The 559,487-nt window shown below is 42.8% G+C and overlaps 3 protein-coding genes across 10 annotated transcripts; 1 reads left to right on the top strand and 2 right to left on the bottom strand.

The window, feature by feature from the left end:
* Positions 1–218,936: 218,936 nt before the first annotated feature.
* Positions 218,937–287,334, bottom strand: aimp1a (aminoacyl tRNA synthetase complex interacting multifunctional protein 1a). 3 transcript variants are annotated; one of them, XM_048531912.1, is made up of 7 exons: positions 287,129–287,330; positions 259,810–259,943; positions 247,538–247,651; positions 240,450–240,614; positions 232,339–232,538; positions 227,089–227,257; positions 218,937–220,484 (listed from the first exon to the last, which is right to left on the bottom strand). In XM_048531912.1, coding segments are annotated over exons 1-7 (951 nt in total). In that variant the 5' UTR covers positions 287,131–287,330; the 3' UTR covers positions 218,937–220,317. The 3 variants fall into 3 exon arrangements, with proteins under 3 accessions (XP_048387869.1, XP_048387878.1, XP_048387888.1); XM_048531921.2 differs by lacking the exon at positions 287,129–287,330 and adding an exon at positions 273,031–273,224; XM_048531931.2 differs by lacking the exon at positions 247,538–247,651 and having other exon boundaries at positions 287,129–287,334.
* A 143-nt stretch (positions 287,335–287,477) lies between these two features.
* tbck (TBC1 domain containing kinase) lies at positions 287,478–475,390 on the top strand. 5 transcript variants are annotated; one of them, XM_048541931.2, is made up of 26 exons: positions 287,478–287,512; positions 298,505–298,726; positions 304,690–304,762; positions 317,901–318,015; positions 320,311–320,384; positions 323,639–323,780; positions 327,805–327,865; positions 327,943–328,004; positions 329,945–330,006; positions 330,674–330,822; positions 332,328–332,460; positions 335,155–335,254; positions 336,774–336,823; positions 342,578–342,707; positions 343,785–343,883; positions 347,871–347,933; positions 351,232–351,358; positions 353,314–353,364; positions 354,170–354,253; positions 361,031–361,116; positions 379,315–379,351; positions 380,067–380,228; positions 389,027–389,202; positions 412,998–413,173; positions 442,526–442,685; positions 472,817–475,390. In XM_048541931.2, exons 2-26 carry the CDS (start codon positions 298,534–298,536, stop codon positions 472,925–472,927), a joined length of 2,676 nt encoding a protein of 891 aa, XP_048397888.1. In that variant the 5' UTR covers positions 287,478–287,512; positions 298,505–298,533; the 3' UTR covers positions 472,928–475,390. The 5 variants fall into 5 exon arrangements, with proteins under 5 accessions (XP_048397888.1, XP_048397914.1, XP_048397906.1 ...); XM_048541957.2 differs by lacking the exon at positions 287,478–287,512 and adding an exon at positions 287,525–287,543; XM_048541949.2 differs by lacking the exon at positions 287,478–287,512 and adding an exon at positions 287,532–287,573.
* A 7,609-nt stretch (positions 475,391–482,999) lies between these two features.
* Positions 483,000–547,214, bottom strand: npnta (nephronectin a). Of its 2 annotated transcripts, XM_048530103.2 has the most exons (13): positions 546,739–547,214; positions 544,842–544,942; positions 539,596–539,646; positions 532,468–532,560; positions 524,221–524,340; positions 520,755–520,874; positions 519,347–519,481; positions 512,909–513,031; positions 511,491–511,874; positions 502,829–502,924; positions 498,685–498,783; positions 491,020–491,279; positions 483,000–485,270 (listed from the first exon to the last, which is right to left on the bottom strand). In XM_048530103.2, the coding sequence occupies exons 1-13, from the start codon at positions 546,816–546,818 to the stop codon at positions 485,166–485,168; spliced, it is 1,767 nt and encodes a 588-aa protein (XP_048386060.2). In that variant the 5' UTR covers positions 546,819–547,214; the 3' UTR covers positions 483,000–485,165. The 2 variants fall into 2 exon arrangements, with proteins under 2 accessions (XP_048386060.2, XP_048386069.2); XM_048530112.2 differs by lacking the exon at positions 539,596–539,646.
* Between the last annotated feature and the right edge of the window lie 12,273 nt (positions 547,215–559,487).

Below are 559,487 nucleotides of genomic sequence, written 5' to 3'. Positions count from 1 at the left end.
CAGGTACTATGCTGGGGAGCACAACACACAATGGTTTATGGAGACAGAGGAAGACTGACTAAGTGTAATAGACAGAATTATGACTGACGGAGTTCAAAATACCAGCAGCAGAACAATAAAGCTCAGTAACACTCCAGAAATGACCTCAGAGCATTCAGTTTGGAATTTTTAGAGATTCTCCCATGGAAGAACCATCTGTGGCTTCCTTCCAGCCAAGCCTCTCTGGCGTGTTGGAAACATCATATTACTTGAGACAGAGGAAAATGCTCCTTCACCCTCTTTTGAAATTTCATGAAGCTCCCAGCTGCACAAAATCGCGGCTGAAAATTGAATCGAGTCAAGATTAAACAGCAATAATTTGAAAGGATCTCTTGTTTCCTCACTGAGTGGTGAATCACACTCCACTTAAGACCAAATTCTCAAAAGTACCTTGGCATAACATTTGTCTCTATTCATGCTTCGTGGAGCCTGTATTTGTAATTTCTGGAGGATAATTTCATGCAGATCTCAATTCTAAACCCAAATTTGAATGAATCATAAATTGAAAATGTAAGAAATACTTTTACATTCTTCCAATATCTCAGAAGGCAGAAAACTAAAAGCCTGCATAGGGCCAAAACTATGTGACTGAATCTGGCTAAATTTCTTACTCAGATTTACCTATGTTTAGAACAGCACACTGAAGAATATACAAAAGCAATACAAATAGAATGAGCCCACAAGAGGTTAATAAACAATATTCAGAAAGCTTTTTCTTGCCATATCTTCTTAACAGTTTCTGAAAACAGTTTCTAGGGACTATAACAGTAAATTGCAATAAAAAAATTGCTGAGATCCTATATATATATTAACTATGAAGTAAACAAATAACTAGAATGAGATGTTATGGATTAAAGGGAATTCTTCTTTTGATGTAGAAGCTCAACTGTTAGGGCTTGTGAGTTTGATCAAGTTAACCATCAAAGCAGTAAAGGTGACAATGACAGCCTAAATCACACATTAAAAGGATTTTCTAAAAGCTTAGCAATCATAGAACACAAAGCCATCTGTACCTTGTGGATGTTTCCAAATCATTGCCATCTGTCAAGCTCCACGTTAATACCTTTAAACTGCTTATTTATCCATTTAACAGAACCCTTTTATCAGCTATCTGTTTACCTGCTGAGTGAGTGTTGTCTCCCATTTTACAACACATTAAAAGACGGCCTAGCTAGTTTGAGATCCCATGAAATAAAGGTATCGGTTTCTGTTTTCATCACGGGTATACCCTGTAGGTCTCTTAACGAGTGAGAACTCAGTTCTCTAAAAAGCAGAAAGTGGAACATTAAACTCTCATCCTTACCCCTGAAATTTATATTGTACGAGTGAGAAAATTTAATCTATCACATCATCTGATCTCTCCAGCAAGTCCACAGTGCCATTCCCGTTAAACATAAAAAGTCCTTGCTCAGTCTCTCCAGATAGGACTGGAATCAATAATTATACATTGCCATAAGATTTAGACAAGGCAAGGATAGAAATTGGAGTGGAATAATTATGGTTGTTCCTTATGACATCAGCAGCGTTCGTATTTTTAGCACAAAAGAGGTTTGTGTCAAACCTTTTCTCGTAGTGATAGTGGTATGGGGTAATGCCATGGGACAAATAAACCACTAGTCAAGATTAATGCTCTGGGTCTTGGCTCCAAACCCCTCCATGGCAGCTGGTGGAATTTAAATTCTATTAATACAATCAGGAATCCATACTGTTACAGAGATGTACAGTACCGAAACAGCATGAAAAAAGCTCCCCCTTAGGTCCCTTATAAATCTTTCCCCTCTCACCTTAAACCTTTGACCTCTAGTTTTGGGCTCCCCTGCCCTGGGGAAAAGGCTATTCACCCTGTCTATGCCCCTCATGATTTTGTAAACATCTATAAGGTCATCCCTCAGGTTCCAAAGCTCCAGCAAAATTAATCTAAGCAGTGGTAACCATGAAATTATTATCAATTGTCATAAAATCTCCCAAGCATTCCTCTTTCTTCTTGCTAACATTTTGACATGGGATCTTTTACAAGCACTTAAAAGAGCAGACTGGTTTAACATCTTGCTTAAAAGAAGGCACATTGGCTATGTTGCAATCCCCAGTATGAATCCCAGTACTGTACTCAAGTCTCAGCCTGGATTCTATACATAAATTCTTATTATCTGACTGATTCTGAACTCTCTGAACTCACTCAATGACAATGAGCACATGTATGCCTGTGCTGAGGGAGTGGTAGGCACTGAAATTAAAAACAAAACATTGCTCAGGCCTTTGTAGAAGCTGGTCTTTTGAAGAAAGGTAGTTGAGATTGGGCCAGGTCTCAGCCTGTTGGGAGTTGCTCCCATAATAGAACAAAACTCTCAGCCAATGACCTCCAACAACTTCCCCAACCCTCTACCTGAAATATTCAGCTCCACCTTAGATCCACCCCAAAATAGACTTGCCAGAGAAATGTATTTGTGCAGGACAGAATGTACAATCACTCTGCCTTTGCCTAAGGGCTCATGTCAGATCATGATGTGGAGGTGCCAGTGTTGGAGTGAGCAAGGTCAGAAATCACACGACACCAGGTTATAGTCCAACAGTTTATTTGAAAGTACAACCTTCTGGATCCTTGCTCCTTCTCCAGGTTTAGTGAGAGAGGTGGCATCAGACACAGAACTTATAAGTAAAAGATCAAAGGATTGTACAATTGATTGAACAAATCTAAGATGCTGTTAAATCTTTAATCAGCTAGAAGGTTATATCCTATTAATGCGTATATATAAGTCCCTGAATTTCTTTCAAGTCACTGTCCCCAGAGAACTAAAGGTTTTATTAGAGTAAAGAAGTGGTAGCATTTTAGATCAGACAATGCATGTTAGGTGTGAGGCCTTGCTTAGAATCTGTTTGAGCTTTGGTTTGGAGTCAGACTGATTTTATTTCTAAAGTAGGAATTTCTAAAAGGCCACATTGACTGACTGTCCATAAATTGTGTGCTTTCTGAGCAAAATAAAATATATCTGCAAAATCAAGCAGTCACATCTTTGCAATGTTATCTTTAATAACCCTGAATAAAGATTAGCAGGAAAAACAGAAAACATTGCTATAGACATCCTGAAGGTGGTCATTAAAAATAATTTGTGCAGTCAAAAGAATTTTTATGGACTGCACACTAGTGTGTTGAGGCGTTGGGCATTGAGTTTGGTGGTGGAAAGTGACAGGTGAGTGTGGAAGTGAGAGGCTCATTTTGAAGGTAGGGGATGACACTAAGACTGGGAGAAATTAGATTACGATCATTTACCACCTCCTTGAAGGTAGTTGTACCCCTGAATCAGACAGGCAGTTTTTAAAACCATTTTGGCCCTTTTGAAAAAGGCACATGATCATTCCCTCTCAAGCATATCACCAGATCTGAGCAGTAATAACTCTCAGGAAAGGAGTGACAGAATGGGATCACTTTCTCCAGAAGAGAGGAGGCTCAGGAGAGTGGGGTGATCTGATAGAAATCTTTAATGTTGAGGAAATGCTTAATGCATACTGGATATAGATTGGATGTTTACACTAATTGGTTCAATCAACAATATTTGTCAATGTAAGGGCACTAATAAATCCTGTGACGAATTCAGGGGAAACTTATTCACAAAGTGAGTGCCAAGAATTTGCTAAGACTTGGAACAACTGTGGTGAACAGTGTAGATGTCATCTGAAGGAAGCTGGACTTTTTAAAAGTTGATTTATTTTTGTTCATTAATTTATTGCACATCCTTTTTGCCCAGAGGGCACCTAAGAGTCAACTATGCTGCTGTAGGTCTGGAGCCATGTGTAAGTTAGACTGGGTAAGGATGACAGTTCCTTTCCCTAAAGAATGTTATTGAGCCGGATGGATTTTTTTCCCCCTGACAATCAACAACAGATTCAGGGCCAGCATTAGACTCTTAATTCTAAATTTTTATTGAATTCAAGCTTCACTGTCTGCCATGGTGAGATTTGAAACTTGATTGTTACCTGAGGTCTCTGAAGTAACTGTCCAGCAATAATCCCACTAGGCCATCACCTCCCCTTCTCCCTTCCTGGATGAATACATGAAGGGGTAGGAAATAAAAAAATGATATATCAATTGGCAGAAAAATTGATAGAAAGGCAGGTTACTCTCTGCAGTTTGTAAAGAGATAAAAAGTTGGCAGATGAAATATAAGGTGGATAAGTATGAAGTTTGTTCATTTTGGAAGGGAGGACAAAAGAACAGTATAATTTAAAAGGAGAAAAACTGCAGAATGTCGCAATCCCAATGGACTTGGGAGAATGTATGCACAAAACACTGGAAGCTAGTAAAAGGTGCAGCACGTAATCAGGAAGGCTGATGGGATATTGGCTCTTATTTCAAGGGGGTTGGAGTATAAGAGTAGGGAAGTCTAACAGCAACTGTACAAGGTTCTGGTGAGACCACATCTGGAGTAATGTGGGAAATTTTAGTTCACATATTTAGGGCAAGATATCATTTTATTGGAGACAGCTCAGAAAAGATTTATTAGGATGATCCCTGGTGTGGAGGGATAGCCTAATGTGTAAAGGCTAAACAGGGTGGGAATCTATTTATTGATGTTTGGGAGAATAAGAGGTAATGTTATTGAAACATATAGGATTCTTAATGGGCTTGACACAGTAAATGCTGAGAAGATGTTTTCCCTCAGGGGAAAATCTAGGACGAGAGGCACAGTTCCAGAATTAAGGAGTGCAGAATTAAGACTGAGATGAGGAAGCATTTTTTCTTTTAAGGTGGTTGTGAGTCTTTGGACCTCCATGCCACAGAGAGCTGTGGGGGCAGAGTCCTTGTATATAATAATGGCTGAGATATATAGATTTGTGATCGGTAGAGAAATCAAGGGTTACAGAGACAGGGCAGAAAAGTGGATGTGAAGAGTGTCAGATCAGCCATGATCCTACTGAATGGCAGAACAGGCTCAAGGGGCTGAATGGCCTATCTCTGTTCCTATTTCTTATGGTTTTATGGTCTTACCAAGTCTGGATAAAGTTCATTGCTGAGCAGGTGCTTATGAGACCTAAATAGCAGCTTGGTCATTGCACAAAGAGAAGCTCATGGTGCAGCGGATAAAATCAGAGCATGTAAAGAAGATTGGATGGCAGGCTGGCTGGAAACAGAGATCATGCATAAATGGGACGTTGTTTGATTGGCATGAAGTGGTGAATGGAATCCTGCAGGGGTCTATGCTGAGCCCTCAACTTGTTACAATCTGTATCAATGACTTCTAATGAGGAAAGCACAGTGGTTCAATTTGTAGATGACACAAGGGTAGGTAAGGAAGTGTGTTGTGGACTGTACATAAGGATCATAAGATCATGGAATCCCTGCAGTGTGGAAACAGGCCTTTTTGCCCAACAAGTCCATACCAAGCCTCAGAGCATCCCACCCAGAACCATCCCCTATAACAAAAGTTTGCAGATGAAAAGAAACTGTTTGAGTGAGTTGGCAAAACACTGGCAGGTGAAGTATAATGTAGCAAAATGTGAAACTCTTGACTTTGGTGAAAAGAATGAAAACACAGAGTATTATTTAAATAGAAAAAGTGGAATTCCAAGTTAGACAGGGGAGGTTATAAGGTTGAGGGGTGACTTAGCTGAAAAGTATAAAATCCAGAAAGGCCATGTCAGGTTTAGCATGGAAAGGATGTTTGCTCTTGGGCTGAGCCTAGACCGAGAGGATACTGAAAATTGGAGGCCTTTCAGGACCAGAGCAAGGAGAATTTTTTTTTTGTCTCAGGGTGACTTTAGAACTCTGTGGCAAAGAGGGAATATATTTAAAACAGAGATGGAGAGATTCTTGCAAGGTCAGAGAATCAAAGTCAGTGGGAGAAGGGAATATGGAATTCAAAACAGTTATTGACTGTCACAGCAGCCTCAATGGATTGAATGGCCTAGTTGTGGCCCCAGCTCCTATGTTGACAGGCCAGCTGGACCAGGTGGTCTATTTTACTGCTGCAAGCTCTTATATAATTTCACACAGGATACCTGCAACCTTATTTTGTGGGGGTGGCAAGCTGTGTTGATTCTAACAGATCATGTGACAGCCCTCTGGGGGTAATCAGAATATTTCAAAGGCCTAAGTGCTGTGTAATAGAATACTCAATGACATTCAGAGCAGAGATCTCTGATTCATCCAGAGAGTGGTGAGCCCGTGGAATTCACTGCCACAGAAAGCAGGTGAGGCCAAAATATTGAACGTTTGCAAGAAGGAGTTATGTACTGTCCTTAGGGCTGAAGGGATCGAAGGGATAAAAGTGGGAGCAAGGGTATTGGGTTGGATGATCATCCACGATCAGATTGAATGGTGGAGCAGGCTCAGAGGGCTGAATGACCTACTCCTGGTCCTATTCGCTATGTTTCCATAATTAAGGTAGGCTGCCATTCAGAGTATTAGCAATTGAAACTACAGAGAAATGTCAAGGAAATCATGCTTGTTGTTCTTTAGGCTGGTGCTGGGGTGTGGTATTCTGATAGAGATAGAAAAGAAAACAATGGAACCTTGGAAGTGACCTTTACACGGTATCCCTACAGTGAGGAAGCAGGCCATTTGGCCCATTGCGTCCACTCTGACCCTCCCAGCAGCATCTCACCCAGGCATCCCACCCCTATAACCATGTGTTTCCCGTGGGTGGCCACCTAACCCGCACATCCATGGGCACTTTAGCACTGCCAATCCACCTAACGTGCACTTCTTTGGACTGCGGAAGGAAACTGGAGCACCCATAGGAAACCCATGCAGGCACAGCGAGAATGTGCAAACTCCACACAGGCAGTCACCCAAAACTGGGTTTGAACTTGGGTCCCTAATACTGTGAGGCAGGAATGTTAACCACTGATAATGGGAACTGCAGATGCTGGAGAATCCAAGATAATAAAATGTGAGGCTGGATGAACACAGCAGGCCCAGCAGCATCTCAGGAGCACAAAAGCTGACGTTTCGGGCCTAGACCCTTCATCAGAGACCCTCTCTGATGAAGGGTCTAGGCCCGAAACGTCAACTTTTGTGCTCCTGAGTTGCTGCTGGGCCTGCTGTGTTCATCCAGCCTCACATTTTATTATGTTAACCACTGAGCCTGTTTTTGATGTTTTCACTTTGCAATGCAACTTTCTCGATAGGGAGGTCTGTCTCAAAAACAAAATTACAGCAACTCAAGAATTGAATGGAAATCAGTAGCCTCGACAATACTGAGATTCGAGCAGCTAAATCAAAACATCTGGGTCCCATTAAATTGAGGAACGAGTGGAATAATGCAAATCACTGTTTGCTAAATCTAGAGATTTCCTTCAGCAAACTATCGTTTTACCAACAAGTACTTTATCGTCTCCTGGAACTGACAGGACTCTCAGGTACAAGTGTGGATGATGTTCAACTCATTATGGGGAACGGGGAGAGCATGTGAGTGGTCGGCTATACAGGGAGCACAGTTAACAAACACTGGCGTATAAGTGGGCTCCTGGGAAGGATTCGGCATTCAGAGGTACCGGGATTCAGCATTGGGAAGCCAGAGTGAAAAAGCAACAATAAAACCCAATAATACTTGGAAATTAACATATTGTTCAAAATGGTCCTTTTTTGTAACATGGACAAAAATAGAAGTTGCTGGAAAAGCTCAGTCGGTCTGACAGCATCTGTGAAGAAAAAGCCAGAGTTAACGTTTCTGGCCTGAAACAGGACTCAAAGTGTTAACTCTGATTTTCTGTTTTTGTTCCTGATTTACAGCATCTACAGTTCTTTCAGTCCTTCTTTGTAACATGGCTGTTTAATAGATCTGCTGCCCTCTGAGTAGTGACCAGCTCCTGGTGGTCTACCATACCACAACCCACCCCTTCAACTCTCCCTGACCTCGATGCATAGGGGTGACCTAACCAAAACGAGGCTACGCAGGAGGTGGCATTGATCTCAATGCCTCTTCAGCTGGGAGATGAGATCCCCACCGCCTCTGCCCACCATTAGATTCCAGCAAAAGTCTATTCAAGGCAAAGTAATTGATCTTGTGGTCTTGTTAGTTGCTCTGGTTTGTTGCTCTTTTACTTTGTGGTTCTGCCTTGTTCCTACCTCCGGACATGCTAGTGATTTTGAAAATATCTTGGGCTCTTTCACCCTGTGCCTGTTCTGCAGATGTTGCATCGGTTTCATCCTGGCAAGGTTAACTTCTTTCTCCTTTCATGATCTTATCTGAGTTAGAGGACTTGGAAAGTTTCCTTGGTGACCAAAGTTTCACATCTGTGATTATGTATTTGGTATCAAAGAAACGGTTTGGAAATGGCAAAGTGAGTTGAGATGCTGCATCTTGCCTGGACTGCAGCAATCACCATTGGGCTGTCTTGAGTTCTCCTCCCACAGACAGAGCTGCCCTATTTCACTCTGATCTTTATTTGACCTCAGAGTTCTTGGCGCAGATTCAAGACCTTGTCCAGCATGAACTGGGAGGGAAGTGTTATCTTGGCAAGAGATCACATGGCACTGCATGTTAATTCTCCTTCAGCACAATATCCCCTACATTCCTGTAGAAACCACACCATAGAGCCATCGAGGTTTACAGCAAGAAAGAAGGCCTTTCACCCCATTGTCTTGGTGCCAGCTCTCTGCTCGAGCAAAGCAAATTAATTTCATTGGCTTGCTCTCTTCCCACAGGTCTGCGTTTTGTTCTGTTTCAAATATTTTTCTCAACTTTTCCTTGAAAGATACAATAGGCCCTGTCTCAACCACACCCTGTGTAAAAATATTCCATGTTTTAAAAACTTCCTCAAAAGAATTTTAGCTTCATTTTGTCCTCCTTCCCAGAGATGAGTTCAAATGGATAAGTCCCTTATTACTGATTTTAATGTGACAAAATAGTCTCTCCTGCTTCCTTCCATCAAAAGTCCTCATTGTTTTAGAAACCTCAATTAAATCCCATTTTTAGCTTTCCCCTGCTGTGTTGCAAGGAGCCCTATTTTCTCACTCACTTCAGAAATAGTTTTCCATCCTGAAATGATGCTGCTGAATATATCCTATGCGCTTTAACATGCAGGGTGTGCAAAGCTACACGCAACTCGTTAAACCTACACGACAATGCGGAAAATTGCTTCAGTGTCTCCTGTCAACAGCAAATACGATTCAACAATTATTGTCCCATTGGTCTATGCTCCATTATCAGCAAAAGGATGGAAGTGGTCCTCGACAGTGCGTTCAAGCAGCACTTACACGGCAGTAATCTGCTCACACAATGCTCAGTTTGTGTTCTGCCAGGTCTACTTGGCTTCTGATCTCATTAACCTTATTCCAAAAAAGAGTTGAGTTTATTAAGAGTGATGTCAACATCAAGGCAGACCTGAACAAGAGTGACATCAAGAAGACCTGACAAACTGGAGTCAAAGAAAGCTCCCTATTGCTTGGAGTTAGACCTAATATAAAGAAAGATAGTTGTGGTTTGGGCAGTTAGTCATTTCAGCTCCAAGAGATCACTGCAGGAGTTCATCAGGGGAGTTAACTAAGCCCAACCATCTCTCGCTGCTGCATTATGTACTTCCCTCGATCATAAAATCAGAAGTGGGGATTCTGAAGCAGTCCATGCCCAAATACAGCCAGTCCTGAAGAAAATTCCCTCCTAGGTTTATGGATGGCAAATAACAATTGCCTACACAATGATTATCTTCAACAAGAGAGCATCTCACTTTGACATTCAGTTTACCATGGTTGAATTCCACACTATCAACATCTGGGAGGCTACCACTGATGAAAATCTGAGCTGGACTTGCCATATAAATATTGTGACTACAAGAGTAGGGCAGGCTCTGGGAATTCTGTGGTAAATGCCTCACCTCCTTCCTCCCCAAAGCCTTATCCAGTACTTACCTACACACATCAGGAGTGTGAAGGAATACTCTCTAACTGTCTTCATGAGTTCAGCCCCAATCACATTCAAGAAACTCAACATTATCCATAACAAAGCCACTTGCTTGACTGGCACCCTATCCACTATCTTAAATGCTCACACTCTCCACCACTGGTAAAGTGGCAGAAGTGAGTACCACACACAAATTGTACTGCAGCAACTCTCCAAGACTCCTTAGATAGCATCTCACAATTGCTGGAGTTCTACAACATAAAGGACAAGGGCAGTGAGCGAACCGAAACATGGCCATCTTCAAGTTCCCATCTAAGCCACTTTCCATTGTGATCCAGATGTCTATCATTATTCCTTTACTGTCACTGGGTCAAAATCCTGGAACTCCCTCCTGAACTGCATTGTGACTGTTCCTACACCACGTGGATTGCAGTGGTTCTAGAAGGCAGCTCTTCACCACCTTTTCAAGGCAACTAGACATGAGCCTGGCCCAGCTAGCAACACCCACATCCCACAAACAGCAGTTGAACAAATATCTAAAAATGTTTTGATTCTTTTTTCTCTTTTTTGAACTATTTATATTTGCAAAACATGTTTCTTTTTCTCTGATGTATTGTAACCACAATTGTGTTATGATCCCAACTGGTGTTACTATTGGACAAGTCAGATTCCAGATTGACATCATAATTTTATTTTGTTTTTATTTGATAAGACACACTTTCACTGAAATCTGCCAACAAAATGTGAGGCTGGATGAACACAGCAGGCCAATCAGCATCTCAGGAGCACAAAAGCTGACGTTTCGGGCCTAGACCCTTCATCAGAGAGGCTCTCTTTAAACCAAATTTTTTACCTATAACACAATTTGAAAGATTTCAAGATTCATAATAAATTACAATGTTATATAACCTAACACCATCATATTACAACATTTAAACACCTGAGAGAATCCCAGTTTCTAATATACCGATTGGTTTGATTTAACTGTTTCTTTTGATTCCTGCTCTTTAGCATTTGATAGTCTCTTTATCGTTGTTCACGCAACTGAGTTTAAACTTACAAACAACCTCTTCAGAGTTCTACCAACAATTCTGGAATGGACCTTTTTATTAAAACCCAAACACCGAGGTAACCTATTTTCTAACTTCTCTGAATTAACTTTTTTCTCTCTGATGAAGGGTCTAGGCCCGAAACGTCAGCTTTTGTGCTCCTGAGATGCTGCTTGGCCTGCTGTGTTCATCCAGCCTCACATTTTGTTGTCTTGGATTCTCCAGCATCTGCAGTTCCCATTATCACTGAAATCTGCCAATTTGGTTTTAACAATAATGCTAAAGTTTATTATGCAAAAGATGAAGATGAAATAGAATAAACCAAATTGTTTACCTATAACACAATTTGAAAGATTTCAAGATTCATAATAAATTACAATGTTATATAACCTAACACCATCATATTACAACATTTAAACACCTGAGAGAATTCCAGTTTCTAATATACCGATTGGTTTGATTTAACTGTTTCTTTTGATTCCTGCTCTTTAGCATTTGATAGTCTCTTTATCGTTGTTCACGCAACTGAGTTTAAACTTACAAACAACCTCTTCAGAGTTCTACCAACAATTCTGGAATGGACCTTTTTATTAAAACCCAAACACTGAGGTAACCTATTTTCTAACTTCTCTGAATTAACTCTTTTCTCTAGGAAAAAATGTCTGTTTCATACATTGAACTTCAGCCAGGTCTTCTGCAGGCCGAAACCAAAAGCTTTCCAAGCTATGGGTTTTAACCAAAGTAAAAAAACAAAAATCAATCCCTCCATCTTTTAAACAGAAAGCAAGCTAATGCTTTTCAATGTTTACCCTGTCTAATGGTAAAACTTTCACAACACAAACAAATCCTGATTACACCCCAGGGACTCTGTCTCTCATGATGTTTTTAAAAAGTCACGTCTCCAGAAATGTCAACAAGTTGATCATTAAACCAGCTCACAAAAGCAAACCAAAATCCCCATACCACTAGCTCAAAATCCAAACTCTAAAATAAATGATATAAAGTAGGCATAAGTCACACATTACACTTAAATCTTTGAGGGTACTTCCATGTGTTTGTTCATTTAGGTGCTTCACTATCTTCCCATTAAGTTTACCCCCTTTGATTCCTTCACTTTCTTTCCAGAATGTTGCCCTTCACAGTCGACAATGCTGTTGTTCACATATTTATCCAGTCAACAGGGCAGGAGTCATGTGTCTGTATACCAGTAGCTCTGGGTTCAGGCCCTACTCCAAAGCTTGTTGGTAAGGAAGATACCTTCATAACATGACCAACTGGGCTGAGTGTCAACTAGTAAATACTTCCAACAGATGCCAAAGGTAAGCTATAAGAATGAGAGAGGTTAGAATGGGTAGAAAGTTGGAGTCTCGACCATCACTATCCGTAGCTCCAGACTACGACATACTTGTAAAGTCACCTGTTGCAACAGCCACCTGGACTCCCTGAATGAATTGGACATCACCCAATCTCTGAACTCGGGTATCTTCCTGCAACATACTGAGCATGTTGCTGCCAATTTTCCACTTTGTTATTTAAAGTAGCATGGAACTTTTGGTTCTAGGCTCTCAAATCAAGGGCTGTGAATTAAGACCCTGGATGGTAAATTAGGAAATGAACTCTGATGATTTGTAGGTAAGTTGTAAGCATGAAGACAGTTGCAAAATCTCATCTTGTTGAGCAATGTCCTTCATGAAAGGAATGCCACCTGAGGCTTTGGTCCTAGTTTATGGCTGGTTGTTTATTCCCTAAGGCCAAAGCCTAGTGAATGCAGCTATCTCAGTGTTGCCCACGTCCCAGGGGCAATTTTGTCTTCTTGAAGAGTGAACTTCATTCAGAGTTTCAGGAATGCAGCAAGAAGCTTGGGCTGACAAGTTCAGCGACCTTCTGTTCTTGGCACAGATTCCACCAGAATCTCAACCTGCATTCATACAACAGCTTCATCTTGGAAAAACTTAGCAATGCATAGTCTGCACAATATCGTAATGTAAGAAAGGGAGAAGCTGAGCAACAGAAGCAGAGGTGGAGGTGAGGGGTTGGTAGTGGGTTGGGGTCGGGGGTATTTATACAAGGCTTGTAGGGTAATGAACATTTGTGAGGGAAGAACTAGTCTTTCATGAAACAGATCCGTTCCTACCTTTTGTTGTCAAAAGCTTATTCACTGACAGTTTAAAGATTCCATGCTGTTGAAAACTGTATACTTACCGAAAATACCTCCTCTTCCCCTATCACAGTGCGGTAAAGCTATTTTGTTAACTGAAATCACTAATACTAAAGACCATCTTCTGAACTTCATATAGCAGTCTAAGGGTTAAGAGTTTATTGTCACTCAGTATAACGCTGGCCACAACGTATGATGCACCACTCTGGAAGCAATCTTTGTCATGCAGATCATAAGATCTATTTTCCAGGCTCCACTCATCACAGAAATAAACAGACCAATTCTGGTCAAATAAATTCTTAGGTTTAATAGAAAGGCAGATTTGTTTTCTTAGCAGTAGCCAAGGCTCAGTTAGCATCACTCTCATTTAATGCATCAGAAAGTTATGAGTTCAAGTCCTAGTCCAGGAATCTAAGTATACACTCAAAGCTGATACAAGGAGAGTGCTGCACAGGCCTGAGGTGTTGTCTTCCACAGAAGTTGAGGACCCCTCAAATGGGCAAGGCACAACTTCAAAAAAGAGGAGAGAAGGTGTCCTTAGTACAAAAGCAGTAAATTGCTGAAGAAACTCAGCAGATTTGACAGCATCTGTAGACAGAAATGAGAGTTAACATTTTAAGTCCAGTGACCCTTCTTCATAACTGTTTATTGTTCTTGTTTCAGATTTCCAGCATTTCCACTTTGTTGTTTTATCTAATTCTTTTCAATGTCCTGGGCAATATTTATCCCTCAAATCAACATCATTAAAACATGCTGTTTGGTAATGCAATCTTGTGTGCATCTCAAAGTCTAACATTAGCTGAAAAAAGTTTCGGGATGTGAGAGGTGTGATATAAACATAAGTGATTTCTTTCCAAGTGATCTAGCACAGCAGGAAAGGTAGGAAAGTGTATCTTTATGTATGCATTTTCCAAATGTCTTTTAATGCATATTTATCAGGTATTGAGGCTTGCTTATACCAAAAAGGTAATTGTTTCTATGAAACATAACAAAGATCTGAAATAGCCTTTAAAAATACCGATATATAAATAGTTCGCTGGTTTATCAGATGGGGAAGCATTGGCTCCTTGGGGACGAGAGAGTGGAGGTTGAATTACTGTCTGCCTATTGAATAGGTTCACATTGTTAACAACCTGCTTACTGAGCTGCTATTCAAAATACAGTTTCCTCCTTGTAAACAATTGGTCTCCGGTCTCACATCCATCCTAAGCCATTTAATGTAGCTGGAGGCCAGTTGGAGCCAGCAAAGCTCTTTGGCCAGCCTGTCTCTAACGGTGTAGCCCTCCCCGGTTTGGAAGTGCCAGGGGGCGATTCTGATACACCCCACAAAGAAGATATACAGTTTCTGCTGGTTGTGACTGATATCTGAGAACTTTTCTCCTCTTTAAAATTTGGTCATTACACAACCTTAACTGTCTGTGCTCTGGGATAATGCCTTTGAAAACTATCTGCTGAATTGCTTCTTCAAAGGTGCATAGTGCAATGCCCAACATCCTAGATTGTTGCTGTCCCTATGACCGAGGAGCTATCTCTTTACACCCATCTTCCCAGAATGTAATTTAAAACTATGGAGAGAAAACACCCAATCAATAATAACATACCGTTTCAAAGTGTGACTATTCACCTATTCAATTTTGATTTCCTCAATTTGTCACTGTAAACGGGCAGGAGGGAACTGACTGCTGTAAATAGTGGTACCTCTAATCCCTTTCAGCTCCATGTGGGAAGTTTTCACTTAAAGGGGATTGTTAGCATTACACACATCAAAAGCAATTGCAATTTGAGAAAGGATAAGATTCTGAAAGCTGCATTTATTTCAAAATTGCTAATAGTGAGCCATCAACAAGAGACAAGATAGTTGAGCTTGCTTAAACTTTGATCCAAATAGGATAACCAAAAATGCAAAGATATATGTGGCACTCTTTGGATTACTTGTAATTCTTGCTACAAAGTATGAAGTGTGGTATAATTTAATATAGCACGGTTAGCCACCATTCTTGAAGAGTAAGTGATAATTTATAAAGTATAAGTGTGATGTTACTTTGTGAAGTTATGTTTAGCAATGTCATCTTAAAAGGTAAATGATGATGCAGTGGTAATGCCACTAGACTACTAAACCAGGGGCCTAGTCTAATGCTTGGGGACACAGATTCACATCCCACCAGGATAACAGGTGAGATTTAAATTCAATTTAGCTAATAAAATCTATTCTCAGTGATGTTGGCCACAATAACTATCTTTGGTTGCTGTTAAAACACCCTCCTGATTCATTAATGCTGTTCAAGGGAAAAAAAAATCTGCTGTTCTTACCTTGTCTACCTTCCATCTACAGCAATGTGCTGAATTCTTACCTGCCCTCTGTCGTGGCTAAGCAAATCATTCACAAGATTCAAGAGTAATTAGGGATGGACAACAAATGTTGGCCCTGCTGGCTAGTAATAGGTTGGTTTTAAAGACTTAGAGAAGCTATTGACATAGAATGCTACTCAGTTCATTAAATCTATACAGACCCTCCAAAGAGCATCCCACCTAGGCCCAACCCACTACCCTATCCCTGTAGTCCTGCATTTCCCACGTCTAACCCTGCACACTATGGGCAATTTAGCATGGCCATTCCACCCTAACCTGCACATCTTTGGTGTGTGAGAGGAAACCGGAGCACCCGGAGATAACACACACAGACACAAGGTGAATGTGTAACCTCCACACAGACAGTTGCCTGAGGATGGAATTGAACCCAGGTCCCTGGCGCTGTGCGGCAGCAGTACTGAGGCCATTGAGTCCCCCATGTTAATAAGGTTTGGGTAGATTCACTGTCCTGATTTTACAGATTTAGGATAAGGGTGGCAGATTTAAAACAGAGATGAGAGGAATTATCTCTCTCAAAGGAACACAAGGGTGTGGAATTCACTACCCCAGTGAGTGTTGGATGCTATGACATTGAGTAAGTATCAGGAGAAAATAAACCAATGTTTACCTAGTAACAGGTTGGAGGTTTATGGAGAATGGGCAGGAAAATGAAGTTAAGGCTTAGATGAGATTAGCCATGATTGCATTCAATGGTGGAGCAAGTTCAAAGGGCTGAATGGCCTCCTCCTGCCCCTAGGTCTCCTGTTCAATCCTTTTTGTTGCAATTGGTTTCAACCATTGATACCATGTGGGGAAGGATGATCACATGAGGTCTTCAGCAGAAGTTAGGATTGGCAAGAACTAAGAACAAAGAACAAAGAAAATTACAGCACAGAAACAGGCCCTTTGGCCCTCCAAGCCTGCGCTGATCCAGATCCTCTATCTAAACCTGTCCCCCATTTTCCAAGGATCTGTATCCCTCTGCTCCCTGCCCATTCATGTATCCGTCTAGCTACACCTTAAATGATGTTATCGTGCCTGCCCCTACCGCATCTGCTGGCAATGCGTTCCAGCTATCCACCACCCTCTGCTTAAAGAACTTTCCACACATATCTCCCTTAAACTTTTCCCCCGCACCTTGAAATTGTGACCGCCTAGTAATTGAGTCCCCCACTTTGGGAAAAAGCTTCTTGGTATCCCCCTGTCTGTACCTCTTATGCTTTTGTAGACCCAATCAGGTTCCCCCTCAACCTTCGTCTTTCTAATGTGAATAATCCTAATCTACTCAACCTATCTTCATTGCTCGCACCGTCCATACCAGGCAACATCCTGGTGAACCTCCTCTGCACCCTCTCTAAATCCTTTTGGTAATGTGGCGACCAGAACTGTATGCAGTATTCCAAATGTGGTCGATCTAAAGTCCTATACAACTGTAACATGACCTGCCAACTCTTGTACTCAATACCCCGGCCAATGAATGAAGGCATGCTGTATGTCTTCCTGACCACTCTATTGACCTGTGTTGCCACCTTCAGGGTACAATGGACCTGAACACCCAGATCTCTCTGTGCGTCAATTTTTCCCAGGGCTTTTCCATTTATTGCATAGTTCGCTCTTGAATTGGATCTTCCAAAATCCATCACCTCACATTTGCCTGGATTGAACTCCATCTGCCATTTCTCCACCCAAATCTCCAATCTATCTATATTTTGCTGCATTCTCCGACAGTCCCCTTCACTATCTGCTACTCCACCAATCTTAGTGTCATCTGTAAATTTGCTAATCAGGCCATTTATACCTTCCTCCAGATCATTTATGTATATCGCAAACAACAGTGGTCCTAACACGGATCTATGTGGAACACCACTGGTCACATTTCTCCAATTTGAGAAACTCCCTTCTACTAGTACTCTCTGTCTCCTGTTGCCCAGCCAGTTCTCTATCCACCTAGCTAGAACACCCTGGACCCCATGTGGCTTCACTTTCTCCATCAGCCTACCATGGGGAACCTTATCAAACACTTTACTGAAGTCCATGTATATGACATCTACAGCCCTTCCCTCATCTATCAACTTTGTCACTTCCTCAAAGAATTCTATCAAGTTGGTAAGACATGATGAACAGTAAAATAGACTCATTATTTATTACTTAATAACTAGTTCCATGACACCGGGGATACATGTGGTCCCTCGTCAGACATCAGGAGTGAGAATATGCACACTGCTACCGAAACATTCTCACACAACTTTGGTAAGAAACATAAAACCGAATAAATCCTCCCAGAACCATTCCTTTCTGCCCTGATGCCAGAATTTATTTAATGATGTCAGTTATTCCTTTCAGGTACTCACAGCCTTGTAATAACACCAGAGACATCCACATCCCATTAAAGAATAACCAAATAAGGCAGAGAGGTCCCTAGCACAGATTTGGTTTGGGGACTTTCTGACTCTGCTGGAGCATATTAGTGATAAATGTTTGAAATAGGCGAGCACCAATGACAAATGTAAAGTAAACGCCCAGCATTTAGTTACAAACCACTGCCAGGTTTTCCGCACAAACCCTTTACAAGAAATGCAATGGACACGTTACAACAGATTACCTTTATGAGATTCAAAGGGATTTGATTTGATTTAATTTGTTTTTGTCACATGTACCAAGATACAGTGAAAAGTGCTGTCATACATGCAATGCAGGCAGATTGTACTATACAGATAGAGTAATGATAGAATTTATTATAGAGGGTGTTCTGTAGTAGCAGAGCAATTAGAAATGTACAAAATAATCAAGCAGAGTCAGGTTGGCTACATGAAGGGGAAATCATGCCTGACAAATTTATTCCAGTTTTTTGAGGAGGTAACAAACAATGTAGATGAAGGAAATATATGTGGATACTATATATTTCTGATGTCCCAAAATCATTTAATTAGGTACTACACTCTAGGCTATTTAACTAGACCCCATGGTTTTGGAGGTAGTTTATTAACATGCATAGAGAATTGGCTAACTAATGGAAGACAGAGTCGGGAAAAGGAGAGCATTTTCAAGAAAGCAACCTTCAACTATTTTAGAACAGGGATCAGAGCGGGAGCCACCTTATTTATGATATATAGTAATGACTTGGATGAGGGAAGTGAATGTATTGTAGCCAATTTTGCGGATGACACGAAAAAACGTTGGAATGCAAGTAGGGACAATGACACCAACAGCATACAGACGGAAATAAACAGATTAAGTGAGTGGATAAAAACCTGACAGATAGGGTATAATGTGAGAAAATGTGAAGTTATGCACTTTGACAGGAAGAATAGAGAAGTTGAATATTATTTAAATGGAGAAAGCACAGAACTGAAGGTACTTGCGTATGAATGACAAAAAAGTTACCATGTAAGTTGAACAGGTAATAGGGAAGGCAGTGGAATGTTAGAGATAATGGGAACTGCAGATGCTGGAGAATCCAAGATAACAAAGTGTGAAGCTGGATGACCACAACAGGCCAAGCAGCATTTCAGGAGCACGTGTTATTTATTTCAAAGAGAATGCAGTATAAAAATAACAAAGTCTTGCTAAAACTCCAGAAGGCACTAGTTAGACCATAGCCAGAATATTGTGAACGGTTTGGATATCTTAGCATAGATATATTGGCCAGGGAAGGCTCACTCAACTAATTGCAGGTATGGAGGGACTGTTTTATAGGTAGAGATTAAGTAGTTAGGCCTATACTCATTGGAGTCTAGACGAATGAGAGGAGGCTTGATTGAAACAGACAGATGCTCAGAGGCCTTGGCAGGCCAAATGCAGTGAGATTGTTTCCCATTGTGGGAGGGTCTAGGAGCATAGGAAACCATCTCACAGCAAGGGATCATCATTCAAGGCAGAGGTGAGGAGGAATTCCCCTCTCCCAGATAGTGAGGAGACTGTGGAATTCTTTGCCGGACTGAGCAGTTGAGCCTGGGCCATTAAATATATTTAAGTCTGAGATAGATTTTTCATCGGTGAGGAATTTGAGGGGAAAAGTCAGCAAAATTAATGTTCTAAGCAATATTTTGGGTGTTGCATTAGTGTTCCAGCAAATTATTATTATGCCACTGTCTCATGGCTGTTTCTGCAATCCATTTAAATGACCTTGTTTCATATTCCCTGATTTTCTTGCCAAAAATCTATCAGTTGGTTTTGAAAGATAATATTTTCTTGCAATTGGGTTTATTTTCTTGGAGAAATTTCAATAGATTTTTGATCTACCAAGGCACCAAGGGATACGGGGGATGGGCAAAAAAAGTACAGTTGAAGTGGAAAATCAACGGTGGTTGTAATGAATTGTGGAAATGGTTCAATGGGCCAAAATCTACTCCTGCTCTTATTTCTATTGTCATATGGCCTCTAGAATATTTGGTCAGAACTTACAGAGAGTAAGGTTTTGTTCTAGCCTTCAACTGTTCTGCTCAGAACTTGTGCGCGGCAGGAGAGAGCCAGGAAGAAGTGTTTTAGGGGAAGGAGCTCAAATTATTCCCTGAAGAGGTTAGATATGTCAGTGAACTCCTGGAGGTCCCTGGGTTGTGATCGAACAAAATAGAGAAGAAACCTAACACATTGAGAGACTCGGCTGGGAAGGCAGAGGCATCGGAGAACAAATTTCCAAACAATTCGTCTTCCCAACTCCCAAGCACCACCTGCCCAGTACGGAGCACAGACTGGATAATCATCTCAAAACCCATCAAACTGAGTGGAACCAAATCATCCTCAATCAAGGAACTGATGAAGTTACAGCCTTCAAGGGTGAACTGAGAGGAATTCCTACTGTGGGGGTCAAACGATGACAGCAGTTCCCCTGATAACAAAGTGTGGTGCTGGATGAACACAGTGGGCCAAGCATGCTGCATGGCCTGCTGTGTTCATCCAGCCCCACACTTTGTTATCTTGGATTCTCCAGCATCGGCAGTTCCCATTATCTCTGACAGCAGTTCCCCTGGTCTTCTGGAGCCTGCTCAGCCTGACACTCCAAAGAAGATTTGGCCAGAATTTTCTCTCCTGACTCATCTCAGCCAGTTAGTGGGTGCATGTACCCATGACTGAATGGAGTAGTTAGGCATTAACAGGTCACCACAAGGGAATTGATAGATCATGATCAACAGTTAAATAATTCTATTGGCAAAGATTATCGGAGGACAGTAAATCTGCAGTCCTCATCAACAGTTAAATCTATACATCCTGATAATCAGGTAAATCAACAGGTCATCAGAGACACATATTAACATAATGTAAGGACAAGGACATAAGCAGAGACACATAAATCTACAAGTTACATTCTCACAGGGGTACAAATTCCAGGGTAAATATAATCACACACAAGTAAGTACAGAGTGACTGTTATTAGAGATAACAAAGTGTGGAGCTGGATGAACACAGCAGGCCAAGCAGCATCTTAGGAGCGCAAAAGCTGACGTTTCGGGCCAGGACCCTTCTTCTGATGAAGGGTCTAGGCCCAAAATGTCAGCTTTTGTGCTCCTGAGATGCTGCTGGGCCTTCTGTGTTCATCCAGCTCCACACTTTGTTATCTCGGATTCTCCAGCATCTGCAGTTCCCATTATCTCTGACTGTTATTACAGACAGGTTTCTAGGTAAACGTAAATTCAAAATGGTGGATAATGATAATTGTAGACATTCAAATAAACATACAGGTTAGAATAATCACAACTTGTAAGTACAGAAGTAAACGTCAAATATTATACATTTAAAGGCAATTAAAATCTTATTATTATCTTAAATATTTGCTCTTTGGTTACACCACCACTTCCCTATTCATTCTATCAAAATTGTTCATTTTCTATCGCATCGAAAAATGTGCATTGTGTAAAAAAGAATGAAACATCTTACATTTATCAGTGAAATGATCAGCATTGTAAGTTACTGTGAAATTAAAGTACTAATTTATTTATTATGGTCAGAAAATGCAAAATAATGTAAAACAGTCCTGTCCTGTTCTCTAACTAAAATTTGGAAACAGGATAATTAAACTTTCACTTTGGCCTGGACTTTTGTTGACCAAGGCGTGAAGCAGGTGATATCATGAGGTGTGAATCAAATTGGCTGAATACTGGCCTCTGTGATGCTGGGGACTTCTGGAGGAGACCGAGACTGTTCATTTACTTGGCACTTCTATCTGAAGATTGTTGCGAATGCTGCAGCCGTATATATGGTGCACTGATGCACTAACCTTTGACATCATTGAGGATGAGGATATTTGTGGAGCCTCCTCCTCCCAGTGACTTGTTTAATCATCCAGCCCCATTCATGACTGGATGTGGCCGAATTGCAGAGCTCAGATCTGATCCATTGGCTGTGGAATGAGAATCACTTAGCCCTGCCTATCACTTACTGCTTTTTCTATTTGGTATGCAAGCAGTCCACTGTTATAGCTTAATCTAGTTGGCACCTCATTTTTAGATATGCCTGGGTCTGCTCCTGGCATATCCTCCTGCACACTACACTGAACCAGGAAGGTTGATCCCCTGGCTTGATGGTAATATGGAATGGGTTATATGCTGGGTTATGATTGTGGTTGAAAACAATTGTGCTGCTGCTGATGGCATACAGTTTGTGATATATATATCCTGTTGTGGATTGCTTGATTTGTTTGAAATCCATCCCAATTAGCATGGTGGTAGGCTGCATACACAATGGAAGGTATCCTCAATGTGAAGACAGGACTTTATCTTCAGAAGAACAGTGTGGGAATCACTTCCGCCAAAGCCATCATGGATACATTCATTGGTAACAGATTGGTAAGGACAGGATCTTGTTGGTTTTCTCTTTTGCAGTTTCTCTCACCAATATATGGGTCCAGCCGAGCAGCTATGTCTTTCGGGATCTAAGGCAGCCCATTCAGCAGCGGAACTACAGACGCAGTCTTGGTGAGGGACATTAACATGTCCGATCCACAACGCTTTCAGTAGCCTTGCCACACTCAGCACTTCTTCAAGTGGTGCTTCACCATGGGGAGTACTGATTTATCAGCTGAAGGAATGGGGGCCTTGGGGAAGGTGCAGAGGGAAACATTTAAGTGGTAATCATCAGGAGGCCTCCGTGCCTGTATTTGGCATCCAAAATCTGTGTTGAGAGTTCCTAGACCACTCACTCATGACTGTATATCACTGTACCATCATGTGTGCTGGGTCTGTCCAGTTGGTGAGATGGGACATACCCAGGGAAGATGGTCATGGTACCTGGGAGATCTTCTGCAGCATATATTCTGTGAGTATCACTCTGTCAGGCTATTGCATGACTTGTCTGTGGGACAGTTCTCTCAATTTTGGCTGTACCCATCGGATGTTAACAGTTCAATTTAAGCTTTGGCTAACTCCTCTAAAAAATGAGTGCACAAAAATATTAAAATCCTGACCTTTGCCAAACAAAATAAAAGTAAATAAATAGGCATCATATTATTCTGTGTAGTTTACTTTGAGAAGGATACAGAAATGGAAAAAAACGTGTTTTATTTGGAAGTAGCACAAAAATAATGTTAGCCAAATCATTAACATATGCCCTCTGAAGTATTATGTCCTTATCACCTAGATATTTATTACCTGTGGCATTAGCATATATCAACGCACAATGAAGGTAGTTAGCAGAAAATTTTATAGCAGCCTGTCTGGAATGGAGATTTTTTAAACTCCTGTGCTAACAGGTGAAAATATTAAGACTACCCACTGGTTCTTGAGATGTGAGGTGGAAAGCAGATGATTTATGATTAAGGGCATATGAACAATGTTTGACAGAAGTCACTCTTCCGTTTTATGCCTGCCAAGATTTTGAGTTCTCTTTAATGGAGGTTGATGTCCATCTCTTTAACTCTGCTGTCAGCAAGAAATCACCTTGTAAAGTGAGGCAAGAACAAAAACATGGAGAAAAATATTAAATGAGAAAGGAATGAGGAAGACAGAAAATAAGAGAAAATGACAAGAGAGAAAAGCCTGCATTTACACTTATCTAGCATGTTTCACAAGCATATTCCAAAGCATTTTACAGCCAAGGAAAAAGCTTTGAAATGTAGATATTGTAATTTAAGAACTATGGTGGACATTTAGAATGCAGCAAGCTCCAACAAACAACAATGGAATACCATAAAATCCATTTCTACAACATTGCTTGAGGGATAAATATTGGCCTGAATACTGAGTTACACAGTCACACAGTGCCCAGGGTGGTTCTTCTGGGAAATGCATGTATAGTCAGACATCTGGGTACAATGGGTGGTCAGAGAGAACGGCTCAACTTTCTATCGATGGGTAATGAACAGTTAGCACCACTGATCGCTGTTGTATGTGGACCTCATGTCCCCTTTGTCTGGATTGTGTTATTCCAACTGAATACAGCGAGCCACGGATCATACATAGGGTCCCCTGGAGTGTACCAAATGATGTGATCCCAGTCACGCCATTATATGAACAACCTTTTTCAGATAATAGTGAGAAATGAATGCAACATTGTCTGACTGATATTTCTCATTTACAGGCATGCAGTTGAGAAATAAAGGTATTTATTAAACTGGAAAAATCCTGAAAACAGTTGTGGCGACCATAATACAAAAATTCCTGCATTCAGATGAGGCACAGCAAAATCTATATGGAATGAAAAGGATCCTGAATAATGTGGACTGGAGCATTCCTTTCTTGCAAATCTAAGGATGGCTCCTTCTTCTCTGTAACTAGAGAAGTGTGCTTCTTTTTGGATAGATAATCAGTGGTGAGCTGTTGCTTAGCAGCTACCAAAAAGCACCAGAACAATTAAGAGTTGCGGGCACATTGACAGCTGGAGTCAACGCTGTTCACAAACTGCTTTGAGAATGCCGCGGCTAATGTATTTCACACATGATCTCTCCCGCTAAGAAATGACGGCTCGCACATTAGCTCATGCTGAGGTTGTGGGGAAGAGAACTGCTTTTCAAACACTTTTGGAGGATCTGATATTTTACTGAAAGATCCTCTCAGCCTTCTGCTTCTCCCTTGGTCACTAGTTTGCCCCGCTCAGTATGGCTTCTCTCCATTCTCACATTGTTCTTCAGAGGAAGCTGCAACCACCAAGTGGAAGCAACTGTAATACAAAAATTCCTGAGTTAGCATGAGGCACAAGCAAAGTCTCTTTCAACACAAGTACAGCAAAGTAACCAGAGCTGTAAAACATTCAAATTTTACCCAAGTATAGGAAACGACATAAACTTATACAATTGGAATGAATGTGTAAGCACTTCATTGTTTCTTTATGTAACAATGGTGGAAGATGCTTCTTTCTACTTGGTATCACATTCAACAGTGTGAGATTAGTACGGGGCACTGGCTAGATTGTGGAATTAGTAATTGTTAATGCTGTCTTCATTTCAGTGTTCCACTCTCATTAGCGTCATTTTCTTGCAACTCTGCATGGTACTAGCAATTAAAAATCACAGTAGGCCATTCAGCCCACTGAGGCTGCTCCACCATTTAGTGAGATAATGGGGATCTAATAATCCTCAATTCCACTTTCCCACCTTTTCCCCATAACCACCTTTCCCTCATTGATAAAAGTGTCTATCTCAGCCTTGAATACACTGAACAACCCAGCCTCGACAGCCCTGTGCACTAAACAATTGCACAAATCTAATACTCTCTGAGAGAAGAAATTTCCTCTTCATCTCTGTGTTAGAATGTCAACACTTTACAGTTGCCATCTAAAGTGATAACTCCATAGCAACCAAAATAATGGACATTACATGGCCCAATTTAGCCCCTCAATGGGCACTAACCATTGACAGGCTCATGAAAAGGGAAGATGTGGCCAAAGCAAGCAGATTATTGGAATGTGCCAGATGAAAGACGTGTAGTTTGCTCAATGCTTTTGAGTAATTAAGTTTTGAGCCAGCTAACATTTTTATTAAACGTGTGGTGCATTTGGGAAAATGCAGAGATGCTGGTGGAGAAAGAAGAAAGCTGAAGTGACTTGCGATGAGTGACGCGGTTTTGCTGATGTACTGACAGGTGTAAAAGTGTTACTCCCACCAGGAAACACATGTTTGCCTTCCAATCACAGAAAATAGTCATCTAAATTCAAGCACTTTCCGGCACCCATCAATTCAATCAGAGCAGGGAGCTCAGCTTTGATTGATGTGTCTCTCAAGCCAAGCGGTGATGGAGTACAGTGTGCTAGAGGAACAACAGAAATTGAGTTGGGCCACCTTGCCAGCCAGCCATTGATAATAATAATTAATAAGAATATGCAGCAAGAACAATACCCAGATACGACTTTGTTGAACCCACATTCCCCCACAATCCCTCTCTACCAAACCTCAATTTGCAGCTCTTTCCAAAGTGCAACTGAACCTGAATCGGGACATTGGTTCCAATTGGCAAGCAAGGGCTGTATCTTTCAGGAAGACTTAAAAAAATTAGTCTCTGGCCTCATGCAAGTATGGATTAAATCAAAATCAGGCAACAGTAATTGAGCCAGGATGTCAGTGGGTTCTGTACCTGTCAGTACAAGCTACTATAACAGGAACATATGCAACAAAAATAATTTATTAACTGCTTTGGCAAATGTGCTGAAAGGTTCTCTTCAGGCAGTTGGATTGCACTAGGCATAAAATTGTGTTGTGGAAACTCAAAGCTTGCCATATCGATTAAATTTCCTTCAGCACTGTTCTCATTCTTTGCAGTAATAGGAGCTACATCATCCAGATATCATGAAATGCAAGATTTCACCAGCCCTGTGGTATTTTTGTGAATCCAGTTACTTTCCAGTTTGGAACCTTCCAAATTATGTTTAATCCCACCTCTTCTCCCACAGTACTCCATGAGTAAATCTTGCTTTCACATTTCTTTTGGAATTCTTCATAGCCTCCAATCTTTACAAATTGTGAAGCACGTAAACACAAACACTCCCCTCCAACAGCATACTCTCAGTTCAGGTTACTACGTTTCAGATCAAAATTCTGTCTTTTAGATGCTTTTATTTTTGATACTTTTTTTCTGCCAATTTCAATCCAAACTCTGTTCCATAGGTTTTGTCACAATGGTTTGTCCAACGCAGATTAACAAGGTAGCAGGGCAAAAATTAATTAGTTAACATAAAAAGAACACTTAAAATCTCAAGAAAGTAGGGCAATTATCTATAACATTTTATCAATGTAACTTATTGCAAATGAATGTTTGCAAGGCTAATAACAGGTATGGAGGGATTCTCTCATGAGCAGAGGTTGAGTTGGTTTCTACTCATTGGAATATAGAAAAATGAAAGACAATGTTATTGAAACACACAAGATTCTTAATTGGACTTGACAAGGTGAATGTGGAAAGGTTGTTTCTCCTTGTGGGAGAACGGAGTGTATAATCTCTTCTACAACGAACAACAATTTAGAACTTAAGAGGTGGAGACAGATTATGCCTTATGGCCCCCTGAGCTTGCTCTGCCATTTAATGAGATCATGGCTGATGCAACTTAGGCCTCAGATCCACTTTCCTATCTGCCTACTATAATCTTTGACTCCCTTTTTGCTCAAAAACACTCTTGAATATTATTTGATGACTCAAGCCTTCACTCCTCTCCATTACATAGAATTCCAAAGACAACTAAACCTCTCAAAGAAGAAATACCTTCTACCTGGCAGATGATGGCAGATCTTTCCCCCAGCTATGAAACTATACTCCCTAGCTTCCTCACAAGGGGAAACAATCTCTTAATGTTTATCCTGCCAAGGTCTCTCAGGATCCTTCATGCTTCAATGTGATCACTCACCCAAAGCAGAGACACCTATGACCAGGGACCTGAAGCAGGGACACCAGTGACCAGGGGCCTGAAGCGGGGACACCAGTGACCAGGGGCCTGAAGCTGGGACACCAGTGACCAGGGTCCTGAAGCGGGGACACCAGTGACCAGGGGCCTGAAGCAGGGACACCAGTGACCAGGGGCCTGAAGTGGGGACACCAGTGACCAGGGGCCTGAAGCAGGGACACCAGTGACCAGGGGCCTGAAGTGGGGACACCAGTGACCAGGGGCCTGAAGCAGGGACACCAGTGACCAGGGGCCTGAAGTGGGGACACCAGTGACCAGGGGCCTGAAGCAGGGACACCAGTGACCAGGGGCCTGAAGCTGGGACACCAGTGACCAGGGGCCTGAAGCGGGGACACCAGTGACCAGGGGCCTGAAGCAGGGACACCAGTGTCCAGGGGCCTGAAGCAGGGACACCAGTGACCAGGGACCTGAAGTGGGGACACCAGTGACCAGGGGCCTGAAGCAGGGACAGTGGCACAGTACAGAGCATGGTGGCAGCCAGAGGTCAGACCATGTGGAGGGCCCCAACACTGGTCTGTTGTGGAGAGGCCTTGGAGAGAGACTATGATATTTGTCTTTTTAACTTCTTGTTTTTCTGGCCTATGGTTATGCAGTGTATAGCTGTAATGTAACTTGTTTTCTTCAATTCTCTGTTCTGTAACTAAGGGTTGTAGCTCTGTACTCTGTACCTAAGATGGTGCCATGTGATGGTGACATTGTTACGCTGTAATTAATCTTGTAAATGAAGACGCTGTACCTTAGTACTTTTGTACCTAAGATGGCCACTAGAAATGGTGACTTATCAACGTTTCATTGTACTCATTTGAATGTATGTGACAATAAAACGAGAACAATTCAATTCAATTCACCCACTCCTCTGCGCTCCATTGAGTATAGGTCTAACCAGTCACCCCTGTTGCCCCTGCACTAACATGCTCATATGACAGTCCCAGAAAGCAGTACACCCTGGAGAAGAGTCACCTTGATCTCAAAACATTATCTTTGCATTTCCTTTCTCTCTCTCTCACTCTCGCTATCTACCTATGTATCTCTCTCTCTCTTTTTCACGCACTCTCTCTCATGCTCTCTCTCTCTCTCTCTCTCTCTCCAGATGGTTCTAGATCTGGTGAGTTTCTCTGGAGGTTTTTGTTTTTAGTTAGATCGTCAGCAACCGCAGAGCTTTGCTTTTATTTGGGAATCAAATTGCCTGCAGATGCTTGCTTTCATTTCAATTGTTAACATTTCATTCCACGACCACTCCTCTGTTGAACACAAGTGGTCACTGGAGAGGATTTTGAGTGCTACTTAGGTAAACACATCTTTGCTTAGCCCTTTGGTGATGCAGGAAATGAAAATTGTTGAATAAAGACAAAGCTTGCTTAAGCATCTTATCTTGTACTCGTCTGGAGAATTCTTAAGGAATACCAGACTAAAGAGAAAGCATTTGCACTGTATGAGGGAAGGATCCTGGTTGATTGGCAAATTGACTGATTGGCTGGGGTCTAGGTCCGAAACATCAGCTTTCCTGCTCCTCTGATGCTGCTCGGCCTGCTACACCTTGTTATCTCTGATTGGTAGAGGTGTTGCCCTGAAAAACACACCAGTTGTACACGGCTGACAGTTAATTCTCAAACGTTGTTTAAATTTTAAATCAAGCAGGTTAATTCCAATTGAGAGAGAGATTGCCCTGAGAATGACTTTCATCTATTTTTTAAGTTGATGCAGGCACAGTGTGTGTGCATGTTCTTCCAGTCTTCAACGGAATGTTTTGAAAAAAACGTGTCTTTTTCAGCAAATCTTCACTTCGTCATAGAGTCATAGATTTATACAGCATGGAAACAGACCCTTGGGCTCAACCAGCCCATGTCGACCATAATCCCAAAATGAACTCGTCCCGCTTGCCTGTGCTTGGCTCATATCCCTCCAAATATTTCTTATTTCTTGTACTTATCCAAATATCTTTTAAACATTGTAAGTGCACTGGCATCCACCTCTTACACATGAACCACTGTGTGTAAAAAAAGTTATCCCCATGCCTTTTTTAAAATCTTTCTCCTCTCACCTTTAAAATATGCCTCCTAATCTTGAAATCCCCCACCATAAGGGAAAGAAACCTGCCATTCACATTACCTATGGCCCTCATGATTTAAACATTTTTTAATAACCTCTATAGGATCACCCCTCAAACTCCTACTCCAGGCCAAAGTTTCAGAGTGCCTAAAGCAATAGGTGAGGGACAGGGTGAAGCAGTTCCATAACCGATAGACTTAAACAAGCCCTGCAGTGCTAACACATCCAGTCATGCATATTGGTGGGCAATTAATAACTAGAAGGAGGGCTGGGCACTTTCCATTGTCACTGATGGGGAGAACAGCGCAGCAGTGCAAAATATAAGGCTGAAGCAATTATGAGCAACTTCAGCCAAATGTACCAGGAGGATGATCCATGTTGGCCTCCTCCCAAGGCCAACTGCATCACAGATACCAATAAACCAACTCAATTCATCCCACACAATGTCAAGGAATGACTGAAGGCAGTAGATACTGCCAAGGCTTTGGACAGAGCTAACATTCTGGCAATAGTACTGATGACTTGTGCTATAGAACCAGCTGTTCCAGTACAGCTATAAGATTGACATTTAACCAATCAAATAGGAAAATTGTCCACATATGTCCTGTCCACAACAAGCAGGACAAATCCAATCTAATCAAATACCACCCCGACCCCAGTCCACTCTCAATGATCAGCAAATGGAGGGAAGTTGCCGTGAACAATGAGATAAACTGACATGTACTTAGCAATAATCTGTATACTGATGATCAATTTGGATTGGGACAGGGCAAATTGATCAGCTGACCTCATTCTATCCTTGGTTCAAACATGGAACAAAGAGCTGAACTCAGAAGATGGAGTCAAATGACTGACTTTAACATTAAGCAGCAAGTGAGTGAGAGTGGAACCCAGTAACTGCTTCAGGATTTATTTCAATGGGATTGGGGGAAAGCTCTACATTTGTCAGAATCATACCTAGAACAAACGAGCTGGCTGTGGTGATTGGAGGCCTATCATATTAATCTCAGAACATTAGCTCAAATGTTTCCCAGGGCCATGTCCTATGCCCTACCATCTTCAGCTGCTTCATCAATGGCCTTCTCTCAATCCTAAACCTAGAATTCCTGTTGCTTGTACAATGTTCAATACCATTTCCAGATACAAAAGCAGTCTTTGCCATTATGCAGCAGGTCTGAACACATTCGGGCTTAGGTGACAAACAGTGTTTGAGCCACATAATGACCAATTGCAATAAAAGACAATCCAACCATGTCCCTTGACACTACTATCACTGAAGAATTAATACGCTGTGGGTTATCATTGAGCAAAAATTGAACTGGACTGGCCATACAAATACTGTGGCCGAAAGATCAAGTCAAAGAGTTTGGGAATTCTACAGTGAGTGATTCACCTCTCATGTCCCTAAAGTCTGTCCACCTTCTAACAGACACAAACCAGGAGTGTGATGCAACACTCTCAGCAAAACTCAAATAAGAATTTAAGAAATTTTATTCCCTATTCTGTTAGCAGCCTGCCTTTTCAGCTTGGCATTCAATCACTTTTCTAAGCATTTTCCTATTACTCTCCAAGTGGTAAAAACTCACTCTCTCTTGCTCTCTCTCTCTTTCTCTCCACACCCTCCCTCTCCCCTCCATACATCAAAAATTGGCATCTCAAACCTCACAGATGAGCTCATCGTAAGAGGCTGTGTGGAAATAATGCAAGACATAATAAAGCAAACAGACTTTGCGTGCAACTTGGAGGTGTATGATCTTATATTGTAGTTTGGTGCCATAAGGTTGTAATTTGAAATGACTTCTCCGTAAATAAAAGAAATAAATTAATGGAGCACCTTGTTTGAAGGGAGTGAACCCAACCCATCTTACTGTGAAACTTTTATCTTGCATATAGTTCTTTCCTTTGGTTTCAGTTCTACCTTAGGTTTGCTTTTGCAAAACAAGAAGCATTTTGATTATCTTTGGCTCCATGTAGTAAGGATGTAAGGGGAAATTATATGCGCTTGCTTTGATTGCATGAATTGTCCCGCGTGAGTCTTTTACTCTTTGGCCATAAGATATTGTCAAAACAATTTTATTTTGCGGTGCAATTATTTTAAGGCTTTCATCGTGGTGCTCAGTGCTGAAGCCAAAACCATTTCTCGTTAACAAAGTGTGAGGCTGGATGAACACAGCAGGCCAAACAGCATCTCAGGAGCACAAAAGCTGACATTTCGGGCCTAGACCCTTCATCGGTCTAGGCCCGAAACGTCAGCTTTTGTGCTCCTGAGATGCTGCTGGGCCTGCTGTGTTCATCCAGCTTCACACTTTGTTATCTTGGATTCTCCAGCATCTGCAGTTCCCATTATCTCTGATTAATTTCTCATCCTCGCTTTCTGCCTTCCCATCCAGCTTTGTTGCCGTTTGAGTCTTCGCTGACATTATAAAATCATTCTGGTTCACTACACGATTCTAGCTGGCATCGTGGAAACACTGATGAGCAGGAATTTGGAGCACGCAATCCCGGATTGTCAAGTTAATTCTAGACGGATGATGATGTTGGTAAAATTTTGGACGGGCTGAGCCTCCAGTTCGGGTCTGCTGTTCATGTTCTCTGTCTGAATTATTTGGGTGGGTTCATCTTCTTTATTCAAGCTGTATCCGGAGACGCTTATGTATCCATAAAACCATTAAGAAGTAGGAACGGGAGGAGGCCATTCAGCCCATCAAATCTGCTCTGCCATTCAATAGGATCATGGCTATTCTGATATTTCTCACATCCATGTTTCGCCCTTTCCCTGTAAGCCTTGATCAAGAATCAATCTGTCTGAGTCTTAATTATTCACAAGGATTCTAGCTCCACGGTGCTCTATCATAAGGAATTCCAAAGACTCACAACTGGGAGGTGAAATTCCTCCTCATCTCAATCTTAAATTGGAAAGTAGGCAGTCTTTTACAAGTAGTATTTTGAAAAATTAAGACATTCCTTTAAGAGTGAAAGACAAGGGTAGCAAGTCTGGGAAGCCCTGGATGTCAAGGGATATCGAGAGTTTGATAAGGATAAAGAGGGAAACATGTATCAGGTACAGCAGATTGAAAACAATGGGGGTCCTTTAAATGTAGAGAGAATGTAGAAGGGTACTTAAAAAGGAAATTGGAAGGGGTAAAAGAGGCCATAAAATATCTTTGGCAAATAGGATCAAGGAAAACCCCAAGGCTTTTAATAAGTGTATTAAGAGTAAGAGGACCACCAGGGAAAGAGTGGGACCTATTAGGCCTATTAGAGACCAAAGGGGCAACCTGTGCAAGGAAACAATGATAATAAAATGTGAGGCTGGATGAACACAGCAGGCCAAGCAGCATCTCAGGAGCACAAAAGCTGACGTTTCGGGCCCGAAACGTCAGCTTTTGTGCTCCTGAGATGCTGCTTGGCCTGCTGTGTTCATCCAGCCTCACATTTTATTATCTTGGAATCTCCAGCATCTGCAGTTCCCATTATCTCTGATATCAAGGAAACAATGATGCGGGTGAGGTCTTAAATGAATACTTTTCATCTGTATTCACAGGCTGCTATGGGGTACAAGGGAGGAGATTGCTGAGGCACTGGCAGAGAAATTTAATACTTTGCTGGCCACAGGTAAAGTGACGGATGACTGGAATTTACCTAATATGGTTCCTTTGTTCAAGATGGGCAGCAGGGATAGGCCAGGTAATTACAGACCAGTTAGTTTGATGTCAATGGAATAGAAATTATTGGGAAAAAATCCAAAGGATTGGACTAATCAATACATGGGAAAGCAGCGATTGATCAAGGACAGTCAGCATGAAATTGTTAGAGGGAAATAATTTCTGAGAAATTGAATTGAGTTTTTTTAAAAGGTCACTAAATCTGTTGATGAGGTTAGTGCATTTAGAGTCATAGACTTTTACAGCTTGGAAACAGGCCGTTGGCCCAACTTTCCCATGCCACCCAATTTTCACAATTTGTCTAGTCCCATTTGCCTATGTTTGGTTCATATCCCCCCATACCTATCACATCCATGTACCTGTCCAAATGAAAAAAATGTACTTGCCTCCACCACTATCTCTGGCAGCCTATTCCAAATACTCACCACCCTCTGTGTGAAAGAAATTGCCCCTTTGGACCCTTTTGTATCTCTCCCCTCTCACTTTAAACCTGAGCTGTCTAGTTTTAGACTCCCCTAACATGGGGAAATGCTGTTGGCTATCTATCTTACCTATACCTCTCATGGTTTTATTAGACCTCTATAAGGTCTCCCGTTAGTCTCCTCTGCTCCAGTGAAACAAGTCCCAATCTATCCAGCCTCTTCTTATAACTCAGACTTTCCATTCCAGGAAGCATTTTAGCAAGATTTTTCTGCACTCTTTCCAGTCTGATAATATCCTTTCTTTAGCAGGATGGCCAGAACTGCTCGCAGAACTCAGTGTAGTTTGCATGGACTTCAGTAAGGCCTTTGACAAGGTCCCACATGAAACGCTGGTCCAAAAGGTAAGAGCCCACGGGATCCAAGGTAAGTTGGTGGACTGGACCCAAAGCTGGTATGTAAATAGGAGGCAAAGATTGATGGTGGAGGGTAGCTTTTGTAATTGGAAGCCTGTGGCCTATGCTTGGCACTGGGACCTTTGCTGTTATGTACATTAATGAACTGGATGTGAATGTAGAAGGTATAATTACTGTGTACAGATGACAAAAAATTGGGAGTGTTGTGATAATGAGGAGGATGGTCTCAGGCTACAGTCTGATTTTGACCAGCTAATAAATTAGGCAGATACAATTTAATCCCAATAAGTGCAAGGTGGTGCACTTTGGGAGGTTTTGTAAGGGAAGGATGTACAAAACGAATGGCAGGTCCCTAGGGAGTACTGAGGAACAAAGGAACCTTGGTGTATAAGCCCATAGATCCCTGAAGGTGTCAGCACAGGTAGACAAGATGGTGAAAGAAGCAAACGAAAAGCTTGTCTTTATTGGCTGGTGTGTAGAATATAGTGGCATTTATTGTTACAACTTTATAAAACATTGATTAGGCCATAGATAGAATACTGTGAGCAGTTCTGGCTGCTACACTGTCAGAAGGACATGAATGCACTGATGAAAGCACAGGAGAGGACGTTGCTTACGATGAGAAAAATAAAAAGCGCTGTAGTAACTCAGCAGGTTTGACAACGCCTGTTGAGAGGGAAGCAGAGATAAGTTAACATTTCAAGTCCAAGAAGGTTCATCCTCCGAATGTTCTGGTATAATTCCTGATAGAGCTATCATTGCTCAGTATGCCTTGAACCAATCCTTCTGTCTGCCTGTGGGATAGTTTAGCCAGGAGCAGTCAAATCTAAATATGAAGGGTATTAGAGCACCTGCCTACGACTGAGTGAAATATTGTTTCACTAAATGTGCTTACAGATGGTTTTACTGCAGCATGCCCTAGAAGCCTGCTCACAGTCCATTGTTCCATATGCCAGCAACATAATCTTCTTCGGAAGGTCATTTATTATTCCGCACACAAATGGCAAAGTCGTGCAGGGGTGAAACAAGCCAAAAGGATTTGGCGTTACTTCATAGGGACATACTGGGATGTTTTGCAAGGCCAGTTTAGACATCTGAAGCACATTTCCAACATTCCAAACGACTTTTTAATAACTCCGGGAGTTGTTTGATGCACTTGATTATAATTTGCCCTTGGCCGACTGAGTCTGATTTCTGAATCCGCTCCATGAGTCATTGTTCAGCTAATATAGCCCCAGTTATCCCAAATCAAATTCTGATTATGGGAAAACTGAAGAGTGTGTGAGGATGAAATGTTCATGTTTATTGGCAAACAGGCCATAGATTTCTTACCTTTAACCTGCTGGGCGTGCAGTGCCTGATATTATCTTCTTGTTCCCAGAGATTCAAAACAGTTAAACTTTCTGATTCAGAATGCCACAGCGATGTTCCATGCAGCTGTACATACGGCTTGTAAAAGGTTTCTTTGCAGCGCTGTGACAGTGATAGGGGCATCCAAAATATACCTTCACGTATTGTTTAATTCCGAACTCGTTACAAACAGGGGCACTGTCCATTTGATTTTGCTAAGCAACATAATTGAAGAAATATACTCCGTCTTGAGCATATCTGGAGGCTTAAGAGCAAAAGTATAAATTTCTAAATTCAAGCAAAGTCTTGCTGATGCTAGAAATCCGAAATAACAATTGTAAGAGTTAGAGAAATCCAACAGGTCTGGCAGCTTCTGTGGGGAGAGAAACAGAGAAAATGTCTTGAGTCTAGTGAACCTTCATTATGCTGAAGGGAGCTGCAAAATAGTGCTGTTGACAGAGATGGAGGAGGACTGAGAGGAACAGACTGTGAACATGATCAGAGCAAAAGACAAAGAGAATGCTTATGGTGGTACAAGAGGGATAAGTGTGTAAAATAGGTATAAATAACAGGTGTGAGTAGGAGAAAGTGACTGCACTTTCAAAGTCAGTCAAAGTCAGCAAGACTGAAACACGACACTCTGGCAGGATGGCATGTTGTAATGGCAGCCCCTTTCAATCCTGGAGAAGTGCCATAATAGACTCGAAACATTAACTCTGTTTCTCTCACCACAGATTGTTGCCGGACCCGCTGAGTTACGAATGTTGTTCCTCTTTAACAGGAATCTATTGCATGAGGAAATCATCACAATGTGTAGATCTTGTACATAGATATTGCCACAATGGTTCTGCGAAACGCTGTAGGCAAGCATTTGCCAACTTCTAGAAGGTTCCAGACATAGTGCGTACATGTCTCCATCATCTGTTGAAATAGTATTGATGTGATTGTTTGGCTGATGCAGCTGTAATCAAGCCCAAAGTCAACACCTCACATTTCGTTTGGCGTCAGTGTTCAGATTTCTTGAAAAACAGTCACTGGTTCCAAGTCTCAACATAATTCCTTTCTCTTTACTTAAGTATACATTCATCTGGATTCACCTCTTTAAGTGGAGCTGAAGATGCCTGCTGGGCTTCAGCGCTACATAATTAGGTGAACAATATAGCTAAATGTAGATGATTCACGAATCAACTATTCAGATGCTTAAAGTCTTAAAAGGATGCGTCAATTTTGAGAAACCATTTCCTTGGCTAGGGGAGTCCAGAGTAAGCGGCCACAACATTAAAATTAGCATTGCTCAGTGGTGAAATGAAGAAATGTTCTTCATGGAAAAGGGTAGTGGGAATCTGCAACTCTTTCTCTTAAATAGCTGTGTGTGTTGGACAGTTATAGCTTTTAAGAACGAGATTCTGAGATGGTTTTTCAATTAGGGCATGCCAACAGTGATCTGCAGAACAAGCAGCCACATCGAATTGAAGAATGGAGGAGTCTCACAAGGGCTGAATGGCCTATTCCTGTCCCAGCATCAGGGTGAGGGTATGGGAGAGATGAAATGAAAACCCATGATCATCAGAAATATAGTTAAAATAGGAAACTATTGAGAGAAGAGCAGGAAGTCAATCGACTACTTAATTATGCTGCTCAGTAACTCTGATTGAAAAAAAGTATTTTGGCCTATTGTCCAACATTTCCTGTGTTTTCTGTTCATTACAAAGACCTGGTTTGTGATTTTGAGAATGCAACTTTTGTCAATTATTTACATTTTGTTTGTAATGCACTTCCCCGTGGTTTCACTATCTGCGCCACTTTCTACTCACACAAACAAACTGCAACAGTGGTAGTTTGTATTGTTTTGTGTTGATCAGTATTTTACACTGCATATACAATAATATGTTATTGAAAATGTGCCATTCTTCTTGATATTCTTCTTGCCTGCCTCTGTACTGGAGGCTCTTGGAGGTAAAATTCTGCTACGTTTTGCGCTTGTGTTTTATGACAATGAAGCATTATTTATTATTGTGACAATTTCTTGGAGATGTTTGAGTTTTCACATACATTGCTGAGTGCTTTTATTCACATGGTTAAAGGAACCTTGCATTCTTTCAAACTCTGCATTCTTTCAACTCCCCCACTTCTCTCACTTCTCTATGGCATCCAGACTTTCAACTATCCACAACCTCTCTACATTTCGCCAGCTCTCTATCCTACTCTCGTTCCTTGAAATGGTCTTCCTTGAATAAATGTTTGCCCAGCTGTGTTGTTTTCCCTTTCATTGATTTGGTGCCAGTTTTGTTTTGTTTGTTTTTCCTCCTGCGAAGCACCTACAGGTATCTGACTATATTAAATACTATGCATTTAAGTTGCTATATGAAGGCAAACTAAGATTGTTTCTTCGAAAGAGATGTGGTTCTATACTTGTAGGTGTACAAATCAGAAAAGGATTGACTGGCTCAGTCTCTCTTCAGAAAGGATTTGAGACAAAGGGTGATCAGGAGGAGAGGTCTTTCGAATGTGAAAGGCCTTAGAGTGTGAACATGGAGAGAAAGTATCCTTTTCTGGAGAAGAGCACAACTAGAGGCTAAAGGCACCGAGAAATCAAACAGGGAATTTAGAAATAACTTCTTACTCAAAAAGCACTGAGGTTATGGACCTAACTATCATGGAGAGTGGTCAAAGTGAACAGGATAGATACAATTCATAAGGAGCTAGGTAAGCATCTGAGGATGAAGGAAGGTTGAAATGATAACTTTTGATGACAAATGACGGAGGTGCTTGAGTGGAGAACAATCACCAGCACTGGCTGTTTCTGTTTCATATTTCCTGTATAATTATACAGGGAAACGAGCACACTTTCAAATTCAAGACAGTGGCAGATTTGGCGCTTTCCAAGATTTTGTAATCAAATGAAAACAGGCAGAAGTTAAGCATTTTATTGGGCTGCTGGAAAATGAGGCTGGGGAAGTACTAATGGGGAACAAAGAAATAAACAAACTGGTACTTTACATCAGTGATAGTGGGAACTGCAGATGCTGGAGAATCCAAGGTAACATAATGTGGAGCTGGATGAACACAGCAGGGCCAGCAGCATCTCAGGAGCACAAAAGCTGACGTTTCGGGCTTAGACCCTTCATCAGAGAGGGGGATGGGGAGAGGGTTCTGGAATAAATAAGGAGAGAGGGGGAGGCAGACCGAAGATGGAGAGAAAAGAAGATAGGTGGATTGCAAGAGAGTTGCAGTGGGAGAGAGATACCCTGAGGTTGATCTGGAGGGAGGAGGGTAACTTCTTCAGGTTAGGCATCCCTGGAAGAGGCTTCGCAGTGAGGTTAAAATTGTATCAGTGATAATGGGAACTGCAGATGCTGGAGAATCCAAGATAACAAAGTGTGGAGCTAGATGAACAAAGCAGGCCAAGTAGCATCACAGGAGCACAAAAGCTATTTATCTCAGAACCCTCTCCCCATTCCCCTCTCTGATGAAGGGTCTAGGCCCGAAACGTCAGCTTTTGTGCTCCTGAGATGCTGCTTGGCCTGCTGTGTTCATCCAGCTCCACACTTTGTTATCTTGGTACTTTACATCAGTTCCCACAAGACCAAATAAAAACCAAAAGAATCACGGGTGCTGTAAATCAGAAACAAAAAACAGAAGCTCTGAGGAAGGGTCAACAGACCCAAAGTGTTAACTCAGTTTTTTTCTTCACAGACACTGAAAGACCTGCTGAGCTTTTCCAGCAACTTCTTTTTTTGTTTCACGGTGGAAGACATCACCAGAACTTCAAGAAAGAGTGAAAGAGAGAGAGTGGGAGGGTAGAGGTAAGTATGATGGCTATCTTTAAGGAGAAGGTGCTGGGGAAGCTGATAGGTCTGAAAGTCAATAAATTATCCAGACCACAGTTCTGAAAGAGATAGCTGAGGAGATTGTGGAAGCATTAGTGGTGATCTTTCAGAAATGACTGGAGTCAGGGAGGGTCACAGAGGATTGGAAAATATCAAGTGTAATGCCTCTGTTTAAGCAGGGAGGGAGACAGAAGACAGGAAAAGATAGGCCAGTTAGCCTGGTGAGATTTTACAGTCTATTATTAAGGCAGAGGTTGCAGATTACTTGAGACTACATGGTAAAATAGGGCTGAGTCAGCACGGCTTCATCAAAGGAAGGTCATGCCTGACAAATCTTAGAATTCTTTGAGGAAGTATTGAGTAAGTGAGGCAAAGGACAACCAGTGGGCATGACCTCTCTATATTTCCAGAAAGCCTTTGGCAAGGTGCTGCACAGGAAGGTGCATGAAACTGTTATCAATTGTTGTAAAAGCCCATTTGCTTCACTAATGTCCTCCAGGGAAGGAAATCTGCAATCTTTACTCAGTCTAGCCTACGTGTGACTCCGGACCTACAGAAGTGTGAATGACTCTTAACTGCCCTCTGCAATGGCTGAGTGGGACACTCAGCTCAAGGGCAATTAGGGATGGACAATGAATGCTGACCATGCCAGTTATTTCCACATACTACAAAAAGAATGTTGTGCATGTAAGCTGCAGGCAGTGCGGTGCTCCTTAAGATAGTAATAGCCAGGCTGTGGTATTATTATTGTTATTATTCATTCCAAAACATTTTAAATTTTCACTGAATGACCAAGACATATGTTTCATTGTGAAGGTGTATATGTCTTAGAATAAATCTGGGAGACCACTTGTAGATAAAGATGTTTTCCTGTGAGGATAAGAAGATTTTGTGGCTCTAAATAGTAGTAGTAGCCCACTACTGACAATCCATTCGATCAATTACCCTCCAACAGTGGCATGCTTTCAATATGAGACCATAAGATGTAGGAGCAGAAATAGCTTTAGTTCTTGAAATCAGAGAGGAGCAGTGGAAGGGTGCTTATCTGACTGGAGATCTGTGACCAATGGTATTCATAGAATCATAGAATCATAGAATTTCTATAGTGTGGAAATGAGCCCTTCGGTCCAACAAGTCCACACCGAACCTCAGGGCATCCCACCCAGATCCATCACCCTATAACCCACCTAATCTACACATCCCTGAACACTATGGGCAATTTAGCATGGCCAATCCACCTAACCTGCACGTCTTTGGACTATGGAAGGAAACTGGAACACCCAGAGGAAACCCACCAGACACGTTCCACAGGGATCACCACTGAGACCCCTGTTGATTATACTAAACATAAATAACTTTGAGGACAATGTAGGTGGTGTGATTAGTAAGTTTGCTGATGGCACAAAGTTTGGATGAACTGCAGATAGTGAGGAGGATTCAGCAAGATATAAATAGGCTTGAGACTTAGGCAGACCAATGGCAGGATGTACTATCATCTAGGCAAATGCAAGGTTTATGCATTTTGGAAGATCAAATGCAGGAGGGAAGTATACAGTAAATAGCAGAACCCTGAGCAGTATCAACATACAGATGGATCTAGGCATAGGGGACCACAGTTCTCTGAAAGTGATAATATGAGTGGACAAGGTGGTCAAGAACACATAGGGCATGCTTGTCTTTACTGGTTGGGCCGTAGAGTGTAAAAATTGACAAGTCATGTTGCATCTGTATAGAACTTTAGATAGGCCACATTTGAAATATTTTGTACAGTCCTGATCATCACACTACCTGAAGGATGAGGAGGATTGGAGTTGCTACAGAAATTATTGTTGTTTGGTTTGGAGGGTACTAGCTACGAGGATAAATTTGACAAACTTGGCTTGTTTTCACTTGAACATCAAAGGACAGGGAGGCAACCTGATAGAAGTTTATAAAAACATGAGAGCCATGCATAGAACGAATACTCAGAATCTTTTTTCTCACGGTAGAAATGCAAATTACTAGGGATAACAAAGTGTGGAGCTGGATGAACACAGCAGATCAAGCAGCATCTTAGGAGCACCTGCTGCATTCATCCAGCTCCACACATTTTTTATCTCGGATTCTCCAGCATCTGCAGTTCCCATTATCTCTGATCTCAATTACTAGGGACATAGGTTTAAGGTAAAAGGGGTGTTGTAAAGCTGAGGTTGAATTCCTTCTGAGGACTAAAACTGAAATACCCAAAGAGGAGTTCCTTGCCTCAAAATCTGTAAAAGATGTGTGAAAAGTGGTGTAACCTGCTTTTCAGCAACTTCTTATGGTTGTATAAAATAAATCCTTGACACTCACTTTAAAATCAATGAGTAACAATTTATTTATCTGACTGTAGCAGTGAACAAATTAACTAAACTTTTAACAAATAGGATAAATCCCTTCTAACTACTAACTAAACCCAAATACAGCAAGATTCTAATGGAATGCTATTCAATAAATACAAATGCCACTTATATTAGTCTCTCAAAATTACAGCCACGTTTCGTGTCTTCTGGAATGTTCTGTGCCTTCTCCATTGATACTTCTGTCAGGAATATTAACTAGTTGTGCTGCTGGTACCATTGTTATTTAGATGATGCTTTCTCTAAGACATAGAGGAGGCTGCGAGAGCCGGCAATTCTCTCTTGAGAGTCGAGAGCCATTAGCTCTGGTGGATGGCAGCTAGCTCTGTCGGATGGCAATTAGCTCTGTGGCTTGTCCAACTTCCCCCTTCTTTTATATCATGGAAAGCAAATCAATATTTCTTACAACAGGATTGGTCCTAAGTTGTCAAAACCATCAGGTTTAAACTTCATTTTTGTTTTGGTATCTAAGTGCCTGCTTCAAATTGATTAGCTAAATTCAAAAGCCCATTGTCTTGTTTAGAACTTCTGCTTGTCCCGCAAACTATATGGCCTTTCGATCAAATGTTTCAATTCAGGTGCTCTCTGTGTACTTGTAAACTTCCAAACCTCTGCTCACAGACACCCATTTAAAATCGCTCAGCACAGAAAAAGCACATCATCTTTTAAAGGGACCGTGCAATGCTTTTTCCCCTCCTTGCATTTTGCAGACACCAAATTCTGCCTCCCAATCCACAAATACTCTTCCCAACTTTGCAACAGGGGGAAAGTGTAAAAGAGATGTGAGAGACAAATGCTTTTTGCAATTTAAGTGCCTGAAATGCGCTTCCAGAGGTGGTGGTGGAGCCAGACACAATAGCATCATTTGACGGATATCTGGATAAGTACGGAATGGACAGATATGGACAGTGTAGAGGCAAAAGGTTTTTAGTTTAGAAAGGCATCATGAGTTGGCACAGTCCTGGTGGACTGAAGGGCCTGTTCCTTTACTGTACTGCTTTTTATTCTTAAGACAGTCCCTCTATACCCAAGATCATCTGAGCGAACTTTCTCTGGACTGTATCCAGTGCCATTGTATCTCCCCAGTGACAGCCAATGAATCTTGTAAACAATTGCTTCTCTCCGTCTGGCAAGTTTATCGTGAAACAAGCTTGGCTGTTGAAGAGATAGCCATCATCACTCAGACTGTACTTTGTTTTATTAATGTAATATTTAGTTTTTGGCTGCATGTGAGCTTGAATTGGAAAAATTAACTCACTAAAAGTGATGATTTCTCAGCTCTGCTGTTGCTGAATATTTTGGCACATCTCTATCGGCAGCATTTCGTCTGGAATTTCAACGAATGAGAGTTTGTTTCTTTAAAGTATATATTATTCTTGGGTTCCTACCAAGGAAAATATGGTTCATATGGCTGGAGAATCTAAAGCCAAGGATCCTGGGTGATGCATAAGGATATAAGAGCCTTCCTTTGAATACTCACTATGATGGTATCTTATTGTGAGCGGCTAACATCACTTAAAGCACATCTTAAACAAGTGAGACCAGAATAGATTTGGACAGACCCCCAGGAATGTGGGAAACTTTGAAGGATGATGTCATTTGGAAGAGCATAATCGCTACCCTTTTTAAATGCTGCATGGACAGGTCTGCTGGCCAACGTTAGTGGTCAGCCTGGGAAGCCATGATCCAACTTTATGGTTGTCAGGTCCTAAGTTGTGACTTCAACACTTGCAATAGAGTATGAAGCTGCTCACCAGCAGGGAGGGGGCACAGAATTCCAAATGTTGACTCTGCCTTGGTCGACGAGGTGGAAAACAGTTGAGCGCCTCTGTATCTGCAGTGGCCCAGGAAGAACTCCAGAAATACAGAAGGTAATAGCAGCAGATATTCATGGATGTCCAAGGGTCTTGATGAAGTGCTGTGAGAAGTTCAATGACCCCACATAAATGGTCAAACTCAATGAATGCTCCTTCCAAATGCCATATCCTACCAAGTGCATGACTAGCCACAGACTCCATTCAATCCATCAACAATTCACTAACCACCTAGCAAGTAACTTACCTCCTGACTCCCCAGTGTCTGTCCACTATCTACAAGGCACAATGATAGGAAAATGATGGAATACTCCCTGCTTGCCTGGATGAGTGCAGCACTAGCAACACTCAAGAAGCTTTACACCATCCAGCCCGCTGGATTGGCACCACATCCACAATCATCCATTCACTCCACTACCGATGCTTAGTACACACTGCTACTACTATCTACAAGATGCACCGCAGAAATTCACCAAGGATCCTTAGATAGAATCTTCCAAACCCATGATCTCTACCATCTAGAAGAACAAGGGAAGCAGATACAAAAGAACACTACAACTTGGCAACTCCCCTCCAAACCACTCACTGTCCTAATTTGGAAATACATCGCCATTCCTTCAATGACATTGGTTCAAAATCCATGAAATCCCTTTCTAGCAGCATTGTGGGTGTACATACAGCATGTGGACTGTAGCAGTTCAAGAAAGCAGCTCACCACCACCTTCTCAAAGGCGATTTTCTGTATGCGTGCAAGTCTCAAGAGCCTTGCAGTCACAGAAGTTTGACAATGTTGCAGGATGGTTTTTTGGCGATGCTCATGTACAGGAGAAGAGGCCAAGGATTACGCAATGATTGCATTCAATGTCTGATCAGGCATAATCTGCAGAAAACAAACATGGATGTATGGGAAATAGGCATGCTATTGAAATATAGTTGCCCAGTGCTGAGCCTGCCTAGGCATGTTTACTTTGCATGGATTTTCCAGTGAGGATCTTTTTAATTCTTTAATTTATATTCCTTGGAAAATAACTTGCTTATGCATGGGTTTTAAAGCAAGCTATAATTCTTGCGTAATAATCATTTGATACAACAACTTTGGTTTTGTTCCTGATTTACAGCATCTACAGTTCTTTTGGCTTTTTTTTCAATCGTTTGATAATTTGAATGTCTTTTGACGCAGCGATTGAGCAATCCTGAGCCTGCCTAAATGCAGGTCGCCTGGATTTTAAAGTCTTTAATTTCTATTTTGTTGGAGAATAACCCACAAAAATACCCAAAATAAACCAATGCTATATGAACATTTAAGTGTGATTTTGAGCCAATGTAAAAAGCCGACTGGTGGCAGGATTGGTAGTGTACATTAAAACTAAAGCATTGGACTATGAAAGGATTGTCACAAAAGGAGGCAATCAACAAAGAAAGCCATTGGATGCCTTCAAGAGGCTTCAATACCGTTTAGAAACCTTCATCAAAAGTTAAAAGGACGCAGAGAGGAAAAGAACAGGAAACAGGAAAAGAACTCCCTAAGTCTGTACACATAGATAGTGTTTGTCAGCATCAGCTGGCTCAAATATGTTACAAGATGTCTCAAATGTGAGAAATTATGAGATTTTTATTCTCGCAGTTGGGAGGAAATTATTGATAATTCCCCTAATTGAACACTGGGCTTGCTGGTTGACTCAATAGTGTCAGATGTTCGCAAGAAGGCAGCCAACCCAGAGATAAAGTCGTGCTTGCGGGCCCTTGTCAATAACCTCATTCACCAGCACATGTGCAAGCACTTCCCTAGAGCATGCTGCATGTGCTCCTCAGTGTCCCCAAACCCGGCTCTTTTACTGTCACGGGATCAAAATCCTGGAACTCCTTCCCTAACAGCAGAATAAAAGAAGAAGAAAATTATGCATTCAGTAAGAAAAATAGAGAAGCAGAATATTATTTAAAAAGTGAGAGAGATAGTTCCAGAAACACAGAAAACTATCGTGCAGCTTCAGCAAATACTTAGCAGGGAACTGGTTTTAGATGCTGTCAGCACAGAAAAAGGTCCTTCAGCCAACTGACTCAGTGTTAGTCAAAAGCAACCAACTAAGTTTTTTAATCCCACTTTTCAGCATTTGGCCTTTGGCCTTGTGCACCTGGGAATTGCAAATCACATCTAAAAGCTTCTTAAATGTTTCTGCCTCTACCACCCCTACAAACAGTGTGTTCTAGATTCCCACCACCCTGTGGATGTAAAAGAAGTCCTCCTGCTTTGTATTTTCAAAGAGTTATTTTTACTCACTTTGCCACATCATTTAAGTCTCTCAATTTGAGTCCTTCAGGTTTATTATTTGACATTCACAATTATAGTTATCTATTCTTGTCGCTGGATTATCGTTGGTTGCACAAATGGAGCCCATTCTTTCTACAGAATCACTTGCTGTTCCAGAATTGGCCACAGTATTTCACAAATGTAAAAGTCGATGTTGCATGCTTCTAGCCACATCATTCAGCTGCCTAACCTTTCACTGACCAACAGATTTTGTTCATGGCATTGAATATTATTTAAAATTTGATTGAGATGGTACCTGGAACACATCTGATAATAGTGGACTCAACATGTTTCCCTTCCAAATTTCCTACTAACTTCAAGACTCATGCGTGTTTCCCTTTCTCAAACCCAATGCTATCCTTTCTTCAAATTTGTTAAAACTGGTTTGCTCACCCAACCTTCTCAGAAACCATTGATGTCCATCACCCTAGTATTAGGGAGAAACATAGCAATGTGAAATTTCTGGACATCAAGATCTTTCAAAAAAGTTAGGGATAAAGGAGAGAAAATGAGAGATTATAAAGAAGAATTACAAGGCCATTGCTAGCACTGGAGAATCTTAGCTCAGATTGGATAGTCTGGGTTGTTTTCTTTGAACAGAAATGACTCAAATGACCTCTAGTTCCTTTAGCAGAGAGGTCCTGATACCCAGTGGGTAAATATTGAAGTGGTGAGCAGATGGGTTAGTAGGTGAGGAGAATCTTTGTTACCCAGATGATGACAGTGATCTTGAACTCAATGCCTGACAGTGCTAGAGGTTAAAAAAATATGCTCATTACACTTAAGACACATCTAGATATGCATCTAAAATTGTAGGACCAACGAAGCTAGGGGTCAAGAGTTGGAAAGCAGAATTAGGCTAGCACAGACCAGATGGGACACATGACCTTTGTGTACTGTAAGTTTCCATAATTTGATAAACATCTGATATTACGCATTTCAAATGCTTTATTGTTTAGACATTCATCTGTGTTTTCTTAACATTCCATAAGAACTTACGGCATAATGTTTTATGCCAAAAGCCTCAATTTTCCTCAAAATTATCAGCGGAAAGGGATGAATTATATTTTTCCATTATCTAAGCTCTTTGAGTTGGTTACTCACCACATGCACTTTCTGATAGCTCCATTGCAGAAAGCTCGGCAGATTAGTTGTAAACATTACAATGGTATGTGAGCTTTCATCACAAGGGGCTTTGGATGTAAGGGAAAACAAGCTTTACGATAAATATATTTACATCTTTAATGAGGTCTTATCTTGTGATGTCTACTTATTTAAGGAAGGATATACTTTTTAAAGGGGCAGGAGAGCAAAGGCTTGCTAGGTTGGATGCTGGGATGAGGGACTTGATCTATTAAAGGGGACTGAGCAGAAAAGTGGCTCAGTGCTCAGCACTGCTGCCCCCTAGCACCAGGGTCCCTGGTTCAAGCCCACTGTTAGGCAATTGCCTGTGTTGGGATTTTGCTTGCGCATTTTCCCAGTGTCTGTGTGGGTTTCCTCCCATGGTTCAAAGATGTGCAGGTTAGGCAGAGTGCTTGAGCTAAACTACCCATAGTGTCCAGGGATGGGTAATGCAGGGGGTGGGATACTTTTTGGAGGGATAGTATGAGCTGAATGGCCTGCTTGCGCACTGTAGGGATTCTGTTTCTTTAAGCCATGTATTATTCTTGGGGCCCTCATAGGGAAGATATTAGTTCTTATGGGTGGTGAATCTAAAACCAGGGATCTGGGATGATACATAAGGAAATAACAGTCTGAATAGGTTAGTACTGAGATGTGCCTTATTTTGAGTAAGCACTGTGCTGGTGCTTTATAGACCTGTCTGGGAACATCTTAGGATCTTAGAGGAGTAAACCCTAATATCCCGATCCTGCCCATAGTCCCAGAAATAATATCTTTCATATCAATGTTACATGTGGCTGCAAGCTCAGTACAATAGGCTACTTCCTGCCAATGCCAGAGCATCTTCTAGTTGGACCAGTAAGTGATTTTCCTCTGCCACATTAGGTCAGACAGGTGCTGTAGATCCCTACATTTAAAGAAATGAAGTGCAGGCTTGCTTTAATTGCACAAACAGCACCAGTCTCAAAATAAGGACTATTTTGGGCTGAGACAAGGAGGAAAGACAGAGCAGACTTTAGGGTCATTTGGCCAACTCCTGGTCCTATTTCTATCAACAGCAAAACAAAATTGAAACAAACAAAGGAGAAAAAGCAGAACTATATTTTTGGAATGCACAAAGCTCCATCTTTACAAGATATTGTGATCAGATGTTTCGGTTTATGTTGGGAGAGTCCCAGCATTTCACTGAAGGTCCTGGTGTCCTGGCATTTCAGATGTCTGGGTTTTCACCTTTCCTGACTTTCACGCAAGCATCGTCAGAGCTTCTACACTTTCCTTCCCCTGAGTCCCTTCCCCCCTTGCCCTGCCAATGAAACAAGTCTGTAATCAAAGTGAGGTCTCCTGCACTGCGTGAGCTTCTAAATTTCAACACTCAGGATCAAGGCTCATGGCTTGTCATTCAAGTTGTTTTTTTTTGTCTCTCTCTCTCTCTCTCTCTCCAGGGTGCCAGCTCGCAATACCTAAATGAGAGTCCTGCTATAATGTGAACTACCTGTTTGAAGGAAATAAAGAATGCTTCAGTGGCCCCAGTGTAACAAATTCTTGAAAGTCTTCCAGAGGTCACAGAGTCAAAGTGGTCTACAGCACAGAAAAAGGCTACTTGGCCCATCAGTAACCAGCCCCTGACTATTTGAATCCCATTTTCTGGCACTTGGATGGGAACAACAATGAAAGAGGCTGGAAGTCAAAAAATTGAAGGAAGCATATTTCCATATTGTTTGGATATGTGGTCCAAAGCCATATACCTGTTGCCCATTCTAACAGTTCTTTAGTCATACTTTATTTGGAAAGGTGTCCCCAGTATATCTCACAGCTTTATGGTGCCATCGATTTCAGAGCAGCTCTACTACACCCAAATCCATTTGACTCAGATTTCATTCAAGCAAGAGAGTTCCCACTAACAAAGGAGCTAAGTCCAAAGATCAATCAGCTCACAACACTTTTGCCTGACCTCAGGGAAATTCAACCTATTATTTTTCTGGTCAGTGAATAACATTTAAGCTGAAGAGAATCTCAGGACTGTGAGAGGAAAAAATAGGGAAAATGAAATGAGAAAGGTAAAGTCATTTATCTATTCACACATAGTTGTGTCCATGTGTGGGGCAGCAAATAAGTTTACAATTCTCCAAGTAAGGAATCAGTAAATGACATTAGTTCATGACTTTCTCTAAGTATAGGTATTTCTGCTTTAACCCGTGTTTCGTTAATGCAAATTGGCTGCATTACAATTGATGATTAGTGGTGCTGTTTTGATAAAGTGAACTTTCTACTGTACAGTACAGTTATTTTCCATAGCGATTTCACTACAAGGTGATTTTCTATAGCGCGAGGTCTCACAAGAACACAACTATTGCGTTATAGGAGGAATGCCTGCAAATGATTAATGATTACATTCATGTATCCTTGAGAACTCAGACAATTGGAGCTAAAGGTTACCAGATCAGCCTTGGCCACACTGTGTGGCAGAGCAGACCTTCTGGGCTGTATGGCCCACCTCTGTTCCTGTGGTCTTGTAGTCTCAATGTTTCTGCTACTCCTACTGCACACTGGAAGCCCTTATAAAGCTTAGCTGTTGTACCTTTCTATTGCACCATCTGGAAGGCAGCAAATTGTTATGAATTTTAAGCTATTACTGGAAGCTCCCATAGGTCTGTCAAGGAATTGACTGATCTATGGATTAGCCAGGCTGCCACTTCTGATGGATCATATTGTGGGAGACATCATCTCATGACCACCTACCTTTAACTGGCCCTCTCCCAGTCTCTTGGCACTGGTTTTCATTCATCATGGAGTCTGTTTACTTTTGACTTGCAAGAATCTGGTCTCTCTATTTCAGGACCAAAGAGTTAACACTACAGTGTTGATATTCCTGGAGGATTTCATCACTTACCTCCACCACCCAGCATGTTGATACAGACAGTATCTCACTTTCAGCCGGCACGGTGGCTCAGTGGTTAGCACTGCTGCCTCACAGCGCCAGGGACCCGGGCTCAATTCCACCCTTGGGTGACTGTCTGTGTGGAGTTTGCACATTCTCCCTGTATCTGTGTGTGTTTCCTTCCCACAGTCCAAAGACGTGCAGGATAGGTGGATTGGCCATGCTAAATTGCCCGTAGTGCTCAGGGATGTGTGGGTTAGACATGTAAATTAGGGGACTGGATCTGAGTGGGATGCTGTTTGGAAGGGCAGTGTGAACTTGTTGGGCTGAATGGCCGGTTTCCACACTATAGGGATTCTATAATTCTTCAGGTGGAAAGCTAACAGACTCATTGTTACATAACTGGATGATTCTTGACTGTCAATCAACAACCTGCCTCCTCAATCTCCACCTCATCCTTAGAAATAGCCTTCTAATTGGAAAGATGAAGGATTCAACTATTGTACTTTTTCCGAAAAAAACCAAATTATTACTGATGCCCTTCTGATTTTTATGCCTTTGGCTCATGAGCGCCAGCGATGCGGAGATGAAAGTCTCCATGAATAAAAGAGTATCGAGCAATCCTGAAGACCAGACTTGCATACAATATTCCAAAAGTGGCCAAATGACTGTCCTGTGCAGCCACAACATGACTTCCCAACTCTTGTGCACAATTTTCTATCAATAAAGGCAAGCATATCAAATGCCTTCTTCACTGTCCCATCTACCTGTGGCTCCAATTGGGTGAAGTCATTAAATATTTTAAGGCAGACATAGATTGATTCTTAAAAAATTGAAGTTGTTGGCCAAAGCCTGGCAGCATCTGTGAAGAGAAAACAAAGTTAATACTTCAAATCCAGTGACCCATCTTCAGAACTGAAGACCTTCTGAAGGAAACATTAAACTCAAAACATTAACAGTGATTACGTTTCACAGATGCTGCCAGTCCCACTACCATCTATTTCTGTTTTTGTTGGTTTCTGATTGCCAGCATCCACAGTTCTTTGTTTTATTCTAGAAAGATACTTGTTGGACAGCAGAATCAAAATGACCAAGAGTAGATGAGCATGTGGAATTCAAATACTCAACAGATCCGCCATGATCTTATTGAATAGCAAAACACATTTGAGGGGCCGCATAGTATTTTTCTGCTTCCTGTTCATACATGGTCTGAAAATCTGCGCAAGTATAGTTACCCAGAAATGTATTGAGCAGATCTAAACAGCTCATGATATTTTGTTTTGAACAGTGCATTAGAAATGGAAAGTTGTGAATAAATAAAACAATTTTATTTTTGTTTGGTCATATTTAATCACTAATTTATATTTAATTAAATTATACTAATTTATAATTAAAATATTTATATACATGGTGGTTTTCAATTCAGAAACTTGTGGTTAGGCATTCCAATACCATTCTATAGTCCATAAAATTTCAAAATCCAGAAATGATGTGGTCCCATGATAGGGCTGTGCCAATGTTGGGCTTGGGTAGACATAGACAGAAGACTTCACCTGACTAAGGAGCAGTGCTACAAAAGCTTGTGATTCCAAATAAACCTGTTGCACTATAACCTGATGCCATGTGACGTCTGACTTGGTCCCAAGTGTTCCAGACTGGAGCAGTCATCATGTCCGAATTGTAAATTTTATTGGGCTGGTTTTATAACTGGCTTCACTGTGGAGGAAATGGACATGTTAAAGTTGGACCCCCTCTCAAGAGCAATTAAATTGAAGCATTACATAACACTTACGATGTATTTTTGGGATTTTCCTTTGCTCACCCACACTGAAGAATTTCATCGATGCGTGGTAAAACTCTTTCTTCAGGTGTTCTGTGTCAGCAGCTTCAGGTACTCATTGACTTAATCTCTGTTACTCTGTCCCAGGAGGGCCCATCCCAATACAGGATTACTTTAAACATAACCAGCCCATTGGTCATGATCCAATAGCATCCAATTTAATCCAGGCAAGGGCAGTCTCACCAACCAGGTGGGGAGCCAAAAAAAAAGTGTACAGGGAATTTGTATGTTGTCAAAAGAGGCCATTGGTGTTCATACACTATTTCCAGGAGTTTGCCATGAATAAATTAGCTGCCACGTTCACCTATAAAATGCTACAAAAATCATTCATTATTTGGAAGACCTGAAGATGTAACATAAGGGAAAAAAAATAGAAATTAATTATTTCTTTCTGAGCATGGTTTGCTGAGATGAAGCCTTCAACGGTTCAAAGCTCTTTACTGTTGGCAAAAGTGAGGATCAGCAATCCCAGGACCAAGTTTTTGAGCAACGTTGCAGTCAACATTGGATAATGTCTCTTGTTGTTTACAGGTGAAGTGTGAAAGGTCTGCCCATGATATGTGTTTTTGGTTTGTACTCATAACCAGGCAAGCTAGGCATTTTGTTGTGAGAAGTCTAATAAGCAATGCTTTTCGTCAGTTAGTTCTGTTGACCAATACAGCCATATCTGGTGAAATATCCAACTGAGTTGACTTCCTTTGTGGCTCTGTGGTTTATGAACAGGAGTAAACCATTCCATCCATTGAACCCACTCTGCTATTGAATTATATCATGGCTGGTTGATAAACACAACTCCTACTCATCTTTTCTCCTGATCCCTGGGGCCCTAACAAAAATCTATCAAAATCTTCACTTATTCTGTCAGCTGCAACCTGTTGGGAAAGAGAGCTTGGAAGAATAATTTCCACCACCTTATGCATGAAAACAATGCTTCATGATGGCATTCCTGAAAGGCCCAGGCGCAAGTTTCAGATTATAGCACCTTGTTCTGGATTCCTGAGAAAACAAGTTCTCTGCATCTACATCTAGTGAATTCTTTCATGAATTTAAACACTTCAGTTGGTCAATCCTTTAATGTTCTGATGGAATTTGGACAGCATTTCATGTGATGGAATTTCATCTGCTACTGACTTTATCTTTTAGCTTTCTTGCCAATAGCCATACTAACTCGAATGCAGAAGCTGAGAAAAACTCGTGCCTGATTAGTATTTAAATGGGAGACCAGGTAATATAGTAGGCTGATGATTTTATAATGCAGTGGTATAGTCTCCCTACTTCTCTCCCAGAGGCCTAGGTTCAAATCCAATAATAATGCTGGCAGTGTGTTTTAAGAGGTTGATTTTCATTTTGTTGAATAAAGGCTTTTTCCTCAGAATTTTGGCCACTTTCTCTATACCCACTCTGCCTCAAGCATTTTTCCTTCCTTTGTGATCTTTGCGTTTCAACTGCTTCCCTACGCTGATGAATCTGCCACTTGAAATGTTTTACACAGCCTTTCTCTTTCAGAATCTGATCAACCTGCTGTATACAGCCATCTGGTTTCTGTTGGATGAACAGACTGATAGTTCACTCAGAGTTATTGGTTTGTGATGTAGGACTGTGGCTTTTGTGGAATGGCTTCGCATTGCACAATATCCAGTTTTGTTGTGGCATGTTGTACAATGGGGCTTTTGCTCTCGCTTTTATATTTTTTTGTTTGTTTTCTCTGTTATTGTTTTGACTTTGAGGATCACTATTAGCTTGGGCAGCGGTTGGCAGGGAATGGCGAACAAACCATGGACCAATCATAATTAGCTTCTAAAAACAACAAACAAACAGACTAACTGCAATTATACTGAGGATATGTTCTGTAGGGGACCACCTCGTACTCAGCATCATTCCAAGACAGCCACTGCTGCTTTATACAGTGCCATGTTTGAATGTTATTCTTTGGGTTGCCTTCTCCCTCATAAGTTGTCCTATGATGAGTGGCTGAGAAAATTGGAATTGTATTCCCTGGAGTTTAGAAGAATGAGAGGCGATCACTTTGAGATGCACAAGATTCTCAAGCAATTTGTCAGGATAGATAGATGCTGAGCAGTTGTTTCTGCTGGTCAGAGAATCAAAAACACATTGGGGCCACCATCTTCAGATGAGGCACTGATCAATTAGGAGCATGTTGAGGAGAAATGACTTCACTGAAAGGATTGTGAGTCTATGGAATTCACTGTCCCAGAGAACTGCAGGTGCTCTATTGTTGATTACATTGTTGAAGGCTGAGGCAGATTTTTGGTCCTTCAGGAAGTAGAGCAATATGGAATGACAGCAGAAAGGTTGAAGCCCAAGATCAGTCATAGCAGGCTTATAATAGAATTATCCTGCTCCTGTTGCTAACATTCTTGAAGATAAGGGTATCTGGCTATTGGCTGACACATTGTCCAGTGATATGAGCAGAGGCCAGGCCAAATCATTTGGGAAAAGATCCAGGGTGAGTAGCACCTCATTATCCTTTGTGACAATCTCATTGAAATTCAGAACTGGGAGGAGAAGGGATTTATTGTGAAGAGGGAATGTCTTCATGAAAAGCATCCTTCAAATATTGGTAGAAGTTAGTGTGATCATGTTCTTCTTACCGCTTGCATTTTACAGACATCTGAAGGAAGGATGGATTTTTCATTCCAGTATGGAATGGGAACGGAGGCAAATGGGGACAAATTATCCTCCAGGTGCCTGTCAGCAAACAGTGAGTAACTATTTCTAATATTTTAATCACCAAGGTGATACCCCCAGAGAATTTTCAGAATAAATATCGCCGGGTGTCTGAAATCCTGTTAAAGGTGTCCCACGAAAATTCCTGATGATTTTTTTTATTCTTGCATGGGATGTGAGTATCGTCAGCAAGGTCAGCTTTTGTTGATCAGCTCCAATTGACCTCCAGAAGTTGGCAGTGTGCTGGCTTTTTGAGCTGCTGCAGTCCATCTGGTGTAGGTACAGCCATAGTATGACCCAGTGACAGTGAAGGATGTAGCTTCAAGTCAGGATGATGTGCAGTTAAACATGTTATAATATATCTCCTGCCTTTGCTCTTTTAGGTAGTAGAGGTCATGGGATTGGAAGGTGCTGTTGGAAGAGTTTTCGCCAGCAGTTGCCTTGCATTGTTTAGGTCGTGCACTCTGCTGTGACTGCAAACCGATGGTGGAATGGATGACTGTTTACGATGGTAAATGGGGTGTTGGTCAAGCAGTTTGCATTGTCCCAGATGATGTTCAAATTCTTGTGTGCTGTTGGAACTGCACTCATGAGTTTTATAGAAATGGCATCCTGAACAAATTTCAAATTGTAAAGATGCAGGAAAAGATGGAATTATTTTCCGTTGAGCAACAGCACCATATCTATCACGTAGTAGAATGTCCCAAATCAATTCACAAGAAATGTTGGAATGTTTACAGAGAGATGGATTTTAAAGAGCACCTTAAAGGAAGAGAGAAATCAAGAGAAATGGGAATCCGGTGAGAATTCAGGAGCTTAAAGCCTCATGCAGCTGAAGGCATGGCTGCCAATGCTGGCACAATGAAAAACCGAGGATATTCAAGAGACACGAACTACAGAGGAGCACAAAGATCTTGAAATATTGGAGAGCCAGAGGTGATGCAGAGATAGAGAAGGTCAAGGCCATAGAGGGATTTAAACAGGGATTCAAATTTTAAAATCAAGATACAGACCAGGAGTCAATGTTGTTCAGTGAACATAGGGAACTGAATTTAATATGAGCTAGGATATGGGCAACAAAATTTTAGATACACTCATGTTTACAGATGGTGTAAGAAGGGAGTGGTAGCCAAAGGCTGGAATAGTCAAGTCTATACATAAAAACAGAGTTGTAACAACTGAAGGTGAGAAGTGGGTGATAGCACGGAGGCCAAATTAGCTGGTGTTGGTGACGGAGATGACATATGGAGGACTAACTTCGGCTCAAATAGAAGATCAAGTTTGAGAACAGTCGAATTGAACCTCATACAATTCCTAGACAGAGAGGAGTGGGGTGCACAGCTAAAGACAATGGCTTATGCCTTTCCAATATTTAATTGGAAGAAATGTTCTGTATTACTAACACAGATTTCAAAAGGCAGGGCATATTCTCAAGGTGTGCAGATAATACAAAATTCTGTTTTGCTGTGAGCAATCAAGAAGCAAGTCTCAGACATCAGTACGATGTAACAAACTGGTGGAATGGGCAAACACATGGCAGATGAAATATAACACAGAGAAATGTGAAACAGACTTGTTAATGAGAGCAAATGGGGAATTGGATATAATTAAAGAAGAAAATTTTGCTGAGCAATGAGGAAAGGGCAGGAGGACCTGACCAATCGGGTACCTTATTCAAAGATTGGCATGCACACACTGAGCTGAAAATCCTCTTCCTTTGAACTTATAATGAAATTACACATGGTAACTAGATCAGTCTTTCCCAGGATGAGCACATAACCTTTGGTCACTATACCAGAGGAGCAAAGATTCCAGTTGTGACACAAAAGCACTGCTTTAACCCTAATGAACATGTAGATTATTGGCAGATGTGTATCATTTTACTGATCAGGCTGTCATTTCTACAAAGTAATGGAGTAAGCTCACTCCCAAACGTTGATGTTCATGTCCTTGCAGAGCTTGGTGCGTCTCAGTTACTCATACAACCTCTGATCTCTGGCTATCAAGAAACACATTTTACCCAAATATGTATTTCATTTTTTACCTTCAAGGCAGTAAACCCGTTCTTTCAACATGAGCTCACAGTTAATTTTCAACCTCAAAGGATCTGGATGGGGAATCTTTGCCAATCAAATTTCTGATACTGTTTGCACTGTTAGACTTGGCTGGACCTAATCCCTGACACAAGGCCATAAATGTGCACTGCAGGCAGCACTTAGTTAGCAATGCATTCTTCATTAATCATTGAATTGCAGAATTGAACTTCCATTTAAAGCAAGCCCATCTATGCATCACACAGCCGTTGAGAACTCCTGGCTGGACACTGCACCTGAAATCCCACACAGCCTGGTTCAGAAATGAAAGTGCAGCTGTGACAGAGTGTGGGTATGTCACTAGAGCAAACCCTGCTCCCCCGGGCAGTTTGCCCCCATCCCCAATGCACTGCAAGACTGATATTTCTGAATGTCAGGGCAGGGTGGGGGACGGCGGTATTTGCTGTTGTAATGCAGTGGTAGTGCCCCAACGCTGGACTGGGAGGCTCGAGTTCAAGTCCCAGGTGCTCCAGAGGTGTGTGATAGCAACTCTAAACGGGTTACTTAAAATACCTGATAACAAAGTGTGAAGCTGGATGAACACAGCAGGCCAAGCAGCATCTCAGGAGCACAAAAGCTGATGAAGGGTCCAGGCCCGAAACGTCAGCTTTTGTGCTCCTGAGATGCTGCTTGGCCTACTGTGTTCATCCAGCTTCACACTTTGTTATCTTGGATTCTCCAGCATCTGCAGTTCCCATTATTACTTAAAATACCTTTTTTTGTATCTCTGAGCAGCTGGAACATCTGTGATTTTTATTTTGTGTCGCGCTCATTTTCTCTGAATTATCCCGTCAATCTTGTATGTCTTTCTATCAATTGACAATCCCAATGGCTTGAGTACCGACCTTCAGTCAAAACAATGATGGTCAAACCTCTGTTTCTGTAAAATATTGACTGAAGCAATTCGAACCTCAGTTATCCATTGCTGAGCAGCCAACTCTGGTGAAGAACAATACATTTGCCATTGAACATCAGCGATTCTCATCACTGAAACGAGTTCAGATTCCGACTTTGCAGAAAGTCCACTGCTTGGTGTTTAGAAATATTTCAGTTCATGGCAGTTGATTTGAGAATGACAATTCTGGACAGTTTGAACAGAATAAAAGATTACCACCAACCTGTTCCTTTATTGCTTGGGAATGCTGTGTTTTTTTGGGTCTGAGTTATACCACATATGAAACTGTGTGGAATTTTCCATTACATGTTTACGCTGCAGACACATACACAACTCGTACAGACATCGTAATCGATTGCTTGGTCATGCCCATGGAAGACGATACAAGGTGGAAGCACATCAGTTTTCTCACCACATCAGTAAGATCAGCTCCTACTGCAGCTTTCCACTTTTCCTGCTCAGTTATCACAATTTAGGCTATAAGACCATAAGACTAGAAGACATAGGAGTGGAAGTAAGGCCATTCGGCCCATCAAGTCCACTCCACCATTTAAATCATGGCTGATGGGCATTTCAACTCCAGTTCCCTGCACTCTCCCCGTAGCCCTTGATTCCTTGTGAGATCAAGAATTTATCAATCTCTGCCTTGAAGGCATTTAACGTCCCGGCCTCCACTGCACCCTGCGGCAATGAATTCCACAGGCCCACCACTCTCTGGCTGAAGAAATGTCTCCTCATTTCCGTTTTAAATTTACCCCCTCTAATTCTAAGGGTGTGCCCATGGGTCCTAGTCTCCCCGCCTAATGGAAACAACTTCCCAGCGTCCACCCCTTCTAAGCCATACATCATCTTGTAAATTTCTATTAGATCTTCCCTCAACCTTCTAAACTCCAATGAATACAATCCCATGATCCTTAGCCGTTCATCATACATTAAACCTACCATTCCAGGGATCATCCGTGTGAATCTCCGCTGGACACGCTCCAGGGCTAGTATGTCCTTACTGAGGTGTGGGGCCCAAAATTGGACACAGTATTCTAAATGGAGCCTAATTAGAGCTTTATAAAGCCTCAGAAGCACATCACTGCTTTTATATTCCAACCCTCTTGAGATAAACCACAACATTACATTTGCTTTCTTAATCACGGACTCTACCTGCAAGTTAACCTTTAGAGAATCCTAGACCAACACTCCCAGATCCCTTTGCACTTCTGATCTGCGAATTTTCTCACCGTTTAGAAAATAGTCCATGCCTGTATTCTTTTTTCCAAAGTGCAAAACCTCACATTTGCTCACATTGAATTTCATCAGCCATTGCCTGGACCACTCTCCTAAACCGTCTAAATCTTTCTGCAGCCTCCCCACCTCCTCAGTACTACCTGCCTGTCCACCTATCTTTGTATCATCGGAAAACTTTGTCAGAATTCCCCCAGTCCCTTCATCCAGATCAATTTAAGCTTGAAAGAAATTATAATTCTATTTGTTTATTTCTTACAGGTTGCTTGTTCAAGAGACCTCTAGCTCAAACTGACAAGGACTGGTTCCTGCTGGTATTTTTCTTTTTTGATTAATATATAGAAATGCTCTGACACACAACTGAATGTGTTTTTTTCTGTGGAAATACTTGCTTTGGAGGCATAGGCTCACTGTGTCTCTGGAGCAAAAGATTTAGGAAAGATTTATTTCGAGCAGAACTCAGTACACCTTTCCCTTTATTAACTATCACCAGTAATGGTTCCTACTGGTTCTGTTGCACAATAGATACTGTTCAGGTGCAGTTGTGCAATGTTTCCTAGTGAAATATTTATACCTTACACTTTAATTCCTAGTTCTTACGTGTCTATATATGTATCTATAGTAACAAAGTAGTTCTTAATGGAGGTAGGAGAGTTGGGGAAGTAAACTCTTTCAAAAGGTATTCCATAGGTCAGCACCTGAATAACTCACAGGGCTAGAATTTTGAAACTCTGGAGAGGAAGAAAATGTTCTTTTCATTTTTGAGGCCCAGGATCATGATCAAGAAATCCCATGAATGACATTAGCAAGAAGCAAAGATCATATACTGAGGTCCAAAAGTGTTACATTACTCGATGTTGTGGTAAAACTAATCTCGTGATTGTCAGTGCTGCCCGTCAATAAGGAATTAATCAACATCTACATTTGCAAAACTCAACACATAGGACGTAACAGCCACTTTAGATACAGTGTTGTCATGGGGACGGGGGTGAATGGTATTTATCAATTTAAATGTGACTTTTGGAATTTGGATTTCAAAAGAGGCAGTTGGTTACTTCTGAGAAGGGATTTTGTTTTAAAATAAAGGCAGAAAGTCCTTCCAGAATAGTGATTAGCCCAATAGTTTGTCAGAAAACAAGTGACTGCAGACCCTGTTGTGTTATTGGGAAGGTGCTCATATTGTTGGTTCATGGCTGTAATGCCATAAGCTTTGTCTTTGGCTCATAAGAATCAAGTACTAAATAAGTGTTTAATTCAGTTCAAAAGACACCAGGGTTGAGTTTAGAAATAAGCTTAGTTTATCTCCTAGAAGGAGTTCAGGCCAGATGAGGGAACTCAGCAGAAAGATTTAGTTTCTGAAACTTTCACACCTCGTGAGTTTTGCTAGGAATCTGCAGATCACTAGAACTGGGAACATTTAGACTCTTAGATTTGTGAAAAATTCATGCTGGGAGATTTGGAAAGGACACATCAATAAGAAAGAAACAGGAAAATGTTAGCTAAGTAGAAATTTAAGAAATTTAGACTTCTGTTAGAAAGTTAATGTGGGATGTGGGGTAATTTGCCAGACATGAGTTTCTGTAATGGATAGTATCAGGAAACAAACTGATCATTTGTTTCACGTGTGTTTTAGTTCATTTTAAATATCTTCTATATTTTAGAGTTTTAAAATTCTCTTAGATGTAATTAATTTCTGCTCTGTTGTTAAAGAAGATTCACAGTCTCATGTGAGTATTTCAGTGACTTGAGAGGGCTGCTCTTTCATTAGAAAGAGATGACTGGTGGTGGTTTAACTGAGCATCACCACACCTCAGGCAAGGGGACAGATTAGGAAGGACAGTCCTTCCTGATAACCTCACCTGGTGCGGGAATTGAACATGAGCAGATGACGTTGCTCTGTAATGCAAACCAACCATCCAGCCAACTGAGCTAACCACCACATGACCTAGCTAAACAAAAGATTTATCTATACATCTATCAAAACCAATTTTAATTCTGGGATCTGACTTATCTAGTGGTTGTGCTGATGAGATCAGGAAGTTGATTATGATAGTGTAGAGAAGGATAAACTCTGCTCCAGCTGTGTAGCCCTGCTACTGTCCTACCCTGTTTCTTCTGCATTGTGGTTCAAGAAATGGAAAGGATCATGAGCTGCACCAACATTTCCATTCAGAACGTGAAAAATCCCATGAACAAAGTGTTTAAATCTGCATGCCTGCCAATCTGAGAAAGAGCAATCTATGCCCGTGCAGTTCCTGTCAACCACTACTTAGACAGGTAGAATCACAGGATATGAGAAGCATAAAGAATATACACCTCATCAACCAGCCAAGAGTAACAGAGCCGGCCTCTGACCTCCCATTAAGATAAAGCACACACTTACTTGAATCTGCACAGCGTGTAGGTGATAGTCGGACACTGACTGGATAAGGGTCACAGAATTGCCGACTGGACAACAGTCCATCATGCCTGCACCGATTAGAATTACGGAGTTCCATTGATTCTTGGAGTATTTTAACTTAATGCCAATCTTTTATCTTTCAACCATGACCACGTTATTTCCATTTAAACAGTTATCCAATGCCCTCATGAATGGTTCTATTAAACCTGGCTCCACCGCACTTCAGGCCAGTGCGTTCCAGCCCCTAACTCCTCACTGCATGAAACCAATTTATTTGGTTTGTTTGCAAAACACTTTAAAACCGTAGTGTCACAATGTATTAGAGATAGTAGGAACTGTAGATGCTGGAGGATCTGAGATAACAAAGTATGTGTCTGGATGAACACAGCAGGCCAAGCAGCATCAGAGGAGCAGGAAAGCTGACATTTCGGGCCTAGACCCTTGGAATGGGAATTCAGAAATTTCTGAAGAAGGGTCTAGGCCTGAAACGTCAGCCTTCCTGCTCTTCTGATGCTGCTTGGCCTCTCAATGTATTTATGGATATGAGCAGCTTCACCCTGTCCACTCTGTCCAGAACCCCTCATGATTGTGAAAACTTTTATTGAATATCCTCTTAGCTTCTCCTCTACAAAGAAAACAGACCCAACTGCTCCAAAAGTTTCCTCATCCCCCGAGCTGTTCTCATTAATCTCTTTTGTACTCACTCCATTGCATTCCATCCTTCCTATAATGCAGCATCCACAATAGTGCACACCGTTTCTGCTGAGGCTAACCAGTCTCATAAATAAGCTCATCATAAACTTCCTGTTCTTGGCTCTGTGCGTCTATTTTTCAAAACCTTAGAATATTGCATGCTGGATTAACTGCTCTCTTTCGCTATCCTGCCATACTTAACTATTTGTGTTCGTATATACCTGATACTTTCTGCTCGCACACCTTTGGAGTAATATCTTTTATAATGTCTCTCTGTGTTCTTGGTGCCAAAATGCATTACTCTCACTTTTGCACTTCATCTACACCTTTCTGTCCGCTTCAATAATGTGCCACTGTCCCTTTGAAGTTCAACACTGTCCTCCTCATGGATTACAATTCTCTCAAGTCTGCTGTCATCCGCAATCTTTGAAGTTATTTCCTGTACACCAAAATCACAATCATTTGTACGTTTCGGAAAAAGCAAGGTTCCCAACACTAATTCCTGGAGAACACTGCTGAAAACCCTCATTAAGGAAGAAAAAATGTTTCCATCAAATAATCTTAAAATTCAGGTATTCATCTTGCATAAAATGACTAATTTTTGTTTTAAGAAAGAAAACCATTACTTCCAAAAAACACTCATGCCAAAAAAAAACCAGTAACCAAAGCTCTCTGATATAACAAGGTGTACAGCTGGATGAGCACAGCAGGCCAAGCATCATCAGAGGAGCAGGAAGGCTGACGTTTCAGGCTCTCTGTTTTCTAAACTGTCAGCCAATTTTGTATCCAAGTTGTTACTGTCCCTTTTATTCTGTGCTATATAACTTTTCACATGAATGTGTCATGTGGGACTGTATCAAAAACCATTTGGAAGTCTATTTATACCACACTAACAGCCGTGCCTTCACCAATTCTTTATGTGACAATAAAGCTAATTCATTCATTCATCTTATTTCTTCAAAAAACTCCAGCATGTTAGTTAGATATGATTCTGTCACTATAGCCTGGGCAGGATCCGCTTCATGGATAAAGGCAGACGGAAAGTACTCCTTTAACAATCAGTCATGTCTCTTATGTAAATCCTCATTTTTGTCCCTAATCAGCTCTACTCATCCTTTTACTATTGACATGGTTGTACAAGACTTTGGGATGTCGCTTTATGTTAGTTGCCACTCTTTTTTTTAAATTTTCTCTTCACTTGTCATATTTGCTTTATCTCCTCCCTTCAGTATCCAGCTTCAGTCTAAATTGTATTTATGACCTGATACCTGCGACAAGCAAAGCCTTCTTTCTTTAACTTAATTTCTGTCACCTTTGTCGTCGAGGAAGCTCTGGTTTTGTTTGTCCTATTTTGTCTCTTTTGAGTGGGGAATATATTTTGAATGCACATAAACCATCTCATCTTTGAAAGATAGCCCATTATTCAGGTACAGTTTTTTTTTGGAAAGTCTTTACTTCCAATCTAGTCAACTCAGCGCTGTTCTTGCCCCATTGAAGCCCATTCTGTGCCGAATTAATATGCTTACTCTTGATCGATCAATGTCATTTTCCCACTGTCATGCTAACCCTTATGATGCAATGATTACTATCCCCGAAATGATCAAATGCCTTTTTGTTTGTTCTTTCCCAGGAACCTGTGCTTCAGAGTCAATTAAGTATTGGTTAAATTTGTTGGAACAAGAACAGAAATTGCTGGAAAAGCTTAGCAGGTCTGGCAGCAACTGGAGAGACAAATCAGATTGATGCTTCCTTAGAACCCAGCAATTCCTGTTTTTGTTTCTGATTTACAGCATCCACAGTTCTTTCAGTTTAAATTTGTTGAATACTAGTCAGAACATGACAAATTGAAATTTCCAATTAGTTGACAAAATTGGTTATTGTGCTTGATGCAAGAGCTGGTTGGTTGTGACAACAGAGATGGTAGGAACTGCAGATGCTGGAGAATCTGAGATAACAAGGTGTAGAGCTGGATGAATGGATGGATGCTGTTGTGTTCAGCCAGCTGTACACCTGGTTGTGACAACAGTTTTGATGCGAGCAAATTGTCAACAGCAGTAACTCAGGCCTGCACGGCTTTCCTGCTCCTAAGATACTGCTTGGCGTGCTGTGTTCATCCAGCTCCACACCTTGCTACCTGCACGGAATCGAACTATGCGCTCAATGCAGTCCCTACCAGTTGGCTGAGAGGGAGAAAATTTTCTCAAACTGATCTAATTGCTAGCAGGCCAGCTAAATATGCTTGATACAATTATCATTTTGGTCAGGATAATGATGCGGTTTCTCAGTTTAATGTTTGTTTTATGGCAACCTGCACTTTCTGCTTAGATATGTCCTAGGGCAGTTATTTAGCACACATTTATCTTTCTCTCACTGCAGGACACAATATAAACTTAACCTTCTCATCAATTACACTAAATACTCATTTAATGCACTTCAATGGCTATTGGGAGACTGGGATGCATTATACTAATTACACACTAGTTTAGCTAAAACCACAATATTTATATATGTTTAATCATGTAATAGAAATTTTTTCCAAAGCATTTACTGACATTATCTGTTCCAGTCAGCTTCAGCAGGTTGCATTCAAAAGTCATTACAATCAAATATTGTTTTCATTCACTCAGTGCAAACAAAATGTTTCCTGATTTGAGTCTGTGCAGCAAATGTTTACAGACCTTCAGCACACCTTAACCCAGAGAAAATGCTTACATTTTGTTCACACATTTGAATGATATGTTGGGCACATGGAAGGCTCGATACTGTCTGGGCACATGCAATCCTGCCAAGCTGTTCAAATGTATTACATTAGCAATAACCTTAATCTTGCATAACATAATAGTTAACTCTGCTTCACTCTACATGTAATCGGTCAAGTGTATGTCAGGTGTAGTCTGTTTCAAGTTACTGAGAGACCTTATTGCCTGTTTGCAGAAGCTGTACATTTAGTAACAGCAAAGAAAATAAAGGGTTTTCATATCATTTTAAGAATGACTGCAGTGACTTTGACAGTTGATTCCTGTATAGTAACAGTCCCTTCAGGTCATTATTTCTGCACTGGTATTTACTCCACATGAACTATTTAGCATATCCTGTATCTTAGCAGGAGGCAATGACCTAGTTGTATTATTGCTGGACTATTAAACCAGTGACACAAATAATCTTCTAGGGACCCAAGTTCGAATTTCACAATGGCAGATGATGGAATTTGAGTTCAATTAGAAGAAACTGGAAATAAGAGGCTAATTACAACCATGAATCCATTGCCAATTGTCAAAAACACCCATCTGGTTCATTAATGTCCTTTAGGGAAGGGAACTGACATCATTACTCGGTCTGGCCTACATGACATTCCGGACCCACAGCAATGGGATTGACTGTTAACCGCTCTCTGGGCAATAAATGCTGCTTAGCCAGTGATACTCTCCTTCTGTGAATGAATAAGGGAAGGGAAAAAAGAAATTATCATTTTCAGACAACGAGAATATATAGATAATAAAATGTGAGGCTGGATGAACACAGCAGGCCAAGCAGCATCTCAGGAGCACAAAAGCTGACTCAGAGATGAAGGGTCTAGGCCCGAAACGTCAGCTTTTGTGCTCCTGAGATGCTGCTTGGCCTGCTGTGTTCATCCAGCCTCACATTTTATTATCTTGGAATTCTCCAGCATCTGCAGTTCCCATTATCTCTCAACGAGAATATATAGTTTCTTTTGAGGAGAATAGATCCAATATCTGGGTTTGTAACAGAAAGTTCCACATTCAAACCATCTTCTACATTATTATTTTAATTACAAATTTGCCTGTAACTCTTTTTGTCTTAAGTTAGTACCATATCACTACCACTTACCAACAGATGCAAACTTTTTATTGCCATTTGTCTTGCCTGCTTCCAACTGGTTTTAGATCTTTTCTCTAATGGGTATTCCGAGGCTGTAGATAATTCTCCACCTGCGCCCAAAGGAAAGTCTTGTACAAGTTACTGTTTTGTTATGTCTCAAGGTCAGTACTTTGCATAGCGTTAAGAGACATGACCATGAAATCATCACAGCAACATAGCGGTAACTTGAAGACATAAAGATCTCACCCTCCATCTTATATTAAATCACTTGAAGTATGGCACTCGACTGGAAGCATGCTCCTCTGTTGTAGCCTAATAGCTTCATAGTATCCCAGGTACTTCTTTGCCTGAAGAATGTACTTATTAGTTACTTGTACCAAATGCTAGTTGGATTCCTGAACACCATGATATCCACATGCTGCATCTTATGTTATGGGAGATAACGTAAACATTGCTGCATAAGAAAAGAAGCATCCTTTCGGAGGCAAACTCAAAAATCTGCACCTTCCTTTGTATTCTGTTTCATGGATATTGCACTCAATGACCAGAGAGTTGACGAGAGTAACATGGCTAGCTTTATGTTTATGAGTTTTCAAAAGGTTTTTAGTAAACGGTCACAATTGTTCGAAAAATTAAAGGTCAATGACATCATGGACACACAATTGGTTAATGGACAGAAAGGAGAGCAAGATGGTGATGGCTGCTTTGCAGGCTGAATGTGGCCAAGTCTTGATGTGGGGATGAGATAAAATTAACTATGAGGAAGATAGTTACAAGGCTTCAGGATGAAATCAACACCAGTGCGATGGGCCATCATCTGGAAAATAAAGTAATGCAGAGGAGCGTAAAGTGATATGCTTTGATAGGAGGAGTGAGGAGAGTCAAATATATTCGGGTGAGACGGCTTCAAAAGGAGTGTAAGGTCAGATGGAGACCAGAGTGTATGGGCACTAATCATCACAGGTGGAGGAGCAAGGTGAGAAATTGTATTGAAGACACTTAGGAAAACATGTGGAATCCTCAATTTTGTGGATGGATGCATAGAATACTGAAGCAAATGTAATTTTATACAGAATTCTAGATTTCACCTACAGTATTGCATTCAATCCCAGGCACCACACCATAGGGAGGATGTCAAGGTTTCAGCCAGGTACTAGAATGGCACCAGAGACTAGAGACTGGGGTTATGTAACAAGCCTGAAGAAACTAGAGTAATAGTTTGGAGGAAATTTAACAAGTGTTCAAAATGATGAAGTAGAACGAAGTTTAATAATCGGGGGACACAGATTTAAGACAGCAGGTGAAAGAAAGGGTGTCAATGGAAATTAATTCACTGGGGGTTGTTGGGATCTGAAATACATTGCCTGCAAATGTGCTGGAAGAGGATTCTATAATGATCAGCAGAAATGCAGTTGTCCATGGTGTACTTTCTGGCTTGTTGCAGTGATGCGGTTTATGTTCAGCTGAAGTGTTTTCACTTTAGTTTGTGGATACCACCGAACACATGATTTGAACCAGTAATCTACAAATAAGGATTGGATCAATACCGGAAGGAAAGAACTTAGAGGTCTCTGGGGAAACAACAGGGTCATGTTTCTTTTAGAGAGCGCAAGAACATGCACAATGGGTTCAATGGTCTATGTTGTTTTCTATGATTCAAACTGTTGCAGTGCTTGATGTATCAACTTGTTATGTGTCCTTCATCATAGAATTGTACTACATACATACATCATATTGTGCATATGTAGACCCTCACTTCCATTATATAATTATCCAAATTCACTGCATTCAGGAGGATATCATGACACTGCACATGGTTGTCTCCTTCCAAAGTGCAAAGTTCATCCACTTCACCAACACCTTCCACCCCAACCTTCAGTTCACCTGGGCCATCTCCAGCACATCCCTCACCTTCCTGGACCTCTCAGTCTCCATCTCAGGCAACCAGCTTGTAACTGATGTCCATTTCAAGCCCACCGACTCCCACAGCTACCTAGAATACACCTCCTCCCACCCACCCTCCTGCAAAAATTCCATCCCCTATTCCCAATTCCTCCGCCTCCGCCGCATCTGCTCCCACGATAAGACATTCCACTCCCGCACATCCCAGATGTCCAAGTTCTTTAAGGACCGCAACTTCCCCCCCACGGTGATTGAGAACGCCCTTGACCGCGTCTCCCGCATTTCCCGCGACACATCCCTCACACCCCGCCCCCGCCACAACCGCCCCAAGAGGATCCCCCTCGTTCTCACACACCACCCTACCAACCTCCGGATACAACGCATTATCCTCCGACACTTCCGCCATTTACAATCCGACCCCACCACCCAAGACATTTTTCCATCCCCACCCCTGTCTGCTTTCCGGAGAGACCACTCTCTCCGTGACTCCCTTGTTCGCTCCACACTGCCCTCCAACCCCACCACACCCGGCACCTTCCACTGCAACCGCAGGAAATGCTACACTTGTCCCCACACCTCCTCCCTCACCCCCATCCCAGGCCCCAAGATGACATTCCACATTAAGCAGAGGTTCACCTGCACATCTGCCAATGTGGTATACTGCATCCACTGTACCCGGTGCGGCTTTCTCTACATTGGGGAAACCAAGCGGAGGCTTGGGGACCGCTTTGCAGAACACCTCCGCTCAGTTCGCAACAAACAACTGCACCTCCCAGTCGCAAACCATTTCCACTCCCCCTCCCATTCTCTTGATGACATGTCCATCATGGGCCTCCTGCACTGCCACAATGATGCCACCCGAAGGTTGCAGGAACAGCAACTCATATTCCGCCTGGGAACCCTGCAGCCATATGGTATCAATGTGGACTTCACCAGTTTCAAAATCTCCCCTTCCCCCACTGCATCCCTAAACCAGCCCAGTTCATCCCCTCCCCCCACTGCACCACACAACCAGCCCAGCTCTTCCCCCCCACCCACTGCATCCCAAAACCAGTCCAACCTGTCTCTGCCTCCCTAACCGGTTCTTCCTCTCACCCATCCCTTCCTCCCACCCCAAGCCGCACCCCCAGCTACCTACTAACCTCATCCCACCTCCTTGACCTGTCCGTCTTCCCTGGACTGACCTATCCCCTCCCTACCTCCCCACCCACACCTTCTCCACCTATCTTCTTTACTCTCCATCTTCGGTCCGCCTCCCCCTCTCTCCCTATTTATTCCAGTTCCCTCCCCCCATCCCCCTCTCTGATGAAGGGTCTAGGCCCGAAACGTCAGCTTTTGTGCGCCTGAGATGCTGCTTGGCCTGCTGTGTTCATCCAGCCTCACATTTTATTATCCTGCTAATATACTCTGCCTGTTTACAGTGCAACACCGAGCTGATTTTTAAAAAGTGGCCTGTTTCCCCTTTCTTCCACAATACTGAATAACCTTGAAAAAGAAACAGGCAGTGGAACCTTCCCAGGCCTTGAATGATGGGAAGGTAGGGCCAGGAATCGGGGGGATCTGAGTAAGAATTTCCAGTGAGGCTTTTCTCGGCAGAAGAGCAACCAATTGTATTTCCCAGCAGAGTTCCAGACATCAAGGCGAGATTCTCAGGGAGTGGTAAGAGGCCAGTTAATGAGTATTCTTGCTCATTAACACAGAATCTCAGCTCATTAGCTGATATGCCCATTTTCCTACCCACCATAGAGAAACTAGAGTCCGAGATTTCCCGACATCTTCAGAATAGGCGCCTGGTGACTCCAGCTTATTCCTCCACGCCTTTATCTTAGAAACATAGCATTTACATCTCAGGGCATGCTCCATGGGCACCTCACACCCAAAGACCTAGGCGTCTGATACTTGCCAGCCTCTCTGCACCATCATGGCACGTGGTCCATCCACCTACAGTCCACTTCTAACTGTGCAATGCTGCTACAAGGATACTTTGTGCACTGGGACAGCCCCCCAGTTCATGGCTTAGACTGGGGCTGGCTTGCTCAGTCTCCTAGTGCTCAATCACTGTGCAACTACCTGAATGCACACCACCCTTCCCTTGCCATGCCTTGGCTTTTAACTCAGGCACAAAGCTGGACAGAACGTTGCCATTGTCAGCAGTGACAGGGCCAGACAGTGGATGTGTTTCTGCGTGTCGCCATGCTACGTCAGCATTACACCTCCACCAGTTGGCACAGCAGACAGACAGGAGAATGCTCATCCAAATGACCACTGCTCAGAGTCAGAGAGGACCGTTGCCCAATCAAATCAAGAGAGACACCCTTCAGTCAGATGGTCCTGAAACAGTGAGGAGCCGCCAACACGGTCTGGGGGCTTGGGCACATTCAGTCCGCCACGTGGTGCTGTCTGCATCAGGAGCTGAGGCGCTGAATTCCCAGCTGCCCACCAGCCAACACGGCTCTTTCCGCCCCATTTTGGACTGTTCCTCCCTATCATTGGGACAAAGGGGAGGGTTGAGTGACCTGATAGCTTCTGGCATGGCTGTAAATGCCAGTGCCCATAAAAGGTGGAGAGGCGGTGAGGAGCCCCGAGTGAGTGAGTCGACAGCCAGAGGGCATGCAGGGTTGGCAGGATGGGAATTGGGTTGGGCAAGAGAGAGTGAGGGAATAATGGAAGGAGTGCAGAATGTGAGCCTTGGTGGGGGCCGACAGGGTAGCAGAGATAGAGCGAACGCATGATATCAGAGAGAAGATGATGACACTCTCCTTGACCTCCCTCATCCACAGCTGGGACCACACTGAGCCAGGTTAGCAATCTGGGAGCAGGCTGCAAGGGTATGGTGCCAAGGCCTCCATCACCAGTCCTCGGGGAAATGGTCTCCATGCCCCCTCTATGCCACCCCTATCCACTGAAGCCTCCAGGTCTCTATCTGCAAAGTGGGCAGCAATTACCCCTTCTCTGCCACATCAGTGGCAAAATCTCATGAACCAGGAGGGCAGCTTCAGAGTGCCAGAACTTGCCCATGTGCATAACAATCTTCCACATATAGAGCTAGTGCCGGGGATGACAGTCTATTCTGCGAGACCCAGCAGTGGTGAGTTCATCCAGTCACAGTGAGTGATAGATTTGGGTAAGCATCAGACATGAGGGGCACCAGATTTAATGAGGCGAGCTTGAGGCAATTGCACGGGGAAACTCATTAGGTCTCATTGGGATGAAACTTATCAACCCACAATCTCTCCCATCACCCTTTTGTTTACTCTTTATCTCCTTAAACCAACTTTCAAGTTCTGAGTTCAAACTGGATCTCTGCCAAACATTTTCTCAAAACTTCAGGCTTATGTTTATATCTTGGGAAACAAATTGTAGCTTCCACAATGTTATCTTTTTAATCTCAGCACAGAAAGACACAGTGTTTTGGATTAATAAAATTGCCTCCAACATGTTTAGCTTCTTTCTCAAAACGATTCCTATCAAACTTGTTTCTATTCCATACTTTGAGCCCATTGTGTCAAATACAAACCATTTGTTTCCATTTAACAGTGTCCAAATTTTTAATTCACTCATGGAAGTGGGCATTACAGGCTAGGCCAGCAATATTACCATCTCTAATTGCCCTTGAGATGGAGGTGGTGAGCCGCCTCCTTAAATTGCCACAGTCCACGTGGTATATGGACAGGCCCACAATGCTCTTTGTGAAGGAGTTCCAGGATTTTGACCTAGCGACAGGGAAGAAACAATGATACATTTCCAAGTCAGGATGTTGAGTAATTTGGAGGGAGTAATGGTGTTCCCATCTGTTTACTGCCCATGTCCTTCCAGATGCTTGTGGTTGTAGGATAGAAGGTGCTTTACGAGGATCTTTGGCGAATTTAAAAATTCATTTTCATTTTTGAGGATTGAATTGTGAACAAATTCTCAAATCTTTAAACGTGACAGGAATGTTTCTGACCCAGCCCAATCTAATTCCTGATTAATCATCATAACTGTTATTTTCTTCTTTTTATTCTGTTAGTTGGCATTATGTTATCAGGACATTAAGTTTGGTTTATATACAGAGGGGCTGCACAGTGGCCTGGTGGTTAGCACTGCAGCCTCACAGCACCCACCAGCACTGGGTTCGATTCCACTGGGGGACTCTCTGTGTGGAGTTTGCACATTGTCCCCGTGTCTGCGTGGGTTTCCTCCGGGTGCTCTGGTTTCCTCTCACAGTCCAAAGATGTGCAGGCTAGGTGGATCGGCCGTGCTAAATTGCCCACAGTGTTCAGGGATGTGTGGGTTATAGGGACAGGTCTGGGTGGGATGCTCTGAGGATCAATGTGGACTTATTGGGCTGAAGAATCTGTTTCCACACTTTAGGAATCCTGAGAGTTAGAAACACTCTATGTGATACATAGAACAGTACAGGCCCTTCTGCCCACAATATTGTGCTGACTTATTGTCCTACTAAGATCAATATACCCTATATTGTCCTAATCTCAAAATGACTTACAGCAATAGTAAGACCTGAAGTGGACAGGCCTCGGGCTGATGGATTGGATGACTGATCATAGGCACATACATGGATGCCAGACAAAGAGACGTTCATGGATGAGGAACCTGGGCACTCACACAGCAGTACACGAGCAGGATGTTGACATTTCTGCCATTGCCTTACAATGTCAAAGGTTGAGGCATCATGGGTACCTGTGAAGGCATTCATTCCTACAATACAGCTGCATGAATCTATCTATGTGACTTGGTACCTTGAGACTATAGCTGCAGTTAGAACCTTCTGATCATTACCAGACCTGGTCACCTTGCTGTAGGAAGGATGTTATTAAACTGGAAAGTGTTCAGAAGAAATTTACAAGGAGTTTGCCAGGAGTTACGGGCCTGAGTTCTAGGGAGAGGTCGGATAAGCTAGGACTTTTTTCTTTAGAGCGTAGGAGACTGAGGGGGGGTCTTACGGAAGTGCATAAGATCATGAGCGGCATGGATTGGGTGAATGCAGTCAGTCTTTTTCCCAGGCTTGGGGAATTGAGGACTAGAGGGCATCAGTTTAAGGTAAGAGGGGAAAGAACACATGGGAACCTGAGGGGCAACTTTTTTACACAGAAGGTGGCATGCATATGGAATGAGCTGACAGCAGAAGTGGTTAAGGTGGGTACGTTAAAACATTTGATAGACATTTGGACGAATACATGGATAGGAAGGGTTTAGAAGGATATGGGCCAAGCACAGAGAAACAGGGTTAGCAAGGATGGACATTTTGGTCAGCATGGACCTGTTCGGGCCGAAGGGCCTGCCTTCATGCTGTAGGCCTCTATTACTGTATGATGCCTTCCTCAACTGGGACCGCTGCCATCCGTCCAACCAATAGCCTGACCCCACCCACATACACACACACATCCCCCCACCATCACAACAAATCCCACCACCCTCCCCCCCCAACTGTATAGATACAACTGACACTATCACTTGGTGTTCAGGAGAGGCATTTCTGAACAGACAAGGATTGGTGCCATGATTTAGCAAGTCTCACTTGAAGTTTGGCCTCCACGTCACCCTGGAAGAGGAGGAGCTCCTGTTTTTCAGGGATGGAGGCATGAGTCCTACTGGCCTCACTGAGGCAGCCTGGTCAGAGGTTGCAGTGGATGTCATTGGCTGTGCAAACAAGATTCTTCACACTTCAGTGAGGAAGAACGGCCAATAACAGCCTGCCCTTGGCAAGGGTAAGAGGCATGGTGCAGCCACTGCAAGCTTGCATTCACAAGGACATTGGAGAATACAAATGTGTGAGAAAAAGTGCCATTCCGGCCTCAGCTGACAGGAACAGGAAGCACCAGCTAGCTGCTCTGGGTGTTCAAGTCCATTTGCTGCTATTCCTCGGCATGCCTCCGTCAGAGACCGCATCACCTCCAGCAGGTGAGACTGAGGGAGTGCAATGGCACCTGTACCAGAAACACTCAGTAGACCAGTGCCCTCAAGACCTCAGAGCACCAGGCAAGTGTGGTCTAAACAGAGACCAGATCGAGGCAAGGTATGACAATGTAAAACTGGAAATCAGGGCATCGGGGCAGAAAATAACATGGGGTGTTGCAGCATTTGAGTGAGAAGGGAAATGTAGAGCGTGATGATAGTTACGGGTGGGTGGGTGGATGGTGGGGAAGACGTACAGCATTGTGAAGTTTGACAGTGTTGGCTTATGGATGGACAGTTTGATGGACCCACTTGCAAGGTGGCAACCACAATGGGGAAAGTGGTTACGTTATAGCTAGGAAAGAAGCCTCACGGTCACAATGATGGGCAATGTGGGAATATAGGCTAGCAGCTCAGGAGTACCAGAAAAAGAAGGAGAAAGAAGGGACATTATTTGAAATAGTGCAATGGGCACTCATCCTGACCCACAGCAATGTACAAGTATTGAACTGAAGCACCAGCCTATTTCTCCATATTGAGTAGGGTTTTGCCCCAAAAGCAGGCCTGTCCAAAGAAAAAGCATTTCACGGCAATTTTAATAGAAAAATATTTTACTCAAAATTATTTCCTTTATTTTCTTCAATATCTCATGGAAAAGTTACACTTAATGTTAAATAAACACACTAATTGCAGCTTAAACTAACATTGGAAGATTATTGGTGCAATTTGAGGAGTTTAACTTTTATTGGCACATTCCCCCTGTTGCTTTCATACATACTTGACTCATTTCATGTTCATATAATATCTGCTACACTGGCTGAGCTCTTTTATGACTGTGAAACATCAGTCAATTGGAAATTGTAAATGGACATAAAAGGTGCATGCTTGCACTGATTTATGTCACGAAGATACAAGTACATTACTCTCGCTCGTGAACCAGATGACTCATTTTATACAAAGCACATTGCTGTCCCAGCCTAGTAAAGTTGTAGAAACCTGAGGGTCCATGAACAATGGAATGGATTGGCCACGTGTAGAAACATAGAAAATAGGAGCAGGAGTAGGCCATTCGGCCCTTCGAGCCTGCTCCAGCATTCAACGCGATCATGGCTGATCAATCAACTCAGTCCCCTGTTTCCGATTTCTCCCCCATGCCGTTTGATCCATCTAGTCTTCAGAACTTTATCTAATTCCTTCTTGAAAACATTCAATGTTTTTGGCTTGAACTGCTTTCTGTGGCAGAAAATTCTGCAGGCTCACCACCAGCCAGGAGAAAACAACTTCCCTCCATCTCAGTCTGAAGCAGCCTTCTCCAATTCTTTTCTCAAAGGTTTTTGGACAATGAGGTTCACAATGGAATCAGAGTAAGCTAAGAAAAACCAGCCCATCTTTCAGGTAAGAACCAGCATATTCCGTGAGACTAGAGGGTTTCAGTTATAAGGAGAGGCTGGATAGGTTGGGGCTATTTTGCCTGGAGCATTGGAGGTTAAGGAGTGACTATGTAGCGTTTTATATGGTCATAGAAAGGGTGAATAGCCAAGGTCTTATTCCTGGCGTAGGGGAGTCCAAAACTAGAGGGCATATGTTTAACTCTAAGCCTAACCCTAACGCCAACATAAACAGTGGTACATGTATAGAATGAGCTGCCAGAGGAAGTGGTAGAGGTGGGTATGATTGCAACATTTAAAAAAAAAATTTGGAGAGATACATAAATAGGAAAGTTTTAGAGGAACATGGGCCAAACACAGGTAAATGACACTCATTCAGTTTAGGAAAACTGGTCAGCATGGATGATTTGGACTGAAGGGCCTGTTTCCATGCTGTATGCTTCTGTGATTCTCTGACTTGGAGAATGGCCCACAATCTGATGTGATAATTTGGTTTTTGTTTCCAAAGGTATTGCTAGACCCTTATGAGTTTTTTTGTTTAGCATTTTCCATTTTTTTTATTGCTATTAATTAGGTGCAACCTTGGAGCTGTTTTGATCTTTTGTTGACCCTCCACCATACAGCTTGTCCACAATGTTTTGCAGAATGGTTAGCAAATAGCTTATTTAGAACAAGCTAGGTATCTGGAGCCATCAGAGACCATCTCAATGTTTATCTGCTGGTATTTGCTGCAACACTTGCCTTTCCCTTAGCCTGTGTGCTTTACAACAGTTCAGGGAGTTGGCAGTCATGTAAAGATTCCTCAGCTATCAGATTTTTCCATTCGAATGAATAGAAAGTTTATTTTATGATTAAAGATATGCTCATTGACCATTATCTTCAATGATGAAAATACCAGCTAATATGGGCTGCTGGTTGCAATGTGATCATGTGGCAGGGACTTTTAACAGAAAAAAACAGCGATGCCACTTTCAAAGTTCACCCACTTCTTTTTGTTCCAATTAACATTAGACCCAGCATAAGGGCAGAATAAATGTTTAGCGGGACAAAAACAAAATCCCCTAAAGGAAGTGAAGGCAGCCCTAGCAAAGAGTCATCCTTTTAAAAACAGTGTCTGTTAAGCATTATCAAAATTCCTTGATCAAAAAATTACCTAGCAACATTTCTTTAAAGGACTGTGGTATCCTTTGATCTGACTGGAGATCAAAGCCGGCTCCAAACCACAAAGGTAATGTTAGATTTCTAGCATTGCTTTTGATTTTGTGTCTGCCGATACAACAAGCAATATTTTTGTGTCATGTTGTCTATTAATCTAAGTATCATTTCCATTTTCTTCCATTGTATTATGTTCTTGAGACAGCTGACCAGCATGAAACCAAGGTGCTCCTGGCAGGACTCAGCCAAAAACCTGCTGTTGATTATCAGCAATTATTTATTTTAGCCATTTGTCTCCCAAGCTATTGCAGTTCAAGGTTTGTCCCTATTGATTGGAAAATTGCAAACTATTTAAAGAGAGAGAAAGACAAGCAGAAATTCTTAAACTTTGTTAATCCAATATCTGCTGTAGGCAAGTTATGGAGGTGCCAACATGGATTATTAGAGGGTAGGTCCTGGGGAATGAACCTATTTTTTCTTGAGTAAGCATTACAGGAATAAGAATGCCTACAGATGTAGTTTATATGGACTTCCAGAAGGACATTGTTAATGCAGCATTTTTTTTTCAGACAACTGTTACTTAAATGAATGATCATGGAATCAAAGGTAAACTAATAACTTGAGTTCAGTGAATGGATAGGCAGTAAAGGAGAGAGCGGATGGATGATGGCATGTATTCAAATGGAAAAGAAGTGACTAGAGAAATCCCACAATTGTACGTGCTGGGACCTCAACCACACACTTTATAAATTTTAAGTATAATATATAATACATAGATTACATATATTAATATATTATACAATACATAGCCTTATATCCTATTTGTCGATGACACAAAGATTATTAGAATATCAAGTAAACTAGTTGGCAGCATAATATTACAAAGATATATGACATTGACAGATCGAGTGGTCAATCTCCCTGACCTTTGTAGGTCACCTTGTGCTGACCATGTTTTTCTTATCTCCAGAGGCCATTTTGTGAAACTTACACCAAACTTTGTCCCCATATCAAACTGTTTCTCTTGCTTGGTGGAATCTAGCGTCCAGCATTGATATTCCTGATGCCATTCCACCTACCCACCAAGTCCAAGAAATCAGACTTAACCTGGTGCAGAGCCTTCTACCCATCAGCAACTCGGCTGGTGCTATCCCTGGAGACGCATGTGGGGTGGTGCATTAATCAAAAAAGAACTCTTGACAGGTTGGTATCTAGTGAGGCTCTAGGCTGTTCTTTCAAGCCAGTCTTCAAAGTTTGGATCTTTCTTTCTGCCAAACCATTAGATGATGGTTGGCATGAAGCTCTCCTCAAATGTCAAATCTAAATGCAATTGCAAGTATGCATGGCTGCTGTTCAGCTTTGTGAAAGGCAACCCCTTCCAGCTTTGTGTATAAACCCTCTATGTGAGGGATTAGGAATTTATCCAGATGTGAAAAGCAATTTACCATTTGTTTAAAATCCCCACAAAGGCAAACCAACCCACTGGGGCTAACTGCACATCCTTGGAGTATGGGAGGATTCCAAGGCGTCCAGTGGAAAATCACATAGACACAGGGAGAACGTACAAACCCCACTCAGACAGTCACCCGAGGGTGCAATCAAACCCAGGCCCCTGGCGCTGTGAACCACCATGTCACCCCTTCGGGATTCAGCACCCTCTGCCTGAAGAAATATTTCCAAATTCTCTCCTAAATGGACTGGCTCTGATTATATCTCTATCTACCTCATCAGTCCCTTTTAAATGTGTTATAACCACTATTGGACCACTCTGTAGATTAAATAGTTAATTATAATGACTGAACATGTGTGAAAGGAGATAGATAATTGTGAGGCCATTTGGCCCTTCAAGCCTGCTCAGCCATTCAATAAGATCAGGGTTGAGCTGATTGGTTCTCAACACCAGTGTTCCATTTGCTGCCAACAGCCCTTGTCTATCAAAATTTATCTAACTGCACATTAGAAAATTCACTGAAACACTTCCACTATTTGCTGCAGAAGAGAATTCTACAGATTAATAATCCTGTGAAAACATTGTCTTTTTATCTCAGTCTTATAAAGAAGACCACTTATGTTTAATTGTGTCCCATGTTTCTAATACTGTCCCCAACAACAGAGAACCTACTCCTGCCCTGTCCCCTAAGGATCTTACATGTTTCCATAGATCAGCTTTCTTTCTGCTAAACACCAAGGGTACAGCGTAGCCTCTTCAAGTTTCTCTCAATAGGGTAATCTTTCATCCCAGGAATAAGTTAATCAAGTTTTGTCTAATCTGCTTCCGCTGCAGATATGTCTTTTACTTTCAAATAATGAAACCAAAACTGTATCGCCCTGATGTATTCTCACCAGCTTTAGCTGCTATAAAACTTGCCCGTTTTTATAATGCCATTCAACTTGCTGTAACTGCATGCTGATGTTTTGTGAGTTAGACGCCAACCCTCTCTGGTCCCTCAGTGGCTCAGAGGTTTTCAATATCTCTCTATTTAAGTACTATACTCCTTTTCTAGTCATCTTGCCAAAGTGGACAAGTTCACATTTTCCCACATTATACTCCATGTGTCAGATTATTGCCACTCACTGAATATATCTACATAGTTTTGCAAATTTAATCTCTAATCTCCTTTTAGAAACATGTATTCCTACCTACCTTTGTATCATCAGTAAATATAGCCACCACATATTCAGACTCTGCATCAACTTTTGATAGGGATTATATTCAGCTGAGGCCCAAGCACTGATCCCTGTGATTTACCATTAGTTATTGACTGCCAATCCCATAAAGGCCCATTTATACTTTCTGCCTCAGTTTGCGATATCCATGCTAATATGCTATCCCTTCACTATGCGCACTCATATTGTATAGCAATCTCTGATATGGCACTGTACCAAATATTGTAAAACCAAGCACACAACATCTACCAGTTCCCTGATATCCAGCGTGCATGTTACTTCCTCAAAAATACTAATATAAATTAGATAAATGCTATTTTCCTTTTACAAAGCCACGTTAACTTTACCTGGTTGTACGAGGGTATTTCTAAGAATCCTGCTCAGACCTCCTTAATAATGAATTCCAACAATTACCCTACACCAGAAACAAACACTGGGAATGTTGGAGAAACTCAGCAGGCCTGGCAGCATCTGCGCAGAGAGAAAGCAGAGGTAACGTTTTCAGTCCAGTATGAGTCTTCTTCAGAAATGCTGAAAGATTAAAACACAAATCCTGTCAATGAGAAGAGCAGAACCTTTATCTTGGTGGGGAGAGTTGAAAGAGAAGTGGCAGTGAAATAGAAACAGCAGATATTGGAAATCTAAGACAAACGCAGAGAATGCTGGAGAAACTCCAGCAGGTCTGGAGCATCTGTGGAGAGAGAAAGCCAGTTAATGTTTCCAGTCTGGTGTGACTCATCCTCAGAATTGATGTCCATTGTAATCTTACCCCACTAAGATGCAAGGCTAACTAGCCAAGATAATAAAATGTGAGGCTGGATGAACACAGCAGGCCAAGCAGCATCTCAGGAGCACAAAAGCTGACGTTTCGGGCCTAGACCCTTCATCAGAGAGGGGGATGGGGGGAGGGAACTGGAATAAATAGGGAGAGAGGGGGAGGCGGACCGAAGATGGAGAGCAAAGAAGATAGGTGGAGAGGGTGTAGGTGGGGAGGTAGGGAGGGGATAGGTCAGTCCAGGGAAGACGGACAGGTCAAGGAGGTGGGATGAGGTTAGTAGGTAGCTGGGGGTGCGGCTGGGGGTGGGAGGAAGGAATGGGTGAGAGGAAGAACCGGTTAGGGAGGCAGAGACAGGTTGGACTGGTTTTGGGATGCAGTGGGTGGGGGGGAAGAGCTGGGCTGGTTGTGTGGTGCAGTGGGGGGAGGGGATGAACTGGGCTGGTTTAGGGATGCAGTGGGGGAAGGGGAGATTTTGAAACTGGTGAAGTCCACATTGATACCATATGGCTGCAGGAGAGGTATGGGCATAGAATGCTGGCAATAAATGTCCAGTGACACCACTTTCTTGAGAATGAATTTGTTAAAAGAAGTTTCTAGTTGCGTGTGATCTCAGGCCTTAAAATAAATTGTTGTAGAGTTATGAGATACTGCATCCCAAAACCAGTCCAACCTGTCTCTGCCTCCCTAACCGGTTCTTCCTCTCACCCATCCCTTCCTCCCACCCCCAGCCGCACCCCCAGCTACCTACTAACCTCATCCCACCTCCTTGACCTGTCCGTCTTCCCTGGACTGACCTATCCCCTCCCTACCTCCCCACCTACACCCTCTCCACCTATCTTCTTTGCTCTCCATCTTCGGTCCGCCTCCCCCTCTCTTCCCCCAGCTACCTACTAACCTCATCCCACCTCCTTGACCTGTCCGTCTTCCCTGGACTGACCTATCCCCTCCCTACCTCCCCACCTACACCCTCTCCACCTATCTTCTTTGCTCTCCATCTTCGGTCCGCCTCCCCCTCTCTCCCTATTTATTCCAGTTCCCTCCCCCCATCCCCCTCTCTGATGAAGGGTCTAGGCCCGAAACGTCAGCTTTTGTGCTCCTGAGATGCTGCTTGGCCTGCTGTGTTCATCCAGCCTCACATTTTATTATCTTGGAATCTCCAGCATCTGCAGTTCCCATTATCTCTGAGGCTAACTAGCCAATTGTTTTCTGAAGTTTCTCCCCCTTTCGTTTTTTAATCAGTTACAAATGGCTATATTCTAATCCACTGGGATGCTTACAGCATCTAACAAACTTCAAAAGACGATAATTGAACATCTCATAACTCTACAACAATTTATTTTAAGGCCTGAGATCACACGCAACTAGAAACTTCTTTTAACAAATTCATTCTCAAGAAAGTGGTGTCACTGGACATTTATTGCCAGCATTCTATGCCCATACCTAATTGCCCAGAGAGTAGTTAAGAGTCAAACACATTGCTGTGGGCCTGGAGTCACATGTAGGCCAGGCCAGGTACAGATGGCAGTTTCCTTCCCTGAACGACAGTTGTGAACAAGATGGGTTTGTCCTGACAATTGACAATGGGCCTGAGGCTGAAAGACTTCAACATCACATCCTGTCCTACCATGCAATGCAACTGTAGGTGTTGGAAATCTGAAATAAAACAGCGAATGATCGAGAAGCTCAACATGTCTGACTGTATTTGTGGAGAGAAAACAGAGTTAACATTTTGGGGCCAGTGAGTCTTCATTTTGTACAGTAAAGCATCTAGCTAATGTCACTCAATACTATGGACCTTACATTATTACATACTCCTGTATTTGTATAGCCAAGTTTAAGTAATTTCTCCTAATAATCTTATCCTTGGTGCCCTGGTAATTTTCTGGTGCATGTGTACTGCATTCCTTTCACTGCTATCATATCCTCTCAGAGACGCAGTGCCCTGTACTGTGGACAGTACTCCAGGTGTAGTCTAACTCAAGACTTTGTAACAAAGTGTAGGAGGAAATTACTGCAGATGCTGGAATATGTACGGAAAATAAAAAATGCTGGAAACCACAGAGGGTCAAGCAACATCTGTGGAGAGAGGGCAAACTAACGTTTCAAATCCACATGAGTCTTCATCAGAGCTGATGTGACCTGTAGAGGGGGGAGCATTCTTGCAATGGCAGGGGGTGCAGTTTCTGAGTGAGAAAGGCCGCTGATAGTGCAAATTAAGTGATCAAAATGTGAAAATGGCAGACCTGTATCTAACTGTCAGGCTGGAAGGAACAGACAGTCCCACTGGAGTGAGGGTAGGGGACAGAGGACATGGTGACAGAGGATGTAACAAGTACGGCTAAAAGAAAGGGAAGAAATGGGAATGGGTTCACAATCTGATGTTGAACTCAGTATTAAGTCTAGGACATCTTCTGCTTGATATTCTGAATCTCTAGACATAACTTCTATTTGTCTTTCTGCTTACTGTTCGGAACTTTGATGATCGGTCTACCGTGAATTGCTAAATCTCTATGTACCTCCATTTTCCACATCTTTGCAACATTTAAAAAACATTTCAAACTATATTTCCTTTTGGGTCGAAAATGGATGACCCAATATTTACTTGTGCTAAAATCAATTTGCCACACTTTCAGTCTGCTCACTTAATCTATTAATCAGTTTTTTTTCCTCTCAACCCAAATACAGGTCTGACCCAAAGGTGCACACAATTTGCACCATAGGACGGAGAAGGAATCTGATTGAGCCCAGGCAGACTGGAGATGGAATCTTGTGCTGTTGGCACGAATCTGACTCATGCTGGCCATTCAGCCAACCAGCAACCCATCACAACCCTCCAAGGATTCCAGGTTGATATCGCAACATACACAATTACATGCATGTTATAGTCCTACAGTTTTGGATAGTGATGGTAGAGCCTCCGACTTCTTCCCATTAAGTGGCTGGCCAGGAATCTCTCCCACTGCTAAGACCTGTCATTGGCATTCTTTAGAAGGGTTGACAAGATTTGATACTTCACCCATTTGACTTCAATATGATCACTCAAGCTCTGGCTCAGGTGCTATCCACTCTCTCTCCAAATCACAGAATTGTTATAGCACAGAGGATGCCATCATGCCTGAAATTTCTCGTTAAATAAGCTTCATTACCTAGTGCCAATCTCCTGCTTTTTCCCCATATCCTTGGACATTAGTTGTCTCTATAATCACCTAATGTCTCTTGAATGCCTGAATTGAACTTGCTGCAATATCGCTGAGTAATTTTATGTGTCCATTTGCACTATCGGTTCACATCAATCTTTGTGTCATCCACTTTGGATTCGTGGGTCTCTGATTATGATCTAGATTATTCATAAATTTGGAAAATAACTGGGGCCCTGGATTCCGTGTTACACCACATAACAGTTTCTTTGAACTTGAGTAACTTGAAGCTGTCTTTTTGTTTATACTTGTCTCTCTCAGTAATGTCATACAATCTTGAAACTCTAGCCAGATTTCTTCACATTTCTAGAAACTTACGCTCCCCGCTCACCCACCTCCCTGAAGAATGCCATGCCATCTGTTTGCTTATTTATGAGGTGTTAGGTAATAATGCACAGGCTAATGTGATTCAGCCCTTGGTCCTTCAATCCTGCCACAAATCCAAATAGAATCATTTGATGCAGATCATCTAATAAAATTATGAAATTTGTTCATATTAATTTGAAAGCGACAATTCTCCAATTTATCTTCTTCATATCTTCAAGTGAGTCTTACTTTTCTCAATCAGCCATTAGCAATGAATAGATGGTCAGGTTGTATGGAGATCTAACCCACTCTATGCCATTTTATCAACTTTGAAGCATTTATTTAAGAAGGAAGCTGGATTCTCAGAGATGACATTGTTCAAATGAGGCTAGACACCAAGGCCCCGCCTGCCCCTTAAACAGGCTGTAAAGATCCCAGAGCCACTCTGTTGATGGAGAGCATGAGAGTTACACCTGGTACTCTGGCCAATATTTATCCACTATAACATTGCCAAACAGATTAATTAACAATGATGAGGGCCAGGCAGTCCATATGGACTTGAGCAAGACCTTTGACAAGGTCCATCATGGCAAGTTGATACAAAAAATGAAGTCACATATGATCTGTGGTGAGCTGGTGAGATGGATACAGAACTGGCTTAGAGGAGAAAGAGAGTAGCAGCGGCACGGTGTTTTGCTGACAGGAGATCTGCAATTAGTGGTGTTGCCCAGGGATCAATGCAAGCTCCTGTTCTTTGTCACATATATAAACGATTTGGAGGAGAATGTTGTGGCCTGATTAGTAAGTTTACAAACAACACAAAGATTGTGGGAGCTGCAGATAGTGAGGAGGATTGTCAGAGTCTACATGAGGGATATAGACAGGCTAGAGGCTTGCGCAGAGAAATGGCAGTTGGATTTTTATCCAGACAAATACAAAGTGATGCATTTTGGAAGATATCTTGCAAGAGTGAAGCATACAGTAAATGGCAGAACCCTTAGTAGCATCAATATACAGACGGATCTAGGAGTATAGGTCTGCAGTTCCCTGAAAGTAACAACTCAAGTGGATTAGGTGGTCAAGAAGATATACAGCATGCTTCCTTTCATTGATCATGACATAGAGTGTAAAAATGAACAAGTCATGTTGCAGCTGTATAAAACCTCAGTTAGGCCACGTTCTGAATATTGTATATTGTTCTGGGGGTCATATGTACAGATGGATGTGGACGTTTTGGAGAGGGTATAGACATGGTTTACCAGGATGTTCCCTGGTTTAAAGGGTATTAGCTATTAAGGAGAGATTGGACAAACATGGTTTGTCTTCACTGAACACCGAAGGATCAAGGGTGGCCAGATAGGGGTTTACAAAATTATGAGAGGCTTGGATATAATGGATAGTCAGAGTTTTATTCCCAGGGTAGAAATGTCCATTACAAAGAGGTATAGGGGTAGGGTGAAAGAGGGAAAGTTTATAGGAGGTGTGAGAGGCAATTGTTTTCAGTGCCTGAAATGTGCATGCCAGACGAGGTGGTGGAGGCAGATACAATAGCATTAAGAAGAATTTTGGTAGATATTTGAATGTGCAGGGAATAGAGGCATATTGACAGTGTAGACCACCTTCAGTTTAGAAAGAGCATCATGTGTTGGTGCTTGGCCTGAAGGGCCTGTTCCTGTGCTGTACTGTTCTTTGTTCTCTTTGTTTATAAGTGGATTGCTATTTGTGGAGCTTCTCGAATGTAAATTAATTTAACCACTTCCAAGATTACAGCAGTGACTACACTTCAAAACAGTGTTCATTGAATATTAAATATTTGGAACACATGAAATCTAAGAAGGTGCATGGTGAAATGCGAGTCTTTCTTTCTCTCATTAAACTGCATGAAGCCACAGAGAAAAAGATGGAAGAAAAATTCTATTCCATCAATCTGGATTACATTTAATGCATCAGTCCAAGGCATTAAGTGGGAATAAATCATTACCACTCTACACTGCAAAGGTATCTGACAGAAACCATTTTAGCCAATCCAATAAAGCATTTCACTGAAGCTGGACAAAAGGATTAAAATAGATTAGTTTTATTGGCAAGCGGCAACTTGTTCCAAATTGCCTGGAAAATTCTTCCCAAATTAATATGACATGTTTGAGTCTGCATTAATTTTCCCTTGGAGAAATGATCAGTTATACTTCCAAAACATTAACCTTTGTTCAACATCTGTCAAAGCTGCTTCTTGCAAATCCCTTCAATAGCGAAATCTACACAAAACGCCTGGTGATTAATCCAATTCTTCAGCAATCAATCCCTGTGTTGAACATACGACAAACAGTTCCATGTGTGGCTCCAAAGGGAAATCTTATTTTATTGTCCTGCTTGGAGCCTTACACATTCCAAAAGAATCTTATACAGCTCCATAAAAATGGTGTGGCCAGTAGATTGAGGGCCTGTTCAATCTGAAGAAAACTGCCTATCAGCAAGATCCATTGGAACATGGCCACACGAACGGGGTAAAACATATGTCTCACAAAGGATTATGTGGATTCTCAATTTAGTTTAGTTACTAAAGAACATAAAAGTAAAGAAAATCAGAAAGAACTGCTGATGATGTAAATCGGGAACAAAAACAGAAGTTGCTGGAAAAGCTCAGCTAGTCTGGCAGCATTTGTGAAGAAAAGAAAGCCAGAGTTAATGTTCTGGTGACCCTTTCTCTGAAATTTACATAATTGAGACTGAGTGCAAATGGTATGTTGGCCTTCATTGCAAGACGTTGAGTACAGGAGCAGGGATGTGTTGTTGCAGTTATACAGGGCTTTGGTGAGACCACGCCTGGAGAATTATATGCAGTTTTGCTGTCCTTTTCTGAGGAAGGATTTTCTTGCTCTCAAGGGTGTGCAGCAAAGGTTTACCAGGCTGATTGCAGGGATGGCAGGACTGATGTACGAGCAGAGATTGGCTATGTTGGGATTGTTTTTACTAGAGTTCAGATGAATGAGAGGGCATCTTATAGAGACTTATAGAATTCTAACAGGACTAGACAGGTAGATGCAGACAGGATGTTCCCAATGTTGGATGTGTCCAGAACCAGGGGTCACAATCTGAGCATTTGGGGTAGATAATTTAGGACATTAGGTGGTGAGGAGACATTCCTTCACCCAAAGAGTGGTGAGCCTGTGGAAATAGTTGACGCCAAAACATTGGGTGTATTCAAGAGGCAACTAGACATAACACTTGGGGTGAACGGAAGCAAAGGTTATGGGGAGAAAGCAGGATTAGTCTATTGAGTTGGATGATCAGCCATAATCATGAAGCATGGCAGAGTAGGCTTGAAGGGCTGAATGGCCTCCTCCTTCTCCTATCTACTTTGTTTCTACATTTAAGAAAGAAAGAACATATATTTAGAAGCAACTGTAAAAAAACCGAAGGACATCCCTAAATATTTTACACCTGATAAAACTTTTTTTGAAGTGTAGTTGCCATTGCAATGTAAGAAAAAAAGGCAGTCAAGCTGTGCACAGCAAGATCCCACAAACAGCAACGTGATTATAACTACATCCTTTGTTTTTGTGATGTTAATCGAGGGTTAAGTATTATCCAGGAATAGCTCTTCCCTCCTTCTTCAAAATTGTGCCGTGCAACCTTTAACGTTCATTCCATGGAGCTCCATATCACATCTCACTTCAAAGGCAGCAACCACATGACATGCCCTCAGGATGGCATTGAAGCATCTCTCCTAATTTTGGCGTTTAAGTCCTGGAGTGAGACTCAAACACAAAACCTTCTTGCTGCCTTTTGACTTTCAAGCTCACTCAGCCATCATTTAGGTTGAGCATATAAAATGCACATGTAAAATCTACTGTCATGATTTGCTACACTCATGCACCTTGCACCATCCTCACATACTCTTCTGTGTAACTCACCTTTGACTTCTCCATGGCAGTCATCATCCAGCTATTTCTACACTGAGCCTTCATTGACTGCTCTGAGCTCTTCTCCTTAGAAAACATCCCTGTAGCTCTTCAGCTTTGATCTGATGTCTGAAAGATTGACATTTTCTTTACTGTATGTAAGAATTATTTTTCTGCTCTTACAAGTTCAAGAATCTCTTCATTTGGCTTAGTGTCTGTAAGTGGAATTTTTAGTGCATGGTGATGGCCTAGTGTGTTATTGCTGGGATGCTATTCCAGAGACCCAGATAACATTATGGGGACCCAGGTTCAAATCCTGCCAAGGCAGCTGATGGAATTTGACTTCAATAAATATCTGAAATTAAGAATCTAATGATGAACTATCGATTGCTGGAAAAGCCCAGCTGGTTCACTAGTGTCCTTCAGGGAAGGAAACTGTTTTCCCCACCTGGTTTGGCTGACATCTGACTCCAGACCCACAGCAACGTGGTTGACTCTGAACTACCCTTAGGCTATTAGGGATGGGCAATAAATGCTGCCTAGCCAGTGATGCCCACATCCCATTAATGAGTAAAGAAAAAAAATTTCAAACCTTTTGGAGAGAGATTTTCTGTTTAGTAACATTGGCAATATGAGCTGACATTAGTACGAACAAGGACTTGGCAAGGATCATCTCCATCTCCATTCCTGGGCAGTGATCAGAGATCGTTGCAGAATTCACTTGAGTTTCAGCCTTAGGGGTCTTATCTTGCTTTCACCAGGAGGCCTCGCTGCCCAAATTTCCAGCTTGCCAGCCACTGAGCTGTCTAAAGGGACCCAGTTTTACACAGGCTGTTCTGGCCACATGAGCATGTAAAAGGGGAATGGGTTCTGCACGGACTCAGCTCACCAGCTGATTCGCTCTGGCTCACTGGGATGTGAAACTGAATCTGAAATTAGATGGTCGGCTGGAGGGATAAGAACTTTCAGATTTATGTTGAGGATGAAACCACCTTTCTTCTTCTTCTTCATCTGTGAGATTTTAAAGTAAGGAGTCCGAGAATGTTGGTGTTGTTGAGCCTTCTTGGACAAACCGGTATGTACAATGATCTCAGGACCTTCATTTATCACCTACTGCTCTACATCCCTATTCATGGGCAGCCAGTTCTAGCAGTTAGCTCTGTAGGTTAAATGATAGCTTTGTAAAGTGATGCTAACAGTGTCAGCACTGGATGAGATTACCATGCAGGGTTTTTTTGTCACAACCTGTCCCCTTGTCTGAGGTGTGGTGACCCACATGTAAAAGGACTACCAGTTGCATCTCTGTAATAAAGGAGTAGGGCTATGGCAGGCTAGCCTTTATCTTTGCTATTGATGGAGTACTGCCATGTATAACTTGGATGTAGAGTCTGACTGCATTACTAAAGTGAGCACATTTTAAAAGCACATCAGGATGCCTGAAGATATGATAGGGTACTACAAAGATGCAAATTATTTCTTTATCAGATGCTTTGCCCACTATGAGATGGAGTGGAAGTTTGCTTCTTGAAACACAGAAGATAGGAACAGGAGGACACCATTCAGCCCTTTGAGCCTGCTCCACCATTCTTCACAATCATGTCTGATCGACAGACTCTATAGCCGGATCCTGCTTTCTTCCCATAAACTTTGATCCCATTCACCCCGAGTGTTATATCTAGCTGTCTCTTGAATACATTCAATGTTTTGGCATACGCTACTTCCCGTGGTAATGAATCCCAAAGGCTCACCACTCTTTGGGTCCTAAATCGCCTACCCGAATCCTCATACTGATTCCCTGGTGTGGGCTCACTCACCATCGGGAAAATCCTCCCTGCATCTGCCCTGTTAGAATTTTATAAGTCTCTATGAGATTCCCCTCATTCGTCTGTACTCCAGTGAAAAAATCCCACCTAGTCAATTTCTCCTTACACATCAGACCCGCCATCCCCGGAATCATCCTGGTAAACCTTCGCTGCACTCCCTTGAGAACAGCAGCATCCTTCCTCAGAAAAGGTGACCAAAACTGCACATAAAATTCCAGTGATAATGGGAACTGCAGATGCTGGAGAATACAAGATAACAAAGTGTGGAGCTGGATGAACACAGCAGGCCAAGCAGCGTCTCAGGAGCACAAAAGCTGACGTTTTGGGCCTAGACCCTTCATCAGAGAGGGGGATGGGGAGAGGGAACTGGAATAAATAGGGAGAGAGGGGGAGGCGGATCGAAGATGGAGAGAAAAGAAGATAGGTAGAGAGGAGAGTATAGGTGAGGTGAGGAGGTAGGGAGGGGATAGGTCAGTCCAGGGAAGACGGACAGGTCAAGGAGGCGGGATGAGATGGTAGGTAGGAAATGGAGGTGCGGCTTGAGGTGGGAGGAAGGGATGGGTGAGAGGAAGAACAGGTTAGGGAGGCACATCCCTCACATCCCGCCCCCGCCACAACTGCCCAAAGAGGATCCCCCTCGTTCTCACATACCACCCCACCAAATCCAGATACAACGTATCATCCTCCGACACTTCCGCCATCTACAATCCGATCCCATCACCCAAGACATTTTTCCATCCCCACCCTTGTCTGCTTTCCGGAGAGACCACTCTCTCCGTGACTCCCTTGTTCGCTCCACACTCCCCTCCAACCCCACCACACCCGGCACCTCCCCCTTCAACCGCAGGAAGTGCTACACTTGTCCCCACACCTCCTCCCTCACCCCTATCCCAGGCCCCAAGATGACATTCCATATCAAGCAGATGTTCACCTGCACATCTGCCAATGTGGTATATTGTATCCATTGTACCCGGTGTGGCTTCCTCTACATTGGGGAAACCAAGCGGAGGCTTGGGGACCGCTTTGCAGAACACCTCCACTCAGTTCGCAACAAACAACTGCACCTCCCAGTCGCAAACCATTTCCACTCCCCCTCCCATTTCTCAGACGATATGTCCATCATGGGCCTCCTGCAGTGCCACAATGATGCCACCCGAAGGTTGCAAGAACAGCAACTCATATTCCGCTTGGGAACCCTGCAGCCCAATGGTATCAATGTGAACTTCACAAGCTTCAAAATCTCCCCTTTCCCCACTGCATCCCTAAACTAGCCCAGTTCTTTCCCTCCCCCCACTGCATCTCAAAACCAGCCCAGCTCATCCCCTCCCCCACTGCATCCCAAAACCAGCCCAGCCTGCCTCTGCTTCCCTAACCTGTTCTTCCTCTCACCCATCCCTTCCTCCCACTTCAAGCTGCACCTCCATTTCCTACCTACCACCTCATCCCGCCTCCTTGGCCTGTCCGTCTTCCCTGGACTGACCTATCCCTTCCCTACCTCCTCACCTTACCTATACTCTCCTCTCTACCCATCTTCTTTTCTCTCCATCTTCGATCCGCCTCCCCCTCTCTCCCTATTTATTCCAGGACCCTCACCCCATCCCCCTCTCTGATGAAGGGTCTAGGCCCGAAACGTCAGCTTTTGTGCTCCTGAGACGCTGCTTGGCCTGCTGTGTTCATCCAGCTTCACACTTTGTTAACATAAAATTCCAGGTGTGGTTTCACCAAGGGCCTGTACAACTGCAACAACACATCCCTGCTCCTGTGTTCAGAACATCTCTCAATGCTTCATTAAAAAGAAAGACTTCTATGACGATAAATTTGCTGTTGTCCTACTGGGCCAGAGAGCTGCTGTCTCGTTAGAATGAGATGGCTGGGGTGGTTTAAACGCAGGGTCACCACATGTCAGGGGAGTGAAGAGGTTGAGGGGGAGGGTCAGTTAGATCAGGAGGCTGGACAGCCGATTTGCAATACACAGTGATGCAGCTTGGGTTCAGCTCATGCACTGGCTGAGTTTGCATTCTGTCATTATACTACACAGAGTATGGCGGCCGGGCCAAATACAGAGAATGCTGGATAAATTCAACAGGTCTGGCAGTTTCTGTGGAGTGAGAAACAGGGTTAACGTTTCATGTCCGGTATGACTTCTTCAGAGAAGAAAACAGACTCATAAGAGTCACACTGGACTTAAAAAGTGATGTTATTTATTGTTGTCATATGTACCTCAGTACAGTGAAAAGTTTTGTTTTGCAAGCAGTATCGGCAGTCTAATAACATTAGGGAGGAAGCTGTTCTTGACCCTGTTGGTACTTGTGTTCTAGCTTCTGTATCTTCTGTCTGATGGAAGAGGTCGGAAGAGCATATTTCCAGGGTGGGAGGAGTCTTTGATGATGTTGGCAACCATCCTGCAGCAATAAGAAATGTGGACGGAGACGATGGATGGGGGTGGGGTTTGGCCTTCGTGATGGCCTGGGCTGTACACGCCAGTTTCTGTAATTTCTTACGATCCTGGACAGAGCAGTTACCTTACCAAGCCATGATGCACCCAGATAGAATTCTTTCTATGGCGCATCTGTAAAACTCAATGAAGATCCTTCTGGACATGTTGAATTTCCTAAACTTCTGAGGAAGAAGAGGTGTTGTTGTACTCCCTTGACCATTGCATCTACTTTGGAAGTTGGCTGGTTAAGAGTTGGTTAGAGAATTAACTCTGTTTCTCGGAGTGATGATAGCCAACAACATGCCCTGGACAGAGTTAACTCAGTTCCTCTGCCTAGATGCTGCCAGTGCTGCCAGATCTGCTGATTTTCTCCAGCATTCTCTGTGTTTATTTCAGATTTCCAGCATTGCCCCAGTATTTTGCTTTTATGCAGACTGGGGTTTGATTATCTATGTTAATTAGTCAGAAGCATGTCAAAAGAGAACTCCCCAGTCAGTTTATTGGACAGCTGGTTAAATGTGCGTTAACAACAGGATTAATCCTGTCATTGCCTGTGGAGGTCATGGCCTAGTGGAATTATTTTTAGACTTTTAATCTAGAAACTCAACAAATGTTCTGGGGTCCTGGGCTCAAATCCTGCCATGGCAAATGGTTGAATTTGAATTCAATAAAGAATCTTATGACGACCATGAAACCATTGTCGGAAAAACCCATCTGGTTCACTCATGTCCTTCAGGGAAAGAAATCTATCATCCTCATACGATCTGGCCTACATGTGACTTCAGAGCCACAGCAATGCAGTTGGCTTTAACTGCCCTCTGGGCAATTATGAATAGGCAATAAATGCTGTTCTAGTCAGAGACGCCCTCCTGCAGTGTATGAGTTAAAAAGAAGCCTAGAAAGTTACAGAGGTAGAAAATTAGAGATCATCAGGTATAAAGATCAGACTGCAATATTTACCTTGAGAGAGGGCTATAATTGAACACCCCTTCCTAGCCATCGGGTTTAAAGCAAAGCTATCGCAAATAATTATCCAACTTTATCTTAGCAGGTATAGTGGCCCTCCTCGACCCAGGTGCCGAGCATGATGTTTGAGTAGAAAGGTAGTGGAACACACAAACGAAGTAATCCCTCAGAGAGAGTAAGAACTGCCGATGCTGGAGTCTGAGATAACACAGTGCGGGGCTGGAGGAACACAGCAGACCAGGCAGCATCAGAGGAGCAGGAAAGCTGACACTTCGGGTCAGGGCCCTTCCATTTCTGAAGGAGGGTCCCAACCTGAAATATCAGCTTTCCTCTATCTCTGATGTTACCTGGCCTGCTGTGTTCCCCCAGCTCCACACTGTGTTATCTCTGAAGTAATCCCTCACTGTTTTTGTGAACCTTTCAGCACTTGGACATTTTTGTTTCAGTCCTCCCTTTTCCAAGAGAGAAAGAGAGGGAGACAACTGTCGCTCAATTTTGTTCCTTAAAGTAACACGTTACCCCAATCTGAACAGCAGACTGCAAACAAATGGTGAATATTATTATAATTAATATAAATGCCATCACAAAAACATAAGCAAAAATGCCTGTTTCTTCCATTTGGCTCATTTATGTGGTGTGCATGTTTTATACCTGTTCAGAGAGCTTTGTAGGCAATAAAATGGGCAGATATAGCAACAAACAATAACCCTGTACGTAATTTGCCTGCCCTGTGAACTGATTCTGAAAATGGTTCTTGTTTAAAGGTATTGTGTTTAAGATTAACTGCTGTTACAGGGATACCATATGGCCGCTCTCAGGTTTCCAATTATTTACAACAAATACAGTTCCCCTGATACCAGCTCTTTCTATTTTCAGGTTCTGGTGCTGACTGTTTTCTATAATAGTTACTTGATGGAAACAAAGTGACCTGGGATTTGAAAAATTGTGAAATGAAGAGGAACCGTTTGTTTGGCCATTCCTGAGGGAGTCTCCTCCTGCCAACTCTCACCAAAGAAGGACCCAGCTCCATTAGGTGGCCAAAAATGAGCCAGACTCAAGACATCATAACTGTGCCAGGGGGACAGGCTGCATTGTTGCCCATAAAACCTCATTCCTGTCTTGTTAACAAAAGAAGTACAGACCATGATTTCTTCACAGCCAGAGGCATGTACCCGTCTATGGTAATATTTCAAAAACATTTCTCTCAGTGACCATTCAAGACATTCACCAAAAGCCTTTGTTTTATTACAGCCTCCACGGTCCAATTCCAAATCTGTTACTAACATTTTGAGATGACAGCTAACAGTCTTTAAACTCTTCCCTTCTCACAGGGCAAGAATGCATGGGGCACAGGAAACTCCTTACAAGTGAGTTTACATAAATTGGCCCAGCAGGGTCTTAAATTTTATCAGTCGAATCCTCAGCTGGGTTAACAGCCTCTGTAATTATAACTCGTCCCACTACAAAAAAATACTCCCCAGTGTATTTGGAAAATATCGATTCTGTTGACTGGCTGGTTCCTCAGTCTTGCGAATGCCTAAAGGTGAGGAATGGGGAGGGAATGAATGTACGGCTCCAATGAGTTATCAAGTTATCCTTTCCCTTCCACACTCCACCACCGCAGCCAATAACCACGAACCCCTCCATCCCCCAAACTCAACTTCAAGTCTTGGATGGTGCTGAATTTGCCTAATTCTAATCACCTCGCTTCAAATGTCTGATCTGAGCACTGGGGAATATAAGAGCAGGGGTAGGCCATTCAGCCTCTTGAGTTTGCTCTGACTCTCATAGCTGATCTGCGGCCTTCCTTCGGCCCATATCGCTTCATACCTTCGCTTCTTAAGTGTTTATCTAGCTCAGATTTAAAACTAACAAATGATCCAGCATTCACTGCCATTTAGGGAAGAGAGTTCTAAACATCTACCACTCTTTATGTGTAGAGGGAAGTAAACTGGGAATCACTCTGAACACATTCCCTTTCTTCAAAATTTCACCGATATTGCTCCATCCATGGTATCACGATCCACCTCTCCATCGCCCCCAACACTACTCGCCCCACCATTATACCTTCCCATGCAATCATAGAAACATGTAACACTTGCTCTCCTTCTCCCTCCTTACTGTCTGAGGTCCCAAACACACCTTCCAGGTGTAGAAATATTTTACTCGCACTCCTTCCAATTTAGTCTGCTGTATTCACTGTTCACAATGCAGCCTCCTCTACATTGGCCGGATCAAATGCAGACTGGGGGCGGGGTAGACCGTTTCCTCGACTACTCCACTCTGCCCATAGGAATAACACCATCACTTGTCATTTTAATACACCATCCTGCTCTCACACTGACACTTCTGTCCAGGCCAAGCTACAGTGAGTGTTCCAGTGAAGCCCAATGCAAGCTGGAGGAACAGCATCTTGATTTCTATTCCATCACTTTATAGCCTACAAGAGTCAACATCGACTTCATAATTGCCAGACCATGAGTGTTGTGGCCAATTCTTATTGCACTCCTTACTCAATACCCCCCACCCGCACCCCCACCACCTCCAGTGTCATGTTTACACAGGTTTGTTCTCAGCAAAGCTGATTCACCTTCGACCATTAACACCTATTCTGCATGACTATCTCTCCTCTACTCTCATTATCATTCCTTTTACCTGTTGCTATGGGCACCCTCATCTTCTTTTCCAATTGCTCCTCCTCCACCATCCTTTGTCAACAGCATAAAAACAAATAATTTTCCATCTCCCTGTCAGTTCTAAAGATGAGTCACATTGGAGCTGAAACATTAACTCTATTTCTCTGTCCACATTTTCTGCCAGAACAGAGAGTCTGAGGGATTCAGGCACATAATTCTTTGAAGTTTGCATCACAGTTAGACAAGGTGGTTAAGAAGGTATTTAGCATGTCTTCATTGTTCAGACCTTTGCGTATAGGAGTGGGGATGTCATGCTAGAGTACTGGGTCCAGACCTCATCACCCAGTTATCGAAAGGATTTTATTATGGTGAAGAGGGCTCCAAAAAGATTTATCAGGATATTGCCAGGAATGGAAGCTTTGAGTTACAAAGATTGGCTAGATAGGCTGGAACTCTTCTCACTGGAGTGCATGCTGAGAGGTGACCTTACAGAGGTTTGCAAAATTATGAGGGGTCTAGATAAGGTGAATGGCAAATATCTTTTCCCTAGGGTGGTAGATTTCAGGACCAGGGGATATATTTTTAAGGTGTGAGAAGAAAGATTTGAAAACGAATAGAGGGGCAACACTTTTACACAGAGAGTGGCTGATGTGTGGAATGAACTTCCAGAGGAAGTGGTGGATGTGGGTACAATTACAACATTTAAAAGACATTCAGATACCTACATGAATAAGAAATGTTTGGAAGGATAAGGGCCAGGTGCAGATAGGTGGCATTAGTTTAGTTTGGGATTATGGTCAGTGTGGGCAGTTTGGATCCAAGGCTATGCTTCTGTGCTGTATGACCTGCTGTTTCTCTCCAGCACTTTCCTGTATTTATTGCTCCAGTTTTAAGCTCCACGGCTTGTAACGGACTCTTTGTGATCCTATTTCTGGGCCTAAAGGTCTAGGTTCAAGTCTCATCTGCCCTGGAGGTGAGACACAGCATTTTTACAGATGATGAAATTAAAAAGAGCCCTTTGCCTATTTTGAATGAGTGCAGTTCAATCAGCCCGAAGCCCCCATTCCCACTGACCCTAAAGATTACCGTTGAGCAGAAGCTATCTTCAATGAATTACCCTACCATCAACATCCTGGGGATAACCATTGACCAGAAACTGAACTGGACTAGTCAGATAAATACTGTGACTACAAGAGCAGGTCAGAGGCTTGGAATCCTACAACAAGTACCTCATCTCCCAATTCCCCAAAACCTGTTCACCATCTGCAACACATAGTACAGTGGAATTCCCTCCATGTACCTGTGGAGAGTACAGCTCTAACAACACACGAGAAGCTTATCCATCCAGGAGGAAGAAATCTTTTTCTTCAGTGCCTCATCACCACATAAAAAAGCCACTCCTTTCACTGCTGATGTGCATTATATGCACTACAGCAACTCACTGGGGCTCTTTTAAGAGTGTCTTCGAAACCCACAAATTTCTCCCTGTGGGGTACCTGATACATTAGAGCACTGTCAGCTGCAAGTTCCCCTCCAAGTCCCACACCTCACTGACTTGGAAATATATCAACTCAGAAGTCACACCAGGTTAGAGCCCAACAGATTTATTTTGAAAATACAAGCCTTCAGAGCGCTGCTCCTTCGTCAGGTAAAGTGACTTGTGATTTCAAAAACAAAACCTGTTGGACTTTAACCTGGTGTCATGTGACTTCCAACTTTGTCCATCCCAGTCCAATACTGGCACCTCCGCATCATGGAAATATTACAAAATGTGGAGCTGGATGAACACAGCAGGCCAAGCAGCATCTCAGGAGCACAAAAGCTGACGTTTCGGGCCTAGATCCTTCATCAGAGAGGCCAAGCAGCATCAGAGGAGCAGGAAAGCTAATTTCTGAAGAAGGGTCTGGGCCTGAAATGTCAGCCTTCCTGCTCCTCTGATGCTGCTTGGCCTGCTGTGTTCATCCAGCTCTACACCTTTTTATCTCCTATGGACAGAACATTTTTTAAAGCTAACAGTCTGACAATTACGACAGTGAAAACAGCCAGCCCTGATGCCCCTGTTTTAAATCAAGTATCAATGTCAAAGGAAATTTGATTGGAAAATGTTGTAGCCAATGGCTGAACCAGTGAAGAATCAGATAGCAGGGCGGGTCCATGTCCAATCAGCTGGAGTCTGGCTGACGTGTCTTCATTTTATTCCACAGAATCCCTAACAGTCATCTTCGCTTCCTGTTTTTGCCTGGAATTCTATGCAGTTCATGGCTAGAAGTCTCAACTAAATAAGAGGGCTTTCCCCAGGATGCAAGCTTCATCCACCTCATAACAAAATCTCTAAACAAATTTAACTCTGCCCGCCCAACTCCCCCACCATACCAATATACCAAGCCCAGCTTCCTCACTGACTGAAGATCCTAAAATATTCTTTCACTTCAGCAATGCTGCAGAATTTCTAAAATGCTGCAGATTACCAGTCAGTCCCATTGAAGGTGCCCTGTTAAAAACAATGTGATTAAATGTTATGTGAGGTGTATAGTCCGCACACAGGCACACTGTGCTGACGCAAACAACAGAATAATGGACCCATTCTTCTGGTTGGAATAGCTAATCTCTTCATTGTACCTCTAAATGGGTCAGTATAAAGTAACAGCATTCAGTCACTCCCAGCATTAGGCCATTGCTATATTCTTTCAGCTGTCCCACTGTACATCTGAAAATATTTAATCATAGGCTTCTGCTTTGCTTTCGCACTAATGGAGCAAGAGTGCAAACCCAACTCGCTGCCCTTAAAACCTTTTGGGGAATGGTACATTCCAAATGTCAAAAACAGAGGACACATGTCATGTAACAGTGTTTGAAAGAAAGGTCTAGGCCCAAAACATCAGTCTTCCTGCTCCTCTGATGCTGCTTGGCCTGCTGTGTTCAACCAGCTCCACACCTTGTTATCTCTGGTATTTACATAGCCTCTTTCAGGGTCAAAGGACGTTGCAAAATGCTATCCAGCATTTAGTTAAAGTTGCAATTTAAGTAAGGAAACATCCTTGTTCTGGATCCCAGAAACAGCATTAATATTTCATAATGAAAATGATAATGGTCTAATAATCAATCGGTCATCAGGGACTGCTTACCTCCTTGGCATAGTTTACTCCATACAGTAAAACACACTTTGAGTTATAAAGCAGACATGACAGCAAACCCATCCATCTTTTGGTGTGCTGCTTACAAGGTGAATGACAGGTATCTTTTCCCTAGGGTGGGAGATTAAGACCAGGGGGCATATTTTTAAGGTGAGAGGACTCGCTGCCAGGCAGAGACGCCACATTGTATTCACGCAGAATATGGAGGCCTTTTAAAGGCAGATCTCAGGAAGGCAAGGTGCACACACAACATGGCATCGATATTGGCATGACACCTGAAAGAATTCCCATCTTCTTCTTTCAGATAGCACCACCTGAAGGGTTAGAGAGAGTCTTATCTTCAGACCTCATGTGGAATATGGCAGCTTTAAGACTGTCTTTGTTTCAAAAGTTTAGTAGGCTAATGCCTGGAATGAGCAGATTGCTTTGTGAGGAAAGGCTAGACAGCCTGTGTCCTCTGGAGTTTAGATCATCAGAGGTAACTTAATTGAAATATATAAAATCCCAAGGGGACTTGATCAGGTGGATGTTGAAACGATGTTTCCTCTAGTGGGAGAACCTAGAACTGAAAGGTTGTGTCACATAGTCCCACACTCTCATTAAAGAGGAGGCAACTGGTGCAGATTTAATTTGAGGCTCACTGTACTTCAAATGAGCAGCCAGGTTGAGAAAGCAGGACCTTCATGCTGACATTAACAGACTGAGGAATTAACCTATGCTATTGACATTACTCACCAACCATCCAGTCAACAGAGCTAACCGATGAACTCTAGAACAAAGGGTCATCATTAAAAAATGAAGGGGTGCCCACTTAAAACAGAGATGAGGAAACTTTTCTTTTTCTCTCAGAAGACTGTGAATCATTGCAAAAGGCAGTGGATGCAAATCTTTAAATATTTTCAAGGGTGAGGGAGATAGACTGTTGATCACCAAGGAGTTGAAAGGTTTTTGGGGATATGCAGGAATGTAGAGTTGAAGTTAACACCAGATTATAGAATGGAGAAGCCAGTTTTAAAGGGCCAGTGCACCCACTCCTATTTGTAGAAACACAGGAAATAGGAGCAGGAGTAGGCCATTCAGCCCTTTGAGCCTGCTACACCATTCATAATGATCATTCAACTCAATAGCCTCTTCCTACTTTCCCCCATGTCCTTTGATCCCTTTAGAAAGGGGAATGTACGTTCATATATTATCTTCATGGGACATGAATCCATACAGCCAGCTGTGATCGAGTGTGCTACCAATTAAGGCAAGTTAAATGATATCACCATTCTTAACAAAACAGTGTGAAATGCTGACGGAATGGAAATCAGGTCTGCCAGAAATATCTCATCGCTGCAGCATCATTTGCGACGTTAGAACAACAACATCTTGAGAAATTAAAATCATTGTTCTCCATCGAATGTTCATAAAACCTTGTTCTTGGAAGCACAGCCAGGGGTCAGTAGTTCAGAGCACATGCTTCAAACATTCTCTGGCGTGACTCGTCAAAAGTTCCACGAATCAGTCCAGAGCCTCTGGAATTCTGGAAGCCTGATGGGACTCCAATCATCACCCTTGACCCAGCACCCAGACCCTATAGGTGCGGGGACAGAGACCCTGTGTATGTTTAAGGCTGAGATCAATAGATTTTTATTCCTTACAGTCCCAAGTGTGGGGTTGTGGGGGTGCGATCTTAAGGGGGTATGGGCGTGTACAATGCAAGGCACGTGGGGTAAGGCTGATGAACCAGGTCACAGAACTGTTGCTTCTCTTTGCCCATAGGTAATGTTGTAAAAGGCACTATACAATCTCCCGAAGTGTGACCTGACCTTACTTCAGGGATCAAGCTTTCCAAAGCTGGGCTTAAAACTGCGAGGCAGGTTAAATTCAAGATCACCAGCCCTGACTAAAATCATCAAATTGTCAAGTTTCCCCCTGGGATAAAATTGGCTCCAATTCCCTAACAAAGGTCTATTAAACCCCAGATGTGCGTGGGTTGGGGCCAGCATTGAGGTTTTTTTTATGGTTTTAGCACTTCACATGGACTCCATGCAGCAGTGAGGGTAAAATCCTCCAGTGAGATTATATTGTATGTCAGTGCTCTCCTCATGACTCAGAACATAAATATAGTATTAAGGATCAGGTTCAAATCCCGGCATGAGTTCCACCATCCTGCTGAGTTGGCATGACTGATATGACTTTAGGCCTGGTTTGTAGCCTAACATGGGTCACACCCTAGTTTAAGGGAAATCTGAAACTGGGTCTATTATTTACCCATTCACAGGGTCATGTGCATCTCTCTTCAAGGCTACCATTTAATCCCATCCCAAATGTTATAGAGAAGAAGATCATTAGATCATCTATCTTAAATACAATAAAGTAGTTTATTAGTACAGTGTGTACTATCTGCAAGCTGCACTGCAGAAATTCACCAAAGATCCTGAGAATCTTCCAAACCTACAACCACTTCCATCTAGAAGGGGAACGGCAGCAGACACATTGGGATCGCACTAAGTTCCCTACAGGGTACAGTTAGGGTACAGTTATGAATCAATCATACTGGTGTAGATTTGGACTCATATCAGTCAGACGAGATAAGGGCAGCAGATTTCCCTACTTGTAGGATAACTGTGAGTCGGGTGGATTTCTATATCACATTTGATGTTAGTTTCATTGCCACAATTAACAGTTCAGATTTATTTAATTAATTGAGTCAAATTCCCTCAGCTACCATGACAGGATTTGAATTCATGTCATTGAAACATTAGCCTTGGCTTCTGGATTTCCACAGCAGTAACATAACTGTTACATTTGCATTTTAGTTTATTCACTCTTGGAATGTCAGTGTTGCCGGCTGGGCCAGCATTTATTGCCCATCTCTATTTGCTGTTGTGAGCTTCCTTCCTGAACTGCAGTTGTCTGCATGCTGTAGGTTGACCTACAGAGTCCTTAGGGAGGGAGTTCCAGGATTTTTACCAACCGACAGCAAAGGAACAGTGATATATTTCTGAGTCAGGATGGTGAGTGGCTCGGAGGGGAACTTAGTGCGATCCCAATGTGTCTGCTGCCGTTCCCCTTCTAGATGGAAGTGGTTGTAGGTTTGGAAGATTCTCAGGATCTTTGGTGAATTTCTGCAGTGCAGCTTGCAGATAGTACACACTGTTGTCATTGAGCACCACTAGATGGAGGGAGTATATGCTTGTGAATGTCGTGCCAATCAAGCAGGCTGTTTTATCTTGGATGGTGTCAAGCTTCTTTAGTGTTATTGGAGCTGCACCCATCCAGGTAAGTGGGGAATATTCCATCTCACTCCTGAGTTGTACCTTGTAGATGGTGGACAGGCTTTGGAGAGTCTGAGTGTGAGTTGCTCACTGCGATTGCCTTTGACCCACTCTTGTAGCCATTGTATTTACACGGCTAGTTAAGTTTCTGGTTGATGATCAATAACCCATAAGACGTTGCCAGTGGGGGATTCAATGAAGGCCATGCTATTGAAAGTCAAGGGGCAATGGTTAGATTGTTTCTTATTGGAGATGTTACTTTCCCACAGTATCTGCATGCACTGGCTATGGAAGTACTACATGGTGTCAGGAAAACCAATTTCTAGTTGATTGCTGTTCGCTCAAAAAGCCCTTTGATAAACCTGTGTGTGGTGGGGTGTAGTTAAAATATTGACTTGGGGACCAGGCCCAGCAGGAGTGGGGGTATAGAAAAGTTGAGTACATTCTCCTGCGTCCACAGCAGATTCTGAAATAAAATCACCTCCTAATCCAAAGAATCTTAAAAGATGGTCCCAGTGTCTGATTCACTTCTTCAAAATCAGCAAGTAGATTGAAAACAGGCACTACTCTCATTCATACACACAATCCCTACAGTGTGAATGCAGGCCAATTGGCCCATCATGTCCACACTGACCCTCGGAAGAGAATCCCTCCCAGAACCCCACCCCTCCCACCCTATTCCTGTAACCCTGTATTTCCCATGGTTAATCCCCCTAGTCTGCACATCTCTGGACACTACGGGCAATGTAGCATGGCCAATCCACCTAACCTGCACATCTTTGGGCTGTACGAGGAAACTAGAGCACGCAATGGAAACCCATGCAGACAGGGGGGGAAAGCACAAATTCCATACATAAAGATACCCGAGGCTGGTGTCAAATTTGGGGTCCCTGGTGCTGTGAGTCGGCAGTGCTAACCACTGAGCCATGATGTCACCCTTGTCAGGGATCCAGCCTTGTTTCTGGCAGCTTCTCAGGGCAAGAGTCCAAACCAATGTTGGGTCAAATATCTTTCAGGTGTTCTTGTGCATGCGTTTGGTCTCTGATATCGGCCATCACTCTGCCCATAATGAGACTGACTTTCTAATCCAAATAATTTAGCATTTTTAGTGGAGAAACTATTGCTGGCTATCTGATACGGGTGACTTGCAAAATGAAAGTGTAACAGATCAGCACAGTGAGACCTGTTTCATTTTAGCCCGTCTTCACTGCCACTTTGTGATCCCAAAGAATAAACAGAGATTACTCGCCATTCTTGTTAATAGGAATGTTTTCTTCCTGTTTTATTTTGCCTGAGAAATGCACAGCAAAGCTGGACACTGCTTTTCTTTCAGACTGGTCTCCATTATCAGCAGTTCTTTGAGATCCGGTGATAGTGTTACATGCTTCTCGCCCACTATGGCTCCTGAACTCCCAGCCTAGAAGCTTTACTCTGCCTGCTTTGTCTGGCCTTCGCACATCCTAGTCTGGACTAAAAGCCCAACAGGTCTCTGGAGATCAAAACAGAGCCAGCCCACAAGTTATCTCGCTCACAGTTCAACTCATTTCTCACCGCTAAGCAGCAGTGAGGCACAGGTACATAAGTAAATAAATATAAATCCTTCGATTTTATTTACTATACATCCCCAGAGACTCCCGCCTGTGCCTCCGAGCACCAAGTTGCTGTGCAAAAGCTCTAAGAAGAGGTGACTATCACTATCTCTTCTCAATTCAAGAATACAAAGGGTTGAATTAACCCCTCACCCTTCCTGTCAGTTGCTTAATGTTCAGCTTCCCTTTCATTCATAGGGCCTTTCCTCTCTGACTATCAATTGACAGCCTAAGCTTGAGCTGTCACCTTGTTTGGACAAAACGGACTCACCTTATCTGCCTTTGGGCTACAGTGATAAAGTGGATTCAACAGTTCCTCGGTGCTTTTTGTGTCCCATCTCCTGGCCTTTTGTTTGGAAAACAAAAAAAAGGGCCCATTTTAAATTTATTTCCAGTTTTACTTAAAGCAACACTGCACCCCAAGGAAACTGGATGTAAAATGAAACACTGCTTTTGTGACTTCTAGCTACCAGCACAAAATGAATTTAAACTCTTCTCCACTTTCAGATGAGATGTTAAATGGACCAGGAGATTGTCACTGATCGCATTGCAGTTCACAAAGACGATGAGAGATTTCCCCAATGTCTAGATCACCATCTACCCCACAACATTACCACCAAGCTAAAACAGCTTGAGCTAGTCAATCCTCAACATCAACTTCTTCCTACCTCAGTACATCCATGACTGAACCCTCATTCATCCTTCTGTTTTCTCTCGACTTGATTGCCCTAACACATTCCTGGCTCATCTCTCATAGACAGGAGAAGTATGATCATTTATATCCGCTTGGAGGTAGGAGGGGTTAAACGTATCATTGAAAGGACAGCATCTCTGACAATGCAGCACACCCTCAGTATTGCACTGCAGTGCCAAGCCTGGATTACGGTGTTATATCTCCAGTGAGGGCTTTGAAATAAAAGGAACAGAGCTGAGGGTGTTATCCACTGACAACAAATTGGATTAACTTGTATGAGTGCAACAAATGTATTAATGACCTTTACATCAGAGGTTGAAGAGAGACTTCACTAATACTTGTTAAAAAAAGTTCCTCCATCCGTTATAGTGAAACAGCAATGAACCCAAATCTGATTAAGTCAAGATGTGCATCCAGTCCATCATACTCAAGACTTACTAGCACAGCATTCCAAAAAATTAATAACAAAAATTAATTTCCTTGTAGAAGTAATCATACTGTAAGGAAGTCCATAAAAGCACTTCTTGTTGCTAATATGTTTTTGAAGTAAAACACAACAAGAACAAATGTGTAGCTGTTGTCAAAAGGCATTGAGGCAGAAGGAAAGCAGCTTAACATGATTTTACTTAAATTACTGTCAGCAAAGCATGGGTTTTCTTGAACCACCTGTGAGCTTCAACCTGTTGAGTAATGAGAAGGGAACAAAAGGAGATTCAGTCTCCCTCCCTACGTCTAGTGGCAGTGTGATGTCTGAGAGGAAGCCTTTTCAGATGGGTCAAGAACACGGTAGCTCATAACTGGCTAGTACCAGGATTGGAATGGATTTCAATAATATTTTCCAATGGCAAGGGTAAGGAGTATTCCTTTGTAAGATAAGATGTTAGCGGCTATGATGATGACTGATGGTATGGTGTCAAATGATCTCAGATCACATTTGGCTGGAAGCAAAGAGAGAGGGAGAGCTTGTTGAAGCTTTGCACCAACCTCCATTGTTGTTAAAATGCAATAAGTGTTTAAAATAGCACGGTTTCTATCGAGGTTATGCAATTTCCAGCCATGGTACTTATGCACCGAACTCATTTTTCTCAATGTAATCCTATTAACGGAGAAGCACAACAGGCAAATGATCACAGTGTCGAACCAGCAATGAAGAAGCCATTCAGTTTTGGTCCCACATTGAGCAAATTCTACATTGGTTTGTGTGGCAGCACTATTCAAGATCTACTGGATGGTCATAGAAACTCAACTGGCTTCTTAATATCCTCATGGAAGGAAACGAGCTCTGCCCACCTGGTCTGGCCAACAAGTGCTTAATTGTAAATGGCCTCATGGTGACTAGTGTGCTCGTTCAGTAACATGTCACTGACAGGACCTTCCAAGCTCTATGTTTCAATAGTACCCAAAGGACATTTCGCTCCTTGCAGCCAACAGCATCACTCAACTTCTGCTCCTCACACCCTACCCACCCCTGGAGATGTCAGCAGCCGGGCAAAAGTGGTGTCACACTTTCGCGTGGTCTCTCTAAAGGTTCGTTGAAAGGTTAGCCAGGAGAGTACAGAGGAAGAGGCCACACTGACTGACAAAAGCGGCCTGGGCAGAGGTGGTTGCAGAAGTCAGCACCTGTGGGTAGTTTAAGAGAACCTGTCTCTAGTGCCACAAGATGATAAATGACCCATTGCACTCCCAACACGACTCAGTGTTTTGTGATCCTACAACTGCCAGTTAGCAATATAAGTCTGCACCTAGAAAAGAACGTCACACAGGAAGGTTGAGTGCCAACTATTTGTATCAGTAGACTTACATTCAATTAATGGCTGTCACTTCATTGATGTTATTGACCCCACAGCATTCCTGTCACAACTGCCAGGGTTCACACTAAAAACGTAAAATGACTTATAACACTTTCAGCCACTTTGGCTGCCTTACTTGACTGGCTCGCTGTCCCTGTCAGGCTTCTCCCTTGCTCTAACCGCAGCTAAAATGGACAGTCAATGTTCAACTTTCATCTGTTAATATCAATAGCTGACACTCTGATTTGAAATGGCTGGTGTGATCACCTGATTATCCCGGGTAATCTGCATGGAATGTAAAGCAACTGCATCAGAATCACCATTTTAATCAAGAAGTAATGAAACTCAATGAGGCTCAGGAAGTTTGCATCGCATGTTTTACTTACACTTGCATGATAATTGCATGTATTGAAAGATGACTATGGTCAAGAAGGCACAACAATACCTCTTCTTCAGGCAGTAAGATACCACAAAGACTAATGTAAGAATAACCAGAATATTTGTTTTTCATAATGCTGCTTGAGGGATAAATATTGGCCATGGATGGCTCTCCTGCTCTTGTTTAGAATAGCTACAATGTGATCTTTTGCACTGATCCACCTAAGGAGGCAAATCTAAAATCCTATCTAAAAGACTATCTAAAACAATGCAGTGCCTCCTCAGTGCTCCACTAAACCATCAGTCTTGATTTTTGTGCTCCAGCCCTGCAACAGGTCTTGAATGCAAAGGGTCAGAGACGAGATAGCCTTGCTAACTGAGACATGTTGGACTGTAACAAGGAGTTGGAAGTCCTAATTCACAAACCGGAACTCTCTGAAGATGGTGACACTTGCAAACAGCAATCTATGGTGATAAAGTCTTGCTCAATTATCTCTGCTGAAGGGACTAAATGGTCTGATCCGTCTACTGCACCTATCGCTGACATTCATTTAGATCTTCACTGTGTGATAAGGAGATACTTTCAGAGATGTACTAAAGGATGGAGCATACAGGCTGATATCTTTATCTTACTGTTTCTATAAGGATTAAAGGTGCTTCTGTTGATCAGTCATAACTTGTACCCATCCCTGTTCCTGATGAGTCAGTCTTTCAAAACAATTGGTCCTTATTCTAGGCGACATTCTCTGTAACTAACCACACTAACAGAAACGATTCAGCATTCTAATCTGATTAATTTCTATGTACGGGAAGCGATGACTGGAGATAGACTAGGTAGAGTCAATGGAGGCAAACACTGACTTCAACTCCTCATGTGGGACACTTAAACAATGTCGTTCTGTTCAGCCCAGTTTTTAAAAAATGTTGTTATCTGCTCTGATTGTCGGTTCCCCTTTTCTTTAAAAATGCATCTGTTTCATTGCCTGCATGTTTTGAAGATGATGCAGGATCTACATTCCTGCTTCCTTCCGATGTGAAACTAGCTCCTAGGATCTTTAACAGAACATCTATGTATCTGGCAACTCAGGTCACAGAGAGTGAAACATTCCACCATCTCAGGTTTCACTGCAGCGTGTGCTTCTGATAAGAATGCACTGCAGTTTCAAAACAAGAAATTCAAATTACTGCCTTTATGTTCAACACTTAGCAGAGATACTGTCCATCCCAGTGTTTCCAAGGGAAAGTCCTTGGGACAATTTACTACATTAAAAAATGCCACATAAATGCATGTTATTGGTAAGATACTTAGTAGTGACCGGGCTACAAAAAAATTGCCAATGGTTTATTAAAGTTGTGCTTCATTGCATTTATAAATACAGCTTTGATAATTTATTTCTTGTTAGAAATATCATGCACAACCTTATTTGACCAATACATTACAAAAAGCTCCTTAAACCCCTTTAGGACATCAGTTCTGGACTTGATGGCTTCCTCACTTGGTACAGCAAGACATTTTTGCTCCCATCTGAAGCCACTAGAATGGAATGCCATCTGTACCAGCCCAAGACATTGGGGAGATGTTGGCCCAGTGGTATTATCACTCAGCTGTTAATCAAGAGACCCAGGTAATGTTTGGGTGGAATGGTGGAATTTGAATTCATTTTAAAAAATGGAATTCAGAGTCTAATGATGACCATGAATCAGTTATTGGAGAAAAGCCCATCTGATTCACTAATGCCCTTTAGAGGAGGAAACTGCCACTCTTTCCTGGTCTGGCCTACATGTGACCCCAGACCATGGCAATGTGTTTGACTCTTCACTATAAATAGGGGATGGGCATTAAATGCTGGCCTCATCCCATGAAGGAATGAAAAATTATTACCTCCCGCAGTATGACCAATTTTCAGGTGCATTCTTTACAGGCATGTCTAGACAGTGGATAATGACTGGATGTTTAATTATGGGGCATCACAAAAAAGCCTAGTGTCTGTTCCCAAATTCCCTTTACATTTTAGCACATATCATCAGAGAGCAGGATGTATCACAGTTGGGTTTGATTCTCTCCACGACTCAGCATTAACAAAGTAGACCATTCAGATACACAGGTTGGATCCAGCCAACTCAAATTCATCAGGGATTGAACCGGTGACCATTGCTGCCTCATGCAAACATCATTGCTGCACATCTCCAACACAACTCCATAAGATAAATATTGTAACCCAGCCAACCCCTCCCTTCAATCTTTGCGTACTATCCACAAGGCCATAAGAAATAGGAACAGGAGTAGATCATTTGGCGCTTTTAAACTGCTCCTCATGCCCACTATCCAGCCCTGCCCCCTACTGAACAAATATCTATCTCAGCCTTAAATTTAAACAAGGACTCTGGACCCTTTCACTCTGAGGTGAGTTCCTAAGATTCACAGCCCACCCAGAGAAGAATCTCCTCCCCTTCTCATTCTCAAATTGGTGTTCTTTAATCCCATGGACTAAGTCTTTCAAAACATAATTATAACTCGTCACGTCTTCTTGGACAGCACCTTCCAAACCCAAAACAGTGAGCCTCCAGAAGGACTAGGTCAATGGATGCTTCAGGATGCCACTAGCTGCACTTCCAAGCCACCCACCATCCTGATTTGGAGATATATCACTGTTCCTGCATTGAAACCAGGTCAAAGGGCTGGAATTCCCCTCCTGTCTGCACCATGGGTGTACCTACACAATATACACTGCAGTGGTCCAAGAAGGCAGCTCACTATTAGCTGCTCGAGGGCATTAAGGGAGTGAGGATTAAATAATGGCCCAGCTAGTGACACCCACAAAAGAGCAGCAATTGGGACAAAGTGGAATTTTGTCATCAGGAGGTCGGGGGGGGAGTCAAAGAGGGAACGTGACCCAAGGGCAGGAAGCTTGAAAGGGAGAGGGATCTCAGCAGTGAATGGGAGTGGAGACTGGTAGTGACCTGCAGTTTAAATGTGGAGCTTGCTCCATTCCATCTACTCCTTTACTACAAATATATCTGCTTTTGGTGGCAGAACGCAGCTGTCCCTTTTATCAGCTGCTGGTACAAGGACTAAGAAAACATAAATTTAAGGCTTAGGGTGATGCATTCTTTACACAGTAAGTGACAATGGCACCTAGGATGATAGCGGAGGATGTGGAGACGATGAATGATTTCAAAAGGCAATTTGATGGAAAGCTAAGGGATTTAAACTGCAGGACTGCGGTGATAGTGGAGAACAAGTGTGGCTGGATTGCTGTATAGCATTCTGGCATATACTGACTGTGCTGAATGGCCTTCTTCTTCATTGTAATGACTGTCCAGGGCATGGATGGGTGGTGGCAGTCCAAAATAATCTTTGTTTATAATTCATAAAGAGTGATCTTACTGAATGCGGTCTGTTTCCAAAAGAAGCAATTTAAATACTGCTCAAAAGAGGCCTACCTAGCTGAATGTTTTCGACTTGTACCCATCAGGACAAAATGCAAGAATTCAAATTCCAAATGGCCATGACAATCTATACTTCATTCGGAAGGGCTGCTGATTGGTTAGAAATTCCACGCTGATTGGCCATGGCAATGCCTCAGCCAATGAGAGTTGGCTCTTTGGGGGGCAAGGAGGGATGATATGAGTTTGTAATCTAATGGCTCTGCTCAATTCTTGATTCTGTTACAAATACACTGTGTGCTGTACTTCCTGCTCACAATGTGACACCTTGGTTCCTGTTGCTAATCCTGCAACATTATCAAATACCTAGCCCAGAGCTTGCATTTTAGTCTGTAACTGCAAATGCAATGGTTGAAATTGCTTTGCGCAATCCCCATATCGAATACTAACTTTGCTGCCCTCTGTCAAAGAGCATTTAGAGAAATTCTGCATGAACAACTCATTGTATTCCTCAGTGAGCAAGTACAGCAAGGTGGAAGGCCCAGTCTGATGACCTTCCTGCACCTCTTGTGTCTGCCCATGGCCTTGGCTTCATTAATCTGCCTAATTATCCAGGAGGAGATTAATTCAATCCTGCCACGACAGCCTCGGGTTTTAAGTTCCATGACAAGTAACAAGCTGCATCTTATGGCCCGCCAAATGACCAGCTACCTATGACCAGCTATATTCATATTGGTAGCCTCCCAGCCAAATCTTAAAGGGGGCCTGACTATCGAATGATTTTGGAATTCTGAAAATGTCACCTCTTTGACCACTCAATGCACAGTGCAAACAAAAATTTAAAAAAACCTAGGGTCCATATGCTTAAAATCCTGTGCAATATCAGTCACATATTTAAAAATCAGCGGGGCTGAACATTTTGAACAATGAGGCCTTTGACTTCCTTCACTTATCTGAACTTTATTTTATTGAGTCTATAAATCAATGTTATTTTTCATAACATTTTGAATGTAGTGAAACTAATAGTTGAGCAAAGGGAGGTATTTAATATGCTTACTTGATATTTTCTATTATATTCTGAGTAACAAATATGGAATGTATTAAAACCCATTTTAAAGCCTCAAAGCCATGGAAAAGTGTTGACAGATAAGCCTTATAAGGCTGGAAATGGTTGTCACATTTTTAAAAATCATTCCAGATAACTGCAGCAGTTGTCTCACTTGCCATACAACCCCGATACAAACCATAATTTCATTCAATTATCTGTGGAGAAGGAAATTTTCCAATTGCTTGTGAATTTCTGCTCCCAAAATACAATTGGGCAATGGCATAAATCACAATCTGATTTAGCTCGATAATCCAAGAGAGAAAACAACACATACATGAAAGAATGATCCTGTAATACAAACAGTAAACGTATTTGGTCCTTCAGGCCAGGCCAGGAATGGATGGCAGTTCCCTTCTTGAAAGACATTGGTGAACCAGATGGGTTTTTTTCCCCCAAAAATCAATAATGGGTTCATGGTCATCATTAGACTCTTAATTCCAGATTTTTAAAAATTGAATTCAATTCTACCATAGCAGGATTCAAGCCTGGATCACCAGAACATTGCCTAGGTCTCTGAATCAGTAGTCCAGCGGTGATACCACCAGGCTATTGCCTCTCCTTTTTTTTCTTACAGATTAGTACAGTCCCTGCTGCTTCTAGAGCCCGCACATATTGTTAGATTAGATCAAACTCCCTACCATGTGGAAACAGGCCCTTCAGCCCAACAAGTCCACACTGCCCCGTGAAGCATCCGACCCAGACCCATCCCCCTATAACACACACACACCCCTGAACACTATGGCAACCCTTAACACTAAACAATTAAAACCACTTGACATCCCTTTGAATGTGTTAAGTGTATCTTCTATTATGGATGTGTGGGAAAGGATAGGTAGCCTACCTCACTGATCGATTGGAGGCCTGAGATTTCATTGCAGGAAACCAACGACATGGGGTTTCATCATTATAACACTACAGCGTGGTGGTCAATGACGATCACAGATCCCATCTGTGTTCATTAAAACCCAGAATAAAATATTTGTAATTATGTAGGTTTAAAGGAGTAATTAGTAACATGGATGTACATTTCAGACAATTACAGAATTGTTACAGAGCAAAAAGAGGCTATTCAACTCATGCCAACACCAGCTTTTCAAACGAGCATTATTACCTCAGTGCCAATCTCCTGCTTTATCCCCTTCCCCAAACACATTATTTCTGGCCAAATAATCATCCAAAGTCCTTTTGAATACTTCTTTAATCTAAATTCTTTAATCTAAATGAGAGAAGAGAAAACAAAGAATTAAAACCTAAATTGAGTCAAACTGGTTATTGTTATTAATTGGCTCTGACCAAACACCCCAGCTGTAAGCCTTCAAATACGTCACACTTGGAAAATCTCCAAAGGTACCCTGACCTGACCCTCAATGAAACTATTGACTGAATGCTCATGACAGCCATCAATAAGTCTTCAAAAATGTTTTACCACAAGTGTCAAAACTTTCAACATTTAAAGGAAATCATTTGGATAGGTACATAGATGGGAAGGGTTCGGAGGGATATGGCCCAAATGCGGAATGGCCTGGAATAAGATGAGGGGGCACCACAGTTAGCATGGGCCAGTTTGGGCCGAAGGGCCTTTCCCACTCTGCATTACTCAATGACTCTATGACTCTAAGTGAAAATACGTCACAGTCAGTTAAGCTCTACATTCATTCTAATGTTATGAGACAAAATTAGAGAATGACTTGATAGTAAACTCACCCTTATGTACACATATCATAATATGCTTGAATTTTGCATCCAGTTTAAAGGAGGGAGGAATAGATCTAAGACTGTTGTTTTAAATTTATATTAGACTGATTATGAGGACTAAAAGACAGAGCTGGCTAAAGTAAACTGGATAACTAATTTGGGGGTAATAAAATGTGAGACTGGATGAACACAGCAGGCCAAGCAGCATCTCAGGAGCACAAAAGCTGACGTTTCAGGCCTAGACCCTTCATCAGAGAGCATTATCAACTAATTTGGGGGATAGTTCAGTAGAGACAACTGGTAATACATTGCTGTGGAGAAAGTATATATTACAGTGCGAAAGAAAATTTCTTAATTTCTTAATCTGTGGTGAGCTGAGGGAATTAAAGATAACATCAAATGGAAACAAAAAGTATATAATTTCACAACGATCAGTGGCAAAGATCAGTACACCTAAAAGGTTAATAAGAAGGGAAAAATTAACATTATGGAAGAAAGCTTCCTAGAAATATAAAAAACAGGGTAGTAAGCGCTTCCACAGGTATTTAGAGAAGGAAAGATTAAGTAAAGTGAGAATTGATATTCTAAAAAGTGAATCTAGTGAATTAATAACAGAAAATAAGGTAATGACAGATAAATTTTGAACAGATGTTTTGTGTCTATTTTCATTGTAAAGACGCCCAGAAAAAAAATGACTCAGAAAGTGAAAGGGATTGAGGAAGTTAAAACATTCATAGTCTGATAAAGTGTTAGAACTCAAATCTAACAAATCCCCTGCCCTGATGGAATTCATTTTAGGATTAAAAGACATTGGCACAAAAATTGTAAATGCCTTAATTTTTCAAAACTCCTTAGATTCTGGAAAGGCCCCATCAGATCAGAAAATAGCAAATGTGACTCATCCATTCATGACAGGAGGAAGGCAGAAAGCAGGAAAATATATTCCAGTTAGCCTAACATCTGCCATAGAGAAATGATGGAGTCTATTATTAAAAACGTTATAACAGCACCCTGAAAATCTTAACGCAATCAGGCAGAGTCAATATGGTTCTGTGAAAGAGAACCATGTTTGGCTGGTTTATGAGTATTCTTTCAGAAAGGAACAAGTAACATAAAGAAAGTGGAACTGGTAGATGTACAATGCTTAGATTTCCAGAAAGCATTTGATAAAGTGCTGCGTCAAATGTAACTACATGAAATAAGAGCTTGTGGTGTTGCCAATAAACTAGTAGAATGGATAGAGTATTGGTTAACTAGTGGGGAACAGAGGGTGGGAATAAATGGTACTTTTTCAGGTTGGTGGGATGCAACAAGTGGAGTAGTTCAGGGATTGGTGTTGGGGTCTCAAATGCTTGATTGCTAAAGTTGCTGGTGACACCAAAGGATCATTAGCAAATGACAAAAGTAGAAGAATAATGTGTAAAGAGGAGATAAATAAGTTAATTGTGTGGGGAAAATTTGGCAGTTGGGTACAAATGTGTGATTTGTCCACTTTGACAGCAAGAACAGAAAATCAAAATGTTATTTAACTGGAGAGAAACTGTAGAGCTCTGAGGCACAAGGGATCTGCATCCTAGAAAAAGATTCACAAAACATTAGTTTGCAGGTGCAGCAAACAATGAGAAAGGCAAATTGAATGTTATAATTTATTGCAAGGAGAATGAAGTTCAAAAGTAAGAATGTTTTTCTACAGAGATAGTAGGAACTGCAAATACTGGAGAATCTGAGGTAACAAGGTGAAGAGCTGGATGAACAGAGCAGGCCAAGCAGCATCTGAGGAGCAGGAAGGCTGACGATTCAGGCCTAGACCCTTCTTCAGAAATGTTTTTCTACAGTTGATTATGCATTGCTGAGACCACACCTGGAATATTGTGTACAGTTTTGGTCTTAAAGGATGTGTATGTGGTAAAAAAGAGTTCTGAGAAGATTCACTCAACTGATTCTGCATCGAATGTAGGTGGCAATCTCATGATGAAAGGTTGAGCAGGTTGGGCATGTATCTGTTGGAGTTTAGAAGAACGAGAGGTGATCTTATTGAAGCATAAAAGATCTTAAGAGGACTGGACAGGGTGATCACTGAAATGATATTGCCTCTTGTGGGTGTGAGCTAGATTAAGGAACACATTTTAACAATAAGGTGTTTTCTATTCAAGATGAAGATGAGGGGTGGTGGTGTTTCTTTCAGATGGTCATGAATGTTTGGTATTCTTGTTGCCATAGTGCAGTGGGGACATGATCATTGAATACTTTTAAGGGAGAAATAGGTAAGGTTTTGACTAAAAGGGCAATAATGGTTGTCAAGGACAGACAGAAAAGTGAAGCTAAGACTATAACATAAAGATCATGTCTTTTTATTTTCTTAATTTTGGATTGTGGACCAAAATGGCCAAAGGATAGAACATAGAACATAGAACATAGAACAGTACAGCACAGAACAGGCCCTTCAGCGCACGATGTTGTGCCGACCATTGATCCTCATGTATGCACCCTCAAATTTCTGTGACCGTATGCATGTCCAGCAGTCTCTTCAATGACCCCAATGACCTTGCTTCCACAACTGCTGCTGGCAACGCATTCCATGCTCTCACAACTCTGCGTAAAGACAACAATGTCTACAATACTATTGTAAACCAAGGAAACTAAGGACAGAGATGCTGCACGTTTTTGAAAACAAATTACTGGACTTCATTGTGAGTTGTGTTTACATTGTTGCTTTGTTTAAGCAGTTGGGGAAGATGTTTGAGACTGAGCAGCACCTTGGGCGCATGTGCAGAGCTTCACTCAGAGACAAAGGCAGACTGTTAATTGGGTTCCCAATGAAGATACTGTGTGGATCAGGAATTATCAGCATCCCCACATTTCTCTGATTGGCTGTTGGGCAGGTGGACAGCTTCTGTGTCCATACACAGGGGCAGATGCAAGAGAAAGCGTCTTTATTTTTCATTCACTGCAGAGAAGCCAGCAATGATTGAAAGATAGCTCCCATCCTTTGATGCAAACTGTCACCTCTAACTAGTGACTAAGAGCAGAGAAATTAGTGTAATAACCAGCACCCTAAGAATAGGGAAAATAATTCAGTCTGGATCTCTTATAGCAGAGGAGGCGCAAGGGAGATTTAACTTCACTGATGGTGGGCCAAGACTCTGGAAGCCTTTCCCTAACAGCACTGTGTCACCACACTTCAAGGACTGCAGCAGTTCAAGAGGGCTGTTCAGCACCACCCTATCCAGACCAATTATGAATGGGCAATAAGTCCAACCCACCACCATGTATACATCTCCTGAATGAATGAGTGAAAACTTTAAAAATGAAATGATTGAATGAAAGAAGATTATTTCTTTCTGCTGATTGATGGAGAATGGTGGGCAGGAAGCAGCCATTTTTCTGATGTGTTGCTGCACTCTGTTGTACAAAGAGGGAGGATGTATTGAAAGGCAACAAGCACCTTCCAGGAACCAAACTTATTAATGACTCAACTACTGTTTCAAGCGTGGGACAGTGTTGACAGCTGCTGATGTGACATGCTACAACAAATCCCTTCTCCAAGGGCTTTCCACACATGCCACTAGCTATTCCCAATGTGAATCCCTCTCTTCTAATTCATGTTTTCAAAGGAAAGGCACATTATTATTCAGCTCCAGCAGTAATTGTGTGAGCCTATGTGAGTTGGTGGGGTGAGTAGTTGAGAAAAATTGTTGAACTTATTTTCTTTATAAGGACCTGAAGGACTGTGAAGGCTATCCTCAGATGTGTATTTTCCTCTTCCAACTGTATGCCTGCCTACCTTGTGCAACTGAATTTAACTTGATGTTATATAATTCCAGTTCAGAAGGTCACAGTATGGATTCACTGGCATGGTCCCTGGTGTGGAGGGATTGGCTTATGCCTGAAGGCAAAACAGATTGGGACCCTGATTGAGAAGATTGTGAGGGGAATCTCATTAGAACTTAGAGGGTTCTTAAGAGATTTGACAAGGGAACTGCTGAGAGGATGCTTTCCTTCATTGGAGAGTCTAGAGCCAGACAATATAGTGAATTGAGGGGTGCCAATTTATGACTGCGATGGTGAGGAATTTTGCCTCTTAGAGGATTGTCAGTTTTTGGAGCTCCTTGCCACAGAGTTGTGGGGGCAGAATCCTTGTGAATATTTGAGGCTGAAATAAATAGATTCTTGATCTGTCAGAGAGACAGGAAAGTGGATGTGAGGAATGTTGTATCAGCCATGATCCTACTGAATGGTGGAGCAGGCTCCAGGGGCCAAATGACCTATACTTGCTCCTATTTGTTATGGTCTTATGGATCCCCAATGCCAAAGCCTGAGACTGGCCAAGAAACCTAATGCACGGTTTTGAATTAAGCTGATAACATAGAAACAAGCTAAATAATTCTGGAGGTAGGCCATTGGGCTCCTTGAGCCTTCTTCACAATTTAACAAGATCCAGGCTGATCTGTTACTGTTCAGAATCCCCAACTATCCCCGAAAGCCTTTGATTCCAACCCTGACAAGACTCAATCTCCCCCGTAAAAGCATTCAGTGACCCTACCTCCATTGCCTTTTGAGGTCAAGAGTTCCAAAGTCACATACTTTTCTGAGACAGTATCAGTTTTAGAACACTACCTCCTAATTCTGGGGTCACCCACAAGAGGAAATATGTTTCCCATGTCTACCTTGTGAACAACACGCACAACACTGCGGCTGTGATTCCCCCCATGGCTGTGATCCACTGCCAGCACAATAGTTGTTTTGAATGTGATTCAAAGCAAGGGCCTGTGGGAGATTAAAGAGGGTGGGATAAGGGAAGGTCTTTTCACAGGGATCTGGATGCCAGGCATGGTCATGAAAGGTAACAGGATGGAAATGTACAACATTCGGGCTAGATTTTTGCACTTTTCGCATTGGCTTTAAGCAATACCTGAATGGAGTACAATGAGAAAAACTGTATTCTTTGAAGAGGTAACAAGCGTGTTAGACCAGGGAAACCCAGTAGATGTTATCTATCTAGACTTCCAAAAGGCCTTTGATACGGTGTCTCACGGGAGGCTGCTGAGCAAGGTGAGGGCCCATGGTGTTCGAGGTGAGCTACTGGCTTGGATTGAGGATTGGCTGTCTGACAGAAGGCAGAGAGTTGGGATAACAGGCTCTTTTTCGGAATGGCAACCTGTGATGAGTGGTGACCCGCAGGGTTCAGTGTTGGGGCCGCAGCTGTTCACCTTATGTATTAATGATCTGGATGAAGGGACTGGGGGCATTCTGGCGAAGTTTGCCAATGATACAAAGATAGGTGGACAGGCAGATAGTATTGAGGAGGTGGGGAAGCTGCGGAAAGATTTAGACGGTTTAGGAGAGTGGTCCGGGAAATGGCTGATGAAATTCAATGTGAGTAAATGTGAGGTTTTGCACTTTGGAAAAAAGAATACAGGCATGGACTATTTTCTAAACGGTGAGAAAATTCGCAAAGCAGAAGTACAAAGGGATCTGGGAGTGTTGGTCCAGGATTCTCTAAAAGCTAACTTGCAGGTAGAGTCCGTGATTAAGAAAGCAAATGTAATGTTGTCGTTTATCTCAAGAGAGTTGGAATATCAAAGAGGTGATGTGCTTCTGAGGCTTTATAAAGCTCTAGTTAAGCCCCATTTAGAATACTGTGTCCAATTTTGGGCCCCACACCTCAGGGAGGACACACTAACCCTGGAGCATGTCCAGCTGAGATTCACACAGATGATCCCTGGAATGGTAGGTTTAATGTATGATGAACGGCTAAGGATCGTGGGATTGTACTCATTAGAGTTTACAAGGTTGAGGGGAGATCTAATAGTAACTTATAAGAAAATGTATGGTTTAGCAGGAGTGGACATTAGGAAGTTGTTTCCGTTAGGCGGAGAGACTAGGACCCGTGGGCATAGCCTTAAAATTAGAGGGGGTAAATTTAAAACTGAAATGAGATGACATTTCTTCAGCCAGAGAGTGGTGGGCTTGTGGAATTCATTGCCACGGAGTGCAGTGGAGGCCAGGACATTGGATGCCTTCAAGGCAGAGATCGACAAATTCTTGATCTCACAAGGAATCAAGGGCTCTGGGGAGAGTGCAGGGAAGTGGTGTTGAAATGCCCATCAGCCATGATTTAAATGGACTTGATGAGCCAAATGGCCTTACTTCCACTCCTATGTCTTATGGTCTTATGGTCTTATGGTATTGAAAAGCTTTTACAGAAGTTTTACTTCCATGGATTTTTTTGAAAATCAAAAACATAAAGAGTGATTACATAGCATTTTCTCACTGGGGAACAGAAGTTTGAAAGGTGATATTTTACCATTTTTATAATCCTAAAGGATCCACCTCATGTAAATCTTTGGCCAGACAGTAGATTCAGAGAGCATAGTTTGTGCTTAACGGAGCTTGAATGGACAATAAATGTTGTCCTAATCTGTGATGCTCCCATCCCAGGAATGAGTTAACTAAAAACTACTTGGCGATATCTGTTTTCCATCAATGATCGCACCAGACGTCAGTCAGTCTCAGAAAATCAAATGTTTTCTTCAGTCATTCACCTTCCATTTGAAGCTCTCATGGATCAATGAGACCCAGAGTAAAACTTCCTCCAAGCAGCTGAACAGCATTCCATATCTTCCAACTCATAAGAGGAGCTATATCATACCATGTGAACTTTTTACCTCACTGATTGAGTGGGTGTGATTTTATGCCACATTTTGTCAAGAGTATGAACGTCTTTAATCATCTCCTACCCACATAATAGTATATATGTCCATCATGTTATGTTTCTTGTGTCACACTTTGTCACAACGAACAAATGGCTAAAATATTCTGGCAAAATATCTGCTACAAATGTGAATCTTCCAAATGCTCCCATATTGTATGTATGTGTACTTAACTGTAGACAAATATATTCTAAAGAAAATTCATGCTCAAGAGGAAGATTTAATAGAATTCCACAGTGTTAAAGCAGGCCATTTGGCCCATCAAGTCCACATCAGTCCTCTGAAGCACATTGCACGCAGGACCACCCCCCTAACCTATCCCTGTAACCCCGCATTTCTCATGGCTAATTCATCTAGCCTGCACAACACTGTGGGCAATTTAGTATGGCCAATCTACCTAACCTGCTTATCTTTGAACTGTGGGAAGAAATCAGAGCACCTGAAGACATGCAGACAGCGGGAGAACTTGCAAAATCTGCACAGACAGTGCCTGAGGATGGAATTAAACCTGGGCCCCTAGCGCTGTGAGGGAGCTGTGCCACCTGAGCTACTGTGCTGAGCTATTTCTACCCTGCCAAGTTTCTTCCAACAAATTTGTAAAGATGTGGAAAGCTGACACATGAAACATGCTGCTACCAGCACTATTGGAGGGTGAAATTGAACTTGAAATTGGAGCCAATAAAATAAGAAAACTGCATGTGCTCTTCAACAGGCCACTGATTGAGATTGTATATTTTACTGCCCAAGAGCTTGTTCACTCTCCAGAATTTCTTAAATATAATCTCATTGACCGTACCGCAATCAAAATTTAAGATCAGACGTCGCACTATGCTCTGCCTCAGAAACCAGAGAACAATTGACCTCTTGTTGACCTTATCCTGCAGAGCCCCCTCACAATTAGACTCTAATTTTCCCTGAAGCTCTTATGTAGTTGCTTTAAAGGACCATAGGCCACTCAGGCGGAGAAATGTTTTCCATTACACAATATGATAACTCTATTGTTATGATCCAATTGACAGGGAAGTTATTGTCTTTATGATGGGATATTAATCCAAAATCCTATCTAACCTGATGCTAAAAAAACCCATGGCACTGCCTGAAGAAAGGCAGGGAATTCTCCCTGGGTTTTTTGCTAACAGCTAATTCCTAGCCACTGAGAACACAGAATATTTGGGCATGATCTCATTGTTGTTTGTGGGTTCTTGCTGCATACATATTGGTAGTTAGCTTTTCCTAAATTGCCAATCTTTATAATGTTTCCAAGACCAACATCTGGACTGTCTCACTCAGAATCTCTTTCGAACATGGTGATTTCCCAATTCTGGCTCTCCTCTGGTTCTGTTGCTGATAAGTCAATTTTCTATCCTGCACAACATTTTACATCCTTGTTAGGCATCCTATACAGTAGGTAATAATTGTTTGTGTGAACCCCAGTCATAAACTGGTAGATTAATTGCATTTCCCTCTCTTACCATGCACTGGAATCCCACAGCAGGAGTTGAAACAGTAGCACATGATCCCTGTGTACTTGGCATACAGATAGACATCTAGGTCTGCAAGCACTTTGTGGCTGAAGGTGTTGCCAGAAACCTGTTGATAGTCATCATTGCAGAATAAACAGTGGGAAAAAACATCTTAGTGATAATGTTTAGAAGTTCAATTTGCGTGACCAGTGATTCTCAGCATACAATAAATAGGCCCGGGTAAGAGATACAGTATTGCACATCTGAGTATGACAGCCCAGAGCATTGCATTTACATGCACAGTAAAATAATAGTTTATAGATTCATCAAGGGAGAAACATAGCATATATGTTAGGTAGAGATGGCCATTGAGGATATAAGGGTTCCCAGTGCATATTAATGCACAGTTTCACAGTAGCCACTTATTCCAGTCTATCTTGGTATACTAGCAATTGAACATCATTCAGACTACACATCCTGACAATCATTTACATGCTTTTCAAAATGCACAAAAATGGAGATACACCAAGAGGAGGTATTAAGACCATGAGACCATAAGAATTAGGATCAGGAGTAGGCTGTTCAACCTCTTGAGCCTGCTTCACCATTTAATAGGTTCACGGCTGGTCCAACACTCCTTCTGTCCAATTTCCTACCCTTTCCCTGTAGTCCTTGATTCCTGATTGATCAAGACTCTATCACAGCCTTAAACTGAGTATTGCACTTCACTATTAGAACTCACCAATTTGTTCTCTCTTTGTTGCATTTCTCAGGCTGTTTCCTACTTCTTCCTTGAATGGCTCACATGAGATTATACATCTATTGCACCATTTTAAATGTCAAGCCTGGGTCCAACAAGGTAGAGTGAATTGCTGGGTTAGACTGAAAGAAATAATTGATTGACTATGGAATCTTCCTGTGTTTTATCTCCCCCTCCAATACTTTATGACCTCCATAATTTGTCCTGCGTTATTTCATTGCTTGTACCTCTATCTCCGGCAGCATCTCTGAAAGGAAGAGCACTGAATAAGTCTTCTGGCAATTTTTTATAGCTTTCATCTGCTTTGAGTGCATGTCATCGGATACTCAGAAAAATCAGCTTGCCACTCAAATTTTGTTCTAATTATTGTACAGATACCTATTACATTCAAATGAAACATTATGTTTTAACAAATCCTTTACTTTCCAATAAAATCAAAATTCCGCAGATGTTGGGAATTTGCAGCAAACACTGAGGATTCTGGAAAAAAACTCAGCAGGTCTGGCAGCATCAGTGAAGAGAGTCAACATTTTCAAATCTACTATTACTCTCCTTCAAAGCTCAAGAACTTCTGAAGATGAGTCATACTGGTCTCAAAATGTTAACTCAGTTTTTCTTTCTTTTCACACATACCGTTAGAGCTGCTGAGTATACTATCCAGTTGTTTATTGATTTCTCTTCCACTAATGTTGGCTGTAATTATTTATTTTGCAAAACTGACCCCAGTGTGATGCAAAGTCATTGTACTTCATGCTAAAGCTACTGGAGAATATTCAATGCTGTTAAACTATTACAACAGTAATACGTCTCCATCATTATCTATGTATCTTGCCAGGTATGCAAAAATAGAAAAACAACAAGTAGAGACGGTATGGATATGATGAGATAGCTTTTGGCATTGTGTGATGGTGTAAAAGATGTCACAAAAAATCAATTATACCTATTGTTTTCACTTCCATCAAATTCAATGTAAATGACAATTGAGTTGGATGTGAAACAGGATGACAATTTACCATTAATCCATTTTAGACGATAGCTCAAAAGTCAAAACCTACCTTGCATTGATTTTGTTTATACACAAAATGATTACATGTTGATATTTGTATGTTTTTCCCTTTTTTTGAATCTCTCTAGCCCTTTGTTTCTTGACACTTTATTAACTCACCTGGCCCAGTAAGCTACCTGGGCCCATAACTATATCCAGGGCTTGTCTGGCTCATGGGAGGGTCTACAAGGGGAAAAAGTAAGAAAAAAAGAAAACCTCACAATTCACTGGCAGCATAGCCTCACATAAGATAAATGCTTAGATGCAAGTAAGTTCAATAAAAGGAGTTCATCTTAACAATAGAATGTTTGCCAAATATAGCTTAAATTGGAGCGCAATTAAATTTCATTTTGCAGTTAAATGACGGGAATTCAGGGTTTCTCATACATTTTAGAGACAACATAACAATTAAGAAGACATAGTAAGAACTTCAGATGCTGGAATCAGAGACAACACAGTGTGGAACTGGAGGAACACAGCAAACGAGGCAGCAGACAGAAGCAGGAAAGTTGACGTTTCTGTTCAGGATCCATCTTTCAGATTTCTGACGGGTCCTGATCCAAAATGATACAAAAGAATGTGTTGTACTGTAATAATACAGCATGTGTTCAGTTGCTGTTACAACTCACGAACAACAGAAATTAATCTTCTGAATGAAGTTCACTGATACGGCACAGAGACAAGTTACAGCCTAGAAATCATAGCTCATTGTGGAATACCTACCCATACTGTAGGCATGGACTTCCAATCTCACCAGAATTGGTAGCTTTTCTCACCTAGAAGTTTCTCTGTGGGGAGAAAGAATTCCATCCATTTATTTTGAATTCATAGTTACACATACTTAGAAAAATTAGCTCCATTAATTTTCTAGGTATCTGGTAGCACACCGCACTTGCCAGTTGTCTCAAGTGCTTCTGTGCCAAACGAGATGTGATCCCATGGCTTAATCAATTCACTACTTCAGTACTTCACACAACATAAGGTAATTAGTATCATAAATTGAAACTTAGGCTGATTTCTTCATATTTTGTTATATGAGTAACTTAAACATAGTCTACGGTAATTACGGTAGTGGCTGGGAAGAAAGAGTTGATTTTGAATCTAAGATGCACAAAACACTTGAAAACTGAGAGGTATTCTTCATTTTATTGCTGCATCTTTTGGAGATTAATTAGCAGAGATTGATTGCTATGATCAGTCAATTATACATAACATTGTATTATCTAGAAATGCACAAAAATAGGCCATTTAGCCAAACTAGTCAATGCTAGTTATTTTTTTGTTTTGACCACACATAATCTCCTCTTGTTCTGAATACTGCTTCCCAAACTACTTCATCCCTTTCCCTTCACATGTGCATCAAACCTCCCCTTAAAGATATCAATGCCCATAACCATTACATTAACCACACCAAATGCTCATATTCTCACCTCTCACTGCATGAAGAAATGCTTCTGAAAATCTTCACTCCATCTGGTACTCAAACAGCCTCAATATATGGTGCCGCTAATTCTGAATTTCTATTTTCTAATGGGGGAAGGGCAGATTAGTGACAATACTTTTTGTTTAAAGTACTCCACTCTCTGTAAGACCGTAGGAACAGAATTAACCAGTTACCCTCCAAGCCAATTCTGTTCTTCAATGGCACCATGGTTGATTTGCTAACTAACTCCTTATGTCTGCCTTTACGCTATAACCTTGAATACTTTTGGATAACACCTATTTATCTCAATTTTAGAATTGACATTTGATCTAGGTTCAGTCTTATTTGTCGAAGAGAGTTCCATAGTTTCTAACCCTCATTTCACTGTTGCCTCGGCTATGACCCCATAGCCCTACACTCTTCAACGAGCAGAAATAATTTCTCCCAATCCAACCAACTAGTTCTTCTTAATATCTTGAAAAATGTGGTTAATTCATTCTTACGTTTCTAATTTACAACCCTAATTTGGTTCATCTCTCCTCATAGGAAAAACCTTGTAGGTTTAGAATTCCAACAATGTGGAAGCAGACCATTCAGCTCATCAAGTCCACACTGACCCTCTGAAGAGCATGACACCCAGACACACCCTCACACCCCCTATCCTATAAACCTAAACACTCCTGGTCACTATGGACAATTTAGCATTGCCAATCCATTTAACTTGCACATCTTTGAACAGTGGGAGGAAACTGGAGATATCAATCTAATGAATCTACATGTCACTCCATACATGCCAACATGTCCTTCCTAGGGTGGGGTGCCCAGAACTGTTCAAGGCACTCAGTAATCTTCAGTAATAAAGTAATTACAGCTTATGTTGAAAAATAATTGTTTCACTGGAATGAATTTCCAGATAGAGACTTGGTGGTTTATTCCCCAGATAACAAAGTGTAGAGCTGGATGAACACAGTAAGCCAAGCAGTATCTTAGGAGCACAAAAGCTGACGTTTCGGGCCGAGACCCTTTGTTATCTTGGATTCTCCCCATTATCTCCGGTAAATTCCCCAGAATTGGTTGAGAATGGATTGAATACCACAGTATTGAGTGGAGGTATAAAACAGACAACATTAGTTTCTGGGTGAATAGTTCAGGATGGGTCAAATGTCCTTTTTGTCCGTAATTAGCCTGTGGTCTTGTCCATTTTACTTGATGGTTATGTTGAAAGTCAATTTCGTCGTGCACGATTTCGTGAAAACAACAGAGGCCATGACTCACTCAATGTCTCTTTCACAAGATCACCAGCTTGTAGCACAATGCTTACAAAACATCAACCCCACCCCAATTTCAGAAGTCCCGCATTCTTGGCTGTAATTCTAACCGTTGTGGCACTGACTTCAACACGTAAAGTTACTTTTATTCCAGCGTGCTTCGGACCATTTCATTCTGAAATCTCATCTTTTCCTGCCACAAAAAGGGCCTAGCCTCAAAATGATTCAGACAGGCACTGAGTCAATTCTTCTGAAAACGCATGCCGTACTTTCTTCTGCCAACTACATAAATGCCGGGTGGTCCAGTGAATGAAATTAATGTCATTACAAACCTCAAACTATTGAATGATCTCAACCCAGCAACAAACAACACTTTGACAGCCACGACCCACTTCCTTTCTGGTTTTTTGAAATTTCCTACATTGTTGCCTTGCCCTGTGTTCTATTTTTAATATCTTCAATTCTGTTTAAGTAGTTCTCTCCCCGCCTTTGCTTCCAGGGTGCTTGCTGTCTTCTAGTAATTCATTAATTGTCTGTTACTGTATAATTTTTCAATTTACAAACCCCTTCGTCATGGATGCAAAGGGAACATTTATGTTAGAGCTTAGAGAGCTTTATAGTAAAGCATTTCCAGGTCAATTATTATTCTGTTCAATGTCAAGTAAAGCACTCAAATTTGCCCCAACGGTATAAAGGTAAAGTCACCATAGCCCTAAGGACGGGTCTTTTATCTGAGAGAGACAACCAGTGGAGGTTTAACGCGAGGGTCGCCGCTCCACAGGCAAAGGGGGAGATTGAGAAGGACCTGTCAGCTGGCGCAGGAATTGAACCCATTCTGTTGGCATCACTGTATTGCAAATCAGCTGAGATACCCAACTCCTTCGCTACGTTCATATGAAGACACTACACCAGAGAAGATGGCTCGTTGAATCTGTTGACTTTTGTGATCGTTTCAAGCAGAGTCTTGAATTCATCAAACTGATTCAGTGGAGAAGGCAAGCCGACGTTAGTATTCTTAAACTACCCCTTCAACATCTTTAGGGAGTTGCTGAAAGACACCTCAAGGTCAAACTGGTCTACCATTTATGCAAACTATAAATAGAAGCATGTGTTATTTTTGTTCATTCACAAAACATAGGCACCACTGGCAGGGATTGATAGCCCTTTGGGTAGTGATGGTGGACCACCTTCTAGAACTGCTGGGGCCTGCATGGTGCTTGCCATAAATACAAACAGTAAATGATCTCAACAGATCAGGCAGCATCTGTAGAAGGAGGAACAGAGTTAGCACTTTAGCTTGATGACATTTCCCCAGTACTGTATTCTTGCATTGCAGCTTATTGTAATTTGTCATAGCAATTTGCTGCAAATGAATGGCTTGCTGGGCCTTTTCTGAGGGTAGTGAACAGGCAACACAAGCAGTGGCTTCTATTCTCTTCCACGCATTTTCCAAATTTCAAGAAGAAATTGATGCATCTGAAAATTATCCACGCCATAAGGGTACAACTTTAATTTTCCATAGGACCGGACAGCAAACTGTCTTTGACTTTCGGGAAGTCCAAGATGCAAACCCATACTTGCTGTTGCTAAGCATTCCACCAATCCATCGCAGGAGTTATTTGACAGTTTAAAACTTTGTTTGATTGGTGGCCAGGATCTAGGGCGTGTTGCAGAAAATACAAAATAATAACTTCATGTTATGATTTATGTAAACTAATCAGTATAAGCCATCCAAACCAAATATCATTAATCCCTCCACACCTTTGCTACTTTGAATTTTGATTAATGTGACCCTTTTCTCTTAATATCATGTTTTGAAAAACAAAAATTCCAAAAGCAAAGCCTCAGGTTTTTGAAGTACTTTGGGCAGCAGACTTGGGGCACATTCAGGATTAACATTCACTCAAAAGGTCTTTTGTTTTCAGAGTTGTATGGCAGCCTGAAGTACTTGGGCTATGGCAAAAAATATGGTGGAATTAGGTGAGAATTCCTTGGAATTTATCTTGGCATTGGGAGCAACTTACTACAACACTCTAATTAAGTTCCAGATGTTGAGGTAAGATTCTTTCTAGGCATCTGCAAGTTGCCTATTAATGAGGATTATGACTTGTTAATGACCACAGATGTTTTCTCCGTGATATTGAGCAAATTAGATGGCACGGTGGCTCAGTGGTTAGCACTGCTGCCTCACAGCACCAGGGACCGGGGTTTAATTCCACGCTCGGGTGTCTGTGTGTAGAGTTTGCACATCTTCCCCATGTCTGCGTGCATTTCCTCTGGGTGCTTCTGGTTTTCTTCCACAGTCCAAAGATGTGCAGGTTAGGTGGATTGGCCATGGGAAATGCAGGGATAGGGTGGGCCTGGATGGGATGCGCTTCAGAGGGTTAGTGTGGGCTTGATGGGCAGAATGGCCTACTTCCACACTATAGGGATTCTAGACATTCAGAATTCTCTGTGCGTAAGTCAGAGCAGGTACCTGGTGATATTTGGTTGCGAGGAACTACCATACTGTTTACCCAGACAACTCATCTCATCATCCATAAGCACCAGGCACACATATCTCTCTTCTAAATATGTTGGCATCTGATAATTGCCAATCCCAGAAACTCCAAAGGCACCTCCCTGAGCCACTTGTGGGACCGCTGGAAGTAGACAACTTCGTTTCAGGGCTCACGGCATCTAACATTAGAATGCTGGTGCAAGGAGAGTTTGCACAGAGAGATAGGTCCCCAGCTTATGAATTAAAATAGCCCAATCTTGGGCTGTTTAGCAGTGGACTAGGAGCAGGCCGGTTGGAAGTGGAGGGCCTGGTGTGTGTGTGGGGGGAGAAGATTACCGAGGGAGCCATGCGTAACTCCCCTTCTAGCTGTAAAGCTCAAGGTAGCTTTGCCCCAAACCCCAACCCCAATCACCTTGATGTCACCATGCCTTCAACCATGTGGATCAACGGCTAAAACAACACAGTGCAGATGTGTGCTGATATCCAGCAGACCCAGAGGGTGCTGGGGCTAGATCTCCACGGCAGCTGCCAACATGTCCATGGGGCCAGGCAGGGACTCATACTTTGAGCCAAAGCATAGCTGCAGCCCAGCTGCCTCTGGACTACCGGGGCCGTGGCTCCCTACAAATGTGTGGGCCTCCGCCCTGTGCATGCAGACAAAGTCCCTGAGTACCAATATCACAGGGTCTTCTCCAGCCAGGTCCTCTGAGTGCATGTCGTAGTGAGATGCTTACCAGTTTCTGCTTCCAAACCTTCGACAACCAACAGTCCCACTTCGGTGTCAGTATTTGGGCTGGTGAGGTCACAGGAGTTAGCCTTGATGATGCTCCCTTGATAATAAGTTCCCATGAACCTCTTCCTCAGAGGTCAAGAATGGTAGGGCAGCCCCTTTGTCCACTAGGGCCATGGCCATTTACTGGCACCTACTATAAGCGAGAACGAGAAGGTTTTGTGGCTGATAGTTGGAAGTGGTATCAATGAATGTCATTGATAGCAGGGTCTATGCAAGAGTTACAGTGGACTAAAGAGTAGCACTTACTTGGTTGGCTGGACATAGATGTTTCAGCATCACTGCAGGATTGATCTCTGTCCTCCACCTGCCAAGGACTGGATCCTCTCCTTGTAGTGGGTGAGCAGAGATTGAGTAAAAGCAAAGCATCGAAGATGCTGACTTTCCAATCCCTTTCAGCTCTGAAGCAGTTGTATCAGCCTCAAAATGTTGTCTCTGTTTCTCTCTCTCCAGAGATGGTGCTTGATCTGTTAAGTTTCTCCCGCATTTTCTGTTTTTAGTTGAATAGGTTAGCACTGTACACATCGGAGTTTAGAAGAATGAGAGGAGACCTTTTTGAAATGTAGAAGATTTTTAGGGCAGATACTGTAGATGTGAAGAGGTTGCTTCCCCTTTTAGGAGAGTCTAGATCCTAAGGGAGTTATCTCTGGGTAATGGGTCACTCATCTAAGATGGAGTAAGGAGGAATGTTTTCTCTCAGAGAGTTGTGAATACGTGGAACTCTATACTACAGAGGACGGGAAATTCTGCGTCATGGTTTAAGGCTGAGATAGACAGATATTTAATCAGTAAGGGATTGAGGTTTATGGACCTAAGGCAGGAAAGTGGAGTTAAGGATTATCATATCAACCACAATCTCATTGAATGCTAGAGCGGTCTTGATAGGCTGAAAGGTCTACTTCTATGCCATAAGTCTTCTGTGATTCTGTGAAAATCATTACTACTGGCAACAAAAGGACACCATTCTTTCATTATTCAGCTTGCTCTGGACTTCTTCCAGTGTATTACAGCTGCAAGATGAGGCAGAGAGACTCCAGCAGCCTTCAAAGACATAGCATTCCGTATCTTCCGGGAATGGTGCTAAAATTAATGTAGAGACTGCTTCCCTTTTCTGTATCGCCGTATAAAATAGCTAATTGCTTGAAAATTAAGCTCAAAACCACATCCCCTTCCTTAAAAGTGTGGCACAACATTACATTGTGCAACACCAAATGGTTTGGCATTGGGAGCAAAAAGCCCGAACCAGCTGGAAGATGGGAGCAAAAAAGCCTAACTCCATTGGAATCAATGCAAAGTGGTTCGACGTGCTCGCACGCTTATTTAGAATCAACTCCATTGCTACAGATGCTTTAACATCCCTCCAAACATCACAAGCTGAGCACAGCTGAGAGACACTTTCCATATCTGGTTAAACAGGACAGTTATGGTGACAATAATTTGCGTTTACAATCTGTTCACCCTACCTGTCAACGATCTTTACGTTGCTTTTTGTGATCATGAAAAATATGAGGCCACTAAAATTATCAAAATGTATTCAATTTTTTTCTGTGGTTGGGACCATATGTCCCACAATGAAATCTACTGAAATAGTGGTTTACATTACAAATACTCAGTTAATGAAATTGTTGCGTTTTGGGACTGTCTTGAATTTACAGAATAATGAGGAATGGAAAGGGCACACAGAATCATAGAGCAGTATGACATGGAAACAGATTCTTTGGTCTGACTTGTCCATGCCAATCAGATATCTTAAATTAATCTAGTCTCATTTGCCAGTATTTGGCTCACATCCTTCCCAACCCTTCCTATCCATGTACCCATCCAGGTGCCTTTTAAATACTGTAATTGTACCAACCTCCACCACTTCCTCTGGCAGCTCATTCCATACATGCACCACCCTCTGAATGAAAAAGTTGCCTCTTAGGTCCCTTCTAAATCTTTCCCCTCTCACTTTAAACCTGTGGCCTCTAGTTATGGACTCCTCTGCCCTGGGAAAATGGCCTTGGCTATTCACACTATCCATGCTCCTTATGATTTTATAAACCTCTATAAGGTCAGTCCTCAGCTTCTGATGTTCCAGGGAAAACAGCCCCAGCATGTTCAGCGTCTCCCTATAGCTCAAAGCCTCCAGCCCTAGCAACATCCATGCAAATCTTTTCTGAACCCTTTCAATTTTAAATGTCTTTCCTATAGTGGGGAGACCAGAATTTAAAACAGTATTCTAAAAGTGGCCTAACCAATGTCTGCAACATGACGCCCCACATGTGATCCATTTGGTTTGCGTTGATGACAAGTTTGGGTTGTTTTTATTGTTAAAGTGGGGAACTGGAGGTATGATTTACTGTGAATAAGATGTAAGCTACCTGATGCAGATTTTTAACTTGAGGTACAGGAATTGAAGGGAGTAAACAGGTATGTTGTTCTAGTTAAGGCAAAGTATAAATCGGGGGAGAGATACATTTCTCTGTAGTTAAAAGAAAGGTTGTACTTCCTGCCTGGTGTGAACAATCAGAATTTGCAGCGGATCGAAGAGGATTAATTGTCACGGCCCATGTGAGTACCAGTGACAAATTGTACTCAGAACAAGGGATTATGGACATCTTAGATTGTAAATTGAATTAAATTAAAATCAATTTCTAGGTTATTAACTGAGCCACAAACAAATTGAAGAACTGAATGCTTGGCTCAAAGCCAGAATCAAACAATTCTAACAGCACCAAAGAAGGCCATTCAGCCCCTCATGCCTGCAGTAATGCTATTATCCAGTGCCAATATCTTGCATTTTCCCTTATTCCTGTATACTATCACTATTCAAACATCATCCAATTTCCTCCTGAACTGAACCTGCTTCCACAAAATTTCCAGGCAGTCCATTCTATACCCTAACTGCTCTTGATAAAAAAAAAGTTTTACCGCACTTTAATTACACATTACTTTAAAAAGGGCTGTGGGAGAAGTGTCTCTTAACTCACACACCATTGGCAGAAGTACTGAGAAAACAGGAAGCTGTGCTGGGAGGGTCTTCACCTGAACCACGCTGGAACCACTGTGGTGCATACTGAGGGTGATGAAGATTGTTTTAAACTAAATAGTGAGGTAAGAGTCCACTCTCCAGTGTCCACATCCAAGAATCCACACCCCAGAGTCCAAATGCAACAGCAAAGGATAACAATATCAAGTAGGAAATCCTGTCAGCCAATATCAGAAGCAGAATCATACCTCAACACAATATGTAACCTCATGGTCTGGCAAATCCCCCATTCAACCTTTACCATCAAGACAGGGATCAACCCTAATTCAATGAAGAGTGCATGAGCGCTTGCCAGGAGTAGCACGAGACGTACCTAAAACAGGTGCCAACTTGCTAATGCTACAACACACACCAAATAGCAGAAGCAGCAAATGAGATATAGAGGTAAACGATCCCACAACCAATGGTTCAGACCAAAGAACTGCAGGCCTGTCACATCCAGCCATGAACGGTGGTGGACAATTAACAACTCACTGGAAGAGGAGGTATCAACAAGGTCCGCATCCTCATTGTTGAGACGCTGCTGTTGGATGGGGGTGAACAAAGTCAGAAGGCATACAACATCAGGTTACAGGATTATTTAAAATCACAAGCTTTTGAAGTGCTGCTGAAGGAGCATAACCTAGACTATAACCTGGTGTTGTGTGATTTCTGACTTTGTCCATCCTCAGTTATGGGGGAGCCAAACACTTCAGTGTGGAAGATAAGGCTGAAGCATTTGTAACAATCTTCAGACAGAAGTGTCAATTGGGTGATCTATCTCAGCCTCCTTTGGAGATCCTCACCATCACAAATACTAGTTTTCAGCCAATTTGATTCACTTTATGTGATATCAAGAAATGGTTGGAGACACTGGATACTACAGAGATAATGGACCCTGACAACATTGCAACAATAGTACTAATGACATGATATAGTAGCTCAGGAAGCCCAACTGGGAAGGAACATTGGTTATTGTTGAACACTAAAGAGCTCCAGCTCGGAACAGACAGTTCTGGAGACCCATCCCCGGGGTCAACCTTATATTTCTTTATAATCAACTGATTCCAAGATGTTATGGCACACCCTTGGGTCGGTAGATCTTGAACCCACACTCTCCTAGCTCAAAGGTAGGAATACTTTCCACTGTGCCATAAGAGACCTCTGGATTTGCTTTAGAAAGGGTTCAGGTGATGAGTTCCAGATGAGCAGCCCCTTGTCCGTTACCAAGGGAATTCTTTCTCAATGAGCTGAAAATGGAGATTAATTAGTGATTTTGCATGAGGCTTGTATCATGTATGTGCTCCAGAACTTACCATGTCCCTAGCCAAACTCTTCCAGTCCATCTACATTACTGGAATCTACCCAGCAATGTGGAAAACTTTTCAGGTATGTCCTGTACACAAATAGTAGGACAAACCCAACCCAGCCAATTCCCGCCCCATCAGTCTACTTTTAATCATGAATAAAGTGCTGGAAGGTGTCATTAACGGTGCTATCAAGTAGCACCTGCTCAGAAATAACCTGCTCAGCGACACCCAGTTTGGGTTCCACGAGGGTCACTCAACTCCTGACCTCATTACAGCCTTGGTTCAAACATGGACAAAAGAGCTGAATTCCAGAGGTGAGGGGACAATGACTGCTCTCAGCATTAAGGCTGCATTTGACTGAGTGTGGCAACAAGAATCTCTAGCAAAACTGGAGTCAATGGGAATCGGGGGAGTCATACCTGGAACATAGGAAGATGGTCATGGCTGTTGGACTTTAATCGCCTCAGCTCTGGGATATCTCTGCAGCAGTTCCTCAAGGTAGTGTTCTATGCCCAACCAACTTCGACTGTTTCAACAATGACTTTCCTTCTATCACAAGATCAGAAGCGGGGGCGTTCGCCAATGATTGCACAAAGTTTAGTGACTCCCCAGATTCTGAAGCAGTTTCTGTCCAAATGCAGCAGGGCGTAGACATCAATCAGGTTTAGCTGAGAAGTGTCAAGAAACTATTATTCCTCTGGGGGTTACCATTGATCAGAAACTCAACTGGGTTTGCCATATAAATACAATGGCCCCAAGAGCAGGTCAGAGACTGGGAATCCCGTGACAATTCCCATGGAATCCTGACTCTCCAAAGCCTGACCACCAAATACAAGGCTCAACTCAGGAGTGTGATGGGGCACTGCTCCAACAACACTCAAGAAACTTGACACCATCCAGAACAAAGCAGTCCACTTGATTTACATTACATTCACAAACATCCATTCCTTCACCACTGATGCTCAGTGTGTTAAATGCACTGCATAAATTTCCCAAAGAATCTTCCAAACCCAGATCCAGTCGCATCTAGATAGACAAGGGCAGCAGATGAATGGGAGTACCACTATTTGCATGCTTCCTTCCAGGCAATTCATCATCCCAACTGTGAAATTTTTCACCTCCCCTTCTGGGTTGCTGGGTCAAAATTGTGGAATTCCCTCCCTACTGGCATGTGGCTCTTCCCATACCAAATAGGCGTCAGTGGTTCAAAGCAGCAGCTCCAGCAGCACTTTCTGAAAGGTAGCTGGGGATGGGCAATAAATGCTGGCTCAGCAAATGAAGCCCACATCCTGTGAATGGCTGCTTCAAAAAATCATCTGACATAGGACAAGTACATAAAGTCAGTTTTCCTGCTATATTACACTGCTTCCAATTATTTTTTATCATCTGCATAGCAGTTGCAGCCCATAAGTAAGGTAGCTTTAATGAGCAGATCTTTGTCTCTTCTTCCAAGCAATAAGAATGGGAGCATTATGACAAGATTACATAAAGTCACAAATCACCCTTTGATCTTCATATTTTGTACCTCAAGCATTGAGACACCCAGTCACACTCTCCTATTTACTTTGAAAGGATAGACACATGACCAGTGTTACATTCAGGCTGAAACTGGTAATCTCGTTTATTCATAAGAGACATAACTATACCGAAGTACAAATAAAATAACCAAGTTCAAAAAAAAATTCCAAAGCTTGTGTTTGGAATCCAAAGCCGATTATAATACTAGATTAAAGATGTGTTCCTCCCATCCATATTCCCTGAGGTACTATACTAAAGTAGGGAATTGTGTAATCAATCAGTAAGTAATGGTTTTATTTTGCTTTCGACAACCAACATGTGAACTCCATATCAAACCACTTTCTTGCTCTCGTGTCATCAATTTGACTCCATTATGAGCCTTCCTGCTTAAAGGTAATAACAGGTAATAACAACTCAAATTCACAGAGCAAATTTCTGAAGAAATTGTAGCACCAGTTTGGAAAATTGCATGGAACAGCTCGTTCACATTGAAATAAAAATATCCTCAGGCAATGTGAGTGCCAATGTGTTTGTGCGTGTTCTCTGTAACTCTCCCACTGAGGTTTTTTTAAAATATTGAGAGTGCTGAATTTCAGCCAATTTTAAATTATTTACCTGGGAAAGATCATAAGGAAATGATATTCTATGATATTTTAATCAAAAAGTGATCTTTTTCCTCTCTTTGCATTCACTATTGTCAGTATTAGTACAGGAGCAACTGAAACCACCAGTGGAATCACCAATGACAGCTTTAAGAATCTTTTTGCAGGGATGATTGCAGTAAAGGGTGGCATGGTGGGTCGGTGGTTAGCAGTACTGTCTCACTGCTCCAGGGTACTGAGTTCAATTCCAGCCTCGGCAACTGCCAGTGCGGTGTTTGCACATCCTCCCCGTACCCGCATGGGTTTCCTCCAGGTGCTCTGGTTTCCTCCCACAAAGATGTGCAATTTGGGTGGATTGGCCATACTAAATTGCCCATGGTGTCCAAGGATTGTGTAGGTTAGGTGGATTAGCCATGGGAAATGCAGGGTTATAGGGTAGGGGTGTGTCTGAATGGGATGCTCTTCAGAAGGTCAGCATGGACTCGACAGGCTGAATGGCTTGTGACCAAGCTATAGGGATTCTATTAATTAAGCAGAAAGCCCAGCGTGTGTTGTATCAAACAATGATGCTAGGTGGAATAACAATGAGTATTCAGAGTATTATAGCAATGTTGATTGTTTGAGGGACTTAAGCAGACAACAATTACCACTTAAGAGCCTCAATAGATCCCAAGGCATGCCAGCTAATGTGTCTCTTAAACCCATCAATTTTGGGTCCAAGTCAGGGGTGGATTGTAGGCTAACTGCTTAAAATATTTTACTCGCACCCCTGCCACAAACACATCGGCAGGGGGCCATAAAATCCAACTCAGAAGGTGCAGAGCAAGTCAGCTCAAATAAAACAGAACAGAAGTCATGTTGTTGCTTTGAAATCCCCATGCCCTCTGACAATACTTCAATAGATTAGAAACATCTAACCAATTGAGAAAATGCCTCCTGTAATTCCATTGGTTGTGGTGAGATTGAAGTACACGCAAAGGTCAGCTTTTGCTTGTGCTTCGTAGCAGGCAACTCGCGGCCTTTGCCAATTATAGACACAATAGTAGACTAACATTTTTGTCACAAATGCCTCAATTGAAAAGTTTCATTTTGCCTGAGCGTCCTGCCAACACTTTGGCCAACAGCTTAGAAGCCAACATAACTGTGCTGAAACCTTTAAAGATATGTGGTTGTGGGGACACTCAGGTCAATTCTTCACAAGAAAATGCACTACCTTACAAAAGGAGCATACACCCCCAATTCTCAGTCCTTTATAAAAACTACTTCATGTGCTCAGGTGCTAAAGCTATATGACATACAGGAACCTGCTGAAAGGCACGGGTGTGGGTGGAATGAGGCATGAGCATAACACTGCCAGCTACAGAGAAAGTGAAATAGAGCAGTTACTGCAACAGTGATAATGGGAACTGCAGATGCTGGAGAATCCAAGATAATAACATGTAAGGCTGGATGAACAAAGCAGGTCCAGCAGCATCTCAGGAGTTACTGCAACACTCTACTTTCATGAGCTACATTTGTTAGCTTCAATATTTACTCCGTCTTCCACTGGCACACAGTGGTAGTGCTGTCCGTCATTCATAAAATACATTGCAACATCTGAATAAGGCTCCTTGCCTAGGATCTCTAAACCTGGCAACCTCTACCACCTAGACCAACAACTGCAGCAGATGCATCGGAACACCATCACTTTCAAGCTCTTCTCCTAAGTGTGCATCACCCTAATTTGATATTCTATCTCCATTCCTTCACTGGGACTGTGTCAAAATAATTGAAATCCTCACCTTTCCTCCGCAAACAGCACCAGCTCAAGAAAGCTGCTCCTTATCACTTTCTCCAGGGCAATTAGCAATGGACAATAAATGTTGACCTAACCAGCATACCCCACACATCCCATGAGTGAATTAAAAAACCTCACTGGCTAATCAGTTCATTCAGCTGGAAATATTTGCTTTATAATATTGGCAGTATTCAAGCTGCAGATCAACTAAGCTACTTTTTGAATACTAACATGTTCATATGAGTGAAAACTTGGCAGCAATATTTCAAAATAAGTGTTTTGGAAATCTTGGCAACACACAGCACTTGTGTTCCAAATGTGGATTAGCGGTTTGTACTACTTGATCAATGAAAGCCACGCCGGGGGTACAAGTAAAAGAAAACTTACAGCAAAATATGAGCACGATAACCTTATTGAACAAACTCCTTTCAAGCAGCTGTTGGCACATTCATTGCCAAAAATCATAATCTTGAAATGAAGTAGGGTGTGGGGAGGTTTGCTTTGTGAAAAACAGTGGTAAAATGCTGGCTGAACTTGGGAAGGTTTCAGATCTTTTGACACCCGGTGTGCTACAGACTCACTTGGTGGCAGTTTCCAAACATTAAAAAATATCATGTAAGCCTTTATTTGTTTGTGATGGAATAACATAGTACAGTAGGAGGCCAATCAGCCAGCATTCTTGTGTTGGTTTCTTGGCAGAGCAGCCCAACTAAGATCATTCCTCTTTCACCATTGTCTCCCAAATTATTCCTTTACAAATATATTTGAATGCTGCTGTTGATTTTTTTCCCCATAAAATTTTTCAGGGAATTTATTCCAGATTATTACGCACCGCATTAAAAAAAAATCCATATCCCACTCACTAGTCCAAGCTGTAGGTATTGGCCCTCCAGATATAGTTTCTCCCCATCTACTTTTTCAGTTAGCGCATAATTTTAGACAACTCTATTAAATCTCCCTTAACCTGCTTGGCCCAAGGGAACTAATCCCAGCTTCTTCAAATTCTCTGCACAATTGAAGTTCCTCATCTTTGGTACCATTCTAGCAAAATCCCTTTGCAGATTCTTCATAGAAAATAACATACTTTAATTCAGCAACAATCAAATAAACAAGTTTGGAAAAAAGAGGCCAAGCCATTAAGCTAATTGGTCTCATTCCAACCAATGTTCATATGTGAACAGCAAAGGGCAGATTCCCCTCACCTTGATCACCAACTGATCCTTACATAAAGGAACAATACATCTCAATTTCAGGAAGGTGGGAGAAGAGTACAGCAGAGAAATTTAGATAGACACATTGAATGGGAGGTGGTCATTGATGAATAAAGGCTTCGAGACCACAGAGCATTTTGTGAAGATGTCACAGATCTGCACATCACTGAGCATTAGCAGCACAGTGGGGTTGGAATTAACACAGTGGAAAAATGCACTCCATGACATTGGACAAAATTACACTTGAATCTCTTGAGATCCAGTGGACATTAACACATGAAATTGACAGATTAGCCCTTGCCAAATGAAACTATTAGACCAGAGCTTGATATATCTGTAATTACATTGTGCATTAGTGTTTAGTATTAACATGTTATTTTGAAGTTAAAGTCTTAAGATGGTTCTTTACTTTGTCCTCTTCTCCACTAGTCTGCCTTGAATGCAAACTCAGTCTGGAATCAAACTGTGTGATATGTCACTACTCACAGGGGTAACACAGTGGAAATGATGGCCCATTCTGGCCATTCCCTCAAAGCTGTGCGGTTCTGCTGCTTGGAGGTACCATGCAGGCTAGCAGTAAGCTGACATTTTGACACAAAGCTTTAGGGGAACATAGCCTCAGTCACAAATGTAAAAACATCTAGTCAAACTGTCCAAAGTCCCCAATTTACCTGACAGACAAACTAAGGCTAAAAAAAACACACTCATCAGGTTCTGGACTTAGCAAGAAACTAACTGTTGACAAAGAACAAATTGTTTTTAACCAAAAGCAATTGGGAGACTTGAATTGTTAACTTAAATTCTACCCCTTCCTGTACTCCATTCCAATCACAGATAGAAAGACGCACAAAGACACTTAAGTCATGGATATTAAAGGTGGAAAAACTGAAAGATCAGATGAAACACTGTTTGATATTAGCAGGCTGGACTACGGGATTCAATTAGTTGTTTTATTTCTCTGTCTCTCAATTTACTTTTAGTTATTTATTGACACAAGATTGTTAGTTACCAATATGCTCTTGCGTTTATTGGTCTGAAATTCATCTTTTCACAGTATTTAGAGGTATTTTATTCTTCCTTCAACAATGGTCACCTGGTCAGGAACAATTCAGAATTTTCCCTCAGTTCAGAGTCCATCAGCTCCATTCTATCTGTTTTTGCTCTCATAGTTTTAGGTGGTGTGTCAGATAAATGATATGTTTTCAAGTAAGCAAATACCTTAGCTTGGGATCACTGTTGCACCTCGTCAACTTTAAGATTTACATTAAAATTTCTATGCAGCTCTTTTTGAAGATTCAGTCCACCTCGATTTAGAACTCCAGAACCAAGGATTGAAAACTTTTTCAGGCTTGGCTCATCTTGTTACCTTCTGCGTGTTGCTCATTAGAGCTCTACAGTATTGAACTACAACTATTAAATTATGTGTTTCCAATTTGCCATTGGGAAAACTTAAACGAAAGCAATACTCTCAATGGAAGGTTGTTAACTCAAGCCCAACTGCAGCATTTTAAGTACAAAATCTATGTCAGAGAGGCCAACTTTTGCTGGAAAGTTTATACCAAGGTTCCTTCAAGTGGATGCAAAGGGTGCCTGGTACAACTTTGAACAATTCTCCTTATTGTTGTGATATCTAGGCTTGGAAAAATATAGCTGTGCAGCCCACTCAGATGTTCCAGATCTTGATCCTGAAGGGGCCATGCCCTCAAAGATAAAGTACATGACCAAGTATATTTTAAACAGAATGGACAGAATGTTCCCATCTGAAGTTAAGAGTCAGGTGGTGCGCATGTTGATGGGCTTATTATCTGCAATGGGCTGGGCCAAGCTATTTTGCACAGTCACATGCTTCTCATCTCATTATCTGTGCAAGTGCAACGTTGCATGAGTTTACTCAACAAATCCCATGGCGCGACAAGGTGAAATCGAAGGCTCTCATGTCATATTTAACGGCTAGCCAGACACTGTTTCAGACACCTCAAACCAAGAACCAATGTCTCCCCTGCAGATATTGGCAGTGCACTTCAGTCTCTTTCCTAGCTGACTGCATGAGAAAACCTGCTCACCAGACCCATCCAGCCTGGGCAGAGATCATTGCAAGGATCAGTGCTGTATCTCTATAACATGAAATGACCAGAAACGTTAGCAATAATTAAATGGTCTGATGCAGTAGACACTGCAAAGGCTGTCGGTCCTGACACAATTCCGGCAATAGTACTGAAGATTTGTGCTTCTGTACTAGCCGCTCCCCTAACCAAGCTGTTCCATTGACCTGACAATGTGGAAAATTGCCCAGGTATGCATTGTACACAAAAAGTGGGGCAAATCCAACCTGGCCAATTACCAGCCCATCAATCTAAGGCATCATCAACATCAGCATCAAGCAGCAATAACCTACTCCAGTGACGCCCAGTTTGAGTTCTGCCGGGCCCACTCAGCTCCTGATCTCATTACAGCCTTAGTTCAAATGTGGATAAAAGAGCTGAATTCAAGAGGAGAGGAGACAGTGACAGACCTTGGCATCATGGCCACATTTGACAGAGTGTGGCATCAAAGAACTCTACAAAACTGGAATCCATGGGTACCAGGAGGGAAACACAGAGAATGCTGGAGAACTCAGCAGCTCTGCCAGCATTTGTTTGGGGAAGACTTACTATAACTGTGCAAGGTGCTAGTGAAACCACATCTGAAGTACTATGAGCATTTAAAGGCCCCTTATTTAAGGAAAGGCATCACTTCATTGGAGGCAGGTCAGAGAAGGTTCACTGAGATGATCCCTAATATGAAAGTAAAGGCTAAATTGGTGGGAGTCTACTCACTGGAGTTTAGAAGAATGAAAGTTGATTTAGTTGAATCATATAGGGTTCTTAAGGGGCTTGAAATGCTGAAAGGATATTTCCCCTCATGAGAGAGTCTGAGACCACAGGATACAGTCTACAAATAAAAAGGTGCCAATCTGAGATTGAGATGAGGAGGAATTTCTTCTCTCGGAGGGTTATGAGTCTTTGGGATTCCTTGCCACAGAAAGATGTGGGGATGGGGTGGGGGGTAGGGAGGGTGGCAGAGTCCTTGCATATATTCAAGGCTGAGATAGATTTTTGATCAGTAGAGGAGTCAAGGGTTACGTGGAAAGGACAGAAAAGTGGACGCTGGATCAGCCAAGATAAGAGTCTCCACAATATTTGCACACATTTCACAAAGGAATGGTTTTTCCTGTACGTGCCCTATTCAAAGGAACCAATTAACATTCCAATTATTGAGAGAGCCCACGGCAACCTCACCTGTTCATACATTGCAAGTCATAGCTCATTGCAGTGTGAGCACTGTCATATAGGATTCTGCACCTCAGCAAGATACCAGTGCATTCTTAATGCAGGTGAAGCGTTGGCGAAATGGTGATGGACAATCTCTGATGAGGAGCGTTTTTAGGATGAGTGACAATTTCATAGTCCTGATGAGGGAGTGACCTCCCTGGAATTACCATGATGCTTTAAGCGCAAGGACCATATTATTGCTAACAGGGAGTAGAATGATGACATGGAAGTGCTCACTGTTTTATAACAGATATATTGTTAACCTTGATGCAGGGGAATGTAGTTGCATGCCTTTTACCTTTTACAGAGGTGGGGATATCATTTTTAGCTAAAATCAACAACTGGCCTTTTTTATTGACAAAAGTGTAATGTCTGCCAATTCGGGATTTAGTAAGACATGGAAGTGAGGCATCGATGCCAATTGCATAAGTGGTAGAAGTTGAGATCCCTTGTACCCCTCTTACCTTGGCCTTCAAACCTCAAATGCTAAGGCTCCACCCAGCTTAAGAGTCCTTGAAGTGCCTGACCATCAGATTGCCTCATTCCTCGGGGGCACTCTTGCCCATTGCTCTGTTTTCCTCGTATTGATGCTCCTCATTTTCTCCTCAGAGGATCCTGTCTCTTCCACATTTCCTCCTCACCTAACAACCACCCATTCCCATCATACTCTAGTCTTCCTTTTTTTACCTTTTCACTGAAAAAAAACTGTCCCAAATCTAGACCAAGAGACTGAAGACTGGCAGAGGAGGGGCATGGAGAACTTTCAGGAACGGATGGTTGAACTGGCTGGAGATGACCAGGGCAGCTCATGTAGTGATGGGAAGATAATGGGCCACTAGCCCAATGAGCAGGAACTGTGGTCCATTTATCTCAGTAGAGCAGTAGAGACCACTCAGGCCATGAGCATCATTGCTGTAGCCTCCACAGTCTAAGTTTCAAAAGGCGGGGGGTGGGGAGAGTGGGGTGGGGGGAGTGTGGTGGCAATTTGCCCACTATTGTCCAAGTCCCCTTGCTATCCCTGTGACACCAGTGACTGTTCACCTTCCATTTCAGTTAAGCTCCCTTTATGTTATAATTAATCTGTCGTCCTTCTCTCCAGACAATACACTTCTAAAGATGCCCGAGACTTTGCCTGTTTCACAGTCCCTAAATCAAGCCCAGTGTGTCTAAGTATCAAGCTCGGACTGACTTGTTTCAGCCCTACCTTTGACTCCTCCCTGTTAACTGAGGCTAGTCAATTAGGCTAATGTGTTGCCATCGCTCAGTGTGTGAGTGGAAGATACCGGGAGACTATTGGCACTGACCTTGGAGACATCAGCCCCATCTGAACCTAGTCCGAGTAATGTGAAGGAGAGGTCAATAGCCATGAACTCATCCACATTCGACTTGCATTCTTCAGTGAAGAAGAAGTTAGCATGGCCTCCTCAGATATAAAAACTGAATGCAAAGCTTAGATGAAGTTGGGTCCAAGTAGAAAGGGATGTTGCTGGACCAAAGCTGAAAAAGATTACACTTAAGAGGGAGTTAATTCCTTTAATCATCATAAATTTGTGGTCTATAAATTTACAGATTTAACAAAGATTGAGGACAGTGCCTTGTTGGGCACCTTAACAGTTTGTCTGTCCTGAGCAAAACATGAAGAAACCATGATTTCACATCCCTGTCAAATTCTTAACAAGTGGAACATCCTCTACTGGAGGTTCATGCTTGAGTTGTTGGAACTTGCATGGGCCAAGGGGAAATATGCCAAGTACAAAGCTCTCCAGACCGTCTCTGTATTGTTAGTGATCATTGAAATAATTGTGTGTTACAGCTGCTTATAGCTGCACCCTGCTGCTATCACTAGTCACAAACATGCTGGAAATCTTAATTTGCAAAACTCACTTCACTAACACCATGTAAATGATATTCTATCAATATCTAATAAATATTTTAGTTATCGTAGCAAGCTTCAAAATTCATTTGTCACAAGTCTAGGATTTTTGTTCCGCACTGTTTCATTAAATGAAGCAGTATGCTTGTGAAATTACCGAGAAAGTAAATCTTCTTGCACATCTCACCTTTATCATTTCACTGTGAAATAACACCACAGAGTTCATGTCCTGTCACCAAGTTCAAAACACTGATCCAGCTCCCTCAGAGCCAGCTCTCAGAGTGAACAGGATGTCTGACACTCCTGTCTATATCCGTCAGCCAGGGCTCCCTGATTGGGTCAGATTAACAGTCTTATTCCATAAGGTGCACAATCACTATATCCCTACACCTCTGAGCTGAGGACATAGGTTGATTCTGTTTTTTTGTAGCTCGTCTGGGTCAGGTTCCTCCAACTCTGCCTCTGACACAGAGGCTGTGTAACGCACAGTTGATCACCTCTTGTGCTCAGCGTGTCTCGGAAGAAAACCATTCTCTTCTACAGGCGGGAAAGGCAACAAGACTCTGGCACCCACCGTGTCCATTTCCAATTCCAAGGTACTGTCAACACTTAATGGATTTGGAGAACCCAAGTGTTCTGGAACAGTCGGAAAGCCTGTTAAGAAGCTGGACACAATTTGTTCCCGCAAATGTTCAGGAGTTTGCAGTTTTCACGTGTTTGTTCAGGGCTGTCACTCCTATCCCAACTTTATACTTCACTGAGTGTAATCTCACATCAACCATGCTTCTTGCCCATGCAGGGCCATTCCCATGATTTGGACACTAAACTTCATCCCCTGAAGAAAGTTGTCTCTAGCGCTTAGTCTTGTGCTGGCTTTGGCATCCTGATACCATTTCACGCTCCTGCCCCAGGGCCAGGAGGATCACACTTAACCTGAAAATTAGGCTTCTAAGAACTGAAAAAGTCTACAAGCTTTCAGGAGAATTACTCATTGCTTTTCATCCTGTCCAACGTCATTTTCCTTTCCGAATACCAAGCCCAATCTTCAAAGGCAGGATCAAACAAGCCAACCTTCCAAAATAATGCTTGGTAACAGAAATATTTGCCTCAACTCAAAGACAACTGTTGTGAGCAAATTTCGTCAGGAGCACGCATTTCTCTCGTCACCCATGAAATAACTCCTCCGAGGCCAGTATCCTGTCATCAAATCACCCGTTATTTCCACAGGGAGAGTCCTGGACACTGACCCAGCTCCCTCAGAGCCAGGCCTCAGAGTTAACAAGATGTCTGACACTCCTGTTCTTATCTGTCAGCCAGGCCTCCCTGATTGGATCAGATTAACAGTCTCAATCAGAGAATTTGTACTCTTTAAGGCCCACTTGGCTGACCTTGTTACAATCACTATACACTGGAAGTTCATCTCCCTGAAATATTCACTTTGTTTCCTTCGCCACAGATGCTACACAGCCTTCTGAGTGCATCCAGTACTCTTTTTGGGTGTCGCTGGGTCTTGTTCATTTATTGTATCAGAGCTGCAAGCTAAAGAGGAGCCAGTAGTTTGAAGTTGCTGACTATTGAGACACATACTGGTTAAAGTCACTGTCAACTCAGGCTTGGAGTAGATTTGTGTCTGAATTTTGTGGAATGGTAACACAGCAGGCGGTGAGGTGTCTGAGGGATGTGGGAAAGGAAGTCAGAGGGAAATACTTGATTCAGTGGGTTGAATCTGCCTCCTTACAATTCAGAGAGACCACCCATCCTTTTAGCGGCAGGTGCCAACAAGCAGACAAGGATAGAATGCTAGAATTAAGATCTGGAGTGTAACCATTCAGCCCCTCAAGACTGCTTCACCATTTAATACATTCATGACTGATCTCATCTCGGCCTCAACTCTACTTTCCTCAATAACCCTTTAACTAATAATATGCCTGTCTCTTAATTGTCGAGCATCCACCACATTCTGAGTTGAGGAATTGCACGAAGAAAAGTAATTCCTCCGTGTCTCTGTTTCAAATATGTTACCCCTTATCTTAAAACTATGACCTCTCTTTCTAGATTGTCCCATAACAGGAAACATCTTTTCGACATCTACTCTGTCAATCCCCTTTAGCATTTTATATACCTCAACTTGATCTCCTCTCATGATGACCGTAAAAAAAGGAACAGGAGTCAGCCATTCGGCCCCTCGTGTCCGTTCCTAAACTCCAGACGGGCCCAAAATGCTCAACCTCTCTTCATAAGACAAACCATTTGTCTCTGGTTGGAGATAGGAGAACCAAAACAGCTTCTCACACAGAAAATAAAGAGGATTCCTGACAGCAGAAAATGACATTTTAAATAAAGATCAGAAGAACCGATCCAGACTGGAATCAAATAGCTTTAGTTGTTGTGAAGTTCAATGTTGCTGATGCAACTACAGTCAATTCAATGCTGCTTCTGCGGTGAGGTAATTCAGAAGGCAAGGCTAATGCTGTAGGAACATGGGTTTAAATCCCACTGCAGCAGCTCTGAGAAAGCAAAATCACTTAATAAATTTCAATTTAATCAAGGCGCCTGGGATGAAATCCAGTCTCGGGAACGGTGACTGTTGTTGTAAAAACAATGTTAGTTCACTAATATAATAAAATGTGAGGCTGGATGAACACAGCAGGCCCAGCAGCTTCTCAGGAGCACAAAAGCTGACGTTTCGGGCCTAGACCCTTCATCAGAGAGGGGGATGGGGTGAGGGTTCTGGAATAAATAGGGAGAGAGGGGGAGGCGGACCAAAGATGGAGAGAAAAGAAGATAGGTGGAGAGGAGAGTATAGGTGGGGAGGTAGGGAGGAGATAGGTCAAGGGGCCCCAGGCCCCAAGATGACTTTCCATATTAAGCAGAGGTTCATCTGCACATCTGCCAATGTGGTATGCTGTATCCATTGTACCCGGTGTGGCTTCCTCTACATTGGGGAAACCAAGCGGAGGCTTGGGGACCGCTTTGCAGAACACCTCCGCTCGGTTCGCAATAAACAACTGCACATCCCAGTGGCGAACCATTTCCACTCCCCCTCCCATTCTTTAGATGACATGTCCATCATGGGCCTCCTGCAGTGCCACAATGATGCCACCCGGAAGTTGCAGGAATAGCAACTCATATTCCGCTTGGGAACCCTGCTGCCCAATGGTATCAATGTGGACTTCACCAGCTTCAAAATGTCCCCTTCCCCCACTGCATCCCAAAACCAGCCCAGTTCGTCCCCTCCCCCCACTGCATCCCAAAACCAGTCCAGCCTGTCTCTGCCTCCCTAACCTGTTCTTCCTCTCACCCATCCCATCCTCCCACCCAAAGCCGCACCTCCATCTCCTAGCTACTAACCTCATCCCACCTCTTTGACCTGTCCGTCTTCCCTGGACCGACCTATCCACTCCCTACCTCCCCACCTATACTCTCCTCTCCACCTATCTTCTTTTCTCTCCATCTTTGGTCCGCCTCCCCCTCTCTCCCTATTTATTCTGGAACCCTCACCCCATCCCCCTCTCTGATGAAGGGTCTAGGCCCGAAACGTCAGCTTTTGTGCTCCTGAGAAGCTGCTGGGCCTGCTGTGCTCATCCAGCCTCACATTTTATTATCTTGGATTCTCCAGCATCTGCAGTTCCCATTATCATCAGTTCACTAATATCCTTGAGAGAAGGAATCTTAGCTTGTCTGGCCTAGATGCGACTCCAGACCCACAGGAATCTAGTTGACTCTTAACTATGCCCTGAAATGGCTGGGAAAGCCACTCAGTTTGCAGGCAATTAGGGATGGCCCATTAGCAGTGTTCTTGCCAGCAATGTCAACAACCCATGAAATAATGTATTCAAATAAATTAAAGAGCAGCTATAGATAGGTCAGTATGTGAGACCAAGATTCCAAAGCCAGTCTTAAAATGAAAGATAAATTTTCTCTGTGCCAAGCTACCATGAAGCGTGGTGAATGAAGGACTGTGGAGAACCGGAAAAGGGGTTTCAATTCTACATAGTTGGTAACGCAGCTGGTGCTGCCCAGGCTTGGAGACCAAACCACAGGAAGAAGTTCCAGAAGTAGGTGCATTTGATGCTGTATACAATACATACATTTACTGCCAACTACATTTCTCAATATAGTGAGGCCTATTTTCCCTGTTATGATTTTACGCTTTCATAAAAGCACATTTGTAATTCTTTGCAAAAACAACCTGAAGCTCCTTCAGTCCCATAGAAGTGTCAATTATACTTTAATGATCTGCTCTAATAACAGGGTTTTAAAGATTTCACATCTCTTAATCTTGTGGAAATCAACATTGAGGCAACTACAAAATAGATCACAGAAAAAAAATGATATAATCACAAAAATGTCAGAAAAAAATAATATAATCACAAAAATGTCAATCAAGCAAAATCAACATTTCTCTTGGATTGCGTAACCAACTTCACACTCACACAATACCATTTATAAGACTGGGTTCTCGGTCAAGTGTGTACGATAATGCTTCAATGGAAATCCAGACCAAAAAAGGATTACTACATTTTTTGAGATCTTTTTTGCCAATGTGCTTGTGCATAAATGTTTGTACTAGGGTAAGTGCTTAAACCTTAAAGAAGTTGGGCTGGTGTAGGGTGGAATCACCCTAAGATGCTCAACGGTGCTTAAAAAGTCCAAAAGCGACATCACAGGGAAGTTAAGAGATTGATTAGGTAGCTACTGTTATGACTTCAGTCATTTTGAAAAACATAAATTTCTAAACTAGCACACAGAAAGTAAGAATTTAGAGGCACGAGAGAGGGAGCTCATTTTTCTGAGTGAAGAATTGTTACTTTCTATTTACCTTCAGTTCATACTTTGTATTACCAGAGTAAGATCCCAACAACACTCAAGAAGCTTGACACCATCCAGGACAGCGCAGCACGCTTGATTGGCACCACATCCACAAGCATCCACTCCCTCCAGGACACTCAGTAGTAGCAGTGTGTACTATCTACAAGATGCACTGCAGAAATTCACCAAAGATCCTCACCACCTTCCAAACTCATGACCACTTCCATCTAGAAGGACAAGGACATTAACATATGGGAGCACCACCACCTCCAAGTTCCCCTCCAAACCATTTACCATCCTGACTTGGAAATATATCACTGTTCCTTCACAGTCGCTGAGTCAAAATCCAGGAATTCCCTCCCTAAGAGCATTGTGGGTCAATCCACAGCAGGAGGACTACAGCAGTTCAAGAAGGCAGCTCACCACTACGTTCTCAAGGGCAACTAGAGATGGGCAAGAAATGCTGGACAGCCAGCAATGCCCACATCCCACAAATGGTTAGAGAAAAAAATATGAAGTAAGTTAAAGTAGCTGATACTAAAATAAGTAAATTGATTTTAAGGTCAAGGCATGTCAGGACAGCTCAGCCAAACAGAATGATTGTCTTTTGGCATTTCGGCGTCCTGGCATTTCTTGTGATCCAGATGAGCCCATGTCCAGGGTCACGTGCAACAGAAGTGGGAGGCAACAGCCTAGTAGTGTTACGACTAGTCGGTTAGTCCAGAGAACTAGATAATGCCATTACCTAGGTCAGTAATACCTCAATATGTTTGTATCACGGTCAATTTCAGTCTCACAGTTTCTAAAGCAGTACCTTTATTTTGGGCAGAAGGCATTCTGCTTATTTATGAGTTCACACCTTGTTATAGTTTCTCTTTCATTAAATCCATTTCCAGTCATTTCTTCATGTTTGGCAAACTTTAAAGTGTTGCGCTCTGATCTGCTTGGCCAATTCACATTCCTGCAGTTTTACACTGCCAGTGATTATCTGAATAGAAGACCTCAGCTTTTTATTTTCTCTGGGAAATGAGCTTTCCACTTTCTCTTGCTCCAGACTTTGTCAGCTTTGCTGCAAATCGAAAAGCATTGAATTGTTCGAAAAGCCATTTATCGGTTATGTATTTTTTTGCCAAAAGAATGTTTATTTTTTTCTCTACCCTCAGCTAAACATTGTAAACTGCACCTCCAGTTCCCTAGTTTCAAGCCTCTGCTTTGAGAGATCAGGTTAGATCAGGGTAACAAAGTGTGGAGCTGGATGAACACAGCAGGCCAAGCAGCATCTCAGGAGCACAAAAGCTGACGTTTCAGGCCTAGACCCTTCATCAAAGAGCTCTCTGATGAAGGGTCTAGGCCCGAAACGTTAGCTTTTGTGCTCCTGAGATGCTGCTTGGCCTGCTGTGTTCATCCAGCTCCACACTTTATTATCTTGGATTCTCCAGCATCTGCAGTTCCCATTATCACAGGTTAGATCAGGTACTGGTGGAAAGCTTTCCATAACTAGGTATGGCCCAACAGATAAAAACCGAAAGAACTGCAGATGCTATAAATCAGGAACAAAAACAAAGTTGCTGGAAAAGCTCAGCAGGTCCGGCAGCATCTGTGAAGGAGAAAACAGAGATAACGTTTCAGGTCTGGAGAACCCTTCGTCAGAACTGATGGTGGCTGGGAAAACATCAGTTTTTCTGCAGCAAGAAGAGGAGGTGGAGACATTAGGGAGTAAATGATAGAATAGAGCCTAAAGAGAGAGGAGAGTAGCTGGACAGACAAAGTGTTGATAACAATTTGGCTGGGAGGGCGAATAGTTGTTAATAGGCACTATTAGCGACTAAATTCCTCAAAGCAAACTCCTTGATTATATGGTTTAATGCCACACTGTGAGTTTGGGTTCCAGATCCACTGGTCAAGGATTGTCTGGAGAAAGATCTGACAGCTTCTGTGGAGAGAGAAACAGAGTTAACATTTGAGAGAGATAATAGGAACTGCAGATGCTGGAGAATCTGAGATAACAAAGTGTGGGGCTGGATGAACACAGCAGGCCAAGCAGCATCTTAGGACCACAAAAGCAGATGTTTCGGGCCTAGACCCTTCAGCAGATGTGACTAATAAATAAGCAGAATGCCTTCTGCCCAAAATAAATGTAATGCTTTAGAAACTGTGAGACTGAAATTGACCGTGATACAAAAATATTGAGGTATTACTCACCTAGGTAATGGCATTATCTAGTTCTCTGGGCTAACCGACTAGTCTTAACACTACTAGGCTGTTGCCTCCCACTTCTGTTGCACGTGACCCTGGACATGGGCTCATCTGGATCACAAGAAGTGTCAGGACGCCGAAATGCCAAAAGACAATCATTCTGTTTGGCTGAGATGTCCTGACATGCCCTGACCTTAAAATCATTTTACTTATTTTAGTATCAGCTACTTTAACTTACTTCATTTTTTTTCTGATGAAGGGTCTAGGCCTGAAACGTCAGCTTTTGTCCTCCTAGGATGCTGCTTGGCCTGCTGTGTTCACCCAGCTCTACACCTTGTTATCTCAGAGTTAACATTCGACATCTATTACAACATGGGTGGCACAGTGGCTCAGTGGTCAGCACTGCCATCTTTCAGTGCCAGGGGCCTGGGTTTGATTCCAGTCTCAGATGACTGAGTGGGTGGAACATAGAACTGTACAGCACAGCAATGGGCCCTTTGGCACAATGACGCCATTCGCCCCGTGCCTGTTTGGGTTTCTTCCGAGTTCTCCACTTTCCTTCGCAGTCCGAAGAGGTGCAGGGTTGGCAGGGTGAGCAGGCTAAATTGCCCATTGTGCCCAGGGATGTGCAGCTGAGGTGGCTTAGCCATGGAAAATGCAGGGTTACAGGGGTAGGAAAAGGGAGCAGATCTGGGTGGGATGCTGTTAGGAGGATCAGTGTTGACTTGATGGGCTGAATGGCTTGCTTCCACATTGTAGGGAATATGTGACTCTTCTTCAGAACATAGATTCACTACGTTTGGAAAAAGACCCTGCTCAGACTTGGCCCATTAACTCTGTTTCTCTCTCTGTCGAAGCTGATGGGCCTGTACAGTTTCTCTAACACATTGTTTTGACTTCAGGCATTTGCAATATTTTACATTAATCAAGAATGTCTTCAGGTTTAAACTTCAAAGTATCACTATATTTTATACACTAATACAAAAATACTGCTGTAACCATAGATATACAAGCAAAAAAAAACAAAGAAACGTGGATGCTGGAAATCTGAAACAAAATTTGGAATTGCTGGAGAAACGCAGCAGGTCTTGCAGCATGTGTGAAGAGAAAGAAGCGTTTAACTTCTCAGGTTTGGTTACCCTTCTTCAGAATTGATTGTAGCTAGGACAAGGTTGTTATGTATGCTGAAGATGGGTGGGGGGAGGGGATGGAGTAAACAATAGGTGGAGATGGAGCTCAGAAAGAGAGAAAAATGGTTGGACACACAAAGGAGTGGGTAAGGGTCAATTTGGGAGAATGAATAGCTGCTAATGGGGACCATTAGTGGCTGACAATGGGTTTATGTGGGAGAATTGTCACTTACCCATTAGGCTTAAAGTCAGACTAACAATTTATTTAAAAATGATTATTTTTATTCTGCTCTTCTCCAAATGATATCAGATCTGCTTCTGATCTTTACTCCTGCTATAATTTTCCAAGCAGCAAAGCCTGTATTAACCATAATCTCTTACCGCTTATTTTGATCACATATCCTAACTCTAATATCTTGTTCACTCTCAGCAGAATTGCCCTATTTTTGTTCTTAACTCCAACCATTAACACCGATTGTACATTGAAAATCATACCTCTGACCATCTTTAGCACTCCCTTTGCCTTTTGCTCTGGACATTCCCGTCATCTGTTCCACTTTCTCCTCTTCCTACTTTGTTAACAGCATGAAACTATCACATGCCAATATCAAACATTAGCTGTTTTGCTCTCCACAGATGCCAGAGTTTCTCCAGCATGTCATGTTCATTTCAGGTCTATAGCAACTGCTGTATTTATTTGAACATCTTTTATCTGTGGTTTGATGTCACCACTAGTCAAGGGAAACATAGCGTTAAGAACAGGAACAAAAAGAGTTGAAAAGAGTTACAGAGTTACAGAGTTAAAAATGGTGTTCAGGTTTAGACCTCAAAAGTAACACTATTTATTAAACATTGATGCTAAATGCCACGCAAATGGTACTAACACATATGACAGGCTCAGATCTTATATTTGCACTAAGTAAGGATTAATCTATCATTGTATCTTCGGGCCTATGTGTTATTGATGTGCCCTCCTGAGAGAGAGAATTACAGTCTGCTTTCAGAGTGCCTAAAGCCTTCTAAGCAATGATGTGGAGGAACTGGTGTTGGACTGGGATGGACAAGGTCAAAAAATCATACGACACCAGGTTATAGTCCAACAGATTTATCTGAAAACACTAGCATTCACAGCGCTGCTCCTTCCTCAGGTGCAGTGTGAAAGAAGACATATACCGATGCAGAATTTATAAACAGAAAGGTAACAACCCTAAAAATGGCTGGCTGACTGCCTCCTGTTGAATCTTTAATCTGTTAGAAAGGAGACACAGGTTTCTATTGATTAAAATGCCAATCCCAGAATTTCTTTCGTCATTGCCCCAAGGTTTTAGCATTGTATACAAGAGGTGGCATCTCAGGTCAGACAATGCATTTTAGGTGTGGCTCCTTGTTTAGGGTCTGTGTTTTAACCTGGCAGCAGGCTGGTTTTATTTTTTGAACAAAATAAAATGTATCTGCAAATTCACAAGCATCTTGGATGAAATAATTCAGCCCATAGATGTGTGTGTGTGTGTGTGTGTGTGTGAGAGAGAGAGGGAGAGGGGGAGAAAGAGAAAGAGTGTGTACATGTGTCTCCTTTCTAACTTGCTAACTTTCCAAGATTCAACAGGAGGCAGTCAGCCAGCCATTTTTAGGGTTGTTACCTTTCTGTTTATAAATTCTGTGTCAGTATACGTCCTCTTTCACACTGCACCTGAAGAAGGAGCAGAGCTTGGAAAGCTTGTGTTTTCAAATAAACCTGTTGGACTATAACCTGATTTTTGACCTTGTCTTCTAACTCTTCCCACATTGTGCTATTTATACTGTTACAAAGTGGAGGTTGACCGCCCGCCTTTGAGAACTGGAACAGAAACACCAAAAAAGGAGCACCTTGCCCTATAATCTACAAAAGGAGTGTGAAAAGTGGTATAATCTGCCCTTCTGCAATTTCTGAGATAGTAGGAACTGCTGATGCTGGAGAATCTGAGATACCAAGGTACAGAACACAGCAGGCCAAGCAGCATCAGAGAAACAGGAAAGTTGAAGTTTTGGGTCTGGACCCTTCTTCAGAAATGGGGGAGGGGAAGGGGATTCTGAAATAAATAAAGAGTGGGGGGAGGCAGATGGAAAATGGGTGAAGGAGCAGATAGGTACAGAGGAGACAGACAGGTCAAGGAGGAGGGGATGGAGGCAGTAAAGGTGAGTGTAGGTGGGGAGTTAGGGTGGGGGTTGGTCAGTCCAGGGAAGACGGACAGGCCAAGGAGGCAGGGATAAGACTGGTGGGTAGGAGGTGGGGGTGGGAGTTGAGGTGGGAGGAATGGATAGGTGGGAGAAAGGACAGACAGGCTAGGGAGGCAGGGACGAGCTAGGCTGGTTGTTGGATGCAGTAGGGGGAGGGGAGATTTTGAAGCTTGTGAAATCCACATTGAGACCATTAGTCTACAGGGTTCCCAAGCAAAATATGAGTTGCTGTTTCTGCAACCTTCGGGTAGCTAGTGACTCTAGTGTTTAAATCCCTAGTTTAAATTCTAGTGTTTAAATAAAATAAATCCCCGACATTCACATTAAAATCAACATGTAACAAGTTAATTATATAATACTAACAGTGAACAAATTAACTAAACTATTAACAAATTGAATAAATCTCTTCTAACTACTAAGTACTCTCAAATAAAGCAAGATGCTAATAGTAGGCTGTTCCAAAAAACACAAGTCCTGACACTTATGTATGTAAAAACAATTTAGTTTCTCGAAATTACAGCCAGATTACGTGCCTTCTGGAATGTTCTGTGCCTTCTCCATCCATTCTTCTGTCAGGAATATTAACTAGTGGTGCCGTCGGTACTGTTGTCATTTAGATAGTGCTTTCTCTAAGACAGAGAGGAGGCTGTGAGGGCCCACAGTTCTCTCTTCAGAGCTAAGGGTCATTACCTCTGGCGAATGGCAACTATCTTTGGGGTTTATTCTAACTACCCCCTTCTTTTTATACCCTTGATGACATATCAGTTTTTTTTCACAATAGGTTTGGTCCTGTGTTGTTGAAGCCATGATACTCAAATTTATTAGGTTTTTGGTATCTAAGTGTCCAGCTCAAATTGATTGGCTAAATTCACAAACTTGTTGTCATGGTAAAAATTGGTGCTTGGCCTGCTGGCTTTATGGCATTTTGATACAAATTTTTCAATTTGTGTGCTGTCTGTATATTTGCAAATTTTAAAGCTGCTAGTCCCAGACACCCATTTAAAATCTCTAAGCTCAGAAAAAGCACATGATCTTTTAAAGGGACCATGCAATGCTCCCCCCAACCCCTAGCATTTTACAAACAACTAATTCTAACTTCCTGCCTTCCAATCCACAAGTACTCTACCCAACTTTGCAACAATACTCAACTATGTGCAGCTCCAAGTCATCACAGGATTCCAGTGTTCTTATATAACACAAAGTGGAAAAAATAAGACTTTCATCAACAGAGCAGAGGCCATGACCTATCACAGGACAGCACAGCTGTCCGCTATTATCAGTGACATCAGTACTCTTAAAGTAACTTGTTCTTTTTCTCTTTTCCATAAATGCTAAATGTCAACAGGAAGTTCAGGAACAAACTACACTCACAAAAACAAAAAAAATTCCTGTAACTGAATAATGACCCAGATTAACTTCAAACATTAAGAACATGATTGAAAATAATATCAAATAAAATGTTGCAGCTGAATGTAACAAAATAGTGCATTAGGATGCAGTGACCACACATATATATATATTTGGGATGAACTTTGGAATGAGATATTGATCGTCATCATTTTGTAGAAATCTCAAATTTTCACATGCAACACAGTGAAGAGTAATGAAAATATTTGGAAAAATGTTCAATATTCCCTGTTTGGTTCTTGACCTAGTTTTTTTTTTAATGTTGATGGTCAAATAGGCTGTGAACATTTCACCCAACATCGAACAAATTTATTGGGGCAGCTAACCAAGTGATGCTTTGCATCTCAATGTTATATGGAAACGTTGAAAATGCAAGTTGATTCCAGCATTATCCTAATTAGCAAGGGCTGTGATCACCTCAAATACATATCAACTACCAGTAGGTTCACTCCAAAAAGTAAACAAATATTCATCTTAGGAACACTTGAAGGCAAAAGTGCTGCTGGGTGCTATTATAGTGCATTGGCTACAAATTGCCCTACACAAGATGTTATGTGATCATTTGCTTACATTAAACAGGATGATGGGGCATCTCATAGAAACCTATAAAGTTTTAGCAGGACTAGACAGGTAAATGCAGGAAGGTTGCCCCGTTGACCAGGGATCACGGTCTAAGGTTAGGAAAACGAGGAGGAGAGATTTCTTCACTTTGAGAACAATGAGCTTGTGGAATTTTCTGCGATAGAAACAGAATGAGCGCAAAGCATGGAATATTTTTAAGAAAGGGTTAGATAAAATTCTTAGGGCTAAAGGAATCAAATAGTATGGAGAAAACAGGGACAAGTTACAGGGTTGGTGGATCATCATGATCACATTGAATGGTGGAGCAGGCTCGAAGGGCCAAATGGCCTGCTCCTATTTTCTATGTTTCTACAAATGCAGCTCTCCATCCCATTAGAGGATGGGCCCACTGCCAAAGATGTTCAGGTTCTTGGAACGGTCATGATATTTCCATTTTCAACTCTACTCTCACAGCTTTAAACACATGTCTATGTCAATCCAATGACTTTGAAACGTATACAAATTTTCTCTACAAGAAATGCTTTGGAAGACACCCACATTCTATTTGTTATAAATAACAAAGCAACTGGAGGAACCCGGAGGTCAGAAGAATCAAAGCAATCCGTTGGAACGCAAGATGCCGAGAGGCTGTTTTCTCTGGCTGGAATGTCTGAAATTAGGAGAAAGACTAACGGGTTATCTCCTTTAGACTGAGATGAGGACAGGTTTCATCACTCAAAGTTGAGAATTTTTGGAATCCTCTACTACACAGATTGCTTGGTCATTCCGTGCATATAAGCATGAAATTAATTTATTTTTTGATACCAAGTGAGTCAGGAGAAACACAGATGAGGCAGGAAAGTGAAATTGAGGATGAGAATCAACCATGAATTTGTTGAAAGTTGGAGCAAGCCTGCAAGGCTATGTTATCTATTTCAGCTCCTATTTTTTCCAATGTTCTTACACGTTTTGAGAAAAGCTATTAGACTTGGCTTCCTTGAGAACTTTGATGTCAGGAACCTGGTCTTTCCACTCAATAGATTGGGCATGCCTTCACAAAGTGGGGATCGGGACTCCAGCTGAGGTAGCAAACTAAAAGTTGGGGCTCCAAAGCCCAGAGCCAGAAATGGTCACTATGTAACTTACTCCCTTACTCTCATAGTCTTCTGACCCCTCATCTTGCTCTCTCAGGAGAGGGTCACAATAATTTTCAAGCCTCAAAATAGATTCACAGTGGGAAAAGTTTTGGGATGCATTGAGTTAAGATAGTACGGTTAATAATTATATTGAAATAAACCTAGAGCTCGGCATTTGAATGTTGGATGTTGCACTAAAAATCAAAGAAATTTCACCCCATGAGGGTTAGGATAAGGATTTGCTTTGACATTCATGTGGAAAACCTTGGCATCTGTGTTGGGGATTGCCTGCTAGTCTCAATCTTAAACAAGAGAGAATAGTACTATTCTTCACTAATTCTTATAACTCTGTCAATTTAAAGGCAGTGGATTTGAGATTCTGTGTTCAGAATAGAATGTAACACTCCAGATGTACACTTTCATATGCCATTCACTTTTGAGATTCAAGTTTCACCTTTTGCCCCATGTCCCTAGCATTTGAGATTTGTATATTTAAATCCGTTTTGCTCCACAGTGGCTCCATGTCTCCCACTATTCAAAGTATTAAAATTTGTCCCTTTCTCAAATCCACGTGCCTAAATTGAATTCAGCCAGCTATAAATTTTGCCCACTCACTTAGTTTGTGACCAAATTAACTTTCTGGCTTTTTCAATGCAATGTAACTGCAGAATTTGGATCCGTAACATTGTGGTTCCCAGATACCAGTAATCTGTGGTACCTTTGTACATTACATAATATCAGTTTTATCTTTTAAAACCCAATAAAACACAAGATAGGAATTACTAATGCTGATAACAGGGTAGAAACATGGAAATTAGGAGCAGGACCTGGCCATTTGGTCCATCAAGCCTGCTTTTCTATTTAAGATGATCATGGCCAATCATCTCTCTCAACACCATATACCCTCTTTCTTTCCATGCATCATGATGCCTCTAACATCTGTAGCAACATAGAAATGAATGTTACATTTGCGCTGCCTTCCTCTATCCATTATTTACATGGGCATATTTGCCAAACAAAAATAAACAGGTTAAGGCCTCACTCATATGAACATGTTAAGTGCCAAACTATTGCAATCACAACAGAAACATCTATCAGTTGAAGTTTATCATAACAAAAAAAATGTGACAGTCTCTGAACTGGAAGTCACTGAATCTCTAATCCACCCAAAGTTCACTATATAGGTTTAGTATACAGTTTCTCACAACAGTCAATAACTATGTTTGAATGATCATTCTAGGCAAAGGGAAGAAATACTTAATTAACATAAGGAAACCCAATATTCCCTTCCATATTTCAACAAGAGCAAAATAAAATTCAGAAGCTAACTGATTGCTGACTGGCCTCTTTCTATGCTGTAATGTTACACTGTTCATGGAGAGGAGCAGGGTCAACATTACTCATCCACCAAATCAGCCAAAAGCAGAGTTTTCACTTGTTAGATTTTGAGTTGCTCGCTTCCTACACTCAATGTAACTCTAGATGGCTCAGATCCCTTTTCAATATAGTTCAGCCATGTATCAGCGATGATGGTTCGTATGCTGAAATGCCTGCCCCTCGCCCAGTTTGAAAATCTGAACGATGCCCTTTGTCTCACATTCATTTTCCCTGGTTTTATCTTCACACAGTCTTTTACAAGCTCCCAGTGCTCAAGTGCTTGAACCGGATATCCGATTTTTCAAAAGTAGAAAACAAAACGACTTAAAATTCTGAGCAGTTTTATCTCCAGCTGTGACAACTTCTTTTGTTTTCTTTTCAATTTATGAAAACCTTGTGTCTAATCCTGTCAGGTGATCTCCATTTTGGGAGGAGTTGCCCGCAGGGATTAGAATCCTATGTTACAGAAACTATGAGGGGAGACTTTGATTCCTTCCATCCAAGCCTGGTTTTGCATTACTAACATATTTCAGGTATCGTGTAATTCAAGCAGTAAAGCTCCATTGACTCATGAGGTTGGAAAGATATCTGTTCTCAGATCAGCAAATCTAAACTGTTCCTTTGCTCTCCATTACATGAAACACACTTTTCAGCAGAAACATTAAAGAGAGGATGTGTTGCACAGCAGGTGAGAAAATGATGCTTCATCTTAAACCCTGGCTGCTAGGATCAAAGTCTTCCCACTGAAAAGGCTACATAAGTTCCGAATGAAACGAGGTTGAGTAATCTCAGTCCAATCTGTAGCACAGAAATCCTCAACATGAAGCTACTTTTTCCATCAGGGAGCCTAGATGGGTTCATAGAGAGAGAAATTCCAAGGCTACCATTTCACTTGTTGGTCACAAGGTTCAGGACTGGCTTGCAGCAAACGAACATCTCCATCTGTTTACGACTGTGTTACACTGAATTCAAGGAAGCCTGTGGTGCTGTAGGAAGCATCCCTCCTGCTGGGGCAGCAGCTGTTGGTTCAAGTCCGGCTCCAGGGCTTGATGCCAAAGGTGGTTCACTTGCAACAGGGCCAAAAGAATCACAGAATTGTTTCAATGCAGACTGAGGCCATTTAGCCTGTCATATCTGTACTGGTTCTACTTTCTAAAGCCAATGTAAAACTGCCTTTTACCCATATCCCTGCTCACCAGGTTATCATCCAATACCTTTTTGAATGCTTTATTGAACTAGTCTCCACCACATTACCAAGCAGTGCATTCTGTACTCTAACTACTTACTGTCTGAAAAAGAATTTTTCCACATCACCCCTACTTTATTAGCAAATATGCCTTCTCATTCTTTTCTTTCTTTTACAGCTTCTACTCTGAGTGAAAATCTCTATCAAATGCAACTGTACAAAATGCTAGGGCGGCCTCATTTGGAATATTGCGTGCAGTGCTAGTTGCCCCATTACAGGAAGGATGTGGAAGGATTGGAAAAGGTGCAGTGGAGATTTACCAGGATGTTGTCTGGTCTGGAGCGCAGGCCCTATGAAGAAAGGCTGAGAGACCTGGGTCTGTTCTCATTGGAGAGAAGGAGGCTAAGAGGGGATTTAATAGAGACATACAAGATGATCAGAGAATTAGATATGGTGGACAGTGAGAGTCTTTTTCCGAGGATGATGACTTCAGCTTGTACAAAGGAGCATAACAACAAATTGAGGGGTGATAGATTTAAGACAGATGTCAGAGGCAGGTTCTTTACTCAGAGCGTGGTAAGGGCGTGGAATGCCCTGCCTGCCAATATAGTTAACTCAGCCACATTAGGGGCATTTAAACAGTCCTTGGACAAGCATATGGATGATGTTGGGATAATGTAGGGAGAGGGGCTTAGATTAGTTCACAGGTCGGCGCAACATCGAGGGCCGAAGGGCCTGTTCTGTGCTATATTGTTCTATGTTCTATGTTCTGTGTAAATCTCCCCCCAACCTTCTCCCCTCCAAAGAGATCAGTTTCTTCAATCTATCCTCATAGTTGAAATACATCATTCCTGAAACCATCTGTGTAAATTGCTTCTGCGCTCTCTCCAATGCAGTCACATCATTCCTATAATGTGAGTCCCAAAACTGCACACAATACTCCAGCTGAGGTCTAACAAGTGGCTCAACAGATTGAGCATCTGCCCTGATATCCTTCCAACCTACTTCCACAGCAGCAGGTAAAACCAGGGCAGGCTCTCGGTCACACACATGCAAAAGCAGAGCAAACTACTATAGTGACCTCCCAAGCAAAACCACAGAACAGAGCATATCATTGGGCACCAATGTTCTTTTTGGGTAAGGTACTAAATGAGAGAGAGAGACTTAACAAGAATTAGGAGGATAAAGTAGAAAAAGCCTGCAACACTCTGCCTTTTGAGTATAGATTGCCAAAATCAAGAAGATCATTAGATTTATCAAGATAGTACTTGCATTTAGACAGAGCTTTCTACATCTTTAAGATTGTCAGTACTTACACCCTGTACACCTCAAATGGATATCTCTGTCAGACAAATGACACTGAACATTTGCAATTTCCAACAACCAATTACTTTTAACATATTAAGTGTGCCAATAATTTCGCCCAAAGTCAGATTTTCAAGTCTTAACTGCTTTTGGAAAGTTGCTATTCCCTGCAATAGAGATTAGCGTACAACTGTTTATGTTTGTGACAGGTAATTAATATAAGAGATTCTTCCACTATTCTGCATCAAACCTTCAAAAAATATATTTGATTTTAGGAAGGGCTCTTGTGGTGCAATTGTAATTTCCCTACTCCTCATCTGGAAGGCCTAGATTCAAGTCTTACCTGTTCCAGAGGTGTGTCATATCTATGGACAGGTTGGTCAGAGAATATCTGTGTTTGGTTTGTCTCTGCACTGTGTATTGTAGCAAAATCACGTAAGCAGGAGCATGCATACACTAAGCATTAGGGATCATACCGAGGTACAGAGAGAATTAGGGTCTCAAGTTCAGAAAAACTCAGTGGGCAGCTTTGAAGATATCATAAAAATGAATACTTTTATCCCAAGGGTTTGGAAGTCAAGGGGGTTGAGCTCTAGTTAATGTATTTGGTGCATCCTTAACAGCATGGATTAGAAGTTAGTTAAAAGATAGGAAACAGAGGTAGGTATAAATCGGCATTTCTCAGACTGAAGACAGGTTAAAGTAGTGTTTCCCAGGGATCCGTGTTGGGACACTTGCATTATTTGATTTACATAAGTGACTCAGGGATGGCAAAATCTCTAAATTTGCAGCTAATGCTAAGCTAGAGAGAATATTGAATTATGAGGATGATGTTGAGTGACTTCAGAGTTGACAATTTGGTCAAACGGGCAGGCGCCTAGCAGGTAAATTTCAATACAGAAAAATGTGAGGTCATGCATTTTGGCAAAAGAAACACAGAGAGACAATACAGGCTCAATGGTACAACTTTGAGGGGAGTGCAGGAGCAGAGGGGCATGGGGGGTTCATGTTTCATAATTTGGTGAATGTGGCCCAGCAAGTTGAAACAGGTGTAAAGAAGGCATATCAGACCCTTGGGTTTATAAAGAGAGTCACAGAGTGTAAAGGCAAGGAAGTGAAGCTGCGTCTCTACAAATCATTGCTCAGACCACGTTTGAAGTATTGTGTTCAGCTCAGGGTACCTCATTTAAGGAAGGATGTTAAAGTCCTGGAGAGCGTGCGAAGGAGGTTTACTAGAATGATGCCAGTAATGATGGATTTTAGATACAAGGAAAAGTTAGAGAAATTGGGTTTATTCTTCTTGGACCAGAGAAAATAAGGAAGTGACCTTATTGAGATGTTCAAAATTATGACCAATTTTGACAGCATAAACGTGGATATTTCATTTCCAATAGTTTGTATGTCAGTAATTAGCGGCCACAATTTCAAGATTTTTAGCAAGAGAGCTAGGAGTGAGATGGGGAGAAACTTCCTCACTCAGAGAGTAATAAGGATTTGGAATGTGCTGTCTGGGAGAGTGGATAGGGGCGGATTCCATGCAAGGTTGCTATATTTCCATGATCCTAAGATATTTCATTTTGCTTGGCCAGAGAGAAAGCAGGCAGAACAAGCGTCTGCATCTTTCACCAGGCTTGCAGCTTCCCCATTGTGTGAGGTACCATTGACTGCATGCACATCGTTTTGTGGAAGCTGTATATTAACTCAGACAAGGGATTTCACTCCTACAACATGCAGCTGGTTTGCAATCCATCTCAATCTATTGTGCCTTCAATGTCCCTTAACCAGGAGCAGCCTTGAAGCCTTCATTCATTGGCAGCCCCCTGTGTCGCCTGTATTTTAGCCTATGTGGGGAGCTACTTGAGAGTGAGGAAGAAAGTCCAAGAACATGGTTCATGACTCCATGTGCAAACCACATGCTCATAGATAATGAAAGCTGGACAGCCACATGAAATATGACAGACCAAGACCATCGGTGTACTGCAACAGAGCTGGAACTGCTCTGATAGTATAGTACTAGGGGCCCAGGTATGTTGTGGTTTGCTACTTGCTACATGATCTTGTCATCATAATGATACAGCCCATACAAGCAGCTGTACAACAACAGTGAAGAAGTACATTACATTACATTGACCTTGCGGTTTATATTGTTTTGCAGGATGTGAGTATTGCTGTCTAATAAACCTGAAGAAGAGCGGTTCTGAGCTATCTTCCTGAACCGCTGAAGTCCTTGGGGTGTACAGGCAATATCAGTGCTGCTAAGGAGACAATGCCAGGATTTTGACCCCCCCCCCCCCAACAATGATGGAACAACAATATATTCCTAAGTCAGGATAGTGTGTGGTTTGGAGGGGAGCTTGTAGGAAACAGTTTCTGTGCATCTGCTGCCCTTGGCATTCTAAATGTTAGAGGATGCTGGATTGAAAGATGCAGTCAAAGGAACCCTGGTGATTTGGTGTTGCAGATGTGTGAGCTTCCACCATAATACACAGTTAGAAACATAGAAAATCGGAGCAAGAGTAGGCCATTCAGCCCTGCAAGCCGACTCAACTATTCAAAATGATCATGGCAGATCATCCAGCTCAGTACCCTGTTCCACCTTTCTCCCTCATACCCTTTAATGTCTTTAACCGTAAATAAATCTAACTCCTTCGTGAAAACATTCAACGCTTTGGCCTCAACTGCTTTCTGTGGCAGAGAATTCCTCAGGCTCCCCACTTTCTGGGTGAAGAGATTTCTCCTCATCTCAGTACTAAGTGGCCTAACCTTCATCTTTTAACTGTGATCTCTTGTTCTAGGCTCCCTGCTGATTGGGAACAGTCTATCTGCATTCACCCTGTCTAGACCTGTTAGAATTTTCTAGGTTGCTGTGAGATCCCCTTTCAATCTTCTAAACTCCAGTGAATATAGTCCTAATTCATCCAGTCTCTCTTCCTATGTCAGTCCTGCCACCCCAGGAACCTTTGTTGCACCCCGTCCATTGCCAGAACATCCTTCCTCGGATAGGGAGACGAAAATCATGCACAATACTCCAAGTGTGGTCTCACCAAGGCCCTGCATAATTGTAGCAAGGCATCTCTCCTCCTGTACTCAAATCCTCTTGCAATGAAGGCCAACATACCATTGGCCTTCTTCACCTTCTGCTGCAATAGCAAGCTTATTTTCTGATATTGGGATACAACGACATCTAGGTCTCATTACATCTCCTCCTTTCCAAACCCATCACCATTCATATCATAATCTGCCTTCCTGTTTATGTAACCAAAGTGGATGACCTCACATTTACCCTCATTACATTTTGTCTGCTATGCATTTGCCCACTCTCTCGACTTGCTCAAATCACACCCTGCATCCAGATGTTAGCTCACCCTGCCACCAGCTTTGTGTCATGGGGTGGCTTCTATTTGTGCTGCAGTGGATGCTGGGACATTGGCCACCAGACACTGTATCACCATTGGGTTCAAAGATGTGCTTTTGGAGGCCTCCCACCGCTCCCCAATCAAACTCTGTTCGAAGGTCCTGTGTCAAATTAGCGCTGGTTCTCAGTTGTGCACAAAGCTTCTGGCTGATTGCTCATTTCCTCAAAGTTCCTACTTGAGTGCTCCATCACAGAATGGAATGTAGCCTTGTCTAAAGTGTGCTGAAACCCATGCTAACGTTGTCCCTGCTGTAACTATGGGCCACTCCTGCCTGGTGGTTCTCCACATCCAGGTCCTGCTTCTGAATTATCAGTATTTGAGTTGGTGTGAGAGCCAGGGTTTGTGTTCATTTTTCTTCATCATTGTCTTCCAGCCTTCCTACCTCTTTTTCTCCATCACTACCTGGCCAGTTTACTGGTCGTAGGTATCTGTAAGACAGAAAGCATAACGGTAGGTTTATAATGATGGAAAAAGCGGTGGGGTTACAAGAAATAACAGGTTACAAGTCTTGGAGCTTGTAAATGAGAAGACACAAGGGTATGAGGAGGAAATGAGTTGCAAGAATAAGGATAAGACCTGAATATACTGACACCCTCCACCTTGCACTGGTCACAAATCAGTAACAGCCTCTCCAATGACAGAGACCACAGATTCTTCCATCAAGGAGAGGACATGCAAATATACTGGCCGCATTCAGTTATACTAATTTCTCCAGAAGTGAGGTTGACATGTGTCAGTATGAGTGCATTTAGGTGATGTTATCAAACAGGCTGGCACAGTAGCTCAGTGGTTTGCACTGCTGCCTCACAGCACGAGGGACCTGGGTTCAATTCCAGCTTTGGGTGACTGTCTGTGTGGTTCTCACTGTGTCTGTGTGGAATTCCAACAGATGCTCTGGTTTCCTCCAAAATGAGCAGTTAGGTGGATTGACTGTGCTTATGTTGCCCATAGTGTTCAGGAATGAGATATAATGGGAACTACAGATGCTGGTAAATTGGAGATAACAAAGTGTGGAGCTGGATGAACACAGCAGGCCAAGCAGCTTTTGGTGTGCTCCTAAGATGCTGCTTGGCCTGCTGTGTTCATCCAGCTCCACACTTTGTTATCTGTGTTCAGGGATGTGCAGGCTATGAGGGTTAGCCATGGGAAATGCAGGGTTAAGGGAACAGATTGGAGGAGTTAGTTCTGGATGGGATGCTCTTTGGAGGGTTGTTGCAGACTCAATTGACCAAATGGCTTCTTCCCCACTGTAGGGTTTCTAAGATGTGTACAGGGATGCTTCAGTGAATATTGTGTACCTTCAAAGCAGAGATGGTTCAGGTACAGCTAAGGTGTATTCCTTCAAAACAGCAAACAAATGTAGAGCTCCCGTGTTGAAAAGGAAGATATAAATTCAGATAAGGAAGAATAAGTGTGCTAATTACAGGTGCAGGTAGAAAATACAGAAGGCTATCAAAGGTTCTGAAGAAGATCAAATAAGACAAGCAAAGTCAGATTATGAGAAATAACTGGCATCTAATGTAAATAGGAATCCCAAAGTTTTCCACAGTGGCATACATAGTACAGGGATGGTAAAAAGGAATTTCACATTTGGAGGCAAGGGGCATGGTGACAAAGGAAGAAATCCTGTAATTAGAATAGCTCAAAATTGATAAGAAGATAGGCTATCTGTACTTAAGGTTGACAAGACAAAGGGACAGATGAAATGTACAAACATTCCAAGGATACTGAAGACAGTGACAGCAGAAATTACACACAGACTGGCATAAATTTTTCAGGCTTCCTTAGATCCAGGAGAGGTGCCAGAAGATTGGAGAATTACAAACAATATACCTTGAGCAAAAAAGGATGTATGGGTAAGTACAGCAATTATAGAGCAGTCAGTTCAATCTCAGTGGGTGGAGAAACTTTAGCAGAATGGATTCCTTCAGGGAAAACCCTGTTTAACAAGTTTACTGGACCTTTTTGCATGAGGTAATGGAGAGGGCTGATAAGGGTAAAGTAGTCAATGTGGTATATATGGACTTCCAACAGATTTTTGATACAGTACTGCAGAATAGAAGACTGCAGAGAAAATGTAGAGCTCATAGAATACAAGGGACAGGATTATGAGTATACAAAATTAGCTGAGGGATAGGAAACAGTAATTCTTAATGGATACTTTCCATGCTGGAGGAAGGTTTGTAGTGGAGCTCCCCAGGGTTCATATTGGCATCCTTGGTTTTCCTCAAATTTACTAACAATCTAGATCACGGTTTACAGGGCACTTTTACAAAGCTTGTGGATGGTACAAAACTTGAACGCATTGTATGCTGTGAAGAGGACAATGTAGAACTTAAAAGGTCATAGACCCATTGATGGAATTGGCAGAGAGGTCACAGATGATGTTTGATGCAAAGAAGGGTGAGGTAATACATTTTAGTACAAGTGACATGAAGAGACAGTGTAAAGCAAAGGGTACAGTTTTAAAGGATATGCAGGAGTAAGGGAGATGTGCATGAAAAATATATATCTCAGTAAAGGTACCAGGACAAGTAAAGAGAACAATTAATGAAGCACACAGTATTTATTAATAGGCTTTATTAATAGGCACATAGAGTATAAGGGCAAGGTGATCCTGAAATTGTAGAAGATTCTGGTTAGGCAGCCCACCTGAAATATTGCATACAGTTCTAGGTGTCATACTATAGGAAAGATGTGAAAGCATTGGAGAGACAACAGACAAGAATGGCTCCAGGGATGAGACCAATTATGAAAAAAGATTGCACAAGTTGGGACTGTTTTCCTTGGAGAGGAGAAGGCTAAGAAGAGGTTATCTAGAAACTTTAAAAATCATAAGGGTTCTGGACAGAAAAAGAAACATTTCCCTCTTGTAAACTGATCAAGGACTAGAGGGCACAATTGTAAGGTAATTTCCAAAAGAAGCAAATGTGATGTGAGGAAATGTTTTTGACATAGCAAATGGTTAGGATCTGGAAAACACTGCCTGGAAATATTGTTCAGGCTGGTTCAAATGATGCAATCAAGAGGGTATTAGATGGTTAACTAAATATGAACAATATTCAGGGATATGAGGAAAAGGCAGGGGAAATGCAGTAAGTCATGATGCTCAGTCAGAATACCAGTATGGTCATGATGGGCCAAATGATCTTCTGCAATCTAATGATTCTGTAATCCTATGTAAGCATTATGATTGATAACAATCTGTTGTTAAATGAGTCATTGGGATGTGTTGCATTGGCAATGTATGAGGCTAATGGTGTAGTTGGAGGGATATGGCATTTGAAGATACAATCAATGACCTTGAGTATTTGTGAGGTCATTTAGTTTCTTGCAGGATTGCATTTGGGTCCTCAGGGCTCAATTCCTGGCACTGTCCGCTACACTTATCTGCTCCCACTGACTTTACAAAGATTGATTTGATGGTTCTCTGTGGATCGATTATATTTCCGCCCTTCTCTCTACCTCCACCAGAATATCCAAAGCAGCACCAGAGAACCTTGGGCTTGGTTCTCTTTCCCCTGGTGCACCATATTCTTCTTCTTGTTCCAACTCTTTCAGCTTTAGTAACCTACCCCCACCAGAATGCCCCTGCTGTTAAAGAGATACAGACTGACCTGAAGTGGAATCATCCTCATACAAATCTGAACCCCCTGCTATGCCACTTCAAATTACATTTAACATTGGCTACAGCATCACAAATTTGTCCTATCGTCAGCATTAAAAATAATGGGTAGGGGTTAATTGCACATTATTGGCCCCATACCCGCTTTCATTGATTCCTGAGATTTGGTCCACAATCTTTGTCCTTTCTATTTTAAAGCTGTTAAAAATTTAATGTGAGGTATCAATGGTAATAGTTATCTAGTATGTTTCCAGTTAATCCTGTCTCATTATATAATACCTGATCTGATATAGTCTGTTCCCTTGACATATGGTTTGAGAAAACTGTCTGAAAAACTGCTCCACGAAACTGTCCTCCAAGCTATTTTTGTCAGATTGGTTGGCCCAGGCTATACAATGATTAATACCTCTGAAGATTATTGCATTACCCTTGTAACATGGTCTTCTCACTTTCTGATTTATACTCTTTCCAACACCACAACTACTGTTATGGGGCCCATACATATTTATGGCCTGTCAAGGATTTTCATGACTCTGAAGCCCAGTCTGTACCGACCAGAGAAAGAGTAGATTGGAAATTCGCATTCCTGGATTTTCTTTTAGGCTTTGTGAAGAGGGACCCATTTGAGAAGATTCTGAGAATTCCATGGGGCAGATTTACATTAGTTCATTGTGATCCTGGTGGAATCAGTTGAAAGAGCAGAGAAGATCAGAGAATTTTTAAACTACTGTGAGTTATGCCCAAAAATACATATGTTTATATTTTCTGAAATCCTTCAGGTTGATTCAGTTCTCCCAAATCAGGGCCATGTAACTGATCACCGGCCTGGATTAAAATTGCAAGGTTTAGTTGATTGCGTTGGTTGGGTGAGGTTCAGCAAATTCCGTATATTTTCTCAGTTACACAGGCATAATCTGTGAAGTAAAGGGTCAATTATAAGATCACTTTAAGAATAGCTACTGAATAGAATGCAAACTCTGGCAGGCTGATGTCAAATCACTTGGAATTGCAGCCTGAGTCTGCAAAGTCCCTAATTCTCCCTTGTAATAATGGGAATTAATGAAAATGTGCACTCACAAGGGTTAGAAATCACCTTGCTATCTCATGGCTGGTGGTGAGCACCTCAATAGAACCAGCGAGGAGCTTTCAAAGTGAAACCTAGACAACACAGTGCCAGGGTGAAGAACCAGTCCAGACTAGTCATGCAAGCACTGAAATGGGGGGGAGCAGAATTCTAGTAGCCAGAGGAAGCAGCAGGCTTTAACACCCAGATACACACTGAAATGGAGAGAGAAAAAGAAAGCTTGCTCAAAGGTGAAAAAAGCTGACCAAGAGCCCAAAGCAGGCGACATGGCATCTAGAAGACAAAAGATAATTCACCAGCCAAAGTGAGTGACATACTTCTAATAGATCATAAGTCTTTACAGAATGAGATAGCCATGTTAAAGAGGAAAGAAATGCAACACTAAGGAAGAGCAGAACGAAAAGCATGCTTGTCACCATGGTCCAGGATACACCAATGATGAAAACAGCCTTGCCTATACCAGGAAATGTAGAACATGTGAATGGCCCTGATCAGGCCATGTATTGGGTATGACATCGCCAAAGATAACTTACTTAACAGACGTCCATAAAAAGCCAGGCTAAGACCACATTAGTCTATTATATGTGATTGATGGCAGTGCTGGCTTCATTCTCACCAGACATGGCGGAGCAGAAGAAATTACAGCAAGCAAAAAATGTAACAAAAATGGATGTGGGTTTGCTCGCTGAGCTGGAAGGTTAGTTTTCAGACGTTTCGCCACCATTCTAGTTACCGTCATCAGTGAGCCTCCGGTGAAGCGCTGGTGTTATGTCCCGTTTTCTATTTATCTGGTTAGGTTTCCTTGGGTTGGTGATGTCATTTCCTGCATTGGTGATGTCATTTCCTGTTCTTTTTCTCAGATGATGGTAGATGGGCTCCAAATCAATGTATTTGATTGAACACATTGATTTGGAGCCCATCTACCATCCTCTGAGAAAAAGAACAGGAAATGACATCACCAATGTAGGAAATGACATCACCAACCCAAGGAAACCTAAACAGATATATAGAAAGCGGGACATAACACCAGCGCTTCACCGGAGGCTCACTGATGACGTTACCTAGAATGGTGACGAAACGTCTGAAAACTGACCTTCCAGCTCAGCGAGCAATTCACATCCAGAACCTCAACCTGAGCTACAAATCTTCTCAAACCTCGCTATGTAACAAAAATTTTCATGTCCTATTGCAGGTGAAGCCAAAACCAAGCAAGGTTTAATCAGTGCATCTGGGACCGTCAGGGAAACCGCTGGTTTTCTTCTTTACAAATGATTTGTATTGGACTGTGGAAAGTTGCCAACAAGGAATTTGCAAAAGAAGCTCATGCAACACCACATTGTTGGAGAGACAGCTGATAAAGCCCAACATGAATTTTTAAAGTCTGAAGGCAACGTTCTGTTAGCACAAGTTATCATAAGTGGTACAGAAAGCTGTAAGCAGAACAGACTCCTTCACTGAAGGGAAAGGGGATTTGTCTGGGTCATTTTGCTGACAGACTTCATCCAGTTGGTTAAATTAGAGGGCATTAATGCAGCAGGAAGCCACAAGGGGAGGAGGATGTTGACCTCTCCAATGTTTCTTGTCCATTTTGAGGTGGGAAAGCTCCATATTAGTGCCAGCCAGCAATGTTGGATACCACACATGTAGTAAGGGAGGCTATTTTCAGGTGGTTTGCCAAAGCAGCAATTGCAGACTTCACCCTCTAGAAAGAAACTGTCCCTAAATATCTAAGACATAGATGCTACTGGAGATGAAGAAACATTCTTGTCAGAGGAAAGTAATGGATTCACAACATGACTTGGTCATGGTTGATGACAAAATAACTCATTTTAAAAATGGATGAGCTATTACATTCTTTTAGATACAGTGCCATGGTTGAAGCCTCAATTTCTCCATCAAACCTCAAAGTGCAGGAGGAAACTGAATAAGAACAGGAATCTGAATACAATATATTCTTTGCTACAATGGGGGGGGAAACTTATTGATACCCTTTATGTCATTTCAAATCAGCATCATTCTTTGTTGTATAGAACTGGTTGTGTATCTTTGAAATTCCTTTATTTAGCAGTGAGAACAGTGATTGTCGATGACTCATTAGACAGTAAAGTAAATTTCATTGATAAAGTATCATAGCTAGGATCACAGGAGGATATTGCTCATCTTCTACCTCTCTTTGCAGGAATGTTAGAAAGACCAAGCACAGGATGCACCAAGGATAATGTTTAAAAAAAACAAGATGAAGTTCTGCACTTTAAATTACCTTTTCTTTAAAGAAAAAGGAACAGCACGACATAGAATCATAGTTCCATAGAGATGTACAGCACTGAAACGGACCCTTCGGTCCAAATCGACAATGCTGACCAGATATCCTATATAAGTCTAGTTTGCCAGCACTTGGACCCATATCCCTTTAAATGCTTCCTATTCATATACCCACCCGATGTCTTTTAAATGTTGTAATTGTATCAGCCTCCATCACTTCCTCTGACAGCTCATTCCATACCTGCATCACCCTCTGCGTGAAAAAGTTGCACCTTAGGTCTCTTTTAAATCTCACCCTTCTCAACTTAAACCTATGCCCGCTAGTTTTGGATTCCTCTACCCTGGGGAAAAGACCTTGTCCATTTACTCTATCCATGCCTCTCATGATTTTACAAACCTCTATAGAGTCATCCCTCAGTCTCCGACACTCCGGGGAAAATACCCCCAGCCTATTCAAGTGTTCCCAGATGTAGATGATTTGTTGGATGACGAGATCTAAATTATAGAGTTTCCAGATGTGTGGAATGTATGGGAGAAGCTTAAAATTGAACAACGAAAGGAGATCAACTATATCAAAATTGAACAAGAATTGGCGTTTCTAACCATCTCAAAGAGACCGTGACCTATAAGCCTCACTTTAAAAGTCACACCTTGCTGTCAAACTTTGGGACTTAAAAAGAAAAAGCTGCAGCCAGTGCTGATACAACAAAAAAAGACATTGATAAAAGAAAATGTCTCACCTTTACAAAAGTATCCAGAGCTAACTCAAAGATAACTGAACTAATAGCTGAGGACAACTTTTTTGTTACAATCTATGAAGAGTGAACTTACATTTGAAAGGGAGAACAAAGGGCCACTCAACCCTAAACATTAACTCTGATTTCTCTCCTAGCTGCGAGGCCTGCTGAGATTTTCCAGTCATTTCTGTTTTTGCAACAAAAACATTTATTCAATTTAGCTTATATTATTTACTCTATCGAGGCAGTGTTTCTGCTTTGGGTGCAACTGCCTATTTACAACCAAAATCCAACTGAATTAGTGGTGGCTTATACATCTTCATGCATCCATTAAAATATATTGGTGATTATGTAATGTTGTGCCCAGTGAACGAATGCAATTGGGCAGTCTAATAAGATTTCCTTTCTCTCTTTTTGTTAAAGTACAAATTCTTGATTTTATTGTTACAACTGACATGGTAAATGAACTAATCTGTGAAATGAGAGATAATGGGAACTGCAGATGCTGGAGATTCCAAGATGATAAAATGTGAGGCTGGATGAACACAGCAGGCCAAGCAGCATCTCAGGAGCACAAAAGCTGGCGTTTCGGGCCTAGACCCTTCATCTGATGAAGGGTCTAGGCCCGAAACGCCAGCTTTTGTGCTCCTGAGATGCTGCTTGGCCTGCTGTGTTCATCCAGCCTCACATTTTATAATCTGTGAAATGAAGCAGTTTCAAAAGGGGTATCTAGTACTCCACCTGTAAGTAACCTGATTTAAAATCTCTGAAAATGATTAAAAATCTATATTAAACCCCTTAATTGTATTCTTGGTGTACACTAGTGCATTTCTAATTAATTAAATATGGTTTAATAATAACGTTATTTGAAAATTTGTTGACTGGTGGTAAAAAGATGAAGTCTTCACTTTGAGTGAACATCAACAGGTTTTAATAAACATAACTATTTACAAGGGATGGTAATAATGTTGATTTGCTAATGTTGATCTTGTTTTGCGCACTGTATAACCTTTATGCCTCACTCTGTCTAAGCCTCCTTTGATGTCTATGTCCTTGTTTGCTATGACCTGCCTGTACTGTTTACAAAACAAACCTTTTCACTGTACCTCGGTAAATGCGACTATAACGATTCATATCAAAGAGAGGACATCTTCTGGAACTCCACAGATTCAGGCTCCAGTTCCAGCATATGATTGTGTCACTATGACATTAGCCCTTGTGTACATCTTCATTAATGATTTTTAGAGTAAAGGCTTAATTACTCAACATCCCACCTACAGTCTAAAGACAACTACTGCCGGAGAGAAACCAGAGCTAGAATAGCAATGGCTTTAAACATAAGTAATTGCTCAGCACAGGAATAAATAGAAATCTTAAGAAAGGATTCATTGAAGCTGATTTCCCAAGCCACCACCACAGCCTTTAGTAGATATCAAGTGTCTTGCTGTATCAAGCTGAAATGTGGATCTTGGGAAAATCAGACATCCAAAGACTAATAAGTTGTGAAATGAGAAAGATGGAAAGGTCAGTCCAAGACAACACGAGATCAACAAAATGGTTTTCAGGACGATGGAGGAGGAAATATTGTGACTGAGATATCATCAAGAAAAGGCAACAAGATTGAATTGGCAATATTCTAAAGCATGAGAATGTGCTGAAGGAGTGGATCGAAGGAAGATTAGACAGATAAAGGGGAGAAAGAGAATTACATTAAAAAACTTGCAATTAAAAACTTGAGTCTTTGCCAAGCAAAAAGCATAAGACCAGAAGGTAGTGATAGAGTTTAAGGAATATGAAGATGAGTTGTTGAGGCTGATGTAACTCTGACCTCACTAGGTATGTGCTAATGCTCTGCTAGGAGGTTGGAATGTGCACAGCACAGAGTATGCTGCTCTATAACCTTACCATCATCTATAGTCTATGGAATAAATGTTTAGAAGTAGCTTAGAAGTTTGGCATTACTTTGTAAGAAGACCTGACGGTCCTACATGTTAGAGCACCCAAGATGATCAGAATTGAGCAGAGGACCTGACAGATAACTACCACTGCTGTGAGTAAACAGAAGGAGCTGAATTAAAAGGTCTGCTTACATCGGTTCCCTGTTCCATTTCGATTAAATTGAAACAAATGGAATGCAACATCCCAGTAAAATTTCACTTCTGCGCTGTTCATGTTTCAAATTATAAGGTCCAACATATGTGCTCTTCTTAAATGCGTCCAGGCTCTAAATTTAACTCCTTAAACCTATATGATTTAAGTCAGTAAACTTCAAAGGAGTTTTAGGAACTTGGACATGATATTCAACAACATGTTGGCATCACCTATAGATGGGACATTATAAAGCTCTACAGCTGAATGTTTGGATCATTGCAAATTATCAGTCATAATGGAGGCAGAATTCATGGTTGAGGCTTTTCTTTCAGAAGAGATTTCACTGCCAACTATGTCTGTTCCAGTTATGGTTCCACTGTCAAAGTTTGTTGCAGTTTTTTTTCAGAAATAGCCATTAATGGTTAGAAATCTTGTTCTAAGCCTTTGGAGTCTAGCATCAGGGGTAGGGTCAGATAATAAAAGGAAAGCCATTTCAGATTGAGCAGCGAGAAACTTGGACGGTGATGAATCTTTGGAATTCTTTGCTTCAGAGGGCTGTTAAAGCTCAGTCATTGCTTAAGTTCAAGGTAGAGATTGATAAATTTCTAGTTACTAATGGGTCAACTGATTTGGGAATACAGTGGAAATACGGTAGTGAGGTAGATAATCAAGCACAATCTAGTTGAATGATGGAGCAAGCACAATAGGCTGAAAGGTCTACTCCTGCTCCTATGCCCCTTTTAAAGTTTTCTGTTTAGGGGAAACTTTTGGAAAACCATATTATAACAAAACTCCTAAAAGTCGGCCAAAATCTCTTCTAATTTTGCTGAATGCAGGAGGGAAGTTTGGAAACTAGCATTACTTAAAGGATCAAAAGCAATTGAAAACAAAGGTCAGAATTAACTGGAGTAGAAGTCTCAGAAACAAAGTTTAGAGATCTAGTGGTTGAACATGAGTTGAGCAATGGTCAGCGTAGCAAGGCAGATCTGCTAGGACTTTCTAGTTAGCTGCTGACATGGTGGATGTGGTCAAATAGGGTATGTTCCATATTTGAACTTCTAGCAATCCTTTGACAAAATTTGAAGTCAATAATTAGCTGCTATGATAAAGTAACGATGAAACATAAGTCTGGATACAGAATTTTCCTAGCTAGGAATCTGAGGGCTTGACCATAATGCTTGATAGTGTGATAATGGACAATATCAATAGGCAGTGTATGCAAGGGCGGTTAATTCAATATCCCTCTTTTTTTATACTATTACTGATAGTTTGAAAGCATCCTCAGAAAGTGAATATAAACGGAACATTTATCAGGCTGCATTCCAACTTGAGTTTCTTCTGACCCCAACAATAACACTTGTGATTATTTAGCACATTATATTGTTAGAAAATGTGCCATCTAACGAATTGATTTTTTAAGTGTTTTGGTAATCAAGAACTTCTTCACAGAATCAAAGAAATTTACAGCATAGGAAGTGGCCATTCAGCCCCTCATATCTGCACCAGCTGAGGAAAGGATTATCCAGCTGAATCCCATTTCCTATCTCTCGGCCTGGCACCTTGTGGCTTATAGCATGTCACATGCATACTACGTGTTTTTTTTAAATGCAGTCAGGGTCTTTGCCTCCAATACTCTCTCAAGCAGTAAGTTCCAGAACCCCACAGTCTTCTAAGTAAAAAAAAATTCCTTAACTCCTCTTTACTCCTGTTACTAATTACTTCAGATCTGTATCACTTGGCTATTGATTGCATTATGAAAAGATATGTTCTTTCAATCCCTTCTATATGGACCCTCAGAATTTCATACCCTTCAACCTCTTCTCAGCCTTTTCTGTAATAAAGGAAACAATCCCATTCTATCCAAACTTTACCCACCGACACCATTTCTCAGCCCTGACAACATCCTTGTAAATCTACTCTGTACTCTCCGAGGTGATCAAATCCTTCCTGTAAGGTGACATAGACCTAGCTAGTATTTTATGCAGTTACAGAATCCCATCCTTGCTCTTACATCCAAGACATCAACTTGACAATAAGTCATGGGTGGTTTGTGGCTATTGGCTATGTTTGTTGATTAAGATTTACACACACCTGCTTATTTTTCAATCATGTTACATATAAATGAGTACAACACTTTGCACCTTAGAGATACGCAGATGACACACAGTGGATTAGATGTGTGTAACAAGACTTATTGACAAAGGCATTTTTGTAAAATGCCTACAGCTACAAGTTTCAAGATTGTTCATTGCTTCTGTTTCTCTGTAAGCACATCCATCAGGTTTGCTAACAGCACACAGAACACTCAACAGACACACAGAATCAAACATTGAGCAATTGAACACAGTGGGGAGATGGACATTGATGCCTCTGGATATTGCACACGAGTTTTCTCCTCAGAAATGTCCCAAATGTTGATGTTTATGTTCCACACATGGCTCCTTCATCTCGCCCTAACAACACATTATCTGTTTATCTTTCTCTATCATACCATCTAACTTCATCTTACATGTTTTCTATTATTCATGCCAACAACTCCATGCGGCCCTTTCTGGATTTGATCATGGATATGAAAGCGTTAAAAAATGAAGCACTGCCCACTTTGATATATACCACAAACCACTGTATGGGTCAGTTTTGGGCTGCTGTGGGTGAATGTAATGGAGAAAGTCATGTCTTCATTCCTCAAGTTACTGTACGTACTATGTAACTCATATACAGTTATGAAGAGATAATAAACCTTAACTTGTCAACCTGAGACCACCGCCTCTTCTAAGGCTTATTTGTGGTTCATCTTCCACCACTAACCAAGAGAAAGCTCCTAGAATGTCATAGGGAAATGGATTAAAAGCAGTTCCTACTGCAGCGTGTTGGTAGCCAGGCCTTAACATCACTAGTATAATATAGCGAGTGCACATTCTACTACTCTGATATTGTAATTGCCCTACAAAAACACTTCATACAATTCAGGCAAATTCACAATAAGTGGACTGTACGAATGAATTTCTCTGTGGCATAAAAGCACGGGAAATGGAGTTTCAACCATGGCTTGCAGATGTTTCAAAATTAGGTTCAAAAATCAATTTTAAAAGGAGCTTGTTAAATGCCTGCTGGTGCAGACAACATGTAGAGTCTAATATATTATGGAGATCTGGGAATGATTACTTAAAACTAATCTAATCAAGGATCATAAAGTGAAAATCTTAAATGGTTTTTATTGTAATGTTCGAACATGGATTAGATCATAAATGAGTCTCTTATGCAGACTTTATGGCTTACATTTGGCCAATTGATCTACAGACAACATATCCTGATAGTCAATTGTTTCATGTCCTTGGTGTAGGATAACATTCACAGGTGAGGATTAAAAGCAGCAATGCTAAAAACACAGATGTGTTGAGATAATTTTTAAGCCAATTACCTTCAAGAAGTTTACGTAACCCTTTGGCATCCATTAATTACAAATTACCTCCACAAGCAGGACTGGAAGCCTAAATGTTGTCGTACAAGTAGCACAATAGACATGTTGAGTTTTAACAAGGTAATTCTGTATTATTCTTTCCAAATATGGGTGAATTAAAAATCTCAATTAAATGTGACCATTGATGGGAACAGGTGACATAGACAGTAAGGCCATAAGATATAGGAACAAGAGTAGGGCCATTCGACCCCTCAGGCCTGTTCTGCCTTTCAATAGGATCATGGCTGACCTGAACATTCCTCACATCCACTTTCCTGTGTTTTCCCTGAAACCCTTGATTCTTCTACTGACCAAGAATCAATCTATCTCGGCCTTAAATATACACAAGCACACTGCTCCTACAGCTGTCTGTGATAAGGAGTTCCAAAGATTTACAATACTCTGAGGGAATAAATTTCTTCTCATCTCTACAATTCTGAGATTCTGCCTTAACGGACTTACCCATGAGGTAAGTCAATTGCCATGATGGACATCCCTATGATTTGATGAGAACACCCAAGAAACTCAACACCATCCAGGACAAAAACAAAGTTGCTGGAAAAGCTCAGCAGGTCTGGCAGCATCTGTGGAGGAGAAAATAGAGTTAACGTTTCAGGTCCAGTGACCCTTCCTCAGAAGGGTCATCCAGGACAAAGCATTTTTTCCAATCACAAGGAATAGCTTCTGAATCTAGAGAATTCTCAAAGGTTATAGTTAGCATAGCTATAATGTGCTCCCCCATTTCCCTTAACACCCTCGAATGGAAGCCACCAGATCCCAGGGATTTGCCTGTCATTAATTCTGTTCATTTACTCATTATCAACATTTTACTCATGTTAATTTTATTCAGTGTCTGTTCCCGATCCACTTTAATTTCCTCGGGACTTCCAGTAATCTATCCCTCTATTCTGCTGTAAATTCTGAGGCAAAGTAACTAGTCAACATGTCTGCCATTTCCCCACAGTTATTGACAATACCCCTACCAGCATTGCTTCTGACCACCTGCTATCCAGATAAGACGTTAAATGTCTTCAATGCAGAGATTGATAAATTCTTGATCTTGCAAGGAATTCAGGGCTACAGAGAGAGTGCGGGTAAGTGGAGTTGAAATGCCCATCAGCCATGATTAAATGGCAGAGTTGACTCAATGGGCCGAATAGCCTTACTTCCACTCCTATGTCTTATGGTCTTATCCCTTTATGTAACTTGTAACATTTCTTCTTCTTGATTTTGATTTCCCTGGCAAGTTTGAGTGTGCCTGTTTCCGTCTGAAATGCCTCTACTTGGAGTGGGTTGTTAAACACCTTTTCGATCTATTTGTGCAACATGAGTTTCTCAATGCAGCTGATAGGAATGCCTTGCTGCTGGCATCAGGACCAAGCAGGAGAGGGCAGCACCACACTGCCACCTGGGGGAAGACACAGTTTTGCAGAGTCTTTGCACCATCGTATTGATCAAGCCATGCATATAAAGAAACACATTGACTTGACAGAGAGTACAGATTTTTGAGCATATCTCCATCACCCATAACCCTATCATGGGTGTTAATTTGTTTCTGTACTTTATACACACAGACTGGAATGTTGGTAACTTGCCTGCATTGAGCTAATGAATCACTGAGGTTAATGTCTGTAAATGACTTATGCATTGAATGAATGGGCAAAGATGTCTCTCTTGCTGTTGTTAGGATAGTTTAAGGTCCAAACCAAGTCTCTGAATGCAGAGCATTTCACTAATTAAGATTTTAATCATTAATTGTCAAACACAGCCTTCATGCACTCGGTGCTACCTAGCTTCTCTGTCTGATAACAGACTGGATGATTGAAGAAAATCAAATTACCAATGCGAGATCACTCATGCTGAAGAGGAATAGGCAAAGTGAGGTACACCATCAGCTACATGCCACCATGCGGTTCCTGGCAAATTCGTGAAGCCCGATGAAATCAAACCATCAATTACAGATTTTTCAGCACAAGACAGATTCTGTCCCCCAACCAACAAGCTGGAGTCTATTACTATGTGAAACAGGTTTTCACAGCGCTATTTACAACCTTATTCTTTGTCACAATTTTTTATTTGATATGTGGACTCTGCATTCTGGACCAGTATTTATTGCCCGTTCCGAATTTCCCTTGAGAAGATGGTAGTGAGTTGTTTTATTGAACTGCTGCAGTTCATGTGGTGTAGGTTTAGTGTTGGTAGGAAACAATGTACATTTCTAGGGTGTATAACCACACAACCATACACCCACTTGGAGGGTCTGCTGACACATTGACATCCAGTCCCAGAAGCCTCTGCAGTGTAAAGTCCTCAGAGGTTTGCGTAACAGTAGGAAAAATCAGAGGTGACCCCACGGTTAGGAAGAGATTTGCACAATGTTGAGTGGAAGTGAGGGAGCGCTGGTTAAGTTTCAGTTCAGGACAGTGTGTGTTTTACTGAGCAATTTGCAGGTGCTGCTGTTCCCATGCATCTGCTGTCCTTGATGCAGCTTTAGAAAGAAAGTCACATTAATATTGTGCTTTTCATGATCACAAGATGCCCCAAATTGCTTTCCAGCCAATGGAGTGCTTTTGAAGTGTGGTCATTGATGTCAAGTAAGAAAGATGGAAATATTTTACAAATAACAGTACGACAATAATCAGATAATCTGTTTTAGTGATTTGTACTAAGGGATAAATATTGGCTAAAACATGACAGGTATCGCCTCAGTTTCTCTTCAGAATTGTGCAGTGGGAAATGCCACACTGAGACAAGCAGATGGGCCTTCACTTTAACAACTCACCCAAAAGACTGCATCTTTGAGAATTCAGCAAGCCCAACATATTGCACCTTGACAACTTTGTGCTTTCTTCATGATGCTCCTGAAATCTTTGGACTGTGCACTGTCTTCTCTTTGTTGTTATTGATATATACTTAATTATCTTACCTTTTTCCTTCGACTCAGTAACCTTTAAGGATATGCAATACAATAGATTTGAGTCAGCTCTCAAGTTCTGCTGTCATTTCCCATCCCAAAGACAAATTGTCCCAATCCCCTTTAACTGGAATGGGAGACATTCAGATAAGGGCTTATCTACAACAACATCATGACCAAGAGTGGCAGTCACACAACTTGCTTCTCATTCTTCTCTAGGCAGTTCACCATCATTTACTATTTTTACATCATTTACACACCAATCATTTTAACCATGATTTTTGATGTCTAACCTGATTGTACAGGGGGCAAATAAATAAATCAACTTGTGTTTTTGCTACCCTGATGTCCGATGTCGATGATTAAATATTGATCATTATGGCTTGCCAGCATCTGGAATTTGTTTGGCCATTGTACCTTCTAAATTACTTCCAAAAGGTAACACTAGTAAACATACAACGAAAACTCTATAGCATAATCATTTAGTTCACACAGCTTGTATAGTATCTCTCTGACAGCATTCTCTGATTCTCAGCATAAACCACCACCAGGCATCTCTCTCTAATGTGAGAGAAATGCTATGATATGGTAAGACTATGGGAACTTTACCTTTACTTTTTAGACAATCCAGATTCCAGTTCAGAATAAGGAAGCCTTATGTCAGTGATGGCTTTCTCGTTTCTGAATCAGAATACTTTAGGTTGAAGTTCCACTTCTGAGCATTACTGAGCAAATGCAACACTGTCAGAGGTGCTGTCTCTCAGACAAGATGCTAAAAACTGAGATTCCTCTTTCAGGCAGATGTAAACAATTCCATGGCTCTATTCAATGAAGAAGAGGAGACCGTTTCTGTGTCCTGGCCAAAACGTATCCTTCAAATCAGATAATGAAAACAAAATGGTAGGGTCCTGGGGAGTGTTGCTCAAAAAAGAGACCTTGGAGTGCAGGCCCACAGTTCCTTGAAAGTAGAATTCCAGGTACATAGGACAGAGAAAAAGGCTTTTGGTATTCTTGCCTTTATTGGTCAGTGCATTGAGTATAGGAGTTGGGAGATCACCTTGTGGCTGTTTAGGACATTGGTTAGGCCACTTTTGGAATACTGTGTGCAATCCTGGTCTCCCTGCTATAGGAAAGATGTTGTGAAACTTAACAAGGCTCAGAAAAGATTCACAAGGATGTTGCCAGGGTGGGAGGGTTTAAGCAGTAGGAAGAGGCTGAGTAGGCTGGGGCTATTTTCTCTGCAGCACAGGAGGCTGAAGGGTGACTTTTATAGACGTTTATAAAATTATGAGGGGCAAGGATTGGGTGAATAGTCAAGATCTTTGCCCCAGATTGGGGGAGTTGAAAACTAGAGGGCATAGGTTTAAGATGAGAGGGGAAAGATTTAAAAGAGATGTAAAGGGCAACGTTTTCATGCAGAGGGTGGTTGTGTGTATGAAACATGCTGCCAGAGGAAGTGGTGGAGGCTGGTACAATTATAGCATTTAAAAGGCATCTGGGTGGGTATGTGAATAGGAAGGGTTTAGCGAGATATGGGCCGAATGCTGGCTGATGGGACTGGATTTATTTAGGATATCTGGTCAGCAAGGGTCTGTTTCTGTGCTGTACAATTCTGTGATTCTATGACTTTATGATCTGGTCTTAATGCTGCTTTAGGAGCCATGCTGTGTGCAAATTGGCTGCTGTGATTCCTGCATTATAACTGACCACTCTTCCAAAAGCACTTCATCAACTTCCTGAGGCTTGGACTATGTACAGTTCCAGTACAATCTGGAATTGGTTGTGGAAGAAGATAGAATTTTAAAAAGCTGCCAAGCAGATGACCCAAGAATGCATGTTACAAAACGATGCCCATTTACTTTCAATTCTGACCTTGCAAACCCTCAACCAACCATTTCTTGCCTGCCACTTGTATTGCCTGTATGCAACATACAAATTAATCTCCGTAATACACTGTGAACTTAATGGGGCTCCACTCAACAAATCATCCAAACACAACTTGGTTCGATAGGGCTTAAGGCATGTACTGACCATGATATGGATACAAGTTTGAGGCATGTTTGTCATTTCTTTGAAGTCTATATTTTGGCTTGCAGGTCAAAATATTGACTCCTGCAGAGGCAAAGCAAAGAAGAATCCTGAATTTACAAACCTAAGGCACATGGCCATTCTTGTCTCTAGTAATAACAAACAAGTAAGGATAGTGAAACTTACAAGGGCAAAAACGATCCTACTTACTCTATCTTACTTTCTTTCGTCTCTGATGCTAGCAGCAAGTTATCTATCAACACCTACTGAAGTGAAAATGTTGCCCATTGTGTCTTTTCTGCATTGTGAAATGGGTGCAATAGTGACCGAGCCAAGAGTGGACTTCCCGTACAAAGTCTGAGCTCAGGTGTTTATGTTCAGAGCACAATGTCGAGTTCTTTATTTCTTTCATGGGATGTGGACATTGCTGGCAAAATCAAATTGGTGCTAGTGGACGCAGAAACTTTAAATATTATTTAAGGCAGAGGTAGATAGATTTCTGTTTGCTAATGGGATAAAAGGTTATTAGGAACATGCAGCAACCGTGATTGTATGGAATGGTGGAGCGGAATCAAGGGGCAAATAACCTACTCTTGTTTCTTGTTCATATGCTCAGAAGGTCAGCATTTATTACCCAGTCCTGATTACCTTGAAAAAGGTCCATCTTGAACTGCTGGAGGTCCATCTGGTGCAGGTACACTCGTAATGCTGCTGGGAAGACAGTTCCTGGATTTTGATCCAACAGCGTGAAGGAACAACGATACATTATGAATTCAGGAAGGCGGTGTAGCTTAGAGCAAAAGTTACAAGTGGTGGTGTTTCCATGCATCAGTAAACATTTTTAGAACAGAGGCAATAGATTCATGATCGCCAAGGGAATAAAGATTACCAGGGATCCTGTAAGAACGTAGGATTGAGTTAAAATTAGATCAGCTACAACCATATTAGATATGATTTGATTTGATTTGTTTTATTTATTATGTCTAAGTGCAGTCAAAAACTATGTTTACAGCAGTATAAGCAAATCATAATAAGCAAGGACATACAGTTCATAGGGTGAAAAAGAACTTAGACAGAGGCAAACTGGTCATACTTCACAGGGCATGCACAAAGCAAGATCAACATTAACAAGGTCAGCATTATTTGAAATTAAAGAGTCAATCATCAGTCCAATTCTGGTTGGCAAGAAGCTGTTCCTGAACCTGCTGGTCGGTACACCTTCTGCATGATAGAAGAGGTTGTAGAATAGCATTACCAGGGCACGATGGGTCTTTTAATGATGTCACAATGAGGCTCGTAAATGGAGTCCATGGATGGAAGGTTGGCTTCCATGATGGTCTGGGCTGTACACACCACCTTCTGTAATTACTTACGGTCCTGGCCGGAACAGTTGCCGTACCCGACTGTTATGCACCCAGACAGTATCCTTTCAATGGTGCATCTGTAAACGTTGGCGAGGGTCCTTATGGACATGTCAAATTTCCTGAGCTGCCCTAGGAAGAAGAGGCATTGTTGTGCCTTCTTCACAGCCGCACCTACGTGGGAAGTCTGGGACAGGTTGTCAGTTATCGTCACCCGGAGGAACTTGATACTCTCCAACCAACCTCAATTCCATTAGGCACTTCAGCCTTCTCCTCAGAAATCCCTCCTTCAGCTTCCCTTTAGCAACTACCAATGTATATGCTTTAACCACACACTGAGTGATCTCTCCCAACTCTGATACTACTTCTGCCTACTTCAGCGGTCTGAATAGTTGGAAGTGGGTCTATTAGGCTGAACACAACTCCAAAGAGTTAAAAAAAAATGAATGGAGCATGCTTGGTGTCTGTCACGTCTGTAAGTTATGATAATGGTGCCCTTTTGAAACATTTCAGGCTTTGCATGTGAAACAGAAACCCATGGTCAAAAATTGCTTCCAAACATACTGTTGACTTCTTAAGGAAGCCAACTTGGGTGGAGCACTATACTCCATCTGGAATTCCTATAACTCTAAAAAATGTAAGACTTATTCCCATTTATAAATTTATCTAATTTAGTTCACTGGTTTTGAAGAAGCTTCTCCTTTAAACTGCTTTATTAGCATTTTGTATTCCAGTTCAGACTGCCCTATCCCTAACACAAATAAACTATTTTCACATTGAGCTGGTCAGAGATGCTAGTTCTCTGTTGTGTGTGCACTCATTATTTTTGAAAACAAGAGTGAGTTTGGGGCAAAGCCTTGTTGAGAATTCCCCAGGAATGTCACTGTAAACACAGACGCACACTCTTCATGAGGCACCTTCTTTGTACCAGGATTTGTCTTTAGCCAGTAGACAGCAAGAATTTCCAAGTTTTTTTTTGCCCCTGGAATTTTTTAAAATGGCTCATTCTATAAAGTATCATGACCACAGATCATAACGCCAGGTCACCTATGGACATATTGAAATTTATTCCACAATCTGTTTTGTTTTAAAGAGGACTCATACTGTCAAAATGACTTCAATGTAAGTTCAGTGGCCATCTGAAGAGAGAGAGAGATAGCCTGGAATGTCAACCCGGATGAAGTGTCAAGGCAGCTTCAAAGACATGGACTTAATAGGAGGAAAAGCATAACAAACACAACTGTGATCCCTTGGGAGTCATCTCAAACTGTGAAGATGTGTGGAAAAGAGGCAGCAGTCTGGGCAAGAGTGCTTGAGTGTTCTGGCCTGGGTTTACACACCAGTGGGCTTTGAAGGTCACAGTCGAAGAACTATTAGCCCTGTCATCTGAAACACTACTCACCCTGCATTGCAGCTAAATATCACACACACACAATTCAAACACAAACACACACACACACACACACACACACACACACACACACACACACACACACACACACACACACACACACAAACTGGAAGCCAGCTAGCCAGTCAAAAGGAAACAGGACAACAGAATTTCATTCTGCCCAAAAAGCCAAAAACTTCAAAATTAATAGTTCAACTCTAATATTCCTCTATCAACTCTTAACAAAAGATCCACAGACTGAACTATTGACTTTTATCTTGTTTCGGACTGATTTTTCATTTCTAATCTATGTGTGTTAGTGTTGCACTATTTCTTCTCACTTTTTGTAACTAATAAACTCTCTCGTTTTGTTAATTCAAGAAAGATTAATTAATTTAACTCATTTTAAAGCATAAATTCATTTGGCTTGGGAGAAATGCATCCACAAAGGAGGGGATGTTTTGTAAATTAATCTGGTTTTAATCGACAGAGGTTTGGGTGAATAAGAAATGGAAGCCAGTTAATCCCTCCACTTCTGGGAGATTTTTAAATTTGGACCTCCCATCTCCAACTGTAATAACCATGGTCACCTCATCCAGGATCCTGCTATAACAAGTGCAATCTTTTTGGGGGTGGGGAAGTCTGTTGTAGAAGAGATTCTTTTGCAGGAAACGTCCCATTCGATGTCAAGCATTACATGAGGATTGGTCCAACTCAATGATACCAGATTGGGATGTCGGGTGTTATATTAGGTGATGGCTCTGAAGGGGAACAGTGGCCCTACTATAGATACTCTATCTTCTACATTAATAACTAGAATTTACATGAGACAAAGCAAAGATGACGGAGGATTGCAGGTGGCAAGCTATTCCACAAGTAACCTTTTACCTGGTACCGCATGACAGCAGAAGCTAAAGGTACCAGGAATGACCAACTGATAAAATATGCCACATTGTGGACTTGAACATACCTCTCCAGTTGAACTGATATCAAGGCAAGATTGAAAAAGATTCTGAGTAGATACACTAAAGTTTTTTTTAATCGATCGCAGGAATGATAATATGGTTCAAGAGCAAAATACTGTGGACGTTGGAAATCTGAAATTAAGACAGAAAATGCTGAAATATTTGTGGTCAGGCAGCACCTGTGGACAGAATGAGAGTTAAAATTTCCGGATGAGTATCTGTCATGAGAGCCTGGCCGTGAGCAAATTGACTTACCCTGCTCCGCTCCGCAGATGTCAGACCTGCCAAATATTTCCAGCATTTTCTGTAAAAATAATGCAATGTTTGCATTCAAATAGCTGATGTGTAATGGGTATAGGAGTCTCATCTTGTCGGCATTTACCAGTTTCATCCCATATCTCCAGATTACCTGGAACTGAGAAAAAATTTACTGGCCTAAAATTCTCCTCCCCTCTTCTTTTTAAAGATTGTAACATGCTCCAACCTCCAGTCCTTCAACTGATGCAAATCTCCTCTCCAAAGTAGTTTCTTTGGAAATTATGACGTGTCTATGTCAGTTCTTCCTCGGTCCTCTTCATTGTGGATTCTCAAGCTAGAGGAACAGATTACAGCTAAGAAAGTATCCTGGCCGAAATTTATTTTGAAATAACTCCGACAACATTAATCCCTGAAATAACACCTAGACCAATTAGACAATTTAGCTTTTCATTTACCTAATTTCCATTTGGAAACATTGCTATGTACGAATTGACTATTGATTCTCCTGCATTACAATAGTAATCACCATTTTTATTTTTAAAACTTCACTACACGGAAAGAGTTCTGGGGTGTCTTGAGGTCTTGAAGTTCTTTATCGCTAGAGTTGCCTAGAATGAATATATACACAGCAAGAAAAATGATCAATTTTGGAATCTGTCTTGAGGACTTGTGTAATAGTTTAGGCAATGCCAGAAGTTCTAACCTTAACCCTAATGGGTTTCTCATGTTTGTTCACTCAGTTGTGGAACTCCGAGCTAACAGGGAAATATTGCGTTAATAGAGACCTATCTTGTAACTGTTATGTTTCATTGTGATGCTGAACCTACAAAGTGCTAAGTTCTAATTGGCCAAATACAATGAAACCTAACTAGGAGCGTTTAATTTCTTTAAAGTGATCTGAAACTGCCAAAAGCTGTTTGACACTAGCAAGACTCTTCAACTTTAATAAACCAATGTAATTTGTAACCATCATTGAGAATGAAAAATAGAATTCGAACAATTTTCTCTTAGTTTAGATCAAATTGATCAACAGCACAGATGGAGTCCATTCAGCCTATCATGTCCATGCTGGTCATCAAAGATCTGACTACACTGATCATGTTTTCCAGCTTTTGGTCATAGTCTTAGAGGCTATGGCAATGCAATTGAATACCTAAATACTGCTTAAATAGTGCTGCCTGTCGGACCGTGAGTCCCAGAGTCCCACCATTCTCCAGGTGGAAACAAATTCTCCTCAACTCTTCTTTTTAGCCTCTGCATCACGCATTCTGTACATAGTACATACCACTGCTATGGAACAATAGTGAAGGAACAAGTGGATGAACGTGGGTTTAACACCAGTCATGTAGGCTGTTTTGTTCTGAATGATGTTGAGCTTCCCAAGCATTGTTGGAGCTGCACCCACTCGGGCAAATGGGAGTATTCCATCCCACTCCTGACTTGTGTCTTGTGCACAAACTTTGGGGAGTCAGGAAATGAGTTACCTTAAATCTATGTCCCTTAAGTTATTGACATCCTTTTTATAGAAAAGGTGCCTTCCTATCTACCCCATCTGTGTCCATCATAATCTTACACAGTGCCATAAGCCCCCTCTTAACTTTCACTGTTCCACCTTTCCTCATATGTCTACACAAGTTTCTTGTCGTTTTGGATTCTTCACCTTCACTCCCCCACAAACAGTAATTGACCATGTGTTAATGGGTGACTCATGCCTTGATAACATGCAACACAGAGACATTGAAAGCCTCTGATTCAGAAGGAGGTTGGGTCACTAAGGTCATTTTTTTCATTCATTTGCAGGACGTGGGCGTCCCTGTCTGGAGCAGAATCTACTGCTCATTCCTAGTTGCCCTTGAGAGAGTGCGTAGCAGACTGACTTCTTGAACTGCAACATCCACAATGCTGTTAAAGAGGAAATTCCGGGATTTTGATCCATTGACACTGAAAGAACAGCAATACATTTCCAAGCAAGCATGGCAAATGGCTTGGAAGAGAACTTGCTGGATTTGTCCTTCATGATTGGGGTGTTGGTATTAAAAGGTGCTGTCTGAAAGGAGCCTTGGTGAATTTCTGCAGCACATTTTGCAAAAGATACACACACTGCTGCTATGGAATGATGGTGATGGGGCAAGTGGATGTTTGTGGATGTGGCACACCAGTCATATGGGGCTTTTATGTTTTGGATGGTGTCAAGCTTTCTGAGTGCTCTCGGCGCTCAGGCAAGTTTCGTCACACTCCTGACTTGTGCCTTATGGACAGGCTCTGGGGAGACAAGAAGTGAATTACTTGCTGTGGCATTCCGAGCCTCTGACCTGCAATGGAATCAGTCCCCTCAAACAAAGCTCATAAAATTCTGAAATTTTCTTCTCTCACTCACTTTTGACTGATACCACTTATTATTATGCTTGCTAAAAAAACACCCATGACATACAGTTGGATGCCCTTTCATGCCACTAATAAATTCTCGGATTGTTCTAAGTAAAACAAAAGCAGCTGTTGGGAAATTAAACTTACTCAAATCCATCCTTTGGACAATAAAAGCGACGAAGAAAATCTGGCATCTACATGCACATAAAGGATTCAGTATTTAAAGGCTTGTTACTGAAATAATTGTCAACAATACATGAATTCCTATAAAAATAAGTTTTGCTGGTTTATTAATTTGTGTTTGCACAAGGTCATGCAAGTGATGGAATTGAAATTTTAATTTAAATTAAGCTTAGTTGTGGGGCCCATTGCGTGGCACATAATCAAGGTTGAAAGAGAAGAAGAAAACTTGATGTAAATCCAGGAAGACAGATTTTATGAAAACAAGACTGGCTTTGAAGGGCTTGTACAGGGCAGAGACGACTAAGGATTGAGTAGCAACTTGCAAAACAGTCAAAATTGGGTATAATAAATTTAAACCAATTTATTTGCACCAGCACAAAGCTTATTATGTTTTGTTGAGACCTATTTTGCTTACAATTTATTTCTGTCAATGGTCGGAGGCATGGAAATTTTTTTTTAAAATGATGAGAATTAGTTGGTCACATCTCAGGACAATTGGATTTGAAGAAATCAATTTGTCAATACATTGTCACTACAGACTTAGAAATAACCACAGAATGAAAAGTCTTGGATTTAATTAATAAGAGATTTGGAAATTTGAGAGCGATTACAGAGCGAAGATGAGCCAGTTTGGCTCAGTGGTCGCCTTCTTGACTCTGAATTAAGAGATTGTGTGCCCTAGTCCCATTCCAGGAGTTAGGGTCATAAACTAAGCTAAGGCTTCAGGGCCTTCACATGGGAATGGTACATTGCCAAAGATGTTAACTTTGACATGAGACTTTAACCCAAGATTTAGACTGTTTGTCAGCTGGATGTAAAATATCCTGCGGCACTATCTTTAGTGCCAGGAATTTCTCGCACCATTCCCTGATCATGATTTATCTCTCAACCAACATTTTGTTTGTTTGTGAGCCCTTACAAAGCTGCTGGATTTGCAAGCAAAAACAATGACAGGTCTTCAAAATGAATGCATCACCACGGAAATACTTTGGGGGCACGACAAATCTTGAAAAGCATTACATAAATCTGCGCTTTTTATCCTTTTTAAATAGTACCCAAGTATAGACTGAAATCCGATCTATTCCCAGCAATCTTTGGGGTACGCTTAGGCTATGGCTGTTTTTTTTGATTATTCCAAAATTTCAGTAACACTCAATTCTGCACGGTAACAGGTGAGGGACTTACTGCAAGGTTTCCAATAGGTCACTCGGGGGGTTCACGAAAAGAAGTTCAAAAGGTTGCAGTTAATGAGTGAGAGATGGAGATAAACTCTTTGTTTATGCAGTGCTGTAATTAGCCACACTGTTGGGAAGTCAGCTGAACAACATAGAGTGTGTGTATGGGATTCAGGGAGCAGTCAAAAGCAACTGAATGTCTTTGCGCTGTTAGAACTCAGGGAGAAGTTTTGGGAATTAGTAGACAATAAATCACAAAATCATAGACTCAGTATTGTACAGATGAGTCCATCATGTCTGCATTGACCAAAATGACTCTAAGTTGACACTGGTCCCACTTTCCAGCACTTGACCTATAGCTTTGAAAAATATGACATTTCAAATGCTCGTCCATGTAGTTTTTAAGGGCTTTGAGGCTTCCCACCTCGACAACCCTTCGAGAGCAATGATTTCCAGATTCCCACATCACTTGGATGAAAACAAATGTCCTCAGATCCCCTCGAGACATCCTGCCTTTCACCATAAAATTATCCCCACTTGTTATTAAGCCTTCAACTAGGGGAAACAGCTGCTCTCTATCCACCCTGTCCATGTCTCTCAAAATCTTATACATCTCAATCAGGTCACTTCTCAGCCTTCTCTGCCCTGAAGGAAATGTATCCAGTCTCTCTGCATGGCTAACTGCTGCAACTCTGGCAACATCCTGGTGAATGCCCTCTGCACCCTCTCCAGTGCAATGGAATTCTTCTTACAGTGCAGTGATCGGAACCGGACAAAGTTCTGTACAGTTCCAGCATAACTTCCCTGCTCTTACAATCTATGCCATGATTGAAAACGGCAGATGCCCCGTATGCCTTCCTAACTATCCAATTAACCAGTCCTGCTGCCCTCAGGGATCTGTGATCAAGCAGCCCAAGACCCCTCTGTTCTCCAATGTTACCTGAGTCTCTGCATTAATAGTCTTGTGCTAACAACAGGCCATCACCTCCTGCTTTTGGAGTCAAGACTCATAAGTCCTGTGACATTCAAAAAATGGTAAAGCCATTGGCTCTATGTCAGAGAAAGAGCGAGGACCTTGGAAGAAGTGTGCAAACATTAGTCTTTCAGTGTAGCTGAGAGAGTAGTGTTGAAGTATTTACAATCAGTACTTGCTCAGTGCGACTAAGCAAGATTAGAGCTGATAGATAACCAAGAGACAGGACAGACACGTGCGGTGAGCTGTCAGGAACGATGTTGGAGTTTGGTTTGATGAGTGCTGGAGTGCGGTTTTGGAATTGGCTGGGGTTGTGTGTTGGTGATTCTCTGGAAAGGATTATGATTGAGCAGGACAAGAGCAATCAATAAAGCAGTCCATGAAAAGGTGTTTCAAGGCCAGATTGTCAAAAGTGAAGAATTGTGATCCTTTGTGAAGTTTAATGAAATTTGGTGACCCACTGTGTTATTAATGTTTTGGAGAGTCTCTGAGAAATCCATGACATCTGTTTTGATCACATCTGCTACTTGGTGTGCACTGACGTGTGTTTGATCAGGGCCTTTTATCCTTATTTACTGTATGTTAATTCTGGGTGTTAGAAAATCGTTGGACATCTATTGTATTACTATTCTAACATTGCATAGTAAAGGTTTCAATTGTTTTTTCAAAACTATGGAACCTTGATGTGTTGGTTTCTTCATAAATCTGCAGGATCTCACACTTTGTCTATATCTTTTTAAAAAAACATACTGATAAAAACGTATGCCAAATCATAACATGAATTTGGCAGCTTGGTCCAGGATCATAAATCCACAAACAAATAAAGTGTTGGAAATTGCTGAGTTTAAGGCTGATAAAATGTTCATATTTAGTTGAATTTTACTATACTTGTTGAACACTAGTTCAGCTTGGTCAGTTGCTACAAGCTTCAGTTCAGTTAGCTGGACAGATGGTTTGCGAAGCAGTCTGATGCCAGCCAGTGTGGGTTTAATGCCCATCACCAGCTGAGGCTACCATGAAGGACTTCCTTCTCAAGCTCTCCCCTCATCTGAGGAATGGTGGCCCTCAGGTTAAATCAACACAGTCGTCTTTCTCTAATGAGAGAGCAGTCCTATGGTCTGGTTGCACTATGGCAACTTGACAGATTCTGTAGGTGGACAATTTACCTTTGAGTGATTTGTAAGAATTTTCCAAGGCTCACTTAATAGCATAGCAGAAACTTCAGAGACTGAGTTAAACATGGGAGCTAAGAAAGTAGACATAGTTGAGATATGAGCAGAATATCTGGATTTGGAAGTAGAAGAATCTAATCTAGGTAGAACACAGCTTGAGTTGACAAGAAATAACGAAGTGTGGAGCTGGATGAACACAGCAGGCCAAGCAGCATCTTAGGAGCACAAAAGCTGATGTTTCAGGCCTAGACCCTTCATCAGAGAGGGGGATGGGGAGAGGGTTCTGAAATAAATAGGGAGAGAGGGGGAGGCAGAACAAAGATGGAGAGAAAAGAAGATAGGTGGAGAGGAGAGTATAGCTGGGGAGGTAGGGAGGGGATAGGTCAGTCTGGGGAGGACGGACAGCTCAAGGAGGCGGGATGAGGTTAGTAGGTGGGAAATGGAGGTGTGGCTTGAGGTGGGAGGAAGGGATAGATGAGAGGAAGAACAGGTTAGGGAGGCGGGGACAGCTTCAGTTGCAGATGAAGCAACATGAAATAGAAAAGAGAAAAAGAAGACAAGTCAAATGTTTGAACTTGAACTCCAGAGGGCGAAGTTGGAGAATGGAGGAAATAGGAGAGGAAAGAGAAAGAGAACTTCAAAGAGAGCAGAATGAAGAAATGTACAGATGATGTTTTAAGAGAAACTAGTCCATTGGATAGAGAATAAAAATGATAAAAACTGAAAGAGCTGCAGATGCTGGAAATCAGAAACAAAAACAGAGATTTCAGGAAAAGCTCAGCAGGTCTGGCAGCATCTCTGGAAAGAAATCAGAGTTACTGTTTCAGGTCTTGTAAACTCTCCTCAAAAGAAAAGTGATGTTAGATAACCAATATGTTTTCATAAACTGAAAGAAATGATTGCCCTATAATTGAGCATGTCCGTAAGGACCCTCACCAACCTTTACAGATACACCATAGAAAACGTACGATTGGGTTCATCATGGCCTGTTGTGGAAACTACTCTGCCCAGGACCGTAAGTAACTACAGGAAGTGCACAGCCCAGACCATGATGAAAGCCAATCTCCCATCCATGGATTCCATCTAAACTTGCTGCCACGGGAAGGCAGCCAACGTTATCAAAGACCCCTCGCACCCTTGTGATACTCTCTTCCAACCTTTTCCATCAGGCAGAAGATACAGGAGCTTAAACACACACACACCAACAAGGTCCAGAACAACTGCTCCCCTACTGTTATTAGACTGTTGAATGGACCTCTCTAAATTCAAATATATTGTCGACTTTACTTTTGTGCACGTCCTCTGCAGTTGTAGCTTTGTATACCTCTTTCTGTCTAAACAGCCTATGATCTGCATGTTCTTGTAAGTTATCATCTGCCTGCACTGCTTGCAAACAGCCTTTCACTGTACTACAGGGTGACAACAATAAATCAAATCAAATCAACCTGAAAAAGAATAATATAATAAAAAAAATAAAAGTTAGCCGGAAGTAGCTAAATATCTGGAAAGAAAGTCCCCATTTCTGTTGGCTCAATGGGAAGAAAATTTGACAGATGAGTCAGATAGACCAGAAAAAGACTTGAGTAAGAAGCACAAACTCCCTGTGTGCAGGTTTATTCATCTAAAAATGACAAAATCTTTTGTGGAGGAGGTGAATAAGGAAGATAAATTTGAAGGAGCAAATTACTACAGATGATGGAATCTGTACTGAAAACAACAAATGCTAGAGATCATACCAGGACATGCAGCTTTCATGGAGAGAGATTAAGCTAACATTTTGAGCCTAGATGGCTCTTCATCAGAGCTGGAGAAGATACGATAAATTTAAAGCTGGTTGTCAATCAGAAATACATGTTTTCCATTGCAAACTTAAAAGAAACGATGTTTCTATCAACAGAGGAGAAAGGTAAGGGGGAAAAGAAAGCCATATTCAAGTTGCGAACTGTAGATTTAAGTTATTTTATTCACACAAACTGATTAAAATGCTTCCACATACGAAGGTGGGGAGGCAATCAGCGTACTGATTTGTCGGGGTATGGACTAAAGACCCATGGTACAAAGTAGAAGTACAAGCTGGTTGAAATGTTTCTAGAGAAAATTTTTATTATCACTGCATTTGTTTGGCCATGAAAAGATTATGATAAAATCCTGTCATTAGTGATGTTGTGTCAACAGTATAAATGATGGGTGTAAGAATAACACCAGCACTAAATTATGATAATGACATGATGTTTAAATCTAGCTAATCCTACTGGTTACACATACTTGCTTTTGTTTAAGTTAAGCTTTTACAACATTTCTAATACTTTTACGAACAGTTATAAATCATATATCTTAGATCATAGAATCCCTACAGTGTGGAAACAGGACCTTCGGCCCAACAAGTCCGTACTGACCCATTCCCCTATTACCCACCTAATCTAAACATCCCTGAACACAATCGTCAATTTAGCATGGCCAATCCACCTAACCTGCACAAAAAGGTACATTAATAAATATCTATATATATTACATGCATATTAAACAGTCAAAAATAAATGACTGCTATAATTACATGACAACACTTAGCAATAAACTTCCAAACATTTTGCAGAAGCCAAAATATGCCAATCAATCAATACCTTACGTCCCTCCTGATAAAATTGAAATTATAACTATTATATTATAATCTGCTGCAGCTAACTGCAAGAAAAAATACAACCTATACAATAGAATTGTAAGTTACACCTAGTCTATAAGAAGATGCATGACTTCCATCATTTATCTACTTAACCTCTGGGATGGGCCATAGGCTGCTGGCTGTGTGCAATGCAAGCCTTTGGCTCAATTTTAACTGCTCTTATTCCCACCATAAGATGTTTTGTCACATGGCTTTCATAATTCTAACTCTAACTGTCTGTCAACCACATAATGTGGAAGCAGCAGGCAGATAAAGGAACAATGCTGCTTCATGCTACATCTACTATCAAAATCAACCCCGCCAACTCAGGAAAACGGAAGAGTCTTTCTTTTGTCAAAACAGTGAAACAAAAAAATACATTTCAGTATAATTCCTCTGAAGACTTTTGAAGGTCTATTTTGTTGCAGAGAAGAAAGAGGCTATGGCTCCCAAACTTCTGGCTGTCCAATCAACCATTTCCAGCAAGGAGTTCCAGACTGCTAATTCAAGCTTTGGACTTTTAGACTCCACCATCAAAACAAGGGCACTGATAAACCTGCAGTCACTTTGTACTTAAATTGATGCTAGTAAATAATTTCTGTTCTCTTTTTCTTTTGTTCTCTCAGTTTGAATGTTTTCTAACCGGTGTATGTTGTTAGGTATGTCTATCCCACCGCCACCTCCTGCACCTAACAATGTGTGAAACAAATGCCACTTCTGGTTTAACTTTAAAGCGATGTTGCTATGGACTTGCTGAGTCAGAGTTCACAGAAAGAGGGAATAGAAAAATATGTGGGACTGGCTTTTTAAAAAGTGCAAAAAATTAAAATAAAAACAGGGGACAGGTTTGTTTTAAACTTGCAATCCTGTCCGTAAGAATATGATATATAAGTGCACAAATGACAGGCTTACCTGTACAAAATGTCAGAATCTATTTGTTAGAGATTTATGTTGATAAGCAGTTGTGCAATTTCAGCATTTCTTCCAAAGGAGAAGGTGCGATGAAATTCATTTGCATCAATCTGTGAGAATGTTATCTTTGGGGCATACTCAGTTCGCTGGCTGCCTCGTTTGACTGTAAAACTTAAAACGGAGTTTTTGTTTAAAAGTAAGTATTCTTTTCGACTTCAATTATATGCAAAATGTAACAAAAGATGCTTTTCCTGGTTCAATGTAATTTATGGTGAGATTTAAGTTTTGATACCTAGCAGCTTCAACCCCAAAATCCCCAACTTCAATAACTGAAAGCAAAAACTAAAAGCCTGGTTATGTGTGAGTCTGACTGCATTCACTCATATTCCTTTTGTCTTCTCTGAAAAAACAGAGCTATTTACTCTATTTTCCATGGATACAGGGAAAAGTAGCAAAAGACTGAAACAGAGAATCTAGTTTGCACACTGTAGGCAAAAACAATACAACGACTGCATAATATAACCACATTTTCAAAAAGGACAATCAATATCCTCAATGTAAGATGATAATAATAAAGGAAAAATGATCTGATAGGTTGGGCAATAACCTGCACTTATATCATTGGACCTTCATATAACACAGCCTTCTGATTGGCTTTTAGAAGTATAAATCAAACATTGAGGCACAGATAGAACAAGTGAGTTGAAGCAAATGTAACCAATAAGTTAGGCTTTAAGGAAAACTTTGAAGTTGAAGACAGATGGATTAAGAGTTTAAGAAGCGAGCTCCAGAGTGTGGAGACACAATTAGCTGAAGACTCTTTTATTAATCAAGAAAGGCAATGGCCTCGTGGTATTATTGCTGGACTGTTAATCCAGAGAGCCAGGTAATATTCTGGGGACCCAGGGCTTGAATCCCATCATGACAGATGGTGGAATTTAAATTCAATAAATATCTGGAGCTAAGAGTTTAATGATGACCATTGTCCATTGTCGATTGTTGGATAAACCCAACTAATGCCCTTTAGAAAAGGAAACTGCTATTGTTACCTGGTCTGGCCAAATATGACTCCCAATACTTGTGGTTGACTCTTAACTGCCCAATAAATGCTGGTCTAACCAATGACTTCCTCATCTTGTGAATGAAAAAAAGAGATGGAGTAAAGTTGGCAAAAATCAGGATGGATAGGTGAGCAGGTTTTAGCGCAGCAGAGGACGTGGACGGTAGTGAACTGCAACTTCTGTAAAGTCAACCTCCAGAGGCAAGTGTGGTGGGTGCTGGACAAGTTAAGCCAAGTGATGAAGACTTGGTTCATGTAAGTAAACAATTTACTGCAAGATATGGTGTTAAACATCAGTCAACCAAAGTGAGTAGGAAACCGGACATGACTCATTCTTGTTTCTAAATTTATTGACAGATTGCAATATTGCAAACATCTGCCTCCTCCCCAAGCAACACCCTGTGACCCTGACGCCTGCTTTTTTATAAGTTCAAGGTACTTTATCAAGGCCCTTACCCTACGTAGAGTTCTTACAACCTTGTGTCCATGCCAATCATCAAATGATTACCTATTCTAATCCCATTCTTATAACAGTAAGCTTAATGGTTAAATAAATTAACATCCTAGTAGCAAATTCCCCTGTTTTTTTCAAAAACAATCAGTGCAGTAATACACAAATGTTTCACTTTTACTTGGTAATGTGAAGATGTCTACTATAATACAAGATGTCCTTCTTTTATGTCCCCCAACAAATAGACATCTAATGCATCACATTTCTCGTAAACTGCACCTGTGAAGCTTAACAAAATTTCCAAGCTTTCCGTAGTCTCTAAATACAAATTAGGGATTATAGGCAAAGGCAAACCATTCAGCATTTGCAACCTACTCTCCCATTTCAATTCACAATTTACAAGAATAACATTCTCCTTGGCAATCTCCATTGTTCTCCCAATTAAAGCACATTGCCAAAAAATCAGCATTCTCCACTCATAAAGTATAAAGTTTAAATATTGTTTTCCCTTAAATTGGTATTCTTATGGTCGTGATGAATGCAAGATGAAAAGTTTAAACAAAATGTGACTTTTTTTTAAGGATTGCTCAAATTCTGCTCTACCATATGACTACCTTTGCTAAGTTATTCACTGATAACATCTGCCCAATTAGATCTGTTCCCACTAGCCACCTTACCACTAATCATTAGTTTTAGTTCTGTTATACATCCAAAAGTCGAACTTCAATAAATTTATTAGACATGATCTGTCTTCCATAAAACAATGTAATTATTGTCTTTACAACCACTTGAGGAGTCACTCTTCAACTCAAGAAAGTTTTGAGAATTCATGGGACATTGGTTAATTTTAACATATTGATAACAATAACTAGTAGTAACTCTAAAATCTCTTAATAAGTTGTAAGTAACAAACTTCCACATAATTTTGCATTAAACGATTTTTCTCTCCTTGCTCTGAATGTTATCTTTCAACACAATTTATTCATACGTAGGATGAGGGCTGTGAGAGTGAGCACTTTGTGATGATATGTGTCTTTCAGAGGCATTAATTTGTCTTGGTTCTCTTGAAGAGCAGTGTTATAAATCAGATACCAAGATGTCGGCTCTATGGAAAACAGAGTAAATAGGTCTGTTTTTTCAGAGAAGACAAAAGGAATATGAGTGAATGCAGTCAGACTCACACATAACCAGACTTTTAGTTTTTGCTTTCAGTTGTTGAAGTTGGGGATTTTGGGGTTGAAGCTGCTAGGTATAACTCTCTCAGCTGCTGCTTCTGCTGCAAAAAGGTCTCCCTCTCTGTTGCGAAACTCAGTCTATCAGTGTTTCCTTTCTCTTGGACTGGATATCGGATATAAGAGAATCTGTTTTGTGGAATTTGCCTTTGCCAAGGTTATGTTTATGGGATGTTGTTATATTTGAACAGTTGATAAGTAGTAGATAAAGCATATATTATTTTGTTAAGTATTTGGTTAAGTATCCCAGTAGAATTAAAGCTGTGCCAATTCTTTTTGTTTTTTTTGTATTTTAACTGTGGTGTAAGAAAAAAGTGTTTTGCTTAAAGCCTAGTAGTTTGACCTACCACATGTGGAACGCAACATCTTTCCATTGCCTAAATAAAAGTCAGGGTTTAGACTATCTCCTGGATATGTTTTGAGGAGCTATAGTTTTGTCCATAATAATATCAATAAACTCTCCCTAGGAAGCAAAACAATCTATTTTGGTTCCTATCTCACCAATTGGCTTGAATTCTATTAACAATCGGAAGCTAATGATACTTTCATGTGCAACATCTTTAGGGCTCATCACAATCTAAAGAAGACAACTCTTCAGGAAGATATTAGATGAAATTTTCATTGTGACAGACTTGGGCAAAATGTGAAGGCTCATAATAATTCAAGTAGTAATCCATCGAGGAAATGAGGTTTGCTTCGTTCTCCAGCTGAAATAATTATTTGTTATGTGTTTCCATGTTTTCTGATCAATCAGAGAGTGGAAGAGATATGACTTACAGGATCTTATATTATCACAGGAAGGATTTTTAATGAAACAAACCCAGGCACAAATCAGCAAAGACAAACTGGGTCAGAGATAGTAGGAACTGCAGATGTTGGAGAATCTGAGATGACAAGGTGTAGAGCTGGATGAACACAGCAGGCCAAGCAGCATCAGGGGAGCAGGAAAGCTGACACTCAGAAATTTCTGAAGAAGGGTCTAGGCCCGAAATGTCAGCTTTCCTGCTCCTCTGATGCTGCTTGGCCTGCTGAGTTCATCCAGCTCTACACGGTATTATCTTAGACAAACTGGGCATGGATTTGTGAGGCTGCGGAAACTACAAGAATGGAGGGGTGATTAGACTGCTTCAGTTATACCTGAGGGTACCTGATCTGGGGGGATCACAGCAAGTTGATATTTGCCAGGCGTATTAAGAAGAGACCAGCCTCTTAAACCAAGGAGCGGTGCATGAAAAACATCAAGGAAATGAGTATCAGGAATATGACCGACATGAAGATGGTATACCAGGAGCATCCAAAACTACAGGAAGTGTAAACTTCAGGTATCAAGACCCACAGTCTGACTTGCCTAGCATTGCCCTGCACAGCACTCCTCAAAACAAAGCACCTTGCAACTCCAGTCAGCAGCTTGCCTTGCGGCTCCTCACCTCACAATCTGAACAGCTACATGCATCTCATACACATGCTTTACAGACATAATCATGTTATCATTTCTACCTCACCCCACAATGGATTTTGCATTCTGACAGCTCGCTGTTTTCTCTCTTGGCAGAAAAGAATGCACAACTTTGGGGAGAGGCAGAGCAGAAGGTACCTCTTCAGTGATAGCCACTGACAATGCATGCCCATCTGGTCTGCAGGGAGGCAGGTCATGGTTCAAACACTAACTACAATATGGAAACTTAAGCCTATTATGGCGCTGTCACTAAAGCTGATTGTCTACCTGGAACCCGCAGGTGGAGGGTTGGACATCCACTGGGCCACATTTCCATGGCTGTTCTCCCTATTCTGTCAAGTGCAGAGGAGATAGTAGTCAGCACTGCTGCTGTTGATTCTCCCTGTTTAATTGGTTTTGCTACTTCTTTCACAGATGCTTAACAGGAATCCAGCTGTACAGAAGTGCATCTGAACGTCAGTCAAGTGGCAATTAGGCTCCCTGACTTCCAAGAAGTTGGAAGCCATCTGTCAAGCAGTTAAAGCAAACTCTCAGAAGAGGGTCTGGAAAATACACTTCTTACCTGGCCATGGCTGGAGCTCTTCGTCAAAGAGTCATTTGTTTCTTTCCATTTGCCTGGATGGAAAGTGCGAACCACTTGGTAAATAGGTCCACTGGCTGTTGAAATGAAGGCGTTTGGTGTAAACAGCACCTGTTTTCATATGACAAGTACATCCACAACAGCTTACCATGAAACATAGAAGAATGAATGAATGAGTGAGTGAATGAATGAATGAATGAGTGAGTGAATAAGTGAATGAGTGAGTGAGTGAGTGAACAAACGAATGAATGATAATTTATTGTCATTTATATTCTATAATGAACAACACAGTGAACAGCTTCAACTGTCACCACAATCCAGTGCCATTTAAATATTTTAGGAAAGCAAAGATAAAACTAAAAGATCCCATCTTCATTCCACCACTTCCATCATGAGTCCTGAGCCCTGAGCTGGCTGATCAAAGACATTTGCACTGGCACCCCTCTGTTGCCTGGACAGACTCACCAACATCAGAGTTGCCATTCTTCTGGCACCATCTCTTTGCCACGGGGTCCATCTCATCGACAGACCACCAATGCCAGGTGCCGTGCTGGACCCACACTCGTCCCTAAGCTAGGGCCCCTTGGCTCTGCTGCCTCATCAGTAACCAGGAGTCCCTGTTCCAGGCCTACAACAACAAGGAGTCCCTGGCTCCACTGCCAGACCAGGCCATCGCCTTGGCAAGGGTCCCTCTTCAGCTACTCTCCCATCACCAACAGGAAGAAGATGAAGAAAAAGAGAAAGGAAGGAGACAAAAAGGTTAAGAAAAGGAAAGAGGAAGCAGCCACCTGGAATGTGCATTTCCAGGAGCCTGAATCCTGTTGGGATTATTTAAGGGATTTCACACATTGCACACCTCTGAAATAGTGAGTTCTTAGCAGGTAAGATTCTGCCCATTATTTCAATAAGAAGTCATTACTTCAATGTGGACTCAGTTGATTTTCTATATTTTTCCCTCGTCATTTTTTTGGCATTCAAAATGATGATTAGAATCAAGTTGTTTCTACTTTAGACTAACTTGGAAGACAGAATGAAGCAGCATGGCGAGTCTAGCCAGTACAAAATGATTTAAGATTGGAATTCAGTTGAAAGTCTGTAATGCCTCAAGATATTTTATGCTTACAATTCAGATCAAAGACAGGCTTTAAAAGTACTCTCCAAGAAAAATTAAAGTTGGAATTCAGTTTAATGCTGTTGTGGCATTGAAGGAGATTATCCATAGGCTACAGTTGCTTACAATATCATTGCATTTTTAATATTTCCAAGGGATTTGGGCATAGCTGGCATGGGCAAGGGTAATATTTGTGGGTCATCACTAATTGACTTTGAGAGGGTGCATTGAGACCTTGCACTGCTGTGGCCTTCCCCAGAGTGCAGATAAGCAATGAGATTTTCAGGATTTTGATCCCCTGATAATGAAGGAACAGTAATACGTTCCAAGTCAGAATGATATATATCAGGCATTATCATCCTAAATGACTCGAAGGGCCAAAAGACCTATTCTTGCTCTTAGTTTCTATGTTTTGAAGTGTGCCTAACAAGACAGGGATGCACTGTTGGATGCTGGTTCATGTAAATGAGGTTGGCCCAGCAGACCAAGTGCCAATGGGTAAATCATTTAGGAGACAATGATCATAAGGATGACAATAGAAAAGAACAATAGGAGCCCCAGAGTAGGAGCAGTTAACTGGGGCAAGTGCCATCTTTGTTGGAGCAAGAGCAAAGTAGGACCAGATAGACTGGTGAAAGGTTGGTGCAAAATGCAGCAGCCAAACAATGGGATGCCTTCATAAATTAAATGATTCAGGCATAGTCAAGGTTTATTCCCTCAAAAATGAAAGCTAGGGTAAACAGATCCAGAGCTCCTGGCTGCAAAGGAGATATAAATTAAGATAAACAGGAAAAAGTATGGTTATGGCAAATGAGGTGAAGAAAGCATAGTTGAGAACCAAGAGGAATGCAGAAAGTTCAGAGGGGAGGTGAAAAAGCCTAAGAGAAGTAAAGACAGATTGTGAGAAAAGACCAGCAGCCAAGTAACGGGAAATTCCAAGGTCTTCCATGAGCATAAAAATAGTAAAAGCATGGCAAAAAGAGGGATAGGACCGATAAGTGATCAAAAAGGAAATTTATTGGGCTGATGTATTAAATTAATACTTTGCATCTGTCTTTACCAAGGATGTAGATGCAACCCAGACCCTGATGACAGGTTGTCATTTGTGGCTTCAGGAGCCACTGTTCCAAATTTCTTCCAGTCACAAGCTGAGGATGTAGCTCTTCAAATGTCAGTGCTCCAGTGTGGAGAATTCAGTGCCAAGTATTTCTGCATGTGTAAACTGTTCCCCTTTATTAATGTCAACCTCTGATGAATTATATAAAAACACAATGTACTGGAGAAACTGGGGTTCCAAAGAAGAATCATATGGTACATGAAATGTTGACTGTGTTTCTCTCTCCACAGATGCTGCCAGGCCCAATGTGTTTCTTCGGCACTTGCTGATTTAAGTTCGGATCTCAAGCCTTTTCAGTCCTTTGCTTTTATTTGACAAGAAATGATGCTTCCCCAATGTGAATTCTTGTCTTAGGTCTGGCAGCAATATTATAACCTGATAGTTCAGCTGGCTGGAGGTCTAGCTTGCAATGGAGAGTAGTGTCGACAGCATGGGTTCAATGCCTGCATTCATGCACTAAGGACTGTGCCAACCTCTCCCCTTATCAGAAATGTCCTATCCTTGGGTTGAGCCACCATCTGTTGTCTCTTTCTAATGAGACACCACCCCTATGGTCCAAAAGGATGATGGTAGCTTACTTACTTTACCTTTATTAGCCTGAATTAGTGTGAATCTTAAAAAGATCAAGTATTTTATTTCAGCAAAAGATATGAATTTTCCTTGGCTTCTCCTGAACCTTCTGCAATCAATCATTGTGCATCTGCTGTGGCTCTGAGGAATATTTGACTATGTGTTGGTATGAGACTGGTTGCCAACAAATACATCTTCATTAACTGTTCAACACTACTCTGTCATCAAGTTTTAATTTTCTGTGCATCTGGCTGTAAATTGTCATTGTTCCTGTGTGTCTGCCCAATGACTAATTTTTATTTGTTTCTGCGTAAATTAAATCATTGTGGGAGCTGGAAAGAAGCAAAGAGATGGGAGAGACAGAAAGGAGCCTTGCTAATTAACTGGATTACACAGCTTGGTGGTTGTTCAAATAATCACTTTGCATGCAGTTTCCAGCAACTTTCTTTACAAATTGAAGTTTGCAATTGGCAAGTAGAAAATCTTAGGATATTTAATACAAAATGTCTGATTAACATGAGTCTTCTAGAAATGGATTAACTGTTGATTATAAACTGCCAGATTTAAACATTTATTTATCATTTTGCAGTGAGGCTAAGTAAAACAAATGAAACAGTGGCAGGTGATTTATTTTTAAAATGTTGGTTAAAGGAAAAATAATGATCAGGACACAAAGATAATTCCCTGGTTTTTTTCAAAAACTGTTGTGGAATATTTCATGTCCATCTGAATAGGCAAATAAGGAATGGGTGTAACATTTTACCAAAAGGTAAAATGAAAGACACAATCACAGTATTTATCTCTTACCATTTTATTTGCTCCAAACCATCTTTAGAGATGAGGAGAAAACATCAGTCAACAAGCCCTCAAATGGTCAAAAAAAATTGTTGCAAAAAATTAGGTGTGATTGTGCCTCAAACTGTTCTTATTGTAATTTTATGCTTTGGAATCATGTATACAGCTGTAGGGGAGGTGACGGCCTAGTGGTATTATCACTAGACTGTTAATCCAGAGACCCAGATAATGTTCTGGTGACCTGGGTTCAAATCCCACCGCAGCAGATGTTGGAATTTGAATTCAATAAATACGTGGACTTAAGGGCCTAATGATGACCATGAATCCATTGCTGATTGTTGGTAAAACTCATCTGGTTCACTAATGTCCTTTAGGGAAGGAAACTGCCATCCTTACCTGGTTTGACCTACATGTGACTCCAGACCCATAGCAATGTGGTTGACTCATAACTACCTTATGGGCAATTAGGGATGGGCAATGAATGCTGCCTAGCCAGTGACACCCTCATCCCACGAATGAATAAAGATACATTAAACTATTGAATCCTTGAGGATAAAGAGGATTCATTTGAAGACCAGCTTACAAATTCATCCGTGTCTGAAGAAGCTCATATTTACAGCAATAGCATTGCGACTCTGTATTAATTAATGAAAGGACAAGTAGGGGTAACAAGTAGAGTTCTGTTTTAGTCTTTACTTCTCAAAGATTATAGAGAACAAATAAAGAGGACTTTTGCCAAAATCTTCAAAAAATACCCGACAATGGCTGGAGATTTTGCATTCCAGACAGACGTCTTATGGAACGAAACCAGTTAGTTACTCACCTCCCCAAGTCTAGCAGATAGAATGACTGCCCCGTTTCTGTGATATATTTGGTTTCGTAACCAAAAATAAAAGCTGGAGAATGCATGTGATTTACAGTTAAGACCAGAGAGTGTGGTGTCCGTTTAAAAGGATGTTTTTGATTACAAGACAGGATGTGTTTTCTGTTTTAAAACAGCAGAACTTGCTATTGCTTTTTGTTGTAAACCATTGTAGGACTGATAATTTTTTTAAACTATTTGATTGCAATGGGGCATGCTTTTTGTTTCAGACCACATTTTGCTGTAAGATTGGCTATGTCTTATATTTTGAAATATTATTTGTTTGTGAAACTGGCTTTACTTTTAGTTTTAAATGTTTACTCACTTGAAAGGCTGGGACGGTATCATTTATACCAAATTGAAAGGCAAGTCAGGTCTCTTGTTTTAAAACATTCATCAATTACAAGTTGGACTCTGTGTTTTGTTTCATGGCATACGTGATTGCAGGATTGGTTTCATCGCTTTGTTTCAAAACCCATTCTCAAAGACATGAGGAAGAACTGTCAATGCTGGAAATCTGTAACAAAATCAAAAAAGTGTGTTGGAAAAACTGAGGAGATCTGGCAGTATCTGCAGAGAGAAAACATAGTTAACGATTCAAGTCCCGTGATGCTTTGTTAGGTGTTAACAATTCTCTCTCTACAAATGATATTGACCCACTTAGTTTTTTAGAACCACTGTCTGTTTTTTGTTTACTGTGTGATAAAATTGTGTTATTTTGTGTGACACAACAATCTTGTAATAACATTACCATGTAATGGGATTGTTTTACCTGTCATACATTACTCATTACAAAACAATTCAACTGATACTAATACTTATGAATCAAGAATGGCTCCTCAGAATATATTGTGCAGAAACTGACCATCTAGCCCAAACAGTCTAAGCTGGTGTTTACGTTCCACTCGTCATCTCAAAGCTTTTCTCAGTGAAATCGACTATCCAATAGTTTTACACAGGAGCTCACTTCAATAAAGGTAAAGCAGCTCAGCAGGATGTGTTGCATGAATTGTTAAGATTGGAGATAGAACATTTTTAAAAAATCTACGTACATTCTCTGTCCCCAAAATTTCATTTCCTGACATCCAGAGAATCATGAACACAGCCCAGGCCATCATGCAAACTAGCCTCCCCAGCATTGACTCCATCTACGCTTCCAGCTGCCTCTGGAAAGCAACTGACATAATCAAAGGCTCCATCAGGCAGAAGAAATGAACACACATGTGAATAGATTCAAGAATAGCTTCTTCCCTGCTGTTAACAGACTCTTGAACGGATCTGTCAAGTGTTAATTCTGATCTCTCTCTCTCTGTGGCTGTAACACAGTATTCTGCACTCTGCTACCCTGATGCACTTTGTATGGTATAGCACACAAAACAACATTTTTCACTGTACCTGGGTACAGACAACAACAACAAATCAATCAAAAATTATGTACTCATTTATAGTTGAAAATGAACAGATGGGGGGCTATAATATTACTCGAACACAAGGCTATCAGAGTGTTCCAGAGCCTTCTGATGTTTCATTACGATGAGATATTGTCAAAGATCAGCATTTTTTTAAAACCACATTTCTGCTTTGGAATGGCCAGCAGGCCCCCAATCCAGAGTGGCATTAGCCAGGCATTTTTCCTTCTTTACTGCCTCCACCCTATAACCGAAGGACAGCACATTAATCTGATATTCTCAGCCATACTCATAGCCCCTCACCTAGTGCTTTGTCTTGTACTTTAAGATAATATTGCTATCTGCACATTAAGCTATCACTCTGTGGTATTTCAGGCTTTGAGTATCTGTACATATACTGCCTCTAGGGCCGTTTGCACCTTATTTCTAAGGGAGACTGTTGAATTCCTTTTATACTGTGGCATTCCTTTAATTACATCTGTACGTAGGTTCTCAAATGCAGCTCCAGTGTAGTGTCTAAGGCCTATTTTTTCACATACACTTTCCAGACTGATGTCAGAGTCATTTGATCAGTTACAGCATTGTGATTTATCTGAATCTTATGATATCTCCTCTCCCTCCCATCCCATCTTCCTTTCACTTGGTCTACCTTATTCCACACCTACATTGTCTTTGTAACAATGAACACCACTTTTACCATTATCAGAGTATCATCATTATTACTATCTACCCACCTCCAAAGTTGGAATTTCACAGGTTAAGAAGGTCTGGAGCTCTGACTAGACATGTCGATCCCTGTTTTCTCAAGAAGAACTTGCTAATGATGGTGTTGTAGATTGTCTGGAATAGTTGCACCAGTCTGCAAATAGCCCAAAGTACTTGTGTCTGTCCTATATACCATGATAATCATTTCTGGCCTTACTTTTTGACTCAATACCTTCCTATTTCTCTCAAACATTCCTTTAAGCATCTTGATCTTATAAGATCTTTGCTGATCTGTTTGCCTAATGACCGTGGCTCTATCTTCCTGTCCAAGTCAAAGCAGCTTTGAGCGACTTTCCAGACTAGATCTTTCAGAGTGAAGAACTGGGATCTCTTATGACGGAGACACTATTTTAATCAGATCCAGTAGCACTAAAGGCTGGGGTGAATTGCTGAGAAATCCAAACTTGCGCATTGTGGGGTGTTCAACAACAGTATCTCTGTTAATCCATATTTACCTCATGTTAACTCTGTAAGTTAGAGTATGAGTTGAATGCATATTAGATTGTTTTCCTCTTCTAACCTTGTAAAACCTATGTTATTTGTTTGGAACCATGGAATTCTGTGTTTTATTCTCTTAGTAAGCGCTTTGGATTGCAAATTGCATTTAGTTTGAACAAAAAAAGGCTTTTAATTCATGTACGTGCATATCTTACTGGTCCCTAACTGGATCATAAATTTAGTGGTCGAATCTCAGATCATAACACAAGTACAAGCAGTATTGGATAATGGATGATGAACACTAAGTTAGAAACACAATCATGATCTGCTTAACATGTACTGCATCACAATGTTAGAGTTGAAACAATATTTCATGCGACTGTTGCTATTCTAATATCCATGCAGTTTTAAATCTTTTGCAATAGAACCTCCATAAACCCTCCATCAAGGTTGTGTAAACATCAACGGACTGGGGTGTCACAGGTCCACAGGCAGAACTGTTTTCATCAAGAAAATTAAGTGAAACATATACATAGATAGAGTCATAGAGGTGTACAGCGTGGAAACAGACCCTTCAGTACAGCTCATCCATGCTGACTAGACATCCCAATCTGATCTAGTCCCATTTGCCAGCATTTGGCCTATTTCCCTCTAAATTCTCCGTATTCTTATACCCATCCAGATGCTCTTTAAATGTTATAGTAGTACCCGCCTCCACCACTTCCTCTGGCAGCTCATTCCATACACACACCACAGTCTGTGAAACAGTTACCCCTCAGGTCCCTTTTAAATTTTTCCGCTCTCACCTTAAACCTATGTCCTCTAGTTTTGAACTTTCCCCTCTGTTGGAAAAAGACCTTGACAATTCACCCTAACCTGCCTCTCATGATTTTATAAAGTCTATTAAGGTCATACCTCGACCCTGATGCTCCAGGGAAAGAAAGCCCAGCCTATTGAGACTCTCACTATAGGTAAATCCTTCAACCCTAGCAACATCTTTGCAAATCTCTTCTGTGCCCTCTCAAATTTATCAACATCCTTCCTACAAAAAAGCTAATAGAATTGTATTCAGTATTCTAAAAGTGGCCTCACCAATGTCCTGTACAGCTGTAACATAACATCCCAACTCCTATACTCAATAACCTGACCAATGAAGGTAAGTGTGCCAAATGCCTTTGTCACCACCGTGTCTACCTGTGACGCCACTCCCAGATCTCTTTGTTTGGCAACACTCTCAGGGCCCAACCATTAACTGTAATAACAAGGTGTAGAGCTGGATGAACTCAGCAGGCCAAACATCAGAGGAGCAGAAAGGCTGACGTTTCGGGCCTAGACCATTCTTCATTTTCTGAAGTCCTGCCCTGGTTTGCTAACCAAAATGCAACACATCACCTTTATCTCAATTAAACTCCATCTGCCATTCCTTGGACCATTGGTCCAGCTGATCAAGGTGCCATTGTGCGCTGAGATAATCTTCTTCACTGTCCAATACGCCATCTATTTTAGTGTAATCTGGAAATTTACAAACTATACTTATTATGCTCACGTCCAAATCATTTCCATAAATGACAAAAAGCATTTGAAGGTTGCAGAGCTGACGAAACTAACAGGGCCAGCACTATGAAGGAAATTGAAAACATTGTTAAGAATTTTAAAATTAAGACATTGTTAATCCAGGAGCCAACACCGAGTAGCAAATGCAGAGCTGCTGACTGATTCAGATTCAAGCTGAATGCAATGGCGAAGGAATGAGTTGGCCTCAGGGACCAAAAGACAATAGCCTTTCCAATATTCAGATGTTTCTACTCATCCAGGATTGGATATTGAACAAGCAGTCAAACAATTTTAAAACAAGAGAAATCGGGAGAGGTTGTGATGGGATAGAGCTAAAGAACTCCAAAGGTAAGCTAATAACTCTGCATCTTATAATTAAGATTCATCAGTAGAAACATTACAAGGCTTATAGAAGCTTTTCAGTTCCAAAGTGTTTGGTATCAGAGACTCTACTTTCTTATAAGAAGTTTGCTGCATACAATGGTGCAAATTTTATTCAATATGACAGAACTTTACATTAGAAGAAGGTGGTTCATGTGCTTCTTTTGCTATAAAACATTTTGACCGGTATGGGTGAATTCCCATTACAAATAACTTTCCATTATCTGAAGCTCTTGTTTTGAAAGGACATCTGGCCCACATCAGGCACCACATATGCAAATCTGAGCCATTGGTAAAAAGATATACAAACAGAGAAATGAAGTCAGACATTTTAAATCCTCAGTGAAACTTCACATGAAACTGGAAATATTAATTGCCTTCATGAGAACATTTTCTAATCTAAAGATTTTGACCTCTAGCTGACAGGAATCTATCTTAGAAAAAGGAAATGTTCATGCAACTGAGGATTTAATGCCCAAAGTGACTACAACTTGTAGAGTTTCACTTCAGCAACAGAACAGCAAATTGCATTCAACTGTCCCTAAAAAACAAATAATGTTCTAACTTAACACAAGCAGAGCCCTACAGTATGTTACCATTGAATGCAAAACTTCATTTAGCAAATCTGTTGTAATCATTTTACCAGTGTAAAACCAATTAGCATTTATACAGTTTTATGTTATTGAAAATGTACTGAACAATGAACATTTTATACTCTACAGACAACTAGTTGTCCAGTAGTAGTTGCCTCATTATGAAAAGACTGGAACAATCTTGGAATCCAGACAGTCAGCTGAAAGAGATTAATGTGTGCTATTATCTACCTCAATAATTAAACAGTAATAGCATGTTATTCCCTCTTCTGACCGCACGGGAATGTTATCCACTTTTTTAAAAATGCAGAATGTTAAGTAACTTTGAAAGCTGGTTTTGCTTAAAATAAGTTGACATTATACTGAACTAATTCTTAGACTATCAGCACCCACTGAGAATTCAGTATTCCCCAACCAATTTGAGGGACTTCAGACTCAAACACTGACTCTGGAAAGTCCTCAGTGATTACTATTATTAAGTATTTTAGATTAGTAATTTTTATTATTATTCTAATTTAAATTTAATGTTAAATGCATGGCACTTAATGACCCAGGATGATACTTTAGCAGATAATAAGATAAGGTCAGACCTTTTGGGTCAATCTGAATGAATGAATGAATGAAGGTGTAATTCAAACTAGCTTCTCAACTTTATTTAAAATTCTAATAAAAATGTAAATCGTTTCCATCTCAGTATCGCATTTCACGTTATCCTTAGCACTATCCTATCCTGTAATTAATGATGTACTTAATGGAAGTGTAAATACTGGCGTGATTTGACTTATCATTTCATATAATATGGATGTCATTGCTATGGCCAACATTTTGTTGTCCATTCCTAATTGCCCTTTATGGACATTTAGCGAGGCAAAAATTGATTAGCAAAAGTCATCATGATTTCGTGCGAGGAAATTCGCTTCTCACAAACTTGAGTTTTTTGAGGAAGGTACCAAAAAGGTTGACGATGGCAGAGCAGGAGACATTGTTTATATATATTTCAGTAAAGCCTTTGATAAGGTTCCACATGGTAGTCTGAATAGTAACATTAGGTCGCATGGGATTCAGGGTCGACTTTCCAGTTGGAAACATAATTGGCTTAATCACAGGGGAGAGAGAGAGTAATGGTGGAGGGTTGCTTTTCAGACTGGAGGCCAGTGACCAGTGATGTTCCACAGGGATCAGTTCTGGGTCCGCTTCTGTTTGTCATTTATATAAATGTTTGGATAAGATTATAGAAGGAATGGTTAATAAGTTTGTGGATAACACCAAAATTGGTGGCGTAGTGGACAGTGAAGAAGATTTTCTAAGACTATGAAGGGATCTTGATCAAATGGGTCGTTGGGCTGAAAAATGGCAGATGGTGTTCAATCTGGATAAATAAGGGGTATTGCATTTTGGTACAAGAAACAAGGGTAAGGCTTATATAATTAATGGTAGGGCCTTAGGTTGTGTCATAGAATGGAGGGACCTAGGCAGGTACATAATTCTTTAAAGTTTACGTCACATACAGACAGACTGGTTAAAAAAGCATTTGGCAAGCTTGCATTCATTGCTCAGTCCTTTGAGTATAGGAGTCATATTGAGGTTGCACAGGACATTGGTGAGGCCTCTTCTGGAACATTGCACCCAATTCTGGTCACCCAGTAAGTGGAAGGATATTATGAAGCTGGAGAGGGTTCAGAAGAGATTTACCAGGGTATTGCCAGGTATGGAACATTTGAGTTACAATGAAAGCTGGATAGGTTGGGACTTTTTCTCCACTGGTGCGTAGGAGGTCAAGAGGTGACCTAATAGAAGTCTATAAAATAATGAGATGTATAGAAAGAGTTTACGGTAGTTGCCCTTTCCCTAAGATTAGGAATTTCAAGACTAGGGGGCACATTTTTAACATAACAGGAGGGAGATTTAAAAAACACTTAAGAGGCAAATGTTTTACACCAAGGGTGGTTCATACATAGAATGAAATTCCTGTAGAAGTGTTGGACATGCGTGCAATTACAATGTTTAAAAGACACTTGGATTGATACATGAATAGAAAAGGCTTGGAGGGATATGGGCCAGGAGCAGGCAGGTGGGACTGGCTTAGTTTGGGATTATGTTAGGCATGGACTGGTTGGACCAGAGGGTCTGTTTCTGTGCTGTATGACTCTATGCGCAGTTTGCTAAGTCACTTCAAGGGGTAGTTAAAAGTTAATCTATGTTGCTGCACATCTGGGATAACATGCAAGCTAGACATCTTCATAAATTCTCACACAGCAAGGCTCCACAAGCAGACAAATTAATATTCTTCAGTCATTTTGAGGGATAAATGTTAGTCAAAACACTGGATAGAATGCCTCTTCTCCTTTTTGGATAATACCATCATTGATTTCCACTTGAAAAGAGTCCATTTTTTAATGTCTCTTCCAAAGAAACAGGAGCTCTGGTGGTATTTGCTCAGCAGTGGGTTTAGATGCTCAAGCCCATAAAAAGCGTTTAAGCAAGGCTATCTAAACCTCCAGCGGAAGTTTCACCCAAGGTAAAAAAAAAATGCTTCTTTCCATCTTCTCTTTTCCTTCAGCCATATGTGTTAATTGGATGATCCATCTTAGCCACTTCATGATTTTCCAGCAGCACAGCTGGCTATAGAACAGACTTTGGTCCCTGGCCACACTTTGCAATTGTTCTGAAGCTGTTCCAATACAGCCACAGCACCAGCATCAATTTGACAGTGTGGAAAATGGCCCAGGTATGTCCTGTCCATAATGAATGAGACAAGTCCATCCCAGGCAATTACAGCTCTATCAGTCTACTCTTGATCATTAGCAAAGTAAGAGGAGTTACCAAGCTGCATACACTTCATCCTGGGGATACCATTGCCTAGAAACTTAACTAGGCTCATCATATAAATACCCTGGTAAATCTCTTCTGAACCCTCTCCAGCTACATTTCAGAGGCGAAGAATCCTGCCGTAACTCTTCTCCTGACATCCCCCCACCCAATGTCTCACACCTACAAGGCAAAAAGTGTAATGGAATACTCCCCACTTGCCTGGATAAGTGCAAGTCCAATAATACTCCAGGTTAACTCTATCCAAGGCAACGCAGCCTGCTGGATTGGCACCACATCCCTTCACCACCGATGCTCAGCAGCAGCAGCAGTGTGTGGCATTTAAAAGGTGACTGTGGAAATTCACCAAGATTTCTCTGACAGCAGCTTCCAAATCCTTGACCATTATCATTTAGGACAAGGGCAGCAGATTAATGAGCACACCATCATCTGCAAGATCCCACCACAACTCCCCCCCCCCCCCCCAACTCCCCTCCTCCCAACCGCCAAGCCACTTATCATTGTTCCCTAGTGTTGCTGAGTCAAAAACCTAGAATTTACTCCCCAGCTACACTTTGCAATTGGATATAGCTACACCACACAGACTGCAGCAGTAAATGAAGGTAGGCTACCACTGCCATATTGAGTGCAATAAGGACGGGCAATATACACTGGCCTAGCTATCAAAGTCCATGATCCTTGAATGAATAAAGATGGAAGTTGCTAATGGGCTCATTCGGACCATATCATCCACATGAACTCTTTTTTAAAAAAGGAATTGGAATGACATTGAGCATGTATCTTCTGTATATTCAGATAATAGTCAGAGTGATACGTCATGAAGACAGGCCCTTTGGCCCAACTAGTCTATGCTGACCAGGTTTTCTAAACTGAACTAATCCCTTTTGCCTGCATTTGGCCCATATCCCTCCAAACATTTAATATCTATGTACCTGTCCAAATGGCTTTTAAATATTGTAACTGTACTCACCTCTATCAATTTTTTGGCAGCTTGTTCCATATATGCATCACCTCGTGTGTGATAAAGTTAGCCCTCAGGTCCCTCTTAAATCTTTCCCATCTCACCTTAAATCTAGGCCATCCAGGTTTGGATTCTTCTACAATGGGGAAAAAAACCTTGGCTGTTCACTTTATCCATGCCCGCATGATGTAAAACCTCTATAACATCACCCCCCAACCTCCCACGCTTCAGGGGTAAAAGCCCCAGCCTATCCAGCCTCTCCTTATAACTCAAACCCTCCAGTCTCCCTTGTAAATTGTTTCTCTAGTTTAATAACATCCTACCTGTAGGAGGTCAATAATGGTCAAGAAAGGACTGCAGGAATGCTGGGGAGTGTGAAGCAGAACACTGATATAGTTATTAAAAAGAAAATAAGTACATTAACAGATAAATCAAATTCAGTTAAACTATAAGATTCATGTTCCAGAATGTTGAGAGTAGTTAGCAATGAAAACATTGCAGACTAATGTTTTGGAAATAAGAGTTGCAGCTAATGATCAGAGGCTGCTAAATGCTAACATTCCTCCTTGCAACCCTATTCATGAAATGAGAAAGGAGTAATAATTAGATTAATACAGTGTGGAGTTGGAGGAATACCAGGCAGCGGGAGAAGAGCCTGCTGTGTTTCTCCAACACCACACTGTGTTATCCCTGACTCCAGCATCTGCAGTTCTTACTATCTCTGTAATAACTTCAGATTGTTAATAAGAAATGATACCAAAATACAGGTCAATGTTCGCAATGACTTACAAACAAAGTCAAACTTGTCAAGATCATCAAATTTGCATGTAGCTTAATGTGTAAGAGCCAAAAGCCATACAGGAGGTGCACATTAGAGATGTGGCTTGTAACTTACCACAATGGGTCATTTGAAAGGGCATCAAACAGTTTGAGAATTCTTTGGGAGCTGGGATCAAGTCAGCGCATTAGAGGAGTGCACAAACCTTCAAACACTACCTACCTCACAAATGACGGAATTCACTGATCATACCTTGGATTTATCAGGCATCTCAGAATCCATCAAAAAATTGTTGCCGATAAACCTGTGGGGGTGCCTAAGAAGCAAGATGTAGGTACTTGTTTGGATATTCAAAAATCATGGTTTGCATTGATATAATCCCTTTCACAGCCTCAGGATGCCCTAAAATATTTCACCACTAGGACTTTGGAAATATTGTAACTGTTCTAATGTGGGAAACACAGCAGCCAATTTGTACCTGCAAACGTTGCCATTACAACAATAAAATAGTGTAGGCACTAACTATACTTTTCACAAATACTTTGGAAGTGCGAGTTACAGATAATGGTTATTTTTTTGAGTGGGGTTGACTGAGGGATAAATATCACAAAAGTTACAGCTGTCAAGTGACTTTCAGCTTCAGTCTGCCAGGGGTAATGCTGAAACTGTGTCTGACATGGTATTAAAGAATGGAATTTGGGACGATCAAAGCCAAAGTTCCAGTTAGAGATGTTTGGAATGTTCACCCTAGCTAGTAATGTCTGTCCCCGTGCCCTCCTCCATGCCTGACAGTCAACAGGTAGGTCTTGAAGTGCTGAAGAACCTTTATATATTATTGTGATCAGAGATAATGGGAACTGCAGATGCTGGAGAATCCAAGATAACAAAGTGTGGGGCTGGATGAACACAGCAGGCCAAGCAGCATCTTAGGAACACAAAAGCTGATGTTTCGGGCCTGATGAAGGGTCTAGGCCCGAAATGTCAGCTTTTGTGATCCTAAGAAGCTGCTTTGCCTGCTGTGTTCATCCAGCCCCACACTTTGTTATCTTTATGTATTATTACTCATCTAAGGAACCACCACAGACCATATTTTGGTCAAAATTAGGGTCCAACAAGCCAAGTCATTGCACCATTCCTCTCTATTTTCCTTCACTTCAATACTGCACCTCAGCTCCAACAAATTACACGCAGGCATGGAGATAATCTACTATTCTACAGAACAGGTGGGAAGTTATGCCATTCTCAATCCAAAAATTCTCAAATCCAAAATCTCACCAGCCTCGGACATTGAGCCCCAGTATGCCATTGATGTTTAGAGCTCTAGGTCAGTATTCACTCAACAATTTCCATAACACACCTTTCCCCGAACTCAACACTGACAGCAGCATCCTTTGATTAAAAGGGCAAGAGCCCGTAAAACCTTAATGGCCTCCTTTCTAAAAAGGAAGAAGCTTCTATGCTTGGAGACTTGGACAATCTACAGCATATATGAAAAAGCATTGAAGAATGCCTAACATCCTTTAAATGCTGGACAAATGTAACTGTGTCCTCTCCCAGGACTACATGAGCAGCATTGGAGGGAATACTCACTCAGAAACAGTTCCATCAGATGTCATTCAAATGCCTGACACCAGGCTTAGACATTGGTAATTCCCAGGACAGCAAAAAAAAACTTTAGGGATATCCTTAAGTAATCAAACATCCTGCAATCACATAAGATTCCCTGCCTTGTAACCAAAATAGAGAAGGTTCATTTGGGAAGACACTAAAAACATCAAGAGACTTTATCAGGAATGTTCAGAGGTAATTCAAAGGAGAGGGGTGTATAAACTTCCAAACAACGTACATACCCAAGCCTTCAAGCTTCATGTACGTTAGAGTCAGTAGACTGTGCATTGAAACTGTCTCAAAATGCATTGAATGGGTGTGGAAGCAAATTAATCCTCTGTCTTACAGGACAGCCCAAGGCGACAAGATAACAGTGAATAGCTATCCTTGAATTTGTGAAGGAGACACTGTATTCACTGGAATGCTAAAGGAAAAGATGGTAGTGTAGTAACAAAGTAAATGATACGCAAGCAAGAGGTATTGAAGTAATTTAACTTTGATTAATTAATCTGGAATTGAAAGCAGTCAAAAATGGTGATAATGAAAACACCTCAGATTCTCACATGGAGCACGTCCTTTGGAAATTGTCCACTTTAGACAGCAGATGGGCATTTGCTGTAACATCTCACAGGAAAGTCAGGTGCTCTGACAGTGCAACCCAATTACTGTAGCCAAGGCTACATGCTCAAGTCTTGACAGTCAGTCCATGATCTTCCCACTCAAAGGCAAGATAGCCTTGTCCTAAAAAGTGCCAGATATCCCAATGGGAAGTTACCGAACATTTCTACAAGCCAAGTTTTTGATTATGGCAATGTCTATAAAATGACATGTAATCTAGCTTCAAAATTGGGTTAAACATTTGAAAAATAAAGCCAAAGGATACAGTTTTGAGATCCTAAAATACAAAAGCCCAAACACATTTCATAAATAGCTTTATCCAAAGAACATGGCTGAGGCGGTGATGCAGCTGAATAAAAAAAATTATATGCAGTCAACACACTCGGGAATCATATAAAAATAAAACATGAGTTTTGATACTAGCTTCGAGGATTGATTGAAGAAAGTTTTCACATGCTATGTTTAAACCTAGGAGGGTTGAGTAACTCAGTTGGCTACATTGTAAGTTTACAGTGCTAATGGTGAGTGCTACAACTTGAAAATCTCTTTGCCCTGCCCCACATTTTCTTGAAGTTATCCATAACCAATTGGCTCTGTCAGTCTCCATCTAATGGGAGAAAGATTCCTGTGTGGGCTATTACTATCACTAATTACCCAATTTAAACTTAGGCAGCAGTATTGAGTAAAATTATAAGTACTCCATTGGCAAGCTTGTGCACTATAACTGGAGTTTGATTAAGACATGCCGTGGAACAGATGGATGACCCTCAACTCACCCATTTGGCATTTTCCCACAGAAAGAGTAGCATTATTATTGGTCATTTGTCTCTTTAGTGCTTAATCATTCTTTGCTCCTGGGTCTTCGCATTGCAGGAAATGAATAAGCGGGTTGAGAATTTTAATAGCAGAGGCAAACAGCTCCCTCAGCATTTTCCAGAGATGCTGAGAAGCAGCTACGAAAAAATGGCTACACAGTGAGGGAGGTTCCTCTGTCACAGCAGAGTTCAAGGGGTAATCAGCAGCTTTCGCTGATGGAGCAGAGTTGTAGAGTTGGCATGGAGACAGCAAGGTGGCTTTTTTTTTTAAAATGTCCGGTCAAATGTAACATTAACTTAGATTTACAACAGTGCACAACTTATAGCCTTCATTTTGCAGCAACTGCTGATTCCGAATATTGCAATGGTAGCATTGTGGTTACGTCACTGGACGAGTAGTCTAGAGGCTAATGTTCTGAGGTGCGAGCTCAAAACTGACCCAAAGTAGTTGGTGAAACTTAAATTCAATTCATACATCTGGAATATAAAGCTGGCATCAGTGGCAGGGGCCATGACAACTATCATAAGTTGTTGTAAATGGCTGTTTTATGAATGCCCTTTAAGGAAGGAAAACTCTCCTTATCTGGTCTGGCTTGTGACTTCAGACCCATGGCAGGGTGCTTCCCTCCTAACTACCCTCTGAAATGAGCTAGCAAGCCACTCACTTCAAGGGCAATTAGGGGCTGGCAACACGTTGGTGTTGCCAACAACACTTAGAAAAATTTTGCTGAGCAAGCAAAAACAGCCAGCAATGCCAAGGTCAAGCCAGGAATATACAAACAATATCAACTAGAGAGAGATAATAATTCCTATATAGAAAATAGAGTGCCCCATGGTGTAAAGATTTGTCCTTCTTTACTCTTTCCCTGATGTTGACACCCTAGTTTATTCAGCCCAGATGATTTTAGATCATAGGGAATACATGCAAAACTAGCCATTGGGATACAAAATTGGCTCAAAACTAGGGGGAAGGTAGTGGTGCAGGGTTGTTTTTCAGACTGGAGTCCTGTGACCAGCGGCGTGCCACAAGGATCAGTGCTGGGCCCATTTTTTTTATTATTTATGTAAATGGTTTGGATGTGAACAAAGGAGGCGTGGTTAGTAATTTTGCAGATCACACAAAAAGTGGTGGCGTAGTGGACAACAGATGAGGTTTCCTCGGAGTACAATGTGACCTCAATCAGATGGACCAAGGGATAGTAGATGGAGTTTAATCTAGATAAATGCAAAGTCCTACAATTTGGTGGGACAATTCAGGGTAGGATTTACACACTTAATGGTAACTACCTGGGTGGGAAGTGTTGCCGAGCAGAGACCTTGGAGTGCAGGTTCCTAGTTTCTTGAAAGGGGAGTTGCAGATAGATAGGATAATGAAGGCGGCGCTTGGTATTCTTGCCTTTATTGGTCAGTGCATTGGGTAAAGGAGTGTGGTGGTCATGTTGGAGCTGTGCAGGACTTTGGTTAGGCCATTTCTGGGATTCTGATCTCCCTACTGTAGTAAAGATGTTGTTAAACTTAAAAGGGCTCAGAAAAGATTTACAAGGGTGTTGTCAGGGCTGGAGGGTTTGACTTAGGGGAAAGGTTGAATAGGCTGGGGCTATTTTCCCAGCATGTCAGAAGTGTGGGGTGACCTTACAGAAGTTTATAAAACCATGATGGGCATGGATAGGGTAAATATTCGAGGCCTTTTCCTCATGGTAGTTTTAAGGTGAAAGGGAAAAAGATTTAAAAGGGATCCAAGGGGCAGTTATTCCACACAGAGGGTGGTGCATATATGGATTGAGCTGGCTGAGGAAGTAGTGGAGGCTGGTACAATCACAACATTTAAAAGGCACCTGGATGAGCATATGATTAGGAAGGGGTAATAGGTACTAAACTAATTTAGGATAGCTGGTCCCCGTGGTTGAATTGGACCAGAAGATGTTTCCATGCTGTGCATCTCTATGGCAATCCCATTACTAAAAGACACTATCTCGGAGTACACTTTCTAACAGTCTCCTGTATCAATTCAGTCACTGATACTACACAATAAAGCTATAAGTCCCTGCGGGTAGCCACAATCCGTTGTTGAGAAATGAGGGCCATACCCGGAGAGATAGTCATGCGGACATGCCATGCTCAGAAGTCCACAGGAGCATCCATGCCTACAGATATCACCAGTAGCGTGAAGGGAACTCCAAAATGAGTAAATTTGCAATTTCGAGAAGCTCAGCTGATATTGCTTTAGCCTAAAACTTAAACAATGTCTTCAAATACAGTAAATAAAAACCAAAAGAACTGCAGATGTTGTAAAATCAGAAACAAAACCAGAAATTGCAGGAAAAGCTCCGCAGGTCTGGCAGCATCTGTGGAAAGAATTCAGAGATAACATTTTGCGTCGAATGACCTTTCCTCAGAATTCTGAGGAGGGGTCACTTGAATTGAAACATTAACTCTGACCTTGCTCCACAGATGCTGCCAGACCTGCAGAGCTTTTCCTGCAATTTCTGGTTTTGTTTCTTCAAATATAGCGCTTTATTCATCTCAATACAGCGTTACCTGCAGCTCGACATCTCAATTTTTTTTAAAAACGCACATATACTCTACATAAAACATTATCCAGTTTACGCTTCAACAAAATGTTTAAAATGTAGTTTGTTAAAAATCAAATGAAGGATTAAAACTTGCAACCTTCAGACTCAATAAGAGCTATCAACTGAGCCAGGGATTAATAACAAACTTAATATGTCCAGACACGAAAGATTAAAACACTTAATATCAGTCAGCTTTACCCTTTTACTATTGCGTATTTATAAAACTTAGGCCCCTACAAGCTTTGTTCATTTTTCCAAAAACAAAAGTGTGATTCTATTTAACATAGAACATTACAGCACAGTACAGGCCCTTCAGCCTTTGATGTTGTGCTGACCTGTCATACTATTTGCATATCCAATATATCATTGATAAATATATCTAAGAGTATTTAACAATCGTTCCATATTCTATCTTAACTTTCCAGACTGTCACAGTTAAGTACCCTTTTTTAAAAAAGAATGTTTACCAGCCTAGTCTGAGTTTTTTCATCTAAAATTTAACACAATCTTTCCCACATTACAACATGACACTGTGGCCCAACAAATAGGCAAACTCTTCTCATGCAGCATAAATTAATGCTCCCTTTTTGACTACGTTTCATGTCCAAGTTCTGAAAAGTGCAGGAGGAAAAGCTTTGATTCTGCATCACTTGTTAGCAAATTCAATTATCCTGGCGATTTTAGTGGCACCTACAATTATAAGAATGTCTCCTTTCAAGCTCCAAGGTGTTGTGTATAGCAGGTCAATACTGCTCGAGTCGGAACAGAATGTATGTTTTGTATTTGGTGGTGGTGGCTGTGGATGGGAGGTTGGAAGAGGGGGGAAAAAAAAAGGAAGGGTTAAAAACTGTGCTGACAATACCAAACGTTAGTTTAATTTGTAATGAATTAATTTTCTTAATTTAATGTTGACTGGTCTAGATGATCAGACATCATAAATTAGTTAGCATTATTTTTTAAAATAATACTCAAAACAGCAAAGGGAACAATGGCAATACTGAATCATTTTGACTGCATTTGGATTCTAAAATATTCTGCAAGCTTAGTTTACACTTACTTTGCACACAGCCACATGACTATTAATAATCGATTCAATTCTGCAATAAAAACATGGGTAGCCAATTTTTCAAAGTACTGGCAGCAACAATGCAGTTGAGTTCTCGTTATACATGGAAGTTGCTCTTTCACACTAACGTGACAGAGTGATGGCCAATGGGTCCTTAATGTAATTTTCTGCACCTGAATTAGTAAAATGATTTCCTGTAGAACTGGAGCACATACAGACTTTTAAACACAGATGACAAAGTGTACTGAATCTATTACATCATGCATTTCTCACTGAAGAAAGTCAATTCCAAATAGATTTCACGATTACATTACTGAATACTTCTGTTATAATTAGACTGGGGTATGCAAATTAAGTCTCATTGTGCAAATACATATCTTCCTGTACAACCACAATACACACACAGACAAAAAAGTGAATATATCATTTCACTTAATGCGTTCAAGTATTTATTGTGAATTTTGCAACGTTCCACCTTCATTGCCACTGCACAGACATAAAAGTTATTTGATTCCACTATTGGCCATTGTCTGGGCCTTGCAAACTCCCTTTCCTTTCACTTCAAATGGTGTCCCTTTGTATGTAGCAACACACTCTTCATTTGTGCCGAGGTTAGGCTGAATCTGATCCCATACTTTCTTCTTTGGATTTAGCTCTTTGTCAGGGTCACCTGAGGAGGGGGAAACACAAAATATATTAAGAGATACACATGCAAGTTTAAATTATTGCTGTGGAAATGAAGTTATTACGGCTCCACATATGTGAAGTTATTAAAAGTCCATAACACAAATGTTAAAATTTAAAATGGTTTAGAGGAACAGACTACAGTCACTGAAAAGGAAAATCCTGATACTTCATATAGGAGCTGAATAATGCAAAATGAAAGTTATAAACTTCTAAAACAAAGAGAACATTGGAAACTGTTTTTTCTCTGGTATGGCACAGGCATTGCTAGCTGGCCAGCATTTACTGCCCGTCCCTAGTTACTCAAGAAGGTGGTGGTGAGCTGCCTTCTTGAACTGTTGCAGTCTGTGTGCTGTTGGACAATGTCTCACATTTTATTCTACCTCTCAAATAGTTTAGTTTGATTTGGTCATTTTCCAATATTTTGATTCACATTAGGTTGCCCCTTCCTCTATAGGGAGATATTTGATGGGTGAAAATCTTGAAAAGGTCTCCAGAAAAGTGGCTTAGATTTTGCCTGGTATTATCCTTTACCAAAGCAGATACAAATACTGACATTGGTGAAATATATTTCCCCAAAAGCCTTTCTTGAGCGATCCTATGTTAGGCCACTCCATTCAAATACCTTAGCTATCTCTGGCAAAAGATTCCAATACTATAGTACTCATGCATCACTGTAATTAGATTCTGCCTTTGCATCCCAATATACTGGTTATGAAATTAACTTTACTGAAGCAACTCGGGAACCACATAGGTTCCCAGTGATAACTGACTTGATTGCTGCTTGAACAGGGATCCAGTGGCAGTACTGGGGGCTGTGTACAACAAATCTAATTCAAATTTCCAAATTTAAGTGTGCCGAAGTTAAGTGTTTCAATGCATTACAAAAATTACCAGAGTGACCCCTGTATCTCTGACATCAATGATGAGCTGCTTTCCTCTCAGAGATGAGGATTTCAGCTCTAAGAGTCATAGACGTGTTTTTTTAAAATTTCAAGCTGTTCAGAGTCGTTATGACATAACTCTGGAGCAGGTAGGACCTGGAACCAGGTATTCTGGCTTAGCAGTAGTGACACCACCACTGTCCACAACACCCCACCCTAGAGTACGAGATCCTGGAAAAGGAAACTAATTGGCCATTTAACTGCCTAATAGGTGTTTAATATTGTGTCTCTCCACATGAAGTAATGAGATTAAATTCTACTTGCAATTTCAGGCACAGGTCTTTCCTCCATAATAGGACCTCATGCCTTAGCAGTTCCACCCTGTTATTTTCCATGTTATTAAAAAATGAACAATAAGGTGTCAAAATTAATATTTTCCTGAGGCATAAGTAAGATTCTTCAAGCTTCATTTCATGCAATCTTCCATATATAAGATTAGCTTGAGAGATTCACATTATGAGGCTGCAACTCCCAGTATACATCCTGCCTGTTGTTAGATGAATATCAATTTACTAAGCATGTCAGATCAATTCATAAGATGTGCATGTGTGAAGGATTTTTTTTTTTGCACAATTTGTGCTGCGTAAGCTACCATCCTGTAGAAATTATAGCAGAAACAAGCTACTAACTAATTACAATTGATGTTTTTTATTCATTCATGGGGCGTTAAAGTCAACAGGTAGGCCAGCATTTATTGTTCTTCGCTGATTGTCTTGGTGAAGATGATGATGAGCTGGCACAGATACACCAAGATTGCTGTTAGTGGGGGAGTTACAGGATTTTAATCCTGTGACACTGAAAGACCAGCAATACATTTCCAAGTCAGGATGGGGAGGGCCTTGGAGAGAAACATGCAGGTGATGACCTTTCCATGTATCTTCTGTTCTTATTGTGGAGATGCTGGTGTTGAACTGAAGTGGACAAGGTCAAAGTCATCAGGTTTGGTCTTAGGAGATAGAAAGCTATGCAGATGTTGGGAGTCAGAGTCGATAAGATGAGGAGCACAGCAGGTCAGACAGCATTTGAGCAGCAGAAAAGTCAACGTTTCAGTGGAGGAGCCCCAGGATGGACATGTTGCCAAGGTAGTGGGAGTTAGGAGACCTATTACATCCATTGCTCCACGTGTGGTCCTCTCTATACTGCAGAGACCAAGAGCAGACTGTGTGATCGATACACGGAGCATCAGCACACTCTAATCAACACCACCTTCCGGTTGCCAGCCATTTCAACTGCCACCGCGACCCCCCACCCAACCCCCAACCACTCCCTTGGCAACACATCCATCTTGGGCCTCCTCCACTGTCACAAGGAGGCCATATCTAGATTGAAGGAACAACAACTTATATTCCACCAGAGGAGCTTACAGCCCAATGGCCTCAACACAGAATTCACCAGCTTCAAAATCCTCCCCTCCAACTGTCCAGCCTCATCCCATGTCCACAGCCCTCCCTCTTATCCGAGCCTACTTTACCCAACATAACCTGTCCATATTTCTTCTCACCAACTTACCTCTACAATCCACCTATCACTGTTCCACTTACCTTACCCACCAGCCACCTCCCCCCTATTTATTTCTGAGCTCCCTTTCCTTTCCCCAGTCCTGATGAAGGGCCTGAAACATCAGCTTTTCAGCTTCTCAGATGCTGTCTGACCTGCTGTGCTCCTCCAACTCCACATATTATCAATCAGGTTATAGTCCAACAGGTTTATTTGAAATCAGAAGCTTTCGGAGCTCTGCTCCTTTTGCAGGCCACCTGACAAAAGGAGCAGCGCTCTAAAAGCTTGTGATTTCAAATAAACCTGCTGGGCTAAAGCCTGGTGCCGTGTGTCTTCTGCCCTTGTCCTCGACTGTGTCGAAAATTTTGAGTGTTGTCAGAACTGCCTTATCCAGGCAAGTGAGAATAATTGCAACATGCTCCTGACTGATGTCTTGCAGATGGTTCTGAGGAGTTAGGAGACTGTTCCTCACTGCAGTATTCTACCTTGTAATAAAGACAGGACTGTCTTGGAATGATTAAAATCGATCACCCCAGACAGCTCAAGTGTCATTGCCTAGCGGTTCAACAGTCAAGTTAGTCAGTACGAGAGACTGCAGCTCCATGTTAGTGCAAGAGAAGGTGATTTCATGAGTCTGAAGTGCTGCTGTTCGCCGGCTTCATACAAACAAAGGACTGTCCAAAGGCGGTGGGGTTTTGCTCAGAACAACTAGAAAGTTGGAATTGGGTCATAAACTGGGACTGCAGCCTTAGTTGAATGCTTGGTTGGATGCAGTCACAGGAGAGGTTAAGTAGCTGGGAGTTGAGCAGTAGCTGGCCAGAGCACAGCTGAGAAGCTGGGGACTGCATGTGTTTAGATGCTGGTGTATATCCATTCAAAACAATGTGACTCTGCCCCAAAAGGAGGTCAGAATGGTTGGCAATGTTTACCACAGTGGCTTGTTCTAGGAATAGATCTGAGAGATGTTTGGAATCACATGCCAACTCAGACATTCTGTCGGTTGGGAATCAAATTAGCTCTGAAGGAGACTGGCTGGAATTCTTCATGAGGGAGATAAACATTTGAAATGATTTGTTATGACTCTCATTGGGATTGCATTGCTGAAACAATTGTGGGATCTCTCTCATTTGTATCTGCCATTTAATGCGTAATTTGTGGTGTGTTCAAAAGTTTGCCTGTTAATTCATGTTTATCTTGTTAATTCTGTATATTAGAGTAAAGCTATAAATAGATTGTCGATTGTTTGCTTTTGTTATAATACAGCTGCTGCAATTACTGGACAAATCTGATCCCAGACTGAAAACCGGCTGTCATGATGTGGAGGTGCTGGTGTTAGACAGGAGCCGCCAATGTGAGAAGTCACATGACACCAAGTTATAGTCGAACAGGTTTCTGTGGAACCACAAGCTTTTGGAGCACTGCTCCTTCATCAGCTGAGTGCTCCAAAAGCTTGTGATCTCAAATAAACCTGTTGGACTCTAACCCGGTGTCATATGATATTTAACTTTGAAAACCTGCTTGATATGATACTTAGTTTTGTTCTGTTATCGCTTCCTAAAAGCGCACAATGCTGCAGATTTTGCTTGAACAATAAAACCAAGTTTTATTAAGAAAAAGTTAAAATAGAACAAGCCAAAAAAAATTCACAAGATTTTAAAATATATTGTAAACATTATTCCATTAATTCCAAACGGCTATTTACGAACTGAAAATAAAAATATAACAGCTTTTGTACAGTGCCCAAAACACACCCGCAAGTACAGTACCAACTGTATTAGAAGTATTAGTATTAGAAGAACCGAAGACACATACACCAGACACCACCCTCATCAGCAATGACAACATCATCAAGCTAGTGGACCTATGCCTCACCACCCACTTCACTTTCAATAACAAAACCTACAGACAAACCAACGGTACATCCATGGGATCTCCGATATCAGGGTTCTTAGCACAGGCAGTAATGCAGAGACTCGAACAAACAGCTCTGCCAATCATCCAACCCAAACTTTGGGTCTGCTACGCGGATGACACCTTTGTCATCACCACACAAAACAAATTAGAGGAAACCTTCAAGACCATCAATAATACCCTTACTGGCATAACATTCACAAAAGAGGAGGAAAACAATAACAAACTGCCATTCCTAGATGTCACAGTAGAGCGACAGTCAATGGGGAACCTCAAACCAGCGTCGACAGGAAAACAACACATACGGACCAAATACTGAACTACAGGAGCAACCATCCCAACACCCACAAACAAAGCTGCATTAGAACATTATTCCAACGAGCCACCAAACGCTGCAGCACAGAGGAACTACGAAGAGCAGAGGAAAATCACCTATACAGCGTATTCAAAAAGAATGGGTACCCTATGAACACAGTCCGCCGATTTCTCAGCAACAAACCCAAACAGATAAAACGGGCTCAGAAACCATAACCACTCTCCCCAACATCAAAGACATTTCCGAAATGACTGCCAGACTACTCGGACCCCTTGGCATCAGGGTAGCCCACAAACCCACCAACACACTAAAACAGCAGCTAATGAACTTAAAAGACCCTATACAGACAACAAGCAAAACGAACGTCGTCTACAAAATACCTTGCAAGAACTGTGACAAACACTACATTGGACAAACAGGCAGAAAGCTAGCCACCAGGATACATGAACATCAACCAGCCACAAAACAACATAACCCACTATCACTAGTATCCTTACGTACAGATGAGGAAGGACACCACTTTGATTAGGACAACACATCCATCCTAGGACAAGCCAAACAGAGACACGCACGAGAATTCCTAGAAGCATGGCATTCCAACCGGAATTCCATCAACAAACACATTGGCTCCAAATCAATCTACCATCGCTTGAGGAAAAGAACAGGAAATGACATCACTCTTGCAGGAAATGACATCACCAACCCAAGGACACCTAAACAGATAAATAGAAAGCGGGACATAACACCAGCGCTACATCGGAGGCTCACTGATGATGTTACCTAGAATGGTGACGAAACGTCTGAAAACTAACCTTCCAGCTCAGCGAGCAAACTGACATCCACAGTACCCAATAGCACATCTTGTACAGTACCCAAAAACATGACTTATACAGTACTCTCACCAGAGTCTCTGCCTGTAACATCTCAATTGGTTTAAGGCACTTCTAACTTTAACTCAAAAGATTGGAACTGCATATAACTCTTCCTTGAGCTATTAAACACGAGTTTAAACATATTTAATTTAAGAAATTTCTGCAGGATATTCTCCCAACAATTCTGGTCTAGCACTATTACTTACTCTTTACTTTAACGTAATCTAATTTGCCTATATCCTTCTCTTTCCAGAAGCACACTGAAGAGCTTCACAGGACTCCTGAATGCTCGAAGTAAAACAAAAAAAAAACTCTAAACTATGGGTGCTTCTCTTTGAAAACTCTCCTCATCTTCTAGAGTTTGTTTATCTTAGTTGTTAAATCCTACCAATGTGTACAAAAACTCTAATTCTAAAGCTTGGACTCAAAAACTGCTTTAAGATAAATCACTATTGCTACAGAAATACTTTGGAGGTTTTTAGTGTGTCTGACATTAATTATTAACTTACAGGTTCATTACTAACTCAGAAACCATATATATATACATACTCTACATTGCTATACAAAGTTAGAACAGAGTAAAGTTTATGTTGTTTGCTGAGAAGTATGGAACTCTGTGGCTTCACTCTTTGATTAAGTACCTGGAATTCCAAATTTCCCCATCTTTAAACAAAAACTTCACCGATCCCTAACCAGATTGGAACAAATGTGGCAGTCTTGTCTAGCATCACAATAATAGTCAATTACAAGCACACCAGTATCAAATATTTACTTCTGCAGTTCCAAGGTTGTCCTACAATCATTCCTAATGGACCTCTGGAAAGCTTACATTTAGTTGACTGTCACCTGAACCACATACGTTGCGAATCTGAAGGCAGTATTTTAGGATGTAACTATACTTACATCAAGTCAAAATTCAGATTTTAATAGCATGCCAATCAATACCCCTTAATGCCACCAACTACAGGTTCACAGATGGTCTGTTCAGTCTAAATCACTTTTGCTAACTATTAAGACTATATATTGTGATCATTTGGATTATTTACTTACCAGGGTAGCCCTCAAAGGTTACTCTATCACCAGGAACAGCATCACTTGGTGGGTCTAAGATTTCAACTTTCTCTGGTGAACTTGCACACATCACCATAGCCTGTGAGACAACTCCCCGCATCTTAGCTGGTTTAAGGTTGCATAGCATGACGGCCAGTCGATTCTGCATCTGTAATATCAACAAATCTTACAAAACTTGTTTAAGGTTTTTGAAACAAACTATTTTAAGAAACAGAAACTCATCAAGATTACAACTTTTAAAAATCTGTTAAAAGTTTAAATTTCTAAGAAATTAGACTGTTCTTGCACTTCATTAAAAATTTGCTAGCAATGGTGTGGAGGCAAGAAATGAAGGAGCCAACATACAAAGATCATTAAAATGCAATCGTCATTCACATTTGACTAATTGTGAAGATAAACATCACATTAGAGTGAAAGTGCAAACAGGAGGTTTTGTTATATTTAAATAAAGTCCTAGATATCTATATCTGGTGATTTGTCAACAATCCCGAGCACTTAAAGAGAGTATACAGTGGCCGTGGAAAGAATACATCCCCTATTTTTACATTAATCCATTAGCAGCAGTGTTGTCAGGTGGTGAGGCCCTAAGCACTAGAATTTACTTCCAAAGCTGCTTCGCCTCTCTCCTCCCACAAATTCTACAAATGTCCAAACTTTTGGCCAACTGTCCTAGTTGTTTATGTGTTACTGTGCCAAAGTTTATTCGAAGGTGCTCTTGTTGCTGTAGTTAAAAGGTACTACATAAACACAAGCTGTTGTAACCACATGTAACAAGAATTCACGTCAATGTTACAAGAATTTCAATGATTAGATTCTGAGGGGCGAATTACAAAAAACAGATTTATTATTTGCCTGAACATGGAAGCATAAGGGTGACCTGACTTCAAAGGGGGGAAAAAAAGATGGGTTAGATAAAGAAACTAGTTCTGTTACTGGAAGGAGGAGAATTAAGACAAGTGGGCTTAACCTTACACAATTAGGGCTAAGAGAGTCAGGAGAAAGGTTAAGAAATATTTATTCAAGCAGAATATGCTGGTAGTGTAGAACTCTCTATCACAAGTTGCTGATGCTGGCTTAATTAATAATATTAACTCTGAGATTGACAGCTTTAGATAAAGGCATAAAATGATGAAGAATTAAAGCAGATGGATGGATTTAGACACAGCTGTACCATAATCTCATTTACTGGCAGAACATATGATGGGCTGAATGGCCTGCTACCCTCATTTTAGATATGATATTTTGGGGATAAGAGGTGTACCTTGCCCATCTGTATGCTTAGTTGACACGCCTGGGTTGCAAGAAAGGAGGAATCTAGAGAATTACAGGCAGTCCCCAGGTTGTGAACTTATTCTGTTCTGGAGTCTGTTCACAAGGCAATTTATAAACAAGTCAGAATACAATGCAGGACAATGTATAGCAGCTGTTCACAAGTACAGGAAATGTTTGTGCTTCATATCTTTAAATATAGACCCCTGTATGGCATTGCACTCCTAAGTACAAGCGTTCATAGGTCGGATGTCCCCTGTATAACAGGGCAGAGTGCTGAAATGATTGAACAAGTAATTTGTTGGCAACTTGTGCAGCTGTTAGGGCCCTGAGTGAGATCAGGAAATAGAGTTAAGCCATTACAGGATCAGTGCAACTAGATGCCATGAATACTGGTGGCATTCAGCAACTTAACCCACATCAAAAAGCCGCATAGGATATCTACTGCAAAATACAAAACCACAGGCATAGATACACAGTGAACCAAATATAGACAATCACTTGGCTTTCCAGTACTGGTTGGGTCAAGTGAAACTGACAGAGACTCAGCTCATCAGACTAAGTTAACAGACAGGTCTTGTGATGCAGTAGTGTGATCTCTATCTCCGAACCAGGATGTCTGGTTTCAAGTCCCATCTCTCCAGTGGTGTGTAATGATATCTCTGAACAAGCAGATTAGAAAATATGTCTGAGTGCATTGAGAAACCATACTTGGGGAGACAAAGAGCATAATCAATCATGCTGCAGAGTCAAAAGCCAAATAATTTTCTGCCACAGATACACTTACAGGTTCAGAAAAGCTGCCTGAAGCAAGATAATTCAATATATTTCCTTCAGCATGATAAAATAGCTAGGCATGGTTCGCCTATATAACAGACAGATGATTATCAGTGCAGAACACAGCAAAGTGAGAGTTTTTCAATGAATGAACTGATTTGTGGTGCATTGTGTGACATTTGCCACTAGTAAAAGGCAGTGCTGGTAAGAGCAAGGCTGTTGGCGATATCATATCAGTGAAGCAAAGATCACCATTGATGCGTGGCCATAACAAATATATAACATAGACAGTTAAACAAGCAACACCCTTACAAAGGATCTGTCAACACTTCTGAATAGATATCCAGAAGAAAAATAACTGACGGATTCTCTCAATTTGATATAATCTGTTTCTAACAAACGGCTCATTTCTGGGTGATGAAGGTGGTACTTTCAGGAGACAACACCTTCCACCCCAACCTTAAGTTCACCTGGACCATCTCTAATACCTCTCTCTCCTTCCTGGACCTCTCTGTTTCCATCTCTGGCAATCCCCTGGAAACCAATATCCATTTCGAGCCCACTGACTCCCACAGCTACCTAGAATAAACCTTCTCCTACCCACCTTCCTGCAAAAATGCCATCCCCTATTCTCAATTCTTTTGCCTCTGCCGCATCTGCACCCAGGATGAGGCATTCTGCTCCCATACATCTCAGATGTCCTCATTTTTCAAGGTCTGCGACATCCCCCCCTCAGTGGTCGAGAATGCTCTCGACTGTGTCTCCCGCATTTCCCACAACTCATCCCTCACACCCACTCCCCACAATAACAACCAAAACAGAATCCCCCTCATCCTCACGTACCACCCACCAACCTCCAACACATCATCCTCTGACTCTTCCACCATCTGCAATCCTACGCCACCAAAGACAATTTTTCCCTGCTCACCCTTATCTACTTTGCAGAGGGACCACTCTATGACTCCCTTGTCCGCTCCACATTCCGTCCAGCCCCACCACACCCACCACTTTTCCCTGCAACTGCAGGATGTGCTACACCTGCCCCTAAACCTTCCCCCTCACCCCCATCCTAGGCCCCAAGAAGACTTTCCACATAAAGCAGATGTTCAGCTGCACATCTGCTAATGTGTTATACTGCATCCGCTGTTCCCGCCGTGACCCCCTCTACATTGGGGAAACCAAGCGGAGATCTGGGGACCGCTTGGCAGAACACCTACGCTCGGTTCGCAAAAAACAACTGCACCTCCCAGTTGCGAACCATTTCAACTCCCCCTCCCATTCCTCAGACAACATATACATCCTGGGCCTCCTGCAGATGCCACCCAAAGGGTGCAGGAACAGCAACTCATATTCCGCTTGGGAACCCTGCAGCCCAATGGTATCAATGTGGACTTCACAAGCTTCAATATCTCCCCTCCCACTATCACATCCCAAAACCAGCCCAGCTCGTCTCCACCTCCCCAACCTGTCCTTCCTCCCATCTATCCCCTCTTCCCACCTCAAGAACCACTCCCAACTCCTACCTACACTAACCTCATCCCAGCCCCTTAACCTGTCCGTCCTCCCTGGACAGACCTATCTCCACCCTACCTCCCCAACTACAATCACCTTTACTGGCTCCATCCTCGACTCTCTGACCTGTCTGTCTCCTCTCCGACCTGTCTGTCTCCTCTCCACCCATCTTCTATCCGTCTCCCCCTCTCTCCCTATTTATTTCAGAACCCCTTTCCCCAACCCATTTCTGAAGAAGGGTCTAGGCCCGAAATGTCAACTTTCCTGCTGTTCTGATGCTGCTTAGCCTTCTGTGTTCATCCAACTCTATCTTGAAATCTCACTTTCAGGAGACTTATGGATGGAAAATATGTAAGCACTAGCTCAATGTTAGGATACAAGATATGCCTCATTGTTGTGCCACTAATCAGAAATGATTGGCAGTTTGTAGTTTAGAAGCCTCTGAACTGTTTTCAGACTACTTAATCTTTTTTGACAAAATGAAGAAATCCAAGAAACCTACTGCACACAGAATAAATCCTGAGAACATAATTCCTAGTTTTAATTAACTGAATTAAAATGGTCAATTGTCATGGTACAACAAAGAGAAGATTTCAGAGTGCACTAATTACGTACTTTTCAAAGTCAAACATATCCAGCACAAATTTGCTGAGTGCATGTTTTGGATTTCATTTTTTACAACAGCACATCTGCATTCAATGTTAAACATGTGAAATAAAGTGGAACAAACTGGTAAGTGGTGGAAAATAATTTCTCCATGTTGAAGATCTATCTGCAACATACATTGCACTACACACACTAGCAATTTCAAGCACAATAAAATATAACAAGAGTATTGTCAGCAGAGCCAAAAGGCCTGACAGAAGAAAGATTAAAACACAAATTTGCATAACTGATGATTAGTCAATTTCAGTTGCCTGTTGTGCATTAGATTTTATTCTGCACATAAAAATCTGCCTAATAATTCAGAGAATAATTTGAGGACTTAGTTGAACAGGATAAAACAATTACTGGAAAATTCATTCCTTTCTCAAAATACAGTCTGACCCAAAATTTTAAAGAGAATGATCATAGTTACTGACTCCAGCTTGACTACCTCCTGCATTAAACAGGTGAGTAGAATCCAAAATTAGTTTATTTTCTCAAAGAAACAAACGCATACAAGTTTGTATTCATAGACAGGCAAGTTGTATTAAACTTAGCTAACGATGTTTTGTGAAGTGACCTTTAAATCTGTGTGCATTTCACTTAAAATGTTGCACTGTGCCAGTTAGAAAAGGAATGAACTCAAGTGAGACTGTAATGTTGAAAGAATAGGAAGGCGCTTTAATTGACCCACAGAAATGAAGGAGGAAAGCAACAGAGGGGATTAAAATATTTTATTGTGCAAAACCCACCCAAGCCCACCTTCACAAATGTCCACACTTGAAGCTGAAAATTCAAGTTCACATCCATTTAATTGCATTTGTTCAACTATCTAAGCCCACCTGCTGCCTGGCAAAATAACTAAGCATAGGCATGACTTATTAAATATTAGACTTTTACATAACTTTATAAGCAGGTTAATGGTCACTGCCGAACTAATGTAGAAAAAGTTGAGCTACAGGAATGAATGCAAGATAAACTGCATACAATTTATTTCTAGTAATGGAGTGTTTTGAGTCAGATTACCTCCTCTACTGGCACGTGGTTCACCAGTCCACTGACAACAGTTCTTGGGTTTTCTTCTCCAACATCAACCTCTTCCACAAAGAGGGAGTCAGCATCAGGGTGCTTTTTGGCAGTGATGATACGTCCAATACGTAGGTCTAAACGAGAAATGTCAATTGGTTTGGAATCATCGCCACCTCCAGTTGTCTGTTTCTTCTCCCCTTTGAATTCAAGGAAGATCAATGTTAACATTTCAAACATCTGTAATGTTTCTTTTGAAAGAAAAAAGCCATCCGCATGCAATCAAAACAGCTTCGTGCACCTTACTGACTACCGTTTCATAACTGAAGCGTCTTCTGTAACAAATCAGTAAAAGATGACAAGTATATTGTGCGGAGAAATGTATTTTGCTTGCAAGTGTAGGGACCGTGATTCATAATTGTCTGAGAATTGATCACAACTTCTCAGCTGAAACGAATAATACATCAAGTTCCTTAATGTGTCAACTCTTCCCACTGTACACATTGTATGAACTCATTCTTCACTATCCTCTACCCACCAACCCCAACATTTTGTCTGAAGTACACGCTAATTATTCAGCAGAATATAGTAACAATTTTTTCTACAAATTGACACGCACACAATAGGTCAATTTGCAAATAATTATTCACATTATTAAAGTATTCATCATTCTATCGGAACAGTTGCTAACTTTCCAGTTTGTAAATGTTACAGTGTGGGAATGGGGAACACATCAAACAAAATTTTTAATAATTTGAGCATGTTTTAAATGAAAAATACTACAAATCTTTGCTAAGGATGGTAACACAATCGATCACAAAGCTATGAATGTTGTTTTTATTTTGAAATTTAAACAAATAACCTAATAACTAGTGCTTTCCAAACTTATTCACACAAACCCCATTTTGGAACTGGAAATTTGCCATGATCCCAGTTCTTCGAGAGTGGGTACAGGTAACAGAGGAGACTTCAGAGATCAGGAAAAGGGTGAAGGGGATGGGAGACGGGAGACGAGGGACGAGGCCAAGTCGGGTAGAAACCTGTGACAGCACTGGTGGGCCACTGGATGGCAAATGAAAGGCGTGTCAACATAGGGCTTGTCAGAAGTGGGATGACAAATTTTGTTTATTCCGCACAGTTTTTAAATCTAAAAGCAATTACTTTTCCACAACGTTCTCAAAGACAAATCAGGTAGTTAGGCCAAGCACCCCTTCAGGAAGAAAAAAGCTCCGTGGCATCCAGTCCTGATTCAAGAGCATTTGCACCCAAAAAAACTTTTGGCTGGCAACCTCACATGTGGTTACAACCCTCAGTTTGGGAAGCCAAGCCAAACATTCCACCACGTTAAATTGAATCAAGTATTAAACCACAAGACCTTTACAGTGACCATTTTGAAATTGAATGCTTTTCAAAAAACACACACCACAGCTGACCAGCTGTGAAAAAGCAGATTGAAACCACCCAAAATTTGATTTGAATTCAGGCTTAACAATCATGAGAAGCAAGCACAAATCACTGTGGTTCCTTTGTCTTAATAGAACTTTAAAAATTGACAGATGATTTTACAAGTTTTATACAGTCATCTGCAAAAAGAAAAGTTTATTTTCAAACTAAAGAATAAGAATCGCTGAAAAGATATGACCAGATATTGCTAGTATAGTTCAACTTGCAATAGGAACACATAAGAGTTTCAGGTTCATTGTAAACACAAACATAAAACCAATGAAAAATAACAGTCCCAACATAAAAACAAGTGCTATGGGTGCTAAAAATCTGAAATAAGAAAAAAAAAATTGACGGTAATGTGCAGCAGGGTCGGCATCGTCTGTGGAGGGAAACAGCTGATGATTCAGGTTAAGATTACTGATCAGCATTGTAAAACAACTCAGCGTGCATTATACTTGTACTGTAGATTATGAAAGTCACAATACAGCAAGTTGGGCTTTGCAATGCATTCTGAGGACAGAGTAGGACTCAGGGGAATACATTAAAATTAAAAGTAATTAATCTCCTCTATGAAGTTATAAGAACCATTGCTATCCAACATTGTTCCAAGTTCAGCTGTGATTTATAGGTCTATCTTCCTATTCACAATGTCAGCAACTGGAAGTTGATTAACTTCATACGGCAAGGGAAATTCTTCAGAAAATGTCTGTTTTCTGACAGTTAGCCAGCAGTTCCAGACAGGGTGATTGAGACATGTGTACAGGTGTTTCTCACTCTTCCCACCACCACACCACTGCCCCCAAAAAATCTTCATAATTCTTGGCAATATTACTAATTTCTGTGGAATACATACCCAATTGAATTCAAGGCCAATATTTTGCAAATTTCTTGCCTTTGTAAAGTTTTTGTTTTAATTCACTTGTGGGACATGGGCATCGATGGATTGGACCAGCATTTATTACCTTTCCCTAACTGCCCTTATTTTACATTACATGAGGACTTCCTATCCAACACAAATCTGATACACTCAACACAATCTAGCAAAGTGACAATATTAACAATAACTCACAGATAAGTTCCATCTGCAAGCAAAATCTGAAAATGCTATCAGATTTTAATTGCTGCATGCTTGAGCGAGGTGAACTTAATGTGCACCAAGTTTGGTCCTCTGGAAGTAGTTCGTATCCATGCACTGTTGGACAGAATAATTGAACAGCAGGACGAGAACGAAGAATCCTTACATTATGTTCTCCCAAAAAATATTCAGATACATGAAATTAAAGTGCAGATGTAAATTATAAAATGTATGGGCTTGAGTAGCTTTCCGTGAGAAGAAATAATTTATATTGTGTTCACCATATTAACTAGGATTAAGGACTTGAAACGATATTTCCTGCATTTCCCTTCATCTGTGTATGCAAACACCTTTTGGTACTTTTTTTGGACTCAGGGACATAGTATTACACTGAAATATAAGCCAAGATTATGTTTCACCCTTAAGACTAATGAAACCGCATCCCCTTGGTCAGGGACTCAGAAAAGATTCAACGTCGCTATTTGTCGCAGGGGAGATCTGTGATCTGGTAAACATTTCTCTCTCAACCAATAGAATCAAAAGCTAATGAACTGGTCACATTTCTTTTGTTATCCACGGCATCTTCTGCATAAAATGGTTGCCATATTTGTCTACTTAGAAAAATGAATACAATGAATTGTAATGATTTATTTTCAGGAGCACCAGCTGTACCTTGGGTGGTAGCACTAGTCACTGAGTCACAACATTCAATGCTCAAGTTCCATTTGAGGGCTCAAATACAAAAGTCAAACTGACACAGTACAAGGGGGCCTCCACAGAAGGAGGTGCTGACTTTCAGGTGAGATGTTAAACCAAGGTCCCATCTATCTTCTGCCAACATCCTAGGAATTAGCTCCGATGTCCCCAATATTTATTCCTTAAGCAACATCAAAAAACAGATTATCTGCTTATTATGAATATGCTGGCTGGCAAATTTCATACAGAGCACTTGGAGATGTCTAATGATCGTAGAAAGCAATATATAATTCTAACTTTTTCTTTTTATTGGCTGTGGAGTGCTTGGGAGCAATTCTTCCTGTTTAGAATTATTTTTTCCAATGTTAACTCTCTGGGAATGTATCCATAGTTTTATTTAAGATAACATCTTAAATAAGTCACTATAATTAGTAAAAACAAAATGCCACAAAGGTTGGAAACCTTGAGTAAAAACAGAAGATATTAGAAAACACTTTTTAGATCAGGCAGCACCTATGCAGAGAAAGATTGAGTTAACATTTCAGTTACTATTAACACAAACAATCGCTCCACAAATGGTGGCCAAGTCTTTCCTAGCATTTTCTATTTTTATAGCTAAAGTAACTAAATATACAGGTAATTGACAAAAGGCCGAAGGACCTCTTGACGTGGCATTACAAGCGGTTACACAATTTTAACTCCTATTGCTTCCGAATGCTGCTTCTAATGAGTGAAAACAAATTAATTACCAAATTTATTTGTGCATAGAATTAAAACTTAACCGTACTTACAAGAAACAGTGATTTCAAGGACGCTACTTTAAAAACAATGGACACAGATTACAGACATTTGAAATTTACATTGTGCAGAGTTTTCTATTCATTACTCTACTGTACATAAAAAGATTTTATTTGCATGGTTTTCAAAAATCTAAACCCACTAGCTACTCATTTTGTTAAGCTAATTAAACGCTCAGTATAGAACACTGCTGTCTATAACGGTTAAATAAACTAGTCACTGCATTAGTTTTGCACCAAAATTAGAGGACAATGCAATTTGGTATCCATGTGAACAAACTGGCAACATACAGCTGCATGTACATTCAACAAATGTGTTTCCTATTCAGTCTCTATTTCAAATTGAGAGCTATCTGGAACATCTGTATTTTACTGCAGAAACAAGAAAGAATTCACTCAATATCCTGTTAAAATGTTAGAATTCTGGCTCCACATCAAATAACTGGCTCCATACACAGATCTCCTTCCATTCTATTAATAACAACTTTAGGTTCACTGTTTTAGTGCCAGCTGGATTATTATTTCCAATAAAAGTGAAGGTGGAGGGGCTTGGCATGGGGGGGCGGGGAGCGCTATAGAAACAAATAGCAGGATTTTAAAATGTGCTCCAATGAAAACCTATCCAAATAGAAAACCCTTATGAGTATTTTATGCATTTTCAAGCTGAGACTTAACTTTATATGTTACAAAACTTAAAAATATAAATTTATGTTTTGATAAGAATCCATTATTAACAAAGGAATGAAATTACAATTTTACCTCTTGTAACTCATTATATGTATTTCCATAGAGAGGGATCTCAAAGCTCCCTATAGAAATACTCAATTGGCAGGATTTTTAAAAATTCATTCACAGGATGACAGCCTTGTTGACAAGACTGACATTTGTTGTTCATCCCTAGTTGCCTTTTAAAGAATGTGTTGGTGGGCCACCTTTCTAAACCACTGCAGTCCATAAGATGAAAAATGCACTCACAGTCCTGCGGAGAAGCTGTTACATCATTTTTAGTGAGGCTGAAGGAAAGGCAAACTACTTCTTGGTCAAAATGGCTTTTGGCTTCACCCTCTTATGTCTGATGTCCTTTCTTACTATGTGACAGAGATCAGAGTCTTGCGAGGTACAATTGAAGAAACCTTGTTGGCTTAATGTAGTGCATCCTGTAGGTAGTATAGTTATGGTCAGGATTCAATGTTTTGGGTGGTCAGTGCAGCACTAAGCAAAGTGTTTGTTTTAAATAACGTCAAGGGTCTTATGTAATGCTTGAACTGCACTCATCTCGGCAAATTGACAGTAATCCTTCACATTCCTAACTTACATCTTGTAGATAGTGAAAAAGGTGAGACGGGTGCTAAGGTCATTCACCACAAATTTCCCAGCCCAGCCTCTGTTCTGTTATGAAAACTATTATATTTACAGATGGCCAGTCCAGTGAGGTTTTGGGTCAGTGGTGACTTGCAGGATAGCAGGGAATTTAATTATGATACCATCACTTAACGTTACGAGCAGGTGCTTAGATCCTTTTTATGGAAATATATTTCTTGACATTAACGTCAAGTAACATCTAGATTAAATATCTACACAAGCCTAGACATCATCCAAGTCTTCAGCATGCAAAGATGAACAGAGTTCATAGGACCGAACATTGCATAATTGTAAGGATTCCCACTGTTAAAGAATTGAGAAAGCAGCTGAAATTGTTTCTGTCTTGGATGCTGCCATAAAGAATTTCTGCAGCAGTATTTGCAGCATAACTTGTATTGCTCTTAAGCATTGAGATGATTGACCTCTAAAAATGACAACCAACTTTCTTTGCGCCAAGTAATCCCCAAACAGTGGGAAATTCTCCAGCCTCTTACAATTACCGCTGTCTTCAACTTTACTAGGGGCCTCAAATGCAACCCTCTGTCAAGGTCAGATATGTTCACCACACCTCTGAAATTCACCGTGGGCAAAGGCTATAATGAAGTCTAGAGATGAATGATGCCCAGCAAATATTATTTGCAAGATTACCTGGACAATTCCCCACATTTTCTGCCAACTGCCCCAGGCCACAAAAAGCATGGAAAATCCAACTGAGTCTATTACCAACTCTTCCATCTACTCTCAATCACCAGTGATGTTGTACCTCTACGAGAACAGGTTCACTCAGTGAGGCAGCTGGTTCAAGAGTTCAAGTTTCCAACACAACAACTAAGTGTGTTCTTAACCATTTCCTGATATCATGTGCAATAAATTGAATTGATTGAAGCTAGGCTCCTGTGATAATGAGGATCTCAGGAAGGAAATGAAAAGTTGGAAATACTTGCACTTTACACTCTCAAGCTTGGACTGAGGATAAGAAGGTTTCTGAAGCCCATTAGTTATTTAATTATCCACCATTATTCACAACTGTGTGGCAGGACAGCAGAGTTTTGATCTGATTCAGTGGTCACGTGGTTGTTAAGGTCTAACTCTGAAGTTTAGCATGCATATAGCATGCGTGTACAGTTTCACTGGGGCGACATCCAATTTCTGGACATAACTGGTACTGCTCTTAAGCAGGATGCGGTCATAGAGGAGGTCTGCTTCGAAATCCTGTTCGTCCTTTCCAATATTCCCATTCTGATATCTTGTCATTGCATTTTCCAAACCAGTATACAACTCAGTATGAATTGAAGGGTGCATTCACAGTGCATGTCAGTACATCACATAACTTAGAACCCACACAACTTCACTGGCTCAAAGTACAGATTTTTTTTTTCTTTATTCATTCATGGGATGAGGGTGTTGCTGGCTAGGCTGTATATATTGCTCATCCCTAATTGTCCAGAAGGCAGTTAAGAGTCAACATATAGGTCAGACCAGGTAAGGATGGCAGTTTCCTTCCCTAAATGACATTAATTAACCACATTGGGTTCTTCCCGACAAATCGACAATGGATTCACGGCCATCATTAGATTCTTAATTCCAGATATTTACAAAATTCAAATTCCACCATCTGCCATGGCGGAATTCGAACCCAGATCCCCACGACATTATCCAGGTCTCTCGATTACCAGTCCAACGACAATACCACTAGGCTATCATCTCCCCTTCGGTTTGCATTACACTTCCTAACACTAAGGCCAAGAAAGTTTAAATTCCCATATCAATTGTTGCAAATACTCTTTTGTTCAAGTCAAGTCAAAGCAGTACATATGAATCTCAGAATCCTGACAGTATGGCAGGCCATTTGCCCCGGTGATTTCACAACAGCCCTCCAAACAGCATTCTACCCAGACCCACGCAGCTAAACTATCCCTGTAACCCAGCAGTTCCCGTGGCCAAACCAGATAACCTCCACATCTCTGGCCTGTAAGAGGAAACCGGAGTACCCGGAGGGAACCCACACTGACACGGGGAGAACATGCAAACTCCACAGAGACAGTCACTCGAGGGTGGAACAGAACCCAGGTCCCTGGAACTGTGAGGCAGCATTGCTAACCACTGAGCCACTGTGCTGCTCCATGCCACCTGATTATATTCAGTTTCACCTTGCTACCGTCATCCACAGTCATTGTTCTGCATAATTACTTGCCTCTTAGTAGCAACAAACCTAATGTCTTTTTAACTTCTACCAGAAACTCTGCACTCGGGTTGTCAGTTTTTCAGATGTTTACTCTCGTCAATAATTTAGTTTGGTACGTGGTCCTCAGCTGATAGGCTAAACCCCATATCACATCTACAAGCGCCAGGATTTCAAAATTTTCCTCCTTACATTCCACTATGTTGGTGATCTCCTCCACCATGATGCTTCTGCATACAATCTGCGCACATGCTGCATGCTTCTTTCATTTACTATTGGTAGTCTGTCGCCCGTCCATACGCACATTAGGATCTTTTGGAGTCCTCCCTAAACTGCTCAATGTCAAGAACGCCTCCTAGAGTGTTCACTTTGGCCACATCTTTGTGACCACTCCTTTTCCTCAAAACTTCTTCTTTGGGGTGTCTAACAATGTAATAAAGTGCGATAAGTATTGGAGATTGTTCTTTAATTTTTCTATAATCTTGTGAATATTTAACTAAGTTTTTCAATCTACACTTTAATACCATATTGTAGCACAGACTGTTCAGAATACCTTTCTTGTCTGGCTTCTTATCCGGTTTATCTTTCTTTTTCTTGTTTTCATTCACTTCTGGTGTTTGTTCAGCTGCAGTTGGAGTAGCCAGTGCAGTTGTTGGAGACTTAGATGCTGCAGAACAGGACTGAACTGTAGCTGCTGTTGGAAGTGGAACTCGTTTAACTGGAATTTAAAGATTTTCATGTTAGAGAGGTTACAGAAATCAACATGAATGGCACAGACATAGCGTCTTTCGTTTATAGATTTCAGGAGTTGACAAATTAGTTCGGATAATTGAAGAATCTTGAAACAGTTACTTCAAATACCATAATGTGCTTCTACTGTAATGCCATTTGTCAGAAAACATGAATTTAAACATACTAACAGGAAGCACAGAGCTATACCTCGCACATAAGGTAATTGTAAGACAGTGAGCTTCAAGAATTTTACTTTCAGACTTCAGCCTTTTGGAGAGATGATGGAACAGAAAGCTACATGTACAAAATTGCTAATGAAATAAGGGCTGTAGTAGAAAGTATAAGGTATCAAGAAGACACTGAAAACTTAGGTGAATGGGCATATCTGTAGCAAATAAAGTACGTTACAAGTGGAAAAGGGCTGGAGGTCGATACAGACTTAAGCATCCTGATGTATAGACCAAAATACCATGGCCGACAAAAACAAAAATCAAAAAATTAAAGGAATATTGATATTCCAATCTTCTGGATATAAAGACAAGGGAATTGAAGCCATGCTTTAGCTTTACAAAGCCTTGGTTCAGTTGCTCAGAGTATGTTGAGCTTTTGTGTGCAGTACACTCTATGCAGTGTACACAGATTGCACCACAAGTCTCTCAGAACGATACTTGGACTCCAAAGATACATCATACGGAGAAATTACAAAAGCTAGGCTTGAATTCCTTGTAAATTAGAACATTAAATAGCAACTTGATCATGGTTTTTAAAAGATATTTAGGGAAACAAATAGATTAAAGAGAAAAATTACTTCCATTTGTTGAGGGCTCTTGAGTAGGAGGAATAATCAAAGAACTGAAGCTGGACATTTAATAAAATACTCCTACTCACAAAGGGTGGACAATGCTTGGAACGCTCCTTTGTAAATGGCAATTGATTTTAAGTAAATAGCTAATTTAAAATCTGAGATAAAATCTTAAATACTTCGAATCAATCTGTTCATACTTGTTATGACACACTCTGAAGCAGGAGGGACTTGAATGTTCGTGTTTTGATCTAGAGATAGGGATACCTACCACTACACCACAAAAACCCTGTACTCTGACATCAATGGACTTTGGTTAACCAAAGATTTTAAACAATATGGGGCAACAGCGCGTATTTGGAAACAGTTCACAAAATGACAGTGGAACAGGCTCAAGATCTTTGCTAATTACATTCCTAGTTGTGCCAGGTGTCCTGGGCGCTATTTGTCCCTCAATCACAATTGACAAATCAGATTATCTGGCCATTACCAAACTGGCATTTGTTAGAAGTGGCTATGTACAAATCGGCTCAGAGATAATGGGAACTGCAGACGTTGGAGAATCCAAGATAATAAAAAGTATGAGGCTGGATGAACACAGCAGGTCAAGCAGCATCTCAGGAGCACAAAAGCTGACGTTTCGGGCCTAGACCCTTCATCAGAGAGGGGGATGGGGAGAGGGTTCTGAAATAAATAGAGAGAGGGGGGGGCGACAGACTGAAGATGGATAGAGGAGAAGATAGGTGGGGAGGAGAGTATAGGTGGGGAGGGGATAGGTCAGTCCAGGGAGGACGGACAGGTCAAGGAGGCCGGATGAGGTTAGTAGGTGGGAAATGGAGGTGCGGTTTGAGGTGGGAGGAGGGATAGGAGAGAGGGAGTATCTGACTATATTTCAAAGAAAGTACAGAATTGGCTATAAGCGCTTTGGTATGTCATGAAATCATGAAGGGAATTATATAACAGATTCCTCTTTCTTTATCACAGATTTTTGTTAAAAGAGAAGTGGGAATGGTGTCAATGAGACATTGCAGGAAGAGGATTCAAAATGTTAATGAAGCAAGTGACCAATAGCTGCTGGTGGGCTGGAATACAATTGATGCTTTTCAACATGGTCAAAATTAGTACCTTTATTTCAGCAGTTTTGAGTAGAAATACAGTGGGAGTGCATTGTTTTAGTCTAATCAAACCTAATGGTACGCACGTATTTTATGAAAGACATCAACGCAACAAGCATGATTAAATCAAGATGGTATTCCCGATCTAAAGGAATGAGTGAGTTATAAAATATTCCTTGCCAGCTGAAATAAATCAGTTTCTTCGCAAATGGATAAAAGCCCTGGAGAATGGAAATATTATTTCTACAATTATCTCCAATGACCATTGTTAGCTGTTAGCTTTTAGCGTCAAATAAGCCAAGACTGGATAACTCTATGATATATTGCAAGACATCCTGAAGAGACAAGAGAGTCAAAGTAATGTGAAACAGATGCAGTGCACAAACTATGGTGGAATGTAAGCAAAAGGACTGGGAGATGAACTTAATTCAGAAGGGATCAGAAAACTAATTAATGGGTTACTCGAAGTGATCCAAGACATCAGTTCACACAGCAGAAGTGCTGGCCTGATCCACTGAACAACTGGCCAGAGAACTTTACTTAATGACAACCTACAAAAGCGTTTTTAAAAATAAAATCAAAGACAATGTTGTTTTCAACCTCAACCACCATTGCACAAGCAGGAGTGTCAGTGGTGGCTCGGAATCAAGTTAATAGGTTCAAACCCCACTCCAGAGGTTTGAAGATAAAGTCTTCGGTGTACTGCAGATTTACAAGCGAAATCATTAAACTGAGCCCTCATCTGTATAATCAGATGAATGTTAAAAATTCACTTGCAACGTTCAGAGTTCTCTCAGCATTCTGATCAGCAGTCTCTCTGACTGAACATTAAGACACTGATTTGGGCCGTGCTACGCATGATTTGGTTGTTGCATTTCCCTGTGTAAAATTAGTGACTCCACTGTAAGAAGATACTTCACTGGTCATTAAATGCTTTGGGTTACCTTAAAAACACAAAAGGCATTATTAAATATCTGAATTTCTCTGTTTTGGTTTCAGTAAGATCAGAAATTGATTGCAAGTGCTTAACTTCTCTTCTTAACATTTTAGATAATTTATAGTCCACAATCTGCAATCAAACCAATGATTATATTATACAAGGATGCTTGCGTGAAAAGTATAGTTAAGAGCTTAATTAAACGGTTGATGCTTTTCTGAACACAAAATGTTGATTAAAGAAAAATAAAACTACCTGTTATAATTTTAATGAGAGAGAGAGAGCGATAGCGAGTGAGAGAGAGAAAATGAGCGAGAGACACCAGGAAAATCTTGGCTAAATTTGATAAGAATAAAATTACATCTCCCATAATTAACTGGTGGAAACATTTAATTTGTTGGCAAATGATTAACGAAAGGAACCTCTCCCACTTAAACATATAAATTATTTGGTTCTAAAGGTCCAACACTAAATTTGTCACTAATCAAGGTATGAAGCTCAAGATGGATGACAGGTAAAATAATTTAAAGTTTCAGAGAAATTAAGTTATTTAAACAACAGGCTAAGGATAGCAAACACCAGCGTTAAGAACAACTTGAGAGAAACATAAAAAGGGGCTGAAACTCGCTAAGCAGAAATTTATGGATTTTAGAAAACAGCAAAAAAAAGACAAAGAATGAGAACATTTTTCAAGTGCAAGAGTTGTGAAAAGGTTTTTAAAAAGTTGCTAATTACAAGATCTTAAATTTGCTAAAAATTGAATTAGTTCCACGCTTATAACATACAATAAACATGCTATGACAAAATTGGCAGAAGCTGGTTAAATTTTAGGGATATGTAACTTTCATGAGTCAGCATGGCTTTAACCAAGGATACTCATGTCTGACAAACTCTGTATTGTTTCATTTTTGAATAAAGTACCTTAGCATACATACAGAACAGACATGATATAAAACTGTATTTTAGTTCAACTTCAGACAAGGTGTTTTATGCAATAAACATTGGGAAATCCTTCAAGCAAATGACGAATGGATCAAATCTGAATTGGGCAACATCAAAAGAAAGAAAAGCTGTGCTAAAATGGTGTCAAGAATTTCTTCAGGTATGCTGCTTAACTGCTCTAATTAATGTGAAATCTCGCAATTGGGATATGAAATAAGCAGGGGAATTGCGGGAGTGATGGGTAAACGTGAACTAAATATAGAGGAACCAGAGAAGTCATTGTAGATAAACCACCAGAGTCAACAGAACATAGGAACAGAATATACGAGCAGCAGGAGACAACTGGACCTTTTGAGCCTGTTCTACGAGTCAAAACGATCTCCGTTCATCTCACTCCGTATCTATTCTGGGTTTCTCATATTCTCATACTTCTTCGGGTTAAAGGAATTAATCTATCGCCTTGAAAACATTTAACGTTTTGGCTTCAACCACTTCCTGTGGCAGAGAATTCCGCAGGCTCACGCTCTCTGGGTGAGGAAATTTCTCATCTGCCCTAAAAGGCCTATCCCTCATCCTTAGACTGTGATCCCTAGTTCCAGACTCCATTCATTGATGGCGGCTACCCTGTCTAACTGTTTTAGAATTTTAAAAGGTTGCTATAAAATTCCTCACATTCTTCTGAATTCAAATGAATATTGTCTCAACTGATCCAGTCTTTCCCCGTCATCTTAGGAATCAGTCTGATAAATCTTTGCACTTCCCCAGTAGCCAGAGCATGCTTCCTCAGATAAGGAGATTAAAACACTCAAGGTGTGGCTTTACTAATGCTCCGTGCAGTTGAAACAAGACATCCTTGCTCCTGTACTCTACTCCTCTCATAATGAAGGCAACCTACTCTGGAATTCAGAAATGCTGGTTACATGGGAACATCTGTAAAAAGGATAGGAAAATAGTATTCCCAGCCTTTTGCTTTTATTAACAACCATTGTTCATTCGGCTCGTCACATTTTGCAAGGCTGTAACTTCTCTCATCATAACCACCTCACCTCCAGGGAAAAGCAAAAAGCAAAAGGCCAAAGCAGGAAAAAGACTTTGGGAAATTTCTCTCCAAAAGGGAAGAAGGGCAGCTCCAGGTGACCATGTGATTGTACCAACAAACCATAAACAGGACACATTATTCAAACAATTTCAGTTAACAAAAGTAGACTATCATTCAAATGTATGATAATAAAATGTGAGGCTGGATGAACACAGCAGGCCAAGCAGCATCTCAGGAGCACAAAAGCTGACGTTTTGGGCCTAGACCCTTCATCAGAGAGGGGGATGGGGGGAGGGAACTGGAATAAATAGGGAGAGAGGGGGAGGCGGACCGAAGATGGAGAGTAAAGAAGATAGGTGGAGAGGGTGTAGGTGGGGAGGTAGGGAGGGGATAGGTCAGTCCAGGGAAGACGGACAGGTCAAGGAGGTGGGATGAGGTTAGTAGGTAGCTGGGGGTGCGGCTTGGGGTGGGAGGAAGGGATGGGTGAGAGGAAGAACCGGTTAGGGAGGCAGAGACAGGTTGGACTGGTTTTGGGATGCAGTGGGTGGGGGGGGAAGAGCTGGGCTGGTTGTGTGGTGCAGTGGGGGGAGGGGATGAACTGGGCTGGTTGAGGGATGCAGTGGGGGAAGGGGAGATTTTGAAACTGGTGAAGTCCACATTGATACCATATGGCTGCAGGGTTCCCAGGCGGAATATGAGTTGCTGTTCCTGCAACCTTCGGGTGGCATCATTGTGGCAGTGCAGGAGGCCCATGATGGACATGTCATCTAGAGAATGGGAGGGGGAGTGGAAATGGTTTGCGACTGGGAGGTGCAGTTGTTTGTTGCGAACTGAGCGGAGGTGTTCTGCAAAGCGGTCCCCAAGCCTCCGCTTGGTTTCCCCAATGTAGAGAAAGCCGCACCGGGTACAGTGGATGCAGTATACCACATTGGCAGATGTGCAGGTGAACCTCTGCTTAATGTGGAATGTCATCTTGGGGCCTGGGATGGGGGGGGAGGGAGGAGGTGTGGGGACAAGTGTAGCATTTCCTGCGGTTGCAGGGGAAGGTGCCGGATGTGGTGGGGTTGGAGGGCAGTGTGGAGCGAACAAGGGAGTCACGGAGAGAGTGGTCTCTCCGGAAAGCAGACAGGGGTGGGGATGGAAAAATGTCTTGGGTGGTGGGGTCGGATTGTAAATGGCGGAAGTGTCGGAGGATAATGCGTTGTACCCGGAGGTTGGTAGGGTGGTGTGTGAGAACGAGGGGGATCCTCTTGGGGCGGTTGTGGCGGGGGCGGGGTGTGAGGGATGTGTCGCGGGAAATGCGGGAGACGCGGTCAAGGGCGTTCTCAATCACCGTGGGGGGGAAGTTGCGGTCCTTAAAGAACTTGGTCATCTGGGATGTGCGGGAGTGGAATGTCTTATCGTGGGAGCAGATGCGGCGGAGGCGGAGGAATTGGGAATAGGGGATGGAATTTTTGCAGGAGGGTGGGTGGGAGGAGGTGTATTCTAGGTAGCTGTGGGAGTCGGTGGGCTTGTAATGGACATCAGTTACAAGCTGGTTGCCTGAGATGGAGACTGAGAGGTCCAGGAAGGTGAGGGATGTGCTGGAGATGGCCCAGGTGAACTGAAGGTTGGGGTGGAAGGTGTTGGTGAAGTGGATGAACTGTTCGAGCTCCTCTGGGGAGCAAGAGGCGGCGCCGATACAGTCATCAATGTACCGGAGGAAGAGTACCCCCAGCTACCTACTAACCTCATCCCACCTCCTTGACCTGTCCGTCTTCCCTGGACTGACCTATCCCCTCCCTACCTCCCCACCTACACCCTCTCCACCTATCTTCTTTACTCTCCATCTTTGGTCCGCCTCCCCCTCTCTCCCTATTTATTCCAGTTCCCTCCCCCCATCCCCCTCTCTGATGAAGGGTCTAGGCCCGAAACGTCAGCTTTTGTGCTCCTGAGATGCTGCTTGGCCTGCTGTGTTCATCCAGCCTCACATTTTATTATCTTGGAATCTCCAGCATCTGCAGTTCCCATTATCTCTCATTCAAATGTATGCATAGCTTATAGTTATAACTTGTTCAGTGGTACAAAGGCCTACCTCCATTACGGATTTCTGCTTCAATGAGATTTTGTTTTAAATCCTCAATTTCTTTCTTCAGTTTTGCATTTTCAACCCGAAGTCTCTTTTCTTCCCTTTGGGAAGCCTGCAGGACTGAATTAACCGAGACACAATATTTTAATGCGATAAGTTTGGCATGTGCAAACCATTAACTCTACTGTATCCTTTCAGAAAAGCTGATGAAGGGTCTAGGCCCAAAACGTCAGCTTTTGTGCTCCTGAGATGCTGCTTGGCCTGCTGTGTTCATCCAGCCTCACATTTTATTATCTTGGAATCTCCAGCATCTGCAGTCCCCATTATCTCTGAAGAGAATGCAAACTACTTTTGCTTAGGTAACAGTCGCGGTAACACAGAAAATGGCACTGGATAGGAATCCAGGTGCCAAACTGGAAGGCAATGTCTAAAATAGTTCATCATAGAAACATAGGAACAGTATAAAGGGATTTGTCTATCCCTTATAAGTATTTTGTAAGTATCAATCAGACAACCTCTCATCCTTCGAAACTTGAGAATTCAGGCCCAGTTTGCCTATTCTCAATATGTAATACAGTCCCACCATCCTGGGAACAAGTGTGGTGGATCTTTGTTGCATTCTCTCAAATGGTAATAATACCTTAACTGAGGGGAAGAAACAAAACTGCAGAGTACTCCAGATGCAATCTAATCAAGCTCCAATGTAACTATTGCAAGACTTCATTACTCCTGTACTCAAATCTTCTTGTGATAGAAGGTTGACATTTCATTCACCTTTCTAACAGCTTGCTCAGCTACATGTTACCCTTCATCAGCTTACTGAAAGTAACACTGAAGCCTATTTGCACATCTACAATTTCCAATATCTTGGCATTCAAGAAATACTTTGCACATCTGTTTTTCCTACCAAAGTGGACAGCTTCACATTTTTCCACATTATGTGCTACCTGTTATGCTCTTGTCCAATCACTAACCCTGCCAAAATCCTCAAGAAAATGCTTTACTTCTTGCTGGCAACAAGTTCCTACTTAGCTTTGTATTCATCTGCAAATTTGGAAATATTACATTTGGTTCCTATATCCAAATCATTGATATTTATTGCGAATAAGTACAGCAGTACCCCATTAGTTACAGTCTGCCACACACTATTCCATTTCCCAATTTTCTCTGTTATCCAAAGACAGTACATTACATCCTCTACCATGTACTTAAAATTTTGCTAACCTAACCTCCTGTAAGGGAGCATTTCAAAAGCCATGTGAAAATCCAAATATACTACATCCATTAACTCCCCTTTACTCAATTTTACCAACAAGTTTATCAAACACTATTTATCATTCTTAATGCCTTGCCATGCCCAATCAGATCATTTTTGTCCAAGTATCCATTAATCAGAACCTTTATGATAGATTCTAGCATTTCCCTACAACTGATGCAAGGCTTTTCTATACCTGCAGTCACCTGTATTTTTTTCTTGCTCCTTTCATGAACAGTGACAATACATGCATCTTTCTAATTTGCTGGAAGCCTTTCAAAAATCAATGGAATTTTGGATGATGATTACCAATGCATTATTTATAATTCACCGCTCGGAATGTTAAAGGTGACTATCAGGTCCTGGGGACTTTACAACTTATTTCAATCCGAATAGATTCGACAGTACAACATTCTTATAATTACTGTTAACTCCTCAGTCACTCCAATTCTAGAAAACATCTTGTACTGATCACAGGGAAATAGACACCAAGTACTCAATCAGTTTCTCTGCCATTTCTCTAATCCCCACTATAAACTGTCCTGATTCATCTTCACCAAATCTTTCCTTTTTACATAACAGTAGAAGGTTTTGCAGTCTTTTTTTATGTTTTTGCTCAACTGCATTCATTCTATTCCTAAATTTTCCTATTAGCTTCTTGATTCCCATTTGCTATATTATGGAAACTTCCCAATCCTCAGATTTATTATTAGTGGCCATTATACAAGTCTCTCCCTTTATACGATGAAAGTATATAACTTCCTTTGTCAGTGATAGCTTGCTGACCTTTTGGTGTCCTGAAGGAATGTGCAACTGGCTTTCCTTAAAGACTGCGGATTGCCTAGGTAGGCCTATGCCTTTTAATGTATTTTCGCAATCCAGTTTAGCAAATTTATGCCTCATCCTTTCATAATTTCTTATTCAAAACAAACACCCTCACTACAGATTGAGCTGCCTCAGTTTCACACAATATAAAATTCTATCATTGTGGTCACTCACCCCTAAGGGTGCTTACGCAACATTGATTAACTTTTTGTTAAATTACACCACACTGAATCCAAAGCCCATCCCCTAGTTGGCTCTTCAACATGCTGCTCTAGGGGTGAGACGGTGGCTCAGTGGTACCACTGCAGCCTCACAGCGCCATGGACCCGGGTTCAATTCCAGCCTCAGGTGACTATCTGTGCGGAGTTTGCATATTCTCCCCGTGTCGGCGTCGGTTTCCTCCGGGTGCTCAGGTTTCTTCCCACAGACCAAAAGATGTGCAGGCTAGGTGGATCGGCCATGCTAAATTGCCCGTAATGTCCAGACATGCATGGGTTATAGGGAGATGGGTCTGGATGGGATGGTCCAAGGTGTGGACTTGTTGAACCGAAGGGCCTGTTTCCACACTGTAGGGAATCTAATCTATAAAACCATGGTTAAAACATTCCAGAAACTCAATCTCCACTGCTTTAGTGCTCGATTGCATTACCCTGCCAATTTGCAGATTGCAGTTACTCATGATTGCTGTGTTACACATGCTACAAACTTCTCTCATCTCTCGAGTTATACCATGCCCCATAACAGCACTGCTATTTGGGTGGCCTATAAGTAACTGTAACCAATATTTGCTGCCACTTGCTCTTCTTAGCGTCATCCAAAAAGATTTTTCACATTTTTTTCCCCAAACTGAGACCCTCCCTTACTAACATACTGCTAATATCTCTTATGAGTGCAACCCTACTTTGTCTGACTTTTTGTCTGCCCTTTCTAAACATTGAATATGCAAGGATATTCAGTTCCCAGCCCCGGTCACCACACAGTCATATTTTTGTAATGACAATCATCATAACCATTTATCTTTGGGTGTGTCTTTAAATCATCTATCTTGCTACAAACGTGCGCATTCAAGTAGAATGCCCTTAACCTTGTCTTTGGCATCATTTTGCATTCGAGGCACACTCTATGATCGACTTTGTTTCTCCCGTCATCTAGTCTCTCTTGCAGCTCTTCTACTTCTTGTTACTCATGTAACTCTTTTGCAATTTGGGTTACTCCTCAGACTCCATCACCCTGACTATTCCATCACCGAATTACCTCATTATCAACATCCTGGGGTTACCACTGGCCAGAATCTGAACTGGGCTAGCAATATAACTACTGTGGCTACAAGGGCAAGCTAGGAATACTGCAACCAGTAACTCAGCTCCTGCTTCCCTACAGCCTGTCCACTAAATGTGGTAGATGGGACTAGTTTAGTTTGGGAAAACGATCAGCGTGGACTAATTGGGCAGAAAGGCGCCTCTATGAACGGTAACGCAGCGGTTAGCACTGCAGCCTCACAGCGCCAAGGACCCAGGTTCGATTTCCGCCTCAGGCGACTGTCTGCGTGGAGTTTGCACATTCTCCCCGTGACTGCGTGGGTTTCCTCCGGGTGCTCCGGTTTCCTCCCACAGTCCAAAGCTGTGCAGGCTAGGTGGATTGGACATGCTAAATTGCCCGTAGTGTTCAGGGTTATGGGGGGATGGGCTGGATGGGATGCTTCAAAGGGCGGTGTGTACTTGTTGGGCTGAAGGGCCTGTTTCCACACTGTAGGGAATCTAATCTAATCTATGAAGTATGACACTATGACCCTAAGTCAGGACTGTGATGGAATACTCTCCACTTGCCTGGATGAGTGCAGATCCAAGAAGCCCAACACCATCCTAGATAAACAGCCCACTTGATTCGCACAATTTCCAAAAACACTGATTCCACCACCAATGCTCAGTCGCAGCAGTAGTGTGTACAATTTATGAGATGTAATGCAGAAATTAATAAAGGTTCCTTTCTAAACCCATGGCCACCATCACTTAGAAGGTCAAGGCCAGCAGATATATGGGAATATCACCACCTGCAAGTTTCACCTCCAAGCCATTCATCATCCTGATTTGGAACCGTATCATTGTTCCTGAAGAGGTGTTACTTCAAAATGCTTGAACTCACTCCCTAACAGGTTTCTGGGTACACCCACATCAAATGGATTTCAATAATCCAAGAAGGCAGCTCAGCACCAACCACTTTCTAGGAACACAGGAGCAGGAGTAGGTCATTCAATCCCTCGAGCTTGTTCCACCATTCAATAAGATCATGGCTGATCTGTAACCTGTCATGCCTTGGGCCCATATCCTTTGATACCCTTGTTTAATAAAAAAAAACTGTCTCAGATTTAAAGTTTAACAATTGAAATTAGCATAATCAGCTGCTATTTGAGGAAGACAGTTACAAACATCCACTACTCTTTGTGAGTAGAAATGCTTTCTAACATCTCTCCTGAATTGTCTGGCCATAATTCTAGACTAAGCCTCCTGTTCCAAAATCTTCAACCAGAGGAAAAAGTTTATATTTATCTACTCTGTCTTTCCCTAGTAATATCCTGAAGACTGGACGTTGATGACACAACCTCTTAAATTCTACAGAATAGAGGCCTAATTTGTCTAATCTCTCTTCAATTTAGTTTTAAGCAGAAGGTAACATCCTTGTAAACCTGAGCTGAACTGCCTTTGGGGATAAAATATCCTTCCCGAAGTGATAGTGCCCCAGATCTGCACACAGTACTGATCGGAGTCTAACCAGGGTTTTGTATAAGTGCAGTGTAGCATTTACATCCCTATACTCCAGTCCTTGATTTGAATGCCAGCATTCCATTAGTCTTCGTGACTATTTTCGGAATGTGTCTGTGGCATTGTAAAGAGCTATGTACCTGAGCTGCCAAATCTCGTTGGACATCCAGTGTAGTTAACTTTGTGCCTTCTGAAAACAAAACAGCCTGATCAATCCTGTTTCAGTCCAAAATGGGTAATCTCACACTTGCTTATGTTAAAATCAACCTGCCACAGCTTTGCCAGTATATTCAATCTATCAATATCCTGTGTAATTTTAAACTGTAATCAACACTGTCTACAAAGCTCCCAAGTTGTGCTGTAAGCAAATTTGGAGACGTGCTTTAATGCAAATACTCAAGTCATTAATGAATATTATGACTAAGACCCCAACACAAATCCCTATAAGACACCACAGTCATGTCTTGCCAATTTGAGTACTTACCCATTATTCCAACTCTCTTGTCCCTGCTGATCAACTGATTTTCTATCCATGTAAGTAACTTGCTCGCAATTCCATTTCAGTGAACAGTGTGAAACTTCATCAAAATCTTTCTGGAAGTCCATATAGAGATCTATCTACTTACTTCTGTTCATCACCTTTGTCACCTCTCCAAAATGAACCCTGTGATATTGTCAGACATGACCCATCTTCTTGAATCTGTGCTGACTCCCCCTGATCACCTCAAAATTTCAGTTAATCAGTTATCCTATGATTATAGACAATTTCCAACAATTTCCCCACCACAGATGCCAGGCTAACTAACCTGTAATTCCCAGCTTTCCCTCTGTCACCCCCTCTTCAAGAGCAGAGTGACACGAATAAATTCCAACTCAGAGGTACAATTCCTGAATCCACGGAACCTAAAGATTATTGTTAGGGCATCAGCAGTGTGCTCTTCTACTTCCCTCAAACCTCATGGTTGAAAACTATCAGATCCTGGTATTTGTCACACTTTGTCACAGTTCCATTAATTGCCCCATTATTGATGATTTACATAAGCTAACTTTATTTAGGCCTCAGCCTGATCTAATTTCTTTGCAACAAGCAGCAAGCTGTCCTCCTTTATTGCTGTGAATACTGAAGGAAAAAAATTGTCAGCATGTCGGCCATTTCCTCATGATCATTGACAATATCCTCACTTTCAGCTTTTAGTGGATTTGTCCCATTCTGTGGGATCTGTACTGTTCTTTGCACTTTTATAAGCTGTTTATTTTAATTTTATGCTGTCCATTGCCTTCTCAGATGCATTTGGCTGTATTTTTTTGAGAGGTGAGTCTTTTCCTTCTCAAGAGTACATGAAAAGCATTGACTGTTTCTTTGAATAGCCTCCACTGCTCCTCAGCTGTTTCACCTCGTAGCTGTCTACAGTAAACTGGGAAACTGTTTCTACCTCACTTTAATCCAAAATTCTAATATCTGATCTTTGCTTATCTTGGTTTGCCTAACATCAAATATTGATGAGTATACAAGCCAAGAATGCACAAGTGCATATTAAGCTACACAACTTGAACAAAGTAGTATAGTTAGAATATCTACATAATTCAAGACTGTATCACAGTATGCTTGCGCTGAACTGTTTTCCAAGTTTGAAGTTTGTTACGATGGTGCAAGTACACATCTTTGCACCCTCAATTTACCCTTCGGAACTGACTCCTGTCTTGGCGCCACACACGAGATGTCTAGTGTCTGAAATATTTCTGTATATATTCATTAATCGAATAATCTTAGAGACACTACTGGCATCTTAATTTCTTCTAATTAACTCAGCATTTGCAAGAAAAAGTACTATAGAAACTCATGCAGGGCATCTTGACACTAACATAAGTTTAGAGTCAACAAGATTGTGTACTTGTCTGTTGTTCTGAAGCATTGTCCTCGAAGTCCGACCAAGAAGCAATTCTGCTTAGTATTTCCGTTTCTGACATTTTATGTTTCTACTTATTTCTAACCTGAACCCACATAACAAGGCAATAATGAGATCATTTGTTTGGAAGTTGGTCTTTTTTTATGTATTTCCTTTGTTTTAGCTTTATGAAGACATATTTTTCATTGTTAAAATACGAATGATCTTGTTGTTTAAGTGCATAATTGTCTCATGTTGCAAGTTATATGAAGATAATTTACAGCCTCAGTGACGGTCTTATGTTTAAAAGAGAGGTCATTTTGCACATTTAAACAGTCTTAGTGTCCCTACCTCTTGGCCAGAATGTCTGGGTTCAAGTCCCACCTACTCTATAGTGACAGGACATTTGTACAGGCAGCAGTGTATCATGCGAAGCACTAGAAGGGGTGGAACTAGAGTCATGGGGGTTTACAGCAAAGAGAAAAAGCCCTTCAGCTCATTAGATCTACATCAGTCAAAAACCATCACCTATGTATATATTCCCAAACCCCAAGATTTGGCCTATATCCTCGCATGCTTTGGCATTGCAAGTGCAATACTACTTAAATTTGAGAATTTCTGCTCCTGTCATCCTTATAGACAGTAAGTTCCAGATTCCCACCACTGTCTGGGTGAGAAAAGATTTTCCTCACATCCCTCTAAACCTCCTGCCCTGGTCATTGATTGCTCTACCAGGGGGAAAGTCTTTTCCTGTCTTCCCCATGGCCCGTATAATTTTATACATCTCAATCATGTCCCGTCCTGTCCCTCTCCCAGTCTCCTCTGCTCAGGCAAACAACCCCATTCTAGCCCACCTCTTCAGAATTGAAAACTCTCCACTCAAGACCACATTCTAGTAAACCTTCTCTGCATCCACTCCAGCACAAATATATCCACCCTACAATATGGATTCTAGTACAGGACACAACACTCTAGCTGCAGCCCATCTAGAAAGAAAAACAGTAAAATACTAATGTAATGACTCCTTGTCCTAAAATGCATTACCTATAAATACAGCTTTGGTGTCAGCTAGGAGAACAATCCTACAGAATAAAGAAATGACAAAAACAGGGATAATGATACCCTTGCAAAGATGAAGAAAGGGGAAAAAAGTGTAGTCGGGGGAAAAGGCATAAGGAATCTCAGGTGCTAAAGATAAAAGGTTCCCAAATACCAATGTTCCCACTAAACTGTGCAAATGTGCAGCAATCTGAAAGTTTCTGTACAGGTCACACAGTTGACTCTCTGAATACCTTGTTCACGTGCAGCATGCAAAAGATTTTAAAAGGTACCCAACACAAAAATCAACTTGCAGATTCCAAAACAAAATTTAAGAGTTGCTAAACTCCAGCTCTTACAATTGACTAGCCATTGTTCAACACCGATTCAAAGAGGCGTAGAACAATCTAATTTTTGGATCTTGATTTTAAAAAGGAACTGCCTCCACACTCAATCAGCCCGATACTGCTGACAGCAGATCTGGACCAACATTTTGCTTATCAGCCACGATATCTAATGAGTCCTATATTTGTTATTTCAATTTCAAATAGCATGTTTTTTCTTCTCGAAATAGAAAGCAAAGTCTGTCCTACTAAGTCTTCATTACCCACTGACACTACATTTCTGAAGAGAGAGAGAGAGAGAGAGAGAGAGAGAGAGAGAGAGAGAGAGAGATGGCAACTTTATGTTCCATTTGGCTTTTCAAAGTCTCATGACTTGCTTACAAGATAATTATTTTCTGGTACAATTAATCTACGGGCTCATTGTTAGATTATGGCTTTTTCTCTGAAAACAATGACCAGAGGTCAAGGTAATAGATTAGTGTGATTATGATTGCTAAACATCTTCACTAGCATTCAACAACTGAAGCTTACCTCACGAGCAACTTTCAAGCAAAAACGCCAATTTGGGGCACTTATCTCCCAAAATCTGTTAGGTTGCTCTTACAGTCTGGCAACCACAAAACTAAACAAACAGTAACGACACTGTATATAAAATTCACAGCGGCCTTTTCATCCATATTGCATTAGTTTAAGAAAATGAGAAAAGTGGTTTTGTTTGAATCATCAATTGTATAACATCCCAAACCAGTGATAAATCCACTGCTGTCCCCTGGGAAAAATTAGAACTGAAGTTCCTTAGTTTGACCTAATAAGAAAAACTCAAGTGCACTAGAATGACATCACTGCCAATTAGTTATAGACAACCTTGTACTGTGGTCTCACACAACTAGAAACTAGATGATGACTGCCAAAAGTTTGTTTCACTCAGGAGTATTAATCATTTCGGTCTTACATCATTTTTGGCGGGGACTTCTAGTGAGGACTTAGAATTGATCACATCCCTAATGAATGCACATTTAAGAATAAATTAATGTCCTACCTTAGGTCAAAAATGCAAAGCTTTTTTCTTTCCTTACTTTTTTCTTTCTTTATGGCTGTAAACTGAAAGCAGCATTTTTTTTCTGGTAGGCAGTCCTACAGGTAGCAACCATCTGACATCTCAACCAAAATTTATTCCAGTTCCCTCTCCCCATCCCCCTCTCTGGTGAAGGGTCTAGGCCCGAAACGTCAGCTTTTGTGCTCCCGAGATGCTGCTTGGCCTGCTGTGTTCATCCAGCCTCACATTCTATTATGTTGGAATTCTCCAGCATCTGCAGTTCCCATTATCTCTGATACTATCTCAACCAAAAAGTCATTTTTAGGAATAAGGGTGTACAACTAACATTAATTTGAAAAGAAAACAGGGAAACATCACGGGCTAAGCCTGTACACATTTGATGTGCACAAAAAACACACATTACTGTAAAGCTATTGGGAAGGGGAAACCCTGGTCAAATTCCACCTTTTGGTGTACTATTTAGCCCTGAGCTGAGCTTGTAAGACCTTGGTGATCTACTGGTTAGAATCTGGCGCTTTCACTGCCGCGGCCCTGGTTTGATTCCCGCTCAAGGAACTGAACCTTCTGTTCTCCCAACAGACTGTGCTGTCAGCTTTTCTGACTGACTTTTCAGGAGATGACAGGCAATCTGTTTAAATTCTTTGAAGAGATGGCCAAACATGTGGATGAAGGTAGAGCAGTGGATGCGGTATACATTGACTTAAGTAAGGCGTTTAACAAGGTTCCCCGTGGTAGGCTCATGCAGAAAGTAAGGAGGCATGGGATAGGGGGAAATGTGGAAGACTGGATTCAGAATTGGCTGACCCTCAGAAGGCAAAGGGTGGTAGCGGACAGAAACTATTTAACATGGTGCTCAGTTACGAGTGGTATAACACAGGGATCTGTTCAGGGTCCTCTTCTATCTGTGATTTTTGTAAAGGATTTGGATGTTGGAGTGGAAGGGTGAATTAGCAAGTTCGTGGACGATACGAAGGTGGGTCGAGTTGAGGATGGTGCAGAGGGTTGTTCTAGCCTACAAAGGGACATTGATAGGATGCACAGCTGGGCTGAGAAGTGGCAGATGGAGTTGAACCCTGAGCAAAGTGTGAGGCGATTCATTTTGGAAGGACAAATTTGAAAGCAGAATACAGAGTTAATGGAAAGATTCTTGGCAGTGAGGAGGAACAGAGGGATCTCGGGGTTCATGTCCACAGTTCCCTGAAAGCTGCCACCCAGGTGGATAGAACTGTTAAGGCAGCGTATAATGTGTTAGCTTTCATTAATAGAGGGATTGAGTTCAAGAGCCGTGAAGTTACGCTCCAGCTATACAAAACCCTGATTTGGCCACATCTGGAGTCTTGTGTCCAGTTCTGGTCACCTCATTACAGGAAAGATGTGGAAGTGTTGGAAAAAGATGCAGAGGAGATTTAGCAAGATGTTGCCTGGAATGGAGGGAAGGTCTTAAGAGGAAAGGTTGAGAGAGCTAGGGCTTTTCTCTTTACAACGACGAAGGATGAGAGGTGACTTGATAGAGGTGTACAAAATGATCAGAGGTATAGACAGAGTGGATGGCCAGACACTTTTTCCTAGGGTGGAGGTAGCTATTACGAGGGGGCATAGTTTTAAAGTGAGTGGAGGTAGATACTGGGGAAAAGTCAGAGGTAGGTTCTTTACTCAGAGAGTGGTAGGGGCGTAGAATGCATTCCCCGAGAGGGTAGTGGAGTCAGCCTCATCAGGGGCATTTAAGCAGCTATTAGATAGGCATATGGACGATAGTTTAAGGTAGGGGTGGAGGTTAGATAGACCTTAGGATTAGGGTAAGAGTTCGGCACAACATTGCGGGCCGTAGGGCCTGTGCTGTGCCTTACTATTCCATGTTCAATGTAAGCTTACCCACATATTTGCCATCACCGAGACTGCTGAATTCCAGCATTGCAATGTCAACCAACTGCAACCCTGCTTTAATTCATCTGATGGGCTCACTGCCTTAGTCAAGTCTAAACTTGATTACTCTAACCTTCTGCTGTCCAGTCTCCCAACTAGCACCCACAGACAACTTACGTTCATCCAACATTCAGCTGCCCATTTCATAATTTGCACCAGGCTCTGATCACTGTCATCCCAACATTCACCAACCTACGCTGATTTCCAGTTCAGCAGCAACTTAAAGTTTTAATCTTTTTCGAATTCTCCTTGATGTGTCCCTACTTTTCTCAGCAACCTTGCCCTGGGTTATAAATCCTCCAAGTCTCAATCCTGACCTTGTGCATTTCCAAAAGTCAACACTCCATGATTAGTAGATGGATTGATGTTGCTTAGTTCCGCAACTCGAATTTAATCCCCAAACCTCACTGCCTCTTTAAGAGGCTCTTGAAATATCTACCTTTGTCCAAATCTTCTCTAGGATAACACTGCATGCCTCAACGTCAGGTTGTCTTTTAACATAGTCTGGTGAAGCATCTTGGGTCATGTTATTACATTAAAGGTCTTGCGCAAATATAAATTTTTGTTGTTCTTTGCTGAGGATTATTAAGAGTTGTACTGCTTTCCCACTGAATGACTCAGCATAGATCAGGGATTAATATTCCTTTAAAACAGAACTCTATTACATCACAGATGTTGGAAAAATAGCTATACCAACAGTAAATGCCATATGAGTAAAGTTTAAATAAATCCTAAACCCATTATTAGTTCTATACAATTTAAAAGAATAAGCATGTTTGCAAAAGACATAAGACAAGCAGGATTTCCAAGCAATATTTTAATATTGAAAGAAAAAAAATTCCAAGGCTGCCAGAAATTGTATCAAAGGGATCCTGGCTCTTAGCTAATAAGCAAGTCAGCTGGAATTGAATTCACAACAAGCACTCTTAACTAGACAAATGAATTCAATCTTTTGGAAAGGAAACACACTGGCACGGTATTTCTTTGTTAGCAGCATGCCTCCTGTTGGATAACCTTACAGCAGAACTCAACAGTTGTGAGATCTTATAATTTAGATAGACAATCACATCCTTCTAGTTGCCAATCACAAAGTGGCATGGCAAACTATTTTAGATATTCTGAAAGAAGAGAATACATGGGTAAACAGCAACAATGCTAAATGAATAAATGAGCGCAACATTCCAAACTTACTTGCTTTCTCCTTAAGTAAAGCGACCTGTTGTTTCAGGTACTCAATAACTTGGTCAGCCTCAGCAGCTCTCTGCTCCAACCTGTTTAACAAAGCACGATCACTAGACATCCTTATCAATTGCTTGACTAGAAACCTGAAAGGAGAAAAAAAAAAGCAGTTCTTGTCAGCACTAACAGATGCCCACCACATTACTCTTAAAGAAGTTTGTAAACCTAAATTTTGTTAAAGCCAAAAGTCACGGAAACAAGTTTGCTTCATTACTTTACAGGATAAATGAGGATGAACAGATCAACACTAGATAACTCTTTGTTCATGATATCAACAGCCTTTTAGAAGCTGCAGTGATATTGCTACTACTTTTTCTTATGGTATGCATGCTTCAAGTTTCCTGTACATTTGAATGATAAGATCTTAAAGGTGATTAAAGCTCCAAGAAATTGAACAGGTTTACACCCAATGCAATGGCTCATGTGAAAACATGGGACTAGCCATTACTGCAGAAGAGTAGAAATGAAGAAAAAAACCATAGTAAATTGCTTTCACTTTAGATTACGGACAGCAGCCTTATTGAAAATTTATTGCAGTAAATATTATAGTCTTTTTTGTGCCACCATTTAGATGAAAAAAAATTCCAAGTAAACTACAGAAGTTTCTAGCTAATAAACGTCATACTACTTGGAGACAGCTACAAAATGTAACACGCTTAAGTAAAACTTAAACTGAAAAAATTTGTCCTCTCAGAATAGCAGATGATTTGAACAGATTAAGTTGACAGATTTAATAAATTGTGCACAAAAGTGCAACAGCAGTTTTAGATGCAGTAAATAAAGGCTGAATGATCCCATTAGCTAAGGACTGGGGCATATATGAATTTATGATTGGGGCAAGAGATTCAGAGGACAAGGAAGAATTAGTTTTTATGCAGCAAAAAGGCAAGGACCTGGGACTCCATGGAGAATGAGGGTGGATGAGGAGATGATGAATATTTTGGAAAAGAAATTGGATGGGCACTTGAATGAAATAAACTTGTAGGCACAAGGAGTTAGGGCGGAAAAGTCACTGATCAATTTGCTTGACAGAATGCCAGTGCAGACTCAGCGACCTGAACAGTGGTCTTCTTTGCAAGTACAACTTTCTTTTGAAGCAGGGCCAGTCAACTGTTCAAAATTACAGCCAGTACGCTAAATTGCTTGCAGACAAAGCACTACACTTTGTGGGGTTTTGCTAAAACATTGCAATTACATAAGATATAGAACACTCAACCCAACAACAATTTTTCACGTTATCCTTCACATGGCCGGTGGCTTTAAGCTCAGTCCCCATCCTGTTCTCATACCCCATTATCACCTTTTGCTTCAAACACCTATCAAATCTATTGGCAAAAGTTGATATGATCTTTATTTCATTTAGTAACCCTGGGTTTGATATCCATAATAGCAAAAGGAAATCAGAAGTAAAAACAAGAATTGCTGGAAAAAACTCAGCAAGTCTGGCAGCACCTGTGGAGACAAAAGCAGCATTAACGTTTCAGATCCAATAATGCTTCTTTCAGGGCATCTTCAGATATTCATAATCCTGTGTAAACAAAACCTTTTATGTTCTCCATCCTAAATCCTTAATCTTTCCAAGTCCTCTCACTAATAACCAAATGCTGAAATGAATAGCATTGCCAGCTAAGCAATTATTAAATGAATAAATGGAGCTTGCTTTTATATATCAACTAAATGGTTACATTATGCATTGTGGGCAGGGTTGCTCATGGTGCAAGTTTCAATAATTCATCTTATTGTGCAAAAGTGACTCAAACCTGATACGAAACAGCCTAAGCTCCTTTTAATCCAAATTGCACCTATGTCGACCTCAGTCTTTGGCTATAGTGACCCTCTTCAGAGGGAAGTGCACAGGCCTGGCAGGTGGTGCAGCTGCGACTCAGCACTTACACTTTCATTACTTGGCAGGCACTGTGTGGGGTTTCCAAATAGTCTCTAAACAAGTGTTTCTGGAATTTATGGACAATAATTTGTTTTACTTTGATAATATGCAGCAATAGAAAGTTTAAAGCCATGAAATTTAATTCTGGATTCTGGTAACTGTAGTCACAGCATGAGGCTGCTGAAAGTAAGAGTTCATGCAATGTCTCGCAAGCCCACTGCAGGTTTGTATGCATGAATCCTAGTAAACGTCAGGCATTCATTTCAGGGAATAATGGACTGGGACAAGTCTAGGATGAGTAAATGCCATTTTATTTTACTTAATTGTTTCATTTAATTTGTTATTTTGGATTTTCCCACAACCAGGTTAATTTTGGAAATTAAGGCTTCTCCCCAAACAAAAATACGCATTGCATGTTGTGTGTGCTTAACATTGATATTTGCACTTAGGTGACCTCAGAATTTTAAAAAAGTTGTATAACTGATTTAAGTTTTTTTTAAATAATGCTGCCGTTGTAACATAAGCAAACATTGCAATTAATTTGTACATGGCAACATTCCACTAAGTCATGAGATAGACGATCGGATGGTCTTTTTCAAAATAAAAAAAACCTTGAAAAGCACTACTGTCTTTCAAAGAGCTTTAATATGGTTCCAAAGTATAGAAATCTGTCATAGATTGAAATAACAAATGTATATCTATCCAGGAAAGGAAGGCAACATCTGAAGTTAATTAAATAGGACTTGCGTGGTCCTCAGAAAAGGTGCAAACATAACACACAATTTTGTTTTCCCCAGTGCCTAATTTCTTTAAAAGCAGTATCCAATTTAGTATTAAAACATATTGCTTAAAGTTTTAAGGCCTAAGTACATTCAACAAATTTCCAAACACCTCTGAAATGCATCATACGCCAGGCCACTTGTACTGCAGCCAGCTTCAAGCCCACATGATGTGGAATGCTCTGGAGATATGTCTGCGCTCCTATGACAGATATACTGCACCCTCTACAAGAATGATAACTTAACATAAGTGCAAAAATATTTCTACAGCTGCAAGGTAAAAACATTAAAAAGAAAGTCAAACTTCCAGAATTAGTCACTATTTCATGACAGCTCTCTGCATTTTTCAATGTGAAGCACTAAGATCGTATAGCTGTTTGCTGCCTGAAACAGTATTGGAATGTGAACCTGCATCTAAATTTGCTACAGATGAAGACTGATACAAAAATTATGGATAAATTGGACTTCAACACTGCAACAAGATATCAAGAAGTTGGAGGACCTATGAGTTCTATTAATAGAAAGTTGAATTATTTTGTAATGTTAGAGCCACAGAGTATCAAAGCTTTTGACAAAATAAAGTGGAACTTGCAAAGTAGATCCAATCAACTATCAAGAGACAGAGCAATGTTTTATTTTTCAACAATCACAGGTGCTGTCGATCATCTCAGATCATTTTGAAAATGTCCATGGATCTTCATTTTGGTTTTAATTCCAAGATGTTTATTTTAAAAAAGTTAAAAGGAAAGTTTCTTTTAATTTCTAAATTCGGTCTTCCAAATCCACATTCCTTTACACGAGTGCTCTCCACCAGGAGCCTCACCCAAGATAAATTGTAAGTATGTTTATTCATGAAGATTCAAGACCAATTCAAGGACAGACAACCCGATGGGGAAAAAGTGCTGAAACACGGATTTTCAAGGAATTGAACTGCTTTGTAAACCAGATAAAAACAAAATTTTAAAACCAATTTTTTCAAAATTTGATTTCAATATTCAAGAATAAAAAATTTTTAAAAGATTTGCACGTTTTGGATTGCTTAACGTCAGAATTGACGAAGTTAAGAGGTTGATTGATAGTTTAAAATTATAAGTAATTGGACAAAATGATACTTGCCATTGACTGAGGTATCTAGAACAAGAAGAGGAGATACAGGTCTAAACGATTTTAATACAAACTGACAGAAGCATTATACAAAGTTTGTGAACCTGAAAGCACTGGAAACAGTGAGTCAAAGAGACTATTTCAACATTTACTAATAGACTAGATAAGCAGTTGAAGGCAAATTCTGGAAAGTGAGCAGACTTGTGGGATTAGGTCTGCTGCTCGTAGCAAATCACACTGCCTCTGAAATATTCAGGGACATATTGAATAAACAACTTGTCCCCATATAAAAACAAGTATTTGTCTGAGACTTGGCTCAGCAGAGCATACAATCATACAGCAGAGGAGGCCATTTGGCCCATCATGACTATGTCAACACTTTGGGACTGCCTGAGAGCCAGCCAATGTGCATACTTATGGCCTCTGCAGCTCTGTAAAATTTTATTTTCCAAATAATAATACTATTTCCTTTTTAAGTTAATATTGAATTTGTTGCTACATCCTTTCAGACATTGCACTCCATCGCTGCTCACTGTGGAAAATAAAGTTGCTGCTAATCTCCTCTCTGATCTTCTATACAGTATGTACATGTGAACATATAAATTTCAAGTAGTTCACTCAGCCCCTCAAGCCTGCTCTGTCATTCTCCACATTCCCACCGATCCTGATAATGTTTCATGTCCTTACTTATAATCTATTCAGCTCCAAAATATGAAACTCTTCTTCAACCGACTTTTGAAGGCATCCAAAGATTCACCCTCTGAGGAAAAACATTCAACTTATCCATTCAAAATAGGCAAGCTATTATTTTAACAATTGTCAGTTCTAGATTCTCCCTCAAGAGGAGACATCCTTTGTACATGCACCCAGTAAAAGGGCCCTCAGTATCTCACAGACTTCAAGTCATCCCTCGCTCGTCTAAACTCCAGCAGATACAAGCCTAGCCTGTTTGACATTTCCTCATAAGTCAACCTATCCATTACAAGGTATTAGCTTGACAAATCCTTTCTGAACTGCTTCCAATGCATTTACATAATTCCTTAAATAAGGAAATCAATACTGTCTTTCCTATTACTGATCTTATGCTAACTGGGCTAGAGTAACCTGCATTCAGGCTCCTTTCCATTTTGAATAAAAGGAGTTATATTTGCTATTTTCTAGTCAAGCAGAACTTTCACAGTAACTTGGAGACTTTAGGAATTTACAACAAAATGAACTCTCTCACTAGCCACTTCTTTTAAGACCCAAGGATGAAGTCTATCAGTGTCTGGGATTTGTCAGTCCACAGCTCCAACAATTTGCTCAGTCCCATTTGTATGGTGATTGGAATTTTGTTGAGTTCACCCTTGCTTCCATATTCTGGTTTACAGCTATTCCCAGAAGGTCACGTATATCCCTGCAGTGAAGACAGTTATGAAACACCTGTAAAATTCATCTGCCAACTCTATCTTCCATTATTAATTTCACAGTCTCACTTTCTCGAAGACTAACGTTCACTTTGTTAACCCTTTTCTTTTTAAGTATCTACAGAACTCTTACCATCTGTTTTAATATTTCTGGCTAGTTTTTCTATATTTCTTTTCGCTTCTCATTAACTCTTTGGCTGATCTTTGCTGTTTTTATATTCAGTTCAATCTTCTGGTTTGCTGTGCGCAATTAAAGTTTAGCACGATGTTAACTTTTTTTTAGCTCATTGGGATGGTGGATCCTCCCCTTTGGAATGTTTCCACTTTTTGGAATATATCTATTCTGTGTAGTCTGACATATCCCTTTAAATGTCTCTACTGTAGCTCTGCAGAAGTGTCATTTAACCTAATTTGCAAATGTAATGTAAATCTAATGTACAATATGCATCCTTTGCTTAAAGACATTACTGTCTGTCTTATTTTATTTTACTCCTTCAAACATATTTTAAAACCTCTGTGGAATCTTCTGTTCTCATTAGAGCAGAGAACCTACAATCTCAGGGTTTCCGGCCTCTCCACGTGAAAAATGTTCCTCATTCCAGGTAGGATTTTACTAAGTCTGGATGCGCAGAATTTTGTTGCAGCTGATTCTGCATTGTGTACACCACTGATAACCAAACTGTCAACGACAGTAAGGGGATACCTCATTTTAATATGTTGAATGTTGTGTTAGGCATTGTCTCGGATGCATCCTAACATTTAAGAACACTCGGGTGTAATGTTCACAACAGAGGCTTGCAGATGCCAGAGAAAAAGGAATGCAGAATTTGGCATTGGGAGAAGGATGACAAAGTTGGGAAGAGAAGGATCGTGAAGATTTAGGCACAAGATGAGTTTAAATTGAAGGCTTTGGAAGACTTGGAGGTAATGAAGGTCACCAATATTAAGCATAATAATAAACAAAAATTGGTATAATAAAATATGGAGAGCAGAATTTGAGAGGAACTCTGGTTTAGAGGCTAGAGTCGTGCTTTGCAAACTTTTTCCCCGTGTTACCCCATTGGGAAGCTTGAAAATTGACATGACTTCTCAGTGAAAAATGAGAGGTGGGAGGCTAGGCGGAAGCTACGAGTACGGTGACCTCTGACAAGTGAATAAAGCACAGCACAATGGTAGCTGTGGCTGTCTCAGAGCTCACAATCCCAAAGCTTTCAGCTCATAACACCACTTGGGGAAGCCCAAGGGTAGAGGATGCGAGGCTGACCGGAACAGCAATACAGTCAGAGAGTTTAGAGATGATAAAGGCATTAATGAGGGTTTCAGAAGCAGGCTGACTGAGTCAAGGTTGGAGGTACAGTAGATGATATTGTGGAAACTGTTGGGAAGCTGCTGGAAAGACAAGCATGACATTCTTCAATGACAAGACATTCAAGGACTGTCTGGAGATTGTGATAACTGTGTGAAACTCAAAACTGTAAAAGGAAACCTATAGTCTGATAAAATTATTATTTTTACTGGTCCCAGGCTCACCTGGAGGATAAACATCAACACAGGCTGGCTGATGCAATTGGCCCATTTCAAAGTTATAATTACTGTGTAATCAGTGTAAGCAAAAACAATAAATGTATTTTGTGTTAAACTAAAAGATATCATTGCAATATATTCAGTCAAGATGAAAATTAACTGAGCTGAATCAAATCCTCTGATTCTCTTCAATTAGCCTGGCTTGGTTTGATTGGATTTGTGGTTTGAAGAGGGAAAGCGTGAAAAAAATCTTAAGGCAGACCACAAACAACAAGAAATTTGAAATGTTATGGTACAACAGGCCAGAGCTTTTTTTAAAATTATACTTTACACGAAGAGCCGTGTTCAAGACTTAGAAATATTCATACACACCCTGCAATTTTCCTTGCAGGAAATAATTTTCATGATGTCACAAATGTTTATTTTTTTGCCATATTAAAATTTTAAATTTCAAGAAATAAAATCAGGATTTTGCTCAAAATATGAACCAGATGTTCAGTCCACGCAAAAAAGTGCCATATCATAAAGAAAAGATACTGTAAATCTGAAGTAAAAAGTATTACCAGAATTGCAGAAACTGGTTGACACCTGTGAAACAGGCTACGATAGTCCAAATCTGATGCAGCGTAAATATAACTTATGATTTGTCAGTACCCTTTGTAGCTGGCTGTTACGCATTGCATCTCAAACACACATAGTTTCTCCTTGTAAATCTGTTAAGTGCTTTCCAAGACTGTCACTCGTCTCTCAGTCTCACCTTTTCTAATGTTTCAATTACTTTATTTCACATGGATACAGCAGTTACCATAAAGCTGCTTTTTCCACCAAAAACCTTTTTACATAGTTTTTGCATAGAGACAACAGTAGACTGTCAGCATCTTATCCAATCTGTCAAGTGGTTAGCAACTATAGCTGCTCTTAAACAGATGCAGCAATCAAACCTTCACAAAACTGTCAAACACTTGTTTTCCCAAAAGTAACTTTGCATAAAAGCATTCAAATGCACACAGTTCATTTCAAACTCTGGGACTAAGAGCTCATTGCGCATCTCAGGTCTAATGCAAGATGTCAGGAGTCAGAATGCAAACACTAGACGCCGAGACCTTTTTCCCCTCCAAGATGCTTTCAACACACTCAAAACATTTGACAATGCAGATTTAAATGTGTTAGCGTCATCTAGTGGCAGATCTTCAGCATAACATCAGTGATAATGGGAACTGCAGATGCTGGAGAATCCAAGATAATGAAAGATGAACACAGCAGGCCAAGCAGCATCTCAGGAGCACAAAAGCTGACGTTTCGGGCCTAGACGGGCTCTCTGATGAAGGGTCTAGGCCCGAAATGTCAGCTTTTGTGCTCCTGAGATGCTGCTTGGCCTGCTGTGTTCATCCAGCTTCACACTTTATTATCTCAGCATAACACCAATGAGCACGCTATACATTGGCAGCACATTCAAGCATACTGAACCTTTTGCAAGTTGTTAAAATTGAAATCATGCTGATTGGCATAATTTTACTCAAATCACATATCAAATTAAAAAGAATATCACTAGGTTATGCTTCATTCCTCTTATATTTCACTTGTTTTGCAAGAAGTAATTTAGATTGATAACAATAACAACGCAGAGGCACTTGCCATCATTTCCCAGGTTACCTGGCACTTTAGTCTTTAAAGCTTTACTTACGGCTCCCACAATGACAGTAAACAAATCCAGTGGTTGGTCTGGTACCCATCCAATCAGACCAGGATGCTCGTACCTTCAATCACTATGGGGTTAATTGAGAAGAGACAACAGCACCATTGCTTCAGTCTCTGAACTAGCATAACATTGCTCCAGATCCAGATTTTCCAATGGCTTCATCTAGAAATGGTGTTTCATCAGTAATAATCAAATTGCTATGAGCATTCACAATCTAGGTCTTGTGGGCCACAGATCGAACGTAAGCTAATGTCTTCAGAATGGAGTGAAATCAAAACTAGCAGTTGCTGGCAGTGAAGAACAGTTATAAAGGATGGTACCATGACTGAATGTTACATAGACTAGCAATATTTGAAACAAGCTACCATGATTTTCCATTTTCAACAGACTTCTTTCCCCCTCTCCTTTACAGTACCATTCTTTGGTGTCATTCAAAATAATGCAGTGTAATTTAAATTATACTTGACATAATTTTGAAATATATACATTATGTGAAAAGATTGTTGAGACTTCCAATTTTGATCCACTTCTTAAAAAAAGCCTAAGCTGTAATTCATTTTTTGTATTTGCTATTTAGTGAATTTTAAATTTAAGAAATATTTTTCACTAATTTCAGAAAACTACTTTACAAGGTGCAGTACCATTACCGCTATCAAGTTGTTTTACAAAAAAACACATTCTTAAATTGGACCGATCACATTGGTTTGTTGCTTTCCACGTATTAAGGAAAATAAAATTAAAGTTGTGCACAAGTCAGGGATTCTCAAATACTCAACATATTTCTAGTTCTCCAGTTTAAAAATTGTTTTTAAGTTTCTCATGCCTCTGTGAAACTTATCACACATGTTCTTTTCTGACCTCTTTCAATTTAGAAATACATGACAATCAGTTCCTCTGATTTTTGTTATTTTTCCTTCCCTCTAATTTTGACCACCCATAACTTCACACGGCGGACTGAAATTCCACAACTTGAGAATCAAACTGTTCATTTACTATTAGGCTGTCTTCTGGAAGACCAGAACTGTGCCACCTTTGTTCCATTTACCGTTTTCTTTTTCCAAAATTAACCTTAACTGTATGGTAGCGCTCAAAGAATCATAGAGTCAGGCAGCATGGAAACAGCTTTTGGTCCAAAATGTCCATGGCAACCAAAATCCCAAACTACTGCCACTTGCCTGAGCTTGGCCCATATCCTTCCAAACATTTCTTATTCATGCACTTATCCAAATGTCTTTTGGATGTTGTAACTGTGCCTGTGCCCAGCACTTTCTCTGGCAGTTCATTCCACATATGAACTATTCATGTAGAATAAAAAATTGCCCCCATGTCTTTTTCAAAATCTTTCTCCTCTCACCTTAAAAATATGCTCACTAGTCTTGAAATCCCAACCCTGTGGAAAAGGCACCTGCTATCCATCCTATCTATACCCTTCATGATTGTATAAACCTCAATAAGGCCAGCCCTCAACCTCCTACAATCCCTAACTATCCTCTCTCTCCCCTTAAAAATCAAACCCTCCATTCTCATTCTTTTCTGAACCCTCTGTAACTTAATAGCAGGGCACCTCGAACTGGAATAGTACTCTTGAAGAGGCCTCATCAACATCCGATACAACTTCAACATGACATCCCAACTCCTATACACAAAGGTCTGAGCAATGAAGGCGTGTGCGCTAAATGCCTTCTGAACCACGCTGTCTATGCGTGATGCAAACTTCAAAGAATTATGTACATGAACTCCTAGGCCTCTCTGTTCTGTATCGCTGGCCCTACCTTTAGTTGAATAAGTCCTGCCCTTGGTTGCTTTATCATAATGCAAGGGCTTGCATTGATCAAAATTAAACTCCATCTGCCATTCCACATTGCATTGATCCAACTGATCAAAATCGCTCTGTAATTTTAAACATCCTTCTTCACTGTCTGTTATCCACCAATGTTGGTGTTATCCACAAACCTACTAATATGCTTTCTGTATTCTCATCTCAATCATTTATATAACTGACAAATCAATGCGTACCTAGCACCGATCTGTGAGGCACACCACTGGTAATGGGCCTCCAATTTGTCAAAACTTTCCACCACCATTCTGTCTCCTGCTGTTAAGCCAATTGTGTATCCAACTGGCAAGCTCACTCAAAAACCCAAGTGATCTACCTTTACTAAAACGTTTACCATGCAGAACCTTGTCAAAGACTTTGGTAAAAGCCCTAGGAAACAACAATAACCACTCTGCCCTCAATCGTCTTGGTTACTTCCTCAAAATAAACTCCTAGAGTTAGAGACGTCATGGGCTCAAGAGTCACGCTTGAGATTCAAGTACATGACCTTCTGCTGAAATTGCAGTGTGGTATTCAGAAACTGGGAAATTGTTGGATGGGCCCTTTCAGATGAAAAAGATAAAAAAGGTAAAGTCAACACAGTCTTACCATACCATTAAGCTACTCTCTCACAATTGTGGCTGGTTTAACCACAGGGCGACCATGCCTTGGACAAGGGTAAAGGCAGAGATGGAGTGTGCTTCAAGGGTAACCTCAGCTAATGCGGGACTTAAACGTGTGCTGATGGCATTACTCTGCATTGCAAACTAATCATCCATCCCAATGAACTAGGTCCCTCTTACTCTAACAGATACAGAAGATCATACAATGCTATTTGGATCGGTCTGGGTTAGCTCTCAGCAATTCCTGGAGAAGGTTCTCTCTCAATAATAATCACTGGGACAATCTAACTGGTTATTTAGCTCATTGTAATTTGCAGGAGTTTCATATGCTCAAACTGAATGCTGCATTTGAATACATTAAAATACTCCAGATTTCATTAGTTGTCTACAAAGCACTTCTACATCCTGAGTATGTTAAAGTTTATATAAATATATATTTCTTTCAAGTCATGCAACTGGATTTTTTGAGACACCCTCCTGAACGCACATCCTGGCTGAGTGTGTGTGTCAGTTTGGCCTGTGTATATAATGTACTAATGACATGATGTTACTTCAGGACAGCACTGCTATTTGGCCAGCCTGATGGTCCTCTCCCCAGACAACTAGTGTAAGCTGTACTGACTGTGGTTTAAATAAAGCTGTCTTCTTGATCATCCACTTTAAAAAAAAGTCATCACTGTAAATGATTATTTCGAGACTCATACTTTGAAAGTCACTAGCTGAAGAATTCATAAGTAAAGTAAAATTGGCTTTAAATTTTGGGTGATTTATAGACTTGATTAAACTGGAGAATTTATATCTGGTGTATAATAAATTTGAATACACATATTTCATTTTTGGTAAGGAAAACAAATTTGTGATCGCCCTATTGCAACTTTTACCCATTGTTTTACATTTCTTTCTGCCCATCATAAGTGGCAATTACTTGCTGGGATAAAGCTTTTAGTAACCTTGAAATGTCTTACTATTTTACTGCTAAGGACTTTACAATTGAATTCAATTCTATTATCACTGAATATCAGTAATGGAAAGTTATCAGAAGCAGCTAGATAGATAGCTAGGTTCTTTCTTCTACTGTATGGGCGGAAGCCAATTCCAATGCCACTTCCAGCCTGCAGCTGACATTAACTAACTCAGCATAGAGCAAGCATCAAATCTAGAGAAGTTCTGATTTTACTCTGTGTCAACAGCAAGTGTTTTTTGGAGCAGAGTGTGTCAAGATCACAACTGAAAATAACAGTGTGACTAAACTTTAGAATCTCCAAGTGAACTTGACCAAAAACACTACAGTTTCAGTACAATTCTGGAATATACTCTGTTTTTATTTTCTGTGGCTTGACTTTGGGTTTTCCACACAGAACAGAAAACACAAGTAGCGTGGCACTAAGTACTGCGTTGTACCATGTGTATTTAATGGTACACTATTGTTTGGCTTCAAGATTTCTGATGTCTCTGCACAGCTGTTAGATCTGTTCAACAGGCAGACACAAACATAATGTCTTTAATTTTTGTCATCCCTTGCACTAAATACCACATTGACTAATGGTCTTAAGACTCCTTTTTACAGCAAAACTTTACTGATGCCAGCACTTTTATTTTCCATAAACAAAATACAATGCAAACACGGTCTCCTCAGAAACATAATTCTAGTCTTCTCTGATCATGCAAAATTGGATAAATCTGATGTATTTTAATTACTTCCTTATATTGATTCTCTTTCCTGCACTTGACTGGAGGCATTACTCTTACACTGAATCACATTCTCAAGAATCTCAAAATACCTGACAAAATAAAAGAAATCTGTTTACATTTTATTCTTCCATTTGCACTATGCATAACATTACATGTGAAACGCAATGTAAAATATCCCTGTTCAGAAATAAGGTCAAGATCAATTGCTGCCATCCAGCAAAAATACAAATGTATGTCTGATCAAACAATAATTCATGGTATTCCAAATTACTGAATATATAATAGAGGCATCTGCAAAATATTAATTACTAAATTATTCCTGTTGCATAATGAGTTTATGCAACCATATATATACACTGACTATTCAACCCATAGGTAGTATTATGACCAATAAATATTACAGCTGGTCAGAATTTTTTAAAAAGTACTTTGTAAGAGTGAACTCAGGATTTAGTACACAAGATACAATTTAGTTTTCCACTTTTGAACTTCAACACTAACAATGAATCATTTCCAATTCTCCATATCAATGCCCTATACATTACTGGAGAAAACAGGTTTTAACATTGTTCAAAAAAATTGGTAGCCAATCATCAGATGTTCTGCAGAAAATATACAACACTATAAGTAAACACATCTAATTACCTAAAACAGTAAGAATTCCAGGGATTTAGTTGATTGAAGACTTGTATGTTGCTCCTACAGTCTGCTGTGTCACAAGAAAACACTGTTCAATCAGTTCCCAGCAAAAACACCTATTCAAGTAGTGAACCAACTACAAGTCATTCCTCCAACGAAAATTTAAGGGAGAGTTTTGTAACTTTCATAAGTAAGGCAACTCCAATAAGATGGCAACATGTGCATGTCTATAAATAGTTTCATGTTATCTGAAACTGCATTCCTAACATGGTACCAGTCATATCAACCTATACTCAGACACCAGCTGGATCACTACAATTTAAAGCATTCCATTGGCAGAGGACATTTCAGACATCTTTATATGTATTTTTTCAATGTTTTCATTTTGCAGGATGTGGGTGTCGCTGGCTGGCCAGCATTTATTACCCGTCCCTAATGATCCTTGAGAATGTGGTGGTAAGCTTTCTTTTTGAACCACTGCAGTCCAGGGCTTCAACCCAGCGACACTGAAGGAACGGTGATTTATTTCCAAGGCAGGAAAATGAGTTGCTTGGAGCAGAACTTGAAGGTGCTGGTGGTGGTGCCACACACAGCTGCTGCCCTCGTCCCTCTGAATGGAAGTGGTTGTGGGTATAGAAGGTGCTGTCTGAAGATATTTGATTAATTTCTAGCCTCTGACCCATTCTTATAACCACTGTTTATGTGGTGAGTCCAACTGAGTTTCTGGTCAATGATAACCCCCAGGACACTGACAGTGGGGGATTCAATGATGGTAACACCATTGAATGTCAATGGTTGATGGTTAGATTCTCTCTTATTGGTGATGGCCATAGCCTGGCATTTGTGTGGCATGAATGTCACTTGCCACTCGTCAGCCCAAGCCTGGTATTATCCAGATCTTGTTGCATTTGAACATGGACTCCATCAGAATGAGGAATCACAAATGGTGCTGAACATTGCACAATCATTGGAGAACATCCCCACTTCTGATCTGAAGATGAAGGGAAGGTCATTGATGAAGCAGGTGAAGGTGATTGGGCCGAGGACACTACCCCAAGGAACTCCTGCAGAGATGACCTACAGCCGAGATGAGTGACTTCCAACAATCACGATCATGTTCCTATGTGTCAGGTATGACTCCAAAACCACCAGAGTTTGCACCCAGTACCTAGTGATTCCAGTTTTGCCTGGGGTTCTTGATGCCTTACTTGGTCAAATGCAGCTTTGATGTCAAGGGCTGTCAGTCTCACCTCACCTCTGGAGTTCAGCTCTTTTGCTCATGTTTGAAATAAGGCCATAATGAGGCTGTGAGTTGAGTGCCCCTGTGGAACCTAAACTGGGCATCACTAAGGAGGTTATTGTTGAGTAGGTGCTGTTTGATAGTACTATTGATGACACCTTCTATCACTTTACTAATGATCAAGAGTAAACTGAGGGGTGGTGACTGGCCGGGTTGGATTTGTCCTGCTATACATGTACAGGGACATACCTGGGGAATTTTCCACATTGCCGGCTATAAGCCAGTGTTGTAACTGTACTAGAACAGCTTGGCTAGGAGAACAGCAAGCTCTGGAGCACAAGTCTTTGGTATTATTGCCAGAATGATATCTGGATACTGCAAAGGCTATGGGCCCTGAGTCTCAAACCATTTCTAGATATCACCTGGAGTAAATCAAATGCCTGAAGGCTGGTATCTGTAATGCTGGGGATCACTGGAGGAGGTGGAGATGAATCATCCACTCAGCAATTCTGGCTGAAGATTGCTGAAAAAGCCTTAGCATTACCTTTCGCACTGATGTGCTGGGCTCTTCCATCATTGAGGATGGGGATATTTGTGGAGCCTCCTACTCCTCCTCCAGCGAATCGTTTAATTGTCCACCACCATTCGCAACTTGATGTGGTTGGATTGCAGAGTTTAGATCTGATCCACAATTGTGCCATCACTTAGCTCTGTCTATCACTTGCCGTTTGGCATGCATGCAGCCCTCTTTGGTGGCTTCATCACGTTGACACTTCATTTTGAGGTATAGCTGCTCCTGTACTCTCCACTGAGCCAGGCTTGGCGGTAATAGTTGAGTGGGCCGCTCTACTCACTGTAAAGCACTAACTTTCATAAGGTAATTACAACAAGGGAGGTCACCAATACATTGTAGTATACCCACACTGCTCCATCCAATTGCACCTTAAAACAATTAGAGCTTTCATCTCCATTATTCTACGCGAGAATCCAGTCTATGAATGAATTCCTCAACTTCAGTACGAAATTTACTTTTTACTTACCTGAGCCTATGATTCATACTTGCAGTTATTTTAACCATTCTGCTCAGGCACTTAGGAGGTGGTGATGGTCCAGTGATATTATTACTGGACTGTTAATCTAGAGATCGGGCTAATGCTCTGGGGACCCGGGTTCGAATCCCATGAAGGCAGCATGTGAACTTAAAAAAAATTGGAATGAAGAATTCGCTGATGATCATGAATCAATTGTCAGAAAAACCCAACTGCTTCTCTATGCTCTTTAGGGAAGAAAAATGCCATCTTATCAGTCCTGGCTGACATGTGACTCCAGATTCCTAGCAATGTGACTGACTCTTAACTGGTAATTAGGGATGGGCAATAAATGCTGGCCTCGCCAGTGACATCCTCATCCCATAAATAAATGAATAAAAAAGAAACAAAATGCAGTGACATGTCCAAGCCAGGTGAAACTTGAACTGAGAGCTCTGACGCAAAGGTAATGCGCTGCCACTGTGAAACAAAACACCTGGCACCTTTCCTTGCATTCCAAATTAATCTTTTGCACACCTTTTGCTATATACTTTGGTAAGATTACATCTGAAGTTTACATCCCAATTTTCTTCAGGGATCAGAACCTTTCGCATCAAATTCTTGTCACAGGCACCACGACAAAACATGAATCTCAAAAATGCTCTAACCAAAGGATGACAGCTAATCATGACTTTAGTCGACTGTAGTTCAACACTCAACTGGCTTTTTTATTTATTCAACATCTCCAAAGCAAATCACTGGTGAGTTGTTAACATGTGCCTTTTTCACCTTTGCCTTATACACGTTAACACTATTCACTCAGTTCATGTGTTGCCCATATTTCATACCAATTTTGCTCTGCCTATTTTATGTAGCTAATTCTGTAGGGCGGGGGCGGGGGCGGCGAGCGGGGGCGGGGGGCGGGGGGCGGGGGCGGGGGGCGGGGGCGGGGGGCGGGGGCGGGGGGCGGGGGCGGGGAGCGGGGGCGGGGAGTGGGCGGAGCGGGGGAGGGCGGGGGGAGGGCGGGGGTGGGCGGGGCGGGGGGGCGGGGGAGGGCGGGGGGAGGGCGGGGGTGGGCGGGGCGGGGGGCGGGCGGGGGGCGGGCGGGGGGCGGGCGGGGGGCGGGCGGGGGGCGGGCGGGGGGCGGGGGCAGGAGCGGGGGCGGGGAGAGTGGGGGCGGGGAGAGTGGGGGCGGGGAGAGTGGGGGCGGGGAGAGTGGGGGCGGGGAGAGTGGGGGCGGGGAGGGGACAGTGGGGGCAGGGGGGGTCAGTGGGGGTGGGGGGGGAGGACGGGGGAGTGGGGGCGGGGGGGGGAGGGGGAGTGGGGGCGGGGGGGGGAGGGGGAGTGGGGGGGGGAGGGGGAGTGGGGGGGGGAGGGGGAGTGGGGGAGTGGGGGCGGGGGGGGGGACAGGGGGAGTGGGGGCGGGGGGGGGACAGGGGGAGTGGGGGCGGGGGGGGGACAGGGGGAGTGGGGGCGGGGGGGGGACAGGGGGAGTGGGGGCAGGGGGGGGACAGGGGGAGTGGGGGCGGGGGGGGACAGGGGGAGTGGGGGCGGGGGGGGGACAGGGGGAGTGGGGGCGGGGGGGGGGACAGGGGGAGTGGGGGCGGGGGGGGACAGGGGGAGTGGGGGCGGGGGGGGGACAGGGGGAGTGGGGGCGGGGGGGGGACAGGGGGAGTGGGGGCGGGGGGGGGACAGGGGGAGTGGGGGCGGGGGGGGGGACAGGGGGAGTGGGGGCGGGGGGGGGGACAGGGGGAGTGGGGGCGGGGGGGGACAGGGGGAGTGGGGGCGGGGGGGGACAGGGGGAGTGGGGGCGGGGGGGGACAGGGGGAGTGGGGGCGGGGGGGGACAGGGGGAGTGGGGGCGGGGGGGGACAGGGGGAGTGGGGGGGGGGAGTGGGGGGGGGGAGTGGGGGGGGGAGTGGGGGGGGGGAGTGGGGGGGGGGAGTGGGGGGGGGGGAGTGGGGGGGGGGGAGTGGGGGGGGGGGGCGGGGGGGACAGTGGGGGCGGGGGGGACAGTGGGGGCGGGGGCGGGGGGGACAGTGGGGGCGGGGGCGGGGGGGACAGTGGGGGTGGGGGTGACAGTGGGAGAGTGGGGGTGGGGGGGACAGTGGGAGAGGGGGGGTGACAGTGGGAGAGGGGGGGGACAGTGGGAGAGGGGGGGGACAGTGGGAGAGGGGGGGGACAGTGGGAGAGGGGGGGGGACAGTGGGAGAGGGGGGGGGACAGTGGGAGAGGGGGGGGGACAGTGGGAGTGGGGGCGGGGGGGGGACAGTGGGAGTGGGGGCGGACAGTGGGAGTGGGGGCGGGGGAGGGACAGTGGGAGTGGGGGGGGGGACAGTGGGAGTGGGGGGGGGGGGACAGTGGGAGAGTGGGGGGGGGGACAGTGGGAGTGGGGGCGGGGGGGACAGTGGGAGAGTGGGGGGGGGGACGGGGGGAGAGTGGGGGGGGAGAGTGGGGGGGGGAGAGTGGGGGGGGGAGAGTGGGGGGGGGAGAGTGGGGGGGGGAGAGTGGGGGGGGGGAGAGTGGGGGGGGGGAGAGTGGGGGGGGGGAGAGTGGGGGGGGGAGAGTGGGGGGGGGGAGAGTGGGGGGGGGGAGAGTGGGGGGGGGGGAGAGTGGGGGGGGGGGAGAGTGGGGGGGGGGAGAGTGGGGGGGGGGGGAGAGTGGGGGGGGGGAGAGTGGGGGGGGGGAGAGTGGGGGGGGGGGAGAGTGGGGGGGGAGGAGAGTGGGGGGGGAGGAGAGTGGGGGGGGAGGAGAGTGGGGGGGGAGGAGAGTGGGGGGGGAGGAGAGTGGGGGGGGAGGAGAGTGGGGGGGGAGGAGAGTGGGGGGGGAGGAGAGTGGGGGGGAGGAGAGTGGGGGGGAGGAGAGTGGGGGGGAGGAGAGTGGGGGGGAGGAGAGTGGGGGGGGACAGTGGCAGAGTGGGGGGGGGAGAGTGGGGGGGGACAGTGGGAGAGTGGGGGGGGGGGAGAGTGGGGGGGGGGGAGAGTGGGGGGGGGGAGAGTGGGAGAGTGGGGGGGGGACAGTGGGAGAGGGGGGGGGGACAGTGGGAGAGGGGCCGGGAGGGGGACAGTGGGAGAGGGGCCGGGGGGGGGGACAGTGGGAGAGGGGCCGGGGGGGGGGACAGTGGGAGGGGGGAGAGTGGGGGGGGGGAGAGAGTGGGGGGGGGGGAGAGTGGGGGGGGGGAGAGTGGGGGGGGGGGAGAGTGGGGGGGGGGAGAGTGGGGGGGGGGAGAGTGGGGGGGGGGAGAGTGGGGGGGAGGAGAGTGGGGGGGGACAGTGGCAGAGTGGGGGGGGGAGAGTGGGGGGGGACAGTGGGAGAGTGGGGGGGGGGGAGAGTGGGGGGGGGGGAGAGTGGGGGGGGGGAGAGTGGGAGAGTGGGGGGGGGACAGTGGGAGAGGGGGGGGGGGACAGTGGGAGAGGGGGGGGGGACAGTGGGAGAGGGGCCGGGAGGGGGACAGTGGGAGAGGGGCCGGGGGGGGGGACAGTGGGAGAGGGGCCGGGGGGGGGGACAGTGGGAGAGGGGCCGGGGGGGGGGACAGTGGGAGGGGGGAGAGTGGGGGGGGGGGAGAGAGTGGGGGGGGGGGAGAGTGGGGGGGGGGGAGAGTGGGGGGGGGGAGAGTGGGGGGGGGGGAGGAGTGGGGGGGGGGAGAGTGGGGGGGGGGAGAGTGGGGGGGGGGAGATGGGGGGGGGAGATGGGGGGGGGGGAGATGGGGGGGGGGAGATGGGGGGGGGGGGAGATGGGGGGGGGGGAGAGTGGGGGGGGGGGAGAGTGGGGGGGGGGAGAGTGGGGGGGGGGAGAGTGGGGGGGGGGAGAGTGGGGGGGGGGAGAGTGGGGGGGGGGAGAGTGGGGGGGGGACAGTGGGAGAGTGGGGGGGGGGACAGTGGGAGAGGGGCCGGGGGGGGGGACAGTGGGAGGGGGGCCGGGGGGGGGGACAGTGGGAGGGGGGCCGGGGGGGGGGGACAGTGGGAGGGGGGCCGGGGGGGGGACAGTGGGAGGGGGGCCGGGGGGGGGACAGTGGGAGGGGGGCCGGGGGGGGACAGTGGGAGGGGGGGCGGGGGGGGGATGGGGGCGGGGGGAAGGGGGGATGGGGCCGGGGGGAAGGGGGCCGGGGGGAGGGGGGATGGGGCCGGGGGGAGGGGGAAGGGGGGATGGGGGAGGGGAGGGGGGATGGGGCCGGGGGGGAGGGGGAGGGGAGGGGGATGGGGCCGGGGGGAGGAGAGTGGGGGGAGGGGGAGGGAGAGTGGGGGGAGGGGGGGGGGAGGGAGAGTGGGGGGGGGAGGGGGGAGGGAGGGGGGGGAGGGGGGGATGGGGCCGGGGGGGAGGGGGAGGGGGGATGGGGGGAGGGGGGATGGGGCCGGGGGGGAGGGGGCCGGGGGGGGAGGGGGGAGGGGGCCGGGGGGGAGGGGGCCGGGGGGGGAGGGGGGAGGGGGCCGGGGGGGAGGGGAGGGGGGATGGGGCCGGAGGGGAGGGGGAGGGGGGAGAGGGGGGATGGGGCCGGGGGGGAGGGGGCCGGGGGGGAGGGGGCCGGGGTTGGAGGGGGCCGGGGTTGGAGGGGGGAGGGGGCCGGGGGGGAGGGGGGAGGGGAGGGGGGATGGGGCCGGAGGGGAGGGGGGAGGGGGGAGAGGGGGGATGGGGCCGGGGGAAGGGGGGATGGGGCCGGGGGGGAAGGGGGGAGGGCGCCGGGGGGGAAGGGGGGAGGGGGCCGGGGGGAAGGGGGGAGGGGGCCGGGGGGGAAGGGGGGAGGGGGCCGGGGGGGAAGGGGGGAGGGGGCCGGGGGGAAGGGGGAGGGGGAGGGGGGGGAGGGGGGATGGGGCCGGGGGGGAGGGGGGAGGGGGGATGGGGCCGGGGGGGAGGGGGGAGGGGGGAGAGTGGGGATGGGGCCGGGGGAGAGGGGGGATGGGGCCGGGGAGAGGGGGGATGGGGCCGGGGAGAGGGGGGATGGAGAGGGGGGATGGGGCCGGGGGGGGGGGCGGGGGGGGGGATGGGGGCGGGGGGGGGAAGAGGGGGGATGGGGCCGGGGGGGGGGGAGGGGGCCGGGGGGGGGTGGGGGAGGGGAGGGGAGGGATGGGGCCCGGGGGAGGGGAGGGATGGGGCCGGGGGGGAGGGGAGGGGGAGGGGGGATGGGGCCGGGGGGGGGGGGGAGGGGGGGAGGGATGGGGCCGGGGGGGGGGGGGCCGGGGGGGGGGGTGGGGTGGGGGGGGCCGGGGGGGATGGGGGGTGGAGGGGGGGGAGGGGGGGATGGGGCCGGGGGAGGGGGGGGATGGGGCCGGGGGAGGGGGGGGGATGGGCCGGGGGGGGGGATGGGGCCGGGGGGGGGGGGCGGATGGGGCCGGGGGGGGGCGGATGGGGATGGGGATGGGGCCGGGGGGGGAAGGGGGAGGCCGGGGGGGGGGGGATGGGGCCGGGGGGGGGATGGGGCCGGGGGGGGGATGGGAATGGGGATGGGGCCGGGGGGGGGGGGGGGGAGGGATGGGGCCGGGGGACAGTGGGAGTGGGGGCGGGGGGGGACAGTGGGAGAGTGGGGGGGGGGACAGTGGGAGAGTGGGGGGGGGACAGTGGGAGGGGGGGGGGGACAGTGGGAGACGGGGGGAGAGACAGTGGGAGGGGGCCGGGGGGGGACAGTGGGAAGGGGGCCGGGGGGGGGGACAGTGGGAGGGGGGCCGGGGGGGGGGGGATGGGGGCGGGGGGGATGGGGCTGGGGGGGGGATGGGGGCGGGGGGGGAGAGGGGGGATTGGGGCCGGGGGGACAGGGGGGGATGGGGCCGGGGGGGAGAGGGGGGATGGGGCCGGGGGGAGAGGGGGGATGGGGCCGGGGGAATGGGGCCGGGGTGAGAGGGGGGGGGGGGAGGGAGGGGGGATGGGGGGGGGAGGGATGGGGCCGGGGGGGGTGGGGAGATGGGGGGATGCGGCCGGGGGGGGTGGGGAGATGCGGCCGGGGGGGGGGGGGGGGATGGGGCAGGGATGGGGCCGGGGGGGGGGGGGGATGGGGCCGGGGGGGGATGGGGGGATGGGGATGGGGGGGGAGGGGGCCGGGGGGGGGGGGATGGGGGGGGAGGGGGATGGGGGGGGATGGGGGGGGGGGGGATGGGGCCGGGGGATGGGGCCGGGGGGGAGGGGGGATGGGGATGGGGCCGGGGGGGAGGGGGGATGGGGCCGGGGGGGGATGGGGGGGGGCCGGGGGGGGGATGGGGCCGGAGGGGGGGGGGATGGGCCGGAGGGGGGGGGATGGGGCCGGAGGGGGGGGGAGATGGGGGGATGCGGCCGGGGGGGGGGGGGAGATGGGGCCGGGGGGGAGATGGGGCCGGGGGGGGGATGGGGCCGGGGGGGGGATGGGGCCGGGGGGGGGATGGGGGGGGAGGGGGCCGGGGGGGATGGGGGGGGAGGGGGGGGATGGGGAGGGGGGGGATGGGGCCGGGGGAGGGGGGGGATGGGCCGGGGGAGGGGGGGGATGGGGGGGGGATGGGGGGGGGATGGGGGGGGCCGGGGGGGGATGGGGGGGGCCGGGGGGGGGATGGGGCCGGAGGGGGGGGATGGGGCCGGGGGGGGGCTGGGGGGGGTATGGGGCCGGGGGGGGGAGAGGGGGAATGGGGATGGGGCCGGGGGGGGGGGGGGAGGGGGGAGGGATGGGGCCGGGGGGGGGGGGGGACAGTGGAGTGGGGGCGGGGGGGGACAGTGGGGGCGGGGGGGGACAGTGGGAGTGGGGGGGGGACAGTGGGAGTGGGGGGGGGGACAGTGGGAGTGGGGGGGGGACAGTGGAGTGGGGGGGGGACAGTGGGAGTGGGGGGGGACAGTGGGAGTGGGGGACAGTGGGGGGGGGACAGTGGGGGGGGGGGACAGTGGGGGGGGGACAGTGGGGGGGGGGACAGTGGGGGGGGGGGACAGTGGGGGGGGGGCGGGGGGGGACAGTGGGAGTGGGGAGAGTGGGGGGGGGGAGAGAGTGGGGGGGGGGGAGAGAGTGGGGGGGGGGGAGAGAGTGGGGGGGGGGAGAGAGTGGGGGGGGGGAGAGAGTGGGGGGGGGGGAGAGTGGGGGGGGGGGGGAGAGTGGGGGGGGGGGAGAGTGGGGTGGGGGGGACGAGTGGGAGGGGGGGGACGAGTGGGAGGGGGGGGACGAGTGGGAGGGGGGGACGAGTGGGAGGGGGGGACAGTGGGAGGGGGGGGGACAGTGGGAGGGGGGGGACAGTGGGAGGGGGGGGGAGACAGTGGGAGAGTGGGGGGGGGACAGTGGGAGAGTGGGGGGGGGACAGTGGAAGAGGGGGGGGACAGTGGGAGAGGGGGGGGAGACAGTGGGAGAGGGGGGAGGGACAGTGGGAGAGGGGGGAGGGACAGTGGGCGGGGAGGGACAGTGGGCGGGGGGGGACAGTGGGCGGGGGGGGACAGTGGGCGGGGGGGGACAGTGGGCGGGGGGGGACAGTGGGCGGGGGGGGACAGTGGGAGGGGGGGACAGTGGGAGGGGGGGGGACAGTGGGAGGGGGGGGACAGTGGGAGGGGGGGGGACAGTGGGAGGGGGGGGGACAGTGGGAGGGGGGGGACAGTGGGAGGGGGCCGGGGGGGGGACAGTGGGAGGGGGGACAGTGGGAGGGGGGACAGTGGGAGGGGGGACAGTGGGAGGGGGGACAGTGGGAGGGGGGCCGGGAGGGGGGACAGTGGGAGGGGGGCCGGGGGGGGGGACAGTGGGAGGGGGGAGGGGAGGGGGGGAGGGGAGGGGGGGAGGGGAGGGGGGGAGGGGAGGGGGGGGGAGGGGGGGGAGGGGGGAGGGGGGGGAGGGGGGGGAGGGGGGAGGGGGGGAGGAGAGGGGGGGAGAGGGGGGGAGAGGGGGCCGGGGGGGGAGAGGGGGCCGGGGGGAGAGGGGCCGGGGGGAGGGGGGAGAGGGGGCCCGGGGGGGAGAGGGGGCCCGGGGGGGAGAGGGGGCCGGGGGGGGGGGGGGGAGAGAGGGGGCCGGGGGGGGGGGGAGAGAGGGGGCCGGGGGGGGGGGAGAGGGGCCGGGGGGGGGGGGAGAGGGGGGATGGGGGGGGGGAGAGGGGGGATGGGGGGGGGGAGAGGGGGGATGGGGGGGGGGGAGATGGGGCGGAGGAGAGGGGGGATGGGGGAGGGGGGGGATGGGGCCGGGGGAGAGGGGGGGATGGGCCGAGGGGGGGATGGGGGCCGGGGGGGGGGATGGGGCCGGGGGGGGGGATGGGGCCGGGGGGGGGGGGATGGGGGGGGGGATGGGGCCGGGGGGGGAGGGGGGGATGGGCCTGGGGGAAGGGGGGGAAGGGGCCGGGGGGAGAGTGGGGGGGGGGAGGGGGGGGGAGGGGAGGGGAGGGGAGGGATGGGGCCCGGGGGGAGGGGTGGGATGGGGCTCGGGGGGAGGGGAGGGATGGGGGAGGGGAGGGGGAGGTGGGATGGGGCCGGGGGGGGGGGGAAGGGGGAGGGGGGATGGGGCCGGGGGGGGAGGGGGGGATGGGGCCGGGGGGAGAGTGGGGGGGGGAGGGGAGGGGGGGGGAGGGGAGGGGAGGGGAGGGATGGGGCCCGGGGGGAGGGGAGGGATGGGGCCCGGGGGGAGGGGAGGGATGGGGGAGGGGAGGGGGAGGTGGGATGGGGCCGGGGGGGGGGGGAAGGGGGAGGGGGGATGGGGCCGGGGGGGGGGGGGGATGGGGGGGGATGGGGCCGGGGGGGGGGGGGATGGGGCCGGGATGGGGGGGGGGGAGGATGGGGGCCGGGGGGGGGGATGGGGCCGGGATGGGGCCGGGGGGGGGGGGGGATCGGGCCGGGGGGGGGAAGGGGGAATGGGGCCGGGGGGGGGGGAGAATGGGGCCGGGGGGGGGGATGGGGCCGGGGGGGGGGAGAACGGGGGGGGGATGGGGCCGGGGGGGGATGGGGCCGGGGGGGGGATGGGGCCGGGGGGGGGGGGATGGGGCCGGGGGGGGGGGGGAGGGGACAGTGCGAGTGGGGGCGGGGGGGGGGAACAGTGCGAGTGGGGGCGGGGGGGGGGAAACAGTGCGGGGGGGGGAAACAGTGCGAGTGGGGGCGGGGGGGGGGAAACAGTGCGAGTGGGGGCGGGGGGGGGGGAAACAGTGCGAGTGGGGGCGGGGGGGGGAAACAGTGCGGGGGGGGAAACAGTGCGAGTGGGGGCGGGGGGGGGAAACAGTGCGAGTGGGGGCGGGGGGGGGGAAACAGTGCGAGTGGGGGCGGGGGGGAAACAGTGCGAGTGGGGGCGGGGGGGAAACAGTGCGAGTGGGGGCGGGGGGGGGAAAACAGTGCGAGTGGGGGCGGGGGGGGGAAACAGTGCGAGTGGGGGCGGGGGGGGGAAAACAGTGCGAGTGGGGGCGGGGGGGGGAAAACAGTGCGAGTGGGGGCGGGGGGGGAAAAACAGTGCGAGTGGGGGCGGGGGGGGGGACAGTGGGGGCGGGGGGGGGGGACAGTGGGGGCGGGGGGGGGGACAGTGGGGGCGGGGGGGGGACAGTGGGGGGGGGGACAGTGGGGGGGGGGACAGTGGGGGCGGGGGGGGACAGTGGGGGCGGGGGGGGACAGTGGGGGCGGGGGGGGGGGGACAGTGGGGGCGGGGGGGGAGAACAGTGGGGGCGGGGGGTGGGGGAACAGTGGGGGCGGGGGTGGGGGAACAGTGGGGGCGGGGAACAGCGGGGGCGGGGAACAGCGGGGGCGGGGGGGGGAACAGCGGGGGCGGGGGGGGGAACAGCGGGGGCGGGGGGGGGAACAGCGGGGGCGGGGGGGGGAACAGCGGGGGCGGGGAACAGCGGGGGCGGGGGGGGGAACAGCGGGGGCGGGGGGGGGAACAGCGGGGGCGGGGGGGGGGAACAGCGGGGGCGGGGGGGGGGAACAGCGGGGGCGGGGGGGGGGAACAGCGGGGGCGGGGGGGGGAACAGCGGGGGCGGGGGGGGGAACAGCGGGGCGGGGGGGGGAACAGCGGGGGCGGGGGGGGGAACAGCGGGGGCGGGGGGGAACAGCGGGGGCGGGGGGGAACAGCGGGGGCGGGGGGGAACAGCGGGGGCGGGGGGGGAACAGCGGGGGCGGGGGGGGAACAGCGGGGGCGGGGGGGGGAACAGCGGGGGCGGGGGGGAACAGCGGGGGCGGGGGGGGGGAACAGCGGGGGCGGGGGGGGGAACAGCGGGGGCGGGGGGGGGAACAGCGGGGGCGGGGGGGGAACAGCGGGGCGGGGAACAGCGGGGGCGGGGGGGGGAACAGCGGGGGCGGGGGGGGGGAACAGCGGGGGCGGGGGGGGGAACAGCGGGGGCGGGGGGGGGAACAGCGGGGGCGGGGGGGGGGAACAGCGGGGGCGGGGGGGGGAACAGCGGGGGCGGGGGGGGGAACAGCGGGGGCGGGGGGGGGAACAGCGGGGGCGGGGGGGGAACAGCGGGGCGGGGGGGGGAACAGCGGGGGCGGGGGGGAACAGCGGGGGCGGGGGGGGGAACAGCGGGGGCGGGGGGGAACAGCGGGGGCGGGGGGGGAACAGCGGGGGCGGGGGGGGGAACAGCGGGGGCGGGGGGGGGAACAGCGGGGGCGGGGGGGGGAACAGCGGGGGCGGGGGGGGGGGAACAGCGGGGGCGGGGGGGGGGAACAGCGGGGGCGGGGGGGGGGAACAGCGGGGGGGGGGGGAACAGCGGGGGCGGGGGGGGGGAACAGCGGGGGCGGGGGGGGGAACAGCGGGGGCGGGGGGGGGGGAACAGCGGGGGGGGGAACAGCGGGGGGGGGAACAGCGGGGGCGGGGGGGGAGAACAGCGGGGGCGGGGGGGGGAACAGCGGGGGCGGGGGGGGGAACAGCGGGGGCGGGGGGGGGAACAGCGGGGGCGGGGGGGGGGAACAGCGGGGGCGGGGGGGGGAACAGCGGGGGCGGGGGGGGGAACAGCGGGGGCGGGGGGGGGGGAACAGCGGGGGGGGGAACAGCGGGGGGGGGAACAGCGGGGGCGGGGGGGGGGAACAGCGGGGGCGGGGGGGGGGAACAGCGGGGGCGGGGGGGGGAACAGCGGGGGCGGGGGGGGGAACAGTGGGGGGGGGGAACAGCGGGGGCGGGGGGGGGGGAACGGCGGGGGGGGGGGAACAGCGGGGGCGGGGGGGGGGGAACAGCGGGGGGCGGGGGGGGAACAGCGGGGGCGGGGGGGGAACAGCGGGGGCGGGGGGGGAACAGCGGGGGCGGGGGGGGGGGAACAGTGGGGGCGGGGGGGGGGGGAACAGTGGGGGCGGGGGGGGGGGGAACAGTGGGGGCGGGGGGGGGGGGAACAGTGGGGGCGGGGGGGGGGGGGAACAGTGGGGGCGGGGGGGGAACAGTGGGGGCGGGGGGGGGGAACAGTGGGGGCGGGGGGGGGGAACAGTGGGGGCGGGGGGGGGGGGGAACAGTGGGGGCGGGGGGGGGGAACAGTGGGGGCGGGGGGGGGGGGAACAGTGGGGGCGGGGGGGGGGGAACAGTGGGGGCGGGGGGGGGGGAACAGTGGGGGGGGGGAACAGTGGGGGCGGGGGGGGGGGAACAGTGGGGGCGTGGGGGGGGGGAACAGTGGGGGGGGGAACAGTGGGGGCGGGGGGGGAACAGTGGGGGCGGGGGGGAACAGTGGGGGCGGGGGGGGGGAACAGTGGGGGCGGGGGGGGGGAACAGTGGGGGCGGGGGGGGGAACAGTGGGGGCGGGGGGGGGGAACAGTGGGGGCGGGGGGAACAGTGGGGGGCGGGGAACAGTGGGGGCGGGGGGGGGGGGGAACAGTGGGGGCGGGGGGAACAGTGGGGGCGGGGGGGGGGGGAACAGTGGGGGCGGGGGGGGGGGGGAACAGTGGGGGCGGGGGGGGGGGGGAACAGTGGGGGCGGGGGGGGGGGGAACAGTGGGGGCGGGGGGGGGGGGAGCACAGCGCTTTACTCACATCAAATTCCGACCATCGCACGGCAGGGGTCCTGTTAGACTCCGCGTGCTGCCCTATAGCCGCCTGCCTAAAACCGGGCATTTACACCCGCCAATCACATACAAACTCATCTCATCAGGGTACACAGGAACAAAAAAAATCCCGGCGGTCCATATCCAAAACGACCCATCGATTGGGCACTAGTTCGCCGAAAGAAGGAAAAACGATTCGCCTCGCCTTGGAGAGGGGGCTTGAATTAAGGCCTCGGCGCGTTCTGGCAGAGCATTCCGGTACCTGTAGTTCCTCGTGCCCGGAACTGCGCTCTGTTTGAATTTGGAGCAGAACTACAAATTCCAGTTCGCACTGGTGCACTGCGACGTGCTGCTTCCCGAAGAGAGACAAACGGTAAGGAACTGACTCTGTGTTGAGGGATGAGGTTAAGTTGCTGTAACTTGGGAAATAAATTGTCCGTGATTTCTATCTACTAGCCGCCTTGCTTTACATATTTAATGATTCTTTGACGCTTCCTTTGATTGATAAGGCTTGTGAGCTAAAATGGAATGTTTTATTATGTTTAAGGTGCTGTGTTAATGCAAATTGTTGCTGAAGAATGATAATATAATCACCTTTCGAACAAGGTGGTGCCTCTGGATACAGCTGCGTCCACCTCCTTAAAGAACCATTTAATTCCGTGCTATGACATCTCATTTCTATGGTTCGAGAAGGCCATTCCGCCCATTCATGCAGCTGGCAGCAACTAATGTTTCATAATTTCTATCTCAGCGTCCAGCTAGTTTTGACAGGTTGCCTGGATTTTTTTTCTGCCCGCTACGCAAATGAAGAAAATCTGTAGTTTATAATCTCGAGAGGCTTATTAATGTTACCTCTCTCAACCAACTTTATTTTTGAAAACACAAACTTCTCATAAATTCAGAACTCGCCATTAATAATTGATTCTTATACAGTTCCAGACATTACCACGCCCACAGTTACATGTCTAGATTAATCTGATACAATCCTGATTTGTACCTCTAGGATTACATGATAACTAACGAATTTAGTTAGTTGAGTCCACCTTTAATGTGATAGAATTGGGTATGGGCTTTCTAGGCTTGTTCTGCAGGTTTTCTTGGTTTCATTCCTTGCTCCTCTGATTTTGACTTTCACCTTGTCTGTCAACTTGGCTTTCTTTAGGTATCTTATTCTCTTTGTTTAAGGAAGGATGTGGATGCATATAGAAGACAGTTTACTTGATACTCAAGTGCTGAAGATCTGAAATAAAAACAAAGTGCTGGAGAAATTCAGAAGGTCTGCCAACATCTGTATGACCTCAGTTCCAAAGAACAGAAGTTCTGAAGATGAATTGTATTTATCACTACACTGATGTTGCCAGATCTCATGAGTTTCTCCAGCATTCTCTATGTTGACTTAATATTAGCTTGTCTCACTATATTTGTGTCTCTCTTTCTCTTCTGCCATCACTCTTATTCGTTTCTTCTTACTTTCCCTAATACTTTCATACCTTCTTACTGAGTCTATTTTTGCTTCTTAAAGTTTTCTTCCTGTTTGCAACTTTTTTCTTTGACTATTCGTGCCTGGATTTTATCTTTGACTTCCTTGAATCTTCCTTCTGCATTGACCCAAAACTACATTGTTTTGATATGATATTTATTGCTGTGAAGGTTTGGCTTTGGCTGCACTCATGCCTCTAAACAAATTATCATGGGATCAGGCCCATTACAGAGTCTAAACCACGTAATCTAGTTTTACAGTTCAGTTTAGTGCAGTGCTGGCAGAATGCTGCACTATCTTCCTGTGAAATATTATAAGGAGGTGAAAAACATCCCATTTCTTTATTTGAATAAGAGTAGAGCAGTTTTCTCATCTACCTCTGGCCAGTATTTTTTCCTTCGAACAAGATAAAACCTCATTATCTGGGGACTTATCACAAAGCTGTCTGGAGGATTCTTGCAGTGTACATGTTGGCTGTAATTTAGCATTTTTGCTGAAGTTCCAGAGATGGTCCTCAATTTGGACAATAAAAGCAGCTAATTTGTGGTTTGTCCACATGGTTTGACTATCTTTGCTGAAGAAAAAGTTACACTGTGTATCTCAGATAACAGTGTGGAGCTGGAGGAATACTGCAGGCCAGGCAGCATCAGGGGATCAGGAAAGTTGACGTTTTGGTTTGGGACCCTTCTGAAGACATGGGTCCTGACCCGAAATGTCAACTTTGCTGCTCCCCTGATGCTGCTTGGCCTGCTGTGTTCCTCAAGCATCTGCAGTTCTTGCTATTTCTCAACGTATTTCACTCATGCCTGATGAGATTTGTGATTTGAAACTGCATTTACTGTGATTGGTATAATTTTCTTGTCTTAGTGATGATGGTATTTGCCTACCCATGGTAGGTTAGCTCATTGGTTACCCTCTTGTTTCAGAGTCAGAAGATTGTGCATTTCAGATCCTCTCTAGTACAGTGCCAATGAGGAAGTACTGCACCGTTCATTGTACGTCAGATGAGACAATAAATTACGGATCTGTGAACTGAATCAGGCGTACAGTAAAGATTAAGTCTTGATATTTGATGAAAAGCAGGGGAGTACGCCTGGTGTCTCGGCCAGTAATTTGTCCATTAACCATTACTGTGGATTTGCTGTCATTTCTAATAAAGCAACGGCTTTCACATGTCCTATGGACATCAATAGCTGCTGGGTGCTCAGCCAGAACTTAAGAATATTCCGGATGCTAATTAAAAGATGTCTGTATACTTGAGTAAATTTCCCAGTGCATTTCCAATTCCATGGTTGTTGGATTCCTGTATTTGAACTGCTGCACCCAGCGTAAGGTGACCGTCTGTTTTGGGGCTCCATGCTGCGTTTGCAGCTGTTCCCCTCATATCCGTGACAGAAGTCCATATGGGTCACATTGGAACATGACCTGTATTGTAACTACTGGTTTGGAATTCTTCAGTTAGATGTGACTCAGTTTTTTTTTGCAGTGTTTGTCACTAAGCTACAGCAGTGATGATGAAAAGATTAATAGAGGTAATGGCATCTGGTGTTCAGGAAGATATGCCAAATTAGGTGGTGCAGTGACTATATTTGGAAAGTACCGTCTGATATTTTCTTCCTGGAATTGAGACCCTGGTGGGGAGTGCCACACTGATTAGTCACATAGGAACAATTCTGGTTCTCATCAGCATCAATGACATTGAGAAGGACAATCTCAATTTCAAGCAGTAAGTTTGCATTGAAAAACACCAACTTCTCGATTTCACTGAATGAAGGCAGATTCAACCCACAGGGACATGATCTCCAGCATGGGTAGGGCAAGGAGGCAGTTTCTAAATGTACTCCAGCTGGAATGGGATTTTAAGTCTCTGTCCTATCTGTACTCTTCATAAACATATACATCTATCAGAGCCTCTCTCAGCTTTTGTTACTCCAATCCTGCAGCCAGTAACTCAACTCCTAACTTTCCAAAGCCTGTCTGCCATCTACAAGACACAAATCAGGAGTAATGATAGAATTCACCCCACAAGACTGGATGAGCACAGCTCTGCCAGCACTTAAACTTGACAGCACCCAGGATAAAGCAGCCCATTTGTTTGACACTACATCCACAAACACTCACTCCATCCACACAGATGCATAGTAGCAGCAGTATGTACTATCTGCAATGTGCACCGCAGAAATTCACCAGGGATGCCTCAAAGCCATAACCACAGGCTTCTAGAAGGAAAGAGATGGCAGCTACATGAGAACACTACACTGGCAAGTTTTACTCCAAGCCACTCCCCCCTCCTGTCTTGGGAATATGATCACCATTCCGTCAGTTTTGCAGAATTAAAATCCAGGAATTCTTTCCTAAAGCTCAACCTACAGCTCATGGGCGGCAGCAGTTCAAGGACACAGATCACCACCACTGTCTTCAGAGCAATTAGGATGGACAATAAACACTGTGCCTGCCAGCATGTGCCTATCATTTGAATGAATTTTAAAAAGGACAGTGTTTTGAGATAATATGCAGGCCAATAAGAAGAGAATTCTCATCTAAAAATGAAGTCATAAATTAGATTCACTGCTGTATTTGGAGTGAGGTAGTTAGAGAGGTAGAGGCAGGTATTGTGTTGGAGTTGAAAGATAACCATCTTATTGACAGGACATGTGCAAGGATGGTCAGCTTCAGCTGAGCTGTACATGTGAGCTAAGCTTCAATTAGAAACCAGGGGTAGCATGAGTCTAAAACAGTAAATGGAGACCAGGGTAAGAACCAAAGGTTGTAATTTTGGGCTATTGCTACTGAAGTATGTTACAAAAACAAAATATTGCAGACACTGGAAATTGGAATTAAAATAGAAAATGGTGGAAATATTCAAGTCTGACAGCATGTGTCGAGAGAGAAGCCAGGTTAATGTTTCTGCACTATAACCTAATTTTGAGAAGGGTTCCAGAACTGAAATGTTAACTTTTTCTCCACAGATGCTGCAGTATTCACAGCATTTTCTTTTGATTTTGTTTATTGTTGTCACTTCTACAGTGAAAAGTGTCATTTTTGAATGCTGAACAGGCAGATCGTACCATACAAAGTGCATCAGGGTGTCAGAACCGAATGCAGAATAAATAGTGTTACGGGTGCAGAGAAAGAGAGATCAGAATTAACATTGAAGAGGCCCATTCAAAAGCCTGATAACAGCAGGGAAGAAGCTGTTCTTGAATCCATTCGTATATATTCAAAGTTTTACATTTTCCACCCAACGGAAGAAGAGAGTATAACCAGGGTGGAAGTGGTCATTATTTATTAAAAACCGTAAGAACTGTGGATGCTCTAAATCAGGAAGAAAAACAGAAATTGCTGGAAATGCACAGCAGGTCTGGCAGCATCTGTGATGAAAAATCAGGATTAACGTTTTGGATCTAGTGATCCTCTGAACTGAGGAATGGTCACTGGACCCCAAATGTTAACTCTGAGCATTTCCAGCAACTCCTGTTTTTGTTCCTGAATCTTTTGATTATGTTGGTTGCTTTCTCGAGACAGCAAGAAGTATAGTTGGAGTCAATGGATGGAAGGTGGTTTGCTTAATGGACTGGGCTGTGTTCATGACTTTTTATGATTATGTTTATCATGTTAAAATATAAAGCAATTGCAGGATAAGTTTTTAGCTAACTTTTATTCCCTGCAAGCAGAACACTTGACAATTTCTGTTGTAAATTAATGTGACTGTATTGCAGTAAAGATGTCAGACTCTTTAAACCTTAGCTTACAAAGCTTAATTTTTATTATTTGTTCATGCAAAGAACATTGTACAGTTTCCACAGTAGGAATGATTTTTTGAAATAAGAAATTTGAGACATTTTGATAAGAAAGAAAGTATGATGAAGGAAATATTTTAGGATAAACTAGCTCTGCTGACAGGTGGGGCAAATGTAGGAACATGGAAGCAGGAACACTTCTTCAACCCTACTCTGCCATTATGTTAGATTATGGCTGACCATCCACCTCAATGTCACTTACCCAAGCTATCCCCATATCCCTTAATGTCATAATTCTCCAGAAATCTAATAATTTTTGCCTTGAATGTTCTTCATGATTGAGCTTCCACAGTTTTCTGGGCAAGAGGATTCCAAAGTTTCACCACTGAGCAAAGAAATTCCTCTTCATCTCAGTCTTGATTGGTCTGCCACTTATTCTGAGATTGTGCGCTGGTTCTAGACCTACCAGCCTAGGGAAATGTCCTATCTACATTCCAATGTCATGTCCGTGAAGAACGTTTTATGTTACAGTCAGATCACTCCTTATTCTTCAAACTTTAGAAGATGCAGAGCTAGTCTCCCCATTACTTTCTCATAAGGTGGCCCACTATCCCAGGTGAACTTCTGTTACATTTTCACAATGGCAAGCATATCTTTTTCTTTATAAGATAAGGAGAGCAAACATCCACATAAATAATCCAGATGCATTTTCACAAAGGCTATACACAACTGCAGCAAGACTAATTTCTTCCAGTGCGTAAGCTCCCTTGCGATGAAGGCCAATACATGATTTGCCTGCCTCACCGGTTGCATCTGCATTCTAGCATTTAGTGACTCATGAACAAGGAGACATAGGTCCTTTTGGATACCAGCACTTCCCAACCTCTCATTACTTGAGAGAGATTCTGCCTTTTTTTCCCTACCAAAGTCAATAGCCTCATATTTTAAATTACATTTCATTCCATCTGCCATGTTATTATAAAATCCACTTGTCTAGGTCAGCTTGAGGTTTCCTTGAATCTTTCTTAAAAACTTACATTCCCAACTGGTTTAGTGTCATCGGTAAATTTTGATATACATATTTTCTAATTAACCTGTCGAATGATCCTGGTAGCCTGGTCCAAATTCATCCCTCAATTAATGGCACAGAAAGCAAGTGATCTAATGAAATTATCTAAAGAGTGTCCAATAGCCCAAGCAAATTGGCTGCAGGGTTTCCTGTGGTGCAACAGCAATAACACGTCAAAAGCTGTAAAGCATTTTGGGCCAAGCTACGGTTGTGAACGATACATTTATGACTGTATGTAATTCCTTAATTATCTCAGTGTAAAGATCCATCAGTAGGGGAAATGATACCTAGAGACCTAGCCCTTCTTGTGGCACACTAGTAGTGTCCCTACCCCTGGACCAGCAGACCCAAGTTCAACTCCCATCCGCTCCAGAGATGTGTAACAACATCTCTGAACAGATTGTTTATAAAATTAGGTTAAATAACAAATAAGTTCTGGGGAAAAAAAACAAGGTTGCTGGCAAAGCTCAGCAGGTCTGGCAGCATCTGTGAAGGAGAAAATGGAGTTAACGTTTCGGGTCCGTTGACCCTCAGAACTTTTAATAAGTTGTGGGAACTTGAGTTTGATTCACACTGTGGGCAAATGTTAGAAATTGAAAACAACAAAAATCTGGAATTAAGAGTCTAATGATGCCAATAATCCATTGTCGATTGTCAGCAGAACCCTTCAGAAACTGCTGTCCTTACTAGTCTGACCAAAATGTGACTCCAAACCCATACTAATGTGGTTGACTTTTAACTGCCCATTGGGAAATTAGTGATGGACTGTACGTGCTAGTCTCACCAGTGACCCAGCATCCCACGAATGAACAAAAAAGGAGCAACATGGATCAATATGAATATATTTTGTGTGGGTGATTTGGGGTGAGATCAGGAGCGTAGTAGCTTCATCGTTTCTCAAGTGGACACCACTGATTGGCTGTCCTACTGGCAAAATTGTGCTTTGGTATTGGTCCAGTTAGGCTAATTAGGAAGCATTTTCTCTTCCTCCAGACTCAGGACTTTTGAGCTGTTTTGTTTGTAAGACCTTGACACTAATGCTGAATGCAACCTCCAATAGGTGCTCAGAGGCTGAATTCCGTCTGAGAGTTCTGTGTGGCATGTTTCATCTTAAATGATCATTTTGCAACTTCGCTTCTTCGTTCTTCTTGTTTCCAGAAGAGTTATCACACATAACCAACTGTCCCAAACACCGAATCACCATGACATTCTTTTCATTTTAAATTTTAACCACTGCCAGTAATCACCTGTGCAGCCAATTAGAAGTTTTCATGCAAAGCCCATTGTGGGAATTTCAAACCATCAAAAGTGAAGCATATTCAACCTTTTCAATGTTTATGAGGAGGATTGCTGGTATCAAGTGAACTTTTTATGATCATTGGTATTTAACCCTATTTAGACATGTAGAACTGTGTTAACTTGCATCTTTTGGAAGTAGTTGACTTTGAAACTGAAACGAGTAAATCTTGGGCAAGTCGTTGAGATTTGAAATCATGTAAAAGTTTACCAAAGCCTCACTGATGTAAAGAAAGCAGTAAAGCTTTTGGTCCGACATAAAGCATCTTATCGGTCCTCAGGGTAAGAAGGCAAGTGGAAACATGGAATTCAAGACAGGAAAACAAAAGTAAGTGCATAGCTGCTTAGAGAAGGAAAGGACGAGCAATCAGCAAGCAGGGAAAATGAAAAGTAAGAGGGATGAAAGCAGATAATTACTCCATCATCTAAATGTTCCAAGTTATTTTAGTAGCTGCACTTAGAGTTCTAATTTCAAATGTTTATATCCCGAAGGCATTTGGGATTTTATATCTGTATGACACTCCTAATTGTAACTAATACCAAATGCTGGTCAACTGACCTTTACGTTTCATATGTTGAACATGAAGCAAAGTTAGAATATCCTTCACTAACCCTTGCCTGTTTATGCACTTAAGAGCAGATGGTGTGTACATTCCTTGTATTCTATTTGCTTGTTTCTTGCTTCATGTTGTCATTTGTGCCAAGACACTAGTATGGAAGCAAGAGGCCAATAGTTTTTTTTATGAATGAGAAACATAACTCATTAGTTTGTGCTTATGAGTTCTGAGGAGGGGTGACCAGTCCCGAAATGTTAACTCTCTTTTCGCCTTCACAAATGCTGCCAGACCTGCTGAGCTTTTCCAGCAACTTTTGCTTTTGTCATTAGCTTGTGCTGACTCCTTTATGAATGCAAATCCAGGTGACTTATTAACTCTGCATGGGCAACATGCTTTGTAGCCTTGCACTAGAAAATAATGAGTTTGGGAATATTTGAAATTGATTTAGTGAAGGATTGACTTCACTGAAATGTGTGAGGCCTCTTTAAATTGCTATTGTTTCCCCATTTCCCAGCTGTAAGTGGCTGGAAAAGTTTCCAGCATAGAGAATAGGTATTTGGTGAGGACATAATTGTTTAATGCTTATTTAAAACTCTGATCTGTAGTAAATAATTTCTGTTGCTTTGTTTGTGTTATCAAATGCTACAGACATGCAAACACTTAATTCAAATTATCCACAATAGGAATTCTAATAGGCTGGGATCTCTGTTCAGCTCTCAGACTTACTTAAATGGGTTTGGAGTGATAGCTTTAATAATAAATATTTTCTAATCAAACATGTTCAGAGATGTTGTTACACACTTCTGGAGCAAGTGCCACAAGAACCCAGGCCTCTTGGCCTAGAGACAGGGAACTACCACTGTACCACAAAAGCCCTCTTCCAGCTTTAACTATATGCTGATGTAGTGCAAGTACTCGGTTATTACCTTCTGCTTTCCTGGATCATTACGTATTCATGTTACCTGACTAACTTAGAGACCAATCTTAGAACTCTCAAGTGAGATTTGTGACTATATCAGCAGTTGCTGCTTTCTGTTGAAGCCGGCTCATCCTCCTAGAAAGGGGGGGGGGGGAAAATTACTTGATAAACCATTGTTGTTTAATGTGATAGCCAGTGGCGAGGTGTGGCTAATTGAAAATCCAGATGCAGCTAATTGTGCATTAATAGACTTTGCTATTAGGCATACAGTCTCAATACTGAATTGCATTCGTCATGGACATAATTTTTAATTTTTACTCCAGTTGTTTTTAAAATGGAAAGATGAAATGCAATGTGTAATTGTAATTGTGATTGCATTGAGGCAACTCAGACTGAAATGCACTACATGGAATGAATTTGAACTATGTAGCAACTTTGATAAAGTCACATTTGAATTGTTATGAATTATAATTTTACAAATCTTTATGAATAAATTGTTATCAAAAATCTCTAGAATAAAAACAGAGTTAATGACCATTTTTATTGTCCCCATTGTGCCTAAATTACAATAGTGACTACATTGCAAAAGTACTTCATTGGCCCTTTTGGCACTGAGAGGTTGTAAGAAACATTATATTAATGTAGGTCTTTCATTTGACTGTAGACAACTGAAGCAGCTAATTCACGTGCGCTCAAATTCAATAAACAGCAAAAGCAAATAATCTCTTTTTGACACTGGTTGAGTGTAAGCTTCACTGCTCTTTTTCAAAATAGTACCACATCAATTTGAACTGGCATTTGATTCAAGGGTTTCCTAGCCCTAGGTGAGTGTGCCACCACAGCTGCTGAAGTGGAAATGTGTGTGACTGTGTAGAAAGATACAATGCATGGTGGAGCTGTTGGCAGCTCAAACCACTGATACCATCCCTTCCTTGCAAAGACCAGGGCAGTGTCAATGCTCTGTATTTATCTAATAGTGGCAAGAAATTTGGTAACAAAACCAAAATTAAGGGAAAATATTTTAAAATGTTTATGAGGTACATGTATATTAAAAGAAAGCTACTGTAGGACACAGTTAAAGTTACATAGTGTTAATCTGAGGCACGTTATTCAGCTCCTCGCTCCCCAACGCTTCACTACCACCTGCAAAGCACATGTTGCATGTGATGGAATATTTTGCATATTCCTGGATGAGTGCAGCTCCATTAACACTCCAGCAACTCAGCACCATCCATGACAAAGCAGCACACTCGATTGGCACCTCACCCCACTGTCGTAGACATTCTCGCTGCACGTTGGCAGCACTGTGCAACAATTACAGGATGCACTGTTGCAATACGCCATGACTCCTTCAACAGTAACTTTTAAACATGCAGTCTCTGCATCCTAGAAAGTACAAGGGCAGCAGAGAGAGGGAAATATCACCAGCTGCAGCTGTCCATCTCTTCTCCTAATACCACCTCGCCACCCACCAAGCCACACATTATCCTGACTTAGAACTCTCTTGTCATCCCTTCCCTGTCACTGGGTTGAAACCTGGAACTGCCTTCCTAACAGCAATGTGGTGTATATATCTCCTCCATGGACTGTCGCAGCTCAGAAAGACCACTTGCTACCACCACCTCAGGCCAAACTGAGAATAGGCAATGATGCCCATACCCATGAATGAATATTAAAATGAAATTACTGACTCTCCTATGCTTAACTCAGCTGTTATCTCATTACCAATTCTTTGCATCTAGCCATTGTATATTTCTGTACAGTTCTTTTAAAATGAAGATTTGCAAATACTTTGACAAATGGTGTTTGAAGATGCTGTGGTTACAAGATGTGGAGGTGGACAAGGTCAGGAATCACATGACACCAGATCATAGTCCAACAGATTCATTTGAAAATGCAAGCTTTTAGAGCGTAGCTCCTTCATCAGGTGAAGTGAGAGAATTTTTGGTTCCTGCGATTATAAAAACAAACTTCAGATCACATTTATTTCATGATTTTTGCTAGCTCCTCTGAATGTAAATTGCAGGTGTCTGGATGTTGCAGTTGGAAACATAAGAACAAAAATTTATTCTTCTCAGTGTTTATGGTTCTAATTCATCCAGTTTTTTGGATCGAGGTTGTGGTCATTTACTGTTTAGCATTTCACTGTACGAAAGCAGTGCCTCTAATTTTTTTTTTCATCATCCAAAGGAGATTCACTTTTTACTGTTTTGGCGGCCTTAGCTACTTGGGTAACTTGAAATGGTGGCTTTTTCACTCCACATTCCACTAAATTGTTATGTATTCCTTTCTCTTCCTACTCAGATTTGCAACGACACTGAATTGAGAGGAAAATGTTCCCACTAAAAGATGCCCAACTTGGAGCCTTCACTTTTTTTGCTTCGGCGCTTCCACACGATGTGTGCGGCAGCAATGGTCTTCCGCTCACCCCAAACTCCATTAGGATTCTAGGACGATTCCAAATCCTCAAGGCCATCTCGCACCCCAGGCTCTGCCAATATGTGGACATGTTGCGTGGAAAACATGGTGAGTTCATTTCACGCACAGTGCGTTCAGTGCTGACCTCCTGCGTCCTTGAATCATAATCTTCGCAAGACAGGTGAGAGAAAAGACAACATTCAAGTAATTAATTCTCAGATCCATATCGTCCCAATCTATGTGAGAGAATCTACTAATTTGTTATGTGACTATTTCCTTTTAGATGTTGGGACATTTGGAGAATGCTCAAAGTTGTTAGAATTTTTGTAATTGCTATGAAAAGGACCCAGACAAATAGATATATCAGTGTTTATGCTACAGCTTCATGTGACATTTCAAAGTTTGATGAGCCAAAAAATAAATTGTCAAATCCTGACATTTTTAACTTTTTACGAGCTGGGTAAACTGCCTGGCACGCCAGTAACCACTGAGACAGCAGAGTGGTAATCGGTCCAAGTCCAAACTTTTTGTTGGGAAGAATAGGACAATACCTTATTTGAATACTCCAAGCAAATGCTATCTCTTAGTCTTTTGACCTGAAAGAAGAAGATAGTCATGATTTAACTCTCGTGGTTCAGATGATGAAGCTCGAGAACGCAGTCCTTCAGCATTAACTCTAGACATCTTTAGTGCAGAGAAGTCAAATCAAAGTGTCGCAATGTCTGAGTTTAAAACCACCCAACCTGGGATGATCTGAAATTTGCACAATCTGCAGTCTCTTGAGGATGCTGGATCTTAAAGTACCTGTACTTGAAATTTCAGGTGAGGTTTAAGTGACCAATCTTCCTTCACTTTGTATGCATTTGACCTCAGCAATCAGATTTAACAGTAATTCAGTGTAGGATATATCCATTGCATGTTATAATGTTGTGCCATAATGTCATGTGTTGCATGAGAGGTATTCCCTCAGTTCCAGGTGCTAAGTTGGAGTAAAACAACATTATTCCTTGGAGATTCCATCACCTTGGATAAGGTGATGCACACATCTGAGCATTAGTTGTTGTTGGTTCCATTCTTCATTACTATCGAACCTAGATTGACCTAAGGGTTCACGTGAGTCACAGATGACTGAATAAATTAGCATTTTATTCTGAGTCTGTCAAAACATTGCCAGTGTGAGGAAACAATATGGGATATCATCCAACGTTTTTACTGCGGTGCTAACTTGAAACTCTTTGAAGAGTCAACCATAGATGGCGATTGTAACTGCAAAATTTTAAATATTCCACTCCATTTGAAGCCTCATGGTACTATTAAAGCATTCTGCATCTTCAGTCAGTAATAGGAGATGTAAAATCAAAACATTTCGTAAGTTCTGTCTTACGGAATGAAGTTATGCTATAATCTTTATAAATCACTCACTGACTGTTAACCAAAACCTGAACTGGCCACAGTTAATACAGTGGCTACAAGACCAGGTTAGAAGCTAGGAATCCAGCAGTGAGTAACTCACCATCTGACTCCCACAGTCTGTCACATCATCTTAAAGACACAAATCAGGAGTGTGTTGGAATACACCCCACATGTCTGAAGAAGTGCAGTTCCAATAGATCTCGAGAAGCTTGACACTGTCTACAGCAAAGCAGCTCCCTTGATTTTCATCACAACTGCAGACATTCACTTCCTCTACTACTGACACTGATTTGGGGCAGTGTGTACCATTTGTTTACAAAATGCACTGCAGAATTTCACAAAGGCTTCTTTGACAGCACCTTCCAAAACCACAAGCACAACCATCCAGAAGAACACTGACAGTAGATAAATGGAAAGACAAGCCCTTGAACATTCCTATCCAAATCAATCGCCATCCTGACTTGGAGATATCATAGATCATAGAATCCCCACAGTGTGGAAACGGGTCCTTCAGCCCAACAAGTCCACACTGACCCTCCGACATCCCACCTAGACCCATTTCCCCCTATAACCCACCTAATCTATACATCCCTGGATACTATTGGCAATTTAATGTGGCCAATCCACCTAGCCTGCATGTCTTTGGACTGTGAGAGGAAACCAGAGCAATGGGAGGAGACCTACGCAGACACATGGAGAATGCGCAAACGCACCGCAGACAGTCACCCAAGGGTGGAATTGAACCTGGATTCCTGGTACTGAGAGGCAGCAGTGCTAGCCACTGAGCCACCGTGCCATCCGTTCTTTTAGGGTCACTGGTTTAAAACTCTGGAACTCCCCACCTAACAGCAATGTGGTTATAAACATCAAATGGACTGCAACTGTTCAAGAATACAGCTCACCACCATCTTCTCAAGGGCAACTCAGGATGGGCAAAAAATGCTGGCCCAGCCAGCAACACCGACATCGCATGATTTTTAAAAAAAAATAAAACTCACTGCTTAGACTTTAGCCAGAGAGCATCGTGTGTAGTTGTAGGCACCAAGATTTGGGAAGGATGTCAAGGTCTTTGGAAAAGTGCAGAGAGACAATTTAGCAGACTAACACTGGAGACGAAGGGCTTTAGAACATAGCACAATACAGGCCCTTCAGCCCACAATATTGTGCCGACCTATTATCCTACTCCCAGATGAAAGTACCCTGCATACCCCATGTTTTACTACCATCCATGTGCCTATCCAAGAGTCGCTTCAATGTTCCTAATGTATCTGACTCCACTACCACTGCCAGCAATGCATTACGAGCATCCACCACTCTGTGTAAAGAACCTACTGCTGACATCTCCCTTACATCTTCCTCCAATAACATTAAAATTGTGCCCCCCTCCCACCCTCCATAATAGCCATTTCCGCCCTGGGAAAAAGCCTCTGGCCATCCACTCTAGCTACACCTCTCATCATCATGTACACCTCTATCAAGTCACCTCTCATCCTTCACTCAACTAAGAAAAGCCCTAGATCCCTCAACTCTTCCTCATAAGCCCTATCCTCCAGTCCAGGTACCATCCTGGTAAATCTCCTCTACACCCTTTCTAAACCTTCCATGTCCTTCCTATAATGAGGCAACCAGAACTGAACATAATATTTCAAATGTGGTTTAAGCAGGGCTTTAAAGAGCTGCAGCATGACCTCGTGGCTCTTAAATTCAATTCCCTTGCCAATGAAAGCCAACACCAAATGCCTTCTTAACAACCCTATCAACTTGGCTAGCAACTTTGAGGGATCTATGGACGTGAACCCCAAGATCTCTCTGTTCTTCCAGACTGCCAAGAATCCTGCCATTAATCCTGTATTCTACATTCAAGTTCGACCTCCCAAAATGAATCTCTTCGTGCTTCTTTGGGTTGAATTTCATCTGCCACTTCTTTGCCCAGCTCTGCATCCCTGTCAATGACCCGTTGCAACTTGTAACAGCCCTCCACACTATCCACAACTCCTCCAACCTTGTTGTCAATGGCAAACTTACTAACCCGCCCTTCCACTTCCTCATCCAAGTCATTTATAAAGATCACAAAGAGCAGAGATCCCAAAACAGATCCCTGTGGAACACCACTAGCCACCGAGCTCCAGGCTGAATACTTTCCATCTACTACCACCCTCTGTCTTCTATTGGACAGCCAATTCTGTATCCAGAAAGCCAAATTTCCCTGCATCCCATGCCTCCTTACTTTCTGAATGAGCTTACCATGGAGAACCTTATCCAATGCCTTGCTAAAATCCAGAAACACCACATCCACTGCTCTACCTTCATTAATGTATTTTGTCACATCCTCACAGGATTCAATAAGGCCTGTGAGGCATGACCTGCCCCTCACACAGTCATGTTGACTGTTTTATGTCTTGCTTTATTTGCAAAGGTTTTAGACTAGATTCCCTACAGTCTGGAAACAGGCCCTTTGGCCCAACAAGTCCACACCGCACCTTGAAGCATCCCACCCAGACCCATCCCCATCCCCCTATAACCCAACCACCCCTGAACACTACGGTCAATTTAGCATGGCCAATCCACCTAACCTGCACGTCTTTGGAGTGTGGGAGGAAACCGGAGCACCTGGAGCCACGCAGACATGGGGATAATGTGCAAACTCCACACGGACAATCGCCCGAGACGGGAATCGAACCCAGGTCCCTGGCGCTGTGAGACTGCAGTACTAACCACTGAGCCACCATGCTGCCTCAACTAGAAGCTAGTTTTGTACTTTAGGTCAGAGATGGTCTTGAAGAGTGAGATTTTGATAGCGAATTAGCCAACAAACACTGATTCAGGATAATTAACAAAAGGAACAGCAGGAGATGAGATGGGTTCTTCTGGAGTAAGACGTTACGGTGTAAAAACCTCCCCTTAAGCACGGTGCGAGCAGTAGTAATAAATTTCGAAAGGGGATTAGAGATTTATTCCTTCTCAATTAACTTTACAGGATTATGGAGAAAGAGTGAGGAATTGGGACAAAATTGATAACTCTACCAAAGAACTGACAATGGGATCATGGGCCGAATGATCCCCTTCTGCACTTTAATTATTCTGCAATTCTATTCTATGATTGCAAGGCTCTATGATTCTCACCACATTTGAAAGACAGAGCCTGGAGAGTGCTGATCCAATTATAATGTTATTATAGTGTTGTTGCCAGTAATGTACTGCAAAAATTGGATGATATTTAAACCAGTGAACAGATGCTCAATTTAAATTTATGAAGCATGTGGTAAGCATTAGTTGAACAATATGATACTTCTGATTGTACATGGACATTAAAACCAAGATAGTGAAGTAAATGCCATGATTGCAGGTGCCAAACCACTAAGACAGAGCATTCCATCGATGGATTAGTTTCCAGCTTGTGGCATAGAATTTAAAAGTGAAGATGTGACTGGGAGAAGGGAGTGGTGTAAAGGGGGAGATGGATTGTGTTTAGCATCTAATGTGCTTGAACATTTCAGTCGCCTAAAACAATCTTGTGATGTTTTCTCCTTAGCTTCTGTTGTTCAACACTTCTCTGTTGACTCATGGGGAATTCCTGATACAAACAAAAGGTCCTGGTTTTAGTTCTTTATTTGTGCCAGGTTATCTAGTTTGACCTAAGCCAACAAGTGAGGAGCTGGCCAAAATGCACCTGAGGGAGAATAGCTATTTGGGGCGTCCTAATCCTGGCTAATGTCTGTAACTTCATTTGGGAAGTACTCCTGTGGTGACATAGGGTAAATATTTCTCGATTTTCCTCCTCCCTCTAAAAACATGAGCGATCACCACTAGCTCAAGCTCCTCTCCAAGTCGGTGTGCGTACAATGCACTGAATGGCCCCCTTCTGTGGTGTAAAGATTCTGCTTTTCTGTAAATTTCTACCATTCTTATTTGGAACTACATCGCTGTTCCCTCACTTTCATTCGGACAAAACTCCCTACCTGAACAGTACTGTGGCTGTGCTGACACTGCATGGCTGCAGCAATTCAAGAGGATGGTTCACCATCACCACCTTGAGGAAGATTAGAAATGAGCAACTAACTCTGCCCCGGCCAGTGACAACTATACACCCCATGAACATCTTTATTCCACTTGACCAACTCTCCTCATCAACTCCATGGCCAACCATAAAAGTTGATCATTTGGACACAGACTCCTTGATTTTTTTTTTTGGTACTGTAAGAATTGATATCGTCAGAAGAGGTGAGGTGGATGAGTAAAGAAGCTGAGCTGTGGGAAAACTCTAAAATTGTTCTTTTGTGGTGTGTTTGCATGCACATTTCTCACCTTTCTGCGCTCGCCTGAGCGAGTGATATTGAGGCTGATCCATACAAGTTTCAATGTTTGTAACACGGGTTCATTGGATTTCCTGAAAAGCCCCGTTCACAATTATCATCAGTACAAATATGATGAGTCTTTAATACGTCAGACACCCACCAAGATAGGCTGTATCAACTCCGATATACTCTTTCTGGCATTTGTGTTTTTCTTTTTTATTGAATAAAAAGAAAGGATCAAGGTTTAATTATCTGGAGCTTAGCATTGTGTAGATCTTTTTTAAAAGTAAATCTTAAACAAATTGGTAAAAATTTCCACAACTATGTTTAACACTCTGATGTCCTCTTCTGCTTCATGTACAGAAAGGCTGGTGGTCGTCACTGAGCATTATGAGAGAAGCTTGGAAGATCTCTTAAAGGAAGGAAAGCCAATCAGGTAACATATTAAAACTCTTGTATGTTCAGTTTTTACCCAGAAATTTTCTCTCATTGCACCCATCAACATCTTTGATCAAACTAATAGGTGATCCTTCAGAAAAATCTGAGAATCATTTTTATTGCCTAATTTTGTATTCAAAGTATCCTTTGTGTGAATCAATTAATACACTTTCGATCAGAATTTAGTTTAACTGATGTGCAATCAGCCCTTTAAATTTCCTGGAGCTTCTGCACCGAAGCATGCTGCACAAGGGTGATCCTAAGAATATGTAGCCGTCTTCAAACAATCCATATGTGAACAAGGCAAGTAACTGCATATCTTCCTAATCCATTAAATTGAAATATTTTTAATAAGTGGCCCAAAAGCTGAGCCAGGAAGTGTAATTTAGACCAGTGAATTCAGCACTAAGTACTGTGACGAGGCTTCACGATATATAATTACTTAAATTTTTGTTCTAAAGTGGGTGAAAGATCGAATTTTGGGCTTTCTGCCCTGTGATGATCTGACTTTTTTTTTTAAACAAGTTCTAAAGTAATTTTGAACAACCATCTGACAGTAGGCTGGTTGTACCCATGTCACTATGGCTTCCCTCTATCATGGGTAGGGCAAGGAGACAGATCCTAAATCAGTCTCAGGTGGAAGGGGGATAGAATCCTATGCTGTGGGCAGCAATCTGAACCCGAGTAGGTGAACAGGAGGCTGGAAGAACACAGCAAGCCAGGACAGCAATTGGAGGAAAGGAGAAGTCATTGTTTCGGGTATTACCTCTCTACAGGAATCTCCATCCTGAAGAAGGGTAATACCCAAAACGTTGACATCTCCTTTCCTCCAACTGCTGCCCTGGCTTGCTGTGATCTTCCAGCCTCCTGTTTGTCTATCTTGGATTCCAGCATCTGCAGTTTTTTTTTTGTCTTTAGGTAATCTGATCCACGCTGTGCATCCAACCATCTGGCCTGCCCCACTCCATCCTCTGATAAGCACCTTGTAGTCTGGAGCGAAAAATGTTGAAGAGAGTGTCCAATCACTTCTCCTCTGTGGCTGATCAGGAATCCTTCCTGGTGATAACACCTGCCATTGGTGGGTATTGGAATGATTTAGAAGCTATCACTCGATCTTTTTGGCCACGTTAGGAATACCCCTTTCTTGGGTGTCAAATCCTGAAGTGGGACTTGAATCCAGAGTTTCTGATTTAGAGGCAAAGATGCTACCCCTCGCATCACAGGATTTGGCTTCATTGGAATTAGGGTACTGATCTGGCCAACTGAACTACACCTGCAACGGGAAGCTCCCCAAGCATCAGTGGGGAATAAAAATAAAACCTGGATGGTATGCAGGAGGTTGCCAGTGGTGTTAATTTTATATGTCTAAGGCACCCATTCAAAGACCTTGTATCTCTGCTTTAAGACAAATAAAACAAAGCTGCCACCAACAGAAGGAAAACAAGATGTGGGAATATTTCTTTGCCGACACGGACATGGTGCAAGAACATAGAGAGCTGCCAACATTGTGGTGCTGGCTCAGCACTCAACACTACTGCCCAACAGATGTGCAATGTCTGCTGGTATGTGCTAGCCGCAAGTACGGCTTTGGACTGGAAGCATTCTTTTCACTGTGCCATCCAGCAGATACGCATTATCGCCTGTGTGCGCCAGCTCAGCCACCGAGAGAGACTGCAACCAGACAGCAAATGTCTTCTGAACAACCACCCCATAAAAAGATTGAGTTATTTGTACTAGCGTACGATCTCTGATTGAAAACAGTTCTGGACAGCATGAGTTCCTCAATAATACTCTTGATGAACTACGGTACCTTTAACACCTGGGACTTGGTCTAGAATTCATGTCATTTTAGTTCACAATGAAAGGCATTCCACTGTAAATCCTATGCTTGCATGTGACATGTATTTTTGCCTCTCCTGCAAAAGTCAGACACCATGCAGTTTACTGAAGTCACAAATGATCAATGTGGAACTTCTGCTTTTCTGTGGGAGGCAATGGATATCTGTGCAAAAGTGGACTTTCTGACCTAAGTGAGGTCAGAATAAAGTGCACCGGGGAAATGTGTTTAAATGAAACACAACAAGGAAAGCAGCACAAAGAGTGGGAAGCATTATTAAATTCCTTTCAGCTATAAGCAATATCTTCTGAAAGTGGAACAAAAACAAAGTTACTGGAAAACCTCAGCAGGTCTGGCAGCTTCTGCGAAGGCAAAAAACAGAGTTAACGTTTCGGGTCCAGGAAAGGTCACCGGACCCAAAACATTGGCAGCATCTGCGAAGGAAAAAAAAGAGTTAATGTTTGAGTCCGGTGACCCTTCCTGGACCCGAAACGTTAACTCTGTTTTTTGCCTTCGCAGATGCTGCCAGACCTGCTGAGGTTTTCCAGTAACTTTGTTTTTGTTCCTGATTTACAGAATCCTCCGTTCTTTTGGCCTTCTGAAAGTGGCTGCTTTTGGCTTTATTTATCAAAATTTTTATTTGATTTATAAATGTTGTGCTGCCTTAGCTGGTGATCCAAAATCTGTCTTTGAATAAACACCACTTCAGAAACTTAAGGCAGAACCTTCCTGTGCCAAGAAGAGGTGGGGAGGTTGGCAGAGGTCAAGTTAATAGGACAGATTGGTTTCAGGGAGATACCTACCATCTTCCTACCAACACGAGAATTAGTTCTAGATGGGAAGGCTTCAAGTAATTCTGCTCCTAATTCATATATTCAGCACAAGCTTTAGGCTGTGGGTGGATGGCGCATGGGACCAGAGAGCATCATTGTGATACATTGGGAATCACAATGAGCAAAAGAAATAAGTTGGCCATGTTAATGACTGGATTACATGAGGGTTTTTGTTGGGGCATGTGGGATAGAGGAGAACGTTGTTTTTGTTTTAAACAGTAGCTTAATTATCATGCTATATCTGGGATACCTGTATCTCTTAACATGAAAAAGATATTGGCCAAACTGAGGTGGAATAGTTGTAAAGTGCCAACCGTGGTGCATTAGTATCACGGACAACTGAATCAGAAGGTTGTCAGTTCAGTCATGCCCCAGGGATTTTCTCAAATATACTAGACTGGCTCATCAAGGGCTTGTTACTGAGTGATTACTGCACTGTTGAAGGGACCCAACTTCAGGATGAGATGCATCTCATTTTGGCAAATAAGCGTGCCATAATTGTTTGTATCTTAGCTGAAATGTTGGTGGAAGCAGGTTCAATGTCTATTTAATTTTAAAGAGAATTGAATAAACACAATGCTAGAAGAAATATGGAGGTAATAGTCTGTGGAAAAACAGTGCGGTGCAAAGTAGACCCTATGTCCTGACCAATGTTTATCTTCAGTAAACGCAACAAAAGCAAGTTGTATGTCACAGCAGCTGCTTGTGAGTTAAACACTAAAATAAATTAAAAAACTGCAGCTGCTGGAAAACTGAAATGAAAACAGAAATTGCTGGAGAATCGCAGCAGGTTTAACAGCATTTGTGAAGGAAGCAGAGTTAATGTTTGGGTCTGGTGAGCCTTCATAGATCATAGATCTTAGAAACCCTGCAGTGTGGTAACAGGCCCTTCAGCCCAACAAGTCCACACTGACCCTTGGAACACCCACCCAAACCCATCCCCCTCTAACCCACCTAATCTACACATCCCTGAACACTATGGGCAATTTAACATGGCCAATCCACCTAGCCTGCTTGTCTTTGGACAGTGGGAGGAAACTCACACAGACACGGGGAGAATGTGCAAACTCCACGCACAGTCGCCCGAGGGTGGAATTGACCCAGGTCCCTGGTGCTGTGAGGCAGCAGTGCTAACCACTGTGCCACCATGACCCCCCTTCAGATAGAGACTAGGAAATGTGGTATATATTCTGAAGATGCTGGGGTGAGTGGGGGTAAAGGATTGGTGGACAAGGAGAGAAAGACAGTAAGGCTGACAAAAGGATAAGTAATGGTAAGCCAGGGAGACACAAAAGCTGATAATGACCTATCACTTCAGCATATTAAGATAATAAAATGTGAGGCTGGATGAACACAGCAGGCCAAGCAGCATCTCAGGAGCACAAAAGCTGACTCAGAGATGAAGGGTCTAGGCCCGAAACGTCAGCTTTTGTGCTCCTGAGATGCTGCTTGGCCTGCTGTGTTCATCCAGCCTCACATTTTATTATCTTGGAATCTCCAGCATCTGCAGTTCCCATTATCTCTGATACTATTTTAACTTCAGCATATTAGCTTGTTTCCTGTTTCCAGCATTTCTGTCTCTTTTCTAGCTGTTTGTGTGACCTTGTTGTGCCCAGTTTGACTCCCATGCCCGTCCATTCGACACAATCGTGTCTATAACTTGAAAGTAGTTCACAACTCCGTGGTAGTTTGGAGCATCTTGAGGATGTGAAAAATGTGATTATGAATAAATGCAAGATTTATAATTTCCCTCTGCATTCATTTTTATTTACTTGTGTAGCATTGTTGCATTTGTGGCTAGTCTTTAATTTCCAAATGTGGCTCTTGGAACTGGTTTGTATCCAGCTGTCACTTTGCATATTAGAAATAGTGTCCAGGATGGGAACTGCTTTTAGCATTCCATCATACATTTCCAGCAGGACGAAGAGCTCTCAGACAGGACTGAAATGTGCAGGTCTGTTATTTGCCCAGGCCTTCCATTAGCTGGCCCCAGTGGTCTACCGACGTTATGCAAAGGAAGGCTTGGTTTCAGCATCTAAGCTTCATTACAGAATTTCCAGCTCACTATACCATCCTGTAGAGGCCGACCTGCCAAAGCTTTCTTTATTGCTTATTGTGCAATTGTCCGTCACAGCAAGCAATTAGCAAAGACGTAAAATATATAAAGGTACTGGCCTGTGAACCAAAGCTACCAGCTCCACCGGGGACAGAAAATTAGAAGAACAAAACACTCAGGATGCTGATAATGCAGTAAGCATTGAGCAGATTCAGCGGCAACTGTGGAGAGAGAAATAAAGTTAATATTTTGTCAGAATAGCTTCGATGAATCTTTTTGAATTCACTTTAAAACTGGAAATGAAAAGCTGATATTGGTAAACGTGGCTATAAATTGTCAGATTGCTGTTAAACAGAACTGGTTCATTGATGTTGCTTAAGGGGGAAACCTGTCGTATTTAACTAGTCTAGAATACGTGGGAACTCTCCATCCTGCACTAAGCTAAGCTTTCCATTGTTCTGTGAAATGGTCAAGCAAACCACTCTGTTTTAGTAAACTGTTTAAGCATCTTCACTGTTCGAGTTGCAGCATCTTAAGGAGACAACTCATCACTACCACCTCAGAGCAATGAGAAAGTGTAGTAATTACAGGCACGTTCCTTGTGCGGGAGTTGCTGATAGTAACTCTTACTACTGAATAGTGCCTTTGAGCTTGTGCTATCAGTGAGTGAGTCAATGCCAGCACATAATTAATCAGGGCCGTAGCATATTGTCCACCTGCTTTACATTGCACTCTGTTCCTTTTCCACAAACAAAATAGGGCTGAGTGCCGAGGGGGCTTTTGTTTGACAGCATTTTCACTTCTGACTCAGAAGGTAAGGAGTTCTTTTCCTTTCAGGATGTAAAGTATGTCATGACACTTAAATTCCATATTCCATTACCAACCAAGCTTCTATATCAACTTTGAATTCCATATTTGATACCTTGAACTGCGAAGCAATGAGCTAACATGATAAAATAGCCTCTCATTTCTACATGTCTCTATTTTTCCAGATTTACATATTTATTGAGCAACTTTCATCACAAGAATACATTTAACATTTTAACAAAGATCTGTAGCTCGTCTGCGGTTGGAGTTGTTGATTGTCTTGTTGAACCGACTACTTTTCATGCAATCATTTTGTCTCCCTTCTCGGTGAGATTGTCATTGCTGTGTAGCCTCCGTTGTTCTGTCCTGCTCTGAATTTATATGGTCCGATCTGTCATGGTGGGTAGTCTGGCTTCTGCAATTGTACCATAGTGGTATGTCAATAGGTCTATGACAACATTTTTGTTAATTGCGTCGATGGTTGAAAACTAAGCCTCCAGGAATTCTCAATCAAAAACCACTGATGCGTTTAACAAATACATTGAAATCGACCCCATCAACATACCAACACGGTACAAATCCGGAAGCTAGACGGCCCACCGTGACAGATTGGACCATGTAAGTTTAGCGCGGGACAGAACAGTGGCACTTCAACTGAGACTACACAGCACTGACAATCTCGCCTAGAAGGGAGATGAAACATTTGTATGTAAACAAGTCAGCTCGTGAACCAACCAACAACTCTAAAAATATATTTGCTCCCCGCGCCCCCCCCCTCAAAAAAAACCCTGTGCTGCTCCCTCCATCTTGACTGCTGTCAAATTGGTGCAGCTGATTTTACTTTAAGGAGATGGTAATGCAATTAAACTGGCTAAGATTTGGGCTCTTGTGGTGTAGTGGCAGTGTCCCTATCTCGAGCAAAAGGCCCATATTCAAGTCCCACCTGCTCTAGAGGTTTGTAGTAGCATTTCTGAACAGTTTCATTAGAAAAATATCGACTGGGTGGATGCAAGGCCTGTATGAGGTCAAAGGAAACACTCTTCAGAGTTATCACAGAATGGAGAAACTTTCTAAACTTTAGAGGCAACGTTATGAAGGAAACAGCTAATTCAATCCAGTTGGGTTTTACAATTAATCCTCCCAGATGTTGTGATGTCTGCGTGGCGCAAGCTTGCAATCACATAATCTGTTGGATAGGAAGTGCAGAATTGGTGAGTTGGAGGAAGAGGAGAATGAAATATAAACCAAGTGCTGGAGCTACTTAGCCAGTCTGGAATCATATGTGGAGAGAAACATTTCGAGTCTAGTGATTCATTCATTCCAAACATGAACTCTGTTTTTCTCTGTACGGTTGCTGCCAGACTTGCTCAGATTCTGTTCTGTTTTTGAAGAAAAGAATGAGTTGGACAGAAAATGCGTCTTAATTTGTCTCAGACAAGTATTATGCAAAGAGAGTGCATTGCAAAGAACTAAACTTTGTATCTCATTGGGTAATTTCAGACTGTTTAAATCTTGACTCTTCGTATTTGTTATCAGTGTTTGGCGATTTAATGATGTCACAGTTCAACTGTGTATTTACACTCCATCTGCTGGTAAAATTGTGTTAACTGCAATGGTGACTCAAATGAAAATAGTGCACTAAACAGTGTGTAGTCAGAGAAGTGTTGGATCAAACTCCAAAATGATGGATTTTCTGTGGGAGGATATTAAAAACGTTTCCTCAAGGAAATTTGTGAAATTGCAACTAAATATACGTGCTCTCTGTTATCTTCAATTGCGAAATGTGCAAGGTAGTGTGGACAAACTGATACAATAGCAGAAGCACATATAGTGAAATGACATTGCTTTAATATCAGTAATGCGCTGCCAAGTTTGAAGTAATACTCCTCCATCTGACCTTTGCCTTCATTGCTCAGACCTTTTGAATAGCAAGTGGAGGGATGACCTATGATATAATTAATTGAAGCAGAAAGGTAATTACAATGAAAGAAAAGTAGGATGGGGTGGGAGATGAACCAAATGGCTGGAATGACATGACAGGTATAAGAGTTGCATGACGTGGGTCTAACCAAAGTAACAAATAACCCAAAACTGTACAAACTCATCAAGGTAGAAAGCTCCTAACAATTTATCAAGGTGATGCTTTCAAAACAGAATGGTAAGGAAGATTTTACAAGTACAGAACAGTATGGTGGGGTTAGATGGAGCTTGACATGAACCCAAGATCATAGTTGTGGCCATCTTCATGAGTACGGAACTTGGTTATCAGCCTTTGCTCAGCGATTCTGTGTTGTGTATCTCAAAGGCCGCCTTGGAGGACACTTACCCAAAGATTGGAAGCTGAATGTCCTTGACCACTGGTGCGTTCCCCAACTGGGAGGGAACGTTCCTGTCTGGCAATTGTTGTGCAATGCCCACCCATCCGTTGCTGTTGTCTCCAAGGTCTCATCAATGTACCATGCCTCAGTGCATCATTGACTGCAGCGTGTAAGGTAGACAGCATTGGCTGAGTCACATGAGTACCTGCTGTGCATGTGGTGGGCAGTGTTCCCACATGTGATGGTCATATCGATGTTGATGATCTGACATGTCTAGCAAAGGTTTCTGTGGCAGGGTTGTGTGGTGTTGTAGTCAATGTTCTCCTGAAGGCTGGGTCATTTGGCTGCATACGATGGTCTATTTTAGTTCGGTGGTTGTTTGAAGGTGAAAAGTGGAGGCATGGGGATGATCTTGGTGAGATGTTCCCTGCTCCAGGGAAGTACTGGACAATGACGGGTACTCCTATCGGTCATGTCCTATGTCTGTCTTCTGAGGAGGTCATTGCAATCTACTGGTGAAGAATGTTGGAACTGGCGATCGATCAGTCAAGCATTGTATGCTGTTCTGATGAGGGCATTTTTCAGCACCTTTTTAGGTGTCCATCGCACTCGTCCTAATCTGGCAGGTCCTACGTACACACAGGGCTTGTTTGTAGGGGATAGCTTTTTCAGTATGTTTTAAGGTGGAAGCTAGAGAAATGCAGCATCATGAGGTTATCCATGGGCTTGAAGTAGAGTGACGTACTGAGGTGTCCGCCCATGATGGACAAGCTTGTGTTCAAGAATGAGACTAATTCCGAAGACGAGTCCGTGGTAAGTCTGATGTTGGGATTGAACTTGCTGATGTTGAGTAGTCATTTCGCTGATTTCCTTACCATGACCCCAAAGGAAGAAAATGTCATCAGTGTATCTGATGTATAACATTGGACAGAGGTTCTGTGCAGCGAAGAAGTCTTGCTTGAACCTGTGCATGAAAATGTTGGTGTATTGGGGTGTAAATTTGGTCCTCATAACTGTTCCGTGTCTGGATGAAGAACTGGTTGTTGGAGGTGAAGACGTTGTCGTCAAGGATCAAACAGATGAGTTGTAGGATGGCGTTTGGAAATTGTCAGTTGGTGGTATTGAGTACTCGGGCTTTTGCAGTGATGCCATCATTGGCGGGGTTGTTGGTGTAGAGTGCCAAAACGTTCATGTGACTAAGAATGTTCCTGGTTCGATTGGTTTATGGGTGCTGAGTTTCTGTAAGAAATCTGTAGTGTCACAATAGAACCCGGAGGTTCCTTGTACAATGGGTTTCAAGGTCCCTTCAACATAGCCAGAGAGGTTCTCACACAGGGTCTCATCGTCTGGTAGGATGGGATGTCTAGTTATATTGGCTTTGTGTACCTTCGGAAGGTAGTAGAAGTCTCCTGTGCAAGAAGTACTTGGGATGAGACTGCATCGGGTACTCTGAAGGTCTGGATCAAAGGTCTTGATCAGTCTGTTGAGTTGACGGGTGTTTTCTTTGGTCAGATTGGCAGGTAGTTGTCTGTCGTGTTCCTGGTTGTTCAATTGTTGATGCGCTTTGCAGTAGGCCATTCTATTCTGTATGACGGTGGCCCCTCCTTTTGTCTGCTGGTTTGATGACGATGTTGTGGTTGGTCTTGAGAGCATGGATGCGTTGCATTGTGCTTTGGTGACATTCTGCACTATCTTGTGAGCGCAGTTGACGAATCTGGCGTTGATGCATCTCCTGAGGGCTTGAACATATATGGGCAGCTGCCTTCCACCGGGGTCCAATTCAACTCTTTCTTTTTCTTCTTCTTCTTTGGTTGCTGCACTGTGGATCTCTGACTGTTCCAACTTATTGGTTGTCTCACTGCGCTTGCTGTTGGCATCATGGGGTTTGTGGAAGAATTCCTGTAACCTCATTCGTCTGATGAATTCTGCTGTGTCTGCTGCAAGGCCAGTGGGGTCCATTTTGGTCATGGGGCAGAAATTGAGTCCTCGTCTGAGAACTTCGAGTTCGTCTGGTTGAAAAGTGTGGTCAGACAAGTTGACAATGGATTTCCCGGTGGTGGTAACGGTTCCAGTCACGGTAAAGGGGTGGGCTTGCTTATTGCTGGTGGTGATGCCAAGTTTCTCCAGTTTCCGGCTCTTGCTGTGCATGTAGGGTGGCACAGTTCTGTTGCTTACGGAGGGTCCGAGGCATGGTATATTGGTGAGACTTTGCAGACTGTATGACAACAGTTGAATGGATACCACACAACAATTGCCAGACAGGAATGTTCCCTCCCAGTCACAGAACGTATCAAGTGGTCAAGGATATTCAGCTTCTGATCTTCGGGTAAACATCTTCCAAGGCACCTTCAAGAGACACCACAACACAGAATCACTAAGCAGAAACTGATAGCCAAGTTCCATATCCACGAAGACGGCTATAATCACGACCTTGGGTTCATGTTGCATGACATGTAACCTCACCACACGGCTCTGTATCTGTAAAACCTTCCAGACCATTCTGTTTTGACAGCATCACCTTGACAAATTGTTATGAACTTCCTACCTTAATGAGTTTGTACAGGTTTGGAATACTTATTACTTTGGTTAGACCCTTGCCATGCAACACTTGTACCGATCCTGTTATTCCAGCCATTTGGTTTGTTTCTAGCCCCATCTTATTTTTAATATTTTGTAATTATCATTCTGCTTCAATTAATTAGATCATAGGTCATCCCTTCACTTGCTATTCAGCAGTTGACACTTTACCCACGCCATCTGACACGTTGATCATCTGCAAAGACTCAGTATTCAACCTGTCGACACTCCAGTCACACTATTTGTGCTACCGTTTGATGTCTCTGCCTATAAATTCTGTGCCAGTGTGCTTCCCTTCACTTCAGCTGATGAAAGAGCTGGGCTCTGAAAAGCTGTGATTTCAGACAAACCTGTTGAATTATAACCTGTGTTGTGTGACTTCTAACCTGGTATTATAATGGTTTGTGTGGCTTTTAATTTCTTAATGTCAATGAGGGGTGGTTAAGTGCTTGGTGCTCAGTATTAGAAATAGGGCTGATGATTATCTATTACATAACTAACTTTAGTGAGTTTTCCATCTCCTTCCGATGGCAGGGCTGGTATGTTGTTACTCTTTTTAGGAAGAAAGGATTTGATTGGGGGAAGAGATAGCAAAGTGTGGTGCTGGAGGAACACAGCAGGCCAGGCAGCATCAGGGGAGCAGAGAAGCTGATATTTCGGGTTGGGACCCTTCAGAAATTCAGCATTCAAAAGCAGATTTCCCCAATCAAAAAGATAGCATTTCTGAAGAAGGGCCCCAACCCAAAACATCAGCTTTCCTGCTCCTCTGCTGCCTGGCCTGCTGTGTTCCTTCAGCTTCACACTTTGTTATCTCTGACTCCAGCATCTGCAGTTCTTGCTATCTTTTTGATTGGGGAAATCTGCTCCGTATGCTTGTCATGTTTGCTGAGGCAAATAGTTAAGAGTGAGGTGTGTGTCTTCTTTCCATGACATTCAAGAATTTGAGAAATATTTCAACTTGGGAAATCGTCAAACCTGTTTGCTTCCTACACTAGTGTAATACTGAGGACCCCAGAGCATGTTACAGCTCATTTTACAGAGGCTTCATAGATCGAGAGCCCTCATATCAGTGCTGCATTGTCATTTTTGTTCATCACCCATATCTGTGGTCACTTTAGAACACGCTAACACTAATTCTGTCTCACATTTTAGGAAGCTTTGTGTTGTTGGTCACAATAGAAATAAGGCTGAGATTAATGAGTATGGCATGGAGAACCAGAGAATGTGCAAAGCTTTGTACAATCGTGCAATCAAGCCAAAAGTAAAAGGAAAGCCTGTTTTAATCCACTGCGTTGACCTAGTTGCACAAACGTAACCATGGCAGTATACAATTCCTGCATGTGGAAATACCCCTTTAATTTTCGATAACATTCAACAGATTGGTGTGCCAAGCTTTCGCCATATTTTGGTTAGTTTTGCAATTTCCTTAGAAGCAACAGGATGTTTGGCCCGAGAGCTTGATGCCAGTGTTTATACCAAACAATCCTCCTTCCATCAGTCCTGAAGAAGGGTCATTGGACCCCAAGCATTAACTCTGTGCTTTCTCTCCATAGATGCTGCCTGACCTGCTGAGTTTTTCCAGTAATTTCTGTTTAAGCCTCAGTCCATCCATTTAGTATTGCCTTTTCCCATCCTGACAACACTTCTTTCTTTGTTCACTTCAGTGTTCGTCAGTATCTGCTGTGGAGGCTGTGAGCTCCAAATTCTCTCAACTCTCGGTGCAAATAAATTGTCCCTGAATTCTTTACTTAAACTGGTGACAGCTTTATGTTTATGCCCCCTTTTTCTCAACTTATCCGCAAGTGGGCACACTTTAATTCAATCTACCTGTCAAACTTAATGGCCTGCCATGCTCAGTAACTTCTAATGTGACTTTGGCTGGTGCCCATCGTAGTTTAAGTAACTAATAAAAAGATAAGTACATCATCTTAAAGTAATCTAAGATAGTCTCAGGAGTAAGGCAGACTTCAGGTTAATAATGTTGAGAAATTGAACACCTGTGGAATTTTTTTTATTCGTATATAGGATGAGGGTGTCACTGGCCAAGCAGCTTTTATTGCCCATCCCTAATTGCCCAGAGGGCATTTGACAGTCAACCACATTGCTGTGGGTCTGGAGTCACATATAGGCTAGACCAGGTAAAAGGATGGCAGTTTCCTTCCCTAAAGGACATCAATGAATCAGATCAGTCTTTCCAACAATCGCCATTGGATTCAGAGTCATCATTAGACTCTGAAGTTGAGATATTTATTGGACTCAAATTCCACCATCTGCCATGGCGGGATTTGAACCCAGGTTCCCAGAATGTTATCTGGGTCTCTGGATTAACAGTCTAGTGATAATACCACAAGGCCATCTACATACTTCTTCTCTTACATTGAAGAATCTGAAGTGCTCCTCACTGGCAGATGCTGGAATAAAACACCATCTTGGAGCTACAGTCCCGCTGACAGAGATGCTTGCCTCTCCTTCATTTATTTTTAATTCAGTTATGGCACTTGGGCAATGCTGACTGGGCCAGTATTTACTGCCCATTCCTAGTTGCCCCTCAGAAGGGGTAGTAAGCCTCAACCAAAGATGGACAATGTTTATTCCATCCGATGGTAAATCTATAAATTTGACTAAAAGCTGGGGAACAAATATACTTCTGAAAACTACTTTTAACCTTTTTTTTTCCTTAACCTTTTTTTTTTCCAAATCCCTTTCAGTCCTGGAAGGGTGCTCCAAATAGCTTTTGAGGTGTTGGAAGGGCTGGAATACATGAACAAGTACAGCATGGTCCATCAAGCGCTTGCACCACATAATATTCTTCTGAATTGTGAGGTAAGGCTATTTACTTTTCTCTCTTTGTGTAGAATGTACGATTTCTACATTTGTCACATATCCAACAGCAGCTATTAATTTAAAGAAAGTATTTAAACACTAGTTGATAATGGCAAGCCTACTTATGGTTGTATACCTGGGGAGGTGATGGCCTAGCGAAAGTATTGCTGGACTGTTAGTTCAGAGACCCTGGTAATGTTTTGGAGATGCAGATTCAAATCCCACCACAGCTGATGGTGGATAATGAATTCAATTTTAGACCATGAATCCACTGTCAATTGTCAGAAAAATCTATCTGGTTCACTAATGTCTGTTAGACGAGAAAACTCGCCTTCACGTGACTCCAGATCCACAATAATGTGGTTTGATTCTTGACTGCCCTGTGGGCAATAAGTGTGAGCATAGCCAGCGATGTTCTCATCCTGTAAATTAATTTTTTAAAAAAAGTATGACTTATGATGGCTCACCGATTAGCATTGCTGCCTCACAGCGTTAGAGGCCCAGGCTCAATTCCCCCTCAGGCAACTGCCTGTGTGGAGTTTGCACGTTCTCCCCGTGTCTGTGCGGGTTTCCTCCGGGTGTTCTGGTTTTCTCCCACAGTCCAAAGATGTGCAGGTTAGGTGAATTGGCCGTGCTAAATTGCCCATAGTGTTCAGGGATGTATAAATTAGGTGGATTTGGGAAATGGGTCTGGATGGGATGCTCTGCAGGTCGGTGTGGACTTGTTGGGCCTAAGGTCGGTCCTGTTTCCACACTGTAGGTATTCTATGGACAATGGCTGATGCTATGACATTATTTACTGTAATGAAAATGACATTGTGCAGAATTGCTTGTGTTTTGCATAATGTTGAGTAGTTTACCCAGTCAAATTGCATCTGGAACACTGCACCTCGCGTTAACCTTGGAAATAAGAAAAAGTTAGGGTCTAGGCTACCTTCCTCAATATATTTTGAGGTGATCTGGTCTGGTCCATAACAGGTTGAATGAATAAGCAGTTTTGAATCCCCCACCCGGTGTGAATGATAGACTTGGAAGTATGTTATATTTCTCTGCCGTTCTGGATTTAGCTATTCACAGCAGCTCTTCTCGCGGTAAACATTTGTGTACACTACAATGCAAAAAACAATGTCAGCCTACTGCATCAATTAGTTCCCATGTGTTAAATGAGATCTAGGTCCTCTTTTGTTTCATTTATATACATGATTTGGATGAGCATATAGAAGGCATTGTTCGTAAGTTTGCAACAACACCAAGAATGGTAGCACAGAAAATCTTCTTCACTGTATACTAAGATTACAAAGGGATCTTGATCAAATGAATCAATGGACTGAAAACTGGCAGATGAAGCTCAATCTGAAAAAAAGCAAGGTATTGCATTTTGGTACAACAAATAAGGGTAGGGCTTATACAATTAATGGTAGGGCCTTGTGTAGTGTTGTCGAGCAGAGGGACCTAGAGGTGCAAGTACATAATTCTTTGAAGTTTGCCTAAATGTGACACAATGTGGTTAAAAAGATATTTGGCATGCTTGCCTTCGTTGTTCTGTCCTTTTTGAGTATAGGAGTTGGGATGTTATGTTGAGATTGCACAGGAGATTGATGAGGCCTCTTCTGGAAATACCCTGTTAGTTCTGGTCACCCATTTATAGGAAGGATATTATCAAGTTGGAGAGGGTTCAGAAGAGACTTACTAGGATGTTGCTGGGTGTGGAAGGCATGAGTTATAAAGAAAGGTTGCATAGGCTGGGACCTTGTCACTGGAGCATAGCCGGTTGATCAGTGACCGGAAAGAAGTTGATAAAATAATGACCGGTGTAGATAGAGTTAATGGTGGTTGTTTTTTTTCCCCAGGATGGGGGATTTCAAGTCAAGGGGGTGCAATTTTAAGGTGAGAGGAGAGAGATTTTTAAAAAGATGTGAAGGGCAAATGTTTTACACAGAGGGTAGTTTGTATGTGGAATGAACTTCCTGAGGAAGTGATGGATGTGGGTATAATTACAATGGTTAAAAGACATTTGGATAGATACATGAATAGGAAACATTTGGAGGGATATGGGCCAGGAGTAGGCAGGTGGGATAAGTTTAGTTTGGTATTATATTCGGCATGGACTGAAGGGCCTGTTTCCGTGCTGCATGACTGTATGACCTGATTGATCCTAAGTCATATCCAACAACAGACAGCTTATAAGACAAGTGGGAGCGTTTAGTTTCTTTTTAACTCACAGGTGGTCTGATTTAATTCCAGGCAAAGTAACTGGATTTTAATGTATTTTTATTTCTTCTTTAATAATGACAGGGTCACGTTAAATTGGCCAAGTTTGGACTGTATCACATGACTGGTTACAATGCTGATGTTGACTTCCCTATTGGGTAAGAAACCAACTAGAATTCAGAAGGGTTTGAATGTGACAGGTGCCGTATGTCTGTATTTGGGGGATTGCTGCAAAATTTCATTTCTTTGCCTTGTGAAAATCAAAAGAATGAAGGCACTTTGCTTCTGAGTTTGAAGTGGAATCAAGAATACCTCCACTGAACAGAACTCCTAACCCAGGTTGACAATCCAGGGCAGTACTAAGGGAGGGCTGCAGTATCCAAAACGTTATTTTTTTGGCCAAGACATCTAACCAGGACTCCACTTCCCTTCTCTCTTAGAAGGAAAATATGCTATTTCAAGGAAGCACAGGTGAATTCTCCCCAGCATCTTGTCCAGTGTTGATCTCTCTAAACCAGTCAGACCAAATCTTCCAGTGGCAGCTTGGCAAATACCCTCCTGCTTGGGACTTACTCAGAAAGTTTGAACCTCCAATAAGCCAAGTTATACTGCCTCAACCACTCCACGGATGACTCTGATACTGACTTAACATCGAAAGCTTGGGCTTGATACCCAGAACCTGCTCAGGATATTTGCTGTAGGATTTTCCAGTTGTTATTCATGGAACTCGTACCTTAGTTGACAATGATGAACAGGAGGAACTGTACCGAACAGGCAACAATCTTTTTAAAGATGTAAACGTAAGAAAATTAGCACCTATTTCTCTTCCCATCCCCACCTCCAACACACAACCACCAACATATCTGACATTGCTGACACTGTGTTATTGGCCCAATAATGCTAACCTCTGCCCTGACAATTGCAGTACTCATTCTCCCTCACCACTCCCCAACCCTGCTGCCACCGGACTACAAACATAACAGTATTAAAAGTCTTTGCAAAGTTCGATACCTCTTGAACAACTTTTTAAACAAAAATTCACCATAACACTGCCAGTATGCTCTGTTTCATGGGAGTAACTCCAGCTGGTGACTTCACTCTGCCCTGTCCTCACCAATGCCTGTCTGGTACCCCTGCTATGAACACTTGCTCTGGGATACGGTGGATCAGTGGTTAGCACTGCAGCTTCACAGCGCCAGGGACCTGGGTTCGATTCCCACCTCGGACGACTGTCTGTGTGGAGTTTGCACATTCTCCCCGTGTCTGCGTGAGTTTCCTCCGGGTGCTCCGCTTTCCTCCCACAGTCCAAAGATGTGCAGGCTAGGTGGATTGGCCATGCTAAATTTCCTGTAGTGTTCAGAGGTGTGTGGGTAATAGGGGAATGGGTCTGGATGGGATGCTTCAAGGGGCGGTGTGGACCTGTTGGGCCGAAGGGCCTGTTTCCACACTGTAGGGAATCTAATCTAATCTAATCTAATCTAAATTCCCATCAACGATAGCAAACATAAAGGCGCACTTTTAATCACAATCAGTTGCTGCTGACAATCTGGGCTGTTATGTAGTTTGTGGGAGCTTACTGTTGGCAAATTTTCTGTCTGCATTACAGCAAGTAACTATGCTTTGAAAGGACCTTGTTATAATTTTACTGGGAAGAGTGCAGTTATAACCATGCCTTGTTGTTTCCCAAGCTGTCTCAAAATATATAAATTCCAATTAAGTCACCAGTTTGTCTGCCTGACTGTTTTCACGGCTAAAGCAATTTGCACCAGGTTTCATCATTAATATAAAATAACTGTTTATTGCAAGAACTTTTCTTTAACACACAACAGAGTAAAAATAGGATTCATAATCATTGACTATATGACTAACTTTATCCCTTCAAAACACCTAAATACATAGATACACATGCACACACAATAATCTCAACTAAGACAAGAAACAGACGGTTTGACACATTGTTATGGAAAAACCATGCAAACAGGACATAACATTCTGGAAATCAAAAATTTACATCTCATTGTTGAGCTAAATTAACTCTCTCAATTCCTTTTGATTTCAAAATAATGAAGTGCTATTGTCTATAAAACGTTGATAATTGATCAGGTGGATCTAGGTAATTTCCTTTCATAATTATTTACTGGCTTTCCTGGTTTCTCTGCTAATCACCCAAGCTATGATGGGGCAGTGGAGAGGGGGAGAGTGTGTCATGGTGTTATACAGCACAGAAACAGGCCCTTCAGCCCAACTCATCCATGCTGACTGGGTTTCCTAAAATTGAACTAGTGCCACTTTTCTATATTTTGGCCCAAATCCCTCTATATCTTTCCTATCCATGTACCTGTCCAAATGCTTTTTAAAAGTTGCAATTGTACCCTCCACTACCACTTCCTTTGGCTGCATGTTCCGTACAAGTACCACCGTCTGTGTGGAAAAAATTACCCCTCAGGTTCATTTTTAAATCTTTCTCTCTCTCTCACATTAAACCTGTACTGTCTAGTTTTAGATTCCCCTACCCTGGAGAAAAGACCTTGATTATTCACCCTATCTATGCCCCTTTATAATTTTATTAAACTTTATTAAAGCAGCCCTCAGTCTCCTAGATTTCCATGTTGCTGGTTCTGGCAGTCTCTGGCTGCCCTGTTCTTACTGTATTGCAACAAACTGCAGCTCAACCAATTGGAGGGCTGTTGTCAGGCAGTTTTCCCTCAACCAAGAACTCTTAATGCCACTGTATCTCAAAGCAACATTGCCTCTCACAACTAAAAATGCACATAGCTTGATTTTTTTCCAAGTTGCAAAACTCTTCCGATACTTCATCTCCGTAGTAGAGCAACTTCCGTTTCAGTTTGTAGTCCAAAACAGAAAAGTATGTGGCTCATTATAACCTAACTGGCTGTGAAATGCTTTGTGATATCTTGAGGCTGTGAAAAGTAAAGGCATACCTCTTTTTAAATATATTGAGAAAAGCTTTGAATGTTAGCAGCAGGTGGCCCAAAGGCAGGTAACCGACATATATTCACTGCGGAATTGCTAAGAATCGAATGCACCTGGCTGTAGAACCTGCAGCAATGAAATAAGTGCCTGAATCTGTGCCACCTCCTCTGTGACATATCTGGTTTAAGGCTCTCGCTGAAAAGCTGGTCAAGGCAGACTAATAGAACGCAGGCTGAAGGGAAAGCTGACCTACTCGGAAATGAAACATTCCTCCTTAATGATTACCTAGGTATAAATATGTGTATAAAAGATACTGAGAAATTGAACAGCATCGAGGTCATTAGAAATAAATTTAGTGAGCTGCTAGAGCTTAAAAAAAAAAAGCAGCTGTGTGAATCTACTCAAAAAGAAACACTTTTAAATGCCTTCTTGCTGCTGGGTTGCTGTTGGTTAATGTGTATTTATGGGTTGTATTTAGGTACCCTTCATACTTGGCACCTGAAGTCATTGCCCAGGGCCTGGTGAAGTCCACTGATCACAATCAGAGCGACAGATCGTCACCCTCCGGTCCTAAGGTCGATGTGTGGTCTCTTGGTTTAATATTATTGGAACTTTGTGTGGTATGTTACAGAATCGCCTCCTTTATTTGTGCTTGAACTAATAGCAGGGTGTGATGGAAAGAATTTTAATGATGCAGATTTTTTTTCCTTTAATTGGGAACATTTTAAACCTAATTGGCCTCTAAACAGGCAAAGGCATAAAATTACATGCATCAATCAGGTAGCTGTTCTGGAAGGGAGTATGTGCAATTCTTCTCCTTACTTTGTTATTGTTATTCTTTGTTTTTGTTTGTGAAAGAAGAGGAGAATTGTATTCAAAGTATCTGTTGTCCATCTAAACATCATAAAATAGACATGGAAGCTCTCCTTTAACCTATGAGCACCTCAGCCCTGAGTAGGTCCAGTGCTTTGTGTGTATTAGCAGGAAGGAACCCATTGGAATCACCAATCTGATTAAAACAATAAATGCTGTAAAATGTTTGCAGGCTAATTAGAGGCTATGGAGAGAAAATGACCTGTGAGCAGAATGATGCAAAGAATGAAAATAATAATTGGGTTTGAGTGAGTGAAAGTGGGAGAGGAGTGGAAGCAGCATGAGGATAGAGTAATAAAGACTTTGGAGCAATATCAGCCAAGTGGATCTCATAGAGATAATGGGAACTGCAGATGCTGGAGAATCCAAGACAACAAAGTGTGGAGCTGGATGAACACAGCAGGCCAAGCAGCATCTCGGGAGCACAAAAGCTGACGTTTCAGGCCTAGACTGATGAAGGGTCTAGGCCCGAAACGTCAGCTTTTGTGCTCCTGAGATGCTGCTTGGCCTGCTGTGTTCATCCAGCTTCACACTTTGTTATCTTGGATCTCATAGTGTGAGAGTTCCCTGGCTGGGGCTGTTAATCTTGTCCAATCAAGGAGCCCTGGCTGACAGATATAAACAGGAGTGTCAGGGGTTCTGTTCACTCTGAGAATTGGCTGTCAACTAGCTAGTGTCACGTACAATGCAAATGTAAATAAAGCATGACTTGGTGCTGGGATAGCAGCCTTCGTGGAGTTATTTCAAGTAGGTCTGTGAAAGAGTGAAGGGCAGGACAAATGAAGTAAAAAAGATGTTATGGTAATGTTACATGAAGTATGAGGAGCATCATTCCACAAGTATAGGGCAAGGCAAGAAAGCACGTCTTCATGAACTGCCCACAGCTGGTACAGCCGAGTGTACTATATTTACTGTCTTGCAATCTAGCCATTGACCTAACTGACCTCCTACACAGTAATGGTTGAAGGTATCCAGATCAGTTGTGAATGGCTGGATAATGAATTTGAGGAATGAATTAATAAAGGACTAAGACAAAGTGATGGCTGAGGTTGTGATTTAAAAGTGTTGAACTCCCATATCGAATCTGTAGTGCCCAGTCAAAAGATGAGGTACAGTTCCTCAAGCTTGCATTGAACTCCACTGGAACACTGCATCAGGCCAAAGATAGAGATGTCAGAGTGGGAGCAACGTGGAGAATTGAAGTGATAAGCAAGAGGAAGTTTGCAGTTATGGTTACAGCCTGAACGGAGATATTCCTCAAAACAGTCACACACTCTGCTTTTGGTCTTTGCAATGATATGGCTGGGTAGTCCGCTACTACTTAGTTGGAGCAGCATCCTTTGCAGTCCCAAATGTTGATACTAGTACACAAATGCAGGGAATGGACGAGGTGCAGGCTGGGGAGGGGGTTGATGTGAAGACCATTGGCATTTTGAATGAGGAAAGACTCTTGAGAAGGACTCTGTCAGAACCTATTCTGGGTGTCGGGTAATAGGTCAAAAGCCTCCATGTTCAGTTTTTCCTCCTGATTGTTGAGTTGGTTCACTTTACTTTGCTAACATCCTCAATGTGGAGGCACCGATTATCAGCTTCATCCCCATGCCTGACAGAAACCTTCCAAATCAAGCTGCTTCATTGCACAGTTATCAGCACGGCATAGGAATTGCAGTATCCTTTGGGAATCTCTAGCCAAGACTCTCCAAAACTGGAGAAGAGCCATCTGTAAAGGTGCTAACCCTTTTGAGAGTCTCCCACAGGCCCAGATGGAGGCAAAGCGCAGAAACAGCACACACAGTGTACTATCTGAGCATTCCACCCAGCCAGTGCGGCAACCTCCACCTGCCCCACTTCAAACAGTGTTTGCAATCATTCCAGCATCGGACTGTTTAATTGCCAAGTTAACCACAACACCAGGGTAGAAGAAAGTCGTCCTCAGTCTGAAGCCACTGCCTCAGAAGAAGAAGAGATTCTTTGCCAGCTTTTTGCCTCTTTCTCAATCTGGTTCCATGTCGAGTCATGTAAGCATCAATACCCTCTGGACCAAGCGGGTATTCCCACGTATAAATTTGTTTTGCTGAGTAACACTAACAAACCAGTTGGTCGCTTACCTCAATACTCTTTATGAAGCTTTGTAATGATGGTAACTGAACTTTTCTTGGCTTTGTGACACACTAAAAATGTCTTTTTTAAGACTGATCTTTGCCTTAAAAAGAGAGACTTTCAGACTGTAAAGGAGTTAGGGGTGATGGTGAACAGATGGAGCTGAGCCCACAGAAGAAGGTCAGCCGTGAACTTACTGAATGGTGGAGCAGGCTTGGCAGGCCAGATGGCCTACTCCTCCTATTTCTTATTAACATCTTTCACATAAGAACATAAAGAAGCCGCAGCATTGTACGTTATTCCTTTCTTGATCAGGCATATGCCCTAAACTTTGGTTCCATTTGAATATTGAAGAAATGTATTTAGTTTGGCTAATGCAGTTTGCAGCTTTATCAAGGGAGCAAAGAGAATGCATTTTTGATGTGGTAACTGATACGTTTGAGAAAAGTGTTCTTTTCTGGATGCTAGATGTTAATCTCTCAACTCGAGGTATTGGAATCGCCCCCTGCTTCCAGTGATCCAGTCATGAAATAAAAATCCACATCTGTACTTCCAAAAGCATTTGGCTGTTCTTGTAATCATCTTCTTTTCCTTATTAGCTTCAATTCACTGACCCATTGTGTATTGATGGCAACAGAACTGAGAGATTGGATGTTGATGACAGAAAAGGGAATTGAACAAATGTCATCTTGCAGTCAGAAACCATAAGGATATAAAACAGAGACATTTATTCTATCAAAAAAATGACTGAGCATGTGGTAAAGATTACAGAAAATTAGTGATGGGAACACTCATGACGACATGGTGGGTACATTCTAACCACATGTGGTATACCAGCCAAAGACAGTTGTCAGTGCATTAGTCACTGCCTCTCTCCTGTTTTTGTGCTTTGTCTCTTCCCCACTTACACATGACAATGCAAAAAAAGAAAAGCCTTGACACCTCCAATTCAATTCCTCCCCTAGATTTCCCCTTTCCCTCCAATCTTAAAAAGAGGGATATACGTACTTTTCCAAATGCAGCTTTCACTAGTTGCTCTCCCATTGGGTTACACACATGTGATGAGAACAATTGTAGTGTCCAAGTGAAGGTTGGTTGGACAGCAAGTAACAGTGGGGCTCCAGCTATGAGTTCCACTTCCATACATCATGCATCTTGTCTTCGTTGTTATCCTTAGTTCCAAAACTCCGCTGCGCTAAAAGCTTTCTATGTAAACTTGTCACACTGAAATTATACGCGTCCCTTTGGAGAAGCTGCAGCATTGTACAGTTGCAGTTAAGAGCTCAACAGACTGTATTGTCCATAATGTTTGGATATGTTAACTCCAAGTGTGCACAAGCATCAGTTTTCGTAATCTAACTTAAAATTCTTTGCGTTAGGTTGCATATGCCCCTTACTGGCCATCCAGTAATGTTTGCTTCTATCAAAGTCCTCTGCCTTTTCCCCAGACAATTTGCTTTCTGTTGCCAATGAAATCAAACCATATGTGATGAAACACAAGCAATACATGAAAGCAAACTTGCCAGGACTTTCAGGTTAGACAAAACAAAATCATTCATTGAATCTCTTTTTCCTTCTATTTCCAGATGTTTTGCATATAACATCAATTGTAATTGCGATACAAGGCCATGTGCACCAAAAAACCTGACTAAGCATATTTATTTTGTGCAGGGTCACAAACTGCTCCAGAATGTGGATATTTCTGAAAGGCTAAAATTTATCCTAAACCTCGGTAAGATTATTTTCATCACACTGTGTGTTGATAGCTTAGCTTCTCCATCTTGTACTCATTCCAGGTTTGTTTTGCAGGTTGTGTGGATGATATCTTGACTGTGATATCAGAAGAGCATGGCTGCTTGGAGATTACCATGGTTTGCTTTATTGACTTTATTGTCATCATGATACCCTTTTTATGCAGTGTGATAAGGTGATGGAGAGACTGGATATCATAGTCCAACATTACTTTTTGTCCTCTGGAGTACTTCAGAAATTTGAGGGTTATGAGAAACTGCCAGAAAGAGGAGTTGAGGCCTGGAGTTATTGAGCCATGATCTTATGGAATGGCCTGAGGGTCCAAACGGAAAAAGTGCCGTTTTTCATTTTCTTATGTTCTCTGTTCTGTTCGTCTTGCCGCAGATCCATGCCACTTTTGACTTTTTTTTTTCTAATGCTTATTACTGTCCACACCCCCCGCCTCGCCACCTTTTCGTACACATCCGTATCCATATAGAGCATAATCCCAACTATTTGCCACTTCTTTATCTTCCTTCTCTTCTCCCAGGTGTGAATACTACTTCAATAAAGTCTCAGCACTTTTGGTGGTTGTTTTAGCATTCTCTAAAGGATCTTTAATACTGTCCTTCTCTGTACCAGATCATCCTGACCTTCAACAGGTTTCCTAAAATGCCCATGCAAGTTAGACACACCCTACATTCCAGACAAAAAATTCACCTGCACATCTGCCAATGTGGTATACTGCATCCACTGTACCCGGTGCGGCTTCCTCTACATTGGGGAAACCAAGCGGAGGCTTGGGGACCGCTTTGCAGAACACCTCCGCTCAGTTCGCAACAAACAACTGCACCTCCCAGTCGCAAACCATTTCCATTCCCCCTCCCATTCTCTAGATGACATGTCCATCATGGGCCTCCTGCAGTGCCACAATGATGCCACCCGAAGGTTGCAGGAACAGCAACTCATATTCCGCCTGGGAACCCTGCAGCCATATGGTATCAATGTGGACTTCACCAGTTTCAAAATCTCCCCTTCCCCTACTGCATCCCTAAACCAGCCCAGTTCGTCCCCTCCCCCCACTGCACCACACAACCAGCCCAGCTCTTTCCCCCCCCCCCCCCCCACCCACTGCATCCCAAAACCAGTCCAACCTGTCTCTGCCTCCCTAACCGGTTCTTCCTCTCACCCATCCCTTCCTCCCACCCCAAGCCGCACCCCCATCTACCTACTAACCTCATCCCACCTCCTTGACCTGTCCGTCTTCCCTGGACCGACCTATCCCCTCCCTACCTCCCCACCTACACTCTCTCCACCTATCTTCTTTACTCTCCATCTTCGGTCCGCCTCCCCCTCTCTCCCTATTTATTCCAGTTCCCTCTCCCCATCCCCCTCTCTGATGAAGGGTCTAGGCCCGAAACGTCAGCTTTTGTGCTCCTGAGATGCTGCTTGGCCTGCTGTGTTCATCCAGCCTCACATTTTATTATCTTGGAATTCTCCAGCATCTGCAGTTCCCATTATCTCTGATACTACATTCCAGACATTCAGGTTGAGTCCTGAGAATAATTTTGAAATTTACTGAAGGGTAGCAATCTACCTACTGAAGGATTGGAGATGTAGGCATGATCATACAGATGATACCTTGCTTAGAACATAAGACCAGAAGACGTAGGAGCAGAAGGTCCAACTCAGTCCATCGAATCTACCTCCACCGCTCAATGAGATCATGGCTGATCTGATACCCCTCAACTCCATTTTCCTGCCTTTTCCCCATAATCTATGGCTCCCTTACTGATTAATGTAATGTTTATAGGCTCATTGTTGTACCCCGAGTCACCCCATTGTAGCAGCACACATCAAAATGTAAGGGAATTTGACTCAATGACCAGCATCTCTACCTATACTCAAGGAATTATTGAAGATAGACCTGACATTTGCAACAAATTTAAATTTAGAGGAAGCAACTCCTTACTTATCTAAATATATGAAACAAAGACCATTTATTTAGTTCCAAACTTGAAGTTGATTTGCCCTTTGCATACTTATCAGTCAATACAAATACTGTTTTATCTTCTCAAAGGATTTACCCAAGGATGTTCAAACATTGTTGAAAAAATGCCTGACCTTCCACCCATCCAAAAGGTGAGTGCTCTCACAGCATCAAAGCAAGTTTCAAATGCCAATTCTAAACTCATTCTTTCAAGGATAAAATAAAACAAGTCTGACATTTCTACTATATGATCCTCGTTTGTTGAGTGCACTTAGCCATGTGTAATCAAATGTTTTTTATCAAGGTGGGTAACTTTATTGCTGAGATTGCAGGCATTTCCCACTTAACCAGCCTGGAATGCCAGATGTCCGAAGTTGTTTGAGGACGAAATTCCCTCAATTCTGTCCAAGGATGTGCCTTCCCTGTAGCCTTAGACAAGAGTTGCCTTACTGTAGGAGACATTTTCCGTCTCTTACAGTGGTCTCTTACAAGGTTAGAAATTAGGAACAGTTTTACTCTGGAACATTTCCAGTTTAAAGCTAGTTTGAAAGTACCCAACCTTCATAAAATGGCCTCTTATAATGTTTACAGTCACTTGGAAGTTCTGTGATCACAGATTACTTCCAAACGCACTGTGGGAAGAGGGACTGTAGGCAATGAATCCGCATACTGCTACAAAGTAGCAGCAACCAAAGTTCTTTTTAAAGTTTATCTGTTTTTTTGATTTATTGTACCTCTTCTCTGGAATGTCTGTCTACAATAACAATTGTATGCCTGTTGAGTAACGTCAATGTGTTTTGGAATTTGTTTGCATGTTAGGCCAACTCCAGCTGAACTGTTGCAAGATAGTTTATTCACTGAAGTTTCTACTTTGTACAAGCCATACCGCAAACCTGATGGTCTCTTTACATCCTCTCTGCGCTGTGCTGATTTAATCATCCCCGAGGACCTGGGCACATTCTATAAAGGTATGTGTGAGCTTTTGTTTTTGATATCCTCAAAGTTCTGTATTTGCTACATTGTATTAAGATGCAGCCAGGGATATCTGGAATGGCCGTGTTTCATCTGGACTGCTCACTGGAAGTATGTGAAAGAAACATAGAAGTTTCGTACTGCATAGCACAGCACTGACTATGATGTCAGTGCAGTGGCTCGGAGGTTCATCAAGTTTCCTTCAACAGAAAGCATCACTTAGTGACACTTTCTGACTGATAGCTCCACGGTTTTGAGGTGCATGTGTTGTACACGTAGTTTTCCTGACACAAGTGCTCTTAAGTTGGACCCCTGGCGATGCTGATGCAGTTGCCCTTGTGAGTACTGACAGTCTGACCATGTCTTCACTGTGTTGTGGAAATTGGATTAAAACAACAAGGCGACTGTCACCCTGATCGTGCCAGTCTACATGTCAAAGTATAGTACTGAATGCAAGACGAGAGATTACTTCACTCTGCACCCAAAATGTTGGTAACAATAAGGCTGATTTTTCATGAGCATCTTTACATTTGGACTGAGTTTTCTAATCGTGCTTAAAACTTCAAGGTCTACATGATGTGATTCTCAAACCAAGCTGTTTATCATTTGTAATTGAGCAGAATCTAAAGCCCTAAGTACCAAAAAAATGCTGAAATCTTAACAGTCAGGTGAAACCTAGGAAATAAAAAGTTGAGGATGGGCTATTTATTTCAAATGTCTACCCTATTTTAATATGAAAACAATAGATGTGTTCAATGCCTCCTTGAACATTTCAGTTTGTTGACAGTACAGAGACAATTTCAAATAAAAACAGAAATGCTGGAAATATTTAGCAGGTCTGCAACATCGATGTAGGAGGTAAGATTAAAGACTTTTGATCTCAGTCCTTTGTCACCCATTCTGGGGAAAAAATGAAGTATCTAATACAAATTTGAGTCGAAAAGATTAATCCTGAGCACTGTTTAAAGGTGTAGTTAGCAAAAGGATAAGCTAGCTGAACCAAACATATTGGCCATGAGGTAGGAAGCAATGAATAATGTTGGTTATAGAATCTTATGGTGCAGGAGGAGGTCAGTTCAGCCCATTGCAGTCCATGTCATTAAAGTCCCCTGATCTTTCCTCAAAGCCTTTCAAACTCGTCCTTTTCGTGCATTATTCAATTCCCATTACATCATTGTGGTTAAATCTGCTTCCACCACTCTTTCACACAATGCATTCCAGATCATTGTAACTCTGAGAAGAGGGAGTACAGAATTAATTTGTGTACCATGTTCTTGTAATTTTATCCTTTTAGCCCAAGTAAAGAGTCAGGGTCAACTCTGGATATTATGAAAACCTTTATAAGCGGTTGCTCTGGAATGCTGGTATCTTGAAGTTTCTGCCATTGGCAATTTTGAACGTATGATAATTGTACAGAAAATTAAGCTACCAAGTCGATCGGATGTTCAGTACCCAGATTTCTCAAGGTTGCAGTGTTATCAAGATTATTTGTTCCACACAGATGAAGATTATCTTTCGGAAAGAACTATTGATGAAGTCTATTATCTTTGGTGTTTGGCCGGAGGGGACTTGGAGAAGGAACTCACAATCAAAGGAATCATTCGCTCCAAACCTCCAATTTGTACACTGTCAAAGTAAGTCAAAAGAATCATCTAAACTACTGAGACCCGGTTGCATCAGGCTTGTCTGCTCAGCACTCTTTTCATGCTGATACTAAACAAAGAATTGTGGATGCTGAAGATCTGAAACAAATAAAAACAGAAACTGCTGGAGAAGTTGAGCAGGTCTGGCAATATCTGTGGAGTGAGAAACAGCTAGCATTTCAAATCCAGTGACTGTTTTCAGCACTGTCAGCATCTAGGAAAAGGTGGTGTTTATGGGGGTAGAGTAAGTTGGGGGTGTGAGGGGAAGGAGCGAACAGATGGGTGAAGACAAAGTCTAGAGAGAGAGAGAAAGAGGAAGAAAAGGTAGGCAGGCAACTAGACTTGAAATGTTAGGTTAACAAAGTGTGGAGCTGGATGAACACAGCAGGCCACGCAGCATCCCAGGAGCACAGTTGTGCTGCTGAGATGTGGCTTGGCCTGCTGTGTTCATCCAGCTCCACACTTTGTTATCTTGGATTCTCCAGCATCTGCAGTTCCCATTATCTTTTGAAATGTTAGGTTGCTTTCTTTCCATGGATACTGCCGGACCCACTGTGATCTCCGGCATTTCGTGGTTTCCAGAAGACAATGAGTTTGTTAATAGTAAGCCTGGGAAGAAGAAAAACTAGACAGTGATAATGGGGCTTTTCTGTAGGTGAAAATGAGTTGTCATTGCTGACAGCAACCCACTTCATGTACGACCTAGGATGTAAGGGTGGGTATGTATGGAACGATGTTCTGTTGAGTTCTGAAGGCTCAAAGTCCCCAAGCAGAAGATTAAATATTGTTCCTCCAGCTTGCATTGAGTCTCCTGGAGCACTGTGGTAGGTGTGAGACAGCAATGTTGGAGTGGGGACACTGTTATGTTCGAGTGGCAGACAAGTGGAAGCTCGGGGTCATTTTTACAGACGGAACTTAAGTGTTCTGCATTCCGTCTCCCCAGTGTAGAGGAGACTGTACTGTGAACGATGAACATAAAATAGCACTTTAGATCATGTGTATTTTTACAACAAATTGATAGAAAAGTCTTAAGTCACCATAACCTGGCACCTAAATTAATGACAGAAGCCATAAATAATAAGAGAAAAGAAGTGAAGTTTCACCACAATTCAATTAATGACTGCTGGGTTCGGTGTACGCTGGAAAGCTGGACCAAAACCACTATGCTGGGCCAGGCAGAGACCATAGTGCCACACCAAGACTAGACCTCCATGCTGGCTCAGTAAAATACCTGGAAACAAGGATGAGACCTCTTGTCAAGACAAGACCTCTGTGCCAGGCCTAGACCTTCACACCTGAGCTGCTGGAGTAGCCGGAAGCTGCCATAGAAGACCGCCACACCAGGACAAGACTACCATGTCAGGGTGAAACTGCCCGTCCTGGACAAGCCCCCCACACAGAGACTGCCCCGCCAGACGCCAGTCCTATACCGCCATTCCGGGCTGCTGGAAGTCAGGTCCTTGGCCGGGAGATGATGCCTTCCTCCAAAGTTGTTAAAAGAAGGTAAGGTACTATAATTAATGGAAACAAAGTGGAAACTTCAACTAACTTGTGGATGTAGTAATATTCATTGAAATTTATTGTTTTGTAATTCCTATATCCACATTTAAAATGGCAACAGCACATATAAATCTGTGGGTGCTCTGTTTTAACAACAGAGGAATTCCTGCTCTTCCACTGGCAATAGTGTATAATGACAGTGTAGGAGCAGGCCATTCAGTCCATTGGGTCCACACCAACCTTCCAAAAAGCATCCCACCCAGACCCGACCCCCGCCTTTCCCTGTAACTCTGCATTTCCCATGACTGACCCACCTAGCCTGCACATTCCTGGACACAATATCGGTAATTTATCTTGGCCAATCCACCTAACCTGCACATCTTTGGACGACGGGAGGAAACTGGAGCACCCGAAGGAAACCCACGCAGACACAGGGAGAATGGGCAAACTCCACACAGACAGTTACCCAAGGCAAGAATCAAACCTGGGTCCCTGGCACTGTGGGGCAGCAGTGCTAACCACTGAGCCACCAAGGCTTACTGAGGCATTATATATGTGAACATAGAAATCTTATGATGTGAATATAAAAGTTAACTATGCAGTTCATGATTCCCAGATCCATCTTTGGCCAGGATAGATCAAATAGCTTAGTGCTTTATCTATTATTCCTTTGTTGAAACTTCACAAGAACAAAGTATGAATTAAAAATGAAAATGTATCTCGTATGACCTAAGTTTTTATTGCATTATTGAATGAAATCTCGGAGAACCAATCTGCTAAACAAAGAATGCCTCACGGGTGAGTAATTAACAAGCAGGTCTGGTCTTATTGTCTTGCGTCTCTAGCTACCTTTTTGATTTATATTGTTTGTAAGTATTTCAAAATCAACCAACAAGTGCTGCCAACATGAGATGTTTTTGGACTGACTTGTGAAATTAAACAAAATGCTGCAGTTCTAAACTACTGGAAATCTGAAATGCAGCCAGAATGCTGGAAATACTCAGCAGGTCTGGTCACATGTGAAGAGATACAAAGTTAGTGTTCGAGATTGAGGTTCTTGCATCAGACCCCAAAACATTACACTGTTTTTGTCTTCAGAGATGGCAAATATTTCTTTCATTTTATATTTTAATACCTGCTTCTGGAATAAAAAGTTGTAAGTTTTAAATCTGGTTTTATTTGAAGCTTTATATTGGAAGATGGAGAAAGTTTTGGACAAGTAAGGGATAGAAGTTTCCTCCTGGATGATACCACACTGACACTGCCATTATGCCAACTCAGAAATGTAAGTGTTAAAAACCATTCATTCAGTGTGCTAGTAAGTAATAGAACTTATTGAAGATTGGATCCTGCTAATTTCCTTGACTAAAACTAGAATTACAACCGCTACACCAGGAAAAGGTTTTCACTTACCCCCTGGCTTTCTAAAGTCTAGTGAGCACTGGTGCCAGTGTATATACGAGGCCGAATGAAAAGCGCTTCTTACTAAGAAGCTTGCTGTGGTCTTTCTTCTGCAAATCATTTTCATACATCTGCTGGTTTCAAGTTGTGATCAAGTTTAAGTAATCAATGCTTTAGATTCCATTCTGTTGTTTCTTCAAATGTGAAAATAGCTGTCAGCAAGTCATAGTATTAACATAGTTTTGCTGTTGTAAGCAGTTCACAAACAGTTCCGGGTAACTATCATGAGAACAGATGTTAGTGGAAAACAATATTTTGCCTGTCTGAGGATAGTGATTATTGCTACCACTGCAGCTAGTGTATGTGGTTTGTCTTTTGCTCTTCACTAGTGAAGGCGTCAGGATCCTGGTAAGCTAAGTAATAAGGTACTTGTTTGCAGCAATGCAATAATGTACAAATTGCTTGAGGATTTGTCTATCTCTCTCTAGTGACTGTCTCAGTCTCTGTCAGAACCTTACTGTATCTCTCTGGTGTTCGTGGGTACCCTATGACATGATAACATGGGCGGAGCTCATCAAATTCTTCCAGATATTAACACTTCCAAGCCCACATAAGACAGTGATCGGATTGTCTATTATAGCTTGAAATTAAAAGCCCTTACTTAAAAGTTTCTGAAGTCTCAAACAATTAAACAGATGTTGGAAATGTTCTGTTTTTTAGCCCAGGCCATCCAGAAGATTAACAAAAAATGCATAATCGCTGCGTCTTGAGCTTTTTTTTGGTCCGAGATTGGCTTCAGTCATTTGTCAGTCGGACTGTATATGACTGGCTCTGAGGTGTAAGATAGGGGATTGCAGCATGATGGTTTTTGTTACTAAGCTGGTGATTCAGAAGAGGTTTGGAATTAAATGAAAATTCCTGGAGATTTGATTGTGCGCTAACGATCGTTCGGATGTGAGTTCCCTTTTTAGGCTATTTCAAAAGATGATAAAAGGGCTTAGAAATTGAAATTGGGTTGATTGGTGATGGTTGGTAAATTGGATATGATAAAACTCTCTTTATTTCACATTCATGTCAGATGCTAATTGGTAAATTTCTGTTGCTCGGTGATTCCTGTTTTGTTAGATATTTTAAGCAAAATGCTCAAAAGCTCAACTTAAAAATAAACGTTTAATGGGATGAATTCAGCATTTTAGTGCTTGATCTTCTATTACACACTTTATTTCCATGGCCGTTTCTGGTCCCGCTCTCAACCATCAGATTATCCACTCTCCCACCTAACAGCGCAGTTCTACATAGTTAGACCACCTAACTGACCGTTGATTCATTTGCATACGAGGACAGCAAGATTGTTTTATATTTTAGCAGCATTAATCTGGTACTTCAACTTGTTTGTCTTGTAGAGATTGAAAGATGTCGCTGGAGAAGCATTTTATCCTTTGCTGGAAGATGAGTGAGTAAATACATTGTCATTTAACTGGTTCAGAGGTAATGGGAACGGCAGATTCTGGAGAATCTAAGATAACAGGGTGTGGAGCTGGATGAACACAGCAGGCCAAGCAGCATCTTAGGAGCAGAAAAGCAGACATTTCGTGCTTAGAGCCTTTTCTGATGAAGGGTCCAGGCCCGAAATGTCAGATTTTGTGCTCCTAAGATGCTGCTTGGCCTGCTGTGTTCATCCAGCTCCACGCTTTTTGTCATTTAATTGGTACCTAGAATGAGTTGTAGAAATGTAGTTTAATCACAGAGTGAAGTTAAAAACACACAAGTTTTCTGTCTTAAGGGGTTAAGGAAAATGACTAACTTTCTCACTAGCGAAAGAGGATGCTAGCTGTTAGAACAAAGGTGGATAAGAAATATTATGGTAGAAGTTATCTGATATCTAATTCAATGGATGGATCATCAGTGAAGAGCAGACTTTCCTACTCCTATCCTAATTGTGTGGCCTCCCATTAAGTATGATTATGTTTGGAGATTGTGTGGGGGTTCTGTTTGAAACTGCTTATCTTGGTGATCATCCTCTTTCCATCCCAATCAAGGGCATCTGGACCTTCCTCCCTTCACCAGATGTCAACCCAGCCCTTCTCCCTGTCCCTTGACTTTTTGATCCCTCTCCACCTCAGAAGCCTAGTCCCCCTCCAGTTTCCATGATCTTCCTGACATATTCAGCCAAATCCAGTACTGAGTTCCAACTCTGGACCTGCTAGGATGCCAGACAGATTAGCCAGTACCTCCCATGGTTACAGCAGAAATCTGTCTGTCACTACTTTATAGACAATAGGTGCTGGAGTCGGCCATTTGGCCCTTCGAGCCAACACCACCATTCATTATGATCACGGCTGATCATCCACAATCAGTATCCTGTTCCTGCCTTATCCCCATAACCTTTGATTATAATATGTTTAAGAGCTCTATCTATCTCTTTCTTGAAAGTATCCAGAGTGTTGGCCTCCACTACCTTCTGGGGCAGAGCATTCCATATATCCACCACTCTCTGGGTGAAGATAATAAAATGTGAGGCTGGATGAACACAGCAGGCCAAGCAGCATCTCAGGAGCACAAAAGCTGACGTTTCGGGCCTAGACCCTTCATCAGAGAGGGGGATGGGGGGAGGGAACTGGAATAAATAGGGAGAGAGGGAGAGGCGGACCGAAGATGGAGAGTAAAGAAGATAGGTGGAGAGGGTGTAGGTGGGGAGGTAGGGAGGGGATAGGTCAGTCCAGGGAAGACGGACAGGTCAAGGAGGTGGGATGAGGTTAGTAGGTAGCTGGGGGTGCGGCTTGGGGTGGGAGGAAGGGATGGGTGAGAGGAAGAGCCGGTTAGGGAGGCAGAGACAGGTTGGACTGGTTTTGGGATGCAGTGGGTGGGGGGGAAGAGCTGGGCTGGTTGTGTGGTGCAGTGGGGGGAGGGGATGAACTGGGCTGGTTTAGGGATGCAGTAGGGGAAGGGGAGATTTTGAAACTGGTGAAGTCCACATTGATACCATATGGCTGCAGGGTTCCCAGGCGGAATATGAGTTGCTGTTCCTGCAACCTTTGGGTGGCATCATTGTGGCAGTGCAGGAGGCCCATGATGGACATGTCATCAAGAGAATGGGAGGGGGAGTGGAAATGGTTTGCGACTGGGAGGTGCAGTTGTTTGTTGCGAACTGAGCGGAGGTGTTCTGCAAAGCGGTCCCCAAGCCTCCGCTTGGTTTCCCCAATGTAGAGGAAGCCGCACCGGGTACAGTGGATGCAGTATACCACATTGGCAGATGTGCAGGTGAACCTCTGCTTAATGTGGAATGTCATCTTGGGGCCTGGGATGGGGGTGAGGGAGGAGGTGTGGGGACAAGTGTAGCATTTCCTGCGGTTGCAGGGGAAGGTGCCGGGTGTGGTGGGGTTGGAGGGCAGTGTGGAGCGAACAAGGGAGTCACGGAGAGAGTGGTCTCACCACCCAAGACATTTTTCCATCCCCTCCCCTGTCTGCTTTCCGGAGAGACCACTCTCTCCGTGACTCCCTTGTTCGCTCCACACTGCCCTCCAACCCCACCACACCCGGCACCTTCCCCTGCAACCGCAGGAAATGCTACACTTGTCCCCACACCTCCTCCCTCACCCCCATCCCAGGCCCCAAGATGACATTCCACATCAAGCAGAGGTTCACCTGCACATCTGCCAATGTGGTATACTGCATCCACTGTACCCGGTGCGGCTTCCTCTACATTGGGGAAACCAAGCGGAGGCTTGGGGACCGCTTTGCAGAACACCTCCGCTCAGTTCGCAACAAACAACTGCACCTCCCAGTCGCAAACCATTTCCACTCCCCCTCCCATTCTCTTGATGACATGTCCATCATTGGCCTCCTGCACTGCCACAATGATGCCACCCGAAGGTTGCAGGAACAGCAACTCATATTCCGCCTGGGAACCCTGCAGCCATATGGTATCAATGTGGACTTCACCAGTTTCAAAATCTCCCCTTCCCCTACTGCATCCCTAAACCAGCCCAGTTCATCCCCTCCCCCCACTGCACCACACAACCAGCCCAGCTCTTCCCCCCCACCCACTGCATCCCAAAACCAGTCCAACCTGTCTCTGCCTCCCTAACCGGCTCTTCCTCTCACTCATCCCTTCCTCCCACCCCAAGCCGCACCCCCAGCTACCTACTAACCTCATCCCACCTCCTTGACCTGTCCGTCTTCCCTGGACTGACCTATCCCCTCCCTACCTCCCCACCTACACCCTCTCCACCTATCTTCTTTACTCTCCATCTTTGGTCCGCCTCCCCCTCTCTCCCTATTTATTCCAGTTCCCTCCCCCCATCCCCCTCTCTGATGAAGGGTCTAGGCCCGAAACGTCAGCTTTTGTGCTCCTGAGATGCTGCTTGGCCTGCTGTGTTCATCCAGCCTCACATTTTATTATCTTGGAATCTCCAGCATCTGCCGTTCCCATTATCTCTGACACTCTCTGGGTGAAGAAGTTTTTCCTCAACTCTGTTCTAAATGGCCTACCCCTTATTTTTAAACTGTGTCCTCTGGTTCTGGACTCCCCCATCAGCGGAAACATGCTTCCTGCCTCCATGGTGTCCAATCCCTTAATAATCTTATACGCCTCAATCAGATCCCCTCTCATCCTTCTAAACTCAGGTGAATACAAGCCCAGTCACTCCAATCTTTCAACATATGGTAGTCCTGCCATTCTGGGAATTGACCTTGTGAACCTACGCTGCACTCCCTCAATAGCAAGAATGTCCTTCCTCAAATTTGGAGACCAAAACTGCACACAATACTCCGGGTGCGGTCTCACCAGGGCCCTGTACAGCTGCAGAAGGACCTCTTTGCTCCTATACTCAATTCCTCTTGTTATGAAGGCCAGCATGCCATTAGCTTTCTTCACTGCCTGCTGTACCTGCATGCTTGCTTTCACTGACTGATGGACAAGAGCACCATGATCTCATTGTACTTCCCCTTTACCTAACTTGACTCCATTGAGATAGTAATCTGCCTTCCTGTTCTTGCCACCAAAGTGGATAACCACACATTTATCCACATTAAACTGCATCTGCCATGCATCCGTCCACTCACCTAGCCTGTCCAAGTCACCCTGTATTCTCATACCATCGTCCTCACGTTTCACACTGCCACCCAGCTTAGCATACCTCAGAGTATTACCGCTGAGCATTCAAAAGCCAATTTGTTTGGGACTGACATTGCTTCCTTGGTGATGAGCAGTCCACCTTTCTGTGAAATCCAGTCCCTTGTTTGTGTTTTTTTTTCTGATATTCCTTGGCTTACGTTAAATAATTTGGACTTGCTTTTACGATTGACAATTTTTAAAACTCTTTCTTGGGACAGAAGCATTGTTGAGAAGACCAGTGTTTATTGCCCATTCCCCGTGAGCCATTTACAACCGATTGTCTTGCTGGACCATTTGAGACGACATTTGAGTGTTACCTACATTGCCACTTCTGTTTCCTGTTTTGCTCTTTATCTTTTCTGGACCCTTCAATCGCTCTGCCTCCATTCAATTCCCACTCTCCGGTAGGCTGCTGTCAAAATTTCCTACTCCAACTCTTCAGTATTCCTTGATCTTCCAGTTTTCCACCATCTTAGGCTTGAACACACATCCCAACCCCCACCCCGGGTAAGCCTGCAGCATCTCTCTGTGCACCTCTTGTCAAAACAGATGGAGGAACTCCACCCTGGCACTGGGTAAGGTCATCCGGAATAGGTGGAGTAACCAGATCAGTTTAATATTTGATGGAGGAGGCCCTTGGGACTGAGTGGCTTACTCCTGCTGTGAATTTGTACATTCAATTGAGCAGCAACCCCAGTTCTTCCATCTCGTACCTTCTCATCAAACCTCCTGCCTAATTCACAATCTGAGGGGGCAAGCTGGTCTTGTCAGTTTCGTTCCTGTCTGACTCCCTTGTTCACACTTTTTTGGCCCTAAAATTATGACCATTTGACTTCAAAGAAAAATATGTAGCTCCTTCCCTGTGATTTCTTTTCTCCCTTGTGGATGTACTGAGACATGTGAAAGCTGAGCTCAAAGAATGAAGACTGTCTCAAATATGGGCAAATGTTACATTTTTATTAATTGGCTTATGTAGTTGACAGAGCATGTGGTGAAATGTGTGGCCAGTTATTGCAATGTTTTGTTTGAGCAACAGCAGAGTAAAGGTAAAAATGTAAGCACAGTTGTTCTTAGCACAATTTGCACTGAATAATGGACAGTAGATCTGAGCCACTCTGTATATAAAGTGTTTTATTTTTGCTACCTATATTAGTAGCAGTGGATTAAAAATCAGAAATGTTCTTATCTGTGTATGTTTCAAATCCTGTTTAGAGGGAACAATGTATAACTGCTTAAAAGCATTTGCTTTGAGAAAAATAAATTTTCTACATGGTAATGTCACAAAAAGGCAACACTGGAGGAATATGCAGCAACAAGATGTTAATTTCTTGTTATTTATAAAATAAAATATTATTTTCTCCAGGTAAGAGGGATTGCCATGGCTACCCACATGGGCCCAACTTATGCCTGTCTCCTCGTGGGAATGTGGAACATTCCTTGTTCCAGGCTTATTCCGGCCCCCAACTCTTTCTGCAATGCATCTATGATATTGTTGGTGCTGCTTCCCTCTCTCATCTGGAATTGGAAAACGTCACCAATTTTGCCTCCAATTTCCACCCTGCCCTTACTTTCACCTGGTCTCTTTCTGACTCCTCCCTTCCCTTCCTCAACATTTCTGTTTGCATTTCTGGGAATAGACCGGCCACTAATATCCATTACAAACCCACTGACTCCCACAAGAGAAACACCCTGAAGTTCTGATCTGCCATTCATTCAACAATGATGCATTAGAACGAAAATAGCCCACATAAGCTTTAAAGGCCCACAAAATTCAAATGGGACAGATCTGGAAACATGGTGTAAATAGCTGTTTGGATTTCATGGGCCAGGTCTCCAAAACTAGGAGATCACAGGAGAACCAAAGGATCACAAGCTAGCTCTGAGTAAGCACAGCCGTAGCTATTTGTCAAAGAAGTTTCAGTTTTGTCCGAGTCAGATTAAATGTAGTATCAAATGGGAATTTGCAGAATAGAAATAGGTCATTCCACCCAGTGGTCTATCCCAGCAATTATGCTCCACACAAACTTCCTGTCACTCTAATAAATGGCAATTGACACTCTGATGGATAATATTTTTTTTCTCGTTTTCTAGGCAGTCAACTATATCACCTTCCAACAGCAACCATGACCTCACTGCAGCAGCCACCCTGCCCCTCATTATAAGAGAGAAAGACACTGAGTACCAGCTACACCGAATCATTCTCTTTGACAGACTGCTAAAGGTAGGATTCACATTTTAGCACTTCTGGGCAAAAATGTGGAATCTTCAGGAACATTAAATCTGACGTTTTCACATTGTCAAGTAAATTGGTAGTTAAAAAGACAAATGAGACATTCAGCGTTGGCCTACCAGTTTCTGGGTTAAGGAAAGCCATGTTGTGCAGATTTATCTTCCTTCTACTACTTGAGTCTGCGACCAACAGGTAGTTCCAAACCACAGTGCCACAGCCACCACTACAGGTAGGGCAAGATGGCAGGTACTGAAACTATCCTAGCCAGAGTGGAGATCAAACCCTGTGTTATTGGCACCAATCTGATTTATGCCAGCCATCCAGCCAACTAAGCTCCCAAGGCATCCAATTTTCCACAGAATGCACTTTAATATTCACGTTGCAACCTGAAGCTATGGGTGGTGATGGTATAGATTTTGATTCAAATGCCAGCAACACAGTACTTGGCAATTTCTGCTATTGCTGTTTCTGATTCATAGTTTTGGTACATAACCAGGATGAATACACTTCTAATGCAATTTATTTGGCTCTAAAAGACTTTACAACATGAAAAGGATGTGAAAAGTTAAAGAAGCGAAAGTTCTGTCTTTTTTCCTTTCCCCATGAATGTCAAGAAGCAAGATTATGTGACTCTTCAACAATAATTTCTTATTGGTGTGTTGTGGATTTCGTGCTTTCTAAATGCAAGCCTTTTAGTTGTAATCCAATGTTCCTCTGCTGTAGTGGCCAGTGATGAGATTCACGTGCTCCACATATTTCCCGTCCATCACCTTGCCATCCATCTTATCTTTGCACTAGCACTGTGGATGAATCTTTTTTGGTGTCTTATTGGCTGCTTACGCCATAACATATATATGAATGTAGCAAGCAACAAAGACAGTGACTACAATTGGAAAATTTACCATTCCTGCACACACTGACTCTAAACTTTAAAACCTGAAATCCAAAAGTTCTGACTACATTAGGGATAAGCCAGAGATTGGAAAAGGTGAAAGAAAAATGGGCAAAATGAGGATGGTGATGCAGCCAGTGAATTTTTTAATCTACCTTAACTTCCTGTTTCTTTAGGCATATCCATACAAAAAGAATCAAATTTGGAAAGAAGCCAGAGTGGACATTCCTCCACTAGTACGAGGTTTGGCCTGGGCAGCACTACTCGGCATAGAGGTAAGAACAAATTACTTGGAAATATTTTTATTTCAGCAAAGTTTTCATTCCACTGCACCAACAACAGAAATTCCTGGTAAAGCTCAGCAGGTCTGGCAGCATCCATGAATAGGAATTGGAGTTAACGTTTCAGGTCGAGTGACCATTCCTCAGAACTGATGGTAGCTAGGAAAACAAAGTGTAGGGCTGGATGAACAGAGCAGGCCAAACAGCATCAGAGGAGCAGGAAAGCTGATGTTTCGGGCCCAGAACCCCTTCAGAAGAAGGTGTTCATCCAGCTCTACACCTTGTTATCTCAGATTCTCCAGCATCTGCAATTCCTACTATCTTGGTAGCTAGGAAAATGTTGGTTTACGTACAGAAGATAGGGTGGGGGAAAGGGGATAAGAAGTAACCGATAGGTGGGGATAGAGCCCAAAGAGAGAACAGTTGGAGAAACAAACGAATGGATAATGATCTGGCTCGGAGGGTGACTAGCTATTCGTGGAAACTTTTAGTGACTGACAACTGGTTGGTTGCGTGTATTGGCAGAGTATGTGATAACAGGCCTAGTGTGTGGGGGTTGGGGTAAGGACCCGGGAGAATTCAAGCCCTAAAGTTATTGAACTCTATGTTGAGTCCAGAGGGCTGCAGGCAGAAAATGAGGTGCTGTTCTTGTAGTTAACGTTTCAGGTCAAGTGACTGTTCCTCAGGACTGATAGCTAGAAAAATGTTGGTTTATATACAGAAGATAGGGTAGGAGAGCGGTTAAGGAGTATACAAAAGGTGGAGATAGAGCCCATTCTCTCTGGTTTCTCTCCACAGATGCTGTCAGATCTACTGAGATAATGGGAACTGCAGATGCTGGAGATTCCAAGATAATAAAATGTGAGGCTGGATGAACACAGCAGGCAAAGCAGCATCTCAGGAGCACAAAAGCTGACGTTTCGGGCCTAGACCCTTCATCAAAGAGGGGGATGGGGGGAGGGAACTGGAATAAATAGGGAGAGAGGGGGAGGCGGACCGAAGATGGAGAGTAAAGAAGATAGGTGGAGAGAGTGTAGGTAGGGAGGGGATAGGTCAGTCCAGGGAAGACGGACAGGTCAAGGAGGTGGGATGAGGTTAGTAGGTAGCTGGGGGTGCGGCTTGGGGTGGGAGGAAGGGACAGGTGAGAGGAAGAACCGGTTAGGGAGGCAGAGACAGGTTGGACTGGTTTTGGGATGCAGTGGGTGGGGGGGAAGAACTGGGCTGGTTGTGTGGTGCAGTGGGGGGAGGGGACGAACTGGGCTGGTTGAGGGATGCAGTAGGGGAAGGGGAGATTTTGAAACTGGTGAAGTCCACATTGATACCATATGGCTGCAGGGTTCCCAGGCGGAATATGAGTTGCTGTTCCTGCAACCTTCGGGTGGCATCATTGTGGCAGTGCAGGAGGCCCATGATGGACATGTCATCAAGAGAATGGGAGGGGGGGTGGAAATGGTTTGCGACTGGGAGGTGCAGTTGTTTGTTGCGAACTGAGCGGAGGTGTTCTGCAAAGCGGTCCCCAAGCCTCTGCTTGGTTTCCCCAATGTAGAGGAAGCCGCACCGGGTACAGTGGATGCAGTATACCACATTGGTAGATGTGCAGGTGAACCTCTGCTTGATGTGGAATGTCATCTTGGGGCCTGGGATGGGGGTGAGGGAGGAGGTGTGGGGACAAGTGTAGCATTTCCTGCGGTTGCAGGGGAAGGTGCCGGGTGTGGTGGGGTTGGAGGGCAGTGTGGAGCGAACAAGGGAGTCACGGAGAGAGTGGTCTCTCCGGAAAGCAGACAGGGGAGGGGATGGAAAAATGTCTTGGGTAGTGGGGTCGGATTGTAAATGGCGGAAGTGTCGGAGGATAATGCGTTGTATCCGGAGGTTGGTAGGGTGGTGTGTGAGAACGAGGGGGATCCTCTTGGGGCGGTTGTGGCGGGGGCGGGGTGTGAGGGATGTGTCGCGGGAAATGCGGGAGACGCGGTCAAGGGCGTTCTCGATCACCGTGGGGGGAAAGTTGCGGTCCTTAAAGAACTTGGACATCTGGGATGTGCAGGAGTGGAATGTCTTGTCGTGGGAGCAGATGCGGCGGAGGCGGAGGAATTGGGAATAGGGGATGGAATTTTGGCGGGTTCGGTACTGATCTTTTTCCAGCAGTTTCTGATTTACAGCATCTGCAGTTCTTTCGGTTTTCATTCCACTGCATCCTGTTGAATCAGGAATCTGTTCGGTTTCCCTTTAGATTCTTCAGCATTTGGCATGTTAGTGAAGCAACGTGGAGAACGACGTAATGACGTGTTACAACTGTCACAGTGCAGTCCCTGAATTAGCTTCTGACCAAGATCCAAGAAAGTACACACAGATGAAAATATTAGGAATAGGAGTTGGCGTTAAATTATCAAGAGTCTGGTACACCATTCAGAAAGATGATAGCCGATCTGATTGTGGCCATGGTTTCCTATTCTAATCTGCTCCCCATTAATGAGGTTGTAGACTTGCTCGCTGAGCCGGTATATTTGATTGTAGACGTTCCAATCACTATTAGGTGACATTGTCAGCGCGCCTCCAGTGAAGCGTTGGTGTTCTGTCCCGCTTGTTATTTATATTCTTGATCTTCTCAAAAATTTTAAATCACCCGGACATTTTTAGGGAGGTGGCCACGTAGTGGTAACATCACTGGACCAGTAATTGATCAACCCAGGCTAATGTCCGGGGACTCAAGTTAGAATCTCTCCGTGGCAGATGGTGAAACTGAAGTTCAATGAAAACCTGGTTATAAAAGCTACCCTATTGACAACCCATCTGGTTCACTAATGTCTCTTAGGGAAGAATATCTGCCATCCTTACCACGTCTGGCCTACATACGACTGCAGACCCACAGCTACATAATTAACTTGTAACTACCCTCTACCCTGATGTACAATAAATGATGGCCTAGCCAGTGAACCCCACGTCCCATGGATACGTAAACAGAAACATTGACATTGTTAGTCAAGAATGTATTGAACTCTGCCATAAAAATGTTCAATGACCCTGCCCGCATTGCTCAACATGGAAGCCTTTCAACCATCTGAAAGACTTTTCAAATTCTTCTCAACATCTCTGTCTCTCACAAGTGACCTTTATTTTTAAATTGTGTCTCCTAGTTCTTGTCCCTCCCACAAGGGGAAACATCCTTTCAGCATTAATCAAGGCTGTTCATTTCGCATATGATTAAAAAGAGAAACACTTTATTGTATCACAGCTAGCCCTGTTAAGCTTTCATGATGTCAAATAGGATACTTTCTGATCTCTGTTTCCTGGCAAAATAAAAAAATAGGTTCCATAAAGGCAATTGAGATGAAATTACATGCCTTTTTTTTAGACTTTGTAGACGTTCTATTGTCTGCTTATCATTCTCCCTTAACCTTTATACAAGGGGCATCCATAGTCAAACATAGTTTTCCGAGGATAGATGATTTAAAGCTATGAAGAACTGCATATGTTGTAAAATGTTTGTATGCTGGTAAACGAGTAATTAGAAAAGTTAATAGAATATTGTAACTTATTGCTGAGGAATTGAATGCAAATGTAGGGAAGTTACACTTCAATTAGACCACACCTGGAGCACAGTGGCAGTTCAGAGGAGGTTTTCTACCCCAATACCTGGGATGGGCAGGGCGTCTTAGGAGAAAAGGTTGGACGAGTTGGTCTCATTTCCGCTGGAGTTTAGAACAGTAAAAACATATAAGACTTTATTTAAACATACACCCTGCCAAGACCCCTCCGAGTTTTGCATGTTTCCTTTTATAGAGAGTATTGAAGTTGGTGGGGTCACTGCTTTTAAAAAATAAAGATGAAGATTTTCTTTTTTCATAGACAAGAATATGAGAGAGGTGGGAATAAGAGGAAAGATTGAAAAAATTTGTTTGGAGCACGAATTTAGTTGACAGACACATACAGTTCAAATTTTTAACAGGCGATATTTGACTTCATTGCTTCCATTCTCCTTTTCAGGGTGATATCCAAGCAAAATATGATGCAATTGACAAGGATACACCAATACCGACTGATCGACAGGTAAGGGAGATATACTGTGGAGTCCTTTCAGGGTACTGTTGAATCAGTGGTCGTAGAACAGTTTACATAAATGTTCTGTTAATTCATTTTGTACTTGAAGTGAAGTTACAGCTGAGGTGCATTGTTAGGATTTATACAATGTTATACCACCATCTGTCCTTAATTGGAATGCATTCTTGCACCAACATAATTTCTGGAGATAAACAACACGTGAAGGCACTTAGAACATAGAACAGTACAGCACAGAACAGGCCCTTCAGCCCACAATGTTGTGCCGACCATTGATTCTCATGTATGCACCCTCAAATTTCTGTGACCATATGCATGTCCAGCAGTCTCTTAAATGACCCCAATGACCTTGCTTTCACAACTGCTGCTGGCAACGCATTCCATGCTCTCACAACTCTGTGTAAAGAACCCGCCTCTGACATCCCCTCTATACTTTCCTCCAACCAGCTTAAAACTATGACCCCTCGTGTTAGCCATTTCTGCCCTGGGAAATAGTTTCTGGCTATCAACTCTATCTATGCCTCTCATTATCTTGTATACCTCAATTAGGTCCCCTCTCCTCCTCCTTTTCTCCAATGAAAAGAGACCGAGCTCAGTCAACCTCTCTTCATAAGATAAGCCCTCCAGTCCAGGCAGCATCCTGGTAAACCTCCTCTGAACCCTCTCCAAAGCATCCACATCTTTCCTATAATAGGGTGACTTATTGAGACTACATTGTCCGCAGTTTTCTTTTTCCATGACAGCTACTCCAGCAGCATCATCTGTAGTCATCAAACCCGTTTCAACATGAATACTGATGACACACCGCTTAACTTGCCCTGTGCTACTCTGAACACACTACCGCTATGTTGTCAGACTGCCTTGTTGACATCTGGTCTTGGATGAGAGCATAAGAATGTAAGAGATAGGTGCAGGAGTAGACTAAATTGCTCATCGAGTCATTCAGTACAATCATGACTAACCAGAGGCTTCAACTCCAGCTTTCTGCCCACTCCCTTTGTTTTCCTGAGAGCAAAACTCTGTCTTTCCCAGCCTTAAACAAATTCAACAATGGGGCACCTACAACCTTCTGGGGTAGAGAATTCTAACTTTCGCAATATAACATAGAACAGTACAGCACAGTATAGGCCCTTTGGCCCACGATGTTGTGCCAACCTATTATCCTAGTAAGATCAAACTACCGTGCATACCTTACATTATACTGTCCTCCATGTGCCTACCTAAAAGTCTCTAAAGTATCTGACTCCACTACCACCGCCAGCAGTGCATTCCACACACCCACCACTCTGTGTAAAGAACCTACCTCTGGCATCTCCCCAGCACCTTCTTCCAATCACCTGAAAATTATGCCCCCCCACCCCCACCCTCTGAATAGTCATTTCCACCCTGGGAAAAAGTCTCTGACTATCCTCTCTATCTGTGCCTCTCATCATCTTGTACATCTCTATCAAGTCACCTCTCATCCTTTTTTGCTGCAACGAGAAAAGCCCTAGCTCCCTCAACCTTTCCTCATTAGACCTGCTCTCCAGTCCAGGCAGCATCCTGTTAAATCTCCTCTGCACCCCCTCTAAAGCGTCAGCATCCTTCCTTCCTGTAATGAGGCAACCAGAACTAAACACAATATTCCATTGTGGTCTAACCAGTGTTTTACAGAGCTGCAGCGTGACCTCACGGTTCCTAAACTCCATTCCCCTGCCAATGAAAGCCAAAACACCACACACCTTCTTTACAACTTCATCTCTTCTTGATTTGAACGGCAAAAGTGGTGAGAGTGTGAGCCAGGGAGCAGACAGGAAGGTAAGGTTTCCTTACAAAACCTCACTTTGTGAATCAGCCGCCTTCTTGTTTTGAGCAATAATTTCTCCTTATCTCAGTCCCTAAATGATTACACCTCTATTCCAAGACTGCACCACTGTTTTAGATTCCCTGACCAGTGGATTATATCTCCTTGGGGTCTATCCTATCAACTCCCTACAGAATCTTGAATGTTTTAATGAGATCGCCCTCATTCTTCTAAACCCCAGAGAACAAGGGCCTAATTTACTGGGCATCTCATCATTTCACAAACCCATCATGTCTGAATGAATCTAATTGAACTTTTGCTGCACAACCTCCAGTAAAAGTATTTGTTTTTTCCTCATGCCTGCAGTTAAACTTTGTGTGGACTAAAACTATCATGTTTCATGCCTGCTGTCAGCTCCAAACAATCTGATTCCATCTCCCTCCCTTTGTCATTGTCTCATACTGTTTATAATCTTGTCCAATTAAACCCAAGTTGAGCAATCCATGTTGCAAAGACCACCTGCTTTCCCTTCATCATGTCAGCTGTCTTGGTCCATTTGCCATTGAAATCCTTTTCCAATCAACATCACCAGTAATAGATGGTCTAGTCGTTCATCTAATTCCTGTTTGAGACTTTGCAAATTAAAACCTGGCTGGTATATTTGTGTTCACAACAACACTGATTGCGGAAAGTCTTCAATTGGGATTCAAATGCTTTGGGATATCTTGAGGAGATCGAATATAGTACAAAAATGCATGTTCTTAAAATTCAGAGTGCTGTAAAAATGCAAGTATTGCATCTGGGATGATAAATCAATTCCTTCCACTTGAAATTCTATTTTTTGAGGTGGTGGCATTACATTCATAGCTTAATGAATTAAAATGTGAAATTTATTTGCAAGTGTATAGTATGAATATTCCATACACATCAAAAAAATAGATGGATCAGCACATGCAATGTCCCTGCCAGTGACTTATTTTAAAAATGACTTCACCCCAGTTCACTTTTGATCCTAATATAGACAGCATGAAAGTTATAAATACTGTTCTACAGGTCTTCATATCCCATATATAATGTAGACGTTAAGATGTTTAGAAATTGTGTCAGTGCAATGCACTTAGAGTTATAATTTGTGCAAGTTAAGAAGGGCTTTTTATGATATATTTTCCACTTGTTTGCAAGGAGTTATGACTCTCCTCTGTGAAATAACATTTGCTCTGTCTGTCTTTGACCCTGGTTTATTTCCTCAGCTTTTATTTCCACCTGTGAAATTCAAACTTCAGCAAGACCTCTCAACACTACACAGCAACAAACACTGCAATCCAAACTTCCTGAGAAATGGCAGCAACTTTGCTGAACTAAATCCAGTTCTATCTTTTTTTTCTCTCTGTAGCCAGGAAACAGCCCTCTCTCATACATCCTTTCCCCTGGTTGGATTAGAATTATGTTTGCAGACTTGCAACGTCTGTCCATCAAAATGTGTTTCTATGGCTGATTGCCTTTCAGATTGAGGTGGACATTCCACGCTGCCACCAGTACGATGAGCTGCTGTCATCACCAGAGGGCCATAGAAAGTTCAGGCGTGTGTTAAAGGCCTGGGTAGTCTCCCATCAGGAACTAGTCTACTGGCAAGGTAAGTTTAACTGCCACAGTTGATGAAGGACAGTGACTGTGGCAGCTGTAAGTACACTTTAACGGTTTAAATAGATCGGGTTAGGCAAAGCCAAACTTATCCCCTACTATTTTTGTAGCAATTAGTTGGGTTACCTTCTGTCACAATCATATCACCAGATGACACGCTAAGGAAATTTGGAATCCAAGTTCTTCTTGTCACAGACAAATAAGCTATCATTCTGGGTTGATCTATACTACAGTAATTGAGGGGAAATCCTACACCAAACAATGAGCATTCTGAAACTAATTGGATTTTTAAAAATTCCTAATTATCTATCCCAGTAATTTTTTTCCCCATATGTTTAACTTATGCACAGCATCTCCTCTGTATATTGAAAGTGTTGCTTTGGTTAGGGGAACTGTCTCTCAACTGTGAACAAGTACACATCTTCAGTGTTCATGACTAGAAAGCTGCTGAACTGAACAGGTTAGGACTTCATGCTGAAGTCAGCATGTAGTGATGTTTATCGTAAATTCATCTGAAACCATTAATCATTACACTGTACCAGCAGTATGTCGGTCTGCTAAAATTGAGGCAACTCAGCTTGCAGTCTTTTCAAGTCAATGTAAAAATAATTGCCTCAGCAGAGAACTAAAGGAGTTCCACACTTCCGCTTTATTGATCTGTTGTGAATTTGTGACCCATCCAAAAGACTTCATCAGACTGTCAATCTGGCAGTGTGTAGATATTCCAGAGGCAAGACTTTCTCTCGTTATAGGGTGGAATGCAGGCAGGCACGTAATTTTGTGCCACTGGCTGGTGGGACAATTTGCAAGCTTCGCTCCGTCCCCAGTTTTCCCAATGCCTGGATTGAGGTCAGAATGGCCAGCAGCTTGTTAAGGTCACTGAAAGGTCAAATAAGGCCAGTGATCCAAGGCTAATTGAAAATTACCAGCCACCTTGCAGTGCATCCCCTGTTCAGAAGTTCAAAAACTTCCTGGAGGCAGTCTCTGCAAAGCAGGCTGAAAGTGGGACTACAAATTGTCTATGCACACCTCTCTGATGGCTGTTTTGCTGCTGTGGCCATTTTGTTTCTGAAAGAGCTAAGAGGCCTCGTTCCTTGTCTTGCTCTTTCCGTTGTTAGCAGCTGCAACGCCTTCTCCTTCTGGCCTTCCAGCTTCAACAGCTCACCTTCCATCCTTGATTGGATGGTATATGCATCTTCTGGCAATTAATTGGCCAATCGAGGCTATAGCTACTGACTGGCGGCTTCCAACATAGAAATGGATCAGGGCCTGCATGTGACTCCAGTGTCAGAGCTCCAATCCAGAATCATGTCCTGAAGTATCAGAGGAAAGTGGAAACACAAACAGCAAATGCTGGAGAAACTCAACAGCTCTGGCAGCATCTGCAGACAGAGGAACAGAGTTAATGTTTCGAGTTCATAATGACTCTTGAAGAAGAGTCATGCTGAACTCAAAATGTTAATTTTCTTTCTCTCTCCACAGATCTGCCAGACCTGATGTTGAGCTTCTCCAGCATTCTCTGTTCACAGTTCTGAGAAAGGGTCGCCAGACCCGAAACATTAACTCTGTTTTCTCCTCCACAGATGCTGCCAGACCTGCTGAGCTTTTCCAGCAACTTTGTTTTCGTTCTAGCATTCTCTGTGTTGTTTCAGATTTTCAGCATCTGTGGTTTGCTTTTTTTCAGAAGCAAACTATTGCACTATATCCTTGGCTTGTGCCACATTGTAAGTAAACGGTTTGGGCTCAGATTTATTGACTAGGCCATGATAAAGATGAAAATTTGAAGGTGTGACAACACATTTAGTGGGACCTTCCAGTAACATGACCAATGTTCCCCATTATTAAATTGCTTTGCCTGCCTATAATCAGCTTATATATTTAGTCACTAAGATTTATAATACTGGCTACAGTGTTGGCTGTCATACTTGAAATATATTTCTGCACTAGGTTTGGATTCCTTGTGTGCACCGTTCCTGTATTTGAATTTCAACAATGAAGGTAAGTATCTCATTAATTGGTGACAGAATGACAGGCCTTGGCTGTGAGAACAGTTTAGAGGAATAGGGATTTGTTTCAACACAGCCTGGAAGGTTGCAGGAGGTCAGATCATTCAGGGTTTGAAATCGGGGGAAATTATTTCCACCACATGGTAATTCAGTCACTTGGAGAGCACGTTTCACAAATAGAGAGATTCAGATCATTACCTTTTTATAGAGGATTATTAGAACGTTTATCAGAAGCAGTAAAGTGCAAAATCAGTCATAACTTTTAACAGGGAAGTGGATAAATAATTTGGAAAATAAATGTTTAAATAATATGAGGAAAAGACAGAGGAGGGGAAACCATGGGCAGGTATTTTGGAGAGGAATGGATTAAGTGGCTTCTAATAGCTTGTAAAATCGTACAGAATCTAGGTAACTTCTCCCAGCAAGAACTGTGATTTAAAGAAACAGCAAACTAACCCAATTGTGGTCTGTGTGACTTATTTCTACTGATGCCTTACACCATGAAGAATGAATTGGTTGTGTGGGTACCTTTCTATGGGGGAGAAAAGAGGGACGGGTGAACTAATCTAAGCTAGCCCAAGTGATCTACCAAAGGCAAGATACTGAATTGTTTCGAGGAAAGTCAAAACAGAGTGCCTATTTACAGGTTAAAACTGGTGCATGTTACAGGGAGATCGAGAGAAGGGAGGGAAAGAGAATGCAAGTAACTTAAGGGAGTTTTATTTGTATGTGTGGGGAGGTTGAAGTGTAGTGAGACAACAGACCACGCAGAATCTGACGATGTCTTCCTGTTGCAGCCTTGGCGTATGCTTGCATGTCTGCCTTTATTCCCAAATACCTGTATAACTTCTTTCTGAAGGACAATTCTCACGTCATACAAGGTAAATACCAGGTTCCTTATGCATGTTGTTTGTCTGTGCATTACTTGGAAAAAAAACTGGCTTGAATAAGCCAACCAGTGGAATAGCTAAATGTGCTTCTGTAGTATGTGCTACCCAATGTGTTTCTGCAGGGTCTTCAGCAGGAAGGGGAATAATGCCTTTAACGCAACAACAAAAACAGAAGTTGCTGGAAAAGCTCAGCAGGTCTGGCAGCATCTGCGCAGAAGCAAATCAGTAGTAATGTGTCGGGTCCAGTGACCCTTCCTCAAATCGGACCCGAAACATTAGCTCTGCAGCATCTTAGGAGCACCAAAGCTAATGTTTCGGGCCTAGACCCCTCATCATAAAAGACCCTTTTCTGATGAAGGGTCCAGGCCCGAAATGTCAGCTTTTGTGCTCCTAAGATGCCGCTTGGCCTGCTGTGTTCATCCAGCTTCACACTTTGTTATCTCGGATTCTCCAGCATCTGCAGTTCCCATTATCTCTGAAACATTAGCTCTGATATTTATTTTTTCTTCACAAATGCTGCCAGACCTGCTGAGCTTTTCCAGCAACTTCTGTTTTTGTTGCTGATTTTCAGCATCCACAGTTCTTTCAGTTTTTAATGTCTTAATTGTACAATACCGTTATAGCAGAACCCGAACTGATCTCTCTTTTATTTTTCAGTGAAGTTGTTATTAAATGATTCATTCTAAAACAAAATTTATGTGTCTTACTCATGTATCATGAATCCAAAGCAGTAATTCAATGTTGAGTTTTCTTTTGCTCATGAATGCTTGACTTGTGTGCTTTGTCTCATCCTTAATTGAATTATTGCCTTTTAACACTCTTAATATCCTTTAACTTCGAACAGCTGCTGTGGAATTAATTCCAAGGGGTATTAACTACCAATGTTTTGTTGTCTAACTCACCAGGAGCTGTGTTGATCCTATTTGTCAAATAATGTATTTACCTTTAGATTTGAAAATGGACCATACATCTCAGTTTTTGTACTAAGACTGATCCTCCTCTCTGAGTTGCATGGTTGATTGACCATGGTGCAGTCGAAAGTGTGGAAATCCCCCTTCCCAACTTGATAGAACCAAGCTATAACAGCAGGCTAGATGGATTTTGTGTTGCTCATCCCAACTCTTACCAGCTTTCTAGTGGATGACCCATAAAGCCTGTGGAATGCTGGGGCCCGTTTAGATTAAATTACGTTCCCTACAGTGTGGAAACGGGCCCTTCGGCCCAACAAGTTCACACTGCCCCTTGAAGCATCCCATCCAAACCCATCGCCCTATAACCCACACACCCCTGAACACTATGAGCAATTTAGCACGGCCAATCCACCTAGCCTGCACATCTTTGGACTGTGGGAAGAAACCGGAGCACCCGGAGGAAACCCACGCAGACACGGGGAGAATGTGCAAACTCCACACAGACAGTCACCCGAGGCTGGAATTGAACCTGGGTCCCTGGCACTGTGAGGCTGTCGTGCTAGCATCTGAGCCACTTTGCCACCCCTTAAGGGTGGGAGGACTACAGAAAAGTGTGGTATTCGCGTGGTAACTGTAAACCCTATTTCCGTAGTGCCTCTGAATGGCACAAAGATGCTCCACTTGCCCTTTGGCTTTTTATTTTTGTATGTACAGTTTGCAGTTAGGTATTTTGAGTGGTATTTGGCTTTTTTTAATGGACTTTAAGGGTAGTACTGAGATCATGTGTCTCTGAGGTGGGACATCTCTGGGTTGGATTGGGGTGGGATGTCTCTGAAGTGGGATTGGGGTTGGTTGTCTCTGCGTGGTGTTATAGATTGAAGAAATCCACTATTTCCTTGGAAGTGTTGTACATCACAATTGCTTTTCACTACACTACTTTTATTGCTCACCAATCTTCTGTCCAAATCCCCCACCATCTGATTTCTCTCTGGGGGGGCCTAGCTTTCTGATGGTAGTTACCCTTCAACAACTCCATTAAGAGGATATTATGTACCTATAGCTTGATTTTGTGTGTCATAAGATTTAAGCACATGAGCCTAGGACTCCCCTGATCTTACAGAAACGAACACCTTCAGCAGGCATCGCTGCAGGGTAACTGAATGAAGGTGGGAACCAATTATCCAAACATAGCATGTTCATTGATCTGGTTGTTACTGAGCCACCAAAAGAGCAAATTGTACTGCAAGTCATCAAGTCATCTTCATTAAAAAGGGCAATTTAAAATTGATACCCTCAGCTCCGAGTCTGCATCTTGGGTGGTCAGAGCACAAAGCAGCAATTATTTCAGGTACTGATCGCAAGCATTCATCCGTAATAGAATGTGGTAATCACTAGAAGTGAGCCAAATAACAGCTCCATTCTGTGTGAATTAGTTGTTTAATGCTCTTTAAACCAATACAGATTAGCAGAATTTAAGGGGATTGGTAGGGTGTGGGTGGGGGGCGTGGTGAAGTGTTGTGGGACCAAGTGATGAAGTCACTCTGCTTGTGGCTTCAGTCCAAACTGGCTTTTTCAGAGAATCCACAAAAATAAGAACTTTGCAGCAAGCCAATCCTTTTAGTTGGAGAAATGGTCTTTATTTATTTAGCATTCTTGCTGATTTAGTTGTCTTTATCACTGCCTGTGATCAGAATATGAACAGATTAAATTTGGGTGATTGAAGGATGGAGTTGTCGAAAAAATTAAAGTTTTCTCCAGTGGACATCAAGCAATTCTTGCACTGTCCAGTGTGTGGCACTGCGAACATGCAGCAGCTGTAGGGGCATGAAATAAAACCCTTCAGCTCTGAGCTCAGTCATGGAAATACACTATTGTATAGGATATAAGCCTATAACTTGATCCTTCTGGTTAAAGATCCTGTGCAGTTGATTTATATTTCACACATCTAATTTGCTTTTACTCGATTTAATTTGGACAATCTCCGCTTCTTTTTATTGCATAGTCCCAACACAAAACTGTAAACCTCAACTTTACACTACATTACACGCAGGTTCCCCTATGCTGTAGAAACCTTCCCAGGTTGCAACATCTAATTATGAAATAATAGGCAGGAGGTGGGAAGTCCATCAATGCCGCAGCTATTGAATCATAATTGATTGACTGGTATGAGTTTTATGTGGAGGTGAAATGGTGAGTTCTTGCTTTGACTGAAGACCTTTAGGAACTGGTTGAGTCTAATAAATCGTAGACGATTTGGAAAGAAGTTAAACTTTCATATCATGTGCATTGCTCACATCGTGTTTTGCTGGACTGTTTAACTATTGTCTAAGCATCCATGTTTATTCTACTTTGAATGATAATTTCTTGTTCAATTACACTCAATTTGCAATTTGAGCATTGTGTAGCCAATCACTTGGTATGAATTTCACTAAAATCAAGATGGCGTTTTCTCTGTGATGCTCTGTTTGAAGCTCATGAGTGCATTTAACAGTCAGTTATTAGTTTAGTCGCAACTTGATATGTATCAAATTTCGGGTCAAATCTTACCTTGCTGTCTGAATGGCTTACCACTCCTTGTATTAAATTTCCTGGAGTCAGTTATTTTCCATATTCTAAGAATAATGACAGACACTTTCAAGTTTCTGTTTCTATATGTGCTCCAGTGGGAAAGCTTTGATCTTAAATCTCACTTCCAGATCCCCAGTTCTTCAATCCCTTTCTCTCCTAACGTGAATTAGGAGGAACCTGTTTTGGAGGCGGCTGCTTCCTGGGATGGAGTCTTACTCCTCAGGAGCCCATAAAATAACTTGGATTTTCGTGTTTACCCTTCTGATGAAGCCCATTCAGAGATTGCATTTTATCTCCTTCAGTAGTGGAGCTGTACAAGCTCTATACAACTTTTATATGGCAATCCAAACTAGAAAGTGGACATAGTGATTTTTGTTGAAACAAAAACGGAGCAGTGTGGTGTTCGCTCGCTGTTTATACAAGAGCAAATAACTTATACTGAAACTCAAATTTGATACTTTGTTGAGATCAGCTGGCACCAAATTGTCTTTGAGGTGAAAAGAATAACAGCCCAGCAAAAGCTTTTAGATTTGGTTCTAAAGTAGCAGTTTGTCACAGAACTGAGAAGATGAGCGTGTGGACACTGAGACCTCCATAAGCCTGCAAGCAAGTTAATTCACAAACATCTCCACTGCCACTGACCAACCACCCCCCCCCCGCCTCCATAAAACATCATACTCAGTGCGTGAAGAAATAACATACAAGACTTGGCAAAGAAAGAAAACTTCCCAATCAGCTATTGAATTGAGCATTGCTTCAGTCAAAACAATGTGATAGCATCACCAAAAAGCAAAATAGTTTATGTATTAGGAGTTAATCCGTTTTACCACTTTTTAGCGGACATGTTTGTTAGAATAAATACATTTATTCACATCTATTAGACGGTACTCATACTCGGGCATTAACCACCCTATTGATTAAATTGGTCATATTTCATCCTTTTGACAATTTGTGAAATAGTGGAGTTTGACTACCACTGCACGCTTCCCCCATCAGGGTTGTGACAGTCGAGTAACTAATCGCTTGATGGAGGCCATTCAGCCAGCAAATGGCTGTTCTGCAGAATGCCTGCATCCTAATCTGTCCCAGATTCCTCTCTCAACCCCTATGCCCCTGGAAGATTATTTCCTCCCAAGTGTCTATCTAATTTCCTTCTGAAGTTGTTGAGTGTTTCTATTTCTACCACCCTTGTGGGCAGTGAGTTCCAGGCCATTGCCACTATGTGTTTAAGAAAAGTTCTTCCTCACATTCCATCTGCATCTCTTGCTTAAAATCTTAAAAATGTGTCCCCTTGTCCTTGGGCTATCAGCTGATGGGCGCAGTTTGTTCTTATTGAATATCCTGGGTGAGGACTCCAGTAACTTAGCTACTGGACTACTCAATGCCCTGGTTGCCAGGATGTTTGTTGGACTTGCATAAAAGAAACACTCTGGATCCAACCTATCGTGAAAGAATCGGTGTTTCTTTCAGTCAGTTTTGTCCTCCATGTCTGCAGTTTCTTCACATCATTGCAGAGATTATCCTGCAGAGATGTTTGTATCAGGAAAGGAATATTTGGCTCGTGCATTCTTTGTATAGCAAAAATGTTGATAAAGGCACATCTACAGTGAAGCATCAGATACAGCAAAATCTGATGAGATCAAAAGCAAAATGGTTCCCTACCAGCTTTGTGCCCGTATTGCACCAAGTGCATAGGAATGAACTGAGACGTTTAAAAATGTGATGTGTGAGATAATATATCACTAGGAATGTAGACCTAAGCTCTGACCCCCTGTACTTTTGCTATAACATTGTATTGTTTTTCTTTTTCAAAGCTTAAAACTATTTAAAACTTTCAGATTGTGCTTCAATACTGGTTAGTTGCATTACATTTCTTAATTATCTCAAACATTAATTTTTCTTTCGTATCCTTTCATTCCTTTTGAGGGTGGTCTTTAAAATTACACTTTTGACATTGTTTCACTAACTGAAAATTTTTCCCCAGGTATACAATTAAAATCTTTCACGCAATTATGAATGCTTCTGTGAAATTTCCTCTCCGCCATCTCCACTCAAATGAACTGCTTTTGTTCTTTGCTCCTAACGAAAGCTTTCAGTTTCCAATAAATTCTTTGTTCCCTTCCCATGGCATTGCCACCTTCTAAAAGCTTTAGCCTCACTACTTGAGAGTTCGTTCGAGTCCAGGAACATCAAGGTGCTGAGTCAGTGTACAAGAGGTTCCTTTAATATCAGCACTGCATTTTAAAAAACAAGATCTGGTGTTTGTCGAAATGTTTTAGCATTACTTTGAGTAAAGCTTCTCCATGTGACTGTTCGATATAATAGCATCAAATTCAGGATTATGTTAATTCCAGAATGCAAAGCAAATGCTTATATTTAACATTAACTAAAGGCATTAGCTAACGTGCCAGTCTCTTTGTGCTGGTTTCACCAATTTTCATCCATGACTTTGCAGCTTTATTTACCTCTTTTATGCAGTTTAGAAGCCAATTTTCTTTGCATTCACTTACTTTCAGCATTTGTATATATTTTCTGCTTTGCTCTAACACTTCTGGCTTTTCAATTTATTTATCTGTATTCCTGTTCAATCATTTATAATTTATTTCCTTTTTCCCTGTTCAAATTAATAGAACATAAGTTCAGAACAGTTGTTGCATAATGCTTGCAGAGAAATGCAGTTAGCAGTTTAATTTCAAATGCACTATTTGGGATCCACCATTGAGGCAAGGTATTAGTTTTCATTGCTTTCCCACTCCGCTTTTTCTATTTTGGAATGGTGAAGATTAGGTCGCTGAACGTTTTCAAGGTGAAGTTGAGATTTTTTTTGATCTACATCAAGGTTTGAGGTTATTGGGGCAGGATTATGGAACTGAGGCCACAGTAAGATCAGTCACAATATTATTGAATGGTGGAGCAGATTAGAGCAACCAAATGGCCTATTCCTCCTCCACCTCCGCTGCGCATTAAAAGCTTTTATTGTATAAAATTAAACTGTGTTGGTTAGTGATGCCTTTCCCCTAAGCTATTACAGGGGATCACTTTTTATGACATAAAACTGAGATATTAGCTCTTCAGGTTGTGACTATTGAGGCAAAGATCATTCCTAAATTAATCGCTTAAGATAGTCTTTGTGTAGATAGTCTGAAAACTGTGGCTGGGTGTGTCATTGCCTGTGCGTCAGTGAATAACTTCAGTAAGACTGATCATGAAGCAATCAGTATTATTTAAAGACAAGTGTTTGATTAATTTTTCTTTGTTTGATAATTAATAAAATTTCTCCTTGTTGCAGAGTATCTGACAGTGTTTTCCCAGATGATTGCTTTTCATGACCCAGAGTTGAGTAACCATCTCAATGAAATTGGCTTCATTCCAGATGTAAGTACTAAGGATCCTTGTAAATTTTTCTCCTGAATTTCAATGTCCTCTAATGTGGTTTTAACAAAAAAAAGTAGATCTCAGATTTGTGTTGGGGGTTGCAATGAGGGCACCACTTATAAGAAAAAAAATGTCAGCCTGCACTTGATAAAGTAATAACTGTCAAAATATTCTCCAGTTTTCCCTTGATGATAAATGAAACTAGGTTGGATAGTCAAATGTTAACGAGGGTGAATAAGAGTGCACGTCATGAAACTGCCACTTTGAAGGTCGAGTCTGAGAGACTCCTCCTTTTGGGTATCATTTGGTTCAGTACAAACATTGTTGTTATGCCAGCGGATCACAGATAGAAAGAAGTTATATTTGTACAGCACGCTATCAATACTTACAAGCCAATTGATTACTTTCTGAATTATGGTTGCTGTTACTTTAGTGGGTAAATGTGCCAGCCACTGTACACCCTGATCACAAATGCTGGAAATCAGTGGTCAAGCAGCATGTGTGGAGAAAGACAGCAAGCTAACACTTCAAGTCTAGATGATACTTCTTCAGAGCTGATATGAGTACGTTTTTTTGTTTACAGTACAGATTCCAGCATCTGCAGTAATTTGCTTAGACACCCAGATCAGTTCCCCAAACAGCAAAATTAAGTAATGATCCATTAGTCTCTTTTTAGGATAATGATGGTTGGTAGAGAATTGTAGCTATAAATCCCTGATAGTCTCAGCTTATGTTTGCCGGAGTGGAAATAGAAGGGGCCTCAGTTTGCCATCTTTCAGATGAGATGTTATTCTTGATACTGCAATGTTGCTGCAGTGCAGCGCTGAGGTACTGGCCCAGGTTATATGCTGCTGTCACTGAGCTCTGAACCTTATGATTTGGAGACCAAAAGTGGTGGGGACATGCCTTGTGAGAAAGGTAAAGTCTGAGGAATGTCAACCCAAATCATTGCCATGCAACTCTCATCAATCTTCTCAGAGACAAAAGACACTGGGGAAAGCCATGTAATCAGGAATTGACAGAAGTGTCGACCTTAACATACTTTCACTACTGTGAAGCATGAATGTAACTTCAATGATAGTAATATCTATTACACTTTCCATTGTCTGTTTTTAATAGTTTGGTTGCAAATTTGTAAATATAAAACATTTTGGTGACAGTGATCACAATTCTGTTATGTTTACTTTTGTGATGGAAAGGGATAGGTGTATACCGCTGGGCAAGAGTTATAGCTGGGGGAAAGGCAATTACAATCAGATTAGGCAAGATTTAGGGAGCATAGAATGGGGAAGGAAACTGCAGGGGATGGGCACATTAGAAATGTGGAGCTTATTCAAGGAAAAGCTCCTGTGTGTGTCCTAGATAAGTATGTACCTGTCAGGCAGGGAGGAAGCTGTAGAGTGCGGGAGCCGTGGTTTACAAAGGAGGTGGTATCTCTGGTCAAGAGGAAGAAAAAGGCTTATGTTAGGATGAGATGTGAAAGCTCAGTCAGGGCACTTGAGGGCTACGAGGTAGCCAGGAAAGACCTAAAGAGAGAGCTCAGAAGAGCCAGGAGGAGACATGAGAAGTTGTTGGCAGATAGGATCAGGGTAAACCCTAAGGCTTTCTACAGGTATTTAAGGAATAAAAGAATGACAAAAGTAAGATTAGGCTCAATCAAGGATAGTAGTGGTAAGTTGTGTGTGGAGTCAGATGAGATAGGGGAAGCGCTAAATGAATATTTTTCAACAGTATTCACTCCAGAAAGCGACAATGTTGTCGAGGAGAATACTGAGATACAGGCTACTAGACTAGGTGGGATTGAGGTTCACGAGGAAGAGGTATTAGAAATCCTTCAGAGGGTGAAGATAGACAAGTTCCCTAGGCAGGATGGGATTTATCCTCGGATCCTCTGGGAAGCCAGGGAGGAGATTGCTGAGCCATTGGCATTGATCTTTAACTCGACATTGTCCACAGGAATAGTGCCAGATGACTGGAGGATAGCAAATGTGGTTCCCCTGTTCAAGAAGGGGAGTAGAGACATCCCTGGTAATTATAGACCAGTGAGCCTTACCTCAGTTGTTGGTAAAGTGTTGGAAAAGGTTATAAAAGAGATAAGATTTATAATCACCTAGAAAAGAATAAATTGATTAGGGATAGTCAGCACGGTTTTGTGAAGGGAAGGTCGTGCCTCACAAACCTTTATTGAGTTCTTTGAGAAGGTGACCAAACAGGTAGATGAGAGTAAACCGGTTGATGTGGTGTATATGGATTTCAGCAAGGCGTTCGATAAGGTTCCCCACAGTAGGTTATTGTACAAAATGCGGAAGAATGGAATTGTGGGAAATATAGCAGTTTGGATCAGAAATTGGCTTGCTGAAAGAAGACAGAGGGTGGTAGTTGATGGGAAATGTTCATCCTGGAGACCAGTTACTAGTGGTGTACCGCAAGTGTCGGTGTTGGGTCCGCTGCCGTTTGTCATTTTTATAAATGACCTGGATGAGGGCGTAGAAGGATGGGTTAGTAAATTTGCAGACGACACTAAGGTCGGTGGAGTTGTGGATAGTGACAAAGGATGCTGTGGGTTGCAGAGAGACGTAGATAAGCTGCAGAGCTGGGCTGAGAGGTGGCAAATGGAGTTTAATGCAGACAAGTGTGAGGTGATGCACTTTGGTAGGAGTAACCGGAAGGCAAAGTACAGGGCTAATGGTAAGATTCTTAGTAGTATAGATGAGCAGAGAGATCGCGGTGTCCATGTACACAGATCCTTGAAAGTTGTCACCCAGGTTGACGGGGCTGTTAAGAAGGCATACAGTGTTTTAGCTTTTATTAATAGAGGGATTGAGTTCCAGAGCCAAGAGGTTATGGTGAAGCTGTATAAAACTCTGTTGCGGCCGCACTTGGAGTATTGTGTACAGTTCTGGTCACCGCGTTATAAGAAGGATGTGAAAGCTTTGGAAAGGGTACAAAGGAGATTTACTAGGATGTTGCCTGGTATAGAGGGAAGGTCTTATGAGGAAAGGCTGAGGGACTTGAGGCTGTTTTCATTAGAGAGATGAAGGTTGAGAGGTGACTTAAGTGAAACATATAAAATAATCAGAGGGTTGGGTAGTTGGATAGGGAGAGCCTTTTTCCTAGGATGGTGACGGCGAGCATGAGGGGGCATAGCTTTAAATTGAGGGGTGAAAGATATAGGACAGATATCAGAGGTAGTTTCTTTACTCGGAGAGTAGTAAGGGAATGGAACGCTTTGTCTGCAACGTTAGTAGATTTGTCAACTTTAGGTACATTTAAGTCGTCATTGGACAAGCATATGGACGTACATGGAATAGTGTAGGTGGGCTTGAGATCGGTATGACAGGTCGGCACAACATAGAGGGCCGAAGGGCCTGTACTGTGCTGTAATGTTCTATAACGTTTAAATTTCAATACCTTTTCAGCTTCTGTGTCATTTAAAATGGAGATACTAATTAATTATTTCAATTAATTTCTTAGCAGCACAGGTAAATGTCAGAATTTATCCTATAATCCCATTGTTCCCAATGCACTTCACAGTTTTGAGAAAACCCCACAATACTATTCAAAGTTTAAAAAAGCTTCATGTCTGAGACAACATTCCTATCTCCAAGTTAAATCAGAAGAGATCAACTAACAGTTCATGTTGTAGCTTACTTGATGTGCTTACAACAAGTTTCAGAATTGTGTATGGTTGCAATATTTGCACATTTTGGTCATGACACACAGGCAATGCCTTACCTGAGTAGCATGATTCAGAGGCTAGCATAAACTTAAACATTTTGCCTTTTCTGGGCATCTGTCCCGTTTAGTATGTTCCCACTACCTGTGATCCCTGATTTTAAAACATCTTGCTATTTGCATTGAAAGCCAATAGCTGGTGCTGTCAAACAGCACTGAAATACAAGTTCTTGTTTGTTCAAACTAGAACAATTCATTTCCTTTCATGTGCTGATTCTCCTGCCCCTTACAACCTGCCGCCTTCAAAAACCAAAAACTTCTCTGTTACAATTTATTTCAATGCTTGATGCTGATGTGAACATTTGGATGTGGACAAGTTTAGGCTTGGTATAAAACTGTATGTTGTTGAACAATTTGTGTGCTTTCCATCTGTATTCTTGAGAAAGTACCCCCAAGTTCCTTGGAGAGGGCTACCTCAGCAAGGAGTCACTAATTGGTGAAGGAGTGGATAGGATCAATGCTGAGGGCTGAAGTGTCAATCTTGGTTCCATGACAGCAGCCTTGTCTCCAAGTGTGTCTAAGGTATGTTCCAGAGACTCGAGTGCATAAATCTGGTTACCACACCAGTCACTGTCAGTTGCTGATACTATTTGAGTAAGATCATAGAATCCCTACAGTGTGGAAGCAGGCTATTTGGCCCATCCAGCCCTCACTGACTCTCCGAAAAGCATCCCACCCAAACCCATATCCTTGCCTGTAACCCTGCATTTCCCATAGCTAATCCATCCCTGGACACTATAGGCAATTTAGCATGGCCAATCCATCTAACCTGCACATGTTTGGACTGAGAGGAAACTGGAGCATCTGAAAGAAACACATAGAGACACAGGGAGAATGTGCATACTTCACATAGACAGTCGTCCGAGGCTGGAATTGAACCTGTCTCCCTGGCCCCATTAGGTAGCAGTGCTAACCACTGTTCTGCCCAGATATTCAACTGAAATCCAATCTTCAATGTCAGATGGATGTAAAAGATTCAAAGCTGTATTTATCCTTCAACCAATATCACTCAAGCAGATTAAATGGTCATTAACGTGTGGATATATGTAAATTGGCTGTGATGTTTTTTACAGTTCAACAATAACGACAATTCAAAAGTATGTTGTCTGTTAGTAAAGCACTTTGGGATATCCTCAGGTTCTGAAAATACTTACTTCTGTCTTAATCATGAAATGACAGAACAGTGCAGCACAGAAGGAGACCATTCAGCCCATCAGATCTGCACTAGTTCTTTTGAGAAGCAGTGCAAGTTGTCCTCAATCCCCACTCTTTCCACATATGTCCCTGTAGTTTTCTTCCCCACAAATAGTCATCAAATTGCCATGTAAATAAAAACTGCTATTAAATCTACATTCCACCGGCCTAAATCTCAAATTGCCTCAGGATATTCCATTCAATATGGTTGACTGAAGCAATCTATCCTGGATTTCATTGCAAGTTTTTTGTGACTACAGTCTAATCTGAGTTAATTCATGAGGGTACAGCTTCTGTGTTGTTTGGTCTAAATTTTTGGTCCAAAAAACATTAGGTGAGAAAAGGGGATGAGCTCATGATTTTAAAGCAATTTAAAAACTAACAGCTTTGATAAGTATAAACTAAACAAGCAGACAGGACACATGGTCTACAACATGTGAGAACAGTTTGATGGCCCCAGTTTAGGTTCGGGAGAGAGGTGTGTGCTGGTGACAGTAATGAACCTGATCTCCGTGGTTTGCAATGTCACTCTCCACTGAGCAGTTTCCTGGCCCTGGTTTGGATACATCGGTGGAACAAGCCACTATGTTTAGCTGGAGCTGGCAGTCCCCTCTATCATCAGCCTCCCAAAGCCGGCCAAAGTATTAATTTCAGACTGAAGCCAGCATAGATCAGATCGAAGAACTGTTAGATGTCTGACGTGGTGTTTGTGTTCCTCTGCCAGAAGTTGCTTAGCCTTTGCTCACTTTGTTTACATATTTCATGTCACATCACGACGCATGTCATCAGGGTTACGAGTCGTCTAGGCCTGTGGGAAAGTCGTGACCTGAGCAGAAGTTAGTCATAAATTCATACAAACAAATTTGGAGCAAGCGTGGGCCATTTGGCCCCTTGAACCTGTCCTGTGTTTACCAGCTTGGAAGCTGCATTCGAAGCTTCGAGGGAACCAAAGTACACCCCACTGCCAATAATTTGCCCAGCTCTTTAAAATTTCCAGTGGCTAAGTCTAAAGCACACCATGAGAGATTGGAGCCCAAAATGGAACCAGGTTCCCAAGCCACAGTTGGAAACCCAACTTTGGATTCATGCCAATAAGTTCTTAAACTTCAGATAACTTGTTGCCCCATCAGAGTTAACGTTTCTGGTCTGGTGACCCTTCCCCCAGACCTGAAATATTAACTCTGATTTTTTTTACCTCACGGATGCTGCCAGACCTGCTGAGCTTTTCCAGCAACTTCTATTTTTGTTCCTGATTTTCAGCATGCGCAGTTCTTTCAGTTTTTATTCAAGAGGTTGGTCTTTTCCAGTATTGTTGCACAAAGCTAAGGAATTAAGTGCAACTCCAAGAGACTGAAGTGCATCTCGGAAACAGAATTAAATTGAAATTTGTCTCATAATGATAAAATGAGCTCAGGAATGGAAGGAAATGTTTGTGGGTAAACTCAAAATAATGATAAACTGGATTGGACTAGAGAACTTGTGTCCTTTTGTGTAGCTGTTGCAATTTTGAACAAAATGAATAGGATCAGTGTTATCTTTCATCAGCTTTTATAGCTGTATTTGTAATTTTTATTATGTTGTAACTAAGTTATTTGAAAGATCTTGATTTCCTGAAAGAGTAACAAAGGCAATTTCAACATCAAGCAGTTTCAAGTTCTAAGCATAAATTCAGCCTGACTATATTGACTGGAGGGGAAAAAACATGTTGAAAGTGGCTATGAGGCACTTATTTGATTGCAGAAAAACATGTGAAATGTAAAGCTCTCTGATGAAGGGTCTAGGCCCGAAACGTCAGCTTTTGTGCTCCTGAGATGCTGCTTGGCCTGCTGTGTTCATCCAGCCTCACATTTTATTATCGTGGAATTCTCCAGCATCTGCAGTTCCCATTATCTCTGAAATGTAAAGGGTTTGTTTCTATACTGGACAGCAATACGACTCTATCAGCTTGTGCACTTGTGTGAAAATCTTGTGTTCTCTTTATAGTTGATGTATTTTGAGTGGTGGCTGGCCGTTGGATCAAGTGTAAGGAAGTAACTAAGGTCATGGGAGGCTTTTTATTTGAGCGAGAAACCTAGGTTTGTGGAGAAAGAAGTAAACAATCTGGAATTTGAAAATGAGGCAGGAGATGTTTGAAGGAAGAGTAGGTACCAGAGGTGTAGGGAGAGAGTCCTCTGTAAGAATCGTTAATGAATGTAATTCCACCATCGTGATAGTCTGAACTTGAAAAGTGGTGGAATGTTTTGTTCAGCACGGAGCTCAATATGTCATAAGAATTTAACATTGTGAGAAGTGAAAAAGCACTGCAGGTATAATAAAGGCTGACTCCAAGAGCATGTCTAAATAAAATTATTCCAATATAATAACTGCATAGGACCAGTGTTGATGCTGAACCCAAGTATATTTCCTGTCATTGGTTGCAAAGTCAGAAGGAAAGAATGTTCACTTTCACAGTGCTAGGTTCCAATTCCCACACAAATAAAGCTAATTTCCACGAGATTTTCATTCCCTTGAAAACCTCAACCATAAATGGTATCTCCTATACGTAAAATTTTCTCATTATTGCACAAGATTGGCAGCTTATGTACTGAAACAGGCCTTGAACCCGTGACCTTACATCCTAAGAGTGTGTACTGGGCCAAATGATGCTTTTTAAAAAGTAAGCAAGCAAATGAAGCTCAGCTGGTGCACTTTGTATTTTAACCAACTTCATCTTGCAGCTAAAGATATTTTAATGCCACTTTAAGTCTGGTAACTAAACGTGATGAAATTCAAAGACAGAAAACCCATTGTGATAAATCACACACCTAACCCCACTTTCGATGTTATTAGCTCTTCAGTAAGTAAACAGCATTCTGTACAAATAATGCAGAGTTGAAGAAAATAGCACACCCACCAGTTCCACTCCCATGTGTTTGCTGTGATGGCCAATCGCATTTAAATCATTTCATGTCCTGAAGTTGATGCTCAAGTACTAATCCTGTTTCAGCCAAATCAGACTAATCTTTTATCAAGGAAGGTTGAGCAATGCTATTAAAATGTTGGCTCATGCTAGTATGGTTCTAGCTGCCTACGGTCGTCTCTTTCTGTGAGATGATGTTTGTATCAGTCTAACTTAGGCTTACATTTGTAACTGAGGCATCGCAAAGGGTAAGATGATAGCTGTGTTCCTAAACCAATATGGTCATTCTCTGAAGAATAACACCCTTTCTCCGTAACACTGTTTTAAATAGGGCTTCAGTAAAATGTTAGCAAAAATTTGCTGTTTTATCAATGCTGTTAATTTTGATTAGGGATTCTCTGAAATGTGAGCATGTAATTGAGTAATAGATAATACAGTGTGGAGCTGGAGGAACACAGCAGGCCAGGCAGCATCAGAGGAGCAGGAAAGTTGACGTTTCGGGTTGGGACCCTTCTTCAGAAATGGGGCGGGGAAGGGAGCTCAGAAATGAGTCGAGAGAGGGTTGGGGCTGGGGGTGATAGGTGGGTGCAAGTAGGAAGTGGTCAAGATTGGTTGGTGAGGTGGGAGAAGCGGCTAGGTAGGAGAGAAGATGGACAGGTTGTGTCAGGCCAAGGAGGCAGGGATGGGAGAGAGATTGTTGGTCGTGGGATTAGGCCAGGGGTGGGGAGATTTTGAAACTGGTAAAATCCACGCTTAGGCCATAGGGCTGTATCCCAACACAGAATATGAGGCGCTGCTTCTCCAGTTTGCGGGTGGCATCATTTGCGATGCTGGAGGAGGCTGAGGATGGACATGTCACCCAGGGAGTCGGTGGGTGGGCGGGGGGGAAGAGTTGAAATGGTTCACAACTAGAAGGTGTTGTGGTTTGTCACAAACAGAGCACAGGTGCTGTACAAAGTGGTCTCCGAGCCTCCACTTCGGGAGCAGCAGACACAGTAGACCACATAGAGAGATGTGCAGGTGAAACTCTGCCTAATGTGGAAGGTTTGTTTTGTGCCTTGAATGGAGATGAAGGGGCAGGTGTGGCATTTCCTGCGGTTGCAGGGAAAGGTGCCAGGGGTGGCGGGATTAGTGGGGAGAGTGGAGCGGACGAGGGAGTCTCGGAGAGAGTGGTCCCTACAAAAGGCAGGTGGGGGTGGGAAGGGAAATACACCATTTGGTTGTGCGGTCGGATTGCAAGTGGTGGAAGTGGCGGAGAATGATACGTTGGATACGGAGGTTAGTGGGGTGATACGTGAGGACCTGGGGGATTCTGTCTTTATTTTTGTTGGGGGAGGGCTTGTGAGGGCAGAGATGTGGGAAACGCAAGAGATGTGGTTGAAAGCACTTTCGACCACCAAAGGGGGCAAGCTGCGATGCTTTGAAATAAAGAGGACATCTGGGAGTTTGAGAGTAGAACGCCCCATCTCGGGACGCTTCCTTGAACTGACATAATCTGTCCATCTTCTCTCCCACTTATCCACCCTCCCAACTCACTGACCAATCTCTGACCTGCACTCACCTATCACCATCCCACCTACCTTCCCCAGCCCCATCCCTCCTCTCTCTCTTTATTTCAGAGCTCCCTACCCACTCCCCTATTTTTGAAGAAGGGTCCCAACCCAGAACATCAGCTTTCCTGCTCCTCCGATGTTGCCTGGCCTGCTGTGTTCCTTCAGCTCCATGCTGTGTTATCTCGGACTCCAGCATCTGCAGTTCTTACTGTCTCTGACTTTATTGAGTAAGGCTAGCTAAGAGGGAAATGTGCACATTGAGCTGGAGATTATATGCCATGTTGTAAATATTTTAAAACATGCAATAAAATAAAGAACAGTGATAGATTTCCGAAATTATACAATGATCCCAATTTGTGTTTGTAGAGATAATGGGAACTGCAGATGCTGGAGATTCCAAGATAATAAAATGTGAGGCTGGATGAACACAGCAGGCCAAGCAGCATCTCAGGAGCACAAAAGCTGACGTTTCGGGCCTAGACCCTTCATCAGAGAGGGGGATGGGGGGAGGGAACTGGAATAAATAGGGAGAGAGGGGGAGGCGGACCGAAGATGGAGAGCAAAGAAGATAGGTGGAGAGGGTGTAGGTGGGGAGGTAGGGAGGGGATAGGTCAGTCCAGGGAAGACGGACAGGTCAAGGAGGTGGGATGAGGTTAGTAGGTAGCTGGGGGTGCGGCTGGGGGTGGGAGGAAGGGATGGGTGAGAGGAAGAACCGGTTAGGGAGGCAGAGACAGGTTGGACTGGTTTTGGGATGCAGTGGGTGGGGGGGAAGAGCTGGGCTGGTTGTGTGGTGCAGTGGGGGGAGGGGATGAACTGGGCTGGTTTAGGGATGCAGTGGGGGAAGGGGAGATTTTGAAACTGGTGAAGTCCACATTGATACCATATGGCTGCAGGGTTCCCAGGCGGAATATGAGTTGCTGTTCCTGCAACCTTCGGGTGGCATCATTGTGGCAGTGCAGGAGGCCCATGATGGACATGTCATCAAGAGAATGGGAGGGGGAGTGGAAATGGTTTGCGACTGGGAGGTGCAGTTGACAACTGCACCTCCCAGTCGCAAACCATTTCCACTCCCCCTCCCATTCTCTTGATGACATGTCCATCATGGGCCTCCTGCACTGCCACAATGATGCCACCCGAAGGTTGCAGGAACAGCAACTCATATTCCGCCTGGGAACCCTGCAGCCATATGGTATCAATGTGGACTTCACCAGTTTCAAAATCTCCCCTTCCCCCACTGCATCCCTAAACCAGCCCAGTTCATCCCCTCCCCCCACTGCACCACACAACCAGCCCAGCTCTTCCCCCCCACCCACTGCATCCCAAAACCAGTCCAACCTGTCTCTGCCTCCCTAACCGGTTCTTCCTCTCACCCATCCCTTCCTCCCACCCCCAGCCGCACCCCCAGCTACCTACTAACCTCATCCCACCTCCTTGACCTGTCCGTCTTCCCTGGACTGACCTATCCCCTCCCTACCTCCCCACCTACACCCTCTCCACCTATCTTCTTTGCTCTCCATCTTCGGTCCGCCTCCCCCTCTCTCCCTATTTATTCCAGTTCCCTCCCCCCATCCCCCTCTCTGATGAAGGGTCTAGGCCCGAAACGTCAGCTTTTGTGCTCCTGAGATGCTGCTTGGCCTGCTGTGTTCATCCAGCCTCACATTTTATTATCTTGTGTTTGTAGAAATGAGTTTACGATTTCAATTCCTAATCATTTCAGTGAAGTTATTTTTAACGTGAATGCAGTCATCCACTTGCACTGAGATATCACACAGCAAGAACTCTGGCATATGCAAAATAAGAAAAAGTCACTCAACCTGTCAGAACCCTTCATTCTGCAGCCAAGCTGTATACAGTGCTGTGGATTTGAGTCCACTTACTAAAGTGTCACCTTTGACATTGTCAGTGGCACTTTTGCCTCTGAGTTCAATTTTCACTGCAGGACTTCAGCACAAAAATATTGAAGCCTGTCACCACACGGAGAATCCTGTTAGCATTGAATGGAAAGTCAAGCTCCCATCTGTTCTGACTCTAAACGGTCACATTGCAGCATTTCTGAAACAGCAGGTAATGATAGCCAATGTTGTGGCTGATATCTGTCCTTCAATTAATGCCACCAAAAACAAATTATCTGATCATTGTCACATTGTTGTGTTTATGGAACCTTGTTGTGCTCAATTAGGCAATTTTTTTTGTATTGATCATACTTCAAAAGTAATTTGACTGTTAAATGCTTTGCGATATCCTGAGCTCATGAAAAGCGTTCTGTAAAAGACAGAACTGTTATTATACATGAGAGGGATGGGGCTGGGGAAGGTAGGTGGAATGGTGATAGGTGAGTGCAGGTCAGGGATTGGTCAGTGAGTTGGGAGGGTGGATAAGTGGGAGAGAAGATGGACAGATTATGTCGGCTCAAGGAAGCGTCCCGATAATGGGAACTGCAGATGCTGGAGAATCCAAGATAACACAGTGTGAAGCTGGATGAACACAGCAGGCCAAGCAGCATCTCAGGAGCACAAAAGCTGACGTTTCAGGCTTAGACCCTTCATCAGAAGGGTCAGCTTTTGTGCTCCTGAGATGCTGCTTGGCCTGCTGTGTTCATCCAGCTTCACACTTTGTTATCTGTTATTACACATTGCAACTTGGCTGTATTGTATTGTATACAATGATTAATATTGGCTGTAAATCATACCCTATCAAAAGAAATCTGTAGGCACAAGGCGTTCAACTCATTCAGTTGCTCTGTTTAATATTATGAATGATCACACTGTATCATTGATAACATCTTAAAAGACTACACTTAGTTTAGAAAGTATGCAGTAGATGTCATTAATCATCTTATCAATTTTGAAAATATCCTCACACCACAATGACACCAATCACAATGTTTTGGGCATGCAGGGCACTTTTATTCATTCATGGAATGTGAGTGTTCTTGGCTATGCTCGCATTGATTATCCTGACCTAATTGCCATTGCACAGGGTGTTGTGAGCCACTAACATAAACCACTGCAGCCTATGTGCTGTTGGTATAGCCACAATGCTTTTCGGAAGCGAGCTTCAGGATTCTGATCAGTAACAATGAAGGTTTGGTGATATAGTTCCAAGTCAGGTTGGTGCATGCCATTGAAGGGGAAGTTGCACTTGATGTTCTCATATGCCCTGTAATCCTTTTCCTTCTCGGTAATAGGGGCAAAGGTTTGGAAGGTGGTTCTGATGACCGTTGATGAGTTGCTGTGGTGCAGCTTGTGGATGCATTTCTGTCCCTATCCCTACAAAGTCCGAGACATTACCCAGTGTAATAGCTTTTGGATAAGTACATGAATAAGAAACATCTGGAAGGATAAGGGCCAAGTGCACGTGGGTGGGCCTGGTTTAGTTTGGGATTATGGTCGGCGTAGACTGCTTGGGCTGAAGGGTCTTTTTTTTTATGCTGTCTGACTCTATACGTCTTTCTCTGAAACCTTTTTCAGGGAAGCTTGTGAATTGAAAACCCACAGTAAATCCTTGTCAGTCCAAGTAAAGGGTTTTTAAAAGAGAACTCTGAATCCACACTATTCAGGACATCCCATAGCATTTTACAGCTTTTGAAGTGTCACCACTGAGTAAGCTCCCACAAACTGCAGTATGATGATAACCAGATCACCTGTTATCTTTTTACGTTATACAATGAGTTGATGAATATTATCCAGAACACTGGGCTAATCTGCCAACGCTTCATTTAAAAAAGTCATCTGGGGTCCTTTCTGTTCACTAGAAAAGAGCAGGCATGGCATCATTGTTGAGGTTTCATTTTTAAAACCAGTGCAGCACTCTCTCGGTACTGCACTCAAGTGTCAGCCATACTATGTGGACAAGTTCCTGATACGGGGCTTTGAACCCATAACCTTCCAACTAAGCGGCATGAGAACTACTGACTGGTTCATGATTGTCTTGCAGCCAATGGAGCATTTTTCATGAACTACCAGTCCCTGATAATGCCTTCTGTTTATTTTTGCAATTGTTCAAAAAAAATCTGTTCAAGAGTAATTGCCAGAAAGAAGCAGAGTTCACATTGTATTTGAAGTGAAGGAGATAATGCAGTCCTGCTTTATGTTGATAGATGGCGGCATAGCTTTTAAAAATGTAACACTAAAGACACTGAGCCTACTTCAGGCATGATCCAACATGGTGGGTGTTGTGTGAACACTCAATCTACCGGAAAAGCCCAGCAACTTTGTTAGAGGCTCCAGCGTTAGGTGTCCAGGGCATATTGCGAGACCACTTTTAGTTCCTGTGCGAATGCATGTAGAGGAGCAGATGCCTGTTTGAGGCCCCCAGTGTATGCTTTGAGTACAACATTGGCGACATATACTGCAGTCTCTGTTCTCGGGCATTTCAGTAGCCAAATTTTCGAAGGCAGTTGGTAAAAGTCTTATTTCTAATATACAAGGTTGTAAGCTCAAGATTTGAGCTTGTAGTTTAGCCTGACAGCTGGTTGCAGCACTGAGGGGTGCTGTACAGAAAGAGGCTCTTTTAAGCTGAGACATTGACTCGAGGCTTCATCACCCCCGTTTCTAAAAAAAATTAACACAAGTTTCATTCCTTTCCTCAATCTTTGCCATCAAAAACCAAATTAATTTTCAATGCACTGTTCCATTGGAAAATGGTTGTAGGATTCAACCCCAGAATGACAGTTCAGAATAAATGATTACCGGTGAAATGATCTGGGCGAGTCATATTAGAATTCTGTATGTGTAGAAATTCTTCTTTCTGTCTTCATGTGGCAGCCAAAACGCCACCAAAGACATTGTTATTTGTTTGTTCTGGCCTTTAGCCATTCTGAAATGTTGAGGATTTAGATCTGAATCGAAAGTAGTAAATGTTCACATTTGTGAAGTCGACTGCAGTCCATCAAATTGAAGTAAATTAAAGCAGGAGCTGCCAACAGTCAAAAATACTGAATGTTCTATATGGGTCTAAAGTGCAAGTAACTCTCAACTTTCCTAAAATCTGTACAAAGTGACATTCAGTACTTTAGTGCTTTGAGGTCACTTAATTGTAAGCAGGATCTTTTGCCTTTGTTATACCTGTAAACCTGTCACTGCTCAAAATTAAATTTCCTTTGGAGACTTATCAAAAGACTTGAATCTAAGAATGCCACTTGAACACTATAAATAATTCATTTTCCAACGGCCTTTGTGTGTATGTAAGCCAATACATGGTTCCTCACTGTCCACAACCGCACTCATTCTCAGTGAGTCAACAAGAGCATCTGGATGCCAGACTCTAAACTCAGGTACAAAAGACACAGAAAAAACTTTCTTTCCCTCCTGCTGAGTTGAACCTGCATTGCACGTTACTGTGCTGTTTCAGAATCCTGCAGACATCAGCTGTGGGGAAAAATGGGTTTTTAATGTAAGCTTTGAAAATAACATTAGATGCTCATCATTTTTAAGTCAAACAATGATTCTGAAAATTGCAGTTTGTGGAAGTTACACTAACATACAATGGCCGTATTGTTGCTGAAAACTGATGTTTGTTCAGTGGAACATGACAATTTTTTTCAGTCTGAAGATGCAGGTATTGCTGGTTTTGTCACCTAGCTCAAGTTTCCCATAATATTCTCTCACAAAAGAAGAAATCACTGGGTCAGTTCAGAGCAGCAACAGTATTAAATCATGTTGTTGAGAGCCTGAAACTGTTGAGATGTTAGGTTCCCTTCCCTGAAGGACATTAGTTGAACCAGCTGGGTTTTTATGACACTCCAACAGCGTCATAGTCACTTTTCCACTCGAATATCACATGTGAAATGTTACTGGACTGGTGATGCGGAGCCTCAGATTAATGCTGTGGGGGTATGGGTTCAAGTTCCATTGTAGCATCATATAAGATCAATGAATGCAACCTAAAATTGTAAACTAGTGCCCATAAAGTTTTTTTTCCCCCCTTTATTCACGGGATAGAAACATCACTGGCTGTGCCAACATTTATTGCCCATCTTTAGCTGCCCTTGATCAGGTGGCAGTGAGCTGCTTTTTGAACCATTTGGTGTAGGGAGCACTCAATGTCAATGGGGAGAGAGCTCCAGGATTTTGACCCAACTACAATGTAGGCACAATATGTTTTCAAGTCAGGATGGTGAGTGGCGTGGTGGTAATGGTGTTCCATGTCTCTATCTCTGCTGCCCTTATCCTTCTAGATGGTAGAGGTTGTGAGTTTAGAAGGTGCTGCATGAGGAGTGTTGGTTAATTTCTGCAGTGTGTCCTGAAAGTCATACACTCTGTGTCAGTGGTGGAGGGAGTAGATGTGCTGTTAATCAAGTGCAATATTTTGTCCTGGATTGTGTCAAGCTTCTTGAGTGTTATTGGAGTTGTACTCATCCAGGCAACACCACAATCCTGACTTGTGCTTGTAAATGGTGGACAGGTTTTGGGGAGTCAAAAAGTGAGATGCTTGCTGCTGGATTCCTAGCCTTTGACTTGCTCTTGTAGCTATAAGTATTAACATAGCTAGTTCAGTTCAATTTCTGGTCATTGGTAATTCCCAAGTTGTAGTGATAGTGGAGAATTCTGCAATGGAAATGCTGTTGAATGTCAAAACATATTGGTTAGATTTTCTGACCATTATGATGACCATAATGATCATCAGTTATCATAAAACATGATCTCATTCTCTAATGCCCTTTAGGTAAGGAAAATTGTCATCCTTACTCACTCAGGCTGACATGTGCCTCCAGATCTGAAGCAATTTGTTGACCCTGAACTACCCTCTGAAATGCCCTAAAAAGCAACTCTATTCAAGGGAAAATAGAGACAGGAAACAAATGCTGCTCTTACCAGCAACATCCACAGTCCGTGAATTGTTTGTTTTTATGATGGTGGGATTTGCGTTTACATTCTCTGCAGAAGAACATGGACAGATTATGAGAGAAAGGAGGTGAAGACTATTTTCTAAATGGGGAAAAGGAAATCTGAAGCACAAAGGGACTCGGGATTCCGAGTTCATGTTTCCGGTTTAGTTGGCAGTTAGGAAGGCAAATGCACTGTTAGCATTCACTTCAAGAAGGCTAGAATATGAGAACAGGGATGTACTGCTAGGGCTGTACAAGGTTCTGGTCAGACCGCATCAAAATATTGTGAACGTTTTGGATCCTGTATCTAAGGAGAGATGTGCTGGCACTAGAGGGAGTCTAGAGGAGAATGAAGGGCTTCTCGTATGACGAGCTCTTGAGGAATCTGGGTCTGTACTTGATGGAGTTTAGAAGGATGAGCTGGTTTTATTGAAATCTATAGAATAATGAGAGGCCTGGATAAAATAGATGTGGAGAAGATGCTTTCACTATGAAGAGAGACAATGACTCAAGGACGCAGCCTCGGAATGAAGGGATGACAATTTAGAACTGAGGTGAAGAAGAATTTCTTCAGCCAGAAGGTGGTGACTGTGTGGATGTTATTGTTGTAGAAGCCAAGCCATTGAGTTAGTTAAGACAGAGATACATAAGCTGTTGATTCAGATGAAAGGTTATAGGGAGAAGGCAGGAGAATGAGGTTGTGAAACTTGTTAGCCATGAGTGGATGGCAGAGCAAACGCAATGGGCTGGGTGACCTCATTTTGCTCCTATATCTTATGGTCTTATAGCCTAAATAGACGTCAAACCTGAAGAAGTAGTAATGAATGTGAAGAATTTCATTATATGAAAGACTACCCAACTTCTTGATGAATGTGGTACCTGCAGGCTGTGTTTCTTTCACAGTTGGCATAAAAGAATATGCTTTCCCTGTTGGAGCCAGACCTTCATGTGGATATGGTTAAAGGAGCCATCAAGTAACAGAACTAAATCAAAGACAATCACTCTTGGCTCTTGAATAGTTAGCTGTAGATTGATCTTAGCATATGCCTGTGAGCAGAGGTTTAAAGGTATTGTTTGTTTCAGTGAATCATCTTGTTTAGTTACCAAAACACATGAAGCATTCCACGTAACAGATTGCTTTTCAAGTGCAGTGACTTTTTATGTAGGCAACTGTAACAACTATTGCGTGCCAGCAAGCACCCACATATGGTGGACATGAGAAACCTCAGAAGGGGAGCATCCATACAGATTTGTTTTCTTGCAGCTATTTTTGCCAGGAAATAATTTAGATTGGCTGGGAATTCTGAATCGTGTTTATATTGTGTAATGCTGAGACTATTATTGTGGATAGTCAAGCTGAGACCAGGCAGCGTACAGGGTCCAGTAGCTTCCTTGGAAATCCAGACTCTTAGAGGAAAGTCCAACAAGAGAGAGGAAATGTTTATATAGCGCCTCTTACATCTTCAAAGCGTCCCAAAGAACTTCACAGTCACTGACATACATTGGCATATGCTCAAATGCAACATCCAGTACGGGTTCACCAAGATCCCAGAGACAAAAATGTGATTAAACAAACAGTTGAGCAATCGTAAGTAATGTAGGTTGATGGAGAAATGTTGGCTGGTATTACCAGAAAACTTTTAGCCCTTCTAAGTAGTGCTGTGGGGTCTTTTATGGCAGGTAGGATTTAATGCCTCGTCTAAGGTACAGCACTTCCAACGATGTGGCACCTCTTCTGCGTTGCACTGAAGCAACAATCTGGATTGTGTGCATAAGAAGGCATGAATGCATGAGCTGGTGTCTCCAGTTTGGAGGTTTGATGGTGTCACATTCTAGGATGTGAGCTACTGTAAAAGTGACCATTTTAAAATTGCCATTCTGTACTGTATGCAGTCAAAAGCTCAACATTGTTGATTAATCACTCTGCCTGTGCAATAGATGATATCTCCATGCCCTAATAGTGCTTTCTTTTTTGTATTTTTTTTAAGCTTTATGCCATTCCATGGTTTCTCACAATGTTTACACGTGAGTAGTACTCATTTTTACCTGTCAAAATTCAGGGGAGAAATCCTTGAAAATGTTTGTGTTAGTTAATGTAAATAAACATAACATAATATCAGGACAGAAATCTCAGCTCATTGATGGTTGTAGCATGCACTGTCTTCATAAAATCAGGCTGCAATTTACTACTTTAATAAATTCGAGTAAACAGAATAGGAATCACAGCATGAACTATTGCTCACAACATTTAAACAGTTTACAGGAAATAGTTGCGTGAGAAGTTTGTTTTTATGGACCTGCTCTGTATAGCTTTTTGACAAGAAATGGTGCCCACTAACACTTATGCTGATCGTTTCTATTATGATGAATTTGTTTTGATGATGTTTCTGACTGGTGGTTTTAGAGCATCAATCAAGTGGGCTCCTATTTTCAGCTGAAATTTACAGTAACCAAATTGTTACAACAGCCGCTCATAAAATTTGTCTCTCTTCCAGATTAAACTCCAAAATAAGTTGTGAAAGTAAAGCCTAACCAACAAAAACAATATCTTTTAAAAATGATTTCAGGCAGATAAAATGTCGGTGTTAATCTACAGAAACCAATTTTGCATCATGCTGGGTTAGAACAATTATTAAAAGCAATCTTTCTAAAATTTTGCATAATGAGAAATTCAATCCTATTCCTCACTAAATATATGCCTTGGTGCTGAATCTGACCTTCTCTGTGACTATATTTACAGATGTGTTTCCTTTGCACAAGATCTTCCACTTATGGGACACATTACTCTTGGGCAACTCCTCATTCCCGTTCTGTATTGGGGTAGCCATTCTACAACAGTTGCGAGACAGATTACTGTCCAATGGATTCAATGAATGCATTCTACTGTTTTCAGACTTACCAGGTAAGAGCATCGAGTGAGTGATCTCTAGGAAAAGCTGTTCAACGAACCGTATTCAATGCACGCGTGTGTACAGTCAGGTACTGGGTTCCATCAGATTTGCAGTTTTAATGTGGCACTAGAGGCTTTAATTTAATTGATTTACTATGCCTGGGCATCCAGATAATATATGGCTTTGTAAATTCAACGGTGTTTTCAAATTTATTTGCATTGCCGTAGAGAGACAGTGCAAGGTCACAGAAGCAATTTTTAATTCTGAAGCAGCAAACTTTGTTTTAACCAGCACACTCAGCAAAAATGACATACCTCAAATACCAGAAGTTTACTGTGTTGCCACTATCTCCATGCAATCAGTTGAAGGTGTGAGTGAAGAGGTTGTCTGCTGCTAAGTTTTATTCAAGGCAAAGTTGCAGTACTATTTAAGTGATTTATGCAATAAATAAAGTATAACAGTGATGCGCATGTACCCTGCATTATACTTCTGTTACTCAGCATGTGTTTTTACATTGATTACGTGGGCCTCTTGATCAACCAGAATATTTGATCAACTGGCAGACGCTCTTGGTCCCATAGGTGCCAGTTAATAAAAAGTTTGCCGTATTATGCTTGGTGTATTGTTAAATGTGGTACAGTTTCTTTGTAATAGTAGGGCAATTGTGCTAAGAAGAAAACGTCACCTTCCCAATTTAATTATGTATAAAAAAAGGCTCCAATGGTTTGAATTCTGTCTTGGTAGCTGCTCTAACATTTTCGGGATTAAAATCAGCGATTCTATGATTTAATCCTTTTTAAAACAGTAGGCATTTTCATGTCAAATTGAACTTTCCAGGAGCAAATGCGCTCTTCTAGTAATGTTGAGCTTGTAATTGGAAGCTCACAGTCACTGGGAAGACTGTATCTCAGGAATGATGATGTGTACCTCTGATAACACCGGGTTACACACTAGAATTTGTACAGATTACCTGTTGCATTTCTTGAATGGCTGCCTGTATTTTCCGTAAACGGCTCTTTATTATTCAGTCACAAGCTGCAAGTCAGATTTATCCAAGATCAAATGGAAAAATAAAGCAACACGTAGGCAGCCATAATTTTACTTAATTCAGCTTGTCTTGAAGACCAAAATAGCCCAAATTCTTAGAATCATTTTTAAGAATTTTTTATGTGAGTAGAAAAAAAATGAATTTTTGATGTGAGATCAGCTTCTGAATCCAAAATTTCACTCCAGAATGGTGACATGGGAATATGACTGGAACATGTGACAAGACGAACTCGACGGGACCAACCACTTCCCTTTAAGCTGTTCTTTTGATGTTATAAGATATTCCATAGTGCTTCACAAAAGCATTGTCGAAGAAATGTGATTGCAACCCATGTAATTTGATATCAGGTCAGATGATGAAATGTCAGAGGTTTTAATTAGTGTCATAAAGAAGAAATGTGGATCATTTATGAAGGAAATTCAAGAGCTTGTGCCTGAGTATCTGAAGGCGTGGCTGCCAATGGTGGAGTGGTGAAACTTGGCAATGCCTAAGAGACCAAAACTGAGGAAATCCAAAGGTTCTGAAAATTTGTAGGACCAGACAAGGTTACAAAGATACGGGTGAGTGAGGCCACAGAGGGAATGGAAACAAAGATGAGAATTTTTGAATCAAGCCTATACGGACAGTAATCTATAAGCACAGGCACGATTGTGGTTGAGACTTGGTATGAGCAGGGACGCACAGGCATCAGAATTTCAGATCCGCTCAATCTTGTGGAAAATGCAAGCTGGAAGGCTGTTCTGGAGTGGATAGGAATAACTTGCTGTATGATACTAATCACTAACAATTACATTTCCTGACAGAGTTGACAAAGAAGTGAGAACATGAAGAGAAACATTCTGTTTCCTATTTAATGAATGTTTGTACTTCCCATGTTTCAGGTCCAGTGACTCAACCCCGAAGGATCACTGGACTTGTAACTGTAACTGTGGTTTTTCTCCACAGATGGTGCCAGATCTGCTGCAGTTCTCCAGGAAATTCTGTTTTTGTTTTAGATCTTCAGCATCCACAATTCTTTATTTTATTTTAGTTTGTATTTTATGATGTATGCAGCACTTTCTGTGCTGTACTCTATATCAGAACCTTGTTCCACACGGTTCCTTCACTGCTTAACGGCAGGCCCTGTACCTATACCATATGGACTGCGGAGGATCGAGAAAGCAGCTCACTACACATTCTTAATGGTGTCAATACAGTGTGGCATTGAAGGAACACAGCAGGTCAGGCAGCATCAGCAGAACGGGAAAGTTGACATCTCAGTGTTCCTCCAGTGTCACACTGTATTGACTCTGACTCCAGAATCTGCAGTTCTTACTATCTCCACCTTCTTAATGACATTTGGGGATGGACTATAACTGTCAATCTAACCAGTGACGCCAACATCCCATGAATAAATAGGGTCATAGAAATGTACAGCATGGAAATAGACCCTTCGATCCAACTCATCCATGCAGATCCATTTTAGATGTAATTGTACCAGCCTCCACCACTTCCTCTGGCAGCTCTTTCCATACACGCACCACCTTCTACATGGAAAAGTTGCTCCTTGGGTCTCTTTTAAGTCTTTCCTCTGTCAACTTAAACCTGTACCTTCTGGTTTTCGTCTCCCCTACCATGAGAAAAGGACCTTGACTATTCACTCTATCCTTGCCCCTCATGATTTTATAAAGATTTACCAAATTACCCCTCAACCTCTGACGCTCAAGGGAATAAAGAGATCTGAATTACTTGGTATGTTTCCTGGACGTTTCACTAACATTATCTTGGGGTAGAGATGACCAAATATGAAGCCTGAATTCTCTCTGGAATCATGTACAGACTGATGGCACAACTGGACAGGCCAGCTTATTAGGACAAGGCATCTGAAAACTTAACAGATGGGCGATGACACTACACAAACACCACTATTACCAACTTAGTGTCATGAAAAATTTGGCCTTTTTATTCCTGAATCATTCCACAAATGAATGATATGAACCATGTTTCAAAACAAATGCATTATAAAAGTAGGGAGGTTTTGTTACAACAACACGAGGCACTAGTCAGAGCACTGCTGGAATACTGTGAACAGTTTTTGTTCCTTATATAAAGAAAGATCTGTTGGCATTGGAGGCAGTCCAGAGAGGTTCACAAGAATAATAGCAGGTATAGAGTTTCTGTCTTATGAGCAGAGGTGGAGTAGGTTGGGCCTGTGCATATTGGAATAAAGAATGAGACACGACCATATTGAAACATCCAGGGTTCTTGGGGGACTTGACATGATAGATGTCGAAAGGTTGTTTCCCAATGTGGGACAGTGTGGAACTAGAGGGCATAATCTCCAGAATAAAAGGGTCACATGTTTAAAAATGTTTGTCAGTAAGAAGATGAGGGTTGCAGGAAAAAGGCAAGAAAATTGTCTTGAGGATTACCAGATCAGCCAAGGTCTCTCTGAATGGTGGAGAAGGCTCAATGGCCTACATTGTCTTGTGTCCTTGACTCCACCTCCAACACAGTGGCTTAACAAAGCAAGGGGAATGCAGATTACCTCCCTAACCTGTTCTTCCTCTCACCCATCCCATCTTCCCACCTCAAGCCACACCTCCATTTCCCACCTACCAACCTCATCCCGCCTCCTTGACCTGTCCGTCCTTCCCGGAGTGACCTATCCCCTCCCCACCTATACTCTCCTCTCCACCTATCTTCTCCTCTATCCATCTTCGGTCCGCCTCCACCTCTCTCCCTATTTATTTCAGAGCCCTCACCCCATCCCCCTCTCTGATGAAGGGTCTAGGCCCGAAACGTCAGCTTTTGTGCTCCTGAGATGCTGCTTGGCCTGCTGTGTTCATCCAGCTCCACACTTTATTATCTTGGATTCTCCAGCATCTGCAGTTCCCATTATCTCTGATCACAGAACAAGTATTTTGTAGGTGAATTGAGATCAATCACTGCAGGCAATCGCGGCAAAATAAATGCATTAGGCACCATTTATATGTTAGCGAAAGGTAGATCAATGTGCTCTTTCCATTCACCACTTTATTGACCTGCAACAAACAAGAAAATCATGGTCATTTAATTTATGCCTTTCACTTGGTCATCAACTTGATTCATGTCCTGACTGTGACCAACAGAAAATGTGCTTGAAAGATGGACACTTAAAGTGTATTTATTTTAAAACTCTGAAACAGATCTCTTGAGGTGTAGTGGTATTATCTCTACCTCTGTTTGAGGAGCCCCAGGTTCAAGCCGCACCTGCTCCAGAGGACTGCAATAACATCTGTGAACACATCAAATAGAAAATACCTAATACTCCTCTGTGTGTGTGTGTGTGTGTGATCACATTTTATATGGGCCCTATCTTATTACTGTTGTATAGTATCAGTTTATTTCTCAGGAAAGGATCCACAGAAGCCAGTAAATTATTAATGTGATTGAAGTTCTTTTGCGGTCGCACCAAAAGCCAAGCGTTAGTTGTAATGGATGTCTACAACATGAAGGGATGTAGGTATCTGCTGTGTATGGTTCCCTCTATGCCTTATGTTGTAGATACAGTAAAAGCAAATTATTAACTCTAGCCCTTGTTTACTGAAATGAACTGTAAATGTGTTATCCCCTTCCCTCAAATGGAGATAGATTTGTGTAATCTGCATTGCTGATACAGTGGTATTAACACTGTCTTTTTTTAAAATCCCTACTTCAGGCTATTGTTGGGTGCAGCTGTTTAGGTGAATATTCTGGTTCTCCTTAAGGACAGGTAAAGAGCAGGCTGTTAGATAAGGAATCAAGTAGAGGAAGCGATGTCTTCTCCCATACACCCTCCAGAAACACAGAATTACAGTTTTAAGCACAATTTTCTTTTAATTTTCAAGTACGCCAGCAGCCCCCAGGCAAGCACATAGAAATTTTTATTGCTAAAGCTTCCATCTCATTCGGAAACGCTGGTAAGAATCAGTGCTGCCCCCAGTCAGTTTGTCGCACTTTGTGGAGCAGTCTTACAGATGAAGCCCCAGGGTGTGTGCTGAATTGGATGTCACCTTGGGACGCTGCTTTTGGATTCAGTGCTTCTGGGCTGGAGAGGGGAGCATAAATCTGTCCAGGTTCCTGTCTGTGTTGGCTGTGTAGTATTCCAATGGAAAAGTGCTTGTGTAGATTAGGTGTATGTGCAAAATTAATCTCATTCATCACATGCGAATATTTACTTCCCAAGGCAGCCACAAGCAGGAAAGCCGTTTGGACAAAACAGCCAAGAGTGGCTGGTGTTTATGGAACTGTATTCCAGGATTAGGGGAAAACAAAACCCGGGAAAGAAATAATAATGGATTTCCAAAGAATTTTTAAGTAACATCAATGTTCAATTGACTTATGTAGCTCATGGAATAAAGGAAATATACATGCGTACACTCAGAAATATGTGCTGCTCAAAGGTGAATTTGTTTGCAGTTTATTTGGCCTTTCTGAGATCAGTGTCATTCTAACGCAGTCATTGCAGTAATATATTCTCGTTCCTTCTCTTTGAGTAATTTTGAGGAAAGACGCATCAGTTTGTTTTCTCTTTATAGATTATTTGTGTGTTGGGGTGTCGTGTTGGGGTGTCATGTTGGCATCTGTCAAGAATTATTTTGAAGACAGCAAGCCTGTTGTTTTCTTGTTTATTTATGAAGCTTATCAATAACTCAGCATTGCTGGTGCCTTGAGTTAATCCCATCTCTGTGCCACTTCATTAACTCTTTGGATGTGCCCTTCTTACCCATTCCATTGTCCTGGTAATATACAGATCTTCTTCATACTTAATTCTGCAGGTTTTCAACACGTAAATCACAGTACAGTAACACAACTTATCCTTTTCGTTCCATTTACTTCCGGACAAAACATTTATTAGTAATGTGACAAAGTCAGCTTTATCAGAATTGGCCGAGATACAGGAGTGGAGAGGGTAACATAATAGCACCTGTAGCTCTCTTCTGGTGTGGCTCCCAGCCAAAGCCTGTCACCTTGTGAACATACTCAGGCAATTTCTTGTGTGTGCCCGTTCCCTGAAGCATGGTCCTGGAGTATGACTAATGCTGTTTCACCCAGTGCAGAAATTCCTTTGTGCAATAAGTCATGTTTTTCACTTGTAGCTACATGATGTGGCTGCTTTCATTTCACTGTTCATCTTGCTATGTTCGCAATGCTTTAGGGATTTAAAAGCCGCAGGCTTTTTTTTTTTTGCAACTATATATTTATTTATCTTTGAGCTCTTTTTTGATTTGGAGAATATATGCTGGCTGAACTACGCATCTTCAGTGATTAGTTTGTTTATTTAGTAATATATAGTTCCAGATATGCCAGGTCTTTTCACTTGTCCTGCCTTATAACTGTGGATATTATGTATACAAGTCAATAACTAGTTTGATGGTTTGGGATGAAGAATGATTAAGGGTGAAGGGTTACTCATATTTCTATGTAATTATGATTTTCAGCAGCATAATAGGAACCTCACCACCGCCATCATCATAAAGTGTCCACCTCCTGAAGGCACGTCCTTGGCTCATTATCTGCTGATGCTTCAACCTGAGCTGGTTTCTTGGCCGTTTGCCACTTTTTTCCATAAATATATTTTAGTCATGAAATTGAATGCATTACAGAATACTCACAATTTGCAATAAAATTCAGCTGATCGCTTTTCCACATGGTCCACACAGTACTTTATTTACAAAACGTATCAGGTCCTCATCTTGAGGACAAAACACCTTTTAGTGGCAATTATAGTGCAAAAGATATAGTTTATTTTCTCTGTACGTCATGTTTCATTCTCAGCTACCTCAGACATTTTTAATTCTCCTAAATCATATTGTGCATTCTTTGTTCTCCACAGAGATCTCTGACACTCAACATAGAACATTACAGCACAGCACAGGCCCTTCAGCCCTCGATGTTGTGCCGACCTGTCATACCAACCTCAAGCCCATCTAACCTACACCAATCCATGTATGTCCATATGCTTGCCCAATGACGACTTAAATCTACTTAAAGTTGGCGAACCTACTACCGTTGCAGGCAAAGCGTTCCATTCCCTTACTACTCTCTGAGTAAAGAAACCACCTCTGACATCTGTCCTATATCTTTCGCCCCTCAATTTAAAGCTATGCCTCCTCGTGCTCACTGTCACCATCCTAGGAAAAAGGGTCTCCCTATCTAACCCTCTGATTATCATATATGTCTCAATTAAGTCACCTCTCAACCTTCTTCTCTCTAACGAAAACAGCCTCAAGTCCCTCAGCCTTTCCTCCATACCAGGCAACATCCTAGTAAATCTCCTCTGCACCCTTTCCAAAGCTTCCACATCCTTCTTATAGTGCGGTGACCAGAACTGTACACAATACTCCAAGTGCAGCTGCACCAGAGTTTTGTACAGCTGCAGCATAGCCTCATGGTTCCGGAAATCGATCCCACTGTTAATAAAAGCTAAAACACTGTCTGCCTTCTTAACAAGCCTGTCAACCTGGGTGGCAACTTTCAAGGATCTGTGTACGTGGATACCGAGATCTCTCTGCTCATCTATGCTACCAAGAATGTTACCTTTAGCCCTGTACTTTGTATTCCAGTTACTCCTACCAAAGTGCATCACCTCACACTTGTCTGCATTAAACTCCATTTGCCACCTCTCAGCCCAGCTCTGCAGCTTATCTATGTCTGTCTGTAACCTACAACATCCTTCGTCATTACCCACAACTCCACCGACCTTAGTGTCGTCTGCAAATTTACTAACCCATCCTTCTACGCCCTCATCCAGGTCATTTATAAAAATGACAAACAGCAGTGGACCCAACACCGACCCTTGCAGTACACCACTAGTAACTGGTCTCCAGGATGAACATTTCCCATCAACCACCACCCTCTGTCTTCTTTCAGCAAGCCAATTTCTGATCCAAACTGCTATATCTCCCACAATCCCATTCCTCCGCATTTTGTACAATAGCCTACTTTGGGGAACCTTATCGAACGCCTTGCTGAAATCCATATACACCACATCAACCGGTTTACTCTCATCTACCTGTTTGGTCACCTTCTCAAAGAACTCAATAAGGTTTGTGAGGCACGATCTACCCTTCACAAAACTGACTATCCCTATTCAAATTATTCTTTTCTAGATGATTATAAATCCTATCTCTTATAACCTTTTCCAACACTTTACCAACAACTGAGGTAAGGCTCACTGGTCTATAATTACCAGGGTTGTCTCTATTCCCCTTCTTGAACAGGGAAACCACATTTGCTATCTTCCAGTCATCTGGCAGTATTCCTGTAGACAATGACGAGTTAAAGATCAATGCCAAAGGCTCGGCAATCTCCTCCCTGGCTTCCCAGAGGATCCTAGGATAAATCCCATCTGGCCCAGGGGACTTATCTATCTTCAACTCTGTAGGATTTCTTGTGAACCTCAATCCCACCTAATCTAGTAGCCTATATCTCAGTATTCTCCTCGACAACATTGTCGTTTTCTAGAGTGAATACTGTTGAAAAAAATATTTTACTTATTTCATTTATTTACAGCATATTCTGCAGCTTGCTCATAAAATACAAAAATTATCAGAGAAAGAAAGAATGGGTGCAAGAAAGGGAGAGATGTGTTTGCATAGAGCTGAGGAGAGATCAGTGAATGTTTGTTCTCTAAAGCAGTCATGAGGGTGGTTTCAGTGAGAGAAATATACAGCTGGGTTCAGTTGACATAACTAGCATGGTTGAATTGTCTGGCTCTTGTGCTCATCGTTACTATTTGATGTCCTTGGTGATTTTCAGAAATTGACATTGAACGTTGTGTGCGAGAATCTATCAATCTTTTCTGCTGGACACCGAAAAGTGCTACATACAGACAGCATGCCCAACCGCCCAAGCCTATATCTGATGGCAATGGAGTGTCTCGACCATCACCCTACTATTCTGCAGACTATCAGGACTTGCCCAAGACTGATCTCGTGAGTAGATCTGGGATGTCATTTTCAATTAACAGGGTGATTAGACGTCACCTTTAAAGACCTGGGGTCTTTTTTGCTTTGGAGAATGTGTGCTGGCTGAACTATGCATCTTCGATGATTAGTTTGTTTATTTAGCAATATATAGTTCCAGATATGCCAGGTCTTTTCACTTGTCCTGCCAAATTCCAGTCTATTAACTTCTGTATAAAAACTAAATCTTCCCATTTATGCTGATTTATGTGTGTTGCATATTTTTAGTGTATTTTCTTTCTTTATTGAAGGCTGTGACAAACACAAAGTAGTTTAGCACTCAATGCGTACCACCACAGGTTGTTTGTGTTTAAAACTATTTAACATAACATATATAGATATTAAATGGGGTTAAAATTGCCACAAAATGTAAATTGAATACCTAATCACAGCATTGTGACTTGCCTTCTGAATCAATGTTTTACAGTAAAGTATAGCACATGTTTATCACTGCTCAGAATATGGTTTTATTGAAAACCTTAAATGATGAAAGGTAACATAAAAGAACGTCATAGATTTCGTAGGCTCAGTATCAAGTACAAGGTTAAATATGATCTATAAACTCGACTTTCTTAGCCTGGCAACATCCTGTATGCGTAAGCAATTTTTTAAAACAATCTTCATCTTGCTGAACTTAAATGAACAAAATCCATTCATAGCAGAATCAACTGTCTGATAAGAGATTCTGTTTTAATTTCTACTCGAGCGTTTCTACATTTTGGTCTGCTGTATTCACTGCCTCTGCTGAGGAAAGGTTTTTTTTTGTCCCCTGGAGACATTGATACCAATTTATTAGCTAGTCAATAATCTTTACTGTGTAGCAAATGGGATTCATTGTTCGATGCTCAATATTGTTGTACATGGAACTACACAGGCTAGTAGTGCAGAAGCGAACTATTTGACACAGCATGCCTGTGCCGGCTCAATATCAAATCAGTGCAGGGCTGTTTCTAGTATTTCTTTATAGCTGTGTGTAGAACATTGAAGATGAAAAATAAAATGGTTCCATTTATACAGCAAAGTAAGAACAGGAAAGGGTGCCTCTAGCTTCTTCTTCAGCTCCACGGCATGGGGACAGCATGGTGGCTCAGTAGCTACTGCTGCTGCCTCACGGCACCAGGGGACTTGGGTTTGATTCCACCCTTGCAACCGTCTGTGTGGGGCTTGTATTATCTCCCAGTTTCTGCCGTGGGTTTCCTCCGGGTGCTCTGGTTTCCTCCCACAATCGAAAGATGTGCAGGTTAGGTGGATTGGCCGTGGGAAATGCAGGGTTACAGGGATGGAGTGGGTGATGTGGGAGGTTTGGTGTGGACTTGATGGGCAGAATGGTCTGCTTCTACACTGGAGGGATTCTATAATTAGACCGTGTCTGATATTAATTTGAACCCATTTAGCCACCTTGGTTCCACAACCCTTATTTGCCCTGCTTCTAGAAATTAACAATCCTAGATTTTAACCAAGCCTAGCAATTTTTTAGAGGAGGAAATTTGAAATAATCATCTACACTGGGTCTGATATTATTCCTGACCGGCTGAGGTTTAATTTATTACCTTTTAATCAGGACCTAACCAGCAGAGGTAATACTTTGTTTCTATCTGTCCTATCAATTGCTTTAATCATCTTTGAATACCTCAGTTAGATCCTGCAATGCCCGTGACGATGTAATAATGTTTGATGAAGATATAACCAGATTGGAGAGATTTATATTAGCCACTCCCAAGGTGAGACACAGGAGATGCCAGAAGCTACAAAGCAAAGTCTGCAAGATAAGATCAAGGAGACAATTCGCCAAGTGTTATCAGATCGTAAAAGTCCAGCTCAATGCAAAATTCGGAAAAAACATGAACCTTGAGAAGCTGTTGACACCCGAGCTATTTATTTCTCACAAAGTCATGTTCCACTTGATAGAATCATTTAACTTCCCATGTCGGTCAGCTATTACAGATTGCATTAGGAAACAATGATTGTTCTGCGAAAATAAAATCAGTCATCATTTTGTTCGTGACCATTGGGCTGAATTTAAGATTTTTGTCCTGTAGCTCCATTTATTTAATGGAAACTTTTTAAAAAAAATATTTTATATGACTAAAGAGACAATGTTGCCGAAGTAGAAACCTTTCTGCCATCCAAATGAGCCAAAAAAATACACACATTTGTAGTGCCAAAGTATTTGCAGTAATGATCAAATCTACCTTCAGTCATAATTTTTAAAAAGGAATTTTTTTCCGGATTAGTGTAACAGACTTTCTCCAGTGGGACTGAGCTGAGTTTTCAGTGCAGGCTGTTACCTTAAAAATTCCCCAGAACATGGGGGCATAGTGCTGAACCAATATTGCACTACTTTTGGACCTACAGTCAGTTAGGACTTTTTTTTTCTTAATCTAAAAATGTTGTCATTTTCTCTGCCATTAACCCCAAATTGCCTACGCTTTTTAAAAAAAAATGTTAGTGGAGTATTTAAGTCAGATGGAATTTCTGTGAATGATTTCTTTTCATATGTAATATTGTTGGCCAACAGAATTCTTAGCGTACAGGAAGAAGGAGTCTTGCAGCACAATTGTCTTGTCCCTACCCCTCGTGCACAAGGCCTGGGTTTGAGTCTTATCCGCCTCAGGATACGTCAATATATATCTGAATAGATTGGTTAACAATGCAGAAGGAAGCCATTTGGCCTGAAGTGTCTGATTAAGAGCTTGCGATCAGCCTCTCACCTCTGCTATTTTCTCAATCTTGGTTGTATGAATTTGATTTGGAGTTTAATCATCTTTCTAACTGATACAAACTATGATTGTGGTATGTGGCTGCCCTGTTGCCAAACATTGCTTCTACTCTGTCCATCACTTGAGGCAGATTTGGTTACTGACCACATTCTCTTAACCTATCAAATGTAACAGAATGGAAGAATCAGCAGCTTTGTTGTCTCTAGATACATGACCTTCCTGGGCATTAGAGCTGCATGATTGATTTCAAAACAGTCCAGGAAGATTGCATGTGGGAAATAAAAAAAAACCATGTGTCAACCTGAGGCTCAATTGCTTTTCTTTGTGCACTTCCAAAGACACTAGACCATAAACAGTGTTACGATCATCTCTTCAAGTCAACGCTTTGCGGTTTTTTTTTTCCATTCGTTCATTCACAGGATTTGGGTGACACTGGCAAGGCCAGTGTTTGTTGTTCAACCCTAACTTCCCACGAGAAAGTGATTCTGAGCCACTGCGACCTTCCCAACCAAGCAGTTTGCTAAAGAAGTTTTAGGGGGCAGTACTGCGTGATGGAGGGTTGGGAGTCACACACATAGCTTTGGCTGGGTGGGAATGGCGAATTTCCTTCTCAAAAGGGCAGAGTTTGAAGCAGATGGGCTTTTGCAGCAATCCAGGAATTACGCAGTCACTGCCACAGTGCCATTAGCTGCTTATCCCGGATTTAGGTGATTCACTGAGAGTTGCTGAAAAGAAACTGTCAGACTCCACCTGGCAACCACTTGGCTGTTTCCTGTCATACAGTATAAACGGCATGTTCTGTTTAATTTGTTATTCTTGTGAATTGTCCTGAAGAGTGCAAGATGAAAAACTTCAACTAGATGTGCTTTTTTTTTCAGCCAATGCAATATGAGTTCTTTATGACCGAACTAACTCACTGCACTCCACTTCTCCAGCTGGATTTTAATTCACGTGTTGAGGTTTATCGTCCTGATCTCTTAACTCCTGTTTCAGCAACATAACCACAATGCTGCTGTTTCTGGTCTGTGTGCGGGGACAGCAAGAAGGGCATTTCTGTTCTCAGCAAGTTCATCCGATCCAAGCTTTTCAGTCCCGCTGGACTGTCCTCGATTCTTCAGGAAATAAAAATTGATTTGCAAGAAACTGCAGTGAGTAATCCCTGCCCCTCACGGGAGCTGGTGGAGTTTCCATTTGCGGGAGCAGCCAGCTCAATTGGCTAGAAGGCTGGCTTGTGATGCAGGGTGAGACCAACAGCAAAGTCTCCATTCTCTCATTTGGCAGCAATCTTCCCAACCTCATCCCTTCTGCTGAGGCATGCTGACCCTCAGGATAAACTCACCACCAATCAGAGAGCAGCATGTAGTCCTTTGTGACAGTAGCAACTTTCACTTCGCATCATTAAAAAATCTTCTATTTTTCATTTCTTAGAATATTTTCATTATAAAAAAGATTTTTTGTTTGTAAAGTGCTGTTGAAAACAAGAGGTCATGTAACAAACACTCAGGACTACGCTCAAGCAGATGTTATAACCAAAATGATGCTTGGATTTCGCAAAATTTAAAATCATAGAATTCTCTACAGTGCAGAAGCAGGCCATTCAGCCCATCAAGTCCCATAGAAACCCATGCAGACACAGGGAGAGTGTGCAAACTTGACACAGATGGCTACCTGAGGGTGGAATTGAACCCAGGTCCCTGATGTTGTGAGGCAACATTGCTAACCACTAAGCCACTGCGCTGCCCTCATTGTCGAATACTTTGCTTGCTGCCGAAAGTATCACTCTGTTCCCCCTCCTCTCCACTTCAGAATTTATCTCCTGCCACTGTTAGCAGGGTAGTGCTACAGTATTGGATGTTTCAGTTGCGGTTAGGCCTTTGCAATGCATTGGACACTATGAAAGTTTTACAGCCATAAGCAACAGAGTAGAAACCCTGCTACCGGGGAACCTTGAACTGAAGAATTTTTCTTCTCCTTATGCTTCAGTGGCCTGAGTGTTTCTATGACCACCTTTCTTCTCCTCACTTCTCATGTTGATGTAATACTGTGCAGTTGTGGAAATGTACTTTTAATGAACAATCTCTCAGTAGTGGAATGTTGCAATGTGAGGTGCCAATGAGCTTCAGATCTAAATTCCCAACTACCATTGACTGTGATTCAAACTGCTTTCATGCTCATTTCTCCTCATCAGGGATTGTATATTTACTGTCTAAGTGCCATTTTCTAAATCATTTCTTCTGTTTTTAATAGCTCCTTGGTAATGTACTACAGGATATGAGACACTCAAAAGCCAAGGTAGAAACAATCAGTAAATGTCTTGACTTCTAATCCATGTTTAAGATGTTTTTCTCCCACCTTTGGTACCAGTGTCAGCATCTCTAACACAGCAGTCACAGGGACTAGGTACGGACTAAAATTCTCTCTACCTTTGCCACAGTGCTGAGTTAATTGAAGTCACATTTCAGAAATAATGCCCTGAATGCATCAAAAAGAAATTTTCCACTTAGCTACAAAGAGGATTGATATGTAATCATTTCCAGTCAGTTTTGTACTCTGGGCTGAATCAATTTTACATAGAAACATAGAAGTTAGGAGCAGGACGAGGACATTCGGCCCTTCGAGCTTGCTCTGCCATTCTTCATGATCATGGCTGATCGTCCAACTCAATAGCCTAATTCTGCTTTCTCCCCATAACCTTTGATCCCATTCACCCCAAGTGCTATATCTAGCTATCTCTTGAATACATTCAGCGTTTTGGCATCAACTACTTCCTGTGGTAATGAATTCCACAGGCTCACCACTCTTCGGGTGAAGAAATGTCTCCTCATCTCCGTTCTAAATTGTCTACCCTGAATCCTTATACTGTGACCCCTGGTTCTGGACACACCCACCATTGGGAACATCCTCCCCACATCTACTGCCTAGTCCTGTTAGAATTTAATAAGTCTCTATGAGATTCCCCACATTCGCCTGAGCTCCAGTGAAAACAATCCCAACTGAGTCAACCTGTCTTCATACATCAGTCCTGCCATCCCTGGAATCAGCCTGGTAAACCTTTGCTGCACTCCCTCGAGAGCAAGAGCATCCTTCCTTAGAAAAGGCTACCAAAACTGCACACCATATTCTAGGTGTGGTCTCACCAAGGCCCTGTACCACTGCAACAACACATCCCTGATCCTGTACTCAAAACCTCTCTCAATGAAGGCCTACATACCATTTACATTCTTTACCACCTGCATTCTTACCTTCGGTGTCTGGTGTACAAGGACACCAGATCCCACTGCACGCTCCCCTCTCCCAAATTATAGCCATTTGGATAGTAATGTGCCTTCTTGTTTTTGCTTCCAAAGTGAATAACCTCACATTTATCCAAATTATATTGCATCTGCCATTGATTTGTCCATTCCCCCAACCTTGTCGAGATCATGCTGAAGGATCTCTGCATCCATGTCACCGTTCGCCACCCCACCCCCACAACCTGACTTGGTATCATCTGCAAGCTTGAAGATGTTATATTTTGTTCCCTCCTCCAAATCATTAATATATATTGTGAATAGCTGGGGTCCCAACGCTGATCCCTCTGGCACCCCACTATTACTGCCTACCAATTTGAAAAGGACCCATTACTTCCTAATATTTGTTCCTCTCTGCCAACCACTTCCCTATCCACCTCAATACACTTGTGCTTTAACCTTGCACATTAATCTTTTACGTGGAGCTTTGTCAACTTTTGTACTCTGGGCTGAAATCGTTTTGTGCTCTGAGTTTACGGGTTGGCTGGTTATCAGGTTGGGATTGGCTGCAACTTATCATTAGATTGTCAGACAGTTGCAACCCCTCCATTTGTGCTGGATTTATCAGTCAACTGTAGAAACAAAGCAACAGCATGCCAACCCATGACATATATCTCCTTAACTGTGTGGAGCTTTAAAAGGTGTGTGCTTTTACTCTGTGATATGTTTATTTATCACAGCTATTATCAAAGCTTTTGTTATACCTGAGGTCAGTTACCTTTCCAAACCAAAAGCCTTTTGCAGTGTGCCAATTGCACAGCGTTTTAAAGGGAATCATTTGTGCTGAACAAGTGTCACAATGCTATATAGCTTTAAATCATTTCATATTAAAACTGGCCTCTGCAAAGCCTGGGTATTTCGATTCATTTTTGTTATGTGCAGCAGAGTTGAACTGAAGGACTGCATTAGGTGTCAGGTCACTGATGTTCTGGGTTTAGTGAAAGTGTTTGTTACTTGAATTTTTATTCTTGAGCCTCTCCTTGCTGGATTTCTTTGCTCAAGGGACCTGAGCTTAGTTTGTGTTAGGATTGTGTTTCCCTTTGGATGTGGTATTAAGCTGAGCTGCTGCGCTCCTGTCTTGGAGGCCTGATAAAGATCTTGGACTAAGTGTGGTGGTAATCACAATCCTGTGAGTGTGATATGCTATCCCCAGGAGAAAAGCTCTACCCACAAGCTTGTCAGGTTTCATTCTTTTGATTAAAATGAAATAAAATCTTGAGTTGTATCTTTGCGTGTTACTTTTCTTAAAAAAAACAACTCTTTATATTCAAATATGTGAGCATTTTGACCAGAGAACACCACAGAGGCCTCAGATGAGAAAGGTAATAATGTAGGCAGAAGCAGGCTGATTAATGTAAAAGCAGATCTGAAACCTCTTTGTCAGCCTCTCTGTACTAGCCTGATTACTCCCCCACTTCCATTGAAGCCAAGCATTCCATTCATGCACTAACTATGACATTATTTGGTTTCTAAGTAGACTTCTCATTACCACTTATTATTTTGTGCTCTGTGCTTCCTATAATAAAATGTTGAATTCTATAAGCTTTTGTTATGTAGCCTTAGCAACCCAAATTCTTCCTCTGATGCCCTGAAAACCTAAATCTCTCTCTTGTTCCATAACACTGAGCCTACTTCCACTCTATGTATAATTACTACCATTTCTTTTTAATTAAGTACATCCTATACCAGCTTCCGATTATTGATGTACTCAGCGAACACAGTTATGCTGCAGTTACACAGAGCCCTGCTCAGACCACACCAGGAGTAATGTGAGTAATTCTGGGCACGACACTTTTTAAGCAGGTTATTTGAGCTTGCTGGAGAAGCAGCATAGTTCTTCCAAAATAATATTTGAGAGAGTTCTAGGGTTTTGATTCCACAGCAGTGAAGGAGGGGTGATTTAGTTCCAAGTCAGAATGGTGTGTGGATTGGAAGGGAGCATGCAGGTAGTCGTGATCACAGTGGTAGAGGTCATGGGTTTGAATGGTGCTATCGAAGAAGTCTGTTGTGCATCTTGTAGATTGTACACCTAGCTGCCACTGCTGGAGAGGATGGATGGGGTGTGATCAAGCATGCAGCTTTGTCCTGGATCATGTTGTGCTCCTTTGGATGTTGTAGGGGCTGCGTCCATCCAGGTAAGCAGGAGAGTATTCTAGCACACATCTGGCTTGTCAGTGATGGTCAGGTGGTCGAGTGGCAAAAGGAGAATGACTTGCGACAAATTTTTCAAGATCTTTTCTGAGGAGGTGTCACAGGACTCAAAACATTAACTCTGATTCCTCTCCACAGATGCTGCCTTCTCCAGCAACTTATGTTTTTGTTTTTGATTTACAGCACCTGCAGTTCTTTTGGTTTTTCTCGATCTCTCGCATGCTTTTGTAGCCAGATTTTTTTTTTATATATGGCTAGCCCAGTTCTGTTTCTGGTCAGAGGTAACCCCTGAGATGTCAACATTGGGAGATTCAGCAATGCCTGGCACAAATGCAGTCTGAATGTTACTTGCCACTCATTATCGCAAGCCTGGAAATTGTCCAGATCTTGCTGCGTTCGTACATGGACTGCTTCAGTACTTGAGGAGTTGGGAATGCTGCTGGTCATTGTGTGACCATCAGCGAACCATTCCCGCTGCTGACATGATGAAGGGAAGATCAGCTGTTTGATCAGAATTTTGAGCCGAGGATCGCAATTTTAATAATTTAAGATTAACTTACTCAGATTTGCTGCTTAGAGCTGGACTTGTAAGCTGTTTTGCTGTTTGCGTATCATTCTGTTCTTATTGCGAAACTTGACACCATCACCACCATCACCATCTGCCCCCACCTAAGATCTGGGTTGGCCCCTAACCACCTGCTGCCCAAAATACTTGACTTGAAATCTGCCAAAATCCAAAATCTAGCATGGCCTCACTTCTCTAAGCTGCTGGTTTTGAGAGAACTATGCCTGTATTTTGCTATCCTGTTGTTTCAATCATAACGTTGTTCCCAAATAAACTGAGTTGGGAATTTGTTTTATTGTCATAGAGTTAAAAGTGCATGTTTTTCTCTGGGTGGATTGTGAATTAATATCTCTGTCATGGTTTGAACCTTCCTGCACAAGCTAATGACACAGTTGTCCGATTTTCACTGACACCAGCTGCACATTTGCTGACTGTGAAGGGAAAATAGTTGCAGTGCAGCTGATACATGTGAGTAGAATGCCCTAAAAGTTCAGGACAGCTTAATGAAATAAAAAAGGCAGACGTTTTGATCCGAATCATTTCACTTACAGTTTCTCTCCGTTGCAGAAACCATACTGCCTTTTAGACTGCATTGAGTTCTAAAATCGTTTGGATCCTTTATTCTTCCCCATTTTTCTTCCTACTGCCCAATAAAGTTAAGGATGGAAGTGATTTAAAAGAAAATTTTTAAAGACCTTTGTAATTCATGGATACCATCCAGGGGGTCAGGAGTGTGGGTGATCTCACCACCCAGGTGGAAGGACAAAGTAATCCAGCCTCTTAGACTGAGATTGAGGCAGCGGGGTAGCTGGTGTCTGTTTCTGTGGGGGGGGGTGGATGTGGTTGGGCCTTGCAGTGGGGAGAGGGATCTTGCCTTCCAGAGGGATTAACCCAGTTTTTCCAGGGTTGCTTCTTCATTAAGAGAATCTCCTTGAAATTGTGTGGGTCTGAAGATGTGGACATACTCAATGCCAGATACTTCAGCATTATCTTTAAGAATGGTGTTGCATGCTTGAAATTTCTTTATCTTTTGTAAAGAAGAGAAATACAATTGAAAATCCTTACTCAGCCACTGTTTACTCTGCCGTTATAATGGAAACAGGTGGTGAACGTGCATCTCTACATCTCACAGGATCGCCAGAGTGTGGAAGCAGGCCATTTGGCCCTTAGAGTCCACACCGATCCTCCAAAAAAAAAGCATCCCACCCCATCCCTGTCACCGTCCATTTCCCATGGCTAAACCACCTTACCTGCACACGAGGGGCAGTTTAGCATGGCCACTCTACCTAACATACAAGTCTTTGAAGTGTTGGAGGAATCCACACCACCCAGAGGAAACCCATGCAGACACAGGGAGAAAGTGCAAACTCCGCACAGTCGCCCCAGGGTGGAATCGAACCTGAGCCCCTGATACTGTGAGGCAGCAGTGCTAGCCACTGTGCCGTCCAAACTTCTTGTTTTTGTGTGATGGTATGATAAGGTGGGGACTGCATAGAAGTTGAGGAGACCTTTGGGACTTGGATCAGCAAACTGCACGCCGAGGTGGATAGTAGATGAGCAATTCTCTGCCTTCACTCCAGCTTGGCTAGCAGGGAAAGCTGTAGCTACCTGGAGTATACCAGCATCTCAAAGTTTATCATTCCTGTGACAAAATCTGGCCATATATCAGCTAACTGTAGCACTGTCATCTTTAAGAACTGAGTGCAGGAAGGTCATCCGGCAAAGGACTGCAACCTCTGTGGTGGAGCAGGCCACCTCTACAAGACCTGACTAAAACATGGCCTCACTTCTGCACAGGCGGAGAAAACTAGAGGGATATGTGGAAGGGACCACAAATGTGGCAACCACCCGGGGGTCCCTGCAGCCTGCCAGTGTGGGACCCTCCAATGTGCAGACTGAGCCAAAGGAAATGGCACAGAGATGGACTAGAGGAAAGAAATGAACAAAGAAACAGTCCGCCAAACCCTGGCACCATCTCCCCAAGCCTCCCACTCCTCAGATGACCAATGGCAGAACGACTGGGGGATTGGCAGCTGGAGAAAGAACATCAACAATGGCAAGAAACAACTCTCATCTGATGTGGACAGTATGAGCTGTTGCTCTTCAGGTGAAGAAGACAAGGACAGCACTTTCGGAAGAAGAGATAAAGCTGCAGGCAGCTAGAGGAGGAGATAGCTGAGCTCCAAAACATCAGACACAGTAAAGAGACCAGTGTACCCCAGCTACAAAGGCCAGTTCACTCCAACTCCAGGAATTCTGGAGCATCAACACCATTGAGCTAATGTAAAAGGCATTGACAGCAGATAACAGTTGGTGCCTTGGCCCTTGTATGAACCCACCTGGACTGAACTATTTGAAGAGAACAGACAAAAATGGCTTCCTTGGGAGTTTGAAGTAGGTGTTGTTCCAATGTATTTGCTGCCCTTGTCCTTCCAGATGGTAATGACTATCAATTTGGAAGGTGCTGTCAAAGGAGCCCTGGTGAATTTCTGCAGTGCATTTTGTAGATGGTACTCACTGCCGGTACTGATGTTGATAGAGGGCGTGAACATGCATGTGGTGCCTATCAAGCATTCTGCTTTGTTCTGGATGAGTCCAGCTTCTTGAGAGTTGTTGGAGCTGCACTCACCCAGGCCAATGGTGAGTGTTCCATTGCATTCCTGACTTTATACCTTTTATAAATGGCGGACAAACTTGGGGCAAACTGAAGCTGAATTGACAATTCCAAGCTTCTGCGCCTCTTTCTTTTTGTTTTGAACAGTTATTGTATTTATATGGCTAGTCCAGTTCAGTTTCTGGTCAATGGTACCCTCCCGGGATATTGGTTATAGGAGAATCAATTATGGTAATGCCATTGATGTCAAGGAAAGATGGTTAGATTCACTCTTGTTGGAGATGGTCATTGCCTGCCACTTTTGTGGCGTGAACTTGCACACCACAGTTCAAAACAATGACTGTCTGTCCAATTTTTTTTAGCACCTCCTACCACAGCTTGAGATGCCCAGGTCAGACATTGTGAGCAATGACCTTTAACTGCATCATTGATGTTGCTGTAAGATCCATCAGGACTGACAGTGAACTGGATGCTGAGTTCAGACTCTTGGTGGAAATATTAGAGATGGTAAGCTGCAAATGGAGTACAGCATAGCTACATCTGGTCGAGACCAGACTGATCCGGCCATTTCCAGGACAGACGCCCTGTTTGTGTCATGTGCATTCATCATTAGTTCCACCAACGTCAAACCAGTGTTCTTAGCTAACTATTATCTCTTACTGACTGCCACCTACAGCTAGACCAGAGGAGTGACAGAGGTCATGAAAGCAGCATGTGAGTTTTCCGACCTCCGAAACTATCAAGGAACTCAGCAGGTTTCCTTCAAAGGTTGGAGAACTGTGGGTTTATCTTTACTTCCAGCTAAAGTGTCGGAAATAAAACCAGGGCAAAAACCCAAGAGGTTCGTCGACTTCAAAGCAGAAGGTGAGAGAGCAACGGAGAAGGGTGCTGAATCCAGAAAAGCATGCAGGATCTACTGTGGCTGCCATTGATGGGGGTTGTTGTTAAGGAAGATGTCCGAGGTGAGGAGCCATTAAACCTCATTCTTTCTCTTGGTGACCTCCAAAGAACATCTTGCAGTCCAGAGATGACTACGAAGAGCAGGAAAAGGGACGTTCACATTTCTGTTTCAACCAAGTACGCATGAGAGTTGTGATCAGCAGCATAAAGGAAGAAGATAGCTCAGAAACGTCTTTGCAACTTGACATCAAGATCAGTAAGTCTCATTATGCTGGACTGTATGGCATGAAGTCCACAGACAGCACAAAATCAATCATGTCCTCGATCACAAAGGGTTTAAGCAACATTGAGGGAGAGTCTGGGCAAGCTATTAATTCTGGATGAACTTATTAAGATTCTCGAATGCTTTAATAAGATTAAAACTCCTGGATGCTTTGGCTCACTGGCTGAGTTGTATCAGTTTTGTTGGACTTGATCATCTGGGACCCACTAGAGGTATACAAGAATATGCTTCTGATTAGTAGCATGTCCTTCATGACCGGAAGGGAGGACAGAAATTGGTGGCCTATCTCACTGCTACAAACTCCTGATCAAGTTCTTTACCAATCCGATCAAGTCTGATATGGAGCTGATGTTTCACCTAGATAGAACAGCACTGTGTACCCATCAGGAGATCTCCAGAAACCCCTTCGTACTTGACATAGTCATCTTTCCGGGACAGAGGTTGGAACATGTGCCCCATCAGCCTGGACAGGAGAAGACCTTTAACAGAATATTCCATACCTATATAATAGAGGGGATTGGGGAAGAAATGTACAATTAGATACAGCTGCTCTACACAAATATCAGTGATGCAGTTTCAATCAGTGGGTGAAAATCAGAGTGCTCCTGAGATGCTGCTTGGCCTGCTGTGTTCATCCAGCTCCACGCTTTGTTATCAAGCTTTCTAATGAAATCGGGAGCCAGACATAGCTGCCCTGCCACTCCAGTCCTTGTTTGTGTGTTGTGCAGAAGTTTTGGCTAAGTCCATCTGGAGATTCTGCAGCAAAAAGGCTGGCTGATCTTGTCAAATGGTGTCCTAAGAAAACTATCAAAGACATTTAGCAGAGTACCTCTTCACTATAACTTAGAAACAAGCACCGAGACAGAGTTTGGCTGGCCATGAGGAAGGACTTTCTCGTCAGATCCTTCCTATATGGCCAGTCGCTCATCCCCCTCCGTGCTCAACACTCAAGGTGACTGGAACTGTTGGCTCTTGCTCATGTCTTTATGAAACTTGCCTTTGCACAAAAGGTCAGAAGAAAGCCTTTTTGTCAGGGTTTGTCCTGAGCTGCTCCAGACTGCAGGCTCTAAGGGCTACCCTAGAACGTGCTGTAAGAGAAACACCGACAGCAGCTGGAGGACTATCATACCACTGAAAGACACTCCTGTTCTGGAAACATGCTGGTCTTCTGCCACAGCCTTGTCCTTGACTGAGTGTGGCAGATTAGCACATTCCAAGGTCCAGGATTACATGCTGATTGCAGAGAAAAGCTTGAGACACGATGGGGATTTGTCATAGGCAAAGGCCTTTCAGCTGTTGTACCTTGAATATTTGAAAAGCGTAGAACTCGCCAGGCTGTACGTTTGGCAAGGAATTTACATGGTGAACATCACGCGTAATGAAAATGTATTGAGGCAACTCAAGAGTGGCACATCACACAGGGAAGTAGTTTACCTCTGCACCTCCTGTAATCTGTGAAATGTATTTGGTGATTAATAAAATGCTATCGTATTGAGGTACCGAGGCATGCAACTTGGTGATAACTCAAGCTGAAATGTTTTAAAATGTACCTTTTATAAAGTTTTATGAATAAAGTGTACTTTACAGAAGACAAAGAAGCTTTCATCTTCTGAGCAGTGAGAGATTCTGACTAACTTGGTCATGGTGGTTTGGGGGAAGGAGGGAGAGTGAGCCTAGTATCAATCAAGATATACTTGAATCAAAGCAAAGTTTGTCACCTAACCAAACTGAAATAAACTGCAGCACTGTGTTGGACCTCCTGTAATTATAAAGCATAATTCCATGACCACTTTCAATTTCAGCCAGTTTGGCATGAAGACAAATGCCACATCACTGTTATAATCTTTTGAAGCTTGGCTGTTCTGGATTAAATTCCATGCATAGTACCTTTGTTTCTAATTAATGCGGTCACTGCATTTTTGTAAGGATATTTAATATGTGCTGTGATGATATCGCCACAGAAAATAATAATGATCAAGTTGTCAGGGTGCATGTAATTTTAAAAGAAAGGATTATGTCTCAGTATGTCATCCATGTTGTAATCAGAATACTCATCTCGGACAGAGGCTGTTATATTTTCCATCAGTTCTCTGGTTACAGCTCAAAGTGATGCTCTGTGTCTCATATATTGTTGCTTTGATCTATTTTAGTACACAGGCATGCAAGTAATCTACAGTTTGATTGTTGGCTGGTTGAAAGCACATTTTAAGCAGATGTGGCGTTGTTTTGTCCTCTATTTTCACAACAGGTAGAGAACTTATTTGATTCACATACCTGCTTGTACATGAGAAAGATTAAAATGCTTGACAGTTTGATTGGAAGCAAAACTTGGGGAGATTTTACTGGTGTTTATTTTGTGTCTGGGTAGGAAACAGCATCCTTTAACTGCTGTGTTGTGCTGTTAAATGTACCAGAATGAATTAACCAGGCTATATATCATTTAACACTTAACAAGTGTTTCAAATTAGGACCAAAGAAACTGCGATGCCCTCCCTGGTGCACATGCTGTCCAATGTCTCGTTAAAGCACCAGCATGTGTCAGATACTTCTCACAATTTATCTTGTTAAATGGGCATCCTTGTGGTTTCAAGAAGTCTTTAGGAATTTTGGTTCGTTCGCAACACTTGATTCGACAAAAGGGACATTCAATCTGCGCCACAACAGGTGCAGCATGTTGTTTTTAAAATCTTAATGAATTATTTTTAAAACAAATGACCTGACATGATCGTTTCCTCATGCTCCCATTCTTTAACACTCATTTCTGTCTCTCACTGCATTTTTACATAGTATTTAAAAAATAAGATTTTTATTAATAAATTTTAGCTTGGAACTCCATTCGTATTCTGTGTAATGTGGATTTAATTTTAATGCTTGCAGTAAATTGCAGTTTTTGACCCCTATGGTGACATAACAGTTGGGAAAATAAAAATTTGTTGCTCACATGAGAATAAAGGAGCCTTTATCTCAAAGGTAGCATTTTGTATAAATAGATTTTCTTTTCATTTCTGATGGGTATTGTCTTTAACTCCAGCCCAACTCAACCCAGCAGTTGAGGATTTTTCAGAAACAGGGCGTCTCTGTGGCTTTTTAATGTAAGGCACACAATAACCAATGGCCCAATCAACTCCTTAACATTTACTACGTACAGAACATTTTTGTATAATTAGAAGCACTGTGACTTCCTTTCCAATAAATCCTTGAATGAATCATGGGATGGACGAGATCCGACTCGACAAAGATAAACTAAATCAATCAATCAATCAATCAATCGGTCAATTGGTTTAATCAGGCCATTGGGCTGCTCTCTCATTAAAGAGAGATGACTGGTGGTGGTTTAACCTTTGGGTCACCATACCTCAGATGAGGGGAGAGGCTGGGGAGGAGGGTCCTTCATTGATAACCTCAGCCAGTGCAGGAGTTGAACCTACGCTGTTGGCATCACTCTGCAAGCCAGCCATCCAACTAACTGAGCTAACCAAACGTAGTATGGAAAACGTTTGTTTCTTGAATTCTATCTTTTATGGGAGCCTGAGGAAACGATCATGTCTTTCTATCTTTTAAAAACCTAGTGCTTAATGTTAAGACGAGTTTTAATTCTACTTCGTTCTATATGATGTAATTCAGGCGGCTGACTATCTGTTTGGCGCTGGATCAATGTCCCTCAACCGCCAGCATGGAAATGCTAGATGATGAATTGAATTGTTAATACACATATATATCTGTGATGCTATCTTGTTTGCGCAATTATCTATGCAATCATATGTTGGACTTATCATGCATTTCAGACCCTACCAAAATGGAGTTAAACAAGTAATTCTTGATCTTAAAGGACTGCCTAAGAATAAGATCATCTAATCTGTGAGATGTATAGTGCTTAGGCCTGAGAAAGCAAGTTGCGTTCTTTACAAAACCGTTTCCTCTTGGTCAACTCTTTATTTCTCAACATTAAATTTTTAACCAATGTGGAATAAGAAAAATGAACTGTCAGAGATCTTTGAACAAAAATATCACGTTAAAAAGTTCATGGGCATTGAGGATAGCATATTAGCATGGAGACAGACTTGGCTAACTAATATAAAATTGAGATTGGGATTTAAAGGGACGTTTTCAGGAAAGCAGCACATAACACGGGATCAATGCTGGGTCCATCATTATTTACAATAATTTTCCGGATTTGGATGATGGAATTGAATATATTATTGTCAAGAATGACACGAAAAACAAGTGGTAAGAATGATACAGAGTCTGCAGAGGGATATCAACAGGTTAAGTGAGTGGTTAAAAATATGGCAGATGAAATATAATGTGAAGTTATACACTTTGGCGGGAAAAAGAGAGGAGCTGGATACCATTTAAATAGAAAAATACCACTGCAATACAGAGGGATTTGGGAGCCCCTGATAATGAATCACAAAAACCTAACTGTCAGGCTCAAATGGGGAAATGTAGTTTATAGGGATAGCAGATACAACACAATGTGGAGCTGGAGGAACGCAGCAAGCCAGGCAGCTTCAGAGGAGCAGGAAAGTTGATGTTTTAGGCCAAGGCCCTCGTTCAGAAATGGGGGGTGGGGGGCCCCAGTAATATATATAGAGAGAGATGGGATCTCTGGGTCTGGGGAAGGTAGGGAATGTGAATAGACTGTTGGTCTTTATTCCAAAGAGAAAGGGAATGAAAATAGGGAAAATCTTGCTAAAACTACAGGACACTAGTTAGACTTAGAATACCGTGAATAATTTTGGACCCGTTATCCAAGGAAGGTTATGCTGGCATTGGAGGCAAGGGAAGGTTCACTAGGTTGATCCTAGAAGTGCAGAGATGTTTTCATGAGGATTCTGAGTTGGGCCTGTCCTCTTTAGAGTTTAGAAGAGTGAGAGGCAACTTTATTGAAACATAGGTGCTGAGAGGCTGTTTCACCTTGTAGGAGACATTAGGACCAGAGGGCATAATATTAGAGATGAGGAGGAATTTCTTCTCTGAGGGTAGCTGAATCTGTTTTTTTTAATAGAAATAGGCTGTTGAGACAGGAATATTTATGGCTGATTTGGGATTTTAATCACTAGTGATTCAAGGGTTATGGTGAAAAGGCAGGAATGTAGAGCTGAAAATTATCAGATCAGCCATGATCTCGTTGAACGGGGTGAAGACAATGGTCCAAATAGACAACTCCTGCTCTTTTGTCTCATGGTCTAGGTTAACTTGTGATTTGGTTTCAGTTGCTCATCAGTAATCAGCAGTACCAGTGCAAGAATATGTAATGTTCAGAAAGAGTAACCTTGCATTTATAAAGCATTTTGTGACTACCAAACTGCTTTAATCATCACTGAACCGTTTCTTGAGGTATCATAATGTTGGAAACATGGTAGTTATTTGAACACAGATTCCAGAATGAGACCTAGCTTCATGGACCATTTTTATTCACTGTGGGAGTCAGTCACAAACTACACACAAGAGGCACCAATTGATTTTTAACAGAAACATATAAACATTTACTACACAAAAGGCCATCAAGTTATGCTGTTTTGAAGTGGTCTAATTACCAGTATCAGAAAGAAAGATTCAACCCTTTTTATCACAACAATAACCTTACAGACACCCAGATCACGGAGGATCATCCCTGTCCCATGCTAAAGCTCTTTGTTTAGTATGGCTGTAATCAGCCTCCTAACTGAATGGCAAAGCAAGGTCAGTCGGCTGAATGGCCACCTCCTCTTCCTGGAAGGTCACTGTTCCAGTGTTTCAATACAAGCAAAAGGGATTTTTTTTTTTTGTTTAATATATGCTGCGGTATGTATCATGCAGATGGTCAATAGTAATCAATTTTAAAAGGTTTATTATTGTATCTTTAAAATATAAAACTGAATCTGTCATTTTGAATATTTAGATTGTAGACAGGGTTTAATAGAAAGTAATACTGATAACAGCCCAAGAGCACAGTAGCAGCATATGCCCTTACAATAATGGTGGCATTTATAAACCTGCAACTTCTCCACAATGAGCTCTGTCCTTAATGAGAGTGGGAAACCAGAGAAATAGATTTGTCTATTAACTGGACCCATGATTTCTTATTGCAATAAATTCATGGGATTTTGTAGCCAATCTCTATTAGCATTGGTCACATTTTCTTTTTCATATTTATTCATGGGATGTGGGCGTTGCTGCCTGGTTAGCATTTATTGCCCAGAAGACAGTTAAAAGTCAGCCACATTGCTGTGGGTCTGGAATCGTTTCAAGGTCAGACTAGGTAGTGGTGGCAGGTTTCCTTACCTGAGGGGCAATGGTGAACCAAAACGGTTTTTACAGCAATAAACAGCGGTCCTCATTAGGCTAGCTATTTATTGAATTAGAATTTCACCAAATCTTGTGGCGGGATCTGAGCTCCAGTCCCCAGAACATTAGTCTGGGGCTCTGAGTTATTAGTCCAATGACCTAACCGTAAAATGACCACCTGAGTGACTTAAGCAAAGATCAGGGAGGAGGATAATAGCGTGTACAAGGGAAGAAAGAAGAGGAAAATAAGTTCTGTTGCAAGCAAAAAACACAATGCAGTGGCTTGGACAAACAATTTTGCTTTGTCCAAATCATAGAGTTTAGCTGGTTGGCAAGGAAATACAAAGTGCAGCAAAGCACTTAGGGTTAGGGTTAGGGTTAGGGTTAGGTGTACTTTGCTGCACTTGTACATGACTCACCTCTCAGTGAAAGTAGCATGAAACACCAGCGGAGAACTAAAAAGGAAAAATCAGCGACATCTTCTTGGCATTAATACCTTTCACTTTTGAAGAATTTGTACTGAGTTCTGTGAATTGCATGGAAATCTTGGGAAGATCAGTACCCTTTTTGTGTGTGTTGTGTTCTGAATGAATGAATGAAAGTACAGTCACCTCACACCTGTGATCAGTAATCAAGATTAGACCACAGAACAAGCTGCAGCAGGGATAAAGCTGATATTGTGACTGAGACATAGAAGATTGTTCTTTCGATTCAAGGCTTAGGTGTAGATATTTTTGCCAATTATATTAACTTCTCCAAGGTAGCTGATTTTATTTTGGCCCATTGATTATCATTTAAGTGGGTACAATTGAATTTGACTGCTGACAAGAAGGGAGACAGCGAATGAGGGCCCTGCATTACCAAATGATTGGTTAAAGCAAAACGACACAAGAAGGCTGAGGAGCTAGAAGTCATTGGAAAAATGAAAGACCATGCAGGGCATAAGTGCAGGCTGTTCACATTTCTGATATTTGCATTCGACTTTTCTGTTCTAAATTTGTATGTCAATAGAAGCTGTATTTGCTACAATACAGTGTGACAATTCTGCTATATGCTGAGTGGAACCACTTTGACATCACTACTAGTAAAGTGTAATTACAATAACATATTTAAATAACTAATTTTACATTAGAGATGTGGATACTGGTATTTTAATGAAATATGTTTTAAACTAAATAGAATGTTTGAATAGTATTAAATATGCAAGCCTTGGTCCAATTATCCCCTGTCGTATGATTTTCTTTCATGTCACAAAGTCATAGAGATGTACAGTGTGGAAACAGACCCTTTGGTCCAACTTGTCCATGCTGACCCGATATCCTAAATTAATCTAGTCCCATGTTCCAGAAATTGGCCCAGAGGTCTCAATTCCTTACTATTTATTTACCTATCTAGGTGCCTATTAAATGTTGTAATTGTACCAGCCTCCATCACTTCCTCTGGCAGCTCACTCCTTACACACACTGTCCTCTGCATGAAAAAATTGTTTCTTATGTCTTTTTTTTAAAATCTTTCTCCTTTCACTGTAAACCTATCCTGTCTAGTTTCGGACTCCTCCAGCCTGGGGAAAAGACGTAGTGATCAGTATATTTTGGGCTTGTCTGCCCATGTGTATCACCCCTTAAGATTGATCGTAAGATTCAGAGTGCCTTTTTCTCCCCACTTCAACTCCTGCTGATGCTGTATCCTGTAAATAGATTTTAAATCACATAATGTGAGGCGCCAAGGTTGCGGGTGTGTGATTATGCTGGGGAGGGTGCAAAGGGGAAATGTTTCCTGAGATGTATAAAACTCCAAGTGGCATCGACAGTGTAGGCAAAGGAGCAGCATTTCCTTTTGGTGTAGGGATCAATGATGAGGAGGCATAAACTTAGGGTAAGAGTCAAGAGATTTGAAAATCTTTTTCACCCAGAATGTTGTGGAAATCTGGAACTCGCTGCGTATATGGTTAGTAGAGACAGAAGCCCTCATAACATTGAAGAAGTGTGCACTTGCAGTGTCAAAGTATAGAATACTATGGGCCATGTACTGAAAAACTGGATTAGAATAGCCAGGTGGTTGTCTCTGGCTGCCGTAGATTTGATGGGCGGAAGGGCCTTTTTCTGTGCTGTAGACCTTTATGATTCTATTTATTCTTGAAGCAGCGACAAATCAATTGAACCAGGTTGTAATGCACTAATCAAAAGCCTTTATAAATTCCACGTTCAGTGTTTTGAAATTTCCTTTGGAAACCCTTCATGTTGTAACTCTGCACTGTTACGGCTGCAGAACTTTCAGTTTTGCATGTTTTGTTTCTCGGCCTGTGATGCAGAGAAACCTCAGTGCTGACATCAATCCTGCCTCTCCTATTTTCCTGGTTTTTAAGTATGAGTAACTGTAGGGGCATAATCCGCAGTATGAAAATGGGGACTGTGCCTTACTGTAATTATTTCCTGAGATAATGGGAACTGCAGATGCTGGAGATTCCAAGATAATAAAATGTGAGGCTGGATGAACACAGCAGGCCAAGCAGCATCTCAGGAGCACAAAAGCTGACGTTTCGGGCCTAGACCCTTCATCAGAGAGGGGGATGGGGGGAGGGAACTGGAATAAATAGGGAGAGAGGGGGAGGCGGACCGAAGATGGAGAGTAAAGAAGATAGGTGGAGAAGGTGTGGGTGGGGAGGTAGGGAGGGGATAGGTCAGTCCAGGGAAGACGGACAGGTCAAGGAGGTGGGATGAGGTTAGTAGGTAGCTGGGGGTGCGGCTTGGGGTGGGAGGAAGGGATGGGTGAGAGGAAGAACCGGTTAGGTAGGCAGAGACAGGTTGGACTGGTTTTGGGATGCAGTGGGTGGGGGGGAAGAGCTGGGCTGGTTGTGTGGTGCAGTGGGGGGAGGGGATGAACTGGGCTGGTTTAGGGATGCAGTGGGGGAAGGGGAGATTTTGAAACTGGTGAAGTCCACATTGATACCATATGGCTGCAGGGTTCCCAGGCGGAATATGAGTTGCTGTTCCTGCAACCTTCGGGTGGCATCATTGTGGCAGTGCAGGAGGCCCATGATGGACATGTCATCAAGAGAATGGGAGGGGGAGTGGAAATGGTTTGCGACTGGGAGGTGCAGTTGTTTGTTGCGAACTGAGCGGAGGTGTTCTGCAAAGCGGTCCCCAAGCCTCCGCTTGGTTTCCCCAATGTAGAGGAAGCCACACCGGGTACAGCGGATGCAGTATACCACATTGGCAGATGTGCAGGTGAACCTCTGCTTAATGTGGAATGTCATCTTGGGGCCTGGGATGGGGGTGAGGGAGGAGGTGTGGGGACAAGTGTAGCATTTCCTGCGGTTGCAGGGGAAGGTGCCGGGTGTGGTGGGGTTGGAGGGCAGTGTGGAGCGAACAAGGGAGTCACGGAGAGAGTGGTCTCTCCGGAAAGCAGACAGGGGTGGGGATGGAAAAATGTCTTGGGTGGTGGGGTCGGATTGTAAATGGCGGAAGTGTCGGAGGATAATGCGTTGTATCCGGAGGTTGGTAGGGTGGTGTGTGAGAACGAGGGGGATCCTCTTGGGGCGGTTGTGGCGGGGGCGGGGTGTGAGGGATGTGTCGCGGGAAATGCGGGAGACGCGGTCAAGGGCGTTCTCAATCACCGTGGGGGGGAAGTTGCGGTCCTTGAAGAACTTGGACATCTGGGATGTGCGGGAGTGGAATGTCTTATCCTGGGAGCAGATGCGGCGGAGGCGGAGGAATTGGGAATAGGGGATGGAATTTTTGCAGGAGGGTGGGTGGGAGGACCACTCTCTCCGTGACTCCCTTGTTCGTCTAACACTGCCCTCCAACCCCACCACACCCGGCACCTTCCCCTGCAACCGCAGGAAATGCTACACTTGTCCCCACACCTCCTCCCTCACCCCCATCCCAGGCCCCAAGATGACATTCCACATTAAGCAGAGGTTCACCTGCACATCTGCCAATGTGGTATACTGCATCCGCTGTACCCGGTGTGGCTTCCTCTACATTGGGGAAACCAAGCGGAGGCTTGGGGACCGCTTTGCAGAACACCTCCGCTCAGTTCGCAACAAACAACTGCACCTCCCAGTCGCAAACCATTTCCACTCCCCCTCCCATTCTCTTGATGACATGTCCATCATGGGCCTCCTGCACTGCCACAATGATGCCACCCGAAGGTTGCAGGAACAGCAACTCATATTCCGCCTGGGAACCCTGCAGCCATATGGTATCAATGTGGACTTCACCAGTTTCAAAATCTCCCCTTCCCCCACTGCATCCCTAAACCAGCCCAGTTCATCCCCTCCCCCCACTGCACCACACAACCAGCCCAGCTCTTCCCCCCCACCCACTGCATCCCAAAACCAGTCCAACCTGTCTCTGCCTACCTAACCGGTTCTTCCTCTCACCCATCCCTTCCTCCCACCCCAAGCCGCACCCCCAGCTACCTACTAACCTCATCCCACCTCCTTGACCTGTCCGTCTTCCCTGGACTGACCTATCCCCTCCCTACCTCCCCACCCACACCTTCTCCACCTATCTTCTTTACTCTCCATCTTCGGTCCGCCTCCCCCTCTCTCCCTATTTATTCCAGTTCCCTCCCCCCATCCCCCTCTCTGATGAAGGGTCTAGGCCCGAAACGTCAGCTTTTGTGCTCCTGAGATGCTGCTTGGCCTGCTGTGTTCATCCAGCCTCACATTTTATTATCTTGTAATTATTTCCTGCCATCTCTTCGCCCTTGCACAAAACCATCACTGTGCATACTCTATACATGAGCAAGTTGAATAGAAGAAAGTAAGTTATTTTTAACCAACCTGTTTGGATACCTTTTTGTGGCAAGTGGGACTTAAATGTGGAGCTTCTCCCTGAGGTCTGTATGCAACTAACCAATCACAAGGGCCATCGCTACCCCGTACCCCACCGTTTATACTGATTGGACGTAGTTGTTGATGCATATCTCCGTCTACTTACTAATTTGAAACTCTGTCTTTCCTTAGTCTCGTGAATCCATTCGATTAAATGAACTGAAGACTGAAGTATCACCACGGATTTCTGCAGAAGATCTAATTGATCTTTGTGAGTTGTCGGGACCCACAAGCTCCAAGATGCCCACAAAAAAGACAAAATCGGGGAAGCCAAAACTACTAGTGGTGGACATTCGCAGCAGTGAGGAGTATCCTTACAATTTGTATAAATGTCTGAATCTTTCCAATTATTTTATGGTTAATCATCATAACGAGCTGTTTAAAATGAAAGAAAAACAACGTTGCACACTTACAGTACCTAGGTTCTTCTAAGGTATTTCACATATAATTACTTTTCAGATGAGGTCATGGATGTGCCTTTTGCAAAAATAACAGCAAATTTGTTCAGAGCAAGCTCCTAAAGTGAGCACTAAGATGAATGATGAATTAGCTTTGTTTGTTTGCTTATGTTGTTTGGGAGATAATATGGTACAGAATACTGCCGCTTCATTTTGAATAGTGCAGTGTAACCCTTTGAAGGTTGGGTTAATACCTCATCCACAAGGCAATACTGTTAACTATGCAGCACTCCAACAATACTTTACTGAAAAGTCAGCCTAGATTATACGAACAAAACCTAACATGGCCCCTCCCCCCACTGCACCACACAACCAGCCCAGCTCTTCCCCTCCACCCACTGCATCCCAAAACCAGTCCAACCTGTCTCTGCCTCCGTAACCTGTTCTTCCTCTCACCCATCCCTTCCTCCCACCCCAAGCCGCACCTCCTTGACCTGTCCGTCTTCCCTGGACTGACCTATCCCCTCCCTTCCTCCCCACCTATACTCTCTCCACCTATCTTCTTTACTCTCCATCTTCGGTCCGCCTCCCCCTCTCTCCCTATTTATTCCAGTTCCCTCACCCCATCCCCCTCTCTGATGAAGGGTCTAGGCCCGAAACGTCAGCTTTTGTGCTCCTGAGATGCTGCTGGGCCTGCTGTGTTCATCCAGCCTCACATTTTGTTGTCGTGGGGCTCAAGCCTTCGCTTTGTGGCATCAGTAGATAACATGCATTGAAACTAATCTCATGGTTGGTAAAACATCAGTGTTCAAGATTGGGACCTCTTTACCAATCTATATCCCACATCAAGTAAAGATTGTTCTGAGTAAGGGTCACTGGACCAGAAATGTTAACTCTTTTCTCCTCCAGAGATACTGCCAGACCTGCTGAGCTTTTCCCGCAACTTTGTTTTTGTGCAAAGATTGGATTAGATTCAGTAAAAACATGAGCATGCACAAATTAGTGGAATAAGAAAACTATGTCCACCGAGTTCAGTTTTTATTAACGTGATAGACACCTGGTACCACGAATGTTCTTGAGTATTTGTGCAGTCTGTTTACGAGTCTACATTAGGCCCAGACATGATTCAAACTCCATTGTGGGAAAGGTTCCCATCCTGAGTGCAAGGTCAGCTATTCCCTCCAAGCATGCTACACTACCCACAAGCCATGCCCGAAATTATCTCTAATACTCCATCCCAAAATATATTTTCAGGAGTTTTGTTTCTATTCGAATAACTCAATCCACTTTGTTTCCTTCTCTTTTTGGAAAATCTCTTTCATGAATTAACGTTCTCCCTCATTGAAATAACGTTTTGCTGACTAGCTTTGAATTTACTCCCTCTCCTCAGCTTCAAAGATGTTTTAATTTGCATTTTTTTACATCTCTGCATCTTTATCCCCCAAAATTTCCCATTTGCTACTTTTGATTCAGCCTCCATCTTAAAGTACATTTCACTTCACACAAAAATACATCTTGTTTTTATGTGTACACTTCTCGAATTGCATTAAACCATAACCTTTTAAACAAATTGGTTTTAAATAACAATGTATTCCAATCACTCTTTAATTCATGTGGAAAATATTTCCTTTTTAACTACATTATTTGTTAATGTAGTTAGTCCATGGCCATTACACAAAGCCAATACGGGGAAAAAGCTTTTGGACTTGTTTTAAGCTGTTTCTGTACACTGATCATAAATTCCTACACTGGCAAAATCCACTTGTTTCTAAATTAATCCCAAGCTTTCACCTTCAGTACTCTATTTGATAGTCCCTTGGTATTCATTGACCTTTATATGAAACCCCTGATTGACTTTAAAGTTTTAACCTGCATCCTTCTCTGGAAATTTAATTAGAAGTAGTCTGAATTTACTTGCTCTGTGCCATTTACAATGAATAAGGTCAACTCCCGGGTGACTGCTTTTAAAGCCTACATTTCTACAATCGTTCTTCGCGACAGACACTGCTAAGATCACACGGAGGATGCCTTTTCTGGTAAAAATGTACATCTGTAAACTCTGCCTACTGTAATTTTTGTGCTTTTCAAATAATGTTTAAATACAGAATATTTAACAAATTAGTTTTGACTGATCTCCCTATTGCAGCTTCTGATCCAGAAAATGTCCCATTCTATGGTTTCTCTTACAGGAGAAAAAATTGCTTAAAAAATAAGTTGCAGGTTTCTGTGAGGTGACCTTATTAATCATAAATGACACCGAGCAAGTAAATTCAGACTACTTTTAATTGAATTGCATGAGTAGGATGCAGGTTGAAATTTATGTAAGTCAATCAGGAGTTTCATACAAAGGTCAATGAACACCAGGGGACTCTCAAATCAAGCACTAAAGGTGAAAGCTTTTTTAGAAATTTAGAGACAGTGTAGGAATTTATAATCAGTGTAGCGAGACAGCTTAAAACAGGTCCAGAAGCTTCCTCCCCTGTAATCATTACGTAAATGGTTACGGAACAATTAAACCAACAAATAGTATGGATAGAAGAAAATATTTTCCATGTGAATTAAAGAACAGTTGGAATACATTGTCACTTAAATCCGATTTGCTTTGTAGGAATTAGTGGGTTATAGTTTAATATAATTCCAAACATTACATATTAGGCAATACAGGAACACAGACCAGGTAGAGGCAAAACAATTTTAGTTTAGAATGGCATAATGGGGCAGCGCAGTCTTAGCGGGCCAAAGGGCTAAGCAGTATTGTTCTTTGTATATAACTAGGGTGTACTTGAATAACAGAAATAATGGGAACTGCAGATGCTGGAGAATCCAAGATGACAAAACGTGAAGCGTTTCGGGCCTGAAACGTCAGCTCTTGTGATCCTGAGATGCTGCTTGGCCTGCTGTGTTCATCCAGCTTCACACTTTGTTATCTTGTATTTGAATAACCTTTGGTTTACGTGGTGTTAGAATTATGAGCAAAGGTGATCTTACAGATGTTATACAATTGGATGTGAGATTGGAGAATAGAAGACCCAAACAGGAGTACATTGGAATAATTGAGTTGTAAGTCACCATTGCAATAAATAAAACGTCAATGGTATAACAGCAGAGATATGGATAGAGATTCAGCACCAAGTATGTTGGGACAGATGAGGATAAACAATATTGCAGAGGTGGTCTTGGTGATGAAGTGCCATGGGCTTAGCTCAGCTTAGAGTAAGTTTATGAACTGTCTGATTGGTTCTTTGTTTAGTTGACTGTCCAGTTGAATTGCGGTCACTGTTGCTATTTGAGCGAATGCAACTGCCAGTATGAACACTGTTCCAAAATCAGCTATAGAATAATTGATCGATTTATTAAGTTTTAAAGATTTGGTGTCTTGGCTAACACTTGTACATTTCAATTAAACGTTCCTTTTCATCTTCAAATATTGTACGTAGGAGCTCTGAAAATAGCATCTCTGACCGTGCAACACTCCTTCATCATTAGTCTAGATTTTGTGTTCCCATCTTGAGTGGGACTTGGTCTTGTGACTGGTTCAGTTGGAAGTGTTTATTGTTATGATCACAGACATTTTCATTGCCAATATTAACAGTACCTTTCTGAGAGAACATCAGAATCACATGCTTTAACTCTCTTTAAATTCCAAATGCATTGAAATCTAGCCAAGGAAGAGCATTTTCTCTTTGACCAATATTTGTGTTGTACTTTCACTTTTTCTCTCCTTCTTCTGGCCTCCCTTCTACCCATACCCCCTCCCCCCCCCCAAAAAAAAAACAGTATTGAGCTAAAATTGTAATGAAGTTTGTATGACTTTGTACTTAACAGAATAGACTAGCTGTTTCATTCACAGAGAATGGAAAAAGTGAGGGGCGGGGAAAAATCCTTGGTCCATATTTGAGTGTCACCTCATTTCATGTGCGTTTATTTGTATGAATTTAACTGAAAACAAATTGAAAAGTACAGGTAAGTGTTCTGCAGACATCAGAATGCTTATATATTCGTTGATTGTAGGTTCGAGGGATAAGTATGTTCATACGTAACTGCAAGCATCTGACTCAGAGTTTATTGCGGGTTTAGAAATTTGAGCCTGTATTATTTTGGAATTCTGACAAAATATATTTCTTAAGCAGCCACAATTTTAAATATCCATAAGCTGCACTAAATTATTTGCGTGTTGGGTTTTTTTTAAACAATACTTTCAACAACTAGACCTTTTTTAAAATATATTTTTAAGGTCAATTTATGGGGGTTAAAATAAGACTTTGGCATTAAATCAGATCAATCAGCTTCACAAACCTCTGTTCTGTTTGAGTTCCCACTAGGCAGTCTTTTTGGTATTATTTACTATTGTGGACGCTGAATGTTAAGCATTTTCATCCTTTTCAGTAAAATAAAACAAAGAACCGTGGATGCTGAAGATCTGAAACCAAAACTAAAATAACTGGAGAAACTCAGCAGGTCTGGCAGCATCCAAAGAGAGCAAACAGTCTTAACGTTTCAATTCCAGTGACTCTTCTTGAGAAATTCTGTTCTAAAGAAGAGTCACTGGACTGTCTCTGCTTTCCCTCCATGGATGAACACAGCAAGTCTGGCAGCAACCTTTTTCAGGGCTGCAGTAGCTCCTCTTGATTATCAATGGATTCAAACTCCACCTTTAGTCATTGTCTAGATACCTTCCTGTTAAGCTCATTTTGATGAAGGAAGAATTTGCATTTATTCAATGCTTTCACGATTTAAGGACATTTCAAAATGCTTCACAGCCACTGAGGTAGTTTTGAAATGTCAGCACTGCTGCATTGTAGAAACATACCAGTCAATCTGCATGCGGCATGCCCAACAAACAACAATGTGATAATGATTAGGTAATCTGTTTAGTGCTGTTCTTTTGAGGAATGAATTTTGGCCAGAGCACAGAAAGTTTCCTTGCTCTGTTTCAAAATTGTGCCACGGAATGTCTTAAACACATTTTAGAGGACAAGCAGAGTGCCCTTTTAAAGTTTCATCTGAATGGTGCACCTGTGATGATCAAGCACTCCTGCAGAGGAATGTCAGCTTGAGTTATACATTCAAGACCTTCTGTGGTCTTGAGAATTTTGTTGAATGTTGGTAAAAGTTGAAATCTTCTGCAATTCTGTTCTGTTTGCTAGCTGACATTTCAGAGTGAAATTCTCTTTGAAATGGAACATTTCTTCTTTCATAAACATTTTCATCTTTAAAATAAGCCATAAAGGAGGAATTGCAATGAAACCTTTAAATCTGTGCTGTCATTGTTTAATTCTTAATTGTTTTTTCCTCTCTTATTCAACATCCATTGTGATTTCTACTCCCAGCCTGAGCTAGTTGGCCTTCAGCTAGGTGCATACCTGGACAGGAGAATTGGACGCCTAGCCTTTTTTTTTAAATTGTACCTTAGTATTACACACAATTCAGAGTAGAGCACCATTCATTCAATCATGGCAATACATGTTAGTTGCAACCACAGAAAAATGTCTCCAGTTGTACTAGTGTTTGTTTCCATTTCTCAAGCCAATCATTTATATAGCCAGTTCTGAAGAAGTCAGTTTGGGCTTGAAATGTTAGTTGTATTTCTTTCTGCACAGTTGCTACCAGACCTGTTGGTTTCATAGAATCCCTAAACTGTAGAGACCGGACCTTCGGCCCAACAAGTCCAAGCTGACCCTCACAGCATCCCACCCAGACTTATCCCCCATAACCCACCTAATCTATACATCCCTGAACACCCTCGGACGATTTAGCATGGCCAATCCATCTAGCCTGCACATCTTTGGACTGTGGGAGGAAACCAGAGCACCCAGAGGAAACCCACGCAGACACAGGGAGAATGTGCAAACTCCACACACAGTCACCTGAGGCTGGAATCAAACCCGTGTCTCTGGCGCTGTGAGGCTGCAGTGCTAACCACTGAACCAGCGTGCCACCTCCCCCCCCCCAATTCCCCAGCACCTTCTGTTCTTATTCATATCGTCTCTTTGAGTGAGATGTATGCAGTGTTATAACTTATGTTAATGCTGTAGGGCCTTGTTAATTGGGACTATCTCAAATTAATTGGCACCTTTTCAGCCAACAGAGGAAGTAGTTTCTAGAACAGACGAGCTGCACAGAAAATTAACACGTGGTTGTGGATAGTTCGGAGTGTTTGAAGAATTGTGCTGACAACCAATTTAGGCTTGTCAGTCGGGCTTGCAGCTTTGCACATTTGCAGGCACATATATTAATGCCCAAAACCCTGTTCTTTGCAAAAAGAAAGAACACTTGCATGCACTGTGCCAGTTTCAACGTAACAGTGGCTGACCGCCATTCGCTGCTTCATTTCTCGTAGCAATGCCCTGACCAATTTGAATTGACCTGCCTGATCTTAAAATTTAAGTAAAGCATGGCAGTTAACTGTCAATCATTGCTAATCAGTCATTTTCCATGATGATTCCCGAACTAATCAGACCCCATTTTCCAAGCAAACAGCATTCTCTTCTCGTGTCGTATAACTTCCCCTTAATCTATTGTTCCTGTAAATTGTCCTAATGAGCACAAAACAAAAACTGTTCACAGCTTGTCCCTTTCTCCAACAGTAATTAGGAAAAGCAGAGAATCTAGACAGGGCACATCCTCAGAGCAAAGTGATCCCCTAGAGAGAGTATTTCAAAGCAAAAGAGGAATAATACATTGATGCTTTACTGATGAAATTGTAAAATCTCTACGGTGTGGAAGCAGACCAGTTGGTCCATTGAGTCCACACCGATTTCCCTGAGGATCATCCCATCGGGACACACCCTGTAACCCGCATTTCCCATGGTTAACCCACCTAACCTGCACATCCCTGGACACCGTGGGCAATTTAGCATGACCAATCCACCTAAACCGTGCCTGTTTGGACTCAGGTCATGGGCTCACGTTCTGGAGAAGCTATGACTTTCTGACTCAGAGATGATTGTACTACCATTTGAAGCAAGGCTGACAGAGTAAGACTAGGAGCCTGATTTGCTGACTCCTGTGTCTGACCCTCTGCACCTGCCCTATGAAGAAATATTTGTTTATCCCTTGAACTTGGTAGTCGAATGATTTCCACATCTTGGCATTGTGACACTGAACTCCAGTTCTTTCTGGAATCAGTTTCTCGTGAGCCTTGAGAAAGGGGCTAGCCTCCTTTGAAGTGCTGACAGACATCTGGGATTAAATAGGTGAAAATACATCTGTTGGCTTAACACTTCAGCAAGCAACTTCAGTTTAAACATCATACCTGCTGCCTTTACTAAATGCTACGATTTGGTCTGTAAACGCTTCACTCAAAAAAAAACACCCACAAGAGTTTCTGAATCCGTACTACTTGCTCTGAATTTAAGTCAACAAATTAGACTATCTTTTGGAAGTAAAAGCTTGCAGTCTTATTGAAGTCTCAGATAGTGTAGTCTAGTTTTAAATACTGACTGTATAACGTTGTGTTATCTGGTGCAGATATGGATACATGACTAATACAGTAAATATGACCTATACATAGCCAACATTCACCATGCCAAAATGAAAGTTGAGGCAGAGTAAGATACTTGGCTTTACCAACTTGTTCAAACTGCTGTCTGCATGCCGCCTGTGGGGGGAGAAATGTTTTGAACAGTTATATCATTGATCAGTACAGCACAGATGAGATCCATTTTCCCATCGTGGGTGTTGCCTCTCTGAAGCAACTTAGTCCCATTCCCTATCCACTGCCCTTTTATAACCCTACCTCCTCCCCTCCTTTTACATTTAGACTATTTTATTTTGAATTTTATTACTGAAACTGCTTTCCTGCATTCTTTCAGGTGGTGTACTCCAAGTCATTACAATTCACTGCACAAAAGAAAGTCTCATTGCATATTGTTCAGAATTGTGTATCGCTCTCGCTCTCTCGCTATTATTGTCTTGTTTAGGTAATTCTGCTACCCAGTTAAGCTCATAAATGGCCTCCTGTGTACGCACCTTTCAGATCAGACTGTATGACTAGTATGTTTATGCTGTATAAACTGAGAACATAAATCTTGGCTTATATATTTTCCTAGTTGCTAATCCACCAACGTGGTAAAAAGACATTTAGTTGATGCACAATTGAAACTGCTTAATAAAACATAACTTGCCAGAAGACAGTCCCCAAATCCAGAGAATGCATTCAGGTGTGAGAAGCAAGTGGCAGCATGATATTGCCAATGTAAGTCATCTCCAACAGGTTGAAGTTCTGAATTCTAATGACAAGTTGCATTAATTTGGCATATATGCTTTAAACTTAGATGATTGAGATGTGAAAAATTAAAATGTTTAAAATGCTGAATTGAGTAGTTACAGTAGAAACCATCCCATCCAGAAAAGTGCTGGAAATACTGAAGATGTCAAGCAGTCCGAAATAAAGTTAACATCTCCCTTTTTTGTTTTCCATAGTCTGTGGCACGCGGACATTGCTGACCCTCTAGTCTCTATAGGTGTATCCCTGATAGTGCTGGAGAAGGTTCTAGTGAGTTGACCTCTTAAACCACAGCAATTCTTGGCAGTACGGGACACCAATGCTCTGTTAAGAAAGAGTTGGAAGATTTTTGACCCAGCAACAGTGAATGAACCACGGTGCAGTTCAAAGTCAGCTTGACATGTGGCTTTGGAGAGAAACTTGTAGATGGTGGAGCTACAAGGCAGCCCTTGTCCTTCCAGGTGGTAGAGATTGCAGGTTTTGGATGGCCCTGTGGTAGGATCCTTGGTGAATGACTGAAGTGCATCTTGTAGATGATACACAAGATCATTTTTGTTTGTCAGTAGTGAAGGCAGTAAATGCCGAATGTGATGAGTGGAATACCAATCAAGCAGCTCTTGGCAGCCAGCACTTCATCTTAAAATCAAAGCAACATCCAATGAAATATGGAATTCATTGTACCCAAAGACTCTGGATTCTAGGCTAGTATAAATTTTCAAGACTTGGGCCAATGTTTGTTCTGTATGGATGTTGCAGTACATGGATCAGCTGTGGGTAAATGGAGTTAAGCTACAGATCTGCCATGACCATATCAAATTGCAAAATCGGCCTGGAAGAAACAATGCTTCTTGCTTCTGTGGCACTTTTCATTCCCTCAGGGTGTTCCAAGCACTTTATGGCCAAGAAAGTATCTTAAAGGTTTTGTCACGTTTGCAATACAGTAAAAGCAGCAGCTAATTTACACACAGCTAGCTGTCATGAGAGAAAGTAGGAACTGCAGATGCTGGAGAATCTGAGGTAACAAGGTGTAGAGCTGGATGAACACAGCAGGCCAAGCAGCATCATAGGTGCAGAAAAGCTGACGTTTCAGGCCAGACCCTTCTTCAGAAATGGGGGAGGGGAATGGAGTTCTGAAACAAATAGAGGGGGATGCGAAGAGAAGACGGATAGAGGAAAGAGGCGGGGATGGAGTCAGTAAAGGTGAGTGTAGGTGGGGAGGTAGGGAGGAGATAGGTCGGTCTGGAGAGGACGGACAGGTTGGTGGGGGGGGGGCGGGGTGCGGGATGAGGTTAGTAGGTAGGAAATGGGGTTGTGGCTTGAGGAGGGGAGGAGCGGACAGGTGGGAGGCAGGACAGGTTAGGGAGGCAGGGACGAGCTGGGCTGGCTTTGGGATGTGGTAGGGGGAGGTGGGATTTTGAAGCTTGTGAAATCCACATTGATGCCATTGGGCTACAGGGTTCCCAAGCGGAATATGAGTTGCTGTTCCTGTAACCTTCAGGTAACATCATTGTGGCACTAGAGGAGGCCCAGGATGGACGTGTCGTCTGCAGAATGGGAGGCGTATTTGAAATGGTTCGCACCTAGGAGGTGCTGTTGTTTAGTGCGAACTGAGCACAGGTGTTCTGCAAAACAGTCCCCAAGCCTCCGCGTGGTTTCCCCGATGTAGAGGAGGCCACAACCGGAGCAGCGGATGCAGTATATCACATTGGCAGGTGTGCAGGTGAACATCTGTTTGATGTGGAATGTCTTTTTGGGGCCTGGTATGGGGATGAGGGAGGTGGTATGGGGGCAGGTGTAGTACTTCCTGCATTTGCAGGGAAAAGTTCTGGGAGTGGTGGGGCTGGAGGGGAGTGTGGAGCGGACAAGGGAGTCATGGAGAGAGTGGTCCCTCCAGAAAGCAGACAGGGGTGGGGAGGGAAAAATGTCTTGGGTAGTGGGGTCGGATTGTAAATGGTGGAAGTGTCGGAGGGTGATGTGCTGGATCCGGAAGTTAGTGGGGTGGTACGTGAGGACGAGGGGGATTCTGTTTTGGTTTTATTGTAGGGAGGGTGTGTGAGGGGTGGGTTGCAGGAAATGTGCGAGACACGGTTGAGGGTGTTCTCGACCACTGCAGGGGTAAGTTGCAGTCCTTGAAAAAACAAGGACATCTGAGATGTACAAGAGTGGAATGCCTCATCCTGGGATCAGATCCGGCGGAGTTGAAGAAATTGGGAATAGGGGTTGGCATTTTTACAGGAAGGTGGGTTGGAGGAGGTGTATTCTAGGTAACTGTGGGATTCAGTGGGCTTGAAATGATATCGGTTTCTAAGTGGTTGCCAGAGATGGAGACAGAGGTCCAGGAAGGAGAGAGAGGTATCAGAGATAGTCCATGTGAACTGAAGGTTGGGTTGGAAGGTGTTGGTGAAGTGGATGAACTACTTGAGCTCCTCGTGAGAGCACGAGGCAGTGCCGATACAGTCATCAATGTAACGGAAGAACAGGTGGGGTTTGGGGCCAGTGTAGGTGTGGAAGAGGGACTGTTCCACGTAACCTACAAAGAGGCAGGCATAGCTTGGGCCCATGGCCACCCCCTTTGTCTGTAGGAAGTGTGAGGAATCGAAAGAGAAGTTGTTGAGGGTGAGGATGAGTTTGGCTAGGCGGGTGAGGGTGTTGGTGGAGGGGGACTGATCGGGCCTGCGGGACAGGAAGAAGCGGACGGCCTTTAGGTCCAGTCCCTATACACTTGCATGGGGAATGCAGGTGTATAGGGACTGGACGCCCATGGTGAAAATGAGGTGTTGGGGTCCGGGGAATTGGAAGTTGTGGAGGGTTTGGGTGGTGTCACGGACGTAGGTAGGGTGCTCCTGGACCAAGTGGGAGAAAATGGAGTCCAGATAGGTGGAGATAACTAAGTGTGGAGCTGGATGAACACAGCAGGCCAAGCAGCATCTTAGGAGCCGGAACGCTGATGTTGCGGGCCTAGACCTTTCATCAGAAATGCGGGAGGGGAAGAGGGTTCTGAAATAAATAGGGAGAAAGGGAGAGGTGGATCAAAGGTGGATAGAGGAGAAGATAGGTGCAGACAAGATAGAGACAGGCAAGTTAAAAGGGCGGGATGGAGCCTGTAGAGGTGAGTATAGTGGGGAGGTAGGCAGGGGATAGGTCAGTCCAGGGAGGACAGACAGGTCTAGGGGCGGGATGAGGTCAGTAGGTAGGAAATGGAGGTGCGGCTTGAGGTGGGAAGAGGGGATAAGTGAGAGGAAAAACAGGTTAGGGAGGCGGGGACGAGCTGGACTGGTTTTGGGATGCAGTGGGGGGAGGGGAGATTTTGAAGCTGGTGAAGTCCACATTGATGCCATTGGGCTGCAGGGTTCCCAAGCGGAATATGAGTTGCTGTTCCTGCAACCTTTGGGTGGGATCACTGTGGCACTGCAGGAGGCCCGTGATGGTCATGTCATCTAAAGAATGGGAGGGGGGAGTTGAAATGGTTCGCGCCTAGGAGGTGCAGTTGTTTAGTACGAACCGAGCGTAGGTGTTCTGCAAAGCGGTCCCCGCTTGGTTTCCCAAAGGTAGAGGTAGCCACAACGGATGCAGCGGATACAGTATACCCATTGGCAGATGTGCAGGTGAACATCTGCTTAATATGGAAAGTCATCTTGGGGCCTGGGTTGGGGGTGAGGGAGGAGGTGTGGGGGCAAGTGTAGCACTTCCTGCGGTTGCAGGGGAAGGTGCCGGGTGTGGTGGGGTTAGAGTGGAGTGTGGAGCGGACAAGGGAGTCACAGAGAGTAGTCTCTCCAGAAAGCAGACAAGGGTGGGGATGGAAAAAGGTCTTTGGTGGTGGGGCCGGATTGTAGATGGCGGAAGTGTCAGAGGATGATACGTTGTATCCGGAGGTTGGTGGGGTGGTATGTGAGGATAAGGGGGATTCTCTTTTCGCGGTTATTGCGGGGATAGGGTGTGAGGGATGAGTTGTGGGACACCTCCCAGGGGATCTTTTTCCCCACTACAACTCTCTCATAACCACCTTCAATCCACCTCCCCCTCTCTCCATGTTTATTTCAGAACCCTCTCCCAATCCCCCTTTTCTGATGAAGGGCCTAAGCCCAAAACGTCAGCTTTTGTGCTCCTAAGATGCTGCTTGGTCTGCTGTGTTCATCCAGCTCCACACTTTGTTATCTCTGATTCTCCAGCATCTGCAGTTCCCATTATCCCTCCAGATAGGTGGAGAGAAGTTTGGTGGGGCAGGCTGCTCCCTGCTGACACGGGATCGTTAACTTCACATCCGAAATGGCAGACTGGCCTGCTTTGATTTCAGTGTAAATCTGTTTGATTTCTAGCGTGGACTCCAATTGTCACGAGTGCTAAATACATCAATTACAATTCTGGTTTGACATTTAAGGTTTTTCTCAAATACCAGCATTAGTGCTCCCTTCTGTCATTAACAGCATACAAAATTAGGAGGAACTTCATAATTTGAAAAGTCATCTATTTGGTATGTGAAAATAGCAAGTTGGAACGTTTGCAGTAAAGATCGCTGATAAATACTAGTCTTGCCATTGACAAGACCCATATCTGTGGTTAATTTTTAAAGGCCTGAAATTTTTTATTCCAGTAATTTATAATGTGTAGCATTAGTAGACTTGATTTGGCGTGCCTCCTTTATCAACTATTTGTACCGATCTGACCTCTGTGCTTTTTATTTTGTGGAATTTCTGATCCTCTGTCAATCTGTCTTTGGACCAGCATTGGTGTAGCTGTCTTGTCAAAATGTAAGTGCCTTCATCTATTAAGATTTCAGGGGGAAGCAAAGGAGCCCCCTTCGGTGAACTATTGCTTTTCCTAGCAAGTTCACAAAGAATGTAACAAAGGTCCAGATACTCACGTATGGTTATTTTTGTAGCAGTAGTTTAATGAGGTCAGATTCTTGTGAAGTGTCTGCAAACAATAGTCTAGCCAAAGCAGCATACCATATGTACTTTGAAAAGGGAAAAAAAATCACAGCACATGTTACCAAAAATCCTTGTTTGTTATTTTGAAACGCAAGCAAGGTAAACACAGTCCGGATCCAAGATTTCATGATACCATACTTGCTATTTTGATGTTTGCGTTCAGTTGTTTTGTGCATTTTTGCCATCCATTTATGAGGATTTCAACATTGCTAAAAGTAGTAGATTGTTTTTATTCTGTAATCTGAGCCAGCTGTATAGACTCAGCAGTTTCTGATTGAAATTAGCTCTTCCTGAGGCTTTCCACCCATTCCATTGACATTCTATATTCTTACACACGGGCTTTGCTGTTTTGGTACTGACTTTCCTTGGATTTCCCTTCCTCGTCATTATTTTAATCACCATATCCCTCTACCTCTAAGTTTTCATCAAAAGCTACCCCCCCACCCCTCGTTCCTCCAAATTTTCAAAAACCTGCAAAAATGCTTCGGCCTTCAGTTGCTGTGTGAAGCCTGTCCACTAGCTCTCTTCTGATAACCATCTCGGTGAGTCTGACAGGTCCCTGTATAAACGCTAATTGAGCTGGCAGTTGTGATTCCATATCAAGTATGTTGTCATAAAGTAGCCTACCAGTCCTTTCTGTGAAGTGACAGGGAGAGATTATATGATTCAGGCCCAAGCAACTGAAACTTAAGTTACAATTGGAGAAAATAGTTAAAAAGCACAGAATAAAGCAGATATTGCAATCATAATAATAGCAGAATAGTCATAAGGAAGAGGAGCAGGAGTCGGCCCTTTGGCTCCTTAAGCCTGCCCTACCATTCAACAAGATCATAACTGATCTGTCCCAGGCCTCAGTTCATCTTTGTCTCTTCTATGTCCTCATAGCCCTCAATTCCCTGCTAAGTCCAAAATGGATCTCCTTCTTCTTCTTTAAATAGTTGGAGCATCTAACCACCACAATTTTCTGTATAGAATTCCAGACATTGAGAGAAGAAATTCCTGCACATCACTGTTTAAAATGAGTGTTCCATTATTCTACAATGATGTCTCCTAGTTTGAGATTCTCCCACAAATGAAAATGTCTTCTGAAAATCTATCCTGTCAAGTTTCTTTTGAGTCTTGTATGTTTCAGTAAGATCACCTCTCATTCTTCTAACTTCTAATGAATAGAGGTCTGGCCTATCTAACTATTCTTGATTTAGTCAACCTGTTCACTCCAGAAGTCAGCGAAATCAATCTCATTTGAACGACCTTCAAAGCCAGTAAAACATTTTTGTAAATACATGGACCAAAACTGTACATAGTACCCCACCAGAACTGTTGTAAAATGACCAGCCTATTTTTAAACTCTGACTCCCCCAGCAATAAAAGCCAAAATTCTATTTGTTGACTTAATTACTTCCTGAGCCTGCATATTAACATTTCTTTGTGTTTAATGCACGAGAACACCAGATGCATCTACATTGCAGAGATAGTAAGAACTGCTGATGCTGGAGTCTGAGATAACAGTGTAGAGCTGGAGGAACGCAGCAGGCCAGGCAGCATCAGAAGAGCAGGAAAGCTGATGTTTCAGGTCAGGACCCTTCCATAGAAATCTACATTGCACTTTTTTTGCAGTGTATTTCCATTTAACTAATAGCTTGCCTCTTGATTGTTCCTACCCAGGTATATGATATGATATTTTCCTCCACTAAGCTCCATCAACCAAGACTTTTTCCCCTACTAACTCAACCCAAGTATATCCGTTCACAGATTCATTATACCCTCATCATAACATGCCTTCCACACCTGTATTTTTTATTTGTATCATCAGCAGATTTGGATACATTGCAGCCTGCGACCTCCTCCAAGTTGTTACTGTAGATGGTAAATTATTGAGGCTGTAGGGCCAGCATTCTCTTTAATTTTCGTTCCAGCTGTGCTGGCCTCAGGCCCATGCACAGCAGCAATTTCTGCATTCAGTTATCAGTGCCACAATCAGTGTGCTGATGCCAGTGGCCATGAGGACAACCTTGGAGTGCAACTTTGCAAGAAGATTGCCTGTGACTGATCCTTGTGGCGCTGCACTAGTTATGTTTTATCCAACCTGAAAAAGGTCCCATGAATCCAAACTTTGTCTTCTGTGCAAGTGTTAACTACTTCTTCTCAATCTGTGCTAATATATTACCTCCAAAACCACAAGTATCTATCTTTGTGAGAGCTGTGAAACTGATAGTGACTTAAAGGTCCATATGTATGTGATTAAATGTGGAAATTTAGAAATTGTTGTCAGTGGTTTCCACAGACTACACTGCTAGAAAGTAGAATCAAACATTTTTCTGTGCTGTAACAGTTCTGTGGCTTCTGTGAAATCATTGGATTTGATGTAAAGCTGCATTTATTAATCTCTGATCTTCCTGTGAAACTGCCAAGATCATCATGTCTAGCTGATTGAGATGTAAATAGAATTCTAACAATGTATTCCATCGGTATTACTATTGAACAACCTGTCTGGCTCTGAAAACAGCTAGTTATATTTTTGTGAAATTGGCAAAGATTTTCCTTTCAGAAAATTTCCATATATTTTCAGTTTAATTTCTTCAAGTTTGTTTATAATATTTTCTTTTTCATCTTGATTCCTCGCTCGTGCTCTCTCTCTCGCTCGTGCTCTCTCTCTCGCTCGTGCTCTCTCTCTCGCTCGTGCTCTCTCTCTCGCTCGTGCTCTCTCTCTCGCTCGTGCTCTCTCTCTCGCTCGTGCTCTCTCTCTCGCTCGTGCTCTCTCTCTCGCTCGTGCTCTCTCTCCCGCGCGTGCTCTCTCTCTCGCGCGCTCGCTCTCGCGCTCTCCCTACCCCCCCCCCCCCCCCCAATAAAACAAAGAAGATAATCAGTGGGTTTTACTCTATATGAATGACAGAGACCTCTTTAGCTGGCAACACAGAAACAAATTGATGTTGAAAATGGATGAAACTCATACAACAGGATTTCCTTGACCCTTGTGGATACTTTTTTCAAGTTCAGCAAGAAATACTGCCTTGGTTTCAGGTTGAATTACTGATCCATGCCAAATTAGCTTGCCTCAGTTGACTTTCTACTATTAGCATCAATCTCTCTGCTTGAAGTAATGATTTAAATCATTCCAATGTTTCCACATTTGATAACCATCGATGGTTCCTGCAGCAACAACGCATGTGCGTATCAGGGGGGATAAAATCAGCAATGATTTTGATGTCTCCTGTGTTTAAAATAGCTTGTGCACATTCACTATCGCAACTTATAGATAAATGATGGTGAGACTGGATTATGAACACAGATGGCATAAACCTGGCTTGCTTCCCTTGAGCTAAGAAGTCAGGCGACGTGATCAAGTCAAGGCATTTAAAATGGCAATGGAGGAATACGAAGAAAGGTTACTTGTTGCTATCTAAACTTGAAGGATCGATGTACAAGAAAGAGACTGACTTAGTAGTGTCAACTTTTTTTTCAAGCAAGTTCTGTTCTGTTCATCTCATTGTAGTGCATTTCCTTTTTTTTTTCCAGTATGCTGTTATGAGCAGCCTTCTGTATCGCTGCATGTGAGTACAACTGAGAGAGTGCATTGTTTCCTGGTGTCACTTATTACTTGAAAGGAAATGACTGAGGGAAGATACCATAGAAGTGTTTGAACTTTTGAAAGGTTTGGAAAAGTTTGACCCCATTTGTTTCTGCTTCCATTTAGAGAAAAACAAGGAATTATCTTTACAAATTATGAACAACAAGACAGTAAGAAATGAAAAAGAATATTCGGTTCTATTTTCTTTACTCAGAGAATAGTAAGGGCATGGAATGCCCTGCCTGCAGCGGTAGTAGACTCGACAACTTTAAGGGTATTTAAATGGTCGTTGGATAAACATATGGATGATAACGGAATAGTGTAGGTTAGATGGGCTTCAGATTGGTTTCACAGGTCGGCGCAGCATCAAGGGCCGAAGGGTCTGTACTGCGCTGTAATCTTCTATGTTCTATTCACGAGAAATTCACCAGCAGATTACTGGCACGGCAGGTGGAATAAGAAATCTTAATGGATTTCAAGAAGCCAGCCAGGCTCTTCTCAACCATTTGAGTTTTGGGAAATAAACTAAAGAAACAATGCACGAATGAGGTTGATTGACTCTGAATCTTTTCCTGACCAAAAATGTAAAAAGATTAATCTCTATCATGATGCTACTCTGTGTACAATGTCGGCCGTATAAAAAACAGGATTCAGTCTTGTGTTTGGAGTGTGAAAGATGAGCATCTTATTTTGGGAATCCTGAAGACCTCCAGCTTTAACCAAATTATTATCTTTCAGAACATTACAATTAAACCAAGTAAAAACCAAAAAGAACTGCAGATGCTGTAAATCAGGAACAAAAACAAAGTTGCTGGAAAAGCTCAGCAGGTCTGGCAGCATCTGCAAAAGTGAAAAAACAGTTAACGTTTCGGGTCAGGTGACCCTTCCTCAGAACTCAGGATCACCGAACCTGAAACGTTAACACAGTTAAACTAAGTTCCAGGCAATAACCAACTCCAACGACGTGACTCCAAAAATCACTCCATGACATTCAGTGCCATTACCGTTGCTGAATCCCCACAATCCACACCCTTGGAGTTACTATTGTCCAGAATCTGAATTGGGCCACTCCTATAAATAGTGTGATTACAGCAGCACACCAGACGTCAAGAATTCTCTGCGAAGTAATTCACCTCCCTGTGGCCTGTCGACTATTTACAAGACACAAGTCAGGAATATAATGGAGTGCTTCTCATTTACCTGCATAATTGTTGCTCCAACAACACTTAAGAAGCTCAATGCCATCTGAAAAAAGCAGCCATGACATTAGCAGCCCATCATCAGAGCCATTCACTCATTCTACCACTGAGACACCGTCTACACGTGGACCCTGCAGCAACTCACCAAAGGTACTCAAACGACACTTTCCAAACCCATGACCCGTGCAGATATGTGGGAACACTACAACTGTAAGGTCGTCTCTAGGCCTCGCATCAGCCTGACCTAGAACTAATATCGCTATTCCTTTACTACAGTTGGATAAAATTCCTGGAATGCCATCTCTAACAGCACTGTGGATATACCTATGCCATAACAAACTGCAGTGATTCAAGAAGGCAGCTTGCCACCACCTTAAGGACAGTCAGCGATGGGCAATCACTGCTAGCCTAGTCAGTAATGCCCAAATTGACTTTTTTTTCAAAAGTTCATTTATGCAAATGTTTTAAAACACCTTCTCATTTTTAATTGCAAAGTTGGTTAAAAAGATAGAACAGTACAGCACAGGAACCGGCCGTTCAGCCCTTCAAGCCTGCACTGACACTTTGCCCTTCCGTACTAAAATTGTCTTTACTTTTCAGTTCTCTTTCCCTCTGTCCCCTTCCTATTTATGTATTCGTCCAGGTGCTTCTTAAATGCTGCTATTGTGCATGCTTCTACTAGCTCCCTGACAATGCATTCCAGGCACTCATCACCCTTTGTGTGAAAAAACTTACCTCGCACACCTCTTTTAAACACTCTCAGCCCCCGCACATACTTTGAACCTGTGTCCCCTGTGAATTGACCTGTCCGCCCTATGAAAAAGCCTCATACTTTGCACTCTATCTGTGCCATTCACAATCTTTGTAAACTTCTATCAGGTCGCCCCCCTCAACCTCCTGTGTTCCAGTTCGCAGTCTATCTGAACTTTTTTCACAGCTAAGGTCCTCCATACCAGGCAGCAAACCTTTTGCTGTACTCCTTTTCTGTAAACCTTTTCTGTACTCTCTCCAAAGCACACTGATTGGAACGCACTGCATCCTGATTCGTCACCAATATAATTGTGCAGCTCAACAGTTTTTAAAATTAATTTACAGGGTGAGGGCATGGCTGTTTAGGCTGGCATTTATTGCCCATCCCACTTGAAGGAAATTGAGAGTCAACCACATTGCTGTGGATCTAGAGTCACATGTCAACCAGACCAGTTTCCTTACCTAAAAGGCATTTGTGAACCAGATGGGTTTTTTCTGACAAATGACAATGGATTTATAGGCATTATTAAACTCCTAATTCCAGATTTTAATTGAATTCAAATTTCACTGTCTGTCATGATTCCAGTGCAGGTCCCCAGGACACAACCTAGGCCTCTGAATTAACAGTTCAGCAATAACAGTACTAGGCCATCACACGAGGGGGCATAGCTTTAAATTGAGGGGTGAAAGATATAGGACAGATGTCAGAGGTAGTCTCTTTGCTCAAAGTAGTAAGGGAATGGATCGCTTTGCCTGCAACGGTAGTAGATTCGTCAACTTTAGGTACATTTAAGTCATCATTGGACAAGCATATGGACGTACATGGAATAGTGTAGGTTAGATGGGCTTCCGATTGGTATGACAGATCGGCACAACCTCGAGGGCCGAAGGGCCTGTACTGTGCTGTAATGTTCTATGTTCTATAAGTTATGGAATGTTCTCTAGTTTAACTCTTTAATTTTTTATCAAGTAAGGGGATCACACTGGGTTTCCATAACTGCACCACTAGGGTGAGGTGGAAAAGAAAGAAAAAAGTTCCAGTGATAGGTGTTTCAAAAATAACAGTTAAAGGATGATGGCCTGAACAGTAATTGGAGGTAAATGCAATTTAAAGGTAACCTGTATAACTGATCTATTTTTGCGATTTTCTGTGATTACTTTGGACAATTAAGGGGATAATTGTGACTTGGCTATTTTGACTAGAAAATGTTGAAAAGATGCTGTGCTAACAGTAAAACTGCACTTAACCACAGAAAATCATTCAGAGCTATGAAAGAACCAATTATGCTGAAAGATTTATGGAAATGTTAATCTTATTATCTTGAGGGTTTTAATCAAGGATAATTAATCAAAGTTTATTTGGTTGAAGTTGGTTGAAATGCAGCAATTGAACTTTGCAGTACCATATACTTAGATTACAGTGCTACCAATATTTTATCTCCGGAATTTAAATCCTTCAAGCTCCGTCCCTTGCATAGACTAGAAAATAACGTGGTAGAAATTTACAAGGATTTAATGCTGGTGAAAAGTCCCTGTTGGACCCTGTGTTAAAATCTAAATGAGTTTGATATAACATTGTGCTCCTCGCAACCCATTTTATTTTACAATGAGTTCACTTTTTTTTCTATTTGTTATCTGTGAACCTGCTTTCCCTGTTAATGGTATTGAGTTATGATCTATACTTGGAGGCACACTGTCACAGCAGTCAGTGTAGTTTACTTTAGCAAGTTAATTTTGTGAAGCACTAACTGGTTTTTAAAGTATTTGGATAAATGTTCCTTATTTGGCTTGGCTTTTACGGTCATTGCATTTCTTCCTCTATCTATGTCCCTCTACCTGTCAGAAACTGTCATGAGGTGATTGTTCCTTTGAATCTTTTTTTGTTTGGTTTGTAGGTTACTGTTTACAAATTAGCTACCAAAGAGTCTTGTATCATTACACTACTTATGGTATTTAAAAATTACTTTGGCTGTAAGCATTCAGGGAGATGGAAGGCATTTGGGGCAGCCTGGTGGCTTAGTGGTGATCACTGCTAAATTACAGCGCCAGGGATCCAGGTTCGATTCCAGCTTTGGGCGACTGTGTGGACTTTGCTCATTCTCCCCATGTCTGCGTGGGTTTCTTCCGGCTGCTGTGGTTTCCTCCAACTGTCCAAAGATGTGCAGGTTAGGTGGATTGGCCATGCTGAGTTACCCATTGTGTCCAGAAATGTGCATGCTAGGTGCAATAGCCATGGGAAATGCTGGGTAGGAGAGTGCGTCTAGGAGAAGAGATCTTTGGAAGATCAGTGTGGACTTGATGGGCCGCATTGTGTGCTTCCACACTGGAGGGATTCTTAGATGCTGGTATGAAGGGCACAAATAAATAAGCCAGGCTATCTGACGTTCTCAGTACACCTTTTCCAATCCATCTGCAAAAAGCTTCACACCCATTATGGCCCATCAGTTCACTCCATGCCACCTGAGTGTTTTGCTCAACTGTCATTACAAGATTTCCTCTGTCTGTGTTTCCCCACCTTCTGTTAAGAAATCCCAATACTTTTCTCACCAATCTTTGTTAATAGATGTCACTTGTAAACACTGCTTCCAAATATTCGTGCAGTTCCCTCCAAATATTATGATTGCTCCTTTGACCTCAGTCCCAGCAGCCAGACGTAAAGTTTTTTTTCCTCTTCCATCTCACTGAACCCCGGTTATTCCACACACAAAGACTGAAGAGCAAAAAATAGCTAAGAATACCATGCACTCTATTGTAATTCATGAGTCTACCACAAAGCTGAGTGTCTATGAAATTAAAATAAAGTCACGTATTTCTATGGGCCTCTGCCAAATAGATCCTGAATGAAATTAGTGAGAACAGTGCACTTGAACCAGTAAGTGGCTGATTAACGCATCTGCTTTAATGGTTCTAACGGCATCAGTTTAACCCATAAGATGTGGGAAGGGAAGTAGGCCATTCAACCCATGGAGTCTGCCAGACCGGGTAATGAGATTGCGACTGATCTAATAATCCTCAACTCCACTTTCCTGCTTTCTCCCCATAACCTGTGATTCCTTGCTGATTAAAGAAACCTGCCTGTATCAGCCTTGAATTTACGTAAAAACCCACAGTTCAATGTGGTGAAGAATTGCATAAATTCACTTCCCTCTGAGAGTCAAGATTTCTCCTCATATTTGTCTTAAATGGGTGACCCCTTACTCTGAAACTATGCCCTCTGGTACTAGAAGCTCTCACAAGAGGAAACTGTCTATTTGCATCTATCTTGTCAAGATCCATAATAATCTTCTGCTTCAATAAGGTCCCCTTTCATTCATCTGAACTTCAATAATTGCAAGCCCAACCTACTAAACCTCTTCTCATAAGACAATGTTTCCTTACCAGAATCAAGCTAGTGAACTTTCACATTGGGGCAATGTCAGTATGGCTCCAGGCTCTTGCCCGGATTGGAGTCAAGATAGATAAACCCCCAGAGCACACTTCTGCATCTGCTCCGTGTTGTCCTAACCTGACTGTTCTCGATGCTAAAATTAAACAAAGAACTGTGGATGCTGGAGATCTGAAACCAACAAAAACAGAAATTGTGGGAGAAGTTCAGCAGGTGTGGCAGCGTCTGTGGCGAGAAAACGGGTTGAACATTTTGAGTGTGGAGCTGGATGAACACAGCAGGCCAAGCAGCATCTCAGAAGCACAAAAGCTTCAGGTCTAGGCCCGAAACATCAGCTTTTTTTGTGCTCCTGAGACGCTGCTCGGCCTGCTGTGTTCATCCAGCTCCGCACACTTTGTTATCTTGGATTCTCCAGCATCTGCAGTTCCCATTTATCTTTGAACATTTTGAGTCCCTGTTTTCTCTCCACAGATGCTACCATGCCAGCTGAGTTTCCCCAGTAATTTCTGTTTTCTTTTGCTTCAGTACTCGACGTTAAGATGAATGAGGAATCATTGGAGGCATTATAGCCATTGGCTGATAGTGCTATATGGGAAATATCAGATCAGTGGGCCGTTATGTATCACTACCAATGCAATGGGAATCTGAAGAAAGAGTAGCTGACCTGCTTTGCACTGTGGGCCAAAACTCAATGATCTCCCTTCCCAGTTCGGATGTGGTTGTTGCTATTAATTGGCACCAATTGACAGAAACCTGTGGGTGTTTCTTTCATTGCATGTTAAAGATAATTCAGCAATGATGTCAGCTGCAGAATATAAAAATGAGAGCCCTAAAAGTCCATTTAGCATGCTGCAAAGCCGGACCCATATTTAGAACAGAGCTTGTTGCCTCCGACGAATATCCAATTGGCACACATGCTGCAAATTAACAAAAAGAAGAAAGCCTTATTTTCCAATAAACTCTCTTCTGTGCTGATGCTCTGAAATTTGCCAAGAGATTTTTTTATGTTGAAGAGAAAGGGGTTTCTTTGTTGTACACAGGAAACTGGGAGAACCGCCTCTTGGCCATGAACCTCTTGGTGTTAGATGCTTGGCAGTTCAGTATTTCACAAAAGACATCATGAGATGATGTTGATTTAAATTTGCAGCTCGGCAAAGCTGATTTTTCAGGGAGCTTGTGTTTCTAGGGAAACAGCTACTGTAAAAGTCATTAGAAATGGAGGGCAGCACAACTTCCTCAGAACAAGCTCTGCACACTCATTCCCTGACAGTGATTGAAACGTTGAAGGAAGGAGATAACAAGATGAAAGCAGTAGCGTGATGACCCTTATTAGACCATCTTCCTCCCTTTCTCCCCCCCCCCCCCCCCCCCCCCCCCCAGCAAGGAGCATGAATCCTTCTGTCCAGAGTCGGACACACAAGCTCACACTAGGGGTTGTTTATTTATGTTAGTATTTGGAAATGAGATGGTGATTAAAATGTAGTTAGTGGGTGCAAGATATTTGTGGAGAACAAATTAAAGAACAAGTTGTTTTGAAGTATTGTTAAACTCTGTTTTTATCACTGCTTGTGACAGCTTGAGTCTCTCGTACACATCTGGTAGATTAAGAGGCAGTTTGTTTTCATGCTTCACAGGAAGAATTTACTTTGGGTTGTTTTGGTTAATGTAGTTAAATGGTGTAAAAAAACAGCAGGAATCCAACCAGTGTAAAGTACTCACATTTAAAAGAGATGTAGCGGTAAAATATAAAATTGTGCAAATGCTCATAGTGGTATAAAACTTCAAATTGTTATCGAATGTTACAGTCAAAATGCCTTTCGAGCTTTGTATGCATGTCATTATTACAAACCATAGATCCTAAAATCATCCAGACTCAGCAAAGGTGGAAAGATGCTCAAAATCATGAAGTAGCTTGACAGATTGAACTGAGTGAAATATTAAGAGTCAAGAACCAGAGGTTACTGATTTGAGGTGAATGAGAAAAAGAATCAAAGATGACATGAGGAAAAATTAATTTGCATGTGGTTAGGATAAGGAATATGCTGTCTGAGGCCTTGACAGATGAAGATTCAATCATGGCTTTAAAAACAGAATCAGATAATTATCTGAAGAGAATAAAAAATTGTGCGCTATGGAGAAATATCAGTGAAGTGAACCCAGCTGAGTTGCTTTCGCACAGAACCAGAACAGGCTCAACAGGCTGAATAATGGCCATCTGTGCTGTAAATATTCTATGAATTGACTACAAACTGTATTATGTGTTTATTTTTATAATGCAACCTCACTATTGCAAATACTTGGAATTGCTTATGATTGAACCTTGCTATGACTACACTTATTACCTGGAGTTCTAGTGCAATAAACATGTACGGAACCTTAGTTAGACCACATGTAATTCTAGTATCTGCATTATCAAAAGCATATAGATAACTGGAGAAGGTAAAAATAAGATTATAAGAAATAATGAACTTCACAAGGATGATGCCAACACGTAGAGGAAAGTAATATGTTTCGTAAAAGGCTGAACAGTTGGAGTCACTTTGTTTCTGCAGAAGAGTTTGAGAAGTCCCCTGATTGAGGTTTATGTCTATGAATGTGTTTGATGAGGTAGACGTAGGGGGAAAAAAGTTCCTGTTTCATAGGGGGTCCAAATCCAGAGGACAAAAATATCAACATCATCGTTACTGAAATCCAATCGGGAATTTTGGAGAAATGCCTTTCCCTTACAAGAGATAACAACATAGAATCATCCACCGCAAGAATCAGTTAAGCAGGTGAGAAGATGAATTTAAAGGAAACCAGATAAATATATGAAGGTGAAAGGAGCAGAAGGATATCCTGACAGGCGTGGATAAAGTCCGGGTGGAGGAGGGTTATGATGAGCATATCTGCTCGGCGAGGATAGTTAGACTGAATGACCTGTTTCGATGCATGAACCTCTGTCTGCATTTGGTATGACTGTTCTTCAGAGAGCTAACATTCTGAGTCTGACTGACTGGTATGACTTTTTCAGTGTTCTGAAGAAGAATCACACTTGACCTGAAACACTAATTCTCATTCTCTCTCCACAGATGCTGCCGAACTGGCTGAATTTCTTGAGCAATCTCTGTGTTTGTTTCATATTTCCAGCATCACGTTTTCTTTTTGTCTATGTGTTACTTCACTGATCCAAATTAAAAACTGCAGCATCCTCATCTCAATCCACTTGACCTTGCTGACTTCTACATTTCTCGGGCCACGTTTCATCTCCTGTTTGTTGTTTAAAATAAAAGTAGCATTTACGCTAAATATTGTGAATTGGGCAGTTTTGTCAGCAGTAATGGTGGGTGCTGCATTCTGATATAAAGCGCAGAGATCTCTTCACTGCTTGTGGGTTTTCAGTGTTGTGTGCAGTTGCATGTGGAAATGATTAACACATAATGTAGTGTAATAAACACTATTCTTATCCTGTGGCTTCTCAAGCACTACAGTTAAAGATCCGTGAGAGACTAAAGTGTTTGTGTGGTGCAGGGGCCACCTATGCTGAAGTATCTACTTCAGCTGGTGGTGTTCAGTTACGAATTAGACTGAAACCATTTTATGTTTTACAGTCAACCTCTCTATTTCCTTTGACCTCTCAGGAGTGTATGTGGAGGAATGCCATGAGTGGAAAGGTCATCATGTGTTTCCCCACACAATGTTTGATCATTCAAAAATGTTATGGAAAGAAATACTAATATCTTCTACCCATTTTACAAAATACAATAAATCGACTTCTGGGGTAAGAAACTTCAATAGGCAGATTTATTTATTTATGTAACGAAATGGAATAAAAATACTACCTATTTGTGGTTTAGTTACGCAATGTTTAGCTCATAATGAGCAGTTGAATGGAACTGTCTAATCAGTGGGGACTGCTGCATCCAAGTCATAATGTACTTGATCTAAGTACGGTCTTATTACTTTTTCACTGCAGAATTATGCTGAAAATTGGTTTAGAATTAAGCTTAATTTACAATCAGGTAACAGATTTCAGTCTGGGCTCATAACATTAACTATGTTTTCTCTCCACAGAAGCTGCTTGATCTGCTGTGTTTCACCAGCACACTCTGTTTTTGTAATATATTTACGTTCCTCCTCATACACTGATCTAATACCTGGCTCTGGTTTACATTTATCTCATCTTTATATTTCTTTACTTTATATTTCTTGTGACTTTTTATATTGCAAACACAAAGAAACAAAAATTAGCCTTCATACTATAACCCTGCGATATTCTAGAGCACATTTGCACTAATCAATTACTTTTGAAGCGTAAATAATGTTGTCATGAAGGAAATGCAGCAGCTAATTTGCACGGGACAATGTTCTCCAAGCAGTAATAAAAGAATGACCAACATCATTTCTTGATAACAAAGTGTGGAGCTAGATGAACGCAGCAGGCCAAGCAGCATTTTAGGAGCACAAAAGCTGACATTTCAGGCCTAGACCCTTCATCAGAATGACCCTTCTGATGAAGGGTCTTGGCCTGAAATGTCAGCTTTTGTGCTCCTGAGATGCTGCTTGGCCTGCTGTGTTCATCCAGCTTCACACTTTGTTATCTCGTATTCTCCAGTATCTGCAGCTCCCATTATCTCTGATCATTTCTTGATATTCAGAAAGGAATAACAGTTGGCCTCAATGCTGGAGAGAAACTTCCGAACCCTTCCTCAAATAAAGCCATAGGATATTTTGTGTCTACCTGAGAGGACAAATTGGACATCACTTTAATGTCTCATCATGTAAGAAACCAACAGTAAAGCATGCTAGATAATAAAATGTGAGGCTGGATGAACACAGCAGGCCAAGCAGCATCTCAGGAGCACAAAAGCTGACGTTTCGGGCCTAGACCCTTCATCAGAGAGGGGGATGGGGAGAGGAAACTGGAATAAATAGGGAGAGAGGGGGAGGCAGACCGAAGATGGAGAATAAAGAAGATAGGTAGAGAGAGTATAGGTGGGGAGGTAGGGAGGGGATAGGTCAGTCCAGGGAAGACGGACAGGTCAAGGAGGTGGGATGAGGTTAGTAGGTAGATGGCGGTGTGGCTTGGGGTGGGAGGAAGGGATGGGTGAGAGGAAGAACCGGTTAGGGAGGCAGAGACAGGTTGGACTGGTTTTGGGATGCAGTGGGTGGGGGGGGGAAGAGCTGGGCTGGTTGTGTGGTGCAGTGGGGGGAGGGGACGAACTGGGCTGGTTTAGGGATGCAGTAGGGGAAGGGGAGATTTTGAAACTGGTGAAGTCCACATTGATACCATATGGCTGCAGGGTTCCCAGGCGGAATATGAGTTGCTGTTCCTGCAACCTTCGGGTGGCATCATTGTGGCAGTGCAGGAGGCCCATGATGGACATGTCATCTAGAGAATGGGAGGGGGAGTGGAAATGGTTTGCGACTGGGAGGTGCAGTTGTTTGTTGCGAACTGAGCGGAGGTGTTCTGCAAAGCGGTCCCCAAGCCTCCGCTTGGTTTCCCCAATGTAGAGGAAGCCGCACCGGGTACAGTGGATGCAGTATACCACATTGGCAGATGTGCAGGTGAACCTCTGCTTAATGTGGAATGTCATCTTGGGGCCTGGGATAGGGGTGAGGGAAGAGGTGTGGGGGCAAGTGTAGCATTTCCTGCGGTTGCAGGGGAAGGTGCCGGGTGTGGTGGGGTTGGAGGGCAGTGTGGAGCGAACAAGGGAGTCACGGAGAGAGTGGTCTCTCCGGAAAGCAGACAGGGGTGGGGATGGAAAAATGTCTTGGGTGGTGGGGTCGGGTTGTAAATGGCGGAAGTGTCAGAGGATGATGCGTTGTATCCGGAGGTTGGTAGGGTGGTGGTAAAGCATGCTGTCAGTTTTCCACCAAGTATTGACTGCTGCAAACTCAATGAACTATCTTTTAAGTATTGTTTGAATTATTGTGTACTGATTTTTATGGGGGGGGTGGGTTTTGGGAGTGGGGATCAGCAGTGCACACCTGGCAGCACATAATGACTTTTATTTTTGACCAAATAGGAATTTTCTTCTATGATTGTTTGCTCAATTACATCTGGTAAAACAAACAAGCATCTGGATTTTATCTTGTAGCTGAAACATGAAGTAAATAATAAATATTGTTTTGTATCCGACTGATTATGCAAATTCCAGAAGCAAAAATTGATGTCTTTCGCCGTGCAGAAAGTTTGATTAATCTCTTTGCGGTAAATTGATGGTGTATGTTTATCATAAAATTTGAGCAGCATTATTCCAGAAAATGATGACTCAACCCAAGTATGCTTTTTGTATCCAATGCATTGAGGGCTTTTGTAGCACAGTGGTCTTGTCCATAACTCTGAGCCAGGGGGCCTAGGTTCAAGTCCCACCTGCTCCAGAAGTGATCAGAGATAATCAGAACTGCAGATGCTGGAGAATCCGAGATAAGATGCTCCAGAAGTGTGTCGTTATCATCCCTGAACACGTCGAATGTAAAATGCCTTTAATATCCAGTGCTAGCATAACAATGTAGAAATGGACAACCATAACCTATTGATTCAGTGATTACTCACATCTCGCTCAACTTTGTTCTTTATATTTGCACATGAACATTTAATTGACACTTTGCAATATGAATTTACAAGATTTTAATCAAAGTAGTGCTGAAATATCTCCTCTACATTGAAAAATATGGAAACATTTATTGAACAAAGAACATATCTTTAAACAAAAACAGAAATTGCTGGAAAATCTTAGCAGGTTTGAGCAGAACTTGTTCTGAAGAAAGGGCACTGGACCTGAAATGTTAACTCTGTTTTCTGTTCACAGATGTTCCAAACCTGCAGATTTTTTTCCAGCAATTTCAATTTTTCGTTCTGATTTCCAGCATCTGTGGTTCTTTTGGTTTTATTTTAAACATACCTTTAAACACTTCTTCTGTTATGTGGGCACCAAGCTGCTACTTGCAGCTGGGTCACTTATGTTCTTTGAAGGTTTTACTAAAATCGCAAAGTAATTTCAAAAGTTAATCAATCACTCATGGATTACCAATGGGTCAAAGCCAAGAGTAAACTTCAAATGCAAAAGAGATTATAGCATGTTAAACTTGAGACTCCCAAGACTGCAATCTCAGAATTCTATTGTGAATCAGCTTAGCTAAAAGGAATGTAAATGTTTCAGATAATATTTCTTTATTTTCTTTGCACCTGATGCTGCTTTCCTTGACTGCACTTGTACCAGATTCACTCGTGGTCACATCAGTGGCAGCATAAACATTCCATACAGTTCTGCCTTTAGCCCGGATGGTGAGCTGATCCAGTGTGCCTCCACCAGCTTGTTGCAGAGTTTTAAGGGACGCGTTGTTGTCATTGTGGGGAACATCGTCAGGCATGCAGCTGATGTAAGTTACTATCCTGTCGAAACACCTCTCACCGTGCCTGTGCTTTTACTGCAGTTTCAAATCCTTGCTGAGGGAAAGGCTTACAAAACGAAATAGGCTCTGAAAAGGAAACAGACAGGTGATTACCTCAGTACAGAAGCTGAAACTGAGGCCTTCTAAGAGGTTTGGATTTTGATGGGATAATGACAATAACATGTGCTTCAGGAAGCCCTATGTGAATGATTAATGAGCTTCCCACCCTCACCACCTCAGCATCCTGAATGGGACACCTGCAGCTTCCTGGAATCATTAACCCTTCAACTCCAACTCCAGATAGGTTTTCCCAATGCACACATTCATACTTCCAAAAAGCAGCAGCAAAATATGTGTTTTGTTCATTTAAAATGTGCCATGCAATTGAATGAAAACTGCATGGAATCTTGGGCGCAGTAATTTTATTGTACTCTTGGAACTAACTTAGCAATCTGACCGTTACCATTAGTGAGCCCTAGAATACAACTTTGCTGCTGTATGCCATGTCAATGCTAGATTATCATGCACAGTTGGAGTTAGTGCTGTATCTGAGATTCGCTGAGGCCATAAGCTGTACTCGTCTTGCGCAAGATCCATATGCAAGTCCCACAAGCTGCCTAGATTTGAGATTCAAAAGGCCGTCAGCAGCTCCAAAGTAAATTCTCTGGATTGCACAGGACAGTGGCTATGAAGTTGTAGTATTGGTGAATGTAGCAGGCTTAAATCTTGTTTTTGGGTGCTGACTGTAGAAGACTTGCATGTCGGGAGCCAGAAGCACAAACCTAGCAATCTTTTCCCTTTTTTCCTGTGACGCAAGGGACATTATTTGTTGTCCATCCCTAATTATCCTTGAACAGAGTAGCTTGCCAGGCCATTTCAAATAGCAGTTAAGGGCAAATCACATTGCTGTGGGTCTGTAGTCACATGTAGATTACACCGCAGAAGGACAACAGATTTACCTCTCTAAAGAATATTAGTAAACCATATTGGTTTTATGACAATCGGTAATTTCATATGCATCACTAAGAAAACTAACTTTAAATTCAGGACTTAGGAGCTGTTAAATTTGAGCCCATGTCCCCAGAGCAAAAGCCTATAGCCTGAGCCTCTGGATTATTTGTCTAGTGAAATTACCACTATAGCCACCATCCTCCCACCTCATTTAATCCAATTAAATAAACCAACAAAGTATGTAAGGTTTGCAAGGGACCTAACTCTGTGTAGCTAACATTTCAGTACAGTACCCCAGTAGGACTGCAAGGTCAGGGGCGCTGTCTAAGCCAGAAACCAGTGTGCATGCAAGAATTCTGGAGCAGTACTTGAGGGAAAGCAGAATAATTTTCGTACTTCAGGACAACATTGGTCCCTTGATCCAACATTTACAAAACATGTTAATTGCCCATTTTCTCTCATCTGCTTTTTCGGGGATGTTTCTGTGCCTTGACTACTGCGTTTGGCTCCACGGTAGTAGTCACTGTGTAATTCCCTGGGGACATAAGGCACTTTCAGTTAAATGATGGCAGAACAGAGGGCTTTATAAATGTTATTTCTGAACTTTCAAGTGGATTGTGTCAAGAGACACTTTTTAAAAAGTGCACAGGAAATACTTTTTAAATTCTATATGTGGTTAATTTGAAAGCTTGGATAGTACTGAGATTACCTACCAGTGCTCTCCAATCACTTGTACATTAACTGTGGGGAGAGAAGCACTCTGCATGTGTTCAGCCTCCGGTTACTAAGGCTGAAGCTTTGGAGTTCCAAACAGATATGCCTGACTAGAAATTATGCTGCTGCTTCCTGTCTCCCAACAATAACTGCAGTTACTGATGGACGATTGTCATGTTCAGATGAAAGCTAAATAATCCCATCTTTAAACAAAAACTTTTTTTCTTTTCAATAAATTGCCAGTTGCTGAATAAATTTGGGAAGTTCAGTTTTGTGAGGTGAGGCGAGCTTTACCTTTTTAAACAATCTGTCTATCCCGGGCTGAAATGGTGTTAGAAAATAATTGTGGATATCGGGCACAATACTGTTGGGGTTTTGGGGTCTCGCCTGCCAGCAAGTGTTGCAGGTTGCTTCTGTCTGGGAGTGCTCACCAAGTCACAAGACGGTCCAGCAGCATCAAGACCACTTGTCAGCCTTACCTTGAAATCAAGATAGTTTGGGGGGGCGGGGGGAGCAGTGTGCCAGTGGTGGTGGAGGAGGTCTCGCCTACTGAGAGCTGCTGGCTAATTCAAGGCTGGCAACTTAGCATTGTCACTGTAGAGGCCATAACTGCTTTTTGAAGAACAATCGAGTGGTCAGCAGTGAAGGCAGAGCTGTTGGGTTTAAGGGATCAGTGTTGCCCTGGGCTAGGAGAACTATTCTGCCATTCAAGTGCTGCTACAGGGATTTTGCATCTACACAAATCATAGCCCTCCTGATGTCCAGTCCTTGAAGCAGGCATTGGAACAAGATGACAGGTCTCTTGGCAGCCACACTCATACTAAAGCTGGGATGGGACCCTTAATTGGTCATGAATTGGCCACTCAAGGGCCTGAATGGGTGGCAGAACAGGGAGGTTGGCGGATCTTCCTGTCCGGAAATTAATTCCAGCATAGTTAGGAAGGTGACAAGACTTAGGTACACCAGTGTTCTGCCAATTATGTGCCTGTCCCAACAAAGCTCACCAGGATTTGAGATCAGAAAATTCCCCACCCCGCTCAGCATTATTTTAGCATGGGATAAATTCACAGACATAACTACTGTTATGGAGAGACTGAAGTATTAACTAAAATTTCATGCTGTAAAAGAACGCTATAAAGTTAGGATTAAACTATAATCTTGTTCTAAAATTTTTAAAATGCATTACTTTGAGTATCCCAAATTTAAACAGGTTACTTGCAAACATTTAATGAGTATTTTCAATGGTTTATAATTAAGTGTCAAAAGGCACTGCTTATTTGACAATATAGCAATGAAGACTTCTTATTTTCCTATATTGACAAAGGCTAGTGGGATATTTCATACTCCATCGTTTCAGTATTGTATGTACAGTTGCATAGTTAAGGGTTCAAATAGTTTAACATTGTCCCAGTAATTTGCTGTTTTCTTTAGTACAAGGAACCTGGCCAGCACTGCATTCACCATCTGGTTAATATGTCGAGTGTACACCTCCAAACTAAGGGAGCTAATATAACACTAATAGCCATGACAAAATACTGATGACCTGAGGTTCCAGATCTGGTTGTCCCTCCACCCTGAAATGCTAGCATATGTTAAACTTTGACCTAATGCTGTCTCTGGTGAGTGTTTGCATCATTCAGTGTCAGAGTTGTGTAAAACACTATGTTGGTTGCATCAATTAGTGACCTGGGTCCGTTTTCTTTTGTTCGTTAGTCAAACAATTTGGGACTACGTTTCTTCCCTAGCATCTGTCACCAGTGTTGCTAATAAAGGGAAGCCAGCGCTGCAAAAGTAGAAACGGCAAGTGGGCAGAGAATTGAAATCACAATTGCTAAAACTGTGTAAACTATGCAGGTTTCCCAAGAGTTGCACTGATTCAAGCCAGTCAGTGGGTCAGAAGGATACCAAAGGATACCAAGGATACCAAAGACTTTGTCAGCAACAACTTAATCAACTCCAGCAATGTGGAGAGAGAAAATATAAAGACCTGCTGCTCAACTGAAACTTCAGGAGGACAGGAATCTCATATTTCCCCAAAGTCTCTGAACAGCAGTAGTCTCTGACCTGAATTGAAACCGAAATTCCAGCTACAGGAGCCTGCTTTAAGCCCAGTCCAAAATGATTATGGAATAATTGCCTGCAAATTGCTTTAGCTAAGCCAGAATAAAGTTTAAAGATAATGGGAACTGCAGATGCTGGAGAATCCAAGACAACAAAATGTGAGGCTGGATGAACACAGCAGGCCAAGCAGCATCTCAGGAGCACAAAAGCTGACGTTTCGGGCCTAGACCCTTCATCAGAGAGGGGGATGGGGTGAGGGTTCTGGAATAAATAGGGAGAGAGGGGGAGGCGGACCGAAGATTGAGAGAAAAGAAGATAGGTGGAGAGGAGAGTATAGGTGGGGAGGGAAGGAGGGGATAGGTCAGTCCAGGGAAGACGGACAGGTCAAGGAGGCAGGATGGGGTTAGTAGGTAGGAAATGGAGGTGCGGCTTGGGGTGGGAGGAAGGGATGGGTGAGAGGAAAAACAGGTTAGGGAAACAGAGACAGGTTGGACTGGTTTTGGGATGCAGTGGGTGGAGGGGAAGAGCTGGGCTGGTTGTGTGGTGCAGTGTGGGGAGGGGGCGAACTGGGCTGGTTTAGGGATGCGGTGGAGGAAGGGGAGATTTTGAAGCTGGTGAAGTCCACATTGATACCATTAGGCTGCAGGGTTCCCAAGCGGAATATGAGTTGCTGTTCCTGCAACCTTCGGGTGGCACCATTGTGGCACTGCAGGAGGCCCATGATGGACATGTCATCTAAAGAATGGGAGGGGGAGTGGAAATGGTTTGCGACTGGGAGGTGCAGTTGTTTGTTGCGAACCGAGTGGAGGTGTTCTGCAAAGCGGTCCCCAAGCCTCCGCTTGGTTTCCCCAATGTAGAGGAAGCCGCACCGGGTACAGTGGATGCAGTATACCACATTGGCAGATGTGCAGGTGAACCTCTGCTTAAAGTGGAATGTCATCTTGGGGCCTGGGATAGGGGTGAGGGAGGTGGTGTGGGGGCAAGTGTAGCATTTCCTGCGGTTGCAGGGGAAGGTGCCGGGTGTGGTGGGGTTGGAGGGCAGTGTGGAGCGAACAAGGGAGTCACAGAGAGAGTGGTCTCTCCGGAAAGCAGACAGGGGTGGGGATGGAAAAATGTCTTGGGTGGTGGGGTCGGATTGTAGATGGCAGAAGTGTCGGAGGATGATGCGTTGTATCCGGAGGTTGGTAGGGTGGTGTGTGAGAACGAGGGGGATCCTCTTTGGGCGGTTGTGGCGGGGGCGGGGTGTGAGGGATGTGTTGCGGGAAATACGGGAGACGCGGTCAAGGGCATTCTCGACCACTGTGGGGGGAAAGTTGCGGTCCTTGAAGAACTTGGACATCTGGGATGTGCGGGAGTGGAATGTCTTATCGTGGGAGCAGATGCGGCGGAGGCAGAGGATTTGGGAATAGGGGATGGAATTTTTGCAGGAGGGTGGGTGGGAGGAGGTGTATTCTAGGTAGCTGTGGGAGTCGGTGGGCTTGAAATGGACATCAGTTACAAGCTGGTTGCCTGCGATGGAGACTGAGCGGTCCAGGAAGGTGAGGGATGTGCTGGAGATGGCCCAGGTGAACTGAAGGTTGGGGTGGAAGGTGTTGGTGAAGTGGATGAACTGTTCGAGCTCCGCTGGGGAGCAAGAGGCGGCGCCGATACAGTCATCAATGTACCGGAGGAAGAGGTGGGGTTTCGGGCCTGTGTAGGTGCGGAAAAGGGACTGCTCCACGTAACCTACAAAGAGGCAGGCATGGCTGGGGCCCATGCGGGTACCCATGGCCACCCCCTTAGTCTGTAGGAAGTGGGACTGCACCTCCCAGTCGCAAACCATTTCCACTCCCCCTCCCATTCTTTAGATGACATGTCCATCATGGGCCTCCTGCAGTGCCACAATGATGCCACGCAAAGGTTGCAGGAACAGCAACTCATATTCCGCTTGGGAACCCTGCAGCCTAATGGTATCAATGTGGACTTCACCAGCTTCAAAATCTCCCCTTCCCCCACCACATCCCTAAACCAGCCCAGCTCTTGCCCTCCACCCACTGCATCCCAAAACCAGTCCAACCTGGCTCTGCCTCCCTAACTTGTTTTTCCTCTCACCCATCCCTTCCTCCCACCCCAAGCCGCACCCCCATCTCCTACCTACTAACCTCATCCCACCTCCTTGACCTGTCCGTCTTCCCTGGACTGACCTATCCCCTCCCTCCCTCCCCACCTAAACTCTCTCCACCTGTCGTCTTTTCTCTCCATCTTCGGTCCGCCTCCCCCTCTCTCCCTATTTATTCCAGAACCCTCACCCCATCCCCCTCTCTGATGAAGGGTCTAGGCCCAAAGCGTCAGCTTTTGTGCTTCTGAGATGCTGCTTGGCCTGCTGTGTTCATCCAGCCTCACATTTTGATGTCTTAAAGTTTAAAGATGGCAACTTCAAAGTAAGATAGAAAGTTTTGTATACCTTCCATGATGTTATTTGCAATCCCAACCTCTTCTGTCATGTCCCTGCCATATCCATTTTTCTTTAAGAACCCCACCCCCTTTATCATCGGGACTCTGGGTCATGTCTCAATGCCCTGCTCCCTGTTCTGCCCCTCAGAATATGGCATTACCTTTCCACAAATCCATTGGAGTATAGCATGGATACATAAACAGTTTTTGTTGTAAATGTGACCACCGGAAATTATACTGAAAAGTTTACTGTGCACGGAATAAGATTTTTAACGTGTTAAGAAAATAAGAGCTTGTATTTCAACTTGACGTATTAGACTGTACAAGATTTTTAAAGGACTTGACAGGGTGGATGTTTGAGGCAGGATACTCTATGTAGAGGGTAGAGGGTTTTTTCTGTTGATGGGAGAAGCAAGGACCAGAGAGCATAATCTCCAAGTAAGGGGTGATACATTTAAAACAGAGATAAGGAGGAATATATTTTTGTGATGGTGGTGAATCTGTGGAATTCTTTTCTACCGAGGACTGTCAAGGGTAGGACATCAAGTATGTTCAAGGCTGAGATAGATCATTAAAGGAATAAGGAGTTATGGGGAAAAGGCAGGAGAGTGGAGTTGACCATTGCCAGATGAGCCACTATTTTATTTGGTAATGGAGCAAACTCGATGAGCTGAATTGCCCACTTCTGCTCCCATGTCTTATAGTTTAAATGTTGAAGCAAATGTTCATTGAATGGGCAGAAATGCTCAGCGAGTCAAACAGCAGCTGTGTAGAGAGAAACAGAATGACTGCATCAGGTTGATGAACTGTTTTCAGAAAATATTGCATGGGGTAGGAGCAGTTTATGCACCTCTTTTTGTGTGTGATTGGTCATTCTCTTTACTCTTGCTCCTTTTCCTTCTGTTTTTGCCCCCTCTCTCTTCCATTCCTGAAGGGATTGACACCTTTCGGCGGAATGTTCTGCAGATGTTCTGGACACCTTTTTACTCTCTCCCTCGATCATTGTTGCTGGCAGTATGCTCCCACAAGATTCATTCCTGTCTGCATGTACCAGTTTCCATCACTGATCACCAGTCAGTGATAATGGGTAATATCAAAAGCCTACATTTATATAGCACTACTAACAGAATAACATGGCACAAACCACTTTACAAGATTGTTTAAAACAATATGTGACACTAAGCAGTGTAGGAAACTTAGGTCAGATTACCATAGGTTTGATCAAAGAGGTGGGTATTAAAGACAGTCTTAAGGGAAGAAAGCAAGTTGGAGAGACTGAGCAAAGTTGGCAGACTATCCCAGAACACTGAGGACATGGTTGCCAATGGTGGAGCAATTTAAATTGGGAGTACTCAATAGACGGGAACAGGAGAAATAGCCCTGATATCTCTTCGGCTTGTGGGTCTGGTGGAGTTTACCGAGACACACAAGACTACAGCAGGACCTGCAAACAAGCCCAAGAACTTTTAAAATTGAGATATTGCTTGCTCAGGAGCCTGGAAAGGTCAGCAAACACAGGAGTGAAAGATGAATGAAATTTGGAATGAGGTAATGCACGTAAACTTGGACACAAGTACTTTTCCTTTCTAAGAGCTGCAAAGTGGCTGCAGTTCCTCTGACACTCCCCTGCAAACTAACAGCAAATATATTGACTGATTCCAAAAACCATTTTGTGAAATTGATGTGAAGAAATGACTCCGGGTATGAAGAAATACTGGAAACTTCCTGACATGCCTTTTGAGTTGATTTGTGGTGAATTCTGAGTGCAGTATGTGGGAACTGGGCAATAGCATGGACCTGTACTTCCTCGGGTGCAAAAAAAAGACAGATGAAGCCTTAATGACTACTTTTAGTCAAAAACATAAACAGCTTAACCATCCATTTAGAATCGCACATGTCAGATGTAAGAAAATGTTCCAAAGCAATTTTGTTGGAATCTCAAAGCTTCTTCAATTGAAAGATTAAGTCAAAGCAGATCAGACACCTCTTTCTTTCGTTTTACCCTGGAGGCAAAAAAAGAGAATGAGGATGAGCAATACGTAGAGTTCGCTGTAAAGTGTTGCTTCAGGCCCAAAGCATTACTACAAGAAAGTAAGTAAATGATGCCCAGGGAGTGTTTCTACTCCTAAAGGTGTCTGAGAGCACTGCAGTTACACTTTTTTTTCAGTGGAGCATTGACCTTATGGTTGGTTAATCTTAAACTCTGTTGCAGTAATTGTGCAACGCTTAACTCTTAAATTTCTCAAGCTGAAGTTTTGTCCTTGAATGTAACACAGAGGTTAGAGCCTAAAATGTCTCCAATGTCGTGCTATTCTTGCTGATGTCAAGTGAAGCCCACAAGCCTTCTCCCAGTTTATTAGAATATGCCCAAACTTAAAATGAGCAGAAATCAACAGAATTGAGGTGAACAGAAATGTCGAACCCTGATTCTGCGGTGCGTATTTGTGTCTTAAATCTTCAGCTTCAACTCATTGAATCATTGTAGACACGGGCAGGCACAACATTTTGGGAACCTTTAATCAGGGAAGCTTTTCAGTTTTCAGAAATAACAAGGTGTAGAGCTGAATGAACACAGCAGGCCAAGCAGCATCAGAGGAGTAGGAAGGCTGATGTTTTGGGCCTAGACCCTTCTTCAGAAAGTTTTTCTGATAAAGGGCCTAGGCCCAAAACGTCAGCCTTCCTACTCCTCTGATGCTGCTTGGCCTGCTGTGTTCATCCAGCTCTACACCTTGTTATCTCAGATTCTTCAGCATCTGCAGTTCTCACTAACTCTGAAACCTTCCCAGTTTTCAGTGTGGTTTATCCATACACCCTGCAAGTGGACTTGAAAGAAACCAAAATTAACGAGTAAGCCACGGGAGGACTTGTTTCCTGGAAATGCTTTAAAAAAAGATGGCTAAGAAAGAAACAGAAAATTGCTCAGTCCAAAGAATTGCAATATCGAGGACGCTGACCCCTTCATCTCCAAACCTACTGACCCTGTTCAAAGTCAGATATTTGTGAGTCAGACGTGACCAGTGTTGTGGGTGGGGATTTGCTTGGGCAGAGGGTTCAAGAAACACAGGTAAGCTTGAAGGAAGTTGTATTTGTACTGGTTAGTTACTTGCATGCCAAATCCCGTATTCTTATGAACTGGTCCCTGAGTTGTGTTCAGATTACCACCATCTTCGGCACAAATGTGCAGAAACACTAAACCTTACCAGGATTTGGTCTTGTCTATATTTCTAATGAAATTATCGGCTGCTTCCTCATTAACCTCCTGATGATTTGGCTGGGTAAAAGAAATGCAGCTTCATGTCCCATAGTGCAGCAGTTGAGAAAGGAAGTTTCACTTTGCTGGCCAATTGACAGGTACCAATCATTGAAGAAAAGTACATCAAGATGTTTGTGTGTAGTTTCCTTGAAGATAAGCAACAATCCCGTAGTGCAAGTGTAGATGATGCATCAGAAGCAACTAAGTAAAATTGTAAAATGAATGTACAAAGTAAGGATCAGGCTAGTTATTCCACTCTCCTTTATCAGTGTTTGGGCAGCTGCTGTTATTTCTTCTAGTCCTATGCATACTCTAACTTTTGAAATAGTTGTGCTTTGAGATTAATCCAATAGACTTTGAATTCTCTAACTTAGTCAGGGCAATACAAATAAATTGATTGTTTAATGACAAATTTGATTACCCTTGGCTTGGTATTTCATTACAATAGGCACTGGCTAGATGTGTAAGGTTGTTTCCCCTTGTGGGAGAGCCTCTGATCAAAGGCCATAATCCCAGAGTAAGGCGTTGCTCATTTAAGACAGAAATGAGAAAGAATTTCTTCTCTCAGAACCTAGTGAACCAGTGGAATTTTTTTAACCCAGAGAATTTTGTGGCTGGGTCATTGAGTATATTCGAGCCTGAGATAGATAGCTATTTATTCAGTAAGGCCATAAAAAGTAATGGGGAGAAGACAAGAAAGTAGAATTCAGGATCATAAGAGCCCTCGTGATCTCGATTCGTGGAGCAGACTTGATGGGCTGAACAACCTGCTTCGGCTCCTATGTCTCGTGATGTGTAATGAATCCACAGGTTCTGTATACTCAGCTGAGTCCTTCAGGTCCAGATTTTTTGTGCGTAAATCCTGAAAACCTATTTCCAGGTAAACGTGCCAATTCTTTTTGGAGTCAATGCTTTTGATTGTTACTCTTTGGTGCCATGTAACCATCAGGTATTAGGGAATTTCATAATTAGTTGACATTGCAAAATCCGTCTGGTTTCTGTAACCAGACTAAAATAACTACCTGTTTTGCTTGCCAAATGATCCAATTGACAAGATAACTGAAGCAGTATTGAAGTATAACTGTCCCTTCAGGACAAAAAGCCTTTTGAAGTCTTGGTGCCAGTAAAATAGTATACCTCTGTGATTCTGTATTGAGTATTTGAGAAAAAGCATCAACAAAATCGGAGCACAATCCTGCTTCCTGAAGCCAACGAGCATTACATAGAGCACATTAACCACGCAGAATTGATTTAAACATACAGTGAACCCCTGCAATAATGTTACAGCATTTTATATTTTCATGGGGTGTACCATTGACCTAGGGAAGATTTCTTTAATTGAAGGTTTGGCAAGAGCAACTCTGAAAAATCACTTGTTGCCAGATGCTTCAGCCAAGCTGCAGTGTCCACACTAAAAGAAGAATAATCATAATGTAATCGGTGAGAGTTTGATAAGAGGAATTCAGCGTTAATCACTGAGAGTTAGTTTCTTACTGAGAGTTAATCTGCGTCCAGAAAAGACATCTAAAATACGGTGTAACTAAGGTTTCCCAGTGAAGCCATTTCCAGGTGAGAGTGCAGGAATGCCCATATTGTGCCCATCTGCCACTGATGGTACCAAGGTTTATGGAGTCAGTGGATATCCTCTCTCTAATGAGGAGGTGATGGGTGTCTATCGGGTGGCTTAAAGAAGCAGCACCATAGACAAAGGCTCCCTTGGGCAGCAGGAGCCATGTCCTGAGGAAGCTCCCTTTTGAAGAACACCATATTTAATGAATTCAAGTGGTCCTCACTCTGGCCTGTGGTCAGGACTCCTGACTTCACCATGCACACTACTGCCAGTTTTGCATCAGATCCATCACCAAAATCTCGGGCATGGGCAATTCAAGCTGTTACATTACTGGCCTTGCTTGGGGTGGGTAGAGACTCCTCTGGATTCTGAGATATTTTGTCGGAATGCAGTGTGTTCCGATTCCCAGGCATGGTATCCTGCCCTTTTGACACAAGCTGCCCAAAACTACAGAAGGAGTGAGCCAGAAAGCCTGTACAGCCTGAGCCCCAAGCTCTCTAACCTATCTCTGTTTGAGTTTTCAATGTGACAGCCAATTGCAATAGAGAGACAGAACACCTTTAGCCATATGAAGTCACTGAGCATTTTAAAACAGTTAAAAATCTCACTTTTCATAATATATTTATGATTGAGACCCCCCCCAAATTGACAGTTAGTTAGTAACAGCTACAATACATTTGCAGATCTTTTAGGGCCATTTGTGACCTTGAAAGATGAGTAAATGCTTCCATTCAAAGTCTAATGATTGGAATTGTGTAAATGTTTGCAGCATGAAATTTCTCTCTCCAGCAATATAGTTTGAAGGCCTCAGAGAAAGATGCCTGTTTGGTGCACAGTCAGCAGCAAATGCTGATACATTTCCAAAATAAGTACTGTGCTGAGTGTATTCTTTCACTAGAAGACAAGCGATCCAAATGGAATCCTTCATCTCAGTGAGTATTCTCTGGGTAAACAAATGCTCAATTTGAACACAAGCGAATGTTCAGTATCAGAATCCTGTATGCTACTGTAATTATTCCAATGCATCCACGGTGCCCATAAAGAAATGGGTTCCATCTTTTCTAACTTGTGGGAAGTTTTAGATTTGTTAAATCCTTTGTTGCTTAAAACCTACTTGATATTGTGTAAGATAAAATGAAAGGTAATTTCTCTGTGAAGATCTTGCAAAGTGTGTTTGCAGGTCTTCCCTGGATCAAGACCCTTCGTCATTGAAAAGTGTGCTACATTCAGTGTAGCAAATTTCATCTCTCTGCTCAGTACTTTGTGCAGTAAACCCCCTTTCACATCTGCAGTACATTTGGGACTTTTATCTTTGATGTTGAGCAGATGCCATTGTTAGCCATTTGAGCGAGAAATTTTATAGAGTCATAAGCCAATTATTGAAAGCTTGTTTTCAGGCACAACCTCAAATATGTCCTGCATTAGGGGCTTTTATCTGACTGCAACGGGTGGGCTATGAGTTTGCATTGTGCTTGTCACTGCTCCCAAAAGAGAACAGATGAAAAACATAATTGTAAAAGATTTGACTGCGGTTCCGGATTTTAATAGGAAATTATTGACCCTAAAATTTCAGAAGTGACCTAGTATATTGTACGTAGGTTTGGAAGCTATTATCACATACCTGAGGGCCAGTAAGATTATGGTTTAGTAGAAAGGTCAATGTCAGTGCATTATGTAGTAAGACTCAGGATTGTCGTGAGTCTTGTTTAGACTGCTGTCTCATGCATCAACTGCATGCCACGAGTCTGTTGTGTTGGTTCCTGTTTAATGATAATAGTTCCCTATGCATCAGCCGCTGATTTAGTTGCAGCTTATTGGACTTTAATGATGTGCAAAATAGTTTATTAAATGTGATCACACCGCAGCATTGGTTAATTATTCTGGATGTGGGTGACAGTCGGCGATCTGGTGCCTGAATTGTATCTTCCAAAGGGGGCTTTTAAACAGAAACTAGAGGGCATGTAATTTCTCACCACCCAACCTGTACGCAAGTCCACTAAGTCCACCCTACTCCATAGGCCATACTCCCCAGTATCTTATTATGAGACATGGTGTTAAAATTTGTTTGACAGTCCACAGTGGGGTATTTTGCAATAACTTGTAACTTTTAACAGTATGATGTTAATGGTACTTGTGGATAAGTTGTTCATTTAATGTCAGTTTTCAGGGAAGGTCTGAGGCACACATTTGACTGCAACCACCGCCTCCATAATATAGTTCGTTAGTTCCAAAGGCTGGATGGCTGGTTCGCAATGCAGAGTGATGCCAATAGTCGGGGTTCAATTCCGGGATTGGTTGAGGTCCTTTTTCAAGTACTCTCCTTCTCTTCCCCTCACCTGAGGCACAGTGACCCTGCACCAAACATCTCTCTCTGTCTGCCACCCCTCTTCCTTATACCCTCGAATTATCAAGTCAAAATTCAGTGTGACTAAGGGGAAGAGTAGGCAGGAAGATGATGAACACAAAAGGACAAGTGGTCTGAGGTGCATTTGTTTTAATGCGAGAAGTGTAGTAGGTAAGGCAGATGAATTAGTACCTGGGAGTATGACGTTATTGCCATTACTGAGACTTGGTTGAGGGAAGGGCACGATTGGTAACTAAATGTCCCAGGATATAGATGCTTCAGGCAGGATAGAGAGGGAGGTAAAAGGGGTGAAGGAGTTGCATTACTGGTCATAAAGGATATCACAGCTGTGCTGAAGGAGGGCACTATGGAGGACTCGAGCAGTGAGGCAATATGGGCAGAGCTCAGAAATAGGAATGGTGTGGTTACAATGTTGGGGCTGTCCTACAGGCCTCCCAACAGCAAGCGTGGGATAGAGATACAAATGTGTAGACAGATTATGGAAAGATTTAAGAGCAACAGGGTGGTGGTGATGGGAGATTTTAACTTTCCCAACATTGACTGGGATTCACTTAGTGTTAGGGGTTTAGATGGAGCAGAATTTATAAGGAGCATCCAGGAGGGTTTTATAAAGCAGTATGTAAACAGCCCAAGTTGGGAAGGAATCTGCTGTTCTGGGCCTGGACCTGGTGTTGGAGAATGAACCCAACCAGGTGGTTGAAATTTCAGTAGGGGATTACTTTGGGAATAGTGATCACAATTCCGTAAGTTTTAGAACACTGATGGACAAAGACTAGAGTGGTCCTAAAGGAAGAGTGCTAAATTGGGGAAGGCCAACTATAGCAAAATTCAGTAGGAGCTGGGGAATGTGAATTGGGAGAAACTGTTTGAAAGTAATCCTTATTTGATACGTGAAAGGCTTTTAGAGAGAGGTTGATTAGAGTGCAGGACAGACATGACCCTGTAAAAATGAGGGTTAGAAAGGGCACGATTAGGGAACCATGGATGACAGATGAAATTGTGAGTCTAGCAAAGAGGAAAAAGGAAGCATACATGAGGTCGAGGTGACTGAAAACAGACAAAGCTTTGGAAGAATATCGGGAAGGTAGGACCAATCTGAAACAAGGAATTAAGAGGGCTAAAAGGGGTCATGAAATATCATTTTAGCAAACAGGCTAAGAAAATCCCAAAGTCTTTTATTTGTACGTCAGAAGCAAAAGGGTAACGAGAGAAAGGGTTGGCCCACTCCAGGACAAAGGAGGGAAGTTATGCGAGGAGTCAGAAAATGAGTGAGACTCTTATTGAGTATTTTGCTTCAGTATTCACCGAGGAGAGGGACATGACAGGTGTTGAGGTTAGGGATAGATGTTTGATTACTCTAGGTCAAGTCGACATAAGGAGGGGGCAAGTGTTGGGTATTCTAAAAGGCGTTTTAGTGGACAAGTCCCCAGGCCTGGATGGATCTATCCCAGGTTACTGAGGGAAGCGAGAGAGGAAATGGCTGGGTCCTTAACATATATCTTTGCAGGATCCTTGAGCACGGGTGAGATCCTGGAGGAATGGAGAATTGCTAATGTTGTCACCTTGTTTAAGAAGGGTAGCAAGGATATTCCAGGTAATTATAGACCGGTGAGCTTGACGACAGTGGTGGGGAAGCTGCTGGAGAAGACGCTGAGAGATAGGATCTATTTGCATTGGAAGAAAATGGGCTTATTAGTGATAGGTAGCATGGTTTTGTGCAGGGAAGGTCATGTCTTACCAACTTGATAGAATTCTTTGAGGAAGTGACAAAGTTGATAGTTGAGGGAAGGGCTGTAGATGTCATATATATGGACTTCAGTAAGGCATTTGATAAGGTTCCCCATGGTAGGCTGATGGAGAAAGTGAAGTTGCATGGTGTCCAGTGTGGACTAGCTAGATGGATAGAGAGTTGGCTGGGCAACAGGAGACAGAGTGTTGTAGTGGAAGTGATTTTCTCAAAATGGAGAACTGTGACCAGTGATGTTCCACAGGGATGGCAAGGTGTAGAGCTGGATGAACACAGCAGGCTAAGCAGCATCAGATGAGCATTAAGGCTGACATTTTGGGCCTAGACCCTTCTTCAGAATTTGGGACCACTGTTGCTTGTGATATACATAAACAATCTGGAGGAAGGTATAGATGGTCTGATTAGCAAGTTTGCAGGTGACACTAAGATTGGTGGAGTAGCAGAGAGTGAAGGAGATGTCGGAGAATGCAGCAGAATATAGATAGATTGGAGAGTTGGATGGAGGAATGGCAGGTGGAGTTCAATCCAGGCAAATGCAAGGTGATGCATTTTGGAAGGTCAAATTAAAGAGTGAACTGTACGGGAGCTGGAAAAGCCCTGGGTAAAATTGATGCACAGAGAGATCTGGGTGTTCAGATCCATTGTACCCCAAAGGTGGCAACACAGGTCAATAGAGTGGTCAAGAAGGCATATGGCATGCTTTCACTCATCGGACGGGGTATTGAGTACAAGAGTTGGCAGGTCATGTTACAGTTGTATAGGACTTTGGTTTGACCACATTTGGAACTGCATACAGTTCTGGTCGCCACATTGCCAAAAGGATATGGATGCTTTAGAGAGGGTGCAGAGGAGGTTCCTGGTATGGAAGGTGCTAGATATAAAGAGAGGTTGAGTAGTTTAGGATTTATTTACATTAGAAAGACGGAGGTTGAGGGGGACCTTATTGAGATCTACACAATTATGAGATATAGACAGTGTGGATGGCAAGAAGCTTTTTCCCAGACTGGGGAACTCGATTACTGGGGGTCACGATTTCCAGGTGAGGGGTGAAAAGTTTAAGGGAGATATGTGTGGAAAGTTCTTTACGCAGAGGGTGGTGGGTGCCTGGAACGCGTTGCCAGCAGAGGTGGTAGAGGCGGGCACGATAAATGTCATTTAAGATGTATCTAGACAGATACATGAATGGGCAGGGAGCAGAGGAATACAGATCCTTGGAAAATAGGCGACAGGGTTTAGATAGAGGATCTGGATCAGCGCAGGCTTGGAGGGCCAAAGGGCCTGTTTCTGTGCTGTAATTTTCTTTGTTCTTTGTTAAATCAGGCAGTTTACTGATGATCTCGTTAGATACAAGCGCAAATCTGATGCACCATCAGGTGGAGAAACTTGATTTCATTAAAACTGTGTGCCTCCTCAGAGTGCAATGAATCCAATGTTGATTGAAATTCCCTCTTAGGTGAATGCTCGAACGAGGATAAAGGACACATTCCCGTGATTCTCAACTTGTAAGATTCTATGAAATGTGTCAGTGAACCTAGTCTGAAGTATTGTAGGTCCTTTAACCCCATAAACATTGGACACGAAACGTATTAAGAGGCAAAATGACAGTAATCTACTCCATGAACACATTAGAGCTAATTGTCTTCAAATTTCTGTGATGTACAATGAGGTGGTTTTGTGATTCGATTGTGAAAAATAATTAATTGCTGAAGGACTGATATAAAAAATACACACCTTAAAGCATGCATGTGCTCGAGCGCAAGGAATAATAATGTTTTTGTTTTAAACAGCAGCCTGCATTTAGAATTATAAACAATACAAATAACCAGAAATGGCTCTATTTGGCGTTTGCGTATTGGCACTAACTGTGAAAGTTTATGTCACTGCATTGTTTGTAGAAACAGATCTGTGAGCTTGGTGGAATGGAATATTTTATTGACACTGTCATTAGACGACTGAGGGTTCAGTCAATATGTGACCTGATGTATTGGGAGAAAGAAAGAATGCGCAAATCTGCTGTTCCTTATTAAATAAGGAACATACGGAACCATTAGTCATCTCACTGGGTTAACAACTTTTCAACGAAATCTGCAATAATTAGCCACGACAAAACTAATCTCAACTGGTGGTTGAGTGCAAAAAGCAACAGCAGGAATGACTGTCATCACAAACCTACTTTGTATCTGTTTCTCCTTTTCAGACTCTAGTTTGCTTCTTGAATCGTAGCTTTCCTTTTTCTTAGGTAATAAAGTTCTGAACTTCCAAAATTGCAGTTCACAGAAGATGGAGCAATTGCAGTTTGTTTCTTGCTGTTTAGCCATGGCTCAGTTGGTATCACCTTTGCCTCTGATTCACAGGTTTGTGAGTTTAAACCCTATGCCAGAAACTGACCATATTGTCTGAGCTACCACTCCTGTGCAGTGCTCAAAGATGCAGAACTTGCCGTCCTCAGTGTAAGACAGTAAACTGAAACACCACCAGCCTGCTTCGTTAGATGTTTAAGCTCGCATAGAAGAGCTTTGGGAGTTGGAGTGATGCTTGACCAATATCTACTCCTCACCCAAGATCATTTATAACCAATTGTTTGGTAGCACAGGACATAAGCGTTGATGCAAAGACACATAACTTTTGAAGATTTTTTCCCCCTTGGGAAAAATAATCCAACTGCTTAGCAGCTTCTACCTGTGCTGATTTAAATTTTTTTTATTCCTAAATTGGTTTCCTTGTGTTTCAGTTGATTGCGGGATGAAAAGCTTTGACTTTGTGTCTCTCTTTAGCAATGTTTATGTTAATGCACCTTATTGCTACTTCTGGCAAGCTGATGTGAGCAGTTTATCTGTTTGCCTACAAGCAGCATCACTATACTTTGCTGGCTATGAAGCAAATTGGGAATGGTGCTTCATAAATAGAGGTTTTATTTAGTTAGGTGTGTGTTAGAAATAGCGTTAATGCAAAGGTAAATGACTACAGTAGCTTACTGGGGATAGGGATGTTAAAGTCACTGACAAATGTAGGTTCTCCTGTACTTTCTGTAATAGTTATTGTACACCGTTCAAACTGCAGCTGGTCTACCTTCCATGGAATGTATTTTAGACGTATTTTCAACTCGTGCATATTCAAAGCATGATGGTGGCCAAGTATCTATTCATAAATATTTTGTCTGGAATATTGTACAATTGTAATATTGTATTTTGTCTCGGCTCTACAACGTGATATTGTTCTCACTCTTTGCTTTACAACTGTAACATTGTAGCCTCTCTTGGCTCTTGTTACATGAGCCAAAGAACCAATTAAATCACGAGCGGAAAATGCAACCCAGTTATCTTCCTTGGAGGTTGTCAGCGTCGGTTTTTCATCACACCAGTAATTTTCTAACCCCAGGCAGTTTACTTGTCCTTGAGGGATCTGCTTACCAATTATTCTCTCATATGATATGGCGAATGTTGATTAGGCCAGCATTTACTTCCCATCTCTAATTGCCCTGTAGAAGGTGGTGGCGAGCTACCTTCTCTAAACCCTGCAGCCCTTGGGATGTAGGGGCACCCATAGTGCTGTGAGGGGATTCCAAGATCTTGACACAGTGACTGTGAAGGAACCGAGATGTACTTCCAAGTTAGAATGGTTTGTGGTTTACATTGTGGTTCTTTCCCTTCTGAGAACTGAGCTTAAGTATAGCGTTAGCCGTTGGGATGAAAGTTGCCTCCATCGTTCCAGCCATGGATACAAATCAGGTTGCTCATATCTGGCTCAGTTCATCCTTGAAGGTTTCATCTCATAACTGCCTGCTTCGAACCACCGCTTTTTGGGCTTGTATTGTTGGTATCCACAACCCACACATTGTCATGGGATATTACCAGTCAGAAAGCAAAAAGACATTTTAATACCTGATTAGATAAATTGCTAGCCGTTGCAGCATGTTGGGCAGATGTCATTCTAGCTCTGGGATAATAATCCAGAAACCCATGCTAATGCCTTGGGAGACATGGGCTCAAGTCCCACCATGGGAGCTGGCGAAACTTAAAACAATGAAAAGGAATGAAGCATTAGGAATTGAAAGGTAGTTTCAGGAATGGTAACTGTGAACATATAATCAATTGTTATCAAAATATTGGGTTCATCAATGTCATTTAGGGAAGGGAATCTGTCATCCTTACCTGGTCTGGCCTACACCTGGCTCCAGATCCATGGTAATATGATTGACTCCGAAATCATGTTTCAAGAAAAAAGTCACTCAATTTGAAGGGCAATTAGGGTGGACAACAGCAACGCCCACATCACATGAAAAAACATTAAAGCGTAGAGATAGTAGGAACTGCCGAAGCTGGAGAATCTGAGATAACTAGGTGTGAAGCTGGATGAACACAGCAGGCCAGGCAGCATCAAAGGAGCAGGAAAGCTGACGTTTTGGCTCAAGACCCTTCTTCAGAAATAAAGAAAGTATAGCCTTGTTTTCTTTCTCTCCAGAATGTCCATGATTACTCATTCAGATCCACAGCATAGGCAAAGGCCTTTTGGCCCATCCATTCTGCACCAAAAATTGAAAATGATTCAAAGAAAATTTCAGAAAATGTGTTGAAGTTGGTTGGCTCAACACCCACAACCCGAGCTACCGATCTACTCCTGAACCTCTCAGAAAATGTTCATTTTTTTTTGTAGTACCCCGAGGATTTTCTTCCAGGGTGTTATGCATAGCCTCAAATTGGAAGATTACACACTGGGGTGTTACACAAAAGTTGGGATTTAACCACACTAACTTGGGCAGTGCAGTGTGAGTTTTACACTGCATCTAGCTCTTCCATAACTGACTCGGGATTGTTTGCTGTTCCTTGATGTCCCAAATAGAATGGACACCATTTACTGGGCACAAAGTAGCTTTCTTCTTGATTAGTAGAAAAATATTCTGTCAAAAAAGTGGGTGAAAAATTGTAATTAAATGCAGTTGATATAGTTCCAAAATGACAATGGGTGAAAGAATTAATAAGAATCAAACAATGAATGACATGATACGATATGTTTCTAAGATTTGAGTCTGCCTGAAGCTTTCATATTCTGAAGCTGAGAAAGGTTCAAGATAAGAGAGAGTTGGGCAATGGAATTAATTTTTGATTGCTCTGGCATATAGCTGGCTCAAAAATGCAAAGATGAGCAGCTTGGCTTCCTTTTGTGCTGTAAGCTTTCATGGATTTGTGGTTAATGCAGTGCACATGTCCAAGAAGTGTACATGACTAAAGTTTAGTCTATTATGCTGACAGATGGCCTTTGCTTATGAACAGTTAAGGGAAGCTTGACAATGCAGTATTGTGATTTGAGAAAAATATAAGTGCACTGTGCTAGCAACTAGTCTGAATAAGGTTTTACGATCCAAACCCTTTGTGTGCTTGGAAGTTTGTGACATTCTGAAAGCTTGGTGAATACCAATACTTGTCCTTCTCCTCCTTGAGAAGACTGGCCAGCCTCCACCGCAGATAGAGTGAGGAGATGGAATCCAAATCCTCTCCTACCAGAATGGAAACCAAACCCCATGCAGTTGGCAGCAATCTGATCCACGTCAGTCAGACCAGTTGAGCAAAAGCAGTCAGTCAGCCAAAGTTCCTGTCGCAATGTGCCCATATATGCCCCCCTAAACTTTTCAAGGTCATGTACCTTGACAAATATCTTTTAAACGCTGTAACTGTACCTGCATCTACCATTTCCTCTGGCAGTTCGATTCACACACGAACACCCTCTGTGTGAAAACAGTTGGCCTTCAGGTCGCTTTAAAGTCTTTCTCGTCTCACCTTAAAAACATGCCCATAGTTTTGAGCTCCCCCACCTAGGGAAAGGACTTTGTTATTCCCTCATGATTTTAGAAAACCCTATAAAGTCACCCCTGTACGTCCTATGCTCCAGTGGAAAAAGCCCCAGCCTGTCCTTATAACTCAAACCCTCTAGCCTTGGCAACGTGGTACATCTTTTTTGAACCCTCTCCAATTTAATAATATCTGTCCTAAAGCAGGGCGACCAGACTCTACACACAACTCCAAAAAAGGCCTCCCTAATGTCCTGTACAATTTCAACATGACACCCCAACTCCTATACTCAATGGTCTGAGCAACTGCGATAGGATTAGGGTTAACTGTGCTCAATGCCTTCTTAACTACCCTGACCACCTGTGGTACAATGTCCAAAGAACTATGTACCTGAACCCTTCACTCTCTCTGTTTGACAACACCACCGAGGGCCCTACAGTTAACTGTATAAGCCCTGTCCTTGTTTGCTTTACCAAAATGCCATACCTTGCATTTACCCAAATTAAACTCGATCTGTCACTCCTCATCCCATTGACCCATGATCAAGATCCCTTTGTAACCTTAGATAACCACCTTCACTGTTGACTATACCACCAACTTTGAAGTTATTGGCAAACTTACTAACAATGCCTGCTACATTCTCCTCCAAATTGTTTATATTAATGACAAACAAAACTAGACCCAGCGCCGATCCCTGCAGAACACTGCTGGCCACAGGCCTCCAGTCTGAAAAATAACCCTCTACCACCATCTTCTGTCTCCTACCATCAAGCCAATTTTATATTCAATCGGCAAGTTTACCCTGATCCCATGTGATGTTAACTTTACTAATTAGTCTACCATGCGGAACTTCGTCAAAGGCTTTACCAAAGTCCATATCGACATCGTCTGCTGCTCTGCCGTCATCATTCTTTTTGATTAAGGCCTCAAAAAACTCAATCGAGCTTGTGAGATGTGATTTCCCATGCACAAAGCCATGCTGAATATCGCTAATCAATCCCATTGTTCTGCCATTCTTGCATTCAATGGCTTAATCTGCGCTATCAGCACTCTTTCTCCCCCAGGGCTCCACTAGCCCACCCCCCAACCCCCACTCTTTTGTATAAATGCCGCTACCTCCACATTTCATGTCAGGTCTGGTGAAGAGTCATCTCGACTCAACATTAGCTTGCTGTCTTTCCCCCAGATGCTGCCTAATCCATTGTGACTCCCAGTATTTTTTGTTTTCAGCACAGATTCCAGCATCCACAGTAATTTGCTCTTATACCCCTGACCAGTCCTTGCCTCTCCAAATTCATGTAAATCCTAGCTTTCTGAATTCTCTCCAACAGCTTACCTACCACTGATGTCAAATTCACAGGTTTATGGTTCCCAGGCTTCTCCTTGCAGCCTTTCTTTTTGAAAAAAGCATAACATTAGTCACCTTCCAGTCTGCTGGCTCCTCACCCATGATTGTAGATGATGCAAATATCTCTGCTAGGTTCCCCACAATTTCTTCCCTAACTTCCCACAACATCCTGAGATATACTTGAGTAGGTCCTGGAGATTTTTCTACCTTTGTTTTCTAAGACTCCCAGCACATCGGCTTCTGTAATGTGGACTGTCGTCAACACCTTAATATTTATTTCCCTGAGTTCCTTGGCCTCCACTTCTTTCTTTCTCCACAGTAAAAACTGATGTGAACTATTCGTTTAATATCTCTCCCATCTCCTGTGGTTCTACACACAGACAACCTCATTGATCTTTTAAGGGGCTCTATTCTCTCTCAAGTTGCCCTTTTATTGTTTTAATGTCCCTTCGGAATCTCTTCGGATTGTCCTTACCTTAACTTTGGCAAAGTTATCTTGTATTCCCTATTTTGCCCTCCTGATTTCCCTCTTACAAACGCCCCTACACCCCTCATGCCGTTCAGGAGATTCACTTGATCCCAGTTGTCTATAACTAGTATATGACTCCTTCATTGTCGCCTACTCCTTACCAGCCTAACGCTTCACTCAAACGTAGGGAACATAATGCTTCTGAACTCTTGTTATCTCACTTTTGAAAACCTCCCACTTGCCATTCATCCCTTTACCTGAGAATAGTATCCTCCAAATAACTCTTGAAAGTTCCTGTCTCATACCTTTGCCTTACTCCAGCTAAAAACTTTAACTTTCTTACAAGACCTGTCCTTTTCTATAAGTGGTTTAAATCAAATAGAATTATGATCAGTGGGCCCCCTAACTAACATTTTAGTCATTTACCCTGCCTTATTTCCCAAAAGAAGGTCAAATTTTGTTCAAATTTTCCTCAGTTCTGAGGAAGGGTCACGGGATCTGAAACGTTAAGTCTCTTTTTTTCTTCACAGATGCTACCAGACCTGCTGAGCTTTTCCAGCAACTTCTGTTTTTGTGTCAAATTTTGTTCCTTCTCTAGTAGGTATATCTACATCTTGATAAAGCAACTTTTCTTGAACACTTTTTTAACATTCCTCACCTTCCAAGTCCTTATCACTATGGCAGTCCCGGTTTATATTTCGAAAGTTGAAATCCCCAATTTTATTACAACCCAACTCTCCTTAAACATGTCTGAGATCTCTCTACATATTTGTTCCTCAATTTCCCTCTGACTGTTGGGGGACCTATTGTACAGTCCAATGAACATGACCATCCCCTTCTTATCTCTGAGTTCCACTCATATAGCTTCACTGGATGATCCCTCAGAAACATCCTCTAAGCACAGCCGTAAAGTTTACCTTCATCAAAAACAGCACACTCCCTCCTCTCTTGCGTCCCTTCCTATTCTTCCTATACTATCTAAACATTGGAACATTAAGTTTCCAATCCTGTCCATTCATCAGCCTTACCTGTATGACCCCTTGCATTGAAATAAATGCAGTTTAAATTATCAGTGAAACCTAGTTCTCTGACTTACTCTTGGCCATCTTTTCTAATTAACTTGCTCTTTCTAAATTCAGAACCACCTTCACCTGTCTTTCTATTGTCACTGCTACTTAGGGCACCCCCTGCATCTACTAGTTTAACGGCTCACCGAGGTATTGGTCCCCTTCCAGTTCAGGTGAAATCTGTCCCTTTTGAACAGGTCTTTTCTACCCAAGAAAAGATCCCTATGATCCAAAAATCTGAATCCTTGCCTATTGCACCATGTCTTCAGCTTTATATTTATCTGCTCTGTCTTCTTATTCCTACTCTTACTTTCTGAATGGAAGTCAACTTAAGAGGGCCTTCAGTAACTTCTTGTTAATAATTCCCTCTAGTCGAACGGATTATTGAGCTCATTGCAAACCACTTTGACCTTGTGCTTTTGGTGACTTGGTAGCTAATTTCATACCTTTACCTAAATCTCATCTCAGCTTATCTCATCTCACATCTCATAATGTGTCAGGCATCTCTCAGTTGCTTATGTTTGAAAACATCTTTTCTCATCATAAATTAGTATTAGCCATGGCAGAGAAATGGTCAGTGATGCTGGATATTGGTATTTGTTGAATCGAAGTGCATATTTGACCCTGTCTTCTGTCGAGGGAGTTGTGTTGGCATGCATTCCATTCACTTTGTGTACTTAATGTAAAGTGACCTTGAATCAAAAAGTACTGATAACAGAATTTTTAAGACAGCTCAAATGCTTCATTACAGACAAAATGTGACAAGTGACCCTCAAGAATTCCAGGCCTTGTTGGAGCTGAGGGTGGATATTTCAATCAACAAACCACATAGCTCCAGACACACAGTACAAAATCTACAACCTTCTTTCTCTCTTGTGGCACTGTTGGATGAAGAACAGGAAACGAGAGCAGGACCCCTGGAGCTTGTCCCAGCACTCAGTAAGATTATGCCTGATCTTTCCTGCCTGCTCCACAAATCCTTTGATTCAGCTAGAGTCCAAAAGCCTATTGATCCCAGCGTTGAATGTGTTCAGCTGACTGGGTTAAAGAAATCCAAAGTTCCCCGACCCCCTGAGTGAAGAAATTTCTCCTTATATCAGAAATAAATGGCTACTTTGCCTTGAGAGTATACCCCTTGGTACTAACCGCTCTACTGAGAAGGAGAAGGCTCTCCGGCAGGACTGTCAAGACCTCTCTTTCAATAAGGCCATCTCCTCACCTTTCTAAACTCCAGGCCTATTTGACTCAATCTCTTTTCATCAGACAGCCCTCTCATCCCAGGAATATATTTAGGGAACCTTTGTTGCAATTGTCAACCTTTGTTACATTCCTGTTGAGGCAAGTGTATGCTTTGCTAGGTACAGAGGCCAAAGTTGTAGACAGCACACCAGGTGTGGCTTCCCAGAATCCTGCACAATTGTAGCAGCACTTCCTTGTACTTCAACTCCATCGCCTTCACAATAAACATCAAAATCTCTGTTGACTTTCTAACTCCTGACCGTACCTGCGAGCTAGTTTGAACAAGAGGAGTCCAGGCCAATCTTTTCTGTTATACATGTCTAATCCTTTTTTTTTAAAGCCCAATATCATCCTGTTACTACATAAGGAACTGGCGCAGCACAGCAATCTGTGTTGGTCTCGGCTCCGAATATACAGCTATCCTAATCCCGAATTGCTGCTTTTTTTAAGTTCATAGGATGTAGGCTTCATTGGCTGATCCAGCATTTAAAGCCCATCCCTAATTGCCCCCTTGAGAAAATGGTGCGAGTTGCTTTCTTGAACTGCTACAGCCCATTAAGTTCAAACGTGCCCTCTGTGCTGCTGGGGAGGGAGTTCCATGGTTTTGACCCAACCACAAATGAAGTCATGCTAATTTTTTATTTCTCAAGTTACAATTGCATATTGCTTGGAGGGGTTCGCAGGTAGTGGCGTATCTAGTCCTTCGAAAGGATGGAGGTTTGTAAGGGGCTACCCATGGAGGATTGCTGAAATTCTGAAGCATATTTCACAGATAGGACTGAGGGTAAGTGACGGCAGGTGTGAATATTTGTGGATGTAGTTCAAGTGGACTGCTTTTGTCCTGGATGGTATCAAGCTTCTTGAGTGATCTTGACTGCGGCTGCACTCATCCAGGCAAGTCGAGAGTACTCTATCACTCTATCAAACTCCTGAGTTATGTCTTATCAATGGTGGTCAGATTTTAGGAGTTACTTGCTACAGGATTCCAAGCCTCTGCCGCCTTGTAGTCACGATCTTCATGTGGCAAGTCCAGTTCAGTTTTTGGTCAATGGTAGCCCTCAGGCTATGGATTGTGGGGGAGTCAGTAACTGTCATACCACTGAATGCCAAAAGGCGATGATGAGATTTCCTGTTGCTGGAGGCTGTCATTGCAAAGAGCTTAAGTATGCAAATATTATTGTCAGCCTGAACCTGGATATTGTCCAGGATTTGCTGCATTTGGATATAGACTGCTTCAATGTCTGAAGAGTCATGAGTGGTGCTGAATAGTGTGCAGATACCAGTGAAATCCCTGCTTCCTGAGGAAAAAAATTCACTGAAGCAGCTGAAGATGGCTGGACCTGAGACATTACCCTGAGGAACTTATGCAATGATGACCTGGAGCTGGATGATTAACCTTCAGTGACTACAACCATCTTCCTGTGTAGCAGATATCGTTCAAGCCAGCTGAGAGATTCCCCACACCACTCCCCCCATCCCCCCACCCCCCCACCCTTTGATGTCAAGGGCATCCACTCTCATCACCTCTGGAGTTCTGGTCTTTTGTCCATGCGGTATTATTTTATCCCTTTACTCCCATTCTGTATGAACACTTTTTATGACCTCTTACTAAATTCTGAACACGTATTGGGAGCAGTTCCAAAGAAATTAGCTGTATGGCCTCTGCTTCGGTTGCTGTCTGCTTAAATTGCTTGACGCAGTTAAATTGCAGGCAAGCCCAGCGTTTTGGTTTTGTTGATAATGCTAGTATTGCTCAAATATAGAAGTGAAAAATCATGCTTAAGTGAGCTATAGCACTGCAAATGATGGTGATGCTGGAGACATTAAGCATGATCAATGGCTGAGTTATGTCGAGGATGAGAGAATATGTAAACGAGCATCATTTAGTGTTGAGAATTTTTGGTTGAATTGCCTGTAATGGTTATTTGCAATCCAGTTTAGTAACAGTTTATAGAAAATGTCAGCCTGTTTAATGTCAGCATGCATATTTTTTCAATATCCAAGGTCTAAACAGCTTGCATTTCATCACATATTCCCTTCTTCCAGACCCATCGATATTTGGAAAATGTCAATTTCTATCCACTTTGATACTTTTAATTGCATCAACACCTTAATCTGGTCCACTTGTGTAAAGTAAGGTGAAGTAATTTGGCAGCTAAGCATTGTTTGTGTTTTGTTATTTCAGTCTTGAGTTGATCGTGAAATCCGGGTGCTTCCCATTCTCAGTAGGTTCTAGGTCAGTGTCAAGTTGTGTGCTGAACAAGGCAGTGTTGGTCGGTGGAAGCTATTATGGGATAGTGCCAGCCACTCTGCTGAGAGCTGGTTAAGTGAAGGAGAGCTAAAGAAGAACTTCCCTTTAAGGAAATCTTTGTCGTACCTCTAGTGTGAAGGTTCCACACTGGTGAGGCATAAACCTGTAGCAAGGGAGGTTTAAGGAAATACTCACAACAGAACATAAGGGGGGAAAAAGAAGCAGATAGTTATTCAGTGATAGTACTTGCCTGATTATCTGATACCATTCCAGGTGTGCACCTGAAGTGACTTTGCAATACAATTTGAATTTTTGCTTCTCCATCACCTTATGTAGAACTGCTCAGCATCTGACACATTAGAAAAAGCCTTTCAGTGTAACTGGTACATGCCAAATATAAGCATATGAGAAAGCGGTGGAAAAACACAGTAGGTCTGGCAGCATCTGTAAAGAGAGAGACTGTTAATGTTTCAAGACTGATATGACTCTTCTACAGAACTAGATTGGTCCATGTCAGAGCTAATGGGAACTGCAGATGCTGGAGAATCCAAGATAACAAAGTGTGAAGCTGGATGAACACAGCAGGCCCAGCAGCATCTCAGGAGCACCTTCGGTCTAGGCCCGAAACGTCAGCTTTTGTGCTCCTGAGATGCTGCTTGGCCTGCTGTGTTCATCCAGCTTCACACTTTGTTATCTTGGTCCATGTCCGAGGTTATTTTCCCCATAAATTCTCTCTCCACCTATTTCATTTAACCCTATCAACAAATTCTTCTATTCCTTCCTCTCACATGCGCTTATCCAGCTTCTCCTGAAATAAATCTATATCATTTGCCTCAACCACTACAACTGACAGTGAGTACCATATTCTCACTTCTAAGTGAAAGCATCATCTTCACATCTAGCCCACACAGTCTGTTCTTAATCATGAAGATCTGTTTCAGATCTTTGCTTCTTCTGTTTGCTAGAGGAAACAGTCCTGAATGCACTTAAACTGCAGTCAAACTTAGTGCTTTAGTATTTACTAATAATTGCCAGTGATTTCTGAAAATGGAAATAAAGTTTATTCCTTTTGGGGAAGCAACACAGTAAGGCATTGTCCATTCTGAAGGAAGTGATCTTAATGAGCCACTGTATTGTGAAGGAAGGGACCAGCAAACAGATGATGAATGCTTTAACAGTGCTGTGTAAGTTTTCTAGCTTTACCAGCACGTACTGGTTATTTGTGGTGTAATCCAGTGATAGTTTATAAAACCTGTCAACTTGCTAAAATACTATTTATTTAAAATTTTAGGGTATGTGCTTCTGAAATAAACTGGACTCAACACTGACAATTCTACACCTCATAGTTCCCTAGGACCAATTAAAAATCATGCTTGCTGCCAGTTTACAGATTAGTAAACACCCAAAACTGGTTTTTCACTTCAGGACAGGGGTAGGAAACAGGACCCAGTACTGTTACCAGGTCCTGAGACCACGACCAGGGAAGACGTGCTGTTCGGAGATTTAGTTAAACTAAGATTCTGCTTCCTTGCTCTTTTTGGGGGGAAAAAAATCTCAAAGCAGCACTCAGAGAATAATAATGTGTTCTTCTGATGTTCTGTCTAACATGTGCCCCTCAAATAACATCACCACATTACAGTAAATTTTATATGATCCCAGTGGGGGAGAAGGAAATCAAAATAACCCAATTTACGAAATGACCACCACTTGTTACTGAAATTTCACTTTTTCTAGGTTTTACTTCAAAATGAATCAGAACCAAGATAAATCAAATGTGAGTTAAGAGTTCGATGATTCTCAAAATGAAAGATAAATTTCACTTAAAAGAACTGTTGTAACAAAAATGCAAGGAAAATAGCATCAAGCACCTACATGTGGATAAACCAGTCTGTGAACTTCTATTCACTTTACTTTGTTAATACAGTTTTCAGTAGCCCCATAACGAATGCTTGGTAGGGTTCCAAGAATGGTTAATGCTCTTGCCCTGCAGGTAATGTAGGCACAGTTTACAGGGGATTGATTGACAGCTGTAAAATAGATACGAGGAATGGCTCTTGTACAGATGAATTTTTATGTCTCTTTGCATCTTGTCTCAGTTTCAGGAACATTTCAGAAACTTTCCATACTTACTAGTGGTTTGCTGTTTGTGTATAATGGGATCTGGGAAACTGGGTATACAGGGCACATTTGAAGCTATGAGGGGAAATGTAAAGAAGCATTGGTTGTAGGACTGTTGGGGGGAATGGAGGTGAAGGAAAGAATGTTGGTGGTAAGGGGTTCAGAGTTTAATAGTCACGGTTACTACAAGACTGATGTCCTGGTACATGGACATGGGCTTTCTGGCCTCATTATACGCCCGACTCTATCCTGCTCCAATGTGAAAGTAAGTGGGTGGGAGCCTCTTTAATAGTGAGGGGAATTTTACCAACTCCCACTTAGTGGAAACCCAGTGCTGAGGCATTTTTTTTTTAAACTTAACAGCCCCAATATTACAAATTTAATGATGGACCGTTTGGGTTTCATGACAGAAAGACCTTATACATGTGGTGAGGAGAGATCCAAAAGAAAGGACAGGGTCTTTTCCAATCATCCCAGTATATGGGCTTTGTTGGTATTGCCAATCCATCATACCTTGAACAAAATGGCTCGCTAAGGTATCTCAGAGGGAAATTGAGAGTCAACCAAGTTGGATTTGAACAGGAGTCACATATAGGACTGAAGACCTTCTTCCCCAGATAAATTGAATGAAAAAGCTATTGGGCATTCTTCACCCAGTTAACCTTGCAGTAACCCATCAGTACTTTAATCAGTGAGGGGATTACACTTAGGATGTTTCTGTAGCTAATGACTGTCTTTCTTCTTCAGTTCACAGCTCATTTAGTGAAGCTGGGTTACCCGCGAGTCTGCATCTTGGATGGAGGCATCAACAAGATGAAGCCAACTGGATTACTCATGGTCCCCTCACCTCAGATCTGAACCTTTCCATTCACAATGGAATGAAAAGTTTAGACCCTACTGACACAATGACAGCATCAGCACTAAAGCAAGAGGAACGCTGGCAGTCGAAATTTAAAACTCCTCTCTGTGAATCATTAGCTGTGCATACTCAGTAACCTGTGATGTAGTGACATCATCAAAGTTGACACCAGTGGTCACCCAGGACATAATCTGAAGGATGGCAGTTTCTGATGCCCAGCACTGACTGAGTAAAAGTACACATCTGAGTGCCATGCAGCTATCGGATCCATTGTGAATCAAATCATTGTTTCTACGAAAATGAGACTGTATCAATGATTGTGAACGGTGATTTTAATGGAATATTCCAAACCATCTTTATTTAAATAGTATACACCAAAGAAAACTTCTCTATTTCCTATTTGTCAATTGTTTTGGGATCTGAAACAGCATAAAGAGATCTAGAGTAAAATTTTGGCTGTCCTTCTGCAGTAAGCAGGTTATTACAAAGAGCCTCTTTAGCTCTAACTCCAGAAGGAACAATACAATTACTGCTTTTAAATTAGCTTTTCATAAAGGTCTTTCCCATAATCTAAATGACCAGTTAAGTACTGAAAGGGCTTCACCATAACTTTAGCTGGAAAATGTTCATTTCAGAGAATCCTGGCTTCTCTGACACTTGTCCTTAAAATTTTGTTTCGAACTTTAACTGAGGTCTCTATTTTTCACGTTCTTAAGCTTTAAATTGCCTAATAGTGTGAGTGCATGTGATTGTATGATCTTTCTCCTTAAATACAGTGCCCAACAGGGAATCATTTCAAGTGCACTCTGTCACAAAACATAGCATTGTTTACAGAATCTAATACGCCTGATGCATGCAGTTCGAATGCACTTCTGAAAGGTAAAGTATCCAACTGTCTGCCTTCAAATCCCTGATTTTCTTTGTATTACTACTTACCTGAAAAAATACAAATCCATAAAGCAGTATCATTCCACTCCAAAGGGCACTGGGAATGTAGTAACTGGAATTCCATTCAGTCCTTGGATCTGTTTCATTATTTACAGGGATGATGGCTGTGCTGTCGCTCAACCCCACTTACCCATTTTTTTTCCTATGTGCATTGACGGAGACAGTAGACAAAGGGAAAAATTAGAGCAACATGAAAGAAAGCTGCTTCCTCAATGGACAAATTCAATGCGTCAACAAGTTTGGCTCTTGGTGACCTAACCCCCTGCAAAAATAAAATCTGAGATTATTCATTTCTCCCACCAAACTGTCCGAGGCTAGTGTCATTCCTGACTGGCAATGGCATCATTTCAAGCCACTCAGATTTATGATGCCAATTTGAAATGATATCAAGCTTCCATTGGGAAATGCTCACTCAGAAATTCTGTTATACTGCTGTGATATTTCTAGAGCATCCATTTAAAATGTGTGGTCAGTAGGGAAGAGCAGAGTGATGGGCCGAGTTATTGTTTGCTTTGTGGGACAATCACAATGCAGAATCAGTCACAGGCAGGTCATTCCAGGAAGAGGTGCATGAAATGAACCTCCTAAAGGTTGGTGTGAAGAGGGATTGGAATGGAGAATCAATGTAAGGGCAGAAATGACCCACTCCCAGTAAATAGCACAACAGCGATAATAATGGAACCTGGGTCTGCCCATTTTATGGTATATATATATATTGTACTTAGAAGGCCATTACTCAAATTGTAAAACACAATGTTCAATTGCTTTCTATCCTTAAGAGTTTCACTGCATTCATTAACACTGTTCAGGCTTCTTTACTTGTAGAGGGTGATTTGTAGAGGAAGGAAATGTTGAGATTCTTGAGATTAAGCTTTCAACAGATCCGTTAGCATCTGTGGCTTCAGCAAACAGTTTAGTCTTGCAGAGGTGGACCCTTCTGAACAGGCAAAATGGGATTCGGAAAAGTTCGAGCACCGAGGAATGGCATAGAAACATTGATCAGGAAAGAAGTAGACTGTCTGTATTGCTAGAATAGGCTCCTGGTTAGTTAAGAGGGCTGGCGTATAGTTCAGAATGGCTTCAAGAACATTTTTCAGTCCCGTTGCAGTGAAGATCAACTTGGGATTTACTTCCTTGACCTGCCTCCAAGAGTGAAAGGCAATAGCAAACCACCCCTGACAAAAACAGCCAAGGAGACCATTTTAGGTTGAGGCGCCAGCAGATAAGGAGCTCAGGAGCTGCCTTGAGAGCACAGTGTTTATGGAATGGATACAAAGCCACAATGATCACAGAGAGTGCACTGAGTATGCAGATTAAATAAATCAACAGGTCTCATTGTCTGGGGAAAGAACTTTCACAGAAAATTGCCACCATTATGTGCTGCAAAATTTGTGTGAACCAGTGGCAAGAGGTAGTAATGATACTTGATTCTGCAAGGTGAGGTATTTTTGCATAAAATCTTATAAAATGCAATGCACAAATACTACATCAAACAACACATCCCTTTGACCACCTGTAGCGTGCAGAATTTCAGCTGTGTTTAACCAGCCCATGCTTACAATACTTAGGGTGTAGTGTCCAGTATGGGATACAATTCTGCTACTAGACAACATTTACTAAATAATCCAGACTCACCCAAGAATTACATCATAAATCAATTTAAAATTATCGGTAGGGCTTGCAATGCATTTAATTTGCCAGACGCTACATCTTTCACCATCAGGGACCACTTCTGAGTAGACAAAAGCAGCTTTGCATATGTTGCCCTGTTTTAATTGTTGACAGTCACCACAACCCTTCCCCAGACTAGTTAAGCAACAGTCTGACATGGTCTGTAAGGTATGACTCTGTGAGTATGACTATGTCCCAGACACCACCATCATCATCCCTGGATATGTCCTGTCCCCTTGGCAGAGCAGAGTCAGCGGAGGTGCTGGCACAGTGGTACAAGATGGGAGGTCATTGCTCTGGGAGTCCTCAATTTTGACTCCGGACCCCATGACATCTCATGGCTTCAGGTTAAACATGGGCAAGGAAGCCTCCTGCTGACTACCACATACTGTGCTCCCTCAGCTGATGAATCTGTACTCCTCAATGTTGAGCAACATTTAAAGAAAGAACTGAGGAATGCAAGGGCACGAGATGTACTCTGGGTGGGGGATTTTAATATCCACCACCAAGAGGGGCTCTGCAGCAGTACTACTGATCAAGCCGGTCGGGTCCTAAGGGGGACAGCTGCTAGACTTGGTGGTGAGGGACCAACAAGAAGAAAAAATATAGATCATAGAATCCCTACAGTGTGGAAACAGACTCTTCAGCCTAACAAGTCCACACTGACACACAGAGCATCCCACCCAGAACCATCCCCCTTATCTACACATCCCTGGACACTACAGGTAATTTAGCATGGCCAATCCACCTAGCCTGCACGTCTTTGGACTGTGGCAGAATATCAGAGCACCCAGAGGAAACCCACGCAGACACAAGGAAAACATACAAACTCCACACAGATAGTTGAAAGCGCAATCAAACCTGGGTCCCTGTTTCTGTGAGGCAGCAGTGCTAACCACTGTGCCACCTCATCCTTACTAATCTGTCAGCTGCAGTTGCGTCTGTCCATGACAGTATCAGTAAAAGTGACCATCGCACAGTACTTGTGCAGACAAAGTCACGCCTTCACATGGAGAACAACTTTCATCATGTCGTGTGGCACTATCACTGTGCTAAATGAGACAGACTTCACACAGGTCTAGCAACTCCAGAGGCGTTGCGGGCCTTCAACAGTAGCAGAGCTGTACTCCAGCACAATCTGTAACCTCATGGCCTGGCATATCCCCCACTCAACCATTACCAACAAGCCAGGGGATCAACCCTGGTTCACTGGAGAGTGCAGGAGGGCATGACAGGAGCAGTACCAGGCAGACCTGAAGATGAAGTATCAACCTGGTGAAGCCACCAAACAGGACTGCCTGCTTACTGAACAGCAAAAGCAGCAAGTGATAGAGCTCAGTGATCCCACAACCAATGGATCAGATCTAAACTCTGCAGTCCTACCACATTCCAGTGGTGAATGGTGGTGGACAATTAAACAACTCATTGGAGGAGGATGCTTCACAAATATCCCCATCCTCAATGATGGAAGAGCCCAGCACATCAGCGCAAAAGATAAGGCTAAAGTATTTGCATCAATTCTCAGCCAGAAGTGCTGAGTCGATGATCTATCTCGGCCTCCTCTGGTGATCCCCAGCATTACAGATACCAGTCTTGAACCAATTTGGTTCACTCCACGTGATATTAAGAAATGGTTGGAGTTACTGGATACTGCAAAGGCTATGGGCCCTGACAAGATTCCGGCAATAATACAGAAGACTTGTGCTCCCAAACTTGCCTCTCCCCCGGCTAAGCTGTTCCAGTACAGTTACAACACTGGTATCTACCTGACAAGTTGGAAAATCGCCCAAGTATGTCCTGTACACAAAAAGCAGGACAAACCCAGCCCAACTGATTACCGCCCCATCAGTCTACTGTCGGTCATCAATAAAGTGATGGAAGATGTCATCAACATTGCTATCTAACAGCACCTGCTCGGAAATAACCTGCTCAGTGAGGCCCAGTTTGGATTCCACCAGGACGACTCAACTCCTGATGTCATTACAGCCGTGGTTCAGACATGGACAAAAGAGTTGAATCCCAGAGGTAGGTCGAGAATGACAGCTGTTGATATCAAGGCTGCATTTGACTGAGTGTGGCATCGAGGAGCCCTAGCAAAACTGGAATCAATGGGTACCAGGGAGGGCAAACTCCCCGATGGTTAGAGTCACACCTAACTCAGAGAAAGATGATCATGGTTGTTGGACATCAATCATTTCAGCTCCAGGACATCTCTGCAGGAGCTCCTCAGAGTAGTGTCCTGGGCCCAACCATCTTCAGCTGCTTCATCATTGACCTTCCCTCTATCATAAGGTCAGAAGTGGGGATGTTCACCGATGATTGCACAATGTTCAGCACCATTCATGTCTCTTCAAATCCTGATGCAGTCCATGTTCAAATGCAACACGATCTGGATAATATCCAGGGTTGGGCTGACAAGTGGCAAGTGACATTTGTGCCAAACAAATATCAGGCTACGACCATCACTAATAAGAGACAGTATAACCACAGCTCCTTGACATTCAATGGTGTTACCATCACTGAACTCCCCACTATCAACATCCTGGTGTTCATCATTGACCAGAAATTCAACTGGACTCACCACATAAACACAGTGGCTACAACTATAGGCCAGAATCTTGGAATACTACAGCAAGTAACTCAGCTCCTGACTCTTCAAAGCCTGTCTGCCATCTACAAGGCACGAGTCTGGATGGAATGCTCCCCACTTGCCTGGATGGGTGCAGCCCCAACAACACTAAAGCTTGACGCCATCCAGGACAAGGCAGCCCGCTTGACTGGCTCTACATCCACAAGCATCCACTCCTTCCACCACCAACGCTCAGTAGCAGCAGCGTGTACTATCTACAGGATGCTCTGCAGAAATTCACCAAAGATCCTGACAGGACCACTTTCATCTAGAAGGACAAGGACATCAGACATATGGGAATACCAACACCTCTAAGCCACTTGCCATCCTGACGTGGAATATATTGCCATTCCTTCGCTGTCGCTGGTTCAAAATCCTGAAATTCCCTCCCTAATGGCATCGTGGGTCAACCCACAGCAGGTGAACTGCAGCAGTTCAAGAAGGCAGCTCACCACCACCTTCTCAAGGGCAACTAGGGATGGGCAAGAATTGCTGGCCAGCAAGCAATGCCCACATGCCACAAATAAATAGAGAAAAAATTCCTGTTGCAATCCTGTTGTCAATGCCCCAACCAAAGATTGACAGTTAATAGATCCATGCCAACTACGCTGCAATGAATCAGCAACCTCTTTAAATGCTGCGTAAATTGGTGTTTCCTTCCGATAGTTGATTTCTTGCATCCTAATCCTGTTGGCTGCAAGAGAAAGCTTTGATTTTGTGTTTCTTTTCATTTTAAACAATGTGTTACCAAGCAATTAATGTTTGTTCTGCTGGAACACCGAAATCAGTGGCAACTGATGCCCTTTCACCCTTCATTATGTCCAGTTTCCACTCACTGGGACCTTGTCCCGAATGAGCTGTTCATTATGCCCAACAAAAGTACTGAAAGCAAACATGTATTGGGGCATGATTTCCAGTGATTATCAGAGACACAGACTGGGGATTTTATCTTGCTGCCTAATAGCTACTCCACACTGTAAATACCAGTGAACAATGGAAGCTTTATGTGAGCTTTCTGTTCCCAGAATCATGGCTTCTATTGAGAAAATTTAACTTGTTTGTGCATAATGAGGATTATTAGATTAGGTTGAAATCAATTCGGGACCTTGAACTGCATTCTAATAAGGAGCTATATTTGCCAGTAGTAAGTGTTCAGCCAAAGGATATTTTTTACCTTGTGATGTTGCTGTTAGGATTTTAATTAGTGTGTTTTAATTGACAAAAGAGCAACCATGAGAAAGAATCCATGTCAATGATTAATGTGTAATCCTGAATCTTAAAGCTTAGTGACTGGAGATTTTTAACATTTGAATCACATGAATGCTCAGTACTTTTTTTTTGAAAATTGAGACTTTCTATATAATGGTTGTTGTTTTGTTTAGGAAAGTTCTTTTTTACCTTATTATTTCAATGTCCATGAACAAGCAGATAAGGTATTATCCAAAAAGATACAAATTGGAAAGAGCTAGGGGAACTACATTAAAGTTTGACACCAGATTAATAACGCCACTCCTCCAACATGTTCATAGGGGTCTATTTCTGTCCAATTTTGAACCCCCCCCCCCCCAATCTGGTCAGTACCATATCAGCTGGTATTTTTTTAGCTTGAGATTTTGCAAGCTGTGGTGGAGAGATAGCGAAGAGCACTAACCTTGGAGGAGAGGGGGATAATGGGAGATGAAAGCACTCCCAAAACTTTGGTGGATTTGACACCGTCCCAATCCTACCATGATTTTTAACCTGGCACCATCTGTAAGAGAGTTACATCATCAATCAATAGTGAAGTCATCAAGCTGTCTAATCCAATTAAATTGAAGAACTCCCACTGACTGCAAATAAGGAAGTTAAAAACTATGAAATAGAAAAGATTGGGACATTACATAAGAGTAAGGTAGAAACAAAGATAACAAAAACTTTGATAAATATGTTTATAGTTTTAAAAACAGTAAACCTTTAAATGTTATTTTGAAGGAATGACAATTAACAATTGTAAATGTAAGTATTCAGAGGTTCGGCTGTAATTAGCAGATTTAAGAAACTCAGTTATACCTCAGGGAACAAGTCAAACGTTGTATTTTCCAATGAGAATACTGTCTAAACTTGCTCTTTTGATTATATGCAAAGACTGCAACAAAGCACTGTGGGGGAGTAGGGTGCTACTGTCGGCAACTTCCAGATTTCTACCATTAGATACAAGTGTACAACCACTAAAAATTACTCTGTTTTTCACAGTAATGACCAGGAATGCAGATTGATCCAAGATTTACAGCTACCATTGATGTAGCAAATTAACTGCTAATAACAAACAAAAGCTGGCTTTCATGACACTGGCATCTACATTAAGGCACTCAGGTGCTGATTCCACATGTGTCCTTACAGATGTTGGAGGCTGTTCCCTGACAAAGACGGAGGAGGATATTTTAAACCATTTCTTTCCAAATTTGTAAAGTCATTGACTTTGACTTTAAGGGTAGAGCACCTTTTTGTCCTTACTTGAGTTGGTCAATTAATGACTTGTATATTTTACTAATCAACCTGTTCAGACATGTTATTAAACACCCCTCGAACAGGTGGGACTTGAACCCATGTTTCCTGCCAATTTATGCTTTATGTCGACTGACTTAGTCTCAATATTAGACCTTGTTTCCACATCTGCATGCCTCATGACTTCTTCCATCTGCTCAACGTGATGGGTTTCCGGTAGTGCTGCCCCTCTGATGTGAAACTGAATTTGTGCTTAACTCAGCAATGAAAAGACATTCGCTCAAAGTATTCCTAAAGCTCCAGCTCTTCAAAAAAAACACAGCTGAAATTCGGATTCTGTACAACAATGTGGGGAAAGTTCAAAATACAGTTCAACACAAATCATGTGCTTGTTGACTCGGAAAGTCAGAGTCGTCCTTCTCTCGGAAAGAAGTCATTGAGAGAGAGATACCTGCAGTAATTAGATTTATCCGTCTCATAGAATAACATGAGACCATTCATGCCTGTGCTATACCTTTGATTAAGCTAGTCCCACTCCCATGCTCTTTCCCCATATCCCTGCAAATGTTTTCCCTCCAAATATTTGTTCAGTTCCCTTTTGAAAATTATCACTGCTTCAGGTAGCATATTCCACACCATAACAACTCTTAGCCGAAATTGTCTTTTAATCCAGGCGTGATCTCAGCTGATATTATTACCAAACAAGTCTAATTCTTGACAGGAACCTGGCTCGATAGATCATATTTTTGTTTTGCTTTGGATTTAATAAAGTGGCGTCTCATTGAAAATAGGCATGCAATAGTGCAGATTTTGGTTTAATAATAAAACAGCAGTTTATTAAAAGTAGAAATGAAAATAAGCTGGACTTAATCAAACCTCCTCCTCCTCAATATAAATTCAAAGATTTTTAAACATACGGTAAATTAATCATGTCAGTCATTACATATACCTTGTGCTCATTGTCATTCCCCAAATCTCAGGATTGCAGGTAATTATGGATATGGAGTATGCTTTTGCCCATTTTCATTCAAACATCCACAGTGATCCTAACACCAGCATTCAAATCTTAATTGAATAATTCTGGGTTTGCGATGAGGGGATAGGATTTCCCTTGATTGAAAGGGTTCCAGTCAAGTCAGCTACTTTGGCCTGGATAATGTCAACCTTCTTGAGTGTTGTTGGTGATAAATTCATCCAGTCAAATGAAACATACTCCATTATATCCCTGATAATAAAATGTGAGGCTGGATGAACACAGCAGGCCCAGCAGCATCTCAGGAGCACAAAAGCTGATGTTGCGGGCCTAGACCCTTCTGATGAAGGGTCTAGGCCCGAAACGTCAGCTTTTGTGCTCCTGAGATGCTGCTGGGCCTGCTGTGTTCGTCCAGCCTCACATTTTATTATCTTGGATTCTCCAGCATCTGCAGTTCCCATTATCACTCCATTACATCCCTGATGTGTGCCTTTTAAATGGTGGACAGGCGATAAGCAGGTGAGTTATTCACTGCAGTATTCCTAGTCACTGACCTCCCCTTTTCCTGTAGCCACTATATTTATATGGCTAACGCAGTTCAGCTAATGGTCAATGGTAACCCCCAGGATATTGGAAGCTTGTGCTTCAATAATGATGGTGCCGTTGAATGCCAAGGGAAACTTCTCAGATTCTGTCTTGTTCGAGGTGGTTATTGCTCTGTACTTCTGTGCAAATGTTATTTGCCACTTCTAACCCAAGCCTGAAAGTTGTCCAGCTCTTGCTGCATGTGGACATGGATTGCTTCAGTATCTGAGGAGGCATGAATGACTGCCGAACAAGATGTAATCAATCAGGGAACATTCCCAACTTCTGAACAAAGTAATATCATTGATGAATCAGCTAAAAATGTTTGGGCTTAGGACACTTCTGTGAGGAACTCCTCCTGTGCTGTTCTGGGGGTTGAGATGATTGGCCTGTAACAATCACACTAGTTTTCCTTTCTGCCAGGTATGATTCCAACCAGTCAAATGCTACCTGGATGTCAAGACCAGTCACTCTTATCTCACCTCTGCAATTCAGCTCAGTGTGCTTGGAAAAAGGTCATAATGTGGTTTAGAACCAAGTAGAAGCCAAAAGGAGCATGTTAGTAGTGAGCAAGTGATAGCACTGTAGTTTATGCCTTCCATATCACTTTATTGATGACAGAGCATAGACTAGAGGGCTGGTAATTGGCTGAATGATCTTGTTTTGTGTACAGGACATACCGGGACAATGTTCCACCTTATCAGAGACATGCTGGTGGTTTCAAGTGAAGCAATAGTTCATTATTAATGACGTGAAAGAAAAAAGATTGCTGAATTCAGAATGTATTAGAAATATTCCATGTTTTATTTCCCCATCTAATGCAGGCAACCAAATTCCTCAAAGGGTTCTGGTGTTTGGGCAAACTATTCAAAAATTACTGAAGGTAATTACTGAATTACCCTTACAATAATGAGACCAGGCACCTTTGCACAAGTAGATTTTATTATGAAAACAGCACCTTTTTTTTCCCTGAAATCCCTTTGGTGTCTGGAATAGCTTTGTCAAGTCAGGACAAGTTTAAAACAAAACAAAAAATTTGGTTGTCAGCTTGCAAAGAAACACCATTACTGCTTGTATTAATTATCGTAACTAGTCGCTAACAGCTTGTGGTGAACGTACATGGATTGTCATTATTCTAAGGCCGATTACACTTCATGGATCAGTTGACAGTGGTCATGTTAAGGGGGGGGCAATGAATACATACATATATATACAATATATACTTTATATGTATATTATATATACACACACACATACACACACATACTCAGGACAAATCATTTACTAATAAAATGTGAGGGCAGGAAATAATAACTGACTCTAGATAATACAAATGTTTTCTCGTGGCAAGAGGATCACAGTGACCTCCGGATCTAAGTGTCACTCAACACTTGAGTATTGTTTAACATAACTCACTAAAACAGAAAAAAGGCTAGAACAGGAACATATTTGTGGATGATCAAACTACTTGAATATTCCCATTCTCAACCCATTATTATAAACAGTAGTGAGAGTATGGCAGAGGGGCACAGTTGCAGTTTTGATGTTGTATAACAACGGAAGGTTTGGTTAACCATAAATTCAAATAAAGTCAAAATGAGGGATTCCACCTAGTTGTACAGGACTGATCTCCTACACCCTGACTACAGAACAAGGGCGATTGTGATTGGGGCATATCACCATACTTCTCCTTAATAGGACAAAAATCTGTTTAAAAAATTATTGCATTACAGAAACAAGAAAGCATGCTTAATGTTTATCTTCTGAGTTTGTAGCAGTGATTCTGTGGACTACAAAAGCTGCACATTCTGATTTGTTCGCACTGCCATCTTATAAAGCACTGCTACAAACCTCAACAGCTGCCAGCAAAAGCTTGTAGAAATACACGGCATAAGACAATTCTTCCCTGCAATGTTATATACAGTACCATTGAGTACCTTGACAAATACAGATAATTTCAGTAAATACTAGATTAAAAAAAAACACTAATGTTGAATAGAATGAGATAACAGCCCTATAACAATATAAATTCATTTACACTTCAGTACATTTTTGGATGGTTATGGGGGCTGTTAATCAACAGCCCACACAACATCAGGACTAGGGGGGATGCCAAACAGGAAAAGGATCAACTCACCCACTAGCAGTGACAATAGTGCTTCCATGTTGTTGCAAATGTATTTTGATATGGAGGGGGCAGGGAAGATGGGGGTTGAGATACCTTTTCAGCTTCAGCTGAAACAAAAGTGGGAATAATTTAACAGAAGTCCCCAATTTAACAGGCAGCATTAAAATTGACAATAGCTACAGGACACCGGTGAAGTTTGCCACTGGTGATAAGAAAGAGGAAGAGAAAAGGGCAAGTCATTTCACTTGTTCTTCTGAGAGACTGTAAAGAGATTCTACCCCATCTCCCCTAAAAGGTTGGTCACACCAAATGTCGCAAAGGCAGTGGTGAGGCACAAAATTCAGGCCATTTGAGAAGTCTCTTGTGTGACATGTACAATTTGGCTGGTCTACCCTTGGGGAATTTTCAGACAGCTGGGCTGATACTAGATATTGAACCACATAAAAACAATTCACGGATTTCAGGAATAACTAGGGTCTAGCCAAGCCACACATTGTTATCCTGGGTGATGTAGTAACATATTGATTAACTAGCTGTAAAGAAATAGTGTTCAATTCAGTGCCTCCTAAACAATGGAGATTTCAGTCACATTCTTATAAGGACCGCAGATGCATACAAGGTAAACTGTAATAGAAACACTGAGCTCATTTGAAGTTCTTGTGCCCTCACAGGGCTTTGTCCGGCCTAGATTCGGCTCCTCTGTGCAATTTTAGCAAAGAGAAAGACATCCTGCTGATAATCTCTCCCTCAAGACCATTCCTCTCACAGATGGGGGTCATGGGGGAATAAGATCACATCCTTTAAAAACCTCTTCACGTTTTACCACTGTCGCAGAGTTTTTCCAGAGCAGTGGCCGTTCTGCAAGCTGATGTCATCCAGGCTGATTTCGCCTGTCTTCCACTCACGCACTCCTTTAAAAATGATCTAGGTGAAAGCACGAGAACAAGAGTTAAAGAAATGGATGTGAATGTGAAACCAGTTCTTCAAACCCCTTGTTTCCTACGGAAGCAGTTTCAATGATCGATACCTTCAGTCTTCACAGATGCACATCCACTTTGAAGCTAATCTGCAAAACTATGCACTTGAGATTAGTATTGCCTCCTGTTTGAATCACATTTTGTCTCACTTTATATTGCCAACCTCCCAGGGTTAACTTTCTCTTTCTCTTAAGAATATTTCTCACCAAGGAAATTAACTCTGAGTGCTGAATTGTGAAAGTTTACTCAGGAAGGTGTGAGGATAGCGTGAACATTAAACTATTTAAAAGAGGCTTTCTCTCTGCTTGCTCTGGTTCATGCTGGAGTAGATCCCATAAAAAAAGGCAACCTGCAAGTATTCCTCAGTTAGTGAAAAAGTGTGTCATTCTCTGCAGTATTCCTTACTGAAACATACATGATTCTTAAGGGACTCGACAGGCGAGATGCGGAAAGATTGCTTTCCCTCGAGGGACAGTCTAGGACCAGAGGGCATAATGTCAGAGTAAGGGGTGGCACATTTAAGTCAGTGATGGGGAGGAATTTTTCCCTCAGAGGATAGAGAATCTGTGGAACTCTTTAATGCAGGGGGCTGTCAAGGCTGGGTCAAGCTATAATCAGAGCCGTTTTTTAATCAGGAAGGGAATGAAAGTATGTGGAGTAAAGGTAGACAGGTGGAGTTGAGGATTATCAGATCAGCAATGAGCTCATTGAGTAGTGGAGCAGAGTGAAAGGCCTGAATGGCCTACTTCTGCTCCTACATTCTTAAGCCTCCTGAAGTTCAGGCAGGGCAGGATTGTCATCCTCTCCATGTTACCTGTCCTGACCCATTGACCTGGGATGCACCAATGGTTTCCTACTACTAAAGTGCAGACATGCCAGTAAAACAGAAAGGATGTTGGTGGTTTCAGAATTAGAAGATCCAATCAGGCGACTTGAGGGGCAGTAGATTGAAAAAGTGCAGACCTCAGTGAGGGTTGAACCTTCACCAGGTAACAAACTGAGACAGAAACTGCTGGTTTAAACTCTACCCCACAAACCTTTCACAGGAAGTCGTCAGGGCAGTAACCACCGCTTTTTTGCCCCCACCCTTGCCATTGTCACCATGGTACTTCTAAGAGGCAGCAGTAAACAAATAGGAAGAACAGACAGGTTTTCTTTAGGTATCATGCCCATTTGGACATGTTGCCTCGGGAATTTCCTCCGGGAGCTGAGTCAGTCAGCCCTTCACCCCAATTCAACATCTTCCATCATTCTGCCCTCATTAAGTTCCTCAGCAGTTCTCTGTAAAGTATTCCACAGATTCATGAACTTCTGAGAGCATGCGCTCTGATCCTAGAGTTTCCTCTTGATTTCTCTTTGGCAAGACTCTTATGATCTGTTTGGCGGAGGTTTGATATGTTACAGATGCAACATAAATCAAATGGGAAACCAATCCTCCAGTGTCAGGTTGTAGGGAGGTGTCCAGTTGAGCCTCAAATGCAACTACTATATTATATATTTCCAGCAGGAATCACTGCACAATACGAATTATACTCAGTCACTCACACGTGCTTCTCAACTTACGTTTCATGTGATGTAAATAGAAAGCGTATTGTGTAGTTCCCGGTTACAACACACTATTAATACAAACAGGCAAAGATTTGCCAGCATCTTAACAAACAAAAAGCTAATCTGAAATCATTGTCATCTCAGGACAAAAGTAAAATACAACAGGTGTTGGAAATCTGAAACTAACTCACAAAGTCCTGGAAAACTCAGTAGGAGAACACGATGGAATTTAAAGACCTCCATGCTGCCCCTGGCCTGGGTCCCTGGTCCCACCTCTAAGCCCCAACCGGAGCATTGCACCCACCTAAAGCCCAGTTCCTTCTCCTGTCCTCGGGCCTGGAACTGAGCACTGCTGTCTGGAAATGTCTACGTTAACTCCAGCCTCCTTCAACCCAGCAACCCTGTGAGCACTGCATTTCTCCAGCTCTGGCATGTTGTGCCTCCTTCAACTTCTACTGGACAGCTCTAATTTCAGCTGTCTTGACCCGAAGCTCTAGAAATCCATCACAAAACCTCTCTGTTGATTTTTGTCTGGTTACCCTCACTCCACAAACATCTCCCAATCTCTAACTCTCTCTTTCTCCCCGCCTTTAAGCTGATCCAAAAAACCCAATTCTTTGTTTTCAATGCATCATTTTCCAACATGGGAGTTTAGAACAGCAAAGTGTACAAGATTCTGAAGAGGTTGGATAGCGTACACATGCTAAGACATTGTCCAACCACAGGAAATAATCTGAAGGTATTGTACCACAATAAAAGACCAACTATTCAGGATTGAGGTGAGGAAATAATTCACTCAAAGGGTTGTGAATCTTTAGAATGCTCAGTGGTGGCAGAGCCTCTTTTGTTCAAGATATTTAAGACTGCGATTGACCAGTTTTAAGCCCCTTAAGGAATTAAGGCTGAGGGGAGTGAGTACAAAGGTGGAGTTGGAAGTCAAGAGCAGCCATGATTGCATTGAATAATCGAGGAGGTGTGGCAGGCCACTGTGTTAGTACTGTGTAGATGTTAATGCAGGCTGTGGTTGTGTAAGAGGGCTGGATTGCAATTTGTAGATACCATTGGTTAAATCAATGAGTAGCTCACCCACTGTAATGATGTTTCCTCCACTGCACACACCACTCCCAACAGGGGGTCAACTGGGCAATTTCTGGAGATGACTGTGTTATGTGACCAGCTCCTGACCAGTCGTGAGTAACTGTTTTTACAGTAGCTAGTTTGAATACATGACCTAACATATGCAGAGTTGATTTGAAATGGAAGCATTATGCAAAGGTAGGACAGACATCAACATGTCAAGTCAGCATACTTCCAGTCAGATCAGATCCACAACAATGTTTACATCAATGTCTGCAGGAATAGGCAGTTTCATCAGACTGCACTGAGTTAGATAGACCCAAGATAAACAAAAAAAAAGCATTTATCAAACTTGCATAGGAATGTTTCCTCTCAAACATGCATGTTAATAGTGTGATATTTCCTTTGGTGTTTTTGATTAGCAGCAAAGATTACAAACTTGTGCTAACGGGAAATCTGCCAATCTTTAAGATCTGTGACCTGGCTCCACCAAGGCGAGAGACAATGTTGCTCAACAATTCTGTCACCGAGTGGCTGGCTCTGAATTTTATCTGTTTCTATTTAATAAAAGACAACATTCATACAACAATTCTCCTGGCCTCTGGACATCACCAACTTCTTCAAATGATGCACTCTTGAAATTAGTCACTGTTGCTGTGAATAAATTTGCAGCAATTAATATGTTGCATGGCAAGATTTCAGAATTAGGATTTACATTTTAAAAAGCTTATAGAGGGAGGCCAAATAACCTATTGATTTTGTTCCAACATTCAAGGAGGTGTGGCTGAACTGGGACTTAACCATTAACTGTTTGTATGGTGCTGACCAAGAGAAAAATGGTGGCTGAGAACCAGAGAAATTTGCCTGCTCTTCTTTGACTAGGTCGTTTTATTTCCACCTGAGGTGACCTTGATTGAAATTCCATCTATTCAAATCCTTCCCTGACCTCTCTCCTTCCTGTCTCCATAAAGTGTTCAAATATCTGAAATCTCCCAGAATTCTAAAGTCCTCCAATTCCCATTTCTTGTAGATGCCTGATATCCCTTGACAGCTACTGGCAGCTGTGCCTTAAACTTTCCCAGTCCTAAGTGCAATTCATTCCACAAACATCTCCTAACGCATCCTCCTACTTGAGGTTGATCTATAAAAAACAGCGCTGTGGTGAACACAGAACATAGAAAAGTACAGCAGAGTACAGGCCCTTTGACCCACGATGTTGTACCGTGGAATAAACCTAATCCAAAAATAAAATAACCTAACCTACATTCCCCTCAATTCACTGCTGTCCATGTGCATGTCCAGTGAAGCTTTTTAAAGTCCACCTTTTGTGGGTCAGTGTCAAATTACAAACATACAAAAAAAGGAAAGGACAGCATGGTGGTTCAGGGGTTAGCACTGATGCATCACAGCATGAGGGACCTGTGTTCACCACCCTCAGGCATTTGTACATTCTCCACGTGTCTGCATGGGTTTCCTCCCACAGTCCAAAGATGTGCATTGGCCATGCTAAACTGCCCATGGCATTCCGAGATGTGTAGATTAGGTGGGTTACAGGTGGGATGCTCCAAGGGTCAGTGTGGGTTTGTTGGGCCAAATAGCCTGTTTTCACACCTCAGGGATTCTATGATTCTATGAAAAAGAGGAAGCCACTCCACCCTTTGAGCCTGCTCTGTCATTCAATATGGTCACAGCTGAATTGATTTTAACCTCAATTCAACATTCCTGTATATCCCTAAAAATTTGTATCCCCTAAGTAATCAAGAACTACTATCTTAAAAATATTTAAAGATCAAAAATTATTTAAAGAGGGCAGCACAGAGGCTCACAGCACCAGGGACCTGGGTTCGATTCTACCCGCAGACAATTGTCAGTGTGGAGTTTGTACTATCTCCCTGTGGCTGCATGGGCTTCCTCAGGTGCTCCAGTTTCCTTTCACAATCCAAAGTTGTGTAGGTTCGGTAGACTGGCCATATTAAATTGACCATAGTGTATAGGGATGTGTAGGTCAGGTGGATTAACCATGGAAAAGGCAGGGTAACAGGGATGGGGTAGGTCTAGTTGGGATGCTCTTTGAAGGTTTGGTGTGGACTTGATGGGCTGAATGGCCTGCTTCCACACTGTAGGGATTCGCTGAGATGCTGACCTCCAGAACCACAGCATTCTACCTTTGTGTTAGTTATGTCTTGACAAGTGGAGAGTTTTCTCTAATTCCCATTGACTCTAGTTTACTAAGGGTCCTTGATGCCACATCTGGTCATAAACTGCCTTGATACAAGGGGCAGTCATCCTCACTTTCCCCCAAGAACAACTCATGTGGCTGTCTTTGGACTAAGTTTATAACGAGGTTAGAAGCTGAGCAGGAACGGCAGAATTCAACACGAGCTCGTTATCGTTAAGTGGCGCCTGATAGTATTGTCAACAACATCTTCGTAATGTTTGAGAGTGGACAGAGGGGATGCTAATTGGCTGGGTTGGATTGGTCCTGCTATTTGTGTACAGAGCCAATTTCCACAATGCCAAGTAGATACCAGTATTACAACTGCACAGAAACAGCTTGGCTTGGGCTGTGGGAAGGTCAGGTGCACAACTGTCTGAGGCTTTTCGGAGAATGTTGTCTAGACCCATTGCCGTTTGGCTGGAGTAAGGTTCAATTCTGGTCTCCCTGCTATAGGAAAGATAGAACAAAGAACAAAGAACCATCCATTCAGCAACTCTGGCTGAAGTAGGATGCAAATACTTTAGTCTTGTCTTTTGCACTGGTGAGTTTCCCCATTATTAAGGAGGGGCAGTTGTGGAGCCCCCACGCCAGTGAGGTTTTCGTTTTGTGGTCTGTAGCATATTTGACTGTCAATTTGTCTCTTCTTTCATTGCACACAGCCATGCAAATAATTCCCAATGCCAGAACTTGTGGAAGGGTCTCTCTGCCTTGGGGCTACGCTGGTCATGAATGGCACTCCGAGGAGTTGTAGCCAGATCAAGAATTACAGCATAGCTGCCACTCATGAAAGACCTTTTGGAATGTTGAGTTGGTATTTTAGAGTCACACTATTATTAAAATGACCAATACTCACACTTTCAAGACCGGGCCCTTTCAATGTGAACCGACTGGTCCTCCAGTTGTGCCCTCTGTTCCTCTCCCACAGGACATGCCCATATTTGCCATATTTCTTCACAAAGACCTGGATCTTGCCAACAGAGTCTCCAGACAATTTGTGCCTGAATGTTATACAGAGGTTGCCTGAAAGTGGTACTTGTCCCAGCGCAAGGACAAGATGAGCCGTTTCTCTCGGTTTGTCGTTAGATCCGAGGAGAGTCAGATACCAACTGCGACCTGAAAATACAACCACACAGAGTTCATCAGACAAGGGACGCAGGTTGCCACGGAGAAGGCACAAGGATGGAGCTAGTCAAAGCTGCAACCCGAAATCCGGTCGCACTTTGGGGAAAAAGGTTGCATTTCCACAACATCTGTGAACGTTTCAAAGGGTTATGTCAGTCATAACAATTTTGAAGCATTCTTGTAATGTAGGTAAACCATGCAGAGCAAGATCCCATAACCAGCAATCTCTTACTGACCAAATTGTTATTTGGTGGAACAGACTTGAGTATTTCTGAATAAAATGAAGCATTTTATTGGAGCTTTGCATTTATCCTCATCAGAACATTCACCAGTCAGTCAGCACTCTCATCGCAAACAGTTTTTGATATGTTGTTTGGTATTCTTGAAAATTTTTGAGATGAATGAAAGATTAAAATCTTAACAAAATATGGCTTCTTCACCAGTGCCCAAATGATGGATAAGTATTATTTAATGGCAGGACATGTTTTATATTGAACCTGCAACTTTCTAACATATGTGTGTCCCACAGAATTCCTATAGTGTTCCTACGAACATCATCGCACCCAGACCCACACCCTACCATACCCTATCCTATCCTGCATTTCCCACCCTCGACACTATGGGTAACTTAGCACAGCTAATCCACCCAACATGGCCATCTTTGGACTGTGGGAGGAAACTGGAGCACCCAGAGGAAACCCACGCAAACACAGGGAGGATGTACAAACTCCACACAGACAGTCGCCCAAAGCTGGAATTGAACCCAGGTCCCTGGTACTGTGAGGCAGTTGTGCATGTGCGGGCACATGCGGATGTGGACGTTCTGTGGGATCTTCAGGAGAAAGACTGTCTGCCTCTGCTTTCTGGCCCCATTCAGCCCCCTGGGTGGCTTGAGAGAGATCGAGAGAGACCATGTGGTAATCTGAGGCTGGATGTTCTTACATTCAGTCTCATTTCAGTTATTCTACACTTCCAGCCTATATTCTCAGTCACACCAGTACTCCCTGTAAAGTTTTGTTGAGCATGACTAGTTTTTAACTGCATTATAGCTTCAAGCTTTTTCATTTGCATAGATGTGTGGGCGTGAACAAGTCTTGGGTGGTACCTTCTACCATTGTTGAGAGGCCTGTGCAACCATGTAACTTAGTCAGAATACTGCCCTATGCAAACTGACCTACACGCACTCCTGCACCAGTAGCACCTCTGTTAAAATGTTCAACCTTGCTTTCAAATCGTTCCTCGCCTTTTCCCTCCTCCCTATTTCTGAAACTTCCTCAAGACCAATAGCATTCTGCATATCTCCGCATCACACTATTTCCAGACTCTTTTCCTTTGCTGTAATACAGCAGATGCCCAGACGCCAAGGTCTGGAATTCCCTTTCTTAAATCTGTCCGCACCCCGCCCCCATGACTCCCCAAGCCCCCACCCCCACCATCTTCAAGAAGCTCCTCAGAGTCCCACCTGTGCGGTGTGGCTTGGTGTTGAACTGTGGTTGATAATCATCAAGTGTGGGACCTTTGGATGGTTTACTCACTTAAAGGAGCTTTATAAATGCAAGTTATAATTGTTGTAGGCTCTGCAGGATGTAAGTTGCATCATAGAAGAAGGGAAAAAAAGGAACATTGTTCATGTTCCTGAGATTTTTTGAGTTGAAACAGTTCAACTATAAGGGCACTTTATTCCTGAAGCCTACCCCTTCAAAGAATTACTTGCAGTGAAAATTTAGATCAATGTAATTTATCCTGAAGCTGTCCAATTGATCCATTTTGAACAGTCTCAAGTAGAACAGCCCTTGCAATATATAATACAATACAATACAGTACATAATATATAATATATGCTTTAGGAGGAGATGATTGCATTGGTTTCTGTAAATGTGAAGAGGTGCCAGCAATGGCCAGCTGCTTCCAACTCGGAAATATCCACAAATAAAAATGACTCCAGATGCTATCAACCTAAAGTGAAAGGAAAAAGTGTTGAAGAAACTCAAGTCTGGCAGCATCTGTGGACAGAGAAACTGAGTTAACGTGCCAAGTCCTATGACTATTCTTCAGAACTGAAGGAAGCAAACTTTGGATCATATTGGAATCGGAATGTTAACTGGGTTTCTCTCAACACAGAATCTGCCAAACCCACTGGGTTTCTCCAACACTTCCTGTTTTTATTTTTGAAAAATACACAAGTCTGGATTAGTAGCTAAAGAACACAGATTTTATATACGAGAAACAAAGGTAAATTTACATTTATACATGTATAGAGCTGGATGAACACAGCAGGCCAAGCAGCATTTTAGGAGCAGAAAAGCTGACGTTTTGAGCCTAGACACTTCACCTGAAACATCAGCTTTCCTGCTCCTAAGATGCTGTTTGGCCTCCTGTGTTCATCCAGCTCCACACCTTGTTATCTCGGATTCTCCAGCATCTGCAGTTCCTATTATCTCTTTTACATTTATCGAGTGCCTTTCACACACTAAGGACTATCAACAGCCAATGAAGAACTTCCGTAAAAATTGGCAAAAAGCATTAAGGGAGGAAATGTGGAAAAATATTCCATACATCAAAATCTGCAATCTGTTTATATGGGTCTGAAAGGGTTAATGCTTGGTTTGAGCTGGAAGCACAGTGCCGATGTCACACCAAGTTGCTCAGAGTAAAGTAGGAGCTTGTAGGAGTCAGACCTGAGGCTAATGTGCTCCTGACATACCCTAGAATACAGGTCACAGTCAACAATCTCTCCATCAACGTCATTAGAAAGAAGGAGCTGGTCATTAACTTCAGGAAGGAGGGCACGTCCTTGTCTGCACCAATGCTGACGTGGAGAGAGTCAAAAGCATCAAATTCCTAGGAGAGACAATCTGTCCTGGTTCCCCCATGTTGACACTACAGTCAAGAAAGCACAGCAATACCTTTACTTCCTCAGGAGGCTAAAGAAATTCAGCATAAGACTCTCACAAATCTTTAAAGATGCACCATAAAAAACACACTGCCTGGATACATCACAGCAGGAGTGACAACTGTTCTTCCCAAGACCAAAGAAACTACACACAGTTGTGAACACAGCTTAGTCCATCACACAAACCACCCTCCCATCCACTGAATTCATCTCTACTTCCCACTGCATCAGGAAAGCAATGAACACAATCAAAGAACCTCCGGCCCCCAACTTGGTTATTGTCTTCTCCATACTCTTCCATTGGGCAGAAGACATTAAAAAATTGTCTACATATACAAACAGATTGAAGAACAGCTTCTTCCCTGCTGTTATCAGACTTATGAATGGACTTCTTTAATGTTAACGTTGATCTCTTTCTGCACCTTCTCGACTGCTGTAACACTGTATCCTGCACTCTGTACTGTATCCCTGATGTACTTGAATAATATGATCTGTAAAGCACAATGGACAACAATTTTCACTGCATCTCTGTAATAAATCAAATAATTTAATCTGTAGATAGTTGTACTAAACACAATAAACTTCATGTTGTTTACTCAACAAAGGCCGTTATAGTTAGACCTGAAATGTGGCTATCCTCAACTATGCCGGACCGGTCCAGGCCTGAAGGAACACACGCGCGCGCACACACAACATTTACTTGTGAAAGCGTAAGGGAAAAGATCAGGTGAGTGGGGCTGATTGAATAACTCTTTCAAAGAGCCAGCAATAACACAGTGGGTTGATTGGCCTCCCTCTGTGCCACATATTCTAACATTATAAGTCTGGTACAACAATTCCTCCTTTCTGAAAGACAACAGGGAGTCAGCAAAGGAATGTGCTTCCAGTTGTTTTCTCATGTGGCGTGCACTGTAGTTCTGGCACTAACATTCCCTCAGTAACAAGATAATTGTTGCCAGTGCTCACCACGCCTCTGTTTGTTGATTGAGAATGGTAGCAGTGCCTAAACAGAATTGGAACATTCCAGAACAAATCACAGGGTCCAAGATTTGGAAGCTAATGACAAAAAAAAAGTGCAGCTCATTGGCTTTTCATTCTAGTGCAATTGCATCAAAATTGCAAAACAGAAGTAGGTCATTCAGCCCAACAAACCAGAGTATATACCTCACATGTGCCTCCTTCTACCCTCCTCTACCTCAGCCTCTTAGTAAAATTTTCTATTCATTTCTCCTTCCTTACTTGTCCATCTTCCCCTATAAACTCATCTCTCAACCACTGCACTTTTCCAGTAAAGCCATTACTCTCCCTCACCCTGGACGTACCCCCAGAACAGCCCTTGTTTCTGCTCCCTTATGTTCAAGTCAAAGGACATAGAGGGTAACGGGTTTAATCAGACTTGGATAAGCCACAGAAAATACCATTGGCTCCTGCTCTTTTCATTTAAAACAGCCTGGATTGTAAAGCAAACTCCTGGCTTCTTTCTTCTTTTGCTGTCTTCTTAAACATGCTTTCTCCTCTCTATCACCATCATTTTCAGTAATAAATACTATGACAGATACAATGTTGTTTTCTATATGTTAACCTCATGGAACACAAATCATGAAGACTGTGTTCTGGTTGGGGCAGATTTCTTCAAGTTTATTAATAACACTACCAAGGTACATAGATAATGACATAACAAGTCTCAGACTTAAGGATAATCTGGGCTCTGTGATTACTGTTACATAGTTGGCAAGCTGATACACAGATTGCTATTAACTGATTGGAGTGACTGCCGAAATGATAAGTGTGATGGAGTCTATATTACAGCAAAGGTTCACTAGGCTGCTATCAGGGATGGGGGGCAAAGACTGAATACAGAGGGGATATTTTCCCTGGTTGGGGAATCCTGAACGAGGGGGCACACTGTCTCAGCACACAAGGTGGCCATTCCAGACTGAGATGAGGAAAAATTTCTTCACTCAAAGCTAGTGAACCTGTGGAACTCTATCACCGAAGACCTTGGAGGTCAAGGTACTGAATATATTCAAGCAAGGGATAGATTTTATTTTAGATTCCAAATGTATTGAGGGGTTATAGGGAAAAAAAACCAGGAATATGGCATGAGATAAGAGGATCAGCAATGATCATATCGAATGGTGGAGTAGATTCAAAGAGCTGAATCGCCTTCTCCTGATCCTAGTTTCTCTTTCATGATGTTATATAACTGTCTTAAAGGTATATTGCCTTCCTGGGATTTATGGAATAATACAACAGTGAGCTCCTGGACATCTTTCCCAATACGATCAAGACATCCTGAGCAGCTGCCTCTGCCATATCCCTCCCTTCCTCTAACCCATGGACCAAACTTCCTCCAAAACTCACCTCCAACCAAACCTCAGCCCTGAACTTCTCTACTTCTTCTCCCACCTCCACTCTTAGCAAGTTCATTTTGCACCTGAGAACCCTCTTCCTTCTACACAGAACTTGTTCCCAATAACTACTGACCATGCCAAGTCCTCGTGAGTGATGTCTCTGTCCTGAGGCTGTCTTTGTCTCCTTTAAATTTCTTACTGACTATCTTTTATTCATGGCCCAAGGAATTGGGCTAACCTATCAAACCTCTTCTATGATTAAAAGACCTCCATTAGGTCACTGAGCATTCAGTTTGTAAACAAAACAAAGTGTGCATTTATATAGAGATAGTAAGAACTGCAGATGCTGGAGTGTGAGATAACAAGGTGTAGCTGGATGAACACAGCAGGCCAAGCAGCACCAGAGGACCAGGAAAACTGATGTTTCGGGTCTGGACCCTTCTTCAGAGAAAGGATCCAGACCCGAAATGTCAGCCTTCTTGCTCCTCTGACTCTGCCCAGCCTGCTGTGTTCATCCAACTCTACACCTTGTTATCAGTGCATTTATATAGCATCTTTCACAGCCACTGAACATCCCAAAGCTCTTTACAGCCAATGAAGTATTCTTGAATTGTTGGAAATGAGGCCGGCAGTTTGAGCACAGCCCACTCCTGCAAAACAGCTCTGTGATAATGAATGGATGTGAGAGCTTAGAGCTTGAGCAAGTTGTGTAATACATCACCTGGGGAGGCAACTGTTTGTGAAAAGGAAAAGCAGAAAATTCCTCATCTGGGTGAGCAAGTGCAAGGGAAAACTTTTCCTGTTTACCGTTGGGCTTAGAGTTGTTCTGTCCAAAACAAAGGCAATCGAGTCAAAGGATATTTACTGAAATCTCAGTGAAGCACCAGTTCCCATTAATTGGAACATTGTATCAACACTCAGGGTCTTCTGAATTGATCTCCTGCCTATGATCTTACTGTGAGCACACAAGTATATTTAGGAAACGCTGAGGTTGTTATCCAAGCAATCATCTCCAGTCAGATGATCTTGACCTTTCTGTGGTTCCCATTTGTCTCAGTCAGTGTCAGGTTGAGGAGAAGCAATGGAGCTGACACCTCAGATGTTTGACAGAGATGCTCATCATCCTGATTAATCTACGTATCCCGCTGACCTCAGTGTCTGACCTCATTGCACTCCTGCAGTCACAGTTAATTGGTTCTGCATACTGTTTTAAATAATAGCTTCCCTCTGGTGTGATGCTGTCAAAAGCATTTGAACACCCCACTGTTCTAAAACAGAATCCATTTATCAACCTTGAAAACAAGAATCTTTTGAACCTATAAACTACAGTGAGAAAAACAGAACATGAAAGAGCAGCGGAAGGACCGACTTGTCTTTAGTATCTCTCTCTTCTTTCCTCCACTCTCGATCCCAATAACAAACTCATATGCCTTTATTTACACCTGTCGTGACCAGAGGATGGAATAGGATGGTTATCGCATAGAAGAAAGCTATTCAGCCCATCATGTCGACAGAAGTTCTCTCTCAGGAAGAAAGACAGAAAGCTACCCAGTGACCTTCCCCAAGCAACATGGCCCTAAGATTTCAAGACCCTGTGAGCATTAACATCTGGCTCAGGACCCTCAAAGCGTTCTTTAGTTACAAGAACTTTTAAGTCCATAACTTTGTCTTTTTCTCATTCATTTAATGTCTTCGCAGTGAGCTCAGTTTGTAAAATAATGGTGACAGCCTCTATGTTAAAATACTTATCCTAATGTTCAAACCTCACTGCAGCCTTCCCCACTCTGTAACCTCCAGCCCTGAAACCCTCCAAGATATCCAAACATGACAGATTCTTTTGTCCCACCAATGGCAGCTATGCCTTCATTTGTTTTAATCCTAAACTCTGGAAGTCAGGCCCCTGTGGGCCACTCTGTCTCCACCTCCCTACTATCCTGCAACCTTTTCCCCGAATTTCTTTGATCGTGCTTTTAGTGGCCTCCTTGTAATAATCAGCTGCTTTGTTTGATTTGGTGTACATTTTTCATCCTGGCCAAAAAAATGTAGGGTAACTTTCAATCACACAACACATTGTTGTTGTAATTACTTGATCTGACAATTGCCGTGCATTTGAGTGTATGAAATAAAGAAGTTCAAGGATTTTGGTTACCTGAAGAGGCAGGGACTCGCTCCCAGTGAATTCCCGATTCTTTCTCCTGGGTCCAGCCACACATTCCGTGGTCAAAGTTGCAGCTGTTCATCAAAACGTCTGCCAATTAAACAAAGCACAAAAACACAGGTCATTTATTTCAGTCATTCTTGTACAGCTATAAAGGGCCGATCACACACTGCTGCCTTCAACAGTAGGCCTGCAGTCAGCCTGATTTTTGGGGGGTTCGCCTTTTGCCTGTACAAATGTGGCAGAGTGGGATCTCTTCTTATAAGAGGGCAATAGTGGCAGTAACATTGTGGAAATGAGAGGCAATAGGAGGAATTTACCAAGACAGAGGGTGAAATTTAACCCCAGTAGTGACAGCCTCACCCACTGATTGGAGAGCCAACAAGAGCCCTGTGTTGCCTTCTTTGGAGATTGTCCATTCGGTTACACAGCCAGCTGTGGGCCTCCACTGAGCCAAGGACTAGCAGACAAAGTCTTGCCCACAGCTTCCCCAAACTACTGCTGGCCAATCAGAAGGAGACAGTAGCTCACTGCTTCTAGCGCCACTGGGAGAATAGTGGTGGCTACCAGCAGTTCAACCAACACCATCCCTGGAGATCGAAGATCTCCCAGCGATGTTGGCCACAGGTGAGTGAGGGCAAAGTGGGTACCTCACAACATGAATTGTGCAGGGTGGCTGGCAGCAAGAGCTATAGAGTGGCTTTCACAGCTCCCTTCTTCTCCAGGGCCAGGTTCCCGAATCAGACATTGGATCCCGCGGAAACCAGTTTGCTTGATAGTCTCTCTATGTGGTAATTCCTCCTCCATCCCCTGCTGGGTGAATTCCAGATGTGCTGAGACAAGTAGACATTCATTACCCATTTGAAGGCAGCAGAACAGATAGATAAAGATATTTGAGAAGGCATGTGGGATACCGGCCTTTATAAGTCAAGCCATTGAATACAAGAGCAAGAAGATTATTTTTTGGAACTGAATATAACATTAGTTAGGCTATAGCTGGAGTATTGTGCGCAGTTCTGGTTGCCACACTGCACGAAGGATATGATTGCATTAGAGGAGGTGCAGAGATTGACCAGCATGTTGGCTGAGCTGCAGCGATTCAGCTATGAAGAGAGACTTAAATGAGCTGGAGTAGTTTTCCTGAGAACAGGGAAGGCTGAGGAGACACCTGATTGAGGCACACAAAGTTCTAAGGGCACAGACAGGGCAGATAGGGAGAAACATTTGCCTTTAGATGTGTGGTCTACATTATTGGGGGGCACAGTTTTAAGGTCAGGAGCTGGAGGTTTAGGAGGTGGTTGGAAGCAAATAAAATTAGAGACAGGTAGGCATTTGTAATCATCACCTAAAAAGGTGACACAGAAACCCTCAAAACATTTAAGAAGTATTTAGATGAACGCTCGAAACTCCACAGCATACAGGTCTAATGGCAAAGTGATGGAAAATGAGATTAGAATAGATGGGTGTTTGATGGCCAATCGTGGGCACAATGGGCTGAAAGGTCTCTATCCATGCAGTAAAATCTCAATGCATCTCTGAATTTAAAGGGGCTCAGTTGGTGGCAGGATATGGGAAGCTGTCCACATGCTATCCCTCCCAGCTCCTACCCACAGAAAGAGACAAGAAAGCAGCAGGGCCGCTCCCCACCACCCTCCCACTCAATGGTATATCCACTGCCTCCAAACACGACTCAAGCGAGGGCATTAACATTACATTCTGACAGCTATAGTACCCATATCTCCTACCCTCAAAAGTCAGATATTAAGAGAATTTTGCATTAACATAAAAGCAATAAGAGACAGGGGAAAATGTTCCAAAATGTTGACAGACAACCTAATAGTATTGATAAAGTTCACATACTTTATTAAACTTTGCTGGCAAAATAACATAGGTTTATCTGTGATAACAAGGTGTAGAGCTGGATGAACACAGCAGGCCAAGCAGCATCAGAGGAGCAGGAAAGCTGACGTTTCAAGTCTGGAAACTTCTTCAGAAATGGGGGAGGGGAAGGGGGCTCTGAAATAAACAGGGTGAGAGGGAGAAGCGGATAGAAGATGGAAAGAGGAGAAGATAGGTGGAGAGGAGATAGACCGGTCAAAGAGGAGGGGATGGAGCTAGTAGAGGTGAGAATAGATGGGAAGATAGGGAGGAGATAATTCAGTCCAGGGAGAACGGACAGGTCAAGGGGGCGGGATCAGGTTAGTAAGTAGGAAATGGGGGTGGGGCTTGGGGGAGGAAGGTATAGGTGGGAGGACAGATAGGTTAGGGACGCGGGGACGAGCTGGGCTGGTTTTGGGAGGGGAAGGGAGATCTTGAAGCTTGTGAAGTCCACATTGATACCATTGGGCTGCAGGGTTCCTAAGTGAAATATGAGTTGCTGTTCCTGCAACCTTCAAGCGGCGTCATTGTGGCACTGCAGGAGGCCCAGGATGGACATGTCATCTGAGGAATGGGAGGAGGAGTTGAAATAGTTTGCAACTAGGAGGTGCAGTTGTTTGTTGCGAACTGAGCGCAGGTGTTCTGCAAAGCGGTCCCCAAGCCTCCGCTTGGTTTCCCCGATGTAGAGGAGGCCACAATGAGAACAGCAGATACAGGATACCATATTAGCAGATGTGCATGTGAACATCTGCTTGACGTGGAATGTCTTCTTGGGGCCTGGGATGGGGGTGAGGGAGGAGGTATAGGGGCAGGTGTAGCACTTCCTGCGTTTGCAGGGAAAAGTGTCAGGTGTGGTGGGGCTGGAGGGGAGTGTGAAGCAGACAAGGGAGTCCCAGAGAGAATGGTCCCTCCAGAAAGCAGATAAGGGTGGTGGGAAATGTCTTTAGTTGTGGGGTCAGATTGTAGATGGCCGAAGTGTCAGAGGATGATGCTTTGGATCGGAGGTTGGTGGGGTGATATGAGAGGACGAGGGGGATTCTGTTTTGGGTGTTATTGTGGGAACGGGGTGTGAGGGATGAGTTGCGGGAAATAGGGGAGACACGGTCAATGGCGTTCTTGACCACTGAGGGGGGTAAGTCGCAGTCTTTGAAAAACAAGGACATCTGAGATGCTTGGGAGTGGAATGACTCATCCTGGGTGCAGACGTGGCAGAGGTGAAGGAATTGGGAATACAGGATGGCATTTTTGCATGAAGGTGGGTGGGAGGAGATGTATTATAGGTAGCTGTGGGAGTTGGTGGGCTTGAAATAGATATCGGTTTCCAGGTGGTTGCCAGAGATGGAAATAGAGACATCCAGAAAGGAGAGAGAGGTACAAGAGATGGTCCAGGTGATCTTAAGGTTGAGGTGGAAGGTGTTGGTGAAGTGGCTGAACTGTTCGAGCTCCTCGTGGGAGCACGAGGCGGCACCGATACAGTCATCAATGTAACGGAGGAGGAGGTGGGGTTTAGGGCCAGTGTAGGTGCGGAAGAGGGACTGTTCCACGTAACCTACAGAGGCAGGCATAGCTTGGGCCCATGCGGGTACCCATGGCCACCCTCTTTGTCTGTAGGAAGTGGGAGGATTTAAAAGAGAATTTGTTGAGGGTGAGGACAAGTTAGGCTAAGTGGATGAGGGTGTCAGTGGAGGGGGACTGGTCGGGCCTGCAGGACAGGAAGAAGCAGAAGGCCTTTAGGCCATCTGCATGGGGAATGCTGTATAGGGACTGGACGTCCGTAGTAAAGATGAGGTGTTAGGGACCAGGGAATTGGAAGTTTTGGAGGAGGTGGAGTGCATGAGTGGTGCCACGGGCATAGGTCAGGAGTTCCTGGACTAAGGAGGAGAAATTGGAGTCGAGATAGGTGGAGATAAGGTCCGAGGGGCAGGAGCAGGCAGAGACAATGGGTTGACCCTGGCAGTCAGGTTTGTGGATTTTGGGAAGGAGATAGAAACAGGCAGTGCGGGGTTAGGGAATGATGAGGTTAGAGGCTATGGGTGGGCCAGGTGCCAACTCTCCAACACTTCCTCCTACTGCCCCCATGATCATAATCCCACCCCCGACCACCAAGCCATCATCTCCCAAACCATCCACAACATCATCACTTCAGATGATCTCTCACCCACAGCCTCTTTTCTCCTTCTATCTCGACTTTTATCTTGTCTGGTCAGAGCCCTGCCAGATCCAAATGCAGCATGAATGGCAACATCAGAATAAATACCTTGGTCATCCCTTGCATCATTCTCCTCCGCAGTAATCCCCTTCTCAATATCCAGAAGGCCAAATAAGGCCCCATTCCCTCCAGGCTGACGTGGGACTGCAAAATGAATGAAGAACTCTTAGACACAACAAAAACCTAATCATGTTCACACAATGCTTTAGCTGAGAGGAGCATACTGAACAAAGCACACCATCTTTACTCATCCACCCTCCTCATCCTGTCCCAGGCCAGACTGACGAATACATATCTTCAAAATTTTGTCAAGTCACTGTTAGGTTGTTGGTAGTTGTACTGTATGAACATATGAACAAGGAACATAATCTGACATAGTTCCCTTTAGTTATAATTATAATTATCTGTTATATAGTTAACTCTTAGGGTAGCAGATTGGCTCAGTGATTAGCACTGTTGCCTGACAGTGCCACGGACCCAGGGGTTTGATTGCACACTGGGGCAACTATCTGTGTGGAGTTTGCACATTCTCCCTACTTCTAAATGGGTTTACTCTGGGCGCTCTGGTTTGCTCCCACAGGCCAAAGATAGGCTGAATGGCTTCTTTCTGCATTGTAGGGATTCTATGACGTAGTCTACAGTTGGGTCACTCATTTATCCAAGAGGGCTTAAGAGTCCTCAGCCTAGCATCTCATCCAAAAGTGGGTATCCCTAACAGTGCAACATTGCATTGAAGTGTCAGCCTTGATGATAAGTTCAAACTCTCTGCAGTAAGGCTTAAACCCACAATGTCTGACTCAGAGCGCAGGTTGCTACTAAGGTAGTCATGTAATGTTCTGCAGATCCAAGGTTTCAGAATGGGAAAAGGTACCAACAGAACTTGAGTGGAGGACAGGTTTTAAAAAAAGGAGGAATTGCACTTCATTCCAGCTACAAAAGTACCAATCCATCAATGTTCATGCTTGCAGGGGATTCAAAGAAGTAAGAATAATATTAATGTAAAGTCAGTAACTAGATGTGCTTCTTTTTCAACAAAAATCCATCCTTGGCAAGCACGTCAGGCTGAGACACCAATTGAATCGTACTTGTGTCTCTGGTTTTAGTACTGAAATGTACTGTGCAGAATGCCTTCCGTCACTGCCAAGATTCCATGAGATGTCATGAAGTGGCCACAGTAAAATATGTGGCATGTCACAGCTATGGGCGAGGGACTTTTATCATTCCTCTTTGTGAGATTATTAAATTCAACCTGCCGTGTGAGACATCTTCCCTTTTAGAATCACACCACATGCTGTCAAAGTCAAGTTATCTTTGGTGAATTCCAGTCGAATGAGATGTAGAGTTACATCACACCGATGGCTGGTATTGAGTGAGCCAGCTGCAGGCCAGGGCTTCAGCAGTAAACTGAATGTCAGTCACCACCTCACACTATCCAAACCCTAGTCATAATCCAAGCAGTATGAATGACATTCAAAATTAACTGCCTCTCTCATTCTCATTGACAAGTCAAAAATCGCACAATACCAGGTTATAGACCAACAGGTTTATTTGAAGACACAAGCTTTTGGGGTCTCGCTCCTTCTGTAGGTGTCAGTGAGAGAGGTAGCATCAGACACAGAATTTATAGGCAAAAGGTCAAAGGTTCACAGAACTGATGCGAATGAGCTGAACAAACATAAAATGGCTGTTAAATCTTTAATCAGTTAGAAAGGATTAATATACAAATCCCAGAATTTCTTTCAGGGTCACTGCCCCGAGATACCTAAAGGCTTTATCTACTTCCTCAGTATGCCAGAGGTGATATTCCAGGTCAGACAATGCGTTTTAGGTGTGAGACATTGTTTAGAGTCTGGCTGCGTATCAACTTGGAGTCAGACTGGGAGTCACCTTCAAATAACTGCCAAACCTTAAACAAACCATTGTTTACAGCGAACTACCAAGCCTTTAGGACAACGGCCACAACAACACACCACCCTGTCACGGCAACCTCTGCAAGACATGACAGATCATCAATATGGACACTACCATCGCACATGGGAATATCACCCACCACATGCAAGGCAGGTACGCATGTAACTCGGCCAATGTTGTCTATCTCATACACTGCAGGCTAGGATGCCCCGAGACATGATATATTGGCGATCCCACGCAGACGTTACGGCACCAGATGAACGGACGCCTCACAACAATCGCCAGACAGGGATGTTCCCGCCCAGTGGGGAACACTTCAGCGGTCAGGACATTCCGCCTTGAATCTTCAGGTAAACAGACTTTAGGATACACCACAACGCAGAGTCACCGAAGAGAGGCTGATAGTCAAATTCAGTGCCCATGAGGAGAGCCTCAACTGGGATCTTGGGTTCATGTCACACTACATGACCCTACCACACTATACAATCTCTCTCACTCACACACACACGCCTGTTTCTATAGAGCAATGCTTTTCATTGAAATTTGAGGCTGAGTGGGCAGAAAGTTGGATGCACACTGAGGACCCACACTCAAGACCTTTCCATCACATTGGGAAAGAAAGACATGCGGGAAAACTTGCATGCTTATCAATAAACAAACATCCAAAGCACTCAGATCCCAAGTTTACCTTCTATAAATAGTGAAATGGATTTGTACAAAATCCACCTATAGAATAATCCAGTACTGTACACAGAATCTGTATTCTATTTTACTTCACAGTTGGTACACCTCAGCAAGATGTACTCAGGAGCATACGCATTTAAGAGTAAGTAATGGACCTTCTTAAGCCAACCTTGGTTGAGATGAAGACAAAATGTGAGAGCAATTCTTGGAATGTCAACTGGGATGTAAACCCAAAGGAGTTGACAAAAGCTTTCATAATCTGGGCTACAATATGGTAAGGCTATCTCAATTGGATGGATTACGTGGAACTACTGAGGCACAACCTTGACACTGCAAAATAGTACAAAACAATAGCTAGATCATCTGAGACAACAAGGTGTAGAGCTGGTGAACACAGCAGGCCATGCAGCATCAGAGGAGCAGGAAAGCTGACGTTTCAGGCCTTGACCCTTCTTCAGAACATCAGTCCATTTGACATTTCACCTCTTTTGTTTAAAATGTATGTTGATTTTAATAGATAGACACTTTTCTATTGCCCATTCTCCTTCATTAAACAAAATCAGCATCAACCCCATTACCTTAGTTAAATTCTTCTATGAAACAATCTGCTCCTGACTACAACTTTCCATTTTACTTGATGGACAATGTTCCGTGTGGTTTCCAAAGGGTTAAAAAGTAAATTACTGCATTAGGAAAACTTTGGAAAACTTGGGAGATGTGATAAGTTAGCAAATCCCCAGGCTGAAGGCTATAACAACCACAGGCAAATGTCTTCTTTTCAGAATACCAATGGCCTCTGTCTCACTTCAGGATATAGCATGGATTTACCTATAATACATTAGCCAGCACTAAATACACATCTCATTATCAGATAGGAGGTCACGACATGACATCAGCCTCACTGTCCTGATGTACAGCTCAAAAATCACTGGTGAAAGGTTTTTCTCTATTAATAAATATCATTTACAGTTTCACTACCTTTAGCACAGAAGGGTAGCACAGTGGCTCAGTGGTTAGCACTGCTGTGTCACAGAACCAGGGACCCGGGGTTCAATTCCACCTTCGGGTGACTGGCTGTGTGGAGTTTGCACATTCTCCCCGTGTCTGTGTCGGTTTCCTCCCACAGTCCAAAGATGTGCAAGTTAGGTGGACTGGCCATACGAAATTACCCCATAGTATCCACAGATGTGCAGGCTAGGTGGGTTGCCCACAGGAGATGTAGGCAATGTGGGACAGGGAGGGTGCAACTGTGTGGGATGCTCCTCAGAGTGTCAGTGAGTCAAATGACCCACTTCCACACTCTAGGAGTTCTATGATTCAGAGCAAAGATTTCCCCATGAATCAAAGATGGATCTTTATGTTTTTCCCTGTAAGTGTCCTGAACTGCATTCATTATGGTCACTATAATGATGATCAGCTCTTTTACCGCAATTAGCAATAATTTAAAAAAAACTTGTTAAAAGTTATCCAAGAACATGAAGGAATATATCACTGCTAAACTGCTAAATATCATGGGCTTGTTTAGGGACAGATTTGTCATTTACATGGCAGCCACAATCAACTTCACCAGCACTATCTCCGTTCCCAACCCAACTACTTCCTGTCTCTCATAGCTGTAACCACAATGTGACCCTCAGGAGTTCCAAGAAATCTCACAGACAGGCTGGGACTCATTCCCTGTTAACATAACTGCTGCTTGAAATAGACCAGGGTTTGGCTCTGTGCTGTCAAGAAATTGGCACAGAACATAAGAAGCAACACCAAGATGCAGAGTCGTAGCTAGAATGCCAAAAGTAAACTTAAGAGAGGAAACAGACCACATACATTGTTTTATGCCAGTCATCTCTAGTTAAGTCAACAGTTCCTACTCCAGCAACAGGAAGCCTGTTCCTGGGACAAGGTGGTGGGTTAGTGGGATGTCAGGCTTTAGCTAAGACAAATGTTTATGCCAGTTTGATGACATAGCAGAACTTCTGATAGAACCCCACGTGGGCTTCTACCTATCTGCTCCTAATATAGCTGAGCTTTTGATGGACACTGAAACTTACAACTACCTCAAAAAGAAGGCAGGAGACCTGAAGGGTGGTGACAGGAGTGCACCGCATTCACAGAGGCCAGCCAGCAGGGGAAAGGCGTGTGTGTGGCAGTAAGGGTGGTCGTTGTGTGGGATTCACTATTCAAAATCCTCAACAAGCTATAAGACCATATTGGATCAGCTATGATTTGACTGAATAGTGGAGCAGACTCAAGAGGAAAAATGGCCTGGAGTTCACCCTGTGTTTTTTGATCTTATGGTCTTATAAGATGTAGGAGCAGAAGCAGACCATTCAGCCCATCGACTCTTCTCCACCAATCAATGAGATCATGGCCCATCTGATATTCCTCAACTTCAATTGGGACTGGCAGAGGAGTAGGTGGACAAGCAATTTGGCACCATCAGCTGATGAGAGGTTGTTTCTGCTGGTTGGGGAGTCTAAAGCATGGGATCATAGTCTCACGCTAAGGTACCAAACGTTTACAACTGAGCCAAAGATAAATTACTTCACTCAAATGATTGTGAACTTTGAGGGTGTCTACCTCAGAGTGTTGTGGATGCTCCAACGCTGAATATATTTTAGGCTGAGGTAAGACATATATTTGGCATCAAGGACATATAGGGCACAGTTGAGATAGCCCAAGATCAGCCATGAATCTGTCAGATGGTGTACTCCCATTATCATTTCTTGAGTTCTTGCAGCCACGTGACCAATTCCATCCCATCCCTGGACCATGTTTTGCAAGGGTGGAGTGGGGTGTGAGATGCAGAGCTACAGACTCACAAGAGACAGAAATTTTCCTAATCAACCTGTTCAGAAATGTCAATACACATTTCTAGAGCAGCTGGGACTTGAACCTGAGCTCCCTGGCACACATGTAGGGATACTATTAAAGGAAACCACCCTAGCCTCCATCCCATCCCATGCCCTCACAAAAGAAGTGGTCAGGTTGCAAAGGCTTTTCTTGTTTTTCAATTTAGCAAGAGAATGTGTTTATCCTGCACTTACTGATCATGATTTCCTGCACTCCCTCTGAGTTACTGGGCCATCTATCGACTCTCCAGCTCAAGATTGAGCCTGCCCTCTGGCCATTAACTAACCAATTTTGCTCAGTGAGACTCCCCCTAAACCCACAATCACCACCGTCTACGAGGACAAGGGCAGCAGATACATGGGGGAAAACCACCAGCTGCAAGTTCCCCTCCAAGCCGCTCGCCATCCGGACTTGGAAGTATATCACTGTTCCTCTACCATTCTTGGGTCAAAATCCTGGGATTTACTCCCGAAGGGCATTCGGGTCAACCTACAGCATTTGGACTGATACAGTTCAGGAAGGCAGCTCACCACATCCTCAAGGGCAATAAATGCTGGTCCAGCCAGGAATGTCCACATCCCATGAATGAATAGAAAAAAAATTGGGGAAATTCACCAGTGAGCAGCTGCCTCCACACAAGGTAAGATCCTGACGCCAATGGCAGAATGTGGAACCCGGGGCAATATTATTGAACTGTTGGGAGACTGTACAGGTATGAAGATGAGAAAATCACTGACAAAAAGGAGGACACAATTGAACTAAAGACTGAATTACTATTGATTAGTATCTTTTACTCCAGTTATCCCTGTTCAATTTGCACTTGCTGTTTTCACATTTTGGTTTGGATTAAAAAATAAGAATTCTCTGTTCCCTAATGACACAGTCAGATGCATTTTCTGTCATTCAGAGGAGATTCCAAAGTGCACATGGACTATTGCAAAATTCTCTTGAATGTTAGTGAAAACACTGACATAGTTTCTACTTGAAAGAGCTTTCTTGTTTGAAAAATGCTTTTGCAAAGAGAGTCACAAAGATGTTATCAACAAATTAATGTTCCTCAGTAAAGGAATTCATTGCATGCCAGGGGGTTAAAGAAACCTCCAAAATGATAAAAGAGCTGTTTAAATGTAAGCTCTGTCTGTCTTAATAGTGTCTTCAATTCTTGGGGAAATCCAGTTGAATTATAATCCAAAAGTAACTTGCTAAATAGCAAGCACTAACCAGGGTGCTGAAAAATTCAGGATTCTCAACAAGGTGTGGGCTACATTAATCACATCTACAAACACTCAGCAACTTAAGAGTATAACAACATGATTAGGCCGCTTAGCCTCTCAAGTCTATTCTGTTGCTTAATTAGACAGTGATCTCTACCTCAATTCCATATTTCTCTATACCTTTACCTCACCAAAATCTATTAATCTCAGTCTTAATATTGAATTGGCTAAGCATTTGCAGCATTTTGGTGGAGAGATTACCAATACTCTCTGTGTTAAAAGTTTCGATTGTGTAGCCTAAAAGCTATGTTAAGTGTAGGCAAAAGGAGTTTGTCCATGCATTTGGATGTTTTTCATTCTGAAGGGGTTAGGCCCATCCCTGCTGCATTCTCCATGGCAACGTCCTGACCAATCAGAGCCTTTCTACCTGATCTAGGGTTAGTCAACTAGCCATTAACAGATAAGGTCCATGCCAACCATGGTCCAACCAAGCAGCATCCTTTCTCATGCTGTACAAATTGGAGTCCCTTTTCAAAGTTTGGTTTCTTGCATCAATGTCCTGATGACTGCAAGATAAAAAAACTTCGACTTTGTGTCTCTTTTTAGCACTGTAACAGGTGCTTCCTGAGATCACCCTGAGTGCCTTGGCTCTAATTATATGCTTGGATGGATTCCCTCACCAGGGGAAATAGCTTCACTGTGTGTACCAGATAGAATACCCTTTAACATTTTTCACACCTTGATGAGACTGTCCCTTCTAAACCCAGGGGGTCTGTGCAGCCTAATGCAAGATATTGTGCTCTCTGCTGCCCCCTTTGTTGAGAGAGGGTATAAATTCAGTCAGTTCAACAATGGCTGCCTGTAAATTGAGAATGTGTTAGCGTTGCTCAGTTAAAATGCACAACAAATATACACCTGGTTATGCAACTATAATTTAACCTTTAAGCTGTAACATCACATCTATGCTTCACTCATCCAAGGTCACTATATCCTTACTGTGCTGCATTACACAAGCCTGAGTGCAGTCCTCCAAATGGGAACTGACCAGGTCTTTACACAATTGATTCATTGCTTCCAGGCCCTCCAACATTCAATACTTGGCTTTGCAGGTTTCCACTGTGCTCAGCCAGATAACCCTGGCTTTAATAATGTCTTGGTTCCCTGACTTGCCCTCATTTGTTTCTCTTTAGCAGCAAGGACATTCCAATGGCTCTGATCATTGTGTTTACAAAATACAACTGTGTGTATGACTCAATGAGAACCTCAGGTTTAAATGCTTCAATCTGCAGGAAGTCCCTGAGCAGCTGCAATGTAACAGATACATTGAAAGCCATCAGTTCCAAACCCTCAAGCATGGAATAGAATTAGTTCAGTCCAATGTCACATGAGCACATAACAGTAATACATTTTCAGAACCTGGCAATGGGAACAGTGCACACATAACCCAAGGAGTTCTCGGATCTAGCGATGTGCAATAATTGCAGCACATGCTACATCATCTCTTTTGCACTGTCTTTGATAAAGTAACAACTCATCTTAAACTACTTTAAGCCATACATGGCAGATCTAGCTCAGCGACTGCATTTTAAACACCTTGGTTGGCAGTGAGGGAATACAGCATTGTTAGAACAACTGCCCTGTATGTCTTGCCTTGGCGTCTTTGACAGCATTATATCAAGGGAAAGGAAAATATTTACTCTTCCAGCAACATCACAAACTAGATAGACCACCTTGATAACCACCAGGCTATGAAAAGTGGCTTCAGTGTTTCCTACATTACATTAGTGATTACACTTCAAAAGGCACCTTATAAAAATAAACCTTTTCCTTTTGACAAAACAAAAATTCACTCAAAGAACTAACATTTCTCTGCCTCACAAATACCTGAATACAGTTGTGATTTTTGAAAATATCCCACTTATAACCAAAATTGTCTGTTACTCTATCTCCAATTCATGTTTTTCACGTCACTAGAAAAATCAGACAGGGATTAACAAAGCATCTCCCACCAACATGAGATTGAATGATATAAAGGCTGTGGCAATACTCACTGAAAACATCTCCTCTTTGCCGAGGCACCTCATTCGGGATCCTGTTGTCCACAGTTGCAGCTGTGCTTGAGCTTGTGATTGAGGGTATAGTTGAGGTTGTGGTCATGGGTACAGTTGAGGTTGTGGTTGAGGCTATAGTTGAGGTTGTGGTCAAGGATGTGGTGGTGTCTCTACTTGCAGTAGTGATGGGGCTTTGCGTTTTGACCTCTGGCTTGTAGGTGATGAGTGGCGGGGTGTTAATTCTCCGGGCTGGGGTCACTGGGATTGTCTTCCTCACAGTGATTGTCGGGGTAGTAATCTCCAGGTCAACACTGTTCATAGTTTTATTGTCTTTGGGTGGAATTGGAAAAAATGGCAACTTTCCATTGATTATCCTCCTGTCAGCTGAAAGATAAGAGTGAAAATGTAATTGATGAGTTGTAAACAGCTTTATAAATGTTCCACCATAACTCACTTTGCTCACTATATTTTACTAAATGTACGCCTCACCCATTGGTAGGCTGATATAGTGGAACAGGACGAGGTAGCTTCACACTCTTTATTTCTCACTCAGCACGATTTTTCATTTTGATTTTGAGGTAACTTCTCTTAGATATGTAAGCAAAGACGACTGGGAACAATTTATGACCTCAGCAGGATGGTGAGTTTCTTTCTCTTGTGTTTGTTCATTCCAAAGCTAACAAGGTTATAACATTTCACTTTATTTGAAATGGATGATCACTTTGGGCATTTAACGTTGTACTGATCAACTTTGCAACAACTTGCACATTCAATTTCTAAGATGGAGACATTAATGCAACAAAATTTTGATATGTTTGAGGAGAAATTAGCAACTAGAATGAGGGGAGAATGGAACTGAAGGTCACAATGGTAGATTGAGATGAGTAAAGATGAGACGAGGGTGGATTGTAGCAGTAACGCTGGCACAGGCCTTTTGGGCAAACTCACCTTTTTCAATGTGCCATTTATCTTATGCAATCTTTAGATGTGTAAGGAGCTGCAGGCATAAGTCAACATCAATCCAAACAATTTGTTCACCTTAGAACAGGGTTTCATTGCTGCGTCAACTTCTTTTTCAAATCTAACATTAGACTTTCAGAACCAGCAACATTGGAGAAGACTATTCAGTAGTATTTAATGAAAATTGAGTGACTAATTTCTGGGTCTTAAGTGCGTATTCGTGTGTGCTCATATTTATAGAGACAGGCTGAAGCAATTGCAAATGTTGGTAAAGGCACACAATTTGTAGTGTTTATTTCTCTGACATGGAGGAATATGAAGTCTAGGCTCCATTTACAGTCTCGGTCCCTGGCCATCTAAGCTATAGCATTAACAAGGTAAATTCCATTGAAATGCAAGAAACTATTCACAAGTGAGAGACATTTATCAGAGAGCCCTGCTTGAGTTGGTATACATACGTGTGCAGCTGAAACCGCTTCCCCTATAGCCAGTTATACACTTGCATTTGTACAAGCCTGGTGTGTTCTGACAGGTCGCAAAAGCACTGCATTTATGTGTCCTCCTTGCACACTCATCAACATCTGGATGGAAAGGAACAAAATGGGTCAATCTGGTCTTTCATTCTGCATAAATATCATGGCCAAACATTCACTAGTGTCTTAGAAAATACAACACAGAAACAGGCCATTTGGTTCAACTGGTCCATGCTGGTGTTTATGTTTCATTTCCATCCTACTTTACCTAATGTCCTATTGCCATCCTGTAACGATAACTGCAAAGTTAGTATAGTCCTGCCGCACCATTGGGCTGTTCTTGCATTAGAGGGACGTGACCAGTGGTGGTTTGACCTCATGGTCCCCAAGCCTCAGGGGAAGGGAGACCTTGACAAGGTGAGTCCTTCATGATAAACTCAGCTAGCGCAAGAACTGAACCTGTGCTGTTGACATTACTCTGCAACACAGACTAGATGGGGCCAACAAACTGACACCCATAATTATCTAGCCTCCACTTAAATGCCTCCGCACCTTAACTTTTACTATATTCTAAACACACACTGGGTAAAGAAGCTTTTCCTGAGAACCTTAGCAAATTTGTTAAAGTGCCTGCAATCTGCAGTATTAGAACTCCCAACACATGAAAAATCCTCTCTCCATCTATGCTATAAATCCTCCACAACTTCCTCAATCCCTAGGTCCTGTCAGCCTTTTCTTTTCTGATTTTATAATTTCTTAGGCCCAATATTCCCTTGAAAATATCTTTATGCACCTTGACCTATGTCTCTATATTCTATTTGTGTAATGGGCACCCACTATAAAACTCAAGAACATTCAGCTGAATGGAAAGACTAATTTGCTGCCGACATAATAAAGGCCTATCTAGTATTTTTCTCCCATGGCTTGATGTCATCACCACTACTGAGTCCAATTTCTAAAGGGTGTTCAGGTACCCTTAGGAAAGGGCCTCATTATTATGTCAACTTTTCCTCTCACTTAAATGTAACATTGGAATCTCAAAAACAGAGACAGAGTAAAAGGAAGAGGGTGATAATTTTGGAAAAGAGTTTATACAAGTCTGTAAGTTTTTGAATATTTAAACTGCACAATCAGTAAGTTTTGAGAAAATAGCATGTGGGCCTGTTTGATGTACCAGCCATTAGAGAAACCTTTCACTTCTGAAAGTAAAGTAACAAAGTCCTTTAATTGGTTAGGATTTTAGGCTGCGGCACATTGTAGAATCAAGTGATCAAGGCAATGAGGCAGCCCAAGAAATCACAAGAGTCACTGCTAATTCTTCAATTTAAGGCTTTTTTGTAGGAGAGAAGGTGTTTCTTGGGCGATAAATTGAGAGAGAGATGAGCAACATTGGGGATATGAACAAAGTCAAAATCAAGCACTCCCAGGTGAGCTGAGACTGGGACACTTGCACAGTAAAAGACACTCCTCCTTACACTTCACTTTCTACGCTGAGTTTAACTGGTGTGGGGGATGAGAGAGTCGGACTGGGACAGAGGCGGCAGCTCAGACGAATCATGCCTCCCATGTGCATGCACCTTCCAGCAGGGTTCAATGTGGAGCGGGAATCAGAGTCAGGGCAAGCCAAAGAAGTAACCTGATTTTCAGGGTCACAGTCTGTGGATCCAACAGAGGAGTGCAGCGCCTCCTGATGAGTCTAGAATAGAGGAGACTACAATATTATCAGACCATAGCATTGCTCTCTCATTAGAGAGCCAACAACTGGTGGTAAGGGGAGAGGTTGAGAAAGGTGAGTCCTTTACAGTAACGTCCACTAAGGCAGGAATCAAACCCAGGCTATTGGCATCACCTAGCCTGGAAAACCACTGTACAGCAACTGAGCCAACTGACCTCCATCATAAGACCATAGGATAATAGGAGCATAATTAGGCCATTCAGCCCATCGAGCCTGATCTGCCATTTAATCATGGCTGATATGTTTCTCAATCCCATTTTCCTGCCTTCTCCCTGTAACTCTTGATGCCCTAACCAATCAAGAACCAAACTATCTCTGTCTTAAATACACTCAGTGACTTGGCCTCCACAGCTTTCTACTGTAATGAGTTCCACAGATTAGCCACCCTTCTGGCTGAAGAAATTCCTCCTCATCTCAGTTCTAAGGCTGTGCCCTCAGCTGTCGTTTTGCCTATACCAGCACGTCTTTCCTTAGACAAGGGGTCAAAACCGCTCAGAATTTTCCACATGCACTCTGACCAGAACCTTGTACTGCTGAGACTGTGTATCTCTGCTCTTGTGTTCAAGCTCTCTTGAAATGAATGCCAACATTGCATTTACCTTAAAACTGACAACTGAGCCTGCATGTTATCTTTAAGAGAATCCTGAAGGAGGACTCCCAAGTCCCTTTCTGCTTCAAATTTCTGAAGCCTTTCCCCATTTAACAAATAGTCTGCATCTCTATTCTTCTTACCAAAGTGCATAATCTCACACTTTCCCATATTGTATTCCATCTATCACTTTTTTGCCCATTCTCCTGGCCTGTCCACGTCCTTCTGCGACCTTCCCACTTCCTCAACACCACCTCTCCCTCCACCTATCTTTGTGTCAACCGCAAACCAGGCAACAATGCTCTCAGTTCCTTCATCCAGATCATTAATGTACAACATTAATAGTTACGGTCCCAACACAGAACGCTGTGGAACTCCACTAGCCACCAGCTGTCTTCCTGAATGCGACACCTTTATTCCTACCGTCTGCCTTCTGCCTGTCAGCCAATCCTCTATCCATACCAGTACCTTACCCATAACACATGAGCTCTTATTTAGCAGCCTCCTGTGTGGCACATTGTCAAGGGCCTTCTGGAAATCCAAATACATCATGGCCACTGGCTCACCTTTGTCTAACTTATGTGTTACCTCCTAACAGGTTTGTCAGGCATGATCTCCCCTTGATGAAGCCGTGCTGACATGGGAACATAACAGCAGTTGCAAACTATTTGGCTTTTCAAGCATGCCCCCCTATTCTTAAGGCCAAGGCTGATTTGTTTGTGGTCAAAGCTCCACTTTCCTGACTGTCATGCCATAACCCATGATTGCTTTGTCAGTCAGAAAATCATTCTAAATAAAATCTGAAAGAACTGTGGATGCTGTAAACCAGGAACAAGAACAAAGCTGCTGGAGTAGCTCAGCAGGTCTGGCAGCAGCTGTGGAGGAGAAAACAGAGTTAAAGGGTCCAGTGACCCTTCCTCAGAACTGTTAGTGGCTGGGCAAACGTCAGTTTATGTGCAGAAAATAGGGAGGTGGGTGGTATAGGGAGTAAACGATAGGATAGACCCCAAAGACAGAGAAAGAAGTTGGACAAAGGAGTTGCTAACGATTAGGTTGGGAGGGTGAGTAGTTGTTAATGGGGACTGTTAGTGACTAACAACAGGGGGTGTGTAGTGGCAGGCTGTGTGGTTAGAAGGCCTGGTATGTGGGTTGGGGGGCTGGGACATGGGAGAGTTTAGGTCCTAAAATTATTGAACTCGATATTGAGTCCAGAGGGGTGCAGGGTCCTCAAGCGGAAAATGAGGTGTTGTTCCTCCAGCTTGCATCTCGCTTCAGTGGAACACTGTAGCAAGCCAGAGACAGAGATGTTGGCCAGGGAACAGGGTGGTGCATTAAAGGAAAAAAAAATCACTCTAGCTGCCTTGAAAAAATATTTAAAGAATCCAGCTTTCACTACATCTGGGGAAGAGAATTCCACACTCTAACCACATTTTGAGAAATGTTTTTCAGAGCAGACAAACTGAAAGAAGTACAGGTAAAAAAGAAGTACAGGCAAATAAGAAGTACAGGTAAATAAGAAGCCTCCAGCTGTTTTATTGGACCAGCATTTTGTGTTTGTCACAAACATAGTGTCATAGAGTTCGACAGCACAGAAGCAGACACTTCAGTCGAACTTGTCCCTGCCAACTAGATAACCTAAATAAATCTAGTCCTATTTGCTAGCATTTGGCCCATATCACTCATAACCTTCCCTATTCATGTACCCATCCAGATGCCTTTTAAATGTTGTAATTGCACCCGACTCCACCACTTCCTCTGGCAGCTCATTCCACACATGCACCACCCTCTGCGTGAAAAAGTTGCCCCTTAGGGCCCCTTTCAATTTTTCCCCTCTCACCTTAAACCTGTGCTTGCTAGTTTTGCACACCCCCACCCTGAGGAAAAGACCTTGTCTATTTACCCTATCCATGCCCCTGGTGATTTTACAAGCCTCTATAAAAAGTCACCCCTCAGCATCTGATGTTTCGGGGAAAATAGCCCCAGCCTATTCAACTCCTCCCTTGCTCAAACTCTCCAATCCTGGCAACATCCTTATAAATCTTTTCTGAACACTTTCAAGTTTTGCAACATCTTTCCTAAAGCAGAGAAACCAGCATTCCAATAGTAGCCCTTCAAATGTTCTGTACAGCCGCAACATGACCTCCCAAATCCTATATTCAATGCACGGACCAACTAATGCTTTCTTCACTATCCTATCTACCTGTGACTCCACTTTCAAAGAACTATGAACCTGCACTCCAAGGTCTTTTTGTTCAGCAACACTCCCCAGGACCTTACCATTAAGTACATAAGTCCTGCCCTGATTTGCATTTCCAAAATGCAGCACTTCACATTTATCTAAATTAAACTTCATCCGGTCAAGATCGTGTTGTACTATGAAGTAACCCTCTTCACTGTCCACTGCACCACCTATTTTGGTGTCATCTACCAACTTACCAACCATGTCTCCTATGCTCACATCCAAATCGTTTATATAAATGATGACATGGAGGTGCCAGTGTTGGGCTGGGGTGGACAAGGTCAGAAATCACATGACACCAGGTTAAAGTCCAACAGATTTATTTGAAAACACATGTTTTCAGAGCATAGACCCTTCATCAGGTGAAGTGAGCAAGAAGCCCACAGAACAGCGAATTTATAAGTAAAAAATCAAAGAGTCACACAACTGATGAGGATGTATTAAACAAACCTAAGAGGCTGTTAAATCTTTAATCAGTTGCAAGATTTTAATTAATTATGTTTATGTTAATCCCCAAATTTCTTTCCCGTCAACGCCCTGAATGATGAAAAGCTGTGGACACAGCACTGATCCTTGTGGTACACCGCAGATCACAGGCCCCCAGACTTAAAAGCAACCCCCCACCACCACCCTCACTCCTCTACATTCAAACCAGTTCTGTATCCAAATGGCTAGTTCTCCCTGTCTTCCATGTGATCTCACCTTGCTAACCATTCTACCATGAGGAACCTTGTCAAACGCATTCCTGAAGTCCATATATATCACACCACCGCTATGCCCTCATCAATCCTCTTCATTACTTCTTCATAAAAACTCAACCAATTTAGTGAGGCACAATTTCCCAAGCACAAAGCCATGTTGACTATCCCCAATCAGTCCTTGCCTTTCCAAATACATGTAAATCCTGTCCCTCAGGATTACCTTCAAGCACTTGCCCTCCACTGAGGTCAGGCTCACCGGTCTATAGTCTTCTGGCTTTCCTTACCACCTTTCTTAAATTGTAGCACCACAGTAGCCAACCTCCAATCTTCCACACCTCACCTGTGACTATCAATGATACAAATATCTCAGCAAGGGGCTCAGCAATCACTTCCCTAACTTCCCACGAGTTCTAGCGTACACCTGATCGGTTCCTGGGGACTTTTTATCTTTACACTTTTTAAGACAGCCAGCAACAACTTCTCTGTAATATGGACATTTTTCAAGATTTCGCTGTTTATTTCCTCATGTTCTCTATTTTCCATATCCTTCTCCACAGTAAACGCTGAAGCAAAATACTCATTCAGTATCTCCTGCAGTTCCACACATAGGTGGCCGTGCTGATCTTTAAGGGGGACCCCCATTCTCTCGCTCATTACCATTTTGTTCTTCATGTATTTGCAGAATGCCTTTGCATTTTCCTTAACCCTATTTGCCAAAGATATCTCATGTCCTATTTTTGCCCTCCTGATTTCCCTCTTAATGATGCTCCTACTGTCCTTATGCTCTTCTAGGGATTCACTTGACATCTCCTGTCTATACTCGGCATATGCTACCTCCTTATTCTTGACCAAAACCTCAATTTCTCTAGTCTTCCAGCATTCCCTATACCAACCAGCTCAGTCCTTCACCCTAACACGAGTACACTGTCTCTGGACTCTAATTATCTCATTTTGTAAGGGATTTTGTTATAAAATGACAATGCAGAATGAGTGCATGACATTGTGTCGTTAGAGATGATTCTGCAATCCAGCACTCCCGGTTGGAAGCACTGTCTGAATGGAGAATTTCTGGTTTTCTGTCCATTAAAATACCCAACAGCCACACGCTAAATATCTGAATAGGATGACAAGAGCTCTGTCCATTTCTACATAGACTTACCTAGACACCGATATTTGCCATTGAAGTACCTCAGTTCAAAGCCATCATGACATTTGCAGTAGTAACTTCCAAAGGTATTGATGCATTTCCGAAATCTTGGACACACAACACTTCCCGTGGCACATTCATCAACATCTGAAAGGCACCAACAAGCGTCTATGAGCAGTTGTTAGTTAAATCAGTTCAGCGGATAATCACAGTTTGCATCTCTGAAAGGCTGAGCCAGGGGTCTGTTGACCTTCCAAACCAAGCTATTAATGGAATGGAGCTGATTAGAGTCAGAGCTCCACTCCTGGTCGAGGCTTACATTATAGAAAATCAAGGCACCTTTGCTGCAGGTGAGATTTGAACCTAGCCCTTCTGGTTCAGAGGTAGGGATGCTACCACTGCACTATAAGCAGCCACAGATAGTTTTTATCACAATCTTCCACTGTAAGACTGTAAAATAAGTGAGTGGTTGTCAGTGTGGATTGCAGGATGAAGTACTGTGTTGCGGGTGAGCCAGTGCATAGGCCATGTGTGGCACTCTTTGTTCTCTGGCCTTCCCATGACCACTAGCAAAGATGAAGCATGACAACATCAAGAACACTGCTACCTACCCCTTCGGTTCTGGTCTCTACCCTCTCAAAGGGAACAGAAGCAATGTTGATCATTCATGAACAAGGCAAATGATAATTTAGTGCAAAGACAGGAGGAACAGGCAAGAGAGGAAAACAATGCACTTCACCAGAGAGTTACACCAACTCCAGGAGTCCAGGCATGAGCTGTTATGGATGGCTGCTGCCTCTATGAATTTTGTTCTCTGTGGGCAGCCCATGAAGGGGACTGCATGTAAATACAATTGTAAAGACAGGCAGATTGTATCAAGATAGTACTTTGCAGAAGCACACCACCTAATAACTGATAACTCCAGCCAAATGAAGTCACTGGATGGGGAAGGAAAATGGGAACAGCAGTAGGCCATTCAGTCCCTTGAGTCTGTTGGGCTATTCTACCTAAGCATGGTCAGTCTGCACCTTGTAATGAGGAGCAGAGCTAGGGAGAAAGCTTTCCTCTTAATAGAGGGAATGCAAGGAGTTTTTTTTCATGCAGCAAGCAGTGAGTCACTGGATCTCACTGCCTAAAAGACAGATAGAGGCAGGAACCCTCAAAACAGTCAAGATGTATTTAGATGAGCACTTGGAGTGCCATTTCATACAAGGTTATGGAAAAGTGGGATTAGAATAGATGGGCAGTGGAGGTTGGATAACTGACATAAATATGATGGGCTGAAGGATCTCTGTCTGTGTTGTAAAACTCTATGACTCATATGCAGCAGGTTTTATTTCTGCCTCTAATTCCTCAGTCAGGGAACACTGGAAAATCATATTCCACTGATCGAATTTGAATGCGCCTCTGGTGTACATACCCACACAGGTCCTCCTGTCTGGTCCAAGCTGCAGCCCTGGTGATGGACAACGACACAGAATCTCTCCTTTCACCTCATCGCAACCGTACTGGCAATTTGCCATGGCACATGACCGCATATCTGTCAAGCAACAATGGCAACAGAAGTTCATTCATGCACTGGCGAAAGAAAAGTATCACTGTCTGCCTACAGCCATCATTGTCAACCCAACCAGTCACAAGGTACCAGGATAGAATGCTTACAATGCATTTTGTGGTCAATCAACCTCCATAAGGAATGCATGGTTGACAATTTCAGGCTCACCAGTTATTGAAAAATATTAGACCACTTTAGTTGGTCTATTAGCCTCTCTGACACACCTCTGAACTTCTCGTCCGACCGCTCTCTCCTCAGCATCTGATCCTGTTCCAACGGTCTCACAACAAGTTTGAGGAACAATAGCTCAATCTACATTTTGGGACATCACAGCCTTCTGGTGAGTTTCACAATTTCAAATCATAACCATCACTGCCATTTTCCTGATAGTTGCTGCCATTCACACCTCCTCCAGACCCACTGTTTCCCATTACTGCCCAATTTTACCCTGAACCATCATTCCTTGCACCGGTTATTCTCTATTTCCTTCCACCCAATCATATATACCTTCCTTTCTATTCCTTCATTGCTTCCCTGGCTTTTCCACGGAGCTCGGTCCTTGCTTGTAAACTTCTCCAAATTCTCATAAAAGGCTGTTGGCCTGAAGTGTGCCCTTGACCTACTGAGTATATCCAGCATTTGCTGTGTCTTTTTCTCGCATATTACGACAGAAGTGCAGTTTCCTGCAGGAATCCCTGAGAGGTAGTCACAGGAACAGGAATGCTACCCAGTGCACCCTCTTTTGAAACCAGGTAAGTTAAGGTTGAAGGTATAGCAGCCTCCAGGTTGAGAGCTTCAAGGCCTATACCAAATTAGAGCTAGAGCCAAGGCCCCTTAGACAGCCTACAATTTCAAAGAACACAGGACTCGCCACAGAAGTGAGCATGGCTTTAAATTTGTTACAATTGTCATGAGTAACAAAGTGAGAATTCACTGGAGTTTAGAAGAATGAGAGGGGGAATCTCATAGAAGCCTATAAAATTTTAGTAGGACTAGACAGGGTAAACATTGTAACAACATTCCTGATGGTGGGTTGTCCAGAATCAAGGGTCATAGGATATGGCTAGGCATTCTAGGACAGAGATAAGGAGAAATGTCTTCACCCACAGACTGGTGAGCCTGTGGAATTCTCTGCCACAGAAAGCAGTTGAGGCTGAAACAGTAAATGCTTTCAAGAAGGAATTAGATATAGTTCTTAGGGTTAATGGGATCAAAGAGAAGAGAGAATGCAGGAACAGGATACTGAATTGGATGATCAACCATGATTATACTGAATGGTGAAGCAGGTTCAATGGGCTGAATAGCTTATTCCTGCTCCTATTTGCCATGTTTGTATCCATTTGCCTATTCTATGGGCCAGTGGTTTCACAAATCACAGAATTGCTACAGTACAAGAGGAAGCCATTTGGCCCATCATGTCTGGACCAGCTCTCAGCATTATGACTCAGTGCCTTTCCCCTGCTTTTCCCCCCAATAACCCTGAATACTGTTTCTTCTTAAATAGCAACCCACTGTCCTCTCAAATGAACCAGCCTCCAACACACTCTCAGGCTGTATGTTCTAGACTCTAACCGCTTGCTGCGTGTAAAAGCTTTTTCTCACAACACATTTGATTCTTTTGCAAATTAGCTTAAATTCATGCTCCCCTAATGCTCGATCCTTTTGTGAGAACAAACAGTTTCTCCCTACTTACTTTGTCTGGGCCCCTAAAAAGACCACATGTTGGCTTTTGAGCTGGCTGCTCAAGGTATGCAGTGTCGACAAAAAAGGCAAAACATCCCTTGCAAGTTATTTCCTGTCACCACCAAAAGATGGCATCTCAAAATGTGAATGAGGGCATCCCTCGGCACCTTGTATGGCTGTTGTTGGATTTCCACTGTGCTACCTTTGTCTCCCCTCCCCCAGTCACGCCACAGCCTGCACCAGTGAACTCGATGTAAACTTGGCTGTACTGTCACAAGGGTCTGCTCCCAGTCACGCTGCAGGCCGGTTCTCGATGGGCCCAGCTGCTGTTGTCAGCTAGAAAACCGGGCTGACAATTCTTGAGCATAGTGTAGCTGAACAAAGCCCTGGCTGCCTCAAGGAAAGTAGAATGCCAAAGAACCATCTCTGAATGGCGCCTATGCAGCACACAGGGGCAGGGAAAGGCCATTCGGCCCTTTGATCCTGTTCTGCCATTCATATGATCACAACTGATCATCATGATAACAGCCTAGTAGTATTATCATTAAATTATCAATCCGCAGATCCAGATACTGCCTGGGGACGTGAGTATGAATCCTGTCATGGCAGATGGTGGAATCTGAATTCAATTTAAAAAATCTGGAATTAAAAGTCCAGTGATGACCATGAAATCATTGGTGATTGTTGAGAAAAACCTGTTTGGTTTAGTGAAAGAAACTGCTGGTCTGGCTCATATGTGACTCCAGACCCACAGCAATGTGGTTGACTCTTAATTGCCTTCTGGGCAATTAGGGATGGGCAATAAATGCTGCCTGACCAGCAACACTCACATTCCACAAATGAATAGAAAATGAAATCGAACTCAATATCCTGTTCCTCCTTTCTCCCTGAACCCTTTGATCCCTTTAACCCTAAGAACTATATTCATCTCATTCTTGAAAACATTCATTGTTTTGGGTTTAACCGCTCTCTGTGGCAGACAATTCCACAGGTTCACTATTCTCTACGTGAAGAAATTTGTCCTTTTCTCGGTCCTAAATAGCTTATCCAATGTCCTTCAGAAAAGGCCACTTTTGGACCAACTTTACAGCCAGTGAAGTAACTCTGTATAGTAGTCAATGTGTTATGATAGACAACTTTTCCTTTGTTTTCCATGGGATGTGGACGTCGCCGGCTGTGTCACCCTTTATGCCCCATCCCTAAATGCCCAGAAAGCAGTAGAGTCAACAACACAGCAGTGGGTCTGGAATCACATGTAGGCCAGACCAGGTAAACACGGCAGATTTCCTTCCCTAAGGGACATTAGTGAATCAGATAGGTTTTTACAACAAAGGACAGTGGGTGTACGGTCACCATTGCACCAGCTCTTTAGTTCAGGTGTTCAAAAGTTGAATTTAAACTCAACTATCTGCCATAGTGGGATTTAGACCATGTTCTATTTACCTGAGGGATCTGGATTCCAGTGACATTGCCACCACTATCCATTGCAATAAAGAATATTAATGTTGCAATTACTTTCAATAGCAGCAAGCACTGAATAAATGAACCTAAGTTTTTAGGAAGAACCCATTGCCTTACTGCAGGCTACAATGTTCACTACCAAGTAACTGTTAGCATCTTCTAAAGCCATTGAAAGTGAACCACTTACTTGCACAGGAACCATCAGACATGAGCATGTAGCCATTCAGACAGTAGCATTTATAGCTGCCATACGTATTCATACATCGATGTTTGCACGGGCGAGGTTTCATCCCACATTCATTAAAATCTGTTCCGAAAAATAAATGCTGCAGTTAATTTCAGCATAAAATCACTCCTCTCAATCACCAAGTTACATCTCACGCAGTACATGTAACCTCAGTTAAAGGCGCCACACAGAGCTGCTCTCCCGTTAGACAGAGAGAGAGAGAGAGAGAGAGAGAGACAGATGACTCATGTTGGTTTAACCTGAGGATCACTACACCTCAGGTGAAGGGAGAAGTCGAGTGGGTGGAGTTTTCATGGTGCCTCAGGAACTAAATCAGTGCTGTCGATGTCACTGTGCATCACAAACCAACCAATCAGAAAGGAAATAAGACAAAGAATCACAGTTTTTGGAGATCTGGAAGAAAAATAGAAATTGCTGTATAAACTCAGCAAGCCTGGCAGCATCCATGGAGAGAAAGCAACATCAATGTTTTCAAACCAGTGAGTCTTCTGATTAAGGGTCACTAGACTCAAAATATTAATGCCGCTTTCTATTTGCAGATGCTGCTAGACCTGCTGAGTTTCTGAAGCAATTTCTGTTTTTGTTTATTATACATCTCCAGCACCTGCAATTCCTTGATTTATTCTGTTTTAATATTGGTCCAGTGTGATAGTTGGATTATTATGGTCCAAAATGGTCATCTACATCAATAACAACAATAATTTAACGGAGAAATAGCAGAATTTTGCTGCCAGGAATATATTAAGCATGAGATCTTAGACTGAAAGTCAGAACATAAAAATAGGAGGCCATGTGACTTCTCAAACCTGTTCCATCATCCAATATGATGATAATGTTTTACCTCAACTCCACTTAGCTCTCGTATTCCCATGTCCCTTGAATCCGTTAGTGTCTAAAGATCTATAGACCTCAGTCTTCATGTACACAATAATTGATAATACTTTCAGCCCGACTGGATGATGAAGCCTCTCATCAAATCAGTTCTTAGCGGCCCTTATCCTGAGACTATAACCTAGTGTATCCTAACCTCCAAGCCAGTGAATACAACCTTTTAACATCTACTTTGCAAGTATTTTACACTGAGAGTTTTACACATTTCAACGATATCACTTTTAACTTTCTAAACTTCAGAGAGTGCTCAAATTTTCTTCATAGGTCAACCCAATAACCTTCAGAATCAAACTGATTGAATCTGTCTGGTTTCGAGGGTATGTACATCCTTTTGGAGTTACGTTTGTATTAAGGCACTCAGCATATATCACACAAATACTATCATTAGGTTTCAGTTGTCCCCACTGTCACAGCAGTCAGGCTGATATTGATGACTCAGCTTGAATGATTCCAAATTCTATGGGGGCAGGCATTGATTTTGGAAGACAGAGCACCAAAATAAGGAACCTAATGGTTAGCTTTCATCTTAGTTACGTGTGACTCAATACAAGTACTATAGGTTTGTATAATCACTTATTACAGTCATAGTAACTCAGCACAGAAACAGGTTCCTTGGTCCAACTCGTCCATGTTGGCTAGGTACCCTAAACTCAACTAGTCCCATTTTCTTGCAACCAGCCCATATTCCTCTTAACTTTTCCTGGTTATGTACTTGGAGCAGCACGATGCCTCAGTGGTTAGCACTGCTGCTTCACAGCACCAGGGACCTGAGTCCAATTCTAGCCTTGGATGACTGTCAGTGCAGAGCTTGCACATTCTCCCTGTGTCTGTGTGAGTTTTCTCCCATGCTCCTGTCTCCTACCACTGTCCAAAGATGTACAGTTTAGGTGGAGAAGCCATGCTAACTTGCCCTCAGTGTTCAGGGACATGTTGGCTAGGTGGATTGGCCATGGGAAATGCAGCATTATGGAGACAGGGTAGGAGATGTGGGGTGCTCTTCAGAGGGTCAGTGTGGACATGATGGCTCAAATAGCCTGCCTTCACATGGTAGAAATTCTATACATGTCCAAATGTCTTTTAAATGTTCTAGTCGTATCCCCCTTGCCACGTCCTCATTCCATGCATGCACCACACTCTGTGTGAAATTGTTGCCCCTTTTAAATATTTTCCCTCTCACCTTAAACCTATGCCCTCAAGTTTTGGACACTCCTACCTTGGGGAAAAGATCTTGGACATTCACCCTATCCAACCTTTCCTTATAACTCAAACCCTCCAGTCCCAGCAAAATCGTTGTAAATCTTTTCTGCTGCCTTTCTAGTTTAACAACATCTTTCCTATAGCAGAGTGACCAGAAATGTATGCAGGATTCTAAAAGCGGCCTCACCAATGTCTTGTACAACTGCAACATGACATCCCAACTGCTACACTCAATGCTTTGACCAATAAAGGTAAGCATACCAAACCCCTTCTTCACCACCCTGTGACACCACTCTCATGAAACTACATACCTGCACCCCTATGATTCTGTTTGACAATATGCCTCAGGGGCCTATCATGAACTGTGTAAGTCCTGCTCTGGTTTCTCTTAGCAAAATGCAACACCTCACATTTATCTAAATTAAACTTGCAGATCAATAAATCTAGTGATACCACCTAGACTTCAGAGATTAGCTAGAATTTACTGGATAGTGACAGTTGTTTCAAATAGGCAGTATTTACCCGCATCACGATTGTGAAATTTCTGCTTATGATATTGACGTTGTTACTCAAGTTTCACAACTATGATGCCAACACCTACAAAAATGTACAAACTGTTAATCTAACCACAATTCAAAAGGTTCTTCCATCTACTTAATAAACATGATCACTAACATCAGTGACCTCTGAATGTTACATTCCATGTAAAGTTCTCACAGTCCCCTATATACAAAAAAAGGAGCACAGATCACACAAAGACCAAACAAATTCAACATATTGTTTAGGTTTTGATTTGTTTTAAATTACCATTGGTGCTTTCCCTTATTTGGATATATCAGTGTTCAATCATATCAGAATTAGCTCACTTTATGTTTACAATATCTGTAACCTGATCAATAGTTAATCAGACAAAGCACTAACTATAGCAATGTTTCCAAAATGATTTTCCACTGTGACCCGAATGCGCTGACAGCCAGGGTTTGGAATGAGGGTGAGTCATATGGGTAAATTGTGTCTGTTTCATTCGCAGCTTTTATAAAGTTTCAATTCACCAATTTCTCCACAATGTTTTACCACACAATATTTTGATCTCAAGGTTCAGCAGATTTGGCTACATCCACTTTAGAGGTAAACTTCCAAAGATTTAAAGGAATCGTGCAGGTTTTAGAACAGGGTTGGAGCTCTATGTAGCCATTGCTTCCTGGAAGCTTGTGACCCTCAAAGAATAACCTCACAGTTCAGGAAATCCTGTGCTATAGCGCAGATATTCAGACAGAGAGAGAGAGAAGAGCTCTGATGGTAGTCAGGAAAAATGCATTGAACAGGGTTTCATTAATTTTGTATCAAAGATCGGAAGAATTAGCAATGATAAAATCCTGGGGTATTGTGAAAATTTCTGCTCATTAGAGTGAGGGGGAAATTTTAGTGTTGACAAATGGAGCATTTTCTTATTTCATATGCCCATTGTCAGTATCTAGCCCTCCCAGGTCAGGTGCAGAGTGCTTAGGTACAGAGTAACCTCCCTCCAATGTGTCAGAATAGGAGGGGTGGGGTTAAGTGTGGTGGAGTGAGGCAACACAAAATTAGTGTTATTAACTCAGCACTCAGTCTTATAGCTCATCCAAGTTTCCATTCAAAAATTGGTATAAACACCTCTGTCTCTCTCTCTTAAAACACATTCCAGTAACTTGCAATTTTTCATTTCTCACAGCAGTCCGTTAGAATTAGGGATACAGTGGTGTAGCAGTAATATTAGTGACATAGTTGCCACTGGAATCCCAAGTCCAATCCCACAATGGCAGATGGCAAAATCCGAATCCAAGGGAAAAACCTGGAATTAAAACCTGGCTTAATGGTCACCCATATTACTGCTGTCGATTGTCATAAAATCTCATCTGGTTCACCTTTTAGAGAAGGAAATCTTCCATCCTTACCTGATCTCATCTACGTGTGACACCAGGCTCTCAGCAATGTGGCTGACTGTTACCTGCCATCCAGAATAGCCTAGCAAGCCATTCAGCTCCAGGGCAATTAGAGATTGGCAATAAATGTTGGCCTAACTAGTGACAGTCACATCCCAATATTTTAAATTAAGAGGATAGCCATTTGTTTGTTCACAGGATGTGGACGCCACCAGTTAGGCTAGCATTTATCGCCGTCCCTAATTGCCCACAGGGCAGTTAAGAGTCAACCACATTGCTGTGGGTCTGAACTCATGTGGAGGCAGATTTCCTTCCCTCAAAGGCATTCGTGAACCAGATGGCAACAATCAACAGTGGTTACAATTATGCTAGACAATTAGACCAGATTTTCAGTGAATTGAAATTTTGCCACCAGCAGTGGAGATGAGATTTGAACCCATGTCCCCAGGGCATTGTCAGATTACTGCAGACCATACCACTACACCCTGTGGCTATGTGGCTTCTTTCCCAGTACAATCTAAAATGAGTCCCAGCATCTCTCCTTCAAGCATGGTTTCCAATGTCTACTTCAAATATTTTCTCTCAATCTCACTCCTCACACTTAGTAACTGTTTGAAATTGATTTCACTTTGTCACTGATTCCCCAGCGAGAGCTTCCTCAGCATCCTTCTGGTGAATTCACACTCAGCATCTCCAAGGATGAGGGGCATAGATAAGATGAATGGCCAAGGTCTCTTTCCCAGGCTGGGGAAGTCCATAACTAGACAGGTATAGGTTTAAGGTGAGAGGGGAAGGATTTAAAAGGGACCTGAGGAATGACATTTTCACACAGAGGGTGGTGTGTGTATGGAACGAACTGTCAGAGGTGGTGGCAGAGGTGGGTACAATTCTAACATTTAAAAGGCCATCTAGATGGGGACACGAACAGGAAGGGTTTAGAGGGATATGGGCCAAACACAGGCAAATTGGACTAGTTCAGTTTAGGATAAGGACCGAAGGGTTTGTTTCTGTGTTGTATGACTCTAAGATGAAGTATCTTTTCCAAAATGTGGCAGTCAGTAATCCAATTTGAGGCAAATCAAGGTTTTGACACATTTATTAGTTGCTTTTTTTTACTCATATCCCTGTTATTAAAAGACAGAATCTTTTAATTTTAGGTGTATAATTCAACTGGGATGGGCCTAAACAAAGGCCTGGTACATGCAAGAATCTTCTTCATTGTTTATTACAATAATGGAAAGCCTGCTCAGTAACTTCCTGTTGCAGGCCGGACATCCGAAAGCAACAGGACTTCCAGCCCAGCCCATCGTATGAACTCAGATCCCAAAGGTGAAAGGTTGTCCAGCATCTAGTTCTCTAATTGTTTCCTTCATAAAACTATAAAGAATAATGACAAATAAACCCAGCATTTTATGTTGTTGCACATGCACTCACTACCGCTTTTAGACAAATTGCTCACATAAATCAAGATCAACCTTGGTCTAAAACCCATGGTAAGCATTAATACTTGCTTGTGCTTGGCTATTTACAAACCAGAGTGGGCAACTCTTCTCGTTTGATGTCCGTGGGGATCAGGGCTGTGAGTAAACAGTTCAATTCTCCAATGGACAGAGGTCAAGTCCCGAGTGGCTTTGTCCTCATTTATCAGGCTAGCAAGTCTGACTTTCCTCAATGAATCTGAAATCTGCTTGTAGTTTAAAACAGTGTCAACCTGATGAATTCTGATTGAGATAACAAGGTGCAGGGCTGGATGAACACAGCAGGCCGAGCAGCATCAGAGGGGCAGGAAAGTTGACGTTTTGGGCCTAAACCCTTCTTCAGAACTCTGATTGAAATGGTTTGCATCATAAGACAATTATAGAACCCATTAAATAACCTACAGTGTTCAATCTGTGGCGCCTGTGAAGGCTGTAGAGGCCAAGTCATCCACTGTCACACAGGACGTCCCAAACGTAACTAAAGTGAAAGTCAGCATAGTCCCAGAGAACCATACCACTGTTCTCATTAGAGAGAGAGATGGCTGGTAGTGAGTTTAATCTGAGGCTCATCATATCTCGACAATGTTGTCAAGGAGAATACTGAGATACAGGCTACTAGACTAGGTGGGATTGAGGTTCACAAGGAAGAGGTATTAGAAATCCTACAGAGGGTGAAGATAGATAAGTCCCCTGGGCCAGATGGCATTTATCCTAGGATCCTCTGGGAAGCCAGGGAGGAGATTGCTGAGCCTTTGGCATTGATCTTTAACTCGTCATTGTCTACAGGAATAGTGCCAGATGACTGGAGGACAGCAAATGTGGTTCCCCTGTTCAAGAAGGGGAGTAGAGACAACCCTGGTAATTATAGATCAGTGAGCCTTACCTCAGTCATTAGTAAAGTGTTGGAAAAGGTTATAAGGGATAGAATTTATAATCATCTAGAAAAGAATAAACTGATTGGGGATAGTCAGCATGGCTTTGTGAAGGGAAGGTCGTGCCTCACGAACCTTATTGAGTTCTTTGAGAAGGTGACCAAACAGGTAGATGAGAGTAAACCGATTGATGTGGTGTATATGGATTTCAGCAAGGCGTTCGATAAGGTTCCCCACAGTAGGCTATTGTACAAAATGCAGAGGAATGGAATTGTAGGAGATATAGCAGTTTGGATCGGAAATTAGCTTGCTGAAAGAAGACAGAGGGTAGTAGTTGATGGGAAATGTTCATCCTGGAGACCAGTTGCTAGTGGTGTCCCGCAAGGGTCGGTGTTGGGTCCACTGCTGTTTGTCATTTTTATAAATGACCTGGATGAGGGCGTAGAAGGATGGGTTAGTAAATTTGCAGACGACACTAAGATCGGTGGAGTTGTGGACAGTGACGAAGGATGCTGTGGGTTGCAGAGAGACATAGATATGCTGCAGAGCTGGGCTGAGAGGTGGCAAATGGAGTTTAATGCAGACAAGTGTGAGGTGGTGCACTTTGGTAGGAGTAACCGGAACGCAATGTACTGGGCTAATGGTAAGATTCTTAGTAGTATAGATGAGCAGAGAGATCTCAGTGTCCATGTACACAGATCCTTGAAAGTTGCCACCCAGGTTGACAGGGCTGTTAAGAAGGCACACAGTGTTTTAGCTTTTATTAATAGAGGGATCGAGTTCCGGAACCAAGAGGTTATGCTGCAGCTGTACAAAACTCTGGTGCGGCCGCACTTGGAGTATTGTGTACAGTTCTGGTCACTGCATTATAAGAAGGATGTGGAAGCTTTGGAAAGGGTGCAGAGGAGATTTACTAGGATGTTGCCTGGTCTGGAGGGAAGGTCTTACGAGGAAAGGCTGAGGGACTTGAGGCTGTTTTCATTAGGTTGAGAGGTGACTTAATTGAAACATATAAAATAATCAGAGGGTTAGGTAGGGTGGATAGGGAGATCCTTTTACCTAGGATGGTGACGGCGAGCACGAGGGGGCATAGCTTTAAATTGAGGGGTGAAAGATAGAGGACAGATGTCAGAGGTAGTTTCTTTACTCAGAGAGTAGTAAGGGAATGGAACGCTTTGCCTGCAACGGTAGTAGATTCGCCAACTTTAGGTACATTTAAGTCGTCATTGGATAAGCATACGGACGTACATGGAATAGTGTAGGTTAGATGGGCTTCAGATCGGTGTGACAGGTCGGCACAACATCGAGGGTCGAAGGGCCTGTACTGTGCTGTAATGTTCTATGTTCTATGTTCTATCTCAGGCAATGAGTGTGGGAATTGGTTCATGCTGTTATGTTACTCTCTCACAAACTTGCTGTCCTGACAACAGAGCTGACCAGTCCCGAAAATATACCAGTACATATACTTGCACTTCTATGTATTAAAATCATATATATCACCAACATACGTAACTCAGAAATATACCATAGTTGGTAAATATTTTAGCTCCAAATTATGTGTACCTAAAATTTATTCGATGGTTCATGCTTCTTTAGTATATAAATTCAGGACTATTTGCTGCGAGAACAAACTATATACATGCAGTCTATTGATGGGAACGGTTGATATAGTACTGGTGTGTAATGCCAAAAGGTGTTCCTTGACTAATTGACTAATTCCTTGACTAATCTGTCAAAGTGTATTTAGTGTTCACTCAGATAAGAAAGTCCTTCAGCATTGGACAATATCATAATTCTGATTGGGAGAAGCTTGTTTCTTGTTCTTACCTTGACTACACGTTTTGCCTGTGTACCCCGGGTAGCACTTGCATCTATTTGGTCCCACACACTCGCCGTGTTTACATCCATGTTGGCACACAGCTGGTAAGAGTAGAATAAACAAGTTCATGTTTGGAACAAATCAAACATTAGCCTCATCTGCTCAGGGAGTTCACTGTCACAGTATCAACAATGGTAGATGCTACATTCTATAGCTCCAATCCAACACATTCTACATAATTAAGAACAGATAATTAGATGTGAATTTCTCATGTAATTAATTAACAAAGACAATGTCACTGCTATGCTAACATTATTAGGCAATGGTTGACCTTGAACAATGATTTAACAAATACATTAGGAAGACATGTTCTCAGAATGAGATTGTTATTCAACTAACTTGTGCCTTTTCAAAACAATTTACACTTTGAACATTAAGTGTGCTGCGAGGCATCCCTTCTTTTTCTCTAAAATTTGCCCCGTCCATTATTAAAAGGCTTGTGTATTACAAATCGGCTGCTGATTTAATCAGTTGGCAATACCACTATCATGTTACTCACACATGATAGAAGCTACTGTGTTGGACTGACAGTGACATCCTTTAAGGGATAACAGCACAGGACTTACCTCAACTTGGATTCGACAGACACTGTAATTGGACATCTTGCTATTCACAATGTTAGTACAATTTTCAGTCAGGTAACCTAGTTTCAGCTCCTCCTCAGAACATTGTTATTTTTGTTTCACTGCATGATGCTGACTTACCTTAATATGTACATGTTAAAGTATCTTACAATAGTAGAGAAGTTTTAATAAGTGTTCTACATCAGACAAAGCAGAGAAAACCAATCCTTTCTGCCTATTGCAGTTAGCTTATCTTGGACGGGGTTGCAATTGACTTCAGCACCTTGGACTTGGTCAGGGAGGAGGGGAGATGGAAAACAGAGGACATCAGTACCATATTTATTGTGTTACAGTCACATCTTGCAGGAATGAGATACAACTGTGGACTTTATTGGCAATGTCCTCTTAGGCTGAATAGCTCGTGGACATTGTCCAGGTGAGGAATGAATGGTTCAATGGAGAGCTGTCACTGATACAGTTAAGCCAGATTGATTGAGAGCATTCAGGAGATGACAGCAGAACATGGGAAGTAGAAAGTTATGGGCACAAGGGTTTTGGAGATACAGGGAAATCCAGCTGATGATCAGCCACAGTCTTACTGAATGGCAGAGCAAACTTAATGGTTTGTACAACTGCTCCTACTTCTTATGTTGTCAATGTAGGAAACACTGCAGTGACCATTTTTCTAGCTGTGTAGAAATTTGAAATCTGCAAGAGAATAGTCAATAAAAAAATAACTAATTGACTGCAAGACACCGCTTACAATGACCAAAACTAAAATCCATTTTTATTTCTATGACTTATTCTGGCAAAAGAACCAGAGGAGAGGTGTTTTTGTTACTTTTTAAAAATCTGGCACGCAATGCTTTGTAAGAAAGGGGATGCAGTTTCAATCAAAAATTCAATAATAATTTGGATAAATGGTTGCAAAGGAAAATGTTGCAAGGCTATCGAGAGAAAGTATAGGGGGTTTGATGAATTAGATGTCTCTTTCAAAGGGTTCCCACAGGCCTGAAGGGCCGAATTGCCTCCTTCTGTTCTGTTAAACTGTATGATTGGATGAATTCTCTAGTGACAGAAGACATTTATAAACCTGGATTGGTTATGTGGCTCTAACAAGAAGTCAGCACTTTACTGGTCTCAAATCCAGCCTCTGCAATAATGCTTTGGAACATTACATTGGAATAGGAAAAGGGAAAACGGAACATATTTTCTTCAACATTTTTTGTTCATTCAAAAACAAAGTTACAAATTGATCTTAATTTTTAATTTTGTTGCATCCAATAGGCTGTCAGCATTGAAGGCATGAACTGCGCACTCCACTCTACTGTAATTCCTACCAATATTACTTCAGTTATGTTTGTTTTCAGTGACTCTCCACATGCTACAAGGTGACTTGACTTCCTGTGTTATATTTGGAGAGGGACAGATTATGAACCACACCCATCGGCTCATCAAAGGGAGTGAGTCTGATTAAGACATGGGTGAGAGTCTTATTGAAGTAGCTTTTCATCCTGATTTATATTATCAGTAATTCCAAAACTAAATAATGCAGTATGATAAGAGAACACAAAACAGAAACTTTGAATAAGGAAATGTTTAACAACCATTGGAAAATGCCTCCACAATAATGTCAGTGCACACACGATTAAGAAAAAAGTCTCACCTTTGCATGTGACGCCTTGTGTTGTGGAAGTGAAAATTATTTGTTAACAGGCGGCAGTGATCGGTGGGTAGCAGTGACCAGCAGATGCCAGTGACCAGTGGGCAGCAATGACCAGCAGATAGCAGTGACCAGTGGGCAGCAGTGACCAGCAGATGCCAGTGACCAGTGGGCAGCAACGACCAGCAGACAGCAGTGACCAGTGGGCAGCAGTGACCAGTAGGTTGCAGTGATCATCAGGCAGTATTCACCAGCAGGCAGCAGTGACCAGCAGATGGCAGTGACCTGTAGCGGCAGTGGCCAGCAGCTGAAGTTCACGTAAAGAGTGAGCGATTTCGGGGGAAAGACAATGAAGTGCCACATTTCTGCAGAATGGGACCAATTAAAATTGCAATGTTTGGAATCCTTGAATATTTGTTGGCCTATGGTTCCTAGTGTGTGCAAAGTTTTCCCACATATCGCAAGACCCAGTAGGAATAGGCAATAACAACACTGACTTAGGTAAGATTTACAACAGCACCTGTGGTCGTTGGGCAGGTAAAATCATTTGTACCTTGTCACCCGACAATTCGAATGGCATACATCGCCAAGGGGGATGGGACTCTGATCCCAACCAAAGTAACATCAGCTCAAAACACAATTCATCTTGTTTCATTAGACAAGAAAAAAATAAGGCATTTAGTTTGCGATTAGAGCTGAGTGTTTTGAGATCAAAACCAATCACACAGCACCCACTGGGAATGGTGCATCAGGTGAAGAGTTTCTCTACAGTCTTGTAACAAATTGAGAGTGGGCACTTTTTAAACCATACAAAAGTATGCCTACTACTCAAACGATAATAGACACGTTCACCATCACCCCACCATGACCTTAAGGTGTTTCAGGAGTCAACTGTGGCTCAGCAGCTAATGTTCGCACCTCCAAATCAGAAAGATTCAAGAACCCCATCACAGATTTGACCATCAGTCGAAGCTGACTTTTCAAATGTGCCATCTTTCAGATGAGATGTTGAACTGAATCTGTGCCTACCCTCTCACTGAATTATTTAGGGAAAAGAGCCAGGCTGTCTTCTTATCCCAGGCAACATTTATCACCTCAGCAGGTCATTTGTCCCATTGCTGTTGTGGTTGCATTTCTTCGTTGCTTTGTCCCCTACATCCTGAGATCATGGAGAACACTAACTATAAATAAATGATCTAGTCATTATCACATAGAGTTTATGGAATTTTGTGGTGAGTGAGTTGGGTCCTGCATTTCCTACATTACAACAGTGACTCCACTTCAAGTGTATTTCATTGGTTTGAAACTACTTTTGCATGTCTGATGGTTATGAAGTACAAGTCTGCCTTCTTTTAGTGTTCTTCACACCAACTGCCATGCTTAGATACTTACATGCTCTGAAATCAGGTGTCAGTAGGTTCTGGAAAGTACTAGGACTGGGGAAATAAGCTGCTTCTAAATCTTCACAATAGGCTTAGACTCATATTCTGACACTCGATGATAAATTTCCAATCAACACTCAATACCTTAGTCCACACTTTAAGAATGGTCACTTGGTGAAGCATTAGGAACAGAGGTAGGCAATTCAGCCCGTCTATTCTACCTTGCCATTCAATACAATCATGTAATCAAACACTTCAATGCCTTTCACCCATCCTATCCCTATAAACCTGTCACATCATTGATAGATTTCTGATTACCAATCTCTGCCTGAAACATACTTAAAGACTGAGTTCTCTGTGGTAAAGAATTCCAAAGGTTTTACTCCTGTGTTTTGTAAGTTGTTTCATTGCTTCTTTTTCCCTGTTCCAGCAGTCACCACTTCCATCCATGCTGCTCCTTGATATCTACAGTATTGCTCTTGAACTGTCCACAGAGGGGCCCAGGACAAATAAAAGTTCTTATTTTTCTCTCTAACCTCCCAATTACTGTGCAAGTTGCACATGTTTTGTAATTGTATTTTCTGTACTCCTAGCCTGATATCTCTTTGATTTATGGTTACAACAGCAATGGCAATCCTCCATGATTGTCTTTTTTGTGAGGGGATTTGAGTGCAGAAGTAGGGAAGACTTACTTCAATGGTATAGGGGCGTAGTTAGACCACAACTGGAGTACTGTGTGCACCTTTGATCTCCTTACCTCACAAAAGATATTATTGCTGTAGAGGGAGCACAAGATTGATTCACCAGATTGTTCTCGAAGGTGCGACAGTCCTAGAGAGATTGGGCCAACTGGCATTGTATTCTCTAGAGTCTCAAAGAATGAGGGGTGATCTCATTGAAACTTACAATATACTTAAAGGGACAGCATAGCGAGGATGCAAGTAAGATGGTTCCCCTGGTCGGGGAATCTAGAACCGGGGACATCGTCCCAAAGTAAAGGGGATGCCACTTATGTCTGAAATGGAGAGAAATTATTCCTAAGCTTATGACAAAACAGGAAATTTCATTAAAAATCCTCAATACCAGCAAAGCATCTCCAGCTAAGATTCAATGGAAAAGACCATAAGAAATAAGAACAGGAGTAGGCCATTCAGCCCCTTGAGTCTGCTCTGCCATTCAATATGACGAAGGCCAATCCAACATTACTCACATCCACTTTCCTGCCCTTTCCCCATAACCCATGATCCCTGATTGACCACGAATCTATCTATCTCAACCTTAAATATATACGAGGATTCTGTCCCAACTCTCTGTGGCGAGGCGATCCAAAGATTTACAACCTTCTGAGAAAAAAATACTTTCTTAGATCGGACACCTGAATTATACTTTGTAATTTCTTCCATATCGCACTCTGTACAGTTCTCAGAGGCAGGTTTATCAAAGAATGGGAGGAGGCAGGGGTGGTTTGGCTCATGTATTTATTTCCTTCTGTTATTCTTGAACCTCTTTTGTATGTGGGGGATTTACTTCATGGGTGGTCCAGCCTGATGTTTATTCAATGTCCCATGCTTGAGTCATGCAAGATGAACAATCAGCCCTCAATCTAATGAAAGCTGCACAATGAGAAAATAGGACATTCCCACAGAAGTTGCTGGATTCCTCATCGATTATTCTCCCTTTTAACTTGCAGACGTTATATATATTGAGCAGGCACCCTGCCCTGAATAATGAACTGCACCCAGTGAATCACCTGCACGCAGAGCCCTTTAATCTTACCGGGCACTGTCAGCTCAGTTGTGAAATTAGGCACCGCATCTGTTAAACAAATGCCAGCTTGCTCTTAACCTTTTCATTGTCCAAGCTCTACCTCAGTGCTATGGAATGGCTTTGCAGAGGGAGAAGTTAGATCTTGCCAAAAAAAATAACTTCCTACCACTTCCCCACACCCACAATCGAAACCACCACCACCTTCAGATTGAAATAGAAAGAGCTAACAAGAAACTGCTCCATTCTTCGTGGCTTCGATTTACCAATTAGCTCTCTCCACACATGATAGTGATCCATGCCTCCAAAAATTATTGTAAATCTTACTGAGTAACAAGAGCCTGACCTTTTGATGCAGCATTCCTTCTTATACAGTACCGCTTGGGTTTGAGAATAACATATTCATCACAAATAGTAACTCACTGGGAACAAAATTGGTTGTGAGTTCTTTAGTGAGTGTGCACTTTAAGCAAGAGAGGCCAGGTTCCACGAGTGAATTCTTTCTACAATATTGTTCACTTTGCAAATAAAAGATGTATTTTTATCGTAACTAACAAAGACAATCCAACTTAGTCTGCACCCAGCTATACTTCAGCATTGCAAGTAAAATCAGAATATACAGCCCTGTAACCTAGCAACAATCTGCAGACAACAGCTGTGGGCAAGGGGATTACGTGCAGTGTTGACAGGACGGCTCCAAAAAAATATCCTGCTGTTGAGATGTCAGCATTCGTTTTAAATTACCACCGACACAATAAATGGCCATTCCATAAATCCAGAGACCCCATATAACTCCTGTCTAAGGATGTGTCTCTGAGAGTACCTCAGAGTGAGCTCTGTGTTAGGAAGTGCTGCTTTCTGAGTGGTACAGGACAGGCATTAACACCAAAAAAGAGAAACACATTTGAGATCGTTGTGGCCTATTGCCGACAGAATAAGGTGACGTCGTGCCTCAGTCTATATCAAAAAGAAAAAGAAAGCTTGCATCGATGCAGCACCTTTGGATGTCCTAAAGAACTTTGTATCCAATGAAGCGCTTTAAAAGTGTTATCATTGTCAAAAGGTAGGAAATGTGGCAGCCAGTATAAACATAGCAAGAGGCCATAAACTGCAATGTGCTAATGACCAGATTATCTGTTTTAATGATGCATGATTGAGGGATAAATATTAGCCAGGGTATTGGAGTAGTAGTCCCCAGCAACTTTTTGGAAGGTGCTGTGGGTTCTTTGTAGCCTAGGAGAAGGCAGACAGTACATCCATAAATACCAGGCAGAATTCCCACAAATGGCAGTGGATGCTAGATCTGTTGTTAATTTCAAATCTGTGGTAGATCAATTTTGCTTAAACAAAGGTGTTAGGGAATATGCCTCGGAGTTAGGTCTATGGAGTTTGGCCACGGATTAGCCATGATCTCAGTGAATGGCAAAACAGGCCAGAGGGTCTAAATGGCCCACTCCTGTTCCAATTTTCAAGTTTAACCCCTCATCCAGGACAGCACACTAACAACTGTTAAGGAGAGCCAGCCTACATTCTGGGTTGAGTTCTCAATAATGGGACATGAACATAAAGCCGTCTGATTCAGAGGTGAGAGTCCTGACATAGAGCCACGGCTGACACCTGCCATTGAGGTCACTCAGTGCTTCACACAGCCTGTCTTCAAGCTACCAGTTAACAAGATTATTGTAAGAAATAGGTTCAGCTAACCTTTCAGAGGGTACGTTACTCGACATATTCTCTGCATTAACGGGATGAAAGCTGGAAAACAAATATCCAGAGAATTCCAGAGCCTTTTTTTAGGAGGTTGGCCTTGATTTTGTCAACAAGCCACATTCCAGTACATTTATACACAGACACACACAGGCACAATTGTTACAGTGCAAAAAGGGGCCATTTGACCCACACACATTATTTTCAAACTTTCTAAAACACATAACATGATTCACAAGGGAACTGTTTATTTCAGTTGAGACTTCGCTGTTTACTCAGAATCAGTCACTTTAATCTGCAAACGGAAGGCGGAATGTGAGATGGGAACTGTCTCTCTCCAACTGGACCACCTCTCAATCCAATTATCAGTCGGTTCTCAGAGAGTTCATTCAGCATTAGTAGGAACTGCCTCTTGATCACTGATTCACAGTGAAAACGGCCCAGCCCAAATCAGGAGCCGTTCAGTTATAACATGCATATTTGTCAGCGTGAAATATATCTCTGTGAGCAAGTCGAGCTTGGCAACATGTCAGCAGGCAAAGATTATCAGCATCATTTCATCCACGTGTGCTGTAATAGCCACGTCTGTTACTGTTATAAGTTGTTGCTCAATGTGTCTGTGCTTCCTAAAGAAGTCCACAATAATATTACAGGGCAGCCAGACTGCAATAACTCATCTCCTTTGAATTATACTTTTAAGTCAATTCTATTGTTGGGCTACATTTGGAAAGAAAAAGGGAGATTTTTATGCAATGTGAAACAAGATCTTGAAATTGACAGTAAAAACTTACAACGAAAACATTTATGGACTGAAATAACAAGACTGGCACTCTGAGTTATTACACAGGATTTATTGTGCTTCTTTTTACTCTGTAGTAATGGCAATTTGGTGACTGGGCAAATTAAGTTACAGCCTGCTGCCTGCAATGTCTCACTGAACTATTCTTTTCAACTGTGATGTGTGAAACGAATTCTCACTTGTAGAAGTACTAGTTCCTGTCATAAGGGCAAATGGTAAATACAGAATGGAGACAGAATGGGATAGTGGAACTAAGTTCTTTCAAAGAGCCACCAGAAAGCCTGTGTGGCATGGTGGTTCAGTTAGCACAGCTGCCTCATGGCACCAGGGAAAACTAGGTTCAATTCTAGCCTCAGATGGCTGTGTGGAGTTTGCACATTCTCTCCGTCTGCACGGGTTTCCTCTGACAATCATAAAGATGCAGGCTAGGTGGATAAGTCATGGGAAATGCAGGGTTATGACATATGGTTGGGGGTGCTCTTTGGAGGGTTGGTGTGGACTAAATGACCTGTTTCCACACTTCTTAGGGTATTCTATGAAACCCAATGGGTCTATCAACGTGATTCTACGTTTACATGCCCTGCCGCTGGGGAAAGTGACTGAAGGAGGTGTTTCCAGCTTATGAAAGCTACTTGGCAATGAAAAAAAAATAAGATTACAGTGAAATTGAAGTGGTTTAGGCAGGTTAGATATTAATCCTTTCCACGGCCATTAAACCATCTTCTTGCTCCCTGTTTCAATGGAGTTATGTCGTTCACTAATGACTGCAGAATAACTAGCAGTGGTCATAAAAATGAGCAAGCATTCAATCAGTTTGACCTACCGGGACCTCTCCTTTCCAAAGATGAGTAACCGAGGGTGGTTCACATGCAAAAATCTTTCAGACGGCAGGGAAGGTGGATAAGGTTGATTATTTTTTAAATGCCGTCCTCGGTTTGATTGAACAGAGGCAGAACGCACAAAAACAGAGGGGTTACGGTGAATGTTTATAAAACATTATTCAACCCTCAGCTACATTGAAGTGCAGAGATTATTTACTACAGTACGACAGGGATAAGGATCTTCTGTTAGGTGGGGACGGTAGAGAAACTGCATCTGCCATCCTTTAAACAGAGACTGAGGTTTAATAGAGGTTACAACCCAGAAAGATTTTGATAGGGTAAACAGAGATAAACTTTTAACCAGCATGTGTTGGTAACCAAAGGTGCCAGGTTTAAAGAAATTCAGGACCAAGCAGAGGGAAGATCAATAGATATGTTAAAATGCAGTAACGGTCATGATGTGAAACACAGTGCATAAAAGAGCGGGGAAAGCAGGTTCCACGATAATTTTCAACCAGGATTTGGATGGTTACTGGAAAAGGAAGAACATAGTAGGAGAAAGTGTAAGGGGAGTGGAACTAATTAGCTAAAACTTTCACAGGGCCAGCACAGTCAACGGCCACTTTCTGCGCCATAACTTTCCTCTGCTTCCTGCAAACTTCGACTTTGGGACAGGTTCTGTGTTTTTAAGGAAATAAAGCCACCAAATCTCAGCTACTCAAAATTAGCGCACCCCCTCCCCTCCCCAAAGCCCGATACGGAGACCGCGCCACCTGCCGCCCAATGAATGAATGACAAGCAGATCTCGCAGGCGGAGCTGCTGCAATGTTTCTTGGCTGCAGGACACAGCGGGACAACCTGCTGGATGCTTGCAGGAATTTGATCAAGATCAGTGGCACACAGCCACTTCCATTAATCCCGCCGATTTAAAACTGGCCACTTCTTCTCGGAACACTGTGATAGATGCAGATTTAAAATACAGTCGGAATGTTTGATTTTTTTCTAAATAACCTGGAATGTATTGAAGACGATGCATTCTCAAAAACAGTTAACAACGATAATAAAGGCTTTGCAAAATTGCATAGGTCCAAGAAGCCCCTTTGCGTGTAAGAAACCCGGAAAGATATAAATTGCTTCCCGAAACATCTGCTTAATACCAGGCAAGCATGTGCAAATACAAACTTCATCTAGGCTTTGTGAGAAACAGTTAGTTATATAAAAGCTGGTTACGATGTGTAAACCCTTCAGCTGTACCAGGCACAGAATAAAATAGGCTCTTGTGGTGTAGTGCTAGTGTTCCTAGTGCTGAGCCAGGAGGCCTGGGTTCAAATCCCACCCTCTCCAGAGGTATGCAATTATATGTCTGAACACGTGGCTTAGAAAATATCTAAAATAGCCTCTAGCATGTTGGAGAAATAATTTGGTTCGTTAAGTGCAAACACTCGGTAGTAAGTGAATATGCACTGGTCTTTGCGTTGTGTGACAGTTTTTCACTGGCACCACATCAAAGATCTCACGGATTGTACTTTTTTTAAAAAAAAGTCCCAGACTCTATTATTCACAGGAACGGAGCAGAAAGAGTTAAACCCAGGAAAGGGAGCATTAACCCAGCTTCACTTCCTGGAGTGTAGGCGATTGAAGAATGATCTGATTGAGATGGTTTAAAATATTGAAATGTGCAAATATGGAAAAAGTATCTTTGCTGTTCCATTCATCTCTTTGTTACTTCTGGATTCGACAATTCCAACACACTCCTGGGCTGCTCTCCCACATTCCATCCTCCCTAAATTTGAGATTATCCAAAGCTCTGGTGCCTGTGTCTCAAATCAGACTGAATCTGATTAACCCATTATTGCTGTGTGTGCAATCTACATTGGCTCCCAATGGAGCAACAAGTTCTTTTATCAGCCTTTTCAAACGTCCAGAAGACCTGTCCATTCCACTCATTGGGGTGGCACAGTAGCTCAGTGCTCAGCACTGCTGCCTCACAGTGCCAGAGGCCTGGGTTTGATTCTAGCCTCAGGCAACTGTCTGTTTGGAGTTTGCGCATTCTTCTCATGTCTGTGTGGGTTTCCTCTGGGTGCTCCAATTTCATCCCACAGTCCAAAGATCTGCAGGTTAGGTGGACTGGCCATGCTAAATTGTCCATAGTGTCCATGGATGTGCAGTGAAGGTGGTTTAGCAGGGGTACAGGGTGCGTGTTAGAGGGATGCTCTTCAGAGGGGCAATGTGGATTTGGTGGGCTGAATCACCTGCTTCTACACCGTAGGGATTCTATGATTCTACCTCTGCCATCTCCAACCCTCAGAATCCTATGAAATATCTGTTCTAATTATGGTCAAGTGAACACCCCTGTTCTAATGTTAATCTCTCTGCCATCAATGGTGCCTTCAGTTGTCTAGGCCCCAAGGTCTCTCTTGCCTTCTTCTTCCCTAGAAGCTACTTCTTTCAGTTATCTGAGACAATATCTCCTTTGAGGCTTAGTTTGACATCTTGTCTGATAACATTCCTGTGGAATTACTTGTGGGTGTTGTGTTGCTTTAAAAAGGCGTTACATAAGTTGCTGTTGTTGGTGGGTGAATTCATGAACAGGGGAGGGAGAGGTGATGAATTCAAAATTAGAGCTAGACCACTCAGGATCTAAATCAGAAAGCAACTTTTCACAAAAGGGGGAAAACAAATTTGGAACTTTCTTTTCCATAATGCTGGATGCAGGGATGCAGTGGAGTCTGGGATAGTTTTATTGTGTTAGGCCCAGAGACCGTGGAACAAATTTAAGAAAACAGATTTGAGATATAAATCAACTATGATCTAATTAAATAGTGGAACAGGCTCAAGGGACTGAATGTTCCTAACTTACAATGTTACTATGATCATCAACATGCAGGCACTTGGCCCCAGAGCTGTGTTTAAAACTCTAGCTCTACTACAGTCTTATTGAATATTGTGGGAGTTCTCTATTCCAGAGTTATGTTGACAATATTTATTACTATGCACCCGGCGCTGTGAGAATTAACATTGTGTGATAGTCACTTTTATCGTCTGCTGTTTAATAAACACTCTGACTGTTTAAGAGCTATCAATCTGTGCGATAGTCTCAGGTGTTTATAGCTTTAGATCTGTGCATCATCCATGTGTCAAATGGAGAGAAGACCCTGCAAGCTTCACCTAAAATACTCTGTAGTGGTATTAAATCCGCAGCAACTGAATTCTGTTAGGATAATAAAGCCCCAAATTAACACAGCTGCCCCTTTTGGTAATTCTTAAATGTTACAGTTGTATAAAGATTCTTGACTATGTCTGAGATCTTCAAATCAGCTGTGGGTAAAAACACCAGATATTGTGTAAAAGCCCAACTGTGATTTAACCAGCAATGTGCAAAATTCCTATCTGTGTGTAACAGCTCATCTATGTTAAAAGCCTCAGCTGAGAGTGTAAAAGGCCCAGCTGTGTAAAAGCCCCAGCTCTAAGTGTAAAAGCCCCAGCTGTCAGTGTAGAAGCCCAGATGCATGTAAAAGCCCAGCAGAGTAAAAGCCCCAGCTTTTATTAAAAGCCCCAGCTGTGAGTGTAAAAGCCCCAGATGTAAGTGTACAGAGCCCATGCTGTCAGGTCGAGGTACTCACGCTGGCACTGCCCCCAAGGTCTACGATTCCATCCCCAGCAGCAGTCTGTCCGAAGACCATAGCGACACATGCCTCCCCGAATAGACCGATGCTTGCGGACCCTGAACAGGAAACAAGGTCAGAAGAGGGTCAGGAACCTGAGAGGAGGGGAAATGGGCAAATACAAAAAAAAATTGCAGGCAGTGAAGGTGAAGACACAAACATTCACTGGTCCTCATTCATCAAACTACTGAGTTTGATGAAAGATACAAAAAGAAGCTATTTACAATGGCAGGAGGGTCAGGAAAAAGAGAGCACACATTTAAGATAAGAGTCAAAGAACCAAGCTGGGGTGGGGAAGAGAGAGAGATAGATAAGGATACAACTAAACCTCTTGTTAAAAATGGAAAAGTGTTTACGTAGTCATGGAACAGGGTCAGGGAATTGGTTATGGAAACGAGGTGGGTAGATGAAGTTTAGGAGTTTAGTTTCAACATCATTAAGCCGTGGAATAACCTGGAGGCACTGAATGGTCTACTGCTGTTTCTATGAATGGGATGGCTTAGTGAGATCTCTCAAACGTGGGGGCCAAATGGACCTCCTCTAAGCTGTGGTGTATGGTGTACCATGATGTTCAGTACAGGGAGCAAAGTTTTTTGTTTGTCTTGTCGACTGATACGGGAGGGGTGGGGTGGAGATGAGGGGAAAGAAAATTGTTGCCAAGAGCTTCAGGGGTGACAGAGTTTGTTGGAGCATGAGGGGGCTGAGGTTTGGAGTTGAGGGTGGTGTTGGGGGTTGTAGGGTGTGAGGAACTTCGGTGGGTGAGAGAAAATTGGAGGTCAAGGCATTAGGATCTGAGGGTGTGGGAATGGCAGTTGAGAGGTGAGAGGGGGAATTGGAAGTGATAGTTGAAGCTGTGAAGAGGTTAAGGAATGAGGTGTATTGGAAATTGGGGGTGGGAGTTCAGGGGGGAAAGTGATGCAAGGTAAGAGTTGGGTGATATTGCTGTTTGGGGAGTGTAAGGGGGTAGGAGTTGTGGGGTTTGAGGTGGTGGGTGTTGAGGCTGAGAGAGGGAATTAGGTTGGAAAATGTGGATGTGGTAGATGAGGGGTTGGGAGGGGTGAGATCCAGGGGCGAGAGTGGATGGGTATTGGAGGTGTGAGACAGAGTGGGACTGGGATTGGCGTTGGAGGACGTGACAGGGTGGGATTGGGATCGTGTACGGACGTGGGGGCTGGGGATGGGAACGTGTGAGGAGGGCTTGGGAGTTGGACATGGGAAGGGGGTGGGGAGTTCATGGGATTTGGGATGTGTGACAGGTTATGAGAAACAGGGTGAGATTTGTGGGTATAGGGGCAGTTGTGCACTGTGTTTGGGAGGTTCAAGGTGAGGGGGGGGGTGGTGTGTGGGTGGTGGTTCAGGTTTGAGAGAGGGTCTTTTTGACACTTGCTGCAGTCAGCGCGGCCACCAGGCGAGCGGGACCCAGAGTGAGGCGCTCGCCCTGTCGCAGACTCACACGGTACAAGCCCGAACATGTGACAAACGGGTGCCTGTGTGTCTGACAATCTTTAATCGCTGCAATCTCACATTCGGCACACGCTTACTCTCCAATAGCAGGAGCTCTGTGTAATTGATGCACGTTGATTATTTTTGTTACAAAAAATGCTTTGAAATAAAAGTAAACGCCATAGGAACATTGTTGCAAACATTCCAGTGTCAACCTCAGCAGGTGTTACATTGCAGGAAGCGACGTATAATTTCACATAATTTGGATAGAACATTCACAAAGGAGAGTAATTATTTCAATAAAATAACACACGTATGATACATAATTGAGCTGGCTGGGATTTTTGCTGTTATTTTATTCCCGCTGTACTACAGGGAGATTTCTCTCTCTCTCTCACACTCAATCACTTACCTGTGTCTGTTACTCTGTTCCTCTGTGAGGGACACACATGCTGTGGCAACCGCCAACAGTTGCAATACTAAACCCCTCATAGTGTCTTCTTCTCTTCTCCCTTAGCGGCAACAGCGTCTTCCTGATCCCCGGGGAAGAAGCCCCCGGCGCCGGCGTGGGCTCTGTGCTAGAATCGGTCGATTTCCACCTTCCCTACCGCCTTCCAAATATCCCCAGGCCGACCTCTCCACTTCTTCGGGAAAGGTGCCCCAGTCTGTGGAAGAGCCAGTAGCCGCTCGGAGGTCCAGTTCCTCGGGCTGTGTGTTGTCAGAAATTCCGCAGTGGGGCTGTTATCCTCTCTCTATTCCCTGTGCTCTCTCTCCTCACTCTGGGCTGTGGGAGGAGTTACTTTCCTGCTGTCAAGTGCGTGGGGAGTTTCAGGAACAGAGTGGGAGAGGTCGACTCTGCACTGGAAACGTGAGAGTTTTGCAAGAGAGAAAGACCCCTCACCCCGAGCCTCCCCCTGAAACAAGCTTCCCCACCCTGTCTCTCCGTCCCCACCTCCCACCACCCCCGCTCCTAACCCTCGGACCCCCACAGCGACCGGCAGTCGGTGTCAGCCTCCACCAGGATCCCGACGGGTGGGAATTGGGAGAAAGTTTACAAGAAAAAAAACTACAAGAGAAACAGCAAGCGCGAGGATAAGCGAATACGAGAGGACAAGAGACAACGTGAGAGGGACGAGGAAATTGAGAGAGAAGAATTAATAGGGGGCTATATTGAAGACACAGAGAAGTCGAGAGAGACAGAGAAATTGAATGGGTGAGAAAAATTAAGGAGGACAATGCATTGAGAAGAAGAAACAGAATGATATACACGGGGAAAACGAGAGATGGGAGAGAGGGGGCGTAGCGAGAGGTTAAGAATAAGAAAGAAGTAAACAAGAAAAGATGAATAAGAGGAATAGTTGGAGTGAAGGTGCAATCCGTTTGGGAACAGACGAAACGTTTTATGCACACTTTGTGAGTTAAAGTGGTGACTGGTTTAGAGCGAGAGTCAATAGGAAGAGAGGTGAAGCTGGTCCAGGTGATGCAGGGGCTCCTTATACTAAATCAGTAGGCCCCACTGTCCTGCAACAGCACTAGCTCCCCAGTTCTTAGTTTGTATCTTGCTGTTTAAGTCCAGGGACTGAAGTTTTCCTTTACATGTTTTAAATAGTCTTCACTGATTTCTGAACAGTACACTTCTGTTTTGAAATGTGTTATTTTTGTACTGGCATCGGGGTCCAGAAGAAGATAAAGTGAATGATTAGACAACCAAACTTGTTGGTGAAGTCAGCCACAGGGTTGGTGAAAGAGAAAATCACACAGAGTCAGAAAATATCAGGGACTCAGACAGCGACAAGGATATGTGTCATAGACTCTAGAAAGAGTATGATGAAGAAAGTATTGCTCTCATTAGACCTAATATCTAGGAGGACAAAGGAAATGATCTCAAAGCCTTCCTGAAAAAATGAAATACCTCTACCGACTCAAATCTCTGGACCAAACTAGTGAAGAAGTAGTCACCAAAGTGCCAACCCTTTTGACAGCATCAAGGTGGAGGCTGAGCTCAAGCACAGAAAGAGGCTTTGAAAATCCAAGCATCCCACCCACCTCCTTCCTCAAACACCACCTGCCCCATGGCAAACCAACACATAACTGCATTTGAAATATGTTTCATCAACCTGTTCAGACAATTACTATAATACTGTCAGGGTGGGTAGGTCTTGAACCTGGACCTTCAGAGGTCTGGGGACAGAATCACTGCTCCACATGAGCTCCAGTCAAGGAACTAATGCTTGAGATGGTTAGGAAATTGGCTGAGTAACAAGTACAAAGAATAGAAGTAGTGGGCAATGTCTGTGGAGAGGGTAGTAAGAGTTCATGGTTTCAGGCTGACAAACTTTACCATGTTTTGACCTACTTGTACAAAGTACTTTTTTTAAATGTTGAAAAACTAAGCACTGGGACTCCAAAGAGACTTGGTGTCTGGGTACATGATCAATATTGTATCATTATTGTATCAGACTTTCCTAGTATCAGACTTAAGTTAGGGCTTTTGAGGCACAGAGGTTGTGTCCCTACCTCTGAGCCACGAACATCTGGGTTCAAGATCCACCTGCTCTGGAGGGTGTGTGATAACATCTCTGAACAGATTGATGACAAAACATCGACCAGACTTAGGCGTCCAGGGTTATTGAGTTCAATTTCACAACTTGCTAAAGTGGGACTTGAACTCAAATTTGGGGCTGTTAGCTCACTAATATAACCATAAGTATGACGTAGATAAAATCCTGTATGTGCTGGATAAAATGGAGCAAATCTGGCATGTTCCTAGACAGAGAAACATAATTAATGTCCGCAGAGCGAGAAATAGAATTAATGTTCCGAGTTGAATATCTCTTCGGAGTTCCACATGAGCCAATTGTCATGGAAGGAATGTCTATGTGTGGCCTGTCACCTGTCACACCACGTCACAAGGGAAATGAGATTTCCTTTTGCTTATCTCTTCACTCCCCCCCCACCCCCGCCCCGTGTGGAATACTGCTTTAGGTAGTTGGTAGGATTCCTGGTTAATTGTCAGCCCATTGAACACACATCATGAATTCTGCCACTGTGGCTGGAAAACAAGTTTTGGTGGGGTCATGCATGAGATCTTCTATCCTTGGGATTGGGGTCCCCTTGACTTCCTGTAGGGAAGGAGGTCAGAAACTTAAGTTAATATATCACTCTACGCATTATCTCCTTATTAAGACATCTTCACTTTTTAATATTTCATTGGGATGAGACATGTGGAGGATTAATGCTGAATGTCTACAGTTAAGAAACAGTAAAGCTGAACAACTATTGGAGAGCTGTGTTAAGGTAATTGTCAGTCCACTACAGCACACATGGGATCCAATTAAGTACAGTAAGCTATACATAGAGCCTGCTTTCATGAAAACAGATGGTGCTTATTTATGGTATGTGAAGTACTGGTAGCAATACACCAGGCACATTGCATGTGTTCTCATAACAGTTGTTGAGTACCCACATGTTAGCTACATATGAAACAGATCATATAGTCACCCCCATCTGTTTTCCACTTGCACCCTTCAACAGTGAACAGCTCTTAGAATTAAGTGTAAAATGTTTGCTTCTCAGCCTGTGTGAACTGCAGAGTCTCCTGCAGCCAGCGTGGGTTCATAATTGACTCAAATATTGTATGCATTATTTGGGGGACAGGGGTCATGTACAGAAGCAAAGAAGTAAATGTGAGAAGTCCTTTGTTTGAGTGCGATGCCTTATTCTGGGTTGAAAGTGTTTACATGTGGAAAGTGAATTGACTTGCAAAGGGTAGTAGGGTGGTCAGCTGTGTTGATGCCATGATCATATAGTTCTATGGTGTTCAAGCCCGTGTGTGAAGAATGGAATGTGTGCTTGCACACTCAGAGGAATACTGCAACCTCCATGTCTAATGTGCAACAGCAGATGCTACTTTCAGGTTTTGGGTAGAAGGAGAAGACTTGGAGACCAGGGGGTGGAGAGAAGGTAACATTTATACAGTCAGACCAGTAAATGCATATACTAACCTTTATCAACAACCTACTTGGAAGTAAACATATTGCCAAAAACAGGTTTATTTTAATTTATGGGACGTGGCTGTCACTGGCTAGGCCAGCATTTATTGTCCAACCTCAGTTGTTCAGAGGGTAGGTAAGGTTTTAAGGAGCTCTTACAGGAGAATATGGTGGTGGGGTTTAGACCATAAGGCATAGGAGCAGAATTAAGCCATATGACCCAATGAGTCTGCTCTCCTGTTTGATCACAGTTGATAAATTTTACAACTCCATTCTCCTGTCTTGATCCCCTTATTAATCAAGAACCTATTTATCGCTTGATTGAATACATTCAATGACTTGGCCTCCACAGTCATCCACAGCAATGAGTTCCACAGTTTAACCATGCTCTAGCTAAAGACTCTCATCTCAGTTCTAGAGAACATTGCTTCACTCTGAGACTGTGTCCATGGGTCCTAGTCTCTCCTACTAGCAGGAACATCTCCTTGTCCACACTATCCAGGCCTTACAGTATTCTGCAAGTTTCAATCAGAACCCCCTCATCCTTCTAAACTCCATCGAGTACAAACCAAGAGTCTTTAACCACTCCACATATGATAAGTCCTTCATCCCTACCATAATTTTTGTAAACCTCCTGTGGATCCTGTCCAACAACAGCACATCCTTTCTTAGATGTGGGCCCAAAACTGCTCTCAATATTCCAAACATATGCAGTTTGACCAAAGCTTTTTATAGGCTCAGAGTACACTTCTGTTTTTGCATTCTAGCTGTCTTGAAATGAATATTAACATTGCATTATCTTCCTAACTGCTAAATGTACCTACAAGTTAAGCTGAAGAGAATCCTGAACTAGGACTCAAGTCCTTTCTGTTTCAGATTTCCAAAGCCATTTCCCTTTGAAAAAATAGTCTACAATTCTATTCTTCCGACCAAAGTGCATAACCTCACATTTTCCCCACATTGTTTTTAATCTGCCAAGTCTTTGCCCATTGACCTAGCATGCCCAAGTCCTTCTGCAGCTACCCCATTTCCACAACACTATTTGTCCCTCCACCTATCTTTATGTCATTTGCAAACTCAGCAACAATGCCCTCAATTCCTTTATCCAGATCGTTGATGCATAACATGAATATTGTTATGGACCCAACTCGAACTCTGCTAGTCACTAGCTGCTATCCTGAAAAGACACCTTTATCCCCGCTCTCTGCCTTCCGCCAGTCAGCCAATCCTCCATCTATGCCAATATCTTGCCCCTAACATCATAGGCTCTTAACTTATTTAGCAGCCTCCTTTGTAGCACTTTGTCGAAGGCTTTCTGGAAATCCAAATAGATCACATCTGCTGGGTCTCCTTTGTCTAATTTGTTCATTACCTCCTCAAAGAATTCTAACAGATTTGTAAGACATGACCTCCCCTTGATGAAGCTGTGCTGACTCCACCTTATTTTACTCCGCCCTATGCACTTCCAAGCACTAAATAAAGGACCCTAAAATCTTACCAAGAACTGAGGTCAGGTTAACTGGCCTATAGTTTTTTTTTTGTCCTCTGCCTCCCACTCTTCTTAAACAGGGGTGTTATATTTGCCATTTTTCAGTCCTCTGGGACCTTCCTGACTTCTGTGATTCCTGAGGATCACCACCAATGCCTCTACAATCTCAACTATCTGCTTCAAAACCGTGGACTATAGCCCATCCAGTCTGGGTGATTTATCCACCTTCTGAACTTTCAGCTTCACCAGCACTTTCTCTGTAGTGATGGCCACTACTCCCTCTGCCCTATGATTCCCCTGAAGTTCTGAAATGCTTCTAGCGTCTTCCATTGTGAAAACCGATGCAAGTACCTATTCAGTTCCTCCACCCTTTCGTTGTTCCCTATTACTACTTCTCCAGCCTCATTTTCTACTGGTGCAATATCCAGTCTTGTCTATTTCTTACCATTTAGGTATCTAAAGAAAAAAACTCTTGCAATCTGCTTTTTTATTACTTGCTAGCTTATTCTAAATTTCATCTTCTCCCCACTTATTGCTTTTCTTAGTTATCCTCTGCTGGTTTTTAAAAGGCTTCTCATTAACCTTCACCACATAATATGCTTTTTCTTTTATTTTTATGCTGTCCCTGACTCCTTGTGTCAGTCATGGTTGCCTCATTCTCCTCATAACATATTTCTCCTTCCTGGGGATGAATCTCTGCAGCGCCTCCCAAATTATCCCCAGAAGCTCTTGCCACTGATGCTCTACTGTCTTCACTGCTACGCTTCCCTTCCAATCAACTCTGGATAGCTCCTCATTCATGTCTTTGTTGTTACCTTTCCTTAATTGTAATACCGTTACATCTGATTCAGTCTTCACCTTCTCAAACTGCAGCTGAAATCTGACATAATATGGCCACTGGTCCTTAGGGGTTCTTCACCTTCTGCTCCCGAATCAAGTCTATCTCCTTACACGTCACTAAATCCAGAATTGCCTGATCCATTGTTGCCTCTACCACAAGCTGCTCCAAAACGACTATTTCACAGATATTCCACAAGCTCCTTTTCTTCAGATCTGCTACTAACCTGATTTTCCAAGTCCACCTGCATAATGAAGTCCTCCATGATTATTGTATTAGCATCTTTCTTACATGCTTTTTCTTCCCCACATTCTGACCACTGCTAGGAGGCCAGTACACAACTCCCATCAGGGCCTTTGTGTCCTTTGCAGTTCTTCAACTCTACTCACACAGGTTCCATGCCTTCCAACTCTATATCACTTCCTGCTATCAAATTAATTTCATTTTTACTAATAAGGCACCAAACCACCCCTAACCACCCACTCCTCTGCCTGCCCTTTAGATAGGATGTGCATCCTTGGATATTTAGTTCCCAATCCTGTTTCCCTTTCAGCCATGTCTCTGTGATAACAACATCCTCCCCCCAATTTCAAACTGCACTACAATCTCATTTGAGATAATGGGAACTGCAGATGCTGGAGATTCCATTTTCTCCCCTTTGGTCCAGGAACTCCCCACCTATGTCCGTGACACCACCCACGCCCTCCACCTCCTCCAGGACTTCCAATTCCCTGGCCCCCAACACCTCATATTCACCATGGACGTCCAGTCCCTGTACACCTGCATTCCGCATGGACATGGCCTCAAGGCCCTCCGCTTCTTCCTGTCCCGCAGGCCCGACCAGGCCCCCTCCACCGACACTCTCATCCGCCTAGCTGAACTCGTCCTCACACTCAACAACTTCTCTTTTGACTCCTCCCACTTCCTACAGACTAAGGGGGTGGCCATGGGCACCCGCATGGGCCCCAGCTATGCCTGCCTCTTTGTAGGTTACGTGGAACAGTCCCTCTTCCGCACCTACACAGGCCCCAAACCCCACCTCTTCCTCCGGTACATTGATGACTGTATCGGCGCCGCCTCTTGCTCCCCAGAGGAGCTCGAACAGTTCATCCACTTCACCAACACCTTCCACCCCAACCTTCAGTTCACCTGGGCCATCTCCAGCACATCCCTCACCTTCCTGGACCTCTCAGTCTCCATCTCAGGCAACCAGCTTGTAACTGATGTCCATTTCAAGCCCACCGACTCCCACAGCTACCTAGAATACACCTCCTCCCACCCACCCTCCTGCAAAAATTCCATCCCCTATTCCCAATTCCTCCGCCTCCGCCGCGTCTGCTCCCACGATAAGACATTCCACTCCCGCACATCCCAGATGTCCAAGTTCTTTAAGGACCGCAACTTTCCCCCCACGGTGATTGAGAACGCCCTTGACCGCGTCTCCCGCATTTCCCGCGACACATCCCTCACACCCCGCCCCCGCCACAACCGCCCCAAGAGGATCCCCCTCGTTCTCACACACCACCCTACCAACCTCCGGATACAACGCATTATCCTCCGACACTTCCGCCATTTACAATCCGACCCCACCACCCAAGACATTTTTCCATCCCCTCCCCTGTCTGCTTTCCGGAGAGACCACTCTCTCCGTGACTCCCTTGTTCGCTCCACACTGCCCTCCAACCCCACCACACCCGGCACCTTCCCCTGCAACCGCAGGAAATGCTACACTTGTCCCCACACCTCCTCCCTCACCCCCATCCCAGGCCCCAAGATGACATTCCACATTAAGCAGAGGTTCACCTGCACATCTGCCAATGTGGTATACTGCATCCACTGTACCCGGTGCGGCTTCCTCTACATTGGGGAAACCAAGCGGAGGCTTGGGGACCGCTTTGCAGAACACCTCCGCTCAGTTCGCAACAAACAACTGCACCTCCCAGTCGCAAACCATTTCCACTCCCCCTCCCATTCTCTTGATGACATGTCCATCATGGGCCTCCTGCACTGCCACAATGATGCCACCCGAAGGTTGCAGGAACAGCAACTCATATTCCGCCTGGGAACCCTGCAACCATATGGTATCAATGTGGACTTCACCAGTTTCAAAATCTCCCCTTCCCCTACTGCATCCCTAAACCAGCCCAGTTCATCCCCTCCCCCCACTGCACCACACAACCAGCCCAGCTCTTCCCCCCCACCCACTGCATCCCAAAACCAGTCCAACCTGTCTCTGCCTCCCTAACCGGTTCTTCCTCTCACCCATCCCTTCCTCCCACCCCAAGCCGCACCCCCAGCTACCTACTAACCTCATCCCACCTCCTTGACCTGTCCGTCTTCCCTGGACTGACCTATCCCCTCCCTACCTCCCCACCTACACCCTCTCCACCTATCTTCTTCACTCTCCATCTTCGGTCCGCCTCCCCCTCTCTCCCTATTTATTCCAGTTCCCTCCCCCCATCCCCCTCTCTGATGAAGGATCTAGGCCCGAAACGTCAGCTTTTGTGCTCCTGAGATGCTGCTTGGCCTGCTGTGTTCATCCAGCCTCACATTTTATTATCCTACAATCTCATTTACCTTGTTTCGTATACTGTGTACATTTAACTACAACACCTTCAATCTTGTGTTGACTGTCCCTCTCTCTCACTACCTGCTGTGCCTGACACTTTCCATACTCTGACTTATAACTTATTCTAGATACTTTAACCTCTGCTGAGCTCACCCTCCAAAGCCCTTCCTTTATCTTTCTCCATAATTTTCTACTGCCCTCACTATTTCATTTAAATCCCTATCCATAGCCCTAGTTATACGATTTGCCAGGACTCTAGTCCCAGCACGATTCAGGTGGAGCCCGTCCCATCAGAACGGCTCCCTTTATCCCCAATACTGGTGTCAATGTCCTATGAATTTGAAATTGTTTCTCCCGCACCAATCTTTGAACTACCACATTTACCTCATTAATCTTGTGACCCTGTGCCAATTTTTTTGTGGATCAGAGATTATTACCTTACTAGTTCTGCTTATTATTGGCCCTCCTAGTTGTTCATACTCTCTTAGCACAACCTCTTTCCTCTCTTTATCTATATTGTTGGGCCATGATAATTGGATGTTTCCCCTTCCATTCCACATTCCTCTGCAGCCCTGAAGAGATATCCTGTACCCAAGTTCTAGGCAGGCGACGTCGCCTTCGGGACTCTCGATCCTCGTTACAGAGAACAGTGTCTGATTATACTATCCCTGATTCCAACTACATTTCCCTATTCCCTTTTGAATAGCTCCATGGTGCTGTGGTCAATTTGCTCATCTTCCCAACAGTCCCCACTGTCATCCACATAGGAAGCAAGAATCTCAAACCTGTCAGACAAGCTCCTTCAGCATCATCTTCTGCATCCCTCTACTGCCTCACACATAGTCACACCCTCTTGCCCCTGACCACTGACCAAATTTGAAGTAGACAATCTAAGGGGTGTGACTGCCTCATGAAAAAAACAGCGTCAGCTAACTGTCCCACTCCCTGATGTGTCTAGTGTTCGAAATTCAGACTTTAGCTTATCAACTCTGAGTCAGTGATCCTCAAGCAACCAAGAGAGTAAGTTTCAGAACAGAGTCTAGTCAACTTAAGCCACAGCATCAATGTTTAATTGTGAAGTGACACAGTGAAGTGCAGCCTGTTACAAAACTACTCTTTGTAAATTAAAACAAAATCTTCAAAGAATACTCATGACCCAATATCTAATAGTAGTATTTGTGTGGAATAGTAAAAAATTGACTTACTGGGGTAACATGCTGGAAATTGAACCCCACTGTTCCCGGAGCCACCACAAAAGTTAAAGATTTTATAAAGAATGCAAAGATCTCCATTTGACTGGACTTTCAGGACCAGGTTGATAGAAAACATGAACCAAAAGAACTGCGGATGCTGTAAATTTCAGGAACAAAAACAAAGTTGCTGGAAAAGCTCAGCAGGTCTGGCAGCATCTGTGGGGGAGAAAACAGAGTTAAGTTCTAAGGAAGGGTCATTGGACCTTAAATGTTAACTCTGTTTTCTCTTCCAAAGATGCAGCCAGACCTGCTGAGCTTTTCCAGCAACTTTGTTTTTATTCCTGATAGAAAACATGAGCAGGAAATACAACTTACGACGAGTAATTTAGATTGTATCCACCGGAAACAATCCCCTGATATCACCAAGACTAAGATTCTGTTAGGTTAGAGAAATGGGGTGGGTCATTCCCCTTACAGAATGAAATGCTCTTTCCTGCAATGAGGATCCCAACCAAGAGCTGGGTCAGCAGCTGTCCACTGCCACCAGTGCCTGCTGGAATGATGGCTGCAATGTATCTGCCGCAGGCCCAGAATCATCATGGAAATTCAGACCCAAGGTGAGTGATAATCGGGTGGGATGGGAGACTGCAGGGGTTGGGGGAGAGGCTTTCAATGGCCTCCCAGTTCCAGAGGGTGGTTATGAGTCGACCAGTTGTGGGGTTTGGAGTCACACGTAGGCCAGATCAGATAAGGATGGCAATTTCCTTCCTTGAAGGACATTAGTGACCCTCAAGCAACCAAGGTGGGGGGAGTTTCAGAACAGAGTCTAGTCAGCTTAAGCCACAGCTATCCATGTTTTATTGTGTGTTGTAATGGGTTCAGGGATAATTAGCTCATTAATGAGGGGCAGTCAACTTATCTTGAGTGTCTGTGCCCAAAAGCCAAGGAATTTCTATTACCTAATTAAAACAAAATAATAGCTGGGAATCTTTTGGAGTCATAACTCTACATAACATCTACATTTGCAATAACATCTATATATCCAGCACTAAATTAACATTCAAAGCATTTGTCATGACCATCAGGAACACAGTTCTTATTTAATGTCATATAATTTAACATAAAGGATCCAACCTTAGTAGGTCCAGAACAGTGAAGACAGACTTATACATCAGTCTTCCACAATTTCAACTATATTGGAAATACACTCAAATACCAATATCCTTGACAGGCAGAATTTTGTCTTTTTTCCACCCGTTCAGCTTTTATGCTTGTATGTTGATTGAGGGCAAGAGTTTACTAAGTACCTGGGAAAACAAAAATATATATGAAAGGCAATGAGGAGATGATGCTTCCTACAGAGTAGGACTGGTCAGATTAATTACTTCTGTTCCCCAGTTCTGTACAATCCAAAGTTCCTAATAGCTGACCATTCCTGGTCTATAGGATTCTCATCATGTTTTGGAACTATCTTTACAGAATTTGCTAAGAAAATGTAAAATGCTAGACCTTTTTAAATAAAGTGAGAAGAAGAACTGGCATTCATAGAGTTGGTCTCAGGACCACCAAGGTATTTTACTGCCATCAGTTTACTTGTTGGAGCAGTCACTCTTGTAAAGTAGGAAACATAGCAGAAAATATTTTGCACAGCAAGCTCCTGCAGATAGCAATACAATTGGACAATCTCTTTCTCTGTTATTTTGAATAAGGGTTAATTATTGGACAAGGAGATCATGCACATTTTTGAAATAATGCCATGAGATTCTTTCCTTTCTACCTGTAAGGTTAGATGGAACATTTGCTTAACTTTATATCCTTACGGCAGCATCTCTAGTAGCGCACTAATTCCTCAGTACTGCATTGGGGTATTAACCTCAATTTTATGCTAAAGGCACTGAAAGGTGAATTGAACCCATGACTTTCAGGCCAGCATCTAAATTTCAAAAAACAATCAGCGTGCTGTGACTGTAAACTATACTAGGGAGCATGCTGTGATAAGACTGTAAACCTTACAAGCACCAATTGTAGAGTCCACACAATGTTTGCAGTTGCAGACAACAAAGCTACTTAAAGTAAAAGCTGTTTCTAAATGATCTCATATTAGTTCTAATGTTTCTGCTTAGGAATTTTTGTTAAAATACCAAATGTCTAGAATATATGTAGAATAATAGATACCTGAGACCGTTGTTAAGATTATAATTCAATCAACAGCTCAGATGGTGAGACATGAACAGTTTATGACTGTCATCTGATCCTCAGCATTGAATGACAAGATTTAGCTCATTACCAGGTATTCATTCAGCCTAATGAACACAATACATCTATAATAAAACAATGTTTTTGGTCCTTGCCATCGAATTTACATATATTCAGGGCTAAGGGAAAAAATCAGGATAGTGCAACCATCTAAATAGCTTTTTTAAAGAACTGACACAAACATGGTGAGCCAAATGATTCCATTTTGTGCTTTAAGACTGTCAATTTCCACGTCTACATTGGGAATGCAACTGGCTCAGTGACCTGTTCACATTGTAATAACAAACTTTTGCTTGTAGAGACAATGAAGTACTATCACTGTCTCGCCATGTTTACATAAACAATTCCATTAAATGGACATAGCAATTCATGATGGAAATATGAAAATAAGTGCAAAATATAAGATTTTGAAATGGAACAAACTCACCAGACTCAATAATCCTGCTTCACCTAAAAAAATACAAAAACTACATAGGTTTTGGCCACCTATATGCCATGTCAAGAGAGATCAATTAACATTTTGTGAAAGGTTGTGGTTACATAGCTGTGGTGCTATGCAAGACTACTCCTAAGGGTGACAGAGGAATTGAAGTAAATGGCATAACAAGATCAGTGCTGTGGTATTCTTTTAAGACAGATGTATATTATTTCAAAAGAAAGATTGCAAGAATCTGATGTATGAATCACAAAACATGAGCACGGAGGTACAGAAAGTGATGAGGAAGGTACATGCAATGTTGTTGTTTATTGCAAGGGGAATGGAATGTAAAATTCGGAATGTCTTACTACTCTTGCACAGGGCACTAAATTGGAGTGCCAGTAGC

Source organism: Stegostoma tigrinum, chromosome 1, assembly GCF_030684315.1.
Source record: "Stegostoma tigrinum isolate sSteTig4 chromosome 1, sSteTig4.hap1, whole genome shotgun sequence".
Taxonomy (NCBI): Eukaryota; Metazoa; Chordata; class Chondrichthyes; order Orectolobiformes; family Stegostomatidae; genus Stegostoma; species Stegostoma tigrinum.
The sequence above is the reverse complement of the archived record's forward strand: the minus strand, read 5'-3'. Positions and strand labels throughout refer to the sequence as shown.

Bases quoted from the DNA above. Each gene is read 5' to 3' on its own strand.
- aimp1a (XM_048531912.1), bottom strand. The intron at 247,652-259,809 runs GTAAGTTTGGAA...CGGTTAATTCAG, and splicing joins TTTACTTAAGGAGAAAGCAA to TCCTGCAGGCTTCCCAAAGG. The intron at 232,539-240,449 runs GTATTCTGAACA...TTGAATTCAAAG, and splicing joins TAAGAAGCCAGACAAGAAAG to GGGAGAAGAAACAGACAACT.
- tbck (XM_048541931.2), top strand. From the start codon at position 298,534: ATGTTCCCACTAAAAGATGCCCAACTTGGAGCCTTCACTTTTTTTGCT. The intron at 335,255-336,773 runs GTAAGTGTTAAA...TTTGTCTTGTAG, and splicing joins CATTATGCCAACTCAGAAAT to AGATTGAAAGATGTCGCTGG. The intron at 354,254-361,030 runs GTAAATACCAGG...TCCTTGTTGCAG, and splicing joins CAATTCTCACGTCATACAAG to AGTATCTGACAGTGTTTTCC.
- npnta (XM_048530103.2), bottom strand. From the start codon at position 546,818: ATGAGGGGTTTAGTATTGCAACTGTTGGCGGTTGCCACAGCATGTGTG. The intron at 513,032-519,346 runs GTAAGTCTATGT...CTTTCCATCCAG, and splicing joins TGGCAAATATCGGTGTCTAG to ATGTTGATGAGTGTGCAAGG. The intron at 498,784-502,828 runs GTATTTATTCTG...TTTAATTGGCAG, and splicing joins TGATGCAAGGGATGACCAAG to ACGTTTTGATGAACAGCTGC.